The sequence below is a fragment of the Drosophila gunungcola genome, unplaced genomic scaffold (assembly GCF_025200985.1).
Source record: "Drosophila gunungcola strain Sukarami unplaced genomic scaffold, Dgunungcola_SK_2 000077F, whole genome shotgun sequence".
Classification (NCBI taxonomy): domain Eukaryota; kingdom Metazoa; phylum Arthropoda; class Insecta; order Diptera; family Drosophilidae; genus Drosophila; species Drosophila gunungcola.
This window is the reverse complement of record NW_026453240.1, coordinates 1-428,673: the sequence shown is the minus strand read 5'-3', so window position 1 is coordinate 428,673 and position 428,673 is coordinate 1. Positions and strand designations below refer to the sequence as shown.

The 428,673-nt window shown below is 37.5% G+C and overlaps 21 protein-coding genes and 2 long non-coding RNA genes across 35 annotated transcripts; 14 read left to right on the top strand and 9 right to left on the bottom strand.

Annotated features, from left to right (window-relative positions):
• Positions 1-4: 4 nt before the first annotated feature.
• Positions 5-3,470, bottom strand: LOC128264734 (transcription factor btd; the record flags this gene model as incomplete). The annotated part of the gene is given in 5 exon segments (XM_053000389.1): positions 5-76; positions 78-131; positions 133-195; positions 198-1,152; positions 2,284-3,470. Coding segments are annotated over 5 exon segments (1,902 nt in total), but the record flags the coding sequence as incomplete, so codon positions are not given.
• Positions 3,471-11,890: 8,420 nt separating this feature from the next.
• Positions 11,891-16,515, top strand: LOC128264731 (myb-like protein A). 5 transcript variants are annotated; one of them, XM_053000386.1, is made up of 3 exons: positions 13,306-13,816; positions 15,061-15,216; positions 15,313-16,515. In XM_053000386.1, exon 3 carries the CDS (start codon positions 15,574-15,576, stop codon positions 16,276-16,278), a length of 705 nt encoding a protein of 234 aa, XP_052856346.1. In that variant the 5' UTR covers positions 13,306-13,816; positions 15,061-15,216; positions 15,313-15,573; the 3' UTR covers positions 16,279-16,515. The 5 variants fall into 5 exon arrangements, with proteins under 5 accessions (XP_052856347.1, XP_052856344.1, XP_052856346.1 ...); XM_053000387.1 differs by lacking the exons at positions 13,306-13,816; positions 15,061-15,216 and adding an exon at positions 11,891-12,041; XM_053000384.1 differs by lacking the exon at positions 13,306-13,816 and adding an exon at positions 11,891-12,041 and having other exon boundaries at positions 15,061-16,515.
• A 105-nt stretch (positions 16,516-16,620) lies between these two features.
• Positions 16,621-33,988, top strand: LOC128264723 (CREB-binding protein). 2 transcript variants are annotated; one of them, XM_053000369.1, is made up of 13 exons: positions 16,621-16,757; positions 17,766-18,377; positions 19,186-19,590; positions 19,659-23,873; positions 23,996-24,285; positions 24,346-24,503; positions 26,283-26,363; positions 27,116-28,064; positions 28,487-28,717; positions 28,796-29,026; positions 29,436-29,833; positions 30,318-31,914; positions 32,621-33,988. In XM_053000369.1, exons 1-13 carry the CDS (start codon positions 16,703-16,705, stop codon positions 33,542-33,544), a joined length of 10,146 nt encoding a protein of 3,381 aa, XP_052856329.1. In that variant the 5' UTR covers positions 16,621-16,702; the 3' UTR covers positions 33,545-33,988. The 2 variants fall into 2 exon arrangements, with proteins under 2 accessions (XP_052856329.1, XP_052856328.1); XM_053000368.1 differs by having other exon boundaries at positions 26,253-26,363.
• A 7,478-nt stretch (positions 33,989-41,466) lies between these two features.
• On the top strand, positions 41,467-46,801 carry LOC128264727 (nose resistant to fluoxetine protein 6). Its single transcript, XM_053000377.1, has 6 exons — positions 41,467-41,856; positions 43,595-43,997; positions 44,060-44,133; positions 44,196-44,725; positions 45,266-45,922; positions 46,425-46,801. The coding sequence occupies exons 1-6, from the start codon at positions 41,571-41,573 to the stop codon at positions 46,698-46,700; spliced, it is 2,226 nt and encodes a 741-aa protein (XP_052856337.1). The 5' UTR covers positions 41,467-41,570; the 3' UTR covers positions 46,701-46,801.
• A 501-nt stretch (positions 46,802-47,302) lies between these two features.
• On the top strand, positions 47,303-85,517 carry LOC128264725 (tyrosine-protein phosphatase non-receptor type 9). 4 transcript variants are annotated; one of them, XM_053000375.1, is made up of 8 exons: positions 47,303-47,417; positions 65,292-65,645; positions 65,715-65,945; positions 81,126-82,072; positions 82,639-82,799; positions 82,875-83,104; positions 83,494-83,701; positions 83,771-85,517. In XM_053000375.1, exons 1-8 carry the CDS (start codon positions 47,388-47,390, stop codon positions 83,995-83,997), a joined length of 2,388 nt encoding a protein of 795 aa, XP_052856335.1. In that variant the 5' UTR covers positions 47,303-47,387; the 3' UTR covers positions 83,998-85,517. The 4 variants fall into 4 exon arrangements, with proteins under 4 accessions (XP_052856335.1, XP_052856333.1, XP_052856334.1 ...); XM_053000373.1 differs by lacking the exon at positions 47,303-47,417 and adding an exon at positions 57,497-57,769; XM_053000374.1 differs by lacking the exon at positions 47,303-47,417 and adding an exon at positions 63,376-63,589.
• Positions 85,518-95,433: 9,916 nt separating this feature from the next.
• Positions 95,434-113,918, bottom strand: LOC128264724 (E3 ubiquitin-protein ligase HECW2). Of its 3 annotated transcripts, XM_053000370.1 has the most exons (5): positions 113,270-113,918; positions 110,572-113,213; positions 110,146-110,315; positions 97,741-97,929; positions 95,581-96,992 (listed from the first exon to the last, which is right to left on the bottom strand). In XM_053000370.1, the coding sequence occupies exons 1-5, from the start codon at positions 113,577-113,579 to the stop codon at positions 95,918-95,920; spliced, it is 4,386 nt and encodes a 1,461-aa protein (XP_052856330.1). In that variant the 5' UTR covers positions 113,580-113,918; the 3' UTR covers positions 95,581-95,917. The 3 variants fall into 3 exon arrangements, with proteins under 3 accessions (XP_052856332.1, XP_052856331.1, XP_052856330.1); XM_053000372.1 differs by lacking the exons at positions 110,146-110,315; positions 110,572-113,213; positions 113,270-113,918 and adding an exon at positions 103,886-104,357 and having other exon boundaries at positions 95,434-96,992; XM_053000371.1 differs by lacking the exons at positions 110,146-110,315; positions 110,572-113,213; positions 113,270-113,918 and adding an exon at positions 101,319-101,552 and having other exon boundaries at positions 95,434-96,992.
• An 82-nt stretch (positions 113,919-114,000) lies between these two features.
• On the top strand, positions 114,001-116,449 carry LOC128264729 (lysine--tRNA ligase). 2 transcript variants are annotated; one of them, XM_053000381.1, is made up of 4 exons: positions 114,001-114,164; positions 114,517-115,177; positions 115,240-116,187; positions 116,260-116,449. In XM_053000381.1, the coding sequence occupies exons 1-4, from the start codon at positions 114,133-114,135 to the stop codon at positions 116,344-116,346; spliced, it is 1,728 nt and encodes a 575-aa protein (XP_052856341.1). In that variant the 5' UTR covers positions 114,001-114,132; the 3' UTR covers positions 116,347-116,449. The 2 variants fall into 2 exon arrangements, with proteins under 2 accessions (XP_052856341.1, XP_052856340.1); XM_053000380.1 differs by lacking the exon at positions 114,001-114,164 and adding an exon at positions 114,197-114,427.
• A 516-nt stretch (positions 116,450-116,965) lies between these two features.
• On the top strand, positions 116,966-119,696 carry LOC128264730 (protein LST8 homolog). Its single transcript, XM_053000382.1, has 2 exons — positions 116,966-117,189; positions 117,670-119,696. The coding sequence occupies exons 1-2, from the start codon at positions 117,076-117,078 to the stop codon at positions 118,495-118,497; spliced, it is 942 nt and encodes a 313-aa protein (XP_052856342.1). The 5' UTR covers positions 116,966-117,075; the 3' UTR covers positions 118,498-119,696.
• A 94-nt stretch (positions 119,697-119,790) lies between these two features.
• On the bottom strand, positions 119,791-124,039 carry LOC128264728 (ADP-ribosylation factor-binding protein GGA2). Its single transcript, XM_053000379.1, has 5 exons — positions 123,906-124,039; positions 123,679-123,836; positions 122,030-122,624; positions 120,421-121,457; positions 119,791-120,037 (listed from the first exon to the last, which is right to left on the bottom strand). The coding sequence occupies exons 1-5, from the start codon at positions 123,940-123,942 to the stop codon at positions 119,825-119,827; spliced, it is 2,040 nt and encodes a 679-aa protein (XP_052856339.1). The 5' UTR covers positions 123,943-124,039; the 3' UTR covers positions 119,791-119,824.
• A 13,822-nt stretch (positions 124,040-137,861) lies between these two features.
• LOC128264722 (hexokinase type 2) lies at positions 137,862-141,273 on the bottom strand. The gene has a single exon (XM_053000367.1). The coding sequence runs from the start codon at positions 140,941-140,943 to the stop codon at positions 139,300-139,302; it is 1,644 nt and encodes a 547-aa protein (XP_052856327.1). The 5' UTR covers positions 140,944-141,273; the 3' UTR covers positions 137,862-139,299.
• Positions 141,274-147,190: 5,917 nt separating this feature from the next.
• LOC128264744 (lysophosphatidylcholine acyltransferase) lies at positions 147,191-158,912 on the top strand. 2 transcript variants are annotated; one of them, XM_053000400.1, is made up of 9 exons: positions 147,191-147,485; positions 147,550-147,996; positions 153,658-153,803; positions 153,864-154,349; positions 154,922-155,059; positions 155,472-155,748; positions 156,336-156,437; positions 156,500-156,641; positions 157,231-158,912. In XM_053000400.1, exons 2-9 carry the CDS (start codon positions 147,787-147,789, stop codon positions 157,338-157,340), a joined length of 1,611 nt encoding a protein of 536 aa, XP_052856360.1. In that variant the 5' UTR covers positions 147,191-147,485; positions 147,550-147,786; the 3' UTR covers positions 157,341-158,912. The 2 variants fall into 2 exon arrangements, with proteins under 2 accessions (XP_052856360.1, XP_052856359.1); XM_053000399.1 differs by having other exon boundaries at positions 147,191-147,996.
• Positions 152,494-153,415, top strand: LOC128264745 (transmembrane protein 256 homolog). The gene is made up of 2 exons (XM_053000401.1): positions 152,494-153,293; positions 153,361-153,415. The coding sequence occupies exon 1, from the start codon at positions 152,574-152,576 to the stop codon at positions 153,117-153,119; it is 546 nt and encodes a 181-aa protein (XP_052856361.1). The 5' UTR covers positions 152,494-152,573; the 3' UTR covers positions 153,120-153,293; positions 153,361-153,415.
• A 119-nt stretch (positions 158,913-159,031) lies between the features above and the next one.
• Positions 159,032-176,489, top strand: LOC128264743 (cubilin homolog). The gene is given in 17 exon segments (XM_053000398.1): positions 159,032-159,224; positions 159,288-159,581; positions 159,964-160,147; positions 160,834-161,589; positions 162,006-162,764; positions 163,169-163,849; positions 164,268-166,010; positions 166,357-166,519; positions 166,807-167,171; positions 167,675-168,356; positions 168,860-171,219; positions 171,639-171,771; positions 171,774-172,129; positions 172,781-173,695; positions 173,697-174,593; positions 175,309-175,984; positions 176,084-176,489. Coding segments are annotated over 17 exon segments (11,298 nt in total). The 5' UTR covers positions 159,032-159,141; the 3' UTR covers positions 176,335-176,489.
• A 2,265-nt stretch (positions 176,490-178,754) lies between these two features.
• Positions 178,755-180,205, top strand: LOC128264735 (uncharacterized). The gene is given in 4 exon segments (XM_053000390.1): positions 178,755-178,941; positions 178,944-179,013; positions 179,069-179,140; positions 179,210-180,205. Coding segments are annotated over 4 exon segments (600 nt in total). The 5' UTR covers positions 178,755-178,838; the 3' UTR covers positions 179,565-180,205.
• A 73-nt stretch (positions 180,206-180,278) lies between these two features.
• On the bottom strand, positions 180,279-180,857 carry LOC128264736 (40S ribosomal protein S28). Its single transcript, XM_053000392.1, has 2 exons — positions 180,554-180,857; positions 180,279-180,490 (listed from the first exon to the last, which is right to left on the bottom strand). Exon 1 carries the CDS (start codon positions 180,769-180,771, stop codon positions 180,574-180,576), a length of 198 nt encoding a protein of 65 aa, XP_052856352.1. The 5' UTR covers positions 180,772-180,857; the 3' UTR covers positions 180,279-180,490; positions 180,554-180,573.
• A 1,168-nt stretch (positions 180,858-182,025) lies between these two features.
• LOC128264733 (translocon-associated protein subunit alpha) lies at positions 182,026-185,609 on the top strand. Its single transcript, XM_053000388.1, has 3 exons — positions 182,026-182,270; positions 183,555-184,271; positions 184,860-185,609. The coding sequence occupies exons 1-3, from the start codon at positions 182,207-182,209 to the stop codon at positions 184,985-184,987; spliced, it is 909 nt and encodes a 302-aa protein (XP_052856348.1). The 5' UTR covers positions 182,026-182,206; the 3' UTR covers positions 184,988-185,609.
• Positions 185,610-186,059: 450 nt separating this feature from the next.
• Positions 186,060-246,661, top strand: LOC128264738 (uncharacterized). The gene is made up of 3 exons (XM_053000394.1): positions 186,060-186,635; positions 239,296-239,787; positions 245,686-246,661. The coding sequence occupies exons 2-3, from the start codon at positions 239,315-239,317 to the stop codon at positions 245,870-245,872; spliced, it is 660 nt and encodes a 219-aa protein (XP_052856354.1). The 5' UTR covers positions 186,060-186,635; positions 239,296-239,314; the 3' UTR covers positions 245,873-246,661.
• LOC128264740 (uncharacterized) lies at positions 206,660-207,250 on the bottom strand. The gene is made up of 2 exons (XM_053000396.1): positions 207,026-207,250; positions 206,660-206,964 (listed from the first exon to the last, which is right to left on the bottom strand). The coding sequence occupies exons 1-2, from the start codon at positions 207,203-207,205 to the stop codon at positions 206,791-206,793; spliced, it is 354 nt and encodes a 117-aa protein (XP_052856356.1). The 5' UTR covers positions 207,206-207,250; the 3' UTR covers positions 206,660-206,790.
• LOC128264739 (uncharacterized) lies at positions 236,201-237,505 on the bottom strand. The gene is made up of 2 exons (XM_053000395.1): positions 237,427-237,505; positions 236,201-236,924 (listed from the first exon to the last, which is right to left on the bottom strand). Exons 1-2 carry the CDS (start codon positions 237,490-237,492, stop codon positions 236,490-236,492), a joined length of 501 nt encoding a protein of 166 aa, XP_052856355.1. The 5' UTR covers positions 237,493-237,505; the 3' UTR covers positions 236,201-236,489.
• Positions 246,662-273,181: 26,520 nt separating the features above from the next.
• On the bottom strand, positions 273,182-297,434 carry LOC128264742 (uncharacterized). The gene is made up of 5 exons (XR_008268761.1): positions 297,086-297,434; positions 296,239-296,442; positions 296,045-296,180; positions 288,024-288,352; positions 273,182-273,649 (listed from the first exon to the last, which is right to left on the bottom strand). It is a non-coding gene; the product is annotated as an uncharacterized LOC128264742 (long non-coding RNA).
• On the top strand, positions 288,957-424,142 carry LOC128264737 (low-density lipoprotein receptor-related protein 2). Its single transcript, XM_053000393.1, is given in 15 exon segments — positions 288,957-289,752; positions 393,674-393,844; positions 394,666-394,797; positions 404,470-404,745; positions 405,203-405,457; positions 406,938-407,315; positions 407,318-409,264; positions 409,330-414,987; positions 415,199-415,410; positions 415,473-415,879; positions 415,943-417,447; positions 417,663-417,975; positions 418,299-420,485; positions 421,080-421,327; positions 422,135-424,142. Coding segments are annotated over 15 exon segments (14,307 nt in total). The 5' UTR covers positions 288,957-289,355; the 3' UTR covers positions 422,356-424,142.
• On the top strand, positions 319,576-319,947 carry LOC128264746 (uncharacterized). The gene is given in 3 exon segments (XM_053000402.1): positions 319,576-319,747; positions 319,750-319,895; positions 319,897-319,947. Coding segments are annotated over 3 exon segments (369 nt in total).
• Positions 404,870-406,794, bottom strand: LOC128264741 (uncharacterized). Its single transcript, XR_008268760.1, has 4 exons — positions 406,646-406,794; positions 406,408-406,520; positions 406,232-406,339; positions 404,870-406,177 (listed from the first exon to the last, which is right to left on the bottom strand). It is a non-coding gene; the product is annotated as an uncharacterized LOC128264741 (long non-coding RNA).
• Positions 424,143-428,673: the final 4,531 nt, after the last annotated feature.

The following is a 428,673-nucleotide window of genomic DNA, read 5'->3' as shown; positions in this document are numbered from 1 at the left end:
AGCCATAGCTGGCCGTGCCCGCTCCAAAGTCAGCTGGATAGCTGGCCGCATATTCCGATTTCATGTGACAACTGGAAGCTGGAATCCTGGCTAGCTCCGCTGGCCAATCCGCTCATGGTCAGGCCATATTCCCGCCGCCAATTGCGACTCACTTTGCATGGCCAGTGCGGCGTAGTGATGTGGGCCAGGGCTGTGGCGGAAGCGGTGGCGGTGGCGGAAGCAGCCGGCGAGGATGCCGCTGCGGAGGCAGTTGCTCCGCCAGTCGTCGATGCCAGTGCCGCGGGTGAACTGCCGCTGGAGGATGAGGCCGAGGACGATGAACTCGCTGAGGTAGTGGCTGGTTGTGTTTGGCTGCGACTGCTCCAGGGCTCCACGGAGTAGCTGGTGGCCCCCATTTGCTGGCCGTTTTGCGTCTGCTGCTGGAAGAGTGGCGGCGGTGGTGCTGGCAGGGCATTGCTACCCTGGTAGATGCTAGCATAGGGTGCATAGTTAACCAGAGGGCTCTCCAACTGCTCCTGTTTAAACTCCACGGGCGGGGTCAGGGGTTTGCCCTGGGACTTCTTCTCACGCTTCTCCTGCTTTATCGCCGACGCAGCCTGCTCCTTGGCCTCCGCGGCCAGTGCCTTCTTGCTCTTCTTGTCCTTGAAATGCGTCTTCTTGTGCTTGCTCAGATGATCGCTGCGCGAGAATTTCTTGGAGCAGATGGGGCAGGCATAGGGTCGATAGTTGGTGTGCGTCCTGCCATGACGTTGCAGCTCATCGGATCGCGAGAATCGCTTGCCACAGGTGAGGCACAGAAACGGACGCTCGCCGGTGTGCCAACGCAGGTGGGTCTTCAGATGCGAGGCCTTACCGTACAGGCGCTCGCAGCCGGGAATGTGGCAAATGTGCTGCTTGCGTCCGCGCTCATCCGGACCCACAATCGGCGGCAGGCCGCTCATCTCGTTCGTGCAGTTGGGGCACGTGCAGCGCACGGATCGCCGCTGCAGTTGCGTCTGGAAGGCAATGTCGTCGAAGTTGAAGCCCGGATAGCTCTGCGAGCTCCACGGCTGGTACAGACGCTCCTGGTGCGAAAACCAGGCGGCGGATGAGGACATGCCCACCGCATTGCCGTAGTAATCGGAGGCGTACTGCGCATACGGGAACTGAGTTCTGGAAAGCAAAAAAAAAGCGGGGGAAAAACATGATTAGTTAACTGATCAGATATAGTTTGGTATATAAAAAATATCCCATTTACAAAAAAATTATAATATTGCATTGAATAGTTTACAACTGGAATACATCCAAATAAGAACATAATACTTTGAATATTGTATTCGCTATGGTATAGTTAGATAATACAATATTTTGAATATATTTATCAACACTCTATTTACAGAACAATGTTAATATTGCATTGAATAAAATAAAACAGAATACAATAAAATAATTATATTGCTTTAAATAATTAAAAGCTCGAATATAAACCATTTTAAATGTTTTTTTCTTCTGTGTACGTAAAGATTTTAATCCAACTATCATTAGCAGTTTAAAATGTGTTAATTAATTGCTTTAATCACCACGTTTTTCCCTATCATTTGAAGCTGAAACCTTTCATTTGATTAGAAAGTAATAACAAAGTTTGCAATAAATGTTATACTATTTACGTCAACCTGGGTATTGGCTTGAAAAAAATTCCATAAATTGTGCTGTATTCAAATTAACCTATAATTTAATTAACAGCCTGAATGTGGGATCTATATTTATGTTGCAGTACCTAAGTTTATTTGTATGATAATTTTTAATCAATCTTCAATTAGACGTAGATGATCCTATAATCCGGTCTTAATCTTTGTATTTTATGAATAATTCTATTTAAAGATTTTAGCTGTGACCTTTTGTTTAATGATTTTATATATTTCATATACTGTTCCCGCCTTAATATTTGTTTTCTATGGACGATTTCATCATAAAGTTTGAACTGTAACCTGTATTTAATATACGTTTGTGATCCTATCTTCATAGTCTTCATATTTTTACCTTTAATTTGATCATTTTAATAAATACTTTTTATTTATGATCCTTTGATTCGATCTTTAAGTTTATATTCCTTGGACGATCCTTATTTAGTTTGATTTTAAATATTTTAGATTATATTCATCTTTATTTTTGTTTTCTTTGGATGGTTTGGATCTTGAAGTTTGAACTATGACCTGTAGTTTCAATGATCCCAAGATCCCCTCCTAAAGTCTGATGTCTATTACCGATCCCACTGTAACCCCTACTTTGGATATGGATAGTTACCTTGGTGGCCCCAATCCGGAGTAGGCGGTATTCCAGCCGTAGGCGGCACTGGCGACCGCTGCAGCTCCAAGGTCCGCTGCTGCCGCTGCCGCTGCTGCCGCCGCTGCTGCCGCCGATGCGGCCGTGGAAGTGGGCGATGAGGCGGATGAGGATGAGGATCCCGATAGCGATCCCGCTGCTCCTGTTCCCGTGCCTGCCGCCGCCGCCGCCGCCAAGGTCGTCGAGGTGGGCGTGGAGGGGCTGGCCGAAATGGAGGCAAAGGATTGGGCGGGCGAGGGGAAGATGCTGGGCGAAACGGAGGCGGATGAGGGCGCCGACTGGATGCTGGAGTTGGGCGAGGCGGTGCCCGTGGAGGAGGGATGCGGATATGGCAGTTCCAGCTTCATTGCCGGCTTGCCGGAACCGGAACCGGAACCGTACATGGGCGAACTGCCGGAGCTGGAGCCGGAACTGGAGCCGGACAGAGAGAGGGAGTGGGCGTGGGCGTGGGCGTGGGAAAGGGCGGCGGCACTGAGAAAATCATGGTGTTGCTGCTGCGATTGCTGCTGCTGCTGCGATTGCTGTTGCTGCTGCGGCAAGTGTTGCTGCATGTGTTGTTGCTGTTGCGTCTGTTGCTGCGGCATGTGGAGATGATGTTGCGCCTGCTGCATGTGCAGATGATGTTGCTGCTGCTGCTGCTGCTGTTGCGCCTGCTGCGTCTGCTGCGCCTGATGCTGTTGCGCATAGGGATTCAAGTAATTGCAAGCCGCATCGATCATGTTGAAAGGCTCGTAGTAAATGTGATGTGGTTTAATTTTTTGGCTGCTGCTGCTGCTGCTGCTTTTGCTGCTTCTTGTTGCTACTGCTACTGCGTTCGTTAGCAATTTTCGCACATTGCTCTCGCACTTATTATGGCACGCTTTTCACTTTAGTTTTATAATTATAGTCTTTTGTGGCCGGCACACACACGTAATTGCATATGCACGCGGTGAACACGGAAAAACACAAACAAATTAAAGGCCACCGAAAATTCGCCAATGTATATTCCCTATATATATATATATATATATCAATATATATAGATGTGCGTATATATGGAATTGAAAAACGAGCGGGCTTCTCTGCTGCGTCTTCTCGGTCTGCTGCTGCTGCTTCTGCTGCTGCTGCTGCGCGGGATGTGATACAACCACCGGTAATTATCGTCGACGATTGCCGACTGAATTCCAAAACGCGGCGAGAGAGTCTAACAACGTACAAAACGAATCACTGGCTGCGGGCAGCGGCGCGGGCAGAGGGCAGCGGCAGAGCAGCAGAAATGCTGCTATCTCGCCCTCACGCCTGTGTGGCCAGCTTGGGGTGCGTGTGCCGCTGCTCACTCGCTCTCGCTCTCTCTCTCTCTCTCTCTCTCTCTCCCACTCTCTTTTGCTCTCGGGCAGACATGGTGGTTGTTTTGGGCCACAAAACGGTGCCTTCGGGGCAACTAGCTTGATCTTACTCGCACTCTATGGCCGGCAATGGGAGCTCCTCTGTTCCACCACCATCCTGCTCTCCCGCTCTCTCCCAAGAGTTATGCTCTCTTTACCTATTGTTGCTTTTGCTTCTGCTGCCGCAGGCGTTTTGTTTTAATTTCTATGTGTGGGTTTGTGTGTCAAAGCAATTGGGTGAGCATGCCTTTAGTGTTTGTTCTTGTTGTTGTTGTTGTTATCCTTTGGTGTTTTTCTTCTTAGCTGTTGTTGTTGGAGCTCATATTGCTCCTTGTCGCTGTTGTTGTACTTGTTGTTGTACCTGTGGTCAAACTTAAACTTTAATTCAAAAATTTGGTTTACCTTTAATCGAAATTCATTCAGCATTTAATCCTCAAGATCATCTGTCTTAAAGTAACTATTATCTCCAGTTTTTTTCCATTTCAATTCCAAAATTATAAATTTGAATTAGCAATTCTTAAAATTTAAAAAAAATTTTAATACCAAGAGAAAAAATGTTTGTTTAACAGTTATTGAAAATGTAATTTCCCAAAATTGGCAACCTTAAAATCTTCGTGCATTACCATTTATTTAAGATTGTTTAATTACGTAATGGACTATCTTATTCAATCATTCTTTATACACAATTCACATTTTCACATATTACAATGTACTTTCCCATTTTTGCCCCCTCAATTCTGGATGGCCATAAATTACTCCACTTCTTACACATTTCTAGTACCTACCTTCATTATAAAGAAGAATATCTGCTTAAATTCCCATTATCCATTATCCCTTAACCCATTTCGGCCCCCACCATTGCACGTACTTCAATTTGTTTCGACGAAAGTAAGCAGACAGAAAAAAGCATGGCTCATCATTTTAATTAAATTAAAATTTCTGTTTAATGGCATTTAATTTTTCATTATACTCCCGAGAACCCAGAAGAAGAAAAAGAAGAAGAAGAAGTGGCAGAAGAAGAAGAAGGGGAGCGGGCATAATTCAAATATCAATACAATAACAATAAAAACTAATAAATTTGTGGTCGCGGCCCAATGAAATAACTGTATTTAAAGGGGCGTTGACCAAACACCACCACAAAAGAGGGAGACAGCAGCTCTCTCTCTCTTTCGCTCTCTCGCTCGCACATGATAGCGTGTGTGTGTGTGTGTGTGCATGATTGTGTGCCGCATATTAATCACAATTGTTTTTGTTGTTGTTGTTGTTGTTGTCGCTCCCTTTTTATTATGCGGCGTCTTTTTTATTACGCATACGCAACGTGGGCCCGGGCCACAAATTTTACGATTTGCTGCTGCTGTGAAAAGATAATGATGACTCCCAAAACGAATCGAGCCCTTTAAAAAGGCATATCGACTTTCTAGTTACCCTCTGATGTTTCAAGTGGACTTCAATTGCGGGGTTCTTTGGATAATACCCACTGTTTGTACTATGGAAGTTGGTATGCCAATAGGCAATGTTAAGATCTACTTATAAACTAATATAAAATGCCATAACATCAGAATAACAGCGGAAAATGGCATTATACAATAGAAATATAGCAAAATCAGTAGAATTATCAGGGATTCTCTAGAATCAGCTTTTAACAAATTGATACAAATTTTGGTAAGCCATAAAATAATGATTAGATGGTATTGTTTGGTTTTATAGGTTTTTCAGACATTGCTTTCTTCTCTTAACTATCAAAAATCCTCTAAACATGATTCGATTTTTATAAAAATCTCTTTTAAAATAATTATCAAGTAAATATGGGGTTGTAAAGATAAGGATGTGATATATTTTTCGTGATATAGATTTCTTGTGGGTTCTCAAGGTAAAAATATTTATTATTTGTAAGTATAAGCTTAATCATATTTTTGCTTAAATAAAACCAAATATGTTCGAACCTATATACCCGAACTTGGGCTGTACTGTGTAGGCGACTGGGACTTCTGGGCAACATGTAATGAAACGGAAGATACAATTATATTGAGGCAAACCGGAGCAACAACAAGGAGCCAGCAGTCTCCTCCTTGCCCCGCCATTCTTCCTGCCCGCCGAAGATTTATGACAATGCTGAAGTCAACTAGACTTGAAGACCGTCTGCCCAGCCCCTCCACCCCCTGGCCCACCTCCTTTCGGGAATATCCATATACTCCCCTCGGCCCTTTTCTCTGAGTCCTTGTCCTTGCTTTTGTTCTTATTCCCTTTCTTGTTCTTGTTTCTGTTCTTGTTTCTGTTCTTGTTTCTGTTCTTGTCCTTGGGCCACAACGTCGCCGCATAATCAATTAGCAAAAAAGTCGGCAGCAAACCCGGCATGGAAAGTTCCTACTGTCCCTATCTACTTGCCGCCGCCCACCAGCCAGCACGCCCACTTTTTTGTACCACTAGGTCAAGTGAGGTAGGAAAATCGCTTTGGGAGGAATGGCGAGCTGTGAAAAGGCGTTCTGATTTGGGTGGAAAATAAATAATTACAGACTTTCAGAACTTTGGGCACACTTTAAAGATTTGTATTGTATTTTTGATAAATATTTAAATTATTTAAATTAGCACTAATACTCTACAAAAAGAAGGATCTCATAGGATCTCATTTCAACTTTCATACTTTAAAAACTCTACTTCTAAAAAATAATCGTTTTTTAATGAAATAATTGTCCATAATATACTCACTTAATCAGATTTAAGATTGCTATTGATATCTGTAAATCTATCTTATATTGTCGAATATATCTCAAATATATTTCGAAAAAAAAACACGTTTTAATGAAGTAATTTTCAAGATAACACTATGAAAGCACTTAATCAAATTTAAAATGGCTTTGAAATTAAAAGAAGTGATCTAAAAATCTTCTCAAAATACTATGCAAAATGAATACTTATATATTTTCCATTATGATCTCAAACCTAGTGTAATATAAAAACGTTATTTCTAAAGAAAACACTTTCTAATGAAGTGATATTCAAGATATTCTTAAAAATCGCATTTAAGATTGCTTTGAAATGGGAGAATGTGATCTGTAAATCTCCTGGATATGTGTAAATCTGTCAAAATATTGTGCAAAATGCATACTAATCTATTTTCGGGAAATGACTCCAGATAGCACTTCAATCCTGCTTTCAAGCCTTCAGTCCCCAAAATAGATCGAAATAGATCCGATCCGTTTCGATCCGTTGTGATAATCAATTGATTAGCCGCGACGAGCCCACCAAACAAGGCGGATTTCAGTGCGAAATCGAAATTTCAGGTAGAAAAGTGGAAATCGCGGATGGCTAAGCTGGGGTTAAGCTGGAAAAGTTTTGACTTCGTCGCATCAAAGCTCCTCATCCGCGGGATTTCTCGCTGGATCGACTCTAATCCTGGAAGTGGACGAACCCGAAATGTGGATTACCCCGTTTTGTTTTGCTACCTAGCCCCCGACTCGGTTACGCCTGAATCGTAATTATTGATTCTCAATCCTGATCGCTTTCCTCTTCGCAGATTAATGCGACATCTTCTGGTCTTCTACACTCAGCAAAAAACAATGAAGATAAATAGAAATTACTAGATTTATTACTTAATTGTCTTTATGTAAGGTTTATGCTTGTGCGGCTATAAACAATTATATTTAATTTAGTTAGTTATACATGGACTGAAACCACTTTTAATCGATGCGTTGCTTTTACAAACTGTTTTGGGACTATAATTCCCAACCTTTTTTAAGGATTTTATAAATCAATCAGAAACTGTTGATAGAAGTTGGCTTATAAAACTAACAAGCTAATTGAAATATTGTAGACCAATTTGTCTGCCCATAATTTAAAATAGATTTGAGAACATGTTCATATTTTTTTCGAGTGCATCTATATGGCTCTCCCATCGGTTTTTGGTGGTCTCGGATTAAACCGCACCCTTTTGGTTGGGAAGGCGAGTGGGTGGCTGCGCGGGGTGCCATAAATGCATAATCCACGTTTTACGATCGCTTAGCAGGAAAAGTCAAGGGATCGTCTGCGGTAATCCGAGCGAGAGGCCAGATATCGGGGTAGAATGTTGTTGGTTATATATCCAGGTAGTGCCAAAGAAACTTCAATTGAAATTTTCGGGTGCGCAGTAGACCCATAATCCTTTAACCCTGGAGCGCTGGCCTGGCAACCTTAACCCGTTATGCAGATTTGTGTTAATTGGATTTATGGGGATTTTCGCATCTAAATCCTTTCACTGTCTGCAAATATTTTGGCCTTTCTAGCCTCTTCGCTTCGTTCTACGCCGGAGATTAGATTAATCTCCGGGGTTTTCTCGCCAATTGACTTTGTATATCTTTCCTTGTTGCTGAACATCTACCCATCTACGTATCGCTAACTATCTTTGACTTTTGAACAATCTCTGACTTTCGCAAAAGTCGTTTTTCTTTTCATGCTGAACTATTGTTAGTAAGTTTTGTAATGCCACTATTTTATTTTTGTATTTTCTAAAGGTTTTTTTCATCAATCACCCAATTAAAACAGATAAACCCTTGAATGCAAAAATCATACCCCTGATTTCATTCGTTTATACACTTTTTTAAAGAAAATACATATTTAAAATTTTATTTTTCGTTTAATGACATTTAACAAAACATTTAGACAATTGTGCCTTATCAACTTTATTAAATAAATATTTATATATAATATTTTAGATCTTTTAAATAGGTATTATATTCTTTCAAGTTGTTTAAATGGCAACTGAGTATCTTACTCCTGTCTTTCTATTTTCGTTTTAAGATATGTCATTGCCAAAAGTTTGAAAATTATATAATGTGGAATTTATGGAGTTACGACTGCTGCTGCTGGTTTTTGCTGCTTATTATCCACGAGATGCAACAGCTGGCAAAGAAATTCATCTGAGCAGAGCCAGGCAACGCCCCCCATTTTTTCTTCACTCTTCTGGCTAGGCATACAGTTGAGGTCAAAATAATAGTAGCTTTTCAGCTTACGGAAATAGTATTGACGATACTGTTGCAAATGCTGTTATGTTTTCATTAGGTAAATACTGTAAGCTAAAGGGTTTAAATAACAATTTCCATTATGACAAATATAAAAGAATATTCTTTCTTTGCCTATTTTTTTAACCGCAGCTGTATATTCATATAAAGTAAGTACGCCTTTCAACTCGATTTAGCCAACTTGCACGGCTGTTTGACGACAGATTGCGCAATCCGCAGGCCGCATCGCAAGGTCATGCCACGCCCCCTTTGACCTTTTCGTGGGCGCACTTGTGGCCATCTCCCGAGATCGAGATCGAGATCGAGATCGGAATCGAAATCGAAATCGGGATCTTTGGACTTCCAGGGAATTCTCTAATCAAGCGGCAACGATGCAAAAAAAACACACACACACAGCAAAACAATAGCATAAAACAATAAATTTTAATTTCAATAATAAATACTACCCTTCCACATGTGTGTGTGTTATTTTCTGTTTTTTTTCTTTTTGTGTTTCTTTGGTTTTTTCTTTTCTTTTACGACGAAGCGTGTGTCGAAGTTGGATGGGGGAACCGCGAACAAGATATTAGAGATCTCCTCGGGGACCGTTTTGCACTAAAAATGTCAACAGCATCAATTTACAGCCCCTAAATAGGGGTAGAAAGAGAAGGAGCGAGGCAGCGAGGCAGCGAGGGAGCGAAGAAAGAGTGCCGAAACAAGGGGATTCTAACACTTCCCGGGAATTCACTTGGCCCCGAGCTCAACAAAAATCTCTGGATGTCCGAGCTCGAGGCACTTGTCTGCTACACTCATCAAAAATATGGCTACCGAAAAGTTAATGTAAAAGCTTTGGAAACCTGATTGTGTTAGCCAAATAACTAAAAAAAAGAACTCCAGAAAAAAACCTTCTTAAAAACGTTAAGTATGCCTTAAAGAAATACCTAAATAAAATGTGAAAGAATTGTCGACAACAGGATTTGAAATGAAATTTAAGGTTTTTTTTTTTAATGTAATGTAATAGCACAACCAAAAAAGTAATACAAAATAAACGGTTCTTTTACTAGATGAATTGTTTAAATAATATTTAATGGCCCAAAATAAATAGTAGAGTTTCAATATTAGGATGTTGGTTTAACATTTCTTTTTTTTTCCAAGTGTATTTTGTTTAATTGAAAATAACGTGTTGTATTAAAGTTTAATATGTATTCTTTGCTTCAGCTTCGATTCAAAATACGCTCTATAGTTTGTCAAACATTTCTCGCAGTGCATTGAGAACAGGAGCTGGAGAGTGGAGAAGAGAAGAAGCCGCCGGGCAGCCGCTCAAATGGGGTGTCGAAATGATCATCAGTTGAGGGCGCCCCGCGGCGGTCCGCTCCTCTGATCTTCGCACCGCACGCCCCGCTGCGCTCCTTCCATGGCCCACAAAAAAAATACGAAAAAAAAGTATAACAAGAAAGGATCCTCGACCCCGAAACAGGACTCCTTGGCCCCTGAAACAGTGGCAATAACTGAGCAAAGGCCATGGGGTATGGGTTATGGGCCATGGGAAAAATCGATGTGATTTCGCCGTGTGTTTGCGAAATGCAGGCGACAAAGGTGCCAGGACAAAGGACAACTAATTGGTCCGCTTCCAAATTGCGAGTCGCTGTTCTTTTGAGTCCTTAGAACCTGCCGCTGGTCCTTTGTCCTTTTGCTCCTTCGGCTTTTTGTTTCAGCCGGTGGCACAACAGGTTCAAAGGGAAAAATGAAGACGAGCCGTGCAAGTGGAAATCAAAAATGCTTATTATTCTCCAATAAAACGGAGTCTTAATATTAATGTTGCAAAATAAAAGTTAACATATTGAAAACGAAAAAACAAGGGAGATTTAAAGCAAAAAAACGAGCCAATAAAACGGAGTCGGTAACAATTCCATTTCAATTTGATTTGATATTAATATTATGAAATAGTAGTTAACATATTTAAAACGGAAAAATATAGGAGATTTGAAAGGATTTCAAAACAAAAATATTTATTTATTCTTCAATAAGCGGAGTCTTTAGCTGGAAATTAGATTTTCTTTAATATTTATGTAACGAAATAATAGTTAGCACATTTAAAATGAAAATAAACAAAGAGGATTTAAACGGAACATACGACCTGAGCAGGTGAAAATAAAAATATTTACAAAATCAAAATAAAATTCGACAATTTAAGTCTATATTAATTATAAAATATAGTGTCATGAAATTTTGCAATAATGAAGATTTGAAATATTTTAACAATTTTTTTTATAATTTCTTATTAATATTATTGAGCTAATTGGGCTTCTAAAATGTATAAAACCCTATTGTTGACCAATTTTGGTTCTCTGATAAGTGCAACAATAAATTTGAATTAAAATTTAATTTTGTGTATTTTTTACAAACACAGTTTAAAATTGAATAAAAGCCAAATGGATAATTCTTCAATTTCTTTTAATTAAATTAAATATACTTAATAAACTGTTTTACCTTTTTTAAATTATTAAAAGCGACATCTAGCCACTAATTTTGGCCATACTATTTTCATAAAACGCCAAGAGGAGGCGCCACTTTTCAACTTTTACATGAATTTTACATACACTGTAAAAGCGCCATGGTGGTTGAAAACTTTGCTAGATCGTTAGTTGAATTCCAAACCATTGTGTCTTTAGTTATTCGGTTAAAATCGATTTTCAGATATAAATTATCATTTATTTTGTTTCAACTAAAAAAGGTATAGTTTTTTAACGATGCTTACTGCATTCCTTGCTTAACAAAAACTGATTTGTCTCAAAAGCTAAACATTTTTGTTGGTTAACGGCCCAAAAATTTGCCTTGTATAGTTTACAGAAAGTTTTCGTAGAACCTGAACAAAATAAATTAAAAATTAGACAAAATTTGTTTTAGAAACAAAATATAAATACATTTATTTGTTCGGCCTTATTCTTACGATACAAATAAAAACTTTTATGTTGTATTAAAAATTTTAGTTTGCTTATTGATGAATTACTTTAAATTATACGAATTGTTTCCTTATGAAGGAAAATTTCTTAACCTATTGCCAGTTTCAACCGCAATTATTGGAACATTTTGAACTGTTTCATTACGACAGCAAAACTTCGAATATCTTATTTTAATATTTCACTACAATATGGGATATTTCTAACTAAATAATAATAATAATAATAAGCTTACAATAAAAACCGAATATAATAGCTATATTAATGTCTAGCTAAAAATTAGTTAGAGCGGCAGCGCTGCGTCGCAGACGAATGCTTGGAAGAAGAAGAGGAAGAGAGGGCTGAAAAAAAAGAGAGAAAAGGGGGGAAATTGGCGCAAATTGTACACGCGAGGCGCAGAAGTGACATCGTCGGATTAATCGGTTTGTATGGCGTGTTTTGAGGCAAACTAAATGCCGTCGATTGCCAATGTCCCGGGAAAAATAGCATAATTAAATAATAACCAGCACATCTAGTGTAAAAGTCGGGCATTTATTCCCAATCGCAAAAGAGGCACTCGCTGACCCGTCTCGTTCGAGTCCCAGTCGTGCCATCCTGCTTGCACCCACGCTTCGATCGCTGTATAACCAAACTGCCATCTCGCTCGTTTCGGTGACAACGTGTCGGTGTGAGTTCGTCAGTGTGCCAGAGTGCAAGCGTTTGTGTGTGTGCTGTGTATGTGCAACAAACAACGGCGGCCGCTAACAAAAAAAAAAAATTGTAAATAAATACGCTCCAATGGACAGCGCGCGAAAATCGAAAAAGTGCTCGAAAGTTTACGGAAGGTCAACCACAAAACAACGAAATTCTGGGGGAAAATAGGCAGCTTGTGGGGCATTTATTGAACAATTTGAAAATTAATTTGTTCTGTGCGTTGTTTGCATGGCCACCGGTTCGTCGGACAAGGACGACGATAGTGTTATCCTGCGGCGGTTGATTTCTCGGCTCTCTCGCTCTCATTGTCTCTCGCGGCGACACGCTCACACTGAACCCACCAGATATGCGCAAGTCCAGTGACTCGATTATTTGCCCCCTGTGAATGTCGTTACTTAATTTTTTCTATTGAGAATATAATCACTAGAAAATAATGGACATAAATCTTGATTTTTTAGAGGATGTATGGATATATTTTTGGAAAAGAAAATGTTTTGCTCACTACATGCTTACATCACTGATTGTGGATGTCTGTATTGCATTTGATTTGGTTTGTAAATTGGAATTTATTGTTTTAGTTAATCGTTTTAAAAACATCAATAGGAATTTAAAATCACAAATAAACAATAAATTTACCAATATAGAAAATTGTTAATTATCTATATACGACAATAAACATAGTTGGCCCCAATCCACAATTTTATAAGAAGTAGGGGAAATTATATTTTTGAAATTTTGAATTTAGTTTCTAAAAGACATTGCGGAAAATAAATCAACACCACTTAATTTAAAAAAATATATATATTGAAAAACATTTAATTTAAAACTTAATTTAATGCATTTGGAGTTCATATGGCAGCTAAAATTAGAAAAAAGCAAGAACACAAAACTTATTCTTTCCATTTTACGAACATTTTAATTGTGGAAAGTAAAGGAGAGTTGTAAAATCCATTCTCCAACAACTTAAGTTCTTTCTAGCCCTTTTTCTTTAACTTGTGCAACTTTTTGTTTTCTCCTTTGTCTTGTGTGCAATATTTTCGTGACCCAATCTGTGATTGCCGCCAAATAAAAATATCTGCGAGCTTGTCACCGGTGAGTAGTGCTCATCTCTGGACTCGCTGCTTCGTTATCTGGCGCGCCATATGTGTGCCTGTGTGTGCGAGTCGGCTCTCGCCAGAGCGCGTGGCGTGAGCGGCTAACAGCTGTTACGGCGACTACAGCTTGGTAACAGCGGCATTTGTATGGCATTTTCAGCCATAACAGCGGGCTAACAGGTCGCGAGAGCAACGAGAGCGGCGAATGAACGAACGAACTAAACAAAACGACAAACGGCGATTTGAGGCCTTTGCCGTTTGTTCGACGGTTTCAAAACGGTCACACTGAAGCAAAAACATTTGGGCTCGGAGAACGATTAACACAAGCGGACTGAAATTTTTTTGTTTTAGTGTTGCGAAAAAGTTTGTGGGATTTTTCTAAAATCGCCGGAAAATGTGAAAAATATTTGGTACGAAATCAAAAATCGGTAAAATTGCAAAGAATATTTAGAAATTTAGTGCGTGGCAATCGGAGGTGTTGTGAAAATTCGAAACCGGGCCGAAATTGGGCCGGAAATTTTTTCAAATTTTCTGCAGCATTTTCTCGAATTTCGGATTTGCATCATTGAATTTTGCGATTTTTGTGCGGGCCGGGAAAAATGAAAAACGCTGCGGCGGAGACAACACAAAAAATTTCTGCAATAGAAACTTTGAAACGACGTGAAGAAGAAAACGAAACGAAAACGACGAGCGAACACAGAAAAAAAATGGAATATATTTCTGTCGTCTGTTTTTCTTTCTTTTTCCAATGCTCCTCGCACTCGCTGCCGCTTACCCGTCGTGTGTGTATGCACACCAATGCGTTGCGCCGCTCGTCACCAATACCAACGCACGCTTTCTCTCTCTCTCTCGTGGTCGTGTATTCGCTCTTCCACGGTCTCGTTGGTCTGCGTGCGTGTGTGTAACTGTGTGGTGAAAACGTTGGCGTCGCTGTGAGAATCTCTGTACGCGCGCCCCAAACTCTAAATGTGTGTGTGTGTGAAAGCTTTTGTGTCAGCCAGCAGCCCCACTACTAGTGTCATCCCGCTCGCTCCCCACTCGCCACTCGCCAGCCCCAACAAATTTAATTTCATATGATGGCCGCTCGAATGCGGAAGCAAAACCAAAATACGGCCACTTTTTCGGCCATTTAAATGTAAATTGTGCGCTAAGCAATAGGCTTAACCGGCTGGCATTTCTGCATATTTTTTTAAGGGCTCTTGCTTTGTTTTTCGGTTCTTAAGGGACATTTCCCCCCTTTTAATTTTCAGTGAGCTCCACAGCTCCCATATTTTTTTTAACATAATTTAACCAGCAACGGCACTTGTTTCGGGGCCTGGCGGCAAAATAAATTATATTATTTTCATTTTCGTGGTGTGCGCCAAAAGAGCGAGAGACCAACACACACGTCCACACGTCTGCAGCGAGTACAGCGCGTAGAATTTGCCGAATAAAATTGCGAGACAAGAGCTCAGAGAGAGAAAAGTACATTCTCGTTCCCTTTTCGCCCCTTTCGTCTCGTTTCGTTTCGTTTAGTTTAGTTTCCCGTTTTCCTTTTCCCCTTCGTTTTCGCTGGACACTCGCGCGCGACTCAAAAAATAAATAAATATTGCTTTCGATTCCTCCGTGTGTTCAATAAATCTAATAGGCAAGCATTTTATTTTGTGCGTTACAGTTTATGTGCAATGTTAGAGCGGCAAACGGCGGCAGTAGCAGCGGCAGCATCAACATCGACATCAGCAACAACAACAACAGCAGCAGCAGAGCCAGCAACAAAAACAAAAACAACCGTAACACAACAAACCCAACAACAACAACAACAGCCAACAATGTGAATTGCTTTTTTTTTATTGTAAACGAAAACCGTATCAAGTGCATAAGAAAAATAAATAATAATAACAAATAATATATAATAAAATATATATAGAAAAGAAAAGTGGAGCCGAAAAAAAGCCGCCAAAAAAAACAAATCACTGAAAAGATGTAAGATAGCGGAAAAAGGCGGATAGAAAAAGAGGAGAGAAGAAGAAGAAGAGAGTGCGAGAGGCGAACAACAACCGTTAATTTTCGCTCAGTGGAGGCAGGCAGGCAACAACAAACAAACAAGCTAACAACAAACAGCAACAAACACAGCCCCCCGCCCAGCCAAGGTCAACTTTTGGTGTTTTTTGGGGCCCAACAACACAAAATGCACGCGTGTGTCTGCTGCTGTTCGACAAACAACAATTGCAACAACAACAACAAGAACAACGACGGCAGCAGCAGCAACAACAGCAGCAGCAGCAGCAGCAGCAATAACAACAACAAAAGCAGCAGCAACAACAAATTGCAGCTAAAGAAGCACAAGGAAGAGGAAGCATTCGAACCGGAAGCGGTACAGGTCAAGGAGCAGGAGGAGCAGCAGCAGCAGCAGCTGAGGAAGCGGGAGCGGGAGGAGTTGTCTGCTGGCCAAAGCGCCAGTGGCGGCGACAACGACAACGATCTCAACGGCGCCGCAACGAGGAGGCGGTGGTGGCTGCGCGGTCCTCCAGGATCAGCGGAAGCGGAAGCGGAAGGAGGAGAAGAAGGGGGTGCAGCAGGAGCAGGAGCAGAAGCAGGAGGATCCAAAGCCCGAGCGACAACGACGACGACGTGGTGTCCACCAGGCGTCGTTGCGGTGACGATAGCGCCGCCGACGTTGTTGCTGTCGTTGCAGCGGCAACCACTACTGATCAGTAACAGCAGCACCAGCAGCAGCACAAGCAGCAGCAAAAGCACCAGCACCAGCAGAACAACAAAATCCTTAACAACAACGACCACCTCAGCAACAGCCTCCATCAATATCCTTAACCAACACCAATACCAATACCAATACCAATACCAAATCCCAATCCTCGCCAGTCACGCCTTTTGAGTGCCTCATTTTTGTGTGTAGTGTTGTATGTGCGTGCGTGTGTTGCAAAAGTGTCCAAAACTGAAAAAGTATCGTAACTAAAAAACACTACCAAACACTAAAACTGAAATCTTTTGGCAACCTGTGCAACAACTGTCAAAGAACAAATCAAGAAGCACAGCTCCGCTCCCTTGACAAAAATCAGAACTCTACCGAACTTCAACGTTGTCGGAGCTCCAAGAAAAAAAAAAAAAAGAAGAGACAGAAGAAAACTCTTACATATAAAAAGAAAACGTGAAACAACCAAAAAAACAGGAAGAACTACTGACGAACGGAGGAGCAAGCAACGCTTTTCCTCCAATTTCCTCTCGGTTTCCAAACAACGTTCTTTTCGTTTTCGTTTGCGTTTTCGTCTTTGAACGACGAACAATCCAACTAACTCTATATGATGGCCGATCACTTAGACGAACCGCCCCAGAAGCGGGTCAAAATGGATCCAAGTGAGTAGCCCCAGAATTTTCCATTTCCCGATGTCCATTTTCTTTTGCTATTCTGACAGTTATATTTATAAGCCGGCATGACTTGATTTTTTTTTGACAAGTCAGCCGGCATTTTTTTTTTTTTTTTTTTTGCTAAGGGGTCTAGGGCAACTCTTATTTTAATATTCATAGGTATGTATGTCATTAGAGACTAGTAAGGAATGAATTAAATATATATGTAAACCAAACCCTAGGACAATGCAATAAAACAATACACCATTAGAAACATTTCTTGGGGGTAATATAAAAGTAACAAATACATTGAAGGAACTTAAAGGACATTTTGGAATGTCCAGTTTTGATTTTATATCTATATGACTGGGCAAAACCCTATAAAATTGCTCGGGTTTTAAGGCAACTCTTGTTATAATATATCATTAAAAACATTTCTTGGAGGTAATTTAATAAATATACAGGAATCTTTAAGGACTTGCAGCAATGTCCTGCAGAATGTCCAGCAATTGTTTAAATGATTGGGCAAAACCCTAAAAAATACTTAGTATATAGAAAATTTAAACCAAAGAAGATAAGTTTTATATTTCACCATTTTGCGTTTTAAATTTTTTTTCTTTAAATGCATGAGTTTAGGAAAAGGTTTTTAAATACTAAAAATATAAATATAAATTGGATTTTTATTATTTACAGACCATAAGTTTAAAGTTATTATTTTTCCTAATATTAATATTTAACTTAATATGATTTTTTTTTTATAAATCCATACTATTTGTGAGGTATCCTTAGCTTTTTCAATTTTTAAATTTAAATATGCTATAATATTTGTGAGAGATTCCTAGCTTTTTCAATTTTCTGTGGGCATTCCTTATTTTAAATTTAAATGTTTTTTTTTGTTGAATTTATGCCATCATGTTTTTGAGGTGTCCTAGCTTTTCCAATGTGGGGATTCCTTAAATCCCCCGCTACATATGTCTATATTACTTGTTAATCGAACTTTCGTTGATCTTCCTGCAGCGGACATCTCCTACTTTCTGGAGGAGAATCTGCCCGATGAGCTGGTGTCCTCGAACAGCGGCTGGTCGGACCAGTTGACCGGCGGAGCAGGCGGCGGCGGCGGCGGCAATGGAGGCGGCGGCGCCTCCGGCGTGACCACAAACTCGACAAATTCCGGACCAAATCCTGGCGGCGGCGGACCGAACAAGCCGGCTGCCCAAGGACCAGGACCTGGCGGAGTTGGCGTTGGCGTGAACGTTAACGTGGGCGTTGTCGGCGTTGTGCCTTCCCAGATGAACGGAGCCGGCGGCGGCGGCGGTAACGGCGGCAACGGATCCGGCACAGGCGGCGACGATGGCAGTGGCAATGGCTCCGGCACGGGCAACGCCAACCGCATTCCCCAGATGCCGCACCACCAGCTGCAGCATCTGATCCAGCAGCAACAGCAGCAGCAGGGCCAGAAGGGCGCCATGGTGGTGTCCGGAATGCAGCAGCTGGGCAGCAAGTCGCCCAACCTGCAATCGCCCAACCAGGGTGGCATGCAGCAGGTGGTGGGCACTCAGATGGGCATGGTCAACACGATGCCAATGTCTATATCGAATAATGGCAACAATGGCATGAACGCCATACCAGGTGAGACATACATCTAAAGTGATGATCTTGTTGCAGAGAGCTTTAGCAATTGCAATCAGTGTTGGAGTACCTTTCCTAGGTATAAACCAATAGGAATTTATTTTAATTTAATTTAAATAAATTTATTTCTTACATATTTCTGATGCTACAGGGATTTCCTTATAAGTTAGCGCACTAGTCACAAGTTTAGAATTTCGAAATACTTTGATATTTTTTCGTTTTCAAACTAGCTTGATAGTACCACTAAATTATCGCTCTATTTGGTCTTAAAGCATATCTAAAACTTATCAATTTAATTCCATTATTTATTAAAAAATTCGCAAATTTTTTTTACTCCAATCATATTATTTGATGCATTTAAAAGTTAAAAAAAAATTCAAAATTAAATTCCATTGTTTTTTTAAATTCCGAAATATATTTTTACTCCAATCATTTATGCAACAAATCCTTTACCCATAACAAAAAAAGTTTAAAAAATCCAAAAATTGTAAAAAAAAAGAAAATAGTATTCTTTAATTTTAAGTTTCCATTCCAATACAAAAAGAAGCGCATATAAATGGGGTGTTCAGCTTAATCCAATTGGTTAATATTTAGCTTAAAGGTTTAAAACTAACTTTTAATGTATTTTTGGTTTGATCTTATTTTCTTTTCTTATTTTTTGTACTTGCCCAACACTGTTTGCAATTAAATTATAAATTTCCTAAAACCAACACTGTTTCCAATTAAATTATATATTTCTTAACCTTACTGCAGGGGGAAATCTTAACGAGCTTTTCTAAACCTCCTCTTTTGCTTCAATCCCTCGCAGGCATGAACACCATTGCTCAGGGCAATCTGGGCAACATGGTGCTGACCAACAGCGTTGGCGGCGGCATGGGCGGCATGGTCAATCAGCTGAAGCAGCAGCAGCAGCCAGGCGGCGGCGGCGGTGGTGGTGGCATGATCAATGCCGTTTCCGTGCCAGGAGGACCAGGCGGCGGCGGTCCAGGCGGAGCAGGTGGACCCGGCGGAGTGGGTGCTGGCGGCGGCGGAGGTGCCGCAACCCCGAATCAAGGCATGCACATGCAAAATGGTCCCATGATGGGACGCATGGTGGGGCAACAGCATATGCTACGTGGTCCGCATCTAATGGGCGCCGCTGGAGGAGCTGGTGGACCGGGTAATGGACCCGGTGGCGGAGGACCACGCATGCAGAATCCCAACATGCAAATGGGTGAGTCTCCAATTGGGTTTTCTTTTTTCGAAAAATCCCTTGCTAACTATTGTAAACCCCTCGAATAGGCCAACTCAATAGTCTGCCCTATGGCGTGGGTCAGTATGGTGGTCCTGGCGGCGGCAACAATCCCCAGCAGCAGCAACAGCAACAGCAGCAGCAGCAGCAGCAACAGCAACTCCTGGCCCAGCAGTTGGCCCAAAGAGGCGGCGTTGTGCCGGGCATGCCGCAGGGCAATCGACCTGTGGGCACTGTGGTGCCCATGTCCACGCTCGGCGGCGATGGTTCCGTGCCCCTGGTCGGCGGCAATCCTCAACAGATGCTGGGCCAGCAGCAACAAACGGTGGCAATGGGTCCACGCCCCCCGCAACCGAACCAGCTGCTCGGTCATCCTGGTCAGCAGCAGCAACAGCAACAACCGGGAACCTCTCAACAGCAGCAGCAGCAGCAGCAGCAGCAGGGAGTCGGACTCGGTGGAGCAGGAGTGGTGGCCAATGCCGGCACCGTAGCTGTGCCCACTGTGGCTGGCGGTGCGGGCGCCGGGCAGGTGATCGGTCCTGGTGGCGGCGCCAATCGCGATGTGCCCGACGATCGCAAGCGACAGATCCAACAGCAATTGATGCTGCTGCTGCATGCGCACAAATGCAATCGAAGGGAGAACCTCAATCCCAACAGGGAGGTGTGCAACGTCAACTATTGCAAGGCCATGAAGACGGTGCTCGCCCACATGGGCACTTGCAAGCAGAGCAAGGACTGCACCATGCAGCACTGCGCCTCCTCGCGCCAGATACTCTTGCACTACAAGACGTGCATCAACAGTGGCTGCATCATTTGCTATCCCTTTCGGCAGAATCATTCGGTTTTTCAAAATGCCAATGTGCCACCTGGTGGCGGACCGTCGGGAAATGCAGGACCAGCGGCCATCACAGGCGGTTCAGCTGGCGTACCAGTTGGCGGAGCAGGCGGTAATCTGCAGCAGCAACAACAGCAGCAGCAGCAACAACAGCAGCAACAGCAGCAGCAGCAGCCCAATCTCACAGGCCTGGTGGGTGATGGCAGCAAGCAGGTGGCACCGGGCGGTGGTCAGAACACGGCCATAGTGCTGCCGCAACAGCAAGGAGCTGGCGGCACACCGGGTGCCCCCAAGACGCCAGCGGACATGGTGCAACAGTTGACGCAACAGCAGCAACAGCAGCAGCAGCAGGTGCACCAGCAGCAGGTGCAACAGCAGCAGGAGCTGCGACGCTTCGATGGCATGGGCCAGGTGGGACTTTCACCCGTTCCAACCGGCAACATGCAGCAGGGATTGCCACCCGTGATCCGCATGCAGGGAGCACAGCAGCCGGCTGTTAGGGTGCTAGGACCCGGTGGCCCCGGCAGTGGACCCAATGTCCTGCCCAACGATGTGAACAGCCTGCAGCAGCAACAACAACAACAACAGCAGCAACAGCAGCAGCAGATGCTCCAGCAGCAGCAGCAGAACCGACGACGCGGTGGCCTGGCCAACATGGTGGAGCAACAACAACAGCAACAGCAACCCAATCCCGCTCAGCTAGTTGGCAACATTCCGGCACCACTCTCCGTCAACGTTGGTGGCTTTGGCAATGCCAATTTCGGTAATGCAGCGGCCAGTGGAGGAGGAGGAGGCGGCGGAGGAGGCGTGCCCAATGACAAGCAGCAGCTGAAGGTGGCCCAAGTGCATCCGCAGAGCCATGTAGTGGGCGGCGGTGCAGCGCCGGGCGGAGGAGCAGGAGCAGCAGGCGCCGGCGGAGCCAGTGGCCAGGTGGCAGCCGGTTCCAGTGTCCTCATGCCAGCCGATACAACGGGCGGTGGTGGTGGTGGCGGTGGCGGCACCACTAACAATCCCAATCAGAATGCGGGCGCAGGAACGGGAGCTGGCGGAGGAGCTGGTGGCGGCGCCGGTGGCGGTGGCAACTCTGGCACACCCGGCGACAATGAGAAGGATTGGCGGGAATCGGTGACCAGCGATCTGCGCAACCATCTCGTCCACAAGCTCGTGCAGGCCATCTTTCCCACCTCCGATCCCACCACCATGCAGGACAAGCGCATGCACAACCTGGTCTCGTATGCGGAAAAGGTCGAGAAGGATATGTACGAGATGGCCAAGTCCAGGTCGGAGTACTACCACCTGCTGGCAGAGAAGATCTACAAGATACAGAAGGAGCTGGAGGAGAAGCGGCTGAAGCGCAAGGAGCAGCACCAGCAGATGTTGTTGCATCAGCAGGGAGCTGCTGGCGGTGGAGGTGGTGCAGGTGGTGTAGCAGCTGGCGGAGCGGTCAGTGCAGCTGCAGGCGGCGTAGTCCTTCCCCAGCAGCAGCAGCAGCAGCAGGGTCAGCAACCTCCACAGAGCTGCATCCATCCCAGCATCTCACCCATGGGCGGTGGAGTGATGCCGCCCCAGCAATTGCGTCCACAGGGTCCCGGATCCGGCCTCTTGGGTCAGCCCACGGCCGCAGCTTTGGGTGTGGGCGTGGGCGTGGGCGTTGGCGTCACCAACAACATGGTGGCCATGCGCAGTCACTCGCCCGGCGGCAATATGCTCACCCTGCAGCAGCAACAGCGCATGCAATTCCCCCAGCAGCAGCAGCAGCAGCAGCCACCTGGCTCGGGAGCTGGCAAAATGCTGGTGGGACCACCGGGACCCAGTCCCGGCGGCATGGTGGTCAATCCGGCACTCTCACCCTACCAGACAAGCAATGTGCTCACCAGTCCAGTGCCGGGACAACAGCAGCAGCAGTTCATCAATGCAAATGGTGGCTCAGGAGCTAATCCCCAGCTGAGTGAGATCATGAAGCAGCGACATATACACCAGCAGCAACAGCAGCAGGCGCAACAGCAGCAACAGCAGCAGCAGCAGCAACAGCAGCAGCAACAACAACAGGGCATGCTGTTGCCGCAATCGCCTTTCAGCAATGCAACGCCCCTGCAGCAACAGGCTACCAGCAACAGCTTTAGCTCGCCCATGCAGCAAGGGCAACAGCAGCAGCAACAGCAGCAGCAGCAACAGCAACAGCAGCAGCAACAGCAGCAGCAGCAACAACAACAACAACAGAAGCCCGGCAGTGTGCTAAACAACATGCCGCCCACGCCCACAAGTTTGGAGGCTTTGAGTGCCGGAGCGAGTGCCTCCAATGTGACGGTGGCAGCGCCCAGTCCATCGCCTGGCTTCCTCTCCAATGGACCCTCCATTGGCACGCCCTCCAACAATAACAACAACAACAACAACAACAGCAGTAGCAGTGCCAACAACAACCCGCCCTCGGTGAGCAGTTTGATGCAACAGCCGCTAAGCAATCGTCCGGGTACACCGCCCTACATACCCGCCTCACCAGTACCAGCAACCAGTGCCTCCGCTTCCGGTTTGGCGGCCAGCAGTACGCCCGCCTCGGCCGCAGCCACATGTGCAAGTAGTGGCAGCGGTGTCAGTGGCAGTGGCAGCAATAGCAGCAACAGTGGAGGAGCCACTGCAGCGGGAGCCAGTTCCACATCCTCAACTTCCTCTGGAGGTTCGGGAACGCCACTGAGTTCAGTGTCCACGCCCACTTCGGCCACCATGGCCACGAGTAGTGGAGGAGCAGGAGCAGGAGCAGGAGCAGGATCATCTACAACGCCCGCCAGCAATCCGTTGCTTCTGATGTCAGGAGGCGGAGGCGGAGGAGCGGCGACCACCACCACCACCACGTCCAGCTCCTCAAGCAGTCGCATGATGAGCAGCTCCAGCAGTCTCTCCTCGCAGATGGCCGCCCTGGAGGCTGCGGCGCGGGACAACGATGATGAGACGCCCTCACCCTCGGGCGAGAACACCAATGGCAGTGGGGGCAGCGGAAATGCCGGCGGCATGGCCTCCAAGGGCAAGCTGGACTCCATCAAGCAGGATGACGACATCAAGAAGGAGTTCATGGACGACAGCTGTGGCGGCAACAACGATAGCTCGCAAATGGACTGCTCCACGGGCGGTGGCAAGGGCAAGAATGTGAACAACGACGGCACCAGCATGATCAAAATGGAGATCAAGACGGAGGATGGTCTGGATGGCGAGGTGAAGATCAAAACGGAGGCCATGGACGTGGACGAGGCTGGCGGTTCGACGGCGGGCGAGCATCATGCTGATGGTGGTCTTGGCGGTGGCAAGGATAACATCAATGGAGCGCATGATGGCGGAGCAGCTGGCAGTGCTGTGGACATCAAGCCCAAGACGGATACGAAGCCACTTGTTCCAGAGCCATTGGCCCCCAATGCGGGTGATAAAAAGAAGAAGTGCCGTAAGTGATAGACATTAGGTTTAATAATAATATTTACTAATACTTAGTCTTAAAAAGCAGCTATAAGATACCATATTATCAGTGCTTTTTTCTCATTACAATATGACATTTCCTTCTTATAGAATTCAATCCCGAAGAGCTGCGCACCGCTTTGCTGCCCACGCTGGAGAAACTGTACCGGCAGGAGCCCGAATCGGTGCCCTTTCGCTATCCAGTCGATCCGCAGGCACTGGGCATTCCCGACTACTTTGAGATCGTGAAGAAGCCCATGGACCTGGGCACCATACGCACCAACATTCAGAACGGCAAGTACAGTGATCCCTGGGAGTATGTGGACGATGTGTGGCTGATGTTCGACAATGCCTGGCTCTATAATCGCAAGACATCGCGGGTGTATCGTTATTGCACAAAGGTACGATAAATCAGATTTGGTCCTTCAAGAATTGCATGCTAATGGATCTTTACTTTGTAGCTTTCGGAAGTTTTTGAGGCAGAGATTGATCCTGTGATGCAGGCCTTGGGCTATTGCTGCGGCAGGAAGTACACATTCAATCCACAGGTGCTCTGCTGCTATGGCAAGCAGCTGTGCACGATTCCGCGGGATGCCAAGTACTACAGCTACCAGAACAGGTATGTTTCACACTGAAACCGATCGATTACGATCCCCTACTCGCATACTCCCAATCGCCCAAAAACACTTTGGCTCCGTTTCGTTTCTGTTTCTCTGTTTGATGTGAAATGTAATTTAGAGATTTCTTGAAAATGTTTGTGATCCAGAGCAGAGGCCTGTTTCGGTTTTCCAATATACACACATATATGTACATCTTTGATCAAAATGTGATAAATTCTGAAAAAACAATATGATAAAGCCAGAACCAGGTCCTGTGTTTTAGTTATAAAAACCGCTTGCTCTCCTTATTGCCAATACCAAATCCATGTTCAACGGCTGTTCAAAGCATCTTTACCATTTAAAATGTCCGTTTTGTGCACTAATTTGATGGCTTCTGATCCTTTCGATCCCTTTGCTCCTATCTGTGTTTTTGTGTGTGTGTGTGTTTTATCCCTAATGTTGCTGTGTAAATAAAATCATTAATGCATTGCACATTGCACAATGAGAATAATATATAGATATATATATTTAACCAACAACTACGACACACACACAATCAAACATAAACAAACACACGCCTTCCTAGAAATGCTCCCTTCATATCTGCTTTTGCTGTTGCTACTGCTTGATGCATCCCCTGATCCATCATGGCCATTAACTGTTTGTGGATTCAATCCAACACGATCCCAATCCAAGTCCAAGTCGAGGTTTTGAAACATTCCACATTTTTCGAGTAGTCAGAACCGAGCAAAACGAACCAAACTCAAATCTGTGGCTAATAACAAATGATCTGTATATAAAATTGAATTTAAAGGATAAACAGATCCCAGTTGGTTAAATATCCCAGTTTATCCTTATTATTATTATGACATAGTATCAGATCTTAATACACTTGGTGGGATTTCTAACACAAAACATCAATGATCTGTATAAAAGCCAAATTAAACTGAATTTGAAAGAGCACTAGATCTTGTAATGTTAAAAAAAAATATATATATATCAAAAAAAAAATTTGGTTGGGAATTTTTACATTTAAAATCCTTAAACAGATATATATAAATCAAATTGATTTTAATTTAACAATTTTGGAAAAATTAAGTTTAGTAATACTGAAAGAATAAATAAAAAAACGATGCTTAAACAATATATGGGCTTAAATGTCGTAATACTTCTGGGATATTTAATGATATAATGATTAACCCCTTAATTGTTGTATTTATGTGATACAAATTCTAATGCAAACCAAATCACTCTTTTTGTTTCTCTTCCTTTATTTCTTTTTTTTTTTGTTTATTTTGATTCTTTTCTCCCCCGCAACAACTACAAAAACACAAAAAAAAAAAAAAAAAACCAATAACACTACCCAATAATGTGTCGCCTCATAACTGTATTATTGCGTGTCTTTATTAATATTCGTATCTGTGTGTGCCGTCTCTTTCTCGGCGTGTGTGTGTGTGTGAAAATTGACAAAAACTAAAATCGAAAAACAAAAAAACCAAAAACAACTATATAAAACACACTCACACATTTGCATCTGACCAAACGCATATAACCATCTCGCTTGCACGCACACCTGTACATCCGAACACCTGTACACCCATACACCTGTCTGTACACACGCCTGTGTTGTTGTGTTCCCCTTTTTTTGGCTGCCATCTTCAAATTTCGTCCATCAATCAACTTAAATCGAATAAAACAAAAAAACAAAATTGAAAAACAAAACGCATTGAAAACGAACTACCAAAAAAAACACCAAAACAAAACAACAGTCTAAAGGAATACGGTGTCGCCTCAAATAGATACACCTACTGCCAAAAGTGCTTTAACGACATCCAGGGCGATACGGTCACACTGGGCGATGATCCACTGCAGTCGCAAACGTGAGTATCAAAAAAAAAAAAACATTTTAAATATTCAACTTTTAGTTAAGGAATGGTTTTTATCTTCAAAAAGGTATATGAGAATTAACAACAACAATCAGTGACAAAGTTATCTGATGATCACATTAGAAAAGTAGCTGTACTGTGGATCATATAAAGCATTAGTTTTGAAAACGAAAGCTACATTTTTTAATAGATCACAATACGTGATACATACATACCAAATCCTTACGCATAATACTTTATTACCAGACCAAATTAAGTAAAATTAGTTCAACAAATTTAACTTTTAGTTAAGGAATGTGTTTAATCTTAAAAAAAAGTGTTTTTTTTTTAATGATTATTAATCTTTGAAAGAGTTATCTAGTGATCGTTTTAGAGAAGTAGCTATACTTATGATCATTATAAATGGTGTTTCCTGATTTCTAAGCAGTTTGTTTAAATCCTTAAATAATAATAGGCCCGATTTAGTGTTAATGTTAAAACGATTCAATGGGACTTTTAAAAAAAATTCTAGTTAATATAAACATTTTTGAATATTTCCATATTATATATGTTAAAAACCATTCCATGAGCTTTTGTTTTTATATTGAAATTTGTGTAAATCTTGAAAACAAAAGACTTCCTTTAAGCTAGGGCTATCCAATTATGTTTTTTTTTTCAAACTTTCAAAGAACCGCCTCGAAATCATGCAAATCCAAATCCAAAACCAAAACCAAATCCAAACCCATCATGTGTTCCCCTTTATCCAGCCAAATCAAAAAGGACCAGTTCAAGGAGATGAAGAACGATCATTTGGAGCTGGAGCCGTTTGTCGATTGCCAGGAATGTGGACGCAAGCAGCACCAGATCTGTGTGCTCTGGCTGGATTCGATTTGGCCCGGTGGCTTTGTGTGCGACAATTGTTTGAAAAAGAAGAACTCGAAGCGGAAGGAGAATAAGTTCAATGCGAAGCGTCTGCCATCCACCAAACTGGGCGTGTACATTGAGACGCGTGTGAACAACTTCCTCAAGAAGAAGGAGGCGGGCGCCGGTGAGGTGCACATCCGTGTGGTCAGCTCCTCCGACAAGTGCGTCGAGGTGAAACCCGGAATGCGTCGGCGGTTCGTGGAGCAGGGCGAGATGATGAACGAGTTTCCGTACCGCGCCAAAGCTCTGTTCGCCTTCGAGGAGGTGGACGGCATCGACGTCTGCTTCTTTGGCATGCACGTGCAGGAGTACGGATCGGAGTGCCCGGCGCCGAATACGCGGCGTGTGTACATTGCCTATCTGGATTCCGTTCATTTCTTCCGGCCACGACAATACCGCACAGCGGTGTACCACGAAATCCTGCTTGGCTACATGGACTATGTAAAGCAGCTGGGCTACACGATGGCCCACATCTGGGCATGTCCGCCCTCCGAGGGCGATGACTACATCTTCCACTGCCATCCCACGGACCAGAAGATACCCAAGCCCAAGCGGCTGCAGGAGTGGTACAAGAAGATGCTCGACAAGGGCATGATCGAGCGCATCATCCAGGACTACAAGGACATCCTCAAGCAGGCCATGGAGGACAAGCTGGGCTCCGCCGCCGAGCTGCCCTACTTCGAGGGCGACTTCTGGCCCAATGTCCTCGAGGAGAGCATCAAGGAGCTCGACCAGGAGGAGGAGGAGAAGCGCAAGCAGGCCGAGGCCGCCGAAGCAGCGGCTGCAGCGAATGTAAGTGTTTGAAGAGCGTTATTTGCTATTATTCCCTATTTAGTTATACAACGCTGGCTTGAGGCTTACAACTAAAAGCTAACTGGAAGCTAGTTGGAGTTTTACATTTTTTTTTAATGCTAAATTGACAATCAAAAAGATCTTAGGTATTATAAATATATTCAACACTTCGTTTCAATTTGATTGATCGGTCAATTTCTTGTTAGGGTATGAACTCAGTAATTTTAAAAAAGGTCAATTTGAGAAAAAGGTTTCAACTACCGAATTTTGTTGGATAAAATTATATTAACTATTAAAATTGACAACTTGCTGTAGCAAGCTCAAATCTTCCCTGACTTTTTTTTTTTAAATTCTCACACTTTTATGACCTCCTAGTGATGTATTTCACACCTCTTAACTAAATATCTTCCCAAATCCTGCAGCTTTTCTCCATCGAGGAGAACGAGGTGAGCGGCGATGGCAAAAAGAAGGGCCAGAAGAAGGCCAAGAAGTCGAACAAATCGAAGGCGGCGCAGCGTAAGAACAGCAAAAAGTCCAATGAGCATCAGTCGGGCAACGATCTCTCCGCCAAGATTTATGCGACCATGGAGAAGCACAAGGAGGTCTTCTTCGTTATCCGTTTGCATTCGGCACAATCGGCAGCGAGTCTGGCGGTAAGTTAAGCCGAGCTTTCTTCAATGAAAAAACTCAAACTCAATTTAATATGTGTTTCTTTGTTGCCCATTTAACAGCCCATCCAGGATCCCGATCCGCTGCTCACCTGCGATCTGATGGACGGACGCGACGCCTTCCTCACCCTCGCCCGCGACAAGCACTTTGAGTTCTCGTCGCTGCGGCGCGCCCAGTTCTCCACGCTGTCCATGTTGTACGAGCTGCATAACCAGGGCCAGGATAAGTTCGTCTACACCTGCAACCACTGCAAGACGGCGGTGGAGACGCGCTACCATTGCACCGTCTGTGATGTGAGTATTGCCATGCTAATTGGTACCTTGTCGCTACGAAATTTCACTGAAAACCATTATATAGCCTGTATATATGTGTAAAGTTTGCTCATACATTTTCAGTTGAGAAGGTGAATTCTTTGGCTTAAGTCTGAGCTCCCTATACTTCCTTTACTAACAACGTACATCCAGATTTTTAATAATAAATAAATAATTGCGTAAACAGTTAAATTCAGAAGAAGACGTTGTTTATGCTCATCGCTAATCGAAATGAAATTGGTCTTTGTCATATACTCAAGTCTACATGTGTGCGTGTTTATTTATTTTAATGTGTTTGATTTATGCTCCGCAATAAGTCAGTTGTGATTTAACTTATTTAACTTGTATAGTTTTCTAAAATATGCATATTTGTGCTTTACTCCATTCACAGGACTTTGATCTGTGCATTGTGTGCAAGGAGAAGGTCGGCCATCCGCACAAGATGGAGAAGCTCGGCTTCGACATCGACGACGGCTCGGCGCCGGCGGACCACAAGCAGGCCAATCCGCAGGAGGCCCGCAAACAGTCCATCCAGCGGTGCATCCAGTCGCTGGTGCACGCCTGCCAGTGCCGCGACGCCAACTGCCGCCTGCCCTCGTGCCAGAAGATGAAGCGCGTCGTCCAGCACACGAAGAACTGCAAGCGGAAGACGAACGGCGGCTGCCCCATCTGCAAGCAGCTCATCGCGCTCTGCTGCTACCACGCCAAGCACTGTCAGGAGCAGAAGTGCCCCGTGCCCTTCTGTCCCAACATCAAGCACAAGCTCAAGCAGCAGCAGCTCCAGCAAAAGTGAGTTTTACTCAATCTATCAGTATGAATTTATTGAAATCAGTTCAATAGGTTGATTCGGCTTTTAAATTATCTTACTAGAGCTTCATCTAAGCATATCTGCATACTTAGTTTCGTTCTACAAAGCGCGTTTATGTATGATGTCATTGGAAGTGGATTAGCATTTAAGCTAATGTTATAGATTTTGAAAAGGACATGTTCACACCTCCATTCCCAAGACATTTAAATTTTTAATTATTTAATTATTTGATTATTTAATTATTTGACAGTGCAGAATTACGCTTTTAATTTGATTTAAATCGGAAAATAATATCACAGCTGCCTTAGGAACGATCAGTGTTTTAAGAAGGGTACAAGAACTTCGGCTTGCTTCCTTTCTTGTTATACGGATAAGCCTGCTCCTTTTACAAAATCCCCCCATGTTGACTCTCTGTATCCTCTGTACTAAACCCTTGCCTTACTCTTCTCACTCTTTTTTTTGCAGACTTCAACAGCAGCAGTTGCTGCGTCGTCGTGTGGCGCTCATGTCCCGCACAGCGGCTCCAGCGGCTCTGCCCGGTCCGGCGGCAGTCAGTGGGCCGGCGTCGGCGGTGGTCGCCGCACCCGGCGGCGTGGTGGGCATGTCCGGCGGCGGCGGAGTGGCTCTGGGACAACAGGTGATGCCCGGCCAGCCGGGAATAATGGCACCGGGAGCAGGTGGCATGTCGCCATCGACGGTGGCAGTGCCATCGCCTGTTTCGGGCGGTGCCGGCGTCATGGGCGGGATGACCTCGCCGCATCCGCACCAGCCGGGCATCGGGATGAAGCCCGGCGGAGGCCACTCGCCGTCGCCCAGTGTGCTGCAGGTGGTCAAGCAGGTGCAGGAGGAGGCCGCTCGCCAGCAGGTCTCGCATGGCGGTGGCTTTGGCAAGGGCGGCCCAGCTATGGCCCCGCCGCCCCAGATGAATCGAGCGATGGGCGTGGCAGGACCGAATCCGAATGTGGTCAATCAGCTGGGCGGCATGGTTGGAGTTGGAGTGGGAGTTGGAGGTGTGGGAGTGGGAGTGGGCGGTGTCGGCGGCGTTAACCAACTGAGCGGTGGCAATCCCGCCGGCGGTGGTGGTGGTCCCGCCCTGCCCGGCTCCGGCAACTGCTCACTGAATGTCCTGAATGCCAATCACCTGCTGCCCATGGATCAGTGGGGTGGCAATAGCGGTGGAGCCGGCGGCAATCCGGGCGGTGTAAATCCCCAGGCACGCTATGCCAACAATGCCACCGGCATGCGTCAACCCGGCCAGCTGATGCAGCCCAATCTGATACAGCAGCAGCAGCAGCAGCAGCAACAGCAGCAGCAACAGCAGCAGCAGCAGATGATGGGCTTGGGCGGACCCAATCAACTGGGCGGAGGCCAGATGCCCGTCGGTGGACAGCATGGCGTGATGGGCATGGGCATGGGAGCACCGCCCATGGCCGGAACTGTGGGCGGAGTGCGCCCGCCGCCGGGAGCGGGAGGAGGCGGAGGAGGAGGTGGCGGCGTCGGCGGCGGTGGCGGCGGTGGTGGTGCCACTGGCAGCCAACTGAACACCCAGCAACTGGCCCAGATCATGCAGAAGATCAAGAACAATCCCACCAACGAGAGCAACCAGCAAATACTCACCATCCTCAAGCAGAATCCGCAGATAATGGCGGCCATTATCAAGCAGCGTCAGCAGAGCCACCAGTCGCAGATCAATGCGGCGGCGGGTGGCGGAGGAGGAGCACCTGGTGGCGGCTCCCTGCAGCAGCAGCAGGCGGGCAATGGTCCGCAGAATCCCCAGCAACAGCAGCAGCAACAGCAGCAGCAGCAGCAGCAACAGGTGATGCAGCAACAGCAGATGCAGCATATGATGAACCAGCAGCAGCAGCAAGGTGGTGGTCCGCAGCAGATGAATCCCAACCAGCAGCAGCAGCAGCAGGTGAATCTAATGCAGCAGCAGCAGCAGGGCGGACCCGGCGGACCCGGAACTGTGCCCCATCGCATGCCCAACATGCAGAACACAGCCATGATGCTGCAGAACCTGCCGCCCAACATGTCGCCAGGCGTCTCCGCCCAAGGAGGAATGGTAAGTGACTTGCAATAAGCGACCACTTAACTACCAGAGTTCGATTAAAAGCCAGGAAGGGAATTTCTTTCACTTTAGATAACGTCCCTTAATGAACCTGGCCTTTGCACTTGCAAATTATTTGCTTAAATTAGCAGAGATGGATTTTTCTTAAAGAAAAGTCATTGATGTGTAATCTCCATTTGTGTATATGCGCTAATAACTAGGCTTTACCTAACCTTTGATCCCTAAAACCCAAAGCTTAGCCCACTAAAAGCGACTGTTATACAAAGGAAATGCTTAAAGAGGCAAAAGCTCTAGGAATATAATCTTAATATATGTAGTAAAGTCTTTTATTTTATATAATGCTCTTTAATGATCCTGCGCTTACACTTGCAAATTCTTTGCTTAAATTAGCAGAGATGGATTTATTTTAAAGAAAAGTCTAATAACAAAGTTTACCCAACAAAATGCCACTGTTATATTGTTAGTACAGATGAAATGCTTAGAGGCAAAAGCTTTAGGATTATAAAGAGTTTTTACTTTATATAATTTCCCTTAATGATTCTGGCTTTTTTTTTTTATTAAAAAAAGTCTTTTTTTGTAATATATTTTAAAATGTTCTAATGATAAGGCTTTATTTAACCTTTGACCCCTAATAACAATGTTTACCCCACAAATTGCGACTGTTATACTTAGTAAACCTTCCTCCCACCCCCTGACACAGGTGCCCAATCAGAACTGGAACAAGATGCGCTACATGCAGATGAACCAGTACCCGCCACCGTATCCGCAGCGCCAGCGTGGTCCGCACATGGGCGGCGCTGGACCCGGTCCCGGCCAGCAGCAGCAGCAGTTCCCCGGCGGCGGCGGTGGCGGCGTCGGACCCGGCAGCTTCAATGCGGGCGGTGCCGGCGGCACGGGAGTGGGCGTCGGCGTGGGAGTGGGCGTGCCCGGAGGAGGAGGAGCTGGTGCCGGAGTGCCCGGTGGCGATCAGTATTCGATGGCCAATGCGGCGGCTGCCTCCAATATGCTGCAGCAGGGCGTTGGAGTGGGCGTGAAGCCGGGTCCCGGACAGCAGCAGCAGCAGCAGATGGGCGTGGGCATGCCACCCGGAATGCAGCAGCAGCAGCAACAGCAGCAACAGCAACAGCCCCTGCAGCAGCAGCAACAGATGATGCAGGTGGCCATGCCGAATGCCCAGAATCCGCAGCAGAATCCATCGTCCGTTGTGGGCGGACCCAATGCCCAGGTGATGGGACCCCCGACGCCGCACTCGCTGCAGCAGCAGCTGATGCAGTCGGCCCGCGCCTCGCCGCCCATCCGCTCGCCCCAGCCAACGCCATCGCCGCGCTCGGCGCCATCGCCACGTGCCGCTCCATCCGCCTCGCCCCGGGCCCAGCCCTCGCCGCACCACGTGATGAGCCATTCGCCGGCGCCGCAGGGACCGCCGCAGCACGATGGCATGCACAACCATGGCATGCATCATCAGTCGCCGCTGCCAGGTGTGCCGCAGGATGTGGGCGTGGGCGTTGGCGTTGGCGTGGGCGTGGGCGTCAACGTTGGCAATGTGGGCGTGGGCGTGGGCAATGCCGGTGGACCACTGCCCGACGCCTCCGACCAGCTGACCAAGTTTGTGGAGCGGCTCTAGTGCAGCAACAGCAACAGTAGCGGCAACAGCTACAATGGATGGTAACCACAAGCCAAAGGCCAGATGAAGATTCATAAACCGACAAGCAGCAGGGATCATCACCCATGGGTGTTAGACTTTCACGACTATGACTAAACTTAACTAAACTAAACTACAACTAAACTAAAACTACAACTAAAACTAAACTAAAACAACAACTAAAACTAAACTAACATTGCACCCCAAATGTATAGCGTTATTATGATTGAACCAGCACCAGCTATCACATCTAATTTGTAAACTAGATTAAGACCCACCCTCCACCACCACCACTGCTATAAAGCCTTTATTTTAAGTCTAGGACAAAATTTGAACAAAGCATCTTGATTCGATTTCCATTATGTAAGATCGCGAGATTTAGCAAATATATATAACATATATTTCATATGCCCCTATAACACCCAACACACCATGTATTACTGAATGCAATTCCTTTTGTTCCCACGCAAAACAGAAAAACAGAGCAAGAGCAGAGCAAAACACCTCGATGTAACAACGTTTCAAACGTTGAGCGAAAGCTCAAGCTAAAAACCCTTTCCTTAGTGACTTAACTTTAAGCAAGAAGCAGCAGCGAAAGTAATAATATTTATTATTTTGTGACAAACGAATGAATCGCCGCAGCGCAGCACTCAAGTTTAAAGTTTGTAAAGAGGACAGTGAACAGAGAACAGAGGGCAGAGGAAGTGTTGCAAAGTTGAATTAAGTTTTTTGTACCCTTGTAGTGTTGTAAGCCAGTTGGACGACAGATGACGACCCGACGACCATCAGCATCCGCATCCGCACAAGAAATATATAGCCTATAGTGACAATGTGCCTGTTCGGCGATCGGCAGTTGATGATTAAGTGCTCCTTATAGGAGCTTCAAATTGGGAACACGCATAGAGTAAATACATATTTTTATACACAAAAGAGATCGAACGGAATAGGAATCTGAATCGAATCGAAATCGGAATCGGGAATCGGCATTGGCATCAGAAACCTCATCCTTTTGGAAACCCAAACCCCACACCCAAAAACTACATCCTAAAAACAAACAAAAAATCACTTCCAAATGACAGACAACAATAAATTGCAAAGGATGAGGGAGGAAGGTGGTGGGTTCGAAGACGACGACGACGACGACTAGAAAACGCAATTATTAGGAGAATCAGGAATCAGGACAGTCGCAACAAAAAACACCAAACAGATAAGCAAAGGAGTAGGATGACCGGGGAAGCGATACGAAAGGAGTATGATTAACAAAAGCAACAAAATAGCAATAGCCAAAATGCTTTGAATACAGATTTTAGGGTACTTGAACTATTTAAGGAACTAACATTTACAAAAGATATATGCATACGTAGGACAACAAATTAGTGTTGTAATTTCTAACAAATTGTTCACGATTGATTGTTTATATTGTTTAAGAATTTTAGTCTTAAGGACCAATGTGTGTGTGTGTGTGTGTGTGCAAGTGTGTGAGTGTGTGTGTGCGCGAGTGTGTGTGTGCGCGAGTGTGTGTGTGCGCGTTCCTAATTCCTCGATTTATATTCATTTTAATTTCGACCTTACCTGTACATACTATACATAACTTGACGTTTTACTTAGTATTTGATTTTGTGATAGCCAAAAGAAAAAAAAAAAAGGATAAGAGGAGCGCCAACAAAACCCCATTTGTCTCAAAAGCGGGAAGCAGGATTTTTTACGGGGAACGCAGATTCGATTGCTATTTATTAACGCTAAAACAAAACAAACAAAACAAAAACACATCTAGGCTATATAGACTTTTAGACTTAAACGACTCGATTTAGGTTTATCACTATTTATTAGACTTAACCTGTAGTTTTCAAACTGGGTTCTCTTTCAATTTGGGTTTTCCCTAAACGACTGAATCTCTAATTTTCTGCAAGTTCAATTTGTATGGAACAGCTGACAAACAGCTGACCGAATTTCAGCAATTCAGTCTTTAAAGAATACCCAAACTAATCAGTTATATAATGTCTAACTATAATTTTAAAAAAATTTTTTTTTGTTTTATCTAAGGTGGTATGTGGGTTCTATTGTTTTCGTTTTCTAACTGTTTTCTTTTTCTACCAGTTGCCGCCGCCCAAGAATCAGACAGAGACAGCGAGAGAGCGAGACAGTAGATGAGGGAAATTGTAAATTTTAGATACTAGGATACACTTATTCACTGCGCATAAAAATGCCTTCAATTGCGACTACAGCAAGTAACTAACATGATTGTAAATATCCAACACACACACGCATACGAATACAAATACAAATATACACATATATATATACAAATATTTACCGATTACTGATTAACGATTACTGATTACCGATTACTGATAGGTGTAGTAGATCACACGTACGCGACAGTTTGTAAAATCCAATGCCCTAGTTTGTAAGCCGCGCATACATATATCGAAACAATCGGTTATATCGTTTATATTTAGACCTACACCACCACACACACACATATGGCAAATATATATACATTATGTATCGGGATATATACTTTTAGTTAGTGTGTTTTTAAACGAAACGCGCATAGTTTCCTTAGCTAAGCGAAAGACAACAAAAGAAAATATTGGAAAACCAACAAAAAAAGCTGCGCCTGCCACCGATAAAACCGATAAAAAAAATGGACTAGATGAGTTCGATACCCACGCTGCGCTGCACACAATCAAAAAACAGACACCAAAAAACAAAAACTAAAAATAAAGCAAGTTAAAGTAAATATTATTATATATAAACGAAATCATACTCAAGTCACTGGGCTCTGCCGCCGAATGCCTTTGTACTTTTAACGTATGGAACAATGATCGGTAATTGATTATCGACAATCGTTGATCGGTAATAGTTGCGATAACAAGACGCTGCCTTCAAAACGCAGACGCTGCGTGCTGGTGCAAACAAAAAAAAAAAAACAAAAAAGTTCGGTTTAGCAGGCGCAGCGTTAAATTATTAATTAAACACACGATAGTAACCAAAAAAAAGAAAAAGAGGAAGATGAAAGAGGGAGAAAGAGAGCTGCTTGCCGTCTTTTTTCTACGCATATTGTTTTGTTTTTATACCACACACAGTCAGCAGCAATGAACAAAGTTATGGATGTGAAAGAGAGCGAGAGAGTACGAGTGGCTGAGTGAAAGTGCGAGTGCAAGAGGCAAAGACGCATCAATATCGTTTTTAACCGTTTTGTGTGAAAGGAGAGAGCGGCGGAAAGAGCGAAAAAGAGAGAGCATATTCCAAAACTATTTGTGATTACAATTATATATGATGAAAAAGATGATGATGATGATGATGATGATGATGTAGAAGATGAACGAAGAGGAGAAGAGGAAGTAAAGCCGGAAGCCAGAAAACCAGAGAACATAGAAGAAACACAAAACGCATTAACCGGATGATACTTAGAGTTTAAGCCTTAGTCTAAAACCAGCGCTATATACACATTTATATATAGGTACGATCGATCACACGAAAGAGCGGGGGAATATACATATATATATATATATATATATATTATATACTTAGTTAAGCCAACACATGTAAATTATAAATGAACATTTATTCTAAAAGCAGTAGCAGCGGAAAAGAAACAAAACAAAACAAAAAAAAAAAAACGTTAACCGAAGACGAAGACGAAGCACTTTGCTAAACGCGTTTATTATTATGCATACAAAATGTAATTTCTTATAACAAAAACCCAAAAAACCGACAAAAAAAGAACTCGAGAAAAGGGGAAAAACAAAAAAGGATGCGAAGGATAGATAAGTCAAGTGTAAAGTAAACCAAGCCTTAGTAAAAACTAGTTCTAACACAACAACCACAACCACAACAAGAAAAACAAAAACAAGAGAGAAAACAAATGGGAAAAACAAAAACGAAAGAAAACGATTGATACTAATAACTAATATTAATAATGAGTACGATTATGTTTATGCTAATGATTACGATAACGATAAACAATAATGATAAATGATAAAGATAAACCGTTATGACATAATACCTACTTGTAAAATAGTGCAACAGTTAAGCTGATAAGATGACTTTGACTTTTCTATCAGATTTCATTAATTTAATGACACCCAAAAACACACCCCACCCACACATACTCCCCCCCCTTAAAAACACACGCATACACATCCATTGCATGTGTGTATGAATAAACATAAATATATAAATATTTTTTTTACTATTATTACGATGATTATAAATATTAATATTATTATTGTTTCTACCAATCTATCTCCTATTTTATTTCCCTTCTTTTTTTTTGTCGTATTGATCCAAAATCACAGCGAACCAAGCGAAACAAAACAAAGCAAAAAAAACAACAAAATAAAAAACCAACAACACTGTAATTAACTAAATACTTTGCTTGAAAGTGTAAAATAAATTAATTTAAATAAAAATTATGAAATTAAAATGAATGGCCATATTGGTTGCTTTTTTTCGGGGGTATTTGAAGAGATTCTAGAAATCTCTATAATATAAATATATGTTATTTACATATATGTTGGGAAATAATCTTGTCCATCAGGACAGTGTTTTCATGTACGTTTTCAATCGTTTTTTATAGCTATGCATTTGCTTTTTGAAGAATCATATTACCAAGTTGATGAATTGGTTGGGAATTTCGTGATATAAAGTTTACCATTAAACATTCATGTTAGATATTTGAGCTATGTTTATGTCTTAAATTTTAAAACTTTGAATTCACCCTTAGTTTAGTGCACATCAATCAATCTAAAGAATGTTTAATGATTATATGTATAAACGGCTGACATACCCGATAGCTGGCCAAAAATAATGGTCGATTAAATCATACCATGAATATTTGCCCAAATTTAAATATAACTCAAAAGCGAAAAGTAGTTTTGATAACATACCAGGTGCGTCTGGGTTCGACAAATCAGAATCGACTGTTATGAGTCGAAAGCCTTTGAATTATTGGGTCGATTTACTTAGATGATTCACTTTCTAGGGGCTAGGATTTATGGCTCTTAAATGGGTCCACTTTCACTGGTCTTTGGTAGCAACCTTCATTGACGTTATATCGTCAGGCGGAAATCGGGAGAACTTCGGCTGTTTGGGTTCGAAGTCCGTACCGCTCTTCTTATATTATATATAGCGGTTTATAGAGCGAACGTTGCTGGGAATTATCCGTTATTATCAACCCGTGCCATCGTCAAGTAAAACATCTATAAATAATGTGTCGAAAACAGTTTCAAGTGCCGGCCAATTGACGTTCTAGCTTCGAGGGATTTGTGTGCTGATCGCATCGCTTCGCTTCGAATCGAAATCGAAATCGATCCCTGATAGCCGCAAGAGTGGACCTTCACAGTCTTAGAGACTGAGCAATAGCTCTAAACACTAAGCTTCTTTTTCGTACAAGTCGGTATTCAACGATTATTGCCCAATATGTATTACAATACTTTTTTTACGAATAAAGTGTAAAAGAATTTGATTTGAATGAGGAAGATTTTAGTTTCATTTGACTAAGGTCCACCCCAGTGGAATGAATAGTACGAAAGACCTTCAGCGGGGGGTCGTAAAGTCCAAAGTAAAAGTAAAACCTACTAAGCTCTAGAATTAATTTTATATATTTCTTTACCATAGTCATATATAACGTAATCATTGAAGGAGTAGGGGGCTTCTAAAAGATAATTACTCCTTTGGACTTATTGCTTTTTTTTTACAAATTAAAATCATAAGAAAAAATCTAGAATCGCATAATAAATACAGTTTTTTATGCGATAAATAAATGTATCAATATTCCATTTCGCTATTGCTATTCATAGTAAGGAAAAAATACATAAACTTCTTTTTTTCTTTATTATAAAAAAGTAAAGAAAATACTTTATGTTTATTTGATTTTTCAATTGATCTGTGATTCACTTTTTCATAATCTGTATTGTACGGTATCTGTACTTTACCTCCAAAAGTTTTGCCACCCAGCCAAGCTAATCTTATCCTGCTGAGATTCCCTCGATGTGGAAAAGTTTTGCTTCAGTTGGTTTACAATGCTTTCCTGAGCTTGTAAATCTGCGCAACAAGCTCAGCCAGCTCAGTCAGCTTGACTCAGTAACCGGGGAAATCTGTTCTTGGCAGATAAGATTTGGGGACAACGAGTGGACAAGTACCCAGAATCGGGCATTATATACTCTGTTCCCACGCCATAACCAAATTTTTGCGAAATTACGGTTACGGACCGTTTCCCTATCAATTGTTTCCGCACTCCATCTGAAGTGAGTGCCATCCAAACGACGAACGATCGAATGCCAACCCACCACCACTCGATCTCAATAGACATGGGGCAAGTGGCCTCTCGGATCGGAGATACGATTGCCTGATACAGTAAATGAAATAAGGCTGATTATGCACCTCACCGGGTTTATCGACTGCTTTTGTTTACCTCCTTGAAATGTTTTCGTTTTCGTGGGGCGCCAATAAGATTATTTAAATTCTGGGAAGTGTTAAACTTAAACAAATTTTTGCGTGTGGTTTCGGGAAGCTCTTTTCGATGAGCTAAGCAGGAAAGCCTTGAAGTTATATGGTGCTGTATATTTAACAACCGAACCGCCCTAACCCAACATAAATATTGCTTTTCTGTAACTAATTTTTATTTTTTTCTATCTACCGAAATTGTTGTTTATTTTATTCTCGTCTTATCATATCATATATATCATGTTTTAATCTATGCTTTATATAAAAATGGCTTAAATAGTAAATAGCCCGTGACATTATCATAACCATTGTACTATAGCCATATTACATCATCACAAGCTGTCGTTTTGTTCCTTATCTTACTTCATTCCCAATCAATTCATCATAATACCATGCTAATATAAGATATATTATTTGCATACTTTGCTTTACACAATTCCCTTATTAAATATGTATTATCTACCCCAAGGTGCCATTGGCATTCGATTTATATGCCTATATTTATATGTATTATTCGTCGTCTTATCATATATAATTCTTAATCATTTCACCAGAATACCATTTTAATCTATCCTAAATATAAATGCAGTTTAAAAAAAAAAATTAACCCGTGACTTTATCATAGTCCAATTCATCCTACTCTAACCATATTATATCAACACAAAATATCGTTTTGTTTCTTATCTTCTTTCATTATCAATCATTTCATCATAATACCAAAATAATCTAAGCCAAATATGAGCTTGATTTCCTACTTCGCCTTATATAAATCCCATATTAATTCTTAAAAGTGCCATAGTCATTCGGCCTATCTTTTTTTTTCAGGAACCCCTTCCCCAAATCGACCTTGACTTTCAATACCAAACCGAAATGATCGGATAATTGTCTGTTCAGGTGGGCGACTCGTGGGTGCAAAGTCCTTGGCAGCGGGTAATTTAATTAAACCGAATCTAAATGGTGGATCGTCTTTTCGATAATGGCCGTTCTATGAGACGCACGATGAAATGTCTGCAATCTACTATTTTATTGTCTTTGACATGAATTTATGGACGTCGGGCTCTTGGCCCACAAATCCGAATCCGAATCCGAATCCGAATCCGAACCCAAAACCGGTGAATCCAGTCGTGGTTATACTGGGGTAATGGCGATCTTGGAGGTGGCGATTGGGGGATCGGGTAGAACGAGAGCTAGATAAGACACTCAAACGGGGCGATAAAGTGGGCACTGCAAGCCAATTGACCAGCAGACGCTGGAGGAGAGGTTTAACCCTTATCGGAGGAGGGCAGGCACCAAGACCAGTAGCAATATTTATGGACTTCAGGGGCGGCCGTTGCTTGGTCATCGCTGCCCTCAAGTGCCCACTCCAATCGCTCGGTTCTATTCGGTGAAAATCCAATTGAAAGTCACAAAAAAAATTAAAAACAAAAAACTCGCCTATAAAAGCCGCACGATCTCTGCACGATTGCCCACTAAGTCACACACTCCACACTCAGGTGGTCGCGACGCGTTCTCCAGAGATCACTGTACCTGCACCAAGGACCCATCGCACAGGACTATGAAGGACCATTTCGGTGTCCTGGCAGTCGCGCTGCTGATCGCGACTGTCGGCGCTCAGGATGCCTCATCCAACTACCTCCTCTCCGGTCACTCATCCCCGATGAGCAGTAGTCTGGCCCACCAGTTCTTCAATTTGGCCTCCCAGCATGCCCAACTGGCCAATCAGACTGGCACCCAGATGAGCCGAATCTCGAGGGAAGGACCCTACGATGACGACCAGTGCGATCGGGATATTAACCGCATACGGGATGCCATCGACAATTTGGAGGAATGGGCTCTGGAATGTAAGCATTACATGAAGGTGGTTTCTGTTTAAAGATCAGTGATCCCTATAACTAAATGGTTCAATAAGACTTTTAGTGTAGCTTGGTTTTTTTCTAAAGATCAGTAACCAAATAGTTCCATTAAACATTTTGAAAAGCTTAGAGTCTATCTAAGGACCAGTGCTCGTTATTACCAAATACCTCAATAGGACTTTTTGTTTTAGTTTTTATATATATAGCTAAGTTTTGTCCAATCCATCAATACCAATATTGAGGTGATTAAAACTCTTGGTAGATCATTTGTTGGTTGGTATAAATTTCCTTTTTATTTATCCATGCTAACGTCATGTAATCATGATTTATGTAATCATGTGATTCTGAAGACCAGTGATCGTTATTACCAAATGGTTCCAAAGGATTATGTGTATAGCTCAGTTTTATCCAATTCATCAATACCCTTGTTAAAGTGAATTAGATCTTTTTTCTGTTGGTTTCAATTTCCTTCGTATTGATGTATCTATAAATATACGTCTTGGATCTCCTTTTTAAGTTACAAATCTTAAATAATATTACTTGCCCTTTGTTCTCAATCTCCTCTCTTTATGCACACTTCATAGGGATCTAAAGTTTAAAAATTTATATTAAATATTTGTTTGACCCCTCCCAAAGATTTAATTTTGATCCTTATCATTACAAATGTAAATCATAGAAGATCCCTCCCTACTCGAATAATACTTTAATTCAGTATTTACATTTTAATATTCTTCGTCCAATGATTCGACTTTTGTACCCAATATATACACCCAAAATAAACCCTTTCATTTATTACCATTACTTCTTGCATTACCCGTTATCTTCACTGTATAATTCCCAATTAGTCATTCATAAATTCAATTTCGCCTTGATTTCACTTTTATGAGTGCCATAATTTCATTTGCAAATCCATTCAATCACTAAATTGCCAGCGATAAGATCTGGCTATAGTGCCATCGAAATTTCCCACATGATTTCATGGCCACAATGAGAAGTGAAGAGAATAGTAGATTGAGAAAACGAGACTTATAATTCCACTCTATTTTCTGATCCCTGGGTTTTATGATTGGGAAAACACCTGCAATTTGATTGTGTCTTTACTACCTGTTTATGAAGTAATCTCGTTCGGGTTCGTTTCGCAATTTCATTCATAATTTTCACGATGAAGCAATTTGTAACGTATGTACCGTATAAGTCCGTATCAGCAGATGGTGACGGTTTAAAGTAGAATGCAATTTACGAGATCCATAAATCAGTCACGAATAGTTAAGTGCACAAGCAGGCGCACCACTAATCGTATCTATACCAAATCATATCGAGCCCCATTCAATCTGACGGCTTATCGCTACTGAAAATCCCTAGCATGAAGCCTGCAGGTGCAAAATAAAATGGTCTTATCTGCAATTCTTTTAAGAACGTACTTCGGAACTTATTCAAATTAATACATGCTTTAAAATTAAATATGGCTTTTGGATTATGATGGATTATTACTAGACTTATATTTAGAACTTAAAGTCAAAGTCAAAGTCTTACCGTTTTAAACATAACATCTTTAAATTGATACAGTACTCAAAGCCAAAAGTGGTTCTTCGAGCAGGATGGATTAATAAATCTATTTTTCCAATTGCTTAAGATTCTTATTTAAATTGATACAAAACGGAATCCCAAAAGTGGTCCTTCGAGCCGGATGATTAATGAAACTCCATCTTTTTCCAATTCCTTACAGTTCCGGACACATGGGGTCGTATGCCCATGGGTCTCTTCTGGGGTCACACGATCAGCATGGGTCAGTACGAGGAGTGCGTAGCGGCGTCCACTACCTACGGCGATGAGATCCGTGGACAGTACTGCTTGGCGCGCCTGAACATCACCACGTTCTATGATTCGGTGAAGAAACGCGGAGAAGAGTTCACTCGTATTAGCTATAAACAAACGGATCCGGAGTTCTTCGAGCTGGGCATCTGCATTCCCTCGACATGCAGTCCACAGAAGAGCGATAAATTGCTCAAGTACGTTGTTTCCCACTTTTATGGTCAGGATGTGACCCAGTCGACGTTTGAAATGGTCACGGAAACGCGCTGTAAATACGATGCACCCATCGAGCTACGCGGCATTGACATCTTTGCCATGTAAGTATAATAAACATTTATATAAAGTAGACAATATAACTAATGTTTTTATTCCTTTGCAGCATCTTCTTCTCGACGATCGTCTTCTTTATGGTGGCCAGCAGTGTCTACGATTACATTCAGACCCGCAACAAAGGTAGGTTGAGGATGCCCACATTGTGCGGATTATATATTCTAATACATTTTTCCTTTGATTAGCCCCCAAGAAACCACTGCTGGTGGCCTTTTCCGTACTGACCAACGCCCCCAAGATCTTCACCGTGAAAAAGGTGAACAATCCGAATGTGATTCACTGCCTTAACGGACTGCGTTGCTTCAGTATGATGTGGGTGGTCTTCGGCCATGGCTACATGACCATCTACGATCTGCCGCACATCAACAGGAACGCCTTCTACACCTGGTTGGAGACCCCCTATTCGATGTTGGTCCAGAACGGCTCCCTTTGCGTGGACACGTTCTTCTTCATGTCCGGATTGCTAATGTGCTGGGGTGCCTTCCGCGAATTGGAGCGCACCAAGGGCAAACTGAACATCCCCATGATGTACTTCCATCGGTATATCCGACTCACTCCAGTGGTGGCCGTCGTCGTCCTCTACATTATGTCGCTCTACAAGTACTCGGGCGCCGGACCCATGTGGTTCAAGCTGGGCACCCAGGACAAAAGGTGCGAAGACACCTGGTGGGCCACCCTCATCTACATCCAGAACTACGCCTTCCCCTACAGCATTGTGAGTGATCTTTATTTTTTCCTACTTATATATCATCACATCTTGAAGTTTTCTTACAAATCCTTTTTTTTGGTCCTTCATAAAAAGTACCTTTTATTCTAAAGTGTTGTCTAAACCCGGTTTGACTTCATATATAATTGGAATAATTTTATAGAAACCTTGTTTGTCTATGCCTTACCCTACAGAATTGTTCGTGATCTTTCCAATTCCCAACTGACATCGTCATATCATATCTATCTATATACCAAATAATTTTTTTGGTCCTTCAAAAAAAAGTTTTTTTTTGTCTTAAAGATCTGTTCTAAGTGATTGATCACTGTTCTCTATAATGAGCGATCTTTCTCTGATGCTCACATCCTATCTCATTATTTAAGAAAATTAAGATTAAGATTAAGATTCAAAAAATTGAAAATCGTATAGATCTTAAGGAGACAGTTCCTTCTTAAGTACTGGAATAAGTACAAGGGAATAAACTTATTACATCATCAAAACCAAAACCGTATAGTAATAGATCTTGAATTGTCGATTTCTCGTTCCTAGTGCATCTCTCAATCGTGGTACTTGGCCGTGGATACCCAGCTCTACTTCCTGTCGCCGCTGTTCCTGATTCCGCTGTGGAAATGGGGCAAGAAGGCCTTGGTGCCCATCGTGATCTTCCTGATTATTTGCCTGGGCGGCACGTTCGCCACCTTCATGCTGAATGACTTTACGCTATTCCGAGTGCAGGACGATCATGTGGATCTGCGTCAGCGATTGACCTACTATCCCACCCATACGCGCATTCCCACCTGGCTGATTGGCGTGATCTTTGGCTACTTCCTGTTCACCAGGAACCGCGGACGTCAGATTCCGATGACCAAGCCCCTGGTGCTGACCGGTTGGTTTGTGGCCTGTGGAACGATGCTGGCCTGCATGTGGGGACCCTACTGGCGCATTCTGCCGGACACTCCCGACTCCCCGCTCATTGAGGGCGCCTTCTTCGAGCCACTGAGCAGGACGTCGTGGGCCTTAGCCATCGGCTGGATCGTCTGGGCCTGCTACAATGGGCACGGTGGCCTGGTCAATGACTTCCTCTCCTGGAGCTTCTTCACCGGCTTCAGTCGACTCACCTACTGCATGTATGTGATCCATCGCATTGTTCAGCTGGTCAATGCCGCTCGTCTCCAGACGGACACCCACTTCTCCAACTACGATGCGGTGAGTATAGATTGGAAATCTCTTTACCGATCAAGTTAACTTGTCCTAAAAATTATTTATGATTAGCAATTCTCAACTCATCCTAAAAAATTAAATTTACAAAAATAATTACTACTTCCGTAGTGGTTCTTTTAAAAATTAATTTGAAAAAATGTAATTAAAAACTATTTTCTAGCTTACTTCTTGTTTAAATTTTGAATTCTTAAATACTACTTTCGTAAAATCTTCCATAAAAAAAATTTTAAAAAAAATGTTTTTAAAAACAATTTCCTTGCACCACCATATTAATGCATCTCGAGCTACACCTAACCCTAACTATTTAGAGCGCAAGAAATATAAATCATCTTAAGTACTATTAAAAAATTAAATCGAAAGATTTTGATTTCCTTATAAACCTATCTATCAAGCACCTGTATTGAACTCTCATTTCTTTGTTCTCAGTATTAAGTTCCTAAGCACTAACTTAAACCTAAAAACTATTTATCTTAAATCGCATTTATAGATCCTCCGCTGGTGGCATGACTTCGGCATCACCCTGACCGCCTCAATCTTTGCAACTCTGGCCTTCGAGGCACCCATTTTGGGCATCGAGAAGGCCATTTTCGGCAAGCCGGCGCCTAAGAAGCCCACTCCTGGCGAGCTGGCCAAAACTGCCCCGGTGGCAGATGCTCCAGCTCCAGCTCCAGCACCTACTTCTGCCACTGATCCTGCTCCTGTTGAAACCAAGGCGGAAATAACACCCACTTCCAGCAGCGAAGAGAATCCATCCAAGGCCTAGGCTCCAAAGCCTCGAAACGATTTTTTTTTTCCCCATACGAAACCATTTTTTGTGTGTAGTTAGTTTTATTTATTAAAAATTTTTAACAATCAATCGGAAAACTATTTATTTTGTAATGGATTGAAAGCTTCTTTTGTGCTAATAATAAGGCTTGGTGGCCCCAAGATTGGCGACCCTTAAAATTCCATCGGTTGAATGGGATTTTAAAGTAGTATAGTCCTTAAAACACGCTGTTAAAAAAAAAAACTTATAGTTATTAGGCAAATAACTATTAAGGTAAAACTTTTCATGGACTAACAAGATTAACGATGATAAGGAATGAGGGTTTTGGTGACCTCAAATCACTATTTTTCATCTTACCAAAAAAGGGAAGCCAGTAATATATTTTTTGAAAACAACTTGTGTTTTTATATATGCTTTTGATTTAGAATCTAAGGCTTACAAATAAGAAGCTTAAAATGTAAAACTAAATGACAGATTTTATTTAACTTTAGATATTACAATAAATTTACTGCACAATTAATAAATAACAATATGAATACCCTTATTTTGATATTGTTTAAGACCAGCCGTGACACAAACCTGCTGTCAAGTGTTGCTGGATTTTTTAGGGCATTTTATACTGCTGGTCCCTGGTTATATTCGGGCGGCTGGGACATGGTCACATTCTTATTTACTCGGTAAAAAATGGCGTCGGAGGCAGAAGAACAACAATTCGTAAGTGTTCCGTTCCAAACAAATAAATATTGTTTATGCGCGTTGGCGCGGGGGCGGGGCCACTGTGCCCGCTTTGCCGCCCACTGACACGCCCACCCAGGGGCGGGCGTTAGGTGGCAGTAGCCGTTTGCAGCGGCAAAAAGGACTTGCAACGCGGAAAACCCTGAAATACCGAAAGGCTTAACGAAACGTTTACCGAAATTTTGCGTGCGTGTTTTCAACCTGTATTCCGTGTATGTGTATGTGTGTCGCTATGCGGGTTGACCTGTGTGTGTGTTGGGCAAACTTTTTGCGCAAGGGTATGTGTGTGCATGTTCCGCAATTGCAATATTTATTGCAAAGGTGTGGGTGAGTGTGCGTGTTTATGTCGGTTAACACGTGCCGCCCCCGCCCCTCCTTTAAAACTCTATCTCCCTCCCACTCGCATTCCATGGCAGCCTTCTTATCACTGCAGCAGCAACAACAACAACAACGATGCGTGTGTGTGTGTGTGGGTTTACTTCATTAGGGAAAGTGATTTCCGGAGTGCAGTTGTTGTTGTTGTTGTTTGCTGCAAAAGGGTCAAAAACCGGTTAAGTTGTAAGGGGAAAAATGAAAAACCAATGGAGGAAAACGCTTTCCCTTCTCCAAAATGGCAGTAGTTGTGTTGTTTCTCTTAAGCCGGTCAATTTAGCATTGCACAAATCTTTGTTCCCAATCCCACTGTCAAACACACACACTCACACAATTGCACTGCCATTGTTTGCTTAATCACTTAACGAGTGCGAAGGAGAGAGACAGGGTGAAGGGGGGAGCGGAGGGAGAAAGAGCGAGTAAATATATTAATTTAATTGGGATTTCAAAATTTCCTTCTTCTCTTTGTTCAAGTCGTCAAAGCCTTTTTTTAAATTTTTTTATTTTTGTTTACATTATGTGATATTTTATAAAATTCTGACTTCAAAATTCGCCAAATGATTGCTCGCTTAGAGCAGATAAACAATTTTAGCAAATTATTATTCAATTCTTAAAAAAAAAGTTATCACCAAAGCTTGCACGTTTTTAAAATGCTTAAAAATATATATTTGTTGTCGAAAAATATTTCATGAAAATAAATATAATTATTTTTGCAATTCAAAGCAGTTACAAATGTTCCAAAATATTTTCGAAGTTTATATAAAAGCAAATCCTTAAGATACTTTAGTTGTTTTAATAATTTATTTTTTGATTTTAAATAAGTCAAGTCATAAAATGATGCCATAGTTTTTATTTTTCGCAATACATATTTGGTACTAAAATTTCAAATTCTGTATGCAATTTTACACATTTCTCTCTTATTTAATTTTATTACTATTATAATATTTTTTTTAAATATTGCTCATAAACTTTCAAAACCTCTTCTTTTTAATTCTCTTTGCTCATTAAATTAAAAGAAAATAATTCCTGGAAATCTATTTGTCGTTCTGCAAAGGGTTCATTATTTGTATACCCCGAAATTCCTTTGTAGTCGTCAGTTTTTCCCCATTGGAAAATTTTCATTGGCATTTTCGCTACGCCAATCGGAAGTGGCGTTGTTTATGTGCTTTCCTGATAATTTATTTATTTTCTTCTAGAGATCCCCCCTTCCACCCACCTCGTAAATTTGAATTTCCTTGGAAATCTTGTTTCTGGTCTTCAAATTGGTTTAAAGCAAAATTTTCATTCATGCAAATTTATAGTTGGTTATTATTGCACGTGTAAAGATGAGAAAAGGTCAAATTGAGGTATATTTTCTAATTCGCAATTAAGATTGCAACTCACTTTTTTGTTTTTTTTTTAAACGTTAAATAATTAATGTATGTGTAATCAAGTTCTTATCATTAAACTCGTGTCTCAAATGGTTTTAAGACGTTTATAAATATTTAATAAGTTTAACCATTGAGTAATCTTGTTAGGTAAGCAATTCAAGCAGAAAATTTTGTAGCCTTATATAACAAATTGTTTTGCTATTGCTATAATTAAAAAGCTTGTGTATTTTAAAAAGAAAGACAAATTGTAAAACCACATTTCGCTTGATGAAAAGTCCTGGAGATGACAACTCCCGCTGGCATCCCTTGATGGCTTTCCCGCAACTTTCCCCGCAATTCACGCCAATTTGTTGTGCGCACAATTGATTTCACTTGAATTGACATTACTAACTACAAATTGTTGCGTTTTCATTGTTGCATATTTGCCAACTTTTGTGGATGCCACCACCACCCTCATCTGTCTGTCTGTCTGTCTGTTTTTCTGGCTGTCTGTCTGCTCGATGCATAAATCAAATTGCTCATAAAAAGGGCAGACAGTCGGGCAACAACAATGACAACACTTCACCCAGCTCTCTGGTTTTCAGCTCGCTCCTCTGTTCGGTTCCATGTGCACAAATAAATTTATTTGTGCAGTAATACGCCAGTGGCGGGGATCCTCTTTTTTAGGAAGGGGGCTTCAGCTCGCCTCAAAAGTCTATTTTTTGAAAGATTTTTCTCAGAAAAGAGTAATAGTTTGTCCTGAAAATACAAATGTTACTGTGAAGGGTTTAACTCGCATAAACAACTAGATTCAAGTTATTTTCTAAAATTAAAGTATTGCGTTCAAAACATTTTCGGTGCTATATTAATAAATTAATTTAAAATCCAGTTTAGGCTTAATGTGTTATTCTTATGATGATTTTGAACCTTTCTAAATACAATTTCCATTTGTAATTATGCGGAAATTTTAATTTATTATCATTACTTTTTTGATTAATGACAGTTAAATATATTTGATCAATGTTAATGGAATTTCATCCTTTACGCCTCAAGTTTTATAATAATGTAAATTTAAATTTTATTTTACTAAATAATAAGCTGCGTGGTTTCTTTTACATTTTGGAACCCTTCTCCTCGAATCCTTTGTTGAAAACCCCCCGCGGCATTTCCTGCAACGCCACCTCTGCGCTGCGAGCGCGCTTCCAAAAGTTATGAAATATTTGTGTCCCATTGCAGTCGACTGCTCGTCCCGACGTCCTCCGACTTGGCTTCCTTCCCACCATCATTGCCCTTTTCGGTTGCCCTGGATTTATTATGGCATCCTTGTGCCGGGATTTTGAACCCAGCCAAAGTACAATAACCCAGGGCAGATGGGGGATTGCAGATGTGAGGATGTTAGGATGTGAGCTTCCGAGGATATGAGAATATGAGGTGCGGCAGCAGCCTGTTGCTATGCCTGTTCTTGATTTCGTTTGCTCAGCCAGCCAGTCAGCCAGCCGGCTGTTTGGCTGTTTGGCTGGTTGGCTGGCATGTGGCTTCCTCATTTGCGTTGATTAAGCCGCGAGGGCTGTGCCACAGATAGCAGCCACAATAACTTTCATTAAAAACGAAAAACGGAGAATGAAAATAAAATGGAAAATAAACAAAACGTCGCTTGTGCAACTGGGCCCATGTGTGTACGCTCGTGGAAATGGGTCAGCCCAGTCCCAGTCCAATTCCCAGTGCTCCCTTATCATAGCCCACAAACAAAAAAAAGCCCAAAGCCCACAAACCCCACAAATCCCACAGCCCACTGCCCAAAGTGGAACAGACGCCCCGTCCGGACCGAAATCAAACTGGAACGGGGCGCTGCTCCTACATTTCTCCACCACCACCCCCTCCGATTCTCTTTGGGGAGCCCCGAGCGCCTAGCAAAAATAATATTCCAAAAATAACAGCCAGGCAAAAATAAAAATATTGAATATATAGGGGAGAGCAAAGACAAGACCAGGTCGACGAATGCGCAAAAAATTACAAAACTACAAAAGGTGAAGACTCCCCGACCACAGAATGTTTTAATACCTTTTGGAGAAGGTACTATAAACCCTATAAAGTCCGTCTGACTGTCTGTTTGTCCGTATGAACGTTTAGATCTCGGGAACTATAAAAGCCAGAGATATGAAATTCAACATGCAGATTCTAGGTGTTCCTACGCAGCGCAGGTTTTGGCAAATCGCGGATTTCTGTCATGTCACTCTGAGATATGGTAAAGGCCAATTGTTAATCTACATAAGTTTATTTGGCCAATATCTGTGGACTCACACAAACATGTCCAAATCAAACTATTATTTCAAATGTTATGTGCATAAATCTAATTTAATGTGTATTTGAAAATACTAAAACTAGATTATTTTCTGGGCCACATAGTTGTCTAATAGTCGATGCACTCCTGTTTTTTTCTTACCTTTGGGAGTTGCAATATATAGTACTTTAAGGCAGCTTTTATTGGCCGACAGACTCTAACCCACTTACTCGCAATCAACATGAACTAAATATCTCGTAAGTACCCGCACAACTATCAAAAGAAACTAAAAAGATAGGGCCAAGAGTTGCAAGATTAATCTGAAACGTAATCTTCTAAGGGAAACTACTTCGTAGCACTTCAAACATTCCACTTTTTGTTGAGCTTAGTGTGATGGAAAGCTTTTGCATCTGGAAAATTCAATTGCGCAATTTGCGCCCCGATTACTACAGTATTTACGGCATATATAAAAGCACGAATCTGATTGCCAGCGAAATATTTCATTGATACTCGTATGAACACAAGTGGAAATTGCTTTGAATAGTTCTTTGTACTTGCTTATATATATATTATGCCTAATGGTATAAAGATGTGTTTATTTATTTATTTTTTTGTCTAAATATACTTTCCTATACGGATTGCAGGTTGTAGAATGTTTACAAGACTATGGATCAGGTATAATGTCTATATTGATTTTTAAAGTAGCCTTATCAGGATTTCAGTTTTTTTTCCTTTAAATTTATATTATTTACATTAATTTTAGACAAGAAAATAGGAAAACATTTTTTTTCCCTCTACGCCACTTTAAATATTCTTAAAAAGGAGGGAACTGAATATCTCCTCATAATGTTAACCTATTGGTTCGAAATCAAAAGAATTTTGGTCTTTCCTTTGCAATAGTTTAAGTTTATCTAGGATCAGCCACCTTTTTAACCCTCGGAATCTCGGCAATTGGTCATTAATCTCCGTGCTTCCTGCATTGTTACCCCTTTTGAGTGTTTGCCAACCCAATCGCTTATTTGCCAGCGAAGTGGGTCAATGGATGCCGTCTGGCTATCATCTGACTCCGGCCATTTAATCGTGGCCAGAAGATTCCTGGTCCGCCGTTTATTACGATTTTCCATTTACTTATGCATAATTGGAACTATTGCGATTGTAGGAGCTACAGGCGATGGATGGTGGAAGGATGAGGAGGATGAGGAGTATGAGGAGTAGTGTAGTGTGCAGCTAGGGCATTGTGTTTCGTTTTTGTTGTTTGCCTCCATGCCTCCGTGCCAATCATGCAGGTTGTTGAACTCCCTACACTCGCACACTCGCACACTCGCATGTGACCGACCGGGTGAGTGGCTCTCAGCGATTCACCAGCTCCCCTCCGTCGCCAGTTTGTTCAGATTCTGATTCTGATTCTGTTTCTGATTCCGAATCCCAATCTGCCGCTGATGCTCCGCCTCTAGAGCTTCAGATGCTGGCGTGGATTCGACTTGACGTTGGCCTGCTCTCTGCTTTCGCAATGCTTTCTTCGCGAGTACAGTAAATACCAGATAAGGTAATAAGCAAATATTTGAGCAGCCTAAAAAGACAGCCACCAAAGACAAAGTGTCACAGATTCCCCTGTGGAATTTCATTAATTTATTTTGTCGTTTAAACATAAGGTACGAAATGTTCAACAAAAAAGTATTCAAAAAATACTGGTTATTGTAAAATTAGTTTAGACTGTAAGGCGTTAATCACCAATTTTTACATTAAAATTAAAATAATGGTCCCATATTAAAACGTAATAATAATGAAAGATAAAACTTAGTTTTTTTAATGTAGCTCCTTTTAAAAAACAAAACCAAACAACTGGTAAAAATAAAATTAATATTTAAGAACGTATTTTTTTTCCCGCCAAAAGTAAAAGAGAACCCAATTTTTTGCCCAAAAAAAGGCAATTTTTCTGCGATAACAAAAAAACTTATTCTTTAAATTTCTTTTATATTTCCAATTAATTGGCATTCATAGCTGAAATATTTTGTTTTAAATATTTCCCACGTCAGAAATAATTGCTAATTCTCCATGCTATGTTCTCTCGTATTGAGTACCTACCGTGCTGTGTTTTACTTTTTCGACTTTTTCGTTGGCTCTGCCCAGTTCTTTGGCTTTCTTTCAAACTATTACCACTAAAATTGTTGACTTTGCTTTGCTTTACTTTTGCTGCTGTTGGTTCTTATACAAATATAGTTTCTAATGCGGAGAGGTCCCATTGTCTGAGTTTTCATTTCCGCCGTTCTTGTACTCCATCTTCTCCAGCTCCAGCTCTCAACTCATTGTGTCGTGCTCAAGTCTTCATTGCGATATTTTCTCAATTGCATTTGGACCACGGCCTGACAATGACATGTGTGTCCCCATCTCATCTGTATCTTTCATCTTTCATCTCTCAACTCTCGACTCCCAACTTGTCTCGATCCCATCCTCAACACTTTCGAATGCCGCAGGCTTTTAATCATTTTTAACAAAAATCACAACTATGGTACACGGAGAAAAAAGATTGTTTTGGGATTGGAGAACATAAAAAATTATTGATGATTATATATTGTATAAGTAACCATATGGTATAAATCGATTTTTATAATTATATATTATTAAAGGGAGTAGACAATAAAATTAAATTTTAAAGTTCTTAAAAAAAAAATAATAAAAAAATACTACAACTTTGACACTCGTTGGTATTTATAAAGTAATATTAAATTCCAGAAGATTTTTGTTGAACCAGCAGAAAAATCTAAAAATATAAAATGTTTGAAGTATTTGCCCTAGTTTAAATATTATTAATATATGTTAATTTACGTAACTTCTTTGAATATTACTTCATAAGCAAACATTCAATATGTTTTTTGCTACAAAAAGCTTAATTTTGTTAAGATTAACTTTGTTGGCATTCGAAGGGAGGAGAATAATTTATTAAATTCATATAACTATGATTTTTTCCATGTGTAAAACTAGAGGAAACCAAGTTGAAAGAACTCTTAGGCGGCTTTGTTGCTTTTTTTTCGCTTTTGATTGGTTTGACCGATTTACATTGTGCAAAAGAAATGAGTTTTGGGGGAGGTATATAGAGGTAGCGCTAGCTTTTTTCCATTTCTTTGGCCCACATAGGGCCCGAAAACATGTTGCTGTTAGTTTCTCCCACATTTGGCTCTCCTGTTTAGCAGTTTTTAAGCCATTTCTGATAATTAAAAGGGCAACATTTCATTTGTTTTGTTGCCGTTTTCTAATGCTGTGTTATGCTCCCCTGGCAGTTTGCCCATTGCCTGTGCCAGCAGCATAAAATGGAGTGGACAGGAATGGAGGTAATGGATATATGGCCGACTTCATTGAGTCTATAGTGGAGTGGAGGGAGTAAGAATATGGAATCTCAAACTGCTGCCAAGAACGCTTCGATTCTAGATGATTATTGCCTTAGACTTGCAGACATCAATATGAGTCTGAAAATTTTAGTTACAAACAAATTGGTATAATTTCAAATGTTTTAATTTTTAGAAAATATATTCACATCCAGCATATTTTCACAAAAAAATGGGCATTTTTAAATAGAAATTGTATTGATATGTGTTTTGATTCAATGTTATGATTTTATCAAATATTTTCACATCAAATAAATTTTGACTTTGAATTTATCTAGATCACATAAATGCACTGTGATATTAAATCTTAATTATTTCAAAGAAAAATAAACACTTATTGTATTACATCATTTGCAAATGGGCAAAAAATACCACTTTCTTTGCAAATAATTATTTAAATTTGTTTGTGCGCCAAGAATTAAAATTACACAGCTTCGTAGAAAACCACTTAAAAGTTGGCGGCACTTATGTCAGAAGTCTTTCGCTAGAGAAATGGAGAATGAGATGAATGAAATGAAATGCTTTCAATTGCTCAGCTTAGTCACGTTCCATTGCCAACTGGAGAAATGTGTCGCATCATCCGAAGGCAATACCAGGTTTTTCGGGTGGTTCCGAATCTCGCTCCATTGCGTAATCGACTAGATACAAGAGACGGGGGAATACTAATGCCCCTAATCCCATTTGTGATCACTTTCTTTGAGGAATGGGGCCAATTTGTGGATCAAACTCGTTTTGAGGGCGCCATATACAGTCGCTCTTCTCTAAACTAGAACCACTTTAAAAGATTAATGGTAACAACTTTTAAGAGATTATTATCTATTTGAAACTTTCTAAAGTTTTAAAGATTAAAATCCAGAGTTAACAGAAAGGGTTTTTAAAATGATCAAGAGATTATATGTACATAACATATATAAAGATATGAAATCCTAATAAAAAGTTTATTTTTTAAGGTAAACAACAATATCAAAATGTATATTATCATTTGTAATAACAAACTTGATAAAAATAGTAATAGTACACCATTTAGACATCCAGTTTTCAGTACTATGCGTTAAAACAATACCACATTAAACAGGTTAACGTTAAACAGGTTAACAAATCAAAGGAGTTACTTATATTAGTTATAGGTTTCCCTTACTGAAGTTGGACTGTAGCAATCAGATCGATTCATCGGTATTAACATATGTGTGTTTAAGCTGCGTGAATTTCTTTTCGATTCGGATTTGTGTATAAAAACGCATCGAAAAGAAAGTTTTTCAGCTTGATGTGTGCGCGACGGCGGCAACAACAAAAGTAGTAATAATAATTATAATATAATAACAACAACAACAACAAAAGCATCAAAAGCGTGATGCTTGAGGCTTTTGTCTTGTCTCAATGTCACGCCTCCCAGTAAAAATAAGGGGGGGAAAGGCGGGTCAAGGGGGAGGAAACAAACGGCTACGACGGAGTAAAGCGAGCGTTTTGTTTAAATAATCGCAAAACAGGCGCGCGCACCACAAGAAAGCGTAATAATAATGAAAAATAATAACAATAATCATGCGCAAATGGTAGAAAACAAAAAGCACTCGCATATGTACTATACAATATGTGTGACGGTACGCGAAGCAAGTGAAATTTTTCCACAACGACACTCGAAACTGCGGCGAAATTTCTTAACACTTTCATAAGAAGTCATGAGCAGCGCAAAGAAAATAAATTAAATTAAGCCAAAAGCCGCTCAGCGAGCCGTGCCTTTGGACATTAAGACTTAAGCTTGATTTACTTAGTTTCCTCCGTTTTTATTTTTTTTATTTTTACCATTTTCATTGGCGGCTTCCAACTGCGCTCTCGTGCACTTCTGTTAGAATACAGTGGGGCATCCGTCTGGAAAATAGCAAAATAACATAATATTGTACTCGCTGTCATTGAATTCATTAATACGTTTAATATTTAAATAAATAGGAAAAATAGAAGAATGTTTAAAAAATACAGCTTATTTAAGTACCATATTATTTCAAGTTGTACTAATGTTGATTTAGAGAGGTACCACTGTACTCGCTGGCGATTAACAGATCATGATCACTGTTAATGGGCATCCTTTTAATTTTTACATGGGCTCCCGTCTCTCCCTCTTTCTTTCTTTATCTCTTTCTCGCTCTCTCTCTCTCTCTTTCCGGCTGACATTGAACTGTGTCAGTGGCAGCAGCGGCAACAACAACGCCTTGTAATGGGGCGGACTGCGCTGCTTCAGCTCAGCCCCACTGGCTCAGCCTCTCTCCGCTCCACAGTGGGGTAGCTGGATTTTGATTTACTAAATCATACTAAAAAAATAAGAGGCAGTTCATATTAATAATCACAATAATTGGATTAAATAACTGTCATCAAATATATATTTCCTCTTGTTTTACAAAAATAATGGCAAACAATAAACAGATAAACTGTTTTAAACATTTTTTTTTGTATATGAAAAAGAAATTTAAATTTTCAAGGTTTGAGCTTTGTATCCACTCCTTCAAATAGGGAATAGTCATAATTTAAATTCACAACCTATATTTCTTAAGTTAAATTTTCTTTTTCGCCCACTGTGCGCTCCTCTTTTATTCTGCGCGTGCGCAGCCGCGCTGTCGACGCAAGCAGAGGCTGCTGGCTGCGTTTCTCGCTGTTTTCGCCGTTCGTGCTCGCCGTGTTCATTGTTTGTTGTCAGTCGACGCGCGTTCATCTCGTTTCATCCGCCCCGTGCGTTCGTTTCTGTTTTTCTGTGATGTGGATTTAAATTATACATTATTTATTTGTTTTTGTGTGTGCAATAGTGTGTGTTCGTTCTACTTGTGTATTTGCCTAAAATGCCTAAAAATGCAGCAAACTCAATGGAATAAACACAAGCCGGAGGATAAGAACAACAACAGCAGCAGGAGTAACCAGGACAACGGCTGTCATCAGCGTCTCTTTTTGTGCATTGCCAAGGTGTACATCTATCTCCTTTCCACACATGGCTTTGATTTTTACTTTCTAAGCTTTTCTCTCACCTCAGGATACTCTCTCTTTTGTGTGGCTCTCTCATTTGCAGTACACATAAAAAATTTATGAGATGTTCAAAATTACAACAAAAATCAGAAAAATTTGGTAAAAAATTAGACTTGTATTTATAAGTCCGATGGTGGGATGTATCTTTAAAGCCTTTTATGCCAGTTTAGATTTACAAATGTATAATTGATGTTAAATTATTCACAAATCAAAATAGATTTTAAACTGTTAAAATCGACCCCTTTTTTGTTTAGATGCAAATGGGTGTTTGTTTCTATGTAGTCACTCTCCTTCACTTGCAGTTTTTTTTAGCTTTTGCTTGGCTATTTATAGTAGGTCTTTTTGCTCCTTCTTTTCCTTTTCAACTTGTTGCTCTCTGTCTTCATATTCCTCTCTCCTGTAAGCTTCGATATGTGGTTTCTTCTGTTGTTCTTTTTTCCGCCTCTTCTTATGTTTGCTCTTGGCTTAGCTCTTCTCTAGTTCATTAGCATCGAACAAAGAGTTCTCTGAAGTTGTCTTAGCACCTGCGAATTACCGGGAAAGCCAAAAGAACACACGCTTACCGCTGATGCTGGATTTGTTAGCATGGCGGGAGAAAGAATGGACCTCGACTTAGTTATACCAAGTAGATATCTTATCAGATCGGGCATTAAAAAAAAGCCCTAGAAATTTATTTTGGGCCAGAACAAAGAGAGTTCCCTAAAACTCGTACTGAATTGCCTAACACCGGGAAACAAGAGTGAAAGATCTACATAGCAACTTAAGATATTGCTAATTGTGAATTTGTTGTCTGCTTCTTCAAATCTTAATGACTTACAGACTAAATCTGAGTAATGTCAGTTCTTTGAAAATGATCCAAACAATAATTTCAAATTCATTATATTTTATTTTGATTATTCGTAAAGTCGTTATAAAATTAAAAAAAAAATAAAATGCAACAATGTTTTAAAATTTACCTTTAACAATAAAGGCTTACTATTAAATTTTAAGTAATGTCTCTGTTTAATTACAAAATAACTAAATTTGGGCTATCCCTATATTGTACACATACTTCATAATGGTTCACCTATCCTTCCAATGAAATATGCTAACTGATAAAACCGAAAATTCATAGCAGCTGTTTGGAAGTATGAAATCATGTTCCATTTCCCTTTCCCCTCCGATTGGATTCAACAGATGGTTTCTTTTGTTTTTCGCCTCGCATTTCTTTTGCTATTGGCCAAGTTCCGTTTGGGGCTCGGATTCGGACCATATGTAACACATCTCATCGCACAAGAAACACAAGCCGAACGGCAGACCCGACATCAATTCGCATGCAAATGGAATTTCGCTGCTGCTTCTTTGCATTTCTCTCTAAAGGCGTTTGTTCATATGCAAATGGGCGTGCCAGAAGGGGGACTACAAAAATGGGGGCCTATTTGGGTAGACAATGAAGAAATACCGTTTGAACAGCATAGGGGATATTCTTAAACAAAGTCTAAATGAACAGATTTTACCATACTTTGAATGCTAGCTGGAACTTCGTAGGTATACCTTATGTCATTATGCCATTTTATACATAAAAGAAGAATTTTTAAACACATAATTTTGTATAATTATATAATTTTTCTTGGGGTTTGTGGAATTTTAATTTGTCACTTAGGATGTATTATAAATTATATTATTTATCATAAAATAAACATCTTTAATCCTACTTTTATATATCCATTTTACACAAAAGTATAATTTTTAAAGACATAATTGTATAAATTTATAATATTATTTTATTATTTTATTTTAGTTGACACTTAAGATGTATAGCAAATTATATTAATTCCATAAAGTAGCCATCTTTAAGTCAACGTTTTGTACTGCATACGGTGGGTTTTGGCTTAGCGTGGTGAACTGTAGCGGCAGAATCCGAACTTAGCACTCTTTTGTCACGCTGCAAGTTGCCAAAATTGCAATCCGCTTTGGGGTCAGCATTTCTCTGCTACTCTCATTCCAAACACTCCATATCACACTCCACGTAAACCAATTTGCAACTGCGCGTTAAGCGGAAGCATAATGAATGCGCTTTAGCTGAGCATTTCGAATCAATTGCGAAAGTGTGAAAGGAAGTGGCTCCGCCTGGAAACCCCTTCGCTGTGCGTTTCCTGCTGGGAAACTGTTCAATGTTCTCAGACAACAATCTGTCAGCAATATCCTGCATCCTGTGAAAGGAAATCGTCGAAAGGAGCTGGAATGGAGCCGTAAATAATGACAAAAGGCCATCCTCGTTGAGGACGAGGGTCGTTTTCAAACCCACTGAATGGTTTCAGTGCGGAAAAAGGGAAAACAAGACAAAAGTTATTGGTGTGAATGAGACTTTTAAAGGTTTTCATTTAGATTATGATTTTGAACTTAAGTATTATAATATGCCAAAAACAAAACAATCATGAAATACCATTTTGCAATTTTTAATTATAAATATTTAGATTAACTTTTCCTAGAGAAATTCTAGGCATATCTAAAAAATCATTAAAATCATTTTAACTTTTAAATGACCTAACTTCCCAACTGCTGCCAACTCATTGATCGAGTGCAATTCAGCGTAAATATATTCTGATTTAATGCTCCATTTACACAGTAATTGTTCACGACCGACCAGAGATTAGTCAGCAATGAAATCATAAATGGATGAGTGATCTGTGCGCAATAACTATGCTGATCTGTCAGATATGGCTGGTCAATAAACTATAGTATTTCCCCCCGGGGAACTGCAACAGAAGCTCCCTCGTTTTGCTTTCTACGCCCAATCTGCATGTGTGTTTGGGTTTTAGTCTTTCCCCAAGCGTATCTAACTGTCTGCCTGGGAGTTTTCCAATAGCTGATCGTTGGCTGTTTTTCTTTTTTTTTTTGTTTTGTTTCAAGAACCAGCGGCTTTCATGCTCAAAGTCCGTTAAGCAAAGACTTCGAGTCGCACTAGCAGTCGAAGACTCTTCTCCAGCGATCGGAGACACCGATTTAGCCATGGCCCCCAGCGGTTTTACAGTTTCCAAGATAGAACCAAACCGAACTGAACCGAACTGAACGGAACGGATTGGAACAGTTTGCAAAGTCTGTCGCTTTTACTTTGCATGCAAACACAGTTAGTAGTTGGAAGACTTGGGGGAAATGTGAGTGAGGCTTGTTGCTCTATTAACTGGCTATGGCTATGGACAAGAGAGTTACGTTGACTGTAATCATAGCCATAACCATAACCAGAACTTCAACTCGAAACCGGAAGTGAGTGAACCAACCAGGCCTTCCGCCTCTCACCCCTTTTCTCTATCTGCTTTCTATATTTCTTTAGCATAGCTAATTGACAAACAATCTTTTGTTTATGCTGCCTAATTCTCCAGGCATTATTTTTAGATGCCTCCCTGAATCTACATTTTAAGTGCTGGCTGTAAGAAGCTGGAGTTTAAACATATATTCTAAATTGAGAGTTGGCAGATAGTGTTCAAAAGAACCAAATATACCAGCGTATTTTAAAACATTACCATTGAGTTAATAAAAAAGAAATCTTAATTGAATTCATTAGAGCCTTGAGTGTATGTTCTCTTAACATTGAAGATTAATCATCTATGTTAAAAACTCCTACAGAACAAAACAAACTAATGATCTTTTGTAAACATTAAGCATGTGATTGATTAAGATATTTTTTCTTGGAATTGATACATCAGCGCATCACCACCGTATACTGTTTTTTTCGGACTGCCCAACCATTGCTGACCCATTCCACTGAACTTAGTCACAATCCGGTGCATTCGAGCGACTCTCTCCGATAAACCTTTTTTTTTTTTGATTTTGAGACCATACTCGTGCCGACGCCGCCGCGCCCCCTTTCGCCCCCGGTAATCCCCGCCCTGGAAAAGTGAAAGTAGCGCCCGCGGGGCCATTAGCGTGTGTCTAAAATTAGACAAGACTCGGTGACCTGTTGGCCTAGGCCAGCTAACAACTAACAAAAAATAAACAAACAAAAAACCCACAACCGACGGATGACAAATCATAAACAAACACACACTTCCACTTAACATGTGTGTTTTGAGAACGGCTTTTCCGATTGGGAAAGACTACTTGATTGTAGTCTTATTACGGAATAAAGGATTCCTATTTCTACTCCTGAAAGGATCTAATTAGTTTCTTTCGAAACGACCGAAGCGAATTGAATATCTTATGTCATGATCATTAAAGCCATTAAGCCCCTGTGTCCCAAACTCCGATGCGATAATGTATTCGTAGAAAGACGCGAGATAAACAAACGCGATTTGAGGGAAAGAGGTGAGGATCATAAGTACGATGACGCATAGCATCGCTCACCTCTCTTTTGGGCCTCACATCATCCGAATCCGCTTCAAAGGAATCCCTGGACCCGCACACTGGTTCAAAGTGCTATATAAAAGTGATCAAATCTTTCTAGTAGTTTCTAAAAAGTAGTTTCTCAAATTTGTTTGTATTGAAAGCAATCATTTCTTCAGAAGACGCATTTCAAATGAAATCTAAACTATCTGTCTTTGGTTTCCCCCATTAACAACGCCAACAATAAAGCGCAAGCAAAAAATACAAATTAATTTATGAGAATTCGCACAGGAACGTGAGCTTCTAGACAAAATTCATGCTGATAGGCTATGGTTCATTGAATGGGAACTTCTGCGAACTTCGCCAGATGAAAGCTCGTTTCTCACGAACTCAATTTACTTGATAAGTTATCGCTTGTCGCAGTATTAATCAAACATCGCCGTTATCGACGGATCTGGCCCACTGTGCACCGGTCGAAGGGTGACATATGGTGCCTCCGTCTCCGTCTTCGCCGGCGACTCCCGCATGACTCAAATTGCTGGTATGCCTCCGCTGGCGCCGCCCGCGTCTCCGCTTCCGAGAAAACGCCCAACGTGTTCTCTGCCCCTGCAGTTCGTTAACCGCCGCGCAGCGGCGGCACACTGAGCTAAAAAATATAGCTACATAGAACATTACCAGACATGATTAACCCAAAGATATATATGTAGCTTATGAGTTCTAGGCATAATATCACTAAAATAGGATTCTAGAACAAACAAGCTAAATCATTAGGAGTTAAAATTTTAATCTTCAAAAAAAGAAAAAAATTTTTGTTTTCTAATTTAAAGTAAAGAAAAATTTAACAAATTTAAAGTAAAAGTTTGTTGTCTTAATAAACTTTTTTTTTAATGATATACGCTAATAGCTCTCCGACTAATATGTTTAAAGTGTTCAGATTTTAAATTTTAACATAAAATTTTTTTTTTTATCTAAAGTAAAAGCAATCCTTGAGGAAACCTCTTTTACCTTTTAAATGATCTAAGATCTTTGCTAGCTTGGGTTGCTTAGATGCTTAAATGAAATAAAAACAATCCGAAAACCTCTAGGTTGTGCTGAATTTGTATATTTGGAAGCTCGCTGGAACCCAGTTAGTCTTCTTGCAGTGTAACTGCTATCAGTCGATGACGATGATTGCGACGTCGACGGCGCTGCCTTCCGCTCTGCTCGGCGATCGAAGCCAAGTGGCCGCGAGTGTGCAGTTTTCAGTACATAAGAAACTTCGGACGCGGCGTGTCGCGAAAAGGGAAGAGAAGACTCAAAGAGCCTCCAAATCTACAGATCAACAAATCTACAAAGCAGGATATATGAGTTTTTGTTCAGGTGTCACATATAGTGCGAATGATCAGCAAGTGATTTGAACTTAAGTTCACTAAAAGGAACATGGTGCATCTGTATCAACGACGTCGCAACCGCGAACAGGTGGGTTTTATTCGGTTCCATTCGATTTCAATCGGTTCCAATCAGTTCCGTTCTGGGCCGCATGTATGTACATATGTTCATCACACATATGTTTGTATACCTGTGCTCCTCGTGATTGGCATTTGGATTGTCTAATTAGTTGGCGCAGAAAATCGCTTGAATGAAGAGGCCCCAAAGTCATGAATGAAGCAATTGGAAATTGCTCATGGAATTTGCACCTGGTTGGAAACAAATCCAAACTCAAATCCAAAGAAGAACGGGAAAATATATGTAGTATATATATATAGTGAAAAGCCCATCACCATCGGAAAGCGAGATAAAGAAAAAGGCCTCAATTGGTTCGCCAATAATGACGAATTGCTTTAATTGAGCAATTCCCACAAGCGCATAATGCTTTAATTTCGTTGATCCGACACTTTGGCGGATGGCTCGCATTGCATTAACCTTGATGGGAACGAGGTCAACACATTACGGACAATGATGACTGACTGACTGACTGACTGACCCATTAAGGAATAAATGAAACTTGCACTTTTCACCAGAAACTCGCAAAAGAGTGCATGTATTACATATCTCTCAAGAGAAATAATAACGAATGTTATATTTGGACAGCAGTAATGAAACTCATTCGCGGAAATTTCTAGATAAAGATTATTCGACTGAAAGCGGAAAAGCGAAAAGGTGTCACATTTGTTGATATTTCCCCATTTGCCCACCTAATCGCGTATCGTTTCGAGGAAGATAAGGTAGATTGCACCATGTGCATGCCTGATTATTGGTTTACTACTACATAAGCAAGCAGCAGTGATGTGATCATGGGCGTCAGCCACTAACTCAAAATTGAAAGATGATCACCGTGCCTAATTGTAAAGCATCACGGAATCGTGAGAACATAGAGCAGAGTTTGCATCACTCCGTAAAGTGCACAAATTAACGATCCGTCTGCGCTGAACTAGTTCCGCCGACCATAAAGACTGTGGGTTTATTGATCTGCAACCCGTTTCTCAGTAATATCGAATGCCCATGAATCAAATGGGCAATGGCAGAGCGGAAAGCGGAAACCAGTTGACCACTTTATGTGGGTCAGAGTGGCAGAACTAGTTCCGTAATTTAAACAATTGTCGTAAATTCACTTGGTTATGATGGAGGTCCCATTGCAGCCTAACCCGTTCTCTCACTGCAAATGCCTTTTAATGAGGATATATTTTAAGATCTCTTTTAAGATATTGCAAGAGATACTGAACTGAAGCGATTAACTTCAACTGTCAGAGTCGTATTTTCCATTAGCTCGTAATGTAATCTGTTTAAGTTGTACTTAAAATGGAATCCAGTCGCTAAAGATCTTATGAATATATGTATATTCTAAATATAGCGTTAAAATATTAATACCTTAATATTTGCCATAAATTTAAAAAAAAGGAAGAAATATAGTCTTGTTTGCTGAAAACAATCCTATCAAAAATTATATTACCCATAAAAAGTTTTGTCATAGGCCTAAAATCATAAATATAAATAAGAACATTAAATGCAATTCCCTTATTACACAATACAAATAATTTAGTTTTTTTTTGTTCTTTGTAATAAGATAATCATATTTTGGGATGTGTCTATTTAAATTTATGCTGAGTTTGTAGGATATTAATTTGATCAATACAATATACCAAGTATCTCATACCCATTATGTTCTCCATTTATTTTGCAGGCTGTGAAACAATTCATTGATCTCTGCAATAACCTGGGAGCCAACTGCAGCACGACGACAGCCACATCCCCGTCAGCTTCCACATCCACAGCCAGCAGCACACAGAACTTAATAGCAGTTGTGCCGCCGCCGCCACAGCCGCAGGTGCAGGTGCAATTAGCGGCGCCTGTGAGGCGCCACATCTCACATACGACGGCAGTGAAGTTTCTGTACGCCCGCAAGTTCGACATACCGCGAGCGGTCTCCCTGTACGAGCAGCATGAGCAGATACGACAGAAGGAGTATCTCTATAACATCGATCCGGATGTGGAGCCCCTGCGCTCCGAGCTGCAGACCGGCAAGTTCACAATCCTGGTGAGTGTGTATGCCCTAAGATGCTCTTCACTTACCTCCTTAACAATTATTTCCCTTCCAAATTTGTAGCCCGCACGCACCTCCAGTGGAGCGGCCATCGCCCTGTTCACCGCCAATCGACACAGTCCGCTGAGCATTTCGCACACGACCACGTTGCAGGGCATCGTCTACCAGCTGGACAGTGCGCTCCAGGATTCAGAGACGCAGCGCGCCGGCCTTGTCTTCATCTACGACATGAGCGGCTCCAAGTATTCCAACTTTGACTACGACCTCTCCCAGAAGATTCTCACGCTGCTCAAGGTGAGTTTCCATTTCCGTTTCCGATTGGGCGATTGTGCGATTGTGCGTTTGTGGCATACTTTTCGGCAGCCTTGGGGAAATAGCTAGAGGGATTAAGAAACTGAGCAGGGAAGTGGATTTGGTTGGTGATTTTTGGTCACACAAAGATCGAAAGACAATTGTTAAGCATTCCGATGTAATGGTACATTTTATTGTAATCATTTCTTAGCCTGAATTAAAGCAAGAGAAGGCGGTTTTTATATCATAAAAACAGTTATACTTTAATTAGTCCTAAAAGCTGTTTAGTTAAAACTATTGATTTCAACTTTGAAAACTTGTATTTCCTAAGAGATAAATATTTTGTACTGTTTAGTTTAATTCATGTTCTTTAGTTTTAAATGTTTCTTTTTGCATTATTATTATTTTTTTTTGTTAGCTTAGAATTCTCCTAAACAAATTGTTGTATTTTTTGTGTGAGCTAAACTCGGACATTCAAAGGGTTCTGCCGTAAAGAAAATTAAATTCTTTAATTTAAATATAACTTCTGCATTAATTATTTAGCTTTTTTGCTCAGAATCCTTAAAAACATAATTTAGATTTTTGTGTGTAAGCTAAACTCTGATAATCGTAGAGTACTGCTATATTGACTGCAAAAGAGCTTTAAATAAATGCACTTACTTTGCTAAGTTTTGTCAGAATTCGAAGTAGACTCCGTCAGATTTCCAGGTGAGCTGTCATCAGAGTGCTTTTTGCCCCATTGTCGCACTTCCGGCTCTTGGCAAGCCAAAAGTCAACGCAACACAATCCCAGCTTGCCCCACAAAGGCACAAAGCGTGGCACAACGGCGGCCCCTGAAATTAAAATATTAAACAACATGCCTGCCTCTATTAATACAAAAGATATTACTCATTTGGTGTGTGCTGTGCTGTGCTGTGCTGTGCCTTTCTCACATTTGCCCATATGTGCGCAGTTTTGGTCGTATCTCTGTGAATCAGTGTATCATCGGCGCATCCGAACTATCCGAGTTTTGTGTGCCAAGTGGCCTGGGGATTCTCTATCGGCGGAAAATGTCTTCAAGTTGAAAATTTCTGTCTCGTCTCGTTGCCTTTTCATGTCATGCGTCAAATTTTTCATATTTACTTTGTGCTTCATCTTGATTGAAAGGAAGTAGGTGGGATCGTGTAGTTTTATATGGCCTTTTTTGGCTGCTATTTAATGTTATTTAATGTCGATTGTATTGTTACAAAAAGCAAATGGCAACTCCAGTTTGTGTTAGTTTTAAAAATCTTTTTTTATTGCCATTCAGCTTGAATATCTGTTTAATAATGTACTTGACACTTAAACAAAATATTTTGCAATTTGTAAAATCGTTTTTTTTGTTTAAGAAAGTATTAAACTTGATTCGGACATATGTTTTTTTATGCATAATAATAATATTGTCTTTATTTTAAAGCTTAAACAAAACAGTTTTGCAATCAGCTTAAAAGTTTTCGGATATGCATAATAATATTTATTTTCTATTATCTGGAACTTAAATAAAAGAAAGTATTAAACTTTAATTGGACATATAAATTACATGCACAATAATGTTTATTGTACCAAAAGTATGTTTATTACAATAAAAAAAAAATTTAATAAATTTAATTAAATAAGGACTGTTTGTTAACTTATTTTGTTCAGCTTTAAACTTGTTTTGAAAAGTGTGGTTTGTAGGCTTTTTTGAGCACTGTTGTGGCTTTCTCTATTATTCAGCTGTATTCCGCCCATAAAAGTTAGTTATGCGCTTTGTTTTTACCATGAACTCCCATAAAATATTACTGTCGTACCTGACTCGGAAATCCTTGTTGTAGGAAGTAGTTGAGTGCACACAATCAGCGCCTGAATAGAAAAAAAAATAGAAACCCCCACTTAGCACACACACCCACGCACAAGGGGTTGTATGTTTGATGGGTGGTCGGTGGTGGGCGGTGGGCGGTGGTCTGTGGGTGGGCGTGGCAATCGCAGCATGCGGTGCGTGGGCGGTCGTTTTCGTCAGCCCACGCGAAAGATGAAAACAACGGATTCGAGCACTACACTCCCTCCTTCCCTTTTTAGCCACACTGAAGTAAGACGTAATTTTGATTGGGGACAACCCACTGACACCACCCACCATCCCATTTCTGCGTCCTATTTGCATACGCAAAAAAAAAAAAAAAGAAACAGCAAAAACAACAACAGGTAGCAGCTATCATCATCCCAGTTTGCTGCTGTACTTTTGCGCCTTGTTTTCCATTTCATTTGCGCTTCGTTTGCTCGAGTTCCACATTTTTGTTTTCTTCGCTGTTTGCTTTTTGTCTTGGAACTGCGTTCTACTTGTCGTCCTACTAAATATACAATTTACTGGCAGTGTACAGTTGCCGGGGATCCTAACGGGAACGAAAATATATATAAAAAATAGTATTATGAGGGAGTTTGTTTGGGCGTCCAGAGAAATCGCCGGCCGGCATTGAAAGTCCGACACATTTCGCTCAATTTGCTAAAAAGCCTCTTCAGGTACAAAAATATACATATATGAATAAACATATACATGTGGTTTATCTACCTACCTATATTTGTATACATAATCTGCCCACTCAGTTGTACAGACGGGGTTAGACAAATATCAATTATTATCTACCATTATCTCATACTATTTAGATTATAAATTAATTAATTTCAGCTTTTTGTTACGTACGTTTAATTATTTTGTCCATGTAAAGCATACAATTAATCTGCGCTAGATATGCCATTTTAATAAATTAAAAACAGATTTTTAATTTACTTGCCGATAATAACACTTTCTATTATTCGAAAATAAGTTAAGATATCTTAGATTCAAGGTTTGGTGACCTCTTAAAGCTTTGTAGCCTGCACTAAGAAACATTTTCATTGCGTAACAATATTACAGAATTTTTGTATCAGTAATCTCTCATTTGAGAATTGGTGAGTTTAGGTTTAAGATTGGCAGAAATTGGAAATATCATATGAAGGTATAAAAACTATTACATTTTTTTAAAGAAAATAATTAAATTTTTAGAAAATAAATTTGTTTTTAAACTTATAAAACAAATAAAGAACCATACAAATAGTGTTATTGCAGTGCTATTTTTCCGAGCACGTCTGTTAGAATACATAATCATTAAATTATTAGTTTTTAAACTAAGCAAATATATTAAAAGTGCTATTTTTCTGAGCACGACTGTTTGAATACATATCCATCCATATATATTAATTCCATTCTTCCACGAAAATCAAAACGCACAAAATAAAGTTAACAATGAAAACAATTCGGCGTAGGCGCGCGCTCTTTCCCCGCAAATGGAACGCTGAGTAGTCAGAGGGAGATAGATGGAGGTGAAAAGAGAGACGTGGAGAGGAAGAGGAAGTGCGGGAGAATGAGAGAGTGTCCAATAAGCATTCTCTTTGGCGCGTGTCTCTGCGTTTTCTTTTTATTCTTTTTTTTTATTTTATGGAGCGCACCAAAGAAAAGCTGTGTCTGTGACGTCATGGGGATAAAAAGAAATGAGGAAAAACACGGCAACTCTGGCTTGTACCAAGCCGCGTATGCGCAATATATTGGGCCCATCACGCATACGCAGCGTTGTCGCAATCTGAAGACAGAGGAGATCGTAACGCAAACACACACACACACACATGCAGAGAGTGGAATGTGCCCACGCTATTTCACTCTCACTTTTACACAGAGAGTAGGGAAGAAAAAGAGAGACTATGTTTATGCGACAAAATTTAATGAAAATAGTCATTAGCATTTAAAGTTGTCATTGTAAATTTGTTATTAGTAATATTAATTAGACATTTTTTATATATGAAGTTTTATTAAGGCCATTTTTAGTGATCAAATGTAAAATTTGTATTAAATAACATTTATAATTATGAAACAAATCTACTTTTTATTTAATTACATATATAAAAGCATAGCACATTAGAAATTATTTATTTAGGAAGCTTTTGTAAATTACTCCATGCCTATTATGTCATCTTACGTGATCAAATGTATTAATAATAACATATATAAATATGAAACAAGTCTACAATATACTTAATACCTTTTATAAAAAAGATAAGGGCTATTTTAATTTCACGTATTCGATAGTTCATAAATTTAAAACCATAAACACGTTCACAGAGAGAGGAAGAGCGCGGAAGAGAGCAAAGCTTCGAGACGCGCTCTCTTTCGCTGGATCGCTTGTGGCTATCTTACGCCTTTGCTTGATTAACTAATTCATTTGACGTGTTCTAGTCGAACGTTATAGATTGTAACCGAAAGCCAAAGCAATAAGAAAAATACGAGCGCGAAAGAGCGGTAAAAATGTGCGTCCATATAGAAAAGGCTTTTCCCATTTACGATGAGCGCGTGTGAAAGTAGTTTTCTATGTTTCCCCATTTTTGTTTTCTTGCCCTCGTTGTGCTTTTTTTTTGGCTGCTGCACTTGGCCCACAAACACTTGATCAAACAGTGATTGACGGCGGGATAATTTGATCGTATTTATAGATCGTTCGGAAAAGCGGCGCGCAGTTCATTCATTGGCTCAGTTGGCTTAAATACACGATTAATACCCGATGACGCCGTCGATATGTTAACGCTTTTGTTATTGTTGGCCGCCGCCGTCGCCGCCGCCGACGCTGTTTTGTGTTATTGTTACAACGTGCTTTTTGTTGCCGCAGCCGTTCGACATTGACGCAAATGTTTAGACCAGACCAGAGTCAGAGTCAGAGTCTCAAAATGCAAATTAATACTTTATACACTCCAGAAAAAAAGAGAATTGTACGTGGACTACTCCGCTTCCGCATTACAAGAGTGGTTCCGGAAAATCCAAAGCACAAAAAATAATTTCCCGAAATATAGATGGGAATGTCTGGCAATTGGCAGTGTGCTAAATGTACAATATTTCATTTTAATGACTAGCTCAACAAGTAGTGGCGTGTTTTTCATATGTATTTTTTAAATACTTCAGTAAACAGTTTTATGACCCATGAACAGGGGACATTTCGATTTACTCTCCTGTCGAATATTTAGAAATGACAAAATCTTTATTATTGACGTAGTTGCGTAAATTATATTTTCGTTTTTGAGCGTCGTCAAGATTGGGTTAACTAAAAATAAATTATCTTATCAAAGCAATTAGAATTTTTGGTTTTTTTTTGGTAGTCACTTCTTTCTAGTTGGCCGGGAAATGCCTGAAATTAAATAGCAAAAGCACAGTCATCGATCCATAGGTAACATTTGAAATGGTTTTTTGGTCATTTAAAGTAGTTCTCCATATTAAGTGATGGGTTTCGTTTAATCTACGATGACTGCTTCAAGCCTTAATAAAAGTCATCCTAGTTTTGGTAATCTTTATTAAGCGGAAACAATTTAGATATTCTGTCGAGTATTAAATGAACTTGGCAACCCTCTGAGCAGGTTTTTATAGTTTTTAAAAGCCATTTCTATATGAGTAATTTTTTTTTGTCTTTGAGGAATGTTTATTATTTACTCATTAAGTAAGTAATGGAATATTTTTAGGATTTCTAAATTAAGGTAGTGCTTATGGCGCTTAGAAACAAGGGCTTGAAATATCCTGCTTCGTACAAGAAGTTGGGAAACCTGTTGGCAGCCTTAATAATTTCTATATTCCTTCATGTATATTAACTCATTTTATTTTGACAAGGATAGTAAATAAATAAATAACTCAAGCCACAGTAACAGTTCCTGCTTCCTAAATGAAGCTGGCAACCCTGTCGGCAACTTCAATCACTTGAACCACCCACTCGCGGGCAATCGACAGCTGCATCGCATGCAACCTTGCACTCGCAACAAGCAACCCTTAGCACTCCGGCTGCCGCTCTCGCGGAGAAAGGGAGCGCTTTCGCCGTCCCGCGCTCTCCTGAACCACCCCCTGTGGTGTCCAACCAGGGTTGCCAGAGAGAGCGGTCGAGAGCAACCCACTGACCCGCTCGTCCGCTCTTTTCCGGCGATTTCGGTGGTGGCAAATTGAAGAGAGCGCGTGCGCCGAGAACGCAGCCGCAAAATAGCAAAAAAAAAAAGTGGCAGAAAAAAAGCAAAACGAAACGAAAAAAATAAAATAAAGCAGCCGCAGCAGTCAGACGTAGTTCAGCTTTCCACGACGACGCGCAACAAACAAACTACCTAAAGAAAAGCGAGAAAACCCAATGAAACGCAGCGGCCAAGAAGAGACACAACTCAGAAGGCGTAGGAAAATCGAAACATTGAAAATTGAACAAAAAAAGAAGCAAGCGAAATGCTTTCAAAATTGTTGCTCAGCCGAAAATAATACTCCTGCTGAAACAGTTTAAACAGTCTTATTTTTTTCCAAGTGCAAAGAAAAGTGGAAAACACTCTGTGTGTGTGTATGTGTGTGTATCTGAAATTCACTTTAGTTTGTTGAATGTTTCACACGCATTTTGCAGCAACAAATTCGCGGATCGCAGCCGGGGAAAACCATATAGAAAAGTATCTGCAAGTGCAGACGGATAGTATATGGGGTCAAGACTAGAAAACGTAACTGAAACCGAAAACGAAACCGAATAATCTAATCTCAAATGCGTATTTTTGTTTTGTTTTTTCCCTGTTAAACCCCCCAACAATCCAATCCAATCCAATCCAACTCAATCCAACCCAACCCCCGTGTGTCTGCCTTTTACCCAAAAAAAAAAAAATAAGATAAAGAGAGGATGTGCATCCATTTCATTGTGTAATGTGACAAATCAACACAAAAAAATACGAAATATATATATAAAACCAAATCAAAAGTTATGTAAAATTGTCCAATTCGAAGTGCACGCAATTAGCATTTAATTGTGCGAACCAAACTATATATTACAACAAAAATCTGAATAATTAGACAGCGGCGGTGGCGACAACAACAGTAATACAATAGCAACAACGCGGCATTCAACAACAATCCATAACAACGCCAACGCGCGACTCAGGTACATGATTATACAGATACAGATACAGATACAGCTACAGATACAGATACAGATACAGATACAGCTACAGCTATATACACTCGAATATGGGTAGATATACAATGATTTATATATAAGATATATATGGACAGAGAGTCGCCCCCTGACTGATTTGTAAAGACCTCGCCAAAAACATTTCTATTAGTTGTTTTCGCTGTCTTTTGTTTTCGAAGGAAATATAATTTTTTGTTTTTTTTTTTTGGCTATTTGTAGACAACAAACATTTAATTTTAATTTGAATTTTGTTTATGATTCATTAGCCGGGCTTTCGCAGTGAATCACGTTTTTAGTTGATCGCAGTGCTTAAGTAAATCGCAGCCACTCCATGGCTATTAATCAATAAGCGGCGGAAATCTTGTGGACTGAGCCCTTGTAATGTCCAATTAGCTAATGTCAAAGTAGGTCACCTAATTGGGTTAGCCCGGCTGGATGCGAATCTATTGTTGGTAGGTAGGTTGCATTAGGTTGCAGGGGATTCCTTCTTTTAAAGCCATAAAACTTAAAAAAGGGGAACCCAGTATTTACAGATTATATTTTATATAGAAGAAGCTGGAAATTTGACCAGGTCATTAAATTAAATAAGGCTTCAACTGGTTATACGTACCAAAAATAGATTTCAGGCAATGATTTTCAATAAAGAAGGCAATAATAAAACTTTAGAAACACATAAGCCGTATACAATCCTCAGTGCCAAATTTAAAGGGAAAAACGTAATCCACTTAAATCAGTGTATTGATACAGTTATCAAATTAATTTAGATTTAGTCATCAATAATCGGAACTATCGATACTAATTAATAATCGGCTTCAACAGCCTTAAGTATTTCAAAGAAAATTAGTAACTTTATTTAATAAAAAACCAATATATATCCCATTCGAGCCTCTTTAAAACTGTTTCCATTGCCAAAAAATCTCAAGATAATGCTCGCGCACCACCTTTTTAATCGCGGATTGACGGGGCGAGCTGCCTTATGCAGATATCTTGGTTCTTGGGTTCTCAGTCGACCATCAATGGCAGGTGATATGCGACTTTACTTTTCTTAGCGCTGTTTTCTTTGGCGCAACAAAAGCTGCTGCGGCTGTCATTCACAGAGCTTGACAAAAATCAACAACAATGGGGACAACAGCCAATATGCCAATAATACCGGGTGGTGGAAGTGGTTGGTAGGTATACCAACCATACACACATAGGTAGAACTAGGAGCAGTACCAAGATTGAGGAGGAACAAGTGGAGGCAATCAAACACAGCTGTTGGCGTTGCTTCAATGGCGCGTACACATAATTTTTTTTGCTGCCACTTTTTACTTCTTACCTTTTGATTTATATACCCCAATGTCTGCTCGTGCTTAACTGTGTTTGTGTGTGCGTTCATGTCATTTTTCTATATGCCAGAGAAATGAGACCTAGTTACAGTGCGTATCAGAACTTTAAGACAGTTGGTGGTCACTCAATGGGCAAAAGAGGCTTTCAATCGGCAAGTGTCGGAAACGAGGTCATGTCTGAATCAGGTTTTGAATTTGTGTGGGTGTTTATCGAAATTGTTGATGCTATTTATTAAAACATAAAATTAAGCTTGAATTGTGTAAAAATGTTATATTTCGATAATTAGGAATCGAAAATATTGTTCCAAGTTATCAATTTAATTATCAGCAATCGACTGGCATCAGTAGCTACAGTATTAAAAGCGGCTGTGCCAGAGTCAGCAATATAATTGAAACATAAAATATATATCTTTAGTAAAGTAACAATCGAAAATATCGACTTATCGATTACCGACTCAAGTAATCGACTAGCATCAGTTGTTACAGACCTGACTTGTGAATATTACCAATTCATTTGAGACCCTTTTTTTTACCAACCTTGATAAGCTACAAACTAGAGTGGTTTGCATACTTTATGATAAATATTAAATTTATCGATTCGCAGCCCTTTGAGCTGACCTTTCTATGACAAATGTTTTTAAGTATTTGCCCGTGTCTCCGAGGGATTTTCAGTTGATTGGCTTGCGGCCTTCTAGTATAGCATTCCGGGCAAATAAGCCTCGATTCGGTTGGTATCTCCCACATGTGTGCCTGTTTGTGTGTGTGTCAGTCAATCAGCGTGAAGAGCTCTCCAATTAGCATGGCTTAGCCTGAGCCTGAGCCTGAGCCATCAAATATTGATTCCCCCCACGGCATATATAAAATCTATCTTCTTGTCTTCTCGGCCTGTGTGACTGACTTTTCCACCTGCAGCCGAATAATACTTATTATTTATTTTGTGTTTTTTCGGCTTAAGCTTTTTTGTTTTTGCCCCTGACATATTGTCATTTTTTGGCTTTCTACTTGAACCTTTTCATTGTAAACATTTTTTGCTCCGCCGGTTTTATTTTTGTTATGTTGTTTGGCTGTACTCGAAGATGGCAAAACAAAAAAAATGATCTATATTTAGAGGCAAACTTTGTAGACATTTAAAGTTGATTTTCCGTTTTGAGTCGTATTTTTTGTTGAATGTTTAAAAAGTGTATTCCTGGCCTGACTTCTTCAATTAGATAATTGAATAATGCTTATTAATCATAACTTATCGCTGTCCATTTCCTATGATCTTTTGGCCCCACGTTCGCTTATTCATTTGTCTTTTAGCGTCGTCTTCCGCCCTTTGCTTCGCTCTTTGCCTCCTGGTTTATCGGTTTGTTTGCTGTGCGTGCCGCTTTCGCCTGTTTTGGCCAACGCCGACGACAAATTCGTTTCATGCCCAAAGACGGCGACAAGCTTAAAACGCATTACCAAGTTTGGCCATGGCTAATTTCATTTATTTATTTATTGTTTCGACTCGCCCCCTTTGAATATATATATGACTGAGAAATGGACAGGGGGAATAGCTAAAACTATTCACTGTTTTAGCAGATGTCTTGAACCGCATGGCGTATACTTGATTCCGCAGAAGTTCCTAGCTAATTGGCTTCCTTGTGAATCCCCCTCCCCAATTGACATTTATAGATTGCACTTGAACTGCATATCATGAATTTCTGGGAATAAGAGGCTTACGAAATTGTGTAATTCTAGTTAAGTAAGGGTTTGATTTCAGGGACTTATTGGAAATATATAATCAAATCAAGCAAGGGTTGTGCCCTTATTGGGTGTTATTCGTGGAAATGATCGAAATTGATTGCTTAACACCCACACAGTGTGATTTCTGTTTTGATTGAAAATTATAATTAAGCTGAAATTGGATACTTGCAAAAGATTCCTGGAAGTCCTTCAATTAAGCTAGAATACCTTCATATTTCTCAGCCTTTTCTAAAATTTGATTGTGGAAATTGAGCTAAGTTATCGAACACTTGGAAGAGTTTACCGAAAGTAATAAGAAGTTAATTTTTTTTCGTCATTTTGATTTGGTGTTTAAAAGTAATATATATATATTCTTTGAAGATTAGCCAAACTCTATTGGTAATATTGGACGATATTCCATATCAGCACTATATGGCATTAAGAAAGTATTTTTTTAAAACCATTTCTCAGCAAGGGAACATTTTATTGAAATAGATTACTAGACTGATAAAAACAAATAGTAAATTTGAAACATTTGTTTAATATTTTCGCTTTGATTTTAGTTAATTTAAATATAAAATATTTAATTTTTTTTTAATTTTCTATTTGACTATTTTGGAAATGGATTTTATAATGTAAATTTTGAATTTCTATTTAAACCATATTTAAACTATATAAAATTCTTTTAAATCAAATAGGAACTGTTTGAAATATAATTATGTTTCACATTTATTGAAATTTTAATATTATGCATACAATTTTGTATTCTATTTATTTTTACAGTTTTCTATTTTTCTATCAGTGTAGCATTCAGTTCAGTATGGTGTTGCCCTTTTCTCTCAGTGCATAATGGAGCATTAAGATGCTTTTGTGTTGTACCACCTAAGTTGCTAATTTTAGCCTTAGTCAGGAATAAACTTTATATAACAATATCTCCAATTTCTCCAACTTCCCACACACACACACACACACACACACACACACACACACGTTTCCTGGCATTCAAGTAACCAGGATTCATTAAGGAAGTGGCAGGGATAACATGAAGGGGGGGGGAATGAAGTCGGGATTGAAACGCATGCCAAGGCACGTTAAGTTGCCCACTCGAGCCTCATCAGGGAAATTCTACCTCCAAAGTCGTCGTCTTCAGTGGCTCTTCTCGTTTTTTCTCGAGGGGGCGTGGCAGGTCGGCGGGGGCGGGAATGGTTACGGTTACGGAAAGGGTGAAATCCGGAGACGACGGAGGTGGACGCTTGAAGTTTGGCCCAAGTTTCATTCAACTTTTGTGCGCAGACTTCTTTGGCCCTCAAGGCAAATAATCTGGCCAAGAGCACAGCAGTTTGTGTTGCCACGATGCCACCTGCCATTGTGGTTTTTTTTTCTTGGTTTTGTTGTATTTTTATATTATATTTTTGTTGTTTGAGCAAGTGTGTGTTTGTCAATTAAATGTGTGCTTTGGGGTGGCTGACTGAACATTGTGATTGTTATTATTGGATTGCCTGCTATCTCAGCGCCGCCAGCCCCTCCAATTGGATTCAAATTGGATGTGGGAATAACCAGAGAGTGGGGTGTTGAAAAAAAAGAGGGAACAGCTGAGTTTATGACCCTCAAACGCCGGGTTCGATTTTTGTGCCTTTTTGTGCCTTTTTGTTTCGGTTTCAATACACAGAACAATATACAAAAAAAAAAATACGAATCTCTCCAATTATGACTCATAAGCACCCCTAAAAAGTTCACATGCCAAACAAAAAAAATGTTGTACATTTTATTTTTACTTTTTGTCAACCATTCGAATTTCTTTGAGGCACGCACCTTGGATTATTTATTGGCCGAGTTAAGGAAACGAAAAAAGTAACTGGAGAAAGTAGTTAATTTATTGCTTTTATTGAGTGTTGCTGATGTGCAAATTGGACATTTGAAGGACATTGCTTTTACCTTCACCTGTTTTTGGGAGGCCAAAAATTAAAGTAAATGTTCAAAAGTTAAAATAATAAAAGGTAATATGGACCCACTTTGAACTATTCCCACTGATGTTGCAACACCTAAAACTAAGTGCGATTAATTGGATAATTATTTCATTATTTTTACAAAGTGTTTCTCATGTGCAAATTAGTCACCAAATTGCTTTGGCAAGGACAATCCAATTATTAACTGAAATTATTTAGTATTTCCAATATGCAAATTGAAGAACTGAAGGACTTTGGATAATTTGATTAATTTTCACCTGTTCCTTAAAGAAAAATAATGAATAATGTTAAATAACACTAAAAAACAGAAATTTTAGCAAGGACAATAAGGTGATTAACTAGTTTTAATAAGCAATTTAGTAAATTGAAAATCAGTAGTGTTTTTTTTAATCAGAAAAATTTGTCAATATTAAAAGGAAACTGCATAAAAAAATTGTAACTGGTCCTTAAGATATTATCTTAAAGAAAATAATGCAAATACTTCCACAAGAGTTAAATTAATGACTCTGAAACATAATGTCGAACTTACAAATCCTTAAAAGACAAGAATATAAATAACATTGCCTACTTTACAGCATCCATAGAAATTGTGCAACACTGCGGGCAACGGTACTTTAAGGTGAATTCATGTGTGCGTGTGTGTGTGTGTGTGATGGGATCAAAGTGAAAGTGCACATGAAAACAAACTGGAAGGCAATACAAAAGCATGAAAAGTAACAAAGGAGGAGGAGGAGAAAATGAAGAAGAAGGAGCAGTGATGAAAGGAAGTTGTTTACAGAGTAATACTGTATTTGTGTATGTGTATGTTGAAGCCTGCATTTCTGCTCCTTCGTCTTTCTGTGTGTGTGTGTGTGTGTATAATGATGCAATCTTTGGCAGGAGAAGAAGAACAAGAAAAGGGGGCGGCAAAGTTCACCACCCAACTAAATTGAAAATGTTGCCAATTAGAGCTTTAACAGGAATTTATTGAGGCAACACAGGGCAACAATGGCATAAAAGGCAGAAAAGAGGAGAAACGACAATATTTTTCAGGTAAACTGCGAAAAGAACTTTTAATTAAATTTTCCACAAACGTGGTGGTCTCTCTCTATCTGTATGTGTGTGTGTCTGCCTATATTGGTTGCGATTGTGCGTTTAATTAAAGTGCATTCGCTGTTGTTTTTAGCGCACTTTCTGTTGGTTTTGTTTTTTGTTTTTGCCCACTGCTTGCTGACCTTAATCTGCTTGCTGCATTGCTTTTTGGGGCCAATAAACTAAATAATGATGGCATGGATGATATGTACCCCAAAAGCAAAGACAGTGAGACAGAGCGAGAAGCCAAAACCAACAAGCACCTAACCATTCACCCACCCACTCCCTTTCTCTCTTTCCCTCTGCCTCGCTCTCTTCCTTTATCTCTCGATACAGTTGCGGTTAAAATAATAGCAGTTTTTTGGCTTATGGAAATAGATATCAAGTATATTCTGGTAGCTACTTTAAAAATATTTTTTTTTTTTATTTTCGTGAAGTTAATACAATAATACAATAATCAAATATAAATATCCACCTTTATCATATGTATGATACTTTTAATTTTTTTTTAAAAGATTATTAAAAAATAACATTTTAAATTTGTAATATGAAAAATAGTTCGGATATTCAGAACATTTCTATTCCAACACAAAGTGCAGATGGCCAAGGGTTTGTAGTTAATTTCTTAAACTGCTATAAAATTTATTTACTACACTGTATATTGAAAAGTACATTTAAAGAAGCATAATAGTTTTGATTTTTCTTGAAAAACTAAAATATTATTTTGTTTATTGGTAATTCAGCATTATGTTACATTAAATGAAAAGTTGTCCTATTTTTATTTTGACCGCAGCTGTATTACACCATCTATGTACCGTAACCTCTCTCTCTCTCTCTCTCTGGGAAATCGCATTTCACCTTTGAGTGCAGCCAAGTTTTCCACTTGTTGTTTTTGCTGTATCTCAATGTGCCATCGACGAAAAATGCCGCAATGAAATTTGCTCAACTGGGTGAAGGTTGTCGGGGTATTTTCCCAACCCCAACCCCACACCCACTTTTCCTCCTGCTCAAGCGCCCCAGTTTGAATGTTGTCGCATTTTTCTTTTAGCTGCTTTACCCGGTGGATTTGCAACTTAATCAGTACTGTTTGGTCAGCCAGCAAAATAAATGGGCTATATATGTATACCCTTTTAGAAGCCACAATTTATGAAATATTTTATTTACTACCTTTGTTTCAAAATGTTTGTATCTTTTAAAGCTAAAAACTAGCCTGAAATCATCTTAAAAACATCTAAACATTTAGTTAGTTAGTTGCCTTAAAAAACTTTTTCTTTTTAAGTCAACTGTAGTTTTAAAGGAGTCTTATGTTTTTTTCCGTTCTGTTCATTTGGAAAAGTTTTGATTGCAACGGATTGCTGTGATTAAAAGTATAAAGCTTCGACCTTTTCCTAGGATTATAATAGTTTTGTTCTTTTAAATCCCCTTGTGACCCCATATTTTGCAACGCAATTGGCAATCAGGGAACAGAAACCAGAGCAATTCATTGCGTTGCGTGTTAATTAGTAAATGCAAAGCCTTTTAGCCGGAACTCGTGCCATGTGCAGGCCAAATTAGTTTATGCCAGAAGGTTTCCCTGGAAACTGACTGGTGGCCCCCTCACATGTGTAGTATATTCCTTTTTCTGTCCCCTGCACAGAAAGTGCAATATTCCGGGGAAAAACTACAGGTTGTGTGTGGAGCTGCATAGATTAGAAGTGTTTTATCAACTGGGAGAAGGGGGAAATGTCACTTCAATTAGTTGGACGCAACTTGGAAATCGAAATCAGAACTGCCGAGTTCTGGGAAAACTAGCTTCGGTGAAAACTGAATGTTAAACGAAAATGACAAGTGCTGCAAATTGGTGCTCAGTAAAATAAAATACCACATATATCATTAAAAACTTCTAGGAAAACGACAATTTATTGGTTAATTAGTTTATTGTCGTGTCAATTAGTGGATGATAATAAATGGAAAAGCTAATAATAGAATATGGTTAGATATACCCAGAATAATAGTTCATTAAACGGTGGTGAAACTTACTCATGTATATATTACTACAATTTTAGCAAAATCATTTAGTTTAACACAAGTCGCCAAACAAACAATTAAACAAACAATTTCCATTTCCTTTATCAATTTTTGCAGGGCGGCTATCCGGCGCGTCTGAAGAAGGTGCTGATCGTGACGGCGCCACTGTGGTTCAAGGCACCCTTCAAGATCCTGCGTCTCTTTGTGCGCGAGAAGCTGCGCGAGCGAGTGTTCACTGTATCGGTGCCGCAGTTGGCGCTGCACGTGCCGCGCAAGGCGCTGCCCATTCATCTGGGTGGCACGCTGGAGGTCGATCACGCCACATGGTTGCTCACCTGCCGCCAATCGATGACGAATCGTGAGGACGAGCTGCTGGCCAATATTGTGGTTGGTGGTGCTTCTGTTGGCACTGCAGCCACCAGCACCACCAATGGCACGGACCTAGAGGCCGCCGCCACAGCAACGGGTGCCACGATAATCAGTGCCGTCCATCAACTGGGCGACAACAATACCACCGTGGTGACGGTCAGCAATGGCGTGGGTCCAGCTGGATCAGCAGGAGTAGGAGGAGTAGGAGGAGTAGGCGGAGTAGGAGGAGGAGCAGCAACTGCCGCAGTTGAGCCCAACGAAAACATCACAATCAATGGACTGAGTCCCAGCCACCGCAGCAGTAGCAATTCCGCCACCACGGCCACAGCCACAGCCACATCCAATCCCCTCAAGCTCAACACAAGTGGTGCGGCGGATAACAACAGCAGTAGCACCACCAACACCACTAGCACCACCAACACCACTAGCACCACCACCACAGTTGCAGGCGCAGCTGGAGCTGCAGCTGGTGCCAGCAGCACCACCACCACCAACGGCGAATTCTGGTCCGAGAATCCCCCGAGCAGCGCCTCGTCCGGCTTCAGTGACGACGACAGCCTGGCCGGACAGGAGGGCGACCCCAAGCCCATCGACCAGATTGTCCAGATGGTGAAGGCGCGCGGACGCCATGGGCTGATCAAGGAGTACGCGGACATTCGGAATAGGGCGCCCGAGGGCACCTTTCTGCATGCGAGGTGGGTTTAATGAGATCAGGGTGAAGGAAATGCATGCAGCAAAAACAAAAGTGTTTTAATGCCCAACGGACTTTATTCACAAGTGCAATTATTCCACTTTCTTTGTAAATATTTAACAACTTTTTATGCATTTCGAAAAGTGCATTACCGCCCAGTTGACTTTGGTGCATTTAATATTACAAACTAAATAAATAAAACTAATAAATAAATCAGGGACTATTATTTCCAAACTACAATGAGCTTACGATATATTTTAAAAACATTTTCTAGCTAAAACTTTTCACTTATTAAAACTATTTGGTAATTCAAATTATGAATAGAAAAGCCAAAGAATGTCACTGTTGAATTTAGTTTATTTTCTATATAGTAAATGTAACGAAAGACTTTTTTGTCGGTTTCTTAAATTTGAGTAGTTGATTGATTTTCATGTTTTAATCCTAATAAAATGGGACTCATTTAAAATTCAGCAATGAAATAGGTTTTTTTTTTAGTTTAAATTCAATTTTGCCCTAATTTATTTTAATAACCCTTGATATCTAACAATCACATGTCCTTATCCTTTGCAGGATGCGCGTCAACCTGACCAAGAATCGCTACACAGACGTCCTCTGCTACGATCACAGTCGAGTGGTGCTGGCACACGAAGACGGCGACGAGCCGTCCGATTACATAAATGCGAATTTCGTCGATGGCTACAAACAAAAGAATGCCTATATTTCAACTCAAGGTGAGGCAGAGTTAAACTCTCTAAAACTATGTATATATATATAGAATGTAAACTAATAAAGATCGTGTTGCACAGGTCCATTACCAAAGACATCCCAGGACTTTTGGCGCATGATCTGGGAGCAACATTGTTTAGTTATAGTAATGACGACGCGCGTGATGGAGCGCGGACGCGTGAAATGCGGCCAATACTGGGAGCCGACTGAAGAAAGTTCCTTAGAGTTTGGCGACTACCATGTGCGAACAATTAGCGTTGAGTGCAACGAGGACTATATGGTTGCCTCGTTGGAATTGAGAAACATAAAGGTAGGCTAATTGAATTGGCAGATGACTATTAGATACTCGTTAAATAAATAATTATGCCCAGAGAAAATATTCGTTTTTTAGGTGGCGCCACATCTACCTTGTATTTTCAAAAAGTTAGATTTATGCTAATAACTTCTAAAATAATAGTTCGATTTGGAAAGTTTTTGTTTGAGTTGATAGATATTACCCGAATAAACATATACAACCTAATAAAGGACCTCTAAGCTAATAGTATATACTATAAACTTAATGGGACCACATTTATCATATGTATACGATTTTAATATATATATATTATCGCAACACTTTCTTCTGCCTGTTGCATACTTTTCCTACTAAAGAGTTATTAACAACGATTTGCACTTGTGTGTTTTTTACTTTACAAACAGACTGACGAAATACGCAATGTCTCACATTGGCAGTTTACCAGCTGGCCGGACTATGGCGTGCCCAGCTCGGCCATGGCCATGCTGAACTTTCTGCAGAAGGTGCGTGAGAAGCAGGCGCAGCTGGTGAACGCACTGGGCGACACTTGGGCGGGCCACGCCCGCGGACCGCCCATTGTGGTGCACTGTAGTGCAGGCATTGGACGCACAGGTCAGTGGCTAACCATCCAATCCAATTTCCCAAGATCAGTAACTCAACTCAACTCTACTTGGTTCACAGGCACATTCATCACGCTGGACATTTGCATATCGCGGCTGGAGGATGTGGGCACGGCGGATATACGCGGCACCGTGGAGAAGATCCGATCGCAGCGTGCCTACTCCATCCAGATGCCCGATCAGTATGTGTTCTGCCATTTGGCCCTCATCGAGTACGCCTATTCGCGTGGCATGCTGCAGACCGTCGATCTGGCTGGCTTCGATGAGCGTGAACAGGACTCGGAGTAGGAGCTGGGCAGTCTGAATGGAGCAGAGCAAACAAACAACACTTGTATACAGAATAATTTTATGTTTTACCTTTGCTAAAATTGGAGTTGTGTAACTTTTTTCGACTAGATGTTCGTCCTGTAATGATGTGTTATATGGATATATTTATATATATATATATGATACGATACGATACGATACGAGATGGAGAGCAACTATACGAAGCACGAGCAGGAGAGTTGAGAAAGTGTGTAGAGAGTAGAGTAACCAATTTACGTTAATCTATTATTTTTTTTTTATATATTTAAACATACCATGCTATAGTTGTATAGCAAAAACATTTATAAATAAACATTATTTAAATTAAATTTAAACTAAATGAAAAACAAATAGCTAAAAATAAAGAAGAAACAAAAACAGAAAACAAAAAACAAAAAACAAAAAACCAGCAGCATTAGCAAAAAAAAGGCAAGAAGCAAAACAAAAGTAAATTAACAGCGAAGAGTGTTTAACCATGACAAAGTTAACTAGAGTCCGATGAAGTACGGAGTACAACGAAGGCAAAGGATCAGGATGACGATGAGGATCAGGATGAGGACGAGCTGGACTGGACTGGAGGCCAAACCAAATGAACCGTCCGGTGGAGAGTCAGAATCATGGGAGCGGACAATTCTTGTGCATTTTCCCCATCTCAATACCTACATCTACCCCCAAAAAAATGAGTAATCAAGGAGCAGCGAGCTGCGAATTTCCTACAAGCAACTAAGCAGCTAGTTTACATAACTTATATAGCATATGCCTAGATCTACGTACCGCATATTGGAGTCTATATATATAGATATATATATAAATACCAGAAGAAATCAGATTTAAGCACTGTTCAATGTTGTTGCATACGAAAATAGCCCAAAGAAACCGAAACTGAAGCCCGAAAACCCCCACCCCCCCCCAAAAAAAAAAAAAAACAAAGTATTCTTCGCCTCCAAGCTGTTAAATGTGTAATTTTTGTTGTTAACTTTTTTGTACCCTTTTTTTCTAATTCTTTACAAATATTTATATATAGTGCGAAATTAAATGTATCATGCAGAGGGAAAAAAAGAGAGACAGAGAGTCAAGTAGTAAATTTTACTAAAAATTATTTTACCAACTAAACACAAAATAGTTGAAAACGCTTTCTGCGTACTGCGAGTATTGAAAAGCAAAAAACACAAAAATAATAAGAAACATATATATCTAACATGCCTTCTTTCCTACATTTTTCATATGCCGAGCGAATCCAAAAAAAAGGTATAATAATCGTAATGAAAATAAATGAAGGAAAAAAACCAAAACATATTTTGTATTACTTTTTTAAATAACAAGGAGATCTATATGAAATTATGAATCAAGTCAAAAGAATGGCAGCTTTCTCGAACCAGAAGTAAACTGAAAACGAAAACGAAATATTAAGTGTAGTTATGTGTATGTATTGTCGGACAGAATGCATTTTCTTCGTGCATCTTTGCGAAAGTATTATAAATATTTACATATATATATATATATGAAGAAATTAAGTGCATATACTGCGAGACACATCTGCAAGAAAGATAAATACGTTTTTTTTTTTTGTAATTGTCATGTATGCATGTAAATATCTACGAAATATATATACATATATATAGTATTTTTGGTGCGAATTTAAAAGTTGGCCGCGCACACCCACACACACACTCCATACACACTCTACCACTCACATGAATATCATTAGAATTGTAAAAGCTGTGATCAAACCCGAATGAAAGATGCAAGTCGAAATTGGAGCCACAGATTCTCCTCTCACACACACATACACACACACACACACACACACACACAGCAAGTCGTCATGTCACACTACACTCTACATAAATATTTAATCGCAGATGCAGAAGCAGAAACAGAACCATTTTCAATTCTTCCAAAGGCCTTTTCCGAGAGAAACAAAGAACAAGAAACCTAACCAGATTGCATAATGAACACTGAATACTGAATACTGAATACTCACCACCCAGAGATCGATGGAATGCTCTATTTTTGTAATGCTTGACACAGAGATCATACTGCATATAATCCGAAACAAAAGAAATCAAATGATAAACTATAAATATTTTTTGTGGGCTCCTGGGCTTGGAGTGGAGTAAAGAATTTATTTAAAATATATATAGTATATATCTATGTATTAACACATGTATGAAAACTAGCAAAATTTCTTCAAGTGTAATGTGTAAAACTTAGCTAGAGTCACAAGCCTTTGTTTTCCGTTCAAATGAAGTGTAAAGAAAATTACTTAGTACGAGTACTCAAAATGTTGCATGTGTAACGATGCTTTCAGAAAGCTTTGCTGCGCACAAAAATGCACCGAAAAAACCAGTCACCAGATCGATCGATCGATCAATGGATCGATCGATCCAGCCCACCCTTAACGAAACAAACACACAACTCTTGACTTGACTAGAGCTAACATCTAGCAACTAGCAACCGATAGCCGCTAATTCCCCCGCATATTGAATACTCGCATGCATTTGTCGCACTTGGATAAGATGATACCACTTAGCAGGGAGACACCTCCACTTATCCAGTTAACCACTAAGCTACTAATCCAGCTCCGAATCCCGGCGAGACACTGTACATAAGCGGCAAAACCAGTCCAAGATCCAGTACACACCCAAAAACATGGAAATCTTAGCATAATATTTAAGGGCATATATAAGTACTATATGTGTTATCATTTCACGAAGACAAACGAGAAACCAAAATACAACTTGATGTAAAAGCAAATTGCATTTTGCAGTAAAACAACAAAAAATAAAAGTAACAACAGAAAATTGTGGATGAAATATATAGAAAACGGAACAACTTTGGTTTAATTTAGGAAATAATGTTGGGGGGATCTTTCTATTCAGGATGGCTAATTTTCGCATTTTTGATAAGGGGGTACATCATCATTTTTAGCGAAATTTTGAAAATCTAAAAATTGTTTAACTGTGAATGCCATTTGATTGGCAATTTAATGACAAATTCGCCGATGTGTGACATTCCATCTGGTGACCATTTTTTCCCAAGGTTTTGATACAAAAACCGATATTTTAGCTCCTTTTTGTTGCGTTTTTGGAGATTTGACGAATAAAAAATTCCTAAAGCGTCCTTTTGTTGTAACTTGGCCAAAATTGGAGGTAGAGCCATACGAGTGACTGTTTTGGACAGCTGGCAAATTATACTACCTATCTAAAATCGGTTTAGAGCAATTAATTTGGTTTTAATAAAAAAACCAATTTTTCAAAATACTGCTTATGTTACATTATTAATTCTAAAGTAAAAACAACCCATTTTAGCCCCAAAATACAAACAACAAAAACATTATTCTTATATAATATTTATTTATTCGTATTTAAGATTAAGTATGTTAAATATGATAAAGTATATGTAATATGTTTATATTTCAAAGACTTAGAATAGTTTGTTAGCATAAACTTTACATAGAAAAGGTTTAAATATTGTTAATTGGTGAGTTGTAAGCACGACGCAGACGACTGGTAAGTCCTGGAAAATCCTGTAGGCGACACAAGATGTGATGCAACTATCCAAGGGAACTTCTCCGACCGATCCTGTTCTTCCAACCGCATTGCTGAAATAAATGATATTTAATAAAAATAAAAATACAAATCCAAATCCAAATATAATTGTTTTATTCAAAATTAGGTATGGGCAACTTTACTGGGATAAGGAGAAAGCTGGCCCAGACTTCTCAGAATTTAAATATGGGGTAACGATATAATTGACGCTTGAGAACGTTATAAATTCGCCGTAAAAAAAATACATTATTGTGCCCACTTCAAAACTATATATTATTAAACGCTATCTTATAATGCTAAGAAGCGACATTAAATTCCCAGATTCCCATTAAATTGCCAATCAAATGACATTCACAGTTACAAATTTTCCCATATTTAAAATTTTCGCATAAAATGATGATCTAACCCCTTATCAAAAATGCAAAAAAAACCCCATAAAATAAAATTTCAAAAATTCGATTTTTAAAAATTGGTTATTATATCAAAATAAAATAGGTGTTTCTAAACCGATTGTGGATGTGTAGAATAGGTTGTCAGCTATACAAAACAGTTATTTTTATGGCTATACGTCTAATTTTGGCCAAGTTACAACAAAAATACCTTTTTTTAAATTTTGTTTTTTGGCAAGTCTCCAAATACCCAAAAAAGAAAAACCCTTCAAAATCGGTTTTTGTATCAAACCCTGGGAAGTAAAAGTCAAAGGATGAAATGTCATACATCGGTGAATTCGTCACTAAATTTCCAATCGAATGGCATTCACAGTTAACATTTTTTCAGATTGTCCAATTTCTGCAAAAAATGATGATGTACCCCCTTACAAAAAGTCTGAAATTTGGACATAAATAAATTATTCAAAAAACGTTTTTCAAAATTCGGTTTTTTTGTCAAAACTAAATTTATTGTTTTCAATCGATCAGGGATGGATGGCATAGGTTGCTAGCTGTTCAAAATAGCAACTCTTTTGACTTTGGGATTTATTTTGGCAAAGTTACAACAAAAAGACTCTTCAGAAATAATTTGGTTTGAAAAATCGCCAAAAATCCCAAAAAACACATTATAAACTTGGTTTTTGTGTCAAAACCCTAGGAAATAGGGGTCAAATGTTGGAATGTCATACACCGCTGAATTTGTAATAAAATTTCCAATCGAATGGCATTCACAGTTAAAATTTTTACAGATTGTCCAATTTCTGCAAAAAATGATGATGTACCCCCTTACAAAAAGTCTGAAATTTGGACATTAATAAATTATTCAAAAAACGTTTTTCAAAATTCGGTTTTTTTGTCAAATCTAAATTAATTGTTTTCAATCGATCAGGGATGGATGGCATAGGTTGCTAGCTGTTCAAAATAGCAACTCTTTTGACTTTGGGTCTTATTTTGGCAAAGTTACAACAAAAAGACTCTTCAGACATAATTTGGTTTGAAAAATCGCCAAAAATCCCAAAAAACACATTATAAACTTGGTTTTTGTGTCAAAACCCTAGGAAATAATGGTCAAATGTTGTAATGTCATACACCGCTGAATTTGTAATAAAATTTCCAATCGAATGGCATTCACAGTTAAAATTTTTTCAGATTGTCCAATTTCTGCAAAAAATGATGATGTACCCCCTTACAAAAAGTCTGAAATTTGGACATTAATAAATTATTCAAAAAACGTTTTTCAAAATTCGGTTTTTTTGTCAAAACTAAATTAATTGTTTTCAATCGATCAGGGATGGATGGCATAGGTTGCTAGCTGTTCAAAATAGCAACTCTTTTGACTTTGGGTCTTATTTTGGCAAAGTTACAACAAAAAGACTCTTCAGAAATAATTTGGTTTGAAAAATCGCCAAAAATCCCAAAAAACACATTATAAACTTGGTTTTTGTGTCAAAACCCTAGGAAATAATGGTCAAATGTTGTAATGTCATACACCGCTGAATTTGTAATAAAATTTCCAATCGAATGGCATTCACAGTTAAAATTTTTTCAGATTGTCCAATTTCTGCAAAAAATGATGATGTACCCCCTTACAAAAAAGTCTGAAATTTGGACATAAATAAATTATTCAAAAAACGTTTTTCAAAATTCGTTTTTTGTCAAAACTAAATTAATTGTTTTCAATCGATCAGGGATGGATGGCATAGGTTGCTAGCTGTTCAAAATAGCAACTCTTTTGACTTTGGGTTTTATTTTGGCAAAGTTACAACAAAAAGACTCTTCAGAAATAATTTGGTTTGAAAAATCGCCAAAAATCCCAAAAAACACATTATAAACTTGGTTTTTGTGTCAAAACCCTAGGAAATAATGGTCAAATGTTGTAATGTCATACACCGCTGAATTTGTAATAAAATTTCCAATCGAATGGCATTCACAGTTAAAATTTTTTCAGATTGTCCAATTTCTGCAAAAAATGATGATGTACCCCCTTACAAAAAGTCTGAAATTTGGACATTAATAAATTATTCAAAAAACGTTTTTCAAAATTCGGTTTTTTTGTCAAAACTAAATTAATTGTTTTCAATCGATCAGGGATGGATGGCATAGGTTGCTAGCTGTTCAAAATAGCAACTCTTTTGACTTTGGGTCTTATTTTGGCAAAGTTACAACAAAAAGACTCTTCAGAAATAATTTGGTTTGAAAAATCGCCAAAATTCCCAAAAAACACATTATAAACTTGGTTTTTGTGTCAAAACCCTAGGAAATAATGGTCAAATGTTGGAATGTCATACACCGCTGAATTTGTAATAAAATTTCCAATCGAATGGCATTCACAGTTAAAATTTTTTCAGATTGTCCAATTTCTGCAAAAAATGATGATGTACCCCCTTACAAAAAAGTCTGAAATTTGGACATAAATAAATTATTCAAAAAACGGTTTTCAAAATTCGGTTTTTTTGTCAAAACTAAATTAATTGTTTTCAATCGTTCAGGGATGGATGGCATAGGTTGCCAGCTGTTCAAAATGGCAACTCTTTTGATTTTGGGTCGTTTTTTGGCAAAGTTACAACAAAAAGACTCTTCAGAAATAATTTGGTTTGAAAAATCGCCAAAAATCCCAAAAAACACATTATAAACTTGGTTTTTGTGTCAAAACCCTAGGAAATAATGGTCAAATGTTGGAATGTCATACACCGCTGAATTTGTAATAAAATTTCCAATCGAATGGCATTCACAGTTAAAATTTTTTCAGATTGTCCAATTTCTGCAAAAAATGATGATGTACCCTTACAAAAAAGTCTGAAATTTGGACATAAATAAATTATTCAAAAAACGGTTTTCAAAATTCGGTTTTTTTGTCAAAACTAAATTAATTGTTTTCAATCGTTCAGGGATGGATGGCATAGGTTGCCAGCTGTTCAAAATAGCAACTCTTTTGACTTTGGGTCTTATTTTGGCAAAGTTACAACAAAAAGAATCTTCAGAAATAATTTTGTTTGAAAAATCGCCAAAAATCCCAAAAAACACATTATAAACTTGGTTTTTGTGTCAAAACCCTAGGAAATAATGGTCAAATGTTGGAATGTCATACACCGCTGAATTTGTAATAAAATTTCCAATCGAATGGCATTCACAGTTAAAATTTTTTCGGATTGTCCAATTTCTGCAAAAAATGATGATGTACCCCCTTACAAAAAAGTCTGAAATTTGGACATAAATAAATAATTCAAAAAACGTTTTTCAAAATTCGGTTTTTTTGTCAAATCTAAATTAATTGTTTTCAATCGATCAGGGATGGATGGCATAGGTTGCTAGCTGTTCAAAATAGCAACTCTTTTGACTTTGGGTCTTATTTTGGCAAAGTTACAACAAAAAGACTCTTCAGAAATAATTTTGTTTGAAAAATCGCCAAAAATCCCAAAAAACACATTACAAACTTGGTTTTTGTGTCAAAACCCTAGGAAATAATGGTCAAATGTTGGAATGTCATACACCGCTGAATTTGTAATAAAATTTCCAATCGAATGGCATTCACAGTTAAAATTTTTTCGGATTGTCCAATTTCTGCAAAAAATGATGATGTACCCCCTTACAAAAAAGTCTGAAATTTGGACATAAATAAATAATTCAAAAAACGTTTTTCAAAATTCGTTTTTTTTGTCAAAACTAAATTAATTGTTTTCAATCGATCAGGGATGGATGGCATAGGTTGCTAGCTGTTCAAAATAGCAACTCTTTTGACTTTGGGTCTTATTTTGGCAAAGTTACAACAAAAAGACTCTTCAGAAATAATTTTGTTTGAAAAATCGCCAAAAATCCCAAAAAACACATTACAAAGTTGGTTTTTGTGTCAAAACCTTAGGAAATAATGGTCAAATGTTGGAATGTCATACACCGCTGAATTTGTAATAAAATTTCCAATCGAATGGCATTCACAGTTAAAATTTTTTCAGATTGTCCAATTTCTGCAAAAAATGATGATGTACCCCCTTACAAAAAAGTCTGAAATTTGGACATAAATAAATTATTCAAAAAACGGTTTTCAAAATTCGGTTTTTTTGTCAAAACTAAATTAATTGTTTTCAATCGTTCAGGGATGGATGGCATAAGTTGCCAGCTGTTCAAAATGGCAACTCTTTTGATTTTGGGTCGTATTTTGGCAAAGTTACAACAAAAAGACTCTTCAGAAATAATTTGGTTTGAAAAATCGCCAAAAATCCCAAAAAACACATTATAAACTTGGTTTTTGTGTCAAAACCTTAGGAAATAATGGTCAAATGTTGGAATGTCATACACCGCTGAATTTGTAATAAAATTTCCAATCGAATGGCATTCACAGTTAAAATTTTTTCAGATTGTCCAATTTCTGCAAAAAATGATGATGTACCCCCCTTATCAAAAATGCGAAAATTGGCCATAAAACCAAATTTTCAAAAATTCGATTTTAAGAATCGGTTTTCGCATCAAAACCAAATTAGTTTCTATAAACCGATTGTGGTTGGGTAGAATAGGTTGCCAGCCAAGAATTTTAAAAACTAATTTTATTACCAATTTTTTCATTTTAAGTGTTCGAATTTATGCCATTGAAATGAAAATATATCCAAAATTACCATAAAGACCACAGATTTGCTTTTGAAGTAAAAGGCTCACATTTATTTGTTTATAATTATAGTTAATTTGTTCATAAATACACGCACATTAATAATTCATTAAAACAATCTTCATTTATCAATAAGTAGTTCAAAAAGCGATTTTTATATCTCTATCTCTATCCTATCTCTGTCTCATTCACTGACGCCGTCTCTGTCTATCGCTCTATCTCTCTCCAACTCTGGTTGTCCGTCTCTCTCGCTTTCCGTATTAACTAATGCCAAAAATACATGTAAACAAATCACCATTTAGTTATTTTTTCGTTTTCGCATTTTCTTTCGATCAATAATAATCTTAAAAATGTAATTTTTGTTTGCTTTTTCGTTTAGCTATGTTTTGAATTTGTTTGTTTATGTTTTAATTAAATATATATATTATCGTTAATTGTATGCGCCGAAAGAACCAATAAAGCCGAAGCAACGCACTGGACCAATTTGTAATCATTGTTGGCATAACAGCAGCCATTTTGTTGTTTATATAATATATACTATATGATGTACCATAAAGACCCGATCGGAGCTGTCATATGCAGCCCAATCCTGGCCAGAGATTTGGTCAATTGGCGGAGGAGGATGCACATGGCAACTTCGATGGGAATAATTAAAGCGTTTGTAAATTCAAAAACAATTTACATACTTTTTTGATCTGGGTTTTAAGGAGTAAGGTTAGGGTAATATAGGCTATATTAACTGACATCCACAATACGCTTATTTGGAATGCACACATCTAGGGGGGTTTTGGAATTCGAGTTAAGGCTAAGACGACAACATTATAAGCTAGTTAAGTATTGGCTTAGAGTGGCTCTGCTCTCTCAATCTCTCCATTCTTTGGGGCCTGCTAAATTGGATTAGGCATTCTCTACAGGCAGTTGGCATCGTTTCATTACATTTCGTTTTTCGATTCGTTTCGATTGTGTTTAGTAAATCAGGCAGAGAGTCAAGCGAAGGATTTTTAGCCTTAGAAGTTATCCTTTTTTTTTGGGGTGTGCAGTTTGGGTTTCTTTTTTTTTTTAGGTCTTACAACTAATGACTGGCGGCGCTGGCAAGCCGTTTTGCTCTTGAGGTAACACTTCCATTCAGTGAACGGCAAAAACGAAGGCGAAGGCAAATTGTCTACGAACTAATGGGATGCCATGCCTAAAGTAGCAAGTCTGTCTATGGCTAGGCATTTTTTATCTCTCTTTTTCGGTTTTTCTTTTTTTTTAAGGGGACGGTTAACCTACGTATATAAATAACTACAGTACAATCCTGAGTGTTGCAGAAGTACCAGAAGACTTTTAGAAATAGCTAACAACTATTAAATATCAACTAACTTTTCATAAAAAAAAATATGAATTAAAGAACTAAACTCTATATATAGTTTGTGTTAAGGATTTGCATGGGAAAACAAAATTAAATCGAACTAAAAACAGGCACCGTAAGTAAAAATAATTTGAGACTTTTACTCTAAAAAAATTTTTAAATTTGTTTGATTTTTATAAAGCTTGTTCGAATTTTAAATATTTTGTGTTAAGGGATTGTATTGGAAAACACATAATAATTATACCCTTGCAGAGGGTATTATAATTTCAGTCAGAAGTTTGCAACGCAGTGAAGGAGACGTTTCCGACCCTATAAAGTATATATATTCTTGATCAGCATCACTAGGAGAGTCGATCTAGCCATGTCCGTCTGTCCGTCTGTCCGTCTGTCCGTCCGTTTATATGCAAACTAGTCTCTCAGTTTTAAAGCTATCTGCATGAAACTTTCCCAAAAGTTGTCTTTCTATTGCAGGTAGTATATAAGTCGGAACGAGCCGGATCGGACGACTATAGCATATAGCTCCCATAGGAACAATCGGAAAAATAAATGAAAAAAAATTATAACTTTGCTGTTTTTTAATTTTTTGTTTAGTTCTTCGACATATAGTAATGGTAAAATATTTCCGATTTACGGTTTAAATTTCATCAAAATCGGACGACTATAGCATATAGCTCCCATAGGAACAATCGGAAAAATAAATGAAAAAAAATTATAACTTTGCTGTTTTTTAATTTTTTGTTTAGTTCTTCGAGATATAGTAATGGTTTAATATTTCAGAATTACGGTTTCAATTTCATCAAAATCGGACGACTATAGCATATAGCTCCCATAGGAACAATCGGAAAAATAAATGAAAAAAATTATAACTTTTCTGTTTTTTAATTTTTTGTTTAGTTCTTCGACATATAGCAATGTTAATTATTTCAGAATTATGGTATAAATTTTATCAAAATCGGACGTCTATAGCATATAGCTCCCATAGAAATAATAAAAATATATAAAATAACTATCTAATAATTGAGCTGCAAATAATCATAGTTTCAATGTTTTTTTTTAGCACATACTCAAGTAAATCATAATTTAAATGTTTTCAAAAGTATTTAATTAATGCAATAGCTGCAAGGGTATATGAACTTCGGCTTGCCGAAGTTTGCTTTCCTTCTTGTTTTTATTTAAAATCAGGGACCCTAAATAATAATTTGAAACTTATGTTTTAAAAGCGTACTGGAATTTAAAAAAGGAATGTTTAACAATTTGGCTGATTTTACATACTGTTTTATTTGTTTTCCAAATTGGCTATATTTTTCTATACCTTGTGAACAAGAGTATGCATAGTGTTTAACTGTATAAATCACAGTTTTCTTTTTTAAATTAAAGTTAAGTTAAGTTAAGTTAAATAATTCTTATTGAAGCTCCCTGTTATAAGTACACTATATATATTTATATTTTATATTTAAATTATTTAATTTTGTGGGTAAACAAATTTTAAAACTAGCTACATTTTTATGTACTTTGTGGACAAAAATTCTTATTCTTGTTATGTTATTGTTATTAGTGTTATTTTTAAGATTTAACAGTAAATAAGAATCAAAATAATCTTTTTAAAATAAAAGTCTCGAATAAGTCTAATTTACAGTCCCTGTTTTAAGTACATTATATATTGTAAAGTATTTAGTTCCTTAGATTTTGTGGGTAAAACAATTTTAAAACTAACTAAAGACTTTTTCATCCACTTTCAGAGACAACAAATGTTAAGTTATAAATTAAAAACTTCCTGAATACCTTTTCAATCAGTGGCAGGGACAACAACTGGTATTTCTGCAACACCCCAATGGAATACCTAGACTTAGGCAAGTTATAAAAAACTTCTAAAATCGAAATAAAGCGTTTTTGGGTTGTGTTTAGTGTTAAGTGTTTGGTTGTTTTGGTTGTTTTGGGTGCTGCAACAAAGTGAGGCTGGCCGAATATCACATGCCTACTCAATGCCGAACGTATTCGTTTCCTCGACGGCCAGCAGCAGCTTCTCGTAGAGCAGCTCGGGCGTGGGATACGGTGGCAGGTCCAGCCGATTGAAGCACGTGTGGGCACGTGGCAGGGCATTCGGCTTGCCCCACTTCTCGATGCAGAAGCGTCGTGGTCCCGTCGAGCCACGCAGCGCGGAGAATCCCTCGTAGGGAATGCTTGAAGTGCCGGTGACAAACTGAAGCAGTCGCAGCCTTTGCTCATTGCTAAACCGCTCGATGACCTGCCAGAACCACACGATAACCTGGTGATTATCATGATAGCCCGAGCGATACTCCGTATTCAGGCGCCAATCGTTGGTGTCTATCTCCGCGGTGCCGGCTATCACCAGCTCCAGTTCGCGGGCATCGAAGACGGATACCAGACGCGAGTCAACCACCTCGTAGAAGCCGCGCACCAGCGACTCCGTCTGCTCCTGAACGCCACGCTCCAGCCGCCACTTGATCATGCGCTCCAGATACTCCTTTTTGTTCTTCTCATTCACGATGATGTTCTTGCCGCCCGGCTTCAGCTCGCGCTCCACCACTCGACCCAGCAGCTCCTCCGTGACGCAGAAGGTGAGGCCCAGATCCACGCCCGTGCCGATGTCATTGTCGCGTATCCACTGCAACGACTGATGGAACTCATTGTCCAGCGACTCCAGGTCACTCAACGCCACCGGCAGGCGCAGCAGTGCCTTGTAGAAGGGTCGCGTGAAGAAGGCGTCCAGCAGGTACTGATGCACCAGTGCCAGTCCCAGCACCCGGCCACTGAAACGGAACCAGTCGTGGCAGTTGTCCACGAACGCCGACAGCGGCGACACCTGCACCGTGTACGTATCGTTGGCCGAGTACTCGAACAGTCCGTAGTACGGATTGAACAGTTCGCGCGACAGCAGGAAGAAGAACTCCCGGGAGGGTCCTCCGTAGTCCAGGCCCTCCTCCGTGTCCCACAGCACGGCCAGGCGGCCGCGCTGCAGGTCCTTCTTGTTCGCCGACATGATGCGCCGGAAGGCGTCCTCCAGCAAATGGCTGCGGCGGATGTGGAGTCTGCAAAATGCATTAACAGATTAGTTTTGCTACTTTCAAACATTGTTTTTATAGTTTTAAATAGTTAAATAATACATTTGTTATATTTTGTTACATACTTTTAGTTTTGCTAGTTAGTTAGTTTTAATTTGGCAAACATTGTTTTTATAGTTTTAAATAGTTAAACAATACATTTGTTATATTTTGTTAATCTCCAATTTTACAAACATTTTTTTTGAATTTTTTTTAAGTAGTTAATTAATTTATATTAAATATTTGTTAAGCATTAAATAGTTAAGAAAAACATTTTTCATATTTTTAAAGAATTACAAAGTTTAATAATACAATTTACAGTATAATCTGTTAATCATTGAATAGTTAAATAATACACTTTTAAAATTTGTTAATCATTTAATAGTTATATAATGCATTTTTAATATTAATATAAATAAATATATTTTTAATATTTGTTAAGCGTTAAATAGTTAATTTATTTATTTGAATACTTTTCGATTTATAGTAATGTTTTACTATTCTAGAATAGGGGTTTTAATTTGATTTAAATTGGACAATGATATCATAAAGCTGCCATTGAAACGATCGGAAAAAGCGACATAGCTTGATTGCTTGGAAACATACACGCACAAAACCAAAATATATTTGTTTTTAAAAGCTCTTGATTTTAGTTATAGCTGCAAGGGTGTATACACTTCAGTTTTTATTCTTGTTTTGCCTTAAAACCCCCGAAGAAAATAGCTTTGATACTCACTTAAGCTTGTGCGGTCCCTGGCCATAGCCCTTGGACTCCAGTTTGCGGTAGAAGCTGCGCAGCTTGGCCTCGAAGTCGCGCCGGAAGGGCGGCGGCGCCCGCTGTGGCATCCGCGAACTGAGCACCGGCGATCCCTGCGGACTGCGCTCTTCAATAGGAACATAGCTCATGATCTCCTGCTCGAACAGGCTGAAGATAGATAACAGATAGATAAATAGATAACATATAGATAGATAGATAGATAGATAGATAGATAGATAAATAGTTAGCTATTAGTTGCACTCGATAAAAGCGATTAGCTACGGGTTGGTTGCTTGGTTGGTTGCTCGTAAATCGTAAATCTACAGTTTAGTTAGATGCCGTCATTTTCGCGGTAATGGCAATTGCTCATGGAGTTGCTAATCCGGCAATTGATTGCCCACACAAACACATCCGACAGACCGGAAAGGACGCCCATCCGAATATGGAATATGGAGTGTGTTGTGCGTTGTGCGGTGATAAAGGAGATAAATGCGCTGCGGACTTTGGATGGAACTGCTGAGCTGCACTGGCAGAAAATCTAAGTAAAATGGGTCCTAACAAATGCTCTAAAAAGGTCAAAAGATGTACCCAGTTGATCGTTGTTGGCAACCAAATATTCTTTTGGCCTGCATCTTCCAAAATATACAATATTTTTTAATACTTATATACATAAAATTCATTTTTAATCAATTGTGTTGAATTTGAATTAAATTATTAATAAAAGCCATTAAAAACTTCTATTAATATTATTAATAGAGTATTATCCAATATATTTCTTAATTAACAAATATTATTTTGCCCTACATCTTTCAATGTATCCCATGTTATCTTATATTTATATAAATAAATATTCAATAATAGCGACTTAAATATCTGTTAAATGAATGGAGTTATAACAAATATAATTAAATAACATGTTGTATTTCCAATATATATAGATCCCAAAATTATGTTTAATTTATATTAAATAAATATTATATTATTAAATATTATTTTATTATATTATTAACAAATAGGTGTTTTGCCCTAAATCTTAGAAAACCAATTTTATTCTTTAATCTGCTAATTATTTTTAATTAATTGTGTTGTAGCCACATAAAATCGTTGATTAATAAATAGAGAAACCATAAAATAGCTAGAAAATGCAATAGTTATCAATTAAAATCCGAGAACTAATTGATCTTAATGGTAAGCACAAAATTAAATTTATAAATACTTGTTCACAGTGAAAATCATACGATTTGCAGCTGGCTGATATGTCACTTTACTATATTATACTGTACTATACTATACTATACTTTATAGAACCGATTCTGAGATGTCGACCCATTTTGCATCGATTTTGTGCGATGATGAAATCAGACTTGAGATGACCAGCGCAAAAGGTCAGGGGTCAGTCAGGGGGCCAAGTGATTTGTCATGGGCATTAATATGCATTTGGAATACATTTTAGAAGAGGCTATCTATCTTCCGCCCCGTTTCCCAGCTGGCCACGCCCCCTTCTAAGGCCATCAAAGTTTTCCCACCATCAAATATGAGGCGGAAGAATCGATCGATTTCCAATCAAATGCAATCGATTAGGTCAAAAGGCGACCTTCGCTAAAAAAAAACCCAGAACAGTCGGACTTTTCCTTCCAGCTTTTTGTTTTTGCTTTTTTTAGACCAATCCATCGACTAACTAATCCGATTCTAAGTAGTTAATCCATAATTTAAATTGCCATTTGGCAGCGCCTTTTGCTTTTGCTTTTGCTTTGGTCTGCGACCTTCAACTTGAAATTGAAAATTGGCCAATTAATAACGCAAATTATGGCGGTCAGCCGCAGTAGTAGGTGCTATATATATGTACATTTTTATATTTTTTTTTTGGGGGGGTATAGATCGTATCGAATCGAATGGATAGTGACAACAGTTATGCCCGCAATTATCGCCCGCTCGGAAGTGACTAATTCCCCAATTCTGGGCTCATTAGCAATACTTTTTGGCTGTTGGCTGTGGGATATGAAAATGGAAATGGATCAATTAATGGCTGTTACTACGCATATATGTTTAGTATCGTATAGTATCGTATGCCTATGCCGTGTCAAATTACTTTCAAATTGAATGAAAAATTCTTGCAAATTATTGGAGCAACAGGAAGCTGCAATTAATGGCGATTTAAATGGCAAAAAGAATACACAAAAATGGCAAAATGGTTTGTGGTCTGTGGCTTGTGGCTTGTGGCTTGTGGCGTGTGGTTGACACCCACTTATCCAACAAAGAAACACACACTTATTGTGAAATGTGGGGAATATTTATAAACACTCGATGCAATCGTTCTAGACAGCCGGTCACTGACTTTGCAGCGCAAGAAAGTCCACAAAAGTGCGGAAATGCTGAGCGATTGGTTGTGATAAAGCGGCACTGGCACTCCCTCGCATTTTTTTCAAGAATTACATTTTCTCTAGCCCTGATCTTTATTTAAAGAAATATTATGCAGAAAAGAACGAGTTTACTTTGCTCTTTTATTGTTTTCCCTTTCATAATATACAACATTAACATTTTAAATTTAAGTTTATATTTTCAATACTTATACTTAGTTTTAACAATGAATTTAAATCTTTTTATTTTACATCAACATATAGATGTTTATCAAAGAATACTTTTTTTAAGCAAATAAATAGATGAACAAGCTAAAAAGTAGTGCACTTAAAGCTTTTATATCTTTTTAAAACTATCTATTTAAAACCCAACAGATTATTGAATAAAGTATACAAAAAGATGTTTATTGAAGAGTTTCCATCACTAAAGGAATTTTGTGTGTCATTTATTTATTTATTTATTTGCGAACCATTACATTTTTAACATAATTTACAAAAGTAGAGCACCCAAAGGTTTTCTAACCCTGTCATCATAACAAAAATGGATTTTTTAAAACACATTTGGTCAAATTATTAAATTTAGTATATAACTTATAGATGTTTACAGAAGAATTCTAATTTATATCCATTTCTAAAGGAATTTTCGAGGTCAATTAGTTTAAAAAGTAGAGCACCCAAAGAAAGATAAAGGTTATACTTATCGTTTTGTTCTTAGATAGTTAAAATAAGTGAATCTCTTTTATATGGAACAATATTTTGAGCTTAAATTAAAAACACACACACAATCTGCATAAAATAAGTGCCTTGATGCGGGAACGAAAAAGCTCTTGAATATCTCTTTCATATATTATTAATATTTAACTATAGTTGCCACTCCAGTTGCCATTCTATCATCAAGTGCTACACTTCCCCCACAACACTATAGTATTCTTCTGCATATTTTCTCCACAATTTATGAATGCACCACCGCGACAACGAGTTTACCCACATTTTTTGCCCTGCGTCGTCAACTTCAGAAATTATTCGCTAAATATTTTGAATTTCCGCCAGCACTCATGAAATATGTGATATGAAAGGGAAGCGCTCGCTTTTACTTTTATGCTGGTCGGTTTGTTGGTTGGTTGGTAAAAAACAGTCCAAAAAACATTTGAATATAGTATTAACATCGAAAGAATCTGTGGCGACTCACGACGCACGTACTTCTCCCACATGTGGAAGGTGTAGACGAACTTGGAAAAGAGACCCATTTGATGGGTTGTAAATCCCAAATGGATTCTCAATTAGCAATGCACTAAAAAGACACACCGAAAAAATCGAAAGAAAAAAATACAAATTGATACTATATAACTGAAATCACAACGGAGAAAACTTTTGGGTTAAATATCGATTCCCAATCCAACTGAAGCAGGCGAACGACTGATTTGGGTTTCAACTCCAAGCTGCACCACCAAAACAGATGGATTGCATTGGCGGGGGGAGGGGGAGGGCACAAAAAGAGGGCTTATCACGATAAACTGATATGCTGATAAGGAAGGCGGCGATAAGGGAGCCTTAACCCATTAAGGTGCGGTATTCGGTGGCCCATTTGATGGTTTCCATTTGGTTTCCATTTGGTTTCCATAAGGCGTTAAAAACAATCAACAGTTTCAGACTGATTGAATGCTTAATTTGGGTTATTCAAACTCTCACATTAAAAAATATAAAAATGATTTGTGATCATTTATGCTTCACACGCATTTACTTTAGGTTTAAAATGGCATATTATTTCTTATTAAACAAAATAAATGAATTAAGTTAACTTCTTTAAAGGATATTATTTTGAAATTAAAGAAAGTAAATGAAATCAAAGTAGTGAAATTTAATTTAAAATAAATGCAAATATTGAGAAGTTGCATTGATCGTAAAGATCTTTGAAAAGTATAGGGTATAGGTTCAAAAGAGTATAGAAATCATATCAGAAGCATTGAGAAGAGTACATTTTATAACCTTTTTATGAGTTTCAGTAGGTCATGCCATTTGCAAGGGTAAATAAATATATTTGTCTTTATTATGAAATATTATTTAAAAAAAAGTATAACACCAGAAATTAAAAAGTTGTATTGCGTATCCAAAAAGCTTAATAAGTGCTTAGTAGTTTTGTTATTGAAATAGTTCATTTAATGAGGTTTTTGAGCGTTTCAGTAGTTCATGAAAGCAGAAAACCTTTTTATATGAATGTTGTAATAGGGAAATATCAATAGAACTTATAAGAAAACAAAACAAAATTATAAAGCGTACACCCTTTAAAAGTATACCCCTTAATACATGCTTTTGGTGCCCACTTAAAACTCATATAACACTTTAAGTCAAACGAAATCTATTCCAAAATCGTTAAAACAGTTACAACACTCTGCCATTAAACGATTGGCCAAGCAATAAATTGGGAAAATGAAAATCTATGCCTGATAAGCTATAAAATAAAGTGTGTCTGCAGCCCAAAGAAGCAATTGTGTAATATAAACAAACCACTTGAACCGAACGTCCAATATCCTTGGGGTTATTTGGTGCGCCCACAACATGGATCCCTTTTGCAATTGGACACTCGACACATTCCCATTCACGTACCCGTTCCCACAAAACCCTGAACACAAATTGCTCATAATTTGTGCAAACTGTTTACTTGGCATTCCACACAGCATTCCTGCAACTGGAGTTTCAGCCATGGGAATAAAATGGGATCCGAATCTGGAACCCGATCTCCACGGATAGGAAAGCGTAAAAAGTGCAGTGCCGGCGGAATGGTAAACAAAATCGGATGCAACTAGGGGAGCACAGGATGTGATCTCGTTATTTTTGCATGCAATGCATTTCTGCAATGCAATGCGATGCAACACGATGTGACTTTTTGTGGGAAGTGCTTTTCAAACACCAAGCTAAAGATGAGTAAACACCTATTGAATTGAGTCATTAAACAGAATATAGAATGTTGCGAAATAACAAATACTACATAGTTTGTTTTGACATCAATCAAAGTCTTATAACAAAATAAAGTTATTCAAAGAATAAACTTATCACGAGATTTGATAGCAAATTTACAAAAAATTAAATGGCCGTAAAGAAGTGTCTTATAATAAATAAGAATAAAATTCAAAACAAACAAAACAATTTTTAAATGACTTAGAAACTTGAGGAATAACAAATAGTAGTTCTTTTGACATTAATTAAATTCTAAAATCAACTAAGTTTATTTAAAAAAACAAACTCTCTATTCAACCAATGGTTATAGGTATTTTAAGAAAAAGGTTATTTTCCAAAAATAAGACCAATTAAAAGTAAAAGTAAAGAAATTCAGGGAAATAATATAATAACTTATTTAAAATGTAAATTTTTCGGATTTAATTTAATTTGTTTATTATATTATATAATCTTCCCAGAAGAAAGTTTTTAGCTTAGGCAGTTCAACACGAATTTATTAAGTTTATATTTTCAGAAATAGTTAAAGTTTTATTTAAACATAGTGTATAATATAAAAATAACCTAGTATGTCCTAATAAAATTCCTGCCAATTTTAAAGCTCGAAGAAAAGTTGGTGGCCCCAATTATGCTAATAATTAAATATTTGAATTTTAAAACGCTTTTTAAAATTAGCAAAACAAAAAAAGTTGCGAAAGCCGATTGCTCGGTAATCTAAGGGTACTTCACATCGATATCGATGACTAAACATAACGAGGGGGATTTTCTAGATGGTATTTAGGGGTTGATTACTGATAACGAAATGATCTACTTACACGGCCCACACAATGTAGGCAGCCTTCGATAGAAAGCCCATTTCGGTAGTGCGCCAAAAGCCTTTGGAATCAAATGGTTAACCATCACTGAGATCACCGGGGATTGCTCCTTTTCGGATAGCGGTATTTCGCGCGAAACGGTTATGAATCGGTTATGTATCGGTTTGTAAGCGGTTAAAAAACGGGACGATTATGTGTGTGCTCACGCGGCGGCTGTTGAAACGCTTCTGTTTTGATAGAGGCGAACGAAAAAACAACGAAGTCGCAACGAACGGAACGGAACGAAACCGGCGGAGTCACAGATAAACAAAAAGTAAAGAAAAATATATGTCACAAACAAAAATAAAGTAATAACAGAGCTCCAAACTCCCGGGGTTGGTTTATACTCCCTTCTAAGCATATGCTTTATGCTTTAGTGCTATGCTATATGCTTTAGTGCTACCCCAATGACCGACGATTGCAGAATGCTGGCGTTTGTCTAGCCGCCGAACCGATAAATATGAAATTCAATTCAATTTAAGCGCGCAAAGAAAATTATTTAATTATTCGCTGGTTTTGTTTTCGGTCGGCGTTTCGTTTCGTTTCGTATCGTTTAGTTCTGTTTTGGTTTTGGTTTGGGTTGTGTTTTTATTTGTTGCTGTTGTTGTTGTTGTTCTTGTTATTGTTGTTATTGTTGTGCAAGGCGGTGCAGCGCTGCCCCAATGAAACGCCGCCGAAGAGCCAGCAGAATCCGCCGAACTTCAAGTCACATCGATCGCACAGTGGTCAAGAAAGTGGGTCAAGATTGGTCTACAGATGGGTGGGCTACTCAAAGCGCGACTTTGGGGAATGAAGTCATTAAAAATACATTTTTTTTTAAATATATACTGAATTTTAAAACCCATAATTTCAAAAAGGATTTTTGTAGATGACGGTTTTTTTCACAAAATAAATAAAAATCTCAGCTGGCCGTTTAAAATATAAGTCTTATTAGGTGCATGGTAAAAAGTTACATCTCAGCAGGCCTTTTAAAATATATGTCTTCAATACCTTGTAATATAGTTAAAAAGTTAAAAATTCTTTTAAGTAAAAAAACAATAAATTAATATGTTAGCAGGTTCTTTAATATAAAAGCTCTTCTTTACTAAATAGATAAACAAGTTTTTAAGCGGCAACGACATTGTTCTTTAAGTTAGAAAATACTTTGGAACTTTTGGCTCACAGGCAAATTTGAATCTTAAGATTCTCTTGATAGGTTCGAAAACCATAAGACTTGGCTCCACTGTACCGCCTGCCAGCTGTTGCCGGCATGACTTCGGTTGGGATTCGGTTTCTGTTTCGGTTTCGACTTCGACTTCGCTTACAAACCGATCGGAATTGAGTCACCCCCACGAGGAGTGCACTTCAAACGATCGACGACAGCCACAGCCACTGCCACAGCCCCATCCCATGGCATTTGGGTGGGTGATTGTGTGGCGTTGGTCATGGTTATAATTGTCCGCTCATCACTCCGCCACGAGAACCACTCCCACTCCCACTCCCACCACCACTACCACTACCACACCCTCTCCCTTTTACTCCAGCCAGCAGGGCAGCCACGCCCCGCATTTAGCACGCCCCAAAACGGAAGCCCCAGACACAACAAAACATTCGAATAGGCCGCAAACAAACGCCGGCCACTGTTTCCAAAAGTCTCCATGTCGCCAAGTCTGCCTGCCCTAATGTTTCAATGCTCCAAAGCTGCACTGGCGAAAAAAACGTACTCCCAAAAAAAAACTGAAAGTTTAATTTTTATAAGTGTGTCTTGAAAATAAACTACCTACAGTATAAAAGTATAAGTATTTATTGAATACTTTATAATAAAACCCCAATACTTTTTGTTTCATTTCTATACCGAAGGGTCTAAAACTGTAGTCTAGGGCCTTATTTTTAAGCCACATTAATTTAATTTTAATACTTTCAAGGTATTAATTTAAAATTCATCCTTATTGAGCAATTTTTCATACCCAATAGTTTAAAATTCATGTAACAATAGTTTATGAGGTGTAGTAAATCCAAGTATTTTATACTTAATTTAGATATTTCTCACTTTAATTTTCCGTCATTGCGGTTTTTAATTATTTAAGATTTAAGTAACTGATTTTATTATCTGAAAATATTGTTTAAGTTTAAACAATATTATTCTTTAGTGTAAAGCAGTTAAAACAAATAGCATTTAACACATATAATATTTTCCAAATTAATTCAAATATTTAAATCTTTAATCATGCTCTTTTAAACACTTTGTATAGAGCTTTACGTTTTTTTTTATTTAATTTAAATATAAAATATAATTTAAATATAATAAATTCAGTTTTACCTTCCCATTTTTTTATCAGTGTAGAATGCTGCCATGTCCCAATCGAACTGCACGCATGCGCAGACGCCCAAAAACCCAATGAACTGTAAACAAGCAACAAAACAACGGCAATAACTAAAAAAAAGCGAACGTTCCCTTCTACGGGTCAAATTTAAACGGCAAACAGCAGTTAACCCAACTCCACTAAGTAACTTCCTGCTCCAAAAAGAATCAAATGAACATTGCAATGCCCTTATTACTTCATTATTTTCTTAATATTTTTAATCTAAGTATTTACTCCAATACAGAAACATTATTTCTTAACCTTGATCATTTTTAGAACAATTCTCTGTGGATGGAGATGATAAAACATAATATTTGTATGTTTTCGTAACACCTTGAATAACTCTGCAGTTTTTAAAAAATTATTAAAGTTCTTTAAAATTTAATAATTTGTTAAGACTATCTAATAAAAACACAAATTTAAAATAAGAGTTCCATTTCTTAGGGCGGGCAAACTTTCAAATAAATTATATATATATAGATATCCCTTTAATGTTTTTTTTTTAATTAGTAGGCAACCTCATAAAATTATAAATTTTAGATTTCAATTACTATTGTAAAAATGTTGGTATATTGTAAAAAATATTTAATAATTATGCAGATATAATATTTAATTTTTATTTATTTTATAAACACACCCAAATAAGTATTTGATTTTTTGAGCTTTTTTTAAGGAAAGCTAGCTTTGAAATTAGATGTACCCCAGTGGAAGATCAATTAAAATATCAACCGAAAACTTGTCAATGCCTCGACGACGACGACGACGACGACGACGAAGTTCAATGGTGACGATTGCTACGAGACTGCGACTGCGAGGGTGCCGATGATAATGATACTTGATAATACTTGCTGAAACGATAGCGGTGATTATGATTATGATGACGATGACGACACTGCCGCACCCCCTAAGGTGCCTAAAACGAAAGAGGACTTGGACTTGGAGCTAAAGCTGAAGTTGCTATTGTTGCTATTGTTGCTATTGTTGCTATTTTATAGTCCCCAGTTGTTTGGCCGATAAATTATGCTTCATTCGGAATTGGGTTAAATTGTGTGACTGGGTGATGAGGGGAATTTTTAGCGGATTAGTGGCGAGTGTGTGCCGAGTATTTATGGGGCAGCTGCTGCGGCTTTAGGGCGTTGCCCTGCTCGCAAAAGGGGGCGTGACTGCAACCGAAGCAGCAAAAAAAAAAAAACCCAAGATCGCTTCGCTATAAATACCCTCTGTCCACTTTGACTATCGTATCGCATGCAGTTATTTTTATATTCTCAGGTAATATTCATCGACAAACATTTAGCCAACTGGCGAAATGCTGCTTATATTTGCCTACTCTTAGTCGGCATTTGAGTTTCTCATTGAGGCGCAACAGCTTTTGGAATCAGGAAATAAGGGGTTTGCGGTGGTGGGATTTGGGTTAGCTCATCCAAAACGTATGACTAACGACCAAGTGCAGATTGCCTCGGGTTTATGGATTCTAAGACTCTGAGATTCTGATCTAAGCGGAGTTGTGCAATTGCAAGTCGCTCTGGAAGGCGTCATATGTGCTTCCCCAATGCGATCGTTGCTAATACTTTTCCAAAACAAGCTTGTTAGTCAATATTCTTTACGATTCAATATATTAAATATTCAACAGACGACAGTTGGGCCTTCTTGTTTTTGTTTTCATTTTTTAATATATATGTTATATTATTGAATATATAATTTAGCACACGAAATACAACATTTTATTCAACATTTATCATATTTTTATCAAGACATCATGAATATCAATGTTCGTTATTGGTAAGCCCGAAGTATTTTTGGTTTTGCCTAAAATTTAACCTTTAAAATCTATTTATTGCTTATTAGTCTAAACTGAAAATATTTCTTTTTAGAACTTGGGTCACTTTATAAGCCATTTTCAAATCTTAAAAAAAAAATTAACAAGAATTTTATACCTAGTTCTTTTATTCTAGGTAATACTATTTTATACTGTGATAGTTAAAATGATACATTTCATCAAAAAACTGTAAATAGCAAAGCTATGAATTTATTAAGTATCATATATTATTAAAATACCATATTAAATGGTTCGTTTTGAAAAGTAATTTCTTAAATCAATATTTTATTTATAGTTTTTAATCCTAGACAATAGCACTAAATACTGAGATACGGATATTTAACATTCCATCAGAATAACTTTGTAGTAAAGGGTTAAAAAAGTGACCTTTATTTCCGGGCTTATAACCTTTGACCTTTAAATGAAGTATTAAATAAGTCAACATTTTATATCTAGGTTGTTATTCTAGATAACAATATTTTAAGGCAAAATTATGACACTTGTAGTAAAGGGTTCGGTATAACCTTTGACCTTTTGAAATGCGATTGTAAAAGAAATGAAATGTAAATTGTACAAGAGCATTCCGTATTGGGATTGATCTATAAGAATGTCACATCTGTACCAGATGTAGTCACTAATCGCTGCCAATTGCTATTTCCTCTCAAAACCAGCTTCGAGCCATAGCGATAACTCCCACTTCTCATTTGCTGAGTGCTGCTGAGTATTGCTGAGTGTTGAGGGGAGCCAGCCAATGAAGCGCAACAATTTGGCTAATTGAAATGCAATTAAATGGCTCAATCGGAACCAGAATCGGAATGGGAATCGGAATCTCTGGTGGCCGCAGTGTTGCAGAGTAATCGACAATTTGAGAGGTTAATCTGTCGACGTCATTTTCCACTTTGTTGCCGCCGAGAGATTGGGATTAGGATTAAGGTCACCACCATCACCATCACCACCACCATCGCAGTGCTGCATGTTAGTGCAGTTCCTCAAACTTTTGTGGTCGACGCGCCGAGCGATAAATGTATTTTGGAAGAAACACGGCCAATTAGACAATAAGCAATGAGATTAGAAGCCAAGTGCTAGCCTTGCCAAGTTAGTTAGTGTTTGGCGTTTTGGAAAATTAGCCAACAACCTTCGACACGGTTTTCAAAAGCAATTAAGCCCACTGGCACACTCGTATGCGATACGCTATATGCTATATGCTATATGCTATATGCGATATGCGGAGCACTCAAGCAGGACCGCCGCCAAAATCGATCGAAGTTGGCTTCACACAGCACTGGCTTTAAACCAAAGCCAAAAGCTTAGCCCAAACCAAAACGAACTGTTTGGAGGCAAGAAAATGACGCAGCAATGCAATTTCAGGCCAGGTGGGTTCGGCATGGGCACTTGGAGCATTGGGACCTTCGTCAAGTGCAGGTGGAGCTACCAACTGGCGGCCACCGGTGCGTCATGTGAGTGTGGAACTATTTCGAGGAGTTCAATAGCACCCAAGCACCCAAGCACCCAAGCACCATCGCCATGGCAGTTGCGAGGGTTTCCAGCTGTCTGGCCGGTGCAACAAGCAGTGTATCACGCTTCGCACGCAAGCAAAAGGTTGATTTCAAGGAATTCATTTAATGTTGAATATTAAAAACATGTGATTTATTTGAGGACAACCCAGAAACTTGATCGCATTTAAATAGGTATATGTTTAATATATCTCAAAAAAGTTGTAACGATCCTAAATATAATTTTGAATTTTAAAAACATTTTATATATTTTTTTTTTAAGGACAACCCAGAAACTTGGTATATCCCCCCACATCCTATTCCAAATTGAATTTTAAACATTAAAAACATTATTTTGGGTAAGTGTATTTAAGAACAGACCAGTAACTTGGGTGTTCCTAACTCTATCGCATTTAATAAATGTTTTTATATATACCAAAATGTAATAACAAAGTGTTTTAAAACTTTAGAAACAAACTTTAAGCCAGCTTATAAGCGATCAAAAAACATCGGTTCATATAAGATTGAAATAATTCTAGCCAAGTAAAGAAAGGAAATTAGGACACTCACCTCAGCAAAATAGTCAGTTGTAGGTCATGGCCCAATCTCTCGAGGGCGGGAACGCCCTCCACCCGCAGGATATTGATTTTCTCACGAAGCGGGCGGGACATGGTGTGCTGGCCTTGGCGCTCTCGCAGGATCTCCAGGATGTTCGGCTGGCGAAGGAAGGCGATGACCTTAAATATAAGACAGAGATTCAGTTAAACATTAAACGAGAATTGCAAAAAGGTCTCGTGCAATTTGGAATCAGATTAGCTATATATAACTCTTTTTTCAAGATCGTTAAGCAGTCGAAAGACACAATTAAAAATATTACACATAAACAAAATGGCAAATTATTAGAATATCAAACTTTTGCTCTCAAAAAAGTTGAAAACTTTTCGTTTGGCAGAGTGCTGGCAGAGTTGAAATTCAGTAATATCCATAAGTTTACCTTTCGTTGTAGGCAATGGGCACGTCTTCGTATCCGGCTGCTGTGGCCCCCACTCCAGTCATTCCCGCCATTCCTGACATTCCGGCGGCCCCGCCCGCTGCTCCGCCCAAACTAAAGGCACAGGCGATGGCCGCCGCCGTGGTGCAGTTGTGGCCATGCCCATGTCCATGGCCATGGCTGCCCCTGGACGTGGATGAAGTGGCCGACGATGAGGGCCTGGGCGGCGGCAATGGCGGCACTCCGGACACCGAGGATCCGGGACTGGCATTTATGTGCCCACTGGTAGCCGACAGGCAGTTGCCATCCACCAGATCGGGGTAGTAGTAGCCCACACCTGGCTGCTGCTGCTGTTGCTGTTGCTGCTGCTGTTGCTGTTGCTGCTGCTGCTGTCGATGGCGCACCACGCGCGGACACTCCACGGGCAGGCGGGGATCCATGAAGGAGGTGCGCCGGTGCTGGTGGTCAATGAAGAACTGCTTGCCCGACTGGTCCAGCTTCGTCTCCCAGCAGGAGGGCAGTTCGCGGGCCATTTGGGCGAAGGTGTTGACCAGTGCCACCAGGTCCTTGTTGTACTGATACCGCTGAAAGCACTGCGGATCGCGGCGGATGCGCATCACCATGTGCTTGAGGGCGGCATTCCGGTTGTAGATGGCCAGCGCTGCCTCGTTGGTGTGCAGCAGTGAGTAGAAATCGGGGCGGCAGAGCATCAGGATGGCCGGATGGATGGCCGAGGCGGGATTGGGCGGTGGCGGAGGAGCCACAGCAACAGCCACAGCCGGAGCAGCATTGCTATTGCTATTTGCAGCCGAGGCTGGCAGATTGTAGAGCTGCGCTGCCCTGCTCTCATTGGTAATGGTGCGACGGATGCTCTGATAGCGCCTGTCCAGCTGCTGGCGATGATGCTGCTCCCTGCCCGCCGGTCCACCGCTGGGCGCCGCACCACCCGGTCGCTGCCACGAGGTCGTCCGCGTGGTATGATCAATGTAGAAGATGCGGCCGTGGCTGTCCATGCGCGCCTCCCAAGCGGGCGGCAGTGGCGGCTCTGCCGTGGCTCCTCCACTGCTTCCGGAAACGGTGCCCGGTTCGATTAGGGCTGCTCCAGAACTAGCTGCTGCTGCTGCTGCTGCCGCTGCCGCCGCCGCCGCCGCCGCTGCTGCTGCACTGCGTTCGGGTATGGAAGGCAAACGGGTGCTGCTTATGTGCACCACTTCATCGGGAGGCTCCAGAACCTGATGAGCAGCCTGCTCCTGGCTGCTTCCACCATCCTGCAGGTAAATGTAATCCAATTGACTAGAGGCGGCTGCTGCTGCTGCTGCTGCTGCTGGGGCTTCCATGGCCAGGCTGGAGTTGGCAGTGACGGCCTGGAGGCGGGCATGCCGGCGGGCATGGTGGGTGGGCGTGGGCGGACATACCAAGGGTGTACCAGCTCCAGCTCCAGCTCCGGCTCCTCCGCCGACCCGTTTCAGCAGCCGCTGCTGAGGTCGCTGGCCATGGAATGTTGGAGTTCCAGGCGTCGCTGCCATAGCCACATCCTGAAGGGCTGCCCCTCCGCCCACTCCTCTGCCCCTGGTGGGCGAATGCTGCTCGGGACTCAGGCTGAGATCCAGCGGCGAGGCACTGCGCGTGGAGCAGCCCGAGGGCGGACTGCGCTGCCTTTTCGGTGAGAGTAGGAGACGTGGCGAGGCCGCGACTGCGGCTGCCTGCTCCTCCGATGAACTGGCCTTGCCATTGGAAAGGGCACGGGTGAGTGGACGGTGCTGGCGTAGATACGGAAATTGCAGACTATTGGGCGAGGAGGAGGCCACGGCCGAGGAGCTGCTGGGAAAGGTGGGGAACTCATAGCTCTGGTTAACAGGCAACGGCACCGGCACCTTCTGCGTGCTAATGGTATTGATATAGCTATCCGGCCCGATCTTCTTCTTGAGCAGCGGCTTAAAGCGCACGGGTGGCGTGTTTAGGGGTGAGTTGTTGGAACTGTTGCCACTGCCCGGCTGGGCCAACTCCAGCTCGGCCAGGCCACGCTCGTCCGTGTCCAGGATGTCGAACTGGAAGACATCGCCCTGGAGCTTGAGCTCCCGATTGGTTGCACGCGGCGGCCAAGAGCGTTCCAGCGGTCGATGCTGTGGCGGCGAAGGCTGTCGCAGATGGTGATGCTGCTTCTGCTGCTGACGGCGCTGCACATGGGCACTGGCGTGGAGGGCAGCGGCCGCTCCCAGCAGACTCTCCACGGCAGCCGCCTCCTCGTCCTCGTCCTCCTCCTCCTCCTGCTGCTCATGGAGCTCTTCATCCACCTCGGCCATGCTCAATGCGTCCACCATTTCGGCAGGCACCGTTTCAAAGCATTCACGTGCCACCCACAGATTAAAGCCATCGCCATTTGTGGTGGTGCTGATTGTTATGGGTGCCTTGGTCTTCTTTTTGGCGCCGCTGAGGGGCGTGGAGCCGCCACTCTGCGGTGAGAGTGTCCAGGACTTGCGGCGGGCGCCGCCGCCCACGCTGCTGCCGCCATCGCTGCCAATGCTGCCATTGTAGGAATTGGTGGGCGAGAGCGTGGCATTCTGGGCCGGCGTCTCGCAGGATTTGGTGGAGAGCAGCGTCTGGTGGCGGGGTTCCTTGCGTTCCGGCGGTAGCTCTTCTTTGGGCGCTGTGAGTGGGGCTTGATTAAGTGATGAAGTTTTATGGGTCTTCGGCTTAACTTACATGGCAAAGCGCAGGCACCTAACTGCTGATCCTGCTCCTGTTCCTGCTGCTCCTCCGCCTCGCTGACACTCACCTGCACATCGTTGGCCAGTTGCAGGGCACTCTGGAAGGCCTGCTCCAGTTCATCGCTTTCGTTGCCATTGCGCGAATCGTAGAAGGCCTCCTCCTCCTTGGGATCATCATCCTCCTCCTCCTCGTCTTCGTCCTCCGCCTCCTGCGACCTGACTGCTATGGGATCCACTTGAGTCCTGTCCGTTGCCACAGGCTTTAGGGCCACTAGTGGAGCAGCGCCTGCATTGGTTGACTCCATTTCGTCGTTTGTCCCAGGAATTCAAGATGTGCTCTTCTTCTTCCTCTTCCGTTTTGGCGTCCCCAGCTCTCTTCCTCTTCCACTGCCACTGCTGCCACTGCCACCCTGCCTCCCCGCGCCCTGCCCAGGGTTAACAGTTACAGTTACAGCTGCAGTTGCTCTACTTTGGCTTTGCGACTGATTTTGCTGCCTTTTTTGGCCCTTTGGCGCATTTGGCGGCCGCCTGCTGCCATTAGTGCTGCTCTACTCACTGCCAGCCACTGCCGGGGCGCTCGCTTTAGTTTATAAATTGTCAATTAAAAAATTTGTTGCTAAAAATATTTCGGGGGGGGGGGCAGCCAGTGTGACCGCTTAGCGTATGTTGTAATTTGCCTGCCTGCCAGAGCTGCCACACCGTGGCGTTGAACTGCCAACCATCTGGCCACCCTGGCTGTAAACTTTTTACTTTTTTGTGGCGCTTTACGGCACATTTGTATTTTGGGTTTGGTTTGCCGCCGCCGCCGCTTGTTATAAGCCCCATAGATAATTAGCAAGCTACGTAAACTGCAACAGCATGGCAGCTGCAAGTGGAGAACTGTCCAAGAAGTAAGTGATTATACGTAAACACACAACCAGCAGCCAACGAAGCAGCAGGCCCTTTGAGGTTAAGGCGAAGCGGCAACGTTCCAGTTCTATTTTTTGCACTTGGCTGCTGATGAAATACAAAGCCTAAAATATATACAAAAAATGCTAGCCCGCTGCGCCCTGCGGACATGGTGCAAATCGAGATCGAGCAGGCTGTGGCCACAGCAGGCCCTCGCTTTCCACGTGAGCCCCTGCCAATGGGAACCCAGCAAGCAGACCAAACTGTGCGTTGTGTTACTCATACGCCTCGTTGGCCAGGCTTTTTTAATCACATCGTATCATATTGAATTTAACATTTATCCCTGCCTTCCAGTGAGCTGAAACGCCGCCTGAAGGCCGAGCAAAAGGCCAAGGAGAAAGCCGAAAAGGCAGCCGCTGCTGCTCCGGCGGAGGGTGCACCCAAAAAGAAGGCCGAGAAGGAGGAGGAGGAGATCTCGCCCAACGAGTACTTCAAACTCAGATCCGCTGCTGTCCAAGAGCTGAAGCGTTCGCCCAGCACCGATCCCTATCCACACAAGTTCCATGTGAGCAGCTCGCTGGAGGATTTCATTGCCAAGTACGAGGGAAGCTTAAAGGAGGGCGAAACGCTGGAGAATGTCAACCTGAGCGTGGCCGGGCGTGTCCATGCCATCCGCGAGTCGGGGGCCAAGCTCATCTTCTACGATCTGCGCGGCGAGGGCGTCAAGGTGCAGGTGATGGCCAGCGCCAAGTCCTACAAGTCGGAGGCCGCATTCGAGACGGACACGGCCAAGCTGCGACGCGGCGATATCATCGGCGTCATCGGACATCCCGGCAAGACCAAGAAGGGCGAGCTGTCCGTGATGCCCACCGAGATCCAGCTGCTCTCGCCGTGCCTGCACATGCTGCCCCATCTGCATTTCGGGCTGAAGGACAAGGAGACGCGCTATCGCCAGCGCTACCTGGATCTCATACTCAACAACAAAGTGCGCGAGAACTTCCAAATTCGTGCCAAGGTGAGCTGAATGATTCCAGAGTATAAAACAATAACTCATCCCCAACTTTCCACCCACCCCAGATCATATCGTATGTTCGCCAGTTCCTGGATCGCCTGGGCTTCCTCGAGATCGAGACGCCCATGATGAACATGATTGCGGGCGGGGCCACGGCCAAGCCCTTTGTGACGCATCACAACGACCTGAAGATGGACCTGTTCATGCGCATCGCTCCGGAGCTCTACCACAAGATGCTGGTGGTGGGCGGCCTCGATCGCGTCTACGAAATAGGACGGCAGTTCCGCAACGAGGGCATCGACCTCACCCACAATCCGGAGTTTACCACGTGCGAGTTCTACATGGCCTATGCGGACTATGCCGACGTGATGGACATCACGGAGCAAATGGTCTCGGGCATGGTGAAGGCCATTCGTGGCTCCTACAAGGTCATCTATCACCCGGAGGGTCCGGAGGGACCGGAGCAGGAACTTGACTTTACGCCACCCTTCAAGCGAGTGTCCATGATCAAAACGCTGGAGGAGAAGCTGCAGGTTAAGTTCCCGGCTGCGGACACATTCAGCACGCCCGAAACGAATCAGTTCCTGTCGCAGCTGTGCACCAAGCACCAGGTGGAGTGCCCCGCCCCGCGCACCACCGCCCGCCTGCTGGACAAACTGGTGGGCGAGTTCATCGAGGAGTTCTGCGTGAACCCCACGTTCATCTGCGAGCATCCGCAGATCATGTCCCCGCTGGCCAAGTACCATCGCAGCACGCCCGGACTGACGGAGCGCTTCGAGCTGTTCGTGGCCAAGAAGGAGATCTGCAACGCCTACACCGAGCTGAACGATCCCGTGGTGCAGCGCGAGCGCTTCGAGCAGCAGGCCAGCGACAAGGCGGCCGGCGACGATGAGGCCCAAATGGTCGACGAGAACTTCTGCACGGCTTTGGAGTACGGACTGCCGCCCACCGGTGGCTTCGGCATGGGCATCGATCGTCTGGCCATGTTCCTCACCGACTCCAATAACATCAAGGTGCGTCTTTGCTTTATCCTTATTTTTGTCTTTAGAATCTTTACTTACCCTCTGCTTCCTCTTCGTTAATAGGAGGTTCTTCTGTTCCCCGCCATGAAACCGGAGGAGGCCAATCGCACGGCAGCCGAAACTGCCACTGCCACTGCCACACAGCAGTAGAACTCCAATGCACTCAACCCCCATCCTTGTATGTTACGCTGGTCCCGGGCTGGTAGTCCCAGTTGCTAAGTTATTCAACGAATAAACCTTTTCTTTTCCAATATCCAACGCGTGTTTGATACCGATTATCAAATGGAATTTCTCTAAAATTAGGGGCTATTTTTTCTAATAATCTGGAGTAGGATTTTTTATTTTATGATGATCCACTTTTTAAGCCATTTTAATGTTAAATATTTCAAAGCTAACAATGACTTGCAGAAAGGTGATCCAAAACTTTATTTTTACAGCCCATAACTTGCTTAATTTAATGTTCGTGGGTAGATTCTCTTATAATCTGCTTTATATATTTCATATTAATGATAGTCAGCTTTTAGTCAACTATTTTTAAGTTTCAAATGATAGACAAGAAAGGTGATCCAACACCGTCATTCTGAAGACCATATCTTGTTCAGTTGAATTCCGATTTTGAAGTGGCATACACTTAAATATTTTTAGCTAGATTAAAATTAATTTGGGTACTTTGGCACCCATTAAATATTAAAAATGTTAACCCCAAGTTAAATTAATATTAAAAGCCAAGTTCGCCACCATGGATTGAGTCACCGCTATGTGATAGGCGTTTTTCAATTACCATGCTTTGGTCACACTGGCAGGAAAAGCGGATTCTAGCCAAATGAAAACATTGCTGGCCAAATCGCGCAAATTGTCAATTAATCGCTAATAAAAACGATGGGGGACCAACAGCAGCTGATCCTGGCCACCGGGGGCTACGATCACACGATAAAGGTGTGGCAGGCGCACACGGGGAACTGCATCAAAACGATGAGATTCGTGGAGACCTCGGTGAGAATAGTGCGATTGCGGCATACAGCTGCGGTCAAGATAATAGCAGTGACACAATATAAAGTGCTCAACAAACATACCCTTTAATCAATAATAAATAAAACGAGGTTTAAAGAAACTTTTAGCTAGTCAAGGAAAAATGCACATTTCAATATACTGAAGTATATAACAATTCAAGAAAGTAACCTGCATTTTATATTGAAATGATTTAAATATTTAATCTATATTTTAAATTAAAAAACGTATTTGTTTTATAAAACTATTTTAAAAATATTATACATAATATAGAAATTTTCGTTATGTAGTTCATAGTATTAGCTTTACGAAAATAAAAAAGTTTTAGAAGTTTCTTTCGAACCATTTTTGATAGCTATTTGCATAAGCTAAAAAACTTCTGTTATTTTGAACGCAACTGTATGTTAGCCATATGGAAGTCACGTACCTGGATAACCATGATTCCCCTTACATCCGAACTCATAGCAAGTAAATGCGCTGGACAGGACGCCGGACAAGACGCGTCTGGCGGCATGTGGCTACCAGTGCATCCGGCTGTATGACCTGGAGTCCAACTGCACCGCACCGGTGATCAACTTCGATGGCGTGCAGAAGAATGTGACGCGGCTGGGCTTCCAGGAGGATGGCAACTGGATGTTCACCGCCGGCGAGGATCACCATGTGCGCATCTGGGACATGATCTCCGCACCGCCGCACTGCTCGCGAGTGTTCGACTGCGAGGCGCCCGTGAATGCCGCCTGTTTGCATCCCAACCAGGTGGAGATTGCCATGGGCTCTCAGAACGGCAGCGTCTTCCTGTGGGACGTCAAGTCGGAGCGGCACGAGCGGATTGTGCCCGAGGTGGATGCCTCCATACAGGATGTGGCCATATCGCCGGACGGCCGCTACCTGGCGGCGGTCAACAACAAGGGCAACTGCTACATCTGGTCGCTGACCAGCCAGGACCAGAAGATGAGCACGCTGCGGCCCTCGAAGAAGATCCAAGCGCACAGCCGCTACATCCTGCGCTGCAAGTTCAGTCCGGACTCGAGGCTGCTGCTCACCACCTCGGGCGACGGAACGGTGGGCATTTGGAAGACCGATGACTTCACCAAATGGCGCGAACTCTGCATCGAGAACTACTGGGTCTGGGATGCCGCCTTCAGCGCCGACTCCAAGTGGCTCTTCACCGCCTCCTCCGACGGCATTGCGCGTCTCTGGAAGCTGGCCACAAAGAGCCCGATCAGGGAGTACACCGGCCACACCAAGGCCATCACTGCCCTGTCCTTCAAGGACGAGATTGTGGGCAAATAGTAGTAGTGGTAGTAGTAGAGCAGTAGCTAGCCGCTAGAATCTAGCCGCTAGCAACTAGGATCTAGGATCTAGGCAATTTGTAAGCCTTGTGAGAGTCCTGCCAAGTTGATTGTCTCCAGGTTGGGCCCTGATTTCGCTCCTTTCAGCAAGGCTTGTTGAGAATTTGCCATTTAAGTTTAGGTTTGCTTTAAAAAGAAGCTTTCAACTGTTTGAGCTCAATTCTAAATTCACTAATTTCATATTTAAATATAACATAGCAAGAACTGTTGAAAATTGCAATTTTTATACAGAACTTCAATTTAGTTTTGGTTTTAAATATTCATTTAAATGAACATACCAGATTTGCCATGAATTTAAATGAACATTGCAAGAACTGTTGAAGATTTGCTATTTTCATACAGAACTTCAATTTAGTTTCGGTTTAAAAAGAAGCTTGTAAACTAATTAAACTTAAAGATTTGACATATTTAAACATGTTTTTAAACCAAACATGTTTTATAATTTCCTATCTCCATTAAATTCAATAGTTTTGCTTATAATCTATATCTTCGAATGTTCACTATGCTCAAGTAAACATTACTTAAATGTGTACAATTTTCAATTTAAAGAAGACTTCTTTTGGAGAGCTTGGATTAATTAAAATGAGTAGGTACACAATGTTATATTTTTCTTCTATTTCCTATTTGTTTAATCAAACTGCCAGCAATGCTCATAAAATCAGCAAGACCTAAGCTTTGTTTTCCATTAAAAAGAGCCTTTAAATCAGGGAGCGAGTCGGATATTCACTCGCGAATGGATATTATAAAACAATAACCAACCAAGCGAGACAATCATTGAAAGGCACTAGACTCTGTGGCAAATAATTTGGCAATTTTCGGAGGCAGTTAAATTTAGGGATGAAAATAGTGATCAAGTGATGACTCCACATACGCAACACACACCAGAACCAGAACTGAAGCATCATCCAGACAACAACAACAACAACAAGAACAGAGAAACGAGAAAATACCTCTGAAAATGAGCGCTTGGCTTTTGTAGCGACTTTTTCATAATTTAAATATATAAACCTTTGATACATAATTATATTACGACTAAATCGTGTGTGTGTGTGTGTTTGTGTGTGTATGCAAAATGCAATTTGAATAAAAACCTTAAGGGCACATAAATATATTATACATACAATACGCAACTCAAGGAAATCAATGTTATCTTTTAAATAAGGAAAAACAGAATGGAAAGGAACAATATTTACGATTTTGGGGAAATTGACTTTTTTTCGTTTGGTTGTCTTTGTTTTTTGTTTGTTTTTTTTCTTTTTGTGATAGGTTCAATCCACATAATCGATGCCCTGGGCCACAATCGATTCCTTGATGGGATCTGGATCGTCGCCCAGCTTGTAGCCCACGATGCAGGTGACGTCGACGGCCTTGCCCGTGGGATTAAGGAGGAGCATCACCTGGTTGATGGGCGTGGCCGGGCGGAAGGGCTTGTGGGGCGGCATTTGGCTGTCCGTCGGCGGCAGCAGGCGCACCTTGCAGGGCTACAAAACGAACGAATTTAGTAGCTGATTGTACTTATTATACGCTTGCAGAGTGTATTTTTAAATGTTACTTTTCTATTTTGTAATATTTTTGTACAATTTTTTTTTGACTTTTTAAAATTTGACAGTTCAGAATAACGCTTTTAATTTTATTTAAATCGGAAAACGATATCATATACATAGCTGCCACAGGAACTATCGAATAACGAATAATGAGCTGCAAATCATCATAGCTTCAATGCTTTTAAACATATACGCAAGTAAATCATAATTTTAATTTCAAGAATATGTAGTTAAATTTTGAAATAGCTGCAAGGGTATATGAACATCGGCTGGCCGAAGTTTGCTTCCATTCTTGTTTTAGTTATTTTTGTCGAACCCACCTTCTTTACGCTGGCCTCGAACTGGAAGTCGTGCACTGGCTGGCGACTCTTGTTCTGGGCAGATATCACAATCACCGACACACGATGGCCGGGCCGCTCGCTGGTGAAGTTCAGACTTAGCTGCATGTCGTCGTCGTCGAGCACGATGCGCTGCTCCCCGGTGGCCTGGATGTTGTCCAGCTCCACATGGATCTCGCTCAGTGGCTTTACAACTACTGGGTTAGCTGGGGTAACTGGGATTGCTGGTGCAACTGGTGGCTCCTCCCTCTTCTCCACATCCTCACTGAGCAGCGAACAGTCATCATCTAGGGCATCAGCGGTAGCAAGAGCAGGAGCAGCAGCAGGAGCACCCGTTTCCTCTTCCGGCACCTTCACCTGCATCCTTTCCCTGGCCAAATCGTTAAGTGTTAGCTTCTCGGGATCGCGCTTAAAGCTGGCCATCCGCTCCTGGCTGGGCAGAATCTGCTGGAAGAGCTCCTCGCTGAGCATATCGATCTGCGGCATCTTTCGGGCCGTTCCAGGTATTTTGCTGGAGTCGCTACCGTTGCCATTGCCATTGGCCAATTCCTCTGATGTGCTGATCCCTTGGTTCAGGACCTGCGGCTCTAGTAACATGGTGGCATTCTGGAATGGTTGCTGCTGCTGCTGCTGCTGCTGCTGCTGGGCCGCCTCACTTTCGGCCAAGGCGCTGCTGAAGATGTCACTCAAATCGGCCAGGGGATCGCCACCGCCAGTGGTTGCTGTGGCTGTAACTGTGGCTGAATTGGAATTACTGCTGGCCTTGGCTTTGGTTGCACTCTCAGTGCCGCTGATCAGCAAATCGCCAAGCAGCTCGTTTAGCAGCAGAGCATTTGTGGAGCTGGTCGTCGCTGAGGCCTTTCCCTTGGCAGTGCTGGATGTTGCGGATGTTGCGGATGTTGCGGATGCTGAAGTGCTGGTGGTCAAGGCAGGAGCAGTGCTCTTTGTGGGCGAGGGCACCAGAAGCTTGTAGCGCTGCATGGTGGTCAGCAGGGCACCATTCGCATACAGGGTGTCGGCTGGGAATCGTTTTAGAAATGGATTAGTTAGAAGGATTATCCAAGAGTGACTCTCATAAATCATAGTCTAAATCTAATTGATCTTGTTTAAACAAGCAGGTTTAATTCACATGTTTTAAAACCAGAGTTAATCTAAGGCTCCACGTGCTTTCTGCATTAAATATATATATAAGTATCCGAAAGCTATTCTATCTATGTATCTATTCTATCAATTATTGATTCAAAATAAATTATACAAATAAAATAAATTCTATAACAAAATAAATGCTATAAAGATTAGTTTTCAAAGCCAGAGTTGATCTGAAGCTTAATCTGAATTGTGATAGATATATAAGTGGTTAAAAACTAATTTATACATAATATATTATATATATCTATAGTTCGGATCAACTAGATCGTACTCACTGGCTTATACGCTGAGCCATGTGAAGTAAAGTAATAATATTTCTGACTTTATATTGACCTAAACCTGTTTCTAAAAGGCTTAACCGAATCGAATTGTATCCCTACTGGTGCTGGGCTTTGGTGTTATGTCATCAACATGTTAACCACTCGATGACATCTGAACCCACCTACGAGCTGGGCATCGGAGTCGTCCAGCAGCTGCGGCAGATGCTGGAAGATGGGCTTGTGCTTCTTGCAGATCTTGTAGAGCTCGTGCAGCGTCTCGCTGACGTCCTGGTTGGACGGGTCGTAGCTGTCCAGCATCTGGTTGAGCAGCTGCATCGTCTCCTGCACCTCGCTAAGGACCAGACGGTGCTGGGCCAGTAGATCGTTGCGGCGGGCTTCCTGGGCCATCCTGTACTGCAGCAACAGGTTGGCCCGCTTGAAGTTTTCCGGATTGTTGCTCTTGATCAGCTTGGCGAACATGGCCTCGTCGATGGTGCCCAGGACACTCTCCCTCTTGGCCACCGCCGCCTCCGTTGTGCCGTGCTCGATGTCGCCCTCCTTGCGCAGCATATCGTAGGCATCGCGAATCTTCTGGCGCTGCGGAAACTCGGTGGTCCACAGCAGCAGGCACTCCATGATCCGCTGCTTCACCTCGTGCGGCGTCTCGGCGCCCTTGTACTTCTTGGACACCAGGCGAATCAGCTCGTTGAGGAACCGGAACTTGGCGGCCTCGTCCTGGAAGACATCGCCGCACTGCGTCATGCATTCCTCCAGCAGCTGAAAGCGATTGACATATATATATATATATATTAGTTTTACTCAATTGAAATATATATATTACCAACATTTTTAAGTAAATTTCATGTATATTTATATATTTCCTTGATTTAAACTTAATTTAAAGGTGATACCACAAACGTAAAGGGATTTAGAGAACATTTTAAACGATTACTGCTCGTGTCTAAGTAGTATCTTATTAATGTCGTTAATATGTTAATATGTAAACTAGATAAATAATATTATTAAAACAGAGAAAATTCCTCCAGCAACTAAAAGAGTTTAATATCAATACATATGCCTTATCTATAATTAATTTAAATATATAACCAAAATTTGTAGGTATTTTTTATATATTTAAAGTATTTAAACTTAATTTAAAGTGGTTTAAAATATACAAACAACCAAACCTAAATAGTAATAAGATATATTTATAAGTTATGGACCTCTTAGAATAGTATAGTAGTTCCTACTTGTTGATAAAGAAAAGCATAATTTAATAAATAAAGTAAGCTAGAGACACCGACTTTTGAAAATAAAATTGCATTGTTGCAAGTGATCAAGTAAATGCATTTTATGGCATTTTCAACAGACAATTAAAATTAAAAAAAAATAAACGAGTAACAACAAAGCAAGTTAAACGAACCTGACATGTGAAAATACCACTAACTGTTGCATATTATTTTAGCTGTATTTGTACAATACATTTTGGCCACAATTGATAACAATTGTTATTGTATTTGCGAATGGAAGGCAGCCACACAAGTGCGTGTGTGTGTTTGTTGCTGTTTGTGTGTGTGTGTGTGTTTGTTGCTGTTTGTGTGTGTGTGTGTTTGTGTTGTGAGCTTTATGCCAACTTTACGGCCCACTGTGCGTCGGTGTGCCGGCAATGATTGTATGTGTGTGTGTTGGGTTATATTTTTTCCCCCACACAAACACACACACACACAACACACCCCTTTACCGTTAGTGGACAGTGGGTGGTGTGGGAGGGCAATCTATGGAATGTGTGTGTGTAGCAAAATGTTGGTGAAAAAAAAAAAGTACAACCCACCGAAATCGCTCGAGTTGCCTCCGTCACATTGGTAGATTGCACCTTGGCCACAATCATTTCCTGGGCCTTGTGGACCAATTGTGCATTACTTTTCACCACAATGCAGAACATTTGCACGCCCAATTCGTCGATTTTCTTTGCCGGATTTGTTGCTCTTTCTGCGAATGAGTAAGAGATCGAGTTCCATGGGTTTTTGGAATGACTGAAGTACTTGGGGGAATTCTTACCCAGCATCTCCTCCATTATGCTCTCGTCGGTTGTCATTTTAGCGTTTATTACAATAAGTTACAATAATTAACTGGGGGATAAACAATATTTGCGGTGATTTCGAACAACAGACATGTTGTTGTTGTCGCCGGCCAGTGTGGACAGAGCGCGTGCTCTTAAAAATACCACAGGGGGCGTTCTCTATAGAAAAAATACTATAATGGTGCTGCCACATTTGAGCAGCGCTGCCATCTTGACCGGTGAGACCAACCAACATTGCCACTTTTATTTCTTGGGTCGAGCGTTATATTTTGAAAGTCAGCTTTTTTCCAACGTAATGAAACTTTGTTCAAATTCAACTGAAAAACCTTCAAAAATCATTGTTAATTATTTTTAAAACAAAAATAAAATCATGGTCACAAAAACTTTAAGTTTAATTTTGATGTTTAATTTTTGTTTTTACAATTTGTATTTAAAACTGCTGGGATAATAGTTATTATTTGTGTTGTATATAAGTCTCAAATAATTTCAGCTCTACAAATAATGATTATTTTGTGAGATATATTTTTAGCTTGACAAACAACGTTTGACTTGATCAACTTATTATTTGTGGTACCATATCATCCATTATAACTTTTCGGAAGCCCTTTTGTTTTCTGTATTCGGTATTTTGTAGTGGGAAAATTGTAGTAGGTCTCTGCCTTAAAAATAAATCCAGTCAGAAAGTCAGAAATTAAGTGCCATAAGCAGTAAAAATGCAGTTAATAGTTATTACGAACACAAGCGCTGCTTATGTAAGCACATACATATGTACGTGCATGCATAGATACAAACACGTGGGGCGTCTGTGTGTGCGTGGGCAGCAACCTGTGGCCATTTCACCTTAAGTTAACCTTTCGGCAGGACACCGCGCAGGCGCCCCAAAACATTAGGCTATAATTAGAAGCACTTGCATCATCATCTCGACGGGTTTCGGAATCGGAATAAGAATTTGGTTGTTGCCCCGAACGGTTCACGTGGTGGTGGGGTCATGGTATTTTTAATACCCTTTACTCGTTGTACCTTAAATCAATTTATTGTGTTTCATTTTATTACATTATATATATGTATATGTATATCTCACATTTTAGATACCTTTTTAAAGTGCTTTATGATAAATGTAAAATATTATGTTTGTTTTTAAAACCCCAACCTAGATATTTAAAAACTTCGAATATTATATTAATTCAATGAAAGTTCTTGTAACTTTTTGTTTTATTAAGAAGTACGTCACAAAATAGGCTACAAATTTTGCAGGAGGTATATGAAGGTCTTAACCCTCGAGTATTACGTTTCCTTTCGTTTTTTTTCTCGTATTTTCTGCGTTTGGCAACACGTGCAGCACTCACACACTCACACACACTCGCGTAGGAGGCTCGTCACCGGCCTGCGCATGTGTGTTGGTATGTCGGTGTGGGCAGTAAATGAGAGCCCCGCTCTCTCTCCCTCTCTCTTTCTCTTATAAAACTGTTATACCAAAACCAGTTTACATGCGCCGCCGTGTATAACAAAAAGCCTCTGCCTGCGTCGCTTCTTTTGGTGCTGCTCTGCTCAAAAAGGACAAACTCAAGGGCAAAACTCAATGGAAAGCAAAAACAACAAAAGCAAAAGAAACAGAACTAGAAGAAATAATAGCAACTACGGCATGTGTCTTACAGCAATTTCATACGCCTGACTTTGATAAGTTCGCGCTGATTACCATACTCGGGTATTCATGGGCTCTATAGCTAATATGTATTGGACCCTATTCAAATACTAATTCAAGATTACACAATCGTTCCCGGTTTTTATATCAACTTTTTCCGTTGCCACTCCCACGTATTTTGTTGTCGGGAGAGGATTCGAAGAGTGTGTGTGTGTGTGTTTTTTTTTTTTTTTGACACACATTTCTACTCCCGCCTCTCTCTCTCCAAATCGCAGCCCTCTCTTTCTAGTGCGTGGGCGAGTGTTTTTGAGCCTGCCCTTTGAGGTTATGTCCATTGATTGCATATTTGAGCTACTTTCATTGATTAACCATCAACTAGCGACAATACAATACACAATACTCAATTGTGCGACTACATATCTCTATCTGTCGCTGGCCCTTTGTTAAGTGTCGTTATTGATATTGATTGGCATCGGCGACGCTTTCAAACTTTTCCACGCACGCAAACAGCTGGCTCTTTACCGTTATCGTTGGCAAACAAATACCCGTTACGATAAGTGGTACCGTTATAGTAAGCAAACAAATAACCGATACGATATAACCAAACAAATATCCCATACAAACTATTTTAAAGTTACGATAAAAGCCTAATTTATTTAGATATAGAAATTTGTTAAGCTTTTCATATTAGATAATGATTATTTTATATTTCAATAGAGTCAAGTCGATTAAGTCAATAGTAAACAGTTAAAAATAAAAAACTAAACCAAGATTTAAAGCGAAAAATGCTTATCAAATCAGAAATTTCATGCCAATACAATTTGGCCACCATCGTATGATTTAAGATCGCAAAGTGGTGATCAATAAACACAACGATTAAGAATGTGATCAGAATAACACAGAATATAACCCACTGCACCCCCAATAAGGCACTTGAGATCTCAAGGCTACTGGCTATTGGCTATTGGCATTATATCGGCATTATCGATCGGCGATCGCAGTCCGTATTGCATTCGTGGGCCGTAAAATATAATGCCGCATCCGGAATCGGAGTCTGGAACGTAACGCTTATCGAATTCCTTCGATTGGGAAAGTTCTGGGCAATCGATTGCGTTGGTTTTCCTATGCCCCAGATTAGTGATCCCCACCCCCTTTTTTTACCCCTGTTTTTATAATATTTCGGGTTGATAAGCGGACCCCGGGGAGTAATAGTCGTTGGAGGTACTTGACAAAAAGAATGCCAATATTCGTTGGGGCCAATCGATCGCAGAAGGTTTTATCAATCTCGGGCCCAAAATAGTAAATCCACTCAGGGCAGAAAAAAAGGTGAAAGATTTTGGTTAGATATAAAAGACTGGTCAAATGGCTACAAAAAAACATTACAAAAAAACATGAAAGGTTGGAAACTTCGGCTAGCCCAAAGTTATATACCCTTGCAGTTATTAAAAAAAAATAATAAATTAATTCGTTAATGTTTAAAAACAATGAGGCTATGTGATAAGTATGATAAGATTTGAATAAAATTTAAACATAATTTTTAAAACAAAGTAAGTAATACTTGCAAGTAAGTAATATTGTTCCTATGAAAGCAATATATATACGTCCGATCCGATCCGTCCCGTTCCTACCTGTAATGAATAGAAGTTTGCTAAGAAACGGACAGACAAACGGACAAATGGTACTGACAGACGGACATGGCTAGATCAACTCTCCTAGTGATGCCAATCAAGAACATATGTATATCATATACACTATAGGGCTGGAAATGTCTATTTCACTGATCTGCAAAGATCTGACTGAAATTATAATACCCCCTGCACGGGTATAAGAACTGAATTAATTACTGCCCGATAGCAGCGGCGATTCTTCTACATGGAGTACGCGTATGAGCCCATGTCCGGGTACGTTTGGTGCTTATCAGGGGTTCGGTTCTGGAGGGGCACGGTATGGCATTATCGCCGGACTGGCTTTTGCACTTTCACTTTCAGCTATGGGACTCGTTTGGGAATCACGTCGATGGGGGTGAATTGATTTTATCGAACAGTCTGATCTCTCAGCACAACAAGAAATGTATTTGGGAAGGGTAGATAAATACACATATGGTAAATCAGCTTTGGTCACGACTTATTACGTATAGCTAGTATCTAGAAGCTTGATATTGAAACGTAGTATCACTATATCGCATATAATCCTGGCAAAGTTATTTTTTAAGATCTACAATATGCTTATCAAAAACTTTTAAAACCACATGCTCTATCCAAATGTAAAAAAAGATTATCTTGAGGTAGTGGGTCTTCATCAGGTATAACTCAAGTTTCCTTATGAATCAGCCACACAGAAAACTTAATCTTTTAATATATGAGTCAACTAACTCGTTTAGTAAAAAAGCATTATGGTTAAGCCTTTAGTCGCACTACAAGTACATAGTAAATTTTCACTGTTAATCAAAGGTACCGATTTTCTAGCGCGCCAGTCAATAAAACAAACTACTATAAAGCGGTCCATTCATTGGGGTCTAAACATTTGGCAAAAACTGAATTCGCTTATCAGTCAAGTGGGCTTATATGAACAGAACTAGCTTTAATGATCTTTCGTCGGGCAATCTTTATAAAACTTAGTTGGTGGACGTACGGACATAAGTAGATAGGTACTAAAGGATATGTTTGCACAGATTATTGCGTATTTATAACCTAGGAAGTGGGAATCTAAAACTGGAAACGTTTTTTTAGTTTAATCAGCTGGCTGCCTCTTGTTTAAAGTTTAAGAAAGGTATCTCCTAGTGGTATACCTATGGTGCACCTAGATACTTGTACCTAGTACATATAAACGTACCACTTTTGGTACCTCGTACCTTACCTAGGTAAGGAAATATAAGGGTACCTTTTTACCTTACCTAGGAAGCGATTTCTATTTATCTAAGGCATATGCCATGTTAGGTATAGAAATATATTTATTTATTTTAATTTAACTTAAAATAATTAATTTACAAAAAAAATCGTTATAAAAAATGTGTTAATTTAAACTTTTTCATATAATTTACTTTTACATTCCCTAAGTATTTATGTTCTAAACTACCTAGTAACTTACCTAGATCCAAAAAATGAGTTCCTTTTCCAACACTGATTTCCAACACTGTTTTTAACTTTGTTGGTATGGTAACCCAGAGGTTTTACTTAGTAGTCATACCTTTCCAATGATGTGGACTAAGAGTATTAGCTTCTCCTCTTGGCTCCATTTCCATTTTGGTGTTTTATTTGATGTGTGTGGGCTTATCAACTGGAGGTTCGGCAACAATTCTAATTACACTCCAAAGGTGCTTGACATGGGGCCACCCAGTGGTTTACCCCCCAACATCCACTTCCATCTCATCCCTACCAGCGGAAAAAAATTCGCACACATTCCATTGTTGAGTTCTCGTGGCTTTCATTCTATATGACCGATCATAAATATGTTTATTGTATATAATCGTCAACAAATAACGCCAGAAAAAAGAGCAACGTGGGTTCAGCTTCGAGGTGTTAAAAATATGAAGAGCGGGATGTGTTCAGCTGACTCTATATAGATTGCCTTGCCACTTGACCTGCGCTTATCGGGGATCGGGAATATTTTGTTGTTTCGCTTGATGTACTAAAGATTACACAGGGAAAAAAAGTGTGACAGGAACTCCATAACTTTGTCTTTCTTAAACTTTGGAAATGGTTCTAATTAGATTAGAAATAGAATTAAATAATTTAATTCATGTTATGTTACAATTACACTGACAAAAAATTGTCACAGGTTTGGAATTAAATGATTTTGTCTTTCCTTAAAATTGGGAATAACTGTCACAGGTTTTGAATTGAACTATTTTAACTTTTTCATTAAGTTTCTAAACTCAATATGCACAACTGGCCTATTAAATATAATAATACTGTAGATCACACAGGGAAAAAGATTGTCACAGATTTATAAACTTTAAAACTATTCATATTGACATGTTTAATATTAGTTCTAAATTTATAGATTATATTTTTTTCCCCTGCTCTTTCCACAAGCCAATTAAAGCCCCATCCCAGACTATTCTATCCCCAGTCAATGTAATCGCAATGTATCTCTCGATTTCCATCTTATAGTACTCTTAGTACTCTTATGCAATCCCCATTCAAACTGCGTTTTAGACAGCAATTGAGAAGCGGAAGACAACGAGATCCAGTTCGAGATCTCGAACTGCATTTGTGTTTTGTATTTGTTTGTTTTCGTTTGCTAACATGCCCGTACATTTTTCAGGTAATTATCGTAGTATATATGGCCCTGGCTGAATAGTTGCTAAATGACTGGGTGCAAGTGCAGTGGGCAGTGTGTTTTGTTGGCAAATGAATGAATGAACCAGTGTAGAGGGTGTAAAAGTGCGCCCTGTATTTCGGTTCAAAGTTCTGGCATGGGTCACAGTCGTCTGGTTGGTCACCTGTAATCGAAATCAATACGAACACTGCAATGTTCGCCTCATTCATTGCAGTTCTTAGCAAGTGCAAACAAGACGGATATATGACCATTTCAAATGAAGAAAACAAAAACACCAGCCAAGTTGCGGTATAAAATACCTTTCGATAATATACTAAAATGGGCAGTGTTGTATTTAAAAGGTATCTTTTTTTGTCTCCACTTGTAGCATTCACTTAGTAAATGCAGCCTTGTTGCACTGGTTAGAAGAATAGAAAACCAGGTATATATTAGCTTTACCTTATCACGGTTGAGTTTCCAATAAATATAGATATCCGATCCGAGTGAGCTCTGCAACCGCAGCCCATTTGTAGGCTTACATAAGCGTCTGGACATTGGAACACCTCGGGTTTCGGGGTGTAGGGTGCTTGGCCCGTATGAGAAATGCAGAAACGTGATCTATTCCAGGTTGTCTCACTGGCATTCTCTGTGGTTATCAGCCGAGCTGTGTGTGTTCCATTTGCACTGAAATTGGCCAGTTGTTTACGTTTACGTTTGCCGCTATTCGATATTTGTTTTTTGTTTTGCTCCGATTTGTTTTGCTAGCTCTCGATTCTGTTGTTATTGTTTATAGCACTCCAGAAAAGGTGTTTAATCTATTCCACACACGTCCAGTCGCCCACGAATTGCACACGATCGATCCTATTGTATGGAAATTTGTTGAGTTCTCATTTCTTTCATCTAAGAACAACAATTTATGCCAATTATGGACCCTCTAACTATGACTTTTTAGTTGAAATTGCTCAAGGGTACTTAACCAGTAGTTAGCACTTCAGAGTTCAATATTAACTGAAGGTTAGGCAAACAAAGACCATAAAAACGTAAAATTTGGTTTTGATTAAAAACTTAAAAATGTAATTAAAAAGCAAAAAAAAATGTATCCAGAGGCTTTAAAACATTGGCATTGATCCAAAATATTCCACAAGATTTTGAACATGAGATTATTTTATTTGTATTTTATAATATCAATTTTAGATAGCAATAGCTAATTTAAAGTTATATAAATAGTCCGGAAAACCCTTAACTAATTTAACCAGAGGTTATAAATTGAAGTGCCCCGTTTTGCTGTCCCTTCAATGCAACGTACATCCATCTCAATTGTGCCAGCGATGCCTTTCAATCTGCCCATCTCATCAATTCCTCCATTAACAGATCGTCTTGCTGCAGCAAACAAATTCAAAGGAACTGCTAAACAAAGTCTCGTGTTTGGGGCTGTCTGCAAATTGGCTCAAGTGTCTGGATCAAATGAATTCGTATGCCCAGCAAGTTGCTCGAGATGTCGTCCATTAATTGAGACGAAAATACCCCGCTACTCGCAATCGCAATCGCAGGCGGTTTCTGGCGGTTCGTTCCGAGCTCAATTGGTTTGCATTTGGGCTCGTTAAGCATTTGGCGATTAGAGACTTTCATTCAATCATTCACTTACATCATCAATTGAGTGGCCATGACCATCGTAAGGCCTCACTGTCGCCGGAGGCAACTGTACCCTTGCCTTGGCCTTCAGAACATCCACTTGCCCTGACTACCTTGAAATCCGGATTCGATCGGGTGTTTTACGAAACAAACAGATCCCTAGACAGATTCTAAGCCAGCCCTCTGCACCAAAAAAAAACATTACTTTCTAATCTATTATTACATGAATTTGAAATTATTGGGTATGTTAAATTTCTCAATAAAATGAGCATTGAATTAAGACCACGAAAGTATCACAAAAAAAAAACTTATATGGTTTAAAAATTAAGGTTACACTACAGTTTAAGACTATGAATCTAAGAATCTAAAAATTATAGAGATTGTATTGTTAAGTACAGAAGTAAAACTTATACTTTTATACTTCCTGTTGTTTATTTTCATGAGACACCTATTAACACTAAACTTTCAGTTTTTGGTTTCGAGTGTAGCTCGTTTTCGTATTATCAACTCACTGACACTTTGAGCACACAACATTAGGTTTTCCAATTATATATTTAGTGTTTTGGTTTTTGTTATGACACAATATTATTCGGTCTTTAGCTTTCGTCGAAATTGTTTTCGTAACCTGAGCTAAGAAAGGCAATTCCTTCCGAATAATATATGACGCGTTTTGTTTAACTTTACACTGGAAAAAAACATGGTAAATTCAAATATTTTCTACCCTATTTAAATATTTTATTGCGGTTTTTAGTTGTTTTAAAAATGAAAATATCTAAAATCTTCACCCATTTTGTTTTTGATTATTTTCCGAATTATTTTTAATTCCTAACAATTTAATTTAAGTGTAACACAAATTTAAATTAAATAAAATGCATTTAAATCATTAATTTTACATTTCCAGATTAATTAAAATGTTTGAAGAATAAACCATGTAATTAATTATGCATTGATATAATATGATCTTTTATGTAATTTAAGCATTAAGTACAAATTGGAATTTAATAGTCCATTTATTTATCAGTGTACGAATATAGAAATCGTTTTATTTTATTATTGTTTATGAGGATTAGCTGTTTTTGTTTTCAATCGTTTTTGTGTAAGCGCTGTTGTAGTTCAATTAACTGACAAAATGGTTTATGATAATTATTGTATATATATGTAAGTATAAATCCTACTTTAAAAAAAACCATTTTTGTTACATTTTGTTACTAATTTATAGGTTTTAAGCCACTAGCGTTAGGATGAAATAAATAAATGACATACATAAGACATAAACAAGTTAGGACCATAAAGTTCATACTTTTGCAATGTATTGTTTTTGTAGTTTACTCAATATTTATCAACAAACTTAAATATATTTATTTTTAACATAGGACATAATGAAACACAAAGATGAAATTCATGAAAATTCATTCTTGCAACTGCCTTCATAAAAAGTATTTTAAGAATCCCGTTCACTTTACGATTTTACGTAATTCAAAAACAAGTTGGTGACAATCCCACGATTGATGATCCCCATGTAATCTTCATCTTTATTACCCGTATTATATCACTCAATTTAGTTCATCTCATTGTTGACATCTCATACTGTTTTTGTGTGTACTTTCCCTGTTATTTTAATTACTCATTTTTTCTGGGCTTTTTTTGAACAAACAATTAGTCTTATTTTTAGTTTTATTTGAGGGATTAAATCGAGATGTATCATAATTAAAGCAATTTAGCAGCAAATTAATTGCTACAAGTTACCAGCAAGGCACACGATCGCTGACACCGGCACTCAAAAGTATTCAACAACACAAAAAGCCACTACAATTAGGCAAACCAAATTGTTTTCCGTGGCACAAAAAAAAAACAAAAGAGTTATAAACTAATAACCCTAATTATTCGCTGAAAACAACATCAATAAAAAAAAGATCGCCGAAGGAAATGACGGAAACCATCTGTGGATGATTGTTGATTGTGGTTGTTGAATGTTGAATGTTTGTGTAGAAAAGTGTAAAGCCCAATGGGGAATTTACTCAAAAAATGTGCATTCATTTTGTTTTTTTTTTGTGAAATAATTTAAACAGACAAAAAAATTTATATTCAAACACACGTATTTCATTTTATTATAGAGGTTTATGTAAGGTTTTTTCTTAATATAAGATACATATAACTATTTCCAATTACCCCATATAATTGCGATTACTAAGAAATCTTTATTCGCCGTATCTGGGTAATCGTAGAATATTGCAATTGTCAAGGCCCAGCTACCAAGTGCGAAATCAAAGGTTTTATCTTTCTGCCAAACGATAAGATTTCATATCTGAGATATAGTTCGCTTATGGGGAAAGAGAATGTCAAAGAATGTCAAACCAGAAATAGAACTGAAATGCGATCTTTGGTGGTTAATTTTAATAAAAATTGTTAGTATATTGTTATAATAAGGTATCAGACCTCTATATAGATTTTAAGGATTGGTTGTTTTTGTTTTAAGAGCAGTGGCATCAGAGAAACGAAACCGCACTAAATTGACAACTGGGCAGTTGATTCCTGGAAAATGGCCCACCCCTTTTTAGCCCCCAACATTACTATTGCCACAACTCCTTCCTGTAATTTGAAGTTGCTGCCATGATTATATGTGCATTGCGATTGTCTAAACTGGTTTAAGTCTCCCGACCTGCTTTAAGATTTCTATCTATGTTTGCCTTCCATATCCGCAAGTGAAAGCTTAATGGCAAGCATTTGGACTTCTATGTCTGCAGTTCTATAAACGATAAAATTAATTCTACATTAATTTTTAAACAAAAACATATATATTTGGTAACAACATATCTGCAAAGACATTCCAAATTTATTCTTGTTAATTCAATGGTATGACCATGCCAATTAAAATCTGTCCTTATCTACAAAGGGATGCAAGGTCACACTTTGACAGAACTAAATTGGCTTTAAATTTAACATTATTTAAAAAAGGCCATCTCTTATCTAAATTTATATCCAAGGAGACTCTAGATAAATTTCCTAAAAAAGGCCGAAAGTGAAAAGAGTTTTCATAATTTTTGTAATCAACCAACGACGAATACCTTTATAGAACACTGTGGGTATCGTTCTCCTCCAAATTGTGTATAGAATATAGAAAAATATAGAAAAAAAAACGATATAAGCAAAGAACATTGTGGGTATAAATATTGAATATGATTAAATTGGCGAGACGCAATTGTTGTTGCTTGGCACTCACATGATTGTTGCCATTTTTTTTTGTTTGCCTTTCTTTTCTCGCATTTCCATTTCACACTTTCGAAAATTGCATTTTGCTGGCGTTTGAAATGCCTTTTAGTATTTGCATAAAACAACAAAACCAGCTCTAAAAGGTGCGAGCGAGGCATAAAAATGGGGGGAAAGAGAACGAGCCAGTTACAGATCAAGTGAGCAAATGTGCCAGCCGTCAATTTCTGCCCCGTTTCTCTACAGATTTTTATTATTGCGTATTTGGTTTTCGATTCTCTAGCTCAACGCGCAATGAAACTACTTCAGAAAAAATGTTTTCGATATTTATTTTGCCTGGCGCACCGAAAATACAAAGCATATTTTGTAAAATTGCCGCGAAATTAACGCGAAGATGTCAACAACAACAAAAAACTGTCAGGGCTTTTAAAAATGTAGGAAAGAATTTTCGATGTCTCGCCAATCGCAGAATGATAAATCTTTTCACAACGGACGCAGTGAGGCGTGGTCACCGCCCACCTGATTCGGGGACACCGTGACGTATACGCGATATTTTGATAAATTATTTAGCTTTACTGTATTGGATTGGATCGCAAATACTGTTTGGGGCGAAAGATGTTAGGAATTTAAAAGTATACTTTAATTAATTATTTATCAGTAAGTTCTTAGGAAAGACTTACTACATTATATAAAATTACGCATACGCAGCGTTGTTCGCAAGACAATTTCATTACCAAAACGAACAATTAGGTGAAATTAAAAGAAAGAACAACTGTTCATTAATCAGGGGTTTTCAGAAAAGCGCACTGCAATTGCATCTGGAGGGCGTGAGCCACTGATAAGCCAGACAATGTGAGAGATAAGAAAAGCTGAGTGGGTTGCTTAGGGGGTGGTGGTGGCAGGGGGTTGGCGGAGCGACAGTCAAGGGCATCAGGTGTTAAGTGGGGCTAAGTGGGGCCGTAAAATCATTGCGGCGGGTTATGGCGACTGTAATGCAAAATCAAGTGCGATGGAATTAAAAGCGATTGACTTATAAGACTAGGAGTAAAAATGTGTTGAGTAATGTTTCGTTTGTGTAAGATTAATGGCTTATCTAACTAATATCTAAACTCGTAGTAGATATTAGTTAGATAAGCCATTAGATAAATCATTAAAAAGCATACTGCTAGCTGGTTAATACCCAAAGAGTATCTTCAATGTGTTGAAGTGTGACCTTGCATCCTATGTAAATTACGACAGATTTTGAGTGGCATGGTCATACCATTGAATTAACAAGAATAAAGTTGAGCTGTCAATCAGCAGATAGGTTGCTAGCCAAATTTATGATGTTGTTTAGGAATTTATTTATTTTTCTAAATATTATACCTAAACTAGAAAAAGTATCTACAAAATTTGGGCAAGAAAAGGTCCTCAAAAATGCCAAATCAGTTCCAAATTTAAATGCCTTCAAAACGTCTCATTTTCGAGCTGGTTAATACCCAAAGGGTGTCTTCAATTTGGGATCCCCGCCGAAGCCGCAGACAAGCATTAAAAATGGAAATTTGCATTCAAGATATTTAGATTGGTTTTGTGCCGCAGTAAAACGTGATCGCGACTTAAATGAGAATGCAGTGTATCGCCATCTCGCTCGGCCTGAGAATCGTTTTCATTTCAAATTCTATAAACAACTTTCGCGGAACTCGAGCTCTGTGGGGTTTAATAATAGAAAAAATAAGTACTTTTTCCCTCGCCACCCGTTCATTTCCCCATTTTATTTTATACAGAGACTTTGGCGTTTGCACGAGCGGCTATCGAACGCTTGCTTAACCGCCTCATCAGTCATCAGTAAACCCCTTCCTCTTGCGATCAATGGCTCAATCAAGCCTTTTGTCTGCCTCGGATCCCAGCACTTGTAATTCAAATGCGTCAAACGAAAACTCAACTGCAAATGATTCAATTTAAAATGGACTACAAAAGCAGCGAAAAGCTACGTAAGACTCAAGTGCACCGGCTGATTGCGGCGATGGTAATACCCTGGAAAAAATGGGGGAGATTAGCAATACTTTCGTTCTGTGACTAAGAAAAATGAATCGTATTTAATCTTAAATTAAATTTATACAAAATTTAAATATTTTCACTTACTTTAAAAATCATTATCTGATATAAGAATTATATTTATTATCATTATTTATTTAGTTTGATACCAATTTACTTAAAACTTGTTGTTCTTCTGCAGATAATTTTGATATGATTAAAAAGAAATTATTTAAAAACGATCCCAAATATATCCATAAAAATTAAAATTTAAAGTGAATAAAATATGTAGTAAACTAGGCAAATAAAAAAAAAAAAACTAAATTATAAAGAAAGTAAAATGTATAAATTTAAACCTTTTGTGTAGTGCGAACTTAAAAATAATAATTCTTTTGTTACTTACCCAATACTTCTGCCGAAATAGAAACACCCATATTTGCGTATAGGGTATGTTCAAGTAATATAAATAACAAAATTGAGCTAGCAAAGTGCTGACTGATTGTTATTGCCCCTGATGATGTATAATTTTAGTCTGCAGCAACAATAATAAAAACTGCAGAGGCAATAAAACGAGAATATAATTTTAAACAAAATAGATAGCCGCAATGACAGACCCAAAAGAACACGTTCCACGCATTTACTTTGTTTTCCATTAGATTTTCGTATCCCTTTTTTGGTTCAATCGGTTTTTATTTGTTCACTGTCGACACAAACATTCCATTTGTTAATATCATTTACTAAATTCATCTTCTTCACCAAGCATTCGATTTGTGGTTTAGTTTTTGTTCGTAATTTATGTTTAAATCGTTTTTTGATAACGAGAGTTTTTATAGGCTTTATCTTTTTATAACATGGGCTAAGTTTATTTTACAATCTTTTTTGTTGAAAAATAGAAACACTGGTTCGCTTTTTTTTCTATATATTCTTTCTAACATATTTCTTAGGCTTCCTCTGCTTATTATTAGACCAAAAAAATGTGTCTTCGTTTTGCCATGATTGCGAATTGTTTATGTTGTTGTTGTGGTTGTTCTTGTTGTTGTTGTTGCCTGAGCATGCCGGCCAGCAGCTGCAAAAATGATGATCAAAATATACCAAATGATACTGGAAATAGATCAAATCATACCGAAAAAAAACACCTAAAAAGTACCAAAAAGAATCATTGAAAATAAATAACAATTACTTGTGTATGAATTAAGAACAAATTTTATTTGCTTTTCATTTCGCATATTTGCCTTTTGCTTCTCGCATTTTCTCCGTTGTTGTTTTTGTAAACAATAATTAAATATAATTAAGGGGCTCTGTGGGTCGGACGTTGGGGTGGGGGGATAAATGTTGGTTGTATTGCGGGCTTCTTCGACGACATTTAGAAACTAAGATAAAAACTAAACACTAAACTAGATCAAATGTACAATTACATAAATAATAGCTCACAAAGTGCGTTTCTATATCAAAAGAAAAAAAAAACAGTTTTTTTTGTTTAGTTTTTTTTCTGCTTAAGTGTTAACAACAAACAAATTCACTAAACAAAGACAAGCAATACATTACAAAAAAAAAATCAGTAATATAGTGGCTAAATATATTATATTTATATATATATATATTTATGTAAATATATATGTATGCAGTATTATCATATAACGCTTCGTAATAGGTTCTATATAAACATTTACAATTACAGAAAGGACACGTTAGCTTTACCTAGTATTCCTCTCTCTCTCTCCCTCTCTCTCTTTCTCTCTCTCTCTCTGTCTCTTCTTCTAGCGGCTTGTGTTTTGTTGCTTTTTCGTTTTTGCTTTAACAATGTGCGGTTTTACAGTTTCTCTTTCCGTTTGTCCTGCAGGATATGCTAGAATGCTTGTAGCACAGTAGTATAACAGTTTCTTCTCTCGCTTGCTCTTAAGTATCTCCGTTTTTTGTTTTTTTTCGTTTTTTTTTGTTTTTGTAGAGGGTTATTTTGAGGGGTTCTTTGGGCGGGGAATCGCCAAAAAATTTGTTGCCTCAATCGAAATCTAAAAGAAATTCGCTTCACAAATTGTACTATATATACGCAAACATATACATACATTATGTTGTTTGTGTGTGTGTGTATATTATGGTTTTGTAAAATATATTATATATATATATATAATAGCATAACAAATCTTCAACAAAAATCGAAAATCGATCCATAATCATTAAGAATAGTGTCTTTCGTATTTCTTCTTTTTTTTTTTGTTTGAACTAGGAGAGAAAGAGATAGAATGCCACAGATCTTCTGTCTCTTAGTGGGGGCTTTTTCTGTTAAAAACTTGGTTTTCTGCCTAATTAAAATACTAAAGCCAAGCCGCGCTAACTCAAAAAGGCCCCAAATTTTTATTTTTTTTTTGGGGGGGGGGAGCTTTTCGATTCCGTTTTCTTTGTGGCAGCTTGTTATTATTTTTTTTTTGGCAGGGCCCTTGTGAGTTAGCGAGGCTCTACTGTAATTACGCATACGCCACCGTGGCCGTTTACTAGGTGTTTTTTGCTCTGCTGTTGTGTGGGTGTGTGTGTGTGTTGCTCTTAGGACTGCTTCAGCTGCTCCGGCGGCTGCTCCTCCTCCTGGTTCGTCATCCTCCACCTGGCTCCTCCAGATTCAGGTCTTACTTCTTGCTATTGAGGATGTCTTCGCGACAGGCGACGGCGGCCACCAAGGCCGCTCCACGTCCCGAACCGTCCTCGGACAGCATGAGGTCAAAGGTGATGCCCGGCTTGACCAGCTGCGAGATCTTCTCCACCATCAGATTGTGGAACTTGGGATGGAAGCGATAGACACTGCCATCGATGCCCACCGTCACCGTCGGCTCGTCCATTTTGTTGATCAGCGTGGCTATGCCGGCGGACACCAAATGGGCGGCCCTCTTCGACACACACTCGCAGATGTAGCGCACATTGGCGCAGTCGCCGTCGGTGGCATTGGTCAGGCCCAGTTCCTCCAGCACCAGGCGGCAGTTGGTGAAGGTGCCCGGCTCATCGGCCTCGATTTCGCTCACATACTTGGTGAAGAACAGGCCGCGCGTGTTGAGCACCTCCGAGTCCTGGCCGTTGAACAGTATGCCCGCCTGGGTCATCTTCACCAGCACCAGACGCACCAGCTCGCCCATGTACATGCCGGATATCATCTTCTCGAAGGTCTGCTTGCCCGGATTGATGCTGTGCACATCGATGTCGCGATCGAACTCGGTGCGCACAAAGTCGAGGGCGCCGTTGTCGCCGAAGGCGCCCCATTCCGTGTTGATCAGGACATGCTTCTTGCGCGGATCCTCGGCGACAAAGAGTTCCGCCTCCTCCACGCGCTCCATATAGCAGGCATTGGCCCCGGTGCCCACGATCAGGCCGATCTTGCAGTTGTGGTTCTTCCAGGCGCAGCTCATCAGCGTGCCGGTGGTGTCGTTGAGGATGGCGCACACATCGATCTGCACATCGCCCCGGCGGGCGATGGCATCCTTCAGCAGCTGGACGACATCCTCGTTGACCACGCCGGCACAGTTGAAGCCCTTGGTCCAGGTCTCCAGCAGACCCTTGGTCAGGCCCAGTTGGCGCAGGGGGAACGAGAAGGTGAAGCCCAGCGGCAGGCGCTCCTTGTACACATTGTGCTCGGCCATGAAGTTCGATAGACACTCGGCGATATGATCGAAGAGCTGCAGTCCCGACCCAATCATGATGTGCTGCGGTATGGCATAGATGCGCGACTCCATCTGAAAGTCGTTGTTCTCCTGCAGATGGATGAGCAGCACCCGGAAGTTGGTGCCGCCCAGGTCCAAGGCCAGGAACTTGCCACGCTCATTGCCGTTCGGCAGGTCCTGCACGTACGTTACAAAGCACTTGACATTCGCCTTCGGGTTCGTGTCCTTGGCCAGGCCGCGTCGCAGCTCGTGCAGGATGCGGTAGCACAGCTCCTGAACCTGTTCGTCCGTTAAGAGCAGCTGCTGACATAACTCGTGCACCATCTTCTTTTTCTCTACAGCGGATAAGAGTGCAATTTGCTGCGGACTGTGTGTTGTTAATTTTGTCGCTGCATTTGTAGTATCCGCCGCCGCCGCCGCCGCCGCCGTCGCCGCTGCCGCCGCCGTTGCTGCTGCATTTGTAGTTTTGCTTGCACTCAGTACCGCCTCGATCACGCCTCCCCTTGCCACGCCCACGCGGTCCGTTTCATCTGTACCGCCGCCAACGCCGTTATTGTGACCATTCTGTTGGGCGCTATTTATGGACACGCTCCTCATCGCGCCGTTCAGCTCCCGATCCATTCTTTTTTCCGCTCACTCACACACGCCAAAAAAAAAAATGGTACAACAAATATATTTTGTATATTTACACACTCGCGTTGTTGTTTTCAGTTTGCAGTTTGCAGTTTTCCGTTTTCCGTTTTTCTGTTCTGTGGCTTTTCGCGATTTTTCTGCAATTTTCAATGACAATTTTCTGCTCTTCTCCTCGCTCGAGTGTTTGAGTTTTTGAGTTTCTTTCTGAGTTTTGTACAACGCGTCGTCGTCGTTCGCTCTCCGTGTTTTATTTTTGTCCGCTGAACGCGTCCGCTACGTTTAAACGTTTTTTACGGAATTAAATCCACTCGCCGACTATTGCTCACTTTTCGCTGCCGCTGCTGCTGCGCGCTGCCCACGTCGACTGCGACCGCGGCTGCGACTGCGGCTGGCTCTCTTTCGCGTCGTGAAGGAACCTTGAAGGTCAAAACCTGAAAATCGGTTTTGGGGCGGGCTGGTTGGAGATATGGCGCGTATATGTACGCCGATTTCTGGGTCTACAATGCGATATGAAAATGAGAGAATGAGAGCGGCAATTTTCGTTTATGCGGTAAAAAAAGAAATATGCCGTATGCGTAATATCGTGATCGTAAATTTAAAAATTTATCGCGCATACGATATCGTGATCGTACATTTTTAAAAACCTTACCAACAACTACTCTCAGGTGTTTTAATTACAATATATGTGGGACATTTTTGTACTATTTTGTGTATAACTAACATACACATTTGTCATTAAACCATTTGACTACAAGTTTATTCATTGGTAGTTAACTGAACAAAACGTTGAGTACCTAACATGAAAACGTTTTAATATTTTTAACTAAGCTAATTTTAAACAATTCCCAGTATTAGCCTAAACATCTCGTTGTTTGCATTGCATAAACGAGGAACTACAAGGGCCTGGGTGGCTCTCTTCGCTTCCGCTTATGAGAGAGCGGTGTTTTGCCGTCGTCAGCAGTTTGGTGACACCCTACACGTAGTAGGGTACAATGGACTAGATGACTTGTTTGGTTTAAATTATTTTATTACTATTTTTAAATAATACATACCTACTTATACATAAGTTTGGTAATATACCCAATTTCGAAGATATGCACATTTTAAGGGAGAATTGCTATTTACTTCACCGTATTAAAATTTAATGGAAAACCATAATTAAGATAAGATTATATGATTATATTACTCATACGACATGTTAGCCATTTACTGTTTCTAAGCATGAAAGGATATTTACATACTATTCTATGCTACAGAACCTCTTGATGAAAGAAGGGCATTCGAAAATTGCTAGGATGGTACATTTTTTTGCTCTTTGCGTTTTGGGTTCGCTCCTTGAACCCCCTTTCCCTATCCGTGTTCGCCCCGATACCACACTCTTTTTTGAGCAGAGCTTGTGGGTTGCGCTCTCTTTCTCTCTCTGATGGTATCATTATAACAGTGTCATTCCAGCTGAAACGGGAGAGAGAGAGAGCGGCTTTCTCTCTCAGTTTGCTTAGCTGTTGGCCGAGCCCGCCACCGCCCCCCTTTCCACTTCTACTTTTACAGTTTCTTGGAATTCTCTAGTTTTGGCGACGCGTCAACATCCTCGTCGTATATGTACATATTATTATTTATAAATGTATTTTTACAGTGTCCGTGGGGCTCGTCTACCCGCTCCGCTCCTCTTCACACCCGCCCCCCATTTGGTTTGTATGTGTACGTGCGCCGCCCAGCTTGAAGTTCTTCTTACTCGCTCTCGGTTTAATGGAATTTTGTTGTTGCCCATGGATTTTTCATATTTCGCAACTAGATTTCATGTGCAATTTCATTTGGTCGCTGCATTTTTGCAAAGTTGTTTTTGCCTAGCATTTTTTGTTCTACCTTTTCTGCAAAGAGGCTCGTCCGCAATTGCAGCAAAAACAACTAAAGCGCTTCCAACTACAAGTGAGAGTACATATTTATGTATGTATGGATGTACATATGGATGTACGTGGGCATGTCTGCAAACGTGTGTGCTGGCATGTGGCCTCATAACTGTTATACAAGACCAGACACCAACAGTCGAAGAGCAACAAATAGCAACTGAAAATCATGTTAAACAATTATTACATTTGTTTTTGGGAAATTTAAATTTCAAAAACAGTCACAAGTTTTAAAATCTAAATAATTTGCAAACTTAAAACAGACACATCATTAAGTGAGAAATAGAGTTTTTTCCAAAAATGTCTCAGTGGATTTTCACAGCATTGCTAACTTCTTACACCCCGCTGTACGCATATTCCATTCACTCACAGCCACGGCACACGCCCCCTGGGTGGAAAGAGAGGCTGAGAGGCGGGCAGAGAGAGCGAGTGCGATGACGTCTGGGGGCAAAGCAACAACTGCAACTCCCTCTCACTCTGCGTTTGTCTATCCCCCTCTCACTCCCACACACCGTGCTGCACGTGTCTTGCGAAATTATTTCGCAACAATAATAAAATTCATTAGTTGTTTACGCCAGTTGGGGGCAATAAAGCTCCAAAAATAAAATCCAAAAATCCCAAAGTGCAAAGTGCATTAAAAATTCAGTGACTTTTGACGATTTTAAGATGTTTTTTTCTATATGGAAAGACGCTCCCCCGACTCTTTTTGTACATATACATACATATGTATATTACCAAGTGTAGGTGTGTCTGCGTGCGTCAGTGTGTGTTAACTGGTGCGACAGAATTGATTAATTGTTTATCTGGCTTGGTTACACGTTCCGTTACTCAGGAACACACAGAGGCCAATTGCAAAATAAAAAAAAATCTATTATATTTAAAGCCAAAGTGAGGGATACCCTTAAAAATCAATAAATACTTTTTGGGTATAGTTCATCGATATGATTATACCTATTTAGAAGTACCATTAATATGTAAATCTACCCAATTGCAATCAATATTATTATAGAGCACCATTATTATTACTAAAATGTAAATAACTTTAGAATTTAGTAAACCAAATTGGATTTGTAGGATTTAATTAGTGCCCATTCCCAATATAATATGTACATATGTGTTCAATAAATTGCAAGATCAAAAAGGTTTTACACTAGGTAATATTTCTTTAAACTCATCCAGGACCATTAAGATTTATTAAGATTTTAAGGATCTTACCAACTGTCTGAAAAATTCAAATAATTCTCTTTTAGGGTACATAAAAAGGTAGCCACATTATAATAATGGCAAACGCAGTTGTTTCTTTTTCTTATCTGCAGCCACGGAAATTGCTTTGCTGACATGCGAAATAGAGTAAAAGAAGAGGGTGGGAGTGGGAAGAAGGGGTGGAAAGGAAAGAGGGGCCAAGCCACTTAAGAGGGGGCCAAAGAAGGGGGCGTGTCATTCAATTCCATCAAGTGCCGCAACAGTCATCGTTAAATATCTAATCCTTCAATGACTTAATCTTATAGTTATAAAAATACCTTTAAGCTGCACAAATAAATGCCCCTTGTGTCCTAAAAAAAGGTGTTCAATTGTTACTGATCTACAAGCTAACAAACGAGTTCCTACTGTACTGGTTTTCACATATGATTGTTTAATTCTCTATGCATGCAATGTACATATGTATGTATGTACATATGTGAATATGTCTGTGGTGATATATGTATGATAAGACCACAAAAAAATAGGTGCATTGGCACGATGAATCAGCACTTTGAAAATGAGCAATGAGTTTCAAGTGCTGTTATACTTCGTTTGTAAATGATCAAGATCTACAAAAAAAAACACATTAAAAACAGAGACAAAGAGTGAATAAGTGACACGCATATGTACATATTTTAAAAAAATTATCTATTTTTAAAATTAAAAAATCAAAAATACTTACACTTACTTTTTTACAGGCTAACATTTATTTTAATCACAGGTGTACGTGTGAACAAATGCATATTATCCAAAAGGAAGAATACTGGTGAAATTATTAATAAGTGAGTCTTGAATTTCACCGATTTTGTCATCAATAAGTCATAAAACACTTTAAATTGTTATAGATAGCTATGCTTCTGAATTTTATAACAGGTTCTTTAAGGTAAAAACCCCTTTGACAAAAGCTGCAGAAAAAAAATTCAACTGGTTCCAGTTGGATTTTTTGTAAGGGGTTCGGGCAGTTCCCTTTACACCGCCCAACCACGCCTTGAATTCCAATGATTTCGTCAGCCAAAGCGGGGATTACAGAACTGTTATACATATCCATATCCCATTGCCTGTGTCTCCGGTGTCACCTTCAACTGTCATACTTGCGCCTTCGCCCCCGGTGCTCTTTCATTTAGTAGTACACTTTTTGGGAATCCAGTTTTGGGGGCTCGCCCCATATCACACACACACACTGAATGTGCTCGGTGTGTACGTGTGTGGGTGTTTCTGCGATTGTATTGGGGGTTTGCCCATGTGCGCTTGCTCATCGTCTTTGTGTTGTATATACTGAATAATCGATTTTTACAGCATTTTATCGTATGATATTAGCTCTTCTCTCAGTATGTCGACTGTGACGTCAATGATGATGACGTCGCCCACTCTCTATCGTTCTCTCTCTCTCTCTCTCTCTCCTTCGCCATCTCGCTCTCACTTGAAGGGGTCAATGCAGCCAACGAAAGCGCGTGGAAAATTTGTGAAAATCGTCGGCCTTCGGTTTATAAACAAAAGTCATTAATTATACTACGTTTTTGGCAACTGTAAATAACTTCACGTGACGCCTGGCCAAAAGCCGGAAAATTCATCTGACAGAAAAGAGGCAAAAAAAAAAGCAAAACCACATTAAACGGGAAAAATAGATAAAAACAAAATTAGCGACAAAAAACCCATAAAAAATGTTCAAAATCGCCCAGAGAAATTCAGCGAAAAATATCCACATAATATAAAAAGACAAATAAATAAACGCACATGTTTATGTTATACGTAACTTTATAGCACACACAAATAAATTATTATAAAAGCTTATAGGCATACGCACTTTTAATTAATAAAGTATCCAAATGGCAAGGGCAATAGTACCGCTTCTTAGGTTTAAAAAATATATATTTAGTTATCAAAGCAATCTTTTGGCGGTATAATAAAAACACAAATAAACACCGCATGTGAGCTCTTACATATCCTGACAATAAAACACAAATTTATATCAAAACATAAAATAAACGGATTCATAACTATTAAATGTGCTTTACATATTTAAAAAAGAACAAGATCAAATATATTTGATTTTGTTTCATATTTGATTTAAAAAAATTTGTATATTTTATATCAAAAGTCTTATAAACAAAAATCACAAAAATATTGATGGTAATTTATAATCGTTTGGAAGTATTGTTAAGGATGTTTTTTTTATTTACAGGTTGTATTTATTTTTAAAAATTGTGTTTGAATACATTGTGCAGAACAATTTAGATTTAACAAATTGGGAATCCATGTGTTGGTTAATAAAAATATCAAAACTAAAATGTATATATGGATAAGAACTCCATTAAAAAACGCAGCCAGTCATTAAAAATCGCTCGTTTGGCCTTGTTGGTTGGCTGATTATGCGGTGGGCGGTGGGAGGCAAAAGGGGAGGGAAGGGGAGGGGAGGGGAGGCTTGGTCAAGCAAAAGAACCACCTCTAAACTACTACTATATACATAAGTCCCCCTGCAATCCGGCACTCCTTTCGCTTTCGTGCGAAACAGAATCGAGTTGTGCAAGGTCACGGGGTAAAGGGCGGCGAATAAACTTCGTCAAGGTCACCGGCGCAGGCGTATAACAGTTGATGGCGCCCCCGCCGCCCGCTCGACACTATAAGATATAAGATTATTGCAAGTGATCCCCGAAAAACCCGTTTCATCTCGAGAAACTAACCATAAGACGCAACGGAATAAAACTGGTTGGATCGGTCCGCTGATAAAGCTATAGCCCAAATAGCCCAAATAGCCTAGACATTTGAATGTTTACTAGACTAACCGAAGGTGTCTTGCCTTGGAAACGTTTGCGATGAAGATCGTAAAGTTTGATTTTTTTTTGGACGAAAACCAAAACACGTTTTGGACACATGAGACGGCGGGACCGTGAACTGGGGGTCTGCTGCCAGATTAGACCGACTCGTGCCATACAACATACAAATTGTTGGGTGGCGCGATGCTGTGTGTGGAAAGCAAAGGCAAAAGCACGTGAAAGGCAAACGGTCGAAGGAGCTCTGCATTTTCAAATTTCAAATTTTAGGCGCCTTTAGCAGGCGTTGCCAGAAGTGAAGTCAAGTTTAACATTTAAAAATCATCAACACTTATATCAAATTTGTAATAAACCAAATTATTATCGTTTTGTTAAGTCCCTCCTTTGAAATTTGAAATTATTATTATTATACTTATAACGCTTTTTTTGAAACTTACCCATCACATTCCATGAATGCCATCTCAAGTCGGTAGCCAGAGTTGCCGGATCAGCAGAATAGAAAGGTGGTGTTTCTTTCGGTATTTTTTCCAGTGCCTATCGACTGGCCGCAGCAGTGTTGCGAGACGCCGCGGAAAAAGTGCTGCGAAACTGCGCAGCGAAGAGTTTGCAAAAGGTATTTTGTTGTTGTTCCGCTCGCGAGCGAATCGAATAACTATACCTATACTATGGAATTTTAGTTTACGGGATTTTAGTTTATCTATGGCACCGCTTGGCACGCGAATATAAAACCGATTCGTATTTGAAAAGCGAAAAGCACTCGGAAAGCAGCGGTTGAAAACCAGTCAAGTCCCAGTGAAGTCCAAACCATCATTGTTATTATTATTTTTTATTTTTTTAACCGCTGTGCGGGAGTGCGTGGTGTGATTATAGTGAAAGAAAGAAGAAGAAAGAAGTGAATTCGAAGAAAAGGGGCAATGACAACGTCGACAATCAAGCCATCGGGCGGCGAGGAAGTGCCGCCGGCGGGGGTGATGGGCGGTGTCGGAGATGTGGGAGATGTGGGAGTGGCCGCCAGCCTGTCCAAGCGCGATTCCGAGGAGGATACGTGGGCCTCCAAGGGGTATAACTACATAAATCCGTTCGTCCATCGCATCGAAATCGACAGTCACATTGAGGTGGCCAAGGTGAGTGAGCCAGACCCCTCCTCCCTTCCCCCTTCCCCTCCCACGACTCTGTTTTTGCTGCTACCTCTTTCCATCTCCCCTTTTCATTCATGCAAATCGGGCACATGTGCGATCTCCAGGCGCGCGTCCAAGGGGGGCTTACGTTATGGATTTCCTCAAAACGTTGCTATTATGCTATCAGCATAATAGCTATAGAAAAAGGGAAACGGAAGTGCTTTAAAAAAATATTACTTTTCGTACGCCACTGGCGATCTGCACTGGAGAGTGAGAGCGGGAGAGAACTTTCTATCGCCTCATCTCTCCCTCTCTCTCTCTCTCTCTCTCGCCTTCGCATTGCACTTGACATGCATTTGTGCCGTTACATTGGTCAATGTTCTTGTTCTTTATCGCATTGTTTTTGTTGTTATTTTTCCTTTTTTGCCGCTTTTACCTCCTTTTTCCTCTATTTTTTTATCTGGCTCTGTCGACTTCTCTGCCTACGTCAGCGATTTTTTTTGCTGGCGGCAGCGAGAATCGTATGATTTTCTTGTTCTCTTTGTTGTTGTTAAGCCCCACTAGGATTGTTGCTGTTGTTGCTGCTGCTGCTGCGACGCCGGTTCTTTTGGCATGTGTGCCGTTATAGTTGTTATTGTTGGTATTGACAGAAATCCATGCCTCTCCCTCGCACTTACCAAATCAAATGGGGGGCTCTTGTTCCGCTTTATTCCCGTTTTCTCTCTTGTATCTATTATGCCTTTTTAATGGGTGCGCTAAAGAGATGAATGGGTGTACTGGGATAAGACATTATTAAGGGGTATTCTGGTGCAAAAAGAAAACAGAAAACAGATATAACCATTTCAGCAACATAAAGATCCTATCAGCACTTTATTTGTGATACCATAATTTGTTTATTGAGTATCTTAAAGATACAACCTCTAAGTCTTAAATTAAAAACCTAGACAAAAACAAATACGATACAGGGAATCATAAAGATACTGACTAAAAATACGTTTTGTAAACATTCACGACTTACTTTTCCATGAAACTATGCAACCCATTAATATTGATAACCTATAAGCTTGTAATTCTTAAACATCTTAAAAACTCAGCAATCCATTAAATACCATTAATAGGAATTAAAGGGAATAGATTTATAAGATACAAAAATACATATATAGGAAAAGGTACAAATATGAAATATTTGTATTATACCCTGCAAACTGCAAATTCCATCTAAAATAAAACTATAGAAATGTTACCCATTAAACGCATCCCTTAAAAGATTTTAAAATGGAATTTGCAATTTTATTGACTCATAAATGTTTTGAAATTAGTTTCGTTCTGATAGCACACATTTTTTGTTCATTGAAATAAACTTGAATAATTTATACCAATGACGTTACTCAAAGTAATTACAAATATAATATTTTATAAGGCTAGGATCTTGAAATATTTATAACCGGGTATATTTATGGTGTATCTAACATTTTCGTTGTTCTTTCTTCGAGTTTTTTTTGTACAGTTCCTGCTATTGTCATATAATAAGGTTCGGGTTCAACAATCCCCAGCCCTCTTGAAAACCCTTAACAATATATATCACCCCATCGATTAACCCGACACTTTATCGCTAACTCCCATTGCCGCGTCAGGGGTTTTATTGGTTTTAAAGCGAAACGCTGCTAGTTTCTTGCACGTGGGTTATATCGGAGAATTCGCCAGCTGCTAAATATATGCATACGTATGTACATATGTATGTATGTATATCCTATAGAACGGAACGTACCGTACGTAACATACCATACTTACCATATTTTGGTTAAGCTCGCTATTTGCACTTGGCACTAATTGCTGCGATTGGCAATAACACAGTAATAAACAAAAGCAAATACAATGAACAGCACATGTGATTCGGCTTGTTTACGGATCAGTGCAGATTTTCCCGGGAAATTGTCTAATTTCGGTTAATAGTTGCACGGCGAAAAAAACGTAAATATGTATATCAATTTTCCATTGCAAATTTTTTTTTATTGACTTTTAATCTTAAGTTCTATGGTCGCACTTTTGCATTATCAATTATACTAATACATCATTTCCTCTATCATTTTGACACTTTATCAAGTTGAATAATTAAAAGTCAAACATAGACCTTTTTTTTCACTATTTGATAAATTGTTTTTCTGATTCACACCGTCTGTGGTGTGTTTTAAATGAGCTGTAGCCATTGGTGACGGGATTAGTTGCTGTATATGTTTATGGTTTCTATAAATAAATAGGGATTTAAGATTAAAATGACTAAGAACCTTAGATGATTTTCCAGATTGCATTTGAGTTAGACTTGGTAAACAGACTTTCTGTTTATAATATATAACAAAAAATACATTTATATTTTCTTGTTACTTTAAATGCTCTTAATTTGAATATTAAGTCTCAGTATTCAATTATTCCCATTAGCCTACATATTATACAATGACTTAATAATCACGTGAGGTAAACAAATACAATATAATCAGTAGGAATCGTGCTATAACCGATCTCAGTGACGCATCTAAGTGGCGCTATCGCTGAGTCAAGTTTCAAAGTCTTGAACAATAAACGACAATTGTTGCAAAACAGCAACAAAATTGATAACTGCAGTGGGGCGTATAAATAGTCAGGTTTGTGTGTATAATATAGCTATAGATACAACGTTGAGAGTCTGAGATCAGCTGTACCTATTGAGCCATTGACCCACTAAAATAATATGAATAAATATAAAGGGGGGTTTTTTTTTGTTTTTTTTTGTTTTTTTTTTGCATTTTGTGATGTAGGGGGGTAATATCACTGCGTGCACAATGCAAAAACCAGTTTCGCTTTCATTTCGCTTCCGTCCGAAGTTCAAGGCACTCGTCTGGCCCTGACATTGTTGCTGCTTCCCACTGAGTTGGCATGCAGCTACTTTGGCCATGTCGCCATAAACACTTGCGGTCGAAAAAATAGTATCAAAGCTCTAAAGCAATTCAACAATTATGAAATTTTCACTTTCAACCAAAATTAAAAGGTTTAACCTGTCGTGCTGTTGCTTTTACGATTGCATTTTTTTTTTCATTAAAATACCTATCACCCTGCTTTTAAAATTATTATATGATTTATATAATTTATATTGTTAATATATTCAATGTTTTATATAGATTACAACTTTCAAAATCAAAACCTTTTTCTTAACCATAATTTGGCTATAATTATTCGTTAACTATTCGGGAATGAATAAAATTTGAAGTTATTCAACTTAAAGAACAATTTTTTTGCAGGAATTTGGCGTTAATTATCCGTATCCGAATAACTAACGGATAATTAACGGCAAATTCTGGGTAAAAAAAGTTTAGATTTTGAAAGTTTAATTACTGTTTAAAATTATTAGTAATCTACAATCATATAAAACGATACTCTCTTATTTGATTAAATAGTAAATAAAGCGTGCTGCGAAAATACTATATTATAGAGTTGACACGGGTTTTTAATAAAATGGTAGGGAACCTTTTTTTTACCAAGATTTTTTGATATTTTCTTGCTTTTAGTTATATATTCAAATATATACAAACCAAAAGCATCTGAATGAGTTTTGTTTTTATTAGAAGAGATAAAAATAGGGGATCTTTGGAATGCTAGAAGTATGAAAATAGAACTCTGAACCCAAAGACTGTCATCAGCTGAAAAGATTATAAAACTAAGCGATAATCGCTAGAGCATTATTGCTGAAATAAAGTCAGCTCCCAGACATATTATGTGGGCCTTTCTAGACTATTTCCATGCTGTTTCCTGGAACCGAAATTATCAAGAGGGCCGGATCGACAAGCAAAGTTCAGTTGCGTATTTTGGGGGGCCTTCACTTGACTGATAAACATCAGTAATCAGCAATTAACGCCCGTTTATTGGCGGTCGGCGAATGTAAACATGGAAATGTTTGAGGCCCATTGATTTGTGGGGTTTGCATTAATAGCCGTCTGCTTGCGAATAACGTATACGTGATTATTTGTAGGTTTTTGTTGCTTTGTCACATTGTGATAGGCTATTTTGATTGAGTACTAGTGCACCACGAAGAGGCCTTCTCTTATATTGGTTTAGTTTCTTATTAAAAGAAATACAAAAAGTAGTAAAACAAAGCTTTCTGATCTGTGGAAAAAATCCAATAATGAACTTAATCATATAATTAAAATTTGGAAAAGTTGTAAATCATTAAAAGTTTATATGTATATTATTTCTTCAGGTATAATATTTATGCTTTGTTTTCAAAGTCACCTTGTGAATATTCTGTATCGATGTTTATTTTGAAACTATATATAGAAATAGTGATTTGAATTACAGGTTAAAGTATAAAATTAATTTACATAATTTTATATATTTCTTTGAGTATAATATGTATGCTTTGTTTCTTAAGCCACCACTACTATTGATGTTTTCGACTGCAAAGCCGATTGCCCGACAATCGATTGCAGTGTTTATCGATGTATTTGAAACTCTAGATAGTGATAGTAATTTGTATCCCCTGTATACTGTATTTGTACATTTGTTGGCTTTGCGTCAAAATTATTGTGGCATCAGGTAGTTACAAATCAGGCACCATGTTGTTGGCCGAAGCTTTGGACTATCTAATCCTGAGCAATCCAGTCAGTGAGATGATCCTGTCAACGGCCATGGCTTTTCTGGACAGCATTGGATGGCATATGCGCAAGATGCCGCTGGAGGATTCGTACCTGGTGTTGCACCCATCGTCGCATCATTATGTGCGATCGCATAGCTCGCTGTATTGCCTGGCCGGTTGCCATTACCATTTCGTGAGGCTGGCCGGGATTGGCGGAGCATCGGCCATCTTTATGGGCGCCTACTGCAAGTATGTGCTGAGGGACTTGGACGATGTGCGGGATCAGCTGGACTCGCAGGCGTATGCGGATGTGGCCAATCGCATCCACTTTCTGCACTCCTTTGCCATGATGGCCATGCCCCTGGCCCACTATCCCCTGCTCACGGGCACTCTGATGATCACGGGCACCCTCTGCTTCAGCGGTTCCATGTACTACCGCGCCCTCACCGGTGAGCAATGGATGCAGCCGTATGCCACCATGGGAGGATTCTGCCTGATGGCCGCCTGGCTTTCCCTCATCCTGTAGCCACTTACTTTTTGAAGAAGCGCCAGCTCTTGTGTGTAATGATACCTTGTTGTCATGCCAAAATGAACTTCTCGTCTGGGAGCAATAGTGTGTAGTAAATATAGTCTTAAAAGTGTACTCCAGACAATGGAAGACGATTTTAAGATGGATATTTCTATGAGCTGCTGGTCAAATGTAAATGTAAATCACGAAAATCAAATAAACCAAATGATGGTCATCTTTCTGGTGTTTGCGTTTTCAGGTTTAAATGGACTACACGAATTAACCGTACCTCCTCCCTTAAAACTGGTTGTAAACGATGTAGCCGCTGATTTAAATATATTAAGGATTATATACTAAATATTTATATTTGTAAAAATTATAAAATAATTGTTTAAAATTGAACAGAATACTCTTTAAATGGTATACTATATAATGTAGCCTTAACCCTAGCTCCCCCCTTAAAGCTGGTTGTAAACGATGCAGCCGTTGATTTAAGCATTTTGATGACTGTGCAAAAAATATTTATATATATTTTAAATGAATAATTCTTTTTCAGATCTATGTGCTGACAGTGCTGCTACTGCCCATCCGCGTGGTGGGCTGCGTCCTCTCCCTGATCTCCGCGTGGATGTTCGCCTGCATTGGTCTCTACGGGATGACATTGGATGACCTAAAGGAGAAACCCCTTACCGGCTGGCGGAAGTGAGTATATAGCATATATTCACCTGAATATTTAACTAATTGAAATATCATGCTTTTCAGACATATGCAATGCATGACGGCCCGAGGAATGCGAATGGTGTACACCTTCGGATCGTTCCACTATGTGTCGATGAAGGGACGAGCGGCGACACCGAAGGAGGCACCCATTCTGGTGGTGGCGCCGCACTCCTCCTACGTGGACTCCATCCTGGTCGTGGCCAGTGGCCCGCCCTCGATAGTGGCCAAGCGGGAGACGGCGGACATACCGCTGCTGGGGCGCATCATCAACTATGCCCAGCCCATCTATGTGCAGCGCGAGGATCCCAATTCGCGGCAGAACACCATCAAGGACATTGTCGACAGGGCCCGTTCCACGGACGACTGGCCGCAGGTGGTCATCTTCGCCGAGGGCACCTGCACAAACCGCACCGCCCTGATTAAGTTCAAGCCAGGTGCCTTCTATCCCGGTGTTCCCGTGCAACCGGTGCTCTTGAAATATCCCAACAAATATGACACCTTCACATGGACCTGGGATGGACCCGGCGTGTGAGTAGCAAAGTTTTTGCTTTTCAAAGAAGAGTTCATAAAAAGCGTGGCATTATAATTAATGTAGATCCTGAGATGTTAAAAAAAATAATTTTAAGGTCTTTGAAATTCAAAGTGCTTCAAAAATATTGTTTAGTCATATCATTATGCAGAACCTAGGTTCAGTTAAAGTCCAATACTCATATTCCAAGTATAAAACCATCATCTTTAAAGTTTAAAAATAGGATTAATCACCTAGGAGTGTTTTTAATTGAGTTTGCATGTTAAAACAGTCAACAAGGATTGTGGTAATAAGCAACTTGGATATCTTAAAAGGGAGTTTTGGTTAGGAAATTAAAATTAAAATCCTATTAGAAACATTTCTTAAGGTGCTCATTGTTTAGAAATATGATAATACCAAAACTGGAATATGTAGGAAAGGAGTTTTGATAAGGTCGTTACATTCCATTAGTAATTAATTGTAGTAATAGTGCTATTTTAAGGAAGTTTAGCGTAAATAAATGATTCGAGTTTTGCACTATTTGAACATGTATGTATGTGTCAAATATTAATGATTTCCCAATTGTATCTAGGTTACGCCTTCTCTGGCTGACGATGACGCAGTTTTACAACCGGTGCGAGATTGAGTATCTGCCCGTGTACACGCCGTCGGTGGACGAAATTGCCGATGCCAATCTGTATGCCAACAATGTGCGAGAGGTGATGGCCAAGTAAGTGACAAAATTGCAAATACATCATTTGTATAAGTTAAATAGGCCATTTCCCTTATTGTTACTATTTTTAGCAGTTTTGTGCTAGTCTATAGTCTTTATTTCCATTGAAAAGCAATCAAGTTCGGTTGCTTTAAGTGCCATTTATGTATTTTTCAATTAATAATTAAAAAGCCCGACACGAATATAAAATTTATAATATTAACAATTATTTATTATAATTAAATATTAATTAAATTGCTTTCCGGTTACTAAGATATATTAAGATATTTTTAAAACTTTTCTGAAGAATACTGATTTGGCCAAAAGAACTGATTATTACTTGAAAAACAATTCTTGTTGGTTCCTGCCATAAATAGACAATAAAAGTAGCTAAATAGATTTTTGGAATATTAATTATCTATGTTTAAAGGGCCCTGGGAGTACCCACCTCAGACTATTCCTTCGAGGACGTTATTGTGATGAGCCGGGCCCGCGACATGAAGATCCCCTTTCCCGGCGACATCGTCGAGATCGAGCGGACCATCGAGAAGCTGGGCCTGATCGAGAGTCATCGCGATGCGGAGCTGGCCAAGGAGTTCCTCCGGCTGGCCAACACGGACAGGCTGGACATCATCACGTTTGCCGAGCTGCTCCAGGTGGATCTCAAAAACACCAATCTGCACAAGCTGTTTGCCCTGCTCGATCACGTAAGTTTTTATTTGAACTTCAGTCAGATATTTGCAACGCTGTAAAGTATACATCTTGCTGCTAATTGATAAATTTTGCGTTCTCTTATTCAATAAACTTTTATTTTTTAATAAGAACAATAAAAATCAATTTTAGGCTCATTTGTAAAGCGAATTGGTCATTTAAATTATAAATTAAAAAGTATGTAACATACATTATATACATTATGTTAAAAAAAATGTAGTATTATATTAAATTAGTGTAATATTTATATTTAAAAAAAATCATTTAGTCAAACAGAGTTTTCAGGATTTCTAAATACTTTTAAAATTACTGCTTTTAATAACTAATAATAATTTGGGAAGGAATAATGCAATAAAAACCTTTAAATTTAAGCAAGTACCAAAAAAATCAAATCTTGTTGAAGCTACCTTCAAATTTTTAAGTTTTTAGTAAAGTTTACTTTAAATTTAATTTTTTTTAAATTTAATTTTTAAATTAAATTCAATACCAAGCTGAAATTGCTTGCGTTTGTGGAAACTTTTCACAGAGAAACCAATTGAAGCTCTCTCTTTCTGATCGGCATTCGCCATCTCTTTTCTTTTAGCGGCGCATGGGCACAGTGAGTTTGAAGAGCTTCCTGCTCTGCTCCCTCTTCTGCAAATTGAAGAATTCCGAACTGTTGACCTTCCTGCGTGCCCTGATCCACGTAATAAATAATGTCCTAAGTAAAAAATATATATTTAATCCTTATTTATATGTACCCTATAGCTCTATAGCGAATCTAGTCAGCGAATCGACAGGGAGAGCTTTGTGCGCCTAATGAGACACGCTGGCGGCAAGCTGAATGAACAAAAGGCGCAGGCGCTCTTTTATGCGCTGGATACTGATAACCTGGGCTATGTCTCTTTTGGTGCGTATTTTACTATTGATTTTAACCCTAAAATTGTGATAAACGGCTCACTTCTATTGTTTTTATTTAATTTTGAACCTTTATCAACTAACTCATAGTCAACTATAGTAAGAAGATCTTATAAAAGTTAACATTTAAGCTTTAAGTGTGGTTTTAACCCATTGAAGCAATTTATTTCAAACTTTTTTTTTGTAATTCCCAGATGTAGAGATCTTCCAAAAGTTAACACCCAGTTAAAAGTAGCTTTACCTTATAATTAAAGTTTTAAGTGTGGTGTAAACCCATTAAAGCAATTTCTTTTAAACACTTTTATTAATTCCCAGGTGTAGATATCTTCCAAAGCTTAACCTTTACCTTTATAACATTACCTTTAACAATGTTTTAGAAACGTTAGGCCCCAGTTATAAATAAAGTTTTAAGTGTGGTGTTAACCCTCTAAAACAATATCCTTTCAAAATTTTTTCTTTAATCAGCTTTGACAAGTTGATCTTTTAAAAGTTAACCCCCAGTTAAAGTTAAAGTTCTATGTGTGGTGTGAACGTTTTCAAAGCAACTCATTTCGATCTAATATGACATTCATAATCGCCAGATACCTTTGTGGAGCACACGGAGAAGCAAAAATCGAGCTATAAATTCCTCTATCACAAATCGGAGCACATAAGGCGACCGAAGGCAGTCACAACGCCCGCCAACAACTGAAGAGGGAGCACACTTTTGTGCATTTCAGGCAAAAGGGTATAAGCCTTGAAGCTGAAGGATGAGGACGATGACGAGGACGATGACGAGGAGTAACCAAGAAGAGAAGAACCCAACCTAAGCAGAATGTTCAACTGTCGAGTGTATATTTTTAATATTTATTTATCGTGTAACGCGCGTGTCCTGGCACCCATATATTGTAATTAATATAATTTATATTATTATTACTACCATAGATTCTTGTAAAACAAATGCTCAGAGCACAGAGTTTCGGATCTGATTGCGACCAGCTTTGTTATTATTTATACTCGGACTCTAAACGCAAGTCATTTCATCTTTGTGATTCTTATTATACACACTTACGTTATATATACACATATACTTAATTATATAAAGCATATGTAAGCAAGTATGTATTTTATGTAGAGGCAGGCGGCAGGCGAAGCAAGCAAGCATCGCAGCCCCATTTCCATGGCCAAAAATGAGTAAAGAAACCACAAAGAATTGTATGGCAAGCCATAGGTATAAGATATAACAGAAGCTCTCCCTTTTTTGATCCCAATCACCGCCAGAATACACCACCAAGAAGAAGACCACACAGAACAATGGAACTGCGATCGAAAACGATCATAACCAACACCACTAACTACCAACCAACCAACCAAAACTGAACAACCACCAAGCACACTGAACGAAAACATATTGTAAAACCATCCTAAAAAGTATAAAGAACAATGTCACAGAAATGCTTTCTAAACTTAAACTCTAGCTCAACTAAATTTATTAGTTGAATTGAATTGTTGATGCATGCTCCATTATTTTGTACTTGTTAATCATCAGATTTCGATTTCACATTTGATCTTGCACTAGATTATTTCTATTTGATTTGACGATTGTAAGATTTTAGCTTTGTTCATGAGCATTCTAATCATTATTGATGTATAATGTACTCTTTTGGACTTGATCGTATCAAATATGAATATTTTAATATTTTGTTCTGAGCATTCTAATAACTTTTTGCATCACTTCATTTTGCTGAATTTGAAATTTAAGGATCTTTGATCTGTTGTACACTTACCTTCAGTCATTTTGTTATCGAATTTTGTTATCGAACATTTCTTGTGCATTTGCAAACCACACGGCGAACTTATGTATAGACTTTAAAAACAGCACCTGGCACCGAGAGAAAAAATCTTTGTAGAGCACAGCCCGTACTTAAGTCAACACACAAAACAACACCCCCACACACACACACAGAGTCTGTTCTATATATGTTATTGACAAAGAAAAAACACCAGTAATTGTGTAATTGCAAAGAGAAAATCTGCAATAGGAACGTGGCTCTTTCGAATTTGATTATGATATCGAAGGAGCAAAAACAGAAGGAACTCCGTAGTTTTTACATTTTGAGAAGAACTAAACCTAAGCTAAAAAAAGATCTTATTTATGTGCTATTGTAATAGATATTATTAGCGCCCTAAGCCAGCACCGAGAGCAAACCCAAATCGGCTGAGAAATCTGCTCAAAAAAAATTTTAAATATATGAAAATATATGTGTGTACGATTTTAAAGCCAGCCTATGTCTATCTATTTTCTATTTTATTTTATTTTCATGGCAATGGGGAATGGGTTTAATGGGCGTTTTCTGGAAACGCCCCTGGCACCATAAAGAGTTGATCTGAAATGCAGTGAACGCCGGCAGCAGCACAGTCTGACATTGATATTCCAACGGATCGGATCTTATTATTATTTTTTTTTTCTGGTGTTGAAGTTTTTGTTTTAAGTTGTTTTTTAAAGTGACGAAATGAACGGATCTGCGGGAAGCAGAATCCTATCCATCCTTCTCATTACAAACATTTGGCCTTGGGTCGAATGTTTTGTCAACTCGTAAGGATTAACGAAAAAAAAAATAGTTTCTTCAGTGTAGATTTTGATACCGCCCATTTTTAGGCCCAAAATTATAAGCAAAGATGGGAATTTGATTTTCGAGTCCGGAGCCAATCGCAATATCAGTTTTCGACTGAACGGAATTTCACGGCTCACGATCAACGATGAGTACGATGTGATGGAGATTTTAACGGCCAGCAGTGGTGCCAAAAAGCGATCCGGCGGCGCCAAGGATGAATGGAACACCGCCGAGGATTTTGTGGATGTGAGAGAGCTTTCCGATCAGTTGTCTGATTTCCAACGGAGAGCCTTTGGACCCAATGGCTTAAATGATAAGCTACGATTGCAGCAGAACAGGTGAGCATTAACTTATGAGTAAACCTATTCAGATCTCTGAAACTGTTGGAGTTCGACTGGCGAATTTTGGGATACGAGTTTGTATGGCTATTCTTAAATATGCTAAGCAATTATAATGCTTATATTACGTGAAAAAAATCGAATTGTCACGAAGGAGTTGAGCATATGATATAATCAACAAATCAAAAATAAAATATAAGGGGAATTAATACCTACTGTATAAGTTTACTATATAATCCTAGACAACTTGAAAATAATAGTTAGAAAGAAGACAATGGAATGAGAAGTATGCATAATATAAAGATAGTTTGTAATTAATCAACAAATTAAAAAGAAAATGTAAAATGTTAAAAATGTTGATGCTGGTTTTGTCTTGGGACAGGACTCGCGGATCGTTGGCCCTGATGCGGCGTTTCCAGACGCGACTTAGGGCGGTGGAGAACCGGGTGGATCGTTTGAAGACACAGATTGAGACGAACAGCTGTGCAAGTGGACCCTGCGACAATGGAGGCACCTGCTACAACACCTTCAATGGCTTTCGCTGCCAATGCCGGCCGGCCTTTGAGGTGGGTATATATACAATACAATTCAATTTAAATAAATTCCCCTTGATAACACAGAAAAGGGGGAGTATTTAGGGGCGTCGGAAGTGGTGTCCACTAGAGATCTACACCAATAAGTAAAAAAAAGTCAATGATTATCGTTTAAATCTTTTTTCTTATAAAATTGATTATAATTAATATTTGCAATTTAGAACTTCGTTAAAAAAATGTATCTATTCTATCCTTTTATAAAAATAAACTCAAGACGCCCATTCTTCAGCACATGAAAAAATAAAGAGAAAATACACTAGCAGATAAAATTAAATAAATCACTTAGGAATATGTTGGTCAGGACTAACAAGATATACACGCTTTTAATTTTAAACTGAAATATTTTTTTTATAGTCCCTTTTAGTTATTTTCATACTAAATAAATAATTGAAAAATTAAAAAAAAATTTAATTAATTTAAATTAATGAAAAGTACCAACGCGAGTTCTTTAGATTCAGCTGGCCACGTAGTTAAGTAGGTTTATTTATTAAAAGGTAGAACAAAAAAATGAATTAAACTAAAATTAATGGAAAAATGGTTACGCGAATTCTATAGATTATTATTTTTTTATAATATATTGATATTATATTAAAAGTATACTTGTGCAGTATATAAATAACATGACATTGATAACATATTTTGATGTTGCACTCTTGCAGGGCACCAAATGCGAGGTGGACGTTAACGAGTGCGCCCTGTACGAGGGCACCGATCTGGGCTGCCAGAATGGCGGCCAGTGCCAGAACCAGTTCGGATCGTACAGCTGCCTGTGCCAGCCGGGCTGGCATGGGATGCACTGCAGCCAGCGCAAGGCGGACTGCTCGCAGTCGAGTGCCTGGGAGCTGTGTGGCCACGGATCCTGTGTGCCCAGCTCCGACGATGCCAGCTATCGGTGCCTGTGCGAGCCGGGCTGGAAGACCAATGGCCTGACGCCCGTTTGTGGCGAGGATGTGGACGAGTGCAGCGATACGGCGGCCCACACGCCCTGCTCCACCAAGTGCATCAACCTGCCGGGCAGCTTCACCTGTGCCCCCTGTGCAGCCGGCCTGACTGGGAACGGGGTGAGCTGCCGCGACGTGGACGAGTGCCAGACGAACAACGGGGGCTGCAGTCTCAGTCCCAAGGTGGACTGCATCAATTCCTACGGTTCGTATCACTGCGGCGAGTGTCCGCTGGGCTGGACGGGTGATGGCCGAAAGTGTGAGCGGAGTGCCCAGGATTTCGATGCCCAAAGTGGTGGACAGCCGCCGAGAAGCTGCCCGGCGGGCAACAATCCCTGCTATCCGGGAGCCAGCTGCTTCGTGATCTCCGGCACCGCCTCCTGCCGTTGTCCAGTGGGCATGGTCGGCTCTGGCTATGGCCTCATGGGCTGCGTCAATGGCACGACCACCAATTGCCTGGGAAGTCCCTGCCTGGTAAGCCTTATATTGCCTACCCTTACTTCAGGGTCATGGTCACTGGAATTTGAAGGGGTTGTAAATCTGTTATTTAGGTGGCCAAAAGTATATTGGTTTTATTTACTTTTTATCAAAAAGAATCATTTTCTTTCAAGTTTTATTTTGTTTGCTTTGTTTAATCAAAAATATTGATTAGTTAGGGTTTCTATTTTATTTGCTTTTTTATTTTTTTAAAAATTATGATTTTTTCTCTACAATAATCATTATGTTTGAAAAGCATAATATCTACGTTCCCAGGTTTCTTTTTCAATTTTTTAATGATTAATTATGATGATTAATGATTATTTTAGAAGAGTACAATACAAATCGAAAAATAATATTTCTATGCCTAAAGTAAAACTAATAATGACTATGGTTGTTCCTGGTTGCAATAGAACGATGGCATTTGCTTGGACGCCGGACCCTCGAACTTCACCTGCATATGTCCCAGTGGCTTCCGCCTGCCGATCTGCGAGCCGGTGCCGAGTCCCTGCGACTTGCATCCCTGCAAGAACGGAGGCCGATGTCGCCAGACGGTGACGGGTGGCCAAAACGACTTCGTGTGCCAGTGTACACCGGGCTACAGGGGTCGACTCTGCGAGACGCGTTTCAGCAGCTGCAACGGGATGCTGAGTGCGCCGAGCGGACGACTGCGGTACCCGCCGGAGGGCACCGGATACGAGCACAATGCCCAATGCGCCTGGGTGATCCGCACCAACGAATCGCTGGTGGTCAATGTGACATTCCACAGCTTCGACGTGGAGGACGCCACCGAGTGCCGGTTCGATTGGCTCCAGATCAACGACGGCCGATCGGCGGCAGCCCAGATCATCGGACGCTATTGTGGCAGCCATCTGCCACACGGCGGCAACATCGTCTCCTCCGGCAATCAGCTGTACCTCTGGTTCCGGTCCGACAACTCGACGGCCAAGGAGGGATTCGATCTCAGCTGGAACTCGATGCAGCCGCAGTGCGGTGGTCGCCTCGAGTTCGACACCCATGGCACCCTCGCCTCGCCCGGTTCGCCGGGCAACTATCCCAAGAATCGCGACTGCCAGTGGCAACTAGTGGCTCCCAAAAACAAGCGCATCAAACTGACCTTCTTCAGTCTGCAGCTGGAAGAGCATGCCAATTGCAATTTCGATTATGTGCAGGTAAGTGCCATTTCGAGGGGTTCAAAACCACCCTGTGCTATTTGTTCGGTTTCATTTTGCCTACTGAAATGAAAAAAAATATTTTTGAGTTAACCACATAAAAAAAATCAAATCCGATATAAGAGTTTTGCCATTTTAGGGTTTAATTTTTTATTGATACTCTTACAGATGACTATTGCAATACAAATATGCTAACATATCATTTAAATTTTGTGGGAAAAAAAATTATTTTTTAATAAAAAAAAAAACATTTTGATGAATTTTTTTTTTCTTTTTTTATTAATGTTCAATACCCAATTACATTATATTAATATATTACATTTGAGAATATTTTTTTTTTAGATTTGTTTAAATATGTGGATTATTGTTATCTCCTGTTAATCTTGAATACCCCTTCCCTCCAGATCACGGACACCATTTCCGGACGAGAGTTGGCCAAGTACTGCACCACCGGAGCGCCGGCACCGTTGCTGTTGCCCACCCACCAGGCGGAGATCCAGTTCCACTCGGATGCAGAGGGCAGCGATACGGGCTTCCAGCTGCACTATTCCACGGAGGAGGGTTTGCCCGGCTGCGGAGGCACCTACACCACCAAGCAGGGTACTATTACCGAATCAACGCTGGACTATGCGGAACCCGAAGGCATTTCCTGCGAATACGAAATCCAACTGGCCTTGGGCGAGGCGGTAGAAATTACGTTTGGGAGTCTGGAGCTGGGGCCACTGGACTGCCTGGAGATTTGGGAACCCAACCCCGATGGTGACATTATGCACCAGAAGTACTGCGGACCCAATGCGCCCCGCAAACCACCGGCCCAAGTCTCCCAAGGCAATCGCTTGAGAGTGAAGTTCTATGGCCGTGCTGGCCGATTTGAGCTGCAATACCGTTTGGCCTGTAACTGGATAATAGACGATGCCACCAAAACGATCGCCTCGTTGGGATATCCCAATAATGTCACCAGGGTCGATCGCATGTGCCCCTTTACGTTAATTGCGACCACAAGCTTGATCAGCTTAAAGGTGATCGATTTTCAGCTAAGCAGCGGCGACGACGACGACGATGAATGTCTGACCACCAATTTGAGGGTGAGATTTAAACCTTTTTAACCCATGACCTATAATATGAACCGATTTTCAATCGTTGTTTTTAAACTCTGAGGGGTTTTACAATATCTTTTTGCGTTTGACAACAACTTTTTGTCTGACCACACGTTTCCTTGTCTTCTGGGTCGAAATCGTCACTTCTGAATCGTTTTAACCAGTACTCAGAAATGTTTCTTTAAAAAAAAAAAAAAAAAAAAAAACAGATTATGAATTCTTTACGCAAATTGCGTTTCGTTTATACAGTTATCTTATCTTATGTAAATCCTTTTCCCAATAGGTATTCAATATTACAAGTGGGTATAACCCCTTACTCACAAGTTTTACTTAAAAAAAAAAAAAAAAATAATAATAATTGTTTCTGCAAATTGCGTTTTGTTAATCCATCCATAAATTTTCAAAGTTCAATGACGGAAAGAATCGCCGGATCCTGGGGCCCTACTGTGACAAGAATCCGCCGCCGAAAACGATTGTCAGCGAGACCAACGATCTGGTTATCCAACTGACGACGGATGCGAGGAGCACGGGACGTGGCGTGAAGCTGGAGTGGAGTTATCCGCCCGTGGGAAGCGACCATTGCGGGGGAGTGTTCTACAAGTCGGGTACCCACATCCGAATGCCCGTCGATTCGGACGGCGAATATGCCTCGGACGCCTCCTGTTACTGGGTGATTGTGGTGCCGGCCCACAAGGCCGTCCGTTTGCACTGGCTGAGCTTCAGCACGGAGGGTTCGTTGGAGTGTAGCTTCGACTATCTGGAGATCTACGACAGTCTGAATGCCCAGACGGGCGATGAGAAGGCCAAACCCTTGGCCAAATACTGTGATAGCCGTGTGCCCGAAGACCTGATCGTCCATGCAGGCCATGTGGTGGTCAAGTTCGTCTCGGACTACAGCTATTCGGAGGGCGGCTTCGAATTGGTCTTCACGTTCGAGGAGCCCGCACAGTGTGGCGGACACGTGCATGCGAACAGTGGTGAGTTGACCTCGCCGGATTTCCCCGCCAACTATTCGAACAATTTGCACTGCGATTGGCGGTTGACCGGCGGAATGGGTCAACTGCTGGAGATTCAGTTGGACCTTTTTGACCTGGAATTGTCGAGCAACTGCAGTTCGGATTATCTGGAGATAAGGAATGGCGCCAACACGGATTCACCGCTCATTGGACGCTTTTGCGGTCGGAATATACCCACCAGGATACCCAGCCATACGCATGAGATGAGGTTGATCCTTCACACGAATGCCGCCATCAGTGGTCACGGTTTCCGGCTGCGATGGCGCGTCTTTGCCTTCGGTTGCGGTGGTCATATACGCTCCAATACGGGCGTGATCAGCTCACCACGCTACCCCAATCCGTATCCCCATTCGATCCACTGTGACTGGTGGATCAAAATGCATCCCGGATCGGGTGTTTCGCTCACCTTCGAGGACCTGCAGTTGGAGAGCCTAAGCAATTGCTACTACGACAGTGTGAAGATCTTCACGGGCAGCAGGAAACCCAATCAGATGGCCGAACGAACTTATTGCAAGGAACTGGATGATCCCAAAGATCGGCTCATTCAAATGGAGTCCAGTGAGGTGACCGTAACCTTCGATTCCGATTCGAGCACTGCTCTGCGAGGATTCCGCATGGCCTTCAATGCGAATTGCGTGCGAAATCTAACGGCCACGTGGGGTTCCATCGAGAGTCTGAACTACATGGAACCCTTTTGGGAGACCATACCCGTCAATTGCAGCTGGACGATACGTGCCCCCAAGGGGAATGGCATTCGCCTGGAGGTCTCACATTGGGAGCGGCATGAGGAGCACATGGGAACCGCTGATATTCCCAAAGGATTGTATATTGCGGATGGCAGGAAGGTCCAGGAGATAGTCGGCCCAGGAGCAGTGAATGCCAGCGGAGAAGTCCTGACTGTCATCCACAATGCCAGCACTGTGAACTTCCAGCTGGACTACCGCATCGATGGTTGTCTGGAGGAGCTGCGCGGCGACAGTGGTTCGTTCAAGTCACCCAACCACCCAAATATGTATCCCAACAATGTGGAGTGCTACTGGCTAATCACTGTCAAACCGGAAAGAACCGTCGAGCTGACGATTACCAACTTGGATCTCGAGGAGAGTCTCAACTGCACCAAGGATGCACTAACGGTGGGTTTGATATTTTTTTTTTTTTAATAATTTTTAAGTTATATTTTGTTGTCTACTGCCTTTTATATATATATCAATAATATTAAATAATTCCATATTATTACTATAGTAATTTATAGTGCAGCAATTAAGAAGATTATTGAAAGTATATAATTTAATTTTTTTTTTTTTTGTAAATGAAATTTGAATATCCATTTTGTTGTGTATGCCCAACATAATATAAAACAATAAAAATAAACTTATACCATATTATAACTAACTTAGACATTTTGTAGTTCTGTGATTACATAGATAATTGAATACATATAAATATAGATCTTTTTTAATACTAATTAAATAATTTCAGGTTTCCAATCATAAAGACATTGCGGAAACCCACGAACGTCATTGTGGCTCTACGGACAAGTTGGTGCTAACCAGTTCCGGGTACCGGATGCACGTGCGCTTTACCTCGGACGAATCCCACAATGGACGAGGCTTCTCAGCCAGCTATCGAACTGTGAAAGCATGTGAGTAAATGGAAAACCCTTGCACTTTTTCTAAGTATTTAAATGATAAATGATATATATTCCGGTTTTATTTTTTTGAAAATACGTAGCTTTTTTAAGCAAAAACCCTCAATAATGGAAAAGGTTTTTTTCTTTGTGATCGAAAAAGAATTTATATTAAAACAGAAAATTCTTGAATTTTATGATTATCCAATATAAATATTTTATAATAAGGAACAAGGTATTGCAACATAACTATGGGGTATAAAGTCACCGCCTTACTGGTTACCCTTTTCACTTTATCCTAGCTTGTGGTGGCAAAATTTCAACCCGCAACGGAGTGATCGAATCGCCCAACTACCCGCTGGGCTATCCGATAAACAGCCACTGCGAGTGGCAGGTGGAGGTGTCGCCCCATCACAAGATCGTTTTCGAGATGCAGGACCTGGAACTAGAGTTGGGCAACGACTGCGCCTGGGACTATCTGGAGGGCTACGATCTGGCCGAGGACGACACGGAGGGTCGGAGGCTGTTCAAGCTCTGTGGTGATTTGAAGGAGGAGAACACCCTGCTGATGTCCGCCACCAATTTGGCAGTGGTGCGATTCGTCAGCGATGACTCCGTCACAAGGAAGGGCTTCCGCCTTCACTTCCACGAGTCCTGTGGCCAAACGGTATGTTTTCCAGTAAAACTTTTAAGAAAAAAGAGACAATTTCCGAACGAAAATTTGCTTAACGAAGGTCTCCTATAATAATAATAAATATAAGTTATAATTTAGTTCAATACCTATGAGAATTTTTTTTTATGAATGTATAAATATGTTTAATATTTTCTTTTTTATTTGACAGTATAGCTTTAGGTGAAGAGTTGTATAAAGTTACAGTCATTACATTGTATTCTTAATTGACAAAGTAGGTCGAACCGAGTTCAATACCTATGACGGGAAAAATATTTTTTTTGTATATATACAATTATTTTGCATTACTACAGCCTATTTGGCATTGTTGAAGAGTTGTTTGAAGTTAATTAAAACCCAATTGATTTTTTTTTTTTTTTAATTTTTTTTTTTTTGTTTACTATCCTAGTGCGAGAAGGTTAAGCTTATATTTATTGCACTGGTCAAAATAATATTATTTAATTTATTATTGAATGTACTTTACCATCGTTTCTTGCCAGATAATAATCGATGACACGGACTTCGAGTACATCCAGATGGCGAGACAGGCGCCGCGTAACGAGAGTTGTCTGTGGGTGCTCCAGGCTCAGGAGGCCAACAAGCGGGTCAGCTTCACGCCCACCCATGTGAAGCTGCGCGATGGTGCCAATAGCCTATATCCCACGGAGGGCGATTGCATGCCGGTGGGCGTGAAGATCTACGAGGGTGTGGAGGCGGTGGGCACACCACGCCTCCGCTACTGTCGCTCCCATCCGCCGGCCTTGATCTCCAATGGCCAGGCGCTGACCATCAGTGTGCCGCTGCAGCTGGTGGAGGAGTTCGAGGGCCACTACATGACCATGGACACGTCGTGTGGCAGCTTGTACAACGCCCTGTCCGGTCGGTTCAGTTCGCCGTATTATCCCGGCTCGTATCCGCCGAACATCGAGTGCATCTGGATTCTGGAGGCCAGTGTGGGCAATTCCCTGAGTCTCACCTTGGAGTCAATGGACATGGAGAGGTCGGAGGGCTGCAATCGCGATTATCTGGAGGTGCGCGAGGATTCGGAGAGGGGTAAGCTCATCGGGGTATATTGCGGCACAGAGGTGCCCGGGGCCATTCACTCGCGCGGCTCCATCTGGATGAAGTTCAAGAGCGACGACGACAATGTGGGCGAGGGATTCCTGGCCTCCTACAATTACGGTGAGTATTGCTTTCCAAATCCAGATTGAAATTATCTTGTTCTGAAAAATTCGCGTTGTTATTTTTAGTTGAAAGAAACATTATTTGGGGTGCATGCAATAACTCGCAAACTTCGTTTAATAATTTCGATTGCATACATTTATTAAGACCTTTGTGAAATTATCTTTTGCTGAAGAATTCGCGTTTTTAATACTTCAAGTGCTTGCAATAACGCCCAACTCCGACTTTTGCTTTCATTAAACTCGACATCGATAAAGACATCGATATGTGAAATCATCTTGTTCTGAAGAATTCGCGTTCATATTTTTATTTAAAAACATTAATTTTAGTGCATTAACATCCATGGGCTTTATGTCATTTATCACTTCTTTAATTATCAGTCCAGTTACAGAACGTTGCTCCCGATTTTCTAACATGATTCGATTTAATAAATTCCTTTGTGGAATCACTTTGTTCTGAAGAATTCGCGTTCTTATGTTTTTTTTTTTTTTTAAATCATTTAGAGCACCACAACGAGCTGAACGGCACTGATGGCATCATTGAGTCACCGCACTACCCGAGCAAGTTCCAGGACACGCAGCCGTACAGCTGGCGCATCACCGTGGACAAGGAGTACGTGGTGGTGTTGGAAGTGCGTCACCTCAGGGATCTGGACCAGCCGCACTTGAGCTTCTACGACGGCTATTCGGACATTGGGGCACGCATTGCGTGGGGAGCGGATGTGCAGGCACCCATTCGCTCCAGCACGAATGTGCTGTACTTTACGGCCAAGAGAGGTCCCTTCAAGCTCACCTGGCAGCGTTTGTCCAAGGAGGCACTGCGCTCCAATCGCACGGCCGAGGAGCAGACGCGATTGTGTGGCCAGCAGTTGGTGACCATCGATCGCTCGGTGATTGGCTTCCATTCGCCGGGCTATCCCAATGGCTACGAGCTGGGTCTGAAGTGCGCCTGGAGCCTGGTCCCATCCAATCCGGCCGTGCATGCCGTTCTGCAGCTCAGTCAATTGGACTTGGAGGTATTTGGCGGGGAAAACGAGTGCATAGCGGACTATGTGCGCATTTCGAGCAGTGGCGATCTGCATAACTGGTCGGATCTGGCCAAACTGTGCTCCCTGCCGAGCGAAACGAAGGCGCGGGTCTTCCACGGGCAGCCCTACCTGCGGGTGGAGTTCGTCACGGACAGTAGTATCAACAAAACCGGATTCAATGGCATTGTGCGCACCATGTGCGGTTCGGAGATTACGGCGTCCAGGGGTCAGGTCAACATCACGGACGTGCTGCTACGCGCTGGCGGCGGCTCCCAAACGCAGGACTGCATATGGCGTTTGAAGGTGCGTCAGGGCAGGCGCATCAAGCTGGACTTCCCCGACTTCCAGTTGCAGAACAACAACAACAATGCGGGCAATGTCCATGACTGCAGCAATTACCTACTGCTACGCAATGGCAACGACGAAGACTCACCCTTCTTGGGTCGTGGCAAGTACTGCGAGGATGTGGCCCATGAAGTACTGGAGACCAGTTCGAATCGGGCCTATGTGAAGTTCCACTTCACCCCGCTATCCCGTTCCCTGATGACCTTCCGCTTCGAGGAGCTGAGTCATGCCTGCTCCGCTCGCATACAACTGACTGTTGGTCAGGATACGCAGACCATAACAACACCCTACTATCCCAATTTGCCACACCCACACTCGGAATGCATTTGGATTGTGGAGGCGCCGCCGGAACATCGCATAATGTTGCATTTCCAGGGCGATTTCGATTTGGTGGAGGCGGAGGAGGGCGGCAAGGACTGCCAGCGGGAGTTTGTCCTCGTGAACGATGGCAGTACGGAGCTGAAACCGGAAATTGGTCGCTATTGTGGCAGTCGCAAGCCGGATACCCAATACTCCACCGGCAATCAGCTGAGGATACGCTACTACACGGATGTCTCGGAACCGCACAAGGGCTTCAATGCCAGCGTGCAGTTGGCCCGTTGCGGCGGCTTCTTCTCCAGTCCCGAGGGCACAATAGCCTCTCCGCCGCGCGAACTCCTCCAGGTTCACCGGGCCATCAAGCAGCTGGACGAGTGTGTGTACACCATTGAGCTGGAGAAGGGTAGCACCATCGACATGACCATCACACATATGGACATACCCAAGCTGGCCAATGGCAGCTGCTCGCAGCGCCACCACTTGCTGCTGGAGGAGATCGATGCCTTCGGCTTGGATGGTGAGGAGCGCATCGTGGACACCCTAATGATGTGCGGTGTTGATGGGCATCACCTGATGGGCGAGACCAACAAGATAGTGTTCCGGTATCGCTTTTTGGACGGCATTCCGGCGGAGAGTCAGGGCTTTGCCTTCGTTTACAATTCGCTGGGTTCGCGTTGCGGTGAGACGATACGCGCCTCGATGGGCGTCCTCCAGACACCCGGCTACCCGGTGCGTGTGCCCCGTCCGGTGCACTGCGTCTGGTGGCTGGAAGTGCCCAAGGGCAGGAGGGTGCGCCTGGAGATACTCGACTTCAATTCGGGTGCGGGTGGCAGGAACTATGGCGGCATCGGCGGCCTGATGACCTTCCATGGTCGACTCACCGTGGCCAACGACTATCGGATGCAGTCCATCCTGGGACGGTACAACAATGATCCGCCCGCCGAGCTAATATCCTCGGACAACACAATGGGCATCGACACCTTCCTGCTGCCCATTGGCCACGGTCGTGGCGTCAAGCTGCGATTCAGTGCCTATGGGACCAGTTCGTGCCCGCATTTCGCCTTCCAGCAGAACGTCGCCAAGGAGATGGAGTTCAGGCGCGATAATGTCAGCAATCCCGTGCACTGCAGCTACAGTATCAGACCGGAGGTCAACCACACCATCCTGATTCAGGTGAGTTCGGTAAACAAATGAACATGATGAACTGTTGTTCATTGCTCATCGGCTCATCGGCTCATTTGTTTGAATTTGATGATTTGAATGAATCACTTTCTCTATCATTCATTTGCTCCCCTGCTTATGGGGTCTCTTCTTATTAAGTTGCTGACTTGTTCATGAAGAGTTCTTTTTAATATGAATTGTTTGTGGGCAAGTTACAAGCAAAGCGAATGTAAAAGTGAACAAGCAAGCAAAAAGAGAAGTGAGCAAATGAACAAGAGATCAAGGAAACAAGAGAGCCAACGAAAAAGAGAGCCAATGACAAGAGAGCCAATGAAGAAGAGAGCCAATGAACAAGCAAAGCAAACGAACAAGAGTTCATTCACGAGTGAATGATGATCCACTAGAAAATGATCAATTCATCTTCCTTGCAGGTGAAGCAGTACAACACAACCTCCGTGATGATGCAGAATTCGCATCTCTGCTCGCTGCTCTCGCCGCTCAAGATGAACCGCTTGGACCACGAGGAGGCTTTGATGCAGCGAATCCTCTGCAACTATGCGCCGCCACTCCCGGCAAGTTGCCGCCATCCATCCGGGTGCCCTTCCCCCTCCAACTGGTCGTCTCTGGCACCACCCGCAACTCGTTGTCCAATCTCGTGCTGGGCTACAGCATGCAGAACTGCGGAGGCGGTATCTTTCTGGAACCGGGCGACAATATGACGGTGCAACAGCCATCGGGAATGGAGGCGATTGTGGGGGCCATCGACTGTGCCTGGGCCATTGGACCCTATTTGGATGCCGGCGGCGAGGACGAGGTGATGCCCCAGGACATCCAGCTGGAGGTGTCGCTGCAGGTCAACCTGCCCACGCCGGCTCCGGCAGCAGGATCCGAGGAATCCCCCTGTCAGCACCACTTCCTCAATGTAAGGTTGCCTTTTCTTTCACATACTTCCTAACTACCTAACTACAGTTAAAAAGGTCCAGGTTCAAATCCCACTGCTAACCGAATAAGCTTTAGTATACCCGTAATATAGTATTTTAATATATTATTTTTTGGTTAGTTTTGTAAATGTTATTTCAATATCATACCATCAGTTTAAATTATAATATCATAATTATAAATATTATTTCGATATTTGATCAGATTTATATAGAAACAATAGAAAAAATTTACATAGAATTGCAGATCATCAAATCAATATATATATTCTTTTCTCATATAAATTCCAATTATATAAGATTGTTATGTTCGGAAATGACGTATTAGCTATGATAGGAACATAATAATTAAAATCCTTAAACTGATGCAAATTCATTTCAAATATAAATGCCTATTAAATCAGATTTGTATATTCAAAGAAACGTATTAATTGTGATATGTAAAATCATCAAATTGATGTTAATTCTTTTCTTATATACATTTCTATTCAATCAGCTTGATATTTTTGAATAAAACCCATATTATTTGGTTAGGATATAGTCAAAGATGCTGTGTAGAATCATAAAACTGTTGCTGGCCATAGCCCAACATGATGTAAATTCATAAAACTGATGTAAATTCTTATCCTGTGCAGGTGTACAACGGACCCGATCAGAGCTCGCCATCGCTGGGAGTGTTTTGCAACCAGGCCAGCGCTGTGAATATAGTGGTGGAGCGCGGTCTGTTCCTGGAGTACCACGCGGATAGCTTCTCGCCCAACGCCACCTTCAACGTGTCCATCAAGTACGGATCGGGATGCGGCGGCAAGCTGACCTATCCGTATCGGCCCATCGATTTCAGTGAGCAGTACAAGAACAATGTGGAGTGCATTTGGGAGGTGGAGGCCACGGCGGGCTATCACATTGGACTCACCTTCCATGGTCGCTTCTACATTGAGGACAGCGCGGGCTGCACCAAGGACTATCTTCTCGTTCAGCAGCGTAATGACACCACTGGCAATTGGACCGATCTGCAGCGGATTTGCGGTCGTGCTCCGCCGGATATGATCAACACTACATCGCCGTATCTGCGCCTGATCTTCCGTTCCGACGACCAAATGGTGGGCGATGGTTTTCTGGCCAAATTCGAGCGCAATTGCGGTGGCCTGCTGTTCGCCAACGACGATGATGACGAAGGGCCGCAGCAGCTGACCAGTCCGGGTTACCCAACTGGCTATGAGAAGAATTTGCAATGCAATTGGACCATTGTGCCCGGAAATCCTTCGATGGGTGGTGTACTGATCACCTTCGAGCAATTCGATTTGGAACAGTCACCCATTTCGGTTTGCCTGTTTGACAATCTAACCATTACCACCAAGGACAAGGACAAGGAGCCCGTACAGACCACACTCTGTGGCGTGAAACATGGCCACACATACCGGGCCAAGGAATCGATCAACCTGCTCTTCCGCACTGACAGCAGTTTCTCGGGTCGCGGCTTCGTTCTGAACTACAGCAGTCGCCTGTGCGGTGGCATGATAACCCAAACGACACAGATTCAATCGCCCGCGTCAGCATACGGATAATAAATTGCCACCCGGCAGTGATTGCTATTGGTATTTGACAGCACCGGTGGGTCATAAGTTCACCATTAAGTTCGAAATGCTTGACTTCGAGCCGCATACGAACTGCGACTATGATGGTGTGGAGCTGTATTCCGGACCCATTCCACATGCCCGGCAAAGACGTGGTCGTTTCTGTGGTCACATCAACGAGGATCTGCCCGTGATCAGTATACCCGAGGAGCGGGGCATCATACACAGCTATTCGGATGATCGCCATCCGTCGCGGGGATTCAGTGCGTTGGTTCGAGTGATGCGAAATTGCGATCAGCAAATCGCACTGAATGGCTCCACGCGCTATGCTTTCCGGGAGTTCAGCAACCAGGACAGCATGGGCTACGAGCACAATCTCGACTGTAATATCGTCTTTCGGGTGAACTCGGATCAGCAGATCAGTTTGCAGTTCGAGAGTTTTCATGTGGAGCAATCGCTGAATTGTGGCAAGGATTTCGTGGAGCTGCGCGATGGGGCCGGACCCTTTGCCGACTTAATTGGCAAGTTCTGCGGTCAGGATCAGCCGCCGACGATGATCACCACCAGGCACACACTGTTCCTGCGCTTCTACACCGACGAGCGGATCAACGATTCCGGCTTCGAGCTCACCATCAACGCGGTGCCCCGCCTTTGCGACCGTGCCAGCCACCAGTTGGCCGCCGACGGAGTCAAACAGGTCACCATTGAGTCGCCGGTGGGATCGCCGGGCGGCATCTACGGCAGCGAGGTGGCCTGCCACTGGCGCATCCTGGGCGATGTGCCACTGAGTGTGCAGTTCCTCTTCTTCGATCTCCATGGACCCGATGCCAACGGCAGCTGCGTGGATGACTACCTCAAGATCTACAACAGCGAGGTGAGTGTCCCTACGAAAATATAGAACTTACACTGGCAAAAAAAAACGCGTTGTAAAACCATGTATTTTGTTCCTAACACAAATATTTGTCAATGTTTTTAAAAATGTATTTTACTTTATTTGGAATTACTTTAAATATGTGAAAAATTTAATTTAATTCTCAATAGTGATTAAAAACCTATAACTCTAATGCCACAACTTTTCTTACAGGCATCCAATTTTGACATGTTATATCTGTTATAGCTTGTCTTTCAGTGCTCTAAAATACCAAATTTAAATCTAACTTTGAAATTTTTGATGGATTTTTTTTGAAATTTTTAATGACTTTCTAAGCCCTTAACTTTTTTTACAGACATTTTATTTCAGAGCGGTTTATCTGTTATAACTTTTGATTCAATTCTCTAAATATCTGCATTTTAATCATATTCTTAGCACTTTAAAATATTTAATGAATAACTAATTGTTGGTCGTTTTCTAAGTTCGGATAAATGATTTGACGAAAAAGTAACCTTCTTAACTCTTTAACTTTACTTACTCAAATTCGATTTGAAAGTGAAATGCCTCTAATAGTTTATTGTCAAGATTTAAACAATATTTTAATTTATGAATTGAGTGGTAATTTTGGTATTTAATATTTATTTAATATTTTTTTTTATTTTTTTTTTATTATTTAAGAAATGGTTTTGATTAATACCCATTGTCATCTATTTTTCAGGACGCCGAACTGGTGGAGCAGGGCTTCGGCAGCGAGCTGGTCTTCAATGGCCAGACCTCCGGGCACGACTTCATCAACTACGCCACGGAGCACGTGTACTGCGGGAACGTGAAGCCGGACACGTACTATGCGAATGCCAACGAGGTGTATCTGAAGTTCCGGTCGAAGGGAATGGAGAAGCGGACCCGATTCCAGGTGCAGGTGTCGCTGACCTCCAATGCCGAGCGCCACTACGAGGGACTGCAGGGCAGGGTGCGTCTGTCGCAGACCTCCAATTGCGACATCACCATCCGGGCACCGCCCAACCACACCCTGAGTCTGTACTACAACGAGCTCGTCTTCGGCACCTACGACTGCAAGGTGGAGAGCCTGGACGTCTTCGACAGCACCAATCGATCCCTGCAGCACGTCTGCTCCTTTGTGGACGTGGGCAAGAGCCTGTTCAGCTCGGCCAGCGAACTGCGGCTGCAAATGAAGACGGGCTCGTTTCTGACCACCCTGGACCTCACCTATCTGGCCAGTCCCGCCGAAAGGGGTCCCGGCTGCGGCGGAGAGTTCTACAACACCCAGGGCGTCTTCGCCAATCCCTTCTATCCGGCCAATGTGCGCAACAACTCCGAGTGCCAGTGGAACATCCGAGTGCCCAGCAACAATATAGTACTGCTCAATTTTGAGGGTGAGTGTGGAGAAAAGTACCCACAGAGTAGGGTTTTTACATTTTTTTTTTGTCCAATGGATATTATTTGTAAACGTCATTTTCCCCCTTACCTTTCAGTTTTCAACCTGGGCTCGAAGAGCACCTGCCACACGGACTATCTGCTGATCCTGGAGCGGGATGAGTCTGGGGAGGAGCTCGAGATGCAGCGCTTTTGTGGCGAGGACAACCCCAAGGTATACAAGAGCCAGCGCAGCCAAGTGATGGTCCGATTCCACAAGACGGTCAACTACGATGGCATCGGCTGGGTGATTCGATTCGCCGGGGTCTACTCCAACTACCAAGTACCTAGATATTTATTGGGCGGTTAATCCCCAAGTCAATATTCAAAAGCCAGCCAAATAACAATAATTTTAAAATGTAATATGTGTATCTCAATAAATTGAACATTTTTCAGGCCTAAAAGATTTTAATAGTCAATGAAAATAATGATTATAATAGCCAAAGCAAATAATGAACTATTCTTTAACGCTTACACAATTTTTTTTTTAAGAAAATAAAAAAAAAAACAAAGTGTTTATTCAGATACTTTCTTCCGAGTTTATATTAAGATGCAACCAGGTCGAATTTTAAAATGTAATGTACACATCTATATAAATTGAATATTTTTCAGGCCTTAAAAGCTTTTTATGTAACGATTTGTTAAAAATGTTGGTTCACATTTCTATTTAATATTCTATTGAGTATTACAAAAATGATTTGGCTTAAAATTCATTCTATATCCTATAACTTTCATACGAAAGATCAAAACGTTCATATAGGCAAGGCTATTAATTATTGAACTATTTAAAAATGTACAATTGTAGTTAAAAGGGTTTAGGCCTAATCATCATTTCCACAAAGGTAAGTGAGATTTCGTAGTCGTAGCTGTGAAAGGAGCCCCAATATATTCCATGCCTTTCTACGCTTTCTCTTTTACCATCACTAAAGTATTTGCCATTAAAGAAACTGTGAAATAAATTGCTATAGTTAAAGTAATAGTTTGATTTTATTTAATATTCATACCTGTATGCACAACCAATGAACCACCAACCTTCACCGTAATTTTTAGCGCAATTTAATTTGTTCTGATCATTGTCCCGGTCAATTGTGCTGAACTTTATTTTCTTATGGTTTTTAATGAGTCTCCGGCCGTACCAGAATATTCGCCCAACGTTTTAATCTCATATGAATCAGCTTCGCTTCCAATTTTAAAATCATCGTATCGAGCGTAGCCACTGGATCCATCAACTTTTCCAAGTTTGATGTAAAGTTCGTATGGTTGTGCCTTGGTAAGCAAGTACATTTTCTCCAGTCCGATGAAAAACTCGCCCTTAATGTCCCCAAATCCATTTTTATAGTCCTCCCAGATTCGATTAAAGTCCTCGGATCCGTCAAAACGTCTCTGAATTACCGTCCATCCTGGGGCAGGTGAAACACATGTTACTTTAAAGGATTCCATGCCTCGAGGCTTCATGTTTCTGCTAAATTTTCCTTCCGATCGGATCTTTCAGATATCGTTTTCTTAATCGATTCGATATGATTCTTTAGATCCGCGATTTCATCTTTGATCTTCACTGTACTCTCGGAAATTTTCAAATTGACATCAGTTTTTCGGCATTCCGAAAGCTGATTAGATACTTCAGAATGAGTTGTCTCAATCGAACTTATCTGATTCCTTAGACTAGGGATTTGTTCGTTTTTCACATTCAGAAGCTTTTCATTCATTTCCAACTGACTCTGCAAATCCTTAATCGTTTTTTCCATAGTACTTGTATCATATTGCCCTTCAGTTCGTCGTTCTTATCACCTGATTGTTTTAGCTGTACAAAATAATCGAGATCGGGTTTAAAAATTGAACAAATTAAACAATACCCATTACATTCGTCTTTTTCGTTTGAATTTTCTTGTTGCAAATCCGCAACAGTAAAGGATAGCTCCTCCAAAATCAAAAACGTCAGAAAAAGCAAAGAAATAGGGCTTTCATTATGTTAAAAACTGTTTTCTCGTCGACAATCAAACTAAACTGAATTTAAACAAAGAAACTTACGATTCATATATAGGTACAATTTTATAAGCTCTGCTTTAGTAGTTACGTATATTTTAAGATAAGATAAGAATCGCTTTTTTTATAGAAAACGCAATTTATTATTATTTTATAATTATAGTTTTGTAAAGTGTTTAACCTTTGAAAAGTATTCACAATTATGCAAAGTAATTTCTATGAAAAATAAATTACAAAAATATTATAAATAAATAAATAAATTATATTATATTATATTATATTATATTGAAATTTTGTTTCAACATAAATAAATATATTTATATTTTTAATTAACAAATTAAGCATATATCAGTATTTATCATTATATATAAGTATTTATCTATTAATTTATATTCTGTTCAAAGATATGTTAATCAAATAATATTGAAAAAATTTTTAAATTTAAATGTTTGAAACTTAATTATTTTTTTCGACATAAATAAATGTACTTCAAACTTTAAAAATAAATAAATGCACACAGTTTACAATATCTTGCGATATATATCAAATTACACATATTAAGTATTTATTTATAAATTAATTTTCTGTGCGAAGAAAATTAAAAAATGTAAATTGGAAAAGGTTTTACATTTAAATGGCTCTTAATTATTTGTTTCGATATAAATATTTATATATATATATATATTTTAGTTAATTTCTTGCGATATATATCGCCATCGGGACGTTTACCAACACCTAAGAACAGCATGTTTCACTCTTGCCGCTAACCAACACTATGCCATGTGCCGCACAAATTAGTTAATTTTTGTTACATTATTCGGCATTTTCGCGATGTTATTGCCGCCAGACCGTTTGGAGCACTATAAAACCAGCTTGGAGCAACAGCTAAAGCGTTTGGCATCCAGTTTACGGAGTTATCAAGCGGTTAAATCAGCTAAATACCGGAATTATCGAATCAAGCGAATCGCTTGTGGGAATTGAGTCAACGCTATCGACTGGTAAAAGGGTAAAGAACCAAATTTTAACTAATAAAACCAAGCTAATACATCTTTTCGATATAGTACCAATCAAGCTGCCGCTTTTGGCCTGCTTTCTGTTTGCCAGGATGTTTACCAAAGCCTTCGGGACGGCATGTAAGTGGTTTAATGCAAATCCTTGCCACAAATTTATCTGGTTCGATTTTCTTGTTTATTTAACCACAGATCAACATTGGATTATGAGCTAGTGCAAATATCTGCCCAAGTAAACCAGCTCGAGAAAGAGTGCCTTAGCTTAAATCAAGAGCAACATCAAACCAAAACGCCTGCAGTCTTAACAGAAGTACGGAATTTCCTGGGGGAATCCCTGGAATTACTGCAAAACCACGTCAAGTACATGGAGCTTAATCTTTGCCAGCTGCAACCCAAGTTTATGGCTTCTGAATCGTCTCTGGAGGCCTTCAAATCTGACCTGATAATGCCGGAACACGCAGAAGCCCGAATTTCCCTGGGCTTGGCCAAAATCGAGAGACTGAACAATATTCCACTAGAAAAACCTAGTCAATTACTGAAACAATGAATCCTTATGGCATAGAAATACCTTCATGTTATTTAACCATTACCAACTAGAAATAAGCGTGTTCAGTTCGATTTCATGAGCTTTTAATTTTATGTTGTCTTTAGAAATTCAACACCCATTAAAAGCTCAGCAAATTGTTTTTAAGTTTCAAAGAAAATCTGGTAGTTTAAAAGCATTTAAAAAGCAAGAAGTTGATGTTTAAAAAAATAAACACAAATCTTCATCTCCAACTACACGATTTGTATAACATTTATTTATTTGAAATCTGGTAGATGTTTGTTTAACTGGAAATTCCCATGCATTGAGAGAATGAACTTATGTGAATTTCTATAGAAAATAAGCAATTATTTTGGGACTCTATAAAACTAGCGATCTTCCTCGTGTTTACACATATTCAAATCGAATTTCTTTACGGAAATCATTGTCAATAGGTCCCAACTCAGTTGCACTCGCATTAATTCAAAGAAAACGTATATATTTTTAAGAAAACTATAGAAATTGCACAATGCACAAAGAAAATCTTGAATCGATTTAGTGCAGTCCACTCAATGCACATTTTGTCAATTAAACTCCAATAAATATGCTTGCTTGCTTTCCAAGAATGATTTTAGTTGGCAGCAAATCAATTCGCTTTTCTTGGCCATTTTCACTAGTCACTGAACAAAAACAAAACAAAAAAAAATTGGGGTCCCATAAATGAAACCAAAACACAGCTTTGATTGGTTTTCTTTTCGTACAAAGGCGCTCCAATGCTCTCGAGATTTATTTAAAAACACATTTTGGCTGATTTTCGGGCGAATTAGGTGTGTATTTTCATTTGTTTATAACGAATATGCAGCAGCAGCCGCTTCCGTTGAATTTCTGCGCCATTTCCTTCGCTCCACAAAAAAGCCGCGTGCAAAAACAGTGTGTGTGTGTAAAAAGATCTGTGGATATAGTAATTTGTTAATAATATATAGATATATATTACAGGGTTTATAGGGTAGTACCTTCTCGAGTGGGTCGCCAATTAGCGCAGCCTCCTGGCTTCGCGTTCAGACTCCAAAAGGGTCAGGATATCGCCCTCGCGAACGGGTCCCTTCACATTGCGGATGATCTGGCGGTTCTGCTCGCCGAGGAACTCCACTTTCACCTGGGTACACTGGCCCTGGGATCCGGTACGGCCCAGTACCTTCATGACGCGTGCCCACACAACTGGTTTGTCCATATTAAGTCGCTAAATTCGCAGAGAATTCACGTGCAAGTTGCGCTTCAATTGACAGCCGCAAGCAAAAAGGAAGTTCAGCGGTTATCGGTGCGGCGACGTGAAGTTGGCTGCGCTTGCAGAGATGCGATAGGTGCGATGGGCAGGGCTGCCAACTATCGATTAAAACGGAGATGGCTATAAAAAAGCTAAATTGATAGGTACCAACTATTGAACTAATATCAAAAAGAATGATTAAAATTATTATATTTTTAGCTAATTAAATACCCTTTATAAAATGCTTATTAATACCTTTCTACCATAGAGTAAACTAAAATTTATAACCGCTAAAATGAATTTATTTTTCTGGACGTATTACGATAAAAGGAGATGGCTATAAACTATATACAAATAAATTAATGATAGTTGTTAAAAAAGGAAAGATTCTAAATCCTAATAAAATTGTTGAATAATGGATAATTCACATCTTATTTTGCCAACATAAGTCCTTATCCTTAGAGTAAGCTTAAACTTAAAAATCCGCTAAAATTATTATAATTTTCTGCACCTTCTGATACAATTTTATTATAAAATAAAAGTTTAATAAAACTAGGTTATTGCTGAAACATAGCTAATGCTAAAAGTCGAAATACATAGACGTTCACCTTATATTTGTTGCTTAGGTGGTCTGAAATAATAATATATGTATATATATATAAGTTTAAATTGCAAAATAGCTACAAATTTATTTTTGAAAAATGCCACATTTAGTAGAATTAGCTAAGTTGGCAGCACAGTAACAGTGACATATCGATAGGAGAGTAGTGCTGTTAAACGCCACATTTAGTACTAACAGCGGCTGCAAATGGTCATTGGTTAATAAAATCATATAAATAAATTAACTTTTGTTTACTAATTGTATAAATATATCTTGTTTTTTGTTTTTTAAGTGAATAAATTGCTAATACACGAGCACTGACAGTTGTGACGTTTTGCAGCACTGCCTCCACAGCCAGAGTTGCCTAAAAGGCGGAAAAATAACAAAATATTTGAAAAGTTGTTTCAATTAGGTATTTAAGGTATGTGGTAATGTTTTTGAATTTATTTAATTAGTTGTTTAATTGATGGTTTGGTAAAAGACAACGTTTTTTATGGTAAAATTGGCAGCGAAAGATAAATGCACCGCCCCAAATGCGAGGGGCTGGCAACCCTAGACGTGGCACCACGTAGACATTTGACAGTGAAAGTCGTGTCAACTTCGTGTCGCCTTCGTGCCCATTCGGCCCTCTGTTTTCGCCGCTATTCATCGCGTTTTCGTCACTCTTTCATTTTCACTCGATCGCGAAGGTTGTGTGTGCGTGTGCGTTTTTTTCCCCCCGTTTTTTCCCAGGCGAAATTCCGTGTGTGTGCCGCGTATTTAATTGAAGCTAAAACCAGGCAAGGAAAAGCAGCCAACAAGATGAGGCATCTGATGTTCCTAATGCTGATGGTCCTGCCCATCGTCATTTGCACCTTCTCGACGCGTAAGTAGAGTTCCCATTTCCATTTCCATTTCCATTCCCATTCTCATTGGGAAAAGGAACAACAATCGCGTTTCGTCTACGTGGCGCATCCGTATATGCTACGTGGATTACACATTAACCCACTCTAATCGAGGAAAACTCACGTTTATCAACGTATTTCGGCGATTTTCATTCATCTTCAGTGCCAGATTTTCTCGAGCCCATCGAAAAACTGTTGAGTTGGCATGAGACCTATTCCTACATATCTCGCCCTCTCGCTCTTACTCGTGCTTTTGCGGGTTTTGGATGGGACATATAGTTCGGTTGTTTTTCAAGATCAAGGCTTCAAACTCCGTGGCATAGTGTTTATAAAAGATTTCCCATAATATAGCCAAAATTCATATTAATCGGTTAACCATATGCCATACTTGTCTTATAAACTACCTGTTAAAAATTTGATTTATTTGGCTGCTGCCTCTTCAGGTCAAGGTCTTAAACTCTACTCCAATTTTGTCAAGTCTTCATCCCAAATTTCACAAAAATAGTATTACTATATGACCTACTTACAATACCAACATCAAGGTTATAAACTAATTTATGTTAAAAATAACGTGTTGCACATGCAACTTAAGTAAATATATAATATGTATAAAATCTTGATTTCAAAGATACATGGATTATTTTGCATTAACCAATGTAAAAAACTGTCTTACAGGTTGTTGTTAAAATTTTTGAGACTTTTCAGCCAAGTATATTTTAATGATTTGAAAGATAATGATATATCATTAAGCCAAATATTTTTTATTGGTACTAAGTTTGACCAAAAACCATTTACAAAAACATTGATGATTTAAAAGTAGTTTTGACTTGCTTTAATTAAAACTTAGCTATTAATAGGTTTTGTTTTATCAACCCACTTTGTGAGTTCAAGGTATTATATTAAATTAAATATTAAATTTTCTTGTAAAACAGGTACACAGCCAAAAATTTCATGACCCATTTGAAGTTTTTCTTAATATTTGTGTGCTCCAAAGTAAAAGTCTCACAGAAACTCATACTATTTATTAAAATATTTAATTGTATTTTTTATGGAATTTAAGGCACAATTGTGAGCCCATCATCTACTTCTATGTGTTATCCAATTTTAAGGAAGACAAACAATAGCCATTATCTATTTTTTGAAACTATATTTTTAAGAATATTTAACTGTATTTTTTGTGAAATTAAAAGCATAATTTTTAGGCTTCTACTTCTATTTTGTTTCCAATTTTTAAAAGTCCACTTCTGTCTCTTTTTTTTTTGCAGCCAGCAAGTTCGGTGCCTATGCCGCCGAGGCGGTGGAGGACGACCTGGTGGACGTGGACAGTGAAGAGGGCGCTGTGACTGGCGAGGATGCGGAGGCGGACGAGGACAGCGACACGGGCAGCAGCAGTTCGCCGAACGCGGACACCTATCTGCTCTTCACGAAGCCATTGTACACACCCGGCCAGCAGCTGGATCTGCCCGGCGGCAAGCCCGTGGAGTTCCTCATCGGATTCACGAACAAGGGCGCCGAGGAGTTCGTGATCGAGACGGTGGAGGCCTCGTTCCGCTATCCCATGGACTTCAACTACTTCATCCAGAACTTCTCGGCGGTGGCCTACAACCGGGAGGTGAAGCCGGGCTTCGAGTCGACCGTTTCGTACACCTTCCTGCCATCGGATCAGTTTGCCGGCCGTCCCTTTGGCCTGAACATTGCCCTGGCCTACCGCGATGCCAATGGCATTCAGTACAACGAGGCTGTCTTCAACGAAACGGTGCTGATCTCCGAGGTCGACGAGGGCCTCGACGGCGAGACCTTCTTCCTGTACGTCCTGCTGGCGGGCATTGTGGTCCTGCTTCTGGTCATCGGACAGCAGTACCTGCTGGGCAGCTCCGGCAAGCGCAAGCGTGCCGCCGCCAAGAAGGTGATCGAGACCGGAACGGCCAACGACAGCACCATCGACTACGACTGGGTGCCCCAGGAGACGCTGCGAGCCCTGCGTAAGCATTGCCAGCCAAACAAGCGGAAGGAATCGGTCAGAAATAGCACCCAAAACTAAAGAAATGAATAGATTTATAGAGAATTTAGGGCATGGCCTAAATAAGCAAATTAACTATAAGAATGTTTAGTCATTTCTGTTATTATAAAGATTGCTGCTAGCCAAATAGAAGTTAGGATCGCGCAGTAGTAGCACTCAACTCTGCAGAAATCATAACATTTTTAAAGAATTTATGAAATGACTTAAATAGGCAGATGATACTATGAGAATGCTTACTTCATAGACAATTTCTGTTAACTAAAAAATGATATTAACCATTGCAAGCTAAAAAGTAGCAAAAATCGGGCAGTAAGCTGCAGAAATCACCAAATTTTTCAATGATTTTTTAAATTGCTTAAATTGGCAGATGTAATTATAATGTTGCTTAGTTTATAAACCATTTCTGTTATTTCAAAAAATACTGCTTAAAGGATATATTTAAATGTCATAAAAGGGATGGGGTTTTTCAAAGTGCTCTTCTACCCACTCCGTCTGCCCTTAAATCTCTTTCTCTCAAACTTACTTATGAATATCCATTACCCATTTACAGAGAAATCTCCGCCCAAGTCGAAGACGCCCAAGACCTCCCCCAAACCGAGCAAGCAGGCCAGTCCCAAGGCCGCCAGCCAGCAGAGTCCCAAGCAGCGCAAGGTAAAGCGTTCCGCCGGCGATGACTAAAGTCAATCCGCTCAAGACTGCACATATCCCAACAACAACAACAACAACAACAACTGCAACAACACCAACGAATGAAAGGCAGCAGCCCAAGAAACAACAACATCAACATCAACAACAACAACATCAGCGGCAGCTGGCCAAAGCAGCAACAACAACAAAAAAAAAACCCCATTTTCATCCTATTATAGGGAGCAGAGCATTCAGTTTCGTAATTAATTAGTTATGTTATTATCATGTTCGATCATTTCTAGAGATACTATCATAATATTTTTTTTCGTCTATCGCGAGATTGTTAGTGTTTAACGAAGAAAAGGAAAATAACGAATAACGAACGTTTCCACAGTTTTGTTTTAGAAATTTGAACTTTGAAATGCCCAACTGCACACATACTCCAACGACAAAAAAAAAAGCCAACAAAAAATGAAACCTAAAGAAATTCCTTTGTGAAATTGTCTTCGTTTGTTGAAGACACATTATATAGAAAAGAGGAGCAGCTTAGAGATTGAAATATCAAGCGAAAATGAAATAAATACCGATTGATTGAGATGTAAGACAGGCGAAAAAAAAACAAAAAAACCTTCCATTTGTACGATACATTTTAAATTAGTCCTATTATTACAAATCAATTTGTGTTTTATTTTGCGTGTTTGCCCATCCAATTCCGATCTTGATTGTCATTCTATTTTCTGTTAGGAACGAAAGATGTTGAAGTGAGCTTTTTTTAGCTAGAAGTCGCAGGAAGTCGACCAATAAATAAGGAAAATTTTTCTTACAACAACAACAAAAAAACATAATAAAATTTGAAAAAAAAATAAAACTTTGTAGTTCTTATTTGGAATGTTCGCCTTTTTTTAAATGGTATTTTTCAGAATCTCTTTTCAATCTATAACCATTATCTGAAAAATAATATTATTTTAACTTATCGAAAAACATTGTAAATTCAATTGTTTTATACTCAATTTGTGTATTTTTCGCTTCGATGTTCTTAAATGTTATTTTTACAAATGAAATATTTTACATATTTCTTTATTTAAACAATATTTTGGTAATATTTTTAGTAAGTGTCGCCATCTGGCGGTAGAAATTCCAACTTTTATCCTTGATTCTGCATCGGCTAAGCTTTCATTTTGCGCAGCTTTCAACACTGTTAACCGTTTCAAAATCAACAGTTAGCCAGTTAGCAGCGCTGTTAAGGGCATAACAACTTGTTGTCCTGCGGCTGTTAAGGATACGATTCGCCCATTTCAACGCATTCGTCAACAGACTCTCGTGCGGTTCGGTTCTCAGCCTCAGCCTCTGAATTCTGCAACTCATATCACAGTCGAAAGGCACTGGTCGCTGGTCACTGGTCACTGGTCACAGTTCACAGTCGCATTGCTTTTTCCGGTTTTCGAAACAATTTTCGAAAGTGTTGAACAAATTTTTTTTTGGTTTTTGTGCTAAGCTAAGAAATTGAAATTGAAATAGAGCTTTGGCAGGCTTTGGCCACAAGCGTTTTGAATAGCGTTTTTCCAATTCAAGTAACGACCGAGCCGAAAGTGTGAAAGTGTGTGTGGCAAATATTTGAATCCCATTTGCGTTCCAAATCGGCGGAGGATTAAGCGGAGCAAGCTTGAGAGAAAAGAAAGAGAAAAGACCGCAGTCAAAGGTGAGTGGAGTGCTTGACAAATGTAAATATGGCGAATTTCATCGTGGATAAGGGCATTCTTCAACCCGAAAACCAAAGGACATAAATCAGGCCGTCTTGTTTTTTTAAAAAAAAATATGTTTTCAAATATTTTACCTTTGTTTAAATACATAAATATCTTAATATCAATTAGTATTTATTGATCTTAAGACATATACGTATTTTTATGTATTACTATTAAAAATTGCAAAGGCCTAACTTTTTGGCATTTTTTTCTACATCACACAAAACATTTAAATTTTGGGGCCAACTCTAACCCCAGTTAAAATTAAATTTTGTATGTATTTATAAATATCTTAAGATCCTTAGCTACTAAATAACTATTTTAAATTTAAAAGGCCAAGCAAATATGTTTATATTTTTTTGAATTACTGTTTAAAATTGAAAAGATAAAATTATAAAATTTATATATTATTATATTTTACATATACATTTCTGGGGAAACAAGTTTAAATTGTATATTCGTCGATGTTATATAAATATTGTCAACATACAAGTAAACTAAAAATCAAGATTAAACAATTTTTGTAAATACATTTGTTAAACGAGTGTAGCATTTTAGACTCCTTTTATATACCTGTATACCTGAGCAATTATAACTTTTCGGTGGGAAAATCTTAAAAGAAATATTTGAAATATCTTTGGCATAATGTAAGCAATGAATTCATGAATGTCCTATTAGGTGCGTGCACATGTTTGCTTATTTAGCCCAGCATTTGTTTGTCTGTCAACAGAATGGCTGAGACGAGTTTGGTTTGGTTTGGTTTGGTTTTCAGCCAACTTCCCAGGGGGAAGAAATTGAAGTGAATTAATTACCTCTTCGGGCTTGAATTCGTAATTAATTCGCTCTTGTTTTGTTTCTGCCCGTCGTGTGGCTCCTTCTAATTCGACTTATAAATCATGTTGGATGAGCGGTGGAATTAGAGGAGCGACGGGAAAGGTGAGTTCCTTTGGCGGTACGGTATACACCAATTTGAAATGCAAAGACATTTTAAAGTCGTCGAAAATCTGGGTGGAAAGGGATAAATTTGACGCAAAGTAAAGTGCCACAAAATTCCCATCTTGTTTTTACAATTATTGCTAAAATCCAATTTTAACCGTTACACATTATATTGAAAAGTGTTTAACAAAACTTTGCTTGCCAATGTAAAATTGTTTACCATCAAAATTGGAATTTTATTTTGCCATAATTGGAAAATGCAATTAAATAGTTTTTGAAACCATTGAATTTTATGCATCTTTAGCAATAAAAATTAAAAAATAGTTTTATACATTTGTTGGAAACAATTGAATTGCTCTGAATTTTAATAACAAAACTTTAAAATTGATAAAATTGTTTCTTAAATTTAATTTAAAATAGTATGTAAGTTTATAATATTTAGTTTTTTTTATTTATTACCTTTAGTTTTAAAGGTAAATTTTTGGTTTTTGAATATATATTAATTTAAAGTCCGTTTTTTAAGCTATTTGAAAGCTAAAATTTAAAAAAAAAATTGTTGAAATCATTTAAGATAATTAAAAGAGTTTAAGTAACCAAGTTTTCCCGTTTTTGGCTCAATTGTTTTCCCTCATTTCGGGATTTGGCTAAGGAGCTGCTGTCATTTGTGTATTTATTTTGGTTTTGCCACTGTTTTCGTTTCCTTTTTTTGGGAAGGTGGGTGGTGGGTGCCAAATAATTTTCAAGCAATTTTACTTAATTGCCTTTTGCAGATAATAAATCATTTTCTTTGCAATTTGCGCCGACATCAAAAACCCGCACTTAAGTGAAGGTCTCCGCAGAATTCAGCCACCTACAATTATTGTTGGCCTTCAAGCTGGCCACCCTTTTTATCCACACTTTCACCCCCTTTCATCCCCCCTTTTATTCCCATTTCACCCGCATTTCACCCACTTTCACTCGCTGCTCAATCAGACCTTAAGATGGCCTTAGTTTAGGTTGCTCCTTTTTTGTGTGACGCTATCTGCTTTTTGCTAATTAACTTGGCTTGTTGCCTGTTGCCACAAATACAAATACAAATACAAATATAGACAAAGACATGTCCACAGCCCGCACACAAACACACTTACACAAACACTGGGAAAGAAAGAAAGTGTGTCTCGCACATATAGAAAAAGCTACGTTTTGAATTTCTTTGGAATTCGAAAATCTCATTAAAATGTTCGCCAAGTTCTTGAGGAAATGAGGAAAATCGAGCGGGGAAAACTGAAAACCCTTTCGACCACGCCCCCAAAAGGTGTGTTCTGGGCCAAAAATTGATTGTAGTTGACATTTTATTGTTTTCTTGACTTTATTTACTCGATACTTTGTGGAAATACCTCAGTAACAAAAAAAGGAAACAAAAAGGAATACAATTAATTTACTTTTGCGTTGCCTTGTGAATTATTTTTGGGTAATTTGCATAATGATATGTGAAATTGATCGATTAAAGTACAGAAAATATTGCAAAATAAAAAAGTTGGGAAAAAGAAAGTACCCCAAAGTGATTGAAAACTGGTTAGCGACGACAAGCAAGTGAGAAAGAAAAATCGATTTAAGAAAGGCAAAGAACACTTAAAGCCAGCGGAAAATTCGGAAAGAATAGGAAATTGAAAAATGACAAGAACAAGAAAATAAGGAAAAAAATGGGAATAATTTTGAGTGAAGGGGGAAATTGGAAAACACAAAAAAGAAAAACTCCAATGGAACTGTTGGGTGAAAAAAATAACATTGAAACCACAAAGTCAAAGTTTATTGATCTGAGGAAAGAAATTGCAGTATTATAAATATTGAAGTCTATATAGCATTTGTTTTGTAAATTGTATTTTTGATTATGTTAATATATAATAAAAGAGCTTAAATAAAATTATTAAAGGTAAAAAAGCAGAACAAATTAGAACCTAAAAAGCGTTTAATAAAAATATTAAGACTATATATATGAATTTAAAAACTAATAAAAAGTTAAAGTTTTTCTTATTTGTATTTTTGATCATATTTATTTATAGTAAAACAGCTTTTCACTAATTATTTAACATAAAACAGCTGAAAAAATGAGAACTCACAAATTATTAAATACAATGTCAATGTTAAATTTCACCCGACCTATCAGAAAGCCCTGATTTCACCATTATGTACCGCACTGTAGTCGAATTGAAATATGAAATATTAAAAACTAATAAATAGTTAACGTTTTTTTTTATTTGTATTTTTGATCATATTTAATTATAGTAAAACAGCTTTACACTAATTATTTAACATAAAATAGCTGAAAAAATGAGAACTCAAAAGTCATTAAATACAATGACAATGTTAAATTTCACCCGACCTATCAGAAAGCCCTGATTTCACCATTATGTACCGCACTGTAGTCGAATTGAAATATGAAATTATAATTGCATTTGCATACTGGGCGGGCTAACACAAAGGATTTCCAAAAATACTCGCAGACAAAAGTCCCCCAGATGAGTCGAGACCCCCTTAACCCCCTAAGCCCCCCAACTCTCACCTTTGACCCCCCCATTCCGAAGCTCTATAAAACATGTGCGATGACAACATTCTCCACACCCGAAACAAGAATGTAAAATGATAATTAAATAACAACTAACAGGCGAAATGTGCGGGCTGGGCAAGAAAAATGGCTCGGGAAAAACGAGGTGTGAGCCGAGGGTTAAGGGTTGAGCTTGTAATTCACTTGACTGACCAACTAAAGTTTCTCCTACCAAAAACTTTGACCAGCAGTTGTCAACGATATGGGCGGGGTGGATACAGTGGATAAATCTATTATTTGGGGGAGCCACAGATAACACAAGGGTTCTGAAAATGACCAAAAATAGGCAATGTCAAATAGGAACGTTGTCTCTTATATAAATTGTATATTGCATACTTTTGTCACCTTTATAATTGTTTTCAAAAACCACTTTATTTATAATTTAAGAAAGTTAGAAAACAATGTTGTTTTTTTTAAATATTTTTTTTTTGTAAAATTATGTCTTATATTATTATCCAAATCCGAAAGGTTTTTTTTTACAAAAGCATATTTTATACATTTTTAACAGACGATGCATGGTACTGATATTGTTTCACAAACTTTCAACTGTGTCAAATCGGGTAATGAGGGGTTAAGAGTGGGGCAATGGGGTGTTAAGGGGGGGGGGGGGGGGTGGGGAAGGGGGAGGTTTTTAGGAAGACCTACAAGTAAAGTGGAGTAAGGCAGCGTAAAGGTAAGCAGAGACGACAACTTTTTTGTGCATGATAACGACAACAGCACAACACTAATGGCCATGTATGTATTTCCACGACTTTTACACATGTGCCTGTCTATGTGGCTTTCTCCCCGTTCATCTGTGTGTGTGTGTGTGTGTGTGTTTGTGTGTGTTTGTGTGTGTTTGGCTTTCTCCCCGGTGCACATGTGTGTGTGACAGGCGGCTGTCATTTGTAATGCGCCAAGCAACAAGAAAAAATGAAAGAAAGGGGCCAAAAGGGAAAGGAGTGGCAAAGAAAAACGAGGTGGAAACTATTTCCCGACATTTGGATTCCTCGTGAGCGGAAAACAGAGAAAACCCCTAATGATACAAATACGTAGAACTACTAAAAATAGTTCACAACAGCAATTATGTGTTAAGCAACCGAAAGGATAACCAAAGGCATCAAAGCATTAAACAACTTTTGACAGTTTAAACAAATTGCATGGCTCTCTTGTTTTTCTTTTCGTTATTAATTAATTAGTGCAGATTGTAAGTGTTGTTTTTTCGACAACAATGATTGGTATCTATTTTTAAAAAGTTTTTTTGGGTGTATAAAATGAAAAAGAAGCGTTGTAACCGAAATTTCAAAAGAAACAAAGGTACAAGCTTGGCTTTCAAAACTATTTTATATACAATTTACGCAAAAATGTTATTTTCAATTAAATTAAATTAAATTCAAACTATTAAAAAAAGATTTTTCTGCCAAGCTTTATTTAAAAAAAATTCTTAGGGTAATGTTTTAGTGGGCCACCTGTTTTTTTTGTTTGATTCAAGTTTTTAATATTAAGATTTTATATTTATTATATATATTATAAACAAAATTTTATACTCAATAGTTAATATATATTTGTTTTGTATTTTTCAACTTTTGGATCTCTATGGTGACAAAGTCAGCTTAATTTAAACATGTACCCTAAAACGCGAGCTTTAAGTGACTTTTTGCTATGTCCATGGCTGTGCCTGGTTGTACCCTGTTGAATTCCATAACAAAACAGTAAAATATCATGTCTCGAAACAATAACTAACACACACACACACCTCACACATACCTACACAGATACACACAGAGAAAAGCGGGCAAACAATGGCATTGCCTGGACAATTTCAAAGCCAAATGGGAAAATACGGGGGCGAAAGGAGAAAGGAATTGTTGTTTGTCACCGCTGCCTTTGCCGGCGAGCGAGAGCAATATTCATAAATTTTTGAAATAAATGTTTACAGACACTTTGCACGATTTTGCTTATTTGGTTTTTTTTTCTCCTTTATTTTTTTTTATTTTTATTTTTTTCCCCTTTTGTTGTTACGCAACGCACTTGATGCAGATGAGATATATCCCTGAATGGCGCGAAAATGGCTGTGTGTGTGTGTGTGTGTGTTAGTCTAGCTCATCTGCATAGGTGAGTGTGTTTTGCGAGGATGGCACATAGTTCATTTACTTATTCATGCCCCTTCATTTGCATCGAATGCGTGGCCGTATTCGCAAGAGTTTTTCCACAATTTTCCCACCTTTCACAGCTGTCGCATCGAATCGCAATCGGTTATCAGTCGACAGTTCCGCAGCTCGTCATCAAATTATGTCGTCAACTTGCCACATTGCTGGCTTGAGTTTTGCCTTTGGTATTTGCCAAAGAAAGCTGCTTTAGCAATGGTACCTATTAATATTTTAATTAAATTGCTTTAAATAAAATTTAATATAGTCTTTAAAATATATTTTCTTTAGGCACTTTTTCAGTGTTACAGAAATAAATAAAATATTTCATTTGCTTAAAAAGCGATTTATGGTGGTTTTATAAAAAAGAACAACCAAAATTGTTAGTGACAAACACTAATTAAATTATTTATTTAATCGTTAAAAAAAGCTGCTTTAGCAATAGTATTTTTTTTATATTGTTTTGTTTCATCAATTGAATTGTTTGAATATGAATTTTAATATTGTGGAAAAGCTACGCTCATTAAGACACATAAAATGTAGTTTTGCAAGGCATTGATTCAGTGTTAATGAAATAAATAAGATATAATATTTATTTTTATATCTTTTATCTGCTTTTAATATCCGTTTGCTTATTTTCTCAAACATTTTGTATAAAGAGTGATCTATGAGCGTTTCTTTTAAAAGAACAACATAAACTACATACAAAAAACTTTAACTGCCCTGTTTTTTATTAATTGTAAATGTAAGGAGATTGACACAAAAAAAAAAAATTATTTTTTTACTCTATCTAGTCCGCTCTTAATTTAATTTAGTTTAGTTCTCAATTCTTTTTCTAATGAGCTTGGCTCCATTTACACTAATTGTACTTGGTCTAATCTCTTGTTTTTTTTTTCCTGAAAATAGAGATTAACTCTTGGACTTTTCCAGGAAATGGAAATATGTGGATAGTGAGCTAGTGAGTGGCAAAGCTCAAAGGGAATTTCCGGGCGAGTCCTGTGCATATTTCATAGGGATTGCACACCAAACGCAGAGCTGCATCAATTCAACTCTTTCCTTCCATGGCTAGCACTAAATATAAAAATATAAACTAGGAGAAGCAGGAATAGCATGCTGCTGTAATAAAATATTTACAAAAAATAAAAGTGCCGGACAGCAAAGTGAGCAGCGCTCTTGTTAAAGGAAGTAGTAGAAAGAGATGGCTCTACTTGCCCAAGAAAGAGACGGGGCGATGCGGTGCGGGGAAAGAGAGTGAAAGAGAGAGGGGGAATCAATGTTCAAGTGGACTGAGCTGCATAAGTGCATCCGTTGAGCACTGCTCCTCGAACATTTTTTAGCTGATTCGTTTATGCTATTTACCCGACTTCCACTGCCAAGTGCACAATTTTGTACCACTTTTGATACCCTGCAATGGGCTGTAAATGGGGAAGTTATGACCAATATATCAACTCAAATTTTAAAGATTATGTAGAATTAAAAAATTGTATTTCATATATTTAATAAAAATGTTAAATCGTAATTTGTAATCCAAGTTTTTATTAAGTGAATATTGTATTCAACATCAAAATGTCTTGTATTTATTTTAATTTAATTTATAAGATTATCTAAATGTACAATATACAATACACAATGAATTAAATACTTTTTTTTTTAAATCGGAAAAGGTGGCTTAAGTTCATATTAGAAATCTTTACCAGAATTACTGGCTATTTATGAATTACTAAAGAACGTTTTTAACATCAAAACGTTAAAAAATTCGAAATGTAATTGAAAAATAATCAAATTGTAATTTTCTTTTATTAAATCAGAAATGATTAAAATATTTGTACTCATATTTTGATAATTTCGCCATTCGTAGTACTGGGTAACAAATAGTCGTATAAACTTTGAGTTTTGCGATGCATTTTGCCCAAAAAGTGGGCGGAACTAATTCGATTAGTTAAAGGAGCCCGAAGGGCTGCAGGAAATGCAATCCATTTGTAGCCTACTTATTCGGGCGGCCTCATTATATGTAGCATGGTAACATTTACATTGGGTAGCATTTTCCTTGATGGAAATCCTAAAACTTGATTTGTTGGAGGCCACACTTGATTTGTAGTCGCTTCTTGTATGATTTTTTTTTTTTTTTTTTTGGAATCTCTGACGCGCTTTAACCACCAGAAATTCTCGTTTTTCTTTTGGCCTGATTCTTTTATGGGCTTTAAGTGGCCATTAGTTTTCATTTACAAATGTTTTTTTGTTCGCCTGCATGTGTAGATATATAGTGTGTATGTATTTGTATGGTTAGCCCTTAGTTATTTGCTTAACTTCAAACAAAAGTCTGTCTGCAACGACACCAATTACCCGTCAAGAAAAATGGGTGTAGGAGTTTGGGGTTAATTTGCCGCACTATAGTTTCCCTTCTGTTTTTTTTTTTTTTTGGGTACGCCTGGCCCTGTTTTAATTACACAATGTGTGTGTGTGGCTGAGGGTCCTTGTGTGGTTGGCCAAATATTTTACGCTTGATGTGGCAGCAACAAAGGCAATAACTAGGCCTAAAAATCGGCAACAAACTCGGCACGAAATGGAGAAAAATGGCAATGGAAATCATGTGAGATAGGGTACATTTTTTTGCTAAATTAAATACATTTTTATTTGTTTTCATATTGCAAGCACAACTATTACACTTCTATTGACTGGAAAATAAGAGAAATTGTTCTTTTTATTTAGTTAGTTTTTTGGTTTTCCCTTTTTAATTTTAAAATACATTTACTTGTCTTTTAAGCTTTTATTTGTTTTCAGTTTGCAATTATAGTTATTACATTTTTATTGACTGAAAAACAAAAGACATTTTAAGTTCTATTTAGTAAATTTTTGTGTTTTTCCACTTTTATTTTTGTTTTCAGATTGCAATTATATTGACTGCATTTTTTTATTGACTGAAAAACAAGAGAAAATTTTAATTTTATTTAGTTACTTTTTGTGCTTTGCCATTTTTAATTGCTGTTGTGCCTTTTCTTTATTAGCTAGCATTTTCTTTTAGTCCCTTTTTTGTTGCTGTCTTTTTGTATACGTTTTTCACTTTTCCCTCTTGTGATTAAATAGTGTAATCGAGTAGTGTGCTTCTTCAACTTGAGTATAAGTGCTCTTAAGTTCAGAGCCTTTTTTTATTTTTGTACAGGACTAAATCTCATGGATAATTTACTGAAATTTATGATGGTAAATGGATTAAAGTTTGGGATACAAACAAAAGAAACATGTTTTATATTGCTTTAAATAGTTTTGTGTTTTTTAAATTTTAAGTAAATTATTTGTTAGCTTATGCAAATCAATCAAAACTAGCTTTGAAGCAACTTTTGAAATTTGAATTTATTTATATCTTCATAATGCTAATACTATAAAATAAATGGGGCACATATAATAACGCACATTTATTATAGGTATAATATTTAAAATAATTTTTACAAAATATTAATAAAATAAAATTTGTAAATTTTTTAATTTAAGAAATAGGTCAAATATTAAAAATAGTTTTTCTTTTTGTTATTTTCTTAAATTTGTTTAAATTTATTTACTACAGTATTTTAAAATGTGCATTTTATGAATTATTAACAGTTTTGATTTTTTAACCTGATTTTGTTGATGATGATGTATATGCCTTGTAGCTTTTCTACCGAAATAGTATATTTAAAGATTTCATTATATATACAATAGTCAGCTTATTTTACAGTTTTTATTCAATTTAAGCTCTTTTTCAGTGCTCTAAATGAAAGGTCTTTTCATTGCACTCAAGGCTGGGACCTTCACAATTTGCGACCTCGAAATTCAACACCAGCAGCCAGTTTTTTTGCTCCTTTTTTGCCACTCATTAAGCTGAGAGGGCGTGACACATCCCTCAATGGGATCAACTTTTGTGTGATTGTGATTTTTTAATTGCTTTGTTTGGCAATTTGGGAGGGGAGAAAGACAAAAAGGATTAAATTGTCATGCATGCAGAAGATAATCAGCTTATTACAATTCGTTTTTCAGAGTGCGTTTCGTTTCGATTCGTTTTGGTTTTGGTTTTATGTTGTGTCCGCACACAATGGTCTAAATTGATTTTAACCCCCTAAAGCATCCCAAAAGGGGGCGTGCCCACCTTCCGCCCACAATCAAGGCTGTGCAAATATCATCTTGCAACTTGTTTGCTCGAAACTTTCAATGTGAACATTGCGTACTTATGGCAGGCGCATTGATTCGCTCTACCCCTCGCCTCCGCCCAATTCCCCCCACCCCCCCTCTGGTGGGAAAAGCAATTTCCATTGGGGCTACAACTGCAGCATGTTCAACTCTCGCCGGGCCTATGCGGCGTATACTTGATACGCACTACTTGCACACACCACCACTTATCAAGTATACGCCGCTTGTGCATTACGTTAAGTGTGCGGGCCCTGTAAGAAATCGTAGTGTTTTCAAGAAAACTAGAGTCAGAAGAACTCTATCAAAGCAGAAGTAGATCAAAAAAAGGGTACTTACTAGTTTGTAATACTTGAGTATTTATTTTCTTAGATCTATAAACATCATGACCTGAAAGTAGATACTAAAGATAAGTCTAGGGCATATATTTTATGAAAAACTACTCGATACTCAGTAGTGGTAAAAATCACTTATCAAGTAAACGCCAGCATTGGGCCCTCAAATAGAAATCTTAATATTTTTTCAGAAAAATAGGTTTTGTATATGTTAGAATATAACTTTTAGAAAAAAAGAACTCAAAAATATATACTAAATTATTTAGATACTTACACTCAAACTGCTAAATCTCATAAAAATAGTATAAATTACAAATAACAAACAATTATATTTTATGATAACCCTTGATTTATCGTTTTGTCAATTTTTTTTGGCGTAATTTTAAAGGAATTATGTTAATTTAAATGAAAATAAAACTGAAGTTTTAAATTGTCTATACTCTATTTTTTTGAGTGTAAGACGAGACTGAGACTGCAAATTTGTTCGGCCAAGTGACAAGTGGCAATAGACGAAAACATCCTGCCTAATGGGTCTAAATTTGCAGTTCGCTTTTGTTCTGCCGAGACTATTGCTTTTCCCCGATCCCCCACTTCGTCCCCCCTCTTTGCTCGTGCGCCATCCGGTGCATCCCATTGTCCACTTTCTCCTTTGGTCGCCAGCTAAACGAATTTTATGACTATGCTTCCGGTTTCTACCATTTCTCTTTTTTTTTTGTTAACCAACTTTTGAGAGAAATAACAGAAAAAAATGAAAGAAACTGAAATTAAGAAGAATTATGAACTGCATACCGCTACTAACTAGACTCGGAAAATCATATAATAGGATTATAAACTTTTTACACAAAAGAAATTTCCATTAACCACGTTGATAAACACCTTTAAAGAGTTTTTAGAGGACAATTTTCTTTTAATATGGAAAATAGTTTTTTTATGAAACATAATGACTAATAAATGAGTGAAAAAATAAAAGATATATCTTGTTCAGAACTATGCCAGTTTCTATTCAGTGTTATTCTCGGTTTTTTATGCCATATAATTTCTAATAAAAAAGTAACATTAATTTATGATTAAGCGTTATTCCTTACAATTCATTTAGTATTTCATTTAATATATTTTTTTTAATATGGTTTATCATTGACAGTATAAAGCCAGAGATACTGACTTTTACCAAATTCGTTTTAGCATTTATAAAACATTTTCTTTTACTTAATTCGAAGCTTACTTATATAAAGTTAAATTTAAATAGGCACTACAATTTATTTAAGCTTTTGTAATAAATTTCCTTCTGTTTTAACTCGAATCTTATGTATAAAAATAACATTTTATTGGTTCTGGAATTTTCTAACTTTTGCATTCTAGTTTAAAAAAGGAGTTTAAAGGGGGACTAAAACTAATTTTACTTTATTTTCTATTTAATTTATATAAAAATATATTTCAATGGTTCTGGAGTTATTGTAATTCTTCTTAATTTTAATGGTTTAAAAGTGTAAGCGACGCATGTTCTTTTGTAGCTTCATTTTGTTTCAAAAGGCGACCAAAAGTAGTTAAAAATCCTTGCTTTTCAAGTGCTTTGCCAGCTGGGACTCCTCGTTTTCATTGCCCCTGGGATCATTACTCCCGTGGAGGTCGAACTAAAAATTGGCAAAAAATATATTGAGTGCCTTGTGGAAGCATCTGCGGTGGGGTTTGGATGATTTATAGACTGCACATAGCTCTCTTTTTCAGGTCAAAAGGGGGCTACATCGATGCACCGCTGGACCCAAAAAAAAGAAACCCAAAAAAAAAACCAAACATATATAAGGAAAACAGGAAGGCAAAGTGAAAGGAGGCGGCCGACAGGCAGCCGGGAAAATGGAGAAAATGGGAAAAACGGAAAAATGGGGAAACAAAAAATCGCACTGGGGCAACAATATTTTCACTGCATCCCCCAATGCAGGCAAAACAATCAAAGTGTTAGTTTGTGTTGGTGTATGTTGGCCAACTTGGGTGTGGCCGGAGAACTATGGCTTTAAAACTTTACTAAACGCTGAGAAAAGCGAAATTAAAGAGCTGGAAATCAAATCAGTTTATCCCTTGCATGGAACAACAATTAGAAAAATTAAGTGTGATGATGAACTTTAATGTGCTAAGCTCAAAAAAATGCTCGAATAGCTTCATTCAAAAAAATTAATATAACGAATTTGCAAGGACCAAATTCATTGTTGATTTGTAAAACAAATTGGTTTTTTTATAAAAATATTAAGAAACTAAACCCATTTAACAAATAGACTTTTTAAAACCTAAAAACAATATATGTGAAGTTTTTTCTAATACCTTTCCTTATTTAAACGATAATAATGGATAAATCAGTTCTTAAAGGTAAATAAATATCAGATTTTATTTAATGGATACATAATACCAATGAAAATTGCACATATTTCAGTTTTTATTTTCCTAGAATCACGTTCAATTTTCAGACGATTATATATAATTCACGTGCGGTGAAGGTCCTGTTTCCGTTTCCTGTCCGTTGGCGTTGCCATTATGATTTCTATTATTCGCAAGCTTGGCACAAAAACGGTGCTGAAAGTAAAATGAAATAAAGATTCAGCTTAGGACAAATGATGATGATCATGATGATGATGATGGGTGAAGATGATGACGATGATGGGTGATGGGTGATGTTGGGACGCTAGGGACGCTAGGGACCCGCACATCTGGAGTATTTATGGGCGTGGTGTGTGGGCGAGGCCATAAAGCGCACATGGCCCCCAGGAGTAAGTGGTCAGCTCGGAACCTCGGAAAGTATACAGATATAAAAATTGGAAATGTGTAAATAAAAATCTTGCTTTTAAATCCAAAATTATTTATTTCACAATATTAAATTCAATGCATATTAAATTTCATGATTTAGTATTTAAATTATTGTGGAAATTATTAGATCTAAACAAGGTATAAGCACTGATAAATAAATGGAAAAGTTTAAATAAATATCTTGCTATAAAATCTAAAATTGTAAATTTCATGTTTAAATTAAAAATAATATATTTCATTACTTTAAATTTAATGCATATAAAATTGCATGGTTTTTTTGTTTTAATTATTGTGAAAAATATTTGTTTTTAAGTTTAATATATAATATTTGACATACTGAAATCTATTCCGCAATAGCCAAAAAAAATAGTTCAAAAAATGTAGTATTTCCTTATTTTTAGTAAAGCAAAATCAAAGCAAAAAAAATAATTAAATTTATTAGATATATATTTAGTACCTATTTTTTTTTAGCAGTGTAATGAAAACGAGGAGTCTGACAGGTGACGAGTTTGAAGGACGTGGCTGTTGCATTGGGCGGTGGGCGATGGGTTGTGGGTGGTGTCCATATCCTTAACCCATAGCCACTCCGGTTATGAAGTTTCGCACGGGGACCCCGCTGTCAATTAATGACCCATTTGGCCAGCCAAGGGTTAAGGCTTCGCACGGTTATGTGTGTTTCTATTTAAGGAATTGCTTCTGCTATTTTTTCCACCCATTCAACATGCACCCACACACACACAGGGTTAAGGGTCGACAAATTGCTATATCCAGTATTTAATTTGGAGCAGTTTGAGGCTGCCAAAAAGGCACAAAATATTTAAAAATACTAAAAAAAAAAAATTTGTACTCTTTTTACTGAAGTCTAAGTTTGCCCAAAATTGGGGTTGATATTTTCACTTAAACATAAACTTTTGGTAGAGAAACACATTATAAAACACATAATAAATTCCTTTCATATTTGCACAGCAAACAACTTACAAATATATATATTTTAGATGATACATACTTTGAGAAGCAAACAAAGTATTAAATACGAAAATAAATATTTAATAGCTAAAAAAACTATTAAAAAATCCAAGAACTAAAGTGTTGGGTTCTTGAGCTGGTTTTTTATCCCGGAATACGCAGTGCCCTCTGACTTGGTCATCTGCCCTCTTAAACCCTGTGTGTTACAAGTGTCGAAAAGTGTGTGCACTTCAAGCTTTCTGAGGGGGTTCTGGCCCTTTGTTCGCCTCCTTTTACTTCCATTACCCGTGGCCAGGACACTCGTCAGCACTTCGTTGCCAGTTGTCCGCCTCCTTAACGCCGCTCTTCAGAACTTCAGAAAGGACTAAAGGCAGTGGGCAGAAAAGAAGTTACAGATGAAATGATCAATTTGACATTCCATAGGGGCAACAATTTGTAATCAAGAGCGAGCTTCAAGACAAGAATAATACAAATATCGGAATACAATATTAAATAAAGCAAATTAGTAAAAATATTACAAGAACATTCACCCAAAATTTGAAATTAGTCGGATTAATACTTTAAGTACTATGTTATTAAATGTATTTTATGAAATGTACACTGGCTAAAAAACCTAGTTAGTCGAATATTTTGTACTCAAATTAAATATTTTTCGTTTTTATCCATTGCGGTTTAAGTTATTTTAAATATACAAATATTCTAGTTTTTTTACGTTTTGTATTTGACTATTTTCGAAATTGATTTTAATATCTAAAAATTAAATTAAACAATATTTAAATTTATTAAAATGCATTTAAATCAAATAGGAACTGTTTTAAATTGATGAAATGTTTTTCATATTTACTTTTATTTAAAATTATATAATTCTATTTAACTTAACCTTTGTTTGTTAAGTGTAAATTTCTCAAAAAATAAAACCAAAACAACCTTTTTATTTATGTAATATGTAAGCAAAACGGTTTTGCAAATGTTAGCATTTTATTACTTTTAATACATCTCAAAGGTCGAAAGTTAAATGTGTAAATTTACTGAAATGGGGGAAAATAAGCTTTATTATTTTACTTTGTGGCTTCTTTGACTTAAGCCGAAAAATTCAGCTGCAAAGTAACCACTGAAATTGAGCAACTGCAATTTCGTCTGCTTTTCTCCAATTAGAAGAATCTCAAGGCGAAATTCTCAGTGAATTTCTGTGTTTTCTTTGGTTTTGTTTGTCTGTGTGCGAGTGTGTAAGTGTGTGTGGTTTTGTTTGTGTGTGGGTGAGGTTGTGAATCGCCAAAAGGCAATCCCCAACCCAATTCTGTTTGCCTTTTCCTTTCAACTGCTCGCTCTATAATTGAATATGCATATTTAGCTGTCAGTCATTTTGATTGCGTAACAAACCGAAATTAAATGAAACGTGAAGCCCCAAAAAGGGGTGGGGGACACAGTCTGTCCCCCTCCCCCTGGAAACTGTGACCTTCAGCACACCCATCCGCCCATTCAGCCATCCTCCACCCAAAATAACCTCAGTGTAAACGCTTTGCATTTGAGTGGCTTGACGACAAATCATTTTCATCATCTGATGATGATCATCGGTCGAATTTCAATATTTTGGCGATGCAGTCATCAATAACCACAAGTGCACTGAAGAAAAATCTAGCGGAATTTAATTTAAAATGTAAGAAGGAGTACTCTCTCAATCTTTTTAAAAGTTTATTAACAAACTACTAGTTTTTCAACATTTTATTGAGCAATAAAATTACATTTGTTTTAAAAAAATATATTTTATTAAATAAATTTTAAAGAAAATATATTTACGAATATTTTATGAATATCCTTAAATATTTTAATTTAACACTCTTTGTTAAACAAAATGTACAACATTTTATAGACCCAAAGGAATTTGCTTTGAAAGCAATCGAATTTAATAGCCTTTAGAGGAAATTAATTTTGAAAATAAAAAAATATATGTATAGGGAGCATAAAAAGGCATCTCTAAAGTTATATGAACGTTAATATAACATTAGAGACGCCTTTTTATGCTCCCTGTGCAGTGGTTATAAAATGTTCAATAACAATAACTGAGCACTCTCTTGGCATATGCCAATTAACTGGGATAATTGAGTTGAGCATTTCTGCAGCATACATTTTGGATCACTAGACATTTGACAGTTGATAATGCATTTTAATTGCTGAAATATAGATGGATTGCCCCGATTGCTGGATAGCTGAAGGATGGATTATTATGTAATCGCAACTTCATTTAATCAAGAGAACCTCATTTTGTTGGCGGGCAAAAGACAACCAATTATGGAAAACCAACAGAATAGAAAACTAATTGGTGCATTAGCAGTTAATTAAGAAGTCGGTATTGGGTATTAAAAAGGATTAACATATGTTGGGGTTAATTTGATATTACAACTTTGATAATTTCGTTAAGGGTTAAAATATAAGCGCACTCCTTTTATTATTCCTCAATCGACCCGCAATAATTTAAACTAATTTATTTATTTAGCAAAACGCATTGTGTAAAACTGCGACAGACTTGCAGTTAATTGAAATGGCAATTTTCAGTTCAATTTATATAGAAATCCTCCTACATTTTGGTAGCTGTTTGCTGTAATTATAATTGGCAATTTGCAAATTTAATTGACCGCAATTATGCTGGCATGCACCGAAAAATCGCCATGAATAATGCAACGAAAATTGAATTGCGCATTCATTCAATTAGTATAGAGTGCGGATATAAATTAAAGGAGCAGGGTAATCGATGTGAATCTCAAACAGAATAATCAAAAAAAAACTCATTCCTCGCCATGACGATTGCCAATATAATTCTAATTTCATGCAATTAATTTAAATACACGTTTGGCAACATTACAAACGAAATGGAGTGCTTGCAATCTTATTACTTTATTGCCACTTGAGCGTTGAATTTTTGGGGAGTGGGCAAAGCTGAGCGGAAAAAGGGGTGAAAAGTGTTCAATTTGCACAAAGATCTCTTTTATCCAGCTGGAATTCCTGGGAGAGCAATCAACTTAAAAGATATACATTCTCCACCGGAGCTCTGGGAATCGGATTATTGTGGCATACTGGGTGGCATTATTGCAACAATTTGTTGACTTCGTTAGCAGCTGGATTGCATTGCCAGTTATTAGAAAGTAATTAAGGTGATTGGATTACAGGGTGTGATTGAGTAGGAAACAGATTGAATTACTCTCGGTACATCAAAATTTAGATTTATTTACTGTATACACAAAAAAAAGAGTGACAGTTTTGTTTTAATAAGTGTGTATTGGAAATAATAACTAAAATATAAAAACTTAAGTATAAGTATTGGCTCTATACTTAATATTATAAGCCCTATACTTGCTAGTTTCATTTCTATACCGAAGAGTCTAAAACTGAAGTCTAGCCTTATTTTTAAGCCACATTAGTTTTATTTTGATACTTTTACTGGTATTAATTTAAAAATGATCTTAAAGAGAAATTTTTCATACCCAAAGTTTAAAATTCATGTTTAAAAGTTTAGTTTCTATTGCAACTTGTTTTAAAGAATTTATATAAAATCTATTAAAGTTTACTTGCCAATTTACGTTTCTGTATATTTACGTAATGACCAAACATGTGAAATGACCAATTTTTTATTAAAAGTAGTATCTTTTACTTGCAATTGTAGGTAATCTAACATTTGGTATACAGCTCATAGATAAGTAAGCAATAATAATGCAAGTTATCTTATTGATATCAATGTTGACTGAAAGTCAATTTGTTGATTGGCAGCAATTGTGAGTAAGTAAGATATAAAAAAAATGTTTGTTTAATAAAAAAAATATTGCCATATTATGTCAGACTTGGTTTAGGTTTTAAGAAGTTTATTTGGACAGCTCAAGAGTACTAAATGGTTGGGAAAACCAGTGAGTGTAGGTGCAACTGTCACGAGTGTAACGCCTCTGGGCCGAACCCTTTAATCCGTTTAGAGATGGCTACATGCACATGCATACAACATAAATAATTGAGTTTTCCCTCGGTGTTTTTCGTTCTCATTTTTTTTGGTTCGACAAAATGACAAATTTATCCTAAAGTTAATTCCCTCACTCAGAACAGAAGCCCCGCGCCTGTGGCTGCTTACCCCTTTGCCCTGTCTCATGAACTTTGGCCTAAAAGTACAATTGGTGGCAAGAAATTAGGTCTGTGAATTTTGAATTTTGTTCTTTTATTAAAATATTTAAATAACTTTTTTTCTGGTGCATTAACTTGCTTCTTGTTTCTATTTATAACCAAATAAATTCTTTAAACTAAAATATAAAAACAAAAATGTTGGTCCTAAAAATGTTTAGTAAATAATTATTTGTAGGTGTTATTAAAGCAAATGTTTCAAAGGACTGCCTTGATATTAATTTATATTAATTTACTATTTCTAAGTATAATCAAATAATATATTTAAATTAAAAAAAATAAAGTGCTATTTTTTGTCGTCTGCTGTATTTTTGTGTGTGTCAGTTGGGATGTTGTTCATTTTGTTGGCGATGTCCTCGGTTGGGCGCAATTCGTATACATATTGATGAATATGTATAAATAAATTTCTATTGATTTTTCATTATTTATATTTAATAATAAATAAAGCAAACAGCGTCCCTCTCGCTCGCACTGCTTTGAACGACCTGACTGGATTTTTTTCCGAAAGTGTTGACACACACCTTAGTTTGAAATTGAGTCGTTGGAGCACATTGATTGAGTTGCTTTCATATATATATATATATATATTTTTTTTTTTTGGCTGATACACAGGGATTAGAGAATTTCTGCTTTGTTGCGCACTGAAACACATTTTAAATTTCCCCCACAGGATTTTCTAAGCGTTGCTGGCATTCTTTTTTTTTTCCCACCGGCGTGTTTGCGTTAAAAATAATTAAATTCAATTGCAATTCAGTTAACGCGGGAAATCCACAAAAAAATACCAAGCCAAAATGGTGATAGAAAATTCAAAATGTCTGCCCCTACCATCGAGCTCCGCCCTTCCCTTTTTTTTTTTTTTGTGGCGAGAAGGAAAAATATTGAAAATTTATTTATAGCCAAATACGCTACACTGAACCTGTGTGTGTGTGTGTGGACACAACAGATGTTTGCTGGTGTTAAAGTGTGCGCTTGTTTGTGTGTGTGTGTGTGTGTGCATAGTCGGGTGCAAAAATGATTGAGTGTTTGAACTCAACTTTTGTGTCGTTGGCATCGTCGTCATCAGTGGCTGTGGAATATAAAATGGGGAAACAGCACCCTTAAAAACACCACCCCAAAATAAAAACCAACCCAAAAAGTCAGCACTTTTAATTTTCTTAGTCTACAGCAAATTTTCGCAAAGTTTCTTCATAGTTTCGCAATCAGCTGTGCCCACTGTTCTTAATTTGTTTATTTTCACAAACAGCTTTTGTCGTCTGTCAACACAGCCCTCAAAGTGTATTTCAACTTCGACGCACTTTCCCTCTCTATGTGTATATTTTATCGCTTTTGTTGCTAACTCTGTTGGGGTTCTCGATTTGTTTGGATTTATTTTCTATCTACCGTGTCTCTGGTGATACCAATGTAACCTGTCAGCACAGAGACAAATTGTATTCAATATCGATTTAGATTTAGATTTTTGTTGAACTAATTTGGTTAAAATTAGATAAAGTTTAGTATTACTAAAATATATTGTAGTATTTTTCCTTTCCATTAGATAGCTTTTAGTTTTTTGAACTAAAGTCAGCTCTGGCCACATTAAAGGCCATTGGAGATCATTTTTGTGAGTTCAAAGCACTCCGGAGATAATTATTGGCAAGCCCAAGATCAACAGCTGCCCCCTACATCATTTTGGTCCTTCGAGTCGAATAAAAAAATATTTTAGTATGTAGAGACCCAATAAAGAGTATTTTCAAGCTGTTCAAAATTGATTGTTTTGAATATAATTTGAAATAAGGTATTTTAAAACGATTTAATTTCAATTTAACCGATTTTGTCCAAGTTAAGCTTGTTACAGCAATAGGGATATCACTTGATTTTTTGGTTTCAGTCATAAAATCCTTACCTTCATGGTGACTTGGCCCATTTAACAAATAACAATAAATGGTTAATTTTAAAGAGTTGCTTGGACATAAAATGTCCTTATTTTTGCCTCATCTTGGCTGTATATTTAGAAACACAAGCACATCCTTAATTCGTTGCACAGGATCTCATTTTTTACGGATACATTTGGGAATGTATTTTAACGACCCCATATCTCCACTATATCCTTGATTCCATAGCCTCTTTCAGACGTAAATTTAAGAGTGACACCTTTCGATCCAGGACCGCCACTAGCGAGTACAACAGTTGCTCCATGGCTTTTCTGTTTGTCGGTAACCCTAATGGCCGTAATGGTTAAAGCGTTCAGATTCTCCTGTTTAATCACACTTGTTATTATTTTTAATATAATTAATATCATTTTAAATTATAATTACCGACTGCTTGAACACATATTTCTTGGACTGCACAAGGCCAACGAAGAATGCCTTCTTAACCGTATCCTTGGCCAATTTGTAGTCATTGGCACCAATCTCGCCCCAAAGGTAGTCATTTCCAGCCAAGGCTGGCAAAACGTATGCGGCAAGCGCGAATAAAACAATTGTGGGATATTTCATGTTTCGATAACTATTTCGCAATGACGAAGACACCAAACTGATTTGGAAAACAATTCTTACCCACTTTTTATTGCGAAGCATGATATCTACAAGTACTTACTTAATGAAAAAAAATGATATTGCGTCGAACTAATTAATCAGTTAAGTCTCTTTATCTTGTCCAAACTGTCTGTTCCGGTTTTCACCTAAAAACGCGTTACATTGTCTACCTGTTCTGGTTTTGATAATCCATATTTTTGTTGGAAAAGACACGTTTATGATGATAAAAAAGTTTAACAAAGTTCAAATTTTATATATTAAGAAATTTTAGGTAAACGTTTATTTTTTTCTTTCTTTGTGTTAACAATATTTGTATACATTTTATTTTTTTATTGTTTGTGTTTAACTTTCTTCAATTGCTTAAATATTTGTTTTAGTATTGGTAATACTTAGTTTTTTTTTTTTTATATTTATTAATTTAAAGTCAGTTATTTATAGTTGAAATGCATTATTATCTTTTTGTTGTATATTTTTGACTAGCTTTATATTTTTTGCGTACACATTTTCTCGCAGTGTTCTTCGGCATGATGGCTACGGTTTTAAATTGTATTTAAGGTGGCTTCGACTCCGGCGGCTTTATCTACTTTGGCTGCCACTTCTCCTTTATCTGCCTTCGCTTTTGTTGTTGTAACACAGGAAAATTACCAGCGACAAGCTTCGAACTTGGTCCAAAGGGCCGGGGGGCGGGTGGTACAGGGGCAGGGGCAGGGGCAGGGGGAGGGAAAAGTCTACGGGGGCAGTGTCAACAGTTTTCCCTCCGGCCGAGCGAACCGCCTTCGGGCATGTTTGTTTGTATGCACTTCAATAAAATTTAGCATACGCTTCACTTCACTTCACTTGCCACACGCACAGTCACCAGCACATACACATACACACACATGTGTACAGGGGAGGTCAAAAAATAGTTGCTAAATTTGTATAAAGTTAAGTTTTTAAACGTGCTTAGAATATGGTTTAATGCATAATCAAACTTGTGCAATACAAATTTCCAATTGAATGTCATTCACAGCTAATAAATCTTATTTTTTCCGAATTTTTGCCGCTAAACAAAAATGCGAAATTTGGAAATATTATTATTGTTTTTGACAAATCTTCAAAAAGCCAAATAAATACTTAAGAAATCAGTTTTTGTGTCGAAACTCTGCGTAGTAAAATTCAAAAGATAGAACGTCATTCATCGTTGAATTCATCATAACATTTCCAATCAAATGACACTCACAGCTAAAATTTATTCAACCCCTTACAAAAAGTTTAAAAATTAGTCATAAAATATATTTTCAAAAAGCGCTTTTTAAAAAATCGGGTTTTGGTATCAAAACAAAATACATTTTTCTCAATCGATCGGGGATAGATAGTTTAGGTTGCCAGCTGTTCAAAACAGCAATTATTATGACAATGCGTTTAAATTTGACAAAGTTACAACAAAAAGACTCTTTGGAAATATTTGTTTTTGAAATAACTCCAAAAATTAAAAAATTACATATTATAAACTCGGTTTTTGTGCCAAAACCCCGGGAAATAATGGTCAAAAGTCGGAATGTCATATACCGTTGAATTCGTCATAAAATTTAAAATCGAATGGCATTCACAGTTAAAAATGTTAGAATTGAACCAATTTTCGCAAAAAATGATGATGTACCCCCTTATCAAAGATGCGAAAATTGGTCATAAAGGTAATTTTTGAAAAACTCGATGTTCAAAAATCGTTTTTTTTTATCAGAACCCAATTAATGGCTCTAAACCGATTGTGGATGGGTAGTATAGGTTGTCAGCTGTCCAAAACAGTCACTCTTATGGCTCTACCTCTAATTTTAGCCAAGTTACAACAAGAGGACGCTTTAATAGTTTTTTATTTGACAAATCTCTAGAAACCCAAAAAAAAACACTTAAAATATAGGTTTTTGTATCAAAACCTCGTGAAAACATGGTCACAAGATGGAAAATCATATACCATTGGATTCGTCATAAAATTTCCAATCGAATAGCGTTCACAGGTAAAAATTTTAAAATTTGATCATTTTTTGCAAAAAATGATGATGTAGCCTCTTACAAAAAGTCTCGAAATCGGTCATAAAATAAATTTACAAAAAACGCTTCTTAAAAAAAACGGTTTTTGTTTCAAAACCCTTGGAAGCAATGGGTTAAAGTTGCAGTGTCATAAACCGTTAAATTCGTCATAAAATTGCCAATTAAAATTTTTAATTTTTTTAATAATGATGGTCTGGAGAAGTGAATTTTTCAAAATCACAAAGATAGCCATACAATTATCGGACATCTATTATTTTGGCCACTGCTGTGCATATGCACACCTGTAACGGCCCCTGGCGGCAGCTACACGAATACATTGCTTTGTATCATTTCCCCTTGGCGAAGCATTTTTCGATTATATGTTTCCTTTGCTTTTTGGCTCGTTTTTCAATCTAAATGTCAGCACATGTGCGTGTGTGTGTGTCAAAATGGCTGCCAGCTGTGTGTGCGTGCGTGATTGTGCGTGTGTGTTTGTGTGTGTGTGTGTGTGTGTGTACGAGTGTTGTTTGTGTGTGAGTGCGCGTGTCGTGGCAAATTACTCGAGTGAAGTGCGCACTTCAAGAATGGAATAGCCAGAGCAACCGACACGGCCCCCCCAAAAAAAAAAAAGAAGAAAACACAAAACTTCATCCTTGCCAGCCTCCGAATATCCGGCCACACCCCCCGCCCCCTTCGGAATGTGTGCGTGTGTGCGTGTGGGTGGGTGCGAGAACGAATTTCCTTTCTAATTTGCTTAACGCAACTTTCCCAAGTCTCGTTACGTTATTGTTCATTCATGTCCCAGCCAACTGCAACTGCTGGCTCAAAAAAATATCATAACATTCGAAATAGAAAATCATATAGCTTAAGAAATACCCTTTCAAAATATTTCATTACTTTGTGGTTTTCATTTGAAGATTAAATAAGTTAAAGTTAAAGTCTAAAAATATGAGAACAATTATTTTAATATTTTAGCATTTTATGAATGATCATTTGAAAAATAAATTAATTATAATTGAATTCTAAAAATGTGAAAAGATTTTTTGTAATCTTTTACATCTTTGGACATTTATAAATTACTTTCTTTATACATTTCTCTTTTTAAAATTTGAATAGAAGTTATAAAGCCAATAACTCTTTGCTACCCTTCAACATTTGGCTCTTAAAGTGTGCATATAAAAATGAGAAATGGAAACTTTGAAGCTGAAAATTATGGAAGCATAACAATAGCAACAACAATTCATATCAAAACGAATATTAAGAGAAAACAAGAAAGAACACAAACTTTCTCAGCCTGATGTTTACATACTCTTGCAGTTACTACACATAAATACAACACAATAAAACAAGTACATTATGAGTTACGAGTTTAATAACAATGAATTTATAGTGGGAACGATTTCTACAGTGTCAGCTATTGGTGCGATTTTAATAAAATCCAAAAGGCCTTACTTAAACTGTATTAAAGTGTATTTAAATTAAATGTATTTAAATTTATATATTCAAAAACAAAAAAGCTGTGCCACATCTTGCATTTCATTTTCTTTGGCGATGTAAAATTAAGACCTTCACAATGTTGCAAAATTTTGACTGAAAAGTATTATACCCTTGGGAAGTGTATTTAAAGAGAAAGAAAAAAGAAAAAATTTAAGAAAACATTTCATTTAATATTGTTTGCAGCTGTTGCTTTTGTTTCAAAAACATTTATTTTCTCTTACAAGCTTTTATATTTCGTTCTCGAGTACTTGTTCATTTTTAGAAATTTTCGAGTTAACATTTTAAGTTTTTCAAAAGTAAATAATTTTTAACAATTTTTGAAAAACTAAAATTTTTGTTTGATTTTTACCTAACCATATAAAGGGCATTTTATATACATTCTTTTGATTAAAAGCTTTTATAGACTAACAATATTAAAAGTCATTCATTATTTTACAAATTACTCACTTGACTCTTTTTAGGAAAACCTTCAGTTTATTTTTTTTTCTTTTATTCCTAAGTATGTGTCCTTTTCTCCCGCTCTACCCATATAATTTTATATTCGACTTTCTATTAGCTAATTGTCAAGTAGTCGAACGAACCCACTCAGTCCACACATTTAATATACATTTTCAACCATTTTGGGCGACATCAAAGGGAACGAACTCGAAGGTCGGAGCTTGGGCGACCTGCTTATCCTTTTACCCACTTTTCCCCCCTTTTCCCCCTTTTGACTCACTTCCTGCCGCAGGATGCGAAAGTCGAAGGTCCTCATCCGCATTTACATGGCCCGTAATGCGATAGGCTTCCAATTGATGAACAATATTAATATGCATGGATATTTTTCACAAAACTGCGTAATTTATTTGCCAACGTTTAATCAATCATTGTGGCAGAGAATCTAGCTAAAATAGGCATTTAAATTAATTACTCTCTAAATTGATGGTCATTGTTTGTGTGACATGCAGCTTATAAATGAATATGCACAACCAAACAAAAATTGCCATAGAAACTTAACCATTGTTACACGAATTTCCAACTAATGGATATGAAATTTTAAAATTATTAGGTTGTATATATAGCATTGGAAATAAATATTTTTACATATTATTTGATAACATACTTTTAAGACTTTTTTATTTTTCTTTTTAGGTAAGCATACCAACAAAATCGCATTTAACCAAATGCCTTTATTAATATGTAAGTCAAAATATAAATTTCATATAAAACTTTACAAATTGTTGTAGTCAATTTAAACACCTATTTTCTTAGTCACTTAATTTGATCATTTAAATTGCTGCAACATTTTAATTATTTAATCTATTTTTTTTCAATTATCTCGCTTGTTTTATGCCAATATATGTTACAATACTGCTGCACCGTTTGATTAATCATCGTGAACACTGAAACGCTGTGAAATAAGCTATTTAAATTAATTAGTCCTATGGCTAAGGGTCACATTCTGATAATATATTACGCACATACATTCCATATATTACACTCAGATGGCTTTTAATTACGTTTTTAAGCCTCTGGTTTGAACTAAAGTTGCGGTGAAATATTGTAATAAATTCAGCTGGCTGATTGTTTGTGCCGGTGAATTTAATCAATAAATAAAATGTAAATTTCTCCACAATTCGCCAAGTAATTTCCTTTTTTTCGCCTTCGTCTTTGTTTTGTTGTAAGAATTTATTCTTTTTTTGTTGATTGCTAGGCCTAGCGGCTGTTGACCTTCCACCACTCCTCTTTGGTGGGGTCAACCGCAAAGAAAAAACAAGAAGGAAAATTGAAGAAAAGTTCGGGTGCACGCCAAGAAAAGGGAATTCAAGTCACGACATTCGCACCTGCGGCGAATGGCGTTTAAAATTCAGCAAAAGGTCAACAAATGCCCAAATGCCCAGGTAACTGATTCGGTCAGCTACGAAAAAATATAAAAAATATAAATAATACATAAGCATATTCCCATATAGATAGATTACTTTGAATAATTACAAACAGTGAGCATCATGAGGACAAATAAATTAAAAAAATATACTTAATATACTTATATACTTGGATGAAGGTTTTACTAGTACACACACTACAGTTAATTTTCTTTACTAAATTGAATTTAAATGCTACAGATTTTGAAGGGCTGTACAGAAATCACTAGGGTTTTAAAATCAATTCAAACAATTTCCAAAAGTAGGGACCAAAAAACTGATCATTATAAATTTGAAACATAACCAAAGGACTTTTAGATTTTAAAAATATAAACTCTTTGAAAAATACATAGATACCAGCAAACTTTTACTTGCAAAAATATCGAAACATTTTAAAAAGTGAAATGCTTTATACAAATTAAGCATTTTTTTAAATTACTTTATGTTACTAAAATCTTTTGTCTAACATACTAAATTGTTTTTACTATCTTCTTGCACCTTGAACGTCGAATTCAGAGCTCTGTTTTCTCTTTGTACATTTCTAACTATTCAAATTTTTTTAACAAAAAATTTAAAAAAAATTGAAAATCTTTTCATAATAAATTTATAAAACTGGCATTCTAAAAATATTTTTAATAATTGTACAGCCCTGAAACGCACTGTCTTGCAGCAGTTTTTGTATACTAATTTGTAGAGCGGCCAGTCAAAAAGTCTCGCTTCAATTACTCTGAGTTGTGCAAACCTTTTTTGACTTTTTTAGTATTCTTTTCCCTGCCTTTCTATTGTATTACTTTCTCCGACTTCTTCGTCCTTTCTTTTCCTTTCTTTTCCGCCATAATTTTCAGTTACCCTTGTTGCCTTATTTTCCAATGTAAGGTGACGCTGTATATTTGAATTTTCAATGGTGAGCACTGATGAATGTGAAAGTTTAGGGGTGGGGGGAGGGGGGAACCTAGTGGGTGGGCATTATGTCCTGCTATATACTGTGCTCCATGCCTCGTCAGTTTTTATTAAAAAACTCATTACATCTCGCTCAGCAGGACAATGCGGTCTATGATGGCGTATTTTTACGAATAAAAGCATAAACATTTATTTAAGTTTTTTTTTACAGCAATCACACACACAATTTATTTGATTAAAATTTTTTATATAGGAATTTAACAGCATGAAAGCCTGATTAATGAAATGGAGGAGGGGATAAATAAAGCTAAAATAAAACGAATATTACATTTAGAATGTTCAATAAAACAAGCCATGTGTTTGAAATTATGATATTCTGCTTAGTTATTTGGTAGCATTACTCCCTATGCTAATAAAAAGAACTGAAAAGTAATAAAAATATCTGACTATGGAATTAAAATATTTAAGATATTTATTAAATAACAACATAATATACAATGCATTTTTAAATCCATGAGTGTACTCAAATATTTCAATTAATGTGGAAAATATGAAATTTATGTATGACTTAAATCTAAATTAAATTTATAAAAAAGAAAATGAAAATCAAGATGAAAATGTAAGAGAGAAATATATAAATGGAGTACAAAATATTTGTATTTGCAGCGTTTTATTTACCAGTGTACATTTTACAATTAAAATTTTAAATAAAGCAAAGCCATTTTCTGAATTTATAATATTTTTCATCGTTCTTTGGCAGCATTAGTTAAAAAGAATAAGGCAATTAAATATATAACCCAAATAATAACTATATCAAAGCTTCAATAAAATAGTTTCCTTTATTTTCACGCTTAATTTCCTTTATTTTCCTCGCATTTCCACTGGCGGTTTAACTTGGAGGTTAATTTCCTTTTGGATTGGCTGTAAAGTTGTCTCAATTGGAGTTGGCTTGCCATTGATTTCCTTCGATTGCCCATGAATTTCCCATATTAAATTTCCCGGTACTGAAGTGCTCGTATTTTCCTGCCGGGAAAATGCTGTTAGCTATCTTTGTCATCTATTTTTGGTGCTGCACTTCACTTGCTTCACTTTCTTCCCTTAAGTTAGAGGGTACACTTAGAGGGTACACTTTTTTGTTTCTTTTTTGGCTGAGTATTTACTTGATTTTATGGGAAAAATCAGCAGAGTGTAAAAAGCGAAAAATGAAAACTATTTTGCGACACAATCCTTCCGGTTCTATCGTCTACTTTTCGATGGAGAAAGTTTTAATTTTAGCCAGGGAAAGGGAAAGGGGGGGGGGGGGGGAATAAATAGGGTAAAAGTGGTGTGCGGGAAACTTTTCAATAAACTATCGCATCGCACACATGCCACACATCCGCTTGCCAACTGTTGAGTTATTTTTCATATTGTTAGAGCAATCCCCTCCATATCTTTTCTTCTCTCTTCTATCCCCTTCTCCCGTTTTCACTCGTCCTTTTCCCCTTTCTCCGTTTGCCATTGATAAGCTGCGAATAGTTTGAACGCCATTTGCCAGTAGATTTGTTCACTGCAGAACTTGCTGGACTATTTGTTTGTTCAAGAGAAAAGTTACTGGACCTACAGTGTGGTCTGCCTATAAAATATTTCTATTAGGCAAAATTAAAAAAACATTTGAATATTATTTAATTTGGCTATACATTTTCATTAAATAAAATAAAATAGCTTTATAAATATAATACTTTATACATTTTTATTTTGAATGCTTAATTTTAATTATTTATTTAATGAAAAGTTTTTTTTTGTTTTAAAATACACTTTTTTTCTATGATAAACAACATGTTTTTATAGAGATTTAAATTTAAATTTAAATTTAATCGATTTAAAATTGTTGTTTTTTAAAAATAAATGTATTAATAAATAAATATAAAATCAATTGAAATGAAATTATTGTACTTTAAACTTTGTTGGCCACATTTGGGTATCTTTACTATATTATTAATATCCAAATTATTTGTCCATTATTTGGGATGGCCCACTGTAGCCTTTTTCGCCTGGTATTTGTTTTTCTCACGGCTTTTACACCCACTGCCTACTGTCACCTTCCTGTCTTACTATAAAAGTTAAATTGCAATTTCGAAAAAGTATTTAATATGACAGTTGTGCAAGCGAGAGGAAAATAAGAAAAAAGGAGAAAATGGGGAAAATGGCTCAGGAAAGGATTGCAGGCAACCGGGAGGCGAAAGAAAAGCGACGATGAAAACAAGAGCTGGCAGCGGCCTCCACGCAACATCTCGGCTTCAGAATGCTGTCAACGCAGTTGTTGCAATTTTGCCAGTGAATTTTACACCCACTCAACACACTCAACCCCCTCCGCCTCCGCCTCACCCTCCCCTTCCGCCAAAGTCGTTTTTATTCACCGCCCCTTTTTTTGGACAGTGAAAATCGCTTAAGCAACAAAACCTGACAGCGAATCTAGTTTGGCTGAATGTCACTGCCAACCATTTTGACGAGCGAATGGATGTGAATGGATAGGAAGGGGTACCCTTGTGCTAATCGCATCAGGAGCGGCAATTGAAGGTGATTAAATGGCCGGCCGAGCGGAAAATTAAAAGGTGGGGGAAAATGCTGAAAATGTTTAAAGGTCTTTAAACAATTCACTCATTGAACATTTTAACAATCGGCCGAGAAAGCATACATATAATAGATATATATAAAACATGATCCCTGTTTAAAAATGTAATAATAACTAATCTAAATTATTTAAAAACAAAATAATAATACTAAGAAAAATTGTGTAAGCCTACAATTATATAAAATTTATTAAATTATAAATTATAAATAATGGTATTTAATATATCTTTAGCTGGTTTACAAACTGGAAATAAAATCAGCTAAGGAATGTATATATAACTAAAAAATAATTATCTTTGCTAATAAAGAAAGATTTAAATTGATAAAATATTTTTTTTTTATTAATATTATAATCAAATATTTTTTAAAGATACTTAACAAGGTAATAAATGTACTTAATAAATCTCTAACTTTTTACAAGCACAATTTTTATTTTCTAATATATTTATTTTTTTTGTGGGTTATTTGTGTTTTATTAATACAATTTAATTTAGGAATTTTATAATTAATAGTTGCTGGAAAATAATACAATCTTTAAAACTCTTTTTACATGTCTTCATCTTTATTTTTAGACTAAGTAACATTTTTTAGAAAGCTTTTATTCGGTGTCCCAAAACATTCTGGGCCAAAACCTCTTTCAATTATGAGCCTATAGTTTTATTCAGGGCGAAATCAAACCAACCTGGTTCCCAATTCCCATTCTCGTAGTGGCAGAGTGGGACCTTCGAGACGAGTAGATGGATCCTTGTCCTTGACCTTGACCCTCATGGCGTCTACGTAATTTATGGAAAAATATATATATGAGAACAAAATGAGCTCAGCGCATGTAAATGATATTTGCCATCCGATGCGGACAAATTCATGGCCTAAAAATCGACAAGCACAATATATATGACCTGTTCGATGACAGGGATTTTAGTAAAATTGCGAATGCTCATAAATATTCCAGTAAATTAAGCAAAAATGTTGCAGATGCCATAATGAAATACTGACAAAATTGTATCTAAATTCAAGCCAAATTCAGCCAAGGCCAATTTTTCGTATCCTTTAGATATACATTCTTACAAGTATATGCGTGTTGATTTGCACATATGTATATAAGAAGCAGCCAAAATTGGGTTCAATAAAAACAGGAAAACTCACGCACTTTACGACAAAAGAATGAATCTAAATCTTGGCCATAAAAAAGGTCAACATGAAACCAAATGTAAATCGAAACCAAAGTCAAACGAGGCACGTTCCGATTTTAAAATGAAGAGTTTTTTAGATTCAGTGGAATTACATTTGGGCTGTCGTTTCGTTTCGATTCGTTCCATTTCGTTTCATTTGTCTTCGGTTCGTGTTTATTTTTAGCCAAAGTATTTGTGTCCTTTTGATGAACAGAATGTCTTTAAGTGTCATGTTTATGCTTAACATTTTCTTGATTTTTCCCCGGGAAAAACTCCTTGACTTATTTAATTCACAGAATCATAGAACACAATTAAAGTATATTAATATTATACTTAATATTTTTTATGAAAATTCAATAGAAAATATTGTTTTTGGAATTAAAAAAAATTCAACAATCCAAAATTATTTGCACGTTTCTGAACAAAATAGCTTTTGTCTAAATATAAGACTTATTTTGATTTAATTTGGGAAAAGCTCCTTGATGTATATAATTTACAATATGATGCAACTATGCAACAAAATTTAAGAATATTTATTTTTCAGACAATTTGAATAGAAGTTATTGGAAAATATTGATTTTAATTCCTTAAATTTTAACAATCCTATATTTTTTTTATATTTTTGAACGAAACAGCTTTATTTTGGGGTCAACAATCCAAGATTATTTTTACATTGCTGTATAAATATTTATAAGAAGCTGTATTCTGCTGTTGCTATCCATTCCACTTAAAACCCTTGTGCAAATGTTGCCAACAAACATTTCGCTGAACAATATACAATTCAAATTGAGTTTCACCGACTAAATAATGGCCAAAAACGAACAGGTTAGTTAAGGTCGAAGGCTAAGAGAAATGAAAATAAAATGTGAAATAATCAAAGCGCATGTGATTTGCATAATTTGTAATGTGGAATTTCCGCTCACATGGCTCTCATTTCCTGTTACACACTCTTTTCCCCCCTATTTTCCCACTTTTCTCCCCGCTTTTCCCCCGAATTTTCCGCATTCCCCGCCAGATTTCCCGTCAGCTCTTCCATTCCGCTTGGATAACTGTTTAATATGCATAAACTTCACTGGGAAAATGTGAATGGGTGGCAGGTGGGTGAGCAGTGGGCAGTGGGCGGTGGGCGGTGGGTGAGCAGTGGCACCCCCGCCCCCAAAGAAGATTTTTGGATGCTGTATCCTTCCGTTCGGTTGGCAAGCCAAAATCTGCCTTCGGGGGAAATTCGAGGGAAATTCGGGGGGTGAGTTTCGGTTGAGTTGGCCGTATGTTGTTTTGGCCTAATTGGTTGTCGCTACTGAGCGACGAACTTTATCTATCAGTTTACCCTCTTCCTGCTTTAAAACACTCTTTTGCGCTCTTTTTCTGCGATTTCCCCATTTTTATGGCATTTATTATTTGCTTTATGGCGTCAAACTTTAAAGGCTAATTGGGCGTGTTTTTATGGCTTCCGATTTCAACATAAATCAAGACGGCAAATTGCAGTTTTTGTATTGTTAAGGAACAGCAAATATCATCTCCTAAGACTGATCAGCTTTTTGGTGAACTTACTGAAAAAATGTATTAATTTGGCCACAAAGTATTTTTGTGATAGAAATTTCGTGGCATTGCGTTTCCAATGCACAAATATATATGTTGTAATATTTTCGCTGGAATTTTCTGTGCAAAAGGTTTTGGCCAAAACGTATTTTATTACGCTACAATAGTTAAAGGAAATAAATTCAAAGATTTGTTTATTTTTTTACATTTTTTCTTGAATTGTATTTCAAAAACATAAGTTTACATATCATCAAGTAAAAGTGCATTTGACAGGTATTTCGCTTGAAGTACAGTTGCAATCAAATTAATAGTTTTTAAGATTATGGAAATAGCAAACAAAAATAGTTTGGAAGCAACTTAAAAATATTGTTTTAAAATTTTTGTGAAGCAAATACTATAATCTAAATGGGGCAAATGTTAAAATCCACATTGTTCATATGTACAATATGGGAAAATAATATTAAAAGATATTCTAAAAAAGAAAATTTTAATTTTTAATTTCAAAGAAATATATGTTAGTGCAATATAAAGTAAAGATGACAGAGGATTTATGGTTATTTTCTTACATTGTTTTTTAAATCATTTACTACAGTATATTGAAAAGTAAATTTTAAAACTATTAACAGTTTTAATTTTTTTTGGAAAACTTACACAATTTCAAACTTTTATTTTAAACATCATTTTGTTCATTGGAAGGTGAGCATTATGATAATTTAATAGAGGTATGTTTTCAAGCACTTTACGTTGTCGCACTTCTATTATTTTGATCGCAGCTGTAAAGACTTACTTCCAATGAATTTGGCTTTTACCCAGCATGTAAAAAAGGCTTATCTAACCAGATATTAATGTTGCTTCCTGCGTCGGCATAAAAGTTTTCTATATTTCACTCTTTACACATTCCTTTGGGGCCCGCATAAAACTTTTCGCATCCGTTTTATATTCAAACAGTTTTATTTCGACCTGATTTTTACACATGAATTAATAAAAAAACACTCATTAAGCCCTGCGTCCCCGTAGAACCGCTTCGTTTTATTCTTTGTTTCCATTTTTTCTTTTTTGTAGTTTGCTGTCCTTGTTGTGGGCAAGTTCTCATGGCGGCCTCCGGTGCGTATGAGCAATGTGGAAATGTAAGCCAGTTTGCGGCACATTTGCATATATGGCAAGGAAGGCAAGGGCTTTTCAGTGCGCGAAGGAAGCTAATTTGCATTCGAGGGTCTGTAAACGAGACACAGACAGACAGAAAGGCCGGGATTGATGTGTGTGTGTGTAAGTGTGTAAGAGTGTGTGTGTTTTTTAAAGGGTGCGATGGGGAGGTGCGATTATGTCCTGGGCTCCTTTTGTGGTTGAGTTTTCAGTGGCTTTTCTTTTTCGGCACTTTTTTTTGGGAAATACTTTGTGCGGTGCGTATTTTATGTTATTTGCCAGTGCTTTGCATACTTTGGGGCGTCTTTAAACTTGCATTTTGAATACGTTTTAAATGCCCCCTTGTGTGTGTGTGTGGCATCATAAAATGTTTTTGAGTTTCGGTTTGCGGTTTTTCACGCTTCCCTGGATACCTTTTTTTGGCAGAGCACTCTTACATTTCTTCTTTTTTTTGTTCCGGCCCCGTCGTGTGTGCAATTAAAAAAGGGTTCACTTGCCCTTTTGCTCGTTTCATTTGCATACCACGCCGCATACCGCTTTTCCCTTTGGCTGCGGCAGCTGCCTCAAATTGATTTGCAACCTTGGCATGGAATCCCCTCTTGACAGGAACCAGTCGAAAGATGAAACCAAACCAAAAATCACCATCAAAAGTTGGTTTATTTAAAACAAATCACATATTATAATGGCTTCATTAATAATTTTAACTTGACTTTGCATTAGTTTATTCAGAATTGAAGGATATTAATTGAAAGTTAAGGATATCAATTATAAAATTCATTATTTCCTTTAGAAAATTATTGATGTATTTAATCTATTAATCTATGACGATATTATTTATAACTAATATTTAGATAATTTATTTTCATTTTTGTTGACAAGGACAATTTTTTAATTTATTTCTTAAGCTGAAGAAGGTTTTAAAATGTGAGCCCAAAATTTCACATATAATAATTATTTAGATTTATTTATATTTTCTGGGAAATAAAAATAGGAATTGATTGGTTTGAGATTTACACATTACACATGAAAACCTTATTTAGAATTGAAAGATATGTATTAAAGTTAAGGATATCAGTTTTTAAACTTATTATATAGTTGGGACAGTAATTTTGATGGCGCTATTATTTATATTTATAATTTATTCTTCCTGTGTATTGACAAGTACAATTTTGGAATTTATTGCATAAGCTGAATGTGCTTTAAAAAAATATAATTTCATATTTTTTATGGGAAACAATTTTAGGATTGATTTATTTGAGATTTCATCATATGAATTATACAGTGACTTTTCATTACAAATTAAAAGCCAAGGATATTAAAAGTTCAGGATATATTTATGGTATTTGATTTATTATAACTAATATTTGGATAAAACACTGAACTGAAACAAAAGTGTTTTACAAATACAAGCCCAAAATGTCACACATTTAATTGAAAAAAATTAAAAATTGATTTAATTTGGTCCGTTTGCCTCTTTAAATACGATAAACACTCTTGAGATTTAATTATTTGAATTTTACTGTGGCTGTTGAGGATGTTGCTGTGGTCTGGGGCAAACTCAATGGCCGGAGGCAACTTAATTAACGCGTGTCAAATTCATTTCGTTGGCCACACTGAAACAAATGACATCCACGCAGGACACGCAACTTATTTCATTGCCAGAGAACGTCTCAAAGTCAAATGGATACGTGATGGAATGTGCGGGGGTCCTGCGAACAACAATTTCGTCCCAGAAGATAAACAATTGAAACGGAGGAAAACAAGATGGGAAAAAGACTGGGAAAGTTATGGGGTCAACAATACATCAATAGATGCTCTTACTAGATACTCTGAATAAATGTAATATTTTAAGGGTTTTTATTTTGTAATACCATAAAATAATAGAACATATATCCTAAAATATTTTAATTAATTTTCAATGTTATTATTATTTAGGGTTGTATAATTATAGCACACATTTCCTTAAATATTGTAGTTCATTTTAAAATATATTTTTACTCTTAAGGGTTGTATAATATATTTATATATTATTTTGTAATACAAAAATTATAGCATATATATATTGAAGATCCTTAAATGTAGTAGTTAATTTTATGTTTTTACTACTTCTAAGTCCTACGACAAAGTATTAACTCCCGAAATAAATTGTTTAGGGTATAAGGCAAGCATTTGAAAGTTTTTCTTTCCGCCAACTTCTCCACTTTTATGATTCCGAAATGTCTAAACAACAATTGAGATACAACATAAAGAAGAACAATAAGCAGAAGTACGATTCAACAGTAGCAACAACTATAATATTAAATGAAATTTATTTTATGGCCGACAACAGACGCCAAGTTTGTGTTTTCCCCGCCGACCCATTCTCGTTCTCATTCCGCTTGCCTTCACTTTCACTTTCACTTTCACTTTCACATTCACCGGCTTTCACTTTCTGCCCCAAAAAGTATGCTTTAGAAATTATCAAAGCGGAAACTGGCAAAATAAGTGTGGCACAGCAAAAGAGAGTAAAATGCGGACAGGTAAACCCAAAATGGACACCTGGCCCCAAGTGTTTTTATATACACACACACACACACACACACACACGAACATACACAAAGGACCGAGGCAAACACATAAAACATAATTGCAAATTAACCTTTTTCTGATTTTCTCCACACACATACAGAAAAACAGAAGCAAACTCAGCGAACTTAAATAACTGTAATTTCATTTTGAGGATGCCCAAAAAACAACAGTTTCCTGCCAGGCACTGAGCGAAAAACATTATCACTTAAGCTGGTCTAAACATTATATTCTTTTTTTTTGTTAGGTTATGTTTTTCGAAGTCAAACAAAAACAGGAATATAACCATTTTTTTTTTTTAATTTTTAAATTTGTTTGTACAAAATAAAGTCTGATGAATGTATTGCACTTTTTAACATACCATATTAATATATCCTTTAATGTTTTATTTAACAAAATAAACATATCCTTTAATATTTTATTTAACGAAATTTAATAACATATTTAAGTAATTTTCAGTAAGGAAATCAGTAACGATTTTATTATAAACTAGCTAGCGAACATACTGTTATGAGACTTAATCAAATTTCAAGTTTATATATATATATATAATTATATAATTATATAATACATATATATATAATATATTTTTGCCAGTGTACTCAAGCGCTGTAGTGACAACTCCTACCTGTTGATGGGCAGACAGAGCACAACTGTGCATTAAGTAGGCAAAATTATTGAGTTAACTGTAATGTCGAAATAAACACGGCGAAAATGCGCGGAAAAAGTGGGCGGGGTAGCCATTAACACAATTGCCTGGCTGGCGTTGTCAGGCGTCTTTGGGTTAATGATTTTTATGTGCATTTTAATGTGGCAACAGTTTTTCCCCCCATCCGTTTGGCTGCTTGTTTGCGTGTAAAATGAGTGAAAAATAATGAAAAAAGCGTCTGAAGCTGTGAAATGACACTGGTAGAAAAAGCGCAGCAAATCCAAGTATTTCATATTCAACTTCAAATTCTTTCGCTTTGACTTTCATCCATTGCTGTAATATAAGTTATTATAAATAGGGAAATACATATATATTTTTCAGAATTTTTTAAATTAGTTATTTTAAAATGGAAATATTTAATTTGATTGAATGATTTTTTATTTTAAATACACACGCACATACACACATGGACATTACTTAGCTACAATAACATAAAATTAAGCAGGTGCTTTTTGGGTGGATTTTGTGGGTGGTGCAGAAAGAGACGGCGACACATGTGCGCTGCGGGGCAATAAAGTTGATTGCCTTGACAACTTGTGTCGCCAAGTTTTACGCTCTGCGAAAACTCCTCACAGCAATTACAAACTTCAATTATAATGCAAAAACATTATCTTGTAATTTTAAGGCTGTTGCGATGGCTGTAGAGATTGATTTTCATGAATTCTCATGTTGTTTAAGGATTTAATTGGCTGCCGCATGTGCTTACCGAAAGGAGTTTAAAATCACTACAGAATATTAATTAATATATTGACAAAAAAAACTGAATTAAAGTCACTAAACTAAATTAGTTGAAATTTTAATACAGCTAAGTGAAGATAACAATATTCTTCTTTGTATTCTTACTTATTTTTTGTGACTTAAATAAGCTGTTTAGAATTTTCAAAAATGTACATAATTATTATAATAATCTCCACCAATTATTTCTTCTGTGTAAAAATCTAAAAACATTGCAAACATTTTTTTTTCATAATATTGCCACAAATGCGGCCAAGTGAAAGGTGATTGTTCCCAATTCCTATTTGGTTTTGGCCACAGTTCTGCGCTATTTGAGTAAATTTTTTTTTTAATTTTTTTGTTTAGGAAATTGAACTGTCAACAGCATAAACCGATTGCCCCAGCAGGCTGAAAAGTACAAATCTGTGGAAAAAGATGCGAAGGTGCGCTATATAGAAGGTGAAATGAAAGAAAGTTTTTCACCTTTCACCTTCCCCTGGCTCTCTTTTCCTGTTGCCCGGCGACACGGAAAATGTGAGCTGGAAAAAAGATAAACAGTATAAAAGTTTTAAATGCTGAAACTAACAAAATCGCTTTGGTATACAATTATTTACTACAAAAGTTTGATTATTAACACATAAATTAAAAGGGCATAGTAAACTAAAGTTTTCTGTTTTAATTGTTAATAAAGTACTAAAGTTTTGAACTTTTTAAGCAATTTTAATGGCTGCTTTTAACTTTGAGCTAGTAAAATAATATTGAATAGGTAATTGTATATAAATTAAAATAACAATTTAAGAACAATTGGATTCTATAGAATAATACTTTTCCTTGTTAACTTTTAAGGGGACCATATTGACTTGGCACTAGGTGTATGCTTGGCTATGCGGCGAGTCCATGGAGAATGGCAGTCAACTGTTGATTGAACATCTGCGTTGCCTTTTCATTTGCATATTTATATTCTTGTTGATTTTTCCTCGTTCGATTTTCCTTTCTTGCACACCAGTTTTATCATTTTGTTTTTTATTGTTGCCTTAGACAAAGTTTGCCTATTGTTGCGCCACTCGATTTGCATATGAAAATTGACATACAAAATGTCACCACAGAAATGTATTTCGATTTGATTTCGATTCCATTTTCGATTCGTCATGTCAAATGGGGGAAATTAATTAGCGAGCACTATATAATTTTCATTAATTTTCCTTTCGGCAAATTTTGATTTTCCATTTTCCAAGCAATTAGCAGTAGGTGCTGTTTGCCTTTGAAGAGCCGTGCAGCAAAACTTTTCCTGACTTTTCGCCCATGGCCACAAAAATTTCCCCCTGTATTTTCCGGGCATGTGTGCGGGTATCGTTTTTTTTTTTTCATTTTCCTCCTCTTCGCCCATAATGTGCTTATCTTATTTATGGCTTCATAAAGCGGCAATTATCGAATTTCGGTACGAAGTTGCTTCTATAATTTTCACTAGACCTTAAAATCTGAAACTTGGAAATGGGAGAAATTTAATGTGCGGCGGAAATAAAAGATGCCAGAACTTAAGCTTGACTTCAACATCTCAGTTTTTGGTGTTTTATATTATTATTAATTTCAGGAGCTTTCAAATTATTGATACTAAATACGAGATATGTTTCGGTAATGTCAAAATTCATTAATTATTAATAAAAGTAAAAATACATAATTATTTTACAAAGCCCTATTCCTTTTTAAAAGCTATTCTTTTGTTTGTTTTTTATTAATTTTATTGATACTAAGTATTATATATTTTTCGGTTATTTCAAAACAAAATATAACTGATTATTATTTAATAAAGGATCTTAATTTTAAACTTGGTTATTTATCTTGTAAATCATCTTAAAAATACATAGTTATATTAACAAGTTCTATTTCAATTAGCTTAACTACTGAACTATAAAATTTTTAAAAGATTTTTTATTTGAGCTTTTGAAGTATAAAAAAGCTTAAAAAGTCAAGTTATTTTTTGTATATAACTTTTTACCCAAACTTCTTCATTTTTTTTTGAAAACAGTAAGCAAAGTCTAAGGGTCTCTCTGTCTCGCTCTTTTTCCTTTGTGGCTTTAAGACAAATGACAAAAATTGTCTTGCCTAATACATACATACTTAAACACACATACACTCGCATGACAACCTGGTAGGCATCGTAAAATTGTGATACCCTTGTTAGGAGTATCATGATTGTATCAATAAATATGTGTCATATCATATACTTATATTCATTTTGTGATGTCGGAAAGTTATATTTAATCACCTTGGAATATTTAATTTAAAAATATATCAATTCAGTTACTTTAATAAGTTTTATGATTAATTCTTAACTTTACTAAAAATCATTAATACTACAATAATAATAATGTTTAGTGTGTTGCTTGTTAATACATTTGTTTTGCAATATTTGTTTGTGGAATATAATAATAATCAAAATTTATATTTATACAACATACAAATGATTTTCAAAAGATACATTTTATATTCCAAACATGTAAAATATGTTCATACTTAATAGGTTAAATAAAGGCAATGCTTTTAATTTTTTAATTTTATTTTAATAAAAGGTTTTTTGTTGTATTTATATGAAAACTTAATTTGATAAACCAAATAATAATAACAAAGATACTTAAATATTTTAATTAGTTTATGTAGCGTGTCTTTTTAAATACAAAACAATATTTCTTTGAATTTTGGCCAGGAAACTAAAGCTTCGGCGTTTAAAGAGATGTTTTTGGTGGCTGTCAGCGGACGAGGACAACCAAAACAGCCAAGAGCAGGCGATGTCCTCGTTTCTTGTCCTCGTCATGGCTTTTCCTCCAAAAAAAAAGAAGAGAAAAAAAAACAGAAAGTTGGGTGCTCGCAATATTTATTAAGCTTTTATTCAAGCCATCAGGCATTAGGGATAACGATGTGTCGTTGCAGCAGCGGCAGCAACAGCTTCTGGGAAAATCCTTTGGACCCCCACCAACTCCACAACTCCCCCTCCTCACTACCCCCCCACCCCTAAAATGCCTCAAAGGCTTAGCCATGGGCGGCGAAAAGGGGGGGTGGAAAGCCTACAAGGAAGGAAAACCAGGCCAGTCATGAAAATGTAGTCGACTTATTTGGGTCCCGGGACCAATTGGCCATTAAGTATACGCCGTGTTCGCCGTTGATGCTTCCCACTGAAATGCCCTGAATGAAATGGTCTCAAAATGGGCGGCACAGCTGCCGGAACTTCCTAGGCTTGCACTCTATATTTAAATGTAATGCCGTTTTTTTAAATCGATGCTTTTTTTCTACGTATTACCAGTGTACAGATTTTGTTATACTCTATTTAAGATATGTGCTCGTGCATTTGGTTTCTATGGGATAAATAATAATAGCATTACAAAAATAACAAAATAAAATAAGTATACAAAAATTATATATATATATAAGTTAATTTTAATAAAACAAAATATAATTATTTAAGAAATATATACGTGGGCAGAGTAATGTATTTAACAATCTAATGAAATGTTTGAGTTATAGTTTATAACATAAACATTTTAAATGATTTATTAATAAAGAAAAGCAACTATTAACCTTAGTTGGAACTTTTAATTTTTTAAAAGCTTTTCTTCTTAAGCTTTTCTTCTTTAATAAATAAATAATAAAGCACATCAACTTTTAAATTATTTATTACAAAAGCAAAAGCAAGCAGTCACAAAAGTTTTTACTTTTAATTTTGTAAAAGCTTTTTTCTTAGTTGTAAAAAACATGTTTAGAAAAGAGAAAACAACAAAAAAAGCATATTGAATTAGAAACGAAGACAGAGAAGTATACAACTTGATGATATTGAATTTCAGCTTCCATTTGCATGCTGACATTTTCATTTATATACCTATATATATACATATAGCTCCCGAAAACTAAAAATCCATTAAAATGCACTTGAGCGTTTCCATAGGATGCAGGGTGAAAATCTCCAAAAAGGGAAATCACAGAATTCAATTTGAGCAATTTCCTGTTTTTCAAAAGGTGCTCCTCGCTTGTTGGCCAAAATTAAAATGTGCTAAGCAGGCAAAAGAAAAATATAAAGCGAAAAGAAAATGAAAATAAAAATAAAATTTAAAAAAGAGAAAGAAAAAACGATAGAAATGGAATTGGAAGGCTCTTGAAAGTCACTCATAATAAAAGGAGACCCGAGCTAACGTTTTTCCACCTCCACTTTCCACAAGCCGCCTTTTCTTTTCGATTTTCCACGGAGCACTTTCAATTGAATTTTTCAATTCAAATTGAAATTTATATTCACTTTGAGCATATCAATATACACGGCTATATGGCATACATTCTGGACTGGGATTAGACTCCCGCAGGCAATACATCGTCGCAAAAATCAATACCAGAATTTGTTTTGATAAGCCGGAATTAATGGGAATTTCAAATAAAGCACAACTTTATCGATTTGTGGAAGAGGTCAAAAAAACACGGATTGGGTGAACTAAGATAAAAAACAAAATAGGATTTATATGGGGGGCTATAAAGAAGATGCCAGACATTTACGACAACCATTTGATTTACTCAAATGAGGACAATGTCAAACCCAAATTGTAAATTGACAATGGGCCATAAAATAGGAAGCACCCCAAAAACGCAGTGAAATGAAATGGAAAGTGAAAGGGAAATGAAAATGAAAACGTGAGTTAAAAGAAACGAAAACCTTCGCATCTAATAAGTGTAATCATCATCAAAAAATATTTTATAATATAATAAATGAAAGCCAAATGAAGCCAAACTAGATGAAAAGAGAGATTCATACACGTGACTTAATTTAATATGCTTAAAAGTGAACTAAATGATGAACGCAAGTCTTAAAAACAAAAATTAATACAACATTGGCGTACTTTACTTAATACAGGATAACCATTTCTGCTTTTTGCGCAATTATATAAACCAAAAACTTGTTCAAAAAATGTACTAGTTCTTACTATTTTTTGTTCAATTTTATTATTTTTTGCTTTAATTTTCATCCATTGCGGCTTTAGCTATTTTAAATATGAAAATATTTTTTATTTTTGAACATTTTTCATTTGACTATATTGGAATTGATTTTAATATTTAAAAATGTAATTTTTACTTAAGCAATTTAAATTAAATGCAACTATGTCAAATCTAGTATTTTGTACATTAATTTAAATATTTTAAAATTAAATCGTGCCATATAAAATGCAATATATTTAATATTTGATTAAATATTCAATTAAAATGTTAAATAAATATTTATTACATTTTTGTATCATTGTAGTTTGGAAACTATAAATCATTGACTGAAAAATCCAATTAAATTTTAGTTTGCCAGCAGAGTAATTGAAATTGATGTGAAATAGTTCTGTGGGGGGGAATGTGAAACAAAGAAAATCTGTGGGTCAGTCTGCAGTTTTCCAATTTCGGCATAATAATTGAGGGCGGCAAGCCAACTGCAGAGATAAACGAAAAACTTTCGGCACTCGAGAACTTGTTGTGTCCTCCTCGTCTTGTCTCCTGTCTCCTGTCAAGCTGCTCGTTGTAAAGCCTCGAGAGTCGTGGCTCAGAACTCATTACAAAAGTCCTGCGGAGGCACAAACTTTCCGACTAATCCGTGATTAAATACTCAGTCCCGACGACTCCCTTATTTTGGGTTGGCTTTTTTGGGTTGGTTGCCGTTCAATCAGGCCATTAGAAGCTGCTTTTCGTTTCTTTAGCCCACCGGAACCGGAAGTGGCCAGGATCCCATTTTGACCCTTTTAAAGTCCTGCACTTCCGGCTCAAGTTTACACAGTTAAATGGAATACAATATCTGTCTATTGAAACAAAAATTATTTATTTATTATTATTATTATACAATATTATATAGTGTATTGAATATAATGCAACAATTGTCTGCTTATATTAATTAAATTTTCAATTATGTTTTATTTTATCTGAGCTATGCTTTATGCTTTAGTTTTGAATCAATTTTATTGTTCTGTTATAAAAACACTAATAAAAGCTGAATAAAAAATATGCTCTTTTGGTTGCAAATGTACTATGTTTAAATTAATATTGCTTAAATTAAAACCAAATGTTCAGATACTCAAATCTATAACGAGATTAGTCAAATAAAATTTTTACAAAAAATTGAATATTTCCATATAAAAATAAAAACCGAACTGACTGAAAATCAAAGATAAATTAAAGTTGAGAAAGAAATACTTGGGTTTACAACCCTTTTTTTAACAGTGTATCAAACTGATGTCGACAAAACTTTTATACTCAATAGTTGCAACAATTTAACAAGCTATGATCTACATAATTATAATAAATAAGCTACAAGTTATTATCTACATTTTATTTTGTTTTGTTTCAAATTATTTATGAATACAAATAAACATATTTTTTACCTATATAATACAGTTCAAAAGTTTTTAATATTTTATATATATTGTTGTTCAAACGCAATATATTATTTGAGGTTTTAAATAAAACAAAATATTACTATTATAATTTTGCTTAGAATTAATAGTTACTACGTTAGGTTTTTGTTATGGGTAGAAATATTGGCATTGACACTTATAATTATCGTAACCCTTTGACATCCCATAGCTTTATGTTTCAAACAGAAGATACGAATTTATTGAAGGATTTTATTTGAATGACAGCAGTCATTTTTCATACTTTATTATGGGATATCAATGGGCTAAGACCCTCGTCTTGATTTTGTTTATGTGCCTTTCACTCGAGTTCATATTTGTAAAACATTTGACATTTTGTTGCCTGTTGCCGCCTGCAATTGAAATCAACAATGTCGTCCCGAGCACATTTTCACATCTTCTCCTCACTTCGCCACCGAGAAAAACTGAGCTTCAAAGAATATATGACGAAAGTTCTTTGGACGAGATGCCAATGGAAATTTTCATTCCGCATTTATGAATTTCACACTCCTTGGAAGTCATTTGCAGCGCCATCACGTGCCGACAATCACGCAAAATCATTGCGCCGTCATTTATTAGCAGGACAAAAAGGGCGGAAAATGGGGAAAACCTCTCATGGAGTTGCCACTTCCGCTTTATCTTTTCCTTGACGCAGGTCCAATGTCACTGCCCAGGAATTTTCCCCCTCATCCATTTGGTTAGGTCAGCAAATTGTTTGGGGCCTGCGTTAGATGAAGATATGAAATTTGAAGAGCTCAATTTATCATTTCCAGAGAAGAAGGCACTTGGAAAAAATAAATTAATTTCCACAAAAAATTATTATCGACTTCAAGAATATTTTTGATCAGATAACAATAGAATTTTTCTTAAAGACAAATTTAAAACCCATATTTTGCAAAAAATTTTGTCAAGTGTACTTACGGAATCCGGCAACTTTTTTCAAGTATTTTAATAAAGATTTCAGACCGAATTGGTAAATTTGTGACCTTCCAGGAAATTTATAAGCGCAACAAGTCGATCACTCTTGACAATAAATTAATGGCACCTGTTTTTTGGTTTGGTGACCTCTGAGCCTCTGAACCATTGAGCACTGAACCCAAAAGCCATGTCATTTAGATTGTGGGAAAAATTCATAGCCTTGTTTATATTGTTTGTATTGCTTTTGGGCAAACATTATCTCTTCTTGACATTCTTGGCCATTTATTAACAATAGACTTTGGATCATCCGTCTTAATCAATGCAACCATACCCATTAATTCTTGTGATTTGGTAGAAACACATAGAATTCTAATTGTGGGCAACATTTTGTATCAAAGTTTCTGTTTACATGGTTACTTCCGCTGTCCATATATATTTATATTAATTGTTACCAATTTCCTACACCTATCACATGCAATTGATCAGGGAAACCCACTCAAACTAATTGCTCAATGATATGTTTATTATTTATTTAGAGAGAAAACAAGCGAAAAACGAATTTCGCTATTTGCATGCATTACTAAATGCGCGCAGTATCGAATGCTATGCACTAATTAAATAATAATATTTTGGCAACCTGTTGACGTTTGTGCGGAATTTAATTGATTTTGCATAATAATACCTGCCATGGATTATATTTTTTGGGGAGAAAAAAATTAATAGAAGTCTTACATTTAGATTTAAACCTTTTTGTCATTATTATAGGCATAATTATAGTCACAAAAATACAAAAGAAAAGACAAATATTTGTCATAATTGTTTTAACGCGAATTCGTGGTAAAAATGTATTTATTTTTAGCTTGCAAAAATGGTTACCAAAACTTGAAGTATGTGTATTAATATTTCATTAAACAAATAAATACAATCTGACCATTTCAAATGAAGTTTAAATCCTGCAATTTGACACAGTAATTATATTTTTCATTTGTTCGGACGCTGGTCCGTTGAAAATCCGCTTAAATGTAATAAAAAATAAATTTAAATGAAATGCGCTTTTTGTAGACACACTTGAACAGCCTGCCAATGTAAACATAGACAGAACTTGGTGGTTGCTACACTGAAAAGATTAGTGTTCAATTATTTTACTTTAAGTTAATACCTCATTTATTTAATATATAAGAATTTTGTAATATTACTTTTATATAGCAAGCTCTTTTATAAATTCATTATTTTACTGTGGGTCGATATTTCTCAGAGTGTAGCAAGTTGGGGACGACTCAGTCGCCTGGGGATTGGGGTCTGATTTGGGTGTTTCGCGTCTGATTGACCGTATCGCCCATCTGTTCTGGGACCGTGGGGTTTTTAGGGGTGTCGCATTTAAGGGTCACGCTTAGGTTTGTTCCATTCTGTTCTAATTAAACCATTTTGAAGTTGATTGCGTTTTTAGTATGAGGTTTTCCCGCTGCCGTTTTCCAACGATAAATTAAATTTGAATGTTTGAGTGCTGCTCAAATTGACTGCCCACTTTCACCGCCCCCAACCAAAAAAACCAAATAAAAAAACCCGAATCGAACACACGCCACGCAAAAATGTTGAAGGTCGCGCGGGGAATTCGCATTGGAATTGGAATCTGTATAGTATTCGCTTTTTTTCCGGACTCCAGCCATTTGTGCCTTGTGCGTATTTTTAATGTTATTTAAATACATAATAAATCCGTTGTTTAAATTATTTTCCGGTGGCCTCCAGGGAGCAGAATGCTCAAAGCAAATCAGCCCAACTCGAATCGCATTTAAAACAATTTACATAAAGTTCTTTTTTGTTTCAATTGGGATTCTGTGTTAATGCATACTGTCTTTTTAAATAAGACTTATTAGTCATGGCTTATTTAGCGATTTTTGCAAATTAAATTTAATTTAAACAATATATTAAAATTGAAAATAAAGCTGATTTATATATACTTTAAAAAGTTATTGATTTCTTGTTCTAAGCCAACATGTTTTTAATGCTGATGTGTAACTCATTTTATAATACTTTAATATTTAATTTAATTTAAGCCAGTATTTTTTTAAACTGTAAATATATATAAAACATATTGTAAGTCCAATTCGATAAAAAAAATAAAAAATTTGAATAACAATTAAAAATTAATATGATCTATATATACTTTAGAAAGTTATTGATTTCTTGTTTTGAATACTCCACAAAATTTTACATTTTTAAAGCTACTTTTTTATAAGTATACTTTAAAAAGTTACTTATTCCAAGCAAACAGTTTTTTAATACTCCTAACTGGTTTCTTGTTCCAAGAATACTCTTAAAAATTTGACTTTTATATACATTTTTTTTTATGCATAACAGTTAATTAAATTTAAAATTAATTAAATTTAAGCCAGCATATTTTTTTGTTACTTTAAATATTTCCTGACCATATTGGAAACCTTAATCTATAAAAAGTAACTTGTTCATTTGACTTACAATAAATTTCTCAGTATATCAAAATTATTTCTTTGGCTTAGCTTAAACAATACCGTTGTGCGCTTTCTATTTGATTGAGGATAAGCTTTTCCCGTTCCCTTCATTAGTGATTTTTCAGAGCAGTAATAAACGCTAACTTTTCTAATCGCATTAAAGTTCCCGAACAAGCATATACTCGTATATATAGCTATATAACCGACAAACCGAATCGTGACCTTGTTGCCGGGAATCAATTTGACGAAAAAGGGTCTGAAAAGAGGGGGTTGTGTATATCATAATTGAGCCACTCGATTGCTTTGCCTTCCGTTCCATTGTAGTTCCTGTAGTCAGCAGAACTTTTCCCCCAATTTCCCCCGCACTTTTCCCCCTCGCATTTCCCAGGAATTTTCCCTTGTGGGTCTATCTGTCAGCTCACTCGATGAGTACTTAGTACTATAGGGACTACAAGCGATTTGAATTTTTTCGGCAGCCGCTGCCTTAACCCCCTAACAACCTATACCCGTATCTCTGCCACGAAAGAGAGATTGCTATATTGCGTTGGACAGAGACAGACGGTCGTAGAGAGGCACAGACAGAGACAGAGACAGAGACAGAGACAGAGAGAGAGAGAGAGAGAGAGAGAGAGAGACGCCTGTCAATTTTCATTTTCATCGCGAGTACGCGAAAAGGGAAATTTAAATGAGGCAATCTTTTCCCTTTTTTTTCCTTTTTGTGTGTGTGTGTGTGTGTGTATTCCTTTTGTAGTTTAGCAGGCTTAAAGGCGTACGTGTGTGTGTGTGTTGGCTCTTTTGCTAATTACGTGCTGCTTACCAAGAATATATGAAAGGATCAGGAGGCATTCCCCCAAAGGTTATGCCCGAATTCGTTCGAATTCGAATCAAATCGCTGCAAATCGTAATGCTAAGCGACTATGCTATTAATAGACGCTCATTTTGGGCATTTTTGGCATTGGCCAAAGTCAGAGGGTGTTTTTCTATTTTTTCCGGCAACTGCCTGATTTTGGCGCCAGTGAAGTCGGCAAAGTCACATAGATGTGAAGCTGTCTCAAAAGTATCTACAGTTGAGGTCAAAATAGAAGCAAGTTAATTGTTAAAATAAAACATGGTAGACATTTGTGCTTTTAAGGTATGTTTTTTAGCCGTTGCTTCAGTGCCATAATAAAGGAAAATAAGGAAAAATAATACAAAATATTACAAAATTATAGCTTACTAAAATATTTAATTTTTTTGGGTAGCTTTAAATGCTTATAATATAATTTTAAAAATTATCTTTAACATATATTCTCCTTAAATATATATTTGTTTTAAAATAAACATTGAATTTTTGTAAATGTTTTGCATGAAAATAAATCTTTTCGAATATTTCACCTGATAAATGGGGAAAATGGGTATTTCTTAACCATTTAGCTTGATAAATTGGCAAAGCTTTGAGTAAATCTTATCTCCATGAATCAGGCCATTTTTTAACTTCTAGACTTGCCGACTTGTCAAAGGATCTCGGGATCTCTGGTCCTTGAGTCCTCGAATTAAGCCGGCGTCTTGTTGCCCACACACGAATAGGATTTCTTTCCCTTTTTTTGTGATTCTGATGGGCCTAATGCTTAATAACAATTTCATTTACATTTTCGGCAAATTTCACATCGGCTTTGGCCCAAGCGGCGTATGCGCAATGTCCCGGAGCCGAAAGGTATTGTTTTTTTGTTATGTTCACAGCCCCACAAAAAGGTTTTACTTATACATTTTATGATTTTTCCATTCCCAGTCTGCTTTTTGAATTCAATTCAATTAATTGAGACATTTTCGTTTTGGCGAGTTTTATTTTGTTTGTTTCGTTTCGTTTTGGGCCTGGACTTTGCCACGACCCGCGCCTCCACCTTTGCCACCGCCCTTATCCCGACCACGCCCCCCAAGGATATTCGCTTTGTCCCTAGTGCAACGTAATTATAATGCACAGAGGCTAATTAAAGCGCGAACTGGGGAATAAAGGTGAACAATGTATTGGGTCTTGTATTGAAGTTAAAAATACAAGGTAACAATATAGCCATTATTTTTTTTTTTGCTGATACAATGTCATTTAATTACCAAAAGGGGCTGATAAGTATCGCAATGTACCACAAAATTGCCGGTTTTAATTAGAGCTGCCCAGCCAAACCAAACTTTTATACGATTGCTTTGGTTTTTTCCCATTTTTATGTGTGCTTATAAAGTATAGGTATTGTAATTGTAAGCCCAATTTATGTTAATTAACTGTAAAAAAAGAAAACAACAACTTAATAGATGGCTAATAAATACACAATCAAAATAATGTCCACATTTCTTAGGTATATAAAACGTTTATGATTTTATATTTAATTAAACGTTGTTGTCATATGTGCTCATATGTGCTTATGGGTGTTTCTAAAATAAGTCTATCAGTGAATTCGCTTGGATTTTAAAGTTACTTATAAAATTGTCTAAAAGTATGCAAAAATATATTATTCCCTTTTTCTTCATGCCAAAAAACAGGTACAATTTTCACTGATTGCTTTTAGTCACCCCTAAAGGTGATAGTATATTTTGTGCCAACAAAAAAATTAAGAATATAAATTAGATGACTAATGCTGCCAATAGTATGTATAGATGTAACCCCTCTAGAAGGTTTTTTGCATTACTTCGACGACTACGACCCAGATAATCTGCACTACGCCGTATGTTTAATCTCGAACTTGTAGTAGCCGTCGGAAAGGTAGTTGGGAAATCCAGCGGTGTCCATAGTGCACTTTTCGTAAGCAAATTTTTGTGCGGTTACCAATTCCAGGGAGTCGTTGAATTGCGGAAAATTCGAACATTTGGCGGCGGACGTCATGGCAATGTCCTTGTAGAAGGTGTTCAAATTTTCGTAGGCACCCCTGCGTGGCACCGAATAGGGTTCGAGTTTGTAGGTGACGCCGCCATCGCTGCTGCGAAATATGTTCGCCTCCACCTCAAGGTCTTTGGGCAAGTCGATGTTGAAGTACAGGGTACCACTCATTCCGTACTCCCCGCGACTTATTCGCTCCAGTCGACAATCGCCACCGGCCAGCGACTCATTGCTGGACGTCATTTGAATCGATCTTAGCACATATGTCCAGGATTTCTGTTTTAAATGTTACAATAAAATATATATTAAGCAAGAAAGCTATAACAAAAATTAAATGTTCCCTAAAATAGTTACATTTCGATTTATAAGCGTATTTGTTTAAGAAAACATTTAAGCGATGAACATTTGAAAATAATTAAAAGCGTAATTGTTTTTTTTAAATTTCTTTTTTTAACATTTCGATTGTTCACATTTTAATCAAATTTAAAGAGTAGTTCTGAGTTACGAAACCTTTACTATATCTCAAAGAACTAACAAAACAAAGTTTCTTATTTTTCTTAATATTTCCGATTGTTCCTATGGGAGCCATATGCTATAGTCGTCCGATCTGGTTCGTTCCGACCTATATGCTACATGCAATAGGAACACAACTTTCAGAAAAGTTTCATGCAGATAGCCTTAAAACTGATAGAGAAGGACAAGCGGACAAAAGCACAAACGGACCCTCAGCAAGGGTATAACTATATATATTTAACAAAAACTAATCCAAAATGCTCACTTGACTGGGAACGAGTGCTCCAAATGCCAAACAACCAGCCAGCAGGAGTATAATTGTGGGCAGCATTCTTACTGCTGATTTTAGCCCGCTCTAAATGTGCTCAAATTGGCTATCTATTTATATGCACATTTTCCGCTTGGCTCTTAACTCTCAAATCAGTGTTAACAATTTTCCACAATTGCCATAATACAATAGTAATTATTTAAACAATTTTCTCGTGTAGTAAAAGATTGTGAGCTGTCGTATAAATTGTATTAAAAACGAATACAACGAAAGAGATTTTATTTCAAAACAATGCCGATTCTTATCATTATCACTGGAATAAATGTTTTGTGCTCAATTTAAATATTTTTTGCTTTGATTTTTATCCATTGTAGTTATTTTAAATATGAAATATAAAATTTTTTGACTACATTTTGAATTGATTTTAATATCTGAAAATTTATAAATTAAATAAAATATAAATTAAACAAAATAAAAAACAAAAAAAAAAAATAAAAAAATTTGAATTAAAAAGTCAGATATTTTTTTACTTTTCAATTCTTTGTATCATTTTAGGTTATAAATAAAACCACATTTCCCAACTAATAACTTAAATTTAGTCATAATCCATTTGAGCTTTATGGAGCGAAAAATTGATTCAGTGTTTATCTGATGACACTTTCAATGTTTTCATTATTTTTGTTTCGTCTTTATGGCTTTTGCATATTTCTCAACGCCTCCAATGGACAGTCCCACAATCAAAGTAAACAAAAAAGTTGGCAACCGCAAAATCAAGCTCAGCTGCGGCTAACTTTCGCACTTGATTTAAATTTTTGCTAACCGAATTTGATTGTTGCAAAGTTGCCGCCTGTGCACAGTGACCGTAAAATGTCAACAGCACTTCTACGATTTTAAGCGCCACTCAAGCAAATAAAGTTTTGATTAAAACGGGAAAAAAACGCGAATTAGAGAGCTTTAAAAATATATATATATATATTTAATATTAAAATGAGTAAGCTCAGCAGCTTTCTGATTTGATTTAAATATTTTTTAATATTAGGCAAATGATACATATGTTTATTTATATAATTCATAAATGAAATAAAACAAATGATGAAGCACTCGAAGTGTTGATTTGATTTAAAAGAAAGGATATGTTTTTTTTTTTTTAATTAATTATTATGATAGGGGTGTGACACAGAAATCCCTTGAAAAAAATTCTAAAAGTACGCAGTTAAAAATACTTAAAATATATTGTTGCATACTATAATCAACCTTTTAATATTTATAGAAACAATATTATAGTAATTATTATTTTTTAAAAATACAATATTGTGGTCTAAATGATAATAGTTTTTTTGTTTATGAAAATATCAATTAAGAATAGTTTGAGAAAAATGTTTGATATTTGTTTTCATATTTTCTTGAAGCTAATATTTCAAACTAAATGGGAAAAATATATAAATCAAACGTACATTATTAAAAAAAATTTATATAAAACAATTAATTTAAAAATATATCAGATACTATAAACATTTTTATTTCAATACAAAGTTTAGGTGGACGAGGCTATTTTTCTCGAATTATTATTAACTCAATTAGTAAATCTGTAATAGTTTTTCCAGGAATTATACAGTCGTTCTTATTTGTGTTGCAAGCTTTTGAGATTTCTATTTAAATAATTCTAAAATAATCTGTATTTAAGATGTTTGAATTGTTGCAAATCTCAGATAATCTAAAGAATTGAGTGCTTAAACTTAAAACCCTAGTGACCATTGAAAACATTGTCACAGGCTTATCCTTCAAAACATTGTCATTGTCACATGTTTATCCTTGAAAAGGCACAATTCACTACAGTAAACCAATATTTTGTTGTGTTTTTTGCAGAAATAGCTGGTCAGTCAGAATGCGTCGCTCCTCGTTCACGCCGGTCTTCAATCTGAGCACCCAGGAGCCGCTGATCGTGGTGGAGGAGTCGCACACCGCCGAGGATGGCGACGACCTTGAGGGGGCGGCCGGTGGCTGTGACCCAAACGCGGGCGGCACTCGGCGCTCGAACAGCGACGACTCGGAGCCGGACTCGCCGGTGAACCCGTACCTGCTCTGCCCCTTTCCCGACATGCAGCAGCGGCGCAAGCACTCGCTGCCCTCGCTCCAAATCACCGAGGGCATCACCGCCAGCCAGGTGCGCCGCCTGTCGGAGGTGGGCGGCGAGACCGGCGGGCTCAGTCCCAAGGAGGTCGAGTTCCTGGCCACCCTCTCGCAGAAGGCCAATCCCTCGGCCGGCGGACGACGCCACTCGGTGGTCACCATCTCGGCGGTGCCGCCAACGCTATTCGGACGCAATCGCCGAGAGTCCATTTCCGGCGTGTCCTTCAGGTACGGAAAAAAAAAAAACCGAACTAAGCCAGTAGCTATTAGCCATTTGCCATTACCCATTTGCCATTAGCCGGCGGAAGTGCGGTGGCTTAACCGCAGCCATACACAGCCAACAAAAAATTGTCATAAAAACCAAACTTTAGTTACATGAATTTGAAAATAAGTATTAAAAATTATCTCCATAAGATAAGTACACCCAGAGAAAAATAATGGTAAATCCACATATTTTCACTTTGAATTCAATATTTTCGGTACTGCTTTAGTCCCGAGGAGTGTTGCATATAAATCTAAGTATGTAAAAACTTAGTCTTAAATTAAAACTTCGGCAAACCGAAGTCGGTTTTTGGGTCAAAACCCCGGGAAATAATGGTCAAAAGTTGGAATGTCATACACCGTTGAATTCGTAATAAAATTTCCAATCAAATGGCATTCACAGCTAAAATTTTTTAAAATTTTTCAAAAAAACGTTTTTCAAAATTCCATTTTTTTGTCAAAACTAAATTAATTGTTTTCAATTGATCAGGGATGGATGGCATAGGTTGCCAGCTGTTCAAAATAGCAACTCTTTTGACTTTGGGTCTTATTTTGGCAAAGTTACAACAAAAAGACCCTTTGGAAATATTTGTTTTTTGAAAAATCTCCAAAAACCCAAAAAACACATTAAAAACTTGGTTTTTGTGTCAAAACCCTGGGAAATAATGGTCAAATGTTGTAATGTCATACACCGCTGAATTTGTAATAAAATTTCCAATCGAATGGCATTCACAGTTAAAATTTTTTCAGATTGTCCAATTTCTGCAAAAAATGATGATGTACCCCCTTACAAAAAAGTCAGAAATTCGGACAAAAATAAATTTTTCAAAAGACGTTTTTCAAAATTCTGTTTTTTTGTCAAAACTAAATTTTTTGTTTTCAATTGATCAGGGATGGATGGCATAGGTTGCCAGCTGTTCAAAATAGCAACTCTTTTGGCTTTGGGTCTTATTTTGGCAAAGTTACAACAAAAAGACTCTTCAGAAATAACTTTGTTTGAAAAATCGCCAAAAACCCCAAAAAAACATATTAAAAACTTGGTTTTTGTGTCTAAACCCTGGAAAATAACGGTCAAATGTTGGAATGTCATACACCGCTGAATTTGTAATAAAATTTCCAATCGAATGGCATTCACAGTTAAAATTTTTTCAGATTGTCCAATTTCTGCAAAAAATGATGATGTACCCCCTTACAAAAAAGTCAGAAATTTGGACATAAATAAATTATTCTAAAAACGTTTTTCAAAATTCGGTTTTTTTGTCAAAACTGAATTAATTGTTATCAATCGATCAGGGATGGATGGCATAGGTTGCTAGCTGTTCAAAATAGCAACTCTTTTGACTTTGGGTCTTATTTTGGCAAAGTTACAACAAAAAGACCCTTTGGAAATATTTGTTTTTTGAAAAATCTCCAAAAACCGAAAAAACACATTAAAAACTTGGTTTTTGTGTCAAAACCCTGGGAAATAATGGTCAAATGTTGGAATGTCATACACCGCTGAATTTGTAATAAAATTTCCAATCGAATGGCATTCACAGTTAAAATTTTTTCAGATTGTCCAATTTCTGCAAAAAATGATGATGTACCCCCTTACAAAAAAGTCAGAAATTTGGACATAAATAAATAATTCAAAAAACGTTTTTCAAAATTCCATTTTTTTGTCAAAACTAAATTAATTGTTTTCAATTGATCAGGGATGGATGGCATAGGTTGCCAGCTGTTCAAAATAACAACTCTTTTGACTTTGGGTCTTATTTTGGCAAAGTTACAACAAAAAGACCCTTTGGAAATATTTGTTTTTTGAAAAATCTCCAAAAACCCAAAAAACACATTAAAAACTTGGTTTTTGTGTCAAAACCCTGGGAAATAATGGTCAAATGTTGGAATGTCATACACCGCTGAATTTGTAATAAAATTTCCAATCGAATGGCATTCACAGTTAAAATTTTTTCAGATTGTCCAATTTCTGCAAAAAATGATGATGTACCCCCTTACAAAAAAGTCAGAAATTTGGACATAAATAAATTATTCTAAAAACGTTTTTCAAAATTCGGTTTTTTTGTCAAAACTGAATTAATTGTTATCAATCGATCAGGGATGGATGGCATAGGTTGCTAGCTGTTCAAAATAGCAACTCTTTTGACTTTGGGTCTTATTTTGGCAAAGTTACAACAAAAAGACCCTTTGGAAATATTTGTTTTTTGAAAAATCTCCAAAAACCGAAAAAACACATTAAAAACTTGGTTTTTGTGTCAAAACCCTGGGAAATAATGGTCAAATGTTGGAATGTCATACACCGCTGAATTTGTAATAAAATTTCCAATCGAATGGCATTCACAGTTAAAATTTTTTCAGATTGTCCAATTTCTGCAAAAAATGATGATGTACCCCCTTACAAAAAAGTCAGAAATTTGGACATAAATAAATAATTCAAAAAACGTTTTTCAAAATTCCATTTTTTTGTCAAAACTAAATTAATTGTTTTCAATTGATCAGGGATGGATGGCATAGGTTGCCAGCTGTTCAAAATAACAACTCTTTTGACTTTGGGTCTTATTTTGGCAAAGTTACAACAAAAAGACCCTTTGGAAATATTTGTTTTTTGAAAAATCTCCAAAAACCCAAAAAACACATTAAAAACTTGGTTTTTGTGTCAAAACCCTGGGAAATAATGGTCAAATGTTGGAATGTCATACACCGCTGAATTTGTAATAAAATTTCCAATCGAATGGCATTCACAGTTAAAATTTTTTCAGATTGTCCAATTTCTGCAAAAAATGATGATGTACCCCCTTACAAAAAAGTCAGAAATTTGGACATAAATAAATTATTCTAAAAACGTTTTTCAAAATTCGGTTTTTTTGTCAAAACTGAATTAATTGTTATCAATCGATCAGGGATGGATGGCATAGGTTGCTAGCTGTTCAAAATAGCAACTCTTTTGACTTTGGGTCTTATTTTGGCAAAGTTACAACAAAAAGACCCTTTGGAAATATTTGTTTTTTGAAAAATCTCCAAAAACCGAAAAAACACATTAAAAACTTGGTTTTTGTGTCAAAACCCTGGGAAATAATGGTCAAATGTTGGAATGTCATACACCGCTGAATTTGTAATAAAATTTCCAATCGAATGGCATTCACAGTTAAAATTTTTTCAGATTGTCCAATTTCTGCAAAAAATGATGATGTACCCCCTTACAAAAAGTCAGAAATTTGGACATAAATAAATAATTCAAAAAACGTTTTTCAAAATTCCATTTTTTTGTCAAAACTAAATTAATTGTTTTCAATTGATCAGGGATGGATGGCATAGGTTGCCAGCTGTTCAAAATAACAACTCTTTTGACTTTGGGTCTTATTTTGGCAAAGTTACAACAAAAAGACCCTTTGGAAATATTTGTTTTTTGAAAAATCTCCAAAAACCCAAAAAACACATTAAAAACTTGGTTTTTGTGTCAAAACCCTGGGAAATAATGGTCAAATGTTGGAATGTCATACACCGCTGAATTTGTAATAAAATTTCCAATCGAATGGCATTCACAGTTAAAATTTTTTCAGATTGTCCAATTTCTGCAAAAAATGATGATGTACCCCCTTACAAAAAAGTCAGAAATTTGGACATAAATAAATTATTCTAAAAACGTTTTTCAAAATTCGGTTTTTTTGTCAAAACTGAATTAATTGTTATCAATCGATCAGGGATGGATGGCACAGGTTGCTAGCTGTTCAAAATAGCAACTCTTTTGACTTTGGGTCTTATTTTGGCAAAGTTACAACAAAAAGACCCTTTGGAAATATTTGTTTTTTGAAAAATCTCCAAAAACCCAAAAAACACATTAAAAACTTGGTTTTTGTGTCAAAACCCTGGGAAATAATGGTCAAATGTTGGAATGTCATACACCGCTGAATTTGTAATAAAATTTCCAATCGAATGGCATTCACAGTTAAAATTTTTTCAGATTGTCCAATTTCTGCAAAAAATGATGATGTACCCCCTTACAAAAAAGTCAGAAATTTGGACATAAATAAATTATTCTAAAAACGTTTTTCAAAATTCGGTTTTTTTGTCAAAACTGAATTAATTGTTATCAATCGATCAGGGATGGATGGCACAGGTTGCTAGCTGTTCAAAATAGCAACTCTTTTGACTTTGGGTCTTATTTTGGCAAAGTTACAACAAAAAGACCGTTTGGAAACACTTGTTTTTTGAAAAATTTCCAAAAACACATTAAAATCTTTGTTTTTCTGTCAAAACCCTGGGAAATAATAGTAAAAAGTTGGAATGTTATATACCGTTGAATTCGTCATAAAATTTCCAATCGAATGGCATTCACAGTTGAAAATTCTAAAATTTAACCAATTTTTTGCAAAAAACGATGATACAACCCCTTACACAAAAATGGTGTGAAAATTGGTCATAAAATAAATTTACCAAACGAGCTTTTTATTATCAGACTATGAAGCGTTGTTCCAGTGTTATATACAAAATTAGAAAACGAAGTAATTCAGTTTTTATGCAGGATATTTCTTTCTGTGCAACTAGCCCTCTATTGGGAGTTCTCTTGCCCTTTTCCCATCTGCAAACTCTATGTACCGGGCCTAATTGAATTAAGCCGCCGGCTGTTTTCAAGCTTTTGTGCAGTGACAGCAACATTTTGGTACACGACTGACTGGGTATGGAGGCGAGGGCAGAGTCGGAAGTGGGCGTGGCCAGACGATGGAACAGCGAATTTCGGGGAGGGAACTGCCGGGGGCATAATGAGATTGTCATAAACTGCGCCCGGTCATTGCCTTATGATGAGGCCAAATAATGAGTCCGGCAATCAATGCGAAGATGCAATAAAATTTTGGGGATTGCGAAAAGTTAGGAGCACATTTTTTTTGGGGCCTCTTTGAATGACGATTTTATGTGCCAGCTACTTATGGTAGGAAATTCATTCTAATCGCAAAATAACTAAAAAATGGAATTAATAAATTTTTAAAAAAGTGGAGGCAAAATTTTTATTTTCTTATGAATTTATTAATAAAGTTAAAGAAAATAAATAAATAAATAAATACCACTTATAAATGAATTCAAACAATTTTGGTTATTTTTTTAAAATGTAATTTTTATGCTCGAAAGAAATCATAAAATTAGTTTTAAAAAGATTTTAAATCTAAATATTTTTCACTCAATTTAGCTTAAATAAAATGTACGTAAAACAAATATTAACAAATTTTAAATATTAAATATACAATTATGAATTCAATAGTTAGATATTTGTTAGGTTTATTTAATTATTTTATCAGTCTGGTTTTCGATTTAGTGATTTAGAGCATTTTTGGCTCGACTTTCCTGCCGAAAAGCTAGTGACATTGTAACCACATTTATCGTACAACCTGACTTTTTCCAAGTTCTGTGTGTCCGTGGTGGCTATCTAAATGGCAGCCCACCGAACATTAGACGGGCCAACGGGGGGTATAATTTATGCTAAAGTGATAACCGCAGACCCATCAACCACTTACTATGGGTGCACATGGATGTGGATGTGGGCAGTAAAGTAAAAATGTCAAATTGTTTCGCATAATTCCTTGTCTAGGCACCCAAAAAAAAAGGTTAAATAAAAAAATGGCTAACAAGAAAGTTCAACAAGGTATCACGGTGAAAAATAATAAAGAATTAATTTTAAAAAAAAGTTATTCACAGCTATTAATATTTAAAAGAAAGTGCATCACATTTTTATAAGATGTCTTTTCAAATTTGTTCAACCTATCTTAATGGTATATCTATGTGGCACAATAGTTTTATTGCTTATTTTGTGGGTTTTTGAATATTTAAAAAAAAGATCAATTTAATGTGAGTTTCAATCCCCCGCATTTCTTGCAGTGGTGGCAGTCGCCGGGGCAGCGTGATCGCCGGGCCGCCGCTGACCGACCACCGCGGCAGCGTGCACAACTTGCAGCTGGACATCATGGACGGGATCGTGCAGCAGCGGAAGACGCGCAGCGGCAGCGGCGTTTGGACAGCGCCCGTTCTGCAGGAGGCCGACAGCAATGTGCCCGTGCAGACATAAGCGGTTGGCCAAAGGACACGCAGGACATCTATTTGGATGGATGGATGGATGGATGGATGGTTGGCTGGATTGGCAAAAGGATGGGGGGTGGGTGGTCACTGCAAAATATATACAAACACCGCCACACGAACTGCAACTGGACCTTTATAAACAACAACTCCTGTTTTCCTCGACACAACTTCCCCACCAAACACACCACTCACCCCCCTCCCCACCCCGATCCCGATTTTCCGCCGGGAAATTGCTTTTCGCGGCTGCCGCATAAAGCAAACAAACAAACAAGCCGCAAAACCACACGCAAAAAAATCACACGAAAAATGGCAGAGCGGGAAAACTGAAAAGAAAATACAAAACAAAAATTATAAAACTTCGAAAAAATGAAAACTGCAGCTTGAGATAAAAAGAAATAGTAGAAAAAAAATATAAAAATGAAAGAAGAAAAGAAGGCAAGAGGAAAATAAAATAAAACGAAATGAAATGAAATGAAAACAGTGGAAAACGCATTGCGACCATTTTTGATTGCCAGCAATTTCGGTTAACACCTGTGCCATGTGCCACGCCCACCAATGTCGCCAGTCCAACCGCCCAACCGCCCTCCCCCCCTCACCCCTCCCCCCACACTTGCGACTTAACAATTGCCACCCCTTTTTTGCAAGGATAATTGCAAATAATATTTAATTGGAGTGTTAAAGAAGAATGACAAAGGAAAGCAAAGATAGCGCGCAACACTCGAAACTCGAAACCCCTTCCACGAAATAATGACATTTCCATTTCCCAAATGGTCGAAAAGAACGAGGAACAATTAACCACAGTAAGTTGTATTTTGGTTTTTTTTGTATACAAAAATATATACAGCTGCGGTCATGCAAATAGTATATCTTTAGCTTATGGAAATAGCAATCAAAACTAGTTTTGAAGATTATTTTTTTATTTTTTATCAGAAATTTATTTTTTATTGAAATTTTGAAATTTTTTTGAAATATTGAAAAAAAAATTATTTGGTTAATTTTTCTATTAAAAAAAAGTAAGATATAAAAAATGTTATTTTATTCCAACACAAAGTGCAGATGAACGAAAATTTGTTTGAATATGATTCACTTAAAAAATTAATTAAATTTTTGTTTGTATGGGTTTTACTATAAAGTTGTATTTTGTAAATGGTGATATATTTATTGCATTTTAATTTATAAACTATTTATAGTTTTTAGTCAGCAATAATATATAAGCCAGTTTTTTGTCTAGCCGATTTACATTTATTATTTTTTTTTAAACTGATACTCAACTAATATAAATTCTGCTTATTCATTTAACCAACATATCTTAAGAATTAGTTGTTGAAACTTTTAAAACTTTTTGTAAGACATGGACATGTTTTAATAAAAAATGGCAAAAAAAATGTTCGGTATGATAATAATTATTATGACTTCGTTTTTAATTTAAAATTTCTTTTAAAACTTTTTTAAAACATGCAAAAAGCAAGTATTTATTTTTAAATTGAAAGAACCCATCTAATAAAAAAACCACAACAAAAGCTGTTTTCATTCCATTTAAAGGGCTTAAGAAATACATTTCAATAGCTTACCACAATTTCTGTCATATTTGTCATAATTTAAATATACTTTCGCCGCAAATTATTTGAATTTAACTGCAGGTGCAGAGGTGCCAACATAATATCCAAGTTCTGGCTTGTTTTTTTTTTTTTTTTTTTTTTTTTTTGTGGTACATTTTGCATTTTATTTTTAACATTTGTCAATGGGCTGTGTGCATTTTTAATAATCCGGCTAGCTATACACATTACACATAAAAACACAGCACATACATAATGAAATGCAGCTTTGGCCCAAGGACATGGCAAAGTGGGTGGTTGGGTGTTGGATAGTGGGTGGTTTGTGGAAATGGGGGCCAAGGACGTGGCAACCCTGACTCCAACGCGGCCAACATGGCGTGTGAGTAATATTCTGCAGCAACAGCTGCATCAATGACAATGCCAATGCCATGATCAAGGAGAAATGGATAAATGGGTCGTGTTTTTAATGGCTTGTCCGCTGGACCAACGCCCAATGCCACGCCCCCTATAATAGCTAATTTAAGGGGGCGGTGGGGCGTCAATTCTTAATTGAAACGCGTGTTAGTTTGCATTCCATTCCACAAACTAATTATAGAAAATCTAAATGCAATTGCTTTTGCATTTGCCAGCGTTGAACAGCATTTAGCTGACTGCCGTTGGCCATTTGGTTGGCAAAATGTGGGCGAACATTTAGTTTGTCCTCCCGCTCAAGCACCATAATCGTGTTGGGTAAAATTAATGGCCTGAAATCAGCAAATGTCCTTTGGCTAAGAGTGCACAGTTTCTAAACAGATGGCTGGAAATTATTAACGATTAATAACTGCCGGAAAGTTGCTATCCAGATTTTTGATTCTACGATTTATGGTTTTGATTAAAAAAGCTATAGTAGCATTTAAAAAAGCATTAAAAATTAATTTCAAAGCCATTTCCTATAAACTCTACTTCAAAAAACAGATAAATAGGAATTAAATAGGAACTATTTTAAATCTATTATTTTCCACCTTAACTAAAATATTTAATATTAAATGATGTAATTGTATTTAATGTTATGATTTAATATTTAATTTATTTATTGTTAATTAAATTTTAATTTTAAAAGTAAGATATTTTTCTTTTACTATTCAATTTTTGAATGGAAATCTTATTTTAAATAATTCATTAAAGCAAAAAAAGTGTCTACTTTGACAAAATCTTAAGTTTTTCTATAAGAAATATATATAATAAATTACATATACATTCTCTTCTCTCAACAGGTTTCATCAGCATCCGGTTTAAATATAATATACAACTCAATGTAATCAATCTGTAATGACACATGAAATTAATCTATATATTGTATATTCAGGAATTGATAAATTAGATTTACTAGCAAAAACGAAACAAAAAAAAAAAAAAACTAAAAAAAAAAACGGACTAAAAAATAACTATTTACTTAGGACCTAGTTTCCTCATTTTTTGGATGTTGTGTAGATTCGTGAACCACCGTATGGAAAAAGATGAAACCACCAATGAAGATACTAAGATACAATCCCACAGACTTTATATCTATAGAGCAGAATCCAACTCAATTAGAAGTGGATATCCTCAGGTGCTTTTTGATCTAGCTTCTTTTTCCATTTGTCAGTTATGCCATTTATTCCCGATTGATTCAATCAACAAGTGCAATCGAAATTCAAGAGAGTTGACAAATGTACCATGTACCTAAAAAACAAAAGAGGAAAAAGATGAAACCACCAATGAAGATACTAAGATACAATCCCACAGACTTTATATCTATAGAGCAGAATCCAACTCAATTAGAAGTGGATATCCTCAGGTGCTTTTTGATCTAGCTTCTTTTTCCATTTGTCAGTTATGCCATTTATTCCCGATTGATTCAATCAACAAGTGCAATCGAAATTCAAGAGAGTTGACAAATGTACCATGTACCTAAAAAACAAAAGAGGAAAAAACCCAACATTAAACTTTAAAATGGAATATACAAATGATAAGACAAAAAAAACCTTAGGCTAAGAGAAAAAGGTTTAATCGCAAAACCAGCAGTAAAACGAATTGAAGATCAATCTAAAACTATTTTGAACTGGGCTTGCTGCTGATTTGCCCAGCCCAGCAGGTCAGCCAGCCTTTAGTTCGAGTAGCCATCCCCAAAAAAAAAAAAAAACAAATCTAACACCCCAATTAAAAATAACATTACATACACAGCGAGAAATTGTGAGAGTTTGGAGATTTCTTCGATTTTCTTTCGGTGTTGTGGGGTGACAAAAGGCAATTCAATGAAAATAAACGTTAACGATGCACCGAAAGTCTTAACTTATTTGAAATCAAACGAAGGGGTGTCCAAAAACATGCAATGTTTTTGAAATAAAATAAATATTTTTTCCCAGCACTGAAATCACTAAGTTGTTTTTTGTTGTTGTTTTTTAAAATGTTTGAAAATGTTGTATTTAATTAATTAAAATGCATTAAACACATTTAAGAACTACTTTAAATATAAATGTTCCACATTAACTAAAATATTTTAATAGTAAATCATGTCATTTAATTTAAAGTTGAATGTTAAATGTTGAATTCAATAGTCCGGTGTTTGTTTTATACTATTTCATTTTTTTATCAGTGCATTTAATAAAAATATATATATTTATATATTCCTATGTTGTCATCTTAAATTCATATTAATTTGTTTGGCACCCCTCTTGAATTTTAGGCCATTGCCTAGCTTAATTAAAGTTACCGCAACAGAAAATGGAAATTCAAATTGAAGAGATCAGCAGGCTCTCGAGTCGCAGCAGTTTTCTTTTTATATAAGTCTAGATGTTGTTATTGCTTATAGAGTATATACACATAAACATAGGGTACAGCCTCGTCATAATTACATTTAGAATGTACATAACAAAATACTCGAATACTTAAATTACTCTTCGTGTTCCTCCATTCGAAAAAGGAAAACGAGTTTGCGCCTTCTTAGCACTCCGGGAAAATGAAGGAAAATGCCCAACATTAAATGGAAAAAAAAAGGGGGGGAGGGGGGAAACTTAAGAACTCCCAAAGAGGCAAATCCGTTGCCTCTATTTTCACCTAAGAAAATGTCGCTGGACGACGAAGAAAAACTTATAAAAAGAGAGTCGTATGTAAAACAGAAAAACTAGAGAATTTTTTTATTATTAAACATAGTCAAGGATAATCAACAAAGAGACGATGGGGACAAAAAAAACCCAAGGCTGGCAGAATGATTATGAGATACAAAGGACGCAAGAGATATATTTATAGAAATGAACTATATGTATACATACTGACAGATTGATTATATGATTATATAGTAACTTATTGTCACAACGCAAGAGCAATCAATGTTTAACTTTATTAAATGTTACAAAGAGTTTTAAATATTAAATATACTTAAAGAAAAATATATACAGATATATACATATATATTGCAGATTATATTCTATACATATAATTTGTAGGTGAAGTTAAGAATAATAAAATACTAGACGTACTTTGTAGTTCGCCATTATGTTTGCCAAAAATCGGAAGTTGTGTCGGCCATAATATAAAATCCGGAAAAATGTTTGATGTACACCTTTACTGAATAGTTTTCTAGTTTCTTATTAAGCCCATTTGTAAATCAATTGTATCCGCCAAATTAATATTCCACCATGAATATTCAAATTATGCAATCCTCAATCAAATCTTTGACAAAATAAAAGAACAACAATTTAAAAGTCACAAAAGCCTATATAAAAAATGGTCCGAACTGGCAATCTTTATACATTTTTTTTTAATACTCATTGATAGACCGTTATTTATTTTTTGTCTTAGCAATAATAATATAAATTAATACAAAAATCGTGTGTGTCGCTCTGTCTCTGTCTCTATTGTGTTTGAGATTACTCGTATCTTATAATGAATATTATTACTAAACTAAAGCAAACAAATAAAGAAAAGTGAGAAAACGCAGAATGGAATCCACAACATTGATTAAAATTAATAATTAAAACGATTACATGCAGTAGACTTAAGAAATACAAAGATTAAATAAAGAAAACGATTTCCTTAAATGAACATTGGTGTAACATTTGATGAAAAGTTTAAATGGGGTTAACATGACTTTAACATCACTGTTAAAGGAAAACTGAGAGCTTTAAATGGCAGTTAATCAAAGTTACAGTTATACACTTTCTGCAAAGCTTCTGCAAAGCTAAAAGCTTAAAAATGTTAACATTGAAAATTGGAAAAGTAACAAATATATGGTTTTCCACCATATATGGCTTAAAACAAAGCTTTCGGGAAAAGCTTAGGGGCCTTTTAAGTTTATATTTTAAATATATAAACGCCTTTTTAAAAAATAAACTAGTTATACGCTGTAATTCCCTTGGGTTACGTATAAAATTACTTGTCCAAAAAATCGTAAATCCGTTCAGGTTAAATGTGTCGTGTTAACTTGTCAATGTTTTTCAATTATTAACATGCACATAGCCCCTCCCAATAATTGACCTTGTATCATATCCGTTGGATCGCATTACATTTCCGGAACAATATGGTAGTAAAAACCGATTTGGGAATGAACTACATGATGATTTACACGATAAACCTAAAAAATCGTATCTAAGGCTACAAAAAATGTGTAAGCTGAGTGACTATTTGCGTATTAGAATAAAAAAAAAGATTTTTAAGAGAACTTAATGACTTTTTTCAAAATTTACTCTTATTATATTTTTCTAAAAACATTTTGTGAAGAATTCATTGCTATTTTATGTACACAAATTTATGATTTTAGTCTTTTTTTTTAATATTATCAGCATTTTATGATTGTATTTTTTAAAAATTTTGTATTAAATACTAACTATTTGGCATATAAAATTATCAACAAAGAACTTTAAAACGAACTTTTTTAATTTGGTTGTGAAGAATTTATTGCTTTTTTAGGTAAATAAATTTATTGTTTTATTTATTGAAATATTATTGATTTATAATTGTTTTTTGTGAAACAATCAACAAACAACTTATATTAAACAAAATCTTTGTTAATTGTTTATTTAATTTGTGTAAGCCGTAAAAGTTCCAGTCACTTATTAAGCTGACAAAACGAGCTAAATTGCGATCAAGTGCCCAACCTTGGCGCGCCGCCACTCAAGAACATGCTTAACGGCTGGTTCAACTTTGGATGGTTAATACATTTATTTTGATTATTTTCGGGCGGGTCACGCTTACGTCGCTGACCCTGGTCTCAAAACGCGCGAGAATCTCTGGCTTAATAAATATAGAACAAAAATGCACGCCTTGGGCTATGCATGAAAAGTTGTTTTTTGCATTTTCCGATTTGCCAATTGTTTTCGCTGGCCTATCCCCTTTCACTGCGGAATATCTTTATGAAAATGTTTTTATTTTGGGTATGGGAATGGCAATGCACTGTTGAAAAAAATGTAATTGTTAAAATAAATATCTAACAATTGAATTCAAAATGTTATTAAATACAAATGAAATCATAATATTAAATACAATGCATATTAAATTCCATGATTTAATATTAAAATATTTAAATGAATGTGCAAAATAAAGATTTAATAGCACATATATGATTTGTTAAATTAAATTAAAATTTTTAGATTTTAAAATTTATTCCGACAACAGTCAAATACAAAACATTTGAAATTTTTTGTATTTTCATGTATAAAATAACTAAAATTGCGGTAATGAATAATAAGCAAACCAAAAAATATTTAAATTGAGTACAAAATACATGGATTTAGTACCTTTTTGTTAGCAGTGTTAAAATGGGAATATTAGGGAGGAACTCTACCTTTTTTTTTTTACCCACTTAGACACTGCGATAACAAAGTTTCTTTATAATCCGTAACGTTCAGTAATGTCGCTGAACTGAAAGTGATCTGGCCTACCTGCAAATGCATTTCCCCGGTATATGGTATATATCTTGCGACTTGGGCCACCTGATAGGCGAAACAGCTTTCCACTCAGCCGAAAGCGAAAGCCAAATTGTTTGAACGATTCCCCTTCCAAGAATGCGGAACCCCAGAAGGCAGGAAAACGTTTTTTAGGAGCCGAAACAGCTGTTCATTTACGGCAATTACAGCGATTTTCCGCGGAGTGAGGCGGAAAAAAGGGGTCCACAGTTAATAGTTAAGATACACTCCAAAGGTGTATACAAATTCCCCAATAAACTACGCTTTCGTTAGGGTAAATTGAATTGAATTAAAAGAAGAAAATTGCATGTAGATTTCGTTGAAATTAAAATAGGCGATACAAAGACTTTGAAGTTTAAATTTAAATTAAATTAAATTTAAATTTATTTTTATTATTCATATTTAAATTAAATTTGTTTCTAAAACAATTAAAAATCTTTGGAGGTCTGCTTAAGTTTTCAAAATATTTGATTATTTTAAACAAATTCAATCATTCGTATCATAAAAACAAAGTAAAAAAAATTATATGGCCCACACTGGAAAACTCAAAAGTAAACTTTGTAATTTTGAATAAAGTTTGATTAAAAATTTAATTTGAGAATATATTAGACAGTTAAAACATTATTTGCAACACTGTTTGAATAAAAATGAACTTTTTGAAACAAATGCTTTAAACTATAAATTGCGTATTCTTCGTAATATGCAAATTTATTAATTAATTAAAATATAATATGTACGATTTCTATTTATTAAAAAAAATAATAAGTCCCACCCTTTTACTGTAGTTAAATGAACCCCTAAGTACACAAACCGACTTCTTTATTTATGCTTTTAGTATATATATTTAGCTGTATCTGCATTATTTACATAAGGTTCTTATAAGATTTGGAATTTTTTTTGGGTGCAACCTGTTGCAGAGCCTTGCAACCTGCAACCTGCAGCCGCAACTCGAACCGCGTTCGCCGTCGAACATGTTGCAGGTGGCAAGCGGCGGCGGGCAATTGTTTACTCAATATTCTCGACGTGCCGCAGATTTCGCCTCCAGAAAGAACACAAAAAATAAACATTGGATGGGCCCCCCTGAAAAGATATCATTTGTCGAGCGAGAACCGAGAAATGTATATGTATATGTATATGTGAGTGTACCTATGCACATGTGTGCGGCTTAAGTAGCTGCTCTAAATAATAAATTCAATTGTAATCAGAATCGTTTATGTAAATATTCAAGTCGTCAATTTGCCCGGGGAGACGGGGGGAGGGGGGGAATTGTCCTCCAATAATCCGCGAGATCGTGGGGCACACTACACTGAGGCAGATAAGCACCCCATTAAGACAACAATAAACTCAACAAGTTGTTCTGGCAAACTGTCAATTAGAAGCACCAACCACCAACCACCACGCACTGTGGCAGCAACAATTGGCGCCGAATGAAAACACAACATGCAACATGTTGCACGTGTCGAACTCGTTCGAATGTGCCACTGGAATAAAGTTTTTTCAAAGGCGTAGAAGGTTTAAAAGGGAATCAAGACGAAATTTTGTATTATCCAATATTACTAATCAGTTTTAATCAAGGAAAAAAAACATTTAAACAAAAACACCAAGCTCAGAAAATCAAGACGGCAATAGTGCTTAAATATATTTATAACTAATATTTTTGTTACATTAATTTACACCTTGAAATTTAATTAAAATTTTTTTTTTGTGAGGCTGCAGGTAAAATAAAATTAAAACAAAGTACTCCAAAAATTACAATTTATTTCGAAATAAATTTTAATTTCTGAAAGAAATAAAAAACAAATAAAACCTATCAGATAAAAAGCACAATAACTTTTAAAAAAAGCTAAAATAAAGAACTTAGGACTTGGCTTATATTTAAATTCGAAATAATTATATTAATTAAGCTATTTAAAACAAAATGAAGAACATTGTTTAAAATGCCCTTTTCATATATTTTATCTTATCTTTAAGCTGAGCTAATGGAATAATAGAGCTCTTTACATATTCAACTATGCTACTTCGATCTTAAGTAATTAGGCATGGTATATTTTTAAAGTTTTAAAGATATATTGATGAAACTTTGCCAAAAGTCTTCTCGCTGTTACAGGTAGTTATATATGTAGTTGGGACGGGCCTTCACAATTTATATGAATATTTATCGAGACATGTTGTACTATTCTAGAGCTACAGTTTTAATTTCATTTAAATTGAACATCGGTATTATATAGCTGTCAAAGAAAAACGATCTAAAAATTGAGCTAAGAATCTACATTGTTTATTGTGTTTAAACATACACATTTAGTCATTTAAAAAACAAAAAATAAATATATAGTTACAGCTGCAAAGGTAACAAATTAGCTTTCGGTCTCGTTAATTTACTTTGCTTTATCTTGCCGAAAAGAAAAGTGTATGGGTAAGTAGTGAAATCAAAACTAAAACATCTAAAAGGGCGCAGCCCCCTTAGAAAGCGACGCCCCTGCGCTTTGTAGTCACGGGTGCAACGCAACATGTTCGACGGTTCGACGGCCGGCGCAGGTTCGATGAGGTCGGTTGGTTGGAGGGCGCCTTGGATCCGCATCCGCTGGCATCCGCTGGTCAGTCGCTCGCGGAGCGTCGTCGTGAACGGTCAGCCAGCGCGGCTAATGCTAATTACTAACTGACAACTATAGTGAGACACAGTGATACCGACTTAATTCCGAACCCGAATCCGAAGTCCACAGATACGTCCAGCGTGGGCAGTCCAGAACAGTAACAATATCAAAGCCACAAAAACGCTGAATCTCCTGCTGAGTGTTTCGAGTTTTTTTTCCAAGTGAGTGAGTGCGGTGGTAAATATTTCGACCATTATATATTTTTTTGCTGTGCCACAAATCAAAAAATAAAGAAAAAAATCAAAAACAAACAAATCAGTGAAACACATCCAAATCCCTAAAAAAAAAAAATAGAAAATATGGAAAATAAGGAAAATATACGATTCGAAGATGAAACGCAGGGGCAGTCGGAAAGAAAGCGCTTTTATTATTTTATTTAACGATTTTTCTGCTTGCATTTTATACTTTGCACACACTTTGTTGTTGGGTCAGTCAGTTGGCGGCTTTCGCCACTTTACGAGCAACTTCCTTTTTTGGCCAAAAAAAAGAGAGAAAAACCAGTCTGGCCAACGACGAGACCTCTGGCCGAAAAGACGTTGCAAGCATTGCAAATGTAAACAAAACAGCGACCGTATTTGTTTATTACTCTTGGCCAGGATAAGCGCCAAAGCCCTGAGACTCGAAACCTGAGGCTACGAAAATGATTTGCTACGACTTCCCAGCCAGACATTCTCAAATACGACACCCCCCCTCCCAATCCCCCCTTCATCTCTTATAAAAACACCCGGTGAAAGTTTCCCATTCCCATTCCCCATTCCCAATCCCAGTCGCAACTTAGAACTCTCTTCATTTTCGGGTTTCTTTAGTTTTTTGTTTTTTTTTTTGCTTGATAAATGAGTCGTTGGGCATAGGAGCCCCCGGGTGGTAAATCATCTCTGCTTGTGGCACTGACAATTTCACAAATTTATATATTTGCCACAACACCCGAAACACTTACAGCCGAAAGTTTGCCACTTCGAGAGCAAATTTGACTGGCTGGAAAAGTGAAAAATGTGCCAGAGACTTAAAAAAAAAAAAACGGGGAGGCAATTCAGGAAATCCCTTGGCGATATTTCAAGTCTAGATATTCGAAAATATTCTAGAAGCCCAAGCAATTACTATTTCCGAAAAACATTGATTATTTATTCCCACAAACAATTGTTTCTTCGGAAATCAATTTCAACTCGGGTGCAAAGAGTCTTTCGTTTTAAAATTTTCATTGAACTTTCTAGTTCAATCTGGTTATAATACATTCCCGTTTTAATAGCTCATAACGCAAGCCTATAAAAAATAGTAAATAAAAAAAATATATGCCATAACATCAGTAAAAATTTTTTTTAATAGTCAATAACAGTCCGTCTTAAAGAATTAAAAAAACTGAAAATTTAAAAAATGTTTCTTGGAGTGAAAATAATTTGATAGCAGCACATAAGTAAGACAAAAATATTTCTGCATTTGATTTTTAAACATTGTTTGCAATATTTTGGGGAGTATAGACCATAAAACTTTAGAAACAAGAACTGTTTACGCTATAATATCAAATATATCAATAAATGGTCGAACACATAGATGGTATATAGTTCATAGTTAAGCAATCGAATATAAATTGATTTAAAGTCAAATTTAAATATTTTTAATATTTATTTAAATATTTTACAAGTTAGATCTGTATTCACTTTAATTTTTTTTTTTTAGATAGGTCACCAATTTAACGCATAGATGGCGTATGTGGCCACCTCTAGTTGCCATTTCAACACTGTTTCCCCCGCTTCAGAATGCTCAGCTCTCGATTTTTTTCTCCGCATTTCGCTTACTCCACAACTCACATCGAATGGCAATCTGGAATATGCCAGGCAGATCCAATTGCATGCCACATATGCAGATGTAATGGGAGAGTCACTCGGCCCACTCGCCACCCCTTGCCACCCCATGCCACCCCTTGCCACATGTAGCCCCCTAAAACCCCCTTCGCAAACCCCCCCTTTGGAAAAAACCCCCTAACTGTACCGATGATCTGCTTGCCTCATTGCCGGTTAGAAAGCCAATGGAACGAGTTTTGTTGAGTGTGCAACTAATTTTCTAAATTGTTGTCGCTGCTGATCGCTGAGCGTGGCAAAAAATACACACATTATTTATATGGCCAACGCCGCACAAAGAAAATACCTGTCACCAAAATTGGTCGTCAATTTGCGTGGATTTTTAGCTGTCTAGAAAACGTTTTGATCAATGACGTTTTAATCAAATCTTCTCTAAAATTGAGATGTAGATAAACACGTTATGATCTTGCTTAAAGGTGATATTATGTTGATATAATTTAAGTTTACATGATACAATTTTGATTTTAAGAAAAGCCACTTTATAATAAATAAAATATGAAATTATGAATTGTTAAATGTTGAATTATAGAAACCTAACAAGATTAATACTTAAAAGTTGCGACTGGAGAGTGGGTGATATTTTTGAGATTTTAGATTCGATACCACCCATCCATCATTGCGAAGATCGATCTGTCATTTATGCGATTGATTGATTGAATTTTAATAAAAATCTTTGAATTTTGATTTATTTTGTTTTTGATCGGTTTTTTTTGTTATTTCTTGCGAGTGCGTCGTCATCATTTAATGGTTGAGTAAGAAGAAGAATTATCGGAGCCCCTAGAAGGAGAAGAAAGACAGGGACAGGAACATAGAGGGAGGGGGAGGGCCAGAGAAAATGAGAGGTTGCGAGAGGAGACAAGTTAATGGATTAGGAAGCGAGCACAAAAGACAGTGGAGAATTCTATCTCCCTCCTTTCCACACCCACCCGAGCAAATGGGATCAGAAAGAGAGGGAGAGAGAGCGGAATTTGATGGCCAAAGGAAAGGTGAAAAGAGGCAACTTGGCTTAGACGAAGATGATGACTGTTTCTTAATGGCTCTGAGTGTAAATCTGTGTGTGTGTGCCTGTGTGTGGACAAAACAGGTATCACGCACACACAGACACACTCACACTCACACTCACACTCACACCTGTGTGGAATAACTAAACAGCGACCCGATTTTCAAAAGAGAGAAAAAGAAAGAGAGAGAGAGAGAGAGTGAGAGAAGAAAACGAGCCAAGAATCCATGCCATGCGCTTGAAAAGTATTACAAATCTATAACAAATCTACCACGATTCTACAAAACCGCCAGGGATTATAACGGAGATCACAGATTTGATTGGTATAATCCAAATATTTCCAGTTGTTTAGAGATAGATTATTAAACGAAATGCTTTTGAATTTTATTATAGAAAATTCAAACATTATCATCTTTAGCTACCTTATTTAAACATATGAATCAATATTTCTTAGGACACGTGTTGCCTAAATTAAATTTAATTTTGCTGGATTTTTAAAAAATTCAACTTTTGCCGCCAAAAATAAGTATTTATTAATTCAAACACTTTTAAATTATAATTTAAGTCAATATCTCAAAGACTTTAAATAGAAAATAAGAACGCTCGAGGCTTTTTCATTGAAAAGCGTTTTTTTAGATTTTCCAACTTCTAATTGGCAATGTTTTTTTCGTAAAACTTAAAACGACCCGTTGGGCCCAGCCCACATACAATACTCACATAATTTATTCATTTATAAAGCTTATGACATTTACATGTTCAGCATTCTTATATATTTGTGGTATATATAGTATTTCGGTGTTGTGACTACGTTTGCACTATACGAAAAGTATTAGAAGTGCTTCTGAAAGATTTTCAACTCTCCTAATAAGTTTTATTAACTTCTATAGTTGAAATTCTATATTAAAGCCTCTTAACTTGAAGAATTCAAGACCTGCATACATATCTAAAGTATATAGGCCGAAAATCGGTATGCAAAAACAAGAACAAGTAGTCTTCATATGTAAAACTGTTCTCATTAAGTTCTCAACAGATCATAATGATGTTTCGTCCCGTCTCACTCTGTATCTGTCTCTCTCTCTCCTTCTCTCTCTTGTGTACTTGTGTGAAATCAGAATTTTTTTGTGATTTTGCCGGTTGCCACACCTGAAATTCAACTCGCTCTCTCTCGCTTGCGCCAACGCAGCAGCAGCAGCAGCAGCAAGAACAAGAACGACCAAACGAAAGACTTAAACGACATACGTGTCTCGCGCTCTGCTGACGTCGCCGCTCTTTCCCTCTCTCCCACTCTCCTTCCCTCACGCTCTCTGATTTCTGTGTTTTTTTCAGTTTTTTCATTTTTTCAGTTGGTTTCCAAAGGCGCGCCGTCGCAGTTCGAAAAACGCGGCTCCCGCCAGCGAATAAACACCAGCAATTAAATTAGAATAATTACAAACGAAACCATAAAAAGAAAAACGCGTCGAGAAAAAATAACCGCTCGCGTGAAAATTTCTTCGTCAATTAGAAACAAAAAAACGAATTTTTTTCAAGTGCTGCCAAAGTTTGTGTTTTGTTTTCTTTTATATTTCTGTTTTTGTGTTTGCCCTTTTGCCTGTTGCGTTTGCGTTTTCGGTTTCTGTTTTGGTTCTGTTTTTCTCATATTTTCTTTATTTTACCTGTTGCTTAGACCTGCAACAAACAACAACAACAACAGCAACAAAAGGATCTGTTAAGAAAATGAAATGAAAGAAAAGTGCCAGCACAAGGATTTTCGCTCTCTCCCTCGCACTCTGTCGCTCTCTCGCGCTCACTCTCTCTCCCACTCTCTCTCTCTCTCTCTGGATTACGCTCTTCTTTTTGCCAGTGACAGGTAAGCAAAAACAATAACAACCAGAAAATCAGAAAACAAAAAAACTTAAAAACAATTTTCTTGTAATTTTAATTGGAAAACGTGTTACGTTGCACACGCAAAAATGTGACCAACTGAAGAGGAAAATCTTTTAGAAAATGTTAGGCAAACGAAGACATGTGAACTAGAAGAAGTTGAAGCTGTCGCTTGCCGGTCGAGCGATAAATAAAGTTGTCCCCACACAACCACCCCCCACCTTCCTCTTTATTGTGGATTTACTGTGCCATTTGTAACTCTGTTTCCAGAATAATTAAAGCACCCAATTTGGTACGAAGTTTCTTAAATGCAACCCGCTTTATAAACATGATGTTTGAACTTTACAAATTAAAAAGTCCTAACAATTTTAAAAGCCTGAAATATAGTTTCCTTTAATACCATCCCAAATATCAACATTTGTTTTTAAAAAAACATTTTTGGTAATGCGATTTTTTCTAGGACTTTTAAATTATTGTACCCAATTCTTGTATGAGTTATATAAATATGATGTTTAAATTTTACACATTGAAAAGGTCCCAAAAATTTTAACAATTGATTTGAAATATATTTTGCTTTAATCTCTATACCTTAATATATTGTTCTTTAAACGAAATAATTTAAAACGCGAATTTCTCTAGGACTTTTTAGTCTTAAAAAAAAATGTTGATCTATTTAACATAGTACTAGAATTATTATCAAAAATATTTTTCTTAATTTCTGGGTATGCGTATTTTTTCGTATGTTGAAACAAAACGAGATGGTCTTTTATTTAAGAGTTAAGTTTAAGAGTTATTTTAACTAGATTTGCAGCTCAGTTGAAAAAAAATTTTAATACAAAAAGTGTAGAGCCATTTTATACCTAAAATCCCATAGTCCTAGTTTCACAGAAAAAGGCATCTTCAAGTCGGTTTTCTAAGACTGGATCTAATTTGTGGTTCTTTTCTGGTTTGTTTTCGTTCTGCTCCCAACTTTAGTGGCATTCCCTTTACGCTCATCAACTCGTTTGTTGTTGGGCTGCATTTTCTGCGCTTTTCACTGTGTGTCCACACCACCCCTTCCCCCTTGGGTTTTTCACCCCCCCGCCAGGCCCCAGGAACTTTCTGATTTTCCCCTTGTTTGCCGTCCTTTTTCGATGGCCATGCATTTGTATCCAGATCTTACAAGATTTTTAAAGGGGAGAGCCAGCATCTTTCTATAGTATATGTGTGTGTGTGTGTGAAATGTTCTTGTTGTTTGTTGCCGCTGATTAAATTGTTTGAGAACTTTCGTTTATAATTTGATGTGCCCCCTCCTTTAAAACTCGCCACCCACTCGACGACTTTCTCCTGGAAATTTTCACCCACCGCCCACCTTATTTAGTTTCATTTCTGTGTGCAATTAGGCAGCATTATCTCGTTTAAATTTGCGGCAGTTTACGAAGCTCAGCGGGACCCGCTTATCACAAAAACCCAAACAAAGCTCAAAAGATGCGCGGGCGGGGCACACAGAGCGAAAATAGGTGTGCCAGAAAATCAATTCGGAAAGCCATTCAAAATCAATAAGCAACTTATGCTCTTATAGGTTGCATAAATCGTGGGGATAATATATATCAGTTCCCTGTTAAAAAACTTAAATGTTATTGTTTAAGATCGTTGTACTAAAAATAAGTATATAAGTAATATAATGGAAAAATCCATTCTTATTGTTTTAATTTATGTAAGGGAATAGACAATAAAATGGAACTTTAAAGTTATTTTACAAAAAAAGAAAATAAAAAAAAGTTTTCTTTATATTTTGTTCTTTTATAAATTTTCATATTTAGAAATACATATTCCAAGCCACATTAAAACATTAAGCTAACTTATTATCATTTTTAAATATCTATAAAAATCAAAATATTTAATAAAGAAAAAAGTTGGAAAGTATTATGAAATTGTTATTTGAATAGAAGAGAGTATTTTTTTTGTAGCTTAAATTTTTGTCAGTGTAGGGCGGTTGAAGACTGATGAATGCCTAGCTAAATTTAACTTAGAACTTTTCGGAGTTGCTGGAAAATTCAGATCTGAAGTGGAGATGTGCGCGGGGTAGGAAAGATTAAGAAAGATGAAGAAGAACCGAACGCATTTTAACGAGCAACTTGGCCATAATATTCAACAAACGAACTTTAAACTTTAGAAGAGATAAAATTGAATTGAAAATATGTGATACAGTAAAGTATTTTGAGTTCAAAGGGGATGTAATTTAATTTCCATAGTTGATAGTTATCCTTTTTCGACTTTAAAAACCGAACTTTAAACTTTATATGAGATAAATTGAATTGAATTGGAAATATGAGATACAGTTAATCATTTTGAATTTGCAAGGGATGCAATTAAATTTTCACAATTGATAATTATCCTTTTCCGGGAGCGCACGATACAAAAGTGAATCATTCCTCTACATGTCTAATCCTCAAAACCTGTCCACCCACTTATATCGAAGCAAAATGGGTCTCCATAACAGAATAACAGACCTACTTACTCAATTGTTTCTCGCTCACTTCACGTGACAGCCACGCCCTCTTTTCGGGCCCGGAAATGCCGGGGAGCACCTTCAACCTCCTTGAAACCTTCGATTCTAATGCTTTTCCAGGCCCTGATGGCAATTGAAATGCTGCTGCAGCGCAAGAAGCAGAAGGAGCTGCAGCACCAGCACCAGGAGCATCATCATCGACGTCTCCTCTTGTTGTTCTGTGTGGCATGTCATCATTAGGATGTCGTCTGTGCACTATAAAATCGGCTAATACCCTGTAAAGATGGAAAACGCGGCATATCTGTTTAAAACAATTGTTCTTCAAAACAATTGTTTAAAAATAAACACAAACAAATGGCACACCATTTTAAATGGGTCACATAATTTCTAATTTTTGGCCGATTTTCCAAAAGAAAAAATTTAAAAACTGACAAAAATTTTGTGGGAAAAATGTGATAAATATCAAACATTATTGACTTCATTATAGAAATGTAGTATTGTTATGTCTTGAAAATGGCAAACACAAATAATTTATAGAAATCAAACGGTATAGTAGATTAACAAAAAAGATTCTTATTGGGAAGTTGACACCTGAAGGATATCGATGGCTTGCAAAAAACACAATCCCAGCTACTTGTTGTATTTGGGTAGCTTTTTCAAGCTTTTTCGTGGTCCTGCGAGCCGGATATCCCCAATAGTCCCGATTTTCGCCGACTCCTGACTGCAGCTGCTCTGCTGTTTCTGCGGCGGCTCTAATGCATTTTTCATGCATACATTTAGCAAACGTTCGCCAATCAGATGATGCCGCTACTTGATGCCTGTCTGTGTTTCTCTGGGCCAAAAACCCCAACCCAGCGCCCAGCGCCCAGCCCCACAACCTATCTTTTTGTCCGTCCGGAAGTCAACTCGACTGCAGTTTTTTGGTATTTGTCATGTTGACAAATTGCAATGCCAGCCAACATATGTGGAACCATTCCGGGGAACCCAAGGATGTCGGGGGTGCCGATTGAGGGGCACTGCCACTCACAAGTCCCCAAATCCATATGCAAATGCCATTGACAGGTGGGCAGGCGCAGGTAATCTGCATGACAATCTTTTTTTTCTTTGTTTTTCCTGTTTGCATTGGCTAAATGCACCGGGAGAAATCCAGTCATTAATTGATTATTATTCAATTGATTAGATTTAATTAGAAATTGGCATTGTAAATGGTGTATTGATTGGCACTGCACAAATTGCATTGTTTTCATGCGCAGAGAGAGTTGCTCGTTGTGGCTAAGTACTTTTAAAGAGCTATGATTTAATTTTTATCACAAATTTTTAACATTTTTGTGTTCCAATTAAAAATGATTATTTAATAACCTTTGCCAGAAATTGTTGTTTTAAGTCTAGATTAAATATTTCTTTTTTGTTTAGCTACTTTCCATAAATTTTAAATTTGACTTCCGTTATTTCTTTCAATTCTCTGCTGTAATGTAATTAAAATCTATATTTACCATTTAAAATTCATAAGTTTTATTTACCTTTATGAATCATATTTTCTTTGGGTGTAGTACAGACCACAAACCAAATTAAACCTTCATTGGGCATAGAAATTCACTGATTTCAAACCAATTCAAACTCGATTGTGCTGTGTAACTTTTCGTTTAGTACATCACTCCCCGTGCGGGTGTTAAGATTGCTCTTGAACAATTGCATTTTAATTGCAGTTACAATTGCGGCACTTTCGCTGCTATATATGCCTCGATATCTGCCCCGATTTGTGCCCCAAAAATGCTAATCAAGCTTCCGCAGTTGATTTCCATCGCTTAATCAACAGCACAACGCATTACGTTTAGATTTACGTTTCGTTTTTCGAGAACGTGCTGAATTTCGTGCATCGCAATTATCGGCAATATGTTTCTTGTTTTATTTTATTTTACTTTATTTTATTTATCTTGTGGTTTTGCTTAGGCCTTGAATTTGGATGAGATCATACTACACATATCGAAATCAAACAGAGCTCTTGTTTGTTTTTCCAAGGAAAAGGAGAGTTCCCTTTGGGTTTTGGTGCAAAATAAATAAGCAACAGAAATTTGAAAACAAATTGCCGAAACATGAGCGACATTTTGTAGCAGATACCGGAGATAATTTTCGCAAAAGCCCCTTTTGTTTTGAGGTACAAAAATGTATGAGGAAGTACCAAAAAGATTGCCAAGATTAATTTGAAAAATTTATAATTGAATGGCTTGAGATATTTGCTTTCAATTTTGTGACCTCGAACTTGGGCAAAATTTGATTTATTCTCAAAAGCTTTATTCAATTTTCACAGCATTTGTTTTTTGTAGTCATTCGCTTATTTTATTGTGGCCATGAACTGACTGGAATAAGATAATTAATAACTTTATGTTCTTTATGCAGCAAAAGATCAAACAATTTTAATATCGATGTAATCTAATAAATAATAATTTTTCTGTCACAAATGCTAGTTAAAAAATCCTGTTATTTAAACATCAAAGCGAATGTTTTGTGATGAAAATTTAACAATCTACAATAAACCAATATTTCTACTTCTTAGAAGTTTAAGAAATACCACTAAAGTTTGTTCTTAGAAGGATTAAATACGACTGTTATATAAAATAATAAAGCTTTGTTTATCACTTTTCAATTGGGGTTTTTCTGTCATCAAATAAGCTAAAACATATTGATACTTCTAAGAAGTTTAAAAAATACTATTAATTTATGAAAGCCTGTCAACACATCGGGTGTCCACGATTTAAATGACCCCAGTCGACGTTAATTTGTTTTTTATCCCAAAGCCAGTTCCGTTTGAATAATATAACTACTCCAGGGGCAGCAGATAATTAAGTTTTTTATTAATTAACAGCTGCACTCGGGTATATGATGATGTTCAGATGTTCAGATGTTCAGCTACTCACGTGAAACAAACGTCAGATTGTGTTTTCCAGGAATACTCAACTCTAATCCATACATATAATTTATTTGTTAATTATTTAAAGCCACAATTTGCACAATAATGTTGATACAATCGAATCGGCATACGATACCTACACGTATATCGTATATACAGATATAGATGTTCGAGTAGAAATTCCCCCGAGCCCAGAATTATTCCAGTTTTCCCCTTCTCGCACTCCAAATGGGAACTTTGCGGGGTGCCCAGGTTAGAAAACAGGTCTCGAGGCTTCAAAGTAAAAATATATGTGTATAAAAGTTTAGCGAGAAAAAAAAAAATCAAGCACTACAGCAAACTTAATTAGAAACAACAACAACAGCAACAGCAACAACTGCGGCTGTGGCTGGGGCAAATAAAATTAGAAATCTTGAAATGTTGCTAAAGTTGTTGAGCATCTGTAGTGGATACGTGGCTTTGGCTTTGGTTTAGGCTTTGGTTTTGGTTTTGGCGCTTGTTGTTATTCTTATTTCTTATTCTCCTGCAAAAAGCCAGAAAAAAAGTTTATAAAAAGCTTCTTCGAACGAAGTCGAAGTCGAAGTCATGTGAATGGCTTATGCTAATTTTATTTTATATTTCACTGTGGTTTTAATTGTTGCCAGCCCGCGAAGATGGGCCGAATACGTCTAATGGCAACGATAATTCGGCTATAATTATTTGGCCAACCCCCTGAACAACAAAACAAAGAAAAATTGGGTAGCTTTGATGTGTCAATATCAAGATTCTTACCCTGAGATCAATAGATTGTATTGTTTTAGTCGAACAAAGTCAATAATGATATCATTATCGGGGGCTTGGAGTTTTCAAAAGGTGACTAATGCGATCTGGTAGTTGAGAGATTTCAGTAGCCTTTTCAAGTCGACTTGATTAATCAATGGACTCGGCTTAGTCAGTGTCTTATTTGCCAGATAATTGTAACATCAATGGCCTGTAATTAGCTATTCTATAAATCAATGGCACAATGGCATTGTGATTAAGGTAATGCAATCCATCAATCAATTGTTGGTTATTTTCAATTTGAACTTGATGGAAAACATACACTGGGTAACTGAATTTTAACATTTTTTAGTTATGATTTGTGATGTTGAAAAACTAAAATAGTTAAAAAAAGTTTAAAATTGTTGAAACAAAATAAAGAAAGAATGGTACAAAAATTGCAAAAAAATATTTGATTAATAAACATAAAAGTTTTAAAAGAGATTTTTGGCTAAATAAAAAATTGATGTTCCTTATATTTGTTTGGCAATGCAAATGAAATTCAATATTACTTATTATAAAATAAAACAGAAATTCCAAAGTAAGGTATTCTTAAAGAGGTTTGTTATTGCGTTTCCCGCACCTTTTATTTGGATGTTTATGTCAATTTTCATCGGAAGTTGGTGCAGTCATACGTAGTTTACTCTTTTTTTTGTAATTCGCGACCCCAAAAGCGATGGCGACAATTGAATTGCCGGCTGTTATCGGAGATATCGATACACCTTTGGCCACTCCGATATCAATTAGAACCAGAATCAGCAATTGTTAGCACATTTTCGATGTCACAAACTTTTTCCAGCTCCTCCAAACCCGATACACCGCTTGTAATTGAATATATTTTCCGGTCGAATGCCATACTTTACGTACGTGTGTTTTCGGGGGAGGGAATGTGGAACGAACAAAGTCTGAACTATGGTGGCCTGCCATTTGGATTTGAATTACTGTCCGATGGAATAATGAAAACGAGCAGGGAAGACGAAACTTGTGAACCTTTGCTTGGCTTTGCGTTGCTTTGCTTTTGCGCAAGTTAATGAATGAGCTGACATTTCGGGTTCGGTTCGCTTTGGTTCGCTTTTTCGGGCTGAGAGCTATGGCAAAAGTTCAAATATTGGTTTGCATCGGGTTTACACACAAATTAAAAGTACCGAAAAGCAGAAAGTAACATGACAAAACAGAGAGCGTACCGAAAAAGTTGCCTAACTAAAAGTTTCACCGTCCCTAGAATAGCCCTTTGCCATAAAAAATAAACTGACGGAAAAATAAATCGAATGCTTATATTACCTCTATTGGCTACTGACACGTTTTCGTGTAAAATATAGTACTGTGAACGTGAGTTTAATAAAATAAAAAGTGAAACATGTCTAATTGTATTTATTTCGTGAAAGTATTCAATAATAAAACATGAGTACTGCAAGCCAAACAAAATATTGTTTTTGTTTCAAGTATTAACCATATGATAATTTTATGTACTTAAGAAGATAAAAACTATTATTTAAACACAAATTTGTTTTGCATTATGATTATTTGCTTAAAGAGCAGTCATTATAAAATATGATTGAACGAATCTCTAATTATTTTTGTGAATGCAAGAAGAGTTACTTAAGAAGATCGAAAATATATCTAAAAATTATTAAATATTTGCCAAGAATGATTTATAAATAGTTAAAAAAAAGAGTTTTATTTTTAAATAATTTATTAACAGTTCAATATGCTGAAAAAAAGTCATAACTAAAATATTAATGAACAAATCTCCAACTAATTTTGCGAATGCATCAGAAAGACTTGTAATCTACGTAGGTAACTATAAACCTAAAATTCAAATGATATTTCAAATAAATGTAAATGTTTTAAAATTGATAAGCACATAAGTTAGGTATAAATTATACATTTAATTAAATGTCTGTTTTGAGCCTTAACTAAATTCAAGCCGTTTCAAATCAAATCACTCATAAGCCACATTTGTGGACTGTTTCGAGCTCAAAACGCTTTCATACTCTGCTGCTGAGGGGTACTCAAAATAGTACTGGCCAAACTTATAGACATAATCGCAACTGTGGCTGATACCAGAGCGCAGCAACAATGCCAGCAAATTTGTGTGTGTGTGCAACATGGAGGCGAAGCGAAGAGCCAACGCCAACTAACCACAATGAACTTTTGCAAACTTGCTGGGGCGCAAACCCCCCAAAAAACCATCGTCAAAAAAAAAAAAAAAACCCTGAGAAACCCAACCAAAATGTCAAAAGACAGTAAAACGAAGAAGCCTGCGAAAAGCAGCAAGTGAAGCCGATGCGGCGACCTTGCCCCGAGTGCCAAATAAAAGTCGATCATAAATATTTGCCTAAACAACAAAGCCAGGGAGCCAGAGGACAAAGCAAACTTAAATTAGCCATCAGCTTCAGTTGGCCGTCGAGCTAAAAAATTTGTGTGCCATAAAATGTAAATAACGGTGGCCCAGGACCTTCAACAGCTGCATAAGAAGGCACCAGATACTGTGGCAGGACCTCCAGATGCTTACCTCAAACAAAAAAAGCACACAGAAAACAAGAAGGAAGTTAAATGAAGATATTTGTTACAGTCAGTGCACCTTGAAATTGTTCTGCGGCAACCACCCAAAATTCAGACAAACAAGCTCGAAGACAACGGCTCCCGAAAGCCCCTGCTCTTTATCTATGTGCACTGGTAAAAAAGGAAGTAACTCCAAATATTTCGCGATGACTTCAAATATAAAATTATTATTTAAATTTCTTTAAATTTTTCATTTAATTATTTTCGTACTTGATTTCATTACCTGAAAATGTAATTTAAATGTAAACCATATTTAACTCAAATGAAGTGCTTTTAAACCAAATACTACTTTATACCTTATACTTTCCATAACATAAATTAATTTAAACATTAAATAGTCAGAAAATTTCAATTTTTTATCAGTGCACTTTATATATCTATATATATTTAGAGGTGAACCTGATCGGGTGTGGCAGACATTGGAGTCACCTGCGATAAGGCGAACAGATTTATTGGCCCAACTTGCAATGGGGCAAAAAGTTGCTTTGAATTGAGTGCCGCAAGCAGCTTAATTTTGTTGTATTCGTAACTTTTTATTTTTTATTTTCTGCAAACATATTTGTGGAGTGCTAGGGTAGCTAGCTTATTTTTGCATATCTGGGGATCAATCAATTTGCAGGCTTTCAGTTCTCTTGCGTATTTTGTGGCGCCTTATTTAAGGTGGCAGGTTTATGTCTATCAGGAGAGTTACTAAAAATGAAGAAATAAAAAAAAATTAATCCGCACAGAGCTTTGTATTGAATCTGAATTTTTATATTACTTCTTAAATTTGGTTAATAATATAAAATATGTAACAACTTCAATTTTGGGTATTAAATTACTGCAATATTTTAATTGTAAGGTATGGAACAATTATTCAACACAGAATTAATTTTATTAAATTTTAATTATTATTATATTTTGAATTCATATAAGAAATTGTTTGTAAATTGTCTTTAAAATAAATACCATATTTTGGAACTACTCAAAAATACTCATATGTATTCTTATGTTTTCTTCTTAAATTAATTGAGTTCTTTAAATAAATATTATTTAAAAATGGTGTTTAAGAGCCCAAGGCAAAAATTGAGTTTGGATAATTTAAATTACAAATTTGACTTATTAAATATATGATAATCTATTTTTAACTATTATTATATTACTCTGTTTATTATATAAACTCTGTTTTTTGTTAATTTTTTTTTGTCTTTGGAAATGTGAATTTTTAGGGCACTTTTCCAGTCGTATTAGGGTGGCAATTTCCTTTTTTTTGTATTTTGTGCATTATTCGAGCTTATTTTGCTCGCTTCTCGGATATCTTTTGTAGTTATATATCCTGCTGCTTGTGCTTCTGTTCTGGACCTGCTCCTAGGGGTTTTCTGGTGGGGATTTTGGGGGGCAGTAGCGGAGTAGTGGTGGAGTGCCAGAGACAGATTATCATCAGTGGGCAACTTTATTAGTGTCATTAGATGCAGTCAAAGCGCACGGCATGGAGCGGCAAATGCTGGCCATGCAACGCCAGAAAACTCTACTTTATGTTCTCTTCAGGAAAAACCCCGCCCCCCACTTCACGTCATTTTCTCTGCTGGTTTTCCTTCGTCTTCTGCCGGTTTTTCCCATCCACTCGCCGACGACGACTACTCCGTTTTGTGCTATTTTGTCTCTGTTGTTGTTCTGTTGTTGTTGTGAAACGACTAACTGCAAATTAGTAGCTACTTCTAGCAATTTATCTGAGCATTGTACGGCATACATATAGGTGGTTGGTTTCCATGGGGCCAAAGAGGGTATAACAACCGTCAGATTGGAGTCTCATTATGAATACGCGTTCGCAGTTTGGACACTGACGGACATGCGGACATGCGGACAGGGGAACCTCTACCATCATCATCACACAGTCATCATCCCCATTCCCGACCCCATCGTCCTCTGCTGCATCAGCAATTGTATCTGGCCAAACCCGAAAACTAGAAACATTCAAATGCCAGGCTTGCACACGGCCTGCAGAGATGCACTCGCAGAAATGTGAGCTCAAAAACTTTTATAATTAAGTTGGCCATTAACTTCCAAATTGTATTATCTCAAATTTGGTAAATATTAATTATTGAAAATGTATTTTTATCAAATTAAATTTTGGTAAATACCTATTCCTAAAAATCTTTTGTTATAAATGTGAAGTAAAGGTTTTTTTCTTCTTTCCCTTACCTATTTTAAGCAAAACCTTAGGACAATAGGATGAGAAAAAAAAAATTATTTTAATTTTTTTCTTTTTTTCTATATGTAGTTTTCCTAACCCTCGTCGTATCTGTGTTCGTTTCTCTCTTCATCTTCACATATCCATCTCTCCTTCATGGTGTTTCATGTGTTTCATAAATTTTGTATGCTCATTATTTTCGGCTATGCGAGAGATATGGCAAAAAGGTGCGGGCCCCTGGTCTCGAACTCTGCACCCCCGTACCCTGTACCCGAACCCTGTACCTCTTAGTATAGTACACCCACAACTCCTTGCCCTGCTCCCCAACCCAAAACTACAGTTGTTGTCGGGCATCTAAAAATTTTCAAGTGACTCAAAGTTTGCGATGTGTTTTTGTGTGTGTGTAAGTGAGTATCTGTGTGCCTGAGTATCTGTGTGTCTGAGTATCTGTGTGATTATCTGTATGTATGTGTAAGAGTGTGTCTGGTGGCAACCTAATTTTTTGGTTTACGTTCAGTTTTAATGGGCTTGGGAGCCCGGCAACGTAACTCTCCCTTCGCTTTTGTTGTTGTTTTTAATGCTGCTACCGCTGGCTGTTGTTGTTGTTGTTGTATTTCGTTGTTTTTATTGTTGCTGCTGGCAGCATCCTCATCGTCAACAACAAACGTAGGTAGCTAAATTATAGAAACAACAAAAAGCTAAGAAACGGGAAAAGATAGAGGAGTCAGCAGCAAACTATAGCACTGAAAAAAATATTACCATTATAAAATTTAATGTTTTTTAAGCAAATAAATATAAATTTCAATGATTTTGCATAATAATCTTATTTCAGAGCATTACAGATGTATACGAAACAATAAACAAGGTAAAGAAAAGGCATTTAAAAAGGCATTAGTAAGAATTGTTTGTATGCTTACAATTTTATTGATTCTAAAAATAAATATAGATATTGTTTTTGGTTTAACACATTTCGCGCTAGTTTTTTTCGATGTATTCATTTCCCTGTATTTAACTTTTTGTTTTCATTTGCTAAAAAACAATTGTTTCTTGTTTATGGCTTGAAGGCAAACACTTTAAATTTGGCTCTCTTTTTTGGTTGCCGGTTTTCGTTTCGGTTTCGGTTTCGCTTTGGTTTTCATTTCACTTCTCTGTTTCTGCACAAGTTTTTTATTTCAGACTCAATATAGATAACTATATCCAAAGAATTCAAAGAATTATTACTCATTTCTCCTAAATTAATACATTTTTATTTAGGGTAAAATGTATACTTTTAGTACTGATTTTTGATTACTTTATTAAAGCAGAACATTTTTTTTTGCAATAATCGCAGTATTTGTAATTGTCACAAATAATTTTATATGTTTACTTCGTAAACATAAGTTGTATTTTCGCTTAAAAAGTTTTTCAAACTTTCAGAAAAACTAATATTTTGTGGGAACATATCAAATAAAAAACATTTGCCTTTAAAATGCTTTCAGAAACGTTTGCTTTTTTTTTTTTTGGGGGGGGGGAGGAAGGGGGCTAGTTTTCCAAAATCGCTTCAAATTTCATCAAGTTTCTCTTACTTTTTTATTGTTAAACAAACTTTATAAGTGCAGGATTTCCTTTATTTTCCACTTGTTGGGCATAGTTTTATGATTTTATAAATTGGATTGCACTTGCCGCTTTCATCTCAAGCTGTTGATGTTGCTCTTGCGCACATATGTTGCTGTTGTTAGTCGTGTTGCTGCTGTTGCTGTTGCTGTTGCTGTTGCTGCTGCTATTGCCTGTTGCTGTTGTAAGTGTTGCTGGCGTTGTTACTGCTGCTAATTGCGTTTTTGTTGTTGATGTTGTTTGCACTGATGTTGCTGCTGTAGTTGATGTTGCTGCTGGAGTTGATGTTGCTGTTGATGCTTCTTTCATGAAACTTTTTGTGTTGCCGTCGGGCCAGTTGCTGCTGCTCGCATTTATGGCCAGTTAGTATGCACGGTAAACGCTCGCGGCAGAAAAACTAAAAAAAGAAAATAATTCAAACAGAACAAAGTCATCCTGTTTTAAATAGTTTTGAAACTTTGTTTTTAATACGCTTTCGGCGCGGGCAAAATCAAATGCAATTAATTAATGAACAACTGAAATAAAGCAAGCGGAAAATCAAACGAAAACTGAACTCTGGCATAACCGAAAAACTTTTCACATAAAACAGATATGTTTTGGAAATTTTCCGAGACGTGAATTATGGAAAATGTTTGTCCATCTCTCCATCTCTCCATCTCTCCCTCTCTCACTCTTATATATTTTTTGTCTCTTTCTAACTGATTTGGCAGACACACACAAAGACACTCACGAAACGATTTCCGTTTCCTGTGTTCATTAAACTGTCCGAAAAAAGAAAGCGACGACCGCACGGATACACGAGCGCCAGGCGGCAGATACCCAAATACTCAGATACTCAGATACTCAGATACTTAGATACGCTGGCCACAATTACCAATCCACAAAAAAATAACAAAAATTAGGCAAAAAATACGAAAAAGCATAAGAAGTCGATGTGAAGAATACAGAAGCAGCGAAGCTAGAGATTAAACAAATTACTTATATTATTGTGGGGCTATTAAATGAAGCAGAATATCGTTGTGGATACATATTGGATAATGATGATGGTTAAATCTTAGTTCTATTTTATACATAATTCTATTCTTAATGTTTGTTTGACAACTAAAACGTATGGATACCAAATATACTAAGACATAAGCTTTTTTTCTGTGATTTATAACTATTAAAGAGTGTTGTTTAGGGATAAGAACTGAAATAACAAAGTTAAACTTAAAAGTTAAAAGGCCTTTAGGGAGACTACCTTTTTAAGTTGTGGATATTTAATTTGATATAATTTAAGAAATGGTAAAATCATACCTATAAGGGTTTTAAAAAATAAATAACACTAAATAACTTTGTAAATGGATGGACTTTTCCCCCGAAAACAATTTCCAAGAGTATCTTCAACCTTTGCGGGCCCATTTAAGCGTATCTGCATCTCAAGTGATTTGCTTGACGAGCTTTCATTACACAATTTTCGCTATTTCTGAGCGGCCATCGAACATCTTTTCGCACATGTTTGGCTTGAAACGGTCGTTGTTACTTTGCTGTTGTTTTTTACCTATCTTCAGCGGCGTTTGGTCTCTACACATTTTTGAGTCGCTAATGTATTCACAAGATACCGCAGAAAACAAACGTGGACAGACACAGATCCAGATACTTGTTGGCATTGTTGCTTTGCCGTTTGGTTGTCTCTCGCCTGTTGCTTTGAAGCCAGCCCGGTATCCGCTACTTGTAATACCCCGGTACTATATACTTGGCACTGCTACCCACAACCCACCCCCTCTTTTAGCCCTGTTTCAGACGGGCCTTAAAAAAAAGGGGGGGCCACGCACACCGCAATGTGAATGACCCTTTTGTCGTCTTCGTCTTCGCATTCGCCTTCCCCATCTCCTTCGCACTGTGTTGGTTTTTCTCTTTGTGTATTTTTTATATCCGTTACTTGTAGACTGAAAGGGTATGTTGTATTCCTTAAAAAGTATGTATCAGGTATGTAAATTGGTTGTTCTAAGTTAAACTTTGAAATCTCGACAACCATTCTAGCTAGACATATGGAATTTATCATGCATATATTAGCTATGCCCATGCAGCAAAACTTTATTTTAAAATTTTGCCACGCCCACTACAACGCCCACAAATCGCAAGTTATTAAGCTGAATATGTTTATTCCATCAAAATCTATCTACTTATATAAAAATTTGAAAATCTAGCCATTATGACAGTAGTTATTATGATATATAGAATTTAGGTGCGGCTAGTAGTAGTGACCCTACAGTTCGGCAGATGGCGCCACTTAATAAATAATTATTTTTTAAAATAAGTCAGCTGAGTAATGGGTATCTAATAGGCGGGGCACTCGACTAAAGCGTTTCGTTTTGTTTTTGTTATTTTGGTTGTTGTGCGGTTACATCTACAGTGATTTCCTAAGCTGTGTGTGTGTTGTGTTTGTTTGTGTGTGTGTGTGTGTGTGTGTGTGTTTGGCCAGGGAAAATAATGGAAATGGAAAATAGTTGAAAATTACGAAGTGCGCCAGCGTATGTAAAGCGAAACCTCACATTAGCCAGTTGCCGCGAGGGGCAAAAAAGCGACCAACTGGGCAACAGGTAGTAGGTACTAGGTAGTAGGTAGTAGGAAGACAATCGCGTTTCGAGGGTGATCTATTAAAATAATTATCGATGCAGGCTGGCCTGCAATCATTTCCTATGGCTTCCCATTTTCCCATTTTCCCATTTCGCAGAAAATCTGTGTTTGCAATGTTTGCATGTGTGCCAGGGCTGCTAAAATAGGGGTTAAAGAGGGGTTAAGCGGGGTAATTAGAAGCCCTCGAGCGACATCCACCCAATTTTGAAAGTTTCGAATTTATAGCGGGGGTATCGATATTCATAACATACGGGCAGAAAGGTGACAAAAGATGGAGTATCTTAATTAAACAAAACCAAAATATAAACATATTTCAATACATTTGTTACATATTTTAATTTAGCAGATTAATAACCACAAGTTGTTGACTTACATCTTTTCTTAAGTTGGTTAAAAAATATATATACATTTTATCAAAGTCTTTAAATGATTAAAAAATCATAAATTTTTATCTAAATATTTAATTTAATTTATATTTAAAATTAATATTTAAAGCTCTTACGAAATTTTTCTGACCATTCTGATTGTATGCATACATCCATATTCTGATGGATAAAGGTTTAAATAAAACACAAGTGACTTTAAAATGTCTCATTGTGCGAAAGCATCTTGTGAAACCCACGTGAGTTTCAAGTAGCTGCACTGAAGTTTTTTTGTTTTTTTTTAAGAACACGCCAAAATGGGTTAAGCTAATTATATCGATTGCCATCGGAAGTCCGCCACTCCGCAGCTTTCCTTATTTTTTCGGAGCCTTTTGGAAGTCGTAAAATGTGCAAAAGACAAAGCAAATAACCGAACGTGACTGGAAATTAAAAAAAGGAACACGAATATTGCTGATGTTCATTTCGGTTTTTGGTCATTTGCCGATGAATTTCATTTCAAGTCCTCTCTTTCATATACAATATTTCGAAACATAAATGGTAAACGCATTGAGATAAGTGAGTGAGTGAATATGCAAAACCGACAGACAGGTAGAAAACCAATACCAAAGGCAAAAAAAAAAAGAAAAACAAACTAAAAAATAAAGAAATTAAAGAATACAAATGCAATCGTTAACAAACAAAAATGTTCTGCGATCATGTGACGATTTAATAAATTGCTTTTATTGCCTTCATTTCGTGTTTGCACTTGGTCAACGAAATGCTCTGCCAATCCAGTTGGAGTTTACTTTATTTACCAGATATTTGGAGAAGATTGAAGTTTCATAAAGATTTTAATTAAAAAAAAAATTTAATATATAAATTTAGTTTCACAAATATTTAAATATTCATTTCAAATATCTTACTCTTTAGTTTTTATCCATTCCGGTTTTTATTAACATTTTTCATTGGACTTAAAATGTAATTAAATTTTAATTAAATAATAAAAATAAAATGTTGAGTGCAATAGTCAGATATTTAAGTGTACTATTCCATTTTGTTTATTAGTGTAGTTTTAAAATCAACAATTAAAACAAAAACTTTTCGATTTTACAGACTCACAATTAACGAATTTATTGATTTTAGATCATTTTACAGACATCCTGCATTGCAATGCGATAAATTTATGACTAATCCAAGAAATGGATATCGCTTATTTTAGCATAAGTGAAATCAAAGGTATTGAATAACTGAACTGCATACAGAGTATCCAGTTATCGATGACATTATAATTTACGAGTGCCTGAACATTTGCTGACTCTGACTCTGAACATCTGGATATATATTTCAATGAAACATGTGGAGGGCAAATTGTTTCCACTGTCTTTATTTTTTTGTTTTCGTTGTTTTGTTGTGCTGAGAAGCGCCAAGCCGTGATTAATTGTATGTGGACTTAACGGCATGGGGCATATGTGCCTCCCATATATTTTTGGGGGCGTGGCGGATCCCCTCGAAAATGTGCGGCCATTAAATCGCATTAGGTGGCCAGGAATAACAACAAAAACGCATAAAACAACTCTACACTCGCACAAAAATTGAATAGTGCACAGAAATATCTGACTATTGAATTCAAAATTTGATATAGAATATTTAAATTAAATAAAAAGCAAAAGAAATTGCATTAATTAATATTTAAATATTAGTTTTTAAATAGTTTCTATAATATTAATATATACTACGATTTTTGGTACCAGTGTACAATCTAATAGAATTTGCACGCATTTTTCAAATCGTTTACATGGCATTCTAATGGATTTGATTTGATTTTCTAGATTCTGGTTCTGCTGGCTTCTATCCACCATTGTCCGTTTTATTGTTTTGCCAAACGTACATTTTGATTGGATTGTGTTTGTAAAAGCATGTTACTCGAAATCTGTCTATATGTATACGTATGTTTGCCAATAAATTCGATATGAACGCACTGCCGAGGCCAAACACATTCAAGTTCAATGTTGCCAAACAAATAAAAAGAAAAAATAAAAACGAGCAAACCAATTGCAGGGACAGAAAAAAAATGCCCCTCGAATAGAAATGATTGTGCGACCGCCAGAAAACAGTGGCTTGGGATCTTATTTTTAAAAAACCGAAATTTGTTATTGTCACATATGTGGGTAGTCTGGACGTGTGAGATACTTTCACTTAAGTGATACATCCATTTTCATTTATTAGAGAATTATTAAGTGAGATTCTTTCGCTTAAGTGCTCTTTCAAGTGTGATTTATTGCCCACAATTCAATAACTGGTATCAGAACAAATCAAATATTTCCACAATACCAACTACATTTCCCATCGTTTCCTTCTGAATTGGAAATTGCTTGTCTGGAAATTTGAGAATATTTAGTTTAGTTTTGATTTGTTACAGATTAATTATATGAGATAACTTTGCTAAAGTTTCAACTTTTGACTTATCAAAGAGAACATGATTTTTAATTCCAATTCTACAGCTTAAATACTGCGTAGAAATTTGAATATATTTAATTTAAATTTAAACTATAAGATATAACATTAAAAATTGTTTTTTTTTCTTGTTTTATTAGATATATCATCTGTTGCTCATGTGCTTAATTTGTTCAGAAACATTGGAAGCAAGTGTGAATGAATTTATTAAAAGTAATAAATTAATTTCGATGCTTATTTAACAAAATGAGAAATAATAAAAATAAGTAAAATAAACGTTAGGAAATACAAAATTAGTTGTATTAAGACAGAAAGATTTATTTAGCGGAGAATAAGTAAGTTATGTTACTTAAATATAGGAACAATTTAATCAATTTGTGCAGTTTTAAATTTCGGATTTTTTAAATGTAAGGTATTTTCCAACCAACTTGTCCCACAATTTTTTTGGCTTTATTTCCCCTGACACCACATGACATCCATCAGTTACAAACTTACATCTTCAGTTGATTTCTTTTTTCTTCAGTTTACTTTTTGTTTAGAGTTTGGATTGACTTTAGATGCCAGCCATGGTCAGCTGAGCAATAGATCGTCATCTCTCCACCAAAAACAGCTCCACTCAGGCCCCTTTTTACCCCGCGATTCAATCAGTTTTTGGTTTTCGTTCCCCTTGGCCAACATTTTTATTATTGAAAATTGTTATTTTGCTGCCCATAGAGAGTGAGAGAGAGAAGAAGAAGTTGAAATTGAAATTGGGCGCAGCTGGCTGGAACTGTGACTGCTCCTCCCCATTTTTTCATTTTTCAGTTTTTTTTTTTTTGTATTATTATTTTTTTTTTTTTTTTTGCAGACTCCAGTGTAGCATATTTCCGCCTTGGCTGAGGCTTCTGTCTATCTTCATTGGGATTTTTTTTTGGGTGTGTCGGCTGTCGCACCTTTAAAAAGCCAGTGGCAAGAAGGGAAAAATCTGTGAAAATCAGGCAAATGTACAACAACATTCGACACTTCAGCTGGGCCGGCTGTCAAGTCAAGTCATCTCGACTGGAGTCGAGTCGAGTCAAGTCCATTTCATTCCATCACTCTCAACTGCAGCCCGGTTTCTGTGTGCCTATCTATTGGCTCTGACTCTGACTCTGACTCTGACTTTGGCTATGGCTTTCACTTTGAGCGCAGATTTTTTCCCATTTTCCGCTCACTAATTTTTCCGGATGCAGTTCGTCGCCTTCCTCTTCCTCTGCCTCTACCACTGCCTCTCCCTCAATTTTCCATCAGCGTCGTCGTCGTTTCTGGGGGCCCGCATCATTTCGACTTCCTTTAAACAGAAAAAAAATGAAGGAAAACAACGAGGCCGAAATTGACCTTTGTCTAGGGCCAATCTGAAGCTACACTTCGCGAAAATTAAGGGATATATAAGATAGTATTCGATTTTATATACTATGTTTAATGGGAAATCATTTTTAAAATGCGGCAATACGTTTTATGTATTTGTTGACTTTGAATTGAGACCAAATGCCTGAAAGGGTGACGCGCAACGAACTTAACTCGCTTTAAAATAGGTGGCAAGCCGGACGTAAAAATAAACAATTGAAATTAAATTTTTCCTTAAAAGATAATTTATTATTTTTGTCTTTACTTGGCTTTATTGCTAGTTAGTTTTCCCCTTGGATGGTAGAAGTTCTTATAATAAGCTGAAACAGTATTACAAGCAGAGTTGCCAGACATGTTAAGTTGGGACTTAATTTACACGTCTGGTATCTCTGCTTATATTATTTCATGCATTTAAAAGCGCTTACTACATTTTAAAAGATTTTTCTAATCTTGAGTTGATCTTAAAGCTTTCTTTCTTGCACTGTAATTAACCATTCCGCTCCCGAAATTTCCGCCGAACAATCTTTTTGTGATTTTGTCATTTTGCCATTGCTATTTGGACATTAATTATGCTGGTTGATGCGTAAATTTCCGCTTCAGTTTTTGTAAAGAAGAGCAAGAACGGAAAATGAGAAAAAAAAAACTGTGCCACCCACCCCCCCCTTTTGAAGTTTTGTGGGTATATAAATCTTTGAATGACAGTTGAGCTATTATTCCCATTATTATTATTATTGGCACTAATCTGGTTGCTGTTCGGCATGATTTGGCTCCCCTTAACCGATTGCTGATTGTGATTAATGGCTTTGGACTTGGGATTTTGGATTTGGGGTATTGGGGTATTGGGGACTTGTGCTCTCCGGCCCTCGAGGTCTTCGGAACTATTATTTGTTCGGTTTTAATTTGTGTCTAGACATCACATATAGAATATGGTGTATGGGTGTATAGATGTACAGGTGTATATATAGCAACGATACCGAAAACCGATGCCGTGTGAAAACAAAAGCGAAACTCTATAGCTTAAGGCTGGAAAGCCATTTAATGCCAGGCAGCAGCGATGTGCTGTCACTCACTCTTTCACTCACTCACTCACTCATTCAGTCAGTCATTCAGTCAGTCATTCATTCAGTCAGTGGGCAAAGGTTCAAAGGGCATAAGCACCTCAACGAATTTCCCACTCCAGCGTTTTCACCCAGCAAATTGAGTGCACAGAAAAGGGATAATCGTGCCGAAAAGCCCCGAAAGGTTTTCCACCGTCTCACGTACACTCATCCTTTTCCCAAGAAAAAAAAACAAAAAACCAAAAAACATGAAAAATAAGAAAAAAAAGAAAAGAACCTATGAAATCTTCGATTTCTGTTCCGAATTTCCCGCTTTTAGTGCTCAAAGGCGAGTTCAATGCGGAGTCTATTCGAAGAATTTTGGTGTTTGTACAGAAAAACAACGTAAAACACACGGAAAAATACTGACAATACAGTTTAAATATATTTATGCTAGAAAATTAAATGTCGAGGGTAAACCAAAGTTATATAAAAGTTTTAACTTTTAGATTTATTATATTTTTAGCTATTTAATATTATTTTATCATAAATATAGAAGAAAAATGTGCAATTTAAGCAAATGAAGCTTATATATAATGAAGTTAAGCAATAATTTTTTAAGTGTCCCATGATTCAAATTTATTATTAGTTTCACAATTTTTTAAAGTTATAATATGTAATATCTGATTCGTATACATAATTTAAAACAAAAACATAAGAAAGACAGTTTTAAATGAAGCGAATAAAAATTGACTTACAATACATTTTATTGCTATATATATTTTTTGAGACCCATAATTAAAATTTAAAATTATTTCTTAAAATTCATTTCATTCAAAGTTACAAACAATTGTAAAGCTAAAATATGTATTTATTACCTTATAATTGCTTTTTTTTAAACATAACTTTAAAAAGGAAACCACAGCTTAATATTCTATTTGTATAATTAATTATTAAAATGATAGTATACTTGTAGTTATTTAATTGTGTTGGAAAAGTTCAACATACCCAGCTTTGTGCAGCCAACCATATAAATATCAGTTGGATGTACAACTGCCTGTGTGTGGCAAGCGAAAAATGGCAATGTCCAAAAGTGGCAAAAGGGATTTCTGGCTGACTGTTGGCAGGCCCCCTTCGTCACTCCCTTTTACCAAGCCCAACCTGCCCTTGGGCCCGAAAATTGAAATCGAAGCCGTAAAGCAGTGGCAAAAGGGATCGGGATCCGGATCGGCATCGAAATCGGCATCGCAATCGCAATTGGGGTCCCTGGGAAAAGAGCTCAACACAAACACCAAGGAAATACAATAAAAATATTTACCATTGTCGTCGCGCAGGTGAGGCGGGCAGTGTAAAAGGGTTAAAAGGAAGGCTAAGGGGGTGGGCTAACAGGGATTAAGCGGGGGGAAAAAGCTGCCTTGCACCTCCTTTTCAATGGCCAACAAAAAAGGAAAAAAAAACATCGTAATAAATAAATGAAAATGACGAAGGCAATTGATTTATGTTGCCGTTGCATAACTTTTATGCAGCACTGTGTTCGAGTGTGTAAATGGAAAGCCGAGGAATTAGATTTATTTCGGGTTCTTTCGTTCTGTTTTCCTTTCAAGCTGAATTACCTAAATGTTATCGGCAAAATGCTTTACTGCAGGGCAAATGATGTTATCATTGTTCTTCATTTAAGTAGAGTTCAGGGTAAAAGTTCAATACAAAATTACATTATTTTAATTAATTCATTTTTTAAGTCTGAATTATTATTTTCTAAAGACTCTGTTCTAATTTTCTACTACTCAGGTTTTTTCCATTTATTTCAATACATTTTTTAAATAGAATCTAAAAAGAAAATGAAAAATCTAAATTTAGTTACCAAAAAATAAACCAATTTTCATTATATTTTCTTTAAGGGAGTTTCCTAAAAGTTACAATACCAAAATAAAATATTTTATTTAATGTATTTTAAAGTTCAGTTTATGTCTAAATTTATTTATATATTTTTAAAAAAATATATAATATAATATGCAAAATCTTATTATCGTTATTTACCAAAAAACTAAGCCAATTTTCGTAATATTTTTTTTATGAGAGAATGTCTAAAAAAGGTACCAAACTATTTTTCCGCTTACTTTCTGCAACGTTGACCAAACTGCTGGCCAAATGCAAACTCAGCTAGAAAACTGCGAGCTGCGAACATACATAAATGGCCATATGCAGATATATATATATAAACTTCACCCATTAACACAGTTTTCACTCGGATATTTAACCCAAATAACAGAAACCCAGAGAGACAGTAGACATAAGACCAAAAACAGAAGACAGAAGAACGAGGAAAAGCCGAAGAATGAAACAGCAAAAGTCGTCACCACATCAAGCAAAAACGAATGAAGAACGAAGAATTTCTTAAAGCTTGCGAAAAAAGAGGAAAGCAAAAAGATTTGCTTAAATAAAGAACAAGCCCAAGAAGATTCGAAAAAGGGTGCGAAAAAGGTGACTCTACCTGTATTCTCATGGCCCAAACACAGTACAACAAAATTTAGCAGAACAATGTTTTAAAGTAGCACGTCTAAAAAATGTTTTAACTATTTTTATTAATATTTAGGATTATAAAAATGAAATTAAAGATATAAAATAATATATAAATAAATAGCAAATCTAGAAAATTTAAAGAGGAATATTAATAATAAAAACATAGTAAATCCCAATATTTTGTACTCACTTTCCCTTTTGTTAAATAAAATAAACTAAATTAAAATATTTTATTAATAAATCATGCAACTCAATATGCATTGTATTTTGTATTATTATTATTAAAGACTTAATTTAATCTTTAAATATTAAATATATCATTTTGAAATCAATAATCAGATATTTATTTTAACAATTCTTTTTTTTAAGCCGTCTAGTACATAATCTAAGCTTTAGAATAAAACATGGGAGTATGTTTAAATACTTATTTCCACTTTTTCATTGAATATTTTCCTCTCTTGTACCATAATGTTTTTTTTACTTAAAAAACTAAACTTTAGAATCTACATTTGTGAATATTTTGAAATGTTAAAATCCTATTTTAATGGAATGTTTTTTCTGTGATATCACACAACGTCTTTTTATCTGCTGTCGCTGCATGCAAAAACGTTGGAAAGCCATTGAATTTTTAGCCCCGATTTGTCAAAAGCAGAGCCAACAAAATACCACCCCGCTCTTTATACAAAGTCCCCCCATTTTCCACCATGCGAAAATCGCAAACCTCGCAATGAAAGCATATCAAAGCATATCAAAGCCAGAACACACAAAACAATGATGAATCAAGGTGAGAACCGGCAAAAAAAATGGGGCGGCGGTGGCAAATTGCTGACTAGTTGCTGCCCAGCTGAAGGAAAACTCAAAGAAGCGCGGGGTCGGTGTCAGAGGTCAGGGGTCGGGGGTCAGGGGTCAGGAGGCGTATCAACCTCCATCAGCATTTGGTTGACAATGGCAGAAGGTCAAAGAAAAAAACGAAAAATGGGGTGTGGGAAATTGGTCGGACATTTTTTTCTTTCAATTGAATATTTCAATTCGTGTGCCTTTAAGAGCAGTGAAATTTTAACAAAAGTTTTAAATAAAAGAAAAAAATATAACTATTTTGGCGAGTAAAAAAAGAATTTTATATTTAAATAGCGAAATTATGTTTCACAAAGAAATTCCCATTTGTCTTATTATCTTAATAATAAGTACATTTACTTAAAAAAAATACAATTTTGTATGAAATTCATATAAGAACTTCATTTGTTTATTAAATCGAAGTGATATAAAGTTTAAAAAAAATTATTAGTTATTAATAATACCCAAGGAAAAATACTTATAATTAATTAGCGAATACAAAATGTATTGTATACTAATCTCACAAAATTTGTTTCGGAAATAAATAACCTTCGTCTTATTATCCTAATAATTTGTGTATTTACCTAAAAACAAGACAAATTTTCAATGAACTTTATATAAGAACTTAATTTTTTTATTAAACAAGGTCTCTTTAAATTGCCCTCAAGTCTTGAGTGTTTTTTTAGGAACTCAATATTATGTCAACCAATTCCCTTGTGTAAAACGCTTTTCCTTTTTTCCCTGACTCTTCTTCAATTTGTTATTTATTTTCCGCTTTATTTCTTCGCCACTGAACTCCTTCCCCTGAAATACCTTTTCCTTAATGTGAAACAAAAAATTTAAATATTTCAATTGGGACTGCCTGTTTTTGCTGTGTTGTTCGCAACTTTTCTCTACTTTGGAGTATATATATGTTATGGCATTATTTTTATTTATTATTGGCTGGTCGACGGCCTCTTCTTTTGATTGTTGTAAATTTGTATTTATATTTATTTTGGTTTTGGTTTTGGTTTTGTTGCTATCATATTTCTTATTCCTGACATAATGCGCACCTGATGCCCGAAAAACACATTTTGCGGTGCCGTCTTTGGATATCTTATAAGCCACCAAACACACACACACCTTCTTCTTCTTCTTCCACATTTCGTCCCCCTAGTTTTCCATTTTTCCATTTTTTTTTTTGTTTTTCCTGAGAGCTTTTCAGCGCGAACATTAGCGGGATTCTCTGGTTTTCAAGCGGGGAGTGCAATAAATCCAGATCCAAAATGATTTTCTGGGGGAGCCGTGCTTTGAGATGGTCGCGTGATTGGATCGTTAGGCAGGCCATTTTCCCTTCCCATTCCCCATTCCCCGTGCCCCTGCCCTATTTCCATTTCAAGTTATGACGATGTCCCCTCCTTTGGCTCATTTTTCCCACCGCCGCCTCTGTGTTTTGTGGCCATTTTCGAAAATGGCTTTGGCAATTTCTTGGCTGCCGCGTAATGAAAACGGACAGGTGTGCAAGGCCTGGCCAAAAAAAAAAAACACGCGCCCCTCCATCAATATGCCACCCACCACCCCTCATGACACAGAAAAAAAAAAAAAAAGAGTTCATACTAGTTTTTATAGATTCCGTTTCAATTTGGTCTTTAACTTGTTCGAATAAATAAAGAAATATCAATTTTACATTTTTCAATGGCCTGAGAACATCAAATTGATACACTGATAAAAAAACGTAGTAAATTCATATATTTTTATATTTTGTACTCAATTAAAATATTTTTCGCATACACTGCTGTTTTTAGCTTTTAAATTAAAAAAATATATACAACTTTTACGATTTGTCATTTGACTTTTTACCTAAAACTTCAAGTAAAATTAAAAACATGTTTAACTGAAATGAAATGTATTCAATTCAAATAGGATAAATTTTAAAACTAATATTTAACACGTTAAATAAAACATTTGAGTGTTAATTCATGCAATTTAATATGCATTGTATTTTAAATAATGATTTAATATTTAATTTATAAATGAAATATTTATATTATGAATTCTCGTCAGATTTTTTTTTTACCGTTCCATTTTTTATCAAATTTTTTTTCTGTGCACATGGTGATCCCTGCAGCTGCTGCTGATTTGCGTAACTTTTCATTTGGGTAGCGAAATGTCGCTGATGATGATGGGCCACGGGCTAAATGCTCATGTTGATGATAGCCCAACGCCCATAGGCGTTGTTGTATTTTCCCTGCAGAAATTTCCTTCATTTTCCAGAGACTTGCATGGCAGAGGTGCGAGTGATTTTTCAACGAGGCCTAGGGAAATATGTGCAAAATGGTCCCCTATGTCCTAGATAAAAAAAACAGACACACTTTCAACATGAAATGTTGTAAAGTATACCTAAAAGATTAAAAAGACTCTTTGAGTATAGGAATTTAGTTTTAAGTGTAGTTGGATAAAAAAAAAACAAAATTTCCTGCTAATAAAAACTGGAATTCATATTTTATTTTAATTTTATTTTTACATTTGAAAACTTAATCAATTTGCAAAAAATATTTTATTTGTTTATTTTCGTTTAAAAGAGCATTTTAAATGAAGTAGACATTCTTTCTTTGAAAGTGTTTATAATAATACATCATTTGCAAATATCTAAGATGGCAATGTATATATTTTTCCGCCTTATTAAAATTCCTTCAAGTTGTTGACAATTTATATAATATTTTTTTCCTGGCTCTCTTTTTTTCTGTGCTTTGAGTGCATTTCATCTTTGACCCCATCTTTGGCTCTGTGTCTGTGCATTGGTTTTTCCTCTTTTGTTTTCCATTTTCTATTTGCCATTTTCTCATTTCATTTTTTTATTTCTTTTTTTTTTTATTTTTTTTTTTTTGCAATTTTGTGCGCCTAAGCTTGCCGTGCGTGAGCTCTTGTGTGTGAAAACAGGTTTCACTGATTTTCAATTTCAAATGTCTAATACTGACTGGGAATGTGTGTGTGTGTGAGTGTGTGCTGGGCTGCCTTAGTGTGTGTGTTTGTATTTTATTTTGTTCCATTTTTATTTGCCCACATTAGCAATTTCTTTTGTTGACTCGTTGGCATCATCGGGCCTACTCCTCAATCTGACCTAACCGCATGAACCACCCACTTATTGTTATTGTGCCAGACCACACAACCACCCAACCACCACCCCCTTTTCGGCTTTCTTTTCGCCCCCCACTTTTTCTCGGAGACGATGTGCGTGATTTTCCACTGGTAGACTGATACAAAAACGGAAATATAAATAAAAAAATAAAATAAATAAAAAATAAATACACAGTAAAAATTGTATGTTACATTTAAATTAAATTAAAAATAAGAATATAAATACAATCCATTTTAAGTCCCTGATTTAATATTAAAATATTTGATCTAATTAAAAACCAAAACATTAGATTAAAATGTCCATTTTAATTTAATATGGTTTAAATTCAAATTCAATTTTCGGCTGCTAAAATCTGTTTCGAAAATACTCAAATTAAATAAAAACAAACTATTAATCGTAATGGTTGAAAATCATAAATCATAAAATAAATGTTTCAATTCAGCATAAAACACTTTGACTTACTACGTTTTCTTTATCAGTGTAGGCATCCCAAGCCATCGAAACGCTCGTTATTTTGATCTCCGCCAGCTATTGTATTTGATTGTTGCTCACTTTTTAATACTTTACTTTTTATTTATTTTGCATCCACGTTTTTCACTTTTTTTCTTCTTCTTCTTCTTTATCATCGTCTTCTTCTTCTTCTTCGCTTTCGTTTCGTCGAGCAATTCATTTGTGCTTTAAATTAATGTAATCTGCTCAATGTTCTATTTTCTTCCCCGTTTCCACGTCGCTTTTTTCTTTCTTTTTTTTCGCTTTCGATGCGGTAATGGCACTTGATTCCAAGTCACAGTCTTCAAATTGTATTTAAAGATAATGGGGGAGAATAGATATTAAAAACAGTTGCATAACAGTGGATTTTGTAAACTAAATTAGACATTTTAAATAATTCTTGAAGACAAATTAACAATATTAAGCCAGGGCAAATTCTTGATTGAAAACTTTCCGCAAAAATTAATCGTACTTCACTTAGAAATTGAAAAATACTCTGGATAAACATTTTGCTAACTTTTCCTCCACCATTTTCTTCTTGCAGGATTGCAGTGCAAAGAGCGCAGTGAAAACTCTTAAGGATATGCAATTTCCTTATCAAATGAAAAAATGAAAAAATGAAAAAAAAGAAAGCCAGCAATAACAACAACAGCCGACAGGATGCCATCTCCCTCGCACCATATTAATTTTTATTTTTCAAGTGTCTGAAATACAACAAACGACGAAAAAATAATACAAAAAAATAAAATAAATACGCTAAAAGAGAGGAGAAAAGTTTAAAGACGCCGAAGGCAAAAGTTCACATAAAGCAGCCGAAAAAAGTTTTTCAATTATTGTAAAAAGTGTTAAAACGAGATAGGGCCAACGCGAGCGAGACAGCGAGAGGGGGCTATAAGAGTGCGAGCGAGACAGCCAGCAATTATCTTTCATAAGCAAAAAAGTTTGGCAGGCAAAAGAGCAAACGGAATAAGACGAAAACGGGCCGACAGGGGGAATTAAATTTAATTAATTGCTCTTTAAAGTGATCCCAGTCACGCCCACAAAGAAATAAATTACAAATATTAAACGCGATAATTTTCCGCTTATTTCATTAAAGCAGCCCACCAAAAAATAAAATTAAAAATAATAAAGAAAGAAAGAAAGCAGACAAAACGAGAAAACTTAAAAAAGTAACTGAAGAAGAGCGGTGGGCAGAGCAGTAGAGGTCACCGAAAAGGGGTCACCGACATCTAAAATCCGAATTCAAGGACTAAAAACGCCAGGATAAGAAGCCGCGAAACCAGGGTAGCGACCAAAGAACCAAAAATGAATCCGACGCCCGTGGGCATTGGATTCGGATTTGGTCGCAAGCCGCCCAACAAGGCCAGAATGCGTTCCCGCTGGCGACCCCCGGCGACAGCCCCACTGACCCTGACCCTGACCCCAGACCCCGCCGAGGGTGACAACCCTGCCGCTGACCCGCTGCAGGAATCAGAATCATCCTCCTCCTCTTCCTCGCCCATCGGCGACCGCCATCCACAGCACCACCGAGCCACCGAGCCGAGGCTGGAGCTGGAGCACCACCACGCACCACAGCAACACCGCCAGCGCGGCCAGTTGACAACCCTGGCGCTGCTGCTAGTGGCCCTCGTGGCCCTCAGCAACCTGGAAACCCTGCTCGCTGTGCGCACCGAAGGACCACGCAACCGCCATGGATCACCAGGTAATTTAAAGTTATATTATATTATTATATATTTTAAATAAGTATATCCCAATATCAAGTGATAATCATTATTGAAAACCGTGCAACTCTAGAAATCTTCACGTTGTAATTTATATTTATATATATTTGAAAATAGTACATATATCCCAATCTCAAATGAGAATCATTACTAAGAAACCTGCAACTCTAGAAATCTTGCAATTTAAATAATGTACACTGGTAAAAAAAACCTAGTAAATTCAAATATTTTGTACTCAATTGAAATTTTTTTCGCTTTGATTTTTAGATACATACAAAATTATACATTTATTCGTTTTTTAACTAAAACTTGATTATTTTAAAGGATCTTAGTAATAAAATTCTTCTATAAACACAATAACACGATGAAGTTGTTTTAAGCTGCTGCTGTCTATGCGTTTTACTTAATGCTCATTGTTAATTTAAAGTACCGTTTAGGAACTGAAGTTTATTATTAATAAATGCCGTTAAGTAGGTTTTCATTTAAAATTCCAAACATTCGCCTATCCCACCATCCTTTTGCGCCATTCAAAATGTCATTGATCCCCTTGCTTTGACTCGCAAAACATTCCTCTTCGAAATTCCCCGACATGTTTGACTTATAAATTAGGGGGACTTTGCGACTTTTTCCACCCCCCCGCTCGGCTCACTGTGTGGAAATTGCATTTCCTTAATTTGCCGCCTCCATGTATATATTGATTAGCACTTCATACCAGCAAATTAATGCACAAAGCGAACTGTTTGTGTGAGTGGCGGTAACTGGTCGTGTCACTTGAAAATCTTGCCCGCAGCATGACCAACATTTCCATTTCCCATTCCAAATCTCATTCCCATTTCCCCCCTCGATTCCTACGAAAATTATGAACGCCGCGAGGGGCGAGGAAACCCCGGCAAGACAATCGAAAGAAAGCAGTCAGCAGTCAGGCCGCAAAACCAAAACCAAACCAAATCCAAACCAAATCCAAACCAAAGCCAAACCAAACCGTATATAAAAAAGGCACTGAGATTCAAACCGAGCTGCCCTCCATGGCAAAACAAAAAATTAATAAAATTACAAAAATCGTTACAGACCGAAAACAAAAGCCAGACAACACAAAACAAAAAAAGGTTGAGCAAAAATGTAAGGAAAGAAAACCGATTGGGGGTGAGAGAAAAGCCAATCCCTCGCCACATTCCCCGCAAATTCTTTGCTGGCTTCTGGTTTCTGCCATTGCCGCCTAAAAAACACAGGGTATCGAACAAAAAAAAATGATTTTGTTTAATGTATCTAAATGTTCCAATAATTACTGGCTACTTTTTAGACTCGCTAAAGCTTGTCTCATCGATGGCTGGAACTTAAGAACTCGCGTATTCCTCTTATTTAAACAAAATCAAGACGTAGAATTTTTTTATAATTTTATTCTACATAATAAACCATCTGCCTCGATGGCAACAATGTATTATTGTTAAAATCTGGTTTGGTTCAATAAAGTGGCTTTAATTCGTTGCAAGTTTTGTATTTTATTCTTAAAGCCCTTTCCAGTACATTTGAATAATTGTTTTTCCAAAGTTTCTGAAGCATTAAAACTCTCAAAATATTGACCGCAGAATGAATACATCTTAATATTGTAAACAACTGGTTAAGGTTAATAAAATGGCCTTTAAGGAATCTTTCATAACAAGTTTGTATTACATTTTGTAGGCCCTTTCCAATAAATTTAAAGCTCTCTGAATATGACTTGACTGAGAACTTAAGAATTCGCGTATTCCCTTGAGTTTAATAAAGCATCTGCGTAATTAGCAACTTAGTAATAGTGTAAAAAACTGGTTTGGGGCAATAAAATGACTTAATTTATAAATTTTTGTATAATATTTGTCAAGCCCTTTGCAGTAAATTACAATGTTTCCACAGCAGTTGCTACAATATTGTACAATGCAAATATCAGCAAGTTGTATTTTATTAGTTTTTGTGTTATATTGAGATACGGGTAATACCCATTCGTAAGCCATTTTATGGTTGTTATTGCTGCTGTAGTGGCTGTTGCTGATGTTGTTGCTGTTAGTGCTGCCAGAAATTATGAATCAGGAAGTCTTAATAAGCGCAATTTCAAGTCGTTAGTCACACAAAGTAGAAAAAATGCTGGAAGCTCTCGAGCCACGTCTTTGGCAGTGCTCTGAATTCTTATTTTCTTTTTTTTCAGAGCCCTCCTTCTCACACACGAACACACACAAATCACACACATATCGCTGGCTATTAGCGCCTGTATTCTACGGAATACCATTCTTTATATATATGGGGGCGGTCATTTTGCAGTCACTGTGTTTGCCGTTGATTTTAATTAAGTGAAACGTTTTAATGTGCGCCACAGATTTTTAGATTTTCAGATTTTCTGCCCTTGATGCAGGCGGTACTACTACTATATTATGTTGGACTTTCATGGGCAACTCTATGAGTATTTACAGTGGTAGAGCAAAAAACAGAAAAAAAATGAAATGTGTAAACAGTAAATGTCAAGACAAGCGATCAATTGCTTATTAAGGCAAATGAAAAATGAGTAGGAAAATAAATGGTGAAGGGAAGGCTGAGCAAAGAGCGTTGATAAATGTCCAAGCCAACGATTTCCCGGGGAATTAAACAAATGTCATGAAATTCACAAGATAATCCGTTTAAAAAGAAACAAAATAAAACAAAATATAACATTTTTCAACGCTTTTAGCCGGCTGTCAGCCAGTTGTCAGTTTATGTTTCATGATTTTGGGTTTAGCCAGGGCAAATCGATAATTGTGGCAGAAAAACATGCAAAGCTTGTAAATGCCATAAAATCAGCATTAGCCAAATTTGATTACCATGCAAATATTTGGAATTGTAAATCATATAAACGTTAATTTTTTGCGAATTATAAGTCAATTAAAATCATGTACTTGTTAAAATATGAAGGGACTTTAAAATTACTTATAATAAACTTGGGATTTTGAATATGTTGCTTTCTTGAAAAAATAAATGAATAATTTTAAAGATTTCTTATTATTAAACTAACCCATTAACTTTTAAACTGTGAGAACCATTTGAATGCTTTAAGTCTCAGCTTTTTAAGATTGACTGTTTAGTTAAATTGATTTGATACAGTTTCCTTTTTATACCCTTGCAGAGGGTATTATAATTTCAGTCAGAAGTTTGCAACGCAGTGAAGGAGACGTTTCCGACCCTATAAAGTATATATATTCTTGATCAGCATCACTAGGAGAGTCGATCTAGCCATGTCCGTCTGTCCGTCTGTCCGTCTGTCCGTCTGTCCGTCCGTTTATATGCAAACTAGTCTCTCAGTTTTAAAGCTATCTGCATGAAACTTTCCCAAAAGTTGTCTTTCTATTGCAGGTAGTATATAAGTCGGAACGAGCCGGATCGGACGACTATAGCATATAGCTCCCATAGGAACAATCGGAAAAATAAATGAAAAAAAATTATAACTTTGCTGTTTTTTAATTTTTTGTTTAGTTCTTCGACATATAGTAATGGTAAAATATTTCCGATTTACGGTTTAAATTTCATCAAAATCGGACGACTATAGCATATAGCTCCCATAGGAACAATCGGAAAAATAAATGAAAAAAAATTATAACTTTGCTGTTTTTTAATTTTTTGTTTAGTTCTTCGAGATATAGTAATGGTTTAATATTTCAGAATTACGGTTTCAATTTCATCAAAATCGGACGACTATAGCATATAGCTCCCATAGGAACAATCGGAAAAATAAATGAAAAAAATTATAACTTTTCTGTTTTTTAATTTTTTGTTTAGTTCTTCGACATATAGCAATGTTTAATTATTTCAGAATTATGGTATAAATTTTATCAAAATCGGACGTCTATAGCATATAGCTCCCATAGAAATAATAAAAATATATAAAATAACTATCTAATAATTGAGCTGCAAATAATCATAGTTTCAATGTTTTTTTTTAGCACATACTCAAGTAAATCATAATTTAAATGTTTTCAAAAGTATTTAATTAATGCAATAGCTGCAAGGGTATATGAACTTCGGCTTGCCGAAGTTTGCTTTCCTTCTTGTTTTAAGATCTTTTAATTTACTACAATATGCAATGTGTACTTCAAAGATATATCAAATAGAAAGGGCGAGCAATTGCAATACAAAGTCAATTAATACAATTTGCTGATTGCGCTTGGCTGCTGCTGCTGATGTTGCTGCTGCTGATGTTGCTCGTGTTGCTCGTGTCGTTCTTGTTGCTGATGGTACCTTTTGACATTTGAGCAGCGCTGCTGCTGCTGACAATGCAGCTCTGCCACAGTGTGAGGCACACTTCCGTGTCCTCGTAGGCCCAAAAACCCACACCCCCTGCAGTTACCATTCAAAGAGCAAAAGCCAAAGGCTGAAGAAATGGCTCTAACGGCATTTACTAAACATGGCACAAACAAAATTTTGATGGGGTAACATTGGGGGGGGAGTCTTTGAGTGGAGACCTCATAACAACCGGCAACCGGATTCAAATTCCAGTTTCAATATGACGCCGCTGTTGCTGTTGCTTCTGTGATATTGCAGTTGCTGCTAATGCTGTTGCTGCTGTTGATGACGAGCCAGCGAGAGAATGCCGCAGTTTTAAGGAGTCGCTTGCCTCATCGTAATCAGCCTTATGATCATCAACATCATCATCATTATTATTATGCATTATCATCATCGCGAATGTGCTAGTTACAGAGTGACACCCATTTCCATGCAATGAAATGCAATGCAACGCACTGCAAGCAAACTCAAAGCAGTTGACGGCGATGTCGTTGATACCCTACTATTGGAAGGTAGTCGCATAATTGAGACTGAGCACAGCAAAACTCCCACAGAAATTTTAAAATATTAAATAATCCAATTTATATTTAAAGTTTTATTCTTATAAGACTTTTGTTGCAATTTTTGATACTTTAATTTTTGAGTTCAATGGCTTTCTATTTAAATTGTGCTAAAATTTCTTTGATGTTTGGAAATTTTTTTCCTAATTTAGTTTCTTTTAAATATTTGGGAAATAATTAAATTTATATTATTGAATAATCAAAAAAAAAATGTTTTTATTTGGAGACAAGCAATAGTTCAATTTTCTGTACAAAATAAAAAAAGGTAGTTTTAAATACAAATTGAATTATTTAATTACAAGTTATATAAATTCCTTTCAAATCAGTAAATGCTTTCCGTTCTATAAGGTATTGTATAGATTTCTGTGTTGGCTTGGAGATTGGAGTTTGAAGACTCATGCCATGAGCATTTGCCATTCGTTCAACCTTTCCAAATCGCAGCTGCAGCTCGTTTTCACTCGCTTGTTGCTGTTGTCATTTGGCCTTTAATCACAGACGACGGCAGCAACATCAGTTGCAGCAGCAACAGCAGCAACAGCAGCAACAGCAGCAACATCAGGCCGCAGCAGCAGCATCGCCGGCAGCAACCGCAGCATCAGCAGCCAAAGCCACTGCTGCTGCTTCTTCTTTCCACTCACCAATACACTGACAGGGCACACACACAAAGGCAGTTGGCCAGTGGGTGGCTGTTGACCGCAAAGTTAATTGCAGTGTGTGTTGCAGTTGCCTTTTGTTTCTGCTGCTGTTGGTGCTGCTGCTGATGTTGCTGCTGTTGCGGTCGCTTGCCCCGTTGCGGGCAAATAACTTGCTAATACTTTGACCAACCCAAAAGGCTCTTGGCAAACTTTACCACCAAAGGCAAACACACACAAGCCTACACTGCAAAAAAAAAGCAGAGAAAAGCCTTTCAGAATCAATATCAAATCCTTTATGGTGCCTCTTAATGTTAGTCACAAACTTTGTAACAAAAATATTTAAACTTTTTTTTTAATGCAATGTTTTGTTAAGCAAAGACACCCTACACTGTTAAAAACAAATTAGGGAAAAGACTTTAAATAACTTTTAAGCGCCTCAGTCACATGTAACATTATAACAAATATGGCAAAAATATTTCGAAATAATAAAAATAAAACATTAAACATTAAATGTTTTAAGTTTACTAAGAGACGCTAAAGAAAAATCATAGTCCCTCTAAGTTTTTGTGTAATCGCTAAAATATTGGTTTTTTGACATGTTCACAGTTATTAAACTATGAAATAACAGTGGTGATTTTTAACTTTTATCTTGCATTTTTTAAATATCTTACAAAAGGCAATTTTTAAGAAGAACATTGATATGAGGGCTTCGCAAAGCTTAAGGAAATGTAATAAACATTACCAAATTAAAGCAGAAGTAACGCAATTTCCATAAGTTGTTTTTTCATTCCACTCACCTACTGTTGTGACCGCTGCTGTCGACTTTCGCCCAACGGTTTGGCATTTGCTCAATGCTCAACTGTCGCGGCCATTTAAATTGCATGCCAATGTCAATAAATATGCTCATTGGTGTATTCCGGTCGCCAAGGCGATCTGAAATGGAATCCCAGTCAATTTCTAGGCAAATCTAGCGGCTTTTCGCGTCTCCAACCTTCTTCTTCTTCTTCTCTTCTTCTTCTTCCAAACCGAGTTGACAAGCTCAGGTGAAAACCAGTTCAAACTGCAATCTCCAAACGCAGTTGCATTTGCAGTTGCTTTTGCAGTCGCTGCTTAATGCTTAATGCTTGGCTGCCTTTTTTTTTCTCTGGCTAGCCGGCCGGCTCTAATTGTTGCTGTTGCTCTCAGAGTTGCCCAACTGTAGTTAAAAAAATAGGTGAATAAATATACAAGAAATATATTTTAATAATTGTATTATTTACCTGTCTGACACAAATACTTATTTTTATTATATTTATTTGCAGAATTCGAATAAAAAATAATATTTAAAAAAATATAACCAACAATTTTAAGTTCGTAGCTTGAATCCTTCGCTTTAAAAATATTCGGAAAATCATTAATATTTTTATCGGTAAACATAAGCTCTAAAAAAGCAATACACTGTCGACACGAAAATAATACTTTATAACCATTTTCTAATAGTTCACTTAATAAGCATTATTTTCAGATTAAAATTTGTTTAAAAATATGAAAAAACCAACTTGCCTGCAAATAGTTATAATATTTATTTGTATAAATTGGCTTATCTTAAAATCGTCAAAGAATTCATCTCCGATGTTTCTCGTTTTTATCACAATGATTCTTTGTTTTTGTTGCATTCTCTTCTTCTTTCGTCTCGCTTCGCAGAGTGTGAGAGGGAGAGACGATCGGTGTGTCACAGGGTGAGGGGGAGGCAAAAAAGGTGCGGGAGGCAAATGCCGGTAATAACATCATAGGTCAGCCGGTTGTTTTTGGTTTTTCTTATATTCTTTTTTAATTTATTTTATTATGTCTCCCCTTACCCACTATTAGTATTCCGTCTCCTTCTCGAAAAGGTATTTTTCAGCCATTAACAATTTTATTTTTGTTTTTTTTTGCTCTTCACTCTCGTTGTCTGCCTTGTGGTTGTTGTTGATTTCTTTATTGCTCCTTTGTGTGTGCGTCGTCGTTTTGTTGTTGCTTTCCTGTGTATTTCTTTCTTTCATTTATTTATTTTCATTCGCCTCTCTCGCTCTGTCTCGCTTCCACTGATGTGCAGCATTTGGTGCCAGGCACCGGCGATCACCGTTTCAAGCAACAACAACCACACACTACCGAGCAACAACAACAAGGGCAACAATGACAGCAATAGCAATTACAACAACAACGGCCAGACAATCGTTGCTCTCAGTGCATGTGCACTGTCTACGGGGAGAGCGTTGGGTGAGAGTTGGGGCTAGCGGGGAGAGCAAGAGAGTTGGGGCCCGCGGGAGAGCAGCGAGAAGAAAAAAAAAAGAGTGGCACTAGAGTGGACCAAAACTGACAAAAAGATAATTAAATGGTCGCCTTGAAACATACAAAAGGAGTTAGCTTTAAATAGTTTAAAATTAATTCACCTTAACAATAAAAAAAAAACCAAAGTCTTAACGTGTATCGATCGAAAAAATGAGTTTCGAACATTAAGAAAAATTTTCAATTACTGCTGACAGCAAAAAAAGGTCCACTCTAAATATTTTACATGAAACTGTTAGAAGTATGTGCAGATCGAAAAGTAGATAACCTGGAAAAAATCCAGTCATCTTTGTGCAATTTTGTAGCGAAGCCAATTGGACGTGCATATTAAAAATGTAAAATAATAACTTTAAATTGCAAAAATTGCTGGTTATAGTAAAAGGCTGCTCATTAATTAACATTGATCGTTATCATGACTTCATGGAAAGCAATATTAAGGAGCTAACAGGTAATAATTTAATTCCGTCAATATTTGTAAAAATGTCGTATCAAGATTATATGTACATACATATGTTTGTATGTATGTATGTACATATTCCGTTAAGTATTCATTGCTTCGTATTCTCGTTCGTTTAATTTTGCTTCTTTTTTTCAATTTCAAGTTTTCTATCGCCAATTTAAGTTTGTTTGGCCAGCAATTTATTCACTTCATTGCATTTCGATTTATTTTCTCAGCATTTGCAACGATTCATTTGAGGCTTTAATGGCAAAGCATTCAAATCCCAACCAATTAAGCCCTAGTCGAAGTGAATATAACGAAAATTCCGGGAAACCGACGCCGTAAAATGAAAACTCGTTTTAAATTCCCCTTTTCAATTTGGCCAGAGATTAAGTTACCTATTTATTAGTTTATTTGTTTCTGTTTTGTAGGCGAGTGGGAAGTGGGATTTTTCCAAAATGCTGCACAAAGTTCACTTAATTTGTGTGGCTCATAAATTCTTAACAAAAATATTTTCGGTTTGCTTTGGCCAGGTTTTTTTTTTCCACATTCACGAATGTGTGGCGCATCTAAATGGAAAATTTCCCTTTTTAATTTTTTTGCGCAGCAGTTTAGTTTCTTTTGTTTATTTTTTTGGTTGTCATTTCGGGGAACACCTGCAAATGCTTTTGAGTTTTGCAGTTTGCAGCATTTTAATTTAAATAAATACTGCATTTGGATCGATAACGTTTCAATTATGGCAGCAAAGGGGAAAAAAAACCGAAACATTTGGTTAATAACGTTTTTGGCAACAGACATCAACCGCATGGCCATGCAATTTAAATTGGAAACAAGAAGTATTTTCCTTGATTTAGAAATCATTTTTCCGCATTTGTTGGTAGTAATTCCCGTCTGATTGACAGGCAAATTGCCCTCGACTCCAAGTTGGTCCTCTCATAATATGTACATATGTACATATGTATGTATGTATGTTTTAAACGAAGCGACTCAATTTGCAATCCCTCCTTAACGCAAAACGTTGTTATAATAAATTAATACTTGGCATCGCATTACGTTTTCCATCTCCGACCGACCACAAAAGCGAAAGCCAATATGTACACAATAACGAAACATGTTTAATAAATAAATAAGTTTACTTATCAAACAGTGAAACAGAGGAGGCATTCGGGATGAAAGCCTTGAATGTTCTGCTTGGAATTAATTGTTTTTGGATATCACACAATCCGGTTTGACTTGAGCCTTTAGGATATTGCGTCGATTTTTATTCGCATTAAATTAGACATTAAAAATCGACGAATAATTTTTGACTTGTTTAATTAATTATCTAGCTCACACAGCTTGACCTTTGGGTCCTTTGTTTTTATTTAAATAATTAAGTAGATAATTGTATCAATTAAAATATGGCGCCATTCCTAGAACATGTTAATTCAATAAATAACAATTTAAACCTTTTTACAATTTATACAATTTTTTATAAGTCGACTAAATATGTTTAGTTCTGAAATGTAAACATATTTTAATATAACTTAAGTGTTTTGCTTGAAACTATTTTAATTGAAATGTAATTTAATTTTCGGCAGTTTTTGGTAAACTTTCTCCGGTGGTGAAAAAAGGGGGGCGGAAAATGGGGAGAAATGCGAGGGTTTATTTCAGCGAATAGACTCTCTCTCTATATGCAAACAATATGGCAACATGCATACCTTTACATACCTTTACACACACATCCAAACGCCGCATATTTTATGCATTCTAACTGTGCTTTCTAATGCCTGTCCTCGATGTTTGCTAGTATGTGTGTGTGTGTGTGTGTGTGTATGTGTGTGTATGTGCTGGTGTATATTTTTGGCTGTGTGGGTGTGCCGGCTTGCAGAGTTAATTGTTTTTGAATAATTAATTACACACTGCTGCGCGGCAACAGCAACAACAATGCAAATTTATATAACCAACAAAGTTGATAGAAAAACGGTGTGTGTGCCAAAAGGGCAAAGTGGGGGTCAAAGGGGGGCTCCCCTAGTTCCCTAAACAATAATAACAGGCTAACGATTGTAAACCGCCATCAAAGTCAATAATGAGGTTTTGATTGGAGTTTTGACGGACATTTTTCAATTGCAAACTTATCGTCGTAATGTCGGAAATTTCGAAATTAAGGCTAAATAACAATGATGAGTTTTAAATGTCACATTAAAATCAGAATTTATCAGAATTTAGTGGGCAAATTAAAGATGATATCTAAACTAATTCCTTAAATATGGAGTATACCACCCACGTTTAGGCAACCTTTCGATTTAATTAATAGCAACTCGATTAAGCCAGCACTCTGGCCCTTTGTCATTGAATATTCCGTTGTATCCCCAAACATTATTAAGTTTGAAAATATTCCCTTTTATGTTGCCATACAGTGGATACACTTTTTTTTTGCGTTTATTGTCGATGGGCGCTGAGCAAATAGTTTGGCAAAGCCTTTGGGGCAGGCAGAAATAAGGATTAAATCGATTTTCAGCCCCCTGGACACCCGGGCTGTCTTTCGTCGTTGTTTATTATTATTTTTTAATCAACCATTAAATTGGGTTCTCCACCAAAGTGGAACGAATTTAATTTGCCGAAAAACACTAGTTTTTTTGTCCTTTTTTTATTGGTCCACCTAATGAAGAGTTCGCTGTGCAGCTTTTCTCTCTATTAGTTGGGTAGAAATAAAAATTTAATGATGCCATTTTTAATGCCATTTTTAACTTTTATATTTTTATTAAATATATATTTAATAATTAAAAATACTATTCTACAATCAATTATTGTCAAATATATTTCTTACAATAAAATTAGAGCCATCAAGTATTTGTATATCATAAAAATATGTTATATATATTTGAAAAACTTATTGAAAGTTTTCATTTTTGCTGCGATGCACTGTATGCCAAAAACAGCAGCAAAATTAATTGAATGGCACAATTTTCTGGGTGAAAAGCGCAAAAAGCACTCAAACCCATAGGCATCAACACCCGTGTTCTTTTTTGTCGAGGGGAAAACCATTTGGGCCGTGATTTTTTATGATTACTTTTTGCAACTCCCTTTCGGCGGACAACCTTCCGGACAAACCTCCCTTTTTTATGTTTTATTTTTTGTTTTATTTTTTTTGTTTAACTCGGGTTGCATAAACGAATTTGCATCGTCGATGCGATGAAATAAATGCGAGAATTTATACATTTAACGTTGCTTTTGCATCTCCTTTCGGATCGGCCACGCCCCTGCGCCCCTTTAATGCTCTTAGTGGTGCTGTCGCCAAAAAAAAAATTTAAACCGAGTGAAATGAAATAAAGATAAAAAACAGTGAATAACTGGACAGAATTTAAATTTGCATACGAGTGTCGAATGATGGCTACTCGAAAAAGTTCCTTTGTTAAGGAATATTATCGAAATAGGTTAACCAATAGAAAGTAAAACTTATTGCTTAAGAGTCTAAATACTATAATTTCGCATGTATTTATGTATAACGTATGTAAGTTAATTTAATCTTCTCTTATTTTAAAATTCAAAGAAAATTTGTAGTTCGAGGTTTTCATATTTTTTTCCCTCTTGTGTTTTGATAGCAAATGTGTTTTTAATAGAACATCTGTGCATGTCTTTTATTTATAAATTTTGGTTTAGACCACAGCAGCTCAGTCTTCGGGGCTTAAAAAATTATTTTTGTATATCAAAGAGCAACTGTACTTCGTTAAGGGGATTTCATATTTTTTTAGCACTTATTGTAGTAAGGTTTGGCAAAAGGTGAGCTTAAAAATCGCTAAAATCCTTTTATCGTAATCTATAAAAAGTATTCTTTTTATGGTAGTCTTGTACATTGTTAAAACATAGAAGATTACATTTTTTACTTTTTTATTGGTCTAAAAATACTTTGTGAATATCAAAAGCTTGGCAAAGTTTTGCTGAAAGGTTTTATTTTCTAAAAGTGTTCTTAAAAATGTGAAACAGGGACTCGCACTGGTGTTATTGAATTAGTGTTTTTTTTTCCAGCAATCGCTTGATTAGCTCCTGTAAAATACTGCTCACTCGGGGGGCGGAACGGAGGTGGGCGTGGCGGCAGCATGGCTGCAATATTTATGTGTCACAGTCAGCAGGAGTGGACAAGTCAATGACCATAAAAGTCAACACTCAGTCGACACACGCAACGCGAAATGGCGGCATTTGCACCTTCCGGCCAAACCTGAAAAACACACACACACACACAAAATAGAAAATAGAAAAGAAATGAAAAAAGAGGGAACAACTTTGCAATGCAAATTTCAAGTAGCTCCAGTCATTCGGTCTCTTTCTCGCCATGTGACACATTTAAACTGAATGCAGTTTAGTTAAACGAGGTCTTTTCACTGCAAACAAATAGGTGTGTAGGTGTTTTTGTTGTAACTTGGCCATAAATAGACGGACTGCCAAAATGCTTACCTACAATTATATATAGTCTTTGTATTTGATAAATAATTTTTTGACTGCAACTACCAATTTAATTTAGTTAATTTCAGTGTAGATGACATTCAAATGGCTGACAAAAAAAGTAAGCAAAGCCAAGAGTTGATAATGATGTTGGCCGAGCAGAACCAGTTGCTCCGTTAAAGACTGGCCATAACCATTAGCCGGCTTGGCTTCATTCATAGATTCCAAAAGGCAAACGTACACACTCAATCTTTGTGGCAAAACTGGCTATATTTGCCATATTGCCATATGCTATAGGCCACAGCTCTTGACCAACTATCTGCTATTACTGTGTTTATGCTGTTAATATCATGAACTCTTGAATACTTGTTAATGCGACACAAAACGAATTCACGCTATGATTTTATCAGAGTTGCCAGATCAGCAAATAAGGTCTTTTTGTTGTCAAAACATGGTCACACTATTTCTTTTAGCAAGGACAAACTTGACAAATTTGTGTTACGACCGTCAAAAGTTAAGTTGTTAAGTTGGTTGCGCCTCACCATTTCACGCATTTGGTCTAAATTCATAGTCAACTTTGGCCGAATACATGAAATTGTGTGCACACACATATTTTCCCATTTTTTGAAATGATTGCATGAAATGGTTCCCGCATAAACACAGTATATAATCACTCTCTATGGGAAGCAGAAGAACCCAGCCTCAAGAGTTCCTCAATCACAGATTTGACTGCCAAATGCGAAATGCAAAAGGCAAAAGGCCAATTGCAAATGCCAAAGCCCCCCTTTGGGAAGTTTTTGGAAAAATTGCCAGCATAAATTGTTCTGGGTGTTGAAATCCATTAGGACAACTCTATAAAACTCCATTAAAAATCGCATTCAATGTAGCTTAAAGCCTAGTGTTTGTTTTTTTGCTTTGCTTTGCTTTTTTCTCCCCGAACAAATTGCTCAAAGTTTTTAATTACTTGCCAGAGGAGACTCTAGATTGAAATCCCCATTTTTCCGGGGAAGTCACTTCAATGATTGATTACACACTGATAGCCACCTTAGTCAAGGTGACTTCGGAATATCATCTTGCACTTCATCTGCCACTTATTTCTCCTCGCTACTTTTGCAACTTCATCCTTTCTGGCTGGGATTTCAACTTGCTCCTGCTCAACTCTTGGCCATCAGTTGGCAGTTTGGTTGACTTCCTCTGTAGTCCCTTAAGTATCTTCAGTGTTTATAAATTAACTTGGCTTCACATTCCATCCGATGCAGGCACCATCACCTTTACCTATGCCTTTGCCTTTGCCAGTACTCTTACCTCTCCGAGAAAACTCGCGGACCTCGCCGTTAATCACACAAACCGCCCGCACAACCACCTCGCCAATGCCACGCCCCCTAATTGCAGCTGGCGCCCACTTAGCTTTGGGCCTTCCAGGAATAACGAGGGTATAATGATTATTACAACCAAAAGCAGCGAATGCTTGAGCTAATTAAATATAACATTATATTACTATAAACAAAGCTTACAGCACTGATAAAAAGCGTAGTAAAGCCAAACATTTTACACTTAATTTAAATATTTATATCTAATATTTCTCACAATATTTAAAATCTTGTTATGTATTAAATCATGCAATTTAAAATGCATTGAATATAATATTATGATTTAATATTTAATTTAAATGCTTAATATACTTAAGTATCTTTAATTCAATAGTCAGATAATAATCTTTACTCTTCTAATTTTTATCAGTGAAATCGCTTAAGTTAATTTACAACAGAAATAATTTGCTAATTCCAGGTGCTTGGTATATAGGTAATATGTTTTTTGTAATATTAAAGCTGAATTTTGAGTAAGCCAAATTGTTTTAAATAACAAATTTTCAAAATTGCTTACTAATTGATGAATTGTTTTCTCTCTTTACAGGTAATTACTTTTTAATTTACTATGGAAACATAAATACGTGAAACAACATTCAAGTGTTTGCTAAAAAGGAAAAGTAAGCATGATTAAAGTATTTTATTTAATACTTCAGTTAAAAGGTACACACACAACTTAATAATTGCATTTGTAAATGTTTTTTTTTAGAGTTATAAGAGTTAGTATTGAGGTTTACATAAAAGGGTTAAAAAAAAAGTATAATTAGCCAAGATTCCAGGGTAATTTAATTTTGAAGTATTTACCTTATGCCATTCCAGCTGTTTTTCCCCAGTTTTTAGTATACGTTTGGTGCAACTGCTCTCGCCATTTGCCACCCACTCATTAAGATTCCATGCTGCCACCTTTTGCCACCCCTTTTTCACCCCCTTTTACCACCCCCTTTTCTCCGCCCACAGCCCTTTCCTTTGACTTTGTTGCTGGAGTTGTTTTTCACAAAATGTCCACTCAAATGGCGTTTAGCGTGCAATTATGAGTTTCTCTTCTTTTCGCCTTCTGTTTTATTTTTCACTCCATTTTTTTGTTTTTCCATTTTTGCTTCATTTTTAATGCTTAAGTACAGCCTAAATAGAGCAGCGGAGATTAATGAAATGATAATGTAGAGTACCGAAAATATCTTTTCGCGATTATGCAATTTTTATTGGACACCGTTTGGCCAAAGAATTATAAAAAATTTTAAAAGTTTGCATACGTAATGTGTATGTAATTGCTCTTAAGAATTATGAACAGTGTATAAATTAATAATATTTATAAAAATACAGCCAAACTCTTATGAGTTACTATAATACAAATTAAGTTTATAGAAATGTATTAATTACAATATCTATATTTACGTTAAGTTTGACAAATTAAATTATTTTTACTTTTCAATAATTGCATTTGAATATTCCTCTTTTATAATTTTTTTTATAATGTAAAAAAAAAACTACAAAAAAATAAGAAACGTAAATATAATTGACTTCTAGCTTTATTGGTTATGTTACAAAATTCATCGTAAAGTTTGTTAAATTAAAATATTTGTACATTTTAATAACAGTATTTGTATAAAATTTCTGTTTTTTTCTACGTTACGTTTTTATAACGTTAAGAAAATACAAAAAATAGGATAGGTAAATACAGTTAAAAACATTAAAATATTTGTACGTTTTATAACAACATTTAATAACAACATTTAAATACAATAATATTTATAATCGCTCATTTTTCTACTTTCACGGAAATTTCCAGCGGTAATTTTCTGTCGAATATTTTCTTTCATTTTCCTTAATTTTCCTTTCCCTTTTTCCTGTGCTTTTTTGGAGCAGCCCCTACTGATTTTGTCTCATTTGCAATTGAAAATGTCCCCCATTTCGTTTTTTTTACTCTCAACTCAAAAAGAAGACTCCTTCTTTAATTGCTGTCACATTTTTTGTGTTTTTTTTTTAATTTTTCCTCTGTTTCTCCTGTACTGTTGTTGTTTGCTTTTGTTTTTATTCTAGTTCCCCTCCCACTTTTGGGGGCGGGGAGGCGGTAAATAGGGGGCGGGGTCGGCATTGAGGCGGAACAAAGCTGACTTAATGACTCCCGCTGCCCGCAGAAGGCAAAAAAAAAATAAAAATAAAAATAAACGAAATGCCAGAACAGAAAGTATAAGTAGAAATTAAAATACAAAAATGAAATGCTGGCCAACAAAAGAAGAAACAAATTAAAAAATACTAAAAAAAAAACGAAGGAATTTAAATCAAATTTAAAAAGAGAGAGAGTGCTTACATTTTTAATGATAATGCCGTTTTTTGGACCTCGAGTGTTGATATACGGAACCTTTTGCTCCTTGACATTGACGAAGATATCAGACCTCTGACCTTTTCGAGGGCTCTGTGAATGTGACTTTCAGTGACTTTGCTGCTTATTAATTTACGTCAATTAGAAGCAACAGAAAATATTTATTCATTTTACTTTTCCATTTTTCCTTTGTCCGCCCGCTGATCTAATCAAGCTGGGGTCCAACTCGCCCCCCAACCCGCTTTAACCCTCCCCTTTAACCCCCCTCTTGCCACCTAATTGATATTCATTGTCTTGCCTAGATGTGCTTTTTGTTGCCTGGGGATCATAAATCTTTAATTTGATTGAGGCCCTCGATGCGATGAGGGTTTTGTTTAAGGCGGATTCAATTTATTTCTCTTACATTCAATTAAAATGTTTTCTATTTTTCCATTTGTCTGGTTAATAAATTATCAAAAGCACATACACTCACTGTTGACAGCTTCGTTGGCGGAGCTATTTGAAAATAGGCTTAATACGTAAACAATTTAGTACTAAAAAAATTATAAATTATTTCTATAATTATACAGATAAACCTTAATTTTAGGGTATTTGTCTATCCTGCAACCAAAAAAAAATATTAAAAGTTTAGTTTTAGATAGTATAAGTATAAATTTAATACTAAATAATCTTAACTCTTTACCTTTTAGCTTCTTTTCTAGTTAGTTTCTGTAGTCTAAGACCTTATTTCTCTTACCACCTAAGTTTTGTTTTAATATTTTCATGGTACTAATTTAATACTCATTTAGTTGAGAAATTTTTCATACCCCAATAATTTAAAATTCATGCAACAATAGTCTAGTTTGTTTTTTAGGTTTGCTAAACTATTTACCTGTGCTAAGCTAAAAGTCAAATCTAGGTTCCGAAAAAAAGTTTGAACAAACTTTCGGCGGGGCTATTTTTTTTTTTTTGTTTTTTTTTTTGACAAAGTTTTGGGTTTTTTGGACAGTTTGTTAAAAACCATGTTGGCCACGTAGATTTCGCATATTGTTGGCAACACGCGCCTATTAATTAGCCAGAAGTCAGTCGAACTAACGAACTAGTTTTGTGGGGGTTTCAGCCCTCTTGTTTTTCGAAAATTATATAAGCCGCCTAATTAAGGGCGTGGCACTTGGCTGCATTTAAATGTTGGCAATTTTCGGCTATTTAAACAGCACAAAATACAAAATTAAACTGGGTGTTGTTGGGGGTGAATGAAAAGCCCAAAAAGAGAATTTTACAAATTTTTTGATTTGCGGCCAGTTGTTGTTGTTGCTGCCAAGTTGTTTAGTTGTTGCCTGGTGCCGGTCACCAACTGTAGCCGATTGTATCTCTAGCGTAACCACCTCACAACCTACAGTAAAAAATGCTAAGCTGTAACGTCTAACAATTTTAATTTGTTATTACTTTTACTTTAATAAAACAAATATATTTGTTATTTATTGTGCAAGCTTTTGGTACATATAGGCAATTATTAATTTTGTTTCTTTATCTAAAGTAAAGCAGACAAAATTGCTATGTTTTATAATTTTTTAACATTAAACATTTGAAAACCACATCATATGTTGTTCGAACAATAGGTACATCTGGGCGTATACGCAATTTCTTGTGCAATTCAATCTGTTGTCATTAAAAAATTAATATAATTTATTTTCCGTTATTTGAAGCGAGGTTAAGAATGTGCCTTAAAATAAGACAAAGTTGTAATGTTTTACAATTTTCCTTTGCATACCAAAAAACAATGAACATCTGGGCGTATACGCAATATGTTGTAGAAGTTAGTAAACCACAAATTTTTTTGTGTTCTCTCTTTGAAATAATGCAAAGATGGTGCATAGAAATGGCATAAATTTGTCTAGCACAGCCGATCTTCACTGTAGTTGTCATCCGTGCCTGTGGTCAAAAGAGGAAGTGGGAGGGGGATTTGGGTTGTTCGACGCCATTGACCACGAAAATTGCTCATGCATGGCCAAAAAAGGCGGCGCGGTGCGGTGGGAAAATGGGGGGCGTGGCGGTTGTGGATCGAGTGCGTGCGCTTTTCGTGTTAATAATAATTGACATTATCGTTGCTATTTGTTGCCTTTTTGTTGTTGGTCGACCCGGTTGTTGTTGTTGTCGTTGTCGTTGCCATTGTCGTTGTTTTGCTCTATTTATGGTCCCCGAAATCTCAGTGTGTTTCGGCTTTGTTTGGCTATTTGTCCACAAACATTCTAATCAAAGTATATTAATTCACAATTTGCTACACTTAACTAGTGCGATGTGGAACATTTGGCTGTGAGGCAATGGGCGGATGAGTCAAGTTTTTATATAGCTTAAGAAAAAAATTTTATTATAATATTTCCAAAAAAAATGTTTAAAATTAAATCAATTTATTTAAAGAAGAACAACAAATTTGAGTACCTTTTTTTTTTGTATATGGAACAAAAGCGATGAATTTTTTCCATATAAAAATATGCACATTTTTATCTGATCTTCTGCCACCGCAAAAAATGGAAATATTATTTTATTGTTTTCGAAGCTATTATAATCAATAGGCAAGTGAATAATAAGTGGGAAATTTCCATCCAAATTATTTTTTTTCCCGCTTTTACTTAATTTTCTTGTTTTTAAAAAAATGTTAATTTCTGTACCATTTGTCTGTGCCATTTTCATGCCGATTTTGTTGATTTGACAACAATTTGCATGCAACAATTTATTGTTGACGGTCAATTGTCAGTCGAAGTTGGGTGTCAATCAAAGTTGACAATGTTGCCATGGGCGGTGGGCGGAGTGGGCGGAATGGGCGGGGTCGGGGACGCCTGGCGTAATCAAATTGTAAAATGGCATAAAATAAAAGGGAACTCGAAAGCGAATGATAAAAGCGAAACTAAATTATTTGAGATGCGTCGTCACCTTGAATAATTGAATCAACATTTTCGACAAACTCCCCATCTCTTTCTATCCCCCCTGTTATGGGGAAAAGGGGAAGGGGGAGGGCGGGAGCGGACAATTGGACAATTGAATTACGAATGTCAAGTATCGAGTATCGAGTATCGAAGTCGAATGTCAGTGGCGATTGATTCAGGGGCAAAATGGAAATGCAATTAAAATCAAAGCTGTCCCAGTGTCAGACTGCAGAAAGAGATGGCCAGATACAGAGAGAGAGAGAGAGAGAGAGGGAGAGAGAGAGAGAGAGAGAGAGAGAGAGAGAGAGAGAGAGAGAGAGAGAGAGAGAGAGAGACGGAGAACACTCTATTAGCCTGGCTTTTCTAATAAAACGTTTGAGTAAGTAACAATGGCAAGATTAAGCTAATAATTTCAGGCAAAATAAATATGCAGTTGCAGACAAAAAATAAAATTAAATATTGTCATAGAAAATAAAATATTATAACATTTAATTTAAACTATTGGGAAAAATGTCTTAATTACAAGAGTAAAACCTTAGTTTTAAATTCTTAGCTCTATGTATTAAACTTTAATGTACTTGTACTTGTACTTAAATACTGTTTTTTTTGGGTGTAATATTCTTTAATTTTTCACTCGTTTGTCATAATTCTTTTGTATTTGTAAATCCTTAAGCTAAATTCAATTGACTATTCCCCTGTCAAATAACTTACTCTTTTAAAAACTATCTGTAAAACTTTTAAAAACCATTAGGATCTTAATGATCTGCGGCGAAAAGTTAGGTAAATTGCCATTAAAAAAATCTCTCTTTCAAATTTAATTTGCGCGCTTTCGCTAAATCCATTAATCACGCTGATTTAGTCATGTGAACTATAGAACTTACCCATTCGGAAACGAATTAATTTGCCATAACTAAACTTTTTCGTCGGCCATAAAACATTTTCGGAATTTTGTTCTCTTTTGTGGCTTCGCCGAATTCGCAACATTTATTGTTTTTTAAATAATGTAGTACTTAAATTAATTGCACGCATTAAGAGTGGAAATGTTTTTGCGGCTTATACAGTGCAAATTAATTTGCAAAATGTGTAGAAATAATCTGCACCCAATTCGGATCCCAAGTAAATATTCAAATTTTGGAAAAGATAAGAAGGTAAAAGCGTTGAATGAAGTTCACTGTTTGATATTGCTATCTCTATCGCCCAAGTTCTCCCCCTTTTGTTTTGCAAACCAGTGTGTGTGGGTGTGTGTTGGTGTGTGGGGGTTTTGAGTGTGCAAATATTTGAGTGTAGCCTATTTGTCAATTTTCTCATGCTTTTCGTTAACGTATCAATGACCCAAGGCGACCACATGCAGATGGTGAAAGAGACGGCAGTGCCGTGGAGTGAGAGAGATGGGTTGAGCTGTGTAGAGCGAGAGGGGAGCTGGCAGGTCTGGTTTGCATTGACTTTACTTCCGTCTATTTGCTTAGTTTCGGAAATTGGAAGTTTTCGGGGTGGCTAAAATTTTCGGAGTGCAAAAAAGAGTGGGAAAAATGTAAGATTTTGTCGGCAGTAATACCATTAAGTCTTTTAAAATTCTTTTTACTCGTTATTTGCGTAATTATAAATGCTAAAGAAATTATAAAGTTGCAAACTTCAGAGACATTTGTAGTTGAATTTGCCATATAATGCATATAAAACATGGATTTAGACAAACCTCTTATATATTTATAATAAAACATCTCACATTTCTACTGCTTATTATTAAATTTGTTGATATATCATAAGCATTTTTTAAATTATTAATGATGAACTGTTTCCGCTTTTAAGTCAATGTAAACAGGCCTGAAAAGGAAATGTAGGTATTTACATGAATTCCTAATTGTTTCATAAACGTTAAGCTCTTTAAATTTTTCGTTGAACTGTGGAGCAAATATGTTATCAAGCGAAAAAAAAGTTAAAAAACCAGAAGAAGAAAAAAATAGTACAAAATTATTATAAAACTTTTTGAAGCACCATCGGTTTTAGACTTCTAAAACTTTCGATTTAAACTTTAATAAATTAATTTTGTGTATGTATTTTACCCACCGTGCCAAACTATTTCATGCATAAAATGCCTTGCGGGCGTCGGCTTTTAATTGCAATTCCATGTAGTCAAAAACGTTGTTGCTGCTCATGTTTTTGCCGGCATACGCACAAGTATTTGGCCCACTCAAAGGCCACCAGAGACCAACAACAACAACAACAATAACAACAAAGAATAATTATAAAATTAACAACAATGGCAAATACTGTGAATTATTTTTAATAATAAATACCAATAATCAACGCAATTAAGAAATTCATCGAGCTCAATTGGACAAAGTCAACGACTCACAAAAGCATCAACAATGTGCGGATAATAACAATAATAATAATCTTGCCATTTGAATTTGCCGTCTCTTTCAGTCTTTCCCTCTGACCACTCTCCCCATCTCTCTCTCTCTCATTCAGCGGCTTCGGAAACTTTGACTTTGGGTTAAATAAATTATGCGGAAACGTTTAAGCTATGGTTATTCTTGGCAGACCAAAAGCTGAAAAGGGAAAGTATAAGATTATGATAAAACAAGTAAAAGAAATTGCAAGTAAAGGTTTCAGAGATGAAATAGAATCACTAGAAGTATTAAACATAATTATTATTGCCTTTTAAAGTGACATATATTTTTTTACATTATTTTGGAATATATATGTCTTATTTTGTTTTAGGAAAAATCTGTAGCTAAGAATAATTTAGTTTTTACATATAAAATAATATGTATATAATATATATTTAGGACTCATACTTTTTTTTAAATAATAAATGAAATTTGAAAGGCTTTCGTGTTGCGTTTGAGACTCAATAGAAAAACTACAAAAAAAACCAACAATTACAAATCACTTCTTGTGCAGTTCAAGTGCAATAAATTCACCCCCTTTCCGGAAAAGAGGGCTGGAAAAGTGGGCGTGATGGTTAGTTTGTGGAAAATGGCGACGGGATGTTTGCCACAACCAAATCGAAACAATAGAGAACAGAGGCGCAGTGCGGTTGCAAGGCATTCAAACGAATTAACGAACAATCAACCTGGGCGACCGCAAAATCCAAATTGTTCAGCGTTTCGGGAGACAAGGGGCTTGAGAGTTCAGTTTCAGTTAATAAAGCAGCACATACATATGTATTATTTATATATATATATTTATATATATATGTATATGAAATTGGTTTTTGCATTCTGTAAAATCTGGTCTTTTGATATTATATATATAAATTTCAAATGGCGACATATTATTCACTGAAAAATAGCTATTTGTCTAAATACCTTATCTGTAAATGTATTAAGAAAGCTTTACTTTATTTTTTGTTTTTACTTATGTTAAATAAAATTAAATTAAATCAAGAATAAATAAAATATAGTCCTAGATTCTTACCCATTCTTTTTTTAATTAACGAGCAAATGCCGAGTCGCTATCGAAACCGATTTAAATCTCATCAGATAAAAATTGCACATGATTGCTGTATTAATTTTCCTTTCTGTCTTTGCTTGTTTACTTTTTTTTTCATATAATAATAATTCGCAGCAATTTTAGTGAATACATGCAACAAATAAAAACAATAAACATTTTAATTGAACTACAATAACAATCAGCAGAAGGCAAACGGAGACACACGGGTAAAATTAAAAAAAAAAAGTGCACACGCACGCACATTTAATAAATCATTTTCCATTTAACTGGCAAATCAAATTATATTTAAATATGCTCAAACTGAGCAAACCCAGCCGGCGGGTAATTCATTGAATACTCCCAACAGAGGCAGTTAAGTAATATCCAGATAGAGTTGAAATAAACACAAACAAATCCGCAGACAAACAAAGCTAATCAACAGAAGTTTCAATCAAATTAGCATGCAAATTGAAATGGCTGCAAGGATAACGAAGACAATTTCACAGTTAAACTTTCTTACAAAAGTTTTTTTTTATTTATTGGCCTACGTTTTTGTAGTTTTTTTTTCTATTAAAAATGTTAATAATATTTAAAACATGTTCAATGGATAGCACCAATAATCGGCCACAGAGTTGTCATTGAATAAATTGGATTTGGATTTGCTAATTAAAATACAACCAAATTTGTAATTACATAATAAGTCATGATTGGAAGTGCTTAAAATGTGTGAATGATTTGTTTAGGGAAATTTATTTATTTATTTTTTTTTAATCTTGAATCTTTTAAATATTTTTCTGACCAATAAAAATAGTTGTGTGAAAAAGATTTGTCCAAAAATAGTTCAAACACATTTTGCAAGTCATATTTAACGGCTTTTAAACATTTTTTTAACTTTGTGTGGCCAAAAAAGGGGTCTGTAATCACAGCCGTGAAATTCAAGTCTTTAAATATGTAGCCAAAAAAAAACAAAAAAAAAAAGGTGGCAGACGAAAACGAGCAAACAAACGTTAATACAAAGAAATTACAAAAATGTATGAATGAACCAAAACAATGTGGGAAAGAGAGTTGGCAGCACTTGGCGGTCATTGTTCCAATTTCTAACCATTTTTTATTTGTTTTTTTTTCTATATATTTCGTGTGTGTGTGTGTTGGTATGTTGTGTGGATTTTATTTCTTCTTCTCCGTTTTGCAAGTGTTGTTGTTAATTTGTTTGGCTGTGGCGCGCATTTTTCACACACTACTAAACAGGGGAAAATGTGGAAATTCCCCCTTTTGCCATCGCCATAGCCATCGCCATCCTGTCTTGTGACTCTGGTGTGGTGCATTAAAGCCTGCAGCTACCGAATACGCCACAATTTAAGCATTTGTATTCGTGCCTGTGGCTCACATGTCAGGTTGACCGCCCAAAGAAAACAAAAAAAAAGAAAAACAACAGAAACACCAAGCCAACAACAACATGAAGAAAATGCAGATAGTGGAAAAACCGGTTAAACAAAAACTTAAGCATGGAAAAAAAGAAAAGAAAAGGATTTAGAAAAGGGCAGAAATATTTAATCTTGACACAATGCCGCCGGCAGGAAAAAGCAGCTCTATTTGCAGATAAATCTATTGAATTAAAAAAAAAAATGTAAGCTTAAAGATAATCAAGAATAAGCCACAAAATAAAATAAAAAAAATACATTTCAGCTAAAGGTTGTTAGGCTAATAAAGAATTTTTTCTTTTTCTTAGTAATTGTTGTACAAAATAATTTAGTCTAGAAACTCTGCCAACTGAAAATCGCAGTATTCCCGAAAAACACGACTTTGCACTCAAAACACAAAAATCAACCGCAGACAGTTTGAATGATTTGGCTGTTTAACTAGTCGTATGCGTGATATGTGACAGCTCTAATTTGGAGGGCTGTTCAATGCAGATATATGTATCATAATTAGACGAATGTAATAGAGGGAGACGAGACGAGACCTAAATCAAAACAGCGGTGACATGATATTTAGTTAACGCTGATGAGGCTGTTCAGCTGGGCGTATACGTAATTTTCCAATTTTGGCTTGTAAATCATTTTTGGCAGTTTATACTTGTAGGTATACAGATCTGTATTTGGCAATCAATGAAGTAGTCACAATTTAATGTGGGCTTAAAAAAAATATTTTGAAATTTATGACAAAACAAAATATTTAAGTGCAAATTGATCACTTGCATTTTTTTAATAAATAAGGATAGTAAAATTTTCGAATTTGCTTTTGCAATTAAAATTGTTATAATACTCGCCAAGTCCAAACTAACTAAGTATATTAAAGCAGAAAAAAAGTGTTTTTTTCGGAGGAGGAAAAATAGCACATTTGGTTAGGAATTCACAAAGGGAATAAAACGTACTAGACAATATGCTATGTAAGTTTGCTACATTTTTTTTTTAGTTTTTGTGACTGTTCCCGTCCAGCGATTAAAGGCACTACAGCAACACCCAAACAGCCACACACCTACTATATACACCCACGCATGAATGGCAAAATATATATAAACCAAACAAATAGACTCGCAGATAAAAAGAGACGGGAGATGCGGGCGAAAAGGCGTCGGCTTAAATGGCGCTTACAGCATACGCAAAAATTCACTACAAACAAACACAAAGCTGAGAGATAGAAACAACAAGCAAAGAAGCATCAACAAAATCTAGAAAACATTGAACATAGGTCGAAGCAGATACAGTCAAGATCCAATGTGTCAAACTGCCACTAACATTAACAGATCAAATTATTTGAATTATTTTTTATTTGAACTCCTTAAAAAACAGTGCATCGTTAATGGTAAACAAAAACTAAGTTGAATAAACGTTACACATTTTATACAATACTTTAGACATACTTTATACATACTTTTACAAATATTTTAAATTGGTAATTTTGTTTTTTATTATAAAGCTGCTTAACATTGAATTTCATAGCAAAAATCGAAATAATACAAATATTCAGATTCTTTAAGATTTCGCGCCGATTAAAATCGAGCTTGCTAATGCCCACTGTAGTTTTGAAAAATGGAATTAACGTTCCCCTAATTGAGCCGAAAAATTGTAACTAATAAAAGAGCAAAACAAAACCGCTGCAAATTCAATTAAAGCCGCATGGCGATGAAGAATCATACCCAAAATCACTTCTCATACACTCGCACAACCGCACACACACACTCGCACACAAACAAAGCCCAAGCACAAACGCACAAAGTGAGTGTGAAAATTAAATTTGCCATGCTATTAGCATTTGTCTACGCAGCAAGTGTGAAAGAGACAGCAGGGGGCGTGGAAAAGAGATGGGACGAGGCATGACTGATGCGAAGAGAATGGTATAAGTATACAGCTTCGGAGAAAATCATAGTATTTTTTAGCTTTTCAAAAATATTTTGGGGCTTCCAAATTTTAAAAACATTTTTATATTTTCGTGAAACTTATACTGTTAACTAAATGTGGAAAATAAAAAAAAAACATTTAACTATGGCATAATATGTTAAAATAATTATAAATGATATTGATAAAAACCTTTTTTTTAGATATAAGAATTTAACACATTCGTAAAGGAGATTAATCCAAAAAAAAAAACATTTGTTTTGAAATTTTTAGTTCTAGAAATTAATTGAAAAGAGAATTAAAAAAAAAATTTTTTTAAGTCTTCATAAAGTTGTTAACTACAGTATATTGAAAACGAAATTTTTAGAAATTACAAACAGTTTTTATTGAAATTAAAAATCTCAAACATTTTCAAAGGTTTTATTTGAAATCAATTTGTTTATCTGTAAGTAAGCATTACGATAAATGAAAAGAAAAGTTTTGATTTTTCCGGTGCTATTACATTCACCGCTGCTGTGTTTGTCGATACCATATATGGGACTTTTTTTTGGGTGGTTGGGGCACTTTTTGATGGATAGTTGAAGAAGATTCTCTTGTCAGACACGTGTTCCATTGCTTGCTAAGCAGTGTTAATGTGACATTTCGGGGGCGGGGACTGTGTTTTCCATCGGCTAAATTGCTAAATAATTCAGGGGCCCCAAAAGAACGCAAAAAGTTGCGGTCTTACACTGCGTTTTCATCCGCTCGACTGACTTTTGTGGCCCGATGTTTGTGCAGTCAAATGTTTTATGAACAATTGAACAGTTTAATTGACTTTAAATTGAGTTGCCTTCCACCGAAATTTAAAGTCATGTTCACTCTGCAATGTCATCTTAACTGCAAGTTGCTTTTAACAAATTTTAAGACTTATTTTTGAGCTGCAATTGCAACAGATTATTTAGGGTGTTTTTTTAGATTTATTTTGTAAATATTTGTATACATTCCTGTTCATTTTAAAATGTTGATTTTACTAAATTTCAACAATTCTATTCTAAAGTAGGTACATTGGGGTTTGTAAACCCTAAGTTATACAAATTATTAAGGTTTTTTTTAGATTTATTTTCCATTTAGTTGCCTGCATTGAAAATATATAACAAATGTAAATATAAAATATAAAGCTGGAAAAAAGGAATGCTGGGAAAGCAGATTGTACAAATTTTGTGACCCATTTTTGGCACTCTTTCATTCATCTCTGTCGTCTGCAATCGAATTTGTCAAAGTCGTGACCAAATAATTTGACCAATATAGCATATAAATGTGCATGCAAGCTATGAATATATGGTGCTACTCAAAAGGAGTCAACGATCGGCACACTCGGTCATTCAACTCTATGCTTTTCACACTTGCCCGCTTTTTTTCGATTTAAAGTCTCAATTTTGGGGATTCTTTTGCCTTTTGATTTGATATTCGTACGTTAATTCAATTAGATATATGTGCGCCATTTGATATGCCCCTCCCCTCCCCTCTGTCCTTACTGTTAAAAAAAGGTAGTAAATTCAAATAATTTGTTGTCAATTTTAATAGTTGTAGTTGTAAATGTTCAAATATTATAATTTCTTAAAGATTTTAATGTAATATCCGAAAATTTTAATTAAAATCTAAACCATATTTTACTTTAATATAATGCTTTAAAATAAAAAAGGAACTTTTTCAAATCTAATATTTTCCACATTTATCTTAATATTTTAAAATAAGATCCTGCCATTACAAATGCATTATAATTAATATTACGATTTAATATTTAATATAAGATTTAATATTACAATTATAAATGCAATAGTCATAAATATAATGCTTTTAAATAAAATATAAACTTTTGTAAATTTTATATATTTCACATTCACCTAAATATTTTAAAATAAGATCCTGCCATTATGTATGTATTATGTATTTAATATTATGATGATGATTAATTGAAATATTAAATATACAATTATATATTCAATAGTGATGTATTTATTTTAACTATTCTATTTTTTTTATTAGTGCTTCTTTTCCTTATGTTTTTTTCGTTTGTATGTTTATTTATTCCTGAACATTTCGCTAAATGGGTTTTCTTGTTTGTTCAAAATCAGATCATGCCCAATAAATCAACACTCAATTCGATTTCGACCAAGTGTGTGTGTGTGTGTGGGTGGATGGTTGATGGGTTCTGTGTTCTGTGCGGCTGCCAAGCAAATTGATTTGTCCATTTCTTTGAAGGGGTTAAACAAACAGAAAACAGCAGCAGGTTATGCAAATCCAACAGGAAGGGGTCGGTTTCCCGTTTGCCAACTTAATAACCGCATCTCCTTAAAAAGAAAAGCCAAAACCAAAAGCCAAAACCAAAACCAAGGAGTCACAGTCAAAGTCAAGAAAAACTCGTTTTTACCCCGCCAAACAGCGGAAATTGTTGTAGTTATTATGGTTGCTTATTTTTTCTTTTTCATTTTCTTGGCCAGGCTTTTAAAGCTAAACCAAGTCAAAGTCTCATAATTGATACGCAGAAAGAAAGGGGGGAAAAATGTGAGAGATATAGACAGTTAAGATGGGTGTGTGTGTGTGTGTGTGTGTGTACATGGCGAACCAGTTGGAAAAGTGATTATGAATTTCGGGGGAAACTGTGTCACGAAAAAAGGAAAAATCAACAGGAAAATTCTGAAAAAATATGGGGGGCACTTTAAAAAAGGCAAATCGATATCATTGGTTAAGAATTGAACAGAATTTGTAATTTTATTATTAAGTATGTTATATAAATTTGAATTATGGATTTTTAAAATTTTTCTGTTAAAATAAAAAAGTATATTTACATTGTATAACTCTAAGGTTCAAATTGCAATTAATTGAAATCAATCAAAGTAACAAAGTGTTTGTACATTGTATAACTCTAAGGATCAAATGGCAATTAATTGATTTTCTATAGTGCATCAATCAAGTATACGCCCTGTGCCCTTAATTAGCCAAAAAGTTAACTCTTTACTGACCTTTTGCATTTAATTATATCAAATATTCAGACAGATATTTTTCGCATATCTTTTAACGATCTTTTTCAGTCAATTAAAGAGAGATTCTTTTTTTGTTTTTTCGCTTTGTTTTTGACACTTTGGCTCATTGAAATAATTGAATTCGGAACGATCGCCTGTTCGATCGTTGTTCGATTGATCGCCTGCAGTGGTCGACCTCATAAAGTGGGCGCTGAGGTGTGGCAATGGCGATGGCGATGCTGATTTAATTAGGCACTCGAATTGAGACTTTTGCTCATTTCCAGCACGTACTCGAGCCAATGGCCAATGGCCAATGGCCAATGGAAAATGCAACTGGCTCGCATTGAGCCCGGTTATGACCGACCCATCGGCCACAGTGGTTCAAGGTCCATTGGCGGCGACTTGAATTACGCAAACCGGTTTTAATTTACAGAGTAGATGAATGTCTATGTCTCGGATTGTTTATACACATTTTTATTGAATTTTGCAATTTTTCTGGCAACAAATCGTCTACAATGATTTGTATTTTTAATGTCAAATTGCAAACAAAATCTCATCATTATTTTGTATTGTTTGATTATAGCTTATACACAATTCTTTATATTAAGACTTTGATTTTCAGTATCAATTTGCTAATTTATTTATTTTTAATAATTTTAATTTGTATGTCGACAAATTTTTAACATTCTTTTGTATTTTTAATGAATGTTTCTAACAATTTGCCTGGCGACCCATTCTTTACATTTCCATGTATTTTTTGATACATACAGTTTTTTTTTTGGTGTACCCTTAAAAATGTTCTTGCTAAGATACAAATTTCTAGAAAACATTTTTCCACTATGCTGGGACAATGCAATTTTCTGCGTCTTGGCGCGTTCGTCTCAAGTCCCATTGTCAATATGGCAGCTCTTCGGTGTTCGGCATTTGGTACTGGGTATTCAGTATTGGGTATTTGAGAGTCTCTGGTCTTTGGTCATTCACATTATCGTTGCATGTGCCGAGAGGTAACCCCGCATGGGTGTGTTCGTTCATCTTTATTTCTTGTGCGTGCAAAAATTCAACAATTGCTGAAATTGAAACTTTTGCCTCTTGCCGCCGTTGTTGCCACACGCAGAAAACATTGAAAGAAAACTTTTAGACATGGTGAAAATCGTAAAAATAAAATAAAATGTGTGCACACGTTTGCCTGTTTTCTGTTTCTATGTGTCTCTGTTTTTATGTTTTTTTATTTTCTGTTTTCAGTTTTGCTGTTATTTGTTTGTATTTGAGTTGGAGATTGTGCCCTGCAGACAGACGCTTAATATACCAATGCACTTTTTCCAAACTCCCACTCCTTTCACCCAAATTCTGACTCACATTTCTGTGTGTTTATGTAGTCTTTCACCGGCAAAATTGATATGACCGAGCAATAAACAAACATCGCTCAAAAAAAGAAATAACACAAATTGAAATTTATGTTTCAATATTTGCTTAAAGTCTCCAGAATCGATTTCTTAAACCGATTAAACTTTAAAGGGTGTTAAATCTTTGCTTTTCGCTGAGTTATTCTCAGCCAAGGGAGAAAACAAAACATAATTTAAGTTAAATTCAATTTTTTGTTGGATTCGTTATTTGTTAATTTAGCAGGATTAAATCAAGTTTAAGCTTTTATTAATTTGCTCAATAAATGAAGAAGAAATATTTGTTCTATGTATTTATATATTAAAAAAAAAATATTTCACATTATTTTTTAACTTGTAAATGTTTTTAAGTTAGGTAGCAAACTAGTTTAAGAAATATAACCTTTTTAACTAATACAAAACAAAAGTTGTGTTGTTGCTGCCTTTTTGTTACAGTTGTTTACATAAACATTTTTATTTGTATATTTAAACATTTAATTGTATACAATAAGTTTATTTATTTATTGCCGAAAATAAGTTGCTGTTCGTTTTAATTGTCATCCACTCAGAGTTATAGCTCTTGACTTTTGGAAAATTTGTTTCATGTTTTTTGTTCAGCTCGCGGTTTTTCCATTAATTTTGTGTTTATACTTTGGTATGCTTTACATATCAAGCATACGCCGTGTGTGGTGCGTTATGCGAAATGTACTTCTTTCTGCTGACTCATTCGGGGCTGCTCATTCACTGGAGTTGCCAGCTGCCTTGCCTTGGCGCACTTTTATTTGGTTTTACTTGGTTGCCCTTTTGTTTACTTGTTTATTTATTCTTTATATTTTTGCCATCATTTTTTGTTTTGTTTGTTTATTTTTTGTATGTAAATTGCGCACAATTTGCAGTTCATTGTTTTTAAGAGAGAAAGGCGGGCGGTAGAGAAATGGAAAGAAGAAGGGAGAGTAACCGAAGTGTGCCCCATCAGGACATGGGTTAGCCCAGTCTAGCAGTCATTTCTTTTTTGCTCGAAAAGAGAGAAGCAAGCACTTTAACCCATGCTGCCAACGAACCTTTCTTCCTCTGTTCCGTTTCCTTTGCAACTTTACCTCTTCCTCCCGCCCTTTTCCCCTTTCTCCGCGCCTTTCTCTTCACTGTTAAAAAAAAGTAGTAAATCTAAATATTTCCAACTCAATTTTTCGTTTTGATTTTTACTCATTGTTATTTTAAATATGAAAATCTTACAACTTCTTGCAATTTGATACTTAGTACTTCCTGAATTGAATTGAATTGAATTTTTCTATCTAAAAATGTAGTTTAAGTTTAAGCCACATTTAAATTAAATAAAATGCACTAAAATCAATTATTTACTTTTTAAAAACTTATACTTTCCAAATAAAATTAAATATTTTAATATTAAATCAGGCCTTTATAATATATAATAATATATATATGTATATATATATATATATATCTATATATATATATATTTTTTTTTTGTTTATATAAAACCTATATGGAGTGTGTGCGTGGGAACAAGGACAAGTTGCGGCTTCTGCGGCAATTTCTCTCCTACTTTCTCAAATAAACATTTCAATGCAATTTTTATATAATTTTTTCCCTCTACTCTCTTGCTTTGCTAATCCACAGTTGACATGCAATTTGATTCAATTATCATGATTTTGTTTGAATGTGTGTGTGAGTGCAGTCTCCTCCCCGCAATTTTCTTTTTTTCTGTCGCCGTTTTTCTTATGCTACTTATTTTTTTTGTTGCTTCTTTCAAGAAGCGTGGGAAATTTAACAAGCTTTTGGTTGGTTTTTTTCGTCTCTTTTTTTCGCGTCGTGTGTAACTCATGCAATTATTCAATTTGTGGCCAGCGATTAGGGCACAAAAAAAAACAGCAAAAAATATCGTTAGGAAAATCTGTTATTTTTCACGTGTAACGGTAATTAGTAACGATTACCGAAGAAATAATTGAAATTGTTTATTTTTTGCTATTAAGCCTTCATCCTTACTGGTTTTCACTGTACCTAGTGGATTTATAACTAAGCGATGCGTGTGAATACCAAATTAAAATTAAATTATAATGCCTTTTTTTGTCGTTATTTTTTGAGCATTTAATCGTTTTACTCTTAATGATTATGCCCTATAGCTGTCCCGCTCTTTATCTGTGTAGCCACCTCGCTTGCTCACTCGATTGTTTGTTTCATTAATTAATCATTGCTGACATCACGCATACGCAACGTGTGCTGCATATGCAACTTTTGTGCGGGAGAAAACTGCAAACTGCAAACACAAATATGCAAAAAAAAAAAAAAAAAAAATCAAATTAAATGCAACGAAAAGGAAAATGGAAAAATTAAGGCAAACACAAGGAAAAATAATATTCTTTCAGATTTATTAAGATACAAGATAAGCTTTTGAAATGTTCCAAAAACAGGGATGCTTTGGCACTAACTTTTAGAATATAAATGTTGTTTGTTTGCTTTGCATAACGAATTCCACAAAAGATTGAAAGCATTAGCCATATTACCCGTCTCTTTATTCCGTACTATGCCCCTCACGCTCTGGCCAAAAATTGCTTTGGCGTCGCATAATCACCGCAGTGTTGCAACCAGAAGAATAACAACGAAAATCCCATTTCCCCAGTAAAAGTAATTTCTATGCAAGGCCAACAGCAACCGCAGCAAGTGCGAGCGAGACGGAAGCGTGGAGGAAATGAGATGCAGAGAGAGGTAGAGTGACAAAACGGCACTTTTGTGCGAGCATATTTATGATGTGTGCGAGTGAGTGAGAGGGCTACAGCGAAATGAGCAAGATGTAAGGAACCATTCGCATGTGTTTCAAATAATTTTAAGGACCAAAAAAGAAACAAACTACGAAAAGCCAAATTTAAATCCCCACAAAGCGACAAGTTAGGGGCGAAATGCGAGACAAAAAAAGAGCAAGCGGTCATTGGGGGGTTAAAAAAGCATTGCAAGCAGTTTACCAGCGGTCCCGTTACGGTCATCAAAAAGATTTTATAAGTTCAAAAACAAATAATGGAGTAATGTGTTTTGTAACCAGGGAAAATAATTGAAGCAAAAATGTTTTAATTTAAAAATGGCTGTTTAATATTGATTTAGGAATTGTTTTGAATAATTGTTTTATTAGAATTACATAAGCTTTTAAATTTGAAAAAAAAAGATTAAAAAATTTTTTTTTTTTTTAAACCTAGAAAACATTTTTTTAATTTATTTATAAACTGTCACAATTCAGTTCCAAAATAATTCATTTATATAGAATGTCGTGCATGTAAAACAAAACGTATTACTCTTTTCACTCAATAATCGATTTCAATCGTTTCAAACTCCATAAATTTAACCTGCCAGGTCACTTAAGATCGCTAGCTATTTTCGACAAAATCTCGATATAGCATTTCCTGGCGCCAGCAAAAATAAAAAATAAAACATGTATTCACCCATCAAATGATGCTGCACATTGCAGATTCGTTTTTCCCCCGCTCACAGCACACACACACAAAATGTAGTATCGCATAAAAATTGCAGAGAAATACACACGGAAAAAATGACACGATGAGCTGAGCACGAAGGAACTGCGAAAGGAGCGGATAAAAGGAGGACAACAAAGTGAACACTGAATGGACAACGCTCTTGACCACTTTCTAGCACATGTGAGGGCCCCAAAGCAGCTTAACAACTCAAACATCCTTGGGAAACGCAAACCCAAACTCAAACCCACCCACAAACCCAATAACTTTGGGCCAGTCAAAGTCGAAGCGATTGTCGCCGAACCGAATTTGTGTGTCACTCAGCAAATAAGTCGCACACACCACACACCCAACTGTCGAAAGGGGTGTGTTAAGGGGATAGAAAGAAGTTCCAGTTTCAGCCAGGAGGTGTTGACATTGCCCAACACTATGGGTTGATGCCCAAACACAAACCATGTTTATGCTAAGAATATCATGAATTCTGCAAATAATTGAGGTTAATAAAGAGGAATTCCTGAAATAATATTTGTAAACATGTCTGGCAACTCTACTAGTATTATTACGTTAGCTGATCATTAATACTCTTACCCGAACAAGAAAACTATTTTATAATGAAGCTGAGTGGAGACAAAAACTATTAATAGCTCTTTACAATTTGGAAAGAATATAAATTCAATTGAGCCTCAATTTCATATTCTGCGTTGCCACCTTATTTATAGCGAGTTAAGTTAGCTGCGCCTCACAATTTTACGCAATTAGCTATATATGCATATGCACACTTTCGTGTGTAAGTGAATAGATGAAAATTTCATAACAAGATTGCCTGAAATGGCCATGGCATAAACACAGTAACAGACTCCCAAATTTTCCCCAAGCAAATGGAGTAGAAAAATAAAATGAAATTGAAAGATAAAGGCAAAAACATACCTGATTGTAACGCTGGCTTTTACATTTTAAATCAACAAAAATATTACTTTTTATATTACTTTAAACGCAAGTGAAAATTTACCTAGTATTGTTTAAAAGAAAATTCATGTTACTTTGGAAGTTTTGACATGTTTTTAAACGTTTTTACGAATACTTTTCAAAATTAATTATATTTTACTTTGCATAAGTAATTGTTCTTTAAAGTTTTAGATTAATATTGTTGTATATAAATTTGTTTTACTTTGGATAAGTAATTGTTCTTAAAAATTTCTAAATAGTTCTTAAATATAGAGATTTTTTTTACCTGTTTTTGTTACCTGTTTTCTGTAAAGTTTTTAATAAATATGTTTTTGATATTACGAAATGTAGCTTTATTAAAAGAGAGAACAATATCTTTTTATTCACGCACAACCATTTTACCCAGCTAAACTAAACTATTGTGTTTAGGTTTATTAAATTCAAATATTGTGTAATTAAATAGATAAATTGCTGCAGAGCCGCATTCTGCATATCACTCGCCTAGCTGAATGCAGATAAATCATCCGATAACCCTGCTAAGCCAGCTTTTAGCTTGCTTATTTGTACAGCTTATGAGCACAGAGAATGGCTCTTGGCCTCCTTATATTTTCGTATACTACATTTGGCAAATCCCCACCGAGGCAGTCGAAAATTATTCGATTATTTGCTCGAAAGTAAAAGAAAACTCAACTCAATCGATTTGAATAGTCAATGTCTCTGTGGAATTTGCCGGCTGAATATTTGCATCTGATATTAAGCATTTTTATGTATAGTAGGTTTCTGTGTAAATACATTTTGTATAGGAGTGTTTGAGCTGTGTGCTGTGAATTCCCCCGAGATATTCTTCCCATTTCTACATGTTTTTTCTTCTCCATTTTACTTGGGCTCGAGTATCAAGGATATATACATAGTATGTCCAAAGTCGAAAAAATTTAGTTGCAGAGCGCTGCAGACCGCAAATTAAATGGAAATAAAATGCATCTCTACTCGGGGCATGCGAGTAAATAAAAATGTATATAAATAGAGGTGCATTTGTTTATATAGAGTGACAGCCAGGCGGAAAACCACCTCCCTTTATTTTTTTTCCCCCTTTTGAGCTGATATGACACACATGTACATACGGCCACCAAGTGAAGAAGTTTTTGAGCAATTCTTTTTAAGCGTTTTTCCTTGTTTCTGTATATTTACCTTTGGGATTTATGAGATTAGTTGCAGACGCACACACACAACACGATGACTGCAAATGAAAAGCAGTTCGCAATTGCTTTGAATGCGAGCGGAAAAAATATTTAATATAGCTCACAGCACACACACACACACACACACACACACACACACACATACACACACACACACACACAGTGTTGCATACCCAAACATAGACAGGGTGGAAAGGACATGAGCACGAAGACATTGCACAAAGGACATACGCACACACTGACATCCAGACGCACCAGCACACAGACAACTTCATTTCAAGTGCAGCGAAGCGCGCCTTTTTAGTCGCAGACAAATGTCCAAATGTAAGTACAGTGGGCACACGGCGTCGACGAACCCCGCAGAATCCAAAACTGAGCTTCTAGAATTCTAAACATGTTTTATCGAAGGTTAATTTTAAAGATCCATCATGAAGTTTCGTAACAAGCAACAGAAAAAAGAAGAAACAAAATAAACAAAAAAAACCTCTTAAATCTCATATATAAGTCCTAAAATTAGACATTTAATGTTAACTTTTTTTCAAATTTGCATTGAGTTTCTGTCATGTTACCTTTTGTAAATCGATTTCAAAGTTATTGGCTTAAATTGGTGATAACCAGTATTATTTCTAGTTCAACTTTACAACAATCTTAATCAGAAAACGAATTTTTAATTAAAACTTAAAACAATATAGAACCATGCATAAAATATTGAAAAACAAATTTAAATTTAAACAGTTAAACAGTTAATTAATCCGTAAAATTAATCAAGTCAGAGTAGTTTTCTAATTTTTGCCTCTAGGCAGACTTCACTGTACTTCACCTTAATAAAATCCCGTATGAATAATGACTGCTCTTGGGCAGAAATTGCTATGAACACATTTTGAGACTTGACCTAGCCACACAGTGAAACATAAGAGTTCAACCATAAATTCTATGAAAATATTTGCAGTCCTTTCAAACGTTTCACTCCTTGCTCTTCGATTTCCCATTGCTTTTTCCTCCAGTTTGCCACTGGTCATGTGGATTATACAGAGCCTGCAAATCGAAGATGTGACTGGGATTCCCATTGTTTTGGCTCTTTGTGGGCAAACTAATTAGGTTTATGCAAACGGTGAGGGTGAGGGGGGCAAAAACTCGATTCAACTCCCTTCTGTCGAAAAACGGTACGCAAATTACAGATTATTGCTAGGAAATTGTCGAAATTACTTGCAAGCGGATTCCATTACCAATTATCATTTGCTTGCACACATAAAATGTAATTACTTTGAAATTCCAGTATTAATTAAACGCAATATTCATACAAATATGGTATCCTTTTAATTTCAGGTAAAAAAAAATGTTTACATAACCAAACCAAACTATTCCCAATTATGAACACACATATACATGCATGCGTGTGAATATTTGCTTTGAGAGGTAAGTTTAATCATTTACATATTTTCCAACTTTGAGCAAGTCATTGGATACGGTTATTGGACGAATCGACCGAATATCCTGTGCGACAGTGTAATCGAACACAATTAAAGGCACTTCCTACTCTCCCTCTCTCTCTTTTTCTATCTTTCTCTTTGTCGCTATCGTTCTCTCTTTCTAACTTCTGCGTGGGTAATTTTAATTAAGCTTAAAAGAGACAGAAACTCATTGAAATGAATATTCTTGCTTGCTTGCTTGCATACCTTTAAAAAAAGACTTGAATGATATTAAAAATCTAAACGAACTTTAAAATGAAGTACTCTTTTAATAACTTTTTTGATTGATGAAGTTATTGTTTGTTTCAAACTTAACTAATTCTTACCAATTTTTTTCATTATGAGTACTATTTTCTGTGAGTTATATTTTTTATATAAACTTTAAAACATTTTTTTTTTGTATGTGGTTAGATTATTTTTTTCTCTGAGTAACAACTTTAAATCAAATTTTTCTTTAAATTTCTAAAGTTTATCTTTCCAAAATCATTTACTTTTTTTTCAAGTGCCAAAGTAACTTGACTGACAAAATTTGCTTAACACCAAAAGTGACGATGGCGACTGGCAGTCAAGAAAAGGAGTCAACAAAAGGCGGTTGACTTTCTTTGACATTAGCACTAAGCATTTGAAAGGGACAAAAAAAAAAGTGGACGACATAGAGGACACGATGGTGTGCGAGTAAGTGGGCACTAGTGATTTCGATGGCTCCTCAAGTAAATGGCAAATAAAAGGCCAAGGCTTTGGATTAAATTCATTTCTTGTACAGCTGTACAAGGTATAACACATACATAAACTACAAATTGAATTGACCCGAAATATAGCAAACACAGGAACTGTGTTGTAGGCAAAAAAAAAGTGTATTACATGAAAAAAAAAGCGGAACTAGATTTGTCTTGAATGCAAAAAGGATTTCAGTAATCCATCGAGTTGGGCAAATAAATTGAGCTTAATAAATTAAATGGTTTGGTTGGCTTAATATGCAAAACAAATTTGGGGAGTCTCATTTTTTTTAAATAACTATTTTACAACATAAGAAATCCATGAAATTTAAGACTATACTTTAATAACTTTTATTTGCTGCCCCTTTGTTTATCTAAAAGTTTATATTTACTGTTTTTCCTTTGTCTCACTGCCAATTTGCCGTAATTTTCCGAAATCATTGTATATTTATATTTACTTGCGCACATGTGATTGCCCTTAAACTTTTACCAAAAACATTTTCCAAGTATTTCCAGTTGCTTTGTCTTTGCCATTTGCCATTTCCCATTTGCCAATTGGCTGATATTTTGGAGCCGAATCAAAGTGCAATTTCTACGCCCTCTTTGAAGAGCTGCGGCAGAAGATTGAAGTCCTTCCGTCCGACATCCTCTGTTTCATTTGCTGCATTAACACAATTGCCAATTAATAATGACCAGGACTAAGAGGATTCGAAAAGGATTTGTGGGAGGTGGGCGCTGGCCTACTCCGTACCCTTGCTGACAATGCAAAATCCATTTTGGTTATTATTACATTGCCTTTTGCACCTGTCTGCCAACAGCTGCCCATGTTATTATTGTTCTTGTTCCTGTCCGGACTGACAAGTAAATTAAAATTCAAAACAATTTCGTCTATGGCAAATTCCATTTTATGACCATCAAAATTTATGCAATAAATATAAACCAAAATTTGTTGCCAACAATGTGACAGAGATGACCACAGGCAGACAGAAAGAGACAGAGAAAGAGAGAGAAAGAGAGGGAGTCTGAGATGTGTGACAGAGTTAACTGCCAAAGTAAATAGCCAAAGTGCACTGATCCAAAAGATAAAGTCGGAAAAAAGGAATTTAAATTTGTTTAATTTTAAATATATTTTGTGCCTGTTATTTTCCAACAAAAAATCATTATTGTTCCTCTAATTAAAAAAAAAATAACTGTTTGATTTATAAAAAACCAGGGCAGACTGTCAATGCTATTGATAAATTTTAATTATTTCTTTTTATTATTTATAGTTTATACATTTTTTTTTGTTGCATTTTAATCTTCACATAATCTGAACCTATTTTTGTATTATCTATTCTATACATTTTTTTATATATATGTATATTAAATTATATATTTAATAAATCCATACCACTGCAATTGAATAATCAATAAGGTGTTAAGTTGTAAATTGACTTTTCGATTAATATAAAAAATGTTTGATTAAAACAAGCATAAATCCCTTGACTTTTTTTTTGATATTGCAGAACCACAAAGATGCCATTTTTTTATTAATCGGGGATTCAATTGAAACAAAAAAAATGCATTAAAAATATTTAATTATAATGTTGAAAAAAGGGAAAGAATGCAACTTAATAAGTTAATTCCATATGTAAATGACAACTGATGACATTTTTTTCTGTGCAAACCGCGCACACACTGAGAAAAGTAGCAAACAAAGCGGCAACAACATATGCATAACCTGAGCTCCATCTCTTTCTTCATGCCGTCTCTTTCTCTTTCTGCCGCATTGAGAGGCGTGTGCAAGCAGATAACGTTGGCATTACGTCAGGATAACGTTGAAATTACATTTTTCACACAAGGACTGTCAGCTGTTCTGTTCTGGCTTTTTGCGTTGGTTGGGCGATGGGCGATGGGCGTTTGGAAAGTGGACGGATGTTACTGGGTTGCAATGCAGAGTTGTACAGCTGACGACTGACCGTTACACATGCAAATTTACTTGCAGTAGCAGCAAAAAAAAACCACATAACTGTTAAAGTTAAGCCACGTCCGACTGGTTCCTCGTCTCGTTTGCCCAGTGAGAGCGAAAGGGAAAGCAAAGCGTAGAAAGTGTGGCCAGACTGGCGAAGTATGTGTGACCAGGGCTATGTATGCATCACTAACAAAACGAATTTTACAGTTTCTTAGCATAAATTGATTAAACATTAAACAATGTGGGTTGTTTTTTTAACAAATTGAAAGACTTAATTTATATAAAAACAATATAAACATAAGATAATTATTTAAAAGAAACAGTTACTTATTTTATTTTTTTCCTAATATATTTTCAAATAATTTCAAACGAATTTTTAATGATAAACTTCCCAACTTAACTAATGAGAGAAACAATGTTTACATTACATTACAAACAACAATTGTCAGTTTTTTTCTATTCATCTTTTGGTGTATTGCATTTTTTTTGAACACTTTAAATGAAATATTTAAATTTTTGAAATTGGAATTCATTGCCTATTCGGTCATACTGCCGGTGGTGTGACCGCAAGAAAATATGGAAATGTCTGCTTGGGCAGCCGCAACGAACACGTCCAGAAGTACTATTCTTCACAATATGCTAGGCACATATACACATATCCATTTCCTTTTTGGTCCTGCAATGCCCTTGGCTTTGGCTTTCAGCTTTCGGCTTTCGGCTTCCGACTCTTGGCTCGTTTAGGAGTTTTTTTCGTTTTGTCAAAAGTGGAATGGGACTTGCAGTGGAATGGAAATGGAGTTTAAAAGCGAGGGATATGGACTTGGTCGACCTGTGGCTCGCTCTCTGTGTGGCACATAAAGTGCATATTATTCCTATAATAATTTCGCCTTTCTGTCCAGCTTTTTTGCGTATGTGCTTCAGGTGCAGAGATGCTCTTGAAGATTTTAGTCGGGACTCGTTTGCGTTCTCATTCTCATTCTCGTTCGCTTTCTTTTTCTTTTTTTTTTTGACTATGCCAACTTTAGTTTTGCTTGCCAAACCGTTAATGTGCGAATTAAAATATATAAAATGCAATTTACTTTCTATGTGGCCGGTGCACCTGTGTGGCTTTTGTTCTCCCATTTTTCGCCTGGCTGACGGGGCGTATGTGTAATGCGCCTGAGGCCTTGGCTAGACTTTGGTAAATAGTTTCGTTAACACCATTCTTGGAAAGTTTCTTGCAAATTTTCCAAAAAGTTTTCCCAAAATGGGCAGTAAAATTAGAATTTCTTTATATGTTTCCAAAATCCTTAGTATGCTCCAATAGAAGTGTTTTCCACAAAAGTCAATAAAATATTCCATAACTTTAAGTGCTGTATTTGTACGTCTAGTTTAATATCTTAAATACATTATATTTGCATGTCTTGCCCGAACGTTCGATTTTCTTTGCCATTCTTGTTTTCTTGTCAACTTGTTGGCCTACTTTTGGCAAGTTTCTGCAAACCAATTTCTTAACATAAATTCGATTCTAGAAATTATTCTAATGTATTGATTGATGGCCACTTGAATGCCGGAAAAGGTCAAGAGGATGGATGCCTTTGCTTACTTTGTTTACTTGACTGATATCCTTAGGCCAGAAATCACAAGAAATAATGAAAATCATTCAACTGCAATTTCAATTTCACAAACTTGAAGACGCCACAAAAGGCTCATCTAACGAGTATGAAATTACGATTAATTCGATTAAAAGCGTACGCATAAAAAACAAAGACCTTTAATTCGCATATTTGCCTAGGGTTCAGATTTGAGTGAGAGATTTGCTGAGCCCAAGAAAAATATTCGCCATACATCAGCAGAAAAGTGGACCTTTTCGCTCATTTGCGGCGGTTCTGCGGTCAAAGTTCACTGAAGCAAGCAAACAATAATAACAACAACAACAAAAGGCAACAGATGCCGTGTCAGCAGCGAAAGAGACAGCCTGAGGCATGCCGAAAGAGACGGGTATATGGTGGTATAGTGGCGAAGTGAAAGACGCAAACCGATTATCTACCACAAATATGGCCGCTTCCGTAAAAATTGGCATGAAAAAGGATTTCCGCTTGTCTGAGCAGTGGGACCTCTTGTTCGTTCTTTTCTCTAGCCGTCCATTGTATACCTGCGTACACTGGGGGAAATAATTAATGTATCCTAAAAAACTGAGAGATGATATGAATAAATATTTTACAGGCTTATATATAAATAAAAACTCTAAATAAAAAAATGATTACTTGTACTCTCTATAATACATATTTTAATTAAATATATTTTAAACATATAAACGCGCTCAATTAATTAATTCAATCTGCTTTAAAATTTATAAAAAGTGAGGTTAAATTGCCAAGTGTATTTTTTATTATATGGACTTTTCAGTTTTCCAATAAGAAACTCACAATGAGCTTTTATAAGTGTGATTTCGCTGAGTGCACTTGCATTTTGATTTAGTTTTTTTTCCTTTCCAATTCAAGTCCAAGCCAATCGCAATCGCAGCACAAACCAATTTGCTATGAAAATTTTCTGCACTCTTCGAGTTCTGTTTATTAGCAAAACTGTCTGCTGCCATCCTTTTTTTTCCAATTTTCTTTTCTATTTCTTTTATTTCATTTTTACTCCTTTTTTACCATAGATTTTCCTCTTCTTTTCTTTTTTTTTTGTTTTTTTTTTGGGGGAGGGGCGTAGAGAAAACTTCTGGGTTTGCTTTTCTCATTTGTTTGTCTATTGTTTGGCCCCCGTTTTAAATTTGACTTTACGAACATATCGAATATCGAATATATATATATATATATTTTTTTTTTTTCGTAGTTTTCTATTATCGCTAACTTAAAATGGTTTTGTGGGAATTTCTTTAGCTAAATAGAAAATTGCTGCGGACGTTCAATTCTCCAATGCTCGCAAATGAAACTTTTGCTCGACTGCCCAGTGAAAGGAGATAGCTGTATGGCAGTTAGAGTGGGATGGGGGATGGACATATGCGGCAGGACTCGAACTCAACTTCAATTTCAACGTCATTTTGTATCAATTACCTTTTAACAAGTTTCTAAGGGCAAAAGTAGAAGCCCGCTCCTTTCAAATTTTCCCTGCACGCACATTTCAAATATTTTAGTGCATTTTTACTGGATTTCAGCATTCGCTTCTATGTATTTTTTGTCCGATTTTATTTTATTTTGCTGAAACGGAAACGGCAGCAGCAGCAAAACTTTTATCACGTATTGACGGTTGAGTGCCCCAAAACGCTTTGACCTATGCCCCAATCCTCCTGGCTGGCTGGCACAGTGAATGCTGACTAAGCGGCATTTTTATTTTGGTCCAAGGCATTTATGGATTTTTTATGATTTATCATTACATATTTGATTGTGCTACTTTTATTATATTTCTTTATTACATTTAAAATATTGCAAAACCACTATAAATCAAATATTTCAAACTTTTTTCAGTAACCTTTACCTTTATTGGGTGATGACTGTGGATTAGTGTCCAATCTGTGCTTAATGTATCTTTGCAAACTAAGATTCCCTTCTTAGAGAGTACAGTAAAGTATGATTAAATGAAACTTTGCAAAGTTTGTGTTAAATAAAATAGTTTAAAAAAAATATTTAGTTTTGACAGAATAGCTTATTTGTAAGATTTTATTTAAAAGTGTGCGTTTTTTAATTTTTATTTTTCTATTTTGTCTGTAACAACACTTAATGATGAATGATATCAAAAAAGAAAAAAATTAAAAACCATTTATTTTTATTAAGAAAAAATTAAAATAGTTTTTTTTTTTAATAATCTTAAACACAGTAATGTTTTTTAAACCTCGTTCTCAGTTAATCTTATTTTTTCACCACTACTGTTTAAATATTTTTTAAAAGTGCAGTCCCTTTTGCTAGCTTTTTATCTTTATTTGTTCTTACCTTTTGCTTGCTTCTTATCTTTATTTGCTCCCACTTTCACTTGAACGAGTGCTCACTGTGCGTAGGTGCACGGGAGTTTTCAAGTGCATAAACGGTTAGATTGCTGTGAAAAGTTTCGGCTGCCCTCGTGACCTCCCTTTATCCGCATTTCTTTTGGGGAAAAAAGTTTTTTTTCCTCTTATTTTTTGTTGGAAACGTTTTCAGCTTGAGCGCCAATGCGGCCGGCGTCAACGGCTCCTTTGCCTAAGCTGCCCCGCCCACCGCCCATTGCCCACCGCCCACATAGACACCCCATCTTTTTTTTCCACTAGTCACCTTTTGCCCTAAGCCCCTGAAAAACCCCGCCCCCCACTTTTTTCCCTGTGAAAAGAAGTTTGCGAAGGCAAGCGTCCATTAAGTGTTGCTGTCCCTGTCGCACACGCTGTCGCCCTCTCTTTCTGCCGTCAGTTTGGGTAAGGAAAGCGTTTAAATGAAATGAATTTTCAAGTTGTGTTGTTTGTCAGCTTTTTCAGCTTAGCAGCGCAGCAAAGTATGCTATGTAAATTGGTTATACACTCAAGAAGGGTATTTCCATTTTGCATTATTATTTTTATTATTTTTTTAACCCAATCAAGTTCACAATTTTATATTACTTGCTTTTAATTATTTTTCTTATTAAGATTTGTTCACTTTAGTTAAGAAATAAGTATGTAATGATGAATGTTGAATTTTGATCACAAATTTTCATCCCAATAAAAAAAAAACAAATAAAAATATCAGAAGAAATGAATTTTAGTTTCTATTGGAAACTAAATAAATAAATTTCCTAAAATCTTAAGCAAAAATAATTGAATATAACATTTTAGAATTAAGTTAATCTAAAAGTATTATTCCTTTTTTAAACGCTTTTACGTTGAAATAATTTTCAATAATTATAAATCTTCACCTACTAAGATGCTATACAATAAGTAATATAATATTTAGCAAAAATGCAGCTTGTGATTGTTTACCAGATCCTGACATAATGTTTTTCGAGGGTATTTGAAACTTAAATACTTTTCTTTTTTTGTTGGAAAAGCCCGCAAGTTTTACGAAAGTGGGATGCTTTTCCCTTGTCTCTGTTTACTGACTTTGTTTATGTATTTTAACTATGCAGCCTGGCAATTATTTCAATTAGTTCATTATGTTGCCTGATTGACTTGCACTTGCCTCCAGTACACACACACACACACCAAACTATGTCTAAATGTATGTGTGGCCACGAAGGGACAAGGAAATGGAAATGGGAAATTCCATGGGCGACTAGGAAAAACTTTCTCCATGGAATCCCTTACGGGACACGCACCAAAGACCAAAACTTGTTTGTTAACAAGCACAATGTGTTAATTTAATTACAACAAAAACACAGCATAAAAAAGAATGCAATAGAGTAAAATAGGAAAAAATAAAGGAAGCTAAGAGAACCTCAACTTAGAACTTAGCTAATTAAAGCTAATTGCTGATTGGAAGAACTGTGGAAAAATGTTTCAGTAGCTTAGAAAATCTAGTATACGTTTTACAGCTGTTATTAATGTTATAAAGTTATATATAAAGTGCTAAGCAACATACCTTTGAGGTAAAGGACCATTTTTCATTTAATTTATCATAATGATTACTAACCAATAAAATAACCCTTTGATATTGATTTAGTTTATTAAGGAAATTAAAAATAAATAAAAATTCACTTTTTAGTATAGTTGTAGTATATGATTTTGTTGACAATTTATTAAAAGGCCCATAAATCTTCCTTCATCTGCACTTTTTAATGGAACATAAGTGTTTTTAATATCTTATTAATTTATTTTCAAACAATATATATATAAACATTTTTTAAAAATATTATACCTTATATCTGAACAATATAAGTTTATTATTTTTATTAGCTTCTCGAACAATATATAAAAAAAACATTTTCAAAAGTTGCTTAGTACTTTAAGAGTAATTTCTCATTTGCATGCAAAATTCTAACTATTTACAGAATGTTTATCCGAATAACAATGTGAATGTTTTTTTTCCAATTTTTTGTTGCCCTTCTTGTTTTTTTGCTTTCATTTATTTTTGGTCGCATTTTAGTTACGCTTGAACAAATCTAGTTCTTCTTTTCATTCCCGCTCTCTCTGTGATTCCCTCTAATTATCAATTTGTCCATTTGAAAATGTCTCTTAATTGGTGGCAATTAATTTCCACGCTAATTAAATGTGACCAGCACACACACACACTCGTTTATACACAAAAAAGAAATGCAAATGTAACAAAAAAGGGGGAAATTTAAAAAGTAAAAAAATAGGTGAAATTTGATAATCAAATCAGAAAGGCTGCTGCTGATGATGACGATGGCGGCATTTAGCAGTAGCAATGGCGATGGCGATGGCGGCAACAATTACAGCAGCAACATGCAACATGGAGGCGGTTGGTTGGGCGCCAATTACGCAGCCTTAGCATCCTTGTTGCAGCAGCCCAAAAATAATTCGAGCTCAGCCCGCTTGCCCGCCTCACATCCTGTTGCCTTTTTATGATTATTTTCATGATTATGTGCTCCGCAGCAGCCTCCTCGAATTGCCACGGCAACCACATGGGCGCACCGCCAGCACCACTTGCTCTTCGCCCAACCGCTTTTCCACCCGAACCCAACCAACCCACCACCCAATTTATAGTAAGCCCCTGCCCCACTTGGCAGCGCTTGGCTAATTTTCGTGTAAGGCTGCCGCCTTGTTGATGTTGTTGTTGCCGCTGCCTTGCAAGGACATTGCACAGTGGTCCTGCAAGCTGATAGAAAATACCACAAACCCAGAAATAGAAAAACCAAATGTTTGAAAATAAACTACAGGCGGTATTAAGGTATAAGTTTTAATTCAATGCTAAATAATTCAACCCCTATACTTTTCAAATTGAGTTCCCAATACGATTATGTAATAGTTTTACAAATTTTAGAATTTGGTCCATGAGTTTTCCACCACTGTTTCTTCCCTCTTCTATCCCTTTCCTTTACTCTCTCTTACTGCGTTTATAATATGCCCATTTCATGAAATCCTATTTCGAAATGCGAAAAAAGTGTTTGTATAACCATTATTTCTGAACGAAAGTGCAAGAGGAAGACAAAGTGCAAAAGAATATTAAATTAACAATTGAAGCTGAATTGATTTCTTATTCTTCCCGTATTGTAATGGGTTTATTAATTGTTTTTGTTCTCTTGTTCTCTTTGGCGGTGATAAAAGTACTGATAATCAGCTAAAATAATAATACTAGCAGAGGTGCCAGACAAATTTGGGACATTATTTTGCACGTCTGGGATCTCTGCTGCTCTGAATTCGTCTGTATTGCATGTTTTAAAATCATGTATTCAAGACTTCATGAAATTCATTGCATAAACATAGTATTTGCGCATCTTCTTCTACTTCTTGTTGTTCTTTCTTCGGCTTCCGAGGCTCGTTGTTGCTTGTTGCTGTTGCTACTGTTGCTGTTGTTGTTTCTGTTGTCCTGGCTCATGTGCAATGCCTTTGTAATCACGCTAATAACTTGACTTTCGAAAGTAATTAGCCACATAGCGCAGTGAGTGAAAGAGAAGAGGAAACGGAAAATGGCCTGTCATGTTGCTGTTGCTGTTGGTGTTCGTGTTGCTGTTGGCGTTGATGTTGCTGCTGCTGGTGTTGCCGCTGTCTGTTTTCATGTTCTTGTCCCGCCCGATTCACATTTGCTATTTTTGGTAATTTGACTAGCAAAACCAAACAACCAGGCGCAGCTTGGCTTTGGTTTGGCTTTTGGGCCTTCGTCCTTGGTCCTTTGCTTCTTGTTTCTGGTTAGTGACCACCACCCACTCAACCACCACCCACTAGCCATTTGCCCACCGCAGACCGCCAAACCAAGTGGGACGAGAGCAACACCAACAATTATTCCAAAATGGCCAGCACTTGCCATTGGGAACAAGACAAGAAACAAATGCATAAAACACACACACACAATTCTAAGGATTTTTGTGAGTCGCCTACTTTTGTGGACACCGAAATATATATTTTTGTTCTGCTCAAAAATAACAATAATTTCTTGTGTTTGTGTTGCGTGTGTTCGTTTATTTGACAATTTCAAAGATTTTTGCAGATGTTTTGCACCTGACTTGGTTGGCAAAAGGAATATGAACAATAGCTAGATAAATTGAAGAAGTTTCTCTGCAGAAAATGTAAATTTAGGCAACAAGACAGAGATTCGATGACAGCAGCAACGTTTTGTAAAAATACTATGCAAATCAAGAAGCAGAAAAGTAAACTAAAATGGCAAAGTCAACACAAAAAAATCAATTTCTAAGTGCAATTCAAAAAAAAAAAAATTGTGAATGAAAAAGTTTTCAAAAAAGAGCAAAGCAATATATATTTTGAAACAAAAAAATAAAATGTTTAAAATTTAAAACACTAAAACATATCAAAGAAAAACACCTTTAGAATGCAAAAGCGTTCGACTAGATATATACACTTTAATAATATATGAGATATAAAATAAAATTTGAATCGAAAGTCCTAATTACTTCTAATGATCTCTCTAAAGGATGGGGTGACAAATTCTTCTGCCATATTTTATTAGTTTTACTTTTGTCGTCACCACTCCATCATCGATATCATCGCACTTGACGGACAGATAATTAATTTTCGTGTGTTTGCACCTCTCTTTGCCATATTTTCCCTCATTTTCATTTGAGCTTAGCTCGGCTTACACAAGTTTTCCCTTGTTGCCTTTTCCATCTGGCCAAGAAAGATGATGATTCGCCAGATTTACTGAGATTGATTGCTGTGCTGCCTACTAATTAAATTTCCGTTTCATATATATTACACAAAATACATTTATGTGTTTCTTATCGTAACGCATACACTGGTTAAAAAATTGGAATTGTAAAAATCAATACCTGACTATTGAATTCAAAATTTTGTACATATTTGTCTGCGGATCCCCTATATATTTTAAAAATTGTGCTTTGTTTTTAAGGAAAAAGCTGTTAGTTTTAAACTAAATTAATGACGATCGTTTGACCGTGTAACATGGCTTCTTCTCTTCGGGAGCTATTACACCAATAAAGTTCTTCCGGGGATTTGCAGACAAATGCTCTCTAGGTGTTTAAGTCTTGCGAATGGCTCTTGGCACGCCTCCAAAATCCCAGTCTGTCGGGCATTTGACGGCATTATAATGAAACATTAATAACGGTGGCATTATTGCAGCAACATCGTAGTTATCAACATCATTATCGGACGTTATCAACATCGTCATTATCGGCATAATCGCAAGGATTGCGGACAGGAAGAGCAATAGCAATAGCAATAGCAATAGCAGATGGCACTTACAGCTGCAGTCAACAAAATAGTAGTGGAAAAATATAATGTTCTCAAAAACATTCCTTAAAGGAAACTTACGACTTTTCTTTTAATATATAATATTGCTTAGCAACCAATTAACAAAACGATATTGTTTTAGTTTTTCACGGAAATTGAAAACTAATTATAATTCGCTAAGATTCACTTATCAATATACTGCAATAAATGATTTTTGAACAAAATTTTTTAAATTACAAAATTTAAGAATATGTTTTTGTGTCAGTCTTTTTTTTTAATTGCCCCGTTTAGTTTATAGTATTTGCTTAACGAAAATGTAAAATTTTTTTTATTTTTTTCTGATATTTCCATAAGCTATGCTATTGTATTGACCGCAACCGTATGGCATTTAAGGCATTTATGGTGCAAACAGAGAAAGAGCCATTGACCATATAGGCCGCATCTGTGCCATTTTCCATTTTCCCGAACTATCCCTCTCTGTCGCTCACCTGTGACCGGTTCACTTTATCACCAAACACTGACTTCTGTCTCGTCTAGGCCGCAAAACTTAATTGCGCTTTAAATTTGTCTGTCGGGGTATATATATATATACACACATTCTATACATAAAATACCATATCCGTGTTTATATATATAGTACTTATGTCCTATCCCCATGTTTGTTTTGTGTTTTTTGGCGTTTGGTTAAAGCACTTTAAAATAAACGAGCAAAAACCTCAGCGAACAACAGCCACTATGAAACCTATGCCGCCAACTAAAACTCCACAAAAAACTACTAGAGTCACATCAAATGAGAAGTGTGTAATACCCTAAACAAAACTGAGAAAATATAGTGTAGATTATTTTAATATTAATATTTGTCACAAAATTTAAAAAAAATATTTCTTATTTATTCATTAGCTATCATAAGAAGATTTACGGTTTTAAGCAACATTCACTTTTTGTACAGGTCTTATTTGATTTGTTTTACACTGATCAATTATTTTTTGTGTTTAGCTTTTGTTGAATACAAATTTTATTTCAAACTTTTTAGTTGCAGACAAATTTTTTATATAATCTCAAAATATTGATAAGGTTTTACATATTTGGAAAAATATTAATTCATACGAAGGATACAATAATTTGTATTGATATTGAATATGCTATTAATTACTTCTTTAATTTGGATTTCAAACGAAAGCTGCAATAATTTGCTGTGCTCTTGAAAATATCAATTGACAAACTAATGCTATTTTCATTTCTTAGATTTAAATTTTGTAGACCTAAAAATGCTTTTTAGATATCGCTTAGGTAAATAAATACTTCTTATATAAGATAGATACTTTATTTTAAAACACATTAATGCTGAAATTCATCGTTGTTGGTAGAGAACTTGAACAAATGTGTATATATTAAATTAAATCCCAAAAAAAATTGCAAAAGAAATGTACGAATTAATGTAAACCCCACGAAACGGGTCATCATCTTTTAGCTTTTGTTGAATACAAATTTTATTTCAAACTTTTTAGTTGCAGACAAATTTTTTATATAATCTCAAAATATTGATAAGGTTTTACATATTTGGAAAAATATTAATTCATACGAAGGATACAATAATTTGTATTGATATTGAATATGCTATTAATTACTTCTTTAATTTGGATTTCAAACGAAAGCTGCAATAATTTGCTGTGCTCTTGAAAATATCAATTGACAAACTAATGCTATTTTCATTTCTTAGATTTAAATTTTGTAGACCTAAAAATGCTTTTTAGATATCGCTTAGGTAAATAAATACTTCTTATATAAGATAGATACTTTATTTTAAAACACATTAATGCTGAAATTCATCGTTGTTGGTAGAGAACTTGAACAAATGTGTATATATTAAATTAAATCCCAAAAAAAATTGCAAAAGAAATGTACGAATTAATGTAAACCCCACGAAACGGGTCATCATCTTGTCTTGGGGTCCTGTGCAAACCTTTGCCAGGAACCTTTCGTACTGGGTAAATTTCGTAGGACCCTGGATCCATTTGTAGGCCGAGCAACGAGAGCAAACTTCGCGTGGCCGTTGGGAATTCGATGTTGCCCCTTTCTGTTGACTGTCAACTCACATGTGGCGGGTAAATGTGTGTGTGTGTGTGTGTGTGAGTGAGAGAGTGTTAGTATGCTGCTGGTGTTGCAGGATGCTGCTGTGATGTTGCTGTTGCTTCTGTTCTGCTGCTGCTGCCACTGACGATGATACTCGCATTTAAATTAACATTATTTGCATGCGGCGCTTACAGCATAAATTTCAGAGCTCTCCATCTCTCTCTCTCTCTCTCTCGCACAACTTGTACCCATCTCTATCCCCCTGTGAGTGTGTATTTTGTGCGTGTGTGTGTGCATTGTTTGTGTTGCATATCATTCACACACCGCCACTCAATGGCAAAGTAAATTGCTTAAATATGGCACCCAGCGACAAGAACAAAAGCGAAATAAGAAAAAACACAACGGTTTTCAGTCAGAAGTTTGTGAATTTTCAAAGTGAAGTTTGGCAACCCTGGTCCTGTGTTCTGTGTTTATTAGCTACTCACTGGCCAAAAGCCCTCTGGATTTCAGCCCCTTTTTAATCCCGAGATAAAGCTGCCATAAAGGTAAATTTAAGGGGCCATTGTGTTGGTTAAAATTCATATCGACCGGCATAAGATAATGCCATTCAATAAGTCTGCCCTAAAGTGCTGGGTGGATATTTAAGTTCGGTTGGGTCGAATTTAATTTCAAAACAAAATGGCTGACTGGAATTGAGGCTAATTGGGAAGTAAATAGCATGATTAAAGTCCAAAATAAATAATATAAGAGTTTCAACTATGTGTTTGAGTATTTACATTGCAAATTTAAAGTTTTTTTTTTTACATATAATCAGACAGAAAACTAACTAAACCGAATGGTTTCTCATATTTTATTGAATTTTTACAAAGCTTAAAATAAAAACTTTGTGTTGAAACACATATTTATCAATCTCCAGGCAACGATTTATTTTAACAATTAAATCATTAATGGAATGCAAAAAAAAAAGTGTCTGGGATGATGTAATTATAATAACTTAATCAGGTTGCGCTAGGGCAATAAACATTAAAAACATGCAAACATCATGGGGGGGGCGACAGTGGGTGGCAAAAGACATTTTACTGCATCATAATTTAGCCTGGCAACCCTTTTTTTCGCACCACCCCCTTGCGCCAATGCAGTTTTATTGCACACACAATTTTTGCAGCTCGTTGGCGAAAAATATAATTATTAAATGCACTTGCTTCGCCTATAAATATAATTCTTATCGCATTACGTGGCCCAATATCCGCAGTGTTTTATCTCGCCACCCCTGGCAACCCTGCATCTCGCCCCCTGCTTATTTATGGCAATAATAAAGTTGTTGGCAACATTTAATGTGTTTTGCTTGCAAAAAAGGAGTCAACAGATTTGCTTGTAATTAAAAATTTGTGTTAGGAACATGATCAGGGCAACTCTGGTTTATGAGTGGTTTTTTAAAAGCACAAGTTCACACAGAAGTTTGGGACAAGTATTAAATGGCTTTTTAGGGGAAACTTAAAAGAAATGAACGAAAAAGTAATTATATATTTGTATTTGCCAACCGTGTTTGCCAATCAATAACACATTTTAAAGTGATATTTATTATAAATAACTAATGACAAAAATAGAAAAAAATATTTCTAATAACTGTAGAATTGTTTGTACATCAAACAAAAATATTTTTAATTACAATTTTCTAACCGGCAAACTCTTTTAATATTTTTTCTCTGTGGTTTGTTTCAAAGTGCAATTAGTTTTGAACTTTTATTATTATTTTGTGGCAATATTAATGGCCGGTCGATGAGCCTTTGAATTTCATTCAAAAGGACTTTTTGCTTTGGAAATGTGGAAAAGTGGCCAACGGCATAAGCCAGACAGCGTGGAATGGAATCGAGCAGCTTAAGCCAGTAAACTGATTTGGTATCATCCACACACACACACACACTCGGCACACTCATCCTTTTCCAAAATAGACTCAGATGCATCGAAGGATATTTTCTTATTGAAAAATATGCAAACGTTGCGAAAGCACATCTTCTTTTAGCTTTTTTGAGAGCTGCTGCAGCAATGAGTTAAGGGGCAGGCAACACTTTAACGCATCATTGCTGTCATGGACTTTACTGCGTCTCACCTGCAACATTCTCCGTTCTCAATAAAGGGGTCGATAAGCCAAAGATTATTTAAATTGGCATGAGAAAATGCACAACTCTCAAAAGGGGATTGCATGTTTAATTGCCAGTTAAATAAGTATGCTTTACAATGGATCAAATGCTTATGTAAACGTTTAATGAGGAGTTTAATAAGTGCATGTAATTAGAAAGGATCACATTATTGATTTATTGTCAAAACAGCTTATTCACACAATTAAGTGAGTTGTTAAAGAATTAATAAATGCATTAAAACAACAAAAATACAAAAAATGTCTAATGATTTTAGACAGTCTAGCGAAAATGTAAATATAAAAATTCATGTTACAATGGCTTAGTCATCTGAATAGTATTTTATATAGTTTTTAAATCATTCATAGAATTTATAGACTTGTTTTGTCTTTTGTCTTTTTCCTTTTGTCTTGCCGCTTTCTTTTAAGCCATCTTTTTTATAGCCTTTTCTTGGCAGTTGGTTAGGCCCAACATGTTCGCAATGTTCGCACGCCGGCGGCGGGTCAACAAAAAGGGAGTTAGGCGTTGGAAAATGGGGAAAATGATGGGGAAAACCAATCTTCCTGCGGATTGCATCTTGGCAAATGCTCACAAAGGCACGCAGATTGGCTGGAAGGCGACCATATACATATATACATATATATATGAACACTGATGCAAATTGGAATAGTAAAGTTAAATTTAATACTAATTCATAATATTAAATACAAAGCATATTCAATTGCATGATTTTATATAAAAATATTTGAACTGGTGTGGAAAATGTAAGATTTTAAATTGGTTCATTTATTTTAAATATAATATATTATATTTTAAAATGGTCAACATTTAATTTAAGTTTTTAGATTTTAAAACCTATTTAATTGTATTTATATTTCCATATTTAAAATAATTAAAAACCTAAAGGTATGAAAAACAAAGAGAAAACATTTAAATGTTCCATGAAATACTTGTAGTTACTACGTTTTTCTTACCAGTGCACCTCATATATATATATATATATATATGCAAAGGACTAACAGGCTTTTGGCTCACCACTTGGCCCCATGTTTTAACCGCTTGGCCACCCATTTGCCAACCCCTTTTCGGGTTGCTGCCAATTCAGAAATATTCTTGGCAGCGATTTTGGCCACAATTACAACATCTTAATAGGAACAAGCCTGGCACAGAAAAGAAAACAAAATTTGGGGGTCGGGGAAATGACAATCCTCAAATTTCTGCCAGTGTAGGCGGTGAGTTTTTGTGCATTTTTTTGTTTTGGCCCTCGCGTTTGATTAGTTGCGAATGGGTCTGTGGAATTTGGTTCTTATTTTTTGCTTGAGTTTTATTGGGTTGCTGTGTGCTCTTGTTATCGGTCAAAAAAACGACAGAAAGTTTGCCTACATTTTTGCTACCCTTCATTGGGGAATTCATAGATTTGTATAAACATTTTCGAAACTTAAAGCGATTCGGCTTTAAAAAAGAAGAATGCTTAAAAGTCCAAATACAGTTTTTCCTTCCTTTTTTAGATGTTTTATTTATATAATTTATATAATATTTCCTTACTAATCAATTTGTATTAATTTTTTTTCTTTCCAGGTAAATATCAAAACTTTGCTGCTTTTGGGGATTGTGGCCTACAAAATAAATGCTCAAGGAGTGAGAATACATATCGCTTATCATTTTTTAATTACATCTCCAAAACGATACAATTTAAATTAAAGCGAATAATATTTATAAGGAGCACAAAATATTTAGATTTACTACCTTTTATTTTACCAGTATATTTAACCAAATTTCATCCGTTCAACTTTATCTATTTCTCACATACTTTTTTGGCCGTATCATCCAAAGAGCGAAAAATATTTACATGCACGAATATGCGATTGATGCTGCAAGGGAAGTTGAGGAAAATGTTAAATGCCTTTGGCTTATTTGGCAGACCAAGCATAACTTTTTTCTACCCTTTTTGAATGTTTCGCTCCAAAAAAATAGAAATAAAAATAGAAATATTAATATAAATAAAAATAAAAAAGGAAAAGAACAAGGAGAAACACCTTCAAGGTCTGGTTGCCAGAAAAGCGGGGGAAAAAGCGAGCGCGAATTGAGTTTTGAAGAACTTTTGAAAAAGCGCTTTAGCGTGAAAACGGTCGTTCAGGTAAGGGCGGCGGCTTCGGCGGCAAAGAGAATTTTCCCTCCCCGCTCCCCAGCTCTTTCCAATTTTAAATGCTCGAGGAGCAAAGTTTTCCCCGCGCGCAGAGTGTAATTTCCTTGTAGTCAACTTGAAATGCTCTCAAAATGCATTTGCATGCAGCACCCTTTTCCACGGTTGCCATGGCGTATGCGTAATATTAGTTTGGGCGTGCGAAAAGATCTCATGGCAAGCGCAAGAAAATAAAAATGAAAATCAAATGGAAAACTTGCTTATGGAAAAAATATGAGGGGGGCAGGGATGCGGAAAATGAGTAAACAAGCCAAACAAAAGTCTAGCTGAAAATAAAATGGTGGCACAAAAAAATTTAATTAAAAGTTATGATTCGTAAAGTAAATAATATTTAATTTCCTGGGCATGAACTTAAATTAAATTGGCAAGTGGGGAATGAATAAAATACTTAAATTTTATATTAAACAGTGCTAATAGTAATTTTGTAATATAATTAATTGTTATATTGTTAATGTATCAATTTAATTATCTCGATTTTCCAGTTCTCTTTTTGCCATGTTAACTTATGTAGCCAGCTGTGGCCATTCCTTGTTGTTCTGCAGTTCGAGTTGATAAATTTGTCTGATTTGCGACCGCCTTTTCCCCTTTTTCCTCCATTTGGTTTTCTTTTCTATTACCAACTCCCTGGCTGCCAACTCATGCTTGCCTTCCCCTTTTTCTCTTAATTCATTCGCAATATGCTGCCAAAATCTCAGTTGGCAAGCCACTAACTCATCTCCTTCCCCCTTTCTCCGATTCGCTTTTTTTCCAATTTGATGCTGACGACGTGGAAAAATGTTTGGTAATTATTTGGAATTTGGATAATTACAATGGCGCATGCTAAAATGTTGCAAATGATGGTAGCACAAAAATATTTGAAATTTTAGCAAACATTTTCATTTTGGTTTTATTTTGGGTTTTTTTTTGGCGAATGACAAGGACAATGGAGTTGTGGAGTTGCGGAGTTGCGGCGAGAGGGAAAAAGTAGAGGGATAAGCTCTATGCAGCCGCATAATTTTGCGGTTTTTCTGTTAGCCATGCGAATGTAAAAACCAAATTTTTAGAGATGCCGCAAATAGTTTACAGGCTGCGAATTATGTTACATTAACTGATAGCCAGGAAAATCATTAATCGATTTTCAACAACACTGTTAGCACTATGATTTATTTAAGTCACATAATGAAAAAATTGTATATTATATTAAATAATAGTTTTGTAATGAATGAACCATCTTTGCTAAATACCAAATGAGTTCAACAACTCAACTCATTTAATTATAAATTGACATCATTTTCTAGCTAGGAGTTCTGTAACAAGACCTAATAGTGAAGTACACCAATAGTTTCAACAACGTTAAACAACATAGGAGACAAAATAATTATAGCCTACACAACCGTCAACTTTTACCCCAATATTGTTGGTGAGTTTTAACAATGTTTTCAACAACAGCCAAACTTATCATATTTATATTGGTGAAATCCACCAGTGGTTTCAACAATCAATCTCAACATGACTGTTTATCACACTTTCATCTCGTTCTTTTAGTCCTAATATCCGGTTAACCATATCTTCGTTATCATCTCAAGTTGAAGACTTTAACCAATAAAGTGCAAAATCGTCTGACTGAGTCGCATCATCCTAGTTCCCATTCCCATTCCCATTTCAATTGTCCATTCGTTTGTGGCCGTGAGTGTGTGTGCGGTTTAAGCCTCATTTCCTTGCACTTCCGTTCCTGGCATATGAGCACAGAGATAGTGGCTTAACCCATGCTAGCCAGCAAGCCAAGCCCCAAACCTTAACCCCGCACATTCTGAGTGGCAATGCCAAACTGCTCTTTGGGTTGTTTGCCTCTTTTGGCCTGCTGAAAAATGCAAAACTTTCATTTGCACTCGGTGCTCGTTAGGGAAAGGGACGGAACTACTTGGTCTGGAAAGAAAGAGAGAGAGAGGGAGAGAGGCAGGGTTGCAAAAGTGGTAGGGTAATGGTTAAGGCCATGGTCCCGGTCTTTAACTCGGTTAGAACCCTGTTAGAAGCTTGGCTATCCCGTTTAGCATTGTCCAGCAATTTATTACAGTTTTGTTTTGTTTTCCTGCCTTTGTACTCTACTATACTATATACTATATACATATATATGTATATTCCCCTTTCTAATTCCATTTCTTTTTTTTTGTTAAACTCTCTCGAATTGCATAAGTAAATAACGCACGTAAATGCATTTTTGCACAACAAAAAACAAAAACAACAGCAGCAAAGGGAAGATTTTCTGGTAACGTTTCGGGTGAGTTAGAGGGAAACTCTCTAAAAACTGTAAATTAAACAACAGCAAAAATGCAGAGGAAAATACTATGAAAGTGTTGGGAAAACAAGGTGGTATTGTACCAGCTGGGGAAAAAACTCTAAAATGAAAAGGGACGATGCTAAGGAAAATATGGGAATTTGCACAACGATCTTTTTATCTAAAGGGAAATTGAGGAAAAACAAAACACGATGAATAAATGTATCGTTATTTTAAAAGTGATAATAAAAATGCATTTATAAATTGCAATTTTATTACAAATAAAAAAAATATATACAAAAACTATATACTGTTGAAATTTTGATTATTTACCTATAATGTTTTTAGCTTGTTTTTTTTTTTTTCATATTTTCAATGTTTTTTCAATCACCTAAATTATATTTTCGCCTTTTGGCATGCCATTGTAATTCTATTGTTACTTTCGTGATAACAAATAAACTTTTCGTTATATACAATGTTATAATAATAAAGATCCATTTATTAATTACAATTAAATTAAGCACTAAAATACTAAATATATTGAATATTTAAAAAAAAAATCAGATTTTCAGGGTTTTTCCAATCCAATGCCATTGGTATTTCCCACCTAATTGTTTGTAGTATTCTATTTTTACTTTCGGGATAATTGTTTTTGCGGTCACCCGAAGCCAAATTTGCCCCTTTGCCAGGTGTCCACTCACCCAAATCCACAGATCCAACTTCCACAAAATAGTTTTACAAAATATATATTTAATACACAAGTTTGCGTTTTGGTTCTTCTATCTGCCTGTCTATTTGTTGTGCAGTTTTGGGGGCAGTTTTCAGTTTCAGTTGCAGAACCCCACATGCAACATAGCAGGACACATAAAAAACTTCTCGTTTGCCGACTTTTTGCTTGGACTTTAAAGTTTTGCATGTGCCATAAAGCAAATGCTTCCATTTCAGTTTCTTTCGTTTTGCACTAGGTGTTTTCTTACCGGCCTTCCTTCCCTTTTACCCTTTTTACCCTTTTCTTTTTATGTGACATTTACGTTTACATGGTGGCAAAACAATGTGGCGGAAAAGTGGGGAAAAGTGCATTTCACATGCAAAACGTTGCCATTTTTTGGGCGCCAGTTCTTCGTTTTTTTTGGTGGCGCTTGGCATACTTTTAGGCGGAAACTAGACTTAATTGATTTGCAAAGTGGAACGCAAAGCGGCCGGCGATCGAAAGGAAAATGTAACAAACAAGAAAGAAAGAAAGGAAAATCGCATTGAAAAGGCACAGCATCCATGGAAAATTTGTGTCGCAATTTGAATTTTCCTTTAGGTTTTTTTCTGTCAGTTTTTTTTTTTTTTTTGTTTTGTCTCTGGCGAACAGACAATGCAGGTATGCAAACTATGGCTGGCAAAATGTTGGCAAAACGGTCCGGTTCAGTGGTTCTGGTCCTGGCAGCAACAGCATTTCACCAGCGTTTCACCTGTTTCACCCATTTCTCCTCCGCTTTTGGCCCAAATAATCAATATTTCTTCGCATGTGACTCAAATTAACAAGGCGCTTTTTTCCCAGACGGCTCAATTTAAAGTGGTTCGGTTCACTGGTTCGCCTTCAGTGGGTGTCTTTGTTTCAGCTTTTTTCTTATTTATTATTTATTATTTTATATTTTCAGCTTGAGGTAAAACACACACCACAATGCTGCCCAACTACCATGTTGTGTAATTTATTTTAAATCTCTTTGGGCTCAACATTTTCTAAAAACAATTGCTTTTCACAACAAACCTACTCAAAAGAGGGTTTTGATTTTATCATGTTTTGTATTTGTCTATGGAAAGCAGTCAACTAAAAATATTTATCTTTTACCTATCCATGTAAATACAAATGCAAGGATATATGCATTTAACCAGAAATATTTTTGTGAATAAACCCAAGTTGTTATAATTTTATACATGTTTTTTTTATAACATAAGTTTAGTTTTCATTGCAGGACATTTATATGATGAATGGCTGATGAATGTAAATGTTTGAACACAAGAAAAAAAAAACGTATTTTGTACTCAATATTATTTAAAAAAATTTTCTCTTTGATTTTCTTCTATAAATGAAATATTTTATTAGATTTTTTTTATAGAATTAATTTAGTTTTCAAGGCAAGGACATTTATATGATGAAAACTCTTTGGTTTTTATGAACAATTTATTTCTTAAATATTCGTATTTAAAGATTTGCCAATGAAGCTTTTGGTTTCTGGCTTGTAATTTACTTTAAGAGAGATAAACCGCTCTTTAATCCAGTAGATTTTTCCATTTTCCTTAGTGGTTCGGTGTCAAGCAAATCAAAAGTCTTTCGCACGCCCGACAATTCTCGATCATCACTCGAAAAACTTGTTGTCGGCTTGCCTTGGAGTGTGCGGTTCAGTGGCTCAGTGTTCCGGTTCAGTTCCAGTTCGATTTGGTGCTCTGGTACTCTGGTGCTTTGGTGCTCCATCCTCCCCATTTGCAAATCTCCCCCAGAATCCATCAATCGATGCATTTTGCCCCACAACAAGAGAGAGAGGGAGAAAAAAAAAGGGGAAGCGCCACAGAAACTGAACCAGAGATCTATCCAACCATTGCATAATTTTGTGGCATGCAAAATGCAACAGCAACAATTCTAATGCCTCTACGTTCGTGGTTGGAGGGGGGTTGGTAAAATCGAGAGGGGCTGGGAAAGCAATCTGCAAATGCTTTGTTGCCAAAGCATTATCAAACTGGCATTTTCAGTTCAGCCACATACACACACATACAGATAAGCAAGCATATTTTGGTCCTGCAGGTAATGAGGGAAAAGGAAAGCGAACGGACCCTCCACTCCCCCTCCCTTTTACCATTTTCCCCGCTCGTCTCAGGGAAAACCTGCTTTTCACTCTTCAATTTCGAGTTCTCTGGGATATTCACTTTTACCAGCTTTACGCACATCAAACTGCATTTGCTGCCCATTCTGCGAAAAATGCAGTCAAAACCTTCAATAGGCTTAGTCGTTAAAAAATCCATGAACTTTTAAGTGTGACCAAAACTCGAATTAACAATTTGTACAATTAATTAGGATTTCTTTGGGTATTTGCATCGAAACGATGCACTTTTCAGTGTAACCAGAACTCAGAATTGTAAAGACAACAAGTTTAAGACGTATTTTTTTTAATACTAAAGTATTAACAACTTTGAAAATTTAAAATAAACAATTTTTAATATAATTTACAATTTTTTCTTATTTTCTCACCCTAAAAATGTGATGCTTTTACTTGAAGCTAACATTTTTAAAATAAACTCGATTAAAATGTTACAAAATTTTAAAAAATGTGTGTTGAACATGATGTTAACTAAAAAAACACGTAAACTAAATAAACACATTTGTTGTTTATATTTAAGCTAGAGTTTAAAATAAGCACAAGCATTCTTAGACTTATATTAAAATAAAATAAAAAGTAAAAGTTCTTGAGAATATTTGAAATGCCTTAGAATGCTTTGAAATAGGGTAGCAACACATTGTCAACGCACTAAAAATCCAAAAAAGAAGGAAAAAAACACAACAAAGGGGCTCTTTCACTTCATTATAGAGTGTGCATGGCTACACTAAAAAAAAAAAAAAACTCTGTACGTATTAATTTGATACTTAAAGGTCAAAAAACACTTTTCACTATATTAAAAAATGAGTATTTTTTCGCTTGAAAATGTTAATGGGACTCGAATATCGTTTCCTATCATTATTTTTCAGTGTTTAAGTCGGACTACATATATAATTGCGATGGCTCTTCATCATGCCTACACTGCAGTGGAAAAGAGAAGAATAAAAAAAGCAGCAGAGAAATAATAATAATGCGCTCGAGTGGAAAACGTAGCCCAGCAACAAAGTAGAATTTCCTTTACATTTCTTTGTCGCTGTGCTGCATATATCCCCGCTATATCCCCACTATATCCCCACTATATGCCCGGAATATATACCCCCCCCCCCCCCTTTTAGCCCTTATTCCAAAGACTCCCCCAGTTTTCCGTGTGATGAGCGCTATTGATAATGTTATATCCCCCCTGCATCCTTGGCTGCTCTTTTATTGTTGCCTGCAGCATTCCTGCTACGTTGTTCGTTGTTCGCTTTTCGTTATCCTTATTGTTGCTATTTTTTGTTGTCAACCTGCGTCCCCTGCTGCACTGCGACAACATCAACATCAACAACTGCATATGCAAAGCATTGTTTTGTCTTTCGCCCTAAGAGCATAATCAAAACGAGATATTTATGTCTGCTTCTGCAATGTTTTAGGGAAAATATCAAATTTAATTTAATAAAGAAATGCACTTTTCCCCCATCGGATTAGCAGAAAACTTGAGATTATAAGGGTGAAGTAGGGCAACCAATGCAATTAAATTTGGAAGTATGATAAGCTTTAAGGCTTGTGTTATTTACAGGAATATATCAAACATTTGATACAGCAAGGCATTTTCCCCATCTTAATAAAGAATAATTATTTACAGGAATATATCAAACATTTAACAGATTTATTAATAAAATAAACAATACAAAGAAATCACAAGCATTTTTAGCTTAGGCAACTTTTACAATTTAATATTCAAAATAAATATAAATAAAATGCAAATTAATTGGCATGACTACATTTTCAAATATTTAAATTAATGTGGAAAGTATTAGATTAAAATAGTTTCCATTTGATTTAAATGCATTTTAAATTAAATTTATTGATATTAAAACAAGTTCCTAATATAGTCAATACAAAATTTTAATATTTTGTTATTTAAAATAACGAGAAACTTCAATGGATAAAAACCAAAGCGAAAAATAATTAAAATTGATAAGTATATAAAAAGCGATTTTCAAATGAAATAAAAACAAATCTTTAGAAGATTTATCGTCAACTTAGTTTCAGTCTTAAAGTTTAAGAAATGTGCGCAATCGTTTATTTTTACCTCATTCTTTTTTTTGTTTGGGCATTCTTCTGGTCAAAGTGATTACTTTTTCAATTGCAAAAAAAAAAACGAAATGCGATAAATTTTATAATCGTTCTCTGCTTTTTCACCAGTACAGAAGTGTAAGCAAAAAGTTTGCTTATAATCAACGCGTAATATTCAAAACCCATTTTTTTTTCTTTTTTTGTCATTTCTGGCCAGATTTACTGTTATCTACGGTTGACTCTTTTGGCTGCTTTCCTTCGCATTTTACCGATTTCTCTAGCCTGATTTTCCTTCCAGCTGGGGTTTTATGTTGGCCTTCTTTTCTTTTTATTCTACATTTTTTTGATATTTTTGCTATACTTTTTGTACTGCTATCTCTTCTCTTTCTCTGGTCTCCATTATTTTGTATTTTGTATTCCCTTGCGCTCGATTTGTGTGCATCCAAAAGGGGGGCGGAAAATGGGAAAGTGGAAAATGGGGGTATGTGTGCTATGGCATAATACGCTTTATCAAACAGAGAAAACTGAGAGCTGGCAACGTCATCAACTGGCGGAAATGTCTTGGTCTCCTGACTAAGATATATCTATATATATATAAATATATATATAGTACATGCATTAATGATGGACCGTCACTGGAAGCCCGAGTGATTTAAATATATACTCAGCTTTTTTGCAATTTTAATTGGCTCACATTCGCGATCTTGTTTCCCATCTTCGTTGCGGATGCGGATTGAATGGCATCGCAGGAAATGCGATACAGAGGCGCCCGCCGAAAAAGTGTGGGGCGCCATACTGTGTTTCCTTATAGATTGGCATAAATTTTAATTAAGCCTCAAGGCAGCCGTCACCCACAAAACCAACTTCCGGCAGTTGGTCAAACCGAAAAGTGGAGTGACTGCCAAGTGGAAAAGTGGAGCAACTGCGGCGGCGGATATAGCATTTCCATTCGGTCTCCCTCCCAGTCAAAAGGGGAATTGTGTAAAGAAAACCGATGAGCAAACAATGGGTTGCAATTTAAACCGTCGCTGCTAGAGGAAAACAATCGCTATCGAAGCGGATTTAATCAGCCGGCCAGAGCTGCCACCCTTTGGATATATTTTTGACAGAATAACAATTAATATATTAATTGTATTTTATTTCTGGGGGCAAAAATGTTTATCGATGCAGACTTAATCAGCGCTGCTAAAAAAAAACAAGTGTTATCGAATCGAATCGAATCAGCACACCGGAGTTGCCAGGCCTTGGATGTACTTCTGACATAGCAAAAGCCAAATAAATCTAAATACAAAAGATTATAATTCCCAGAAAAAAAGAAAACCGATAGATAAATATCGAGCCCAGTGTAAATAGCGGCACAATGTTGAAAGACATCTCCCTGAATCCCTCCCCCAAAATATTCATTTAAAATGTTGCGTAAGTCGTTGAGGGGAAAAGGGTAGAAACGTTTTTGGTTCACGTTCGCGAGGTAAAAACGTTTTACGATGAACTCCAATTGATATTTCTTCAGCAAAACGAATTTTTGAATGTGCTTCGCTACCGCCCAACTGCCTTTAACCCTCGGCATTCCCTTGCTTCATCAGCCATCTCATTGATGGCATAACACAGTGGTTGAATCCCTTAGATTTCGGTTAAAATAAATATTTTATTTTACGAAAAGAATCTTACCAAATTTTTAAAAATTTTTAATTCACTCATTACCAATCCAAATCCTTAAATATGCTAAGAAATAAATGAATATATTTTGTTTGTTATGTTGCCAATTTAAACATTTTCCCAAGCTTGTATTATATATATACTTGTTTTGCTTCAAAACCTTTTATTCATTTTTTTCTTATCTTGGTGTAACAACATCAAATTAAAAATCATGAAAATTTAAAATTAGAACTTCTTTATTTGTTTAAAGTTGTACTAAAGCTAAGGGGAAACTATATGAAACTATTTAAATGGGAGGAAAACCAATTTGTGGAACCACTGTGCGACTTCGCCGGCACGTGATGCCTAAAAAGCCGAGGAAGGAAAGGGGTGGGGGAGGGGAAAGCTGGGAGGAGAAAGGTAGATGGAGAAAGGAGTGGTGGAGAAAGGCGACGACGTCGATAAGGGCGCACCTGCACCGCCTGCGGCTTTCTCCGCTCCCGATTGAATTTACACCGCTTCAGCCTTTTGCTGAAAAGGGGGCGTGGTATGCCGCTTTCCGCCCCCAGCCCCGCCCTTTTCATCATTGGGGTAGCAGCTGCCAGGCATTTTTAATTTAAGTCTGCGACAACAACAAAAAAAATCATTGATAAAAAGCGATATATACTTTGAGGATTTAATGCGCAGCATATGCAACACACTGCGTATGCGTAATATAATTTTAAGCACTTGTCTTCCGTTCAACACTTTGCACTAAATGCTTTCTCTCCCTCTTTCATTGCAGGTAAATATTGGCAGCAAATATTTGAGCTACGTTCTTGTCTTTGGCACAATCGACTGAGGAAACTGTCACGCCAGGATTGAAAACGCCCCCTGCCCTCAATTTTCCCCATTTTCCCCCATTTTCATCTGCAATCGCCGGGGCTTATTCACTTGTGAGTAAAAGTTGGTCACAGAGCCAAAAGCAAACTTTCCCCCATCCGTTGGCAAAAATAAATGTGGGAGTAATGTTAGATGGAGCATACTATATATCGACATACTACTGCATAGCATAGTTGCCAAGGGAAATGGGGTCTCTGTTCAAACAGCAGAGACATTGAAAAGGATTAGAAATATGTCATCCGGCGAGTGTGCGTGATGTTGTGTAAGTAGGAAGCGGCTGCTTTTTTAAAACAAAGTGACCAAGTACGCAATAAATCGATTGTAAAATGCAGCATGTATGATAGAGTATCTACAAAGTATGCTTGCATATAAAGTTGCTTAAACAATTTGAGAAATAAAATAATTAGTTTTTTTTTAGTTTTTTTTTGTAATTTAGTCATTTTTTCGATAAAAAATTGAGTTTTTTTATTATAGAGATTTAATGATAAAACAGTCCCTGAAAAACTGCTTCATTCATTCACATCTTTTCCTTCTTTTTTAATGCGAAATTTTTGCCCATAATTTTTTCCTTTAGAGCCTACTTAACTTGATGATTCTAGTGTTAGCTTTTTTTTTCTGTTTTTCCAGTTAAGAGGGCATCAACTTCTTCGACTTGTCAACATCGTTCAATCCTTTTTTGTTCGCTTTTCTTGAGCTTTTTCTTCTTGTTTCATTGCCTTTTATCTCTGCCTTGTTGTGCCCATCCAATTTTTTGCCCCGTTTTGCATGCAGAAAAAAACCGATTGAGGAAGAAAAAAACGGAGTAAAGTAAAGGACCACTCAAGTTTGCAGTTGCCGGCAGTCAAAGGGTGGCCATGTGTCAATAGCAAAGGTTTTACCTCATCAAACAGTCGGTGGTGGTGCTGGTGACCCATTTCCCACATTTCCCAGATTTCCCACATTTCCCACACATTACGCACATGTCCTGATTGAGACCATAAAAAGCCCCCCACGTTGCCAGGGGTTAAGTTCCGCTGCAATGGGTTAAACGGAGGGCACGAAGACAGCGTGTAAGTGTCGAATTCGATTGCCTAAAATAGTACTGTTCAAAATAATGGGTTTAAAATTCTGTATTTGGGACATCAGTATACTCAAAAATATTTTTATGCCAATTCGTTTGCCCTTAAACAAGTAAATAAAAACATTTTATCCATCTAAATCAGCAATATTTATTAAAAAAGTATTAAAGTAAAATCTTACATTTTAAGGACATTTTTTTAAATTTATTTTTGGTTACACAAATTAAAATAATAAATTGTTATGAAATTTTTACACTTATTGAATTAAGTTATTACCAAGCTTTATTTAGTGGTTCAAATAAGTACCAAAAAACTGTTATATATTCGCCGGTGTAGACTCAATAAAAAAATGCCAGACTTCAACTATCGCTCGCTTTCAACATCTTTCATCTGGCACAAAGTTTTCTTTCGCCGCCACCGTTTTTCGTTTTTCCTTTTTTTCATTCGTGGGCAAATAAAAGTCTTCAGATGCCACAAGGCGGTGCACCTGAGAGACAGAGATACAAATAGAGAAGCCAGAAAGAGACAAGAAACCGCCGTGACACTTGTTACGCGATGGTCTACGTGTTAAACGCATTTCCGCCACTTGAAACTTTCTCTAGCGCTTACAAAAAAAAAGAAAAACTAAAATAAAACAAAAATAAAAGAATGGAAAAACGGCGAGAAAAGGAGAAAAGGAAAACGAAGACGACGCTGGTATTTCAAATAGATGCCAAGCGAATCCTTGGGGCTTTTGGTCAAAAGTGCATGTGGGATTTGAACTTTGATGCAGTTGCCTGTGATGCACTGATTGCCGGCTTTATTGAGTTGTGGTCACCAACTAAACAACAAAAACGCCAAAAAAAAGCGGCGGAAAGCAGACCCATTTCCCTCGAGAACACCGAATTCAAGCTGACTTTAGCCAGCCAAAATGAGTCCCAAAGGAGCAAACAACCAAATATTCCCTTTGCTGGCTTAACAAATTGGTTAACCAAATTCATTCATCCTAAAAAACAGTAATTAACAGAATTTTAGAAAGCCAAATCATCATTGTATATTTTATATATTTATTTTTTTTTATACAAATAAAGTAATCCCTTTAAATGGAAGGCAAGGAAAATAAAGGTTAAACAATCTTTATGTTTGATTTGTCTCATATCTCACTTAGTTAGGCAACTAAAAATATTTTTTTTATATATTGTGAGTATAATCTTAAAAATTTTAACTTTTTAAAAACTTCAATAACAAATTTGGAAAAAGAAGTATACCAAAGTATTTTTTTACAAAAAGAAAAAATAATAAGTTAAAACTTAAAAAAGGAAGTTAGGAAAAAACCTTAAAACATAAGTATCTTATAACACGAAAAATCAGCCACCAAATAAGCTCCACTGTACTGCCGTTAAGCACTCAACTTATGCCACAAAATTGCTCCAACTCATTGTGCAACTCATTCTTGGCCACATTACGCATACGCCGCGTGTCCCCCCGCTATTTCTCCTCTCTTTTCCCATTATCCCAGTTACGTTTCAGAGTTACGAGGCACTTTTTAACTGCTGATGCCGGACGAAAAGCCCAACTTAATTATATTTAATGAAAGAAAAAAAAAAACGTTGGAGTTAATAGGAAAGTCGGCTGCGTGTGGAAGCCTTTGAATCAATATTTGCGGCCATAAATACTGGCAACTGGTAGATGGTTACCGGTAAGCAGTGACCAGTAACCAGTAACCAGTGAGTAGTAACCGACGACGCCTGCAACTGGCAGTTACTGCAGCTGGGCAACTGCCATTGCCATTGCCACTGCCACTGCGGTTTACTCTGCGCATTTACTGCCGATGAGCCGCCATGCGGTTCGTTTTCGTTTACGTTAACGTTTGCGTTTTCAACTCTAAAAAGAGATTTTCGCGCCACGAATTCGATTCGATGCGATTTTCCTTTGAGGGACAAAACAATTGTCGGTTTTTGAGCAGTGTTAGCCAAGATTTTCGTTATTGTAACACGAATTCCTGATATTTGAGAATGTTGAAATGAGAATTGTTAAAATACAAAAAAAGAGGATTTCAGTTGATATACAATGCGAAGGGATATGTTTTGTTTTGAATTGTGATCAATTGTTTTTGGCTTTTCGTAAAATTTTATTTACTTTCTAAATGGTGATCCCAAACTGCATTTTGTGACACCAAAACTTGACCAATTTATTCATTAACATTAAATTTCTAGATTTATTTTATAAAAACTATGTGAAAGTTTTTTTCTATTGTTAAAAATAATTATATATAATAAAGAAATCTTTCAAAGATTTTCTTTTTAAATATTATAAATATGCAAATTATGTATTATATATAATCTTCATTATATATTATTCATATTATATTATATATGTACAATGTATATATTTATTAAAAAAAATATTCCGAATTCTTACCATACCTTTTCTCACTGTTTTTGTCGTTATCCCTTTGCTTTATTTGCCCCTGTTTCTTCTTTCTGCCTGGCAATCAATTAAGAGAAATATTTAAATATGAAAATGGAAAAAATAAAAATAAAGCAATCCGGCGAGCCATGAAAATGCAACCGCCTTTGGCAATTTCCCAGCAATTTCTTTGGTCCGCTTTTCCGCCACTTCGACATTTCTTTTTATTTTGTTCTGTTTTTTGGTCACGTGGCGTCTACGCATTACTGCTACCCCCAAGGGGGCGTGGCACGCCCACCCCCCATACCTGACGTGTCTCGACGTGTGGGTTGGAATGACAAAAATTGTACAACCAGAAAGGAAGTTGTTGTTGCAGGTTGCATGCTGCATGTTGAATGTTGCTCCTGTTGCATGGTTGCTGCCCTTTTGTGGAACTTTTATGGCTATTGTTCTTGCTTTGGTTGCTGCTGCAGTGACAGCAGATTTTCAACCATCCCCCTTGGTGCCCTTGTTTTATGATAATTTGCATGTTATTATTCGCAACTTTATTATATGGCCTTGTTGCCGGCCGCCTGTTTATTTAGCTGAAAGTCGTGCATTTTTGGCTGCCTATTTTCGCACTTAATTGCGGTTCAAGCTAAACGGTTCAATCCCCCCATTAAATATCCTTTTAATTAGTATTTTATTGAAAGTGGCCGCTGGCAACGATTTGGCCTAACTGTTGCTGTTGCCCCAAAGTGATTAAACAATTTCATTAACTTTTACCCATCCATTTACACATCCCCACCATCAAGCCTGCAGCACCCAGGTTCATTCTGTAAAGTCAAATATTATTAAAATTTATGAGAGGCCCGCCGCAGACTTGGCCAAAGCCTTTTCCTCTGGGCAAAGTTTTTCCGGCTCGAATGGCCCTTGAGACGAACTGCTTGCCTTAATGGTGCAAAAGAGATCCAAAACAACAGCAATGGTAGCAGTTTCCCTATTTCTATGTTTATGCTATGCATTTCATGATTTCCCTGTTTATGTTTATGTTTAGAACTCAGTCCCAACTTTATTTACATGTCTGACAGCCCTGCTAGAATTAGCTGATTTTAACATCGTCAAAGAACAAAGAAAAACTAATCAATACTTTTGCGTCCAGCGTTGCCACCTTATTTAGGGCTAGTTAAGTTGGTTGCGCCTCACGCATTCGTCTTGAACTCAAAGTTAATGACACATTTTAAAGGCTTAAATTGCTTACTTTCCGTTTGGCGTTACCCTTTAGTTTATAGAGAGTTAATTTTGTTGCGCCTCACCATTTCAAGCACTTATCCTTTCTTTAGTATGTAATTGAATTCATGAAATGGTGTTTATGCAAACACTTTTTCCCCATAACATGAAATAATTGCATGAAATGGCCATCGCATGAACACAGTGTATAAAAGGCATTTTCAGCATCCCAAGAGGGTCGGAGGGCGAAGGTCGCTGAGATGGGAAAAGCGGGGGCAAGAAGTTCAAAACAGAAGAGGCAGCTGCCAGGCCAAAGTGCACTCCGTACCTAAAAGCATAAGCCTTGAAGAGTTGAAAAATACAAGTGAAAAAAAAACAAAAAAAAACAAAACCCAACCAATTCTTCAACTATGCAGGTGTATCTGTGTGTGTGTGCGAGGGGGCGGCAGAGTGCCGGGGGGCGGGGCCAACAAAGGGAAATTGTTAAATTAAGTGCTTGCCTGAGCTGTGGGCGTGCCAAAAAAGTTGAAAGTGCAAGGAGCTGCCCACAAGGAAGAGCGCCTTAAAAAAATATATCAGAGGAAATTCGCCACAAGTATAAATGCCATAAATACCCTCTTAAAGGAGTTATTAAAAAAAACTGTGCATTTTAAGTTAACAATAACATGGTGAAATAATTTAACAAAAGGTGTCGTTTTTATTCTGCCACAACTCCAAAACATAAATGTTTTATATGAACTATCTGTGAAGAAAGCTTTATTTAAGTGATCATTTCTATTGGCCTTAATTAAATATAATCTCCATGTTCCACAAAGTGAAATTTGCTTGTTTTCACCAACTTACTTGATTGTTATTCTTATGTTGTAATATAACTTAGAAGGCAATAATTGCTTTAACATTTTTCATAAATTGCTTTTTATGATCCCTAATGTCAACCAATTTACCTACACTTTTAAAGGGTATCTCAATGATTTACCTAGCTAAGAGAAAGCACCGAGTGAAAGTTTATAATTAACACACACACACAATGACATAGATTAATCGCACACCGAGACAAATGTAATTATTTTTAGATTACAAACACGACATCTCAACAAATATATTACAAAATATGTATATATTCTTATATTTTAAAAATAACAATTCTTAATGAGCTTTTAAATTTATGCTCCTTAAATAATATTTAAAATAGTTTAACTAAAACAATTTATTTTTATTCTTAATTTATTTTAAGAATTCAATATTATATCTTTATCTTAGTTAATGTTATTCTTTAATGAGGTTTTTTAAATTAAGCTTTCTTAACAATATTTAAAGGTGTTTAATTTAAGAATTAATCTTTTTTTAAATTCCAAATTTATTTAAAGATTTTAATTATGTTTCCTTTTTTTCTTAGTGCAGCATTTGCGCCACTGACTTTTTTCATTGCCTACTTTTGTGCAGCGTCGCCGTCGCTTTGGTTTTTGTAATCAACGCATGCCAGCCACATAGTCCCCACTCTTTCTTTTGCCCTGCTGCCATCTCGCTCGCTTTCTCTTCCGCTGCGAGCAACGCCGCATTCGTGTGGAAAATTAAATTCACTTGACTATCTGACTGACTGCGGGTGTTTTAGTGTTTTACTGTTTCAGTGTTTCAGTGTTTTACTGTTTAAGTGCTTCAGGTCCTTCTGGGTTTTCGGTTCCGGGTTCGCTTTGGGTTAAGGTTCCTGCTGCGATTTTATTTGGCTGCAGCTTGTCTTTGCTTTCCGCCACATTTTCCATTGTTTAATTAAACTGTGGCTTCATTTGCATTTAGTTGATTTTCTGCCTTGCATTTTACTTCGTTAATAAAAAAATATTATCATATTTTTATGCATCAATTATCCGGCTCATTTAATTGGATTTTTTTCCGTAAAATTGAAATTATTATGCCAAATTTTAAAATTGATAGCAAAGGTTCAATGAAATTGTTGTTTTATATTTGTTTGGTATTGTAATTTTTAGTAGTAGTTTTAGCTGTTTATTTATTGGCATACCTTTAAAAATAACAACAGGTAAAATAATAGCATGCTTTGCTTGTATTTTCTTGTATCTTTAATCTTTTGTTTGTCTAAACTTTATGTTTTCTTAATCCCTTAAATTCCTGACTGTTTCTGCTAGCAAATTTTCAGTGATCGGCTACCGGAATCCTGTCAATTTTAGCCCCATCCTTGGCTCCCATCCAATCTCTATTCTCTTCCTGCCTTTTTGCCATTCATTCAATTTTTTTGGCCCGTCTGCCACTTAATTTCCGCCAAAGTTGGTAATTTGCTCGTTTCTGCCTGTGAAAGAATGGGGATTAAGGTTTTGACGTGGAGGGAAATACACAAAATACGGGGGAAACGGGGGAAATCGGGGGAAATGAGGGATGCTGAGGGGGCGGTTGTCTATAACAAAGTATTTGCCGTTTATAGGAAGCGATTGGTAAAAGCAGAAAAGGCAAGAAGCAGTGGAAAAAGCTAGAGATTTTTTCAGTTCAAAATCCTGGGTAAAAGAGGCTGGAAAATCCGGAAAGTGGGCGATGGGAAATCCGAGTTCCTCCACAGACGCTGACGTCGCCAAATTGAATTGTAATCTTAGGGTGTGTGTGTGAGTGTGTGTGTGTTAAGGTGTGTAAAGCGGAAACGGAAGTTTGTTGGAATGCAGCTAGCACAGTTCCTCTTTCACTTCCACTTCCACTTCCCCCATCTAACACGCCCACCCACCGCCCCCGGACCATTATGAGGCCAAAGCCAAAAATGGCAGCCAAGCGCACAAAATCACTTCCGATGAGATTTCAATTTAGCGATTACTTAATTGACACTCAACGAAATGGAACTTTGCCAAAAAAAAAACACACACACACAAAAAATAAAAAAACGAGGGGCGTGGCAGGTGCTATTATTGTTCCAGTCGCAAAGCTTACTTTTTTCTACCACGAAATTTTCTATTAATTAAATTTTGGCACAATTAAATTTAGGTTTTACTTAACTTGCAAATTTTAAAAATATTGAACTATGTTTTCCTGTAAATAAAACAGCATTCAAAATGGTATTTAAGTTCAAAAATCTAAATCCAGGTATGAATATTATTAATTTTTATTTTAATTCACCTCTTCAAAAGGTGTCATCTCATTTTATAATTATATACATTAAAATCTATGACTTTTAGAATTTATTCTCCACTTTTCAACCCAATTTAAGGCTTTTTCAAGCAAAAATTCACATTATAAAAAGTATTTAAGTTTCATTTTAAAAAGTTTGTAAGAAAAGGTGTCGCTGAAATCCCTTCTTAAACCTTTTGCTAAATCGACTGAAAATTAAATATACAAAAAAAAAAAAGTGAGTTTATACGTATGTGTGTGTGCGGCCGAATAATAAAAACAATAATGTAGCGCAAATTGTGCGCGAATGAATAAAACAAAACGGAAGTAGGGTCATAAAAACTGCGTTTAAACTCGCCAAACTCACGCACACCGCAGTCGGCAAGTGCGAAAGAGATGACAGCTGAACGGATAGCCCGGGAAGAAAGAGATAGCTGGATGCATCGGCTAAATATGCAGCGTCCCCAGTTCAGGATGTATAACATTTTATGGGGACAGCGGAAAACTCAGCGGTTTCCTTCCGGCATACTTTTTCCACCAACTTTGTTTTCGGCCATCAGATTCCGTTGGCGCATTTTGACCTCTTTTCTGTTGCTGTTGTTGTTGTTGTTTTCCTGGCTTTGAGATGATGGCGTGACACGGTGGGAAAAATAAAAAACACAAAAAAAATAAGGTCAAAAACTACATTTATTTAGTGATATACTTTAAAATAAAAAATCTCTTATTCCTAAATTCAAAATCAAAAGGTTATCATCTGCACAAAACAGTCATAAATTTGGAAAAAGTGTGGTTTTGCTGTCAAAACTCTAAAAACTCCAAAAAATATCACTACAAAAAATGTGTGATCATCTCAAATTCCTGATAAATAATGCTCGAAATTTGGCAATCACAGCTGAACAAAAAAAAAAACATTCATTAAAAAGGAAAAAGGAAAGAACAAAGTGTAAAAAATGTTTCACAATAAAAATTAATCATAAAAGCGCCTTAAAAACCATTTTAAAATAATGTTACCCAATTCGTTTTCTTAATTATAAAAAATTATATTTAATTTATAAAAGTTTTTCAAAAAATGGTTACAAGTTGTAATATGGTAATCCCCAAAACCAATAACACCCTTGTGTATTTTAAGTTTTAGGTAAAGGGCTAGTTTGCAACCTAACCTAATGTTTTCCAATAAAAATTAATGATAAAAGCGCCTTAAAATACAATATAAAATAATGTGAACAAATTCTTCTGCTCTAGTAGAACAAATTATATTAAATTTTCATAAGGTTTTCATTTAAAAGTCATTAGATAGTATATGGAACGGTATACCCTACAACCTTTAACCCCTTTGTGTTCCTTAATTATTAGGTAAAGGGCTAAATTCAACGACTCTTGGCCCGAGGCTTACCTGGATGTTTGCCTTTAATTGACATGCACGTCGCTCCTCGCAGCAAAAAGGGGGGCTAGTGTGGTGTGAGTTGCACTGGTGGTGTATGGAACATGGGGGTAGTTCGCATGATAGTTCAGCCAACTATAGTGATTGACGAGCACTAGACTTGTTGCTGACAAAGTTGGGGCCATGGCTTAAGGACAATCTGCACTCGAGACTCGCAGCACAAAAGGAAATCCGACACGGTCAAGTCGGGTTTATGGAATCTGTTTGCAATTTACTGCCTGTTTCCCTCCAACACTTGCAAAAAAAAAAAAAAAGTATTTCTTAAGAGCTTGGCAAAGATGGGTAGTGAATTTGCAAGGACCCTTGATGCACTTTCACTAAACGACTTTATTTGCACTAATTTTATTTGATTTAAAACCTAAAACCATTAGAAACTTAACTTTCAATTTGATGTAAATTGGATGTTGTTCTTTAAAATTTTGCTTTTATTAACTAGTCAATTTTAAAGGCTTTCCTGAAGCTCTAAAAGTGGTAAAAAAAAAACCACATAAACACAGAAAAAGACAGCTCACGTGCAAAGAAAAAGAGAGAGAGAGAGTGAGACAGTCTCATGGGCAATAAGAGAGAGAGAGGGACAGCTAATTACAGCTGATAACTTAATTTAAAATCTAAACCCTTAAAATTAAACTTGGAAAGTGTTGTAAATTTGATGTTGATTCTTTAAATTGTTGCTCTTATTTGCCAGTATATTTTAAAGGCTTTTCTAAAAAGTTTTAACAAAAATTACACACAGAAAGAGACCGCCTAATAAGCAAGGAAAGAGAGAGAGAGAGAGAGACAGCCAGTTACAGCTGATAACTTGGTTTGCGATTGGCTTTAATTAGATTTAAAAGCCTTTTAAGCCTTGGGAAACTTAATTTAGAATTTAATATACATTTTATGTTGATTCCTTAAATTTTGGCCATTTAAAAGGTGTAACAAAAATACACACAGAAAGAGACAGCCTTATGGGCAAAGAGAGAGAGAGAGAAAGCCAGTTACAGCTGATAACTTGGTTTGCGATTGGCTTTAAGTTGCGACTGGTTGATGTCAGCTAAAATGGTAAACACGTCGACACGACAAATTGATGAAATTGTCAATTTATTCTCACGTCGTTTGTTCATTTTTCTCAGTTTTTTTCTACAACGATTTTTTTTCCTTTTCTATTTTTTTTTGCCAAGAACATGGGCGAAAACAGATACAGATACAGATAGAGATACAGATACAGATACAGAGATAGACAGGGCTATATAGTAGATAGAGGGCAATAACAATAACAGAGCGTTTACCACTCGAACCGAGAACGAGACAATCCTGGCAGCCAATTTAGACGTAATGGCAACAAATGTCGCTGGGGAGTGGACTGTTGCCTAGTTGGTTGGTTGGCTGGTGGAAAAGGCTTTTCGCTTTTCTACTGCCGTTAGCTCTATGGCTAGTTTTTCCATTTGTTTTTCACCACTTTCCCAGCACATCGCTTTCAAACGGTTCAATTCATTCTCCTTTTGATTTCGCTTGAACGACTCACACACACACACACACACACTTAGAGCATGGGAAATAAAGGCGAAAAAATGCGAGTGAAGTGGAGTTTTCCTTCTTGATTTTCCATCTGTCTTTTGGCCGGCAAAAGGCATTGCAAAGAGCAGAAGCGGAAATCGCAGGCGACAGGATACGAGGATGTGTTCCACATTGACATGAAAGCGCAGCGGACAGCTCAGCTAAGTTCAGTTGGGAAAACTTTTGCCGGTCTGTAATACAGGCATAATTATTTTATCCACATAAGTAGGCAACGGAAAAGCATTACAAATCGAACACTGAACTGAAAATATTGAATAGTAAATATGAAGATATGACTGTTGAAATCAATATTTTATTTTATATTTTAACTAAATGTTAAATCATAATGTTAAATGAAATGCACATTAAATTAATGATTTTTTTAAATTATTTTAGTTAATGTAGATAAAATATTAGATTTTAAAAATTCTATTTGATTTAAATGCATTCCACCTAATTAAAATATATGTACTGCAATGAATGAAAATGAAAGCGACAAATATTTAAATTAAGTACAAAATACGAATTAACTACGTTTTTTTTAACAGTGAAAGCTATCTTTTTTTTATCTTGTGTGCCAATAACAAACAAACAGGTATTTAAAGCCCAATTAAAAATTTAATTTAAATTTAATTTTCCTTATTATACAAAATTCTTTAGTATTTAAAAACACATTTGGTTTTAAATTTTCATAAACAAATTTACAACAACAAAAAACGATCAACATTATGTATGAGCATGTAACATTAAACGAGCAAGAACTTGGTGAATTAGCAGACAAATGAAATGTTGAAAAATGTTCAAGCCTCACGGGACATTTTCGCTGCCAGGCAAAAAGAGAATTATCAAGGAGCCGTAGAAGGCGAAAACAATTTTCGAGCCTGTTAAAGCGATTTGTTATTGTTGCTGCTGTTGCTGCTGTTGCTGCTGTTGCTGCTGTTGCTGCTGCTGCGCTGCCACTTGGAGTGCCACGGTGCGTATGAATAATGACAACTGCCAGTCGAAATGGCCAGTAAAGTTGGGAGCGGGCAGCGGGGTCGGCAGACGATGATAAAGGGGGCGGGGCGGGGTCGTTGGGAAAATGGGAAAATAAAGTGAAATAGCAGAGAGGAGATACCTGGACCTAAGCCCAAGGAAAAGTGTTTACCGTTTGTTGGTTTCGTGCCCTTTTGTGGGAAAATTCAGTTTGTACTCTCTAGCAAACTGTAGTTTCATTTGCTATTCAGTTTAGATTAAAAACGTTACCATACTTTTTAAAACTTAAATATATTAAAACAAAACTACTTAAAGAAAGTCTAAGGTTAAGGTTTAGTTCCTTACCTTTTTTCCTTTTTTATTAATTTGTAAAATATTTAATTTAATTACAAACATTTCATAATGATAATTGTTTATCATACTTCATTATTTTAGCTTTAATTTTCCAAAGCAATATGGTATTGTTTTTAAATATTATTTTATGTTAAAATATATTAAATTCCAAGGTTGAGGTTTAGTTTCAAACTTATTTTATAATTTTTGTGTGCCATTATATCTCAAGGATACTTTCAAAGTCTTCAAAATGTCTTGGCTGTTTTCACTTGCGATCCCTGTTTTTGGGCCCTTTTGTAAGCCCCACGAGCAAGGACTCCTTTTGACATTGGCCATGTGGCACGGGGGTTATACCCGCCCACTTTGCACTCCCCTTTACCGCCTCCTTCCGTTGATTGCATGTGATGATGGCGTTGATGCTACCATGCAATGTCACGCTCATGTCAACTGTCGGATTGTTATTGCACACAGAGACAGACGAGGAGAAACGGGGAGAAAGGCGGAGAAAGGTGGAGATATGCCGAGAAAGAAAGAGAGGGAGAGAGAGATATAGAGATATAGAAAGAGAGGCAGACAAAAGGCCCTTTTGTTCGCATCATCCGCACCTTGAAATGTTCTGTTATTAATTTTTAACCCCACTTTTTTTCATAAATCAAATTCTATTAAAATTCTTTTCTTCTTTAATTTTTAAGTCCCTTTTCTTTATAAATAAAATCCCCTTTATATTCCAACTTAAAGCCCACCAATAAATAATCCAAATCTGATTTTATCGAAAAGGAAAAAAAAGGTAAACAACTAAAAGTTGAGCCCCCCATCCAACAAAGTTCGATTTAGAAAAAAAGTTCCCCCTCTACCCCCAGAAAAACATGGTAAAACATTCGCGACCCCCGCCCCCTTTTTCAACCCGCCACTGCGATGACCACTTTTGCGCAACAACAACAATAAGAACATCAAAAAACAGCAGTAGCAGCAAAGTGGAAGCTTTTATAGCTGACAGTTGGCCAGTTTGAAGTCTGTGCAGTAAATTTTGGCCACCAAAAAAAAAACATTATGAAAAAAATGAAACGCTACAATATGAGTAACGGGAAAAAATGGTAAGCGCTGTGTTTTTTTCCCCAAATTTATTGGGCAACATTTTTGGGGACATTTTATGCTCGTCCACAGACGTACAGTAAAACACTGTTTCGAGCCCCATTCGTCTAAAAGCTTTTGCTTAAAGCGAAAAAAAACTAAGAAGAAAATTAAGTTATTTAAGATTTTTTACTGACTTTTAATTTTTTTTTATACATTTTCTACACTGAGCAAACTAAGCACTTAAAAATTAAATAGCAATAGTAATAATAGTAATGCTAGTGTTTTTTGTTTAACATAAATATAAATTAATATGGGTCGAGATTTTTGAAAACCCTGACAACTCTGTAAAATTATTTGATTTTTTTTTTCGATTTTTCAAAACTTTTGGCAAATACTGCATAAAAAAAAATGTGTTGTTATTGCACAACAATGTATTTTATAGAATAGCAACAATTAAATAGCTGTTTGAAATATTTATAAATTATAACACTCAATTATACCTTTATTTTGCGTCTTTTTTGGTGTCCTTTCTTCATTCAAATCCTTTTTTTATTTTTATGAGTGTGCTATTTTTATCAATATGTAAAATTGCATTTTTAGGAATGACAACAACTTAATAGTTATTTGAAATATTTATGAAGCAAAACGCATACATATGTACCTAGTTTTGCTCTAACTACATTTAAATGTCTGTTCTATTTTTATATGTGTGCTATTGATGTCCTGGTATTTCTATCAAAATAGAACATGAATTCTGTGACTGTATCAATTTTTATTTAGTGTTTTTGTGGCTGCTGCTGCCACTGTTAGTGTCGCATTTGAAATGTCAAAATTTTTATGACCCGCAGCGACATTGCAGCAACAGCAGCAATAACACCGATAGATTGACATTATTGACAAGCGTCGAGAACAGTTTTGTGTTTTGTGTTTTGTGTTCTGTACTGTGTGCTCTGTATTCTGTGTTCATCAACAGAACGACCATCCTTTTGCTCCTTTTACAGTAAATTTTCCAATTGAATTTATGGCTTTATGGGGCTTTTGCCAGTGGCTAAAAGTCCACTGACTCCACTGACTCTACTGGCTTTATGTATTTTTGTTTATTTCAATTTTAGGGCCCATGCACTAGCGCCCACCGTTTGCCCTGCTTTTTTTTTATATATATTTTTATGAATCGCACGTGGTTCATTGAACCAACTTGATTAGGAAACTTTCGGGCCTTCCCATTTTCCGGGGGATTTAAGATTTTTGATGGCCTGCGTAAAAGCGGGCGGAACGAGGAAATTGGAACAGGTGGAAAATGCCTTCCTTTGCCTAAATAAGCCTTTTGCGCCCTCGTTTCTGTTAATTACACAACTCTACTGACTACTGCAGGGGCTGAAAGGGGCGTGGCAAGGTGGTTTATTTGGGGGGGGGATGGGTGAGCGAAGCGAAGTACCCTCCAAAAATTAAGAACAAAGCGAAATCGCAGCCTTTAACACGGCAAACATTCATTTCAATTGCCCCGAGTGGCCAACCCCCCGCTTTCTCTTTTGACCCATGACCCGTGACCCCTTCTCCTCCGGACACCCATGACCCCCTTTACTATTAAAACTGGCGCGTTACTGCATAAAAATTACACACAAGAAGAAGGGAGAGTTCCGCAGGGTTACGACACGTAAAATATCCCTCCAATAAAAGAAGAAAACACAGGAAACAGCTATTAACTTTTTAAAAAATAACTTTAAATTGCCTTGTACTTTTTAAAAAAAATCTAGTTACAGGGCATAAACGAAAATAAAATACCTAAAGCTAAATGCTTACTTAATAATAAAAATTTTTTTTAAATTATTTTTTTATATTAATAACAAGTAACAAGGCTTTAATATTATATTATTCCTTAAGCAAAAATTATCTAAATTTATATGCAGGCTTAATTTTAAGACCATGTTAACTCCATTATTCCTAAAAAATGAGGAATTTTTGCTATATTCAAGAAATTGTTTTTTCCTGAGTGTACTTGAATAATTTCATCACTGCTAATTTATATTATCCTCGGTTAAAGAATCCATATCTTAAACAGTTTTACAACAATATGTAATTTAAAAAGCAGCCCTAAAATATGACCTAAAATAAATGAAAACAAGGCATACCCTGCACATACGCTGCACACACCCTCGACCGCCAGCTGTTCTGCGGAAAGGGTGTAATAAAAAATTGTAAAATATTTCACAACATATTTTTGTTGGTCGCACAGTCGTCTCCACTTGATGGCCATGGTCATGGCGTTGGGCGTTTTAAGCAATCCACATGACCATAAATCCAGGCACCCTCTTATGTTTTTTATTTTTTATTTTATAATTTTCTCTTTTTTTGGTGGTCAAAGGGGGGTCAAGGGTCAAAGGGGTACACCGCTTTTATGACGCACCCAACGAACAACTTTTGACCACTTGGTCAGACCGCGACATTTTCATTTCCACACCGCGTTTTGGGGGGTGGTTTTGGGGGGGAATACAAATTCTGATGGGATGTTGTGCAGTTTTTGCAAACGCCTAAAAGTATTCCCAACTCTGGTTTTGGCTTTGGCATTGCCTTCACTTGGCATTCCAACAGTTTTCCGACCCATTTTTTGCGGCCAAAGATTTGTCAGTCCTTTTTTCCCTGATGTTTTTCGTTTCAACATAACTCACAGCATACCCCGGTTCATGTCCATGTCCTTGGGCTACAGTAGACCCCCTTTTTAAGGGGCAGACAAAAGAATAAATAACGTCGTGTTAAAAAAATATGAACTCGATTTTGGCCAGCAAATAAACTTTAACTTAATTTATTTATATATTTTGTATAAATAATAAAAATTTAATAAATTAAAAAAAACAAAACTTGAAAAATAATCATTAATTTTTAGTTTTATTTTTTCTATTGCTACAAATTTTTTTTAATCTGTCTTAAGTTTTAATAAATTACTCGAATATTTTGTTGTTCATTGAAGTAAATAGTACAAAATTGAAAGCAAATAAATTGTAATATAAATCTTTTAATAATATTAATAAGATAATTACAATTTAAGCAAAAAAATAACGAATCTATACTGAAATAAATTTAGCTTGTTGTATAATTTAAGAATTATAGATAATAAAAGCTTTTAGAGTAATCCCTTATTCGTGGATTTCCCTGTAGCCTTTTGGAGGTGAACCGAAAAGTTTTCCCAGCTTGGGGCTTCACGTTTTTCCCCCGTTTTTCCACAGCCCCCTGGGGGCATTCCGCTTTGCATGCCAAACACTTTCGCTACGTAGTTTTTATTTTTTGCCCAAAAATGTTTACACAAAATGAGATTTTATGCGGCAAATTATTATTTATTGCCAGGAGAGGCGGACTTTATATCTCTGTCGATAATTTCGATGAAAATATGTCGTCAATTGCTGTTTTTCTTCTTTTGTTTCCAAAGCCTTGGGACATCAAAAAGTATATTTAAAGTATGCAAATCGTTTTGCCCTCTCAATCTCATGCAATTTTCAATGTTTTAAACTGTTTGGACGCCTTGAGTTATGCAGGAAAAAAAAATGTGCTTAACTCTAATAAGAAATGTCCAGGGGGCTGAGAGCGAGATGGATGCCTGCGATAGATAAAGACAGCTGGCGATAGAGCCGCGTTAATTACAAAATGAACTGACTAACTGACAAACTGACAAACGGACAAAAGGAGAATTCATCATATCGCCCCGACCCTACGCTTTTTTGACACATTTCACGGCCCATTTAACACGGCCAGACATTCAATTTACAACTGTCAGTGAGAGAGGGTCTTCAATGGGTCAAAGGAAAGGGGCCAGGGCTTGTAATTGACCAACTCGGCACCGGCTGCCCACGATTGACATTTATTTGCATTTAATTAATCTGACATTTTAAATTAACTGCACCGTTTTGGGGCAGGTCGTTTGCCTGCTTGCCTGCTCGCATCTGTCTTGTTTAATTTTGATTTGCAACACATTAACCAACAGCATTGTTGCCGAGATGTCCTGCCATCCTGGCATCCTGGCAGCCTGGCAGCCTGGCATCCCTGATCCCACGTTGTCCCGGCAATTTCATTCAATTGTACGTGCCCGGGACAGGACATGGCCCAATCTAGGCTGTCACTCAAAGGCAGCGCTCGTGGCGGCGCGTACAGCTCGCCTTTGGTTAGAGAAAGGACATTGCAGCGTGGAGTGTACACTCACAAAAAAATTGAATAGTACAAATAAAAACCAGAAAAAACCAGTGTCTATCAAACAGTTAAAAAATATTTTGAATACAATTTTAAACTTGGCTTGTATTTCAAGGCATTTTTTTTTAATTTGAAATAAAACGTTTCAATATTCTTAAAAAAGGGTTCAAAAACAATTATATTCTTATTCGGAAAATTCTGAAAGAAGAAAGTTTTTAATATTGCCAATATTGATTATACCTTAGTGAACATTTTATGTTTAAGAACTATCTTAACCTACTAAAGGCAGTCATTTAAGGCAAAATAAATATTACAAAAAAAAGTTTGTACTATTGGATAAAAAAAAACAACATTTTTCTTTTTTTGAGGCTTTAATTATTTTGTAACAGTGCTGTCGGGGTATGTTTAATAAAGTCAAACAGACACACTTCAGACCACACGTTGCACGTGCATCGCTTTGGCCGTCTCTTTCGCTCGCATATAGCCCCATCTCTTTCGTTTTCTCTGTGTGTGATGGCGAGACAAAGTAAACTTTGGCGCGCAGACACGCGTAATTAAATGCAACAACAGAGCCGAGGTGGCAAAGTGCCCCCAAACCTCTTTACCACCCCCTCATTTTCAGCCTGCCACGCCCCCTAGGGGAAACCCCCTCCCCCCCCCCTTTTTACCACGCCATGTGTGTGTGTGACAATTTGCAACAAATCGTTGCGACATGCTGAATGCAGTCAGCCAAGCGAACCACGCCCACAACTGAGGGCAGAAGTTCAGGGGCTGTGGTTGAGGGAGGGGCAGGGGGGGGGGAAGGCAATGGGTTTGGTGACCCCCAGCATTGGGCAGCCACAAACACATATGCATACACACGCGCCCCAGCACACACACACACTTACTTTACTTAGAAAACACTGAGACAGACACATATGCCTCTAATGCGTTTTTGTCGTGCATTGTTAACATGCTGCGTAAAGAGAGTAAGGGGTGGTGAAAGGGGTGGTGAAAGGGCCATGAAAAGCGGGTGGCAAATGTCCAGGAGGGACTGAAAGATTTTCCAGAAAGCAGGGACACATCATTATCATCATCATCGTCATCGTCATCATCATAGCTGTCAACACGTTGACAAAACTTAGCAGAGACAGGTAAAGTGAGATACACTGATCCAAAAATGGCATAGTACACATAAATATCTGCCCTCATAAAAAAATTGATTATATAAATGTAAAATAAATCCTTTTGATTTAAAAGCATTTTGCTTAAGTTAAATATACAAATATATATATATTCAATATATTCAACTATTTAATTTAAATATTAAATTAAATTGGGTAATATTTTTCTTGGCCATTATATTAAAATCTATTCCGACAATAATCAAAAAAAAAAATTGCAAACAGATTCAAAATTTTCATATAGAAAATAACAAAATTCAAAGCAACAACTACTTAAATGAGTATGAAATAGTTTGACTTACAACGTTATTTTGCCAGTGTAGAAATTGCTCGGCCACCCTTGCAACGCCACCCACTTCCTAACCCCCCTGGTGCCCTGTGCCTTTTCCTGGTCACAGATGTGCTGCCACATTGACAAAGTTGTTGGCAGTTGCCAGGAGATTGAGTTCCGAGAAGACCCCAGCGAAATGGTTCGGAGATTGGAGAAAGTGGGGGGAGAAAGTGTGAGGGGAAAGCAGCTGTTTTGCATGCATTTTCCTTGGCTTCCGTAAGAGAAACCCCCTTCCGCTCTGCCGCTGTCTTTGCTGCAAATGTGTTGCTTCCGTCAATTTGCAAACCTTATCTGAGGCTCTCCAAAAGACAGCACCTTAAGCCGCAAAACTGAGCGAAAAATCTACAATGAAATAGAAAGAAGACTATATTAAAACATTGTACAAAAATATTTGTTAAAGCCACAAAAAGATTTTTAAGCGTTTTAAAGCTTTAATGGGACTATTTTTAAATACAAAAAATTTAAAATTTTTAGTTTTGCAAGCTGTACAAACTTATCTTTATTTTTAAAGCTTAAAACAAATAATTTAAATGTTTAAAACACTGAAAATTAAACTAAATCTTTAAATGAAAATAATTTACATTTGCAAAATGTGCAGATTGTTGTAATTATTTTTAAAGTTTACAACATACAACTTTATGGCTTAAAACACTGAAAATTAAAGTGTCTACGTAAATTATATTGTTTTATACAAATAGTTTAAAGGTATATTGATATCTTTATTTTAAATGCTTAGAAGAGGAGATAAATAAAACAAATAACTCTAAAACATATTTATTTATTCGCCAAATGTATGATTAAAAAGAAAAACCAAATAACCAAATAAAATCACAAATCATAGCATACATTTTAGGGTAACAATCAAATTTAATATAATTTTTTTTTTTAATGTGTTGTTTGTTTGTGTTTAAATACGAAGAATACGAAACGCATAATAATAATAATATACTAGTACTATACATTAATTCAAATTATTTTGTATGACTTGACTTAATTATGAAAAACATAATTAACATCTATTGTTGAAACTTGAAGACGAATATTTTGTCTCAGTGCATTTACACACTGCCACAAAACCCCGCATGGCAGCCTGATCCTTTTGCTGTCGCATTCGTGTCGAGGTTTTGTACAATTTCATGTTTAATTTCCATAATTTATTTATGTGTCCTACGGTGTATTGGATTGTGTGCTTGTGTGTGTGTGCGTACGGGCTAGGGTGTTCGTGTGTGAGTGTGTGGGCTTAATGCCTAATCACAACTACCATCATCATCAACATCATCCAAAGGAGATGCAGATAGATGCTTAGTCACTCGGTCTATCCAAGTACGCACACATATAAATGCAGGCGTTTGGATATCGCTGTCTCTGTGTGGGTATGTGTGTCTCTGTGTGTGGGTGTTTTTAGGTGTGCTTAGGTATGTGTCCCTGTGTGCGTGTGTAATTGGCACTCACGTAGCCATTGATTGGCAAGATTTGTTGAAAGCTCCCCCCCAAAAAACCAAATTGAACCCAAAACCAAAGTTGGACAACCATTTATGTGGGCGGGTATGTGTGTGCTTTTGCGGGTATATCACTATATATGTGTGGGGGTGTGGGTGTGTGTGTATGTTTGTGTGTTCTTTGGATGGCAAATTAGTCGAATGCGTTTGCCATTTGGCAAAAGAAAATCAAAGAAGAGTGTTACTTAGCAGCAGGTAAATTGTTTGCGTAGAGCCAGTTGGAAAATCCAAATGCTATTCATCTAGAATGTGTAATTTACGCTTGTATTTGTTGTTGCAAATTTTATCAGCAATTTTCTTTGAATTACTGTTATTATAAACTGAATATTATTACATGTACACCACTGTGTATACGTGATATTTTATTTTTATCTCCTAATTTCTATTACAAATTATACAAATCTAAAATATTTAATTTTCGGTTTTACCTGTTGTTGCTAACTTTATTTATTTTCTTTGAATTACGGTTATTATTTATTAATTTTATTATATGTACATCATTGCGTATACGTGTTATTTTATTTTTATGCTGGTAAATGTCGTACAAAATGTTGTTTTCTCTTAATTTTTAATTAAAAATAATAACAAATATTGAATTACAATATTATTGTATTGGATGTACAATGGCAACACTACGTATGATTTATATTTTAAAGTTTTAATAATTTTTTTAAATGTACTTAAAAATGTAATCCTTCTAAGTGAACCGATTTTCACATATTTTTTAATTTTAAAATTCTTATATTAAAAGTATTTTCCCAAAAAGTCCCCAATATTTAATGCATATTTTTTCTTTTAGAACTTCAAATTAAATGAGCAAGTGATATCTTCAAGTTTCCCCAACTTCTACGAATATTCCACTCGTGTTATCTAACTTGCACATTTTTATTTTGTTTGTGCTGGTTCTTCTTTCATTTCATTTACGTCGCTTTCGTTTTTCATGTTTTTCGGTTGAATTTGCATGCATAAATATTTCAAAAGCCCGGTTCCAATCTCGGCCAACAAAACAAATCGTTTGCACTTGGACTCCTTACAACAATTGCCACGCCCACAAGAGTGGTGGGTGGGGGGGGGGGGGTTTCGGTGGCACAAAGGTGTTTCGCGGAAAATGCGGGCTCAAATGAAATGAAAGTTCAAGCAAAAATGAAACTTGCCAACACGCACATACCGCAGTGTGTTGTTATGTTTTGTGCGAAATTTCAATTATTTTTTACTATGCCAGCATTGCACTAACAAAGAACCCCCTGAAAATGGAAGGGGTAGACACTGTGCGTGGCGGCAACAGCATAACATGCACTTACAGTCACGGCACGGACTGTTAATTGGCTTTCCGTAGTTCCGTAGAAGGGGGCGGAGTCGTATGAACTTCTGGATTATGGGAATTTCACACTGGCAGCACTGTAATCCAAAGTCAGAGAAATTGTTGACGCCATCAATCAAATCGCGGCTTTATATTGTAATCGTTTAACAGGCAACAACTATTTATTTTTGCACCCTTATATTTATTTATTTTATTAATGAAAATTCTGTACCATTTTTTACCAATAAGCTATTCAAAACATTTAAGTGATAACTTTTGGCTTTGGATAATTAATTGCATAGTTTAGTTGACACATTTTATATATTATTTAATTGTTTTTATTATTTTATTTATTTTATTTTACTAATTATACAAGTTTATTAATAATTTGCCTTAAAAACATATTAGTTTATGGAAAAACGTTTTTCTTTTTTTACCTTATCTAGGCAGTTGAGTTTCAAAGGGTTTTAGGTTTAAAAATCATCAACTTTATTGACTTTGCCATAAAGTTTTGACAGGAATATAAGTTTTTAAATACTATATCCGCCCCTTTTACACTAAGACCTATTGGGAGGGGGCTTGAGGGGAGGTGGGCGTGTCCCATAAATACCGCCCTAAATGCGCTCACATCCGGTGCTCGACAAACTCAAAGGAGGGTGGGGGGTAAGGTGTTTGAAGTGGTTAAAATCCCCGCTGGCGACCTGAAAAGCCTTTGCCTTTGCTTTCGCTCGATCCGGAGTTGGGGTGTCAGAAATGTGTTATTTCCAACACTGTTTAATAGCGCAGCAACAACAGCGACAGCAATTTCAAGCACAATTTCTGTGCCCCCCCTCTTAATTTTCCCATCACTTCCATGGAAGAAAATTGAATTCAATTTTTCCCCCTTGCTCCTGCTTAATGCGTTCGCTTGCTATTAACTTGGCTAACAGCTCCTTGTTTTTGTTTTATGTTTGTTGCTCGTGTAGTTTGGCGTGTGACATCATATAGCCAAAACACCAACAACAACAATAGCATAAACAATAACAATAACAAGAATAAGCGACTTTGCGGCACCTGCTAATACCTGTTTTTTAAACGCTCCTATTAGACATAAAGTGATTAGATTTATGTAAAGCAATTTGAAAAAAGCACTATTCCCTTTGAATCTAAGTGCTTGGATTAGAGAAAACAAAATGAGAAAATTCTCTGAAGCATGTGATTATAATCTTTATAATAATCAAAAAACGTTTTTATGCAATTCAAAGAATAATAAAAAAATAAGATTTGTTAGTGCATTTTTCGTATAATCGTAACCTGAAAGTGTGTTTAAAAATATAGCTACTACAAGTTCAAAGGTTTTGTTAGGCTTTTTTTTTGTGGTATGGCATAGTTTTTTTTTTTTGGTTAACTCGAATTTGGCATACCCTTGAAGGCCAGCGCTGTGTAGGGTGTACTATAGAACAAGAAACTCATTTGGCGTCGCTCACTTCCACCACTTCACACTAGAAAGAACTAAGAAGCAAAGAGCACGAACTGAAAGTTTCTGGATCCCTCGCCCTTTCGTTTTCTACCCCCTTTCTCCACTCCATTTCTCCACGCCTTTCTCCACTTATTTCCCCACCAACAGCAGCAATCGCGACTTTCATTGCATTCTGTGTCAAGGATCTCTGTGCTCTATATCGTTTTTTGTTGTCTTGTTTTGTCCTTAGCACGTCACCCACACTTACTTCACTATCCCCCTCTCTGTCGCCCACCTCTCGTGCCATCTCTTTCGTTTTCCTCGCTGCTTTGCATTTAAAGTAAAAATTGTTTTGTTTTAACAAAAACAACAGGAATCGAGGCATTATCATAAACTGGGCACTGAAATTTAAGAGTATCCCTTGGAACGCACTATCGTTATTGGGTACACTGAAAATAAAATAAAACAGTTTAAAATCTGTATTCCTTTAAAAATTCATAAATAACTTTAACTTTTACTTTTATTACTTTTATTGACTTTTGGCTTATAATGGTCCATTTAAATTTTAAACACTGATCTTAGGCTATTTTAAAGCGACTAAAGAAAACATATTTTGGTCTTAATTAAAATTTGTTCTTTAAAAAATATTAATAAGTATTTTGTAGAAGTATATATTTTTTCAATGCTTAATTTATTTTTATGTGAGTAAAATAACCAATTTTTTACAATTCCTTTAATGTTCTTACATTACAAGTGCGTTTTTCATAATGTCTTAACCCATGTGGTGCAACGTAATACCTTAACCCACTTAGCCGCACTGTTGTGAGCAGTGTGGTTGTTGCTATTATGACCATACCATAAATATGCATAAAAATGTCGACTCGAGTTTGAGTTTGAGTTTTGTTATTGCATTCTGCATTTTGCAGTAGAGCCACAAATGGAACTTAACTTTTATTGCACTGCCCCTTAACCCCTAAATGCCCAATTCCCCGCCGCAAACTAATGTTTCCATTTAGTTTTGCCCATGTGTTCAGATAGAATCGTTGCCATATTATGATGTTATGCATTGAAATGCAGTCGCATAGGGTTTCTGTGTGGTATACTATACTATACCATATATTGCCAACAATGGGTGGTTGTCATTTGAGTAGAGGGTTCAGTGGGGGGAGTTGGGGGAATGTGCTGGGAAAGTAGGGAAAATGCTGGGAAAATGGGGAAATGCGGCTAAGGAGCTGCCGCGAACATTGCATGACAAGCGAAGCGACACATGAAAAGTGGCTGCTAGTCAGTAAACTTGGCGGGAAAACAGTCAAAATTCGGTTGGCAAAATGGGAAAATGGGTAAATAGGGAAAATGGTGAAAAGGGTAAACGGGCAACCGCTCTTGATTTGCATGCAAACAAACTCAGGTAAAAGGCGACGGACGAAGTGCATAAGTTTGCAATTTACTCGAAAGTTTATGAACTGCCTTGGGGCACTCCTCTTTCCATTTTTTCCCAATTTCCTCGCTTTTATCTTACCACATGTGTGTGTGTGTGTGACATGGCCCCTTGCATATTTTAGATATACAATATAGAATTCCAAAAACTTATATATGCTTATGCTTACTTTTTTCCTGCTCCTTTAACTTAACTCTTTGTTCATTTGCATTTTGTTTATGCTCTGTTTATATCGATACTGCAGTAGGGAAAGCAAGAGAAAATAAAAGGAAAATTTGACATGAAAGAGGAAAATATAATTTAGTAAAGTGGCCTTTTAGAAAAAAAGATTAGAAATGTCAGAATTGAAAATAGTAAAGTAAATGAGTTTAAAAAGCAAAATAAACCTTTTCTTTACACATATAAACAACTTTCACATTTTTTTAATTAATGTTCTTACTTTCCCATCGGAATTTCAAGAATCAGTTATTTTACCATTTACAATTTCAATCAATTATCGAATGAAAAAGGCATATTTTTACTGTTTAAACATTTCGGCACTTGCTCTCCCACATTTCTATATTTCAATTAATATTTTAAGAAGCCTTTCTCTGGCAGTCAGATAATTGAATTCATTTTTCCTGGCCTGACCCTTCAATTTTATTTTCATTTTCCTTTTCCTTCTATACAAATGGCCGCAAGATGGCGCTGCATCAAGATGGAAAACCCGAAAGAAGAAGAGCTAGTGTGTGTGAGGAAAACTAAAAGCGCAATTTAAGTGGAATTTTGTTATTATTTTCAGCTTTTGTTTTTGTTTGTTTCATTTTATGTTTTGTTGGCTGGCTGGCCAGGATTAAAGGGAAGGAGAAAGGAGATTTCCATTGTCACAGAAAATTTCTTAAATGTTTTGAATATTTTATGATGGCAAAATCTGCAAGCGGCAGAGCAGAGCAACAATGGCCATAACCGAAAACAATGGCCAAAAGGACTGTAAATCCTTTTCTCTACCACCGTCTGTGTTTGTGTTTTTGTGTGTGTGTTTTTCGAGGCCTCCACAAAATATTCATAGGAATAATATGCTTTTAATTAAGGCATTATTTTTTGGGAAGCAACCCATCGCTTTGAGCCATTTATTTTATTTCATTTTTCCATTTAATTCTCATTTGCGTATTTGGTTCGCCTGCAATTGACTTTCCAGTCCAGGTTTCGCCATAGGGTTTTGTCCAAATCCGAAAGTGGTCTTTCCATTTGCATAACAAAAGTTCGGGATTATTAAGATGATTCAAAAGGAAATAAAAATATCAAATTGTGCCATAAAAAGGTTTTTTTCTTTATCCCGGATTATAAAAAGAAAAAGATTGTTTCATAAGGCTTTTTAATTATTGGAAGTACTTAAGGGTTTTTAGAATTATATCCATGCCAACGTTCATTTTGCTATGACTAATTTTTTATATATTTCATTTTATTTTTAGGTAAACAAATTGACAAGAAAAAAAAATGGAATAAAGTAAGCCATTAAGATTTGCTTAAGAATGCCAGGTAAACTGCTATCATATGAAAAAAAAAATATTTTCTTTCAGATAAAAGCTTGCATTTTATTAAGACTTATTAAGAAAGTACTAATGAAGCAATGATTTAAAAATTATTGTTTTTTTATAATAAAAAAATATAAACAAATAAAAAGGTTGGCTTGATTTTGGTCAAGAACTGAATTACTTTAAAATATACTATTCTTAGTTATTTTTTTAAGTTTTCCACCACCATTATGTCCCGATTAATGCTTTGCATTATGTCAAGTGTCTGACTTTGGGGGATTGTTTTTTTTTTTTTTTTGTCGTGAGCCATTTGGCAGGTGGGACAAACCCTCGATGACTGATCGGCGGCCATTTCCAGCGGCGGAAGTGAAAAATAATGCATGGTGTCGGCAAAGTGGCGCATTTAATATTTCCGCACTACTAAGCCAAGATGCGCCACCCACAAGGCAACACCATAAAGCCACCACCCATGCATCAAAAAGGGGGTGCAACTACTGCTAATACCCCTTTGTTTTCACCGCTTTTAAAAAGGTAGCAACATGGCGTATACTCTGCATTTGCAGAAAATAACTGTCTTGCAAGACTTCAAATTAAAAAGGGAAAACATTTATTTGACAAAAATAAAATAAATTAAATTAAGGACTTCAAGGAAAAGAAAAGCTAGTTCAATTGTAAAAAGAGGACTTTTAAAATAAACGAAAACACATAGTTGGTTAAACAAAACTAAAGGAAGTGTAACTATTGTTGCTCTGCTTAGGGTGTAAGTGGGTTATATGAAGGCTTGAAGGTGGGGTATTTTGCGGGCTAGAGACCCTAAATCAGTGGCCCCCACTGTGCGGCCAGCGACACTTGGCCACAGTTGACCAACCCCCTCTCCACCCCCCAATCTCCCTTAACCCACTTCCTCATCCTCTTCCCCATAACCCTTTGACACTGCTGCAGTCATCGATTATTAACAGCGAAAGGCGATGAGAAAACGAGAATTTGGCTGAGGGCTCCAAACGATTTAAAATCGGGTGTGTGTGTGGGCTAACGCTTCCACGTTTGGCTGGGATTGACCAACGACACCCGAGGGGTTTGTTTCGCCCCCTTAGCGCACTTATCCGCCCACACACACACACCCACACACACCCACAACCACACATTCACACCCATTCCTCGTTTTTTCCTCTTAACGTTTAAAGTTTTCCCTCTAGGCCATCAATTGCTGGCAATTAAAAGCCGAATTGCATTTTCCAATAATGCTGGCATGCAACGCGATACCGGTCCTTTAACCCTTCAACCCTCCAGCCCCCAATCCTTAAACCCCATTGTTTTTTTTTTTTTTTTTTTGCGGAGGAGGAGGGGCCACAAAACGCCGGCAAAATTGTTTGGCATCGTTTGGCCTAATGCTAATTTCGCGCCGTCTGCCACCATAAACAACATCAGGCCTGGTCACACCGACTACTGCCCCTTAGCCCCTTGACCCCTTGACCCCTTGACCCCTCAAAAGCTCCTCACTCTTTTGCGTGATTTCATTTTGAACGCGTTTCAAATTCAAATTAATGCATCGCAAATGCTGCACAGTAGGGAAACGGCAAGTTGGGTGGCCGAAAATCTAACAGAGAAAAACGAAAAAAGGAAAATAAAAAAAAACCATTGGAGAAGCTAAATTTAAGTACTTTAAGGTGAATTCAATGGTTTTAAATACAATAGTATTGAATTAACAAGTGCACTTTAAACTAAAAATAGTTATTTTAAAGCTTAAAAATTTTAGTTTAACTAAAATTAAGCTTGAAATAAAAATTTTATATTTTATTTAATTATATTCCATTAATCTGCCGTTTTTATTTTATTTTCAACGCCACGTAAAGGAAAATTCCTCAAATTGCAATTACTTTTGTTCTTCATTACATGACAACGGCCCCTTATTTTCAAGGTCATTAAGCATTATCCACATCAAGATCAGAGCACCGTGCTCAGCCACTTAAAGATACTCCGCTGTTTTCTTGAATTCCCCTGCATTTGTATGCCAGGTTGCATTCAACTCCGAACCGAGCCAATGCCATTGTCCTTTGGGCCCAGGACAAAGAGATTTTCACCAACAACCAGGCAACAAGAGCAGGGAAAGGGGAAAAGGGAAAAGGGAAAATGCGAAAGAAAGCCATAATAAAGCCGCAAAACAACAACGAACAGAATGAATCGCAAACTCGGGCGTGGAAAAATCCTTTTGTGTCAACTTTAAAGCTGAGTCGAGGGAACAAAACAAGCAAGTGTTATGGAATGCAATGAAGATATATTAATCGACTGTTTAAATACCCTCTAAAAAAATAAATATAATTTAGATTTTAGGAAGTTTACTAACAAAAAACTAAAACTAAATGATGTTGGGTTGAAAAATAAACTATGAAAACAATATGAAGGCGCAGAAAATAATAAAATCAAAAATCGACTGTTTAAAATAACATTTAAGCTAGGTTTTAGAGAGTTATCTAAAAGAGAGTTTAAATAAGATTGGGTTTAAAAATTTTTTTAATATGAAAACAAAAAATAATAATAACGATTAACGATTAATAATGCAGATATTTATGTATTAACCTTAATATTAGCTAATGCTAAATAATTTTAAAGAATCTGAAAAACTTTTTAATATTTATAGTTTCTGACGTGAACACGTTTTTCAAAATCTTTAATCTTTTCTTCCTCTCGCACTTTAAAATTGGGGCACAGTTGTTTTTTATTTTATTATCGCAAAAAAAAAATCTGGATTTTTTTGTATTGGGTGCCCTGGTTTTAGCACGTTATTCCCTATCCCCGTCTCTTATTTTGTTTGGGCAACGTGTCGAGGAGTAGAGAGAGACAGGTAGAGTGGCGGAGAAAGAGAGGGAACGAAAAAGGAAAGCAGGCTGGCGCGCATTTTGGCAGGCATTAATTTCTCCCGTGTGTCACATAACGGGAATTCCCCTTCGCCCTCTTCATTTTTCTTTGGTTTTCAGAGCTGGCATATATCAACAAAAAAAGACAAATACAAATAAAGTTTAAACAACTCGCTCGCAAAATGTATATTTCATTTTAAAAAAACCTAAACAAATTGTTTGTCTAATATTTAAAATAAAAACTCAATGAATTATTATTTTAAAGCATTCACAACAACATGGCAAAAACAAATAGCTTAAAAACATATTTTCATATATCAAAATAAATAATATTAAAGCCACCAAATGTCGATATTCAATGTATGTATTGCCCACAACATTGAAACAATAAATACCGGAAATTATATTCATTTTGACAGAATTTAGAAGTGTCTCAATCAAAAGACTTAACAATCTTGATATATTTATTATAAGTAAATTATGCATCAGTCGTGATAATAGCCAAATGTGGCTATAAAGAAGCCAAGCTAGCGCCTCAAATTTATGTTATTGCCCATCAGTTTATGTTTTAGTTTTGTTGTTATATGTGTTTGTTTTTTTTGGCTAGTCTGAACTTGTTTGTTGGTTTTTTCTCTCTGTAGGTATTGGTGTTTTTCATTGCACAACTTGTTTATGGAGTCACTTTCGCAGTTTCCCATCACGACTGCAATGTCACGTACATATTTGTTACCCGCTTTTCCCGCCCATTTTTCCGTACCCATTGGACCCTTTTTCCTCCATTATTGACAAACAAAATAATTGCTTACATTTTGAAGTTAGTTACATTAATCAAAAGCTATTTAAATAATACAAAATAATAATAATAAAATTAGTAATGTTGTTCACTAAATAATAATAATATTTCTTCTTCCATTTATTTAATTAAAATCTTTTTAAATCATAAAAATAAAATTGGTAATAGTACTTTAAATAAAGATTTCTTCTTTCATTAAGGTTTTAAACCTTTTGAAATAGTATAAATTAATACTATTGTACTTTAAATAATGATTTCTTCTTCTTCTTTATTGATTTAAATATATTTAAATAATATAAATGAATTTATTTTAAAATTTTTTACAACTTTCCACCGAAACTTAATATTTGAGATTGTTTTGTTTGTATATTTTTAACATTTCTGTTGCCCTTAAAGTACGAAATTTATGAAGTCCTTGTTTGTATGCCATTAATTATGCCAGCTTTTCGGATCGATGGGATTATTTTTAATACGGACACGGTTCGTGGACACGGTTCTGTATTCGGGATCCTGCCTGACAGTCCTTTGAAGTACTTTTCGCCCTTGTTTTGCTTATTGAATGTGCGTAAGGTCATCAAATATAAATTGTGGGTGTCTGCGTCTTTCTGCGTATGTAACGCTGTTTTTCGGCCTGCAGTTGAAAGCTGCAAATGCGAGGGAGGCTTTATAATTATGATTTTATATTGCTGTATCAAGAGAGATTGGTTATGGAATAGTAAATATTTTAGTTGATTTCTAAAACAAAAAGAACATAATTTGTACCATAGTGAACTCCTTAATTTAAGGTATCATGCACTAAACATTGCTCTAAAAATGATTATAAAGATAAATGTTTAGGAAAAAGTTACTTTAAATTCAGATTTTTTTTGTTGAGCTAAGGCTTTAATTATTTTGTCTATCTATTATTCTTAAATTTACGAATTTTGTTCTGGGTGTGTTATTAATAATATTATATGCCAAGAGTTTCTCAGAAAATGTAAATAAACCTTGTACCTAATTTTAATAAGTACATATATTCTTTATTAAATTTATATCTCTATATTCTAATGTCGGAATATTGATTTGAATGGCAATTGTCAATGCAAACTTAATGAACAGCCCTCGCTGTCAGTGGGCTGTTTACTTTGCCCGCCGGCTGTGACGTCGCCGTCAACGTCATCGTCCGCATCGGTGGTCCACATCCACATCCACACGTCACAGGAGATGCGGGATGCTGGAATGCACATCCACATTCACGGAATCCATCCATTGGCTTGTAGCCGCGGTCGCATTAACCCTTTACAGCCGTTGCGGGTCGGCGATGACGCCGTCGCCCACGTCAGCTCTAAAAATAATAGGCCGCCTGTGTGCATACAAATGAGTCCCAGGGCAGAGCTCTCTCTTTGCACCGCAAAAAATTGTAAGCTAATTGCGTTGATAACTCAAAAAACTATAATTTGCTAATGTAAACTTACATTACATTTAAGTGACCTTGAGAAACAATAAAATTCAAGTTTTTATAGTTTTTTCTAAGCAAAATCTGTAAGAAAAATAAAATTCAAGTTTTTATAGCTTTTTCTAAACACATTTTTTAATAATGATAATATAATTACAGTATATAGAATTTTATTTTAAACTATTTAATGTTTATTAACTAAAACGTAATTTTTAGTTATTTCTGAGTGGTTTTTTGGTGGAATTGGGGGTAGCCTGAAATTTGGTGGGTTGGGTGTTGGCTTCGAGCATGCAATTATGGCATCCCCAACCTCAACCCCCCTATACCCCCCACACCCAGCCCATCCCACCGCACCACACGCCCTTTTCTTTTATGGCCATGCTCTGGCGCCTGTGTGTCTGGGTTTTTGCCTTTTTTATTGCAACTATTTGCATGACAGCGTATAATAATTTACTCGTTAAAAAAAAAGAGTCTCACTTTGGTGGCATAATTAACGGCATCTCTGCTGAAGCCCCCTTTTTTTTTGTTTGCTGTTGCTTTACTCGCATTTTGTCTGGCCAAGTTGCATTCGGTTGTTGGCCATTTTTGTTTTTTTGGGATCCCTTGTCTGTTTCCCCTTTTGATGCTTTATTTATTCGCTTATTTATATTTGTATTTATTTAATTTCTTTTGCTCCTTGGCCTTTTTTTGCCGGCCAGGTTATGCTGCATAAATATTTAATTTATTTCCATTTATGTTTCTCACACAGAAATAAATTATTATTATGCTGCAACGTTTACTTGCTCTTTTACATTCCTTTTCGTATGCATTGAAAGCCCATCGGTTGTTTGTTTGATATTTATTTATATTAATTTTTTCCATTTCGTTGTCGGATTTGTAAATTTATCACATTTAATACTGGAAAATTTGTCATGTGATTTAGTGTCACGAATTTATTTATAAGTTAATACCGGAATATGCATTTTATGGCGCATTTCTGCAGCGCCATTAATTATTTATTTTAAATTATAAATTAATCACGAGCGGGCCATGTGCAACGCCCTTCAGCGGCCTTCATACATCTGCTGTCAGACTGCGAAATCACGTACGAAATCACATTACTGGTCATGGGAGGGTTAAGCGACTGCGGTCATTTGGTTGGTGGAATTTATGGGTTAATCCCAAAAAGTACGAAATTGAAAATTTTTAATATTTAAATAGCCACAAAGAGAAATGTATATATACTTCAAGATAAATATAATAAATAAGTGCCAACAGAAATATTGAAATAAGCTAATCAGTAGTCTTAACTAATATTATAAATTTAAAATATATATTTAATTTTGAATAATACTCACTGAAATTAATTTCGCTAAATACCGAAATAGATCCCACCACTGGAAAGACCCACCCACGTATTTTACCCAAGGAATTTTAATGCGCTGAATTGGAAATCAAAGGCAAACATTGTAAACTGAGACGTGCCTCGGTACAAATGGCCGCACAAATTTGCCGGACATTGTGACGCGACTTCATCGCTTTCGCATTACTTTTGCCGTTTTCCGTTTTCCATTTTCCGGCTCAATATTGCGGCGCCTCGGGTTTTTCTTTTTGTGTGTTTTTTTTTACAAGGCATGTCTGCTATATTAAAATACTAATGAATTGTTTACTTTTTACTTAAATAATACATTTTTAGTTTTTGTTTAAATTGATATGTTATTGCGAATTGTTTGCTATTTGAATTGGATTATTTGTATTGAATATATTTAATAAGTAGTTTTTATAATATATATTTTTTCTGGTGATATGTTATCACGAATAGTTTGCTATTTAACTTACTAAATCCACTGATTTGTAGTTCATGTTTTATTGGGCATATTTACTTGAATATAGTTTATATAAAGTATATATAATATATGTTACTTTCTAATGTCATGAATACATTTTTTAGCTATTTTCTTTGAAATCAATAGATTTTTTTTCATGTTTTAAATTTTTATTTTATGTTTGAATATTTTTAATAACGTAATAAGCAGTTAGGTGTATTATATTATTTTTAGGGCATTTCATTTGATTATATTTAACACATTGTTTTTAAAATATATAAGGCATTACATTATAAAACATTTTTGTAAGGGCATTTCATTTGAATATATTAAGAGTTTACAAAATATATTAAGCATATTTTGATTAGGGCATTTCAAAGATCGAATTGTCTGGCACTTTTTCCCTCTAACCATTATTTTATTCTCTTTGGCTGCGACTGCTTTTCGGTTTGGCTTCCTTTATGACTGCCAAATGCACTCTCCACATGACCAAACTGCCTTAAACCCTCACATGCCCCATGCCATTATTCAAAAAGTCCCAAAAAAGTGATTCAAAAGGGGAAGGGGGGGAATGGAAAGGATCGTTTGGAGTTTGGAAAGCTGTTGCCAGTTATTGGCTGGCTCTGGCCCTCAAATGTATGCCATGCAATGTGGAGATGGATATACCCACATAAATACGGGGTGGGTGCTCCATAAGCCCCCCAGTGGCACAGCCATCAATAAATAATAAATTGCCTATAAAAACTGATAAATTCATTGATGAATCTTCGAGGGAAAGAGAGTGCTCCCATAACGCGTTTGTCTGACTGCCATATTTGCGGCCACGCCCCCACAATCCTTTCCGCCCACGATTTTCCCCTCTTTAAGTGAGTAATGGAAATTCATGGTAATAAATGTATGGATGTGCAGGCGGAGGAACGAATGCTCCTTGCACTTTTTGTTGGCTTCAGTCTGGGATATCGCCAAATTTAACCCACCAAAGCCATGGTCATGGGCATTGATCCGCCCAGAAAAATATCATTTATTAAGTCGTCTTAACGATTGTGGCATGCTTGCACTATTTTGTAATACATTCAAAGATTGAATATTAAACAATATCATTTTGATTCAATTTATTTTATATATAAAATTCATCAATTATAACGAATTTTTTTAAATTAAACAATTACTCTTCAACTTAGCATACATTTTTCGATATAATGGCATACTTGCACTATTTTGTAGTACATTTCTATATATAACAACTTTTTAATTATAAAGTTGTTGTTTTTAAGCCAAACAATCACTTTTAAACTTATCTTATATTTTTATTTTTAATTAAAATGTTATATCCCTTACCAATAGCCGATTTGCTCTCTGCAAAATCACTTTTTTTATATAGTAAGAGGGTTTGGAACAATAGTAAAGCATCCATCCATTCATTCACTTAGAACAGAAATGGCTATTTCCATTCTGATTTGCTCCAAATATTTTTTTTGTTCCGTCAAAATCTAAACATTGATTTATGCTTGTTTTGGCGAAAATCAAGTGTACACTGGGAAATGCCTAAAAGCTTTGTGTTTGGTGCTAGGCTGGATTGAAAATCAAAAATTGAAAATGCTACCGGAGAAACACAATGGATTGCCTGAAAGTGCCCAGTTTCCATGGGCCAACACTATTGTTTTCACCTGTCCGAGCTTAAGATGATTACGAATCAGTTTTAAACTACTCAATAGCCAATATAAAATTGATGTTATCAGGGTTTTTAATCTGCTTAGAAAAGAATGGTTAATTCAAACTTGTATTGCTAACCTTTAAACAATACAATTTCCACCTGTCTTAAAGTGTATTTCGCGTTGTTTGTTTTTTTTTTTTTTGGGTGGCACGGGAAAAATGCCCTTAAACCCATCCATCTAATTCGTCTAGCCAAGCATTCATCTATTTTTGATTTACCCCGACAAAAAAAAGGAAAATCGCAGACAAACATTATTTCCTGGCCGGCTCTCCCTTTGTTTGGGTATTTTTTGCTATTGCCTTTGCCTGCTTTTTGTTAAATGTAATTTTAAGTGACGTCGCCAAAGCTGAGACGTGACAAAATTACAAAATATTTTGTAAGCTCTTAAAACCGTTGATGCTGCTGTTGCCAGGAAAATGGCACAAAAACAAGGACCAGGACATGGCCATAACATGGCCCATAACAATAAAAACAAATAGAAGCAGCAAAAGCAACAGCCACATAATACTTAATAACGTGCATTTTGATGTTGTCGCGGCTGATGGCAAGGACAGGAAATTCCAGAGTTGGAGTTGGAGTTGGAGTTGGATTTGGTACCATGGACCATGGACCATGGACCATGGGGAAATCCGATCCGGAACGGAAGGGAGTCAGCTCCAACTCCTCCCTGTGTCATTATGCCAAACAACTTTTGTGCGGGCACATCAAAGGCTTTTTTCGCCACTTGGACTCCAAAATAGTTTTCCTGCCAGCCAAAAACTATTCCAAGACGTTTTTCCACAACAAAAGTGGCAAACAAGCGAAGTAAGACAAGTTGCCAAAAACAGATGCGGGACGACTCTTTGAATAGTGGTTTAAAATACTTCTAAAATCATTTATAATTATTAATATCCTATAATTCTAACTTCAAATTGTTAACATTGTAACAACAACATTGTAACAATTGTAACAAATACAATTTTTAGCTTTCTAATTTGTAACTTTTTTTATTTTAAAAGGCAAAAAAAAAAATAAAAAGAAAAAAATTGTTTAATATTCAATTTTTAGTTTTAAAATTTCTCACTTAATCATTTAAAAATGCTGAAAAATTTAAAATATTGACTTGGAATGTATATATTTACATACTTAGTATATACTTTGTTAAAAATAAAATATTAAGATTTGAAAATTTTCAAATTAATATCATTTTAAAATTCCGAAAAATTGAAAATAGTTATCTAAAAGATATATATATATTGTTAAAAACACAACACAACTAAATAGCTTAGACATTCAATTGTTCACAACATTTAACACAATAAATAACAAATATTTTTTTAAAACTAAAATAAAAGAACTTAGTTCTCAATATGTTCACTTACTTTTGCCCCACTTTGGGCAGACCATTGTTGGCATAAGCCCAATTATGATAATTGTTATCATTATTATATGGTTGTTGGTTGAGTAACATAATGCCATGAAAGGTTTTTCCTCGCACAATTAAAGGGTGAATGTGAGTAGTTCGTGAAACGTGAATGTGAATTATGCGCTGTGATAAAACACGACTCCGTTTTCGTTCTGCGGCGAAAATTGCTCTGAATTGCATGACAAGTTGTGGCAGGGGTTTTTTGCAAACAGGGGCGTGGGGGAAAAGGGGGGCTTAGCTGGTTGCCGTCTGCGGTTTGCCTCTGATTATGGCTCGAAAGCGCAAAAATAATTTCGGCATGAATTACCAAACGGAGAATGCACTCACTAATTAGATGCATAATTAGACATGATGTATTCGGGGTGATTGCAAAGGTGGGCGGAGCAAGGTGTGGATCATGTGTGTGTATGTGTGTTCCTGCAGGCCAGCCCACAACTTTAGTGGTTCAACAGAGTGTTCATATTTCTAACCTGTTTATGGCTAAACAATTGAAAATGTTTCACAAGAATGTTTAAAAAGCACTCTTGTTGTTGATATTTCTTAAATGAAATAAGTTTTTTGCGTTCAATTATCTTAGCAGAATTTTTAAGTTAGACATAAAAGTAAAAGTCTGGTTAAGTATTCAAATTTAAGATGTACATTTAATTTGAAATCAGATTACAAGAGTTTAATTTTGTGGAACAGATTGAAATTTAAACATTCCAATTAAAATTAAAGCTTTTATTTTTTCCCTTTTTCATTTAAAATTGTATAGACCCATTTGAAATTAAAATTGAAGCTTTTACTTGCATTTCGATTACATTACATTAGAATACAAACAATTTAAACTTTGTCCACCAATTTAAAATTAAAGCAATGTAATTAATTTTTATTTTACAAGTTTTTACTGAAATTATTTTGGAATCCCTTTTATGCTGAAAGCCCTTTTTGTTCCTCAGTTTCTATTGTCTGTTGACAGGTTTTCAGTGCTTTTTGTTCACTCCGCTTTCAGAGCAGTTTCAGGTATTGCCTTTAGTTCGTTATTTGTGCCAATTCAGTCAACTTCACTTCGAATCGGGCTTAATTGAAGTTCGGTTTCAACTTGCATCGAAGATGCGGCATTGTAAGTTGCAGCAGTAGCAGGTGCAGCAGAAGAAAAAAATGCCAACAAAATAAAGGGAACATGAAACTCTTCGCCGCCTTTCTCCGCCTTTCATTTCTCTCCATTTCTCCATTTTTGGCCACAAAAAGTTGGGCACGTGCAGAGTGCACGTAGCCGGAAACAAATGACATTGTCAGCGCCCTGGCCCCAAAAACTGAACAGTCGACCTCTAGGCCCTACACTGTCAAAAAAAAACACACAGTAAATTGAAATATTTTGTACCTAATTTAAACATATTTCGCTGTGGTTTTCATTTATTTTTAGTTATCTTAAATATGAAAAAATTACAATTTTGTGTTTGACTATTTAGGGAATTGATTTTAAAGTCTCAAAATTTAACCAAGCTTAAACCGTATTTAGCTTTAATGAAATGAATTTTAACTTTTTTGAATCTACCACTTCCCACATTAATTTAAATATTAAATCACCCAATTTAATATGCAGTGTATTAAGTATTATGATTTAATATTTCATTTATATATAACATTTTGAACTCAATAATAAGTTATTTATTTTTTCTTTTCAATTTTTTTTATCAGTGCACCCTTTTCTATTTTTCCACCCTTTTCCCTTCCATTTTCCCCGTCGAGAAGAAATCCCAGCTAAGCATTTCCGCTCGCGTTCTGACTTCACTGCTCCATTTTCCTTGGCCTCTGCTGTTGCATTTTTTCCCGCACTTTTTCCTCATGTGTGTGTGTGTGTGCCAGTGTGTGTGAGTGTTTGCCAGTGTGTGTGACAAGGCCATTAGCCGCGGAGGCTTTGGCAGCCACAAAAGCTGAGGCGCATCCTTGCAACTGCCATTTTATGACAGTCTTTTGTTGTCTGCAGCCAAAGCTTCCCTTTGCCAAGCTCCGTTTAAAACACACTCGAAAAAAATGCATTCTCAACATTTTCTTAGCAGGACAGAATTTTTTGGTTCCAATAAAAAAAAATTTTTGAAACACTTTCGTTTATGTGAAAATATTTTAAACTATTTTTATTACGTTTTAGGAAAACCTAATACTTTACACATTCAAAATAAAACGAATTTTAAAGTACTTAAAATTTATCACGATCCCAACACTATTGAGCCAATCATTTAAATTTACTTTCCGCTAATTTTTCTTTTTATTTTTGTATAAGTGTAGTGGCCATTTGGCAGTTTGTTGACTAGCACTGCATTGGTTATTATCAAAGCTTCTGTCCGACTTTCGTTAAAGTCGAATGACAAAGCGGCAGTCACATGCCAATTAGTTCGATAAAAGAAGTCCGTACTAATTTTCCGATTTCCCCCCCACATTTTCCATTTTCCAGGTGGCAGCTTGGGCAGCACAAGTGCGATTGGCAGTGGCAGTGGCAGTGGCATCAACACCGAGTGTCCGACGGACTCGTTCCGGTGCAACAACGGCAAGTGCATCTCGCACCACTGGGTCTGCAATTACCAGAAGGACTGTGACGACGGCGAGGATGAGATGCAGTCATGCCGTAAGTACCAGACACCATTAACCAGTTCACCAATCCACCAGTCCACCAGTAACCAGACCAACAAACAGCGACCATCCTGGGGAAATTCGGGAAAAACCATAATTAAAATACGAAATTATAGACAGTAATTAAGTGGGCCGTGCAATTCGCAGCCAAAAAAACCAAGGAAATTACATTTCAATGAATCGAATTAATCGAATTACACTCCGACAATGATCTGCAGGAATTTCAGTTATTACTTAAATTGAACGCTAAATATCTTCAATAAAAGATATGATTAATAAACTTGAGGTTTAGTTAAAACTTAATTTTCTTATTTTTTTTTTTCAAGGTTTTTAGAATTGAGCCTTTGGTGCAAATTCTCATTCTAAAAATAAATTTTTATATTTATGGTTTATGGTTTTTTTAACATATTAACATATTATTTATTCTTTTGTCTGGTGTTAGAAGAGAATCTTTTATTTAATCCAGTTGAGGGGTTTTGAACCCTTTATGCTATAACCTATATCTGTAATTGGTTCCCAAAAAACACAAAACTAATAAATATATATTATAGACTTTAAATAATTTATTTATCAATAATTTGAAAAACACCCAATTTGTTTTTCATGTTATCCCGTGATTTTAAGTTTTTATAGTTTTGATGCAGATCTAAATTTCTTAAAAACACCAACGAAATTATTAATTCATTTTTTTTTTAATAATTTGAATAAAGGCCATTCCTGAAACTTGAAGTTTTTAATAGTCAAAAATGTTCCTTTTCTCCCATGTTATTTATTTTTTTATGGGATCGTTTAAACTAATTCTATTCATTATTGCAGCTCCACCGGAATGCGAAACGCCGCAACTGAATTGCGGGCAGTATGTGTTCAACAAGACCTATTGCATCCCTCCGCATTATCGCTGCGATATGATCGAGGATTGTGAGGACAAATCGGATGAGGCGCAGTGCAGTGAGTATAATTTATATATAATACTATATACACTCATTCTATATATCCTATATACACATGTATACCATAAAAGGGGGTACAAGGTAATTTAAACTCAAAGCATTTCGTGCCCTTTCTCGTTTTCAATGCAAATTTGTTGACTCCACAAATATTGGCTAGCTAAGATGAATCCTGTCAAGAGGGTGGCGTAACAATTTGCTTTGCAAAATGTTTACATTTTATTATGCCAATTTTATTTATGCAAATTTCAACACGGAGATGTAACCGAAGACCGCAGTTCTTGTTTTCCCAACTAAACTTCACAAGCGTACAAGTATACACAGTATATTTACAGACATGAACTTTCAAAACCATTCGATAGTATATATATATATATATATATATATATATTTATATATATATATACCTGTAGTTAAAGAGAGAGAAATATGTGTAAATCCCCAAGGTAAAGGCCGCAAATTAGCGAGGAAAACGCAGGCCGAACGGAAATGGATCAATTTGATGTGGGGTCATAAATCATTGCCTAGGCCAGCGGGGGGTTAAGGGTAAAGGGTTAATAGGTTAACCCTTTAGCTAGTGGAATTGATGATGGCCGGCCAAAGTTGTTTCTGTTGAGAGAGGTTCATGGCTGGAATCGCAAATGAAGTATATTTTGCTTGCGTTGAGGGGTAAAAGCGATGAAAAGTAAGCGGTCTTAAAAATAACTTCACTTGGCGTAGGTCTGTACTTAAAATGAATCCCAGAGAACGAGGCTTTAGCTGGAGTGTTTCGGAATACACCCAAAATGTACTTGGTTTTTAAGCAATAACAATGCATTTAAAATTATATATGTATGTTGTAGTAAAATTAGTAGTATGATTTCTTATTTATAAAAACATTGAGGAAACGGCATTGCAAATGTACAATTAAAATGTTTTAAATATTTACATTCTTTTTGCAAAAAGGTAGGGATTAAATATATATCGATTTGGTTATTTAAAACGTCTGTATTTAAAAAAAAATAAATCTTTTTAAGCTTTTTAATTTAAACTAAATATTTACGTTTCGTGGGTTTTTTTTTCAATGACTAATTTTCTGCGGTTTTCTTTTTCTGGGTTTTTTTGAAAACCTATTCATCGTCGCTGACACTCCTGTCTTTTAACCCTCTGTTGACTTGCCTTTAACCCATCACTTGCCCGCTCTTCCAGCACCTCAACTCGAAAGTCTGTTGTCTGCTCGTTGGGCAAAGAATTTAATGCATTTTCAACAGCTCTCGCTCGGTTGGACTTTGTATGGTGGAAAGCCTTATAGCCTTATTGCCTATAGCCATCTCTTTCTCAGACTTATCGGTGCCCCTCTTTTCCCGCTTTTTCCGGACTTTCCCGCCTTTCCCCCCTGTTTTTTGGCATAAAGTTCAAGTGCATTCAGCCAGCAGACTGTGAGCCGCACATTTTGATTAAAAGTTTGCCGAGTGAGAATCCAAAGAAAAGGCAGTAATGCCAAAGAGAGAGAGGGAGAGGGGGATGGTGACCAGAGCGGGACGGCAACATGTCCAATGCAAATCGCCGAAAAGTGCCCGAGACTTGTAGAGCATTTATTGCTTGTTATTTAAGATTTATGCACCCGCACACACACTGACAAGCAAACAAATATTTAAATATCTTTGAGGCGTCCAATTTCCAAGTGTCCCGCACTGCTTTTCCTGCTTTCCCCCCGACTTTCCCCGACGTTTACCGCGCTGCCCAACCCCCCCCCTTCAGTCGGCATCCTTTTGTGCAAGTTCAGCTGGCAGCTTTGACGACTCCAACTTCGAGACTCCAAAACTCCGTGAAAAACGTGGAAAATGTGGAAAACGGCTAGACAAACGCCCCATAACTTTGTCCTGCGTCGCCCTTTCTCTTTCGCACCGACGCAGGCCGTCCCGCTCGCACACCTAAGCTGAACTAGAAGGGCAATTTGTCCGCTTACATGAGAACTGCCAGCTTGGCTTTGTCTATCCTAGCTAACATTATAATATAACAATAAATACAAATACCAAAATAAGAAAGCTGATCCCAAAAACTTGTTTAAAAACCAATAAAAAAAACAAGAATTCATTTGACAAGAAGGTAATATCATTAAAATAAGTCTCAAGCTTTTTAAGAACTAAAACAAAATTTAAATGTTTGTTGAAAAGAACTTACCAACCATTTTGTAGTAAAAAAAAATATGAAAACGAGTACTCAAAAATAAATAAGAATATTAAAAAACATAACATACATAACATAAATATATCTTTAAAATCTCACCAATGATTTAAAAAACTTAGTACGTAAAATATGGAATATAATATATTAAAATAAATTAGCCTATAAAAATGTTCCCTCATAAACTAACGTAAAACTCATAATGTAATTAATAGGAACAAAATACAATTTTCTTAAATTAATTATTTGTTATTGGTATTAAAACTTTTTCTAGCTATTTTAGAAATATTCCCAGCAACTCTGATGCCTGAAACGTGGAAGAGTTGGGCAGATAGTCATTCCGTTTTGGCGCAGAAACTTTTGGCGGCACAAGATCAAGTTTAAATTTCATTTTAATTTAATAAGACGTTGCTGGGAACAGCGAGACCAGGCTCTCCCTTTCCCTCTCACACTATCGCCATCTCTTTCTGCACTGCGCTGACCCTGTCGCACTTTTGTTGCACATTAATTTATCGCGCTTAAATGGCGACAAAATGTTCACTCTTATTGCGTTCTTAGCAAATTTATTTTGCGTACGTGTCAACGCGTCGTCTTCTTCAGTCTGGGTGACAGTAGACCGCCTTTCCCCCCATGTGCCACGCCCCCTTGCAACACCCCCTAACCCCCTCAACTGTGTATGTGTGTGTGTTTGTGTGTTTGTGTGTTTGCTTGCCTTCGTTCGCCTTTGTTTGCTTAATTTATGGCATATAAATATTAGAGCGGGCTTATTTCAACTATTTAATTACTTCAGGTGTTGTGCGAGCAGGAAAATAGATGGCTGCGAGTGTCGGAAGATGGGAGCTGAGCCATATAGATAGGCCACACACACACACAGTCACACAGTCAGGATAATAGATACCCAGGATAGCCAGGTAGTCAGGTAGTCATAGCGATGGAAACTCACACACATTTCCCCAGATGTGTGCAATTAAAATCAAGGGATTCGCATCGCATGTGGCTGTAACCCAAAACAGATTGTTTGCCTGCGAATTATATGTTTAGACTTTGGATAATGTAAGCAGCGTTTTTAAATTTGCTGCATTATTAAAAAAAACTTTTCAAATAAAACAAAACCTTTGCTTTAATTTAATTTTGTTCAATATTTTAGCCCTGCGCTACAAGCATATGCTTATTGTTAAGGCACTGGTCAATATTCTATGAAAAAATTAAAAATAAATTATTGACTTAAGACTAAAACCTATGAACTATCTTTTTTTAATAATATTTTAATGTATATGTTTATATTTGTGAAAATATTTTTAAATTTCTTGTACTTATTTTTAAATAGAGTTGCGCATTTAGAAACTGTAAAATAGTTATTTGCCGTTCTTAAAGTATAACTTAATAAAACGTATTTATTTTAGCAAAAAGTTATAAAACTCTTGTTTATTTAATTTATAGTAAAATAAAGCAAGGCTTAAACAAACGCCATTTAAAATCTGCTTTAAGAACTGTTAAAACACATTGTATATTAATTAAACACTTTTTGTGAAGTACACTTATATCATCTCTGCTAGTTTGAATTTGTACTATTAAAATGGCTTATATATTTTCTGGGTGTAATCATGTTTTAGGACTTGTGTGCACTGCTTAGAACACCTCTGAATGCAACTAATAACCGTGAGAAGAAACAGCAGACATCTGCTGCGGTGAAAGACACTTGGAAATTACTACTATATAGCCACCGACCTGGCCCGCCCATTTCGCCCACTTTTGCCCGATTATTTTCGCTACCTTTTTCGCCAGCATTGCGGTCGCAAGTCAACAAGCTGAAACTGAAGCATAAACACAGGCTGAAGCACCCGCACTTGCTTACGGCTAAAAAAGGGGAGTGGGGGATGTGTAACTGGAATTTTCCAGGCGGACATTTCGCATCTCGCTCTTAATTGCTGGCAGCATCTAATGAGGCAGATATTGCTGCGTAAAAAGTGCGTAAAAGCAAAGAGAGCGAAGAGCTTAAATCGTCGTAGCCAGGAACTCTTCTGAAAACCCCATAGAAAATCCAACTTCAGTTCGTGTCCGCAGAACTTAAGTGTTATAGTCACCTCCATTTCGTTTTACTTTCCATCCAGTGATGACGAAAGAAGCTAAAATTAAATTACAAAAATATCTTGCATTAGCTTTGTTTACATTATAATTATTAACAGTTCTCAAATAGGTCATTTTTTAAGCATTTTTAGAAAAACATTTTGCAAAGCAATAACTAAAAAAAGAGTTATTACACCCGCAATTAAGTAGAAAGAAATATTGCTTAGAACTTTCCTCCACCATAATTTCTTAAATTTTGTATTTGATTTATTTTAAATTTCTCAGTTAAAATAATTGAAGGTTTGTAGGGGGCATGCGGAATAAATGTAGTGATGAGTTTTTGTTTAAGATTTTTAGTGACCTTAATTTAATATCTAGTTCTTCAATTTCAAGGGTGCATTTCTTAAAGAGAGTGCAAAACTGTTTTTAGCTGAGTGAATCAAATTCAAATCAGAACAAAAACTTGTAAGATATTTACTAATGATTTTTTGCTCAAGTTTTCTAGCGATATATATATTAAAAAAAAATAATATATATAGGATAATTTATATAAATCAGTTTTTCAATAAAAGATAGTGCAAAGGGCAGAGCATTTGTTTTATATTTTTTTTATGAATAAAAGTTAAGTAAGCTTTATCCCAAAAATGTCTAAATTATTTTCAATAAAAACTTAAGATAATTGATAATAGTATTTTGTATATTTTTGTAATTTTCATAGATATTTCCCTTTCTGTATTTAAATATTTAATATTTTGGTTGTTTAAAAACCGAGTTCTTGGGCACCGCTGACTGTCTCATACTCTGTCAACATCGCTTCGCCCTTTCTCCTGCTTTCTCCACCCCCCTTTCTCTGTAGTTTTCGCGTTTTCTTTGAGTTTCTCTGAGTGGCGACAATTGCAGCTGACGTTTATTTGACTGCAGCTAAACGTGACGCGACTGTAGGGGCGGTGGTTCCGCAGTTCGGGGTTCGGGGTTCGGGAGGGGGAGTGGCACTTGTCGCGCGTAATTACACAACCCCTTTCGGCCCCACCACACCCCCCAAAAACAAAAAAAAACACCCAAGTTTTGGTACACGCATAAAAGTCTTGGCTTGCAATAAAAGTTAATGCTGAGAAAACAGCGAGCGAAAGAACCAGAGAACCCAATTAGAAAGTGTTTGGTTAAAATGAAAAACAAAAAAATGGAAAACGAAAAACTGAAAGAGAGTTTGATGGCTGGCTGGGTGTTGTTGTTTTTCAAAAGTGCCAAAAACAATGCAGCAAAACTCCTTCTCGGCTTTTGATTAAAGTTTAGGGCCAAAAGTTTTGCAGCCAAACGGAAGCGAGTGAAAAATTAAGTTAAGAGGGTAGTGTGAAAAGTAGGAATAATTGGTGGGAAATTGTAATGAAAAATGTAACGTTGAAATAATTGAGAATTAAATTTTTTATTTAATATTAATTGCTATATCGAGGTAGAATAAATTTTTATTTAAAAAATTTAGAATAATTGGTAACACAAATATAATGTTCAATTTTTAATGATAAACATTTTTAATATAATGTTAAATGCCATATTGTGAAAGATACATTTAGATATTTTATCGTCATGCCCATTTTATGGGCCAAATTGCTTTATTTATATTTCATTCAAAGCTACTTGTTTTTTAAATGTATTTAATTTAAGTGTGTTAAGGTGTAATTCTGAACTTAACTTATAAAAACAACTATTTGCCAGATTACAATCTACTTAAAGAATTGCTAAAAAACGTTAAATTATTCCGATTTATTTTTATTTAAAAAGTTCAAAAATATTGTATTTCAAAATTATACAATTTTGTATGTTAAATGCTATAAAGAGATAAATAAATTTAAGTATTATACCATCCTGCCCATTTAAGCGACCAAATACTTTTTAAAGCGCAAAATTGCATCTGCAAAATCGCACAACTGGCCACGCCCCTCGTTTGTCATTATGATTTGCCTTTAATGCAATGCAAATGTGCGGAAACGAGGGGGGAAAACGAGACAGCTAACGAATTTGTAACAAATTGTTTGGCGTAAATCTTTTGGCGAGCCACGCCCCCAAATTGCAAGGGGTCGAAGCAGATTAGCAATGGGAACATGTTAATGTCAGAGAGTCCGGGTAAAAGGAATGCTTTATAGATGGGGAGAAAGAGGAGAAAGTATGGGGGAAATGGGAGAAAGTATGGGGGAAATGGGAGATGAACTACCGGAGTGCGTGACACATTTTTATGACCACCGGAGTTGGAGTGCGCAAAGTTTCGCTTCCGCTGCTCTACTTTGTCAATAGAAAAAGCTGCAGGGGGCCAACAAAATAGATAGTTACACAACAAAAATATGCCATGTCACAACAATACTTACAAATAAATATAAAAAAAATGTTTCAGGGACTAGCTGCACAATTTCAATTACATAGTTTTAATAAAATAGTTAGTAATTTTAATTTAACTATAAAAAAATTGCGAAAGAAAGATAAGCTGGCTAACTTTGTGTATGCGTAATTAAAATAACAAACATCTTTACTTTACTTTAGTTAAAGCGTCAATTAATATACAGTTTCATTTAATTATAAACAAATTAAGGAAGATAGAAGAGCTGTCCAACTAGGCGTATGCGTTTTTAAAAAAAAAAAAAACCTTGATTGTATTCATAAAGTAAGTAAATTAAACAGTTTTAAAATGTAAAAAAAAAACTTAAATAAATTGGCTTTAAAATCCCAATATAAAAATAGCTTAATTGATAATGGAGGAGAGAGATTTAAGCATTTAAATTCAACTAAATCCACCTCACACACCTGTTAAGTGTATATTTTATATATTTTTTTTCTGTACCGCTCTTACCTGCACTTACACACACACACACACTCACACATCCAGGACACTCGCAGACAGGGACACTTATACAGACTTACACAGACGCAGGGCGCAGGATACGCATTCCATTGTTTTGCTTGGAGAAAGTTTTGCGCTGTCGGGGAATATTTATACAACTTGGCTTGTTTAACTTGCACTAATTAAGTTTGCCCTGCCACACTCGGATGCTCCCGTCGGGCTCCTGTTGGGGTCCTGTTGGGGTCCCGTGGACCCAGTTCGTCGCTAATGCTCCGGGAGTTAATCGGGGGGAATTGGAAATGGGAATGGTGATGGTGTTGGGATTGCGACTCAAGGAGCGAGTGACATGCATAAAATACTCGTTGCCAAGTTTATGATGTCCAGAGAGGGGGTACGGGCATAGATCAACGGGGCGTCCGCAAAGCAGAAAAATATGAAGCCGCAACCTAAACAAAATAATAAACGAAAAAAAAATAAAATAAAAATAAATTCAAAATTTAACTTATTTAAGAACTTTTTCTTTCATAAACAAACCAAATTTAGAGTTTAAGCCATAACATTTCAATCAAATCAAGCGAAAAAAAATGTTGAAAATATTGTTTAAATGGCGGAAGTGCTAAGTTTGTTGTTCCATCCGAAAATCCTGATTTTCGTACGAAAAATCAGTGATTTCCTAAAAAAAAAACCCCAATCAATTGACAAATGTTTGTGAGTGTTTTATTTAAATATTTTGTATGGCAATAAATTAATTATAATATAAATAGAGAATTATCTCCTAAAGGTAACACAATCCTTGCCTAAGACTAAATTGTAAAAGTTAAAAGCTGTTGCTCTTATTTTTTTTTAATCATGCCACCGGTTCACCCTAATGCCCATACACATATGCCCATGTCAAAAGGCACATATATCATCTTCTTAAAGACCCGATTCGCCAGCAGTTGCTCTAATTTAGTCATTCAAATGCACGACTTTCCCTGCTACCTCTTTCTTGTTAACCGAAACCTTGACAGACCCACACACCCTTTCGAATCCGCTTGATACCCTGTACACATTGAATTTCGGGCTTGGCCACATTTTATAGTAGTATAATAGAAATACTTGCTTAAATCATATATAATAATATATTTATAATAATAATTAAACACATTAACATTGAAAAGTCATCAGGCTGATTGTTTTTAAAACATATAATGTAAATAATTAGATACAAAATTATATAAGTCAGGAGTTTTGAATCATAAACAAAATACAACCAAATACTTTTTTAATAATATTTCTTGTATGTCATATATAATTTGTTTGTTATTGTTTTGCAAATTTAAAAAAATAATGATTAAATACAAAAAACGGCATTTTTTGGCCAAGTTAAATTGTAAAAAAAAAAGGATTTTAACATATTTTATTTTTAATTTTAAGTAGAGAATTTCTTAAAGCAAGGGGTACTTATTTCTCGTGGCCATTTCTTCTACTGGGAGGCATCCCATTTTTTGTGTGGCTTTCGGGGAGGAGGGTACGGCACCCAACTACTCGATAATTTATAGCACTTCTGCCTGCCGACACACACAACTCAAGTGCACAATCCGGGGGAGATGGACGGTCAGATGGACGGTCAGACGGACGGGTCGACCGGACAGACAATCACGCCCGACACTCGTACAGCGGCCGGCCATGCATTATGTATACGCCATGCGTGCCCAGCCATTCTCCCCTCGAATGTCTGGCATCAAAATTTAATGTCTTTGGCAGCACAAATAGTTTTGGTCTGCCATTTTTAAGGCCATCCCTTTAAAATACTTGTATGGCATAGAGACTAGAGCATAGAGCATAGAGCTGATGAGCCGAGATGCAGCTTCTGTCTGTTGGACAATGGCTGGGAATCCAGGGAAACCCCACGGAGCCATTCAGTTCAGTTCAAATCGTCTTTGGATGATGGGTCAAGAGCTTGGCTCCCAATGCCAATGCAAATGCAATTAATCACAATGGGAGGGCAGCCAAAATTATCCCTAATTGACTGCAGTCAAGTACAGATTATTATATTGGGGGCTGCTTATCAAAATGTCAAACAATAGGGTGGCTGAAACCCCAAAAACATATCAACTAAATGTGTTATAGGATTACTTGCAAGTTGGCAAAGCAAACTGCAAATAACAAATCCAATTGATGGGCTAAACTTTTTGAAAAATGTTAACGTTATCCATTTTTAACATGTAGAAACGTATTCATTTGATAACACAAAATAAGTCTTTGTTAAGTAGTATATTATTGAGCTTATTAATAAAATACAGTTAGTTTTATATATATTTATTGTTTTTTATTTTTGCAACTATCTTATTTTCCATATATAATTAAATATTTAAGAATTCATATGGAAATGAATCAGTTTTTAATTTTGTGTCAATTATAAATTAAGGGACTCGTTGTCAATGAATTATTTATACAACTAAAACAAACAATAAATTTATAGAACGTTAGCTAAACAATTGTGGAATTTCCTTGACTTTTGCAACCTACCGCATATATGATGAGACATTTTCAAAAATTCTAAATAAATAAAACAAATTAATAGAGGTTTGAGCTAAACAACTGTGGCATTTCCTTTGCGTTTTGCAGCTTACCGCAAGTGCCAGCACACGGACGTCTTCTGCAACGCCCCCAACGGAGCCGCCCCCGCGGAGGGCGCCCGCCTCGCAGGACCCTGTGTGCCGAAGGAGAAGCGCTGCGACGGCTACTTGGACTGCCGCACCGGGCGGGACGAGGACAACTGCAGCGGCGTGTCCTGCCGCCTCGACCAGTTCCGCTGCGCCAACGGACACAAGTGCATCGACGCCGCCCTCAAGTGCAACCATCGCGACGACTGTGGCGACAACTCGGACGAACAGGGATGCAGTAAGTACTATAACAAATGTTTGTTTAGCTTAGGCAAATAAAATAAAATTATATTATTTCGGAAAAGATTTTAGTATATTTAAATTGAAACCATATTCAATTTTAAAGTAATAAATAAAATATCTTAGTCTTTAAAGTTGTATATTTTTTAGTTTATGTTTATAGCTAGTTGGTAACATTTATAGAGTTGGTGCATTTTTGTTACATAACATATTGGATGTAAAAGTTTAAAATATATAGATTTAGATTTAACCAATTAGCTGAATACAGTACAAATATATTTAAAAAAAAATGAGCTATGATTGGGCTCATTTTTTAATTTATAACAATATAACAAAAACCAAGTTAAATTTCTAATTTTTGGTCGATGCGGATTATCGGCGTCGAATAGTTCCCAAAAGGTGTTTGTAGAATTGTAATGCACATATATTTATGTATTCCATTATGTGTTTTCCAGACTTTCCGCCCTGCCACCACGCCCAGTTCCGGTGCTCCAACGCGCTGTGCATCCCGTACAACTTCCACTGTGACGGCTACCACGACTGTGCGGACAAGAGTGACGAGGCCAACTGCACGGCCATCGCCTGTCCGGACAACAAGCACCTGTGTCCGCGCGGCGGAGCCAGCGGAACGCCCAAGTGCATCCTGAAGTCGCAGCTGTGCGACGGCAAGCGGGACTGCGAGGACGGTAGCGACGAGGAGACCAACTGCTGTGAGTATCCCAGGGGGAAATCGAATTCTTCTCTTCTTCATCTATCGTACATCTAGTTCATAGTTCCTTGAGCTAATCCTCTGCGTGAATTCCAAACGAGCTTGCATCCAAGAATGTTTTCTGCTTTGATGTTCATTTCCAGTGTTTCCATCTTCATTTTTTTAATTATATTCATTCCTAAAGTATTCTCATGTTTATGTTCATATACATAATTTATGTTCATTAGCATTATGTATGCTCAACCGCAAAATGTATGCTCAACCGCAAAATGTATGTTTAACAGCATTATGTAATATCAGCCGCAAAATGTATGATCAGCAGCAAAATGTATGTTCAATAGCAATATTTATATTCAGCCGCAAAGTGTATGTTCAGCAGCAAAATGTATGTTCATTAGCATTATGTATGTTTAATAGCAATATGTATATTCAGCCGCAAAATGTATGTTCAGCAGCAATAATCATTTAGGGTTCATTTACTTTCTTGATTTCATTTTGGGTATATTTGTATTCTCCTCTTCAGTGTATTGTTCCTCATGTTCATTTACAAAGATTTTATTAATGGAATAATGTTCATTATTACTTGTTCCTCTTGTTTCCATTTTAAAATATCCATCCTAATGCTCATTCGTATAAATTTTATTCCATTTTTCATAGTTATTAGTGTACACCTTTTAAATTTCCAATGGGCCAAATCTGCTTCCGTTTTTTCCTCATAGCACTGGTTTACAAATTTAAATTTAAATAATTTTAGTTGCTTGTCAACATGACTTACTTGTAAATCCACTTCCGATATAATTTAATTGTTCGCATTTCATATGGTGAGCTCATTTTATCCCTTTCCTCTATCGATTTTAGCGATAGCCTCGTGTCCCGCTTTGAGCTGTGAGTTCAATTGGGGACCATCATTCTGTTGATCAATTTAGTTTGTTTATTATTAGTTGTACATACCTTTTAATAACCTTATCCACTTCTTTGCTTAAGATTTGTGGTAAATCCAAAACGATACTGCGTGCCAACACATCTTAGCCGATCCTTAAACTCGTGTTAGCTAAGTTTTGCCACTGAATAAGAAAACAAAAAAAAAAAACAGATAATTTGTGTTTGAAATTCCAAATCCAACTGAACTTTTAGCTCTGTGGTTATTGTATTTCAATTAATTTTAGTTGACAATCTGAACATGGCTTACTTGTGAATCCATAATTCCGCTAAGTTTTGCCACTGAATAAAAAAACCAAAAAAAAAAAAAAAAACAGATAATTTTTGTGTGAAATTCCAAATCCAACTGAACTTTTAGCTCTGTGGCTTTCGTATTTCAACTAATTTTAGTTGACAAGCTGGACATGACTTACTTGTGAATCCACTTTCGACACAATGGCTTAATGATTTGAATATTTTTCCAATTTTCCTCTATATAATTAAGTTAAGTTAATTAATTAAGTTAATTACCCATCCTATCCCTTTTTTCGCCATCATTCCAGCGATTGCCTCCTGTCCCGCCCTGAGCTGTGAGTTCAAGTGCGGACCCTCGCTGACCGGCGGCGTCTGCTACTGCAAGCCGGGCCAGTCGCTGGCCCCCGACAACCGCACCTGCGTGGACCTGGACGAGTGCGCCGAGTGGGGCCACTGCGACCAGCTGTGCACCAACACCCTCGGCTCGTACACCTGCCAGTGCGCGCAGGGCTACACGCTGATCAACGACTCCAAGTGCATTGCCCCCGACGCCAACAATCTGCAGCTGATCTTCGCCCACGACCGGGCCATCATGCGCATGCTGCACCACGGCAGCGAGCCCAAGATTCTGGCCAATGCCACGGCGGCGGCGGGTGTGGCCTTCCACTATGCGCGGAACACGCTCTACTGTCGGACATCAAGACGCGAAAGGTGCAATCGCTGCCGCTGGATGCGCAGAACAAGGCGGTGACGCCCTTCGATCAGACGCTGCCCGGCACCTGGGCGCCAGTGGCGCTGGCCGTCGACTGGGTGGGCGACAAGATCTACGTGGCCGATCTGGTGGGCCAGAAGATCGACGTGTTCGAGCTGAGTGGCCAGTGGCATGCGGTGGTGCTGGGCTCGAACCTCACCTCGCCCGCCGACCTGGCCCTGGACCCCACGGCGGGCCTGATGTTCGTGGCGGACGGTGGCCAGGTGCTGCGCGCCCACATGGACGGCACACATGCCAGATCGATTGTGTCCGAGGCCGCGTACAAGGCCAGCGGCGTCACGGTGGACATCATCGGCAAGCGGGTCTTCTGGTGCGACTCCCTGCTGGACTACATCGAGTCGGTGGACTACGAGGGCGCCAACCGCGTGATGGTGCTGCGGGGCCAGCAGGTGCCGAGTCCGTCGCGTCTGGCCCTGTTCGAGAACCGAATCTACTGGACGGATGCCACCAAGCAGGGCATCATGTCGGTGGACAAGTTCGAGGGGCCCACCTCCATCCAGGTGACCTACAAGGCCAAGGACATCCGGGAGCCGAAGGGCATCATTGCCGTGCACGCGCTCAGTCAGCCCAGGGTGTCGAATCCCTGTGGCAACAACAACGGTGGCTGCAACCACATGTGCATTGTGACGGCCGTGAAGGGCGCCCCCACGGGGCTGGGCTTCCGGTGCGCCTGCTCCACGGGCTACCAGCTGGAGACGGACCTGAAGCTGTGCAAGCCGGTCAGCGAGTTCCTCATGTACTCGCAGCAGCGGTTCATCAAGGGCAAGGTGCTGGAGCCGGTGATCGAGGGCTTCAGCGATGCCATCATGCCGGTGGTCTCGCGGAGGGCGCGCTTCGTCGGCCTGGACTTTGATGCGCGCGATGAGTTCGTCTACTACTCGGACGTGCTGCAGGACGTGATCTACCGGGTGCACCGCAACGGAACCGGCAGGGAGATCGTCCTGGCCTCCCAGAACGAGGGCGTTGAGGGTCTGGCCGTCGACTGGGCCTCCAAGAACCTGTACTACATCGATTCGCGTAAGGGCACCTTGAATGTCCTGTCCACGCGCAACGTGACGCACCGACGGACGCTGCTGAAGAACCTGAAACGTCCCAGGGCCATTGTCGTGCATCCCAATCGCGGGTTCATCTTCTTCTCCGAGTGGGATCGTCCGGCCAATATCACCAGGGCCAACACGGATGGCAGTGGTCTGTTGGTGTTCAAAAACGTGACCCTTGGCTGGCCCAATGGTCTGTCCATTGACTTTAAGGAGGATCGAGTGTACTGGTGCGATGCTTTGTTGGATCACGTGCAGCACGCCAACTTGGATGGCACGGACATCAAGACAGTGAACTCCCGCTTGGTGCGACACCCCTTCTCCATTGTGATACACAACGACTGGATGTACATCACGGACTGGCGACTGGATGCCATTATCCGGCTGCACAAGCTGACGGGCGAACAAGAGGAGATGATGGTCAGAGAGCCGCAAACCAACAGGCTCTACGGCGTCAAGGTCTACAGTCATGAGGTCCAGAGGATCGCAGACACGCAACCCTGCCACCGAAACAACGGTGGCTGCCAGAAGATCTGCTTTGCCGTGCCCATAGGAGCCCCGAATGGAACGGCTGGTGAGGTGACCACCACCTCGTCACCTCCGTCCTTCGGTCGCCTGCAAGCGCGCTGCTCGTGTCCCTACGGCGAGCGACTGGCCGAGGACCAGTTGAGCTGCATACCCGATCCCAGCGCCGAGCCCCCAGTGCAACCCTGTCCGAACTCGTGGGACTTCACGTGCAACAACCAGAGGTGCATACCCAAGTCGTGGGTGTGCGATGGCGACGACGATTGTCTGGACAACAGCGACGAGGAGCAGAACTGCACAAGTAAGTACCGGCAATACACCTATGATCCCTAGAGTTAGCCTAACCATCTCCCTTGCCATTGACAGAACCCACCTGTGGCTCCAACGAGTACCAGTGTCGCTCGGGCCGCTGCATTCCCCAGAACTTCCGCTGCGACCAGGAGAACGACTGCGGCGACAACTCGGATGAGCAGGAGTGCGGCAACGTGACCTGCGGCACCTCGCAGTTCGCCTGCGCCAACGGGCGTTGCATACCCAACATGTGGAAGTGTGACAGCGAGAACGACTGCGGCGACAGCAGCGACGAGGGTGACTTCTGTGCGGAGAAGACGTGTGCCTACTTCCAGTTCACGTGTCCGCGGACGGGCCACTGCATCCCGCAGAGCTGGGTGTGCGACGGCGACGACGACTGCTTCGACAAGCAGGACGAGAAGGACTGCCCGCCGATCTCCTGCCTGGCGAACCAGTTCAAGTGCGCCGACCTCCGGCAGTGTGTGGAGGAGTCGTACAAGTGCGACGGCATACCGGACTGCAACGACGGCTCCGACGAGCTGGGCTGCCCCTCGATGGGCCCCAACCAGTGCAATCTGGAGAAGCACTTCCGCTGCAAGTCCACCGGGTTCTGCATCCCCATTGCCTGGCACTGCGACGGCTCCAACGACTGCTCCGACCACTCGGACGAGCAGGACTGCGGCCAGATCACCTGTGCCCAGAACTTCTTCAAGTGCAACAACACCAACTGTGTGTTCAAGGCCTACATCTGCGACGGCAAGGACGACTGCGGCGACAACTCCGACGAGGGCGCGGAGCACGCCTGTGTGCCGCCGCCCTTCAAGTGTCCGCACGGCCAGTGGCAGTGTCCCGGGGTCTCCGAGCGGTGCGTGAACATCACCTCCGTGTGCGACGACACGCCCGACTGCCCGAACGGGTCCGACGAGGGCGAAGGCTGCGACCTGGCCGAGTGCGAGCACCAGGCGGGCCAGTGCTCCAGCTTCTGCCAGAAGACGCCCAACGGAGCGCTGTGCGTGTGTCCACCGGGCTCGGAGATTGGCGAGGATGGCTACACCTGCATGGACACGAACGAGTGCGATCCCCCCGGACTGTGCTCGCAGCAGTGCACCAACACCAAGGGCTCCTACTTCTGCTCCTGCACCGACGGCTACGTGCTGGAGCCCAACAAGCACACTTGCAAGGCCGTCAACCACACGGCCGCCTTCCTGATCATCTCGAACCGCCACTCGATACTCGTGGCCGACCTCAAGGAGCAGGGCCTGGAGCGGGTGCCCATCATAGTGGAGAACGTGGTGGCCACGGCCTCGAACATGCACACGGGCACCATTTTCTGGAGTGACATGAAGCTGAAGAAGATCTCGCGTCTGGATCGCGGCATGGAGCCGCAGGAGATCATCAACACGGGTCTGGACCTGGTCGAGGGTCTGGCCTACGACTGGATTGCCCAGAACCTCTACTGGCTGGACAGCAAGCTGAACACGATTGAGGTGTCCGCGGAGAATGGTTCCAATCGCCTGGTTTTGGTCAGGGAGAACATCACCCAGCCGAGGGGCATGTGCATAGACCCCAGTCCCGGCGCCAGATGGATCTTCTGGACGGACTGGGGAGAGAACCCCAGGGTGGAGCGGATCGGCATGGACGGGACGATGAGAAAGACGATCATCAACACCAAGATCTACTGGCCCAACGGCCTGACTTTGGACATAGCCACCAAGCGGGTCTACTTTGCCGACTCCAAGCTGGACTTCATCGACTTCTGCTACTACAACGGAACGGGCCGACAGCAGGTCCTGGCCAGCAGCCACTATCTGCTGCACCCGCACTCGCTGTCCCTGTTCGAGGACACGCTCTACTGGACGGACAGGCAGCTGAATCGCGTCCTGTCGGCCAACAAGTTCCGCGGCAAGAACCAGACCGTGGTGTCCCATCTCATCAGCCAGCCCCTGTCCATACACGTGCACCACGCCTCGCTGCAGCCCATGACCCCCAATCCCTGCGCCGGCGCCCGCTGCCAGCACCTGTGCCTGCTGAGTCCCAGTGCCCCGGAGGGCTACTCCTGCAAGTGCAAGCCCGGCTTCAAGCTCCTCAGCGAGGGTCGCTGCATCGAGGAGGAGAACCCCTTCCTGATGGTCGTCAAGGGCACGCAAATAGTGGACCTGCCGCTGAACGGAGGCGACGCCCGAGCCGGAGCCCTGGCCCCGGTCATCGGGATTGAGAGCAGCACGGGCCTGGACTTCGATCGCAAGGGCGAGACCCTCTACTGGGTGCAGGGCAGGGAGGACGACGACGAGAACTGCACCATCTACACAACGCCCTACGGCGGTGGCAACAAGACCCTCTTCCTGGGCACCGAGAGCGGCATTGTGGGTGCCCCCTACACCATTGCCTTCGACTGGCTGGGCCGCAACCTGTACATCGGCAACCGGGTGGCCAGCAACATCGAGGCCGTGCGAGTGGACGGCAAGCAGAAGTACCGCACCATTGTGCTGGCCAACGACGGCTATGCCAACTCCGTGTCGCGACCCAAGCAGATCGTGCTGGACCCCACCGACGGCAAGCTCTTCTGGATCGACGAGGGTGTTCTGGAGGTGCCCATTAAGATCGGCAGGGTGGACATGAACGGACAGAACCCCGTAGTGGTCTTCCAGGACTTTGCCCATCCCGAGTCGTTGGCCGTCGACACGGAGAAGAAGATGCTGTACTACAGTGCCAGCAATCCGGCTGTGATCGGTTCCATGGACTACAACGGCGAGGACCACACGACGATCATCATGAAGGACTCCCATCCGATGGCCAAGCCCCGCAGCCTGGGCATCCTGGACCACAGGCTCTACTATCTGGATCCGCTGTACGAGCGCATCGTGAGGGTGGATCTGCCGCATGGCGATAACCCCAAGACCATTGTGGACAACGAGTCCGACCTACGCTCCATGATGATCTACAAGAAGCGCGCCCTGATGCAGCACCCCTGCCAGACGAACAACGGCGGGTGCAAGCACCTCTGCATTCCCGGGCCGGCTGCGACCCGGACCTGTGCCTGCGGCATTGGCTACCGGAAGGAGAACGAGATCAACTGCGTGGCCTACAAGACCTTCGCGGTCGTCTCCCAACTGGACATGATCAGGGGCTACAGTCTGAGCGACAGTTCCGAGGCCATGGTGCCGGTGAGCGGTCCTGGTCATCACATACTCCACGTGGACGTCATGTACCGGGAGCAGTGGATCTACTGGGCCGAGTACAACCGTGGCTACTGGAACGGCATCTTCAGGTCGCGACCCAATGGCACCGATCTGCAGCATGTGGTCAAGGACGGCATCGGTAGCAATGGCATCCGGGGATTGACAATCGATTGGGTGGCCGGCAACATGTACTTCACCAATGTCTATCCGCACGAGAACTACGTGGAGGTTTGCTGGCTGGATGGTAGCAACAGGAAGGTGTTGGTCAAGACAACCACCGATGCGCCACGCGAACTGGCCGTGAATCCCATCAAGAGGCTGCTCTACTGGATCGACTATGGTCAGCATCCGAGGATAGGAAAAGCTCTGCTGGACGGCAGCAAGTGGACGCCACTGGTTACGTCTGGGATATCGTTGCCCCGCGATCTCACCATTGACATGCAAACCCATGACATCTACTGGGTGGACTCGAAACTGGACACCATTCAGAAGATCTCGTTCAATGGCGCCAATCGCAAGGTGATCCGCAGGGATCTGCCCAATCCCATGGGCATTGCGGTCTATCTGAACGACGTCTACTGGGTGGATCGCAACCTGATGACCGTCTTCAAGGCCTCCAAGCACAGTGCCAATGAGACGGCCACCAGGGTGAGGACCAATCTCGAGAAGCTGAGGGACATTGCCATATACAACATCAACAACCAGCCGCAGGACGACACGAATCCGTGTGCCCATTTGGGCAACGGCGGCTGTGACCAGTTGTGCTTCAGTTTTCCGCCCGAGGGCGGAGCCACAGGTCCTTCGGGAAGGAACTTCCGCTGCGAGTGCGCCACCGGAAAGCTGAGTGCCGATGAACGAAAGTGCGAGGTGGTCAACGAGTACCTGGTGTTCGCCACCAGAACCGAGATTCGGGCCGTCAATCTGGATCCCCATTCCACTGAGGTGCCCTTCACACCGCTGACCAACCTCACGAACGTGGTCGGTCTGGACTTTGACTTTGCCGACAACCGGATGCTGTACACCCAAATCCGTCCCTGGGCCAAGATTGCCTACACGAAGGCGAACAAGCCGGGCCACGACGACATCACCGTGGTGCTGAACAAGGGCATCAACCCGGAGGGCATTGCCTACGACTGGACGCAGCAGAAGATCTACTGGACGGATAGCTCGAACAACTCGATCTACGCCATGAACCTGGACGGCGGTGAGCTGGTGATGATTGCCCGCGTGGAAAGACCGCGAGCCATAGTGCTCGATCCCTGCAATGGCACCTTGTTCTTCACGGACTGGGGCAGGTTCGGCACCTCCGGCAAGATTTTCCGCACCACGATGGCGGGTTCGCTGAAGCGGGCCATTGTCGACAAGGATCTGTCGCAGCCAAGTGGCCTGGCCATCGATTACGATGAGAGGCGTTTGTACTGGACGGACGCGGTGCGGGAGAAGATCGAGAGGTCCGATCTGGATGGTCAGAACAGAGAGCTCCTGGTGGCAGCCACCATCTATCCGTTTGCCATCACCGTGTTCAGGAACTACATCTACTGGACGGACCTGCAGCTGCGAGGCGTTTACAGGGCGGAGAAGCACACGGGAGCCAACATGGTGGAGATGGTGAAGCGACTGGAGGACTCACCGCGAGACATACGCATCTACAGCTCCGATCGGCAGAAGTGCAATGTGAACCCCTGCAGGATCAACAACGGGGGCTGTGCCCAGAGCTGTCACCCTGCGCCGAACGGCAAGGCCGAGTGCAAGTGCGACGACAACACCAAGGTGGTCAACGAGGGCAGGATGTGTGCGCCCAGGAACAACACGTGCGAGGCCAGCAAGTTCTACTGCAAGAATGGGCGGTGCATCTCGCGGATGTGGTCCTGCGACGGCGACGACGACTGCGGCGACAACTCGGACGAGGACCCCAACTACTGTGCCTACCACTCCTGCTCCCCCAACGAGTTCCGCTGCAACAACGGACGCTGCATCTTCAAGTCCTGGAAGTGCGATCACGAGAACGACTGCAAGGACGGTTCCGACGAGCTGGGCTGCACCTATCCGCCCTGTGTGGACGGCGAGTTCACCTGCGGCAACGGACGCTGCATTCCCCAGGCTCAGGTCTGCAATGGTGTGAACGACTGCAAGGACAATGCCACGTCGGACGAAACGCACGAGAGGTGTCCCATGAACACCACCTGCCCGGCCAACCACCTGAAGTGCGAGAAGACCAACATCTGTGTGGAGCCCTACTGGCTGTGCGACGGCGACAACGACTGCGGTGACAACTCCGACGAGGATCCGCTGCACTGCGGCCAGCGAACGTGTCCGACCAACAGCTTCCGCTGCCCCAACCACCGATGCATTCCGGCCACCTGGTACTGCGACGGCGATGACGACTGTGGTGACGGGGCCGACGAGCCACCAGACTACTGCAAGTCGGAGGGACGCACCTGCTTCGGCGATCTGTTCACCTGCGACAATGGCAACTGCATTCCGAGGATCTACATCTGCGACGGCGACAACGACTGTCTGGACAACAGTGACGAGGACAACCGACATCAGTGCAGTGAGTATCGTATTTGAGCTAGGGATAATATAAAAAAAAATGTTAATTTAATTAAAACAATTAATATAAATTATTGTTTTGAAAAAAAAAAAAGAATTAAGAAATTTTTTTATTTTACTTTTTTTTTTTTAATTGTTTTTTTTTTTTTTATTATAATACCTGATTTGAACCGCTTAAAAATCTATACATTAACTTCTATTTGCTTTGTTAGATGACCGAAAATGTGATGAGGAAACGGAATTCACTTGTGTGGAGAACAAATCTTGGCAACGGGCGCAGTGCATCCCCAAGAAATGGATCTGCGATGGAGATCCGGACTGCGTAGATGGAGCCGATGAGAATACCACCCTGCACAACTGTGCCACCCAACAGCCTTGCGGCGAGGATATGTTCACCTGTGGCAACGGACGCTGTATCAACAAGGTAAGTCGTTAAGACTTCTTCCAATCCAAATTTAGCTTAATGAAATACTTATACTCCATTAGGGCTGGATCTGCGACCATGACAACGACTGCGGCGATGGCACCGACGAGGGCAAGTTCTGCAACTCCAAGTACAAGACCTGCTCGACGCAGGAGTTCACGTGTCAGAACTTCAAGTGCATCCGGAATCAGTCCAGGTGCGATGGCGAGGACGACTGCGGCGATCACTCCGATGAGGTGGGCTGTGCCAAGGAGAACAACACCTGTCCGCAGGGTCAGTTCGCCTGTTCGAATGGCCAGTGCATCGACTACAGTCTGGTGTGCAACAAGTATCCGGATTGTGCCGACGAGTCCGATGAGCCTGCCCACTGCAACGTGGACGAGTGTGCCAAGGTGGAGATCAATCAGTGCGGTCACAAGTGTGTGGACACACTGACAGGATACTATTGCGACTGCAACGAGGGCTACAAGTGAGTTATAAGCAGGAAAGGAGATTTATTGAGATGTACATTTCAAACCACTCTAATCCACAGACTTCTGGCCGATGGCAAAGCGTGTGCGGATGTGGATGAGTGCCTGGAGCAGCCTGGGGCGTGTTCCCAACACTGCTCCAATACGCCGGGTGGATTCTACTGCAAGTGCGATGAGACCTACTACGAGAGGCAGAACGACGAGCATACGTGCAAGCGAAAGGACAAAATCCCACCGTGGCTGATCTTCACCAACAAGTACTATGTGCGCAACATGTCGGTGGATGGTCACCAGTACAACCTGATGCACCAGGATCTGATGAACGTGGTGGCCCTGGACTTTGACATTCGCGAGGAGTACATGTACTTCTGCGACGTCACGGCCAAGACCATTTTCAGGGCCAAGTACGGAGAGGCGGATGACGAGATGCCGCCGGAAAGAGAGGCTGTCATCAGGCACGATTCGCACGGCCTGGAGGGCATTGCCATCGATTGGGTGGGCCGCAAGCTCTACTGGCTGGACAGGCACTCGAAGAACTTGGACGTGTCCGAATTGGACGGAACCAAGCGCAAGACGCTGAGGAGTGGTGTGGTGGATCCGCGTGCCATCGTCGTACATCCTGGCATCGGCTATCTATACTTCACCTCCTGGCATCTGCAAGCCTACATTGCCAAGATGGGCATGGATGGTTCGAACTTCTCGAGGATCCTCAACTGGAATGATGGCATCGCCTGGCCAAATGCCCTGTCCATTGACTACTTCACGGATCGCATTTACTGGGCCGATGCTCACTTGGACTACATAGCCTATGCCGATTTGGAGGGCAGACATCGTCACACTGTGCTCTCCGGCAGTAAGGTGCCACATGTGTTCGCGCTCAGCCTCTTCGACGACTACATCTACTGGAGTGACTGGAATCTGAAGGCGATAGTGCGAGCCAATAAGTTCCATGGTGCCAACTATACGGTGCTGAGAAATACCACCCATCGACCCTATGACTTGCACATCAATCATCCGCTGAGACAGTTGCCCTACACCAATCCCTGTGGCACGAACAACGGCGGTTGCTCGCATCTCTGCCTGATAGCTCCGCCACCGGAATCCACCTATCTGAACATCGAGGGATACATAGAGGAGGGAGCTCCGATCTTCAAGTGCGCCTGTCCCAATCAGTTCTATTTGGCCAGGGACATGAAGACTTGCATTGCCAACTGTACGGCCGGACAGCATTTGTGTGGCGGACGGGATGAGAAGTGCATCCCGTGGTTCTGGAAGTGCGATGGCGAAAAGGACTGCAAGGATGGCTCCGATGAACCGGCCACCTGTGCCCCGCGACACTGCAGGGCTGGCACGTTCCAGTGCAAGAACACCAACTGCACACCTTCGGCGACAATCTGCGACGGAGTGGATGACTGTGGCGATCGCAGCGACGAGCAGAATTGCGATCTGCCCTGTCCGCTATCCGATTTCAAGTGCAAGTCCAGCGGCAGGTGCATCCTGGACAGCTGGCGCTGCGATGGAGATGCCGACTGCAAGGATGGCAGCGATGAGGATCCCGCCGTGTGCTGTGAGTTTTGAAATAAATCTTTATTCTAGCTACTGCATACTTAAGTTAAAGCTTACAATTTTTTGACCAAAGCTAACCTTAATTTTTTTGGCGCCCAACGTGACCCCATTCTGTATAATTTATTCCATGGCAGCATAGATTCCCAGTCTAATCATCATTGCGATTCAGTTTAAAAGCATTCCAACTTGATTTTTAATTTCGTTTTCAATTTTCAGTCAAGCGCACCTGTGATCCCAAAACGGAGTTCGCCTGTAAAAATGGTCGCTGCATTCCGCAACTGTGGATGTGCGATTTCGACAACGATTGTGGCGACGATTCCGACGAGCCGGCGTACATGTGCCGCCAGAGGAACTGCACCACCGGCTGGCAGAGATGTCCTGGTCAGTCCAACTACCGCTGCATACCCAAGTGGCTGTTCTGCGACGGCAAGGATGATTGTAGGGACAACAGTGACGAGCTGCCGGAGAACTGTCCCAAGTGCAACCCCGACACGGACTTCAAATGCGGCAACAACCGATGCATACCCAAGTGAGTATTGCCACGGGCTTGGGTTTACAGGACACTCTTTGCGATACCATATCCAGAGAGACATTATTTTTATAATGCGACGTTTGAGCTGGATTGAGATTTTACTGAGGCTTAGTCCCTTGAATTTGGCAAAGTGCCTTCATTATCTTATAAATTCAATCCATTGAAATCTATCCGCATTAGCGGGAGATTAATATCAAGTTGTACGACAACCTTTATGGTCTGCCGTTGATGACGAAGTAAACAGCTCAAATAGGAAAAAAAAAATAAATAAATAAATAAAAAAAAAAAACCGTTGACCTCATACATTATTTTTTTTACAGGCAATGGATGTGCGATTTCGCGGACGATTGTGGCGATGCCAGCGACGAAAACGAGGCGGTCTGCAAGGGTCGCTACAGAGACTGCTCCGAATCGGAGTTCCGCTGCGGGAATGGCAAGTGCATCTCCTCGCGCTGGCAATGCGACCACGAGGACGACTGCGGCGACAACTCGGACGAGATGCACTGCGAGGGGTATCAGTGCAAGAACGGCACTTTCCAGTGCGCCTCGGGTCACTGCATCGCCTCCTACTTCCGGTGCGATGGCGACCGCGATTGCCGCGACATGTCCGACGAGGTGGGCTGTCCGCCCAGATTCCCGGGCGGACGCTATTGCCCGGAGTCGCGGTTCCAGTGCAACAACAACCTGTGCGTCTCGCTGTCCGACTTGTGCGACGGCACCGACGACTGCGGCGACGGCAGCGACGAGGATCCCAGTGTCTGCAGCGACTTCAACTGCGACACCCTGCGCCGCTTCCAGTGCTCCAACCACCGCTGCGTGGCCCGCTACCAAATCTGCGACGGAGTGGACAACTGCGGCGACGGCAGCGACGAGAACAACATGACGCTGTGCGCCAGCAAGCAGAAGCCCTGCGACCTGTACACCCAGTACCAGTGCGCCAACAAGCACTGCATAGAGCGGGCCCAGGTGTGTGACTTCTCGGACGACTGCGGGGACGCCAGCGATGAGCTGGGCTGCCACCACACCAGCAGCTGCTCCGAGCAGAACCGCGGCGGGTGCCAGCACCACTGTCACAACCTCACCGACGGCGGCTACATCTGCACCTGCTATCCGGGGTACATCATAGCCGCGGACAACAAGAAGAGGTGCTCGGACGTGGACGAGTGCCTGACCAGGCAGCACACGTGCTCGCATCAGTGCCACAACCTGAACGGCACCTACTCCTGCAGCTGTCGCGAGGGCTTCCAGTTGACGGACGGGGCCAGTGGCGTGTGCCGGGCCGAAAAGGAGGATGTCATCTTGGTCTTTGCCAATGGCCAGGAGATCCGGGGACTGGACCTGCAGAAGCGCGAGGAGTTCGATGTGATAGCCGAGGAGAAGCGGATCGAGGCCCTGGACTACGATGCCCAGCAGCAAATCATCTTCTGGGCGGACAGCTACGACAAGACCATTAAGCGGTCGTACATGGTGAACGCCATCGATGGCCGGGCCAAGATTGGCTTTGCCCAGGACCTGAACATGAAGGGTGGCTCCAAGCCCACGGCCGTGGCCGTCGACTGGCTGGCCTCGAATCTCTACTGGACGGAGATGGACCGGACGGGCTCCAAGCCGAGGGGTCGTGTGATGGTGGCCAAGACCGATGGTCGCTATCGGCGGGCCATTGTGAACGCGGGACTGGAGGTGCCCACCTCCATAGCCGTGAATCCCCAGCTGGGCAGGATCTACTGGTCGGATGCGGGATCGGCGCCCAAGATCGAGGTGTCCTGGATGGACGGCTCCAAGCGCAGGCCGCTGATCACCGAGCAGATCCGCCATCCGGCCGGGCTGACCATCGACTACTCGCAGGATCACATCATTTACTGGGTGGACACCAAGCTGAATGCCATCGAATCGATGCGGGCCGACGGCTCCCGGCGCAAGGCCATTGTCAAGGGTGACCAGCTGAGGCATCCCGTCTCGCTGGATCTCTTCGAGTCGAACATGTTCTGGATGACCAGGGACACGGGCGAGCTGGTGCGCCAGGACAAGTTCGGGCGTGGAGTGCAGGTGGTGCTGCATCGCAACCTCGTCAATCCGTCCGGCCTGAAGGTGTACCACGACAAGCGGTACAACACCTCGCTGCCCAATCCGTGCGGCAACTCCACCTGCTCCCACCTGTGCCTCCTGGTGCCCGGCGGCCATCGGTGCGCCTGCCCCGACGCCTCTGGTCCGCCGCCCTCGCACCGCAGCACCGCCGAGGTCATCTGCAATGCCGCTGCGGAGCATCCGCGTCCGGCTCCGCGGATCTGCCCGTGCCAGAACGGCGGCCTCTGCAAGGAGGACGCCCAGGGCGAGCTGATCTGCGACTGCCTGGCCGAGTTCCGCGGCGAGCACTGCGAGACGAGCACCACGGGCGCCTTCGGGCATGGCGGCGCCAATGTCACCGCCGTCGTGGTGCCCATCATGGTCATCCTGCTGGTGATGATGGCCGCCGCCGGGGCCTGGTACGTCATCCGCAAGCGACCGTTGTAAGTATAACGCAACCCCAAACGCAAACCCCCAAACCCCAACCCCAACCCAAAAAAAGGGTATACCCCAATGGCAAAGTCATCAAATTGAGTATTTTCATTGTACAATGTATGTAAGAGGTGCTCTAGAAATCTCTGACTGTAATTTTAAAACCAATTTGTATCTTGAGTTGTCCTCCTTAAAAATTTTTTTTCTTAATTTTTTTTAAGGGACTTAAAACAAGTTATAAAAGTTAGAAAGTTAAGCTTTAACAATTCAAGGTTCCCAAAAAAGGGGCTACCGCAAAGGCAAAGCCATCAAAATGAATATGTTCATTAGGGTCCTACTCCTCCTTCACTTATGGTATGCGCTTGGCTGCGCTTAAGGCACAAGAAGATAGGTCGAAAGGCGAAAATTTAAATTGAGAATGAAATATTTGGTTTTACAACGTTTTTTTTTAACAGTTTATTAATTTTGTTTAACAATTCGTTCCAATAAATAGTTAGTCTTCATAAATTTAAACTTTCCAATCAGGGTAACCCTTCTTAACTTATCCCAACAGTATCCCCCAGTAATAATATCCATTTTCTAATCCTTTTTTTTTATTTTTTTAGCGGCAAACTGGCTCGCATGCCGGCGATGACCTCGTCGCAGAGCGTGACCTTCCGCCACGGGTCGAATGTGGAGTTCAGCGAGAGCGGATTCCCCGGAGCATCTGCGCCGGGAGCTGGCGATGTGGCGCCCATCGAGGGCTACAACCTGCAGACGGTGAACGCGAACAAGGCGCGCGACTTTGCCAATCCGATGTACGATGCGGTGCAATCGGGCACCACCGCCGATCCGGGCATGGGCAACGGTTCGGGTGAGTCGAACTATCTATATATTTGTTAATGATTGTCCATAATTAGGTCCTTAGCATAAGTGATGGGACAACTAGGCTTCGCATTGCAGGCATTGCATATTATTGTCTTCTTGCCAGGTTTTAATATTTTTCAATACTTCTTTTAATGTAAAAAAAACTAATTTTTATATTTTGTATCCCAAAATAGTTTTTTGCATATAAATATAATTAAATATATTCATTATCTTATGTATTTTATATTTTAATATTTATCCCAGAATATATATTTTCATATAACTACAATTGAATATTTTAAATATAAAACAGGTTTTAGTCTATTTATCGTTTTACAACATAATTTAATATGTAAATGTCAAATAAATAATAATATTTACAAAAATAATATTTTTAATATATTTTTTTTTTTTAATGTATAGAAATGAATTTTTATATTTTTTATCCCAGAATATTGTTTGCATATATCCTTAGTGTAAAAATGTATATATAAAATAAACTTGAAGTCCGACTATTTTTGTATTTGTTTAAAGCAATATTTTGTATAAACAAATTTATTAAAAATAAATTTAAAGTCTGACTATTTAAATTTGTATTTAAAAGCAATAATTTGTAATAAGATAAATTAAAGATCTCTAATTATTCAAATTTAAATTTTGTTATTAAACAAATGTCAAATTTGTATTGATATAAATTCAATAAGACATTTATTAAGATTAGATTAAAAAAATTTTAAAATAATATAATAGTTTTAATTTTTTATAAAAACCACAAGTGACTAATTCTCGACTATTTTTATTTTCTTTTAATTAGGCATCTACGATGTGCCGGGCGAACCGTCGGCCAAGGGCAAGGCCATGGGCCACCATGCGGGCGGATCCTTCACGGAGCCCGCCTCGGCGATCATCGCGCCCAGCAGCATCACGCACAAGGCGTCGCCGCAGCTGCAGCTGCGCACCAGGGAGCTGGACCCCTCGGCGGACACCGGCAAGGACACGCAGTTCCTGGTGGAGGAGGACAAGTCCGAGTGCTGATATCAAGCCCGTCAATCGGCTGCCGTTGCGATGGCGGCCGTTGCGATGGCCAGTTGCCGCCAGCAGCGTCGTCAGCAGCAGCAGCATCAGTCGGATAATAGCTATCCACTGCAGACATAACACAAGCTGGTCAAGCAGCGGAAGGAGCAACAACAGCAGCAGCAACAGCAACATCAGCAGCAGGGACAGGGACGCTCTAGTAGTAAACATCACAAATCCTGGCAGGTAGCCACCGCTGGCAAGGTCACCACCAAGGTCTAGCCTTGCCCCCAAAAGAAAACACACATACACACCACCCACGGAGAGGGAGAGGAGCAATACGAGAAGAGGCGGAGGCAGCGGTGGGGGACGGCAACAAACATATCCAAAAAAGAAACGTGCATACGTGCAACCCCCACAAGAGAAAACCAACTAAAAACAAAAAAAAACTGTTGCAATTATTATTAAATAAAACGTAAAAATTAATCTATAAATGTACACGAAAACACTAAGAGCCACACACACAGCAATTTTTGTAAAGCCAACTTTTTGTAGCCTACCATAATTGTTTTTTTTTTTTTTTGTATTTGTGTGAAACTAATGTTTTTTTTGCTAATCAACATACTTTTGCGCAAAAAGAGAATTGTAAAAAGCAAGCAAAAACGATAAACGATACAAAATTATGGCAAAAGGTATATTTTTTTGAAAGCTAAATGACAATATTAACTATATGTATGTATGTATATATATATATATATACATATATATATATATATATATATATATATATATATGTATATATGTATATGTAGCCAAATCGGAAAACAAAATATCTATATGTATACACAAGGCAACTAAGGGACAATTCCCAGCTAGGATTTCTATATATTTTCTAAAAAAAAGAACAACAAAAAAAGCGAGCTAAAAAATATACAACAAAATATATACTATATGTGTAAAACTAAATGTAACAAAGCGAAAGAGAACACTTTTGTGCTAAAACCAGGATACAAAAACAAAAACAAAAAAAAAAGCAAGCAAGCATTCCCCACACATATATCTATTTATAATAATTAATTTAATTATTTATTCGAACACACACAGAGAGACAGGAGCCAGGAAAGTGCTAATAATCCAGAAGAATAGGGGCTTTTCGAGATTCAAAATTCGCAATACATTCCAAAAATGAAAATTTGCAAAAACCCCCTCGCCACGCCCTCCCCGCCCACACTGTGCAGCAAAGAAAAGCGAAGCTTTTCCTTTCTCCCTTTTTTTGTTTGGCTCTCGCGCAAGCCAATATGCTTTTCTATTTTTTTTTTCGGTTTGTGTGTGTGTAGTTGAAACTTGTCGCGCGTGTTTTTTTACACAACAATATATAAATATTTTATTTTTTAATTATATCATCGATTTATGAATTGTATTATGATTTATGATTTATCTTTCTCGTCGAAAGTCGTAGTAATGTGTGCGCATTTTTTTTTCATTTTCGTTCTTTGTGCAAAATCTGTGCTTCCCTTCATTTAAGCGTGTTTTAGCATAAATTTTAGTGAAAGATGAAAGAAACTAAAGCTGTATACGCCAATCGGGCCATATACAACGCTATATGTGAAGTTAATTGTATATTTAATGTCAAGCTACATAATGGATAACGAAAAACCAGAACATAATAAGAGTAAAACTACAAATGAAATGAAAAACTATTTGTTGAAAGAATAAACCTTTTTTTTATTATTATACATACGGGGGGAAAATTGTAAGATGAAGAAACCTAAAACATTCAATAAAGAAAAATAATAAAAAATGTAAAACACACAAATTAAAAGTTAAGTAGGCATTTATCATGTTTTTCGAGGCCTGCTAGCAGATAATGTCTGATTCCATTTGGTAAGTTTTGTATGGTTGTTACTGGTTGGGTGAATAAGCATTTTTTTGGCAATTTATTGACTTATTCACCTATGTAGTACATTCCATCTTTTGACCATTACTTCTCAGGGTTTTGACACAGAAACCGATTTTTTAGATGTTTTGTTAAATAAATAATCAAATAAAAAATTCCTAATGCGTCCTTTCGTTGTAACTTGGCCAAAATTAGAGGTATAGCCATAAGAGTGACTGTTTTGGACAGCTGGCGACCTATACTAACCATCCACAATCGCTTAGAACAATTAATTTGGTTTTGATAAAAAAACAAATTTTCAAAAATGTTCTTTTTTTGGCTAGCGATATTATGTCGTTTTTTGAGGGCTGGCGATATTATCTTGTTTTTCTGGGGCTGACGATATTATGTACGTTTTTTTTTTATTGACGAAATTGTGTCGTTTTTTTGTGGCGGACTTATGTCGCTTTAAAGCTATAAAAGTATTTCCTCCAATAAAAAAAAAAAAGTCACCCCAGTAAAAGTTTTTATTTTTATTAAACATATTTTCTTACAGCGGTTGGGAGATCAGGATCGGACGGAGAAGTTCCCATGGATAGTTGCACACACACATCTTGTGTCGCTTACAGGATTTTCCAGGACTTACCAACGTCGGCGTCGTGCTAACAACTCACCAACTAACTATACTTAAACATTTCCTATATATAGTTTATGCTAACAAATTATTCTAAGTCTTTGAAATATAAACATATAACATATACTTTATCATATTTAACATACTTAATCTTAAATACGAATAAATAAATATTACATAAGAATAATGTTTTTGTTGTGTTTGTATTTTGGGGCTAAAATGGGTTATTTTTACTATAGAATTAATATTGTAACATAAGCAGCATTTTAAAATATCGGTTTTTTTATTAAAACCAAATTAATTGCGATTGTAGATGGGTAGTATAGGTTGCCAGCTGTCCAAAACAGTCACTCTTATGGCTCTATCTCTAATTTTGGCCAAGTTACAAAAAAAGGACGCTTTAGGAATTTTTTATTTGTCAAATCTCCGAAGAACCCAAAAAAAGCACCTAAAATACAGGTTTTTGTATCAAAACCTTGGGAAAAAATGGTCACCAGATGGAATGTCATACATCGGCGAATTCGTCATTAAATTGCCAATCAAATGGCATTCTCAGTTAAAAATTTTTCAGATTTTGAAATTTTCGTAAAAAATGATGATGTACCCCCTTATCAAAAATGCAAAAATTGGTCATAACGTTAATTCTTCAAAAGTCTATTTTGAAAAATCGGGTTTTCTTATTAAAACCAAATAAATGGCTCTAAACCGATTTTGTGTGGGTAGTATAGGTTGCCAGCTGTCCAAAACAGTCTCTCTTATGGCTCTATCTCTAATTTTGGCCAAGTTACAAAAAAAGGACGCTTTAGGAATTTTTTATTTGTCAAATCTCCGAGAGCCCAAAAAAAACACCTTAAATACAGGTTTTTGTATCAAAACCTTGGGAAAAAATGGTCACCAGATGGAATATCATAGATCGGCGAATTCGTCATTAAATTGCCAACCAAATGGCATTCTCAGTTAAAAAATTTTCAGATTTTGAAATTTTCGTAAAATTTTATCAAAAATTCAAAAATTGGTCATAACGTTAATTCTTCAAGAGTCTATTTTGAAAAATCGGGTTTTCTTATTAAAACCAAATAAATGGCTCTAAACCGATTTTGTATGGGTGGTATAGGTTGCCAGCTGTCCAAAACAGTCACTCTTATGGCTCTATCTCTAATTTTGGCCAAGTTACAAAAAAAGGACGCTTTAGGAATTTTTTATTTGTCAAATCTCCGAGAGCCCAAAAAAAGAACCTAAAATACAGGTTTTTGTATCAAAACCTTGGGAAAAAATGGTCACCAGATGGAATGTCATACATCGGCGAATTCGTCATTAAATTTCCAATCAAATGGCATTCTCAGTTAAAAAATTTTCAGATTTTGAAATTTTCGTAAAAAATGATGATGTACCCCCTTATCAAAAATGCAAAAATTGGTCATAACGTTAATTCTTCAAAAGTCTATTTTGAAAAATCGGGTTTTCTTATTAAAACCAAATAAATGGCTCTAAACCGATTTTGTATGGGTAGTATAGGTTGCCAGCTGTCCAAAACAGTCACTCTTATGGCTCTATCTCTAATTTTGGCCAAGTTACAAAAAAAGGACGCTTTAGGAATTTTTTATTTGTCAAATCTCCGAGAGCCCAAAAAAAGAACCTAAAATACAGGTTTTTGTATCAAAACCTTGGGAAAAAATGGTCACCAGATGGAATGTCATACATCGGCGAATTCGTCATTAAATTTCCAATCAAATGGCATTCTCAGTTAAAAAATTTTCAGATTTTGAAATTTTCGTAAAAAATGATGATGTACCCCCTTATCAAAAATGCAAAAATTGGTCATAACGTTAATTCTTCAAAAGTCTATTTTGAAAAATCGGGTTTTCTTATTAAAACCAAATAAATGGCTCTAAACCGATTTTGTATGGGTAGTATAGGTTGCCAGCTGTCCAAAACAGTCACTCTTATGGCTCTATCTCTAATTTTGGCCAAGTTACAAAAAAAGGACGCTTTAGGAATTTTTTATTTGTCAAATCTCCGAGAGCCCAAAAAAAGAACCTAAAATACAGGTTTTTGTATCAAAACCTTGGGAAAAAATGGTCACCAGATGGAATGTCATACATCGGCGAATTCGTCATTAAATTTCCAATCAAATGGCATTCTCAGTTAAAAAATTTTCAGATTTTGAAATTTTCGTAAAAAATGATGATGTACCCCCTTATCAAAAATGCAAAAATTGGTCATAACGTTAATTCTTCAAAAGTCTATTTTGAAAAATCGGGTTTTCTTATTAAAACCAAATAAATGGCTCTAAACCGATTTTGTATGGGTAGTATAGGTTGCCAGCTGTCCAAAACAGTCACTCTTATGGCTCTATCTCTAATTTTGGCCAAGTTACAAAAAAAGGACGCTTTAGGAATTTTTTATTTGTCAAATCTCCGAGAGCCCAAAAAAAGAACCTAAAATACAGGTTTTTGTATCAAAACCTTGGGAAAAAATGGTCACCAGATGGAATGTCATACATCGGCGAATTCGTCATTAAATTTCCAATCAAATGGCATTCTCAGTTAAAAAATTTTCAGATTTTGAAATTTTCGTAAAAAATGATGATGTACCCCCTTATCAAAAATGCAAAAATTGGTCATAACGTTAATTCTTCAAAAGTCTATTTTGAAAAATCGGGTTTTCTTATTAAAACCAAATAAATGGCTCTAAACCGATTTTGTATGGGTAGTATAGGTTGCCAGCTGTCCAAAACAGTCACTCTTATGGCTCTATCTCTAATTTTGGCCAAGTTACAAAAAAAGGACGCTTTAGGAATTTTTTATTTGTCAAATCTCCGAGAGCCCAAAAAAAGAACCTAAAATACAGGTTTTTGTATCAAAACCTTGGGAAAAAATGGTCACCAGATGGAATGTCATACATCGGCGAATTCGTCATTAAATTTCCAATCAAATGGCATTCTCAGTTAAAAAATTTTCAGATTTTGAAATTTTCGTAAAAAATGATGATGTACCCCCTTATCAAAAATGCAAAAATTGGTCATAACGTTAATTCTTCAAAAGTCTATTTTGAAAAATCGGGTTTTCTTATTAAAACCAAATAAATGGCTCTAAACCGATTTTGTATGGGTAGTATAGGTTGCCAGCTGTCCAAAACAGTCACTCTTATGGCTCTATCTCTAATTTTGGCCAAGTTACAAAAAAAGGACGCTTTAGGAATTTTTTATTTGTCAAATCTCCGAGAGCCCAAAAAAAGAACCTAAAATACAGGTTTTTGTATCAAAACCTTGGGAAAAAATGGTCACCAGATGGAATGTCATACATCGGCGAATTCGTCATTAAATTTCCAATCAAATGGCATTCTCAGTTAAAAAATTTTCAGATTTTGAAATTTTCGTAAAAAATGATGATGTACCCCCTTATCAAAAATGCAAAAATTGGTCATAACGTTAATTCTTCAAAAGTCTATTTTGAAAAATCGGGTTTTCTTATTAAAACCAAATAAATGGCTCTAAACCGATTTTGTATGGGTAGTATAGGTTGCCAGCTGTCCAAAACAGTCACTCTTATGGCTCTATCTCTAATTTTGGCCAAGTTACAAAAAAAGGACGCTTTAGGAATTTTTTATTTGTCAAATCTCCGAGAGCCCAAAAAAAGAACCTAAAATACAGGTTTTTGTATCAAAACCTTGGGAAAAAATGGTCACCAGATGGAATGTCATACATCGGCGAATTCGTCATTAAATTTCCAATCAAATGGCATTCTCAGTTAAAAAATTTTCAGATTTTGAAATTTTCGTAAAAATGATGATGTACCCCCTTATCAAAAATGCAAAAATTGGTCATAAC

Excerpts from the sequence above, each read along its gene's own strand:
- LOC128264731 (XM_053000387.1), top strand. The coding sequence starts at position 15,574 with ATGCACGCGTGTGTCTGCTGCTGTTCGACAAACAACAATTGCAACAAC.
- LOC128264723 (XM_053000368.1), top strand. The coding sequence starts at position 16,703 with ATGATGGCCGATCACTTAGACGAACCGCCCCAGAAGCGGGTCAAAATG. Across the intron at positions 16,758-17,765 it reads GCGGGTCAAAATGGATCCAA|CGGACATCTCCTACTTTCTG; the intron begins GTGAGTAGCCCC and ends ATCTTCCTGCAG. Across the intron at positions 19,591-19,658 it reads GAATCCCAACATGCAAATGG|GCCAACTCAATAGTCTGCCC; the intron begins GTGAGTCTCCAA and ends CCCCTCGAATAG.
- LOC128264727 (XM_053000377.1), top strand. The coding sequence starts at position 41,571 with ATGAAGGACCATTTCGGTGTCCTGGCAGTCGCGCTGCTGATCGCGACT. Across the intron at positions 43,998-44,059 it reads GGCATTGACATCTTTGCCAT|CATCTTCTTCTCGACGATCG; the intron begins GTAAGTATAATA and ends ATTCCTTTGCAG. Across the intron at positions 45,923-46,424 it reads ACTTCTCCAACTACGATGCG|ATCCTCCGCTGGTGGCATGA; the intron begins GTGAGTATAGAT and ends TCGCATTTATAG.
- LOC128264725 (XM_053000373.1), top strand. The coding sequence starts at position 57,659 with ATGCAGCAAACTCAATGGAATAAACACAAGCCGGAGGATAAGAACAAC. Across the intron at positions 65,646-65,714 it reads CCGGCAAGTTCACAATCCTG|CCCGCACGCACCTCCAGTGG; the intron begins GTGAGTGTGTAT and ends CCAAATTTGTAG. Across the intron at positions 83,702-83,770 it reads TGCAGGCATTGGACGCACAG|GCACATTCATCACGCTGGAC; the intron begins GTCAGTGGCTAA and ends CTTGGTTCACAG.
- LOC128264724 (XM_053000370.1), bottom strand. The coding sequence starts at position 113,579 with ATGGAGTCAACCAATGCAGGCGCTGCTCCACTAGTGGCCCTAAAGCCT. Across the intron at positions 110,316-110,571 it reads TGCCCATTGCCTACAACGAA|AAGGTCATCGCCTTCCTTCG; the intron begins AGGTAAACTTAT and ends TGTCTTATATTT. Across the intron at positions 96,993-97,740 it reads CAGGGACCGCACAAGCTTAA|ACTCCACATCCGCCGCAGCC; the intron begins GTGAGTATCAAA and ends TGCATTTTGCAG.
- LOC128264729 (XM_053000380.1), top strand. The coding sequence starts at position 114,306 with ATGCTAGCCCGCTGCGCCCTGCGGACATGGTGCAAATCGAGATCGAGC. Across the intron at positions 115,178-115,239 it reads ACTTCCAAATTCGTGCCAAG|ATCATATCGTATGTTCGCCA; the intron begins GTGAGCTGAATG and ends CACCCACCCCAG. Across the intron at positions 116,188-116,259 it reads CCGACTCCAATAACATCAAG|GAGGTTCTTCTGTTCCCCGC; the intron begins GTGCGTCTTTGC and ends CTTCGTTAATAG.
- LOC128264730 (XM_053000382.1), top strand. The coding sequence starts at position 117,076 with ATGGGGGACCAACAGCAGCTGATCCTGGCCACCGGGGGCTACGATCAC. Across the intron at positions 117,190-117,669 it reads TGAGATTCGTGGAGACCTCG|CAAGTAAATGCGCTGGACAG; the intron begins GTGAGAATAGTG and ends CCGAACTCATAG.
- LOC128264728 (XM_053000379.1), bottom strand. The coding sequence starts at position 123,942 with ATGACAACCGACGAGAGCATAATGGAGGAGATGCTGG. Across the intron at positions 123,837-123,905 it reads CATAATGGAGGAGATGCTGG|AAAGAGCAACAAATCCGGCA; the intron begins GTAAGAATTCCC and ends ACTCATTCGCAG. Across the intron at positions 121,458-122,029 it reads CTCCGATGCCCAGCTCGTAG|CCGACACCCTGTATGCGAAT; the intron begins GTGGGTTCAGAT and ends AACGATTCCCAG.
- LOC128264722 (XM_053000367.1), bottom strand. The coding sequence starts at position 140,943 with ATGGATCGGGAGCTGAACGGCGCGATGAGGAGCGTGTCCATAAATAGC.
- LOC128264744 (XM_053000400.1), top strand. The coding sequence starts at position 147,787 with ATGACAACGTCGACAATCAAGCCATCGGGCGGCGAGGAAGTGCCGCCG. Across the intron at positions 154,350-154,921 it reads ACCTGGGATGGACCCGGCGT|GTTACGCCTTCTCTGGCTGA; the intron begins GTGAGTAGCAAA and ends AATTGTATCTAG. Across the intron at positions 155,749-156,335 it reads TGTTTGCCCTGCTCGATCAC|CGGCGCATGGGCACAGTGAG; the intron begins GTAAGTTTTTAT and ends CTTTTCTTTTAG.
- LOC128264745 (XM_053000401.1), top strand. The coding sequence starts at position 152,574 with ATGTTGTTGGCCGAAGCTTTGGACTATCTAATCCTGAGCAATCCAGTC.
- LOC128264736 (XM_053000392.1), bottom strand. The coding sequence starts at position 180,771 with ATGGACAAACCAGTTGTGTGGGCACGCGTCATGAAGGTACTGGGCCGT.
- LOC128264733 (XM_053000388.1), top strand. The coding sequence starts at position 182,207 with ATGAGGCATCTGATGTTCCTAATGCTGATGGTCCTGCCCATCGTCATT. Across the intron at positions 182,271-183,554 it reads CATTTGCACCTTCTCGACGC|CCAGCAAGTTCGGTGCCTAT; the intron begins GTAAGTAGAGTT and ends TTTTTTTTGCAG. Across the intron at positions 184,272-184,859 it reads GGAGACGCTGCGAGCCCTGC|AGAAATCTCCGCCCAAGTCG; the intron begins GTAAGCATTGCC and ends ACCCATTTACAG.
- LOC128264740 (XM_053000396.1), bottom strand. The coding sequence starts at position 207,205 with ATGAAATATCCCACAATTGTTTTATTCGCGCTTGCCGCATACGTTTTG. Across the intron at positions 206,965-207,025 it reads AATATGTGTTCAAGCAGTCG|GAGAATCTGAACGCTTTAAC; the intron begins GTAATTATAATT and ends GTGATTAAACAG.
- LOC128264739 (XM_053000395.1), bottom strand. The coding sequence starts at position 237,492 with ATGCTGCCCACAATTATACTCCTGCTGGCTGGTTGTTTGGCATTTGGA. Across the intron at positions 236,925-237,426 it reads GAGCACTCGTTCCCAGTCAA|AAATCCTGGACATATGTGCT; the intron begins GTGAGCATTTTG and ends CATTTAAAACAG.
- LOC128264738 (XM_053000394.1), top strand. The coding sequence starts at position 239,315 with ATGCGTCGCTCCTCGTTCACGCCGGTCTTCAATCTGAGCACCCAGGAG. Across the intron at positions 239,788-245,685 it reads ATTTCCGGCGTGTCCTTCAG|TGGTGGCAGTCGCCGGGGCA; the intron begins GTACGGAAAAAA and ends CATTTCTTGCAG.